The sequence below is a fragment of the Sceloporus occidentalis genome, unplaced genomic scaffold (assembly GCF_023333645.1).
Source record: "Sceloporus occidentalis isolate IW3139 unplaced genomic scaffold, rSceOcc1.0.p SCAF_1, whole genome shotgun sequence".
Taxonomy (NCBI): domain Eukaryota; kingdom Metazoa; phylum Chordata; class Lepidosauria; order Squamata; family Phrynosomatidae; genus Sceloporus; species Sceloporus occidentalis.
In genome coordinates, this window is record NW_028316981.1 from 319647455 (window position 1) to 320212336 (window position 564882).

Below are 564882 nucleotides of genomic sequence, written 5' to 3' on the forward strand. Positions count from 1 at the left end.
TTCCACATGTAAAGTCTTCTGGAATCTCTTCACATTGGCCATGTCCTTTGTTGAGAAGCAATTTCTTTTTGTGCCATGGAAAGGGCACTATAGCCACTGGCACTGTGGCTTTTTGGAGCTCCTTTGGAACAGCGCGTGTACACATTGCACCAAGGGAGCCCAGTGACACCTCCCGTCATGCGGTGGGGTGCACAGCATCACACCAGCATGGAGGCAGAGTGGCATGTGGCATGCAGTTGCCATGCCCCAACTCTGCACCGATGCTAGTGTTTATTGCCGGTCTGTTCAGGGCATTAGTTACATCTCTGACACAATATATGCAACCAAGCTAATGAATTCTGATGGTGATGCACATCAGGCGCATTGCCCAGTGTTCTGTTTCACACAAAGGGCTCCCACTGTACATAATAGCAGTGTGCAAGAGATCCCATCAAGCTACGGGAGCTGCCTTTGCTCAACAGAATCCATAGCACAATGGAGCCATTGCAGAAAGACCACTGTACCAGATCCACTTGCTCAGTGGTCCCAATGGCCTAGTTAAGAGCTAGTCTACGATCATTAAAAAATCTTCAATCACCCCAATTTGGTAACGATCTGAACAATGACGTTCAGAGCAATTTGTGACATGTGCAAAGTATTTAGATGCTGGAGGGTGGAGGGAAGAATCACAGTTCCATAGTATCATGTTCCAGGAATTCAGTTATGCATACATTGTCCAAGAGGAGGACATCCTCTGTCCTTTATACACAACAGGATTATAGTGTCCAAATCAAAATAAAGTTACAGTATCAGTCTATCCTGCTTTCTTCATACCTCCCATGCAGTAGCTAGATCCAGTTTTGTACAACGCAGTTCAAGAAAGCCATTAACAATCTGGGATGTGCCCAGAGGAGAGTGTCCAAGATAATGAAAGATCTGGAAACCAGCAAGCCCTACAAGGAGTGGCTTAGGAAGCAGGGGATGTTTGGCTTGGAAAAGAGAAGACAGAGAGGTGATATGACAGCCATCTTGAAATGCCTGAAGGGATGTCATGTGGAGGATGGAGCCAGCTTGTCTTCTGCTGCTCCAGAGAGTAAAACATCAACCAGTGGACTCAAATTATAAGAAAAATAGTTCTACCTAAATAGAAGGAAGCATTTCTTTACTAATAAAGCTCTTCAAAAGTGGAATAGACTGCCTTGGAGGGTGGTGGACCCTCGTTCTTTGGTGACCTTTAAAAGAGGTTGAATGGGCATTTCTTGGGAGTGTTTTAGTTGTGTAGTCCTGCATGGTAGAGAGTTGGTCTAGGTGGCCCTTGTGGCCCCTTCCAGCTCAACGTTTCCATTTTGTGTTATTTGCTTCCAGATGTGGAACTGCAGCTAGAAACTTCCCCTACCCTGCCTAATTTCTATGGAAGTATTCTCTAACATGGAAAAAAAGATTGTACTGGAAGAGAAGGGGGAGGGAGAGCAGTCCACTGGTGAAGCTTTACATTCTGCCATGCTGCACATGTGTCACCTTGATTCAGTTGCACAACATTGCCATTCAGCGCATGAGTTGCATAGCATAATGCATGCATGACTCCAGATGTAGAAGCTTATGCTATGGAATCTTTATGTAGTATAGCAGCTAATAAATAATTAGCAGAAAGGGTAAGTAACTTTATCCCTGCTGATCATCACTTGACATTGCAGTTAGCAATTGAAGTGTCTCCAGAGTCCATCAGGAGAGGGCTCAGTACAAGTGAACAAACCAAAATGGAACTCCTCTTCCAAAAATTTGGCTCTTCACTTAGATCCAGCAAATCCAAATCCAGGTGTCATTCCAATTCATTCCACTTCCACTGTCACTCTGCTAGCTTCTCCTGCTTTGCTGGGCCAGTCACAGACAAGGAGTGTAACTTTTGCCACTTCTGTGCTCATCTACCTTTCTGCCGAATTCTTTCCCATCTGCGTCATCCTTGTCCTAAATCACAGCCCAACAGCCACGATGCTCGTTAGCTGCTGTTTAATTAAGCAATATGGATCCTGCCTTGATATTTACAATTCCACTCGCTCTGATTGATTGGGGAAAATGTCTCATTTTTAAATACGGCAGCCATAAAGTTTAATACTGCTTGACTTACTGCGAGTTTCATTTACCGCACTCCCAGATGGCGACCCATCCCAAGCCAAAGCGGAGTGCCACTGGCCTATTAAATCAAGGCTAACTGTGCGTGTAGAAAGAGATGATGGGCTCCATTACAATCGGTTTGTTGGGTCATTATTGCAATCTAGATTTGCACAACCATGCAAATCCGACATTTCTCCTCCTGGATGTCATATGGAAGAAGGAGCAAGCTTGTTTTCTTCTGCTCCAGGGACTAGGACACAAAGCAGTGGAATCAAACTACAAGAAAAGAGATTCCACCTAGATGTTAGGAATAACTTTCTGTTGGTAAGAGCTGTTCAACAATGAAAGATGCTGCTGCCTCAGAGGGTTGTGGAGTCTACTTGTTTGGAGGTTTTTAAATAGAGGCAGGATGGCCACCTGTCACATTGAGTGTTTTGATTGTGTATTCCTGCATGGCAGGGGGTTGGACTGGATGGCCCTTGAGGATCCCTTCTCAACCTATGATTCTATGATTATGCCCCTTCATGCAGGCAATGGCAAAGTTCACAGGTTCCACTGAGGACATGGCTGGTCAAATACAGTACTCAGGTTTCCTACTAGGCATGACAAGGAACCTGGTCGTCTGTATAAGCTTTCCACCTTTTCTAATATTCCACCTTTTTCTTTGTACAGTATCCAAGGTGGCCTACAAACATATCAAGAAGAGGCTACAGTTTTAAAAAATGTAGCAAGCTTAAAAACAATTAAAAACACAATGTTAAAACAATATAAAACAGAATTAAAAGTATATATGTGTATTAATTCAAGAGGGATATTGACAAGATGGAGCATGTCCAGAGGAAGGTAACCAAAATGGTGAAAGGTTTGGAAACCACCATGCCTACTGAGGAGTGACTTAGAGAACTGGGTATATTCAGCCTGGAGAAGAGAAGGTTAAGAGGTGATATGATGGTGCTATTTAAATACAGTGGGCCCTCGGTATCCACGGGGGATACCCCCCATACACAGAGATTAAAAAAATCGTGGATATTCAAGTCACATAGTTCTCGGCCGTAGCACCAAACAGCCATAACACCATTAAGGCCAATGGCACTTTGCCCCCCCGCCACCCCCAATGCCAGCCTCGCTGCTCTGATCGCTGCTCTGATCAAGGTGGATGGCAGGGGGGTACCTGCCCAGCCTCCTCTTTCTCTCCTCTTCTCCCTCTCCACCATCGCTGCTGCCATGGCTCTTTCTCCTCCTCCTCCTTCTCTTTCCTGCCTCCTTCTCCTTCCTCCACCTTCCTCCTTGTCCTCTTCTTCCCTCTTCCACCTACTTTTCCTTCCTCCTTCTTCTCTTCCCAGCCTCCTCCATCTTTCTCCTCTTCCTCTTACCCCTTCTAGCACCCTACTGCTGCTTGTTTTCTTTTTCCTTCCCCCTCTTCCTCCTCCTCCTCCTCCTCCTCCTCCTCCTCTGCCTCTGCTTTCCCCTGGGCTCAACTCCATGGATGGCAAGTCACAGATACAGAGAGTGGACTGTAGCTGAAGAAATGCTGCGCTGAGGATGAAGCCAGCTTGTTTTCTGCTGCTCCAGAAAATAGAATATGGAGTGATGTATTCAAGCTAAAGGAAAAGAGATTCCACCTAACAGTAGGAGGAATGTCCTGACAGTAAGAGCTATTTGACAGTGGAAGACACTGCTGTCTCACATTGAGGTGCTGTCTCCTTCTTTGGAGGCTGTTTTAAACCAAGGCTGGAGGTCATCTGTTGAAGGTGCTTTGATGGTGTCTTCCTGCATGGCAGAAGGGGGTTGAACTGGATGGGGTCTCTTCTAACTCTATGATTCCATTATTCTTTGATTCTAAAACACAACCCCCTTTCTGGCACATAATTTATAAGCCAAAGGCTTAGCCAAATAAGAAGGCCTGCCTGCTGGTGAAAAGAAAGGAGAAAGAGGGCCAACCAAACCTCCCATGGGATGGAAATCAACCTGAGAACAGCCACCGTGAAGGCCCTCTCCGATGTCCCCACCAAATCTTCCTGAGGTTGTGGTGGGACCAAGAGAAAGTCCTCTCCTGAGGATCTTAAAACATGGTACAGGAAGATACAGTCTTTCAAACAGGGTGGAACAAGCTTGTTTTCTGCTGTTCCAGAGGATAGGACCTGAAAAAATGGGTTCCAAATATGAAAAAGGAGATTCTACCAAAACATCAGGGAAGAACATTTTCACTGTAAGCAGTGTTCAACAGAAAAATGGATTGCCTCGGAAGTCTTTATATGTGGATTCTTGCATGGCAAGGGGTTGGACTACATGGCGCTTAAGGTCGCTGCCAGCTATGATTTTATAATCTAAGATGTTGATTCCTAGTCTCCTAAAGAGCTCCAGCACCTTGAACAATTCCTTTAAAATTAAATATAAAATTAAATATTAACTCACACCAAATTCATGGGGGCCATCAGACACCATTGAAGATGTGGGGCTTTCCATACACCACCACCTACAGCTGTAAACACTGCTGAGTTTTTCTAAAGATTCAAAGGAGGGGTCTGAAATCTGAACATTTCTAATGTATAGATCCCTCATCAGAACTATCAGATATAGTGGCACTTGCATTTCTTTCAGAGTATTCCATAGCTTTTCATGATGTATGCAGTCAAAAGCCTTGCTATAGTCTATAGGTGATTCTCTCCTGGAATTCTTTGGCTCACTCCATGATCCATTGTACGATTGCAGTGTGGTCTTCAGTGCCTCTTCCTTTCCTGAACTGTGCTTGGACATCTGGCAATTCTCTCTACATATATGACTGGAGTCTAGGCTGCAGTATTTTGAGCATAATTTTGTTTGCATGGGAAATTAATGCTTTGTTGTTGTTGTTAACTACCCTTGAGTCTATCTCGACTCATGGTGACTCTTTGGATGAGATATCTCCAAGACCCCCTATCCTCACTATGCTTCCCAGTTTCTGCAGATTCATACCCGTGACCTCCTTAATTGAGTCCATCCATCTAACATGTGCCCTTCCTAATTCCTACCACTTTTCCAAACATTATTGTCTTTTCTAATGAGTTGTGTCTTCTCATTATGTGACCAAAGTACAGCTGCCTCAGTTTAGCCATCTTTGCCTCCAGGGAAATTTTAGGCTTGATCTGCTCTAGGACCTATGCATTTATTCTTTTTGCTGTCCATGGTATCATCAACTCCACATCTCAAATGAATTTGTTTTCTATAAAGTTGCTGCAGTCTTTTGTGTCTCCTTTTTTGTGGTTAAAAGTTTTTAAAAACCTGCCTGTAACTATTTACCCCATTAGCAGCATTTTTTATCAGGCAAGGATGGATGCCAGAAAACAGGGGATTTCCCTGGTTAAAAAGTCAGGCCAATCCAAGTGTATACAACTGAAGTTGCTGGGAGTGAAAAGGCCTCCAGGTTTTAGGCAGATTTAAAGGACACTTTGGATTAAGGCAAGACGGTATAAGTGGACATCTCTATTACAGAGCAAAGACATTTGCAACCATCACATAAAAGGCTTTGTATTATGAACACTGCCATTAATCCGCTGCTTAATAAAATAAGTCGATCCATAATACATTAACTACTTTTTCCCCCCTCAATCCTTCTGGTCTAATTAAATCGAGCTGCCACGCCAGGAGATGAACTCAATTACTGTCCAGAGGTATGTAAGCTTCAGAGAGTTATTTTTCAAACTCTCAGATGATTGTGTAATTTGTTAAAGAGAAAATAAGGCGTCAGGATCAAAAAAACTGCTCTGTGAGAACACTGCCCTCTCCCTGCACCCCCCAAAAAGGAAGACGAAAGGACCGCTGGGAGTGTAATTAATATGGTTTGCAAGGCAACTGCTCCAATAATGTTCTATTCTTCTGCCCCTCATCTCTGCTGGCAATGCTTGTCTTGCTGCAATGGCTGTGGAAGGTGCTTGACAAATAATAAGAGGACAAGTCTCTGTCCTGAGAGTCTGGCATTCTTTAAAACATGAATTTATTGCCCCACGGTCATGGAAGACATCAACCTACACCAGTGGTGGAGAACCTATGGCATGCGTGCCATCTCTGGCACATGGAGCTTTCTCCTTGCTGGCTCCTCTTCTTCCTCTGCCCTTCTGTCTTTGGGGAGGCATTTAAAGGAATGGGAGGATGGGGGGAGAAGAAGATCCGGCATGCACCTGTTCCTCCCCCCCCCCCCCCCTTTCCCATGCCTTCTTAGGCTGCTGCCACACTGGAGAATTAATGCAGTTTGACGTCGCTTTAACTGTCATGGCTTCATTCTATGGAATCCTGGGATTTGCAGTTTGCAGTGGCACCAGAGCTCTCTAACAGAGAAGTCTAAATATCTCACAAAATACAAATTCCAGAGCTCCATAGCATTGAGCCATGGCAGTTAAAGCAGTGTCAAACTGCATTAATTCTACAGTGTAAATGCAACCTTAGCTCCATGTTAGGGACACCAATGAACAGTGTAACAAGTTACAGATAAACAAGTGAATGGTCACATAACATCTAGGATTGAAGTTAATTTGTCAGTGGAAACAGTAATGTTTTCTTATTGCTTTTTCAAGTTCCCTTTAAAAGGCATTTAAGAGATGTTCTGATCAGAATTTGATACATTTCATGCCAACTTTGTTCATGCTGAGGATTTTTTAAAAAAAGAAAACACAGTGACATGCAACGCTCATTAACTTTTATGTCACAATGAGTAAGGACAACAAATTATCTTTTTTGAAGAACACTAAAACAAATCATTGCTCGAAATTGCTTTTCAGAAGTAACTTTCCAAAGAAGCCAGCTTTCCAGTTGCCTGCCTCATTGCAAGGAGAGCTGGCAGAGCAAATCAGGAGGACTGAGCAAACAAACAAAAGGACACAGCTGGTGGACCGGGCCTCCTTTCATCCAAACAGCACATCTGCCAGGGAAAAGGAGATGGCGGCACACAATGGGGAGAAGGCCCCAGCCTCAGTGCCAACTGGCTGTGTTTGTTTCCTTTCCTCCAGGGATGGGACTCATGCAGAGAACAGCAGGAGGCGTGCCTGGGCTTCTGAACAGGCCATTTCCTAAACCTCTCTGGATCTGTGAGTTTCTTGTTCTGCACAAATGCCACCAAACGTAGGAACTGGAGCAAAAAGCGACCCTCACAACATGGGCACAGTGAGACAATTTTTGGTGGCGGGCAGAGACAAACATTGGGAGAAGTGTTTCTACAGTAAAGGTTTTTGGGAAAACACAAAGGTACATAAAAGTTTTTAAAGGACATCTTGTTATTGTGTGCCTTCAAGTCATTTCTGACCTATGGCAACTCTAAGGCATGGAGAATTCTTGGCAAGATTTCTTTAGAGGAGATTTGCCACGACCTTCCTCTGAGGCTGAGAGCATGTGACTTGGCCAAGGTCACCCAGTGGGTTGTTGGGAGTATTAGCATCAAGGCTTGTTTTGTAGGTCTCTGTTTTCTTTCCTTGAGAAGGGAGGTGTCTTCTAGCAGGAACACTGATTTATCCCTCGATGGCCATTTGGTCAGTGTGGCTTGTGAAGCGGTCCCTTCCCAGAGCCCTCCCTTTTCTAGGGGTCAATAAAGTCTCCGTCCTCTTCCTCTCCCTGCTCTCACCAAGAATGGAAGCAGAAACCAGGTTAGGCTCCTAAAGATGGCTTTTCTTCTGACTTACACACAGGAGAACCAGCTCTAGGGACTCTTCAACGAAGGATAGTTTTTCTCTACAGATTAGTTGTTTTTGTAGAACCTAGATGAAGCAATAAAGTAAGTTTCTTTTTTTACCTGCCAATGTATCATGTTTGTTTGCCAGAAGTGCAGATCCAGTAGATTTTTACCAAATACCTGTGGAATACATGCTTGTTGCTGTTGCTGTTAAACTTTCTTAACCACAAATAACCAATGCGTAACCATAATTCTAACATGGGTTTCACAGCCAAACTGGGAATCGAACCCTGGTCTCCAGAGTCGCAGTCCAACACTCAAACCACTACACCATAAGTAAGGACAAAAATAAACCCCAGCTTTTGCACTGAGCTAGAAACTACAGTCAGCCCTCAGTATCCATAAACCCATTCAACCCATGGCTTGAAAATATTATATATATATATATATATATATATATATATATATATATATACCAAAAGCAAATCTTGTTTTTTCCTGTTTTATATAAATGACACCGTTTCATTATGCTACTATATTTAATGGGACTCAAGCATTCATGGATTTTGATATCTCCAGCAGGTCCTGGAACCAAACCCCAGTGGATACCAAGGGCCTGCTATATTAGGAAGAGGAGTGCGGACAAGTGTAGCTATCTGTGGCTGAGATCCTACATTGCACGTCATAGTATAAGAGTTCTGAAAGCAATATTCCACAATGGTTCCTCCCTCATCACCCCCATGACCCACAATGTTGCTGCAACAGGGCCCCTGGAGAAACATCCTGTGAATAGTCAAGAGTCCAGGAGATCAGAAAACATCTAGCCATGCCCCATGGCTAGAAGCAGACCGATACCATCTTCTGTTGGGTGTGGTAGGGTCCTTCAGAGGTGCACAATGCCATCATTCTGTGCCTGTCTAGCAGGACATAACCAGGCACCTCTCTGGTCCCCTTCACTCCCTATCTATCATGTGATGGGCATTCAGAAGGAGTTGTTGCAGCAAAGCAGAAAAGACATATACATGTTTAAGATCGACTTACATTTGTGTGTGTTACAAACAGGATGCCAGCCATTATATGCATTAAATGTCTGGCTAGGAGAACATAGCTAGGTGCCTTTCCGCCTCCCACATATTCTACACCAGTCATGGGATGGCCACTCAGGGGCTTATCTCAGCAAAACCATGGGTCCTGGTGTGGGATTTGGTCAGAGTGGAGCAGGAAAGAGAATACCAACCTCTACAATTTGCAAAAAAGACATGCACAGGCAGAATATGGGCGTACACGTGTCACTGAGAGGATGCCAGCCAGGGTATGTTACCTGTAATAATGAACCAGATCCCATTTAATCTTGGAAGTTAAGCAGGGCCAGCTCTGGTTTGCATTTGGATGTAAGACTGCCAAGGAATCCCAGGTGCTGTAGTCTATATTTCAGAGGAAGAAACTGGCAAACTCACTTCCTTTGATGCCCAAGATACCCAAGAAGACAAGAAAGGGTTCCAGACTTTTCATTTTATGAGCTCCAGTGCAGATGATCAGCTAACAGTCCAAGTGGCTTCCATCTTCGTTGCATCAGGACCCTAAAGTTCAGTCTAGAACTTGGAAAAGTTACTTTGAGGGATGATGACCATGCTGGCTGAGGGTTGTGGGAGTTGTTAAAAATAGCTTTTCCAAGATCTGAGCAATGGTGCAGTTTCTCAGCAGGTCAATGAACAGATTAGATATATCCTAGTAGAATACCTAGTATGTATATAAGGCTGTGTTGGAGTGAGGAGAACTCAAGCTTTTAAATTAAATAATCAATTCATTTTTTAAATGGTGTCCTGCCCTCCTTGGAAGCAGCCACAAAACAGATTGTAAAAAGCAATAAACATCAAATAAAACTATTTTCATTCATTCATTCATTTAAAATCCAAATCCAATCCAGGAGTATCATATAGACCATAAAACATGACAGAGTCCTCCAGGGCCTTTAAAAACAAAGCTACCGTTAATTAAAGAATGCCTGGCGGAACAAAGTGATTTCAAATTCCCTTTCCAAGGCTGACAATAAGTGCTTGAATTGCAGAGCTTCCTTTCAAAGTCACAACAGAATAGGTTTGTAAGCTTTTCCCAGCTTGGAAAAGTTACTTTTTTCCCAACTGCAGCTTGTAGAATAGCCATGCTGCCTTAGGAAGGCAGGTTCTGCAAATTAGAATCTTTAAAAGTGCCCCCTAATTTGCCCTAAGTGTGTTACCCCAAAATCCATCCCCCTTTCTGGTGTTAATATGAAAAGGGATGTTTGGGGCACATCACTGCAAATGTGCCCCCAATGCAAGGAAACAGCAATCCCATATAAGGAGATCCAGGACCATATTTGGGGATCTGGAAGGCTCAGCATAGAAAGGCGCAAGATCATGTAGCCAAGAAAAGACCGATCAAGATCAGAATCTGTATAAACCCTTCAGCGATGTGTGCATTGTGGGTGATAACCCTTGTGTTTACAAGTGAAATCTAAGAATAGCAAACCCTGGGAGCAATATTCCTTCACCCAGAGACATTTGCATTTATTATCCAACCATTACCAGCTTTTCCTCCCATTCTTACCTCCTAGTAAATCCACTCTAATCCCAAATTATGCCCAGGGTTGGTTTTACCATATTAATATGCCTGCTTGGGTACTACCAATTTGGTCTTGCTTGAGATCAGAGAAAACCTTTTTGTCTACAGCTTGCTTGACTACTCAGTTTAGCTGGCCATGCCATGATCTCCAGATAGTTCACTTCATGATGTCCCCCACATTGGAGTTCTGCTTCTGGAATTGGTACGGTATCTCCCTCTGCAACCCCTTAATTCATAATCTGCTATTGACTTCTATGTGGTTTGTTTTTGGATGTATGCATGAGAGAATGTCTCTATGTAGATGCTGACTTCCTTCCAATTAATAAATAAAACTAAGTTGGTCCTTATGTTCTGGAGTGCACAATGAAACCACATGAACAATGCACAGCAGCACCTTGCCTGCAACACCACTCCTGTAACCTTGAACTGAATATGGGAATTCTGCATCAGACAAAAACATTCAACCATTACCATAAGGGGATCTATGGATAAGACATGCAGGGGATTCTGGCCCATGTGTTCAGTGCCACCTTCTGCACCTTTTCATGAAGTCTTTCCCAATCTTGCACCCTGAAAATGGGTTGGACTACAACTGCCAGCATCCCCAAGGCCAGGGATGTAGAAGTTGTAGTCCAACCCATCTGCAGAGCACAAAGTGGGGGAAGATTGGGTCTGGTTAGCCTTGGAGAGTGTTGTTAGAATAATGGTCTTGGTTATAGAACCAGAATTCAAAGAAGAAGAGGAATAATTCGGCAAAGAAGAAAAGGATAGAATATTAGAGTGAGGATTGAGAGGTAGAGAATGGAACTAAGTGAAGGATTTGGATGGAGATTTCTATGGTTGGGAAGGGAAAGGTGGGATAGGGAAGAAATGAGACTAGAAGAATAAAAGAAGGAAATTGCATCACAGATAACTAATCCCACTTTACTGTTATATCAAAGAGATTCCTCTGTACTCTAGAAAAAAGTATGTCGTGTTGTATTGTAAGTCTGAGGGCAGGGAACCGTCCAATTAAAAAGATTGTATGTACAGCGCTGTGTAAATTTACAGCGCTTTATAAATAAAGGTTAATAATAATAATAATAATAATAAAGTATGTTATGTTGTATGTTATGTCGTTATTATGTAATATGATTTGCTTTACAACAGCGGTTCCCAACCTTTGTTGGGCCGCAACCCCCATTGTGGATGAAAGTCCCGCCCGCGGCCTCCCTGATTGATTGGGAGGCCAGGAAGGGGCGGGACTTTTGGCCGCCTACAAGCCCAGCGGCATTGGTGGCTGGAAGTCCCTCCCCTTCCCACCTTCCAATCAATTAGGGAGGCAGCCGGGGGGGGGGGGGGGAGAAGGGCCAGGACTTCTGGCTGCAAAGGCTGCTGGGGCTTGCAGTCCCGTCCCCATCCCCTTCTCCCTGCGGGTGCCTGGCATCCTCAGGAAGAAGAGGAGGAGGGAACCCCATCCCCGTCACATTCTCCCTGCGGGGGCCTGGCAGCCACGGGAAAAAGGGGAGGAGGAGGGAGCGCCGTTCCCCTCCCCTTCTCCCCGCGGGTTCCTGCACCAGTGCCGGCACCCGCGGGGAGGAGGGGAGGAGGGGGAGACAGGGGATTCCCAACCTGGCGACCCCCAAGAAAGGGGTGAGCGACCCCCAAAGGGGTCATGACTCACAGGTTGGGAAACCCTGCTTTTCAAAGTCTATTTACAAAACAATGGAATGGAATGTTTGTAACATTTTAAATTTTAACCAACAAAATTTTTATATTAAAAAAAAGAGAACAAAGAATAATGCTCTTGGTTATTTGTGGTTAAGAAAGTTTAGCAGCAGCAGCAACTCAGAAACAAGCATGTAATCCACAGGTATTTGGTAGAAACAACTAGATCTGAGCCTCTGGCAAATAAACAGGATGCACTGGTAGGTAAAAAATAAACTTACTTTATTGCTACATCTAGGTTCTACAAAACAACTACTCAGTAGAGAAAACTATAGAAGCGTTTCTAGAGGTGACTCTCACATGTGTAAGAAGAAAAACTTATTTAGTAGCACAAGCTGGTTTCTGCTTCCATGTTTGGTGAGAGCAGAGAGAGCAGAGAACAAAGGGCAATAAACTTTACTGACCCCCAGAAAAGGGAAGGGTTTGGGAAGTGACCTCTTCACAAGGACACTGACCAAATGACCACAGCAATATACATCAGTGTTCCTGCATAGAAGACACCCCTCTTCTCAAGGAAAGAAACATAGATCTACAAAACAAGCGTTGATGCCTATACTCCAACAGGTGTGTGTGTGTGTGTGTGTGTGTGTGTGTGTGTGTGTGTGTGTGTGTAAAAAACATGTAAATAACACGACACCAAACAACACCTCCAAATGTTATGGATATCTGTCTCAACATAAAAACAAGTGAGTTTTTTGTAATAATCTTTATTAATAGAAGAACAAACAAAACAAAGCAAACACACAATACAAATACAGTTACAATACCATCTGAAGTTACTCAACCTTTTCCCCTACTTAAAAACCATACAAGAATGGATTTCCCACTTACCCTAAATCAAAGACAAGATATTAAAAGTAAAAGAAACTTTTCTATACAACAGACCATACTTAGGCCTTTTGACTTACAATCTTGAAGAAAAGGGGGAAGAAAACTGCATTAATTTTGCAGTGTGGCAGCAGCCTAGGTCTTTTATTTGCCTTAAAAGGCAACCGCCTTTCCTAGTAAAAGTCTGGAAATAATGTTCCATCCAACCGCCCCTGTACTAGCCGGATTGGGGCCACAGCAGCCGCACACAGCGGCACCAAGCTGCTCCCTGCAGGGAGCCAAAAAAAGCTGCTCCAAGCAGCTTCCTGGAAGGGGCGTCATAAGTGCCATGGTGCAGCATCATGGCACTGTTTGGGCACTGGCCCCAAGGTGCATCATCATGGTGTGCATTGTGTAGACAGGTGCATGCCATAATGAAAACCAGGCAGTGCTTCAAGCATGCGGACGCTCAGCCCTCACTGCGCATACAGGCTGGCACAAAGTGCCAGTCTGTACAACCCCAATATTACTGAGGTTAGAACCTCATTTGTGATTTACACTGGTTTAAATACTATTATGCAAGTGGTTGCACTTTGTGGGAGCGGCAAAAAGGTAGTATCCTAATCTGCATTTTCACTAATAATGTTACACCAGTGTAACCACTGCACAAGCAATTTTATTTTTTGAGGTTATGTAAGAGTGCTAAGCTGGGTTTGCACAAGTGGTATCACACCAGCACAACCATTGCATCACCAGTTGTACTTTCTAGCAAAAGGATGCTTTCCTAATCTGGCTTTCACAATTACTGGTTAAATATTTGCATAAGCAGTTACACTTTCAAGAGTTTGCCTTGTTCTTCTATTTAATTTGGGATGATGAATAAATATATAATTGCACAAAAGGTAGGCACACTGCATTGCCATTGTGAAACTGAAACCAAGATACAAGTCCAGTGTAGCTACACAACCTCTGAACAGGATCTTTGCCTCAGCACTTGCATTCTGTTCACATCATTTCTTCCCCTTTCTCTTCCCTTAACTTTCAAAGTGTTGCAGGGTTTCTCCAGAGTAACAAAGGAGGCAGGCGGACACAATCCATAGACAATATTATTGCACAGAGGTCACTGAAATGACCAGAGCTGATCTTATTGCACAAATGCATGGTTGTTGTGTGTCTTCATTTTTTATTTATGACAGCCCTATCATAATAGGATAGGGCCTCGCTGGACCTTTGGCTCTCCTTCTAGACATCTCCCATCTTGCTGATCTCCTTCTTAACACTCCTCCAAGGTCAAACAAGAAATGAATGGCTGAGCTGAGGCCAATAGCCAACTCCATCCCTCCCTCCCTATTCACACCCCTTTGGTGTTTCAAGCCACAAAATGCCTTCCTTCACCCTGAGGGTGTTTTTACACTAGGCATCTGTTTCCGCTCGAAAGCGGTCGTTTGGTGGCAGGAGCAGAATCTCAATTCCTCCCAGCAGTGTAAAGATTAATTACAAATGGGCCTTTAAAAATAAATTTGACAATTTAGATGCAGGGGAGCAGGAGGGAGAGAGAAATAAAGCTGCGAGTCCCATTAGGAGCAAGATGACTTCTAAATACACTGTGTTAACATGGCATGCCGAGTGGCAGCGCCAGGCCAGATGCTGCAGGCACCTCAGCCGAGGAGGCTGGGAGGATGCCATCGGGGCTGCGCTGGGGTCAGGCGACGGCAGGAATTAATTAGGCACAATGGCTTTTTCTCAGGCACCTGGAATGAAAAAGATTTCTAGTAGTCTTTAGCAAGCCATTTTATCTTCCTCCATTCCCAGGCCCAGATTCTTCTGCATACCCTCCAAATGCCCCAATTTGGCAGAGACTATCCCAATTAATCCTCTGCTGTACCACTTTTTAAAGTGGTTTTAAAATGTCCCATTTTCTTCCTCCTCCTCTTATTTTTTCCCTTGTTTTCGGCCCACTGTGATTGCTGCAAAATGTGTGCAAGGGGCAAAAGTAGTTTGCACTCTCTTAACTCAACTGAGGGGAAAGGAGAATCATAGAATTATAGAGTTGGAAGAGACCCCCAAGGGCCATCAGTCCAACCCCATTCTGCCATGCAGGAACACACCATCAGAGCACCCCTGACAAATAGCCATCCAGACTCTGTTTAAAAACCTGTCAAAGACAGAGACTCCACCATCCTCTTCCACTGCTTTCCAGTGTCTCTTACTGTCACGAAGGTCTCCCTAATGTTGAGCTGGAATCTCTTTTCCTGTAGTTGGAATCCATTGCTCTGTGTCCCAATGGCATCACTGAGGGATACAGGGGGTGCAGACAGCACCAGGTGACACCCTAAATCAGAGTGGGTGACACCACTGCTCCTTAAAGACCTGCCTTTGGGCAGAAATGGGCTCTGGCATTCACTTGCTACTCTTTAAAATGCTTTAAGAGATGGTGGGACTAAGGTGAAACTCAATCGGTGGAGAAAAGAGAGGCGCAAAAAATTTGAAAATTAAAATTTCAAAATTCAAATTTTAATTTTTTATTGAAGAAATGCTACAAACTGTTAAAAAATAAAGTTACATTTTCTGATTTCAAATCAAAAAGCAAAGAACCAAATGGAACCAAACTCTGGCATATAACAAGGTCTCACTGTATAATTTGAATTTTGCTAGTTGTTTATGTCACAACTATAAGCATTACATTCAGTGACATATGGGAGTAACAATTTACGAGTAACCTTAGTGATAAAAGTATTACTAAGGATTCTGTATGGAGAAATGGGAGGAGGTTAATGGGGGGGGGGGTGACACCATGAGTTACCACACCTGGTGACACCAAGCCTAGTGATTCCATTGCTGTGTCCTAGTCTCTGGAGCAGCAGGAAAAAAGCATGCTTCACTGTCCATATGACACCCCCTCAAATATTTAAACAGGGCTATCATGTCACCTCTGAACCATCTCTTTTCCAGGCTAAACATACACAGCTCCCTAAGTCTCTGCTCATGAGGCATGGTTTCCAGACCTTTCACCATTCTGGTCATCTTCCTCTGGTCATGTTCCAGTTTGTCAACATCTTTCTTAAATCGCGCATGCAAGTCTCAATCCATCATAATGTCAGCCCCAGTAGGGATGCAATGGGCCTCCAGAGATTGTCGTTTGACTCCAGTTTCAATCCTGGCAGGGCAGAAATGATGGAGGTTGGAGTCAAACAATATTTGGAGGGCAATATGTTCCTCATTGCTGCCCGAAAGAAAGGTGTGAAGTAAAGAGAAAATTGCTTTTCTTTTCATTTTACAGAAAAAAGAGAGAAAGTGATGCCCAAAAGGCCTAAAAGTCCATGTTCTTCCCCCAGGTGTTTACCATGTCTTTCCATAGAGTAGGTGAAGGAGATCTCGAGGAGATTGTCGTATTTGGTGAGAAACCTCTTCATAATGGAAGCCAGGCCTGCAAGAGAAGAAGCCCAAAAAACGTTATCCCTCTTGTGTGGACAAGTTGGAGATTTTATACTTAAAACGAGTGGGAAATGGAGTTTGGATTATTTTAAGAATGACAAATAACATATTTAAGACAAGATGTTCATCTAGTCAGTTCTACAATATTGTTTCTAAAAACTCTATATAGCATAAAGACTTCTATTTAAGGCAACATACATAGTAGTGGATATTTGCAGCTCCTTGTCTGAAACTTCTTTTCTAAGTTCATTTTACAGGAATGAATACTCCTAATAAAATGGCAAAAACCCAAGAGGTGCCTTAGAGGTTCAGGACATTCTACTTCCATTTGTTATTAAAACAGAAAAAACCAAATCAAATGAAGGGAATAGAGTTTTTTCCCAAAAAGAAGTTTTTCCCCCCATGACTTCAAAATGTCCAAATATCTTACATCTCTAAACTTGGACACAGGACCCCAAACAAGGCCTGACTAACACAGAACCTTACACAAAACCTTAAGCCACCATAGGCTGTGTCCCACTCTGTTTCATCTCAATACACGCATATACACTATTCTACTGAGCAATGGTGCTTCTTCTTTCCTCATAAGCCAAGTCCAGTGAAAGGGGAACTTGAGCCCTCTCCACCCCATCCAGCTTGGCTTCCTCCTGCCTCACACTCCCTGGTTCAGGAGCACACTCTGCCACCAGCTGCCCATCTTCCCCTGCAGCCCCAAAGGGGCAGAATTTGGACACTTGCTTTCTCCTTTGCTCTCTTGAAGGTCCTGGGGTTGGTAAACATGTCTCCAAGGAAGCAGATCTAGGGAGAAAGAACTCTTGATGGGCTGAGCACGTGGCTTGTCCACCCCAAAACTTCTGCCTGCTCATATCTATCCACAGCAAACTGACTTGGAAACAAGACTGATACACAGCTACTTGTGGGCTTACATTGCCACTATGTGGCTGTTCTATTAGTGGCAAGTGAAAAGAGGAAATTCCCTATCTTCCGCCAGGATGTCCTTGATTTACAATGGAATCCTAACTCTAAAGACAACAGGCATAAAGAATAAGAATCAACCCTTCTCTTTCCTGAGGATATGTCCTTATACTACCTGACCTGAGGGATCAGCCTGTAGAGAGATCTGCTCGCTGAGACTCTTTAGCTGGCAGAAGCTCTTTTCTGCTGGCAGAAAAATAAAAAGGGAGCTGATAAGGAGCCATTGTGAGGGAGTGAAGAGCTGACCTATGCCAGACCCAAACCTCCTCCAGCCCAAGGCCACAGCCCTAAGGCCAGTGCAAAGTCAGGCTGAGAGAGGATTCAGGAATTTCCAACATCCCTAAGTAAGAAGGAATTTGGATTCAGCACAGCTTCAGCTTGGCCAACTGAGGCTAAACTGTCAAGTCTTAGTAGTACTTAGCAGGACAGTCACTTTGTCCAATTGAATAAAGAGGTCTGTTTCTGATATCAAGGATTTAGCCAGCTAGTCAGAAACGTGAGAACGCTCCTGCTTGCATTTCAGTTGGAGACCTAGGAGACTGCAGATGCAGGTAGAGACTCTCTTACGGAGATTCCAACGCAGACTCTGTCCTAAACTGGGCAATGGGTAAGAGCTCCAGTTTAGATGTGTATTCAGTTGGGCTTCTGCCTCTAGGTTGATGGACTTTGGAGTCCTTCTTGGTATAATGACCAAGCATAACAACTGTCTGGGGTAGTGAAAGTCTCCATTTGTTTTTGTGACCTTGTTTGATACTTTTTGCATTAGCCTGTCAGTTTGAGGCTGGGAAAGGATATGAACTCTGGGAATGGACTGGGAGAGTGGATTTTCCTGTGTTACTAACCTGATTATATAGTTCTCATAGCTTTGAGAGAGGAAGGAGCTTGCCCCTTAGATCTTATGTGCTGGCTTCTGCCAAGTAGTAATTTGGAGGCCAAATTTACCATTGGTTGTGCAGGGATGCTAGACCTCACCAGTGAAAGGAATGATACTTCTCTGCTAAGGACTACCTCATGCACCTATTGACCATCAATAAAGCTTATGCTATAAGCAGTAACCTGGGTCAGTCTTTGGCATCAAAAGACCTCCTGGAGAGGCCTGGAACTATACTCAGCTCCTGCACAGAAGGACTTGTCAAGCCAGGGCACTCTGATGCTGGAGTCTTGAAGAGAGCCTCCTTACCTGGCAGATGGGGTAAGGGTTGGAATCATAGAATCATAGAGTGGGAAGAGACCAAAAGAGCCATACAGTCCAACCCCCTGCCATGCAGGAGATCACAATCAAAGCATCACTGAAAGCTGGGCATCCAGCCCCTATTTAAAGACCTCCAAAGAAGGAGATCCCACCATCCTCTGAGGGAGTGTTCCACTGTCAAAAAGCTCTGTCAGGAAGTTCCTCCTAATGTTAAGGTGGAATCTGTTTTCCTGTAGCTTGCATCCATTGTTCTGTGTCCTAGTCTCTGGAACAGCAGAAAACAAGCTTCCTCCATCATCAGTGTGACATCCTTTCACATTTAAACAGGGCTATCATATCACCCCTTAACCATCTCTTCTCCAAGCTAAACCTCCCCAGCTTCCTAATTCTTTCCTCATAGTGTATGGATTCAAGAACCTTCACCATTTAGCTACTCTTCCTCTGGACACACTCCAGTTTGTCAACATCCTTTTTGAATTATGCTGTCCAGAATTAGACACAGTATTCCAGGTGGGGCCTGACCAAGGGAGAATACAGTGGCACTATTAATTGCCTTGATCTAGACAGGGTAGCCTAAAATACTGATGTAGCCTAAAATAGCATTGGCCTTTTTAGCTATTGACTCATGTTCAGCTTGTGGTCTACTTGGACTCCTAGATCCCTTTCACACGTTGTCTCCTTAAGCCAGGTATCCCCAATCCTATATCTGTGCATTTTATTTTTCCGCCCTAAGTGCAGTATCTTACATTTTTCCGTGTTGAATTTCATTTTGTTAGCTTTGGCCCAGCTTTCTAGTCTATTCAGGTCATTTTGAATTTTGATCCTGTCCTCTGGAGTATTAGCTACTCTTCCTAATTTGGTGTCATCTGCAAATTTGATAAGCATTCCCCCAATTTTGTCCTCCAAGTCACTGATAAAGATGTTGAATAGTCCTAGCCCCAGGAGAGAGTCCCACTGGACACCCTACTGGTCACTTCTCTCCAGGATGAAAAGGAGCCATTGTTGAGCACCCTTTGGGTTCGGCCGGTCAACCAATTACAGATCGATTTAACAGTTCCTTTGTCTAGCCCACATTTTACAAGCTTGTTTGCAAGTATGTCATGGGAAACCTTGTCAAAGGCCTTACTGAAATCAAGATATACTATATCCACAGCATTCCCTTCATCTACCAAGCTGGTCATTTTATCAAAGAAAGAGATTAGATTTGTCTGGCATGACTTCTTTCTCTGAAACCCATGTTGACTCTTTGTGATTATGGCATTGCCTTCTAGATGTTCACAGACTCTCTGTTTAATGATCTGCTCCAGAATCTTTCCTGGGATTGATGTCAGACTAACTGGACGATAATTGTTGGGATCCTCTTTCTTCCCCTTTTTGAAGAAGGGGACAACGTTTGCCCTTCGCCAGTCTGCTGGGATCTCTCCTGTTCTCCAGGACTTCTCAAAGATTATTGCCAATGGCTCTGATATTACTTTTGCCAGTTCTTTTAATACCCTTGGATGGAGTTCATCTGGTCCTGGAGACTTATATTCGTTCAAATTAACAAGGTATTCCTCTACTATCTCTTTACTTATTCTGTGCTGAAATTCCCCTATTCTGTCCTCTGCTCCATTATCCTCAGGTTGAGCCCCTTTTCCTTTTCTGAGAAGACTGAGGCAAAGAAGGTCTTGAGTAATCTGCCTTTTCTCTATCTCCTGTTAGCATTTTGCCATCTTCTCCACGCAGTGACCCTACCGTTTCCTTCTTCTTCCTTTTGCTGCAGACATATCCAAAAAAGCCCTTTTTATTGTTCTTAACCTCTCTAGCAAGCCTGAGTTCATTCTGTGCTTTAGCTTTTCTGACTTTACCCTACAAATGCCTGCTATTTCTTTGAATTCCTTTTTTGTGATTTCCCCCTTTTTCCATTTCTTATACCTCTTCCGTTTCAAACTCATCTCGGTTGGAAGTTCCTTAGTCATCCATCCTGGTTTCTTGAGACACCTCCCGTTTTTCTTTCTCACTGGAACTGTTTGAAATTGTGCCTTCAGTATCTCCCTTTTGAGAAAGTCCCATCCGTCCTGAACTCCTTTATCTTTTAGTATTTCTGACCATGGAATCGCCCTCAATACTTCTCTAAGTTTACTGAAATCCGCTCTCCTAAAGTCTAGGATGCGTGTCTGACTCTGCCTGGCTTCTCCTTTCCACTGTATTACAAACTCCAGGAGAACATGGTCACTTCCACCTAAGGATCCCACCACTTGCACCCCATTCACCAAGTCATCCTTGTTGGTTAGGATCAGATCTAAAATAGCTGACCCCCTTGTTGCCTCTTCCACCTTTTGGACCATGAAATAGTCTTCCAGGGAAGTGAGGAATTTGCTAGGCCTTGAGGATTTTGCTCAGTTTGACTTCCAGCAAATATCACGATAGTTGAAGTCACCCATCACTACTACATCTCTCTTTTTTGACTGTGTGGTCATCTGTTCTAGAAAGGTATCATCCAATTCCTCAGTCTGACTTGGGGGTCTGTAGTAGACTCCCACCATAACATCAATAAGAACAACACAGGCATTGTACACACATTATCTATGTATACACACACACATATTATATATACATATATACACACACACATACATTATATACACACACATACCCATATTATATACATACACACTCTTTATACACACACACACACATATACATACATACATACATACATATAAAACACATCAAGAGAAGTAATAGTGCCACTGTATTCTGCTTTGGTCAGGCCCCTCCTGGAATATTGTGTCCAGTTCTGGGCACCACAATTCAAAAAGGACATTGAGAAACTGGAGCCATGTGTCCAAAGGAGGATGACTAAAATGGTGAAGGGTCTGGAAACCATGAAGCCCTATGAGGAATGACTGAGGGAGCTGGGGATATTTAGCCTGGAGAAGAGAAGGTTAAGAGGTGATATGATAGCCCTGTTTAAATATTTGAAAGGATGTCATGTTGAGGAGGGAGCAAGCTTGTTTTCTGCTGCTCCAGAGAACAGGACCCGGAACAATGGATGTAAGCTACAGGAAAAGAGATTCCACCTGAACATTACGAGGAACTTCCTGACAGTAAGGGCTGTTCGACAGTGGAATGCACTTCCTCGGAGGGTGATAGAGTCTCTTTCCTTGGAGGTCTTTAAACAGAGGCTGGATGGCCATCTGTCAGGGATGCTTTGATTGTGATTTCCTGCATGGCAGAATGGGGTTGGACTGGATGGCCCTAGTGGTCTCTTCCAATTCTATGATTCTACCCCTCAGAGAGAAGGATAAAATGTGTGACTTGTCCTGGGAAAAGGAGGATGTGGGTATTACTATTTCACTTTCCCTCTCCTCCTGGCTCTTTCCTGTGGGCCGCCAGGAACCGGGGGGGGGGGGGGGGGCTAAGACTCTTGGTGACCCCTGTGATAGGGTCATTAGACCCCCAAAGGGGTCCCGACCCACAGGTTGGGAACTGGGGCTGCCTTGGTCCCTTCTCTGGCCAACATTGAGTCATCAATGGGGCTGAAGAGTGTGTGTCCCCCCTCCTCCTTCCCTGCCTTGGTCCAAGATGGACCCCGCAAGGCCCTCCTCCAGCTCCCTCTGAAGATGTTGGCCTTGCCCTTCTTGGGGGTCAGCTATAGGGAGGGCCCCACAGCCACAATATACGCTTTCCTCTACGGATGACTTACTTTACTTGACCCTATAGGAATGCTCTGTATCAATAAAGTCTCAGTTTCACCTTATCAATGTATTCTCTTCATTTACCAGAAGATCACACATACACATACACATACACATACACATACACATACACTATTGTATCACAGGCTCCTGCTGTGCTTAATCTATAAATCCCAAATTTCACTGGGGACCATTTTCTAGCACTTTGCACCTGACTGACCAGAAATGGGCCGAAGGGGGCTGAAGGGTCAGCAGGGGGGAGCTTCACTTTGGCCGGAGACCCCCCCAGACATACACCCCCAGAGGGCCTGGGAGGAGGATTACCCAGGTCTTTGGGCTGGCCTTCCCTGGGGGGTCTTTTCCCAGTCCTCCCCAGATTGCCCTTTCTGTTTTTCTTCCACAAACCAGATTTGGGGAAAGGTAGATTATACTGAGGGGGGGCCCAAGGTGCTTCGCAGAGGGTGTGGGCCTGGACCCCTTTCCTTCCATTCCTTTGTCCCCCATGTCTTTCAGGGTACCCATCCTGCCCCCAACCCCATGTAGGATCCTCTGGGGAGCAAGCAGGGCTCTGGCTGAGGTGGTGGCAAGGTGAACCCCCAGTCTAGCCCCCTCCCTACTTCTCCATTGGGAGGCTATGGCTATATCCTCCTGTCTGGCAGAATGGGGTTGGAGGAAGGTCCTATGAAGAGACCCTCATCAGCATTAGGAAGGAACCCCCTACCCCTTAGGAGACCTGTTCCAGGGAAGGGTGACTTGGAGGGTGGGTGCTCTTCTTTGCTGGCAGTCTTTAAGCCTTGGGGCTGGTGGGCATCGCTTGGGGTCACTGCCCTTGGATATTGTAAGGAAAGCAGTTCTCATAAGCATAACATTCCCACGCTGTGATCTCTTAGTCCAACCTTCTTCCCACAAGTTGCCATGCAACATAGGAACCAATCATAGTACAAACAGAGAAACATATGTCAAGTCGAAGGCTTTCATGGCTGGCATCCATGGTTTTTTGTGGGTTTTTCAGGCTGTGTGGCCATGTTCCAGAAAGGTTTCTTCCTGACGTTTCGCCAGCAGCATCTGTGGAATCGGGCATCTTCAGAGAATGCTTTGCCTGGAAAAATTGGGTGTATATATACTGTGTGAGCCTGGGAATGCAGGAGGGATTGGCATGTGGATTGTTCTGTGCTGATGGCTGGCACATCCTTTGCACTTTGTGAAATGCAGTGTCAATGTCCTTCTTAAGTGGCTTTTCACTTTCAGAAATGTTGATGCAGCTCTGATTATCTTGCATCAGAATGGATGCTTTGGGTTCTGTGATTCCCAAAGTCCATGAGTAAGTTATGCAGCCATTTGAACTCGTCACATGCCGCTTTCAATGAAATGCACTCAGCTCCAGCAGAAGAATCTGTAACTGTAGATTGCTTCTTATGTGTCCGACTTACAGCTCCTCCACCATAAAAGATCGGGTTTCCAGTGGTTGACTTTTTGTCTGCTAGATTTGCATCCCAATCTGTATCCGCATAAGCGATCAGAAGTGGATGGTGACAGGCTGGCAGATTCAGTTAGTGATCTGCTGTTTGTTTTACATATCTGGCAACTCTCTTTATAATGCAGTAAAATCTCTTTTTTTTTTTTTTTTTTTTTTTTTTTTTTTTACATTTTTATTTAGAAATATACACACATTTAGGACAAAAAACAAACAAACAAACAAACAAAAAAAAACACCATCCTCTAACATCTCACAAATATCACAATTACAAATTAACAAATAAACAAATATATATACATAAGATAATAGATATCGGTATCCTTCTAGTTCTACTTCCTTAACAATCCGACATTCCCACAATTTGTAGTTTAGTTGTTTACTCCTAATACCCAGTATATATCATTTGTGATTCCATGGTATTATTTCTTATTAAAAAGCAATTCTAATATCTATAACATATTTTAAACAAGTGTGATAGCAAGTATCTATAATATAGTTTTAACAATAATTTAAGTTGGAGTTCAGATTTTTCCAAGACAACTCCATTCTGCTTCTAAATTTTCCTTTGATTTCCCTCTCAAGGATGCAGATAATATATCCATATTTCTGGCTTCATATAATTTAATCAGCCAGTCTTCAATAGAGGGGATGATCGTAGTTCTCCAAGTTTGGGCAAGTAAGATTCTTGCACATGTGACCATATACAAAGCAATTCTCCTGTACTTTGATATTTTTATACTATGGGTCATGTTTAATAAAAACAGTTTTGGGTTGAGGGAGGTATCTATATCAAAATTGTTTTGCATAATTCCATGAATTTTTTGCCAATATTCTTTAACTTTCGCACATGTCCACCACATGTGAAAAAAGTTTCCCTCGGGCTTTCCACACTTCCAGCATTTGATGTTACCTGTTTTATATATATAGTGAATTTTTGGGGGGGTTAAGTACCACCTGTGGAACATCTTGATATAATTTTCTTTATAATTTTGACATAAAGTAAATTTATTTGTTTCCTTCCATGACTTTTCCCATTCTTCTATTGATATACTTTGGTTTAGGTCTTGTGCCCATCTTACCATGCTATGTGTCACAACTTCATTTTCTAGATCCCTTTCTTTAAGTAGTTTATAATATTTAGATATATGTTTGCCTTTCTTATCCACCAGAATTTTATCTATTTCGTTGTTATCTATTGTCAGCCCTGGGCTCTTGTTATCTACCTTAAAGCGGCTTTTTAGTTGATTATATAAAAACCAATCCATCCCCTTTCCTTTTAATTCTTCCATTGTTTTCAAAGTATATTTTCCTTCTGAATCTTTATTTATTAATTCTCCGTATTTTAACCAATGTGTATTTTTATTTCTAGTTCTATTATAATACGCTTCTTGCACTGAAACCCATGGAGGAATGTTCTTATAAAATTGATGTTTCACCTTATACCACACTTTAAGTAGAGATCTTCTTATTACATGATGGTTAAAGATATTATTATTTTTTGGTTTTATGTACCACATATAAGCATGTATACCATAACTTAAATTTGAGTTTTCTATATTCAAAACGCTTAAATTTTCTAAACTAAACCATTCTTCTAACCATTTAAGACATGCGGCATAATAATATAATTTAAAATTCGGCAAGTTACATCCTCCCTTTGATTTTTCCTCAGTCAAAAGTTTCCATTTTGTCCTTGGTTTTTTACCCTCCCATAGAAATCTTATCAGGTCCCTTTGCCATATTGCAAAATATTTATCATTGGAGATGACTGGAATATTGGCAAATAGGTAATTCATTCTGGGTAGGATATTCATTTTTATTATTGCTATCCTTCCTAAAAAGGATAGTTTACATTTAGTCCATTTTTCTAAATCTTTCTTGATTTCTGTCCATGTTTTAACATAATTATTTTGAAATAGTTCAGTATTTCTTTTAGTAAAGTAAATACCCAGATATTTCACTTTATTTTCAATGCAAAATCCGGATGTTTCTTTCAGTTCCCTTTCCTCATTTTGGGGAAGGTTTTTAGTAAGGATCATTGTTTTTTCTGCATTGATTCTAAATCCTGCTAGAAAACCAAATTCATTAATTGTTTGAATCAATTTTTTAATGCTTTTACATGGATCATCTAAGAAAATAACTATATCGTCTGCGAAGATTTTAAGTTTATATTCAAATTCTTTAACTCTCACCCCTCTAATTTCTTCTTCGTTTCTTATCTTGTTGATTAAAACTTCCAAAACAAAAATAAATAATAATGGAGACAAGGGACAGCCTTGTCTTGTGCCTCTTCTGACCCTAATTTCTTTTGATTTTTCATTGTTAATCAGAAGGTATGCTTTTTGTTCATTGTATATCTTTTTTATCCAACATGTGAAGTTTTCTCCCATATCAGCTCTGTTAATTGTTTCAAACATAAATTTCCAGTCTACCTGGTCAAAGGCCTTTTCCGCATCTAATAATATACAGGCTAGTTTTCTTTCATTATGCTGTTCATAATGTTCCAGTATATTTATAAAGGTTCTAATATTATTTTGGCCGTATCTTCCAGGTAAAAACCCATTTTGGTCTTTGTGTATATATTCAGCTAAGATTTTTTTTAGTCTTTCGGCTAGTATTGATGAAAAAATTTTGTAGTCCACGTTTGTGAGAGAAATAGGCCTATAGTTTTTTATTTCAGATTGGTCTTTTTCACCTTTAGGTATAACTGTTATCAGCGCTTCCTTCCATGTTTCAGGGATACCATGCATATATATTTCGTTAATTGTTTGTTTTAATGGTTTAATCAGTTCTTCCTTTAACTTTTTATAGTAAATGGCTGATAGTCCATCCGGACCCGAGGCCTTCCCCACTTTTTGTCTCTGTATTGCTTCCAAAATTTCTTTATCAGTAATTTCTTTATTAAGTATTTGTTTCTGTGTTTCTTCTAGCTGTTTGATATTCTGTTGTTCCAAATATTGTTTAATTTTCATGTTCTTATTTTCTATTTTTGTATTGTCATCATATAATTCTTCATAGTATTTTACAAATTTTTCTATAATCTCATCTTGAGTGTTATATTGTTTTCCTTTATATTTTATTAGGTTGATTAACTTTTTTTCTTTAATTTTTTTGATTTTTTGTGCTAGAAGTTTTCCCGCTTTATTTCCATATTCAAAGTTTTTTTGTTTAATCATTTTCAATTTAGTAGCAATTTCTTTAATAGCCAATGTTTTAAGTTTTTCTTGTAAAATTTCAACTTCTATTTTTAGTTTTTTATCTCCCTTTTCTCTCCATTCTTTTTCTTTTTGTTTCATCTCATTCTGTAAGTTTATTTCTTCAAGTTTTGTCTTCTTTCTTAGTTCAATATTTAATTTGATAAGTATCCCCCTTGCTACTGCCTTGCTTGCGTCCCATATCGTTTTCATAGGTAGGTCATCTGTCATATTTTCCTTAAAGTACCATTTCATTTCTTTTTTCATCCGCATTACTATTTTTTCATCCCCTAGTAGATCATCATTTAATCTCCAAGAGTGTCCTATTTTCTTTTCTTGCAAATTCATCACAATTGGATTATGATCTGATAGTGGTTTCCCCAATATCTCAGAAGATTGTACATAGGGGAGCAAAGCCTTAGATGCTAAAAATAAGTCTATTCTAGAGAAAGAATTATATACCTCTGAAAAAAATGTGAATTCTCTTGTCTCTCCATACTTAAATCTCCAAACATCGAAGAGTTTTAGGTCATCCATCATATGAAAAAAAGTTCTAGGCAGTTTACCTTGGTGTTTCTTGATATTTCTTCCTGTTATAGATTTCCTATCTATACTTGGGTTTATTACAGCATTAAAATCGCCTAGAAGTAAAACATTATCATAAGATAACTTTTGAATTTTTTTATGTAAATTGGAGAAAAAGATTTCTTTGTTTTCATGAGGTGCATATATACCTATAGCCAAAACTACAAGATTCCTTAGCTTGATTTCAACTGCTATAATAGATCCATTATCATCACAAAATATTTCTTTAGAGTTAAATTTTTTACTAACATATAATGCTATTCCTTTTTTCTTTTTATTTGTAGCTGAAAAATAACATTCCCCCAATTTGGGGTTCCTTAGAAATCTTATTTCTTCAGTTTTAATTTTAGTTTCCTGGATACAAATAATGTCTCCTTTTTGTTTTTCCAATTGGTGAAAGATTATGCTTCTTTTATGCTTGGAATTTATCCCTTTCACATTCCATGATATTATCTTAGTTGTCATTATGGTTGTTGTGGTTGTTGTTGTTATTGTTCCACCCCTTCCACCCCTTTCTTTATTTATTTATTTTGTTGGGTATACAATAAAAACACAAAGAATGAGCAACGATAGTAATCTTGGTATTTGGGAATCAAGCCAAAAGATCTATTTCCGTTCTTTCTAACGGTTTAAATCTTTCCAGTTCTTTTTCTTCTTCCGGTCTTTTCCCTGTTTCTTTATCCTTTTCGTTATTTTTACTCTGTTTCCATTCTCTCATTGGGTGATTCCTTTCTAATCTCTTTCCTCCATTTTCTTTATCATCTCGTCTTAGTTTCATTTCCATTTCATTAGCTTTTTCTAAAGTATCTATTTTATATCTCTTTTGCTTGTAAGAAAAAGATAGTCCTTCAATCCGTTCCCATCTAAATTCTACATTCATATTCTTCAGGAGTTGCGTTAGTGGTTTATATTTTTGTCTATTTAACATTATTTGTGGAGGAATGTCTTTAAATATTTTAATCTCTGTATCGTCAATCCATAATTTTGATTCATAGCTTCTCTGGATGAATTTATCTCTAATTTTGGTTCTCGTAAAGCAAACTGCTATATCTCTTGGAGTATTTCTATCTTTATTTTGAAGGGATGAATTTATTCTGAAAGTTTTATCAATTTCTAGTTCCAGTTCTTCTGCTGTTGTTTCAATATACATGGCTAAAGCAGGAATCAGTCTTTCATATAGATCTTCTTTATTTTTCTCCATTAATCCTCTTAATTTAATGCATTTTTCCCTGTACCGTAGTTCATTATTCCATTCCATGCGTCGGTACTCCTCTTGTTGTTGATTGATGTCTTTAGAAGATTTTTCCAACAAATTAGTCCTTTCTTTTATTTGTTCAACTTCTTTCTGAGTTTTATTTAAGTCTGTTGTTAATTTATCTATTTTTTTCCCAAAGAATTCCAATTCCTTTTTGACGTCTTTCCTTATTTCTGATCTTGTATCTTTTATTTCCTCTCTTAATTCTGCGCATGCAACTCTAATATCTTCCTTAGTTTCTAGTCTTGGGTCCTTAATTTCCTGTTGTAGTTTTCTTATTTCATCCAAAATCCGAATATTTGGATCAATTATTTTAATTGAATCTTCCATAGAACCTCTTCTTTGTGTTGTTAATAGAAGCTGAGATTGGGTTGATCCTTTGTTTGTTTTTGCCATGGTTTCTTTTTTTTGTTGCTGTTCTTCCTAATTTACAATTTATGAGTTAAGGTTAATAGTAAGATTAAGAGAGTAAGATCTATAACTAATAACCAATAACAATTAGCTCTATACCCAAACAATCAATATAGTGATATCTCTCAAAAATCTCAATCAACTCAATCTCTTATTTTATCATACCACATTCAGAATATTACACTTCCATTTCGTTTCCCCTTATTTCTTCTCCTAATTTAAACACTTATCTTCCTATTTTAAACCCAAAATTTATCAAATTTATAATCTTAGTAAACATTTATGCAGTAAAATCTCTTTCTGTAGGAGAGTTGACCATTCTGCATAGGATGCCAACAGCATTTAATATGCCAGGCCTGGTTAAGTTGGCTACATAAAGGAGTTTTCCAAATGCAGTCCCATACTTGTCTCCATTTTGCATATATACTGTACACACACACACACACTGTGAAGACACACCCAGCTCAAGGTGGTGGCAGGTTTGGGTGTGCAATGCTGGGACCCTGGTGAGATCACGCTCTTCTACCCAAAAAGGCTCTGATGCTGAGTGTAAAGTCCAAAAAGGGGGAAGTTTAATTTAAGGAACAAAAGTAAAGCGTTTTCTCCTCCCCTGCTCTAAAGAAAAGATACTTTACAATTTGACTTTCGGCAATCTTCAGGATGTCATCTCTCTGGGTCTGATCTTGGTTTGCTCTCCTCTCTCAATGGAGCTGCTGCAGGGTCTTTCAGCTCCTGAATTCTTTGACTTGATGCAGATAAATAATTTCGCTGACTTGTTCTTGGTAACTAAAATGGCTAACTAATTCCTGGGAACTGATTTGGCTAACTGGTGTAAGAAATGCCCTTTCCGGCAGACTGGGCCCGTTTGCCACCAAAGACAGCTCTCTGCCAGCTCACAGCAAAGCCTGCTCCAAACTAAAAGCCTCTAGCTAAAGCAGAGCATGCTGGGAAAGGGCAAAGCAAACCTGGAAAAATGCCGGGGATCCTACAGCTCCTCCCAAAACTAATACAATGAACATTTCCTACACTAAAACATACCATGGCCTGAACCAACACAAAAGGAAATGCAGGGGGAGAGTCAAATAGTCCTGGCTGGACATCACACACACACACACACACACACACGTCATGTTACTTTTACATGCATATTTCCATATAAATTTTTCCCATATAACTCTATATTTTACAGGTAAATATTCTCCAAATGGATCTTATTTAACATAATTTTTCTACAAATCATCAACTAATTTTTTTTGTTAAAGAATCCATTCTTTAGTTTTTATACTTATTCATTTCTTTATACACTCTTTCTTTTCTTACAATCTTCTTACAAACAAAACTTCCCAACAACCATAATTTTAAGTTGATTTTTGTCTTGGTGATTGTAACGTCTTGCTTATCTTTCTCTAATGATAAAAACAGCATTTGTCAGGGACGATTTTGGGAAGAGGGGGTCCAGACTAAGTGCCACCATTTTGAGAGGCTAAGAGCCCCCCTCCAGACACAGAAAGAGGGTCGAGCATTTACCTGAGGAAAGGGAAAGAGGAGGGAAAGGGGCTGCTCCATTTCAGCCCCATTGCCAAGGGCCCCTCAGGTTCCTTCGAGGGAAAGGAGAGGCAGGAGAGCTGTCTTTTACAGGGAAGGCAAATAAAGCAAGCGGCGCTGCAGGGAAGTCTTTGAGTCAGTGGAGGAATTTGCCCTTGGAGTGAAGGGAAGGGGAGGACAAGAGAAGAGAGGCCTTCCTCCCTGGCTTCCTCCTCTCAGGGCTCCTGCTGCCCTCACTCCTTCTCCAATCTGGCTGAGTGTCTTTTCGGGGAAGGGACATAAAGGAAGCCAGGGCTGCAGGGAAGTCTTTGAGTCAGTGGAGGAGTTTGCCCTTGGAGTGAAGGGAAGGAGGAAGAGAGAAGAGAGGCCTTCCTCCCTGGCTTCCTCCTCTCAGGGCTCCTGCTGCCCTCACTCCTTCCCCAATCTGGCTGAGTGTCTTTTCGGGGAAGGGACATAAAGGAAGCCAGGGCTGCAGGGAAGTCTTTGAGTCAGTGGAGGAATTTGCCCTTGGAGTGAAGGGAAGGGGAGGACAAGAGAAGAGAGGCCTTCCTCCCTGGCTTCCTCCTCTCAGGGCTCCTGCTGCCCTCACTCCTTCTCCAATCTGGCTGAGTGTCTTTTCGGGGAAGGGACATAAAGGAAGCCAGGGCTGCAGGGAAGTCTTTGAGTCAGTGGAGGAGTTTGCCCTTGGAGTGAAGGGAAGGGGAGGACAAGAGAAGAGAGGCCTTCCTCCCTGGCTTCCTTCTCTCAGGGCTCCTGCTGCCCTCACTCCTTCCCCAATCTGGCTGAGTGTCTTTTGGGGGAAGGGACATAAAGGAAGCCAGGGCTGCAGGGAAGTCTTTGAGTCAGTGGAGGAGTTTGCCCTTGGAGCGAAGGGAAGGAGGAAGAGAGAAGAGAGGCCTTCCTCCCTGGCTTCCTCCTCTCAGGGCTCCTGCTGCCCTCACTCCTTCCCCAATCTGGCTGAGTGTCTTTTGGGGGAAGGGACATAAAGGAAGCCAGGGCTGCAGGGAAGTCTTTGAGTCAGTGGAGGAGTTTGCCCTTGGAGTGAAGGGAAGGAGGAAGAGAGAAGAGAGGCCTTCCTCCCTGGCTTCCTCCTCTCAGGGCTCCTGCTGCCCTCACTCCTTCCCCAATCTGGCTGAGTGTCTTTTCGGGGAAGGGACATAAAGGAAGCCAGGGCTGCAGGGAAGTCTTTGAGTCAGTGGAGGAATTTGCCCTTGGAGTGAAGGGAAGGGGAGGACAAGAGAAGAGAGGCCTTCCTCCCTGGCTTCCTCCTCTCAGGGCTCCTGCTGCCCTCACTCCTTCTCCAATCTGGCTGAGTGTCTTTTCGGGGAAGGGACATAAAGGAAGCCAGGGCTGCAGGGAAGTCTTTGAGTCAGTGGAGGAATTTGCCCTTGGAGTGAAGGGAAGGGGAGGACAAGAGAAGAGAGGCCTTCCTCCCTGGCTTCCTTCTCTCAGGGCTCCTGCTGCCCTCACTCCTTCCCCAATCTGGCTGAGTGTCTTTTGGGGGAAGGGACATAAAGGAAGCCAGGGCTGCAGGGAAGTCTTTGAGTCAGTGGAGGAGTTTGCCCTTGGAGCGAAGGGAAGGAGGAAGAGAGAAGAGAGGCCTTCCTCCCTGGCTTCCTCCTCTCAGGGCTCCTGCTGCCCTCACTCCTTCCCCAATCTGGCTGAGTGTCTTTTGGGGGAAGGGACATAAAGGAAGCCAGGGCTGCAGGGAAGTCTTTGAGTCAGTGGAGGAGTTTGCCCTTGGAGCGAAGGGAAGGAGGAAGAGAGAAGAGAGGCCTTCCTCCCTGGCTTCCTCCTCTCAGGGCTCCTGCTGCCCTCACTCCTTCCCCAATCTGGCTGAGTGTCTTTTCGGGGAAGGGACATAAAGGAAGCCAGGGCTGCAGGGAAGTCTTTGAGTCAGTGGAGGAGTTTGCCCTTGGAGTGAAGGGAAGGGGAGGACAAGAGAAGAGAGGGCTTGCTCCCTGGCTTCCTCTCAGGGCTCCTGCTGCCCTCACTCCTTCTCCAATCTGGCTGAGTGTCTTTTCGGGGAAGGGACATAAAGGAAGCCAGGGCTGAAGGGAAGTCTTTGAGTCAGTGGAGGAGTTTGCCCTTGGAGTGAAGGGAAGGGGAGGACAAGAGAAGAGAGGGCTTGCTCCCTGGCTTCCTCCTCTCAGGGGCTCCTGCTGCCCTCACTCCTTCCCCAATCTGGCTGAGTGTCTTTTCGGGGAAGGGACATAAAGGAAGCCAGGGCTGCAGGGAAGTCTTTGAGTCAGTGGAGGAGTTTGCCCTTGGAGTGAAGGGAAGGGGAGGACGAGAGAAGAGAGGCCTTCCTCCCTGGCTTCCTCCTCTCAGGGCTCCTGCTGCCCTCACTCCTTCCCCAATCTGGCTGAGTGTCTTTTCGGGGAAGGGACATAAAGGAAGCCAGGGCTGCAGGGAAGTCTTTGAGTCAGTGGAGGAGTTTGCCCTTGGAGTGAAGGGAAGGGGAGGACAAGAGAAGAGAGGCCTTCCTCCCTGGCTTCCTTCTCTCAGGGCTCCTGCTGCCCTCACTCCTTCCCCAATCTGGCTGAGTGTCTTTTGGGGGAAGGGACATAAAGGAAGCCAGGGCTGCAGGGAAGTCTTTGAGTCAGTGGAGGAGTTTGCCCTTGGAGTGAAGGGAAGGGGAGGACAAGAGAAGAGAGGCCTTCCTCCCTGGCTTCCTTCTCTCAGGGCTCCTGCTGCCCTCACTCCTTCCCCAATCTGGCTGAGTGTCTTTTGGGGGAAGGGACATAAAGGAAGCCAGGGCTGCAGGGAAGTCTTTGAGTCAGTGGAGGAGTTTGCCCTTGGAGTGAAGGGAAGGGGAGGACAAGAGAAGAGAGGCCTTCCTCCCTGGCTTCCTCTCAGGGGCTCCTGCTGCCCTCACTCCTTCTCCAATCTGGCTGAGTGTTGCCAACAAGCCTCCAAGACATTCCCCAGAATGTACATACAGGCAGGTTAAAACTTGGTCAATATTAACAGAATATTCTTATCAGTTAGGCCTAAAACTTGACAAAATAATAACAATATAAAGGCACATAACATGATAAATTGAAAGCAATATGAAAAATTATTTACAGATTAGTCATATTTACAAGGAAGAGACCTAAAACCAGGGTATCTTTACAAGCTTGCCTCAGTGCCTCAATGGTTTGTTGTGGCTTATATTGATTTGAAGTGTATAAGTCTAAACATAACAAGATAAAAAGTCTTAGGGCTTGCAAAATAACAGCAAGTCATATGCTCTCAGCCTCAGAGGATGGCAATGGCAAAACCCCATTTGTTTTACAAAAATGACTCTGTCATTACATGGCAGCTTCAGGCTAGATTAGATGACCTTTGAGGGTACCTTCCAGCTCTAAATGAATGGAGGCAGATTAGACTTAACTTCCTCTGCAGCCATGGAGTCCCTTGGGCAAGAAGTCACACTCTCTGTGCCTCAGGAGGCAGTGGCAAACCTCCCTCTGAAGAAATCTTGCCAAGAAAACCCCATGATTAAAGACTTTCAGGGCTGATTTCTAGGGCTCCGAGGATCGAAAATGGCTTCTCCCCTGTGTGAGTCCTTTGATGTGTGCTTAGATTTCCACTCTGACGGAAGCTCTTTCCACATTCCATGCATTTATAGGGCTTCTCTCCAGTATGTGTCTTTTGATGTCTCTTTAGATTTTGACTCATACTGAAGCTCTTTCCACATTCCATGCATTTATAGGGCTTCTCTCCAGTATGTGTCTTTTGATGTCTCTTTAGATTTTGACTCATACTGAAGCTCTTTCCACATTCCATGCATTTATAGGGCTTCTCCCTCGTGTGGGTCCTGTGATGTTTGTTTAGACTTCCGCTTTCACTGAAGGTCTTTCCACATTCTATGCATTTATAGGGCTTCTCCCCCGTGTGGGTCCTTTGATGTTTGTTTAGACTTCCACCCTGAATAAAGGTCATTCCACATTCCACGCATTTATAGGGCTTCTCCCCCGTGTGGGTCCTTTGATGTGTGTTTAGATTTCCACTACGACTGAAGCTCTTTCCACATTCCATGCATTTATAGGGCTTCTCCCCTGTATGGGTCCTATGATGCAAGTTTAGACTAATACCGTCACTGAAGCTCTTTCCACATTCCATGCATTTATATGGCTTCTCTCCAGTATGTGTCTTTTGATGTCTGTTTAGATGTCCACTCCAACTGAAGCTCTTTCCACATTCCATGCATTTATAGGGCTTCTCCCCTGTATGGGTCCTATGATGCAAGTTTAGACTAATACCGTCACTGAAGCTCTTTCCACATTCCATGCATTTATATGGCTTCTCTCCAGTATGTGTCTTTTGATGTCTGTTTAGATTTTGACTCACATTGAAGCTCTTTCCACATTCCATGCATTTATAGGGCTTCTCCCCTGTATGGGTCCTATGATGCAAGTTTAGACTAATACTGTCACTGAAGCTCTTTCCATATTCCATGCATTTATAGCGTTTTCGCCCGGTGTGAGTCCTTTTATGTGACTTTAGATTTCCTCTCTGGGTGAAGCTCTTTCCACATTCCATGCACTGATATGGCTTCTCCCCTGTGTGGGTCCTTTCATGTCTGTTTAGAAGTCCACTCCGACTGAAGCTCTTTCCACATTCCATGCATTTATATGGCTTCTCTCCAGTATGTGTCTTTTGATGTGTGTTTAGATGTCCACTCCAACTGAAGCTCTTTCCACATTCCATGCATTTATAGGGCTTCTCCCCCGTGTGGGTCCTTTGATGTGAGTTTAGATGTCCACTCCAACTGAAGCTCTTTCCACATTCCATGCATTTATAGGGCTTCTCACCCGTGTGGGTCCTTTGATGTGAGTTTAGATGTCCACTCCAACTGAAGCTCTTTCCACATTCCATGCATTTATAGGGCTTCTCACCCGTGTGGGTCCTTTGATGTGAGTTTAGATGTCCACTCCAACTGAAGCTCTTTCCACATTCCATGCATTTATAGGGTTTCTCCCCCGTGTGGGTCCTTTGATGTGAGTTTAGATGTCCACTCCAACTGAAGCTCTTTCCACATTCCATGCATTTATAGGGCTTCTCACCCGTGTGGGTCCTATGATGCAAGCTTAAACTAATACCATCACTGAAGCTCTTTCCACATTCCATGCATTTATATGGCTTCTCACCCGTGTGGGTCCTTTGATGTGAATTTAGATTTCCTCGCTGGGTGAAGTTCTTTCCACATTTCATGCATTGATATGGCTTCTCCCTTGTGTGGGTCCTTTGATGTGAGATTAGATTTCCACTCTGACTGAAGCTCTTTCCACATTCCATGCATTGATATGGCTTCTCCCCTGTGTGGGTCCTTTGATGTGAGATTAGATTTCCACTCTGACTGAAGCTCTTTCCACATTCCATGCATTTATATAGCTTCTCCCCTGTGTGGGTCCTTTGAGGGGAAGGCTGATGTCCAATATGTGAGTTCTGCAATAGGGGATGGGGGGGGGAGTGGGAGATCAATAAATATAATAATGATGATGCAATCCATTCTGAGAGACATTGTTGCTAAAGAGCGTGGTAGACATACTTTAAATAAACAAATTGTGATGATGCAGTATTAATTTTAAAAATGTTATCTTGGCCTCCTTGCAGGGAAGCATGATCCAAATGTTGGTGACCACTGACCCTTCTCTGACTCTGCCATTTTCATTTTGTGTGCTTATACTCTTCATGGTTCGAATTACAATGAAGGCAATGAGAAAACAGCCACCTTATCCTGAGTCCCAGGGCAGCTAGCCTCTGTTCTTACTACAGCAATATGCACAGTACCAGCCTTGCTGTCTGGGGTTGGAATTGCTTTTCTTTTTGAAAGTTTTTTTAAAATTATTACAGTGCGCCTGCATCATGCGCAGTGGCACACTGGTGGCGCAGTGGTTAAATGCCTGTACTGCAGCCACTCTCTCAAAACCACAAGGTTGTGAGATCAAGACCAGCAAAAGGTCTTGAGCTCAACTCAGGCTTGAAGTTGCTAAAATGAGGTTGTTAAAATGAGTACCCAAGATTGCTGGGGGCAAATTAGCTTACAGTTGTAAACCGCTTAGACACTGCTTAGGAGGTATGAAGCGGTATATAAATGAAGGTTGTTTTTTGTTTTGTTTTAAACAGAACGTGTATAAGAAATGAAAAAATGGAGAAATCACAAAAAAGGAATTCAAAGAAATAGCAGGCATTTGTAGGGTAAAGTCAGAAAAGCTAAAGCACAGAATGAACTCAGGCTTGCTAGAGAGGTTAAGAACAACAAAAAGGGCTTATTTGGATATGTCCGCAGCAAAAGGAAGAAGAAGGAAACAGTAGGGAGAAGATGGCAAAATGCTAACAGAAGACAGAGAAAAGGTAGAATTACTCAACACTTTCTTTGCCTCAGTCTTCTCAGAAAAGGAAAAGGGGCTCAACCTGAGGATGATGGAGCAGAGGACAGAATAGGGGAATCTCAGCACAGAATAAGTAAAGAGATAGTAGAGGAATACCTTGTTAATCGGAACAAATTTAAGTCTCCAGGACCAGATGAACTTCATCCAAGAGTATAATAATAAAATAAAAATGTTATTTATATACCGCTATTCCATAGATCATAGGTAAAAACAGTTAAAAACAACAGCAACCCCAACATCCCCAACAGCAGTTACAAACAAAACAAGATAAATACATAACAACAGCACTCATACAAAGGCTGAAAAGGTGGAATACATCACATTTCAGGGGGAGAAGAATAACAACAACAAGGTTCATGGGGGGAAGGCCTGGCGGAATAGATAGGTGTTCAGGTTTTTCTTAAACACATCAAGGGAACTAGACATACGGAGCTCATTGGGAAGAGAGTTCCAGAGTTGTGGGGCTGAAACAGAATAAGCCCTCCGAGAAACAGCATGACGAACAACTGGAACAGTTAGAAGATGTTTCTCTCCCGACCTAAGAGTGTGGGGCAGATTATATGGGGAGAGGCGGTCCTCCAAGTACCCTGGGCCCAAGCCATTTAGGGCTTTATAGGTAATAACCAACACCTTGTATTCGGCCCGGAAACAAATAGGCAGCCAATGGAGATCTTTTAGGACTGGTGTTATATGGCTGGCCCTGGAACATCCAATAACCAGCCTTGCAGCCATATTCTGCACTAATTGAAGCTTCCGGGTTTGGTACAAGGGTTGCCCCATGTAGAGCGCATTACAGAAGCCTAATCGAGAGGTTACCAGAGCATGTACAACGGTTTCAAGGTCCCCCGGGCCAGGAAGGGTCGCAGTTGGCGAATCAGCCGAAGCTGATAACAGGTGCTGCTAACCGTCGCATCCACCTGAGATGTAAGGTGAAGCGACGAGTCAAGGAGCACCCCCAAACTGCGAACTGCGTCCTTCACAGGAAGCGTGACCCCATTCAGGACAGGTGGAAAAATTTCCTTACCCGGATCAGGATAGCCTATCAGCAGTACTTCCGTTTTCTCTGGAGTCAGGCTGAGTCTGTTTTCCCTCATCCAGCCCATTACCGACTCCAAGCAAGCGTTAAGAGGAGAGATGCCATCCCTAGTTACTGCATCAGTCGGAGACATAGAGAAGGCTATTTGGGTGTCATCAGCGTACTGATAACACCGCGCCTGTCATGGCCAGCCAAGATCAGCTCTCGGAGGAGGAGGAGGAGGATGAGTCTCCTCCCAAGAAAGGGCTGATTGAGGCAACGCCAGGTGCTGTTCCTGCCCTGCCAGGTCCCAGCTGTGAGCCTCCAGCTCCAGAGGAGGAGGTTCAACCAGGTCCTAGTGCCGAAGAGAGGCTTCCTATGGTACCACAGCCTAGTGGGGACTCTGGGGACGAAGCTTGCATGCAGGTACCTTCTTTCAAAGAGAGAAGAGCCGAGAGTGCTTGCAGGCGCAGATCACAGAGAATTGCCAAGAGGCAATTAGCCAACCAGCTTCAGGTGGCACGAGGGAGAGTTTCCCTTACTTAAGTGGGAGAGAGACTAATGCTGGTTGTTAGAGTTTATTGCATGATCTCTTGGCGTGATTGCTGCTAGCACTAGCTCCTAGTATCTGGATTCTTTGTTACCTTGACCTCGGACCGGACTTCGTTATCTCTTGGCTGTTTTGACCTTGGACTGTTTGACCAACATTGTTTCTCAGTATCCTGACTTCGGCTTGACTCTCGGAACGTTTGGACTTCTGGAATTCTGAACTCGGCTTGTTTTCTCGGACTGCTCTCAGACTGATTCGTTGCAAGGTCTGCTTTACTTTCACTTCCACCGTGCTAAGGCTCTGTTATCGGCTACTGTCAAGTGTCTGCTGGCAGCATTCCCGGACAGCACCCCATGTCTCCGGATGATCTCTCCCAGCGGCTTCATGTAAATTTGAAACAGCATGGGGGACAAGATCGCTCCCTGAGGGACCCCAGATGTAAGGGCCCTCCTATCGGAATGACAGTCCCCCAGCTCCACCATCTGGAATCTGCCCGAGAGGTAGAGACGGAACCGCTGCAAAGCAGAGCCCCCGATACCCAACTCCCTCAGGCGATCCAGAAGGATACCATAGTCGATGGTATCGAAGGCCGCTGAGATGTCCAAGAGCTCTAACAGGGACACGCCACCGCTGTCCATGCTCAGACGGAGATCATCAACTAAGGCGACCATGGCAGTCTCAACTCTGTAGCCAGACCGGAAGCCGGTTTGAAATGGGTCCAGATAATCCGTTTCATCCAAGATCCCCTGAAGCTGAAAGGCAACTGCCCTCTCGATCACCTTCCCTAAAAATGGCAGCAGCGAGACAGGCCGATAATTGTTCCGAATTAGGGGGTCAAGGGAGGGCTTTTTCAATAAAGGTTTTACTATGGCCGTCTTCAATGTAGATGGAAACTGCCCATCCCTGAAGGATGTATTAATAATACGGTGCAACATACTAGTTACAACCATTCCCCCTTGAGCTGTCAGCCATGAAGGACAGGGATCGAGAGAGCAAGTCGTCTTCCTAACACTTTGCAGACTCTTGTCCACATCCTCAGTACAGACAGACTCAAAGTGATCCAGTTTAACCAAGTTCGCGGAAGCTCTGGATACCTCTACTCTAGATTCTGAACTAACACTGGCATCAAGATAAGCCCTTATCTGATAGATTTTATCCACAAAGAAGTTGTTAAATTCGTCACAGCAGGCTTTAGATGGTTCCAAAATAGGGTTCGGAGGGGGCAATTGAGTGAGATCCCTCACCACCCTGAACAGCTCTGCTGGACGGGACTCTGCAGACGCAATACGTGCAGAGAAGAAAGAATGCTTCGCTGCACTTATTGCCACTCCGTAGGCCTTCAACTGAGACTCTAGGAGTGTCTTGTCGGATAAGCGCTGGTGTTTCCACCAGTCGCGCTCTAGTCGTTGCAAGAGCCCGCTTCCACAACCTGAGATCTTCCGTGTACCAAGGTTGTTTTTTGGAAGCAGGCCTGAAAGGACGCTTGGGAGCTAGGCTGTGTATAGCCCTGGAGAGATCAGTATCCCAGGTGTTAGTCAGGGCATCAACAGCGTCACCGTCAGTTCCAATCATAAACCCCTCTAGGGCTTCTTGGAACCTTTTGGGTTCCATCAGCCTGCGAGGGTGGACCATCCGAATAGGTCTGCCACCCCCGGGAGGGATCAGGGTAGAAGCCTTGATATTAGCCTCGACCAGGAGATGATCCGTCCATGAGAAGGGAGAGATTTTAATAACCTCCGCCCATGGAATCTCCAGATCCGTACAGAAGAGAAGATCGAGTGTATTACCAGCCGAATGTGTAGACCCTGAGACTAATTGGGACAGGCCCATGGCTGTCATGGTAGTCATGAACTCCCGAGCTGCACCAGTTAGACCACAACTAGACTCGAAAGGGATGTTGAGGTCCCCCAGGACAAGAAGCCTTGGGGACTCCAACACCAGCTCCGAGACCAGCTGTGTCAGCTCAACCAGGAAGTCTGCTAGCGCACGGGGTGGCCGGTAGACTAACAGAATCCCCAAACTGTCCTTGTCCTTCAGAGTCAGGTAAATACACTCGATATAATCTGTCTGACGTAAATGGTTCCTGGTCAGGGGGATGGTATTCTTATGGATCAAGGCCACACACACCCCCGCCCACCCAACCTGCACTGGTCCTTTACTGAGTACCCAGCTGGGAGGGCCTGAGCCCACACCGCTTCACTTTCAGGCCCAAGCCAGGTCTCAGTGATGCATGCCAGGTCACAACACCTCTCCTCCAACAGGTCGTATATAATGTGGGTCTTATTCTTTATGGACCTGGCATTGCATAGGAGCAGAGACAGGGTTTGTGGTACAGTTGGACTGACCCACAGATCTCTTTGGCTAGGAGAGTGGATGGAAGGAGAGATAGATATTACGCATCGATCCCGCCTTCCCTTCCGATGTACTTCCACTCTCCTACCGCTATATCTCCCCCACCCCACACTACACTAATAGGAGCTCCATATGAAGCGGAACAGTCCACAATCTCCTCGCCAAGCTGTGCGCCCCCCATGATCCAAGAAATCCCCCCCAACAATGTGACAAGGCTGCAGCAGAGGAAGACAACCCTATAAATCATTCCCCTGCTGCGCATACAGCCACAAAGGACCTGCCCCTGCCCTGCAACCATGCGCAATAGCGCAGGTGCAGCGGTGCCGCGAGAGTCTGTTGAGCGGCGAGTCCTGGGTGGATGCACAGCTGTGCAGATGTAGCTTCACCCAGGGAGCCGCTCCGGCGATGGCAGCAACACACAGTCCCTCGGGGCCTTGGGGGGCAGGACGAGGAGTTCCCCCAGCAGCTGGGCTTAATGGCGTGCCCCTGCCACGGACACGCCTCTCCCCAACCTTCCCAGGTGTTACCGGCTCCCTCGGTCCTGGTTCTGCTGCGAGAGTCCGTTGAGTGGCGAGTCCTGGGTGGATGCGCAGCTGTGCAGATGTAGCTTCACCCAGGGAGCCGCTCCGGCGACGGCAGCAACACACAGTCCCTCGGGGCCTTGGGGGGCAGGACGAGGAGTTCCCCTAGCAGCTGGCCTTTATGGCGTGCCCCTGCCACGGACACGCCTCTCCCCGATCTTCCCAGGTGTATTAAAAGAACTGGCAAATGTAATATCAGAGCCATTGGCAATAATAGTCTTTGAGGACTCCTGGAGAACAGGAGAAATCCCAGCAAACTGGAGGAGGGCAAACGTTGTCCCCATCTTCAAAAAGGGGGAAAAGGGGATCCCAACAATTATGATCCAGTTAGTCTGACCTCAATCCCAGGAAAGATTCTGGAGCAGATCATTAAACAGAGAGTCAGTGAACATCTAGAAGGCAATGACATTATCACAAAAAGTCAACATGGGTTTCAGAGAAACATGTCTAGGCAAAGTAACTGTTACATGGATTTGTAATTGGTTGACCAGCCGAACCCAAAGGGTGCTCAACAATGGCTCCTTTTCATCCTGGAGAGAAGGATGTCCTGGGCCCAGTGCTATTCAACATCTTTATCAATGACCTGGATGACAGAATTGGGAGCATACTTATCAAATTTGCAGATGACACCAAATTATGAGGAATAGCTAATACTCCAGAGGACAGGATCAAGATTCAAAATGACCTGAATAGACTAGAAAGCTGGGCCAAAGCTAACAAAATGAAATTCAACACAGAGAAATGTAAGGTACTGCACTTAGGGCAGAAAAATAAAATGCAGAGATATAGGATTATGGGGGAAATATGGCTGAATGAAAGTACATGTGAAAGGGATCTAGGAGTCCAAGTAGACCATAAGTTGAACATGAGTCAACAGTGCGATGCGGCAGCTAAAAAGGCCAATTTTAGGCTGCATCAATAAAAGTATAGTGTCTAGATCAGGGGTCGGCAACCTACGGCCTGCGGGCAGGACCGGCCCCTGGCCGACCCTGCCGCCGATTACCGCCGCCGGAGCGCTCCGTTTCCCCGCGCCTCTGGCCTCCCAGGGGGCGGGGGCAAGCGCTGGGGCCGCCGGAGCGCTCTGTTTCCCCGCGCCTCTGGCCTCCCAGGGGGCGGGGGCAAGCGCTGGGGCCGCCAGAGCACTCCGTTTCCCCACCCCTGGGATGGCCTCTGGCCTCCCAGGGGGCGGAGTCAAGCGCTGGGGCCGCTGGAGCGCTCCATTTCCCCGCGCCTCTGGCCTCCCAGGGGGCGGGGGCAAGCGCTGGGGCTGCCGGAGTGCTCCGTTTCCCCACCCCCTGGGATGGCCTCTGGCCTCCCAGGCGGCGGGGGCAAGCGCTGGGGAAGAAGGAGGAATGGAGGAGGAGGGAGGGAGGGAGGGAGGGAGGGAAGAGGAAGGATGAAGAAGAGGAGGAAGAAGGAGGAAGGAAGTTGCAGGAGGGAGGGAGGGAGGAGGAAGAATGAAGAAGAAGAGGAAGAAGGAGGAAGGAAGAAAGGAGCAGGAGGAGGAGGGAGGGAGGGAGGAGGAAGAAGAGGAGGAAGAAGGAGGAAGGAAGGAGCAAGAGGAGGAGGGAGGGAGGGAGGATGAAGAAGAGGAGGAAGAAGGAGGAAGGAAGGAAGGAGCAGGAGGAGGAGGGAGGGAGGGAGGAGGAAGAAGAGGAGGAAGAAGGAAGAAGGAAGAAGCAAGAGGAGGAGGGAGGGAGGGAGGGAGGAGGAAGAAGAGGAGGAAGAAGGAGGAAGGAAGGAGCAAGAGGAGGAGGGAGGGAGGGAGGAGGAAGAAGAGGAGGAAGAAGGAGGAAGGAAGGAAGGAGCAATAGGAGGAGGGAGGGAGGGAGGGAGGATGAAGAAGAGGAGGAAGAAGGAGGAAGGAAGGAAGGAGCAAGAGGAGGAGGGAGGATGAAGAAGAGGAGGAAGAAGGAAGGAAGGAGCAGGAGGAGGAGGGAGGGAGGGAGGGAGGGAGGAAGGAGCAGGAGGAGGACGATGAAGACATGCAGTCTTTCTGAAGGTGAGACAGTGTGACTTTCCAAAGTGCATTTCTGTGTATTTTCAGTGCTTTCAACGCTAAAAGGTCTGCTTTAACAGTGAGAGTGGTTTCGACCTTCCCCTTCGGCCGAAAGGGCCCCTTGGAGCCCTTTCGGCCGAAGGAAGGGGCCAAGGAGGAGAGGGCAGGCACACACCACCTCCTCCCTGCGGGGCTTTGGCAGCCCTGAGGTGTCTTTCGGAGGACACCTCAGGCCTGGCAAAGCCCCGAGGACAGGAGCTGGGGCCGCGCGCCTGTTGCTCCTGCCCCTCACGGGCCCTTACTGCTTCTCTGAGAGGCAGCTGGGGGCCACGGAAGGGCAGGAGGAGCAGGCGCGCGCCTGTCACCCCCTCTCCCAATCCCCCCCTTCTAGCTGTCTCTCAGACAGCTGGAGGTTGGGAAAGGGAGCAGAGAAAGCCCCGCCCCCAGAGGGTGGAAGCTTTGCCCCCGGCATGTGGCCCCGCCCCCGGAGGGTGGAAGCTCCCCCCCCTTTCGGCCCCCCAGTTGTCTCAGGGACAGCAACCCGGCCCCCGGCTCAAAAAGGTTGCCTATCCCTGGTCTAGATCAAGAGAAGTAATAGTGCCACTGTATTCTGCTCTAGTCATGCCCCACCTGGAATATTGTGTCCAGTTCTGGGCACCACAATTCAAAAAGGACATTGAGAAACTGGAGCATGTCCAAAGGAGGGCAACTAAAATGGTGAAGGGTCTGGAAACCATGTCCTATGAGGAACGACTTAGGGAGCTGGGGATGTTTCGCCTGGAGAAGAGAAGGTTAAGAGGTGATATGATAGCCCTGTTTAAATATTTGAAAGGATGTCATATTGAGGAGGGAGCAAGCTTGTTTTCTGCTGCTCCAGAGAACAGGACCCAATGGAACAATGGATGCAAGCTCCAGGAAAAGAGATTCCACCTCACCATTAGGAGGAACTTCCTGAGAGTAAGGGCTGTTCGACCGTGGAACACACTCCTTCCTCGGAGTGTAGTGGAGTCTCCTTCCTTGGAGGTCTTTAAGAAGAGGGTAGATGGCCATTGTTGGGGATGCTTTGATTTGGATTTCCTGCATGGCAGAAGAAGGGGGTTGGACTGGATGACCCTTGTGGTCTCTTCCAACTCTATGATTCTAAATCATGCCAGACAAATCTAATCTCTTTCTCTGATAAAATGACCAGCTTGGTAGATGAAGGGAATGCTGTGGATATAGTATATCTTGATTTCAGTAAGGCCTTTGACAAGGTTCCTGTCGGAAATCCCCTTCATTCATTTATTTATTCAGGGGTTCTGTCATGAGGGTTATAAGTTTAGGGTTTTGTTAGTATATTGTTGGATGAAGTTAGTAGTTGGTTATGTATTAGATTGTATAATGGGTGAATGGAAAGTACTAGAAAGAGATAGACTGGCTGTTAAAATGTGTGCTTGGCTCATTCGTGGTTAGGAATGTTTAGGGAGCTGCCTTGCCAGCAGAGGCCTGGATCTCTAAGACAGAGATTGGTGTCTATGTTGGGAAGGGAAGCATAGAGAGTGCCTATAGAGGTTATGATATTGTTTATGCAATGTTATGATGTTATGTTTGTTATATTTTAATATGCCGTTATGTTGGGTTGGGGGATGATGGGGTTTTTAGTTGTGCGTAAATGTATATGCTGTTAAGGTTTGGTATTAATTGGACCTGTTGTGGCTAAGGGTTTATCACTCAAGGCCACAAGTGCAGTGAGGAGATAATGCTGTGTGAGAGTTTTGCCAAGAGCCGGACTGGAGGATATTACATCCCCAGAGAGGAGATTCATCCCTGCGCGGGAAAGAGTTATCCTGTTAGTTTGCTTTATTGGGGTGGGATTGCTTGATGGGGTTATATAAACTATATGTTAATAGAAACTTTCATTCCTGACAAAAGAAGTCACTTCTTTTTTCCCTTTCCAAAGGAATTTACTTATATCTTTATTCCAAGATGTAAATACAGATTTATTTTCAATTATTGGAAGGGTCTGGAATAGGAATAGCATTCTAGGAAGAATGAACATTTGTATTGTTGCTATTCTGCCAAGAAGCGACAAGTGCTTATTATTCCAGTTATTTAAATCATTCTTGATCTTATCCCATACAATCTCATAGGCCTGTTACAGACTGCCAAAATAAAGGTGCTTTGGGTCTCTTTGGAGGTATGCTATTTAAATGATGCATGTGTCCTAAGAGTCTGGAGGTCACACCAAAGCCACACTCCATTCCTAAGCACCGGAGTGCAGCTTTGATGCAGCTTCCAGATTCTTAGGATGCATGCATCATTTAAACAGCATACCTCCAAAGAGACTCGAAGCAGCTTTATTTTGGCCGTCTGTAACAGGTCATAGTTATTTTTGCATAAGTCTTTATTTTGATTGGTAATTGTAATTCCGAGGTACTTAATCTTATCTACAGTTTGAATTTTGGTACTTTGTTTTAATCTTACAATTTCCTTAGATGTTAAATTCTTTGTTATAATTCTACATTTGTCTTTGTTTAGTTTAATTCCAGTTATTTCACCGAATTCATCGATTACTGCTTCCAATTTTTTTAAACTAGTTAATGGATCTTCTATAAAGATAACTACGTCATCTTCATAAACCCGCAGGAAGTATTGGTCATCATTAATTTTTGGAACTTTGATCTCTTTTTCCTTTTTTAAATCAGTGTTTCCATGACCGTAATGAAAAGTAACGGGGAAAGGGGACAACCATGCCGCGTACCTTTGGAAATTAAACATGTACTAGTTCTTTGTCCGTTCACTATTATCTGAGTTTCTCGAGGTTTGCATATACATTGTATTCCCTTTAGGAATCTCCCTTTAATTCCACATCCCTCTAACAAAGTCAAGAGTGTGTCCCAGTTTACGCTATCAAAAGCTTTCTGTAGGTCTAAAAATATAGCTCCTAATTTGTTATTTTTATGCCAATCATAATGTTCTATAATGTTTAATAGGGTCCTGATGTTATTTTTTTATGTACCTTCCCGGGAGAAACCCCGCTTGTTCCTCCGAAATCCAGTTACCTAGAAATTTCTTAAACCTCTCCGCCAAGATAGATGCGTATATTTTATAATCGAAGTTCAGTAAGGTGATAGGACAGTAGTTGGTTTTTCCCTTCTTTCGGGATAAGAACTGTTAAGGATTGGTTCCAGGTATCAGGAAAGCTTCCATTATCAATTTCTTTAATTGTTCAATGGAGCCAAGGAGAGATTTCATTTTTAAATACGTTATAATATTTTGCCGTGAGGCCATCTGGACCTAGGGCTTTGTGATCCTTTAATTTGGAGATGGCTAGATCTACTTCTGCTAAAGTTATAGGTTGGTTAAGCTTGTCTAATTGAAATTTGGATATGTTTTTAAAGCTACAGCTCCTTATATAATCAATCTTTTTAGCTAATTCTACTTTTGTTTGGATGTTTTCTGTAAATAGATTTTTATAAAATGTTTCTGTTATCCGAATTAAATCTTTCTGTTGCGTATACGCTTCTTTATTTTCTATATGTTTCAGAATTGTTTTGTCTCCTTCCTCAATTTATTAGCAAGCCATTTTCCTACTTTGTTAGCATTTTCGAAATGGAGGTGTTTACAGTCTTGATTTCTTTGCATAATTTCTTTAGATATCTCTTGCTCTAGATGGCTTTTAATTAATTGAATTTGGTCAAATAGTGTTTTGTTTTGCGGGTTCACGATATATTCCTGCTCTTTCATCTTCAATTTGTTCAACAAATCTTTTCCTTTTCCTTTCCTTTTCCTTGTGTATCTTATTTCCTGTTGGATTAGGTGTCTCCTTATCACTGCTTTTGATGCATCCCAGATTATCTTCATGGGCATCTCCTTTTGGCAATTTTGTTGGAAGTAACTACTTAATTCTTGTCTTATTTGATTAATTATATTTTCATCACAAAGTAAATAGCCTTGGAGTCTCCAGGAGAATTCTTTTTTCCCCTCGGAGTTGATTAACCTTGCAATTGGGCTTTAGTCGGATATTAGTCTCGGCATTATTTCTGTTTTGGTTACTTTTTACATAAAATTTTAGATATGAACATAATGTCAATTCTAAACCACGAATTAAATCGCCCGGATTAAAAAGAAAAATCTTTAGTCTCTTTGTGATGTAATCTCCATATATCTACCATGTCATTTTCCTGTACTAGTTTTAGAGCCGCTTTCCCTTGGTGATTATATTTATTTGATCCAGGTAATCTGTCAACTGCGGGGTTGATAACCCCATTCCAGTCACCAGTTATAATTAACTTATCATATTTATGGTTTTGTAATTTTTGTTTTAATTCATTAAAAAACTTAGCTCTTTTGACTAGCGGGGCATATATATTAATTATAAGTATTTTTCCTATTTGCATTTCTATTTCTGATGCCACATACAAACCGTTATTGTCTTTAAACACTTCTTTTGATTTAATGTTGTTTTTGATATATGTTGCGACCCCTTTTCTTTTAATGATCGCATGACGTTATATATAGAGATCCCAAATGGCTGTTTTTAGTATATTACTCTCTTTATTTTTTACGTGTGTTTCTTGTAAACAAATTATACTTGCATTTTCTTTGTTTAGAAAATGAAATACTTTGTTTCCATTCCATGTCAGGACCTTAATTGACATTGTAATTATTAATTATATAAGTTCCCCGAAGTCTTTTCCCTCCCCCTTTTCGCCACTCTTAATTTTCTTCTTTTTACCGCTTTTTAGTTTTCTTCCCTTTCTTTCAAGGTACTCCAAGACAAAAAGGAAAAAGGCGGAATGGGGCTTCCCAACCTGGAGTTATATTACAAAGCGTGTACACAATTGTGGGCAAGAGATTGGATGGTTCTAGAAAACCCGAAACTGTTGGAAGTGGAAGGAGCAGATCGAAAGGCAGGATGGCATATGGACCTACGACAGGATCAGACAGACAAAACCTTTAAAGCACATAGTATACGAAAAGTCATGATTAAAACATGGAACTCTTACAAGAAGTTTCTGTACTCAAAAATCCCCAGCTGGAAGCATTTCGCAAAAATGAAGACTATGGAGGTTACAGTTGGTTAAAATATAATGATTATCTGACAACAGTCAATGGGAAAATAGAAATGAAGACCCAAACTCAATTAGATCAGCAAGGAATAAAAATGAATTGGCTTCGATATATCCAATTAAGGAATGACTTTAATAAAGATGTTAATAAGGATGGAATAGAACCAGAATGGACAGAATTTGATAAAATTGTCTTAGGAGGAGAAAAAGGATTTGTTAAAAAGACATATAGAGTATTATTGGACATTGAAATGGAAGAAGAATTTATTAAGGAAACCATGATAAAATGGATGCAGAATTTAGGAAAGGCAATTCCCATAACAATGTGGGAAAAGTCTTGGATGAATACTCAAAAATTTACAAGGTGTAACACTCTTAAAGAACATTTCCTTAAAATATTTTACGGATGGTAGTGAACCCCTTCTCGCTTAGCAAAAATGAATCCAAACTGTGGTCCACTATGTTGGAAGTGTAAAGGGAAAATTGGAAGAATGGTGGAAATGTGGGGAAGTACAGAAATATTGGGAAATAATCCATAAAGGATTCCAAGAAGTGATAGAGATCCATATCCCCCTTTCCCCTGAACTGTTCTTATTAAACATCACCGACATCATCCATTGTAATCTGAATAATGACCTCACTAGCATAATTTTATATTTCATTACAGCAGCCCATATGGAGCTCGCAAGATACTGGAAAGCAAGTATCATACTGGATTTACTAGACTGGAAGCGTAAAGTGCAGGAATTAACTATGAAGGACCAGCTTATGATGCTCATAGCGGGAAATTCAAATCAAGCGTATGAAAAAAATGGGGGGAAATCAGGGAAAGGTGGTCCTTTTAAAAGGGGGTAATGTACCATAAAAGGGAAATCTTACACTCTCAGGGACCGAGTGGTAAAAGAAATCTACTTTGATGCTGTACTTAGAAGAGCATTCCTATGTGTTTTGACAGTGACTTAACTATAATTGTGTTTTACATGCGTACGGTAAACTTTAATGTGGAATATTTTGTATATTGTGGAAAATAAAAAAAATAAAAATATATATTAAAAAAGTCACTTCTATTGTATGTATCTCCTTCTTCAATAAAGCTGTCCCTTTTCCCAAAGTACAGCCTCTTGTTGAAAGAGGAAGAATGCAATTGGAAGCCTGGCAGTTCCCCATGACATTCTTGCAAACAAGCTTGTGAAATGTGGGCTAGACAAGGGAACTGTTACATGGATTTGGAATTGGTTGACCGGCCGAAGCCAAAGGATGCTCAGCAATGGCTCATCTTCTTCATCCTGGAGAGAAGTGGCTGGTGGGGTCCCTCAGGGCTCTGTCCTGGGCCCAGTTTGCTATTCAACATCTTTATCAACGACTTGGATGGCAGAATTGGGGGCATAGTTATCAAATTTGCAGATGACACCAAATTAGGGGGAGTAGCTAATTCTCCAGAGGACAGGATCAAGATTCAAAATGACCTGAATAGACTAGAAAGCTGGGCCAAAGCTAACAAAATGAAATTCAACACGGAGAAATGTAAGGTACTGCACTTAGGGTGGGAAAATGAAATACACAGATATAGGATTATGGGGGACACCTGGCTGAACAAGAGACTTACACATGTGAAAGGGATCTAGGAGTCCAAGTAGACCACAAGTTGAACATGAGTCAACAATGCAATGCTGCAGCTAACAAGGCCAATGCGATTTTAGGTTGCATCAATAAAAGTATAGTGTTTAGATCAAGGGAAGTAATAGTGCCACTCTATTCTGCTTTGGTGAGGCTTCATCTGGAATACTGTGTCCAGTTCTGGTCACCACAATTCAAAAAGGACGTTGGGAAACTGGAGCCATGTGTCCAAAGGAGGATGAATAAAATGGTGAAGAATCTGGAAACCATGAAGCCCTATGAGAAACAACTTAAGGAGCTGGGGATGTTTAGCTTGGAGAAGAGAAGGTTACGAGACGATATGATGATAGCCCTCTTTAAATATTTGAAGGGATGTCATATTGAGGAGGGAGCAAGCTTGTTTTCTGCTGCTCCAGAGAACAGGACACCTGGCTCAAGGAGAGACTTATCTGTGTGAAAGGGATCTGGGAGTCCAAGTAGACCATAAGTTGAACATGAGTCAACAGTGCGATGCAGCAGCTAAAAAGGCCAATTTTAGGCTGCATCAATAGAAGTCTAGTGTCCAGATCAAGGAAAGTAATAGTCCTACTCTATTCTGCTTTGGTCAGGCCCCACTTGGAATAATATTGTGTCCAGATCTGGGCCCCACAATTCAAAAAGGACATTGAGAAACTGGAGCGTGTCCAAAGGAGGTAGACCAAAATGCCGAAGGGTCTGGAAACCATGTCCTATGAGGAATGACTCAGGGAGCTGGGGATGTTTAGCCTGGAGAAAAGAAGGTTAAGAGGTGATATGATAGCCCTGTTTAAATATTTGAAAGGATGTCATATTGAGGAGGGAGCAAGCTTGTTTTCTGCTGCTCCAGAGAACAGGACCCAATGGAACAATGGATGCAAGCTCCAGGAAAAGGGATTCCAGCTCAACATTAGGAGGAACTTCCTGAGAGTAACTCCTTCCTCGGAGTGTAGTGGAGTCTCCCTCCTTGGAGGTCTTCAAACGGAGGCTGGATGGCCATCTGTCAATGGGGATGCTTTGATTTGGATCTCCTGCAGGGCAGAAGAAGGGGGTTGGCCTGGATCAGGGCCCTTCTTGGGGTCTCTTCCAACTCTATGATTCTATGATTCTAAGTACACACTTCTGAGAAGTATAGTTGGTGCAAGAAACCTGAAACGGCAAATCCACTTTTTGTTTAACCACCTTGACATGTTCGATATGCACAGCCATGTGAACCCATGTTCAGTGTGAAACCCATGGGGTTTGGTTATGGAATAAGCCTCTGAAACATGCAAGAGATTGCCATGTCCAATAAAGCCATGTTCAATGCCCAAATGTGCTGTTTGGAATGGGGGGGGGGGTGAGGGGGGTTGGCCAGAAAGGGAAGTACATTTCTGTACTTTATGTCCTCCATTTTGAGCATGCCTAAGAAACATGCATTTACATTAACATTTTTTTAAAAAGTCGTCCAATTTTTTCACGTCCTCCATTGAAAATGTTGTCCTACATTTGTCCGGGTTTGGAGGTCCTGACATAGGGCAACCCTAATTCCATATATATATATATATACACATACAAAGACACAGACAGAGAGAGTATAGAGCTATAGAATCCTCTCTATTTCCAATGCAGAGCCTTCCCCGCCTCCCTTTCCTTCCTCAGTCCAGCTCCTCACCTTCGGCTCCATTGCAGCCTCCTCCAAGTCTCCTCAAAGGAAGGAAGGAAGGAAGGAAGGAGAGGAGTCCCAGTGCCTTGCAGCCCCAGCAAAGTCCTTCCCTTCTTCTTCTCTCCTCAGGGATCCCCTCAAAGGCCAAACAGCACAGGAAGAAGAATGAGAAGATGGAGGATAGGCTTTGGGAGCACTACGCATGCTCAATCTCAGCCCCTGAAGCCGCTGCTGCCCTCACTGCCTGCCAGGAAGGAAGATGTCCGATTGTGAGCATGCTCAATCTCAGCCCCTGAAGCCGCTGCTGCCCTCACTGCCTGCCAGGAAGGAAGATGTCTGCCATTGAGCATGCGCAGGAGAGTTGGAGGGGATGTGGGCTGGCTTACTTTCAGCCGCTGCTGCCCTCACAGTTTGCCAGGGAGGGAGGGGGGGGATGTGCCCGTGAGCATGCGCACTGCCTCCCAGCGGTCCCCTCAGGAGGATCAACAGGAGGAAGAGGAGGCTGTTTCCCAAGGAGGGCCAAGGGCTTTATCCCGAGGCAGAAGAGGGGCAGCAGAGGACAGAGACCCAAAGGACTCATTGGGGAGGGCGGGTTGGAAGTGACCAGGACCCCCCCCCCCTTTGGCCTTAAGGGAAGGGGGTGCCCTCCATCTCTGTTTCCCCTGGGGTCCTGGGAAGAGGAAGAGGGGAGCCTCCAAAGCCCCTTCTGGGCAGAGAGAGACCCCCTGACAAACTTCAAGGCTGAGAGGCCCACAGGATCCTGCCCCCCTCCACAGACACACACACCTTTCCCTTCACAACAGCCCTGCAGAGGAGGCCCAGCAGAGAGGGTCAACGTTCTGGGAAGATGCAGAAAGAAAGGGCAAAGGGGGCACATTTGGATCCGTCCCCTCAAAAGAAAACACAGACACACACACAAGATGGGGGTCCTCCAGCCAGAGAAACACCCACAGAGCCCAGTCTCTGCCTGGGAGCCCCTTGAAGGGATGGAGGTTAAAGGAGGAGAAGGAAGGAAGGAGGGAAAGCGCCAAGCGAAGAGAAGGCATAAGGCCAGGATGGAGAGGAAGGCCCCACTTGTGGGGAAACTGCCCTTTTCACATCAACGTCCCCAAAGCACCTCCTGAGACAGATGTCCATCTGCCATGCAGGAACTCTCTGTCAAAGCACCTCCTGAGAGAGACGGTTGTCCATCTGCCATGCAGGAACTCTCCATCTAAGCACCTCCTGAGAGAGACGGTTGTCCATCTGCCATGCAGGAACTCTCCATCAAAGCACCTCCTGAGAGAGACGGTTGTCCATCTGCCATGCAGGAACTCTCCATCAAAGCACCTCCTGAGACAGACGGATGCCCCTCTGCCATGCAGGAACTCTCCATCAAAGCACCTCCTGAGACAGAAAGATGCCCATCTGCCATGCAGGAACTCTCCGTCAAAGCACCTCCTGAGAGAGACGGTTGTCCATCTGCCATGCAGGAACTCTCCATCTAAGCACCTCCTGAGAGAGACGGTTGTCCATCTGCCATGCAGGAACTCTCCATCAAAGCACCTCCTGAGAGAGACGGTTGTCCATCTGCCATGCAGGAACTCTCCATCAAAGCACCTCCTGAGACAGACGGATGCCCCTCTGCCATGCAGGAACTCTCCATCAAAGCACCTCCTGAGACAGAAAGATGCCCATCTGCCATGCAGGAACTCTCCATCAAAGCACCTCCTGAGACAGACAGATTCCCATCTGCCATGCAGGAACTCTCCATCAAAGCACCGCCTGAGACAGATGTCCATCTGCCATGCAGGAACTCTCCATCAAAGCACCTCCTGAGACAGACAGATGTCCATCTGCCATGCAGGAACTCTCCATCAAAGCACCTCCTGAGACAGACAGATGTCCATCTGCCATGCAGGAACTCTCCATCAAAGCACCTCCTGAGACAGACAGATGTCCATCTGCCATGCAGGAACTCTCCATCAAAGCACCTCCTGAGACAGACAGATGTCCATCTGCCATGCAGGAACTCTCCATCAAAGCACCGCCTGAGACAGATGTCCATCTGCTATGCAGGAACTCTCCATCAAAGCACCTCCTGAGACAGACAGATGCCCATCTGCCATGCAGGAACTCTCCATCAAAGCACCTCCTGAGACAGACAGATGCCCATCTGCCATGCAGGAACTCTCCATCAAAGCACCGCCTGAGACAGACAGATGCCCATCTGCCATGCAGGAACTCTCCATCAAAGCACCGCCTGAGACAGACAGATGCCCATCTGCCATGCAGGAACTCTCCATCTAAGCACCTCCTGAGACAGATGGATGTCCATCTGTCATGCAGGAACTCTCCGTCAAAGCACCTCCTGAGACAGGAGGATGTCCATCTGCCATGCAGGAACTCTCCATCAAAGCACCTCCTGAGACAGACAGATGCCCGTCTGCCATGCAGGAACTCTCCGTCAAAGCACCTCCTGAGACAGACAGATGCCCGTCTGCCATGCAGGAACTCTCCGTCAAAGCACCGCCTGAGACAAACGGATGCCCGTCTGCCATGCAGGAACTCTCCGTCAAAGCACCTCCTGAGACAGACGGATGCCCGTCTGCCATGCAGGAACTCTCCGTCAAAGCACCGCCTGAGACAGACGGATGCCCATCTGCCATGCAGGAACTCTCCGTCAAAGCACCTCCTGAGACAGACGGATGCCCGTCTGCCATGCAGGAACTCTCCGGCAAAGCACCGCCTGAGACAGACGGATGCCCGTCTGCCATGCAGGAACTCTCCGGCAAAGCACCTCCTGGGACAGACGGATGCCCGTCTGCCATGCAGGAACTCTCCGGCAAAGCACCGCCTGAGACAGACGGATGCCCGTCTGCCATGCAGGAACTCTCCGGCAAAGCACCTCCTGGGACAGACGGATGCCCGTCTGCCATGCAGGAACTCTCCGTCAAAGCACCTCCTGAGACAGACGGATGCCCGTCTGCCATGCAGGAACTCTCCGTCAAAGCACCTCCTGAGACAGACGGATGCCCGTCTGCCATGCAGGAACTCTCCGGCAAAGCACCTCCTGGGACAGACGGATGCCCGTCTGCCATGCAGGAACTCTCCGTCAAAGCACCTCCTGGGACAGACGGATGCCCGTCTGCCATGCAGGAACTCTCCGTCAAAGCACCTCCTGGGACAGACGGATGTCCGTCTGCCATGCAGGAACTCTCCTTCAAAGGACCCCCTGAAACAGATGGCCACCCAACCTCTGCTTAAAGACCTCCAAGGAAGAAGACTCCATTGCTCTCCATTAAAGGAGTGTGTTCCACTGTCTAGCAGCCCTTACTCTCAGGAAGGGCATAGACTAATCATAGAGTTGGTGTTGGAATAGTAACAAGCTCTACGCTTGAGCCATTACAGGGTTAATGGAGAGCTACTGAGAACACAGAGGACCTCCAGATGTATACCAGCTTTAGAGCCTTAATAAGGCTGGCCTGGTAGTGAGCCTAAAGGTGATCAGAGCTATGCATATACAGCTGGAGGTCATCTTTGTTCTCTCAGTAGCTCTCCATTCACCTTGTAATGGTCATTAACCCTATAATGGCTCAAGTACAGAGCTTGTTGCTATTCCAACAGTTGGAAGAGAGCCCAAGAAGGGCCATACAGTCCCAGCCCACCCTGCCATGCAGGAACTCTCAATCCAAGCATCCCCATTGACAGATGGATATCCAACCTCTGTTTAAAGACCTCCAAAGAAGGAGACTCGACTGCTCTCCGCTGAAGTAGTGTGTTCCACTGTCGAACAGCCCTTACTGTCAAGAGGTTCATACGACCATAGAGTTGGAAGAGACCACAAAGGCCATTCAGTCCAACCCCTTCTGCCATGCAGGAACTCTCAGTCAAAGCATAGCTGACAGATGGCTATCCAGCCTCCAAAGAAGGGGACCACCACTCTCTAAGTAAAAAGACATTCTAGCTTAACATTAGGAGGAACTTCCTTGCAGTAAGGGCTATTCAACAGTGGAATATGATGCTTTGGAGTCTCCTTCTTTGAAGGTCTTTTAACAGAGGCTGGATGACCATCTGTCCCAGGTGATGCTTTGATGGAGAGTTCCTGCATGGCAGAAGGGCGGGTTGGACTGGATGTCCTTTGTGGTCTCTTCCAACTCTAGGATTCTCCAACAAAATGAGTGGTTGAAGACATTTTGTTTGGTGCCTGTGAGAGAAAGCGCTACAAATCCCGACTCCTTTGGTTGAGTTATGATATATGATAGGAACATATCCCTATAACGTGACATAATGGTTTGAGTGCTGGACTATGACTCCAAGGACTAGGGTTTGATTCGCAGCTCAGCCATTCTATGATTCTAGTTTTCTTCCTCCATTGAATTGTTTGTGGCACTGGCCTTAAATAAACTCCCATGCGCGATGAACTCCCTCCCCTGTATTTCCTTTGCTGTGAGTAAACAGAGGCTGGATGACCATCTGTCCCAGGTGATGCTTTGATGGAGAGTTCCTGCATGGCAGAAGGGGGGTTGGACTGGATGTCCTTTGTGGTCTAGGATTCTCCAACAAAATGAGTGGTTGAAGGCATTTTGTTTGGTGTCTGTGAAAGAAAGTGCTATAAATCCCAGGGCTCCATTGGTTGATTTATGACAGTGATGGCGAACCTTTTGTAGTTTGCGTGACAGGGGCGGGGCTTCTACCCCCAGGGGGCGGAGCTTCTGTCCCCCTTTTCCCTCCCCCCCTCGCATTTGCCGGCCTCTAAGGGTCCCTTTGGGACTCTCGGAGACCAGCAAATTGGCCTTCAGGTGGAGGGTCCATTGGTGAGAAAAACAGTCCAGTGAGGCAGGAAGGGACTGACCTCCCCTGGGTTTCCCTTCTTCCCACTTTGGGGGCCAGGAGGGTCTTTTGTTCTTCATAGTCCCTGCCTCTGGGAGCAAGATGGGAGGATCAACCCAATCTAAGGAGGATCTCTCCCTCTCCGTTGGGAAACAGAGCTAAACAAGGACATCTTTCTGCTACTCTGCTGATTTAACCTTAGATTTTAAGAAGCTTAGCTTTCATATTTTTGATATTTAAATATTTCTGTTTTCTTAACAAAGGCTGAAGTCTTATGAAACTTTAATTGCCCTGCAGTCACTCTATTAAAAGCATACTTATATATATTCTGTAATATATATGTAATTACATGATAGCCTTGGCTGAAGAGCGGGGAATAAATAATAATAATAATAATAATAATAAATGTATTTCTATACCGCTTTTCCACATTGATCAAAGCGGTGTACAAAACAGAAGAATACAACAATACAGAATACAAAACAAAATGTGTGAATGTATGCGTGTGTGTTTGTGTGTGTATATATCTATGTCTTTTACCTTTTTGAGTTCCTGCATGCAGGAGGTTGGACTGGATGACCGCTGTGGTCCCTTCCAACTCTATGATTCTATGATCTCTCTCACAGAGACCGAGATAAAGAAGAAAAGGCCAGGAAAGGGGAACAACACCAGAGAGTAGATACAGGGGTCTGTGAATATGTGTGTGTATATACACATATATATATACACACACACATCCATACACAGGTGCACACACACAGAAACATACTGTATACACACACAAACACATCTATACATATATACACACTCACACATACATAGAGACAAACATATATGCATGCATGCATGCATGCACACACACAGTAACAGCAGCTTCATACTGAACTAAGCAGTCTCACTAATTGTCCCCAACAACCTGGGTCCTTAATTTTGTTGCCTGCTTGGAAGGATGTAACCCTGAGTCAGGCTTGAACCCTGGCTGGTATTGAATGTGCAACCTTATGGTTTGGGAGTGAGTGGCTGCAGTACAGGCATTTTAACCACTATGCCACCAGGACTCCTACACACACACACACCTGAGAAGCTTTCTGCCAGGGAAAGCAGACCCTTCCTTCCCTCCTCCACACCTTTGACTCCATTCCTGCCGAGTCTCCTCATAGGAAGGAAGGAAGGAAGGAGAGGTTTTGACAAGGAGAGGGAGGAGGGGACCATTTAACCCCCTGCGCTGCCCTTCCCTCCTGAGGGCTCCCCTCAAAGCCATAACAAAAACTGCCCTAGAAGTTCTGGCACCATTAAGACCTCCTTCAAGAAAGCTTGTTTTCTGCTGCTCCAGAGAACAGGACCCACAACAATGGATGCAAGCTCAAGGAAAAAGGATTCCAGCTCAACATTAGAAGGAACCTCCTGACAGTAAGGGCTGTTTGACAGTGGAACAAACTCCCTTGGAGATTTTGGTGGAGTCTCCTTCTTTGGAGGTCTTTAAATAGAGGTTGGATGGCCATCTCTCGGGGGGTGCTTTGAGAGTTCCTGCATGGCACAATGGGTTGGACTGGATGGCCCTTCGGGTCTCTTCCAACTCTATGATTCTTTGATTTTATGTACTCGCTTAGTCACATGGTGCCAACCAAAACCCTGGCTGCATACAAAGCTCCATATGGAACAATCATGCATTGTTTGGAAAGCCATAATGCGCGTTACATCAAAGGTTGAGGACAGCTTGTACAACTTATTACTCCCATGAATATGAATCCCGACAATCTTATCTGCAGGGGAAGGCTCAAGCTCATATGCCTCATCAGTTATTTGGTACCTTTAATGTTTTATTAAGTCCAGTGGTGTCAGGAATAAATCTGTGGGGCTTTTCCCTGTCTTGTTTTTGGCATGTTTTGTGGTTCTCAAATGTTGGGTTATGTTTAGACTTGAATGTATAGATGGACACCGCAGACAAAGGCTGAGTTGCGGATTTAAGGTGAATGCTGGATATGTTTGGCCTTAAAACAACATCTCTGGACTTCTGCCCGGCTAACGAACGCGCAAGGAGGGTTTTGGCAGGGCTCCGCCAAGAACTCCCATTTTGGGGCTTTTTTTCTGGACCTGGCAGTTTTCCATCACCGCAACTTGTCCAGCAAACCCCCTCTCCACAGGGGTTCAAGAGGACCCTGACAGAGCTACCCTGTTTCCGAAGATCCCCCTTTTTGGCAGTGAACTGGAGGGCGACCTGCGCAAAGGGGAGAAGCGGAGTGTGATGTAAGGTACCTTTAAGACACAGCCCTTAGTGATATCAGCTGTAGTGTATATATACTATTAAGAGGGTTGGAGAGGGATTGATTGCTCTCTCTTCCTCATCTCACTCTCCTGCGACTGGCTGTGCTCAGTAGCCTAAGGATGAATAAACTTACTGCTCCTACATGAAGATTGGGCTCTGTGTGGATTCTTATAAGATTGGATTCCAACAGCAGACATCACATGGTGTCAGAAGTAAAACCTTCCTGTACTGCAACTTGGACTTTGTATATTTCACAGGAAGAGTGCATTAAGATATGGATTCACTTCAGCCTCCCCCTCCTCTAAATATGGAAGGTAACATGGCTCAGAATTGGAGAAAATGGGAACAGGCTTTTCAGTTATATATTACTGCTGCAGGACTTGACAATGTAGCAAAGAAGCGGCAGATAGCTATCCTGCTGCATTGTGTGGGAGAAGAAGGAATTTCTGTGTATAACACCTTTGTTTTTGCTGATGAGAATCCAAAAGACATGTCAGAGGTTCTAGAACAGTTTAGAACCTACTTCTTGCAGAGAAAGAATGTTGTTTTTGAAAGATTTTGTTTCTGGAACCATATACAGAATCCAGGAGTGAGAAATGAACAATTTATTGCTGAGCTTAAATTGAAAGCAGCCAGTTGTGAATTTGGAACTGCAATTAATGACATGATAAGAGATAAAGTTGTTTTTAGCATAAAGGAAGAAAGACTGAAAGAAAAGCTTTTGAAAGAAACAGACCTTACACTTGAGAAGGCTGTGGAAATATGCCGTGTTGATGAGATAACGAGAGCACAACTGACAACTATGACAACAACTTTTGAAGGAGTGTGTGAATTACAGGAGGCTCATGGAGATATCAGAGGGACTGCAAACGGAGATAATGAAGAAATTGCAACTCAAGCTTTGAGAGTAAAAGACTTAAGAACTAGAGATAAATGGAAAAGTCAGAACAGGTGTGGCTGTTGTGGCACAATTCATGAACCTCAGAGATGCTTAGCATTTGGAAAAACTTGTAATAAGTGTGGCAAGAAAAACCATTATGCCAAGTTATGCAGGACAAAAATGGCTAATCCTGAAAACAGACAAAACAGACAACATATTCATGAGTTGTGTGTAAGTAACCTATTGATAGCAGAATTAGACAAAGAACTGAACAATACAGGGTGGTTTGCTGATGTTTCTATAAGAGACTATATAGTTAATTTTAAGTTAGACACTGGGGCTGAAGCAAATGTGTTACCATTCAAAATATTTTCTAGGATACCTGGTACAAAGCCACTGATTAAGAGCAATGCAGTTCTTGTAGCATATGGTGGGACAAAAATACAACCAATGGGAATGGCTGAGTTTGAATGCAGTACAGCAAAAGGGGTGCATAAATTATTGTTTTATGTAACAGATTGCTCTGCAATTCCATTACTAGGTAGACCAGCTTGTGAGAAATTAGAGTTAGTTCGTCGGATAGATCTCATACACACAGCTGGGTCGTTAACACAAGAAAAATTAGTCAGCTTATATCCTGAGATTTTTCAAGGTTTGGGTGAGTTTCAAGGATGTCATCACATATACATTGATCCGACAGTTGCTCCTGTTGTCCAAGGATGTAGGGGAGTGCCTTTTGCAATATATGATAAATTAAAGGATACACTCAGTCAGATGGAAAATACAGGAGTTATAACAAAAGTGATAGGACCTACAGATTGGGTGAGCAGCCTTGTTATCACAGAAAAAAAGAATGGCACTCTGCGTATATGTCTTGACCCACGAGATTTAAACAAGGCAATTAGAAGGCAACATTATACCATCCCAACAGTTGAAGAAATCCTGAGTCAGTTAGCTGGAAAAAAATTGTTTACAATCATAGATGAAAAAGATGGTTATTGGCAGGTAAAACTGGATAAAGCATCATCCAGATTATGTACATTTAATACGCCATGGGGAAGGTATTGTTTTAATCGCTTACCATTCGGGCTTAAATCTGCAAGTGAGGTTTTTCAACAAAAGAACCAAGAAACATTTGGACATATAAGAGGTGTACATATGATAGCAAATGATATGATTATAGCAGCAGAAACAGTGGAACAGCATGATGAAATTTTACACCAGGTTATGAAAACAGCACGTGCCAACAACATTAAATTTAATAAAGAAAAGATCCAGTTTAAGGTAAACTCTGTAAAATACATGGGTCACATAGTGACTGCTGAAGGAGTCAGACCAGATTCTGAGAAAGTTAAGGCTGTCCAAGAAATGAAACCGCCCGAGGATAGACAGGGGTTCCTGAGATTTTTAGGGTCAGTACAATATTTGGCAAAGTATATTCCACAAGAGGCAGAGCTGACGGCCCCATTGAGAAACCTATTAAAAAAGAATGTAGTTTTTCAGTGGATGCCAGAACATCAAAAAGCCTTTGATGCTATCAAACAAAAGTTGTGTAGCACACCTGTGCTTCAATATTTTGATGTGACAAAGCCAGTTGTAATTCAGGCAGATGCATCAAAAGATGGCTTAGGAGCATGTCTGCTTCAGGACAACAAGCCGGTGTCCTATGCCTCTAGGTCACTTAACTCAGCAGAAAAAAATTATGCACAAATAGAAAAAGAATTGCTTGCGGTTGTATATGCGGTACGAAAGTTTCATCAGTATGTGTTTGGTAAAACTGTGTTAGTTCAATCTGATCACAAGCCTTTAGAGTCAATCTGTAAAAAACCAATAGGCAGTGCCCCTGCTCGATTGCAACGAATGCTTTTGCAGCTTCAAAGGTATCAACTTAACATTGTATATACCCCTGGTAAACTTATGTATCTGGCTGATACCTTGTCAAGAGCCACTGTAGATCCTCCTTTTAGTGAAGAGCATTCCATGGGAGATGAGAAAGTAATACATGAGGTGAATGCTTTAGCAATGCATCCTGACAAAGTGTGTATAATACAAGAGGCAACAAAATGTGATCCCCAGCTTAAGATGGTTCAAACATACCTAGATCAAGGATGGCCACAATATATGAGAGATGTAAGTCCAATAGCAAAATCTTTCTGGCCAGTTAAAGATCATGTGTGGTGCCAGGATGGAGTTCTTTTTATGGGAGAAAGAATGATTATTCCAACAAGTCAAAGACAAAATGTACTTACACAACTTCATGAGTCCCATCAAGGGATTCAAAGGACCACAGAAAGAGCAAGGAAATTAATGTATTGGCCTGGTATGTCAAGAGATATTGAGCTGGCTGTAGGGAGCTGTAGTGTTTGTGCATGTTTTGCTCCAAACAACCAAAAGGAACCACTCAAACCACATGATATCCCTGAAGTACCATGGGAAAAGGTGGGGATAGATATTTTTGAACAGGATAGTTGTCCATTTCTGTTGATAGTTGATTACTTTTCAAAATATCCAGAAATAATAAGTCTACCTGATAAAACTGCCAAAACTGTAATTTGTAGGCTCAAGTCTGTGTTTGCTCGCCATGGGATACCAAGAATAGTGGTGAGTGATAACATGCCATTTGCTAGTCAAGAATTTAAAACATTTGCTAAAGAATGGGGGTTTGAACAATGCTTTAGTAGTCCAGGATATGCACAATCTAATGGTATGGCAGAACAAGCAATTCAGTCTATCAAACAGCTTATGAACAAAGTAAAGAAGGCTGGTGGGGATTTACATCTTGCGTTGTTGGAATATCGCAATACACCAGTCACAGGGTTGTCATATTCGCCTGCACAAATGTTGATGGGCAGGATGTTGAGAAGTAAACTTCCCATAACAACTGGTTTATTATGCCCTAAGATTCCTATTAATGTGTATCAGGATCTACAAAGAGTTCAGCAAAGACAAAAACATTTTTGTGATCGAACAGCTAAATCACTTCAACCATTACAAGAGGGAGATGCAGTTTGGATGCAATCTAATGACCACAAGGAAAGATGGCTTCCTGCCACAGTGATAGAAAAATGTAAACAACCACGGTCATACCAAATAAAGACTCTTAATGGTAGGATATATCGGCGTAATAGACGCCAATTAAGAAAACGGATGCCAGAAATTATTAGAGACAGAAGTGTAAGACCAGATGCATTAACCAATGGATATGGTGGGGCTCCTGAGAATAATGATGAGGTGCAAACATCAACAACAGATAGGCAACCGACATATATAACATCATATGGTAGACCAGTGTTTAGGCCAGAGAGATATACTCCTTGAAAATGCACCTTGGCCCTAAGGTGGCTTTTTATGATTTGTGTAAGTTAGGTCAATGAGAAATATTGTATTCTTTGTATTTATGTTTTCTACTTATGTTTTTAAAATTCTGTATACAATGTATTATTTTCTAAAGTGTATAATTGTTTTTATATTTCCATGAAAGGGAGATGTGATGTAAGGTACCTTTAAGACACAGCCCTTAGTGATATCAGCTGTAGTATACAGTGGTACCCCGGGATACGAATGCGCCGCCTTACGAAATTTCCGGGTTATGAAAGAAATTCACTTAATTAATTGTTTCCGGGTTACGAAGGTTATTCCGGGTTGCGAAAGAAATTTTGGTGCTTTTCGGCGCGATTTCACACGGAATCGCGGCTTTCGCTATTAAAGCCTATGGGCTTTTTCGGCTAGCGAAAGTTTCCGGGTTACGAAAGCGGCGGCGGAACGAATTACTTTCGTAACCCGGGGTACCACTGTATATATACTATTAAGAGGGTTGGAGAGGGATTGATTGCTCTCTCTTCCTCATCTCACTCTCCTGCGACTGGCTGTGCTCAGTAGCCTAAGGATGAATAAACTTACTGCTCCTACATGAAGATTGGGCTCTGTGTGGATTCTTATAAGATTGGATTCCAACAGCAGACATCACACGGAGGAGCCAAGTCGCGAACGGAGCCTTTGGCTACAAGTGCCTTTGCCGGGGGTTTTTAGCAGCAACATACAGGCAAGCGACTAAGAAATTAAAAGCGAAGCTATCAAGCTCTCCCTATCTAAAATTATCTGTCAGAAATTACCTTTATATCAAATAAGAGAAGCATGTAGCCTTATATAAGTTTGGTAGAAGCAGAAACCGCATCTCCCGCTGCAGCTGTGTTGGAGCTGGTTGTAGGAGTGAGAAGCAGCCAGCTGTGACTGGATAGAGAACGGAGAGTGGAATGGAACTTCTTTTTCTTGTTACACTGTACTACTTCAGATTATTGGAAGATTAATACAAGTGATGGACTTTTAAAAGGAATTATGTTAGAATCATAGAGATTGGAAGTATATTTAAGAGCGCTGAAAGAAGAAACTGGAGTGTGAGTACAGACGGAAGGAGATCTGAAGGAGGGGAGAGAGGAGAGAGGGCCAGAGTAAGCTGAACAAAAGAACACAGAGGAGCAAAAGTAAAAGAGTAACGGAACCAAGCTTGAAGGAAAAGAGGAGAAAGAGGAGACTGCATATCCAGGAATTGAAGGTTGAAGGTTTTAGAAGATAACCAAAGAATAGAGTACTCTTTGTCCAAGAACTCTGAGCATTGACCCTTCTCATATGACACTTTCCAAATATTAAGAAATATTTAGAAGATAACAAACAGCTTCAATATAAAAGATTATAAAGTTTAGAAGGACTCTTAAGAGCAAAGACTTAAAAGTAATGACCAGCTACCTAAGATTTTGGGAAGAGGAATTCTAAAGTGGAATTAGAAGATACAGAGACAAGACGAAAAGGAAGATTGGAAAGAAATACCTAGCAGTAGAGAATAGAGGATGAGGAAAGGATTGAAGAAATAAAACTACACTCAATTAAGAATAATTGCTGGTTCCCTGGTTCCCTGAACTAACTTTAATCTGTACAGTTCATTGACTATAGAGTCATAAAGAACATTAAATTTAGAAGCTAAAGGTGAATAGAGGGAAAATACGAGACCTGAAATAAAGAAGGGATCCAAGTGGAAATTCATGAATGTAAGGGAATAAAGAGAGACCTTAACACCAATAACAAAATAAAGCAGTTTGGCGGTAAGGTGGACGGGAACAAGAGTTGCAACGATATTCAGTAGCGAGACCTGGATAACAACTTTCATTTGATTATAATTATTTGATTATCTGGAATTTGAACCCTGAGTGGTGTATTGAAGTGGACTGTTATGAATACAAGAATGATGGCAGCAAAGGCCGCCACTCAACAGAATAGAAGAAACTCATTGGATCAGCCCTCTATTATGGAGGAGATTAGAAGGCTTTCAGCTCAGATGGAGAAAAATGGGAAGGACATAGAAAGGAATCTTAAACAAGAGATTAAAGACCTAAAGAAAGATTTGAAACAGGATATAAAATCGGAACTGAAGGCGGAGCTAAAGGGAATCAAAAACTCTCTGGAGGAGGTGGGAAAGAAATAAACCAAGTGATAGCAAGAATTGACAATTTGCAAGAAAAATCACAAAAACTTGATGAGAAAACAATCCTAATTAGTCAACAACAAGAGATGCAACTGGACCTGAAAGCTCTAGAAGAATTAAAGCAAAGGGAAAACTCACTGAAGATTAGAGGGCTGAAAGAAGAGAAGTTTGAACATTTATATGAACATTTAACCCCGATATTAGCTGACTATATGGAAATTCCTCATCAGGAATTTAACAAGGAAATTAATAAAACATTTAGGATCAACTCTCAAGTCGCAAAAAGTAAAGATCTACCAAGAGACATTGTGATATCATTTGTTAGGAAAAAAATAAGAGACAAATTACTGTTCCTAAGTTATGAGAAACCTTTAATAGTAGAATGTGAAGAACTGAAACTCTTTAAAGATATTCCAAAAAGGATTCTCCAAAAACAAGGGAACTTTAAATTTATTACCACCAGCCTTAACAGAAATAACAGCCTCAATAGATGGGAAAAACTGGAAGGGATTTCAGTGAAATGGAAACAAAAATGGTACAAATTAAATTCAGTCCAGAAAGCTAAAGAATTTTGGTCCAAATACGGGAAAAAGATTGAGTCTATGGATACAGACAAAGATCTTGAGGAGGAAAAGAATGGAAAAACCCCACAGGAAGAGGAACCGTCGGACGATGTAATCTCAAGTAACAGCGAGGGAGAGGATGAACAAGAGAATAAATCGGATAAAGAGGAGGAGAATATAGAACAAGTAAGTACTGATACCATAGATAAACAAGAGCTTAAGCAAAATGGAAAAAAGGTAAATTCAAAGTCTTGGTGGGGAAAGAAAATAGAAAATAATATAAAGATAAATAAAAGAAAAAGAAAAGGAAGAAAGAAAGAAAAAAAGTATAAATCCAGATGGAGATTTTATCCTGGAATATAAATGGCTTAAATTCACAACAATAAGGGGGGAAATTCCATTATTTAGGGAAACAAAAAAGGATGTTATCTGTCTACAAGAAACCCATATAAGACGGAGGGATATTAAATTGTTGAAAAATAAAAAGCTAGGCAATTAATTCATTTCATCCTCAACCAAAAAGAAAAAGGGATTAGTAATGTATATAAACCAATCTTTTCAGGCTAGAGAGGTGCAAAATGACATGAATGGACATCATATAGGAGTGGAAATTGATATGCAAGGGAAGAAAGTACTTTTAGTGGGTATTTATGGTACTCAAGAGAACAAGGATAAATGTTATCAGCAGGTGTATAAGGCTGTTACACAGCTGGATTATACAGACATCTTAATGATGGGGGACTGGAATGCTGTTATAAACCCAGGTTTAGATAGGTCCGTACTAACAGGAAGAAAAGAAACCAAGGCAAATTGCCTTCCTCTTTCTTTAAACTAGTGGATAACCTCAAAGTGACAGATATATGGAGACATCTTTATGGGGATGCCAGAGATTATGCTTTCTTTTCTAACAGGCATAGATCTTTTTCTAGATTTGATTTTTTTAGGATCTAAATCAATATGTCTCTAAACTAAGAAAATGGACATTTTATCTAAATCTCTATCGGATCATAATCCCATAACCATGAAACTTAAAAGGAATAAAACCGCTTTTAATTGGTCTCTGAATGAGAAATTATTACAGAATTTGAAAATAATAGAAAGAGCAAAGCAAGAATTGAAATGGTACTTCCAAGAAAATGTGAAGGAAGGAATAGATCAAATAACCATTTGGGAGGCATCTAAGGCAGTAATGAGGGGCTTTTTTATGAAACAAAACTTTGAATATAAGAAGAATAGGGAAAAACAAATGCAGACAATCACGGAAGATTTAAGGAAAAACGAAAAAGAGCAACAGGAAAATCCAAAGAATGCGACAATCCGAAAGGAAATTATGCTGTTACAAAAGCAACTGTCTATGTCATGCATCGGCAACCTACGGCCCGCGGGCCGGATCCGGCCCGGGGAGGAGCCAGATCCAGCCCCCGCCCGGTCCTGCTGCAGGCGCCGCCGCCGCCAAGGCCTTTGGGCCAGTCGGCAGCCTCCTCCGCCTCCTCCTCCTCTTCCTGCGCCTCTGTGCTCTCCTTCTCCGGGCGGAGGCACCTCTTGCAAGCCCTTGTTTGCGCTTGCTTGCTTACGGGGCTTGCAAAGAGCAGCTCCTTCTCTTGAGGGAGCCTGGCAGGGGCCGGCCAATAGCAAAATGGCGGGGGGGGGGCTGTTTCTAGCCCCACTCTGCCATTGGCCAGCCTCAATGAGGAAGAGAAACTTGGGAAGAGCAGGAGGAGGAGGAGGAGGACCTCTGGCCCAGAGGGAAGGGAAAGAAAGGGCCGTTGTTTCCTAAACCCCTTTGGCTCCAAAAATGAGCAACAAGAGGAGGAGGAGGAGGAGGAGGAAGGTACCATTTCCAATATGCATTTCCCCCTGGATTTAATAATATTCCCCTGTCTCTTTCCCCCTGGATTTAATAATATTCCCATGTCTATTTCCCCCTGGATTTAATAATATTCCCATGTCTATTTCCCCCTGGATTTAATAATATTCCCATGTCTATTTCCCCCTGGATTTAATAATATTCCCATGTCTATTTCCCCCTGGATTTAATAATATTCCCATGTCTATTTCCCCTTGGATTTAATAATATTCCCATGTCTATTTCCCCTTGGATTTAATAATATTCCCATGTCTATTTCCCCTTGGATTTAATAATATTCCCATGTCTATTTCCCCTTGGATTTAATAATATTCCCATGTCTATTTCCCCTTGGATTTAATAATATTCCCATGTCTATTTCCCCCTGGATTTAATAATATTCCCATGTCTATTTCCCCCTGGATTTAATAATATTCCCATGTCTATTTCCCCCTGGATTTAATAATATTCCCATGTCTATTTCCCCTTGGATTTAATAATATTCCCATGTCTATTTCCCCCTGGATTTAATAATATTCCCATGTCTATTTCCCCCTGGATTTAATAATATTCCCATGTCTATTTCCCCTTGGATTTAATAATATTCCCATGTCTATTTCCCCCTGGATTTAATAATATTCCCATGTCTATTTCCCCCTGGATTTAATAATATTCCCATGTCTATTTCCCCTTGGATTTAATAATATTCCCATGTCTATTTCCCCCTGGATTTAATAATATTCCCATGTCTATTTCCCCCTGGATTTAATAATATTCCCATGTCTATTTCCCCTTGGATTTAATAATATTCCCATGTCTATTTCCCCCTGGATTTAATTATATTCCCATGTCTATTTCCCCCTGGATTTAATTATAGTCCCATGTACATTTCCCCCTGGATTTAATAATATTCCCATGTCTATTTCCCCTTGGATTTAATAATATTCCCATGTCTATTTCCCCCTGGATTTAATTATATTCCCATGTCTATTTCCCCCTGGATTTAATTATAGTCCCATGTACATTTCCCCCTGGATTTAATTATATTCCCATGTACATTTTACCCTTATTTATATATTTCCCCCTTATTTATTGATATCAGTCAGCTTTTGAGATATGGGCCCACTCTTTCTGAAGCTGAGAGTGTGTGACTTTCCAAATTGTCTTTCTGTGCGTTTTTTGTCCTTATAATGCTGCCTTGTTGTGACAATGATGGTGGTGGTGATGATGGTGATATTGATATCAGCCAGCTTCTGAGGCATGGCCAATGCAAGTTGCTCTGATTTTTACAAACTCATGCGCAGTGAAGAAAAACCAAAGTCCCTTGACCAAGTACACACTTCTGAGTAGTATAGTTGGTGCAAGACACATGAAACCTAGGGCAAATCACTTCTTGCTAAACCAGCTTTACATGTCAAATATGCATAGCCATGTGAACTCATGTTCAGTGTGAAACCCAAAGAGTTTGGTTATGCAGTAAGCCTCTGAAATATGCAAGAGGCCATGTTAAGTAAAGCCATGTTCAATGCCCAAATGTGCTGTTTGGAATGGGGGAGGGGGGTTGACCAAAAGGAAAGTACATTTCTGTCATCTGTCTAGGAATAATGCCCAAATGTCCTCTATTTTGTTCATGGCTAAGAAACATGCATTTATATTAACATTTTTTAAAAAGCATCAATTTTTTTGCATGTCCTCCATTTAAAAAATGTGTCCTACATTTGAAAATGTTGTCCTATATTATTTATTTATTTAATTATTTATTTTTTGGCTTCGGCCCCCCAGTTGTCTGAGGAACAGCAAGCCGGCCCCCGGGTCAAAAAGGTTGCCTATCCCTGGTCTATGTCTTTGACGGAGGAAACAGAAAGGAAATTAGAATTTCTCAGATTAAAACATTTCCAATATGCTAACAAACCTGGGAGATGGCTGGCATACAATCTAAGAGAAAAGAAGGAAAGAAAGATGATAACTAAGATACAAGATGGGAAATTCATTACAACAAGACAAGATAAAATAAAAAAGATTGTTCAAGTCTTCTACGAAAAATTATATAATCAGGACAGAGAAAATTTAAAAAAGCTAACAGAGTATGTCAAAAACTCAAAACTATGTAAAATAACAGAAGAACAGAGACTTATTTTAAACCAAGCAATATCACTTATAGAAGTAATGAACGCCATAAAAACAGTAAAGTGGGTAGTGCTCCTGGTCCGGATGGTTTTCCATCTTTATATTACAAGACATTTCAATCAGGACTAATGAAACCACTGCAGGACTTAATGAACAAGTTGCATGAAAACCATTTTCCTCCGACATGGAAGGAAGCAACAATCTCGCTGATCCCCAAAGAAGATAAAGACACCACGCAAGTTAAATTTTTTAGACCCATCTCGTTATTAAATAACGATTATAAGATCTTTACAAGCATACTAGCTGAGAGACTAAAAAATAATAACAACACTGATACATGGAGATCAGAGGGGCTTTATCCCCAAGAGATATATTAAGGATAACATCAGACACTACCTAGACCTGGTTGAATACCACGAGGTCCATATGAATAAGAAAATGGCAGCTTTTTTTGGCTATTGAGAAGGCGTTCGATAACGTATCCTGGAATCAGTCTGCCCTGGAGGGAGGCAGGGAGGGAGGCAGGGAGGAGGTCTGCTGGGGCAGCCAGCTAAGGGAAACAGAAGCAGCAGCAGCAGCAGCAGCAGCAGCAGCAGCAGCAGCAGCAGCATCCCTGGCGATCACTGAGCACATCTGGGGAAGGAGAGAGAAAGGGGAGCTCAGAAGATGCCTTGGGGGGGGAGCTCCTTCTGGAGGTCTTGATTCAAGCTGCATAGGAAGGAAAGAAGGAAGACACTATGCCCCCATTAATGGCTGCAAAGCTCCCCCCCATCAGACTCAGTATGGGGAGGGTCCTTGGGGAGGAAGGGAGGAAGGAAGTGTAAAGGGGGAGCACTGAGTGGGGGAAGAGAGACCTCAAAGGATGCTCTTTTGGGGGGGTTGGTTCAGGCCATGGGGAGGAATGACATCTGCCCCAAGTAATCAAGTATCAAGTTCTGGGCACCACAGTTTAAAAAGGATGTGGAGAAACTGGAGTGTGTCCAAAGGAGGGCAAGCAAAATGGTGAAGGGTCTGGAAACCATGAATCCCTATGAGGAACGACTCAGGGAGCTGGGGATGTTCAGCCTGGAGAAGAGAAGGTTAAGAGGTGATATGAGAGCCCTGTTCAAATATTTAAAGGGATGTCATATTGAGGAGGGAACAAGCTTGTTTTCTGCTGCTCCAGAGACTAGGACCCGGAGCAATAGATGCAAACTGCAGGAAAAGAGATTCCACCTCAACATTAGGAGGAACTTCCTGAGAGTAAGGGCTGTTCGACAGTGGAACACACTCCTCGGAGTGTAGTGGGATCTTCCTCCTTAGTCTTTAAACAGAGGCTGGATGGCCATCTGTCAATGATGCTTTGATTGAGAGTTCCTGCATGGCAGAATGGGGTTGGACTGGATGGCCCTTGCAGTCTCTTCCAACTCTATGATTCTATTATTTTAATGGCTGCAAAGGCAAGCAGAGGAAGGGGGCTGGTCTCACTGTGACAGACCCAACAGGGTTGTTGTGAGGAGAAAGGAAGGAGGCAGAAGAGGGAAGAATGGGCTCCCCATAAGAAGAGAGGGATGGAGCTGGAAAAGGGGTGCAAGGAGGAAAGGATGGTAGGTGAGAGAGAGAGAGAGATGAGCTTCCCCCCCTTCAAGTGTTAAAATAACAGTACAGTATGGCAAAGCAAGAAGGGAAAGAGGGAAGGGATGAGAAAGAGGATGAACAAGAGAAGGGGGGGAGACAGACACCCCAAAGGGAGTGGAAAGGCTTTGGGGCTTTTGCATTGGCCCAAAAAGAGTATCACTGTTTTGTGAGTTTGGGATTTTGTTGTTTTGCTCCATGGTCAACAGTGCTTTTCATGAACGGTGTTGAATCTATTTTTGTCCTTGTATTTTTAAACTGCTTCTAGCAATGTGTTTTAAACAGAATTGACACTGAATTGTCTTTAGTTTTGCACTGTCCAGTTTCAAAACCATTTTGTAGAAGGAATGCCGCATGACTCTGCCACTGCTTTAAATGAGAAATGCACACACACACACGCACACCAGTGTGTGTGTGTGTGTGTGTGTATTCAACATTTTGAAAAGTAGCATAAATTCCAGCTAGCAACTCTTGGCTTTACCCTTTTGTAAAACAAGGGATGCTATTTGGCTCTGCCATTGTTTTAAATGACACACACACACACACACACACACACACACGTGTGTGTATATATATTCAACATACTGAAATATAGCATATATTCCATTGTTTAACGACCCTTCTCCCCCTCTCCTCCTCAGTCCTCCATTCCTGCTTATAAGGAGACAAGAGGCAAACACAGAGACATTATATATATGTGTGTGTGTCTGTGTGTATATATGTATGGAGTATATATAGTGTAGACAGACACACAGAGTCATCTCTATTTCCAAAGCAGCGCCTTCTCTGCCTCCCTGTCCTTCCTGAGTCTTCTCTTCCATTCCCATACAAACACAGAAACACACACACAGACTGCCTCTGAGCATGCACACTCCTGTCTTTGGAGGAGAAGGAGGAAGAGGCCAAGAGGCAAAAGTGCCCTTCTCATCCCCCCCCCCAAAATACCCATTCCAGAGCCCCCTCCCTCCCTCCTTCCCTCCCACAAAGCAGGGCAGAGGAGGGAGGCCCAAAGGCCTCATTTTGGGGGGATTGGGACTGAGCAAGGCCCCCTTTGGCCTTAAGGGGGGGGGGCTGGGGTTAGGGGAGGAGGATGAGTCTGTTTCCTTTGGGGTCCTGGGAAGCCAAGAAGAGGAAGAGAAGGGACCCCCACAGTCCCTGAGACCCCACAATGGCAACCTGAGAACTAGGCCGAGAGGCCCATAGGATTCCCCCCCCCAGAGACAGAGAGAGAGAGAGAGAGAGACCTTTTGCGCAGCAGAGAGGGTTCTGGTTCTGGGAACATGCAGAAAGGGCAAGGGAAGGACACTTGGTTCTCCCCTCCCCCCAAAAAAACACACAGACACACAAAATGGCGGTCCTCCCCACAAAAACACACACAGCCCAGTCTCTGGATTTGGGATTTCACTCTGTTTTGCTCTTCTGTGGCCAACACTGCTTCTCCTGAATGGCGTTGAATCTATTCTTCTTGTATTTTTAAAACTGCTATTAGCTGTGGGTTTTAAACAGAATTGACACTGAATTGCCTTTACCTTTGCGCTACCCCTCTTAAAACCAAACTGCTATTTTGGATTTTGAAAGCCACCTTTGGCCCCCTGGCACTGAGGAGGCATCAGCCGTCTGTGTACAAACACAATACATGCATGGCCCCATTGCCAGAAAGAAGATCGACTTTCTTGCTCTCCCCAGGAAAGGAGGCCCCTCCTTGCAAAGTAATGGCTGGAGACCCCCCTCCTCCTCTCTGTTGCCTCCTCCTCTTCTCTTTTCAGGATGGAGGGGGTACAGAGGAAGGGAGGCAGTGGGGCTCAGTGGGGAGAGCAGAGAAGAGGCCCATTGGCCCTAGTTACCTTTATAAGGAAGAGCTGGTGCTTAAGTTGGCCAGACTTCACTAAATCTGAATGCTAGTAGCCAAGGATGGAGGAAAGGAATAGATAGATAGATAGATAGATAGATAGATAGATAGATAGATAGATAAAGAAAAGCTGCCCTGCCTTTAGTTGGCCTTTTGCGGGGGGAGGGGGGAGAAAGAAAGGGATTATACCACCGTTTGAGTATTCCTAGTAGCAGCATGCAAAGAGAGAAGCCACAAGTTGTGAATGAAAAATGTTTCCTTGTGTGAAAGCATTTCGCACAATCACTTTTGCGCATGCTTTCTGGACAGATAAGCATGATTTTATATGAAAGTTCTTCCCGTGGTCGCGCAAGAAGCATGGGACAGGGATGGGAGCATGACGTCCCGTCCCTCGTGTGATAATAATGTCTCTAGCCAGGAACCAGCCTTTGGGCTGAAATCCTTGGCATGCTTTCCTGGAAGTAAGTCCCCCAAAACCCATCCAGGACAGATCCTTGGCAAACCAGAAAGGAGTCAGGTTGAAGGAGGGCCATCTTGGCACTCAACCTCCCTGCCGTTCCCTGGACCAGGATGGACAGGAAGGCCCCACAAGTGTGTGTGTGTGGTGGGGGATGCTTCATCATCTTCCTGTTGTTTAATTCATTTTTACAAGGCTGCAGCCCTCTGCCCAGGTTCCAGGGTGTAAATCTGATGAAATCAGCCATCGGTCAGAGATACTTTGATTGTGAGTTCCTGCATGTCAGGGAGTTGGACTGGATGGCCCTTGGGGTCTCTTCCAACTCTATGATTCTAAGAAATTTGTTTCTCACTATCATTGTCTCTTTTATTCTGGCTTTTTCTGAGACCTTCAGGACCGACTTGATTTTACCCAGACCTGCTAATGTCTGTAATGCTATTAAAATCCTAGTTTAAGCTCTCCTCACTGACAGGACTGCCTTGTTTTAATTTCATAGAATCATAGAATCATAGAATCATAGAGTTGGAAGAGACCGCAAGGGCCATCCAGTCCAACCCCATTCTGCCATGCAGGAAATCCAAATCAAAGCATCCTTGACAGATGGCCATCTAGCCTCTGTTTAAAGACCTCCAAGGAAGGAGACTCCACTACACTCCGAGGAAGAAGTGTGTTGCACTGTCGAACAGCCCTTACTGTCAGGAAGTTCCTCCTAATGTTGTGGTGGGATTTCTTTTGCTGAAGCTTGCATCCATTGTTCCGGGTCCTGTTCTCTGGAGCAGCAGAAAACAAGCTTGCTCCCTCCTCAATGTGACATCCTTTCAAATATTTAAATAGCGCTATCATATCACCTCTTAACCTTCTTTTCTCAAGGCTAAACATCTCCAGCTCCCTAAGTCGTTCCTCATAGGGCATGGTTTCCAGACCCTTCACCATTTTTGTCGCCCTCCTTTGGACACATGGCTCCAGTTTCTCAATGTCCTTTCTGAATTGTGGGCCCAGAACTGGACACAGTATTCCAGGTGGGGCCTGACCAGAGCAGAATACAGTGACACTATTACTTCTCTTGATCTAGACACTATACTTTTATTGATGCAGCCTAGAATTGCATTGGCCTTTTTAGCTGCCGCATCACACTGTTGACTCATGTTCAGAGTCAATTTAATAATAATAGTAATAATAATAATATTTATTTATATCCCGCCCCCTGAGAACAAGCCTCTCTGTGATGTCACGGCATAATTAGAGTCTGGAACCCTAAGTAATTGCTTCCCAGCCAATGAGTGTGTGGGGCGGATTATATGGAGAGGCGGTCCTCTAAGTACCCTGGACCCAAGCCATTTAGAGCTTTATAGGTAATAACCAACACCTTGTATTGCGCTCGGAAGCGAACAGGCAGCCAATGTAGATCTTTCAGCACCGGTGTTATATGACTGGCCCTGGAAGTACCAGTGACCAGTCTTGCCACCATATTCTGAACCAGCTGTAGCTTCCGAGTATGGTACAAGGGTTGCCCCATGTAGAGCGCATTACAGAAATCCAACCGAGAGGTTACCAGAGCATGTACCACTGTTTCAAGGTCTCCTCGGCCCAGGAAGGGTCACAGCTGGTGTATCAGCCGAAGCTGATAACAGACGCTTCTGACTGTCGCATCCACCTGAGATGTAAGGTGGAGTGACGAGTCCAAGAGCACCCCCAAGCTGCGAACTGTATCCTTTAGGGGGAGCGTGACCCCGTTCAGGATAGGTGGACAAACCTCCAATCCCGGGCCATGGAAACCTATCACGAGTACTTCCATTTTATCTGGATTCACACTGAGTCTGTTTTCCCTCATCCAGTCCATTACCGAGCTCAGACAGGCATCAAGAGGAGAGATGCCATCCCTGGTCACTGAATCAGTCGGAGGCACAGAGAAGACTATTTGGGTGTCATCAGCGTACTGATAACACCGCGCCCCGTGTCTCCGGATGATCTCTCCCAGCGTTTTCATGTAAATGTTAAATAGCATAGGGGACAGAATGGCTCCTTGAGGGACACCGGATTTAAGGGCCCTCCTATTAGAGCACACGTCCCCCAGCTGCACCATCTGGAATCTGCCCAAGAGGTAGGAGTGGAACCACTGGAGCGCAGTGCCCCCAATTCCCAACTCTCTCAGGCGTTCCAGAAGGATACCATGGTCTATGGTATCGAAAGCCGCTAAGATGTCTTAAGAGCACCAACAGGGACATGCTACCCCTGTCCATGCCCAGAAGGAGATCATCGACCAGGGCGACCATGGCAGTCTCAACTCCATAGCCTGCCCGAAACCCAGTTTGAAATGGATCTAGATAATCAGTATCATCCAAGATCGATTGAAGCTGGATTGCAACTGCTCTCTCGATCACCTTCCCCAAAAAAGGCAGTAGCGAAACAGGCCGATAATTACTATGCATCAGGGGGTCTAGGGAGGGCTTTTTTAACAGCGGTCTAACTACGACCAATTTTAAGCTTGTTGGAAATTGCCCTTCCCTAAGCGATGTGTTAATTATGCGGTGCAACAACGTAGTTACTACCGCACCCCCCTGAGCCGCTAGCCGTGAGGGGCAGGGATCGAGAGAGCAAGTTGTCTTCCTAACACTTCTAAGGATCTTGTCCACATCCTCGGTATTTACATACTCAAAGTGATCCAGAATAACCAAGTCCACGGAAGCTCTGGATGCCTCTACTCTGCGTTCTGCGTCAATACTAGCATCGAGACCTTCCCTTATCCGAGAGGTTTTACCCGCGAAGAAGTTGTTAAATTAGTGACAGCAGGCCTTAGATGGTACAAGAATAGGGTTTGGAGCAGGAGGGAGCTGAGTTAGCTCTCTCACCATCCTGAACAGCTCTGCTGGACGCGACTCTACGGACGCGATACACGCACCATAGAACGAGTTCTTTGCTGCACCTATCGCCTCTCCATAGTCCTTCAAAAGACGGTCTAGGAGAGCCTTGTCGGCTAAGAGCTGGTGTCTCCGCCAGTCACGCTCTAGCCCTCGCAGCACCCGCTTCCTTGCCTGGAGATCTTCCGTGTACCAGGGCTGCTTTTTGGAAGCAGGCCTGAGAGGGCACTTGGGAGCGATACTGTGTATAGCCCTGAAGAGATCAGTGTCCCAGATGGAAGTCAGGGCATCAACAGAATCGTCGTCAGAACCAACCATATACCCCTCTAGGGCGTCTTGGAACCTTTTGGTCCGCCACCCCCGGGGGGGATCTGGGTAGCTGCTTTAATACTAACCTCCACCAGGAAATGATCCGTCCATGACAGGGCGGAGATATTGGTTACTTCCGCCCACGGATTTTCCAACTCTGTACAAAAGACCATATCGAGCGTATTACCTGCAATATGTGTAGGCCCTGTAACCAGTTGTGACAGGCCCATGGCAGTCATGGTATCCATGAACTCCCGAGCCGCACCAGATGGATTATGACTGGCCACGAAGGGGATGTTGAGGTCCCCCAGGACAAGGAGCCTGGGGGACTCTAACAGCAGCTCCGAGACCAGTTGTGTCAGCTTGGTCAGGGAGTCTGTTAGCACACGGGGTGGCCGATAGACCAACAGAATCCCCAAACTGTCTCTGGCTTTTAGGGCCAAGTAAATACACTCAATATAGGAGGTTTGATGGAGATGGTTCCTGGATAGAGATAAGGTGTTCTTATAAATCAAGGCAACTCCCCCCCCCCCCCCCCCCGCCCACCTAACCTGGTCTGGTCCTTAACTGAGTACCCGGCTGGTAGGGCCTGAGCCCACACTGCTTCTCCTTCAGGCCCAAGCCAGGTCTCAGTAATGCAAGCCAGGTCGCAGTTCTTATCTTCAAGTAGGTCGTATACGATGTGGGTCTTACTTTTCACCGACCTGGCATTGCACAGGAGCAGAGACAGGGTTTGTGGTACGACTGGTCTGACCCTCAGGCCTCTTTGGTTAGGAAAGTGGGTGGAAGGTGAGATAGATATTATGCATCGATCTCTTCTTCCCCTGTAACGCATTCCCACTTTCCTACCGCCATACCTCCCCTTGCCCCACACTACTTCAATGGGAGCTCCGCTCATGCCTAAGGTAACATCCTCATCCTCCCCAGCCAACCCATCCCTTGTTTCCATAACCTTCCTCCTCCCACACCGTTTGATAGCAGCAAAAGAATGACACGAATAGTCATTCCTGCTGCCAACATGCTAGCGGGGGCACGGCTCAGCGTATGCCCTCCCCACCAGGACATGCAACCACAAAGATGCGCAATTGCGCAAGTGCGGCGTTACGGCAGATGGTAAGTCCGATAGCAGGCCTCCCAGGGACGATGCGCAGCTGCGCAGGTGTTCTGTCGCACCCGGGGGGGGTCACCCGGCAGCAGTAGCAGCAACACAGCAGTGGCAAAAGCTCAGTCCTTTGGGGGCAGACACGGAGGCGGGCAAAAAGACTTTCAAAACAAAAAGCAAAAAGACTTTCAAAACAACTGAAGCCTTGGGCAAGTTACACTCTTTCCGCATCAGAGGATGGCCGTGGGAAAGCCCCTTTGAAGAAACCTGCCAAGAAAACCCCATGAGAGACTACCCCCCAACACTCCTCTATCCACAATGCTGCCACTTTACCTCCTTTACCTGCCGCCTCCTCCTCTTCCAGACTCAGTGAAGGGGGGGATATTTCTAATGGGGGCTCCAGGAATCAGGACCAGTCCTTTTCAGCCATGACACCAACTGGAGGGCTCTTCCCCCCATGCTACCACATGTGGCTTCTCACTTCCTCCCCCATCATCTCTCCAAATGTTGTGACGTCTCACCTCTTTGCCCCCTTTGCTTCCTATAGCAAAAGTGTGCAGGGAGGGGGTCTCCTCCCTCATTAACATCCCTGCCTCTCTAGGAAGATGGCCACCGGCCTCTTTCACCCTGCGAGGTCTAATACTATCCTCAACCTCTGTCTTGCCTGCAAAGCATTAATCTGTCCCCTTTTGCACCTGAAAGTGGATCCCATGAAAAGACTTTGGGACGGCAGTGATGGGACGTTTGGAAACCATCCCTTTATCTCCACATCATCCCCTCCTGCTTTGCCTGACATGCAGCCTAATGGGCAATTTTGTTTGTTTTTACTTTATTTACATTTATATATACACAAAAAACCATACACACAACATACAACAAAGATTGTTCACATACTGAAGTCACAAGAGACATACATAAGAACAAATACAAAATACATTGATTTTGTGTCATTATTGTACTTCAAAATATAATATTCTAATACTTCCTTATCTTCAATGCTTATCTTTATCAATGTAAGTTCCAGTGCATACATATAATATTCGAGGTTAGGCTTTTTGTAATAAATTGTAGATTTTCCATTTCTTATTATATTAGTTAAATTTAATTTAATTTGGGTTTAATTTAATTTAGATGCCATTCTTTTTTCTTTCCATACTCTTTTAAGCAGCTCCATTCAATCTCAATCTCAATCTCTTCCTTAGGTCTATTTCTAATTTGGGCAGTGAAGGTATCTATGTCCCTAGCCTCTCTTATTTTCATTAACCATTCCTCTTCAACTGGGGTTTGCAAAGTTTCCCAATATTTAGCATACAATAATCTCGCTGATGTAGCAATGTACAATATGACTTTGGCATATTTTGTGATAATAATGTTTAGATTGTCTAGCATGTTAAGTAAAAATATTTGTGGTATTAATGGTACATCTCAGGATGGCTCTCACCATTGTAAACATTCTCCTTGTTCCCAACAGATATTTAAAAAGGTTTACGTTTGTTCAGTAAGGAGAAGAGATGATCAACAGACCTTCAGAGCTGACATCTAGGTCCCTGCCAGCTGTAAATGACTTTTCTCCTGTGTGGGACCTTTGAATGAAGCTCTTTCCACATTCCATGCATTTATATCCCCAGTGTGGGTCCTTTGATGTGAGTTTCGACTTCCACTCTCACTGAAGCTCTTTCCACATTCCATACATTTATAGGGTTTCTCCCCAGTGTGAGTCCTTTGATGTGAGTTTAGATGTCCACTCTGCCTGAAGCTCTTTCCACATTCCATGCACTGATATGGCTTCTCCCCAGTGTGGGTCCTTTGATGGGAGTTTAGACTTCCACTCTCACTGAAACTCTTTCCACATTCCATGCATTTATAGGGCTTTTCCCCAGTGTGGGTCCTTCCATGTTTCTTTAGATTTCTTCTACCACTGAAGCTCTTTCCACATTCTGTGCACTGATAAGGCTTCTCTCCTGTGTGGGTCATTTGATGTTTGTTTAGACTTCCACCCTGAATAAAGGTAATTCCACATTCCATGCATTTATATGGCTTCTCCCCCATGTGGGTCTTTTGATGCGAGTTTAGACTTCTACAGTCACTGAAGCTCTTTCCACATTCCATGCATTGATATGGCTTCTCCCCTGTGTGGGTCCTTTGATGTGAATTTAGATGTCCACTCTCACTGAAGCACTTTCCACATTCCATGCATTTATAGGGCTTCTCCCCTGTGTGGATCCTATGATGTCTGTTTAGACCTTCACTCTGACTGAAGCTCTTTCCACATTCCATGCATTTGTATGGCTTCTCCCCAGTGTGGGTCCTTTGATGTGATTTTAGACTTCCACTCTGACTGAAGCTCTTTCCACATTCCATGCATTTATATGGCTTCTCCCCTGTGTGGGCCCTTTGATGATTGTTTAGATGTGTACTCCGAGTGAAGTTCTTTCCACACTCCATGCATTTATGTGGCCTTTCCCCCGTGTGGGTCCTTTGATGTAAATTTAGACTTCCACTCTGAATGAAGCGCCTTCCACATTCAATGCATTTATAGGGCTTCTCTCCTGTGTGGATCCTTTGATGTCTGTTTAGCGTTCCACTCTCACTGAAGCTCTTTCCACATTCCATGCATTTATAGGGCTTCTCCCCCGTGTGGGTCCTTTGATGTGAATTTAGATGTCCACTCTGTCTATAGTTCTTTCCACATTCCATGCATTTATAGGGCTTCTCCCCCGTGTGGGTCCTTTGGTGTGAGCTTAGTGCTCCCCTCCTACTGAAGCTCTTTCCACATGCCATACATTTACATGGCTTCTCCCCTGTGTGGGTCCTTTGATGTCTGTTTAGATGTCCACTCCTACTGAAGTTCTTTTCACATTCCATGCATTTATAGGGCTTCTTCCCTGTGTGGGTCCTTTGATGTGAGTTTAGATCTCCACTTTGACTGAAACTCTTTCCACATTCCATGCACTGATATGGCTTCTCTCCCGTGTGGGTCCTTTGATGGGAATGCAGATGTCCATTATGTGAGTTCTGCAATATTTGGGGGGGGGGGGGGGAGAGCAGGAGATAAATAGAATAATGATGATGTAAGCCACTCTGAGAGCCTTTATGGCTAAAGAGCAGGGTAGAAATATTTTAGATAAATTCATAAATAAATAAATAAATAAATGATGAAGAAAATAAAAATAAAAAATCTAACTCAGACTCCTTCCACCTTGAACCTGATATTACAACCTACTGAGGCCTGATGTGACACCATCCATGATTACTTTGCAGATAGACTCTCTTGAATAAGGGCCGACTTCGATGCCAGCTTTAATACAGAAACAACAGGAGAGGTGTCCAGCAACTCTGTTAATGAGGTTAATTTGGATCAATTTCAGTTTCTGAGTACTGATGACTAAGACAAGCTGATTGGAAAGGTTAAAAAGACCACTTGCCCTCTCGACCCCTGCCCTTCATGGCTGGCCATCCAGGGAAAGGCGGCAACTATGAGTTTACTAAGATCAATAATTAATGCCTCCCTCAGGGAAGGCTGCTTTCCAGCCAGTTTAAAACTGGCTGTGGTCAAACCCATTTTTAAAAAGCCTTCCCTTGATCCCCTGGAGATATCGAACTACCAGCCAGTCTCTCTTCTATCATTTTTGGGCACGGTGATTGAGAGGACAATTGCTAACCAACCCCAAGCAATCTTGGATGACACCGATTATCTTGATCCATTTCAAACTGGCTTCAGGTCAGGATATGGAGTTGAGACGGCCACGGTTGCCTTGGTCGATGATCTCTGTCTGGGCATCAACAAGGGAAGTGTGGCCCTGTTGGTGCTCTTGGACCTCTCAGCAGCCTTCGATACCATAGACCATGGCATCCTTCTGGAACGCCTGAGAGGGTTAGGAATTGGGGACACTGCTCTGCAGTGGTTCCGGTCCTATCTCTCAAGCAGGTTCCAGATGGTGTCCCTTAGCAACAGTCCGGCCAAGAAAGAGCTTAAATCGGGTGTCCCTCAAGGAGCAATACTGTCGCCAATGCTATTCAACATTTACATGAAGCCGCTGGGTGAGATCATCTGGAGACATGGAGCGGGGTGTTATCAGTACGCTGATGACACCAATTTGTTTCTCCATGTCTCGGATTTCACTAAGGCCTTTGACAAGGTTTCCCATGACATACTTGCAAACAAGCTTGTAAAATGTGGGCTAGACAAAGGAACTGTTACATGGATCTGTAATTGGTTGACCGGCCGAACCCAAAGGGTGCTCAACAATGGCTCCTTTTCATCCTGGAGAGAAGTGACCAGTGGGGTCCCACAGGGCTCTGTCCTGGGCCCAGTGCTATTCAACATCTTTATCAATGACCTGGATGACAGAATTGGGAGCATACTTATCAAATTTGCAGATGACACCAAATTAGGAGGAACAGCTAATACTCCAGAGGACAGGATCAAGATTCAAAATGACCTGAATAGACTAGAAAGCTGGGCCACAGCTAACAAAATGAAATTCAACACAGAGAAATGTAAGGTATTGCACTTAGGGCGGAAAAATAAAATGCACAGATATAGGATGGGTGACACCTGGCTGAATGAAACTACGTGTGAAAGGGATCTAGGAGTCCAAGTAGACCACAAGTTGAACATGAGTGAACAGTGTGATGCGGCAGCTAAAAAGGCCAATGCTATTTTAGGTTGCATCAATAGAAGTATAGTGTCTAGATCAAGAGAAGTAATAGTGCCACTGTATTCTGCTCTGGTCAGGCCCCACCTGGAATATTGTGTCCAGTTCTGGGCGCCACAATTCAGAAAGGACATTGAGAAACTGGAGCCATGTGTCCAAAGGAGGGCGACAAAAATGGTGAAGGGTCTGGAAACCATGCCCTATGAGGAACGACTTAGGGAGCTGGGGATGTTTAGCCTGGAGAAAAGAAGGTTAAGAGGTGATATGATGATAGCCCTGTTTAAGTATTTGAAAGGATGTCATGCTGAAGAGGGAGCAAGCTTGTTTTCTGCTGCTCCAGAAAACAAGACCCGGAACAATGGATGCAAGCTCCAGGAAAAGAGATTCCACCTCAACATTAGGAGGAACTTCCTGAGAGTAAGGGCTGTTCGGCAGTGGAATGCACTCCTTCCTCGGAAGGTGATAGAGTCTCCTTCCTTGGAGGTCTTTAAACAGAGGCTGGATGGCCATCTGTCAGGGATGCTTTGATTTGGATTTCCTGCATGGCAGGGGGTTGGACTGGATGGCCCTGGTGGTCTCTTCCAACTCTACGATTCTATGATTCTATGATTCAGTAACCAAGGAAGGCATCTCCTGTCTGAATGACTGCCTGAAGTCAGCAATGGATTGGATGAGGGAAAATAGACTTGAATCCAAATAAAACGGAGGTACTCGCTATAGGCAATCCCAATCCAGGTATGGTGATAAGCTTTCCAGTTCTGGACGGGGTCACGCTTCCCCTAAAGGACTATGTCCGTAGCTTGGGGTACTCCTGGATTCGTCGCTCCAGCTGTCATCCCAGGTGGAGGCAACAGCCAGGAGCACCCATTATCAGCTTCGCCTGATTCACCAGCTGTGATCCTTCCTGGAACAGGAAAACCTAGAAACGGTTGTACATTCACTGGTAACCTCTCGTCTCGATTTCTGCAATGTGCTATACATGGGGCAACCCTCATGCCACATTCGGAAGCTGCAACTGGTCCAAAATATGGCAGCCAGATTGGTGACAGGGAGTTCCAAATTTGATTCTATTACACCTATCTTAAAATCTCTACACTGGCTGCCCATTAGCTTCCGGGCACCGTATAAGGTGTTGGTTATTACCTATACAGCCCTACATGGCTTGGGCCCAGCTTACCTGAGGGAACGCTTCCTCCCATACAATCCTTCCCACACTTTCAGGTCCTCTGGGAAGAACCTACCGCAGTTAGAGAGAACTAGACTGAAGACAACTTTCCAGAGGACGTTCTCTGTTGCCGCTCCAAAAATCTGGAATGACTTGCCGGATGAGATCTGCCATATAACATCTCTGGAGGCCTTTAAGAAGGCAATAAAAACGGGTCTCTTCCGGCAGGCCTTCCCAAACTGATCTCAGAATTTTCACTCTTTATTTGTTTAGCTGTACCCACCGGACTTTGATCTCGATTTATTTTATTAACCATTTTATTGGGAATTGTTTTTAATGGTATTTTAAAGTGGGAGGGAAATTGGGGAACTAGGATCTAATATGTCCTGTTATGCTTTTATCTACTGATTGTCATGTTTGATTTTATTGTTTTTGTTTGTTGTTACCTGCCTCAATCCAATACAGGGAGAGTCAGGGTACTAATAATAATAATAATAATAATAATAATAATAATCTTGGCCAGCTTGCAGGGAAGCCTGATCCAAATGTTGCCCAGGTGACCACCATCCCTTTCTGACTCTGGCATGTGAATTATTTGTTCTTCATGGTTCAAATTACAATTAAGGAAATTAGAAACCAGTCCCAGGCCAGGTGGGCCTGTTTTTACCACAGCAACACATAACCTACCTGCCTTGCTCTGCTGATGGCCTAGGGATGGAATTTGTAACTCTTGGAAGATTTTAGGATGCCCCCTTCCCCTCCTCAGATACATAGGGCTTTCTTGCAAGTAAGCTCTATTCTCTCCCCCCCTTATTCAAACATCACCATTTGCTCCTACTGAATCATAGGGCAATAACAACATATTGGGAAACTAACCAAGTGATTCAGGTCACTCCCTCTTTTGGGAAGCTCTCTCACTTAAAAGATTTTTCTCTTGCCCTGTTCGGTCCTCCATCTTCCTCCTCTCTCAACTTAATGGGAAGATGGTGAGATAAAGATTTCTTCTTTACCTGAACTATTCCTTAGAGACATTAGGATATAGCCACTATGTATATGTAGATTAAAGCCATTCGTAAACTTTTGTTTAAAACACAAGCTACTTCTGTTGTTTCTGAATCAGTCTCAGTTTGCAGAGAAGCACAGTGAGGTAAGGACACTTTTTCTGCTATTCTTTTGATTCAAAGTTAGATCTTAACAGGCTTAGCTTTTATATTTTTGATCTTTAAATACTTTTGTTTCCTTAACAAGGGCTGAAGCCTTAGGAAACTTCAGTTGCCTTACAGTAACACTGATGAATTCATACTTCTAACAATTATACTGTAATATATGTGTAATTACAAAGCCTTCAAATAATTGCAGTACCTACTATTAGATGTTAAAGAGCATACACACTTTTTTGAGACCCTGAATGTATGTCATACTGAAGATGGAGCAAGCTTGTTTTCTGTTGTTCCAGAGAATAGGACCTGGAAGAATGGAAGCAAGCTCCAGGAAAAGAGGTTCCACCTCAACATTAGGAAGAACTTCCTGAGAGTAAGGGCTGTTCGGCAGTGGAACACACTCCTTCCTCAGAGTGTACTGGAGTCTCCCTCCTTGGAGGTCTTTAAGCAGAGGCTGGATGGCCATCTGTCAATGGGGATGCTTTGATTGTGATTTCCTGCATGGCAGAAGAAGGGGGTTGGACTGGATGGCCCGTGCTGTCTCTTCCAACTCTAGGATTTCATATGTATGTGTATATATGTGTGTGTGTGTTTACATATGAGTGTGTGTATATTACTATAACTTTTATCTCTCTCACAGTGACCCAGATGCAGAAGAAAAGGCTAGGAAAGGGAAAAGCCACCAGGGAGTAGATACAGGTGTCTGTAAGTGCGCGTGTGTATATGTATCTATAGACAGATAGATAGAAACACATATGCACACAATCCTATACACACACCCATACATACGCCATTAGAAACCAGTCACATGGACACACCTATACATACCCATTAAGAGCCTTGATGGTGCACTGATTAAATGCCTGCACTGCAGCCACTCACTCATAAACCATAAAGTTGTAAGTTAAATCTCAGCCTGGGGCTCAGGCTCAAATCAGGCTTGCATTCTTCTGAAGTCGCTAAAATTAGTACCCATCTTGTTGGGGGCAATTAGCTTACACATTGTAAACCGCTTATGGAGTGCTTAAGTGCACTGATAAGTGGTATAGAAATGTACTTACTGCTACTACTACTACTACACACAGAGACATACACACACACACACATAGGCACATTCCCATGCATTCAAACTCCAGGAAATGAGAGTATACCTCAACATTAGGAGTAACTTCCTGACACTAAGAGCTGTTCTACACAGGAATATGATGCAGCCTTGGAGAGTAGTGGAGTCTCCTTTGAAGGTTTTTAAACAAAGGCTGGATGGCCATCTGTCAGGAAGGGCTGTTGGTTGTGAGTTCCTGCATGGCAGGAATTGGACTAGATGGCCCTTGAGGTCTCCTCCAACTCTTCAGTCTACGATACTATGATATACACAGACAATCACACACACACACATAGTATATATATATATATATATATACACACAGAGAGAGACCAACATTCATGCATGCACATATATACAGACTTATACACACACACATATGCACAGACACTTATGCATGCACAGACAGACAGACACACACACACATAAACATACACAGAAACTTATGCATGCATATACATAACAGACAGAAACACACACACACACACGTTTATGGGAGAAGCTTTCTGCCAGGGAAAGCAAACCCTTCCTTTCCCTTCCCTCCCTATTCTTTCCTCCTCCACACCTTGGACCCCATTCCCCCTGAGTCTCCTCAAAGGACGGAAGGAGAGGTTGTGACAAGCAGAGGGAGGAGGAGGCCATTTAACCCCCAGTGCCGCTCTTCCCTCTGAGGGCTCCCCTCAAAGCTATATCAAAAGCTGCCCAAGGATGGAGCAAGCTTCTTTTCTGCTGCTCCAGAGAATAGGCCCTGGAACAATGGATGCAAGCGACAGGTAAAGAGATTCCATCCCAACATAAGGAGGAACATTCTGACAGTAAGAGTTGTTTGACAGTGGAAAATGCTGCTACATCAATGGAGGGTGGTGGAGTCTCCTTTAGAATAATTAACTTATTAACATTTCATTTAAACAAAATTTAATTAACTTCTTTAAGAGTCTTTAGATCCTGATAGGATATAAATATAATAATATATTATAATTTAGCTAAGGAATAGTTCAAATAAAGAAGAAGCATTTATCTCACCATTTTTCCAAAGACAGCTGACCCAGAATAATGGATGCAAGCTACAGGAAAAGAGAGCCCACCTAAACATTAGTAGGAACCTCCTGACAGTAAGAGCTGTTCAATGGTGGAAGGTGCTTCTTTGGAGATTTTGATGGAGTCTCCTTCTTTGGAGGCCTTTAAACAGAGGCTGGATGGCCTTCAGGGGATGCTTCATTGAGAGTTCCTGCATGGCAGAATGGGGTTGGACTGGAAGGTCCTTGGGGTCTCTTCCAACTCTATAATTCTATGAACTAGCTGAGTCACCTTGGCTGCATGCAGTACTGTATATGGAACTAACTATCATCCGCTGGTTGGAAAGGCAGTGGAGACGGAACCCATCAGAGGAGTTACATCAAAAGTTGAGGACAGTTTGTGCAACCAATTACTCCCATGAAGATGAATCTCGACAATCTTATCTATAGAAAATTCAAGCTCAAGCTCAAATGCCTCATCAGTTATTTGGTACCTTTAATGTTTTATTGAGTCCAGTGGTGTCAGGAATAAAGCTGTGGGTTTTTTTCCTGTCTTATTTTTGGCGTGTTTTGCGGTTTCCAAATGCTGGGTTATGTTTAGATTTGTTATTATTATTAATCTTTATTTATAAAGCGCTGTAAATTTACACAGCGCTGTACATATAATCTTTTTAATTAAACGGTTCCCTGCCCTCAGGCTTACAATCTAAAAAGACACAACACAAAAGGAGAAGGGAGAGGTGGTGGGGAAGGGGATGAGGGCAAGCAGTTCCTCTCTACCTCTGAGGCCTGGATCAGGGGAGATGGACTGGAGGGAGGACTTGGCTTCTTAATGTTGGAGCTAGCCAGCCTCTCTAGTAGGATAATACATATAAAGTACATAGCAATACAGGAAATGATTCAATAAAGCAGGCAACAAAAGAACATCAAGTAGTAAGCGACAATTATGCAATGCCTGGGAAGGCTTCTCTGAACAGGATGGTCTTCAGCTCCGTTTTGAAGCTGGTTAAAGAAGTGATGGCTCTTCCTTGCGGGGGAAGAAGGTTCCAGGAGTGAGGGGCAGCAAGTGAAAAGGGGCGAATCCAGGATGGGGCAGAGGAAATCCTGGGCTGAGACAGGAACCCTTGACTACCAGAACGGAGGGCCCAAGTGGGAAGGTGAGGAGAAAGAAGGTCTGATAAGTCAGGAGGGGCCAGTCCATGGAGGGCTTTGAACGTCGACAGCAGGAGCTTATACTGAATGCGGAAAGGGAGAGGGAGCCAGTGAAGGGATGCCAAGACAGGAGAGATGTGGTCAGAGCGGTGGGTGGAAGTGATAATGCGTGCAGCTGAATGCTGGACGGAGATTAAGGGATGGAGGTGAGAAAGAGGAAGCCCAGCCAGGAGGACGTTACAGGAATCCAGTTGTGAGATCACTAGGGCATGGACCAGGATCTTGGCAGTAGAGGTGGAGAGATAAGGTCGGATTTTGGCAATCTACAAGCCTTGGCTGTGGTCTGGATCTGAGGGATCCACGACAGAGAAGAGTCAAAGATAAAGCCAAGACTGTGGGCTTGCTGGACTGGTTGAATAGAAATGTTGTCCACAGAGACAGAAAAGGAGTGTTGAAGGGTGGGCTTAGGAGGAAAGACAAGAAGCTCCGTCTTGGACATGTTGAGCTTCAAACGCCGATGGCGCATCCACTGAGAGACAGCTGTGAGACAAGACGAAACTTGCTGTTCAAGCCTTGGAGAAAGGTCAGGGGTGGAAAGATACAACTGGGTGTCATCGGCATAGAGATGGTAGGCAAAGCCAAAAGAGCTGATGAGTTTTCCTAAGGACAGTGTGTAGAGAGAAAACAGAAGGGGGCCCTTACATTGTGAATGTATAGATGGATACCATAGCTAAAGGCTGAGTTGCAGATTGAAGGTGAATGCTGGATATGTTTGGCCTTAGAACAAACAAAGAAACAAGCTTCATTTATATACTGCTTCATACTGCCTAAGCAGTGTCTAAGCGGTTTACAAAGTGTAAGCTAATTTGCCCCCACCAATCTGGGTACTCATTTTAGCCACTGATGGAGGAAGGAGGCAAGCCTGAGTTGAGGCTGAGTCCTTTTTGTTGGTCTTGAACTCGCAACCTTCTGGTTTTGAGTGAGTGAGTGGCTGCAGTACAGGCCTTGAACCGCTGCTCTAACTGACCTGATCAGGGCTCTTTGGGGCCAAACCATGAGAGCGAAGTATGACAAGAATTACTGGTGAAGGTTTAGATAAGAGTGTTCTAATAAAGCTGTGAGATGAAATGTTATGGACAGTGAGCTCCCCAGGAAGGAAGGTCTGTTGGGCTGCTGCCTCTGAGCATGCGCAGTCTTCCCTCCCTCCCTCCCCTGAGGATTGGAAGCACAGGAGGAGGAGGAGGAGGAGGAGGGAGAGCCCTTGCTGGGAGCCCAGCTGCAGGGTCTTCTGGGGGACGCCCCTCTCCTCCCTCCCCTCCTCCTCCTTGGGGTCCCTGGGGCCCAGGCTCTTGGGCCCAAAGGGGAAAGGGACCCCATCCTGCCCTCCCTGCCATTCCCCCCCATAAGAACAACAGAGGCAGTGTATACTGTATGGACACATCTCTCTCTGTCTCCCACCCGAGGCACAGATGCAGAAAGCCAGCCTTGCCCGCCTCCCTTTCCCTGCTGCTGAGTCCTGCTCCTGACCTGGGCCTCCATTGCGGCGGCGGCCTCCTCCAAGGCTCCTCAGGCCAAGGAGGGAGAGGAGCCCCAGCAGCAAAGGCCTGCCTTTCCTCTCTCCTCCTGCGGGGGAAGAAGAACAGGCCTGGCTGGCGCTAGTCACTGCGCATGCTCAGTCTCAGCCGCTGGAGCCGCCGCTGCTCTCACTCATTCGGCCAGCCAGGAGTCTGAGCATGCGCACTCCCTCCCTCTCTCTCTGCTCCTCCTCCTCCTCCTCCTCCTCCTCAGGGCTGTCCCTTGGAGGGGAGGGGAAGGGAGAGGAGGGGTCCTGCCTTCCCTCCCTCCCTCCCTCCCTCCCTCATGGGAAGAGGGGCAGAGGAGAGACCCATAGGCCTCATGTAGGGGGAGATTGGGGCTGGCCAGGCCCCCCCCCCCTTTGGCCTTAAAGGAGGGAGGGAAGGGGTGCCCTTTTCATCTCTTTTGAGGGGGCTGGGTTCAGAGGAGGAGGAGGGTTCCCAGAAAGAGCCTCCAAGGCCAAAGCCAAGAGGAGGAGGAGGAGGAGAGACTCCAAAGACCCTTCTGGAGGAAGACAGACACAGAGAGACAAAGAGAGAGAGAACTTGGGAATACAAGCAGGGAGACCCACAGCATCCCTACACACACAAGCACACACACAAGCACACCTTTTCCTCTACAGCAACCCTGCAGAGGAGGCCCAGCAGAGAGAGCAACAGTCCTGGTTCTGGGAACATGCAGAAAGGGCAAAGAAGGCGCACTTGGTTGTCCTCCAAACCATACATACAAACACAAAAACATATGCCAGTCTCTGCCTGGGAGCCCCTCGAAGGGATGCAAGTTAAAGGAAGAGAAGTGGGAATGAGGAAGGAAGAAATGAAAGTGTGCCAGCCAAGGGAAGAGAAGGCCAAAGGAGACTGATGAAGGACGGGGGTCCATCTTGGGGCTGAACCTCCCTCCGCTCCCTGGACCTCAATGGAGAGGAAGGCCTCTGGTATGGGGAAACAGCCCTATTCACATCATTCATCTTTAGCAATGACTTGGATGAAAGAACTGGGGGCATCCTTATCAAATTTGCAGATGACACCAAATTAGGAGGAATAGCTAATACACCAGAGGACAGGATCAAGATCCAAAATGACCTGAATAGACTTGAAAGCTGGGCCAGAGCTAAGAAAATGAAATTCAACACAGAGAAATGTAAGGTATTGCACTTAGGGCGGAAAAATAAAATGCACAGATATAGGATTATGGGGGACACCTGGCTGAATGAGAGACTTTTCCATGTGAAAGGGATCTGGGAGTCCAAGTAGACCACAAGTTGAACATGAGTCTAGGCTGCATCAATAGAAGTATAGTGTCTGGATCAAGAGAAGTCATAGTGCCACTCTATTCTATAAAACTTTATTTATATACCGCTTTTCCAATGATCAAAGAATATAGGTACATACAGGTTAAAAATATAAAGTCCACAAATCTCAATATACATAAAAACACACAGCCAAAATTTTTCAGTCAATGATGTGCAAGTCTATCAAGAATAGTGACTACAGAGAGTCAGACGGATCTGCCAGTCGGAATAAATGTGTCTTCAGAGCCTTTTTAAAGGCTTCCAAAGTGGAGCAAGCTCGGATTTCATCAGGAAGATTATTCCAGAGAGTAGGTGCTGTCGATGTGAATGACTTCTTGTGAGTTGTTGACAACCTCACTCTCGGACACTCTAATAAGAGTTTCCCTGATGTTCTGAGAGTAAGGGGCGGATTGTGTGGGAGGAGGCACTCCTTCAAGTAACTCAGGCCCAAGCCATGTAGGGCTTTATAGGTAATAACCAACACTTTGTATTGGGCCCGGAAGAGATTTTAGTACCAGGGTTATATGGTCTGCCCTGGATGTTCCAGCGACCAGCCTGGCTGCTGCATTTTGCACTAACTGAAGCTTCCGGACCTGGTACAAAGGAAGCCCCATGTAGAGCGCATTACAGAAATCTAAGCGAGAGGTTACCAGCGCATGTACTACCGTTTCAAGAGTTTGGATTTTGTTAGAGAACAGAAAGTTGATAGAATTGGAAGGCTCCAAAATGAAACAAGGGTGACACGCATATTTATGTTATAAATTTCCTTACTCAGACAAAGTATTATTAGAAAAGCCTTGTTTAGAGTTTGGAAACAGTATAAAAATTTATTTTATTCCAAAATCCCCCAATGGGCTCCTTCTCCACAAGAAGCTTTCCATAAAAATGAATATTTGGGTAACACAATATGGATTAAGTATGTAGACCTACTGATATTTACAAAAATAGACCTTCAAATCAAATCTAGGGAGCAATTGTTACAAAAAGGGAGACCCATAGATTGGTTTCATTACCAGCAACTAAAAGAAGAATTTAATAAAGACAGGAAAATGGTTGGAATAGAAACTGAGTGGAAGGTATTTGATAAAATCCTATTGCGAGGAGAAAAGGGTTTTATAAAAAACATACAAACATCTCCTAGATATCGAACTAAAGGAAGAGTCTATTAAAGAAAGTATGAGAAAGTGGATGAGGAACACAGGAAGACTAATGCCACTAGAAATGTGGGAACACTCTTGGAAAAGTAATCAGAAATTTACAAAATGCAACACTCTAAAAGAAAACTATCTAAACATATTTTATAGATGGCATTTAACTCCATCTAGGCCAGTGATGGTGAACCTTTTAGAGACCCAGTGCCCAAACTGCAACCCAAGTGCCATGTCCCTCTGGCTTTCTAGTAACAAACCCTGGCAAACTCTGTGCTAGGGCGACAGCATGTGTGCCCACAGAGAGGGCTCTAAGTGCCACCTCTGGCACGCGTGCCATAGCTTCGCCATCACTGATCTAGGCTATCTAAAATAAATATACATTACAATAAAAAGTGTTGGAAATGTAAAGACAGAATTGGAACCCTTTACCTCATACGGTGGCAGTGTAATAAGATGAAGAAATATTGGCTAAACATACAAAAGGAGATGCAAGATGTTTTAAAAATAAAAATTCCTCTCCTTCCTGAACTGTTTTTATTAAACATAGTAGACCTGATTCAAGTTAAACTGACCCCAAATATAATTAGTGTAATCCTTTGTATGATATCAGCCACACGTACGGCACTAGCTCAATGCTGGAGATCCAGGGTAAGCCTGGAAAATAAGAGTACATGGCTTTTCCATTATGGATAGTCTGACTATGAACTCAGCATGGAAAACTACTCAAGAATTTGAAAACAAATGGAAAAATGTTCAAAGATTATGACACCAGATTTGACATAGAAGTTGCAGGGATAGATTAGACTAAAGATGAAACAAGGAAGAATATAACCAGTGATGGTTCTTTGGAATACATGATGATAAATATAGACATATAACATACTAAAATATATGTGTATACATATAATTTTCTTTATTTTGGGTTACGAATACTTACGTTATAGATTATAAGTATATATTAATCTACAATCTTTTTTCTTTCTGTATGGAGTTGTTTTCTCTTTTCTGCACTAATACAATTCAATAATTTTTTTGTAAAAAGAACAAAATTGGGAAAGAGGTGCAAGTTTTGCCTTGGGCAAGTCACACTCTCTCAGCCTCAGAGGAGGGCAGTGACTGGAATTGCTCAGGAATGGGTGCCCCAGTATTACTTTCCACAGCAGTCATGGAGCACCTGACACTGGAAAGGTCGACAGTGCTGCCGGCCGCAGCCTTCTTGGCCGAGGCAAAGGTTAGGCAGAGCCTCAAGCCCATGGCAGCTCCCCTGATCCCAGCCATTAAGCCCCGAAGCTGATTGAGAGTTCCTGCATGGCAGGGATTGGACTGGATGGCCTTTGTGGTCTCTTCGAACTCTATGATTCTATTATTCTTTCCTGGAGAAGTCACACTCTCTCAGCCTCAGATGATGACCATGGCAAACCTACTCTGAACAAATCTCGCAAAGGTCTGGCTTAGGGTTGCCATAAGGGTGAACATAAGTAAAAAATGACCTGAAGGCACACTGCAACAACAGAATGCTAATTCCTGCATGGCAGAAGGTGGCTGGACTGGATGGCCCTTGGGAGACCCTTCTTATTCTAGGATCCTGTGTATTCTATATCTGCCGGCCTGAGAGGGAGTTCACCAGGCAGGCCCAGCTACATCAGGGCCAGCCTGAGAGGAAGGAGACTCCGCCCTCCATAACTGCCACCCGCCGGCCTGAGAGGGAGTTCACCAGGCAGGTCCAGCTCCATCAGGGCCAGCCTGAGAGGAAGGAGACTCCGCCCTCCACAACTGCCACCCGCCGGCCTGAGAGGGAGTTCACCAGGCAGGTCCAGCTCCATCAGGACTAGCCTGAAGGAAGGAGACTCCGCCCTCCACAACTGCCATCTGCCGGCCTGAGGGAGTTCACCAGGCAGGTCCAGCTCCATCAGGACTAGCCTGGAAGAAGGATGAGCCCTCCCTCCAATCCATCTGCCTTGGTCCAGGCGTCAGAGGAGGAGAAGAACCACTGGACCTCATCCCCTTTCCCTCCACCATTCCCTTCTCCTTTTGTTTCATGTCTTTTAGATTGTAAGCCTGAGGGCAGGAAACTGTTGGATTAAAAATAATAATTGTAAGCCGCCCTGAGAGCCATTAGGGCTGAAGAGCGGGGTATAAATACCTAAATAAATACATAAATAAATTCCTGCATGGCAGAAGGGGGCTGGACTGGATGGCCCTTGGGGCTCCCTTCCTACGCTAGGATCCTCTGTATTCCTGCATGGCAGAAGAAGGGGGCTGGACTGGATGGCCCTTGGGGGTCCCTTCCTACGCTAGGATCCTGTGTAATCCTGCATGGCAGAAGAAGGGGGCTGGACTGCATGGCCCTTGGGGGTCCCTTCCTACGCTAGGATCCTGTGTATTCCTGCATGGCAGAAGAAGGGGGCTGGACTGGATGGCCCTTGGGGGTCCCTTCCTACGCTAGGATCCTGTGTATTCCTGCATGGCAGAAGAAGGGGGCTGGACTGGATGGCCCTTGGGGCTCCCTTCCTACGCTAGGATCCTCTGTATTCCTGCATGGCAGAAGAAGGGGGCTGGACTGGATGGCCCTTGGGGGTCCCTTCCTACGCTAGGATCCTGTGTATTCCTGCATGGCAGAAGAAGGGGGCTGGACTGGATGGCCCTTGGGGGTCCCTTCCTACGCTAGGATCCTGTGTATTCCTGCATGGCAGAAGAAGGGGGCTGGACTGGATGGCCCTTGGGGGTCCCTTCCTACGCTAGGATCCTCTGTATTCCTGCATGGCAGAAGAAGGGGGCTGGACTGGATGGCCCTTGGGGGTCCCTTCCTACGCTAGGATCCTGTGTAATCCTGCATGGCAGAAGAAGGGGGCTGGACTGGATGGCCCTTGGGGGTCCCTTCCTACGCTAGGATTCTGTGTAATCCTGCATGGCAGAAGAAGGGGGCTGGGCTGGATGGCCCTTGGGGGTCCCTTCCTACGCTAGGATCCTGTGTATTCCTGAATGGCAGAAGAAGGGGGCTGGACTGGATGGCCCTTGGGGGTCCCTTCCTACGCTAGGATCCTCTGTATTCCTGCATGGCAGAAGAAGGGGGCTGGACTGGATGGCCCTTGGGGGTCCCTTCCTACGCTAGGATCCTGTGTATTCCTGCATGGCAGAAGAAGGGGGCTGGACTGGATGGCCCTTGGGGGTCCCTTCCTACGCTAGGATCCTGTGTATTCCTGCATGGCAGAAGAAGGGGGCTGGACTGGATGGCCCTTGGGGGTCCCTTCCTACGCTAGGATCCTGTGTAATCCTGCATGGCAGAAGAAGGGGGCTGGACTGCATGGCCCTTGGGGGTCCCTTCCTACGCTAGGATCCTCTGTATTCCTGCATGGCAGAAGAAGGGGGCTGGACTGCATGGCCCTTGGGGGTCCCTTCCTACTCTAGGATCCTGTGTAATCCTGCATGGCAGAAGAAGGGGGCTGGACTGGATGGCCCTTGGGGCTCCCTTCCTACTCTAGGATCCTGTGTATTCCTGCATGGCAGAAGAAGGGGGCTGGACTGGATGGCCCTTGGGGGTCCCTTCCTACGCTAGGATCCTGTGTATTCCTGCATGGCAGAAGAAGGGGGCTGGACTGGATGGCCCTTGGGGGTCCCTTCCTACGCTAGGATCCTCTGTATTCCTGCATGGCAGAAGAAGGGGGCTGGGCTGGATGGCCCTTGGGGCTCCCTTCCTACTCTAGGATCCTCTGTATTCCTGCATGGCAGAAGAAGGGGGCTGGGCTGGATGGCCCTTGGGGCTCCCTTCCTACTCTAGGATCCTTTGTAATCCTGCATGGCAGAAGAAGGGGGCTGGACTGCATGGCCCTTGGGGGTCCCTTCCTACGCTAGGATCCTGTGTAATCCTGCATGGCAGAAGAAGGGGGCTGGACTGGATGGCCCTTGGGGGTCCCTTCCTACGCTAGGATCCTGTGTAATCCTGCATGGCAGAAGAAGGGGGCTGGACTGGATGGCCCTTGGGGGTCCCTTCCTACGCTAGGATCCTGTGTAATCCTGCATGGCAGAAGAAGGGGGCTGGACTGGATGGCCCTTGGGGGTCCCTTCCTACGCTAGGATCCTGTGTAATCCTGCATGGCAGAAGAAGGGGGCTGGACTGCATGGCCCTTGGGGGTCCCTTCCTACGCTAGGATCCTGTGTATTCCTGCATGGCAGAAGAAGGGGGCTGGACTGGATGGCCCTTGGGGGTCCCTTCCTACGCTAGGATCCTGTGTATTCCTGCATGGCAGAAGAAGGGGGCTGGACTGGATGGCCCTTGGGGGTCCCTTCCTACGCTAGGATCCTGTGTAATCCTGCATGGCAGAAGAAGGGGGCTGGACTGGATGGCCCTTGGGGGTCCCTTCCTACGCTAGGATCCTGTGTAATCCTGCATGGCAGAAGAAGGGGGCTGGACTGCATGGCCCTTGGGGGTCCCTTCCTACGCTAGGATCCTGTGTATTCCTGCATGGCAGAAGAAGGGGGCTGGACTGGATGGCCCTTGGGGGTCCCTTCCTACGCTAGGATCCTGTGTATTCCTGCATGGCAGAAGAAGGGGGCTGGACTGGATGGCCCTTGGGGGTCCCTTCCTACGCTAGGATCCTGTGTAATCCTGCATGGCAGAAGAAGGGGGCTGGACTGGATGGCCCTTGGGGGTCCCTTCCTACGCTAGGATCCTGTGTATTCCTGCATGGCAGAAGAAGGGGGCTGGACTGGATGGCCCTTGGGGGTCCCTTCCTACGCTAGGATCCTGTGTATTCCTGCATGGCAGAAGAAGGGGGCTGGACTGGATGGCCCTTGGGGGTCCCTTCCTACGCTAGGATCCTGTGTATTCCTGCATGGCAGAAGAAGGGGGCTGGACTGCATGGCCCTTGGGGGTCCCTTCCTACGCTAGGATCCTCTGTATTCCTGCATGGCAGAAGAAGGGGGCTGGACTGGATGGCCCTTGGGGGTCCCTTCCTACGCTAGGATCCTCTGTATTCCTGCATGGCAGAAGAAGGGGGCTGGACTGGATGGCCCTTGGGGGTCCCTTCCTACTCTAGGATCCTGTGTATTCCTGCATGGCAGAAGAAGGGGGCTGGACTGGATGGCCCTTGGGGCTCCCTTCCTACGGTAGGATCCTGTGTAATCCTGCATGGCAGAAGAAGGGGGTCGGGCTGGCTGGCCCTTGGGGCTCCCTTCCTACTCTAGGATCCTGTGTATTCCTGCATGGCAGAAGAAGGGGGCCGGGCTGGATGGCCCTTGGGGCTCCCTTCCTACGCTAGGATCCTGTGTAATCCTGCATGGCAGAAGAAGGGGGCCGGACTGGATGGCCCTTGGGGCTCCCTTCCTACTCTAGGATCCTGTGTATTCCTGCATGGCAGAAGAAGGGGGCTGGGCTGGATGGCCCTTGGGGGTCCCTTCCTACACTAGGATCCTGTGTATTCCTGCATGGCAGAAGAAGGGGGCTGGGCTGGATGGCCCTTTGGGGTCCTTTCCTACTCTAGGATCCTGTGTAATCCTGCATGGCAGAAGAAGGGGGCTGGACTGGATGGCCCTTTCGGGTCCTTTCCTACTCTAGGATCCTGTGTAATCCTGCATGGCAGAAGAAGGGGGCTGGACTGGATGGCCCTTTGGGGTCCCTTCCTACTCTAGGATCCTGTGTAATCCTGCATGGCAGAAGAAGGGGGCTGGACTGGATGGCCCTTGGAGGCACCTTTCCAACTCCAGGCTCTGGGATTCGCTTTTCTCCCAAGTTAATGGAGGTCAAATGATTTTTGCACTTCAAACTCAATTGGCACCAATTAAAGAAGTGTGTCCTAGCCCCATTTGGGGACTTTTGCCCTCGTCTTCCTCACTTCCGCCTTTCTTGACCAAAAAGAATTCTGCATAACTTAAAAGACTCCATCTTATTTGGGCTCAGAACAGGTTAATATGGGAAGTTCTTTGTGGTCCAGGCCTGTAACCAATCTGTTTGGGGTCCCTTCTGACTTTGGGGCCCTTTCATCCTCCATTATGGGTTCCCTGAAGGCCTGAAACTGCCAAGTGCTGAGGCAGAGGCGACCATTTTGTGCTGCTTGTAACTGTGGGGAATACTGTTCCGGAACCTTCTGTGAGGCTTCAGTTGAACTGACCATTGGCTTCTCTTTCTCTCCTTCAGTTTTCAGAGCAAGAAGGAAGCCAGGCTCCTTGGGCCAAAAGGAAGTCAGTGTGTTTCTTTATCTGTCTTTTGTGCCTCTTTTCTGGGAGGGTTTTCTTACGCAGCTCTGCTCCTTCTGGGGAACATGGGTTTTAAAAGGGATCAGAAATGAGGAAGATAGTTTTAACAGAAGCCTTATTGTTCTTCACAAACATCAGGCTTTGGCTTCTAAGAGGAGGCTTGCTCCCCAAACTAGGCAAAAACTAGCTCCTTTGGGAGGTTTTAAAAGCCTCCTCAGTTTGCAGGCAAGAAGGAAGTTGACCAACCAGACCATCTCACATGGCCAAGAATGAAACAAACAAACATACAAACAAACAACAAGAATTAGAATAAGCATTTGACAGAAAAACAAACTGCTTATATTTACAACCGACTCAGCCTGTGTCTGCACTGCAGAAATAATCCCGTTCGAAACCGCTTCAAGTCTCCTGGCTCCATCCTATGGACTCCTGTCCTGGGATTTGTAGTTTGTTGTGGCATGAGAGCCCTGCAAAGGTAAATGGTACAAACGAAAGGTATAGTGTCTAGATCAAGGGAAGAAATAGTCCCACTCCATTCTTCTCTGGTCAGGCCCCACCGGGAATATTATTGTGTCCAGTTCTGGGCCCCACATTGAGAAACTGGAGCCATGTGTCCAAAGGAGGGCAACTAAAATGGTGAAGGGTCTGGAAACCATGAAGCCCGGCTCTGAGGAACGCCTTTGTAGTCAGGGAGGGCAGGAGGAAGGGAAGGTTGGCTGGTCAGAGGCAAAACAGGAGAGAGGCAGGACCAGGGGAAGCCCAAAGGGGCTTGGCAGGGTCCTTGGGCAGAGGAATAAGAGAAGAGGGACAGGTGAATTGCCAGGGGAAGGCCTGGAAGAACGGGCGCGGAGAGGCGGTCAGAGAAGGGATAGGAAAGGTAACCTGGAGGCCAGGACGCGAAGGCCAGCCAGTAACCCTACAAGGAAAACACGGGCTGATGAGGGTCGGACTCGGGCCCCACTCCGAGGAGAAGCTCCGTGACGCTAATCATTTTGGATTAAATGTTCTTTACAGCAATCTTTGTTGTACTTCTCTCCTGTGATTCTATGTTCTCCTTCTACCAACTTCATCCAAAAACATTTTAAGCTCTTGTTGTCATTTGTTCTCTATCCTGTACTTTTTCCTTTATTTCCCTCCGCTTTCTCTATGCCGCTACTTCTGCTTATTTATGTACCTATATTGTTTTCTGATCTCTAAGATCCCTTTCGTTGTCGTTGTTGTTGTTAATATTTATGGCCATTTTTCTTTACGATAACTCACTAGTGGTTCCCAAATGTCCTCCTTCTCACTAGTTGACTTATCCTTTAGATATATAGTTAATCTGTCCATTTCCATCATGTCCAGTGTTCTTAATAATCAGTCATCTTCATTTGGTCTCCCTGGAGTTTTCCAATTTAAATATCTCTTGAATTGTTTTATGTATGTCTTTTCAGTATTTTCTTTGTTTTTCTGCATGCCCACCAGATATGATAGAAAGAACCGCCTTTTTCTCCACATTTCCAACATTTATCTTCTCCATTTTTGTATATTTTGCCTAATTTTGATGGTGTTTTGTGCCATCTATACAGCATTTTGGAAAATGTTTCTTTTATGTCCATACAGACTGTAAAATTCAAAACTCAGCCCCATGCTTTTCCCCATTTTTCCAACTGTATGTTGTGACCTATATTTTTGGATCACTTTATCACTGATGATTTGATAGTTTCTTGCTCTAATTCTAATTTCAAACAAAATTTATATAATTTTGATATTGTTCCCTTTTTATTTGTCATCAGTATTTCATCTTTGTTTTGTAATTCCGGTTTCTTTAATGTCTTTCTTCACTCTGTCTTTTAGTTGCAGATATGGGTATTAATGGCAAGTCCTCTCCTCACTCAATTCTTTTCTTTCCTTTATTTTAGGATTCTGTCCGTTCCACTTCAACATTTCTTTTTATGGTTTGTTTTTTTGGAAGATGGTCAACTGTATATTCAGTGTTCATTCAGTGAATGCGTTTCGGCTACAATAGGCCTTCTTCTTCATGTGGGACAGTTTTTGCAGAGCTGTGGCATAGTTTTTTTGCAAAGCGAACCAGGTTAGGATCTTTGTGCAACTCCTGGAAAACTTTCTTAAGGTACAGAATGTCCTCCTGCTCCAGGTTTTAGAGAGTTCTGAACAGCAAGACGCCAATGTGTATCCTATGAACTCTGCTGTGGCCCATCTTATTTTGGCTTGTGGGTGCTGGAGGTATTCCAAGGCCTGGGAGATAGACATGGATGCTCTGATAGTGGTTCTTTATCAGATACATCCAGGTGTCCAAGACGCAGCTCTGGAGGTCTTCCCAGGCCAGGCTGTGGAGGAGGTCTGCCCATCCAAGGAAGAGGCCACAGTGCATCAGGGACAGTTTGGAGGTCATGGTAAAGGTGAAGTCCTGGTCCATCAGATGGAGGAGCAGTGGGAGGACGCTGAAGATCACCTCCTTCTGCAAGAAGGCCTTGTCAGCTCCCCAAACTCCCATCACCAGCTGTCAAAACAAGGAGAAGGCATGGATGCTGGCCCTTTCATCTTCCAAGAAGATGCGGACATTCATTGAAAACTCCAAGGTGAGGTCCTCAGTCCCCTGGGCATCCAAATCACGGAGAGTGGTCATGATGTCCTTCAGGCCCTTCACAACGTCTTGCTCTTGTCCATTGAAGACTGACTCCATAAGCATCAGAAGCTGGTCCTGCAAACACTTAAGCTCGCCTGGCTCGAAAATGAAGCTTTTGAGGGCCTTGAAACATAGGTCTTTGATTGTCAATTTGGAAGAGGCAATCCCTTCTCCCAGATGCTGTCTGATGGTAGAACAGTCCATGCTCTGAATGGCAGGTGGGCTCTTCAAAAACTTGACCATGAGGGACATGGCTGCTCTCTTCTTCATATCATCCTTCTTGCTGTTGAGGATACATGGCTAAAAAAAAATCAATATATATATATATATCAAACGAGGAGTAATTGAAATGAAAATTCTGATTCCTTTTTCTTCCTGTGTTAGAGTGATAAAATATCTTCTCTTCCTGAAGCCTCAATCCTTTGAGGATGCCTTGTTTTGTTGGGCCACAAAATGCTTTGGATGGAGGGAGCAGTGCATGTCACAAAACACCTAAAGGAGCAGAGAAAAAATATTTAATGCTCTTTAATGAACACTCTTAGTTAAGGGGCCTGAGAGGAAGAGGAGGCGGAGGAAGGTCTGTATGCCTTCACCCCCCCCCCCCCAGGAGCCCAGTTCTCCACTCCGTCCTCCAAAGGGCAAGAGGACACAGCTTACAGAGGGGGGCAGGGAAAATCTTTGACCTGGAGTTTGGGGGGAGAGAAGAACAGCCCCCATTTCCCATTGCCAGGACAGGAAAGGCAACTGTGGGGGGCAAAACTAGAAGGTGGAGGGGAAGGGGGCAGTGGGGGAAGGAGGAAAGGCCTCAAAGAATGCTCTCTTTTGGGGGAGGTCTTGGTCCATGCCATGAAGGCACTTGCCCCCCCCCCCAAAGCAATGGCTGCCAAGGCCTTCCCTCCATCCCCCTCCTCTGATCAAGAAAGAGATCATGGAGGGGCTGGCCTCTGTTGCCTAGCAGAACAACCTCACACAGGGTGGCTGTTGTGGTTGTGGTTGTGAGGAGAAGAGAGAGAGTCATTGGGGAATGGAAAGAAGGGGCTCCCTGGGAAAAAGTGATATCAGAAATAGAAAATGTTATGAATACAAAAATATAAAAATAGATAGAAGAGCAACTATGGGGGCTGTTCTTCTATTATACAACTCAGAGAAATGGAAAAAAGACGAAAAAGATTTGGTAACAAGTTTGCTTACAGCAGCGAGATTAATAAGAGCAAGATGTTGGAAAACGAAAATAAAGATGCATGGAAATTAGCAATTAATGACAAACTGACATCATGTGCATCATGGAAAGTAAAAAAGGACTATGGAAAAGAAATGATTTTGAGGGGAACGAATTTACTGAAAAAGCATTGAGAAAAGATGGAAGATTACCTCCACAAGTTGAACTGAAATTTTGGGGGGAATATAAGGATGGAAATGGCTCTGGGGAAGGGGGCACTGAGGGGAAATAGAAAATAACTTGTTAAAATGTAATAGAATGTAATAAAATGAATGAATATATTCATATATAGAAACATGATATGTATTGTATGTATTAAGAATATTAATTCATAAAATGAGTAAATTAAAAAAAGAAGAAGTGGCTCCCCACAAAAAGAAGAAGAGAGCAGGCTGGGCTCCTTTCAGGGGTGCATTAGGTTTGGGGGGGCAAGAGGGCTGTAAACTTGTTAAGCCAGGGGTCCCCCATCTTATATCTTGCATTTTATTTCTTTCTTTCTTTTGCTGAAGTGGAGTATTTCACATTTCTCTGTCACAATTCATTTTGTTAGTTTTGGCCCAACTTTCTAATCTACTAAAATAATTTTAAATGTGGATCTTCTTCTCTGGGGTCTTAGGTACTCCTCCTTTGATAAGTAGGCCCTGCATTCTTTCATGCTGGGGATGCTGCTGCTGCTGCTGCTGATGATGATGATGATGATGATGATGGCCCCCTATCTAGGGCCTGACACAGACAGGCCAAAATAAAGCTGCTTCAGGTCACTAAGGTATGGTCTTTCAATGATGCATGAGTCCTAAGAGTCCAGAAACTGCACCAAAGCCATGCTCCAGTCCTAAGGACAGGAGTGCAGCTTTGGTGCAGCTCCCAGACTCTTAGCACACATGCATCACTGAAACACCATACTTCCAAAGTGACCCAAAGCAGCTTTATTTTGGCCTGTCTGTATCAAGCCTAGATTTCTTGACCAATGGATTTAACTATCCATGGCTTGAAAATATACAAAAATAATATAAATTCCAAAAGCAACCCTTTTTTGGCCATTTTATATGATAGACATTTTTTGTTGTTGTTGTGGGTCTCCAAGTTGTTTCACTAGTTTCTAAATAGGTGGGTGGGGGTTTCCCATTGCTTTACCAGAGGCTGAGAGAGTGTGACTTGCTCAAGGTCACCCAATAAGTTTCCATGACGGAAATGGGATTCAAACCCTGATCTCCAGAGTCATAGTTCCACTATGCTCCAACCACTATGCCACACAGGCTCCTACATCATGGACATCATTTTGCTGGGTTGTTGCATTTCATGGACTTGGCCCAGCTTTCTCATCCATGGTGGTCATTCTGTAAGCCCCCTTGTCCTCCTCCTCCTCCACTTCCAGGCCCAGCTCCTTCTGGATGCCCTCCACCTCTCCCAGTTTGGCAGGGACCCTCCTCCCGATTCATCCTCTGCCCTCCCACCTTTTCAGCTGCTGTCCAACTGTCCTACTCTTCATCTAAATCAGGGGTAGGCAACCCTTTTGAGCCGGGGGCCGGGTTGCTGTCCCTCAGACAACTGGGCGGCCGAAGACAAATAATTAATTTTTTTTAATTAATTAAATAAATAAACCGGGACAAACATAGGACAAAATTTTCAAATGGAGGGCACTTTTTAAATAAAAAATGGAGGTCATGCAAAAAAATTTGCTGATTTTTTAAAAAATGTTAAGATAAATGCATGTTTCTGAGGCTTCTATAGACAATTGCCCCACCATGCCCCTCGCGCGAGACGCCAAAGGCCCCGGCGGCAATCGGCGGCAGGACCGGGCTGGGGCCGGTCCTAAGGCCTTGCCGGGCCGCAGGTTGCCTACCCCTGATCTAAATGTATACTTACTGAGCAGCTTTTTTCCTCATAAAAATAAGCATTTCTGCCATGAAGGAGCATGTTTAACGAAGATGGCTGCCCTGGCTCCCACTGGCTCAGTCCCTCCGGAAGAATCATAGAGTTGGAAGGGACCTCAAGGGCCCTCCAGTCCAACCCCCTTCCATGCAGGAAATCTCAATCAAAGCATCCCCATTGACAGATGGCCATCCAGCCTCTGCTTAAAGACCTCTAAGGAAGGAGACTCCACCACTCTTCACCACACTGAAGGTGTAATGCTGCATGTATATGCTTGCACACACATCTTTGTGTGTGTGTGTGTGTGTGTGTGTGTGTGTGTGTATATATATACACATACATATACATATACACACACGCATATATATATATATATACACACACACACAAAGATGTGTGTGCAAGCATATACATGCAATATTACACTTTCAGCTGCTCCACAGTTTGTGTGTGTGTGTGTGTGTGTGTGTGTGTATATATATATATGCGTGTGTGTATATGTATATGTATGTGTATATATATATATACACACACACACACAAAGATGTGTGTGCAAGCATATACATGCAGCATTACACTTTCAGCTGCTCCAAAGTTTGTGTGTGTATATGTGTGTATATGTGTGTGTATATGTATATGTGTGTGTGTGTATACACACACACACACACACACACAAAGATGTGTGTGCAAGCATATACATGCAGCATTACACTTTCGGCTGCTCCACAGTTTGTGTCTGTGTGTATATGCGTGAGTGTGTATATGTATATGTATGTGTATATATATATATATATACACACACACACACACACACACACACACACACAGATAGCTGTGTATGTACACATATAAATATGGCTTCACACTTTTGGCAGTAACACTATAAGTGTGTGTGTGTGTACATACACACACACACACACACATATATATAAACACTCAAGCAGACAGATGTGTGTGTACACATATAAATAAGGCATCACACTTTTGGCTGTGGCACAGTGTGTTTTTGTATATATATATGTGTGTGTGTGTGTGTATATTAACCTTTATTTATAAAGCGCTGTAAATTTACACAGCGCTGTACATACAATATTTTTAATTGGATGGTTCCCTGCCCTCAGGCTTACAATCTAAAAAGACACACACACACACACACACACACACACACACACACACACACACACACATAAACTCTCATACAGACAAGTGTGTGTACACATACAAAAGGCATCACACTTTTGGCTGTACCACTATGTGTATATATATATATAAGTATGTATGTATGTATTTATGTGGGTGCATATATATATATATATATATATACACACACACACACACACACACACACACAGACATATACAGATGGTGCGTACCCCTTTCGTAAGTGGCTAAAGGCAGCAAATCTCGCGATATACCGCGCTAAACAGTGACTTTATTCTTCACCCCTGGAAGTTAAAAATGTTGCGCCCCGTTCAGAGCCCCATAGAGCATGCGCAAAGCTGCCGATGCACATCGGCGAACACACATTGTATTGGGCTGGTGTGGTGATCCAATCTGCACTGGCCTCGCTTTGTGTGAATACGCATTGGCCGATGCGCAAGACCTCAATTCGGAAGGCTGCCCAGGTGTGGATGAACGATGCAATATGACGCGAATATGAATCGGCAAAGCGTATTCAGAGAGCGCGAGTGTGGATGAACCATGCGATATGACGCGAATACGAATCGGCCAATGCGAACTGACGCTCAAAAAGCCCCCGTGTGGTAAGGTCCCAGGCCTGATGGGAGAGGCAACTGCTGCAAAGGCAAGCAGAGGAAGGGGGCTGGTCTCAGTCTGACAGACCCAGCAAGGTTGTTGTGAGGAAAAAGGATGGGGGCAGGAGGGGGAAGAAAGGGCTCCCTATAAGAAGAGAGGGATGGAGCTGGAAAAGGGGTCCAAGGAGGGAAGGATAGCAGTGGGATAAACAAGGAGTAAGATTGGGGTAAAGCAAGAAGGGAAGGAGGGGAGGAAGGGATGAGAAGGAGAGGTGAGAGACAGACACCCCAAACAGATGGGAAATGCGTGTTGGGCTTTTGAATTGGCCCAAGAAGTGTATCACTGTTTTGCAGGTTTGGGATTTCATTCTGTTTTGCTCCGTGGTCCACAATTCCTCTTCTAAATGTGTTTAATCCAGTTTTATCTGTATTCTTAAACTGCTTTTAGCTATGTGTTTTAAACAGAATCGACACTTTTAAGCCTGGATTGCTATTTTGAATTTTGTAAGCCACCTTGGGTCCCCCTGGCAGGAAAAAGGTGGGACATACACTGAATGGATGAATGAATGAATGCCATCTGGCACTCATCATCATGTGCAACTTTGGGGTTCACTAAAGTCCTATAGTTGGAAAAGACTCCAAGGCCCATGCAGGCCAATACATTTCTGCCATGCAGGAAGACAGAATCAAAGCCCTCCCTGGGAAAGATGGCTGTGCAGCCTCTTCTTAAAGACAGCCTCCAAAGGAGCCTCCACTGCCCTCCATGGAAGAAGAAGCATCTTCATAGAATCCTAGAGTTGGAATATGGAGCTTCAACATAGAAAAATGTAAGGTACTGGCACTAACGGTGGAAAAATGAAATGCACAAATATAAGATAGAATTATAGAATCATAGGGTTGGAAGAGACCCCAAGGGCCATCCAGTCCAACCCCATTCTGCCATGCAGGAACTCACAATCAAAGCCCTCACTGGGACAGATGGCCATCCAACTTCTGCTCAAAGACCTCCAAAGAAGGAGACTCCACTTGGCTGAACAAAACTATGTGTGAAAGGGATCTAGGAGTCCAAGTAGACCACAAGTTGAACATGAGTCAACCTGCTGCAGCTAAAAAGGCCAATGTGATTCTAGGCTGCATCAATAGAAGTATAGTATCTAGATCAAGGGAAGTAATAGTGCCACTCTATTCTGCTTTGGTCAGGCCCCACCTGGAATATTGTGTCCAGTTATAGGCACCAAAATTGAAAAAGGATATTTGTAAATTGGTGCATGTCCAAAGGAGGGCCACCAAAATGGTGAAGAGTTTGGAAACCACGAAGCTCTATGAGGAAAGATTTAGGGAGCTGGAGGTGTTTATCCTGGAGAGGAAACAGTTAATAATAATAATAATGATGATTTATTTCTAGCCTCCCAATCACGAAGAATCCAGGCGGGTTACAACAGTAAAATACATCAAGTTACAATAAGAGTTAAAAAATCAAACCCTAGACCTACCCCCTCCCCATTCCCAGTACTAAAACAGAATTAAACAGTAATAGTATAAAAACATTAAAAACATTAAGGACATTAAACAAAAAAAAAAATAGGCAGAAACATAGGCAGAGAAGAATAGACAGATGAGGGGACAATATCTCTATATCTGGGGAGGGAACTAAGTTGGAAAGGCTGCCGGAAGAGATCTGTCTTGAGTGCTTTCTAAAAGCTGTCAGAGTGGGAATGTGACGGATCTCCTTCCGCAGGTCATTCCATAGTTTTGGAGCAGTAATAGAAAAGGCCCTCCAGGAACCTGATGTTAGCCTAGATTTCATTGGCTGTAGTAGATTTCTTCCAGAGGACCTTAGTGCGCGGGACAATGGACGATAGGGAAGAAGGCGTTCCCTCAAGTACTCTGGGCCCAAGCCATGGAGGGCTTTAAAGGTAATCACCAACACCTTGTACTTTGCCCGGAAACTAATAGGCAGCCAGTGCAGGGACTTCAAGACCGGTGTTATATGGTCATTCCTAGAAGTTCCCATGATCAATCTGGCTGCCATATTTTGTACCAACTGAAGTTTCCGAACTTGGCACAAGGGTAGCCCCAAGTAGAGCGCATTACAGAAGTCCAATTGAGAGGTTACCAGTTCATATACTACTGTTTCCAGGTCCCTTGGCTCCAGGAAGGGGCGCAGTTGGCGTATCAGACGAAGCTGATAGCAGGCGCTCTTGACTGTCGCATCCACCTGAGCTGTCAGTTGGAGCAATGAGTCAAGGAGCACCCTCAAACTGCGGACAGAATCCTTCAGGGGAAGTGTGACCCCATCCAGAGCTGGCTAACACAACTCCATTCCTGAATTCGGGGTTCCTATAGCAAGTACCTCCGTCTTACCTGGATTCAGCTTAATAATAATAATAATAATAAAATTTTTATTTATATCCCGCCCTTCTAGAAATCAGGGCGGCTTACAACATGAATTAAAATACAATCAATATACACATCAAAAGTTAAAATACAATACAATAATTATATAGAAAAATAACCAACAAAAGCCCCATAGCCCAACCTCTTGGCCACGGAAGAGGAGGGAGGCCCACAGGATTTTATTCGGGGAATGCCTGTTGGAACAGGAAGGTCTTTAAATCCTTCCTGAATTGGGCCAGGGTGGTAGACGAGCGGAGCTCGGTGGGCAGCGTATTCCAAAGGGCTGGGGCAGCTGTGGAGAATGACCTCCGTGTAGTGGAGGCCAACCTAGCCCCAGGCACCTTCAGTAATTGCTGCCCAGACGTTCTGAGGGTGCGAGGCGGAATGTATGGGGAGAGGCGGTCCTTCAGGTATCCCGGGCCCAAGCCATTTAGGGCTTTATAGGTGATTACCAACGCCTTATATTGGGCTCGGAAGCGAATGGGCAGCCAATGGAGGTCTTTCAGAACCAGTGTTATATGGCTGGTCCTGGGAGCACCAGTGACCAGCCGGGCTGCCATGTTCTGCACCATTTGCAGCTTCCGAGTTTGGTATAAGGGTTGCCCCATGTAGAGTACATTGCAGAAATCCAGTCTCGAAGTTACCAGAGCATGTACAACAGTTTCTAGGTCCCTCTGGGCCAGGTATGGGCGCAGCTGGCGAATCAGCCGAAGCTGATAACAGGTGCTCTTGACCGTCGCATTCACCTGAGCAGTCAGGTGAAGCGACGAGTCAAGAAGCACCCCCAGACTGCGCACGGAGTCCTTCACAGGGAGCGTGACCCCGTTCAGGACAGGTGGAACCACCGCCATTCCTGGGCCAGGGGAACCTATCACTAGTACCTCCGTTTTCTCTGGATTCAATTTGAGTCGGTTTTCCCTCATCCAGCCCATTACTGACTCTAGACAGGCCACGAGAGGAGAGACGCCATCCCCGGTTACTGCATCAGTCGGAGACATAGAGAAAATAATTTGGGTGTCATCAGCGTACTGATAACCCCACGCCCCATGTCTCCGGATGATCTCTCCCAGCGGTTTCATGTAAATGTTGAATAGCATGGGAGACAGAATGGCTCCTTGAGGGACCCCAGTTTTAAGGGGCCTCTCATCAGAGCACACGTCTCCCAGCTGCACCATCTGGGACCTCCCGGAGAGGTAGGAACGGAACCACTGGAGCGCAGTGCCCCCGATCCCCACCTCTGCCAGGCGTCCCAGAAGGATACCATGGTCTATGGTATCGAAAGCCGCTGAGATGTCCAAGAGCACCAACAGGGACACGCTTCCCCCATCGATGCTCAGACGGAGATCATCGACCAGGGCGACCATGGCAGTCTCAACCCCGTAGCCCGCCCGGAAGCCAGTTTGAAATGGGTCCAGATAATCCGTTTCATCCAAAACCGCCTGAAGCTGGATCGCAACCGCCCTCTCGATCACCTTTCCCAAAAACGGTAGCAGCGAAACAGGCCGATAATTATTATGAACCAGGGGGTCAAGGGAGGGCTTTTTTAGGATCGGTTTTGCAATGGCCAATTTAAGATCCGATGGAAATAGCCCATCCCTCAGAGATGTATTAATTATCCGGCGTAACAGCAGTGTTACCGCCGGTCCCCCCTGGGCTGCTAACCACGAGGGGCAGGGATCAAGAGAGCAGGTTGTTTTCCGAACACTTCCGAGGATCTTGTCCACATCCTCGGTACTCACCAACTCAAACTGATCCAGTTTAACATAGTCCACAGAGGCTCTGGACACTTCTACTCTAGGTTCTGCTATAATGTCGGCGTTCAGACCTTCGCTTATACGAGAAGTTTTATCCGCAAAAAAGTCGTTAAACATGTCACAGCAGGCCTTAGAAGGTTCAAGGATCTGGTTCAGGGTGGGAGGGAGCTGAGTTAGCTCCCTAATCACCCTGAACAACTCTGCCGGACGCGACTCAGCGGACGCAATACGAGCACCATAGAACGAATTCTTTGTTGCTCGTATTGCCTCTCCATAGTCCTTTAACAGTTGGTCTAGGAGAGTCTTGTCGTTTAAGCGAAGGTGTTTCCGCCAACGGTACTCTAGCCGTCGCAGGACCCGCTTCCTCGCCCGGAGATCTTCCGTATACCAGGGCTTACGTTTGGAAGCGGGCCTGAGAGGGCGCTTGGGAGCGATCCTGTGTATAGCCCTAGAAAGTCCGGTATTCCAGATACCGGTAAGGGCATCAACAGAGTCGCCGTCATTTCCAACCGTGAGCCCCTCTAAGGCTTCTTGGAACCTCTCAGGTTCCATCAGCCTTCGAGGGTGGACCATCCTAACAGGTCCACCACCCCCGGGGGGGATCTGGGTAGAAGCCTTGATTTTCACCTCTACCAGGAAGTGATCCGTCCATGACAGGGGGGAAACATTAGTTATTTCCACCCACGGATTTTCCGCATCCGAACAGAAGACCAAATCGAGAGTATTACCCGCACAATGCGTAGGACCCTGTATCAGCTGGGACAGGCCCATGGCCGCCATGGTCTCCATGAATTCCCGAGCCGCACCGGGTGGAACATGGCTGGCCGTGAGGGAGATGTTGAAGTCACCCAGGACAAGAAGCCTGGTCGTCTCCAGCATCAGCTCAGCGACCAGCTGTGTCAGCTCGTTAAGGGAGTCCGCTAATGCACGGGGTGGCCGATACACCAACAGAATCCCTAGACTGTCCTTAGCCTTTAGGGTCAGGTAAATGCACTCGATATAGGAGGTCTGTCGGATGTGGTTCCTGGTGAGGGACACGGTGTTCCTATGTATCAAGGCCACACACACACCCCGCCCACCTAACCTGCGCTGATCCTTCACCGAGAACCCAGCGGGCAGGGCCTGAGCCCACACCGCATCCCCTTCAGGCCCCAGCCAGGTCTCGGTAATGCAAGCCAGGTCACACTTAGAGTCCTCCAGCAGATCCTGGAGGATGTGGGTCTTGTTGTTGACAGACCTGGCATTGCACAGGAGCAGCGACAGGGTTTGTGGCACGGTTGGAGTGACCCTCAGGTCCTTCTGGTTGGGAGGGGGACAGGAAGGCGGGATAGATATGATGCATCTAACACGCCTTCCCCTGGAACGCCAGTCCCTTCTCCCACCACCATACCTCCCCCTGCCCCACACAACCTCAATTGGAGCCCCGCTCGCAAAGATGTTATCCCCGGCCCAGGCATCCCCCGCTTCCCTATCCTCCCCCCACCCTCCTATGGCTATTAAAGGAGCAGGGGTTAGCCACCACAGGCATCCCCTGCTCCCAGGCTAATCCAAAGCCTCTTCGCCCAATAAAAGCTGCGCAATTGCGCAGCTCCGCAGGAACGGAGCTCCCCAGTCCGTGGGCGGCACTCCCGGGGCGGTGCGCAGATGCGCACCTCCGACACCCCGGGAGGAGGCCGCCCGGCCGAAGGCGCAGCTCTGGTGGCGTCGGTGGTCCGGCGAGAGGCAGAAGGGGGCGTGTCAAGGAGGGACCGGTTGCCCGGCTTTTGTACCCGCCGCTCTCACCTGGCGGGCTCCTCCCTGCTTCCCCCCAGGTGTTCCTTAAAGGCCCACTCGCTTCCTGGCCGCCAAACGCCAAAGCCAGAAGCCAAGCCCAGAGTCTTAAGGGGGTCCCGCCGCGGAGCTCCCCAGTCCGTGGGCGGCACTCCCGGGGCGATGCGCAGGTGCGCACCTCCGACACCCCAGGAGGAGGCCGCCCGGCCGAAGGCGCAGCTCTGGTGGCGTCGGTGGTCCGGCGAGAGGCAGAAGGGGGCGTGTCAAGGAGGGACCGGTTGCCCGGCTTTTGTACCCGCCGCTCTCACCTGGCGGGCTCCTCCCTGCTTCCCCCCAGGTGTTCCTTAAAGGCCCACTCGCTTCCTGGCCGCCAAACGCCAAAGCCAGAAGCCAAGCCCAGAGTCTTAAGGGGGTCCCGCCGCGGAGCTCCCCAGTCCGTGGGCGGCACTCCCGGGGCGGTGCGCAGATGCGCACCTCCGACACCCCGGGAGGAGGCCGCCCGGCCAAAGGCACAGCTCTGGTGGCGTCGGTGGTCCGGCAAGAGGCAGAAGGGGGCTTGAGTCGGTTTTCCCTCATCCAGTCCATTACCGCCCCAAGACAGGCATTCAGAGGAGAGATGCCATCCTTAGTCACTGCTTCAGTCTGAGACATAAAGAAGTATATTTGGGTGTCATCAGCGTACTGATAACACCCCGCCCCATTTCTCCAGATGATCTCTCCCAGCGGCTTCATGTAAATGTTAAACAGCATTGGGGACAGAATCGCGCCCTGAGGGACACCCGATTTGAGCTCCCTCTTGGCCGAACAACTGTCCCCAAGCGACACCATTTGGAACCTCCCCAAGAGGTAGGACCGGAACCACTGCAATGCAGTGCCTCCAATACCCAACTCCCTCAGGCTTTCCAGAAGGATACCATGGTCGATGGTATCGAAGGCTGCTGAGAGGTCCAAGAGCACCAGCAGGGTCACACTTCCCCTGTCGATGGCCAGACGGAGATCATCGAATAAGGCGACCATGGCAGTCTCCACTCCATATCCCGTCCTGAATCCGGTTTCAACTGGATCCAGAAAATCTGTTTCCTCCAAGACTGCTTGTAGTTGATTGGCGACTGCTCTCTCAATTAAGGGGTTATATAATAGCTCTGTTTAAGTATTTCAAGGGGTGTCACATTGACAATGGAGGAAGCTTTTACCCCCCTGATGCTCCAGAGACTAGAACACAGAACAATGGAGATTCTACCTTAACATTAAGAGCAATGTTTTGGCAGTGAAAGCTGTTTGACAGTGGAAGACATCCCCTTAATGGAGAGCAGAGGAGTCTCCTTCCTTGGAGGTTTTTAAACAGAGGCTGGATGGCCATCTCTTGGGAATGCTTTGATTGTGAGTTCCTGCATGGCAGGAGTTTGGACTTGATGGCCCTTATGGTCTCTTTCAGCTCTATGATTCTTTGAAATAGATACTGTTATATTTATTTAGTATGCCTGCTAAGAGAAGCAGCAGCAGCAGCAGCAGCAGCCCTGGTGATCGATCCTGAGCATCTTTGGGGAAGGAGGAGAGAGAAAAAGGACCTCAGAAGATGCCTTTGGACAAAAAGAGCTCCTTCTGGGGGTCTTCGTTCAGCCATGCAAGAAGGAAAGAAGGAAGATTCCCTCCCCCATTAATGGCTGCAAAGCCCCCTGACCCTCATCAGACCCAGTGTGCAGGGTCTTCAAAGTTTAAAGGAAAAGAGGGGAAAGGAGGGTCCTTGGGAGGAAGGAAGGTGGTGTAGAGGGGGAGGAAAGAGAAGAGGGACCTCAAAGGATGCTCTTTTGGGGGTCTTGGTTCAGGCCATAGGGAGGAAGGTCACCATCCCCTCAAAGTAATGACTGCAAAGGCAGGCAGAGAGAGGGGGTGGTCTCAGTCTGACATCCCCTGCAGGGTTGTTGTGAGGAGAAAGGAGGGAGCAGGAGGGAGCAAAGGGGCTCCCCATAAGGAGAGAGGGATAGAACTAGAAAAAGGGTGCAAGGAGGGAAAGATGGTGGGTGGGAGAGAGATGGGCTTCCCCCACTTCAAGGGTTAAAGTAATAGTGGGGCAAAGGAAGAAGGGAAAGAGGGAAGAGATGAGGAGGGATGAAGGAGAGAAAGAGGGAGTGAGAAACAGACACGCCAAAGGGATGGGAAAGGCTTTGGGGCTTTCGAGTTGGCACAAAAAGCGTATCACTGTTTCGTAGGTATGGGATTTCGTTCTGTTTTGCTCCGTGGCCAACACTGCTTCTCCTGAATGGTGTTGAATCTATTCTTGTCCTTGTATTTTCAAACTACTTCTATGTGTTTTAAGCAGAATTGACATTGAATTGTCTTGCACTTGTCTTGCACTTAGGACAGAAAAATAAAATGCATAGATTATGGGGGACACCTGGCTGACTGAAACTACATGGGAAAGGGATCTAGGAGTCCAAGTAGACCACAAGATGAACATGAGTCAACAGTGCGATGCGGCAGCTAACAAGGCCAATGTGATTTTAGGCTGCATCAATAAAAGTATAGTGTCTAGATCAAGGGAAGTCATAGTGCCATTGTATTCTGTTCTGGTCAGGCCCCACCTGGAAGACTGTGTCCAGTTCTGGGCGCCACAATTCAAAAAGGACATTGAGAAACTGGAGCTACAGGAAAAGAGATTCCACCTCAACATTAGGAAGAACTTCCTGACAGTAAGAGATATTCAACAGTGGAATGCACTCCTTCCTGGGAGTGTAGTGGAGTCTCCTTCCTTGGAGGTCTTTAATGAGGCCTTTGGGTCTCTCCTCTGCCCCTCTTCCCATGAGGGAGGGAGGGAGGGAAGGCAGGACCCCTCCTCTCCCTTCCCCTCCCCTCCAAGGGACAGCCCTGAGGAGGAGGAGGAGCAGAGAGAGAGGGAGGGAGTGCGCATGCTCAGACTCCTGGCTGGCCGAATGAGTGAGAGCAGCGGCGGCTCCAGCGGCTGAGACTGAGCATGCGCAGTGACTAGCGCCAGCCAGGCCTGGTCTTCTTCCCCCGCAGGAGGAGAGAGGAAAGGCAGGCCTTTGCTGCTGGGGCTCCTCTCCCTCCTTGGCCTGAGGAGCCTTGGAGGAGGCCGCCGCCGCAATGGAGGCCCAGGTCAGGAGCAGGACTCAGCAGCAGGGAAAGGGAGGCGGGCAAGGCTGGCTTTCTGCATCTGTGCCTCGGGTGGGAGACAGAGAGAGATGTGTCCATACAGTATACACTGCCTCTGTTGTTCTTATGGGGGGGAATGGCAGGGAGGGCAGGATGGGGTCCCTTTCCCCTTTGGGCCCAAGAGCCTGGGCCCCAGGGACCCCAAGGAGGAGGAGGGGAGGGAGGAGAGGGGCGTCCCCCAGAAGACCCTGCAGCTGGGCTCCCAGCAAGGGCTCTCCTTCCTCCTCCTCCTCCTCCTCCTGTGCTTCCAATCCTCAGGGGAGGGAGGGAGGGAAGACTGCGCATGCTCAGAGGCAGCAGCCCAACAGACCTCCACCTCCTTCCCTTCCTGGCAGAATGTGAGGGCAGCCCTCGCTTCAGGGGCTGAGACTGAGCATGCGCAGAAGCAGACCTTCTCCTCCTCCTCCTCGCCCTCTTCCAGGGGAGCCTTCAGGAGAGGGAGAGAATGGAAGGGAAGGCAGGGCTCCTCTGCCTCCTTCCTTCCTTCCTTCCGGCGGGGAGGGGGGAGAAGGGAGAGAAGGCTCTGCTTTGAAATGTCTCTGTCTCTGTCTCTATGTATAGTATTTGTATTATTTATTATTCACCTTGATTTATGAAGCGCTGTAAATTTACACAGCGCTGTAGATGCCATCTTTTTAGTTCGAGGGTTCCCTGCCCTCAGGCTTCCAATCTAAAAAGACATGAGACAGAAGGAGAAGAAGGGAGTGGTGGAGGGAAAGGGTCAGAGGTCCAGCAGTTCCTCTCTGCCTCCGAGGCCTGGACCAAGGCAGAGGGACTGGAGGGATAGGGCTTGGCTTCATCATGGATGGTTAATCTTCTTCCAGGGAAAATACTTACTCTCAAGTAGGATAATACATATACAATACATAGCAATACAGGACATGATTCAATAAACAGGCACCAAAAGAACATCAGATAGCAAGTGAGAATTACGCAATGCCTGGGAAGGCTTCTCGGAAGAGGATGGTCTTCAGCTGCGTTTTGAAGCTGAGGTAGTGCTTCTGGCTGAGTCCAGGGGCCCCAGGGAGGCTCACAAAATGCAAAATAGCCCTTCGGTTTTAAAAGTGGCCAGTGGAAAGGTAAAGGGAATTCAGTGTCAATTCTGTTTAAAACTCACAGCTAATAGCAGTCTTAAAAGGAGAAGGAGAAGGATAGATTCCACGCCATTCAGGAGAAGAAAGTGTTGGCCACAAAAGAGAGCGAAATCCCAACCCAGATCTCAACTATGGAGCCCAAGGTCAGGAGCTGGACTCAGGAGGGAAAAGAAGGGAGGAAGGCTCTGCTTTGGAAAGACAGAGGAGGCTGTGAGTGTGTCTTATGGTCAGAACAGGAATCGAACAAGGATCCCAACAACTACGCCTTTAATGTTCTTATGGCTGAGAATGGAGGGGAGTCTGTGCAGATAGGCTGCTTTCCAAGATTTTGAATCTGTGTCTGTGTCATTTAAAACAATGGCAGAGTCAGAGGGTGTCCCTTATTTTGTTTAACAAGGGAAGCTCCCTGACTGCCCTTGTTTTAGGGCAAATTCAAGGTCTACTCCCTGGGATTTCTGCTACTTTGGAATCTTTTGCAGGGGAAGTACTAAAACAAATATAGGAAATCCTTGGGGAATACTGGCCCATAGCAAAACAATTAGGCAAGTCTTCCCTAATCACAGTTCCCTATGAGCAAGTGTTCCCCTATGATTTTCTATGGGCAAACATTCCCTTATGATTCTCTATGGGACTACCATTTTGTGTATCTGTTTGTGTGTGTGTGTTTTTTTTGGGGGGGGGGGATGTGGACCTCTCTGCTTAGTTCCTAGGTTGCTATTGGGGGGGGGGGGGATCTCTCTCTCTCTCTTCCTTGCTTCCTTCTCCTCCTTTAATCTCCATCCCTTCAAGGGGCTCTCAGGCAGAGGCTGTGCTCTCTATGGGGAGGACCACCATTTTGTGTGTGTGTTTTGGGGGGGGGGAGTACAGAACCAAGTGTAACTCCTCCCTTGCTCTTTCTGCATGTCCCCAAAACCAGGACCCTCTCTACTGGTCCTCCCTTGCAGGGTTATTGTGAAGGAAAAGGTCTCTCTGTGTCTGTGGGAGGGTTCCTGTGGATCTTTCAGCCTTGAAAGTTGTTGGGGGGGGGTCTCTCTCTCCCCAGAAGGAGCTTTGTTGTCCCTCCTCCTCCTCTTGACCCAGCCCCCCCTAAAGATGGCTTTGACCCCTCCCAAATGTGTGTGTGCATATATATATATATATATATATATATAGTGTGTGTGTGTGTGTGTGTGTGTGTATATGTATATAATGTTTGTGTGTGTATATTTTTCCAGGCCAGAGAAGATGCCTGGAAACCAATTCTTCAAGGGAGGGGCTAGCCATAAAAGTTACATGATGACTTTTCTTGCCTCCTCATGGGCCTCCATCACTGTCTCCATTAGGTCCAGAGCCTTTTTGCCTTAGGTAGAATAGCCAAAGACATAGGATGAGCACATGGTTCTACCTCCTTTGTGCAAACTGTTATCCATAGTAAGGAGGGTTTAGCTCCTCCTATTTGCTCCTGTAGGCAGGGACTATAAACAAAAGACCGGCCCCTATATAGGGAGGAGCTAGCCCCCCTGAGCCTCAGTCAATAACAAGCCAAGTGAGTAGCAAGGTAAATCAAGGAACTGAACTTTAGTAACATCAGCTAAGGGTTAACTAGAACACCTTAGAAAAAACTAGTCCAAGAACAAACAAGAACTCAGAAAACCAATCCAGCAACAAGAAGAAGAACAAGGCAGGTCCACCAACAGGCAGGCAGGGTCGGAGGCCGCAGGCAGCACCCGGATGGGCAGGATGCCAGGACCCTTCTCTGCAGGAAATGAACGTGTCACGGTAAGTACCCAACGTTCCTATTCCTTTGCATACTGTTGGGCATGCTTTGATTGTGATTTCCTGCATGGCAGGGGGTTGGACTTGATGGCCCTTGTGGTCTCATCCAACTCCATGATTCTATGATTTTATTGTTATAAGGTTAGCTGCTGTGGGTGAGTGTCTTATCCCTGACTGGGTTTCATGCCAAGGTCTGGCCCAAACAACACCATTGTCCACTGCCTTCTGAGGCTGGGAAAATGGACTTCCTAGTGTCTATGCCTTGTTTTTCTGCTAGCACATGTGCTCAGATTTAATATACTATACAGCTCCATATAGACTTACACCAGCCACCTATATGCCCACAGCTTGTTTTATATATATATATATATATATATGTATGTATGTATGTATGTATAAAAACATAACCAAACTGTGATTTTACTATTTTATACAGGAGACTCCATTTTACTATGCCATTATATTTTATGTGACTTGAGCTTCCATGGATTTGGTATCCATGCAAAGTCCTGAATCCAACTCCAGTACATATCGAGGGCCCACTATACTATTTAAAATTTAGGTTTGTGTTCCTTTGACAGATCCTTTTTGTAGAGAAAATTCTCCTCGAAATTCGATACCAGAGGCCTATCCTTGCCAAGCCCTCTGTTCCCATTTCATGACTCCTTAATCAGCAATTCATTCACCTGGGAGACCCCTCAGCCTTCATACAGGTTGATGATAGTCTGCTATATGGAGCTGGGGTGATTTTTGAAGCCTCTAGAAATCAGACTTAATTCTGACCACATGCCCTGTTAACAGAGAGTGCATCCACGCTTCTGCATAGACTCACCAATGTCTGCAAATTAAAGGTTAATCCAGTGTCTCCCTTGCCTAACCATGAAAGTAGTCTTATTTTACATAGGTTCACAGATGTTCCAGTAAAGAACTGCACATTGTTTTGAACATTTCAAACCGGCTTTAGGACAGGCTTTGGGGTTGAGACTGCCATGGTTGCCTTGACCGATGATCTGCGTCTGAGCATTGACAGGGGGGTGTGACCCTGTTGGTGCTCTTAGACCTCTCAGCGGCTTTCGATACTATAGATCACGGCATCCTCTTAGACCGCCCGAGGGCACTGCTTTGCAGTGGTTCCGGTCCTTACTCTCGGGCAGGTCTCAGAGGGTGCTACTCGGGGACTGTAGCTCCAGTAAGAGGTACCTCACTTGTGGGGTTCCTCAGGGGGCTATTTTGTCCCCGATGTTATTTAACATCTATATGAAGCCGCTGGGTGAGATAATACGGAGTCATGATGCTGGGTGTTATCAGTACGCTGATGACACCCAAATCTATTTCTCCGTGTCTCGTTCGTCAGCCTCGAATTCTGATGGCATCTCTTCTCTCAATGAATGTCTTCAGGCAGTAATGGGCTGGATGAGGAAAAACAGATTGAAACTGAATCCAGACAAGACGGAGGTGCTCATGGTAGCGGCCCCGAAACCAAGAATTGGGTTGCAACCTCCAGCCCTGGATGGGGTCACACTCTCCTCCAGTGACTGTGTTCACAGTCTGGGGGTGCTCCTTGACTCGTCGTTCCTGATGACAAATCAGGTAAATGCGACGGTCAGGAGTGCCTGTTATCAGCTTCGGCTGATACGCCAGCTGCGCCCTTTTCTGGAAGTAAGGGATCTCGAGACGGTTGTGCACGCGCTGGTAACCTCACACCTTGACTTCTGTAATGTGCTCTACATGGGGCTACCCCTGTGCTTGACTCGGAAATTACAGCTGGTTCAAAACATGGCAGCCAGGCTTGTCTCAGGAACATCTAGGAGGGACCACATTACTCCGGTTTTGAGGTCCCTCCACTGGCTGCCTATCAGCTTCCGGGCCCAGTACAAGGTGTTGGTTATCACCTTTAAAGCCCTAACTGGCTTGGGTCCAAGCTATCTCAGGGACCGCCTCCTCCTGTATAATCCTCCCCACGCTCTCCGGTCCTCTGGGAAGAACTTACTGCAGCCTCTAAAATCTAGGCTTGCAGCGACCTCCCAGAGGGCATTCTCTTCTGTCGCCCCCAAACTCTGGAACGACTTGCCGGATGAGATCCGTCAGATAACATCATTAGACAGCTTTAAAAAAGCTGTCAAGACGGATCTCTTCCGGCAGGCCTTTCCAGATTAACCATCCCGGCCCAGGTTCCCTGATTCCCTCATTCCTCCCGTGGCCCCATCTTAGTGATGGTTGAGGATCAACAGAGGGATATCAGGGTTTTTAGTTATTAATTGTTGTTTTTATGCTTTGATATTGTGTTTTTCATATGTTATACTGTTTAATACTGTCTTAAGGGGGGGGGGAGGGATAAAGTGTTCTTAATTGTTGTATTTTATATTTTACTGTTGTCAACCGCCCGGATTGGTTTCCCATAGGGCGGTATACAAATAAATATTATTATTATTATTATTATTATTATTATTATTATATTAGTTGGAGGTCAGACATTAACATTCCTCTTTCAGAGCGGTAAGTCTTAATTGCTACACGTGAAATCACCTTCATTGCTATAACCAGTTGACAAGGTGATCAGTGATAGGCTGGAAGCTGCCATAGGTCCAGATTAGATCAGGTTCTATTCTGATTGATCACATCATCCACCATAATCCACCTTTTAGACATGTTCTCATCAACTGCTTCAGGTTTTCAGTGGCTGACCTGCTATAGTCCATCCAAGATGGCATTAAAAAAGAGACTAAGACCCAACATGGTTATAAGGCATATACCTCTGCAGCCATGGTCACTAATGCCTCCCAGTCATACATTTGCAGGGCGGCCACATGGAAGTCGCCTTTGACCTTCATAAGGCATTACAAACTGGACGTGTCTCAGTCCGCTGAGGCGTCATTTGGAAGGAGGGTCCTCCAACAGATTGTCTCGGGGGCCACTGTCTCCTAGCAGCACTTCCCTCCCAGTTCGAGAGGGCTTTTGTAAATCCCAGAATACAGGAGGTTAGGACCCTGTCTGCTGGGAAAACGAACGTTGGTACTTACCCGTGATACGATCATTTCCAGCAGACGAGGGTCCTAGCATCCTGCCCACCCGGGTGCTGCCTGATGCCTCCGACTCTGTCTGTTGGTGGACCTGCCTTGTTCTTCTTGTTGCTGGATTGGTTTTTCTGAGTTCTTGTTTGTTCTTGGACTAGTTTTTTCTAAGGTGTTCTAGTTAACCCTTAGCTGATGTTACTAAAGTTCAGTTCCTTGATTTACTTTACTAGTCGCTTGGCTTGTTATTGACTGAGGCTCAGAGGGGCTAGCTCCTCCCTATATAGGGGCCGGTCTTTTCTTTATTGTCCCTGCCTACAGGAGCGAATAGGAGGAGCTAAACCCAGAATACAGGATGCTAGGACCCTCGTCTGCTGGAAATGAACGTATCACGGGTAAGTACCAACGTTCGTTTCTTCACAGTGAGCTCTTGAGTGGTCTTTGTTTCATTCTTGGGGGCCAGAATATAAGAGGCCACTGACCACTTAGTAATTTCTTTGCTGCCTCCATTGCCTTGCCATATAGGCCTTAGCCTATTTCTGGTCGGATTCACTCTGAGTCTTCTGCCATTATCTCTCTAGTCTCCATCCCATTTGTTTTGTCACTGCCAGCTCCCTGGTGAGCCAGGGGGCATGTTTGGCTCCACTTCATGGGAGGGTATGCTTAGGAGCAATCGTGTCCACTGCCCTGGCCATTTGCCTATTCCAGAGATCTTCCAGGGCTTTGCCAAGATCACCTGCCAAGGCAACAGGAAACTCCCGAAGAGCCATCAGGAATCTGTCTGGATCCATAAGCCTCCTTGGGCGGACCATCTCAATCAGCCACCCAGCCTTACAGAGTCTAAACCTTACCAGGTAGTGACCAGTGAGTTCCAGTGAGTCTAAACCATACCAGGTAGTGACCAGCCCATGACAATGGAACTACAGAAGGTCCCTCCACTCCCAGACCACTATCTTCTTGCCCAGGTTCAGAGTGTGTCCAGCAGCATGGGTGGCCTCCGATAATAGTTAGGACAGCCCCCAAGGTTGTCATGACAGACATGAAGGCCAATTCAATTTTAGTCTGCATCAAGAGAAGTATCGTGTCTAGATTAAGGGAAACGGAGGCCAAGGCGGGACTCCATTGCCGCCTTCTTCACCATCGGCTCTCCAGCAACAGTGGTGGCGCAGAAGCAGTCAGGCCTGGGCGAGGCTCTCTTCCGCCCCTCCTTCCACCTGCCTGGTTGCCAGAGCGACGCAACTGAAGCGGAGGCCGAGGCGGGACTCCATTGCCGCCTTCTTCACCATCGGCTCTCCATCAACAGTGGTGGCGCAGAAGCAGTCAGGCCTGGGCGAGGCTCTTTTCTGCTCTTCCTTCCACTTGCCTAGTCTCAAGACCATTGAACTCTGTCCCCAGTTTTTGTCATTACTTAAAAAGTCACAATAGATCGATTGCAGACTATTTAGGGGACTACGAGACACTGGTTAGATGGAGGGTCTTGAGGTCAATCAAGATATATATCCATCATTGTATGTTTCAGGGGAGGGATTAGATGTCTTCAACAGAGCAGCAATTCAAGTTGTGCAGGGCAATGGAAGATATGGCATTAGCAGGGCAAAAGGTCATTACAGAAGAAGACGTGATAGATGTCTGATATCTATTCCGCCTTCCATTCGCCCTGCTACCCCAAAAGATCTGGAAAGCATGCCTAACCATTCGCCAAACCTTTCCCTGCTCTTATGTAATGCCAGGTCAGTGAAGAATAAGTCCCGTATCATCTATGACTTACTGATAGATCACAATGCTGACCTGGCATGTATCACAGAGACCTGGCTAGGAGCAGATGGCTCTGTAACCTGGGCTCAGGCCCTTCCGGCCGGGTACTCTGTCAATGAGCAGATAAGGGGAAGCGGGAAGGGGGGAGGCATAGCCATAATCCATAAAAACAATCTCACTTTAACCAGGATACCTATCCGTGCATTAAACCACATTGAATGCATTTACCTTCGCTTGAAGACCAGGGAGAGTTTGGGGATTCTGTTGGTCTATCGCCCACCCCGTAACGTAACAGACTCCCTAACTGAGCTGACACAACTAGTCTCAGAGCTGATGTTGGAATCGCCTAGGCTGTTAGTCCTGGGCGACCTCAACATCCCTCTCAAGGGTGATTTGACTAATCTTACTGGTGCGGCTCGGGAATTCATGGGTTTAATGACAAACATGGGCCTCTCCCAGATAGTCTCTGAGCCCACGCATTCTGCAGGTCATACTCTTGATGTGGTCTTCTGTACCGAACAGGCATATCCATGGGCAAAAACAACTAGTATCTCCGCATTATCATGGACGGATCATTTCCTGGTTAAGGTTGGTCTGGAGACTACTATTCCTCCCTCTAGGGGTGGAGGACCAATTAGAATGGTCCGCCCTCGAAGGCTGATGGAACCCATTAGGTTCCAAGAAGCCCTAAGGGGTTCTATGGTTGGCAGTGCCAGTGACTCTGTTGAAGTTCTGGTTAATTTATGGAATAACAACATCACCAGAGCTATAGACATGATCGCTCCCAAGCGTCCTTTCCAACCCAGTAAAAACCGTAACCCTTGGTACACTGAAGAGCTTAAACAAATGAAGCGGGTTGGACAACGACTAGAGAAGCGTTGGCTGAAATCTCAACTCATATCTGATAAGATACTTCATAGGACTTTTCTTAGGTCCTATCAAATGGCGATAGATGCAGCCAAAAAATCTTTCTACTCTGCATCTATCGCATCTGTGAAATCTCGTCCAGCTGAGCTGTTCAGGGTGGTAAGGAGTTTAACACAACTGCCTCCCACCCAGAACCCTCTATTAGAGTCAACCATAGCTTACTGTAATGCTTTTAATGATTATTTCACAGATAAAATCTCTTGGATAAGAGCTGATTTAGATGCCAACTTTAAGTCAGAAGTAATGAGAGAGGCATCCAACGCCTCCGCCATTACAGTTAGACTGGATCAATTTGAGTTGGTAAGTACTGAGGACGTGGACAAGCTCCTTAGTAGTCTGAAAAAAACGACTTGCCCTCTTGACCCTTGCCCATCCTGGCTGGCTGTCCAGGGGGGTGATATAGTCAAGCTGATGCTGAAAAATATAATCAATGCATCCTTCAGGGAGGGTACCCTGCCTTCTTGTCTTAAGGAGGCAGTGGTCAGACCACTCTTAAAAAAGCCCTCCCTGGACCCTCTGGATAGAAATAACTATAGGCCAGTCTCGTTGTTGCCATTCTTGAGCAAGGTGATTGAGAGGGCGGTCGCCAATCAACTACAGGCAGTCTTGGATGAAGCTGATTATCTGGACCCATTTCAAACCGGATTCAGGGCAGGATACGGAGTTGAGACGGCCTTGGTCGCCTTAGTCGATGATCTCCGTCTAGGCATCGACAGGGGAAGTGTGACCCTGCTGGTGCTCTTAGACCTCTCAGCGGCCTTCGATACCATCAACCATGGTATCCTTCTAGAACGCCTGAGAGAGTTAGGTATCGGAGGCACTGTTCTACAGTGGTTCCGGTCCTACCTCTCAGGCAGATTCCAGATGGTGGCGCTAGGAGACAGTTGCTCTTCTAAAAGAGAGATAAAATTTGGTGTACCCCAGGGCGCAATATTGTCTCCTATGCTGTTTAACATTTACATGAAGCCGCTGGGAAAAATCATCCGGAGACATGGAGCAGGATGTTATCAGTACGCTGATGACACCCAAATATATTTCTCTATGTCTCAAACTGATGCAGTGTCTATGGATGGCATCTCTCCTCTGAATGCCTGTCTTGGGGCGGTAATGGACTGGATGAGGGAAAACCGACTCAAGCTGAATCCAGGTAAGACGGAGGTACTTGCTATAGGAAACCCAAGCCCAGGTATGGAATTATGTCAGCCAGTTCTGGATGGGGTCACACTTCCCCTGAAAGACTCTGTCCGCAGCTTAGGGGTGCTCCTTGACTCGTCGCTTCAGCTGACAGCTCAGGTAGATGCGACAGTCAGGAGCACTTGTTATCAGCTTCGGCTGATACGCCAGCTGCGCCCCTTCCTGGAGCAGGGAGACCTTGAAACAGTTGTACATGCGCTGGTCACCTCTCGATTGGACTTCTGTAATGCGCTCTACATGGGGCTACCCTCGTGCCAAGTTCAGAAACTTCAACTTGTACAAAATATGGCAGCCAGGTTAATTAGAGATTCTCGTCGTACCGATCACATAACACCGGTTTTGAAATCCCTTCACTGGCTGCCAATTAGTTTCCGGCCAAGGTACAAGGTGTTGGTGATTACCTTCAAAGCCCTACATGGCTTGGGTCCAGAATACTTAAGGGATCGCCTCCTTCCATACTGTCCGTCCCGCACTCTAAGGTCCTCGAAGGGGAAGAATCTACTTCAGCCAATAAAATCTAGGCTAACTTCAGTCACCCAGAGGGCCTTTTCCATCGCAGCTCCGAAGCTATGGAATGACCTGCCGAAGGAGATCCGTGACATTTCTACTCTTACAGCCTTTTATTATTATTATTATTATTCTATGAAATCCTGAGCTGTTCCTGATAGAACAGCCTCTGCATGGATGGTAGAGTTCCCCAATACAGCAAGCCAAGTCGACTCCATCACCACCTCAGACACTAACTTAGCCAGCTCAGGCACAGCGTGGTGAGCGATATACCAACAGAACCCCTATTCTGTCCCAGCCAGCCATCTTTAGGTAAACACACTCATACCCAGTAGATCGTGGGGCAGGGCACCTGGTAAGAGAGATGACGTCACAAAAGACCACTGCCACTCCGCCTTCCCGCTCTTGTACAGAAGACCCAGGACCCAGATTAGCCCTTCCAGCTTCATCCAGCCAGGTCTCTGCCATACATGCCAGGTTGGTTGTGTTCTCATCCCGGATCAAAGACATTTTTCCGTTCACCGACCTGGCATTAAGCAGCAGAAGCAGCATTTTCAGCCCAGGGCAGGGGGCCTGTTGCCAAGGCTAATACCCTATGGCTCTCCCTTTTTCTATTGTAGTGGTTCCCAACCTATCTAATGCTGTAACCTCCTTGTGGCCAGAAGCCCTGTCCCTTCTTCTGGCCGGCAGCCTCCCTGATTGGTTGGGAAGTCGGGAAGGGGAGAAACTTCCAAGTGCCTACAAGCCTCAGTATCCTTTGCAGCCAGAGTCCATGTCCTTTCTTCCGACTGGCAGCCTCCCCAATTGGTTGGCCACCCTGGGGGAGGAGGAGGAGGTGGCGGCGGGGGGAAGAGCATGAACCATGTGATCCTTGGGAAAGGGTCATTCGACCCCCAAAGGGGTTGCGACCCACAGGTTGGGAACTGCTGTTCTAGGGTAATATGGCTGACTCCCCAGACTGTATCTCCCTCTCCCCATTATTGTAGTGATGGGTGTTCCCTGGGCTGCTTCCCCTCCTTGCAGCAGATATGGCTATTACCATCTGGCCTATTGTTTAGAGAACACAAACTAACCAATATACCTTGCACAGTGCGGCTCTCAAAAAGGGGTGACCCCCTTTGGTATCATCCCCTTTGGTGGCAACCCTAAAGCAGCAAGCACCCAGCCTTCATCCTCTTCCCAAGAGGAACAAGTTTCTGGCTGGGCACCTGGGGCCTGGTCCTGGCAGGAAGCAATCTCTGGGGCCAGCAGTCCTCCAGGTGAGATGGAGCATGCAGGTAGCAAGCAGAAAGTCTGCGCAGCAGGTCCACATTGTTGTGACATGTTTTGTACATAGTTCTTTACTTATAATAGTAAAGAAGAAAAGAAATTCCAACTCCAGCACAGCAAGGCTGGTATGGTGTGTGTAGCTGTGGTAAGAACAGAGGCTACCTGGTCTGGGTCTCAGGATAAAGTGGCTATTTTCTAATTGCCTTCATTGTAATTTGAACCATGAAGACTATAAGCACGAGAAATGAAAATGGCAGTCAGGGAAGGGACAGTGGTCACAAACATTTGGATCAGGCTTCCTTGCAAGGTGGCAAAGATAGCACTTTTTCATTTTTTTTCTGCATCATCATAAATTATTTATTTAAAGTATGTCTACCCTGCTCTTTAGAGACAATGGCTGTCTCTGGTAAAAATTGGGGGGGGGGGGGGCAGAAACAGGACAACCCTGAGGAGGAAGAAATATTGTGCAGACTCCAAACTCATGGACTAACAGTAATAAATTGAACACCAGAAAAGTTAACCGCTATCTCTTGTAAACCTGAGCCCTCAGCCCTGTTGCTGTGGGGGCTCTCCCCTCCTTTATTTGCCCCATCAAGGGAGGCTGCCTGGGCAGTAGCTTCTTCCAGGCACTGAGGAAACTGCTCTTTAGTTAGCAGTGACTGAAGACCATTTGTAACCATGGATAGATAGCTACATATGGCCTGTAGTGTAGCACCGATAATCACGGCATTTTGTTTTATTTATGTTTGAGACAGCCCCAACTTCAAGCTGGGGTTTACAAGCTTAGCCCTTTAAATCTCAGACAGGCTTTATAGTAACCTGGCTGCATGATAGAAGCTGGCTTGCTCCTCAACTCCCTTCCCACTTGCATAGGCAGCTGGGAAGGGCAGAGGGGCTGCTGTGGGACATGGCTCCCCATTTACCTGAGATATGTCTGGATCCTGAGAAAGGATCAACTCTGTTGGAAAGGAGAGGCCAAGGGCTGTCCTCAAGAGCTACATAGTTTGGAGCAGCCTAACACAATTGGGGGTGTAGGGAACTCTCTCCCCATCCTTCCCACAAGTGTATGGGAACCTGCAAGCTATCTACAAAAATTAACATTTCCCAGATTGAGAACTGCTTTTTTCAAAGCCAGATTTAACATCCTCCCATCTACACTACTGCAAGGCTGATTTAATAATATTCCCATAACTGAGCGCACTTGCCCTTGCGGTGAATCTCACATGTTCTACTACGCTGTAAATTCTATGAGGATATCAGGTCAATATATATTACACCTTTAAAAGAAAAATGGTTGGGGTATTCAGATAACCGTTATGTGGAATACCTACTTGAGGACTCAAACCCTCATATTACGTATCGAGTGGCTAAATTTTGTGTTGCTGCAATGAAAATAAGACAAATCCAGATAAATAATACCTCTCTATCTTAAATGCATTTGTATTTTATTTTAATATTATTACTTTAAAGTTTTAAAGAATAATTGTTAGGGGAAATACAAACTTTTTACCTAGTCTAATTTATTTTAATTTTATAGTACTCTATTGTACTGAATCATTTCGAAATCCATTGTCATACGTTCGTACTGGGCTTTGAAACCTTTTAAATTTTTGTATAAATAATGTAATTATGAAATCCATAAAGTCACTCCATTTTATTTTATTTTATTTTGTTGTGTATCACTTTGTATTATGTTTTATATATATATTTTTAATTTTGCTGGTCATTGACCGAATAAACATATTCATTCATTCCCACAAGTGTCCACCCCCCTTTTTTTTTTGAGGAGGGAATGCAGGAGGATTCGTATCCATGTGCTCTCTCAGAAAATCACAGTTAGAAGAGATCCCCAAAAGGGCCATCCAGTCCAACCCCATTCTGCCATGCAAGAACTCTCAATCAAAGCGTATCTAACAGATGGCCCTGCAGCCTCTATTTAAAAGTGGGTGGCAGAGGCCATGCTCTCTCTGGTGAAGACATGAAGCCATTTTTGCTTTTTGTGGGATGCTCTGTGGCAGCCAAAAAGACTATTTTAGAGTTGGAAGCTTCAGCCCCTGCTGGGCCCTGTCTAGCTTCTTTTAAAGCCATGCAGCCAAGATATCCACTGTGCATGCCAGAGGAGGAGTCATTTTCCTCCTTTCACACTCCTTATAAGAATCAAAAGGGAATGCGCAGGAGCCCTGGCTACACTAACATGTGTTTCTCAGGCTGCAATAGGATCTTACCTTGTCTAGATAGTTACTTTTTAAATAAGAATGCCTGCTGATGGGCTTGCCATTCAACTGGTCCCTGGCTTGGTAGACCTATTGTGACAAGGTCTGTCAGGCATAGGATGAATTGGGGACGCTCCTAGCAGGACGTGTCTCTTCGAGCCAGTGAAGTTTTTCCTTTTGCCGAAAGCGGTTTAAGAGTTTTCTTGGCCTCCTCTCTCCTGCCTTTCCCCCCTTCCTTGGTGGTGGCTGTGGCAGAGGACCCCAAGAGCATGGTAAAGGATCATCCTTAGCTCAGGCTTCCTTTGCTCAGGGTCTGCCAGCTCAACAGAGGGAGACCCAGTAGGAGGTGTTTGCTGTTGCTCTGCAACTTCTTCACTACAGCCACTCCAGTCCCTTAGCTGATGTTAATAAAGTTCAATTCCTTGATTTTACTTTACTACTCACTTGGCTTGTTATTGGCTGAGGCCCAGGGGGGCTAGCTCCTCCCTATATGTGGGCCAGTCTTTGTTTTATTGTCCCTGCCTACAGGAGCAAATTGGGAGGAGGTAGACCAGAATACAGGATGTTAGGACCCTCATCTGCTGGAAATGAACGTATCACAGGTAAGTACCAATGTTCGTAATACATCAAAAAAATTATATTTATTTGTCTCCCACTCCCCCCCCCCCCCCCCGGTTCCCAATTGCAGAACTCACATATTGGACATCAGCCTTCCCATCAAAGGACCCACACAGGGGAGAAGCTATATAAATGCATGGAATGTGGAAAGAGCTTCAGTCAGAATGGAGATTTAAACTCACATCAAAGGACCCACACTGGGGAGAAGCCATATAAATGCATGGAATGCGGAAAGAGCTTCAGTCAGAGTGGAAATCTAAACTCACATCTAAGGACCCACACAGGGGAGAAGCCCTATCAATGCATGGAATGTGGACAGAGCTTCAGTCAGAATGGAGATCTAAATTCACATCAAAGGACCCACACTGGGGAGAAGCCATATAAATGCATGGAATGCGGAAAGAGCTTCAATCAGAGTGGAAGTCTAAACTCCCATCAAAGAACCCACACAGGAGAGAAGCCATATAAATGCATGGAATGTGGACAGAGCTTCAGTAGGAGTGATAGCCTAAACTCACATGAAAGGACCCACACGGCGGAGAAGCCATACAAATGCATGGAATGTGGAAAGAGCTTCAGTGAGAGCAGAAGTCTAAACAGACATGAAAGGACCCATACGGGGGAGAAGCCATATAAATGCATGGAATGTGGAAAGAGCTTCAGTCAGAGTGCACATCTCAATTCACATCAAAGGACCCACACGGGGGAGAAGCCCTATAAATGCATGGAATGTGGAAAGAGCTTCAGTGAGAGTGGACCTCTAAACAGACATCAAAAGACCCACACAGGGGAGAAGCCATATCAATGCATGGAATGTGGAAAAAGCTTCAGTCACAGTGGAAGGCTTAACGCACATCATAGGACCCACACAGGGGAGAAGCCATATAAATTCATGGAATGTGGAAAGAGCTTCAATGAGAGTGGAAGTCGAAACTCACATTAAGGGACCCACACAGAGGAAAAGCCCTTTAAATGCATAGAATGTGGAAAGAACCTTAGTCATAGTGGAAATCTATTTCTCTTGCCTATAAAATAAGTCATATTTTCTTCTTGGCTTTACTTCGCAAACGAAGATTCAGGAAGGATTCATCCATGCTTTCTACAAGCGCATTGATGATGTTGGATGTATCCTTTGAGCCTGTGCATTGGATTTTTTCTGGTGGAGCACAGTGTGCACAAAACTGGCCTCACCCTTTAAACCAGAGGTTCATCTGCTGAGGCCTTGACAAGCATGGATGTTGGCAGCGAGGTCCTCGGGTCGTAGGTTTGATTAGAGTTTCCTTCTCTTAGATGGTTGACCTTACAGGGTTAGATGAGCACAATTTGCCCTGGTTTGGGATTAGAGTTTTCCTTCTCCTAGGATGGTTGCCATAATGCTAGAGAGCCCATCCTGCCCTTTGGCACTCTTGGTCAGACCCTTTGGTTGTGACTTGTCTGGCATGGGAGGCCCTGCCAGTGGCTATTATACCACCGCCAGCATAACTCACAACTTCATTAGGGTACACAAGCCTCTCCCCCACACAGTCAGAGCATAGCTGGAGGGGAATAGGAGGCCAGAGGATGAGAGTTAAGGAGGGAGGAGACTCTTTCTTCAGGCTATCCCTGATGGAGCTGGGCATGCCTGATCACTCCCTTTCAGGCCAGAAGATGACAGTTAAGGCGGGAGGAGCCACTTCCTTCAAGCTAGCCCTGATGGAGCTGGGCCTGCCTGGTCAACTCCCTCAGGCCAGAAAATGAGTTATGGAGGGAGGAGTCTCTTCCTTCAGGCTAGCCCTGATGGTGCTGGGCCTGCCTGGTCAACTTCCTCGCAGGCCAGAAAATGACAGTTAAGGAGGAAGGAGCCTCTTTCTTCAGACTATCCCTGATGGAGCTGGGTCTGCTTGGTCACTCCCTCTCAGGCTGGAATATGACAGTTAAGGAGGGAGGAGCCTCTTCCTTCAGGCTATCCCTGGTGGAGCTGGGTCTGCCTGATCCTCTCAGGCCAGAAGATGACAGTTAAGGGGGGAGGAGTCTCTTCCTTCAGGCTATCCTTGATGGAGCTGGGCCTGCCTGGTTAACTCCCCCTCAGGCTGGAAGATGACAGATAAGGAGGGAGGAGTCTCTTCCTTCAGGCTATCCCTGGTGGGGTTGGGTCTGCCTGATCACTCCCTCTCAGGTCGGAAGATGACAGTTAAGGAGGGAGGAGCCTCTTTCTTCAGGCTAGCCCTGATGGAGCTGGGTCTGCCTGATCACTCCCTCTCAGGCCGGAAGTCATATTTATGGGATTAACAAATTAAGATAGAAGCTATAATGTTATGTAAAGTAGGTTTTTGGGATAAAACATTAACTAGAATGTAGATACTTTTCTAAAATAAAACAAACAAGCTTCATTTATATACCGCTTCATACTGCCTAAGCAGTGTCTAAGTGGTTTACAACTGTAAGCTAATTAACAGCTAATAAAGAGACTAACAGAGAGGTACAGAAATGAATAAAAAAGGGTAAGCAACATTTTATCTTCATTTTTGTTAATTTTTCTTACCTCTTGTTAAAACAATGATATATGTGGGAAATAGGTACAAGAATCATAGAATCATAGAATCATAGAGTTGGAAGAGACCACTAGGGCCATCCAGTCCAACCCCCTGCCATGCAGGAAATCCAATTCAAAGCATCCCCGACAGATGGCCATCCAGCCTCTGTTTAAAGACCTCCAAGGAAGGAGACTCTATCACCTTCCGAGGAAGTGCATTCCACTGCCGAACAGCCCTTACTGTCAGGAAGTTCCTCCTAATGTTCAGGTGGAATCTCTTTTCCTGTAGCTTGCATCCATTGTTCCGGGTCCTGTTCTCTGGAGCAGCAGAGAACAAGCTTGCTCCCTCTTCAATATGACATCCTTTCAAATATTTAAACAGGGCTATCATATCACCTCTTAACCTTCTTTTCTCCAGGCTAAACATCCCCAGCTCCCTGAGTCGTTCCTCATAGGGCATGGTTTCCAGACCCTTCACCATTTTTGTCGCCCTCCTTTGGACACGCTCCAGTTTCTCAATGTCTTTTCTGAATTGTGGCGCCCAGAACTGGACACAATATTCTAGGTGGGGCCTGACCAGAGCAGAATACAGTGGCACTATTACTTCTCTTGATCTAGACACTATACTTCTATTGATGCAGCCTAAAATAGCATTGGCCTTTTTAGCTGCCGCATCACACTGTTCACTCATGTTCAACTTGTGGTCTACTTGGACTCCTAGATCCCTTTCACACGTAGTTTCATTCAGCCAGGTGTCACCCATCCTATATCTGTGCATTTTATTTTTCCGCCCTAAGTGCAATACCTTACATTTCTCTGTGTTGAATTTCATTTTGTTAGCTTTGGCCCAGCTTTCTAGTCTATTCAGGTCATTTTGAATCTTGATCCTGTCCTCTGGGGTATTAGCTATTCCTCCTAATTTGGTGTCATCTGCAAATTTGATAAGTATGCTCCCAATTCTGTCATCCAGGTCATTGATAAAGATGTTGAATAGCCCTGGGCCCAGGACAGAGCCCTGTGGGACCCCACTGGTCACTTCTCTCCAGGATGAAAAGGAGCCATTGTTGAGCACCCTTTGGGTTCGGCCGGTCAACCAATTACAGATCCATTTAACAGTTCCTTTGTCTAGCCCACATTTTACAAGCTTGTTTGCAAGAATGTCATGGGAAACCTTGTCAAAGGCCTTACTGAAATCAAGATATACTATATCCACAGCATTCCCTTCATCTACCAAGCTGGTAATTTTATCAAAGAAATAGATTAGGTTTGTCTGGCATGACTTGTTTCTCTGAAACCCATGTTGACTTTTTGTGATTATGGCATTGCCTTCTAGATGTTCACAGACTCTCTGTTTAATGATCTGCTCCAGAATCTTTCCTGGTATTGATGTCAGACTAACTGGACGATAATTGTTGGGATCCTCTTTCTTCCCCTTTTTGAAGATGGGGACAACGTTTGCCCTCCTCCAGTCAGCTGGGATCTCTCCTGTTCTCCAGGAGTTTTCAAAGATTATTGCCAATGGCTCCGATATTACATTTGCCAGTTCTTTTAATACCCTTGGATGGAGTTCATCTGGTCCCGGAGACTTAAATTCATTTAGATTAATAAGGTGTTCCTCTACTATCTCTTTACTTATTCTGTGCTGAAATTCCCCTATTCTGTCCTCTGCTCCATTATCCTCAGGTTGAGCCCCTTTTCCTTTTCTGAGAAGACTGAGGCAAAGAAGGTGTTGAGTAATTCTGCCATTTCTCTATCTCCTGTTAGCATTTTGCAATCTTCTCCACGCAGTGGCCCTACTTTTCCTTCTTCTTCCTCTTGCTGCGGACATATCAAAAAAAGCCCTTTTTATTGTTCTTAACCTCTCTAGCAAGCCTGAGTTCATTCTGCGCTTTAGCTTTTCTGACTTTACCCTACAAATGCCTGCTATTTCTTTGAATTCCTTTTTCGTGATTTCCCCCTTTTTCCATTTCTTATACATCTTCCGCTTCAAACTCATCTCCGTTGAAAGTTCCTTAGTCATCCATCCTGGTTTCTTGAGACACCTCCCATTTTTCTTTCTCTCTGGAACTGTTTGAAATTGTGCCTTCAGTATCTCCCTTTTGAGAAAGTCCCATCCGTCCTGAACTCCTTTATCTTTTAGTATTTCTGACCATGGAATCGCCCTCAATACTTCTCTAAGTTTACTGAAATTCGCTCTCCTAAAGTCTAGGATGCGTGTCTGACTCTGCCTGGCTTCTCCTTTCCACTGTATTACAAACTCCAGGAGAACATGGTCACTTCCACCTAAGGATCCCACCACTTGCACCCCATTAACCAAGTCATCCTTGTTGGTTAGGATCAGATCTAAAATAGCTGACCCCCTTGTTGCCTCTTCCACCTTTTGGACCATGAAATTGTCTTCCAGGCAAGTGAGGAATTTGCTAGACCTTGAGGATTTTGCTGAGTTTGACTTACAGCAAATATCAGGGTAGTTGAAGTCGCCCATCACTACTACATCTCTCCTTTCTGAGTGTGTGGTCATCTGTTCTAGAAAGGCATCATCCAATTCCTCAGTCTGACTTGGGGGTCTGTAGTAGACTCCCACCGTAACATCCTTGTTGTTTCCCTCCCCTTTGATTCTTATCCAGATGCTCTCCACCTGGCTTCCATGATTGATGTCCTGGATCTCTTCACAGGTGTAAATATCTCAGACATATAGTGCTATTCCTCCTCCTTTCCTGTTCGGCCTATTTCTCTTAAAGAGGTTATACCCCTCTATTTCCACATTCCAATCATGAGACTCATCCCACCAGGTTTCAGTGATGCCTATTATATCATATTTGCTTTGTTGTACTAGGAGTTCGAGTTCATCCTGCTTATTTCCCATGCTCTGTGCATTAGTGTAGAGACATCGCAGACCATGGTTCCCTTTTACTTGCTGCCTGTGCAAGTTTTTTTGCCTCCCACTGCTGGGTCCTTGCACTGTTTGCCTTGTTTCCTCTGTGTCAGTTTGACTATTTTCGCCATCCCTTTCGCCTTCCTTAATATTGTCTCCCTTCCCCTCAGAACTCAGTTTAAAGCTCTCCTGATCAAGTTCTTGAGACTGTTGGCAAAAACATTTCTTCCAACTGGCGTGAGATGCAACCCGTCCGTTGCAAGAAGTCCCTCCTCATGGAACCGCAGCCCATGATCGAAGAATCCAAATCCTTCTCGGCGGCACCATCTGCGAAGCCAGTTGTTCACATCTGCTATTTTCCTCTCCCTTCCTGGACCATGCCTTTCAACTGGCAGAAGAGACGAGATGACAACCTGTACATCCATTCCTTTCAGCTTCCTACCAAGCGCCTCGTAATCCCTTTTGATGTTCTGAATGCTGTGTCTTGCAGTATCATTAGTTCCCACGTGGACCAAAAGGAAGGGGTATTGGTCAGTAGGCTTGACCAGTCTTGTCAGCCTCTCTGTCACGTCACGGGTCTTTGCACCTGGAAGACAACACACCTCTCGAGACATCTTGTCAGGCCTACAAATCACTGCTTCTGTACCCCTCAGCAAGGAGTCCCCCACTACGACCACACGCCTCCTCCGAGGCTTAGCAGCGACTGTTCCCTCGGGTGGGACTCTCAGGCTCCCCTGCTCCGTCCCTGAAGTCTGTCCATGCTGCTCTTCTTCATCCTCCTTGATAAGGGAAAGAGCTTGGAATCGATTCTCTAGCTGCAAGCTCCCCGAACAATTCCTTCTTGGTTTACTTCTCTTTGTGACATTCCTCCAGCTGTCTGCCTCCTCTGTTTGGCAAGTGACCTCTTCCACCCTAGCATTTTCCTCTGCGTGGTACTCATCCAAGATGGTTAGTTCTATTGTGTCCAGGAAATCCTCTTGTTCCCTAATCTGCTGAAGTGTAGCTACTCTGGACTCCAGCTGCTGCACTTTCTCCTCCAAGAGTGCTACCAACTTGCACTTGGTGCATGTGAAGTTCTCCACTTCTGTAGGCAAGAAGAGAAACATCCCACAAGAGTTGCATGTGACTGCAGCAGATCCCTCGTTGTCCATACTGCAAAGTCTTTAGTAATGAGTATAACAGTCAATCTACTGGGAATACTTCTTTAAAGGAATGTACTGGCTGCTATCTTACACTTAAAGGGAAGGTTCTGTTTCAATATCCGATTCTAACCTGGTGCCACTTGAGCAGAGTTGTTCAGTTAAAGAAAACTAAAATTCTAACGGCGCGCGGCTCTGGAAGTTGGTATATAAAGCTAGTCTGCTAGCTCCGCCCCCTTGTGACTCACAGATGTGACTCACAGAAGTTCCTCCCCTTCAGCAACGAGCACACGGTCTCAAGCACACGGTCTCAAAATGGCTGCCAAGCAGCTCCTCTCCCTCTCCTCTCTCCGGCCGGACTGCTCTGGAAGGCTCTGGAAGTTGGCATATAAAGCTAGTCTGCTAGCTCCGCCCCCTTGTGACTCACAGATGTGACTCACAGAAGCTCCTCCCCTTCAGCAACGAGCACACGGTCTCAAGCACACGGTCTCAAAATGGCTGCCAAGCAGCTCCTCTCCTTCTCCTCTCTCTGGCCGGACTGTTCTGGAAGGCTCTGGAAGTTGGTATATAAAGCTAGTCTGCTAGCTCCGCCCCCTTGTGACTCACAGATGTGACTCACAGAAGCTCCTCCCCTTCAGCAATGAGCACACGGTCTCAAGCACACGGTCTCAAAATGGCTGCCATGCAGCTCCTCTCCCTCTCCTCTCTCCGGCCGGACTGCTCTGGAAGGCTCTGGAAGTTGGCATATAAAGCTAGTCTGCTAGCTCCGCCCCCTTGTGACTCACAGATGTGACTCACAGAAGCTCCTCCCCTTCAGCAACGAGCACACGGTCTCAAGCACACGGTCTCAAAATGGCTGCCAAACAGCTCCTCTCCCTCTCCTCTCTCCGGCCGGACTGCTCTGGAAGGCTCTGGAAGTTGGCATATAAAGCTAGTCTGCTAGCTCCGCCCCCTTGTGACTCACAGATGTGACTCACAGAAGCTCCTCCCCTTCAGCAACGAGCACACAGTCTCAAGCACACGGTCTCAAAATGGCTGCCAAGCAGCTCCTCTCCTTCTCCTCTTTCTGGCCGGACTGTTCTGGAAGGCTCTGGAAGTTGGTATATAAAGCTAGTCTGCTAGCTCCGCCCCCTTGTGACTCACAGATGTGACTCACAGAAGCTCCTCCCCTTCAGCAACGAGCACACGGTCTCAAGCACACGGTCTCAAAATGGCTGCCAAGCAGCTCCTCTCCCTCTCCTCTCCCCGGCCGGACTGCTCTGGAAGGCCCTGGAAGTTGGCATATAAAGCCAATCTGCTAGCTCCGCCCCCTTGTGACTCACAGATGTGTCTCACAGAAGCTCCTCCCCTTCAGCAACGAGCACACGGTCTCAAGCACACGGTCTCAAAATGGCTGCCAAGCAGCTCCTCTCCCTCTCCTCTCCCCGGCCGGACTGCTCTGGAAGGCCCTGGAAGTTGGCATACAAAGCTAGTCTGCTAGCTCCGCCCCCTTGTGACTCACAGATGTGACTCACAGAAGCTCCTCCCCTTCAGCAACGAGCACACGGTCTCGAGCACACGGTCTCAAAATGGCTGCCAAGCAGCTCCTCTCCTTCTCCTCTCTCTGGCCGGACTGTTCTGGAAGGCTCTGGAAGGTGGTATATAAAGTTAGTCTGCTAGCTCCGCCCCCTTGTGACTCACAGATGTGACTCACAGAAGCTCCTCCCCTTCAGCAACGAGCACACGGTCTCAAGAAGGTCAAGAGTATTTAAAATAGAATCCAGAGAAGGCAGGAGAGAAGTCAAGGATGTATGGTATGAATGAAGATAAAAGTGAAAGGAAGGAAACATATTTAGTTGTTATGGAGGGATAAGTAAGTAGAGGAGTGTATGAAAATATTGTATAGGTAACAAAGACTTAAAGGAGAAGGATGATAAGAGATGGGAAAGAAAGGAAATGAAATGAGAGAAGGGAAGAAGAGAGATGGATGAAGAGAGATGGGTTGAGTAGGTGAGTTTAGAAAGAATTTGAAAAGGGAAAAATAAAGAAAAGGGGAATGAGAAGATGGAGGTTGGGGAAAAAATTAGAAGGTTGTATTAATGTACTAATGTAATGTTTAAACTTAAGGACATCAACGAATATATAATACGTATACCATTCATCTGAAATGGATTCTACCTCTTTGTTATACTTACCTGATCTCAGCTATATTGATATGGAATATATAGATAAGTACATATGGAATGGATATTTATATAGATGTATATATATTTATTTTTTATCTTCAAGATATCTGGAAGTCCTATATTTGTATTTAAGGTAGAAATGATGTTAATGTGATGTTTTGAATGTTTTTCTATTTTATATTGAGAGTGTTTTTTTTTTCTTTTAACATTTAATAAACTTTAACTAAAAAAGAAGAAGTCATAGTGGAAATCTAAACAAATATCAAAGGACCCACACTGGGGAGAAGCCACATAAATGCATGGAATGTGGAAAGAACTTCAGTCAGAGTGGAAATCTTATCTCACATCAAAGGACCCACACGGGATGAAAAGCCATATAAATGCATGGAATGTGGAAAGAGGTTCAGTGAGAGAGAAAGTCTAAATCCGTGATAGGGAACCTATGGCACACATGCCACGGGTGGCACGTGACGCCATTTCGCCAGGCACGGGGCGAGGGAGAAGGCAGAACGGGCACACACATGCCTGTTCCGCCTCCTCCCTGCCATTTTTGGGCCTCCAACTGTCTCTGAGACAGCGGGAAGCCAGAAAATGGCACCTGGGTGAAAGTGACAGCGCGCGTGTGTCTGGCTCCTCCCAGCCCTGTTCCCTTCCCTCCATACGAAAGGGCTCCATGGACGCTTGCCCAGCCTCCTCGGCTTCCTTTCGTGTGGACCAAAGGGCCAAAGAGAAGGGGGCTGGGATGCGTGCCTAGCCTCCTCCTCCTCATCTTCCCTTCGCTCCATGTGAAAGGGCTCCATGGAGGGCCGAAGAGAAGGGGGCTGGGACACATGCCCAGCCTCTTTCTTCTCATTTTCTTTCGCGCGATGCGAAGGGAAGGGCCGAAGACGAGGGGGCTGGGACGCAAGCCCAGCCTCTTTCTCCTTGGCTTCCCTTCCCGGCTCCATGGAGCCCTTCCACGCGGAGGATAGGGCCGAGGAAGAAAGGGCGTCGGCCTCCTGCTGCTCCTCCTGCCCTCAGTGCTTCACTCGACCTGAGGTGTCCTCCTTCGGAGGACACCTCAGCCCTGGTGAAGCCCTGAGGAAAGGAGCAGGGGCCGCTGGCCTTTTCCTCCTGCTCCTCCCCGCAGGGCTTCGGCAAACCTGAGGTGTACTTCGGAGGACACCTCAGGTCTGGCGAAGCCCCGAGGAATGGAGCAGGGGCCGCGCGCCTCTTGCTCCTGCCCCTCATGGGCCCTTACTGGTCCCCAGGTGTCTCTGAGAGATAGCTGGAGGCCAAGGAAGGGCAAGGAGGAGCAGATGCGCCTGTCACCCCCTCCCTCAATCCCCCCGACCTCTAGTGTCTCTCAGAGACAGCTGGAGGTTCGGAAAGAGCACAGGGAAAGCCCCGCCCCTGGAGGGTGGAAGCTCCACCCCCAGCATGCGGCTCTGCCCCTGGAGAGTGGAAGCTCCACCCCTGGAGGTAGAAGCTCCGCCCCCAGCATGCAGCACTGCCCCTGGAGGGTGGAAGCTCCGCCCCCAGCATGTAGCACTGCCCCTGGAGGGTGGAACCTCTGCCCCCAGCATGCAGCTCTGCCCCTGAAGAGTGGAAGCTCCGCCCCTGGAGGTAGAAGGTCCGCCCCCAGCATGCAGCACTGCCCCTGGAGGGTGGAAGCTCCGCCCCCAGCATGTAGCACTGCCCCTGGAGGGTGGAAGCTCCGCCCCCAGCATGTAGCACTGCCCCTGGAGGGTGGAAGCTCTGCCCCCAGCATGCGGCTCTGCCCCTGGAGAGTGGAAGCTCTGCCCCCAGCATGCGGCTCTGCCCCTGGAGAGTGGAAGCTCCACCCCTGGAGGTAGAAGGTCCGCCCCCAGCATGCAGCACTGCCCCTGGAGGGTGGAAGCTCCGCCCCCAGCATGCGGCTCTGCCCCTGGAGAGTGGAAGCTCAGCCCCTGGAGGGTAGAAGGTCCACCCCTGGCATGCAGCGCTGCCCCTGAAGGGTGGAAGCTCTGCCCCCAGCATGGCGAACCATCACTGGTCTAAATGCACATATAAGGACCCACACAGGAGAGAAGTCACATAAATGCATGGAATGTGGACAGAGCTTCAACCATAGTGGAAATCTATACAGACAACAAAGGACTCACACAGAGAAGAAATCATTTAAAGCTACCAGGGCCCTAGATGTCAGCTCTGAAACTCTGGTGAACATTTCTTCTCCTTACTCAACAAACTTAGAATCATAGAGTTCGAAGAAGGGCCATCCAGTCTAACCCCATTCTGCCATGCAGGAACTCTCAGTCAAAGCATCCCCAACAGATGGCCTAGGACTTCCTAGGAAGGAGATTCCACTACATTCTGAGGGAGAAGTGTGATGCGGCAGCTAACAAGGCCAATGCAATGGTAGGCTGCATCAATAGAAGTATATTGTCTAGCTCAAAGGAAGTAATAGTGCCATTCTATTCTGTTCTGGTCAGGCCCCACTTGGAATATTGTGTCCAGTTCTGGGTACCACAATTTAAAAAGGATGTGGAGAAACTGGAGCCATGTGTCCAAAGGAGGGCAACTAAAATGGTGAAGGGTCTGGAAACCATAAAGCCCTATGAGGAACGACTCAGGGAGCTGGGGATGTTTAGCCTGGAGAAGAGAAGGTTAAGAGGTGATATGATAGCCCTGTTTAAATATTTGAAGGGTGTCATATTGAGGAGGGAGCAAGCTTGTTTTCTGCTGATCCAGAGAACAGGACCCAGAACAATGCAAGCTACAGGAAAAGAGATTCCAGCTCAACATCGGGAGGAACATCCTGAGAGAAAGGGCTGTTCGACCGTGGAACACACTCCTTCCTCGGATATTCTACCAAGCCTTGAGAGTTCAAGTTTATCCCATCTTTGTAAATCCTTTTAAATTTCCATCCAAGCTTTTTCAAAATTATTTTTAAATAAATGTGTATTTTCTTGTTGTTAACCATATTCCTAAGTATTTAACTTTCTTTGTAATTTGGAAACCGGACTTATTTTCTATCTGTTTTTCATCTTCCGATTTATGCGTCGCCAACATCTTGGTCTTTATATACTTGAAAACTAGAATTTTGCCATATTCTTTTAATTTTTTCCATTGAGGAGCTAAGCTTTCTGTTGGATTGCTTAGAGATATCAATAGATCATCTGCAAAGGCCTTTGTTTTATACTCCCAACCTTTTATCTTCACACCTTCAATTGGTTTTTCTTCTCTTAATTGGGTAAGAAGGACTTCTATTACCACCAAAAATAATAGAGTGGAAAGCTGTCATCCTTGTTTTACCCCTTTTTGAATAAAAAAGGCTATGTTTTTTCTCCTTTAATCATTAATTTTGCCTCTTGCTCAGCGTATATTTTTTCCATCCAAGTTAGAAAATTTTCTCCTATATCTATTTCTCTCAAAACCTTTAACATGAAAAACCAATTCACCTTTTTCAGCATCCAAGAAAATGAGTAAAAGTTTTTTGTCAAAATTGTTCTCACGATATTCTATCAAGTTTAATACGTTTCTGGTATTGTCTTTCATTAATTGTTTTGATCTTTGTGGGTCCAATCTCTTAAAATATGTTTTATTCTTTCAGCCAAAATTGAAGTATCATAGAATCATAGAATCATAGAATCATAGAGTTGGAAGAGACCACTAGGGCCATCCAGTCCAACCCCCTGCCATGCAGGAAATCCAATTCAAAGCATCCCTGACAGATGGCCATCCAGCCTCTGTTTAAAGACCTCCAAGGAAGGAGACTCTATCACCTTCCGAGGAAGTGCATTCCACTGTCGAACAGCCCTTACTCTCAGGAAGTTCCTCCTAATGTTCAGGTGGAATCTCTTTTCCTGTAGCTTGCATCCATTGTTCCGGGTCCTAGTCTCTGGAGCAGCAGAAAACAAGCTTGCTCCCTCTTCAACATGACATCCTTTCAAATATTTAAACAGGGCTATCATATCACCTCTTAACCTTCTTTTCTCCAGGCTAAACATCCCCAGCTCCCTGAGTCGTTCCTCATAGGGCATGGTTTCCAGACCCTTCACCATTTTTGTCGCCCTCCTTTGGACACGCTCCAGTTTCTCAATGTCTTTTCTGAATTGTGGTGCCCAGAACTGGACACAATATTCTAGGTGGGGCCTGACCAGAGCAGAATACAGTGGCACTATTACTTCTCTTGATCTAGACACTATACTTCTATTGATGCAGCCTAAAATAGCATTGGCCTTTTTAGCTGCCGCATCACACTGTTCACTCATGTTCAACTTGTGGTCTACTTGGACTCCTAGATCCCTTTCACACGTAGTTTCATTCAGCCAGGTGTCACCCATCCTATATCTGTGCATTTTATTTTTCCGCCCTAAGTGCAATACCTTACATTTCTCTGTGTTGAATTTCATTTTGTTAGCTTTGGCCCAGCTTTCTAGTCTATTCAGGTCATTTTGAATCTTGATCCTGTCCTCTGGGGTATTAGCTATTCCTCCTAATTTGGTGTCATCTGCAAATTTGATAAGTATGCTCCCAATTCTGTCATCCAGGTCATTGATAAAGATGTTGAATAGCCCTGGGCCCAGGACAGAGCCCTGTGGGACCCCACTGGTCACTTCTCTCCAGGATGAAAAGGAGCCATTGTTGAGCACCCTTTGGGTTCGGCCGGTCAACCAATTACAGATCCATTTAACAGTTCCTTTGTCTAGCCCACATTTTACAAGCTTGTTTGCAAGAATGTCATGGGAAACCTTGTCAAAGGCCTTACTGAAATCAAGATATACTATATCCACAGCATTCCCTTCATCTACCAAGCTGGTAATTTTATCAAAGAAATAGATTAGGTTTGTCTGGCATGACTTGTTTCTCTGAAACCCATGTTGACTTTTTGTGATTATGGCATTGCCTTCTAGATGTTCACAGACTCTCTGTTTAATGATCTGCTCCAGAATCTTTCCTGGTATTGATGTCAGACTAACTGGACGATAATTGTTGGGATCCTCTTTCTTCCCCTTTTTGAAGATGGGGACAACGTTTGCCCTCCTCCAGTCGGCTGGGATCTCTCCTTTTCTCCAGGAGTTTTCAAAGATTATTGCCAATGGCTCCGATATTACATTTGCCAGTTCTTTTAATACCCTTGGATGGAGTTCATCTGGTCCCGGAGACTTAAATTCATTTAGATTAACAAGGTGTTCCTCTACTATCTCTTTACTTATTCTGTGCTGAAATTCCCCTATTCTGTCCTCTGCTCCATTATCCTCAGGTTGAGCCCCTTTTCCTTTTCTGAGAAGACTGAGGCAAAGAAGGTGTTGAGTAACTCTGCCTTTTCTCTATCTCCTGTTAGCATTTTGCCATCTTCTCCATTCAGTGGCCCTACCGTTTCCTTCTTCTTCCTTTTGCTGCGGACATATCCAAAAAAGCCCTTTTTATTGTTCTTAACCTCTCTAGCAAGCCTGAGTTCATTCTGTGCTTTAGCTTTTCTGACTTTACCCTACAAATGCCTGCTATTTCTTTGAATTCCTTTTTTGTGATTTCCCCCTTTTTCCATTTCTTATACATCTTCCGTTTCAAACTCATCTCCGTTGAAAGTTCCTTAGTCATCCATCCTGGTTTCTTGAGACACCTCCCGTTTTTCTTTCTCTCTGGAACTGTTTGAAATTGTGCCTTCAGTATCTCTCTTTTGAGAAACTCCCATCCATCCTGAACTCCTTTATCTTTTAGTATTTCTGACCATGGAATCGCCCTCAATACTTCTCTAAGTTTACTGAAATCCGCTCTCCTAAAGTCTAGGATGCGTGTCTGACTATGCCTGGCTTCTCCTTTCCACTGTATTACAAACTCCAGGAGAACATGGTCACTTCCACCTAATGATCCCACCACTTGCACCCCATTAACCAAGTCATCCTTGTTGGTTAGGATCAGATCTAAAATAGCTGACCCCCTTGTTGCCTCTTCCACCTTTTGGACCATGAAATTGTCTTCCAGGCAAGTGAGGAATTTGCTAGGCCTTGAGGATCTGGCTGAGTTTGACTTCCAGCAAATATCAGGGTAGTTGAAGTCACCCATCACTACTACATCTCTGTTTTCTGACTGTGTGGACATCTGTTCTAGAAAGATATCATCCAATTCCTCAGTCTGACTTGGGGGTCTGTAGTAGACTCCCACCGTAACACCCTTGTTGTTTCCCTCCCCTTTGATTCTTATCCAGATGCTCTCCACCTGGCTTCCAGGATTGATGTTCAGGATCTCCTCACTGGTGTAAATATCTCTGACATAAAGTGATATTCCTCCTCCTTTCTTGTTTGGCCTATTTCTCTTAAAAAGGTTATACCCCTCTATTTCCACATTCCAATCATGAGACTCATCCCACCAGGTTTCAGTGATGCCTATTATATCATATTTGCTTTGTTGTACTAGGAGTTCGAGTTCATCCTGCTTATTTCCCATGCTCTGTGCCTTAGTGTAGAGACATCGCAGACCATGGTTCCCTTTTACTTGCTGCCTGTGCAAGTTTTTTTGCCTCCCACTGTTGGGTCCTTGCACTGTTTGCCTTGTTTCCTCTGTGTCAGTTTGACTATTTTCGCCATCCCTTTCTCCTTCCTTAATATTGTCTCCCTTCCCCTCGGAACTCAGTTTAAAGCTCTCCTGATCAAGTTCTTGAGACTGTTGGCAAAAACATTTCTTCCAACTGGCGTGAGATGCAACCCGTCCGTTGCAAGAAGTCCCTCCTCATGGAACCGCAGCCCATGATCGAAGAATCCAAATCCTTCTCGGCGGCACCATCTGCGAAGCCAGTTGTTCACATCTGCTATTTTCCTCTCCCTTCCTGGACCATGCCCTTCAACTGGCAGAAGAGACGAGATGACAACCTGTACATCCATTCCTTTCAGCTTCCTACCAAGCGCCTCGTAATCCCTTTTGATGTTCTGAATGCTGTGTCTTGCAGTATCATTAGTTCCCACGTGGACCAAAAGGAAGGGGTATTGGTCAGTAGGCTTGACCAGTCTTGTCAGCCTCTCTGTCACATCACGGATCTTTGCACCTGGAAGACAACACACCTCTCGAGACATCTTGTCAGGCCTACAAATCACTGCTTCTGTACCCCTCAGCAAGGAGTCCCCCACTACGACCACACGCCTCCTCCGAGGCTTAGCAGCGACTGTTCCCTCGGGTGGGACTCTCAGGCTCCCCTGCTCTGTCCCTGAAGTTTGCCCATGCTGCTCTTCTTCATCCTCCTTGATAAGGGAAAGAGCTTGGAATCGATTCTCTAGCTGCAAGCTCCCCGAACAATTCCTTCTTGGCTTACTTCTCTTTGTGACATTCCTCCAGCTGTCTGCCTCCTCTGTTTGGCAAGTGACCTCTTCCACCCGAGCATCTTCCTCTGCGTGGTACTCATCCAAGATGGTTAGTTCTATTGTGTCCAGGAAATCCTCTTGGTCCCTAATCTGCTGAAGTGTAGCTACTCTGGACTCCAGCTGCTGCACTTTCTCCTCCAAGAGTGCTACCAACTTGCACTTGGTGCATGTGAAGTTCTCCACTTCTGTAGGCAAGAAGAGAAACATCCCACAAGAGTTGCATGTGACTGCAGCAGATCCCTCGTTGTCCATACTGCAAAGTCTTTAGTAATGAGTATAACAGTCAATCTACTGGGAATACTTCTTTAAAGGAATGTACTTAAACTTAAAGGGAAGGTTCTGTTTCAATATCCGATTCTAACCTGATGCCACTTGAGCAGAGTTGTTCAGTTAAAGAAAACTAAAATTGGAAGTTGGTATATAAGCTAGTCTGCTAGCTCCGCCCCCTTGTGACTCACAGATGTGACTCACAGAAGCTCCTCCCCTTCAGCAACGAGCACACGGTCTCAAGCACACGGTCTCAAAATGGCTGCCAAGCAGCTCCTCTCCTTCTCCTCTCTCTGGCCGGACTGTTCTGGAAGGCTCTGGAAGTTGGTATATAAGCTAGTCTGCTAGCTCCGCCCCCTTGTGACTCACAGATGTGACTCACAGAAGCTCCTCCCCTTCAGCAACGAGCACACGGTCTCAAGCACACGGTCTCAAAATGGCTGCCAAGCAGCTCCTCTCCTTCTCCTCTCTCTGGCCGGACTGTTCTGGAAGGCTCTGGAAGTTGGTATATAAGCTAGTCTGCTAGCTCCGCCCCCTTGTGACTCACAGATGTGACTCACAGAAGCTCCTCCCCTTCAGCAACGAGCACACGGTCTCAAGCACACGGTCTCAAAATGGCTGCCAAGCAGCTCCTCTCCTTCTCCTCTCTCTGGCCGGACTGTTCTGGAAGGCTCTGGAAGTTGGTATATAAGCTAGTCTGCTAGCTCCGCCCCCTTGTGACTCACAGATGTGACTCACAGAAGCTCCTGTGAGTAAATAATTTTTCGTCCGAATTGAACAAAGATATTGGTCTATAATTAGCTGGATTTGGGGCATCTTTATCTTCTTTGGGAATCAAAGTGATATTAGTTTGTCTCCAAGACTTTAGTAGATTTTTATTCAACATTTCATTCATTGTCATACATAATGGTTGTAATAGTTGTTTTGAAAAAAACTTTATAATAATAATAATATTTATATCCCGCCTCTCCCTATATTGGATCGAGGCGGGTAACAAGATATCAAATCAAGTAAAACAAAACAAAACAAACACGGAAACAATAGTTAAAAGACATATTACATTTCAAGTTCCCAAACTCCCTCCCACCCTATAAAACAATAAAACAATTCCCAACCGACGGCCAACAAGATGAAGCAAGATCATTCGATCCAATGGGAACAATTAGGTAAGTGGAAAAATTGGAAGTCAATTTGGGAAGGCTTGCCGGAAAAGATCCATTTTTATTGCCTTCTTGAAGGCACCTAAAGATGTTATTTGGCGGATCTTGTCCGGTAAATCGTTCCAGAGTTTTGGAGCGGCAACGGAAAATGTCCTCTGGGAAGAGGTTACTAGTCTAGCTCTCTCTGACCGTAACAGATTCATCCCAGAGGACCTGAGAGTGTGGGAAGGATTATATGGGAGGAGGCCTTCCCTCAGGTATGGTGGACCCAAGCCATGTAGGGCTGTATAGGTAATAACCAACACCTTATACGGTGCCCGGAAGCTAATGGGCAGCCAGTGTAGAGATTTTAAGATAGGTGTAATAGAATCAAATTTGGAACTCCCTGTCACCAATCTGGCTGCCATATTTTGGACCAGTTGCAGCTTCCGAATGTGGCATGAGGGTTGCCCCATGTATAGCACATTGCAGAAATCGAGACGAGAGGTTACCAGTGAATGTACAACCGTTTCTAGGTTTTCCTGTTCCAGGAAGGATCACAGCTGGTGAATCAGGCGAAGCTGATAATGGGTGCTCCTGGCTGTTGCCTCCACCTGGGATGACAGCTGGAGCGACGAATCCAGGAGTACCCCAAGCTACGGACATAGTCCTTTAGGGGAAGCGTGACCCCGTCCAGAACTGGAAAGCTTATCACCATACCTGGATTGGGATTGCCTATAGCGAGTACCTCCGTTTTATTTGGATTCAAGTCTATTTTCCCTCATCCAATCCATTGCTGAGTTCAGGCAGTCATTCAGAGGAGAGATGCCATATAGTATTCATTTATAAATCTGTCTGGTCCTGGGGCTTTACCAGATTTACTTCTCTTAATTGCCTTAATTATTTCCTCCTTAGAAATGTATTTAATTCTTTTTGTTGTTTTTCTTCTATTTTAGGAATATTTACCTTTTTGATATATTTATCCATATTGTTTTTCTGTGTCTTTGTTTCGGCATGTAAATTTGAATAAAAATCTTGAATTATCTTTTTGATCTTCCTTGAGTCTTTTATTATCTTTTCATCAATTTTTAGTTGTCCAATTTGCCTTTTTGTTCTTTCTTTCCTCAAATCTTCCAGGTTTATTTGCTGATTCAAAATGTTTTTGTTTTACAAATTTAATTTTCTTCTGTATTTCCTCTTGAGTAATCTGAGATACTAGTTTTTGTAGTATTGTTATCTCTTGTTTTATTTTGTTGCTATTAGGATTTGTTTTTAACTGACTCTCCCCTTTCTTTATTTCTTCCATTAATTATCCATATGCGCTCTTTTCTTCTTCTTCAACTCAGCACTTTTTTAATAAATCGTCCTCTTATGAGAGTTTTGGAAGCATCCCATAATACTACTGGAATAGCAGCTTCTTTGTTTAAGTTCTCTTGGAAGTACAGGTTTATATTATCTCTGACTTCTTTGATTGTTTCTTCATTATTCAGTAAGGGTTCCTTTAGTCTCCAAGAAAATTCCCTTTTAGAGATATTTAAACTCAGAATTACTGGACTGTGATCAGACCAGATTTTAGGAAGAATTTCCATCTTATCGATTTTTACACATAAATGCAACGAAATAAAGAACGTGTCGAAACGAGACCAAGACTTGTGTCTATTTGAGAAAAATGCGTAATCTCAGGCTTTTCCATACAGTGGAGCCTCGGGTTACGAAAATAATTCGTTCCGCGGCCGCTTTCGTAACCCGAACGGCTTTCGCAAGCCGAATCCCCATAGCCGCTAATGGGGAAAAGCCGCGATTTGGTGTAAAATCGCGGCAAAAAGCACCAAAAGTTTTTTCGGGACCCGAAAAAACGTTCGTAACCCGGAACAATTATTTCCAATTGGATTTTTTCGGGTCCCGAAAAATTCGTAACCCGGGTATTTCGTATCCCGAGGTTCCACTGTACTTGAATCTCCAAACATCTTGGATTTTCTTAATGTCAGTTCACTCAAAGAATTCTCTTGCTACTTTTCCTTGAGATTTCTTTACTTTCCTTCCCGATTTTCTATCTAGACCTGGGTTGATTACTCCATTTAAATCTCCCATCAAAATCAAATGAATCCCCTTTTAGATAGGAAAACAAAAAGTAAATCGAGACTTAAACACAGGAAACTTCAGGAATCGTTTTTTAGTTTGTTAGATGTATTGTCATTAGAAGATGGATGGAGATACAAATGTGAGCAAGAGGAGGACTATACTTTTTATTCATACACGCATGAACACAATAGACATGGTTTTCATTTCAGACCAGAATTGAGGAAAGAGAGTTTTCCTACAGTGATCCCTGACCATTGCCCTCTAAAAGTGATTTTGAAGGAAAGGAAGAAAGGTTTATGTTGGAGATTAGATGAAACTCTTTTGAGAGATGAAAAAATATTGCTAAAAGCAAAAGAGAATCTTAACTTTTTCTTCAAGGAAAATATGACAGAAAATGCAGATATTAATATAATTTGGGGAAAAGTAAGGCCTCTATGAGAGGTTTTTTCTTACTAAGCAGGGTTTCGTATCTTTAATCTCCTCTATTATTTCCATTACTGTTATTTCCTAATCAAGATTTGTTTTGATCCACTGTAAATTCAGGAATGGTTAATTTGTTTAGAAATTCAAAATCTTCTCATTCTTTTTAGTGAAAAAAATCTTGGAAAAAAATCTTTTTAATTCCATTCTGATTGGTATAGATCTTATCTTTAGCCTTTATTTTTGCAATCACTCTTTTCTTTCTTTCTTTCTTTCTTTCTTTCTTTCTTTCTTTCTTTTTCTTCTTTTAGTTTTGAAGCCAACCATCTTCCTGGCTTATTAGAAAACTCAAATTGCTTTTGCCTTAGAAATTTTCACTTTTTCTCTAGTTCTTCTGTTAAACGGAGGGAAATTTGTTTTTGTCATATTTTTAGATGTGTAACTAATTTCTTATTTCCTGGATTGCACTTTAATTGCGTTTCTACTTGTTTTAACGCTATTTGCAACTTTGCTGATATTCCTTCTCTTTTTCCTTTCTCTCGCTACTCTGCTTAATAAAAAAACCTCTCATATATGCCTTGCTTTCCCCCAAATTATATTAATATCCATATTTTCTTTGTTCAGGGGACACTGAAAGGATCTGGTCAATATTTGGAAGCATTCACACTAAATCAAGAAATAAACTGCCATGCGCAACCATGCAGGGCTAGCTGTGTTGGCCATTTAGCAAATTCAAACAAAGCCCCATCAAACAGTGATACCTTTATTGGCCAACCGAAATGCACAATATACTTGCTGCAATCCCTTGAAGCTCCAGAGGCAAGATGTATCGCTTGGCCAATAAAGGCATCACTGTTTGGTGGGTTTTTGTTTGACGCGTGAAAGGCAGAGAAGCATCTTTTAATCTGGGTACACCTTTGGTTTTTAGAAGTACATGATAACTGTGATGACGACAGACGTGACAAAGCAGAAGCAGAGACTGAAACCGATAGGACTGCATCCGCACTGCAGAAGCCATGCAGTGTGACACCGTGGCCCAGTGCTATGGAACTCTGGGAGTTTTATGAAGCATTTAGCCTTCTCTGTCAGAGAGTTATGGTGCCACAACAAACTACAATTCCCAGAATTCCCTAGCATTGAGCCATGGCAGTTAAAGTGGTGTCAAGCAGGGATATTTCTGCTGTGCGGATGCAGCCCAAAGCTCGGAAAACGAACCTGATAAAATTTCATGCCTGTTAATTAAATCTTAGTCCTTTCTCCTTTCCCCCCCAATTCTTTTTAGGGTAATGGAAGTTTTATGCCTATTTGTTACTGTGGAAAGGAAATAGAAATAGTTTTCTTTGTTTTTAATGTTCCTGAAGGAACAGAGTGACTTTCAGTCTGTAAAAAGTGTTGCATTTTTTTCCATTTTTCCAAAAATTTCCATTTCTTAAAAAAAAAACCTGGATGACGTTTCCTCCATTTCCCCCCCTTTTCCCCCCGTTTTCCCCCGTGATTCAGAAATTTCTGGAAATTTTACATCTCTAGTCAGGACTGAATAGAGAGAAATAGAAGGGTTTCCCACAGAGAAAGGGATCAGGCAAGGCCCCTTTTATCACCAGATCCGTTTACCTTGCATGCTGAAGATAACATTCATAAAGCTGGATCACACTCAGAGAGAGCAGCATGGAAACCGGAAGAAGGAATGTCAACAAGATCTGCAGATGACACCGCACTACTAGCAGAAGGCGTCGCAGGCATGGAACCAGTGGTGTCCCTATGGTTGGTAGCACCTGGTATGAATGATGCCCAGAAAGGGCTGCCGAGGGGGTACATTATGTAGATATGCTAAGATATGCAGATGACACCTGTGACTGAGCCAATGGGCGGACTTGGTTTCTTAGCAGCCAGTCAGGGTTCGGGCAGAATGAGAGGGAGAGTTTGCAGGGGAAGGACAGCATATATAAAGAGGAGTCTTTGATTTTAAGCTCAGAGGAGGTCCCTGGGGGCAGGAAAGGGGCAAGAAGGGCACTCAGTGGGATGGGGAGGGGGGCTGGCCAATCCTTAAGGCCTCACCTGTGGGGCTGCCACCTGAATGGATGAGGTCCAGTGGAGAAAGAGAGAGAGATCAGGGGCCCTGAAGTGGGGAGGAGGTGGGACATTACCTGCGTAGCTCCAGTGATGGGGGTCTCTGTGGTGGAGGGAAGCTGACAAAAGAAAGAGGCCATGAGTAGGACACCTGCATGTGTGTGTGTATGGGGGGGACACAAGGCCATCCCAGTGAACCCCTCTACACTCCCAGCCAGGTAACCCCAATCCCACATGATACCTGAGAGCCTCTGGGGCGAGTTGGGGGGAGGACCTGGTCACTAGGAGGGGAGGGCAGGGGCAGAAGCGAAGTGTGGCAGGAGCCCACCCCATTCCCTGGAGCATCAGCCTGCCCGCCCCCCAACTCTGTACTTTGTGACTAATGGAGTTGCCTCCCAGATTCAGTCCTAGAGGCAATGCCTGACGTAGTCAGTGAACCTGGTGCACGTGCAAAGTGCTTCTGCCTTCCCCCCAAAAGGAGGGAGCCCCCCCAATTTCTTGGCATTCCTCCTCACAGCCCCTTTCCCGCCCTCTGCTCCCTGGCACTCCTGCCCCTTTCACCTGCCAAGGTGAGACAAAGGTCCCTCCTGGCAAAGGCTCAGTTGCCCCCCCCCATACCTGGCCAGGCCCACCAGCTGCCATGCAGATGGAGGGGGACAGAAGGGGCATTCCCAGGGCCAGGAGGGCAGGCAGGGCAGCAGCATCAGATGAGAGAGGAAGAGGGCCAGCCCTGCTCCTGAGAGGATGAGGGGGAGGCAGCTGCAGAAGGGGCCTAGCAAAGCTCCCCAAGACCCCTGCAGGGTGTGGGGGCACCCTAATCGTTACAGTTCTGATCCCCAGACTTCGAGGGAGGTCAGAAGGGACCCAGCCAAAAAATACAGAAGGTCAGAGGGACCTTCAACCCTCTCCCCCCCCAGCATCCCATCCCTGTTTTTCCCCCATCATGATGGAGCCATACCTTATTGCAAAGGAAGGATCTTTTGGTGTTGCAAATGGGTGCTAAATTTCCTGGACTTTGAGATTCTCCCAGTTGCAAGAGACACCCCTCCATATTGTCCAAACTAAGAACTAAGAAGAGCCAAATGCCGGTCTAAGGCCAACATGTTCATTTCCCGCCCTCCTATAGTTTTTAACACTTTTCTTGAGGAAAAGGCCAGTGGAGCTATCAAAGCTTGCAATGTGCGTACCCTGACCCTAAGCAAAACAAATACGACACAAAATTCAGAGGGACTATTGCAAGTTCTAATAGAAGATAAAATAGAATATATTGAAGGGTCTGGAAACCATGAAGCCCTATGAGGAACAACTTAGGGTGCTGGGGATGTTTTGCCTGGAGAAGAGAAGGTGATATGATAGCCCTGTTTAAATACTGGAAGAGATGTCACATTGAGGAGGGAGCAAGCTTGTTTTCTGCTGCTCCAGAGAACAGGACCTGGAACAATGGATGCAAGTTGCAGGAAAAAGAGATTCCAGCTCAACATTAGGAGGAACTTCCTGAGAGTCAGGGCTATTCGACAGGGGAACAAACTCCTTCCTCAGAATGCAGTGGGGTCTCCTTCCTTGGAGGTCTTTAAGCAGAGGCTGGATGGCCATCTGTCAATGGGGATGCTTCGATGGAGAGTTCCTGCATGGCGGGCGGGGGGAGGTTGGACTGGATGGCCCTTGCGGTCTCTTCCAACTCTAAAATTCTATGATTTATAATAATTAATAATGACAGTTAAATGTACCTTAATAGTCTATTGTTTATATAAACAATGGGGAAATAAAATAAAATATCCTTTCAGAATCCAGCATAGCAAGACAAGGTTAGTAATAGTCTACTGCAGCGGCCATTGCCTGACAGATTTTAATAGCAGCTGGACAGAGTCTGGCAACATTAGACGTTATATCAGAGTTCATGTTCAAAATCAATAGAGAAGCGTAAAATTGACTGGTGTGTCCTTCATATTTATGCAGTAGAGGAGAGATAAGGCTGAGGCAGATGTTCCTGAAGTATGAGCATTGGAGTAGTACATGTTCTGCCGTCTCTATTTGGCCAGAATCACAGGGGCACTGTCTGAGAAGGGGATCTTCTCATATCGGCCTTCAAGGACAGCTGAGGGAGGAGCGTGACATTTTGCCAAAGTAAAGGCTCTCCGGAGTTTAGGTACTTGGAGTTTTGCTAAGTATGCCATAGGTGATGCCAAATATCTATTTTAGTCACTAGCAATAAAATTTGGGACTCTAGCTAGGTCTTGCTGTCACTCTGTATCTACTGTCTCTTGTTTGATAGTTGCTTTAGCCTTATTGAGAGGACCACACCCTAAAAATGGCGCTGGCTCTGGTTTAGTTTGGGTGAATAGGTGCAGTCAAGATGCTAGCAGAATCAGATGAGTTGGTATTTAGGAAGATGTTACCATATAAGGTAATAAGGTTCTTTGGCTTCTGCAATTGGCTTGCATTACATGGGGTGATGTAGGGAGAAGGTATAAAAGATAGATAAGCCCGATAGGGGGCGCTGCAGTCTTGGTAACACTCTCTGAGTGTGCTGCAGCCCTGCGCAGTAATAAATGGTGTTTTGTTTCTCTTGACTTTCGGTTTCCTGACTCCTTCTTCCAGCGGCGGGCCACCAACCTTAGGGCTTGTGGGTTTCGGCGACCCCTCAGTTTGCTACATTATCATATCTGATGCTGAGCAAAAGATATGGAGAGACGCCCAGGGAAGAAATGTGAGTCTTCATTGTTTGTTTCCATGTGGATTGGAATCCCTCAATCAGGGTTAGTGGAGCCAGGCCTGAGGGAAAGCAGATGTCAATTCGTAGGGAAGCTCCTTCCACATAATAATAATAATAATAATAATAATAATATTAAGATTTATTTATATTCCGCTTTTCTCCATGGAATCAAAGCGGATTACAACAAAAACATTAGATACAAAAAATAATCATACAGTAAATATAAACCAGGATACAAAACATAAACCTAATGTCTAAAGCAAGGAAAATATATAAGAAAATATACAAAGAACAAAATCCACAGTATCAACATAATAAATTAAAATATACCCTAACATAGTTAATCTAACTAACAAATATCAACTTTCCCCTAGCAGCAAAAAATACAGTTCAATACAGATACTAAGACAATAATAATATAATAGCAGCAGGAAACCATAATCCCATATACTCCCAAAACATTACATAATAATAACTCTTTTCCCTAGCAGAAAAAATACTGTTGAATACAAATATTAGGACAGTAATACTACAATAATGGAAGGAGACCACCAAAAACATGGCAAGATAATAGCAAATTCCTTGACTTAGATTAAATTAAACATTTAAAATAATACAAAACCAGTAAAATGCCACATTTTGCTTAAGCTGGCCCTAGTTGGTACTGGGCAGGAGGCGATCTCAGGGTCCATCTTCCTTCTTAGGCTGGTGGCTGGATGGTCCAAGGGAAAGCCATGAGGACTCCCTCAATGCTGCTTACAGCTGGCCATAGTTGGTATCAGGCACATGCCATACATTGATATGGCTCCTCCCCTGTGTGGGTTCTTTGATGTGGATGTAGATTTCTGTCTACCGCAACAGATCCCTCTGTGTGGTTTCTCCCTTGTATGAGTTCAAAGGTCATGAAATATCATGAAAACTATGCTTGAGTTGGTTTCCCTATTGGACTGTGGCCTCCAAACTCCTCTTTTTCCACGACTGGCTTGCATGTAACCCTGGATGCCTCAGGTGGCTCCTGAAATATCTCTTTCTCCTTATTGTCTGCGCATGAAAAAGAAGAAGAAGAAGATCTCATTAGGAGGTAAGCAAAAATAAAAATAAATACACTGTATAATAATTCACAATAATTTATAATTCACAGTTCACTCAAGGGCTAGACTGTCCTCCAGCACAGATGAAGCTTTTACAGCAGAAGCCCTGCATCTTGGCCGTCATTCCCCAGACAAGAAACATACTGCTATGCATCTATAAATAATAAAAGATAATAATATGCGGATGTATGTCTGAAAGTCAGATGTCATAGGCTAAAACATCTTACTAAGGCCATTCCATCATCCATGGGGATCAGACAGGGTTTGTTTAACATCTATTTTAATTCTCTGGTTGAAAGTTTATCTGGCCTAAATTTCCATCCGCCCAATTTAGCAGGCAGACCCCTGTCCCCTCTCCTTTACGCAGATGACATAGTACTTCTCTCCCTAACTCTTATTAGTATGCAACGATTACTGTCGGCCCTTCTTATACACAGATTTTTTATACACAGATTCAAGCATACACGGTTTGAAAATGTTCCAAAGAAGTATAAACTTCAAATATCTAACCTTGAATTTCCATTTTTTATAAAGGACACCATTTTGCTCTGTCATTATATTTAATGGGACTTGAGCATACACAGATTTTGTGATCCACGGGGATCTTGGAACCAAACTTCAGCGTATAACAAGGGTCCACTGTACTAAAAGCTCTGGGTAATTATGGACAAGCTGAAGAGCTAGTAATCAGCTATAACAAATCTAAAATCTTAGTGTTTACTAAGAAACGGAGCATGCACAATTGGCAAATAAATGATCAACCAATAGAACAAGTAAGATCCTATAAGTACCTAGGAGTGCTTCTTCAGTCCTCGGGTTCTTGGAAAGCTCACCCTATAAAGGCCATAGCAAATGCGCAAAGAAGTCTCAAATCGCTTGCATCCCTTTTTTTTTCACTAATGGAGGCCAGGACATCCCTTCAGCTATACAGGTTTTTAATATGAAGGCCCTGGCACAGATGTTACATGGGGCACAGTGGTGTGCTTATACTAATGTTGACTCAATGGAAACTATGCAGACAACATTTTTGAGATCCATTCTTGTACTTCCAAGGTGTGTGCCTCATGCAATCATATATTTGGAGACAGATCAAATGACAGCTGAATCACAGGCATGGGTACTTAAGTTTAACCTTTGGCTCAGAATGTTGTTCACCCCAGTAGGATTAGCCCCTTTGATATTGTCTGATGGATGTCTCTCCTGATGGAATAAGACTGAATAAGAAACTAGTTAAGTTGGGTTTTTCACACACCAACATTTTGGCAATGGGTTTTGAGAAAGCAAAACAGGAAATACACCAACGAATTATAGATAATGAGTTGCAACACCATGTAAAAGCAGCCACTGTATGCCCTGATTTCAGAGACAATGGCAATGCTTTTTTGTTAGCTAACCATTTGAGTCATCTAACCCTTCCAAAACATAGGATAGCATTCACTTTAGCAAAATTTAATGTTCTACCTTCAGCCTTATTGGAAGGGAGATACAATAATATTCCCTATGATCTACGCATATGCCTCTGTGGAACTGGTACAGTGGAGACTGTAGGTCATGTATTGTTGTATTGTCCTTTTTATTATGGCTATCGCCATATTTTTATTCATCCAATTCTTAGTCGTTTTCCTGGAAGAACTAATGAATGTTATGTGTCTTATTTGCTGGCAGACCAGGGCCTAGTAAGAACAACAAGGGTGGCCAGTTTTGCGCAGTGGCAATGGTCTGTCGGCTACAATGGTTTCTTAAAAGTTCATAATATTTTTAGTCTGTTAAAATTTTATAATGATTTCATACATTTATAATGATTTTACATGTTTATATTTTATTTTTATTTTTAATATAATTTTATAAGTGAAATTTTAACTATTATTTACTTTTAAAATTTGATGGTAAATTGTGATGTTTGTTGTTGATGTTTGATCAGTTGATTGTAATAAATCTATCTATATATAAGATAATAATAAGAGAAGGCCGGTCCCACTGGGAAAAGCTCCTTTGCGCTTTCAAATTCTGTGTCATCTGTTCTCAGCCTGTCTCTTCTGCACTACACTGCAGTTAAACTCACACTCAAATGGATCTCATTGAGGTATATTCCCAAGGGAGAAACTATAAGAATGCATGGAACCTGGAGTGAATTGGATGAGTATGGACATCTTTGTTCACATCCATGAAGCCATCAGGTATATCTGGTCCACCACAATAATTCATCTCTGACTTGCGGGTCACTGTCCTCCAGCAAAGCTGGAACCTTCATGAGGGACAACCCCCCCCCCCCCCCGCCCCCAGCAAATCCTTACTTCCAGGACCAGAGACCTTGCACACATCTAGGCAGGTACCTGCAGGTCTCTCCTCTTTCAGAGAGCTCTGGTCGAAGGGATCTTCTCCTTTTTCCAGATGGGAGATCTGGTTTGGGACATTCTTGCAAGGAAACAGAGAAAGGGTGGTCAGTGCTCTGTAAGAAATACTCAGGCATTCCACATCTTTCAATCTCTTTCAGTCACCTAAGACTGAATTTCGACAATGTGATAAAAATTCACAACAAAATCTAGGGAAGTATATTCATTCATCTTTCCTGGGAAATCAGTGGTTTGCACGGGAGGAAGAGATCTAAATGCAAATTCTGAGAGAGGGAAAGGCTCAAATTCTGACACAGGTGAAGCCTTTCTCATCCAACTGCAAAGGCACAGGTGAGGTAAACGCACCTTGGCTGAGGACTTTTGCTACAGCTGGATTCCTGAAAGGTCTTGCCCTCACTGACCCATGATCACCTTCACTGACTCTCACTCTGGGCCAAAGCTAACAAAATGAAAATCAACACAGAGAAATGTAAGGTAATGCACTTAGGGCAGAAAAATGAAATGCACAGATATAGGATAATGGGGGACACCTGGCTGAACAAGAGACTTATTTGTGTGAAAGGGATCTGGGAGTCCATAGTAGATCACAAGTTGAACATGAGTCAACAGTGCGATGAGGCAGCTAACAAGGCCAATGCGATTTTAGGCTGCATCAATAAAAGTATAGTGTCTAGATCAAGAGACGTAATAGTGCCACTGTATTCTGCTCTGGTCAGGCCCCACCTGGAATATTGTGTCCAGTTCTGGGCCCACAATTCAAAAAGGACATTGAGAAACTGGAGCCATGTGTCCAAAGGAGGGAGACCAAAATGCTGAAGGGTCTGGAAACCATGTCCTATGAGGAACGACTTAGGGAGCTGGGGATGTTTAGCCTGGAGAAGAGAAGATTAAGAGGTGATATGATAGCCCTGTTTCAATATTTGAAGGGATGTCATATTGAGGAGAGAGCAAGCTTGTTTTCTGCTGCTCCAGAGACTAGGACCCAGAGCAATGGATGCAAGCTCCAGGAAAAGAGATTCCACCTCACCATTAGGAGGAACTTCCTGAGAGTAAGGGCTGTTCGACCGTGGAACACACTCCTTCCTCGGAGTGTAGTGGAGTCTCCTTCCTTGGAGGTCTTTAAGAAGAGGGTAGATGGCCATCTGTTGGGGATGCTTTGATTTGGATTTCCTGCATGGCAGAATGGGGTTGGACTGGGTGGCTCTTGCGGTCTCTTCCAACTCTATGATTCTATGATTCTCCAAACTATTTTTATTTCATAAGGAAAGAAACAGGTGAGCTTTTATATTTGGTTCCCTTACATTCTTCCTGCAAAACCCAAACAAAGGGCAACGGGAGGCTCCACAGTAGTTCCATCTCCTCCATCTTGAATACAAGAGGATCTGGATTGGGCCTCTGGCACTGCCATTGCGCTGCCTGTGTGTGGGAGAAAGAAAGGAGGAGAGCAAATGAGGTTGGCTCTGAATCCTCTGACTGCCTGGACAAGAGAGGAAAGAGAGCCTGGTCTGGGGGATGACATCCTGGCAGTCTTAGGAGAAGGACAGGAACCCCATAGCCCTTTCTATTTGCCTGGGTTTCTGGTTTTCAATCACTTTCAAAACTCTTTATTTTCCAGAGTGCACTGCATTGAATTTGTAAACTACCTTGGATCCCAGTTTGGGAAAAACAGGTATGATATAAATAATAATGAGATGACCATTCAAAGACATACCCGTGTTACTCTGGAAAATCAATGTGCAATGAGATCTTGCAGCATCTTTGAGACTAACTCAGGCGGGTTACAGACCGCTGAAAAGCAGTGGTCTGCTGCCGCCGCCGGTTACAACATCCGGGAACCGCAGCAGCCAAGCGGCGTGGTTCCCAGACGCTGCAAAGAAGGAGCGTGAAAATCGTGCTCCTTCCTGCGCCCCGGAAGAGACACCGCAAGCGCTGAAGCGCGCTCTCACAGCATCACTTCCGGGGTGCGACGTGCGGATGCAGTGCATCCGCTACGTCAAAATGGCAGCAGCCGTGTGGAATGGCTGCCGCCATTTCGTACGGACTCAGTCCATACTAGGGTTAGAGACATCTGGAAGAGACGCCCCTTTCTAACCCTAGTATGTGCTGAGCAAGTACTTTCCTGCCTGTTTGTAATGGGCCTGAAAGACAGAAGTTGGTAGCATGAGCCTCAGTAGACTTGAGATTTTTTCCTAAGATGAACTGAGATTCTGCAGGTGCTATGATTAAGAGTTCCTGCATGGCAGGGGATTGGGCTGGATGGCCCTTGTGGTCTCTTCCAACTTTAGGATTCTATGATCTATGATTTTATGATCTCATATGATCTGACGAAGTAGTCTGAAGTAGTCTACTCCAATTTCTGTCTTTCAGTTAGTCTCAAAGGTGCTACAAGATCCCATTGCATAATGCGATGACAAGTGAGTGTTAGAGCAGGGCTTGAACCATGACCACTCAACTAGGCTAACCCACTGGGTGACCTTGGCTAAGTGCCACTCTCTCAGCTTTAGAGGAAACCCATGGAAATTCCTTCAGAAGAAGTCTTGCCAAGAAAACCTAGCATAGGGTTACCTCACATCAGAGACCCAAAACAGATGGAGGTAAAAAGCTGGCTTCTGCATGGTTTGGAGGCATGGCATTTAGATGACACACGTCCTCAATCTCTTTGGAGGCTGTGTCGCGGTTGCTCACAGGCTGCCTAAGGTGGCGCAAACCCGGCCCCAAAAGGAGCAGCTCTTTGGTGCAGTCCATTTGGGAACGCGGCAGGGGCCAGCCTCAGGACCACGGAGTATGGTCACCATGTTCCTGTAGTGCTCCAGGCAGAAGTGTTCTTTAGCCACTTTTTCCTAGTCCTGTGTACCACTTGACTTGAAGATATCTATTCTATGGTATGAAAAAGATTATGAAAAATATTAACATCAGTTGCTCAGGTTTATATCTGAGAATGAGGATCTATAGAACTGACAACTAAAGGATGGATCTAAGCTAATTCATATCTGTTTAATCATATATTGATATATTGAGATATAAATAATACACACACACACACACACACCAACCTGTGTTATGGGGTATCAGGGGGACAGACAACACAATCAGTTAAATAACCAAAACTATATAAATTTGACAAAACAAGAGAGTCAACTCCAGTAAAGGCAATTTAAAACCATAATCTGTGTGACGATTTCATAGCAGCTCCAGAAGCTTAAGAGAAAACCATATTTCACTTTGATGTGAGAATGAGATGTGGAACTTGAGTTTGTTGTTGTGTTTTTTAGTCAGTCCTGATTTATGGCAATTCTAAGGCTATCATGGGATTTTCTTGGCAGGATTTCAGAGGAGGTTTGCCACTGCCTTTCCCTGAGGCTGAGAGCATGTGACTTGCGCAAGGTCATCCAGTGGGTGTCATGGTTGGGCTGGGACTCCAACCCTGGTCTCCAAAGTAGTAGTTCAACACTCAAACCAATGTGTCATGATGCTGGCTCGCAAATTGGATTAAAGGGAAATATTGATTTCAGTTTACTTTAGACTTGCTTATTATTTATTTATGGTATTTATAACCCACTCTTCAGCCCTAAAGGCTCAAAGGAATCCCTAGCATCTCAAAAGTGATACCCTTTTATGAGCTCTCTGGGACGAAAAAGAAAACTCAGGCAACTCAAGAAAAACTGAGTTCCTTTCCTTTAGAACTACTGAGAGATGTGAAAACACACTTCACTTTTTCTATCCTCTCTAGGAAAAATGGAGAGAGGGAAGGTCTTTTCTGTGGGAGCAAGATACAAGAAATTAAGCATGACTGCAGTCAATGAGATTTACTGAAGTCACCCAACCATTCAGCCACTGATTTAGTAGGACCATTCTGGTTGAGGATGACTAATCTCCCGGATCCTTCCCTGCCTGTCCCTTTTAGCTCATATCAGACAAGACCCCAGCTGGCTTCCCCACAAACCCCTTCGGGTTTGCATGTACCAGCACAAAAAACCCCATCTACTAATCCCCCACTAACACTCCCCTATCCACGCTTCTGCTGCTTTACCTTCTTCACCTGCCACTCAGTGAAGGGAGGTATTTTTAATGGGGGCTGCATGAATCAGGACCAGTCCTTTTCAGCCATTATAACTACTGGAGGGATCTTCCCCAAAGGCTATCCCATGTGGTATATCACTCCTTCCCACACCATATCCCCAGATGTTGCACCCTCTCACCTCTCTGCCCCTCTTGCTTCCTACAGAAGTGTGAAGCGAGAAGGTCTCCTCCCTCATTAAATGTCTTCTCCCCTGTGTGTCTCTTTTGATGTGAGTTCAGACTTTTACTGTGACTGAAGCTCTTTCCACATTCCATGCATTTGTATGGCTTCTCCCCCGTATGGGTCCTTTGATGTGCATTTCGACTTGCCCTATGACTGAAGCTCTTTCCACATTCCATGCATTTATATGGCTTCTCCCCCGTATGGGTCCTTTGATGCGAGTTTAGACTTCTTCTCTCACTGAAGCTCTTTCCACATTCCAGGCATTTATAGGGCTTCTCTCCGGTATGAGTTCTTTTATGTACAATGCAATCTTTTCTATCTTTGAAGCTCTTTCCACATTCCATGCATTTATATGGCTTCTCCCCCGTGTGGGTCCTTACATGTGTGTTTAGACTTCCTTTATGACTAAAGCTCTGCCCACATTCTATGCATTTATAGGGTTTCTCCCCCGTGTGGGTCCTTAGATGCATGTTTAGAACTCCACTCCGACTGAAGCTCTTTCCACACTCCATGCATTTATATGGCTTCTCCCCCGTGTGGGTCCTTTGATGTGACTTTAGATGTTCACTCTGACTGAAACTCTTTCCACACTCCATGCATTTGTATGGCTTTTCTCCTGTGTGGGTCATTTGATGTGAGATTAGACTTCCACTGCAACTGAAGCTCTTTCCACACTCCATGCATTTATATGGCTTCTCCCCCGTGTGGGTCCTTTGATGTGACTTTAGATGTTCACTCTGACTGAAACTCTTTCCACATTCCATGCATTGGTATGGCTTCTCTCCTGTGTGGGTCCTTTGATGTGTGTTTAGACTTCCACTGTGACTGAAGCTCTTTCCACATTCCATGCATTGATATGGCTTCTCCTGTGTGGGGGTCTTTGGCTTCTCCTCTGTGTGGGTCCTTTGATGTGCATTTCGATTTGTACTATGACTGAAGCTTTTTCCACATTCCATGCATTTATAGGGCTTCTCCCCTGTGTGAGTTCTTTTGTGTACAGTGCAATATTTTCTAGCATCGAAGCCCCTTCCACATTCCATTGACTTATATGGCTTCTCCCCCCTGTGAGTCCTTTAATGTGAGTTTAGATGTCCACTCTCACTGAATCTCACTGAAGCTCTTTCCACATTCCATGCAGTTTGGCTTCTCCCCTGTGTGCATCATTTGATGGAAATGTAGATGTCCACTTTGTGAGGTCTGTAATGGGGGGAGAGGGAACGGGAGAGAAATAAAGAGAATAACTATGATGTAAGCCACTCTCAGAACCTTTGTGGCTAAAGAGCAGGGTAGAAATACTTTAAATAAATTAATACATGTCGATGCAGAATAAATTAAAAAATGCAATCTTGGCCAGCTTTCAGGAAAGCCTGATCCAATGTTGCCCAACTGACCACTGTCCCTCTCTGACTCTGCCATATATTATTCATACTTATGGTCTTCATGGTTGAATTTACATTAAAGCAATTAGAAACAGACATGCTATCCCAAGTCCCAGGCCAGGTGGCCTCTGTTCTTACCCACAGCAACACACACCAAACCTGCCTTGCTGTCCTTCTGGCTTAGGACTGGAATCTGTAACTCTTGGGAGATTTTAGCATTCTCTCTTCCTCTCCAAAGATAGATAGGACTTTTCTGCATAGGATGGAGGACACCTGGCTCAAGGACACTACAGTGGACCCTTGTTATACGCTGGGGTTTGGTTCCAAGATCCCCCGTGAATAACAAAATCCGTGTATGCTCAAGTCCCATTAAATATAATGACAGAGCAAAATTGTGTCCCTTATAAAAAATGGAAAATCAAGGTAAATTTATACTTTTTGGAACATTTTCAATCCGTGTATGCTTAAATCCGTGTATAAAAAAATCAGTGTATAAGAAGGGCTGACTGTATGTGTGAAAGGGATCTAGGAGCCCTAGAAGACCAGAAGTTGAACATGGGTCAACAGTGCGATGCGGCAGCTAAAAAGGCCAATGTGATTCTAAGCTGCATCAATAGAAGTATAGTGTCTAGGGATGTAATGGTGCCTGTTTCTTCTGCCTTGGTTAGGCCTCACCTAGAATACTGTGTCCAGCTCTGGACACCACAATTAAAAAAGGATGTTGACAAATTGGAGGGTGCCCAAAGGAGAGTGACTAAAATGGTGAAGGATCTGGAAACCATGACTTAGGGAGCTGGGGATGTTTATGCTGGAGAAGAGAAGATTAAGAGGTGATATGATAGCCCTGTTTAAATATTTGAAAGGATGTCATATTGAGGAGGGAGCAAGCTTCTTTTCTGCTGCTCCAGAGAACAGGACCCGGAACAATGGATGCAAGCTCCAGGAAAAGAGATCCCACCTCACCATTAGGAGGATCTTCCTGAGAGTAAGGGCTGTTTGACAGTGGAACACACTCCTTCCTCGGAGTGTAGTGGAGTCTCCCTCCTTGGAGGTCTTCAAGCAGAGGCTGGATGGCCATCTGTCGGGGATGCTTTGATTGAGATATCCTGCATGGCAGAATTGGGTTGGACTGGATGGCCCTTACGGTCTCTTCCAACCCTATTAATCTATGAGCGCAAGCTCATATGCCTCATCAGTTATTTGATGCCTTTAATAGTTTATTGAGTCCAATAGTGTCAAGAATAAATCTGTGACTTTTTTCCTGTCATGCTTTTGCCTTTTTTGGGGTTTCCCAAATCCTGGGTTATGTTTAGATTTATTTGGTTAAAGTTATGTTACACTGTGAATGTACTGATGGTTCTTTGATGGATATTTGTATGACTAATATGGAATATGCTGACATTATGTATTGTTTATGATGAGTTTATTTGAGGTTAAGTATTACAGAAATGTTATAAGAATGTTATTTGTTTTGCTTGGTTTCCATAAAGCCAATGATTATCATGTATGAAAATAAACCTGTATTATGAGAATAACAAATTTTAATAAATGGATACAATGTAAATGATGCGAAGTCTTTTACTCTTCGTACTTTTGTGCCTTTTGTTTTAAACATTTTGTGTAAGATCTTCTGTCATGGCCTTTAGCCAGCACAATAAACGATTTGAATTGAAAAATCAACTGGACAGAATGTATAATGAAACGTATTAAGAGAAGCCAATTATGCCAATAGTGATGTATAGTAATCCCTCCATATTTGCATGGATTAGGGGCACAGGACCCAGTGAATATGGAAAATCACGAATAACCCCTCTCACCATGGCAGTGGTGGGAAAAGACCCCCTCGGCTCCCCTCTGGACCCTGCCATGCTTGGATCAGTCCATGTTTGGATCAATCAGGCGAGCCAGGCATGGCAGAGGTCCAGAGAGGGCTCAGAGGGGTCCTTTCCCACCCCTGCCATGACTGTATCACCTAATCCAGGCATGGCAGAGGTCCAGAGAGGGCTCAGAGGGGTCCTTTCCCACCCCTGCCATGACTGTATCACCTAATCCAGGCATGGCAGAGGTCCAGAGAGGGCTCAGAGGGGTCCTTTCCCACCCCTGCCATGACTGTATCACCTAATCCAGGCATGGCAGAGGTCCAGAGAGGGCTCAGAGGGGTCCTTTCCCACCCCTGCCATGACTATATCACCCGATCAGGCATGGGAGAGGTCAGAAGAGACCTTGCAAGTAATCAATTTGTGAATTCCAAGTTCATGAATTAGGAGGGATGACTGTATATGCAACCACATGATTGGAGGATGGTTTAATGAAGGTTATTAATTGTTTGATGAAGTTTGATAGAGAATAAATGCTAGACTGTTATGTTATATAGATAAATATATAGGTTTAATTGATTTAGTGAATTTAGATTTTTAAATTTAAACTTTAGGATAAAAGTGTGAATTAGGGGCTGTACAGACCACACCAGAAGGGTCACTTGAAGCAGTCACTGCAAAGGCTGGGTTGGGGCTGCGGCAACCACATGCCATGGCCTCAATCTGGATTTTTGCCGGACCAAAAACAAGTGGCATATTGTGATGGCAAACCTTTTAAGGACTAAGAGCCCAAACTGAAAGGCATCCCTGCACCATGTATCACCTGGTCACAGGGAGGGGGCAGGACTTCCCCAGAGACAGTCAAAGGCAAAAGGTAAGATGGCCACTGAGGAGGATTTTGTGGTTTTATTTTTCAATTTTATTAAAAATATTCTTTTTTGCCCGCCTGGCAAAGCCCCAAGGCCACTCAAAAGCGAGCGACTCGCAGGAGCACTGCCGATACCACTTAATTTGTAATCTGCTTACAAGCGTTAGCTATGTAAAGCGAGCCTACCAATTAAAATACTTCCTTCACAAGAGGATCCATCTGGATGATTGTGTGGATGATATTGGAGCAACGGGATGGGTGAGGAGAGAGAGAGAGATGAAGCAGGCTGGGAAACGTGAAACGAGAAGACAATGATTGAGGCGAAGGGAGACCGTGTTGGGGATCTGCGGAGACACAAAAGAGTAAAGGAAAAGGAAAGAAAGAAAGGAAAGGAAAACTGCATCAGATTGATTGGTGGGGATAAGAGCGCAACTGAGGTGAGAGAACGCCAGCGAGAATTTTGGGGGATTGGACTTGCAGACTCAGTTGGTCCAACTAACAAAGTCCTTGAGGTTCATGAGCTGACCGAGGTGTAGCTTGCTGGAGGTGTATGGAATGGAGAGTGTTGAAACCTGAACTTGATCTGTGCTTTAATCGAATTGAATTGAACTGAATTGAACTGAACTAATTGTTTGCTGGGACAAAATTCTTATGAGACAAAATGGAGGGTGACGATTGTGGAGAGCTCTGAGGGTAAAAATTGAATGTGGGTTTGGAGAAGTGCGTTTGGAGTTCAGAGAAAAGAGATGGGAAAACGTGGAGGACTTTAGACCGGCTGCCGAGAGATTCTGCTACAATCAAGGTCTAACACAGGTGGACTTAAGTGAGAAGTGAAACGCAGGTGGATTCAATCAATTTGGCGCTTTGGAGTGAAGGAGAGTATGAGGAAAGGGAGGGGGTAAAACAAGGAGAGGGCTTCACTGAATTTATGCTAAACAGGTATTAAAAACTGTTATAGAAATAGCTATTGGCAAGAGTTGCTACACTGTTGCTTTGCTAATTGTATTTCACTTAAAGTATCACTTTGAAGCTACATTTTAAATATTACTTTGAAGCTTTCAAGGTATCACTGGAAGCTTTGAAACTCTGAAGCTGGTAAGTGGCTAAAAACAGTTTGTTTAATTTACTAATTATTGAATACTGAGTTAGATATTTAATCATTGCTACAGACAATTGTTTGAATTAACACAACTTTTTGACTGAGTATTGATAAGATTTAGATTTAAGTTTGATAACCTTCTTTCTCCTTAGGAATACTGGATTTAAAGGATAATTAGGCCACACTATTTGTGAAGGTTCTTTACGTAAGTGACTTATTTAGCTATTTTCTATGTGAGTAAAGGGGGGGACTGTGTAATAGGAACGTATATAAGAACGTATATTGTCTGTGGGCAAAAAGGGGATTTAGATAATCAAATTACACTGGGAAAGGGTTGACTGGTATAATAAATTAGCTTTAATTAGAATAAAAGGGATTATATTAAAATTTGGAATTAAGAATAATTTATAAATTTAAAATTGAAATTGAAATCTAAACTTTATACCTTGTAAGTTGATATTTTGAATTTGAAATTAGAAATTTAGAATCTAGAACTAATAAAGTATAATTTGAGCCTACCTATCTAAATCAGGAAGAAAATTTAAAGGCTTATTGGTTCCCCGAGATAAAAGTAAAGGAATTGAAATTTGAAAGTTGAGAGATTGAAAATTCAAACTAAAAGACTAATCTGGAACTGGTCTGCTAAACTAACCAAATAGGTGTAATTGTGAGAGAGATAGTAAATTTATCTAACCTCAAATTATTATAATTTGGAAATTTAAAATTTAGAAATTTCAATTTGAATTGCAAAAGTTAGAATCAAGCAACAAGATTTGAATTCTGAAATACTTTTCTAGGCCTCTTTATTGTTCCTTTTATTAAATATAATTTAACATCTGTCTAATTTGAAATTCTAGTAGTTTTACTCCTTTTCTCTCCCCCCCCATCCTTGTTATCTTATCCCTCTATTTCCTTTTTACTAATTATTAAATATGGCAGAAGGAATGAGGAAAGCTATGGCGCAAGCAGCAGCCGCAATAACAAGAAGGACCTCAACTGATATACCAACAAAAATGAACGATCTGAATGAAACAATGATGGAAGAAACAAGAAGAATGCTCCAGGGAAGCAACGAGATACAAAAGTCTAGAGAAGAACTGAAAAGAGAATTTAAGACTGAACTAGGAGAAGTAACAACTGGATTGGATAAAATTGACGATGACTGAAATGCCATAAGTGGAAAAGTAGAAAAACTGGAGAAGGATGGGATGCGCTGCCCCTTCTGCCCCGCGCATGCGCCGCGGCTTGAGCGCGTATGCTCAAGGCCGCGTATGGCACGCCCGCCTATGGCGAGGTTCCACTGTACTTTTATTGATGCAGCCTAAAATTGCATTGGCCTTGTTAGCTGCCGCATCACACTGTTGACTCATGTTCAACTTGGGGTCTACTTGGACTCCCAGATCCTTTTCACGTGTACTTTCATTCAGCAATCTGTCCCCCATCCTATATCTGTGCTTTTCATTTTTCCACCCTAAGTGCAGTACCTTACATTTCTCTGTGTTGAATTTCATTTTGTTAGCTTTGGCCCAGCTTTCTAGTCTATTCAGGTCATTTTGAATCTTGATCCTGTCCTCTGGGGTATTAGCTATTCCCCCTAATTTGGTGTCATCTGCAAATTTGATAAGTATGCTCCCAATTCTGTCATCCAGGTCATTGATAAAGATGTTGAATAGCACTGGGCCCAGGACAGAGCCCTGTGGGACCCCACTGGTCACTTCCCTCCAGGATGAAAAGGGGCCATTTTTGAGCACCCTTTGGGTTTGGTCAGTCAACCGATTACAAATCCATGTAACAGTTGCCTTGTCTAGCCCACATTTTACAAGCTTGTTTGCAAGAATGTCATGGGAAACCTTGTCAAAGGCCTTACTGAAATCAAGATATACTATATCCACAGCATTCCCTTCATCTACCAAACTGGTAATTTTATCAAAGAAAGAGATTAGATTTGTCTGGCATGACTTCTTTCTCTGAAACCCATGTTGACTTTTTGTGATTATGGCATTGCCTTCTAGATGTTCACAGACTCTCTCTTTAATGATCTGCTCCAGAATCTTTCCTGGGATTGATGTCAGACTAACTGGACGATAATTGTTGGGATCCTCTTTCTTCCCCTTTTTGAAGAGGGGGACAACGTTTGCCCTCCTCCAGTCGGCTGGGACTTCTCCTCTTGTCCAGGAGTCCTCAAAGACTATTATTGCCAATGGCTCTGATATTACATTTGCCAGCTCTTTTAATACCCTTGGATGGAGTTCATCTGGTCCTGGAGACTTATATTCGTTTAGGTTAAACAGGTATTCCTCTACTATCTCTTTCCTTAATCTGTGCTGAAATTCCCCTATTCTGTCCTCTGCTCCATTATCCTCAGGTTGAGCTCCCTTTTCCTTTTCTGAGAAGACGGAGGCAAAGAAGGTCTTGAGTAACTCTGCCTTTTCTCTGTCCCCTGTTAACATTTTGCCATCTTCTCCACGCAGTGGCCCTACCGTTTCCTTCTTCTTCCTCTTGCTGCGGACATATCAAAAAAAGCCCTTTTTGTTGTTCTTAACCTCTCTAGCAAGACTGAGTTCATTCTGTGTTTAGCTTTTCTGACTTTACCCCTACACATATTGTCTCCCTTCGCCACGGAACTCAGTTTAAAGCCCTCCTGATCAAGTTCTTGAGACTGTTGGCAAAAACATTTCTTCCAACTGGCGTGAGATGCAACCCGTCTGCTGCAAGAAGTCCCTCCTCATGGAACCGCAGCCCATGATCGAAGAATCCAAATCCTTCTCGGCGGCACCATCTGTGAAGCCAGTTGTTCACATCTGCTATTTTCCTCTCCCTTCCTGGACCATGCCCTTCAACTGGCAGAAGAGACGAGATGACAACCTGTACATCCATTCCTTTCAGCTTCCTACCAAGCGCCTCGTAATCCCTTTTGATGTTCTGAAGGCTGTGTCTTGCAGTATCATTAGTTCCCACGTGGACCAAAAGGAAGGGCTATTTGTCAGTAGGCTTGACCAGTCTTGTCAGTCTCTCTGTCACATCATGGATCTTTGCACCTGGAAGACAACACACCTCTCGAGACATCTTGTCAGGCCTACAAATCACTGCTTCTGTACCCCTCAGCAAGGAGTCCCCCACTACGACCACACGCCTCCTCCGAGGCTTAGCAGCGACTGTTCCCTCGGGTGGGACTCTCAGGCTCCCCTGCTCCGTCCCTGAAGTCTGTCCATGCTGCTCTTCTTCATCCTCCTTGATAAGGGAAAGAGCTTCGAATCGATTCTCTAGCTGCAAGTTCCCCGAACAATCCCTTCTTGGCTTACTTCTCTTTGTGACATTCCTCCAGCTGTCTGCCTCCTGTGTATGGCAAGTGACCTCCTCGGCTCCAGCATCTTCCTCTGCGTGGTATTCGTCCAGGATTGTTAGTTCTGTTGTGTCCAGGAAATCCTCCTGCTCCCTAATATGCTGAAGTGTAGCTACTCTGGATTCCAACTGCTGCACTTTCTCCTCCAAGAGGGCTACCAACTTGCACTTGGGGCATGTGAAGTTCTCCACTTCTGTAGGCAAGAAGACAAACATCCCACAAGTGTTGCAGGTGACTGCCGTGGTTCCGTCAGTCTCCATACTGAAAAGTCTTAGGAAATTACTGGAACAGGACTGTGGGCTTCCTCCTGAAAAAAAGAATCCTCCAGAAAACACCAGCGTTAAGCCCCTGAAGTTTCAACGATTTGTGGCAGTGAGCTCTAATCAGCTCTGCCTCTGCTGTAGATTTCCTTGGATGAAAATAAATGAAATAAAAATAGAATTCAAATTTCTGGGAGGAGTAATATAGAGCTAGTCTGCTAGCTCCATCCCCTAATGACTCACAGGTGTGACTCACTGAAGATGTGACTACAAACACACTCTTCCTAGAGTTTAAAACACAATTAAACAGTCACCACTTACAATGGCTGCCCAGCTACCTCTCTCCTCCTCCTCTCTGTAGCAGGAACTGCTCTGCAGAGGCTCTGGGAGGAGTAATAAAGAGCTAGTCTGCTAGCTCCGCCCCTAGTGACTCACAGGTGTGACTCACTGAAGATGTGACTACAAGCACACTCTTCCTAGAGTTTAAAACACAATTAAACAGTCACCACTTACAATGGCTGCCCAGCTACCTCTCTCCTCCTCCTCTCTGTAGCAGGAACTGCTCTGCAGAGGCTCTGGGAGGAGTAATAAAGAGCTAGTCTGCTAGCTCCGCCCCTAGTGACTCACAGGTGTGACTCACTGAAGATGTGACTACAAGCACACTCTTCCTAGAGTTTTAAAAAAAGTTAAACAGTCACCACTTACAATGGCTGCCCAGGTACCTCTCTCCTCCTCCTACTCTCTGTAGCAGGATCTTCTTCTGATCCTGTCCTCTGGGCTATGAGCTGCTCCCCTTAATTTGGTGTGATCTGCAAATTTCTATCATTTCTGTCCTTGCAAATCACCCCTAGATTCAAACTCACAATCTGTGAATGAGAATATCATCTTTGGGATGGGGCTTAACTACATGATTTGTTGTTGTGTTCCTTCAAGTCATTTCCAATTTATGAGGACTTTAATGTGAACCTATCACAACATTTTCTTGGCAAGATTTGTTCAGAAAGGGGTTGTCTTTGCCTTCTTCTGAGGCTGAGAGAGTGTGAATTGGCCAAGCTCACCCAATGGGTTTCGAACCCTGGCCTTAGTCCAATTTCAAACCACTACAACCACATTGGCTCTCTTAACCGCAATGACAGAACTGCCTCCATTTCTAATAATTTCTAACTAATTTCTGGAGTGTTCCTTCCGTCTGGGAAATGGCAACGGCACGACAAATGGATAGTAGTGAGAAAAGGGCTTTCTTGTTACTACAGATTTGTCGTGCCCTTTTTTCTATTTGTGTATTTTATATGTATTATCCTATTATTTCTTAGACGGTATGCCATAGGCAGGTTTACTCTTATATATTTATTGTTTTATGTACAGTGCTGTGCAAATCTACAGCGCCATATAAATAAATAAATAAATAAATAAATAATAATAAATAACAAGATGAAATTCCTGAGAACAGAGACCAGGGTTAGGCTTGGCTTGGCAAAAAACCCTGCAGCACTTAAAGACACAGAAAAAAGCATCCTGCAGTTGATATACACAGGTGACATTTACCTCCTTCGGGCTGATGCAGAGATGGATATCCCTTTCCTTCTGCACCAACCAAAGCATAGCATGGACACACTACAGCTCTCTTACACAATGGCTATTCCATGCCTTGTGAGAGTGGTGGGGGATGAGGGGATGGGGAATTGGAGAGGACTGTGGCTATGTCCCCGTAGCTAAATGTGAAATGATTGATCTCCCCAGTGGCCCTCAGAGGAAGGTGTCTTCATTTTGCTTCTGGCTGCAGAAACACAGCTGGATGCGTCTCCAATACCTCTCATCCAGCACTCTCATCAGGCATGGAATGGCCATGCAGGAAGACTTCCACTACTCTATGGAGGACCTACGTCAGTGAATGGCCAGTTGTGGCTGGAGTGACACTGGAACATAGAGAGTTCTGCTGGGTCAGGCTGTCTGGCCTGGTGGCCCCGCATTCTCCCAGTGGCCAAACCAGTTCCCTCCATCCCCCAGGGAGGCCCCTGATCAGGCAGGGCAGGAAAGGAGCTCTCTCTTCTCAGGTTGCTCCCCTTCCATGGGATCCAGCCCTCCTCCCAGGATCGGGGGGAATCAGAGGATTGATCTGATGGGAAGGGAGCACCCAATTCCCATGGCAGCCTTCTTAGGGTTAACCAACAGGATTCAAGCCCCTTCAGATTTTAAGTGCAGGAATACTAATTTTTCATGCTGTGTCATTATCACTGATGAGAATTTGACTTCTCTTTCATGCAGAGGAGGAGGAGGACCTGCTTTATGTCAGAGGTGGAGAAGCTCTAGCTCCTGGTCTTGATAAGACCTGCATTACTCCCCTCATCATGATTCCCTTCCCATTTAGACACGGGTGAAAATAATTATTTCATTTTTACAAATGAGACTAATCTCTAAGATTAACTGCTGTGTTTATGTGTCAGTCATAGCTGAAACATGAGTTGTGCACCATGAACTTGCTGTGCTCATTTGGTGAAGTGGTATGTGCCTCACCTCTCGCCAAAGACCACGCTGCCTATAATGTCGGATTGGATTGCTGTTCTTTCTGGAACTGCCCCTTCGTGATTGGGACTAGCTGATCCTTCACAGAGGGCAGTTGGAGATTCATCAGGTGGAGATGGAGTGTGATCACTGGTTAGGTCTGGAGTTGACACCACAGTGCCCGCTGTTGGCGGCATTTCCCGTTGTAGTTCAGAGTCCTCGTGTGGCCATGGATGCTGTGCACTGGCCACAACTGCCTGTTCCATGTCCAGCTCCCCTCCCTCAGATGGTGGATGGTGAACCGTCGTGTCCACACCGCGTTCGCCCTCAGAATCTGTGCCTGCCACAGGAACCCCCACGATGGATGCCTCTGCATCCATGTTCTCCTTCGTGGTCTGCAACACGGAGATCGTGGGATCCACTCTATCCCGCTGAACCTCCTGCTGAACACTGGCATGACTGGGCAAAAGGGTGCACTCTGGTTTCGCCTAGGTCTGGGACGACGAGAGGGGCGCCACTGTGCCCGTTTGACATGGCGGTACAAGTCCTTCCTCACAAATGCAAGGCATTCATAGTCACTGTATACTGCAAAAGTCCAGTGTCCCTTACATCCTTTGTATTGGACAGGGACACGTGCTGTGGGAACCAGACCCGGTGGGGCCCTGAAACCTTTCACCAGAACCTTGGTATCGTTGTCAATGAGGTCAGGGTCAACAAAGGATCGATGCAGGGCTGAGATCTGTGTGCCTGAATCCCTGTATGCTATGACTTCCTTGTCACCCACCCACAGGGTGTGTCTCAGGTGTACAGGAATCATGGAGGGATCAGGATCCACTGCTGCACCAACTTCAGCCACGGGACCTGGGCGTGAGTCATAGCATGTATCGTGCTAGGCTTTTGTGGGCACTGAGCCCTAATGTGTCCTAATTGTCCACAGGAAAAACATTTTGGGGCATCTTTATCCTTGGGCTTTCCTTGTGAGGGCGAAGAGGGTTGCCGTTGTCCCTGACTGTGATGAGGTTGAGATTGTCGAGGTGGCTGAGGCGGGGTAGGCGTAGTGGCCTTGGGAAGTTGCGATTGAGAACTGTCCTTGTAAGGGAAGTGAGGTCCAGGCTGTGATCTCTTAATATAGCCTGCATTGGGCAGTCCAGGCTGGTCCCTTCTTAACTCCGAGTATCTGTCTGCTGCTATCGCAGCCTCTTGCAGGTTCTTGGGATCCTTGTCCAGCACATAGTGGACTACCTCCGACGGATAGTGAGCCAAGAACTGCTCCAGATCAATGCGAAAACAGATCTCCTCTATGGAAGTTGCTTTAGTCGCATGAAACCAAAGTTCCCTCCTGCGTTGGACTGAGTAAGCCAGGTCTAGGCCGGATGAGTTTGGTTTCCTGGTTATCTCTCTGAAGCGCCTCCTAGCTGCTTCAGGGGTGATGCCAAGGCGTTCTCTCGCTCTCGCTAGAAAGAGTTGAAAGTCCTGCATCTTCTCCAGTGTCATTTTGGTTTCAACATCCCAGAGGACACCAGTGAGTTGCAGGCGAAGTTCATGCATGTACTGGTCTTCAGAGACCCCATAGTGTACACAAGCTCGCCGAAAACTTTCAAGGAAGCTTTCAAAATCTTCGCCCTCCTTGTAAACGGGGTAGTGTCACCCTTCATCTCGCACCGGCAGCAGCGGCGACTGTGGCTGGCTCTGGCGGCGGTCAGCCAGCAATTCGATCACCTGGTGTTGTAGTTCATCGTTCCGTGCCGTCAACTGGCTCTGTATTTCTTCATTTTGTTCAGTCTCCTTGCGTTGTCGTTCAACCATGTGGGGTTGCAGTTCCTCATTCCGTTCACTCGCCTTGCGGTCCTGTTCAGCCATCTGGCGATGCAGTTCATCATTCAGCCATTGCATATCTGTGAACATGGTCAGCATCTGGGACCACATATCCATGCTGAGTGGGGATGCTGGGCCAGGCAATGGAAATGCTGCATCATCTACCGCCTGTGAGGTTGGTTGGATGGTGTCCTTTTCCATGGCCGTGACTTTGCCACAACGCAGAAGCATATACTAACTGCTAACTATAGTGTAACACGCGAAAGAACTAATAAAAAAACCCACAATAGCTTGCATGAAATGAATGTGTGTGCAGAACAAGCTGCAATAAATGTGAGCCAGAGATGAGAGGGAAAGAGCAGAAGAACTAACTTCCCTCCCTGTAGCTCTCCAACTTCACCACTAGGTGCTGGTCCTTAGCCTCAGTGGCCAAAGGAGTGGGGGGGGGGGAACTGGTCACTTTTAAAACCCACTGACCCCCCCCCCTTAACTTCTGGCTAGGGAAAAAAACCAGCCCCTCCCGGTGAGGGCTAAAAATCCCCCCTCCCTTTTCTAGTCAGAGAAAGACACAGCTACAGGAAATGCACCTTTTGCTCCTGAGATGAGGCCAAGCAATAAATGCCACCTTTGATGTCCCTTTGCCAGCCAAGCAGAAGATCAAAGGCACCTATGTGTTGCCCTAGCACCCCTCCCTTGGCTCCCTCCTCCCAGCCATTTGGAGAGAGAGAAAAGAGAGAAGAAAGAGAAAAGAAAAGAAAAACTTCACCAGCGACTTCCCAATTTCAAAAATGTTCAGAGCACAGCTTTCCAGCCCCTAGCTCTGGCAAAGCCTGACCCACACACTTTTTGTAGGCTCTCAGCCCCAAGAAAATCCTCCTGCAATGCAGCCTCCCAGCTGTTAGGTTTAAAGGGCTCAGTGGGCAAAAGCCACCCCTCCCTTCTTCTCCTAACAGCAGACAGCTCAAACACACACACAGAGCAAATGGTTCCAAGCCTTGCAAACTACAAGAGTCAAAGACCTTTCCTTCCTCTCCTCCCACCACGGAGATAGGACAAATAAATAAATAATTCCAAGCCTGCTATCTGTTCTTTGAAAGGAGTTCAACCCCCCCCCCTTTCTTCACACAATAGCAGACCCACACAGGGAAAGAAGAAAATCCGCCCCCCAGGCAGATAAAAGAGAGAGAGTGAGAGAAACAGACAGAATCCAAGAATCCAACAATTTCTTCAAGGTACCTAGCTGAAACTATAGCTCCCACATCGGAAAACACTCCTACCCACCAGGCAGTGCTACCAGAAGTTCAAATCAACCACCGTTGCCAACCATGTTATGGTCCCTGGGTCTCAGCAGCCACACAGCCACTCTGTCATGGCTCTTAACTCCAGGGGGACCCTTTGTTTTTCCCTTCTAGAGTCTCCTAGGTCTCCATTCCTGCTCCCTGCTGAGCTGAATGAGACCCCATGAGATTCTCTATTCTCGCTGCCACCACCCAGTGAATTCCAATGATTTCCCTTTGCACACACTTGGACTTGCTAGGGATGCTTAGTTTCCTCTCCTTGCTAACTTAAGCAATCAGTAACTGAGCTAAAGGCGCATGTCTAGGAGCAGCGACAGCAGGTACTTTTAAAGAAAAAGGATTTTATTTTAAAGAGATAGAATAGAGTAGGAAAATATCCTTCATGCAAAGCCTCCTTGCTTTGCAGGTACAGAATGCATAGTTACAAGATGTTCATGTCAAGCAAGCTATTAAATAAACATAATAAAATCTAAACGCACTAGCTAACATATTTCCTAGCTACTCACACAGTGATGGGATTTGCAGTTCGTGTTGAGTTTCTGGATGCAGGGAGCTGCCCTCCTTTGGCCAAGCTCCACCTGCATTCCTGAGCCTGCTCCTCACAGACTCACAGCTGGCTCCCAGGACAAACACAAAGATGGAGAACAAAGAAAGCATGGATCCTGCAGGGTATTTAAAGGTATCTCATGGAACTTTCTTGAAAAGGCCGCTCAGGCGCTGCTGATTGGCCAGTCGAGCTTTACGTCAGCTATGATGTAACTGCTCATTAGCATGTGATGTAAGTACTTCATTAGCATGTACCTCCCCCCAGATTAACCCTTTGTTGTATGAGAGGAATTCCCCCCAAATGACTGGGGTCCAGTCATTACAGCACCTCTTCTCTCTGCTTGCTGAAGCCACACAGAAATCCATAGATGTACTTTTGTGTGCATTGTCCCTAAAGGCATCTATTGTCAAAATCACATTCTCCTTCACTTCTCCTTGCGTATTTTTAAAAAGTATGTACACCGCTGAATGGGTTGCACTTGATACAACAAAAGTCTATCAATGTATAGGTTTATGACTGATAATTGCACCCAGGATTATTCTCATTTTGGGGAAGTGAAAATGTATGTAAATTCATTTTATAAACCCAATGAAACAAATATCTTAGAATGCTCTAGTAAACAACACATGTGCACACACAGCCCCCACACAAAGGACTCACTGGCGCACTGTGTGTCTGGGTCTGGAAATCTAACCTCCACCTTCTGGTAAGACAATGCTGCCAGAGACTGAACTTGGGACTTTATGCCTGCAAAGCATGGCTCCCTCTCTCAGCTGCAACCCTTCCACACAATCCTGGACTGAGACATTTAAACAAAGGTCCTCTTTCAGCTCCAGGAATAAATACCTACCTTCAATGCAAAGACCCTGATTCCTGCAGCCCCAGAAAGGCTCTTTCTTCAGTCTTTTATGGCCGGAGCTTCCAGGATCAGAGGCCATCTCCTCAGCCGTAGAGAAGGGTTGCTATGAGTGCGAAGGAGGAGGAGGTCCAAGGGCTGAAGGAGGGAAGGCATTAGGCAATGGAAAGAAGGTCAGTGCCGATGGCAATGGAGGGCACTAATGCCTAGGAAACTCATCCTCTGAGCCCCAGCCCTTCTAGGAATGAGTGGCAGGAGTCAGTCCAGGGGGCTGAGGGGTCTCCTTTCCCAAAGGGGGAGTCAAGGACCAGTGGCCCCCTCCCCAGCTAGGGCCCAAAGGGAGGGTCTCTTTCCCACCTCTCTCTCTCAGCCCCCAAAGCCCAGCCTCCCACTGGCCTCCCCTTCCTCAGATCCCCACAGGCCCCTTCCTTCCTTCCTTCCTTCCTTCCTTCCTTCCTTTGCCCCAAAATGGAGGACCAGAGGCACAAAGGGACACACTGCCCTCCTTGTGGCCCAAGGAGCGTGGCCTCCTTCTCGCTCTGGAGCCTCAGGGAGAGAAAAAGGAGCTCTCGTTTCAACTGAGGAGGCCTCAGAGACAGTTATGGAACATTATTGCCTACAGTCACAAGCAGCACAAAATGGCTGCCTGAACACAAAATGGACACTAAGACACAAAATGGCTGCCAGAAAAAAATGGCCACCTCTTCCTCAGCGCTTGGCAGTTGGCAGTTTGAAGTCTTCAGTGAAGCCATAATGGAGGATGAAAGGGCCCCAAAGTCAGAAGGGACCCCAAACAGGATTTCCGAATCTCAACAACCCCTAAAAGTTTTCCTGGTGCTTCTATTGAAAGTAGACCCCTGATCCTCCTTGGTAATTACTATCAATAGTGAAAGATATTAATATTTTCTCCCCATCAAACCACTGCCTTCAACACCTAGGAGCACAGAATCAAAATAAAATGAATAGATCAATATCTATGGGACTGAGAGGAGTAGACTGGGTCCCCTACAATAGCCTTACTACAGAGTCCTGACCGTTGAGAAACAACTTTGAGCAACTGGGGAACTGAGGGAGATATGATTGGAGGCTGCAGTTCCCAGAATGAGATGCATCCCTTTTGGTACATGTTATGCACAGGGGCTGACTAAAGAGAAATAAATTAAAGGCTCTGTTGTTGACTGTTAAATATATGTATACTAAATGAATTCATGGGAATCTTAATAATGTACACACAAATTTCTAGTCATCTACAATGTCCCCTTGCAGTCTTATAGATGTGAAGTTGAAGGCTTTCATGGCTGGCATCCATAGTTTTTTGTGGGTTTTTCGGGATATGTGGCCATGTTAGAACATAGCCACATAGCCCGAAAAACCTACAAAAACCTAATCTTATAGATGTTGGGATCCTATGGGTAAAGTTGCTACTCCTGCAATCTGAAGACGCTGAGCTCCCCTTCCCCAATTCCACCAGGCTAACGAGGGTGGCCTTGGCAGCAGTGCAAGGGAAGGACGCTTTACAAGGCAGCCTTTCCTTCAGGACCATCATCCTGCTACTCCTGCAGTCTGAAGACTCTGAGCCTCAATGACACTATTTTCTACCTCATGGTGACCCATGGAGGGAGGCAGAGAACGGGGGAATACTGTTGGGTTCAGTGATAATATCTGTGAAACACCTATCAGAGTTGTACAGGGAAACGGGAGGTATGGCGTTAACAGGGTGAGATACTGTCATAGAGGAAGGCGTGCTCAATGCTTAATACCTATCCCATCTTCCTTTCACCCTGTTAACCCATGAGAGCTGGGGAATGTGCCTATCCATCCACTGAACCTATCCTTGCTCTTACGTAATGCCAGGTCAGTGAAGAATAAAACTCATATAATATACAATCTTCTGTCAGATAAGGGAGCCGACCTGACCTGTTTTACGGAAACCTGGCTGGGGGATGACAGTAATGTCACTTGGGCACAAGCCCTCCCAGCCGGGTATATCATTAATGAGCAGGTAAGGGAAAGTGGGCGAGGCAGGAGAGTTGCTGTTTTCACAAAAACAACTTCACCTTGACCAGGATACCTATCTGTAGAACTGACCACATTGAGTGTATTTACTTTCGCCTGAAGGCCAGGGATAGCCTGGGGATTCTGTTGGTTTATTGACCACCCCGTAACTTAACAGACTCCCTAGCTGAGCTGACACTACATTCAGTATAAGCTCCTGCTGTCGACATTTAAAGCCCTCCATGGACTGGCCCCTCCTGACTTATCAGACCTTCTTTCTCCTCTCCTTCCCACTCTGTTGTTCCCTCTGTTCTGGTAGTCAAGGTCTGCTGTCCCAGCCCAGGATTTCCTCTGCCCCATCTCGGATTCGCCCCTTTTCACTCGCTGCCCCTCACTCCTGGAACCTTCTTCCCCCGCGAACAAGAGCCATCATTTCTTTAACCAGCTTCAAAACGGAGTTGAAGACCATCCTGTTCAGGGAAGCGTTCCCAGGCATTGCATAATTGTCACTTGCTATTTGATGCTCTTTTGTTGCCTGTTTTATTGAATCATTTCCTATATTGCTATGTATTTTATATGTATTATCCTACTAGAGAGGCCCCTTCCCCACCACCACTCCCTTTGTGTCGTGTCTTTTTAGATTGTAAGCCTGAGGGCAGGGAACCGTCCAATTGAAAAGATTGTCTGTACAGCGCTGTGTAAATTTACAGTGCTTTATAAATAAAGGTTTATAATAATAATGGTGTTGGAAACCCCCAGACTTCCTTTCCTGGGGGACTTCAACATCCCCCTAGAGACCAGCTCTTCAGATCTCGCTGGTGCAGCTTGGGAGTTGATGTTTGCCATGACTAACATGGGCCTATCCCAGATAGTCTCTGGGCCGACACACTGTGCAGGTCACACCCTCGATGCCATCTTTTGCATGGATCAGGAATATCCATGGGTGGAAATGCTTTCCACCTCTGCTCTGTCATGGATGGATCATTTCCTGGTCAAGGTTGGACTGAAGGCAACCATCCCCAATCTCCTCATGGGTAGTGGACCTATTAGAACGGTCTGCCCTCGAAGGCTGATGGAACCCAAAAGGTTCCAAGAAGCCCTAGAGGATTTAATGGAAGGCAACATCGACGACTCTGTCGAAACCTTGGTGACCACCTGGGATAAAGATCTTTCCAAGGCTATGGAATCGCTCCCAAGCGCCCTTTCCAGCCTGCTCCGAATCGCAATCCTTGGTATACTGAAGATCTCAGAAGGATGAAGCGGGCTGGACAACAACTAGACCGTCGCTGGCGGAAGACTCGACATTTATCTGACAAGACACGTCACAGGAGTTTTCTTAAAGCCTATCGAGTGGCAGTAGCTGCAGCGAAGAAGTCTTTCTATTCTGCATCTATTGCATATGCAAAGTCTCGTCCAGCAGAGCTTTTCAAGGTGGTTAAGCAGTTGACTCAAACTCCTTCCACCTTGAATCCTCTTTTTCAAACCACGAGAGCCTGCTGTGACACTTTTAATGACCACTTTGCAGATAAAATCTCTCAGATAAGGGCCGACTTAGATGCCAGCATTAGCACAGAGTCAACGAGAGAGGCATCTAGTGACTCCATTAATGAGGTTATCTTGGATCAATTTCAGTCTGTGAGTACTGATGACAATGTAGACAAGCTGCTTGGTAAGGTCAAAAAGACCACCTGCCCTCTCGATCCCCGTCCATCTTGGCTGGCCATCCAGGGAGGTGAGGCAACTTTGAAGTTGCTACAATCCATAATCAATGCTTCCCTCAGGGAAGGTTGTTTTCCATCGAGCCTGAAATTGGCAGTGGTGAAACCCATTCTAAAGAAACCTTCCCTTGATCCCCTGTACAAAAACAATTACTGGCCAGTATCTCTTCTTCCCTTTTTGGGTAAGGTGATCGAGAGGGCGGTTGCAAACCAGCTCCAAGCAGTCTTGGATGACACTGATTATCTGGACCCATTTCAAACTGGCTTCAGGTCGGGAAACGGAGTGGAGACTGCCTTGGTCACCTTGGTCGATGATCTCCATCTGTGCATCGACAAGGTAAGTGTGGCCCAGTTGGTGCTCTTGGACCTCTGAGCGGCCTTTGATACCACAGACCATGGTATCCTTCTGAAGTGCTTGAGGGAACTAGGAATTGGAGGCACTGCTTTGCAGTGGTTCCGGTCCTATCTCTCGGGTAGGTTCCAGATGGTGTCGCTTGGGGACAGTTGTTCAGCCAAGAGGGAGCTCAGTTCAGGTGTCCCTCAAGGTGCGATTCTGTCCCCAATGCTATTCAACATTTACATGAAGCCGCTGGGTGAGATCATCCGGAGACATGGGGCGGGGTGTTATCAGTACGCTGATGACACCCAAATATATTTCTCTATGTCTCGGGCTGTTTCAGTGACCAAGGAGGGCATCTCCCCCCTGAATGACTGCCTGAAGTTGATAATGGATTGGATGAGGGAAAATAGACTTAAGCTGAATCCAAATAAAACGGAGGTACTCGTGATAGGTAACCCCAATCCGGGTATGGAGGTAAGTTCGCCAGTTCTAGATGGGGTTACACTTCCCCTGAAAGACTGCGTCCGCAGCTTGAAGGTGCTCCTGAATTTGTCGCTTCAGCTGTCTTCTCAGATTGATGCGACAGCCAGGAGTGCCTGTTATCAGCTTTGGCTGATATGCCAGTTGCGCCCCTACCTGGAGCAGCGGGACCTAAAAACAGTTGTACATGCTCTAGTAACCGCTCACCTTGATTTCTGCAGTGCGCTCTACATGGGGCAACCTTTGTGCCACGTTCGGAAGCTTCAATTGATACAAAGCATGACAGCCAGACTGGTTGCTGGAAAATCCAAGTTTATATTCTTGGCTCTATCTCTCCTCATTGTGAAATTTTTGTTGAAGATATCTTCCTCCTTTCTGGCTCAAAGTAGTTTTGCCACTGAAATCTTCTAAATCTCTCACTTCTTCTGTTAAAATTGAGGGCAGCTCCAATGCCTTGGCTTCCCACCAGAGTGGTGAATGCTCTTTGCCCCCTTGTCTCACTCGGCCCCCTCCTCGTTAATTCCACAGGGGGAGGGGGGGAGATGCCAAGAAGAACAGCTTCTTTACTCAGCCAGTGCCATGCCTGAGGTTTTTCCCATCCGTGTTGGAATATTACGGAGGTGAAAACGCTCTGTGGAGGACCGCTTTCGAGACGACTGAAAACGTGTCCTTCGGGCTGCCGTTCCCAACCGGAAGTCCTATAACACCTATTTTAAAATCACTACATTGGCTGCCTATCAGCCTCTGGGCTCAGTACAAAGTGTTGGTTATCACCTATAAAGCCCTACATGGCCTGGGTCCAGTCTACTTGAAGGAACGCCTCCTGCCATAAAATCCTTCCCACACAGTCCAATCCTCCAGGAAAAACCTCTTACAATCTAGAAAGACCGGACTGGCGGTGATCTCCCGGAGGTCCTTCTCTGTCACTGCTCCAAAAACTTGGAATGACCTCTGGAAGAGATTTGCCAATTGCCCTCACTCGAGGCTTTTTAAAAGGCGACAAAAACCTTTGTCTTCCAGCAGGCCTTCCCCGATTGATAATGTCCAGGACCAATTGAATCCCCCTTTTATTATTTTTATTATTTGTGATTTGTTTTTAACTTTGATGTATTGTTATGTACTTTTAAAACATTTTTTTTTACTGTTTAATTTTATAGTTGGGAGGGAGGGTTGGGTCGGGGTTTTGTGGGCTTGTTGTTTTTATTGTTGTATATTGTATTTGCTTTGTTGTTACCTGCCTCGATCCTCAATCAGAAGAGGCGGGATATAAATAAATATTTATTATTTATTATATTATTAAAGTTGCTCTTTCTTTGCTCCCACAAGGACTGCCTTGTCCTGAGTCCTGGAGGGATGTCAAGCAGGAGAGTGGGGCTCCATAGGCGTCTGAGAGGTAGTTTTGGGGGGATGCTGGGAACTGCAGTCCAACAGTATCTGCTGGGCCTTGCTTTGCCTTCTCCTCCTCAGCCGAACCGAAAGAGGAGGTGTTGCTGGAGGACTTTGTGGAGCAGGAGTTTTCAGGGGGAAGCAGAGAAGGCTGCTTATATGCAGGCAGGTCCTTGAGGGCAGGCTGAGCAGGTGTCCTCCTTTCCCAGGACATGTCCTACATTTCAGCCTTCTGTCCAGGAGGAGTTCCAAAAGGTCCTCCATTTTCAAGAAGCATGAATTTATAGTTCTTTCTGTGTTTTTAGCTTTTATTTGGTCATGCCATCCATTTTCCTTGAATGTCTTCCACTTTGCAGTGCCTTGTTCTCCTTTCTGGTGAGGACATCTGGTCTCCCTGCTTGAATGTTTCTCCCCCGATTGATCCATGGGGACGGTCAGCCGTGGCTCTCCAGGGCTAGTGTTAAGGTCAGGACAAGGGAGGGAGAGGCTGGGAAGCCAAAATCTCAGAGTTTCTCTATGCAAAGCAGCTGCTCCAACCACTGGGCTATATTCCCTTCCCAATGGGTCAGGGGTACAAAGCAGCTGCTGGCATTTTGTCTTCTGAATCCCCCCCTTTCATTAGTCTCCTCTCCTGTAGCACAGCCCCACTCTTGCCCCACCGCAGTCTTACGGACTGGGCCAAGTTTATGGGGAATCTGAGAATTTCTGTTCATATATTTTGTGAGAGTTAATGTTTTTAAATAAAGCATTTCCAGTGCTTTGGTTTTTTGGAAAAAAAATACCTACGGTAAAGCCTTTGCCACCTTGGCAAGGGATGGGGCCAGGTCAGTGGGGTCCCTAGGGTTGGTGTCACCCGGTGCGGTCACTCTTGGTGTCACCCCCATCGACCGCCTCCTCCTCCCATTTCACACCATACAGAATCCTTAATAATGCCTTTTCCAATCTAATGTTACTTGCAAATCATCATTCCCATGTTCCACTGAATGTAATGCTAATAGCTGTGACATAAACAACTTGGAAAATTAAAATTATACTTTCAAATTACAATATCCTATGCACAACCTAAATGTATTTACATATACATAGTGAAGATTTGGTGAACATGTGATATTTTTTAAAAAAATAGAAAAGGATAATTTTTAAAAATTCAGTTAAAAATTAAAATTTTGAAATTTGAAATCTTAATTTCAAAAACTGTGGGGCCTCTCCTTTCTCTTCCCACTCGGCTTCACCCCACTCCCACCATCTCTTAAACCATTTTAAAGGGAAGCAGGTGGATGCCGCAGCCCCTTTCTGCCAAAAGGTAGGTTTTGGAGGGGCATTGGGGTCAGCCCCCTTTTAGGGTCTCACCTGGTGCAATCTGCACCCTCCGCACCCCACAATATCTGTATTCAAGACACATTTTTAAAGCAACCTTTAAAACCTACATTCACTAAGAATGTCCATTAAAGAGCATTAAAGGTTTTCTCTCTGCCTCCAAAGCATTTTGTGACCCAACGAAAGATGTCCTCAAAGGTTTCGGGATTCAGGAAGGGAAGGTATTTCCTTACTCTAAGAGAGGAGGAAAAAGAAATCAGCACTTTCGTTTCCCTTGCTCCTGCTTTGATATATTTTTTATTTTTTATCCATACTTTAAATAGACTCATTCAGAGTTTTTCTGTAATATGTGAACCTCCCAGTTTCTCTATAGGGAAGATATTATATATTGTACTATTTCTAGAGGAGATGAGGTTCAACTATTAGAGATGGAACTGACTGGATAGAAATCAAATGTTTATAATGGAGTCACAAAAATGTAATAATAACAGTTTATTAAGCTTCCAAAAGATAAATACAAACCAAGGGGAAATCTAAGAATGTAAATCTATAGACATTTCAATATTGCATTTACTATTTTTCTTGTTATTGGGTTTATTGCTGTTATTGTTATTGCTCTGTGATTGTCTGTACAATATGACTTTAGATTCCTAGAACAAAAAAAGAAAGAAAAAGACCAATTGAAATGAATGAGAGCTGTGAGCCTAGCTCTCCTCCCATTGACTTCTTTGGCAGTTGGCTTGGATTTTGAATAGGGTTCTAGAAGGCTGGCTGGTTTGACCGTTGGCTGCTTCTGAAAGGGAAGGTGTGTGCTTCAAGGTGGCGATGGGCGATCCCCAAATTTGATTCCTATGTGAGAATGATGGCTGAGGGGGAAGAGCCCTCATTTTGGGGTCAATGATGGGGGGCTGGAGGGTCTTCTGTAGGGAGGCAGCTTTGGGGGCTGGAAGCAAAGAAGGCCCTTTCTTCTCCCTCTGAAAAAGGCATACAGGTTCCTCTGGCTGCCAGGCCTCCTCTTGGGAATCTCTGTGGGGCCATGATAATTCGGAAGGGACACTGAGAGAATCAAAGGGTGTGTGTGTGTGTGTGTGTGTGTGTGTGTTTGTGTGTGTGTGTGTTTGTGTGAAGACACATTTGCTTCTTTCCATGTAAAAGAGGACCATCTCTGGTGTTGAATCTCTTTCCACTCTCTTCTCTTCTCCAAAGGCTGAAACCTGGAGGGAGGGGGCTCTGGCTCTGTTTCCTTCATTGCATACAGTTGGTTTCCTTTCAACTGAGGGGGCATCCTATAGCCCACCAGATGTTGACAGACTACAGCTTTCATCAGCCCCTTGGACAGCATATGTGTGATGGGGGTGTATGTTGTGTGTGTGTGTGTGTGTGCCTTCAAGTTGCCTGTTGATCTAAGGCAGCTCCATGAATTTCATAGGGTTTTCTTAGGCAAGGAATATTCAGAGGTGCTTTTCCAGCTCCTTCCTCTGAAATATAGCCTGCAGCACCTGGCAGTCTCCCATCTGAGCACTAAACTCTGAAATACAGTTGGCCTTCTATATCCATGGATTCTTTATCCATGGATTCAACCATCCACAGTTTGAAAATACACACACACACACACACATATATATATAACAATAAATGTTCCAAAAAGCAAACCTTGATTTTACCATTTTATATAAGGGACTCCATTTTACTATGCCATTGTAGATAATGGGACTTGAGTATCCACGGATTTTGGTATCCCCAGTGGGTCATGGAACAAACCCCAGCGGATACCAAGGGCCCACTGTAATAGCCTTGGTTTGTTGTTGTCGACTGCCCTGCAGCTGACTCCAATTCATGGTGACCCTGGGGATGAAGTACCTCCAACGGCACTTGTTCCAGGGTGACCAGATGTCCTAACTGTAAAGGAGGACAAGGCACCACACATTACAAAATAAAAAGGACAGAACTAAATAAAAGCTAAAAACACTAATATAGATGTAATTTCGTGCTTCTCAGTCAGGCTCAAAATGGAAGACAATTTGGAATTCCTCCTGGACAGAAGGTTGAAATGTAGGCTATGCCCTGGGAAAGGAGGGCATCTGGTTACCCTGCCCCTATTCTTCACTGCTCTGCATAGGTCTTGTAGACTCAGGTCCATGGCCTCCCTGATGGAGTCCACCCATTTGGCATATGGTCTTCCTCTGTTTCTGCTTCCCTCTACTTTAAATAGCGTTATTGTCTTATCCAGTTATTCATACCTTCTCATGATGTGGCCAAAGTATGACAGCCTCAATTTAATCATCATGGCATCCAGGGAGATTTCAAGCTTGATCCGTTCCGGGACCCATTTGCTTATCTTTTTGGCTGTCCATGGGATCCTCAGCACTCTTCTCCAGCACTACATCTTGAATGAATTGATTTTCTTCTTATCCACTTTCTAGCATACATGCTAATAGAGAAGTATACAATGGCTTGTACTATTCTAACTTTCACGCTCAGTTTTATATCTTTGCTCTTTAGGATCTTTTCTAGTTATTTCATAGCTGTCCTTCCCATTCCTAGTTTTCTTCTTATTTCCTGAAGCTTAGTGTCTTTTTAAAAGAAATTCCCCCACTACGATTTACCCTTTTGTGTACCTTGTGGCTTCAAGTCACCTCTCAGCTCATGGCGACCTTGTGAGTTTCTTAGGGTTTCTTAGGCAAGGAATGCTCAGAGGTGGTTTGCTAATTCCTTGCTCTGAAACAGAGCCTTTCTTTGTTGTTGTTAACTGCCCTTGAGTTAACCAGGACTCATGGCAACCCTGTGGAGGAGGCTTCTCCAAGATCCTGTTTTCCAGCGATGGAGTGGAGACCTCCTTAATGCTGGGTTTGACTTCCATGATTCGCTCCGAGGCAGGAAACAGAGACTCTTTTGCTGAGCTGCCACCAGGGAGAGCAAGCCCCAGAGCAACTCCAGTCTAGTTCCTGCCTCACTCCAACTAGACCTCCTTTTCCTCGCTCTCCTCTTGAGCCTCTCGCTTCTACGTTTCTTGCCCCTTTCTCCTCATTTTTTCCTTACTCCCCCGTCCTTCTGACCCCCCCTCATTCCCCCTCCCAAAAAAACCCTTCCTTCCTTAGTTGTGGGCGAACTGGGGCTTGTCTCCTGACCTCCTCCCCGGACTCCAACAGCCCAGGGATGTTGGGCAAGTCTCGCAGGACGGCCCCCGCGCCGCCCCAGGCTTCTGCTCTGCAGGCCCTGGGCAAGCAGCGCTTACCTTCTGATGCCATGTGTTTGGAGGAGGGAGATCCCTTATCTCCAAACTTAAAGGCGCACTGCCACATCCAATGCTCCACAAGCCTGGAGCTGGCGGCAGAGGACAACTCGGTTGCAGCAGGGTTGAGGGATTGGCTGTTGAGGATCAACAGGGATATCAGGGTTTTTAGTTTTAATTGCTGTTTTTATCCTTGATATTGTATTTTTAATATGTTATATTATTTAATACTGTCTTAAGGGGGGGAGGGATAAAGTGTTTTTAATTGTGATATTTTATATTTTACTGTTGTTAACCGCCCGGATTGGTTTGCCAGAGGGCGGTATACAAATAAATATTATTATTATTATTATTATTCCCTCCAACAACTCTTTAATCTGGAGATGGCAAGCCTTTTGCCTTCCCTCCTTTCCCTCCAACAGTCTCCTCTGGCTTCTGGTCAAACTGAGGCTCCCTCTGGGGGCCCCTTGTTATGCCTCCCATCCCAGCGAACAGCCCTCCAAACAACCCAGGCCACCCAAGGTCCCGCGACTGGGAGTTCCTCATCCAACTTGCCCTCGCTGTCTCCCCATGCCAGCTCAACGATTCCCGCCTCTGAGAGAGGAAGGTTTAAGCCAAGGGCCCCCTCTATTACAAAAGCCTCTAAAAAGCCAGCAGTCATTTTGTCCAAGGCTAAGCTCCCGCTCAAAAGGAAGGCGCCATCTGCTGGCCATGACCATAAAACAACAATCCTAGAGCCATTTTTCCTCCCACTCCTCTGAGGATGAAGAGTCTTTCCCCACTCAGACCATTTTAGACACCGATAATGAAGAAGGTGCACTTTCCCTTGAGGAAGACGGCCTTCCACAGTCTACTCCTAATTCTGCTAGACTTTTTCAGTCAGAGGATTTTCCAGTGCTTTTGAAAAAAGCCATCAGAGCCTTAGATCTCTCGATTCCCTCTGAAATTCCCAAACCCTCTGATCCATCCCTCCCCCAGGGAAAGGAAGAACGTTTTCCAAAACCAAATTCTACCAACATGTTCCCTTTCCAGCTGGTTTCATGAGAGTTGTGACTGATGAATGGGCCAAGCCTGCGTCCGCCAGGCCCTCTCCATTGCCAGCCAAAAAGTTTTACAACCCCCCCCCCCCCGCAACCTGTCCTCCAAAAACTACAAGTTCCTCTTGTTGATGCCCTGGTTTCTGCCTTATTATCTTCTGCTATCTACGCCAAAGATGGAGAAGACTCTGTTAGAAACCCTGAAGATAAACATGCTGATTCGGCCCTGAGAAAGTCTTTTGAGGCCTCCTCCATGTCTATCAAGGCTGCCTCCACCATCTCAGTTTTTTCTAGAGCAGCCTGTATATGGGCCAAAGAAATTCTTCAACAGCTCCCCAAATCTGATGTGAAGTTAAGACAGGGCATCAATAAGCTCCTAAAGGTCATGTCCCTTGCCTCAGATGCCAGTCTTGACATCATCCAATTGAGTGCTAGAGCTCAAGCAGCCTCTATTCCTGTTAGGAGACAAATATGGCTAAAATCTTGGCAGGTTGATCCTCGGTCTAAACAAAACCTGGCCATGGCTCCCTTCTAAGGGACCAAGCTGTTCGGGGAAGTTTTAGACCCTATTCTGGTTGAGACTAAAGACAAGAAAAAGGCTCTGCCCTCCACCCAGCAGCGAGAGGACAAGCGTTCCTTTCACCAGGCTCAGTCCAGTTTTCATTCCTCCAAATCCTCCTTTCCCTCCTCCAAAGCTAGAGAGGGCAGATATGGTAGACAACAGTGGTCAGAGTGAAAATATCAGCCTCGCCAACAACAGTCCAGAGGATTTGGAAGATCAAACAACAACTACCAAGATTCCACAACTAATACAAACAACAACAAACAACCAAAAAATGGACCCAAGTTCTGACTCCCGGCTTCCCGAGGTGTGCTGTTGCCTCTAGCTTTATGCCCACATCTGGGAGACCACCACTTCGGACAAGTGGGTCGTCTCTATCCTCTCCGAGGGCTACTGGATCAACTTTCACTGAATTCCACATGACTTCTTCATCTCTTCTCCCAGATCCCTCAATCCTCACAAACATTCCCTGGTTCTTCAAGCCATCAATCACCTCTCCCAAATCCGAGCGATCGAGATGGTTCCATCTTCAAAATGCTTTTCTGGGTGTTATTCCATCTTCTTCATTGTTCCAAAGCGCAACAAATCCTGGAGAGCCATTTTAGACCTCAAACAGGTCAGCAGATCCATCAGAAGATGCCGCTTCTGAATGGACCCTCAAGTCCATCCTGGAGGCCCTATCTCCCTCAGACTTTCTCGCATCTCTCAATTTGACGAAGCCTTATCTTCGCGTTCCAGTTCATCCAGAACATCGGAGATTTCTACGCTTCGCATATCAAGATTGACACTTCAAATATCGGGCCCTGCTCTTCTGCCTTTCATCAGCCCCCAGGGTCTTCACCAAAATCATGGTGGCCCTGGTGGCTCACTGGAGACTACAACGGATCCACACCCATCCTTATCTGGATGATCTCCTCATCAGGACGGGATCTCGAACTCAGTGCTCCCACAACGTAGGCTTCATCCTCTCCTCCCTTAAAGCCCATGGTTTTCTGGTCAATCATGGCAAGAACCACCTGGTTCCCTCTCAACGGATCCAACATCTGAGAGCAAGACCTTTCTACCCAAAGACCGGATCTACACCATTCAACAACTCATTTTCCGACTTCGGCGCGCCCACTCAGCAGATCTTCTGTTGCTTGCCAGACTCCAGGGCCTAATGATTGCGTCCATGACCTGTGTTCCCTGGGCCCAGTTTCATTTGAGACAACTTCAGTGACTTCTCCTACCATACCAAAAACAGATAGCTCTTTCTCAACATCTCAATATCCCAATTCCACCAAGCCATAAAAAAGTCTTGGAAGTGGTGGACATCACAGGCTCTTTACCAAGGCTGACTCATTTGGACTCTTCCTCAAATCCAATTGATGCCTGAGAGGGTGGGGAGCCACCCTGGGTCACCTCTACGCTCAAGGAAAATGGAGTCCCCAAGAGTCTACACCCTCAGGCCTTCCAAATCATTATAACAAGGTTTGGCCTTCCCCAGGTGGATCTGTTTGCCTCTCCCACAAACCATCAAGTTCTCAGGTTCTTCTCACGGTTCCTGTCCCGGGGGCAGAACAGATTGATACCCTCCAGTCTCCCTGGCCCAGAGGTCTCCTATATGCCTTTCCTCCCACGCCCATGATATCTCAGTGCCTAAAAAAGCAAAAAAGAGGAAAATCCCATCTGATTCTGGTAGCGCCTTACTGGCCAAGAAGGTCATGGTTCTCCGATCTCCTGACATCATCTCACGACCACTTCAAACTTCCGACATGGCCACTCCTGCTAATCCAGGGTCAGTTCCACCACCCAGACCCCCACTGGCTAAACCTCCACGCCTGGAAGCTGAACGCGCCTTCCTATTGAAAGATGGCATTCATCCCAAGATCATAGACACCTTTCTCAGGTCTAGACGTCAGTCTACTACGAGAATTTATAAATCTACCTATTGTGCTTTTCTCAGGTAGTCTAACCTAAAAAAGATCAATCATTGGTCCATCACTGTCTCCACTCTTCTCCTCTTCCTTCAAGATGGATTAGACAAAGGACTCCGACCAAACACTCTCAAAAGGCAGGTCTCTGCCATAGTTTCAGCTCTTCCTCCCAAAAAGGCAGCCGGTATATCTTCTCAACCCTACATCAGGTGTTTTTTGAGAGCGGCTTATCTGATTAAACCTCATACGGTTCACAGATTTCCCAACTGGGATCTTCACAAGGTTCTTTCTGCCCTCAGTAGAGCCCCCTTTGAACCTCTTACAAAGACAGATCTTAAGTTCCTAACCTTAAAAACCTTGTTCTTGACAGCCATCACCTCAGCCAAAAGAATTTCAGAATTGGGAGCCCTCTCGGTGTGAGATGAACTATGTATTTTCAGGCAAGATTCTGTCATCCTTCGACTAGATCCATCGTTCATTCCAAAAGCCAATTCGGCCTTCCACAAGGCCCAAGAAATTATCCTTCCCTTTTTTGCCCTAATCCCAAAAAAGACCTTGAAAGGCTCTGGCATGCTTTAGATGTTAAAAGGGCCCTGTGAATCTATATAGATCGCACCAGTCAATTCCGGTTCAGCGACAGTCTCTTTGTGTCCTTTCATGAAAGATGCAAGGGAAAAAAGGTCTCCTCCACGACTCTGTTGAGACAGATTAGGACCTGTATCTCCTCCACCTGCCATGAGTGCTCCGGTGATCCTCTTCCAGGCACTATTTTCGCTCACTCCACTCACAGTGCTTCTGCCTCTGCTGCCTTCTCTACCAATGCTCCTCTTGCCGATATTTGTAGGGCAGCTACATGATCTTCCCCTTCTACCTTTGTGCGCCACTATCGCTTGGATGCCTTTCAGTCTTCTGAAGCTTCCTTCGGTAGACATGTGCTTCAATCTATCCACAAAAATCAAAATTAATTTCCTCAGTTCGCCCTCCCTACTCCATAAGCTTTGGTTTGTCCCAGCATTAAGGATGTCTCCGCTCTGTCGCTGGAAAAATAAACATTGACCTACCTTCGTGATATGTTTGTTTTCAGCAATGGAGACAGAGGCATCCTTCCCACCCTGAACTGAGTGTTCCACTTCTCATGGCTGTTTATTCTGTTTCTTCTTCTACATGTTATAGCTGTTTACTGTTCTAAATTTAGCAAGTTACTACTATTCTTAGCTAGCTGTAACAATGACTGGAGTTGCTTGGGGCTGTGCTCCTCCTGGAGGTAGCTCAGCAAAAGAGTTTCTGTTTCCTGCCTCGGAGCGAATCATGGAAGCCAAACCCAGCATCAGGGATGTCTCCATCTCCATCGCTGAAAACAAACATATCACGAAGGTGGGTCAATGTTTATTTCTCCCCTACTCTGCTCATTGTTGTTGTTGTGTGCCTTCAAGACCCTAAGGCCATATCATGGGGTTTCCTTGGCAGGTTTCTTCAGAGGCGGTTTGCCATTGCCATCCATGCTATCCCTCAGCACTCTTCTCCAACACTACATCTCAAATGAATTGATTTTGTTCTTAGCCACTTTTTTCACTGTCCAGCTCTCACATAAATACATGGTGATGGGGAACACAATATAAGCTACAGCATCTATTATTCATTAGCTGCCTGCCATCCAAATACTAACCACAGCTGACCCTGCTTAGCTTCCAAGATCAGACTGGGTCTGGTGCCTTTAGATACACCCCTATGAGCTGCTTTCCCATGTTGAAAAACAGAAGTATTGCCATATTCTCTGTTTTGATAGTATGAGTGTATTCCCAGATTACACTTGAAAGGTAGTACAGTACAGTATATTTTAACCTCGTGTCTGGTTTTTGTTTGAGAGTCAGGCTTTGACTAAAAAATTCGAGTGCCAAATTGTCATTGAATGAATGCATTGGCGATTGAACGCAAAAAGCCAGAGTAATCCCTGCATATTGGCCACATTGCCTATTCTGACGGTGAGTTCTGCTTGGTAGTACAGCTCAGTTGTGTAAGCTCTTGGGGTTCCTTGCCTGATTTCTGCCTTTGGGGATTATTCTAGGAATTGTAGTTATTTGGGAGTATAGTTCATTGGGGAGTTCACCTTTGATGGACTGTGTCCCTTAATAAGGGCTCTGTTTCATTAGTGTTAGTGAACAGAATTCATTCTGAAATTGATTTTCTCAAGTATCTAAGGATTTGCACTGCGAGGAAAATGGCTAAAGATATAAAACACTGAAATGGTCAGAAAACACATGTGCAAAGTCTTCTTCTTGTGAATGACACAGTGCCTGCCCATTCAGAAGTTACTTTGGACTAAGTTTGCTCTACCCCTGGGAAATATGTTTCTTGGCTTGCTGGGCATAGAGATAAGGATTGTGACAGTTTAAATGAAGTTCAGATTTTAACGCAGTATTGATTTGCTCATTCTTCTTTTGCAAATCCCATCTATTTTTAAGAGATTAGTTATTAGGATTGCAAGCAGACGCCATAATATCGTGAACATACTAAGGTATGGCTGTGGAGCCTTCACTCCTCCAATTATCTGAGATTTTAGCTTCACTGACTCAAAAGTTTCAAACCGAGAAACATCTGAATCTATACAGCCAGCTAAACGTTCTGTTACACTCATGGCTGTCTCTGAGTCTGTGCATACAGCAACATCACATTTTGTCCTGACCACTTGTACCTGTGACTGATTGAGAAGCAATAGATTTTGTGACCTAGAAAGAAGCTTAGCAACATATTCATTTGTTAGTTATTCTGCTGAGCATTATCAGTGCTTGTCTTCTTATACAAATGACTAGAAGCAACTATAGATATATGTAGTAAGCAAAATATAGCACTTTGGAAATTTACCTATCTTTTTCCCTGGAAGATTTTCTACCCCATATCTGAATGTCATAGGGCCCATACAGACAGGCCAAAATAAAGCTGCTTCGGGTCACTTTGGAGGTATCCTGTTTAAATGACACATGCATCTTAAGAGGCCAGAAGCTACACCAAAACTGTGCTCCAGACCTTGGGGCTAGAGCGTGACGTTGGCGCGGCTTCTGACCTCTTGGGATGCATGTATCATTTAAACAGCATACCTACAAAGTGAACCAAAGCAGCTGTATTTTGGCCTGTCTGTACGGGTTCATAAGTGGCTTAGACAAGCAACTATATGTTAGCCTTAGTTTCCCATTTGTAGTTTGGACGATGATACCGATTTGCATTACAAGGATGTTGTCATGATTAAGATCACATGCATGAAACATTTTAAGTGGTTTGAAGGAGGAACAGGTGCCCTCCAGGTATTTTGGACTATGATTCTCCCAGTTCTTGGTAATATTAGCTGGGGATGATGGGTGTTGGAATCCAAAACATCTGAACTTTAATCCACTTGTTCATTCTAACTAAAATAAACAAATTGAATCCACAAAACATATACAAGTTCTCATTGATGCCGTTGGATTTAGGCTCTTGACCAGTAGCAGGTTTCCTACTGCTGCTTTAAAACACTAACAGAATGTTAGATGGTATTTATAGAATCATAGAGTCAGAAAAGACTGCAAGGGCCATCCAGTCCAACCCCATTCTGCCATGCAGGAACTCAAAATCAAAGCACCCCGACAGATGGCCTTCCAGCCTCTGCTTAAAGGCCTCCAAAGAAGCAGACTCCACCAAACTCTGAGGGAGTATATTCCACTGTCAGAGAGCTCTCACTGTCAGGAAGGTTCTCCTAATGTTGAGGTACAATCTCTTTTCCTGCAGTTTGCATCCATTGCTCTGTGTCCTATTCTCTGCAGCAGCAGAAAACAAGCTTACTCCATCCTCAATGTGACACTCCTTCAAATGCCTAAATAGGGCTATCATACCACCTCTTAACCATTACTTTATAGTAACGTTGGTCTGAGTTTTCTGCTGTGAGATCTAAACATACCTTAATAGCTCTTACCTACCATTTTTACCACTTTGGCAAATACAGAAATTCTTCCAGTATATTTTGGAAGAGCTTGTATGTCTTTTAGTACCTTTGTAACATCTATATTAAAGTGAAATATTTGTAATAAGAGAGACACTCCGAGTATAAAGGTTCATCACTATGTTCCTCTGGACAGTCATTGGTCAACCTCTGCCATACCTTCTCCTTGCACCTAATGTTTGTATTGTCTTAGTCTGCAGCTTTATATTATGTTGGTGTCACCCAGCACTCATTTGATGGAGCCCTGGTGGCGCAGTGGTTCAATGCCTGTCCTGCAGCCATTCACTCGAAACCACAAGGTTGCGAGTTCAAGACCAGCAAAAGGGCCCAAGCTGGACTCAGGCTTGCATCCTTCCGAGGAGGGAGCTAAAATGAGAACCCAGACTGTTGGGGGCAAATTAGCTTACTTGCTAATTAGCTTACTTGCTGTTCACTGCTATGATCTTTGGAATAGCGGTATATAAACAAAACAAATTATTATTATTATTATTATGATTATATTAAATAGATATGCAATAGCTGAGCCGTTTTTTTCTTTAAAAATGTGTCCAAATAGGCAGAAGTGGTTATTGAAATGTAACTGAGGGGAAGAGTTAGAGACAGAAAAAAGAAGGATGCTCTACAAGCCACTTTGTAGATAAGCAGAAGTGTTCCTCCTTCTTCACCGTTAGACTTTGTTACGTTTGGCCTTATATTATTATTATTAACCTTTATTTATAAAGCGTATATTCATCCGATAGCATCAGTGAAGCAGCTTCTTTTCTTCACAGGTTACTCATACTTTGAACCTGCCTTCTCAGCTCTCTTGTTGACTGGAGTAACTCACTATGGCTCCTAAAAATATAATGACCAATTCTCATCCCAACTCCATTCTCCATGCAATGAACTCTCTGCGAAAAAAGAACACATTGTGTGATGTGGCCCTGCGTGTGGAGCAAAAAGACTTTCCAACCCACCGTATTGTGTTAGCTGCTTGCAGTGACTACTTCTGTGCTATGTTCACCAGCGAGGTATGGAAGGTATACGAGAGACACATTCATTCCTGCAAATAGGAAAAATGCTTGCGATATAGATTTAACAGTGCAGAAATAACATTAATGCTGCAATCTTGCTTGCACATTTCCGAAAGTGCATTGATGTTTGTTCTGAGTGAAGGTGTATAAGATTGTGTAGGTTGTTGCACTTCTGTACCTCCTCAGATGTAAAGTAATGGGACTTGCTTCTAAGTAAATATGGATATGACTTGACTGCAAAAGTATTTATATACAAGAAATTATGTATCCTATAATGAATGAACTGTCATCAGAAACATAATTAAATTATTGAAGAAAAATAGCATTATACAGTTACTAGATGTGTTTAGAAAGCAACAAGATATTAGGTAATGCTAACTTTCCTTTGCAGTTCACATGTTCTTCTGCAAATTCCAACTTTTTGAGTTAAGTCTATTAAGAAAATACGATATTATACGTAAATGTAACTTTATCCATAAAGTTATAGGTATAATTTTAAGTATAGACAGTTTTAACTTTAATGTTTTATTTGTTTGTTTCTGGTAATGACGAAATGAACAATTTGGCACATTTCATTTTGCATGTGTATATTATTATTATTATTATTATTATTAAATTCTAAAATTGTTTGAAAACGTTTTCTAGTAGGGATCATATCCTAGAAAATAAAATTGTTTTTCTGATTTTCAATTTCCAGCTTTCAGAGAAGGAAAAACCCTATGTAAATATCCAAGGGCTAACAGCCTCAACTATGGAAATATTGCTGGACTTTGTGTACACAGAAACTGTTCATGTGACAGTGGAGAATGTGCAAGAGTTGCTCCCAGCAGCCTGTCTGCTTCAACTAAAAGGTAACGGCAAAAACAATGTACATTTGGTTTGGTGTCATGGAACCTTCTTCCCACTTGTCACAGTAAGCAAGTCATAGACCTAAGAACTCTGCTTGCTTAGCCTGTTCCACTGCAAACAGAACATGCAACAATACATGGGCTCATATTGAATAAGATGGAATTCTCTTGAATCCTGGCTTGTTGTTTGAATGTGATTGATATAAAGTCATTTTTAGTTTTTTGTGGGGGCTCTGTGGCCATGTTCTAGCAGAGTTTCTTTCTGACGTTTCGCCAGCATCTGTGGCTGGCATCTTCAGAGAATTCAGAGATATAAAGCAATTTCTTAAGAAGATAATGTGCTTTATTAAGTTGCTACTGACTCTGTAACAAACAAAAGACAATTAGGACCCTAGCAAAGAAATGGAAGACTAAAGAAACAATAAAGATAGCTTTCTATCCACCAAGCTGACCTGTACAAGAGATGCCAGTAGTATCTGATATAATCTTCTCACTGTGAAAAAGAATCTGGTTCTCTGAAATGCTGGGCATATTGATGACAAACTATTATTTTCTTCACAGGAGTAAAGCAGGCTTGCTGTGAGTTCCTAGAAAGCCAGTTGGATCCCTCCAACTGTTTGGGCATCCGAGACTTTGCTGAAAGACACCATTGTGTTGACTTAATGCAGGCAGCTGAAGCCTTTAGCCAGAAGCACTTCCCGGATGTAGTTCAACATGAAGAGTTTATACGCCTAAATCAAGAAGAAGTGGGAAAGCTCATCAAATGTGATGAAATACAGGTAAAAGTTGGTTTGTCACTGAAGGAAGCAGTAGCAGAGATGCCACACAGTTCTGGCATGTAACAAATCAGAACTATCTACAAGGTAGGAATTAATGAATGAAGTATGTATTAGAATTTGGATAATTACAGATTTCATTGCAAAATGAAGGTACATTTCTAGCCTTTGTGGTTCTCTAGCTTCATTCATGCGTGCAGTCTCTAAAGCTTCTGACGTATTCCAGGGCTCTGCATACACCTGACGGTCCTGGCATAGATCCCAACCATATAAACCCATGTTAATCCCCATCCCACCCTTTACCATCAAGTTCAAAAGCGAGTAGGCAATGGGGGGTTTTCTCTGAGAACCAATGGTCTTGGAGAATAAATTCTGTTTTTTCCTGCTAGACGTCGTAATAAACCTTAGTGCATATAAAAAGAAGTATAATGATTCCTATGAAGTAGAAAAGAATCCACGTCTGGAAATGAGAGTTTGAGATGCAGTCGCTTAATATAAATCAAGGGGAAAGTTTTGTTTCTCACATTCAATAGGACTGCAGAAGGAAATTAAATATCAGCTATCAGCTTATTGATTGATTTTATGGGAATTTAAAAGGGCTGAAACACCTTTGAGAAATAGATTTTACAGGACAAATTGATTAAACTGCTTGAAAAGCTATTTGCAAACATGCTTTAGGTATAGTACACACTGGCTTAATCTAAGGAACCCTTAAAAATTCTGAATAGAGGTATTAACTTCCTGTAAGGCTGCTCTACATAAACTTAGTGGCCTCTGTCCCTTATGATGCCTCAAAAAAGGCGCTGCCTAGATTAGCTCCTTTTGGAGATTGCATCTGTGCTGCAGCATGCGCATGCGCATGCGGATGCTGCAGCACAGATGCGGAGCTTATAGGGGCGGCTTCTAGCCCCCCGTTTGTACTGCCCCAAAGTCAGCAAGTTTGTGAGGGAAAATATTGTCAGAAGCTGCCAAAATTATTAAACAGAACCCCAGTTTGGTCTGTCCCTGGCTATACAACTATTAGCAGCCTTTAAAGGAAATAGGTTGTTACTTCATAAGGATATGCTCACTTTATTTTATTTTATTTTATTTTATTTTATTTTATTTTATTTTATTTTTTTAGAATATGAATTGGAAATTGCAGCTAATGGGGAAAAGATCACTAGATCTGCCCTCTGACAAAGGAGAAAATTGTGTGTGGATTAATGTTAGTAGGGAGAAACTTAGGCCCATTCCGCACGGGTGTAAAGTACGTCCTGGGGACGTACTAGGGCTAGGGAATAATAATAATAATAATAATAATAATAATAATAATAATTTGTTTTATTTATATACCGCTATTCCAAAGATCATAGCGGTGAACAGCAAGTAAGCTAATTAGCAAGTAAGCTAATTAGCCCCCAACAGTCTGGGTACTCATTTTAGCAACCTTGGAAGGATGCAAGCCTGAGTCGAGCTTGGGCCCTTTTGCTGCTCTTGAACTCACAACCTTGTGGTTTTGAGTGAATGGCTGCAGTACAGGCATTTTAACCACTGCACCACCAGGGCTCCTAAAAAGCGTGCTTTATGCACGTGCCTAACCCTAGTACGTCCACAGGACGTACAAAATGGCAGCACCCTACACACATAGGCACCGCCATTACGACGTCACGAATGCACCGCCTCCAAACGGGGCGGCGTGTACATGACGTCCTCGCGCTTTGCTAGGGCGCATAGAGTGCCCTTTCCGCGGCGCCAGAAGGAGCTCCGAAATGGAGCTCCTTCCAGGATTTGCGTTGCTGCCGCAGCCTTTACACAGCTGCGCCAGCAACGCAAGGGAGAAAGGGGCCAAGCAGCCCCTTTCTCCTCCTCCTCCCCGCTGCCGCCAGGTGTCCTTGGGGCTTGAAGCCCCAAGGACACCCCTTTCCAGGCCTTTTGCCGCTTCCCTGCAGCCTGGAAAGCGGCGGATTGGGGCCTCAGAGGCTGCCGTTGTGGCAGCTGAGGCCCTGATCTGGCGGGGAAAGGGCCGGTTACAGGCCGCCCCAAACGGGTGGTCTGTAACGCGCCTTACTTAGCAAATAGAAGTGATGCAGCATTCTGTATTGTACATTAGTGGTAGTTACTTACAGAACACCTTTTTGTGCAGCCTGTGGCCAGTGGAAACAGCATCAATGTGGTGTTGGGAGGATAGGATTGTGCTACATTTTAAAAAAGATTCTGATTTTATTAGTCAGCAAGGAAACTAGGTATTCTATCATCCTTGTAGGTAGGCTAAGAGCATGTAAAAACTGGATTTTTAAAAACCTGCCCAGTATGCTATCTAATTCAAAATGCTCTGTGAAATGCAGCAATGTTCATGGATAAACTTTACTGAAATTTCCAGGTATAGTGTGATGCCTAAAAACAAGTGTCTGGAAATGCATTGAGCAAGAATGAGCCATAACTGTAAGGGTAGGCTTGTTGTTTTAATAGAAGAGAGATGTGGGATGGTTTAACAAGGGAAGTCTAGAACATTAGGAAGTGTTTCTGAGCCTTCCTGGTTATTCGTAGAAAAAGCTGATTGATTAAAGGTTATTTTTATTATATTTTATTATTTAAAGTATTTTATCTCTTCCCAGCCCCTAAGGGCTCTTGAGGCAATGAACCTTGGGATTAAAATTCAAACAAATTAAAACAGTACAAAGGGAAAATCATTTAAAAACACATTAAAGTACTCTTTAAAACTCTAAAAGTAGTCTAAAAACAATCCTAGAATCCAGTTTTGAAACAGTTAAAACAGGAGTTTCAACAGAACAGCACTGTTTTGGCTGCCTGCCTGAAGCTTGGGTAAAGTCCACAGTCAAGGTACTGCTACAGAGAAAGCCCTGCTCCTTGTACCCACCAGCTTGACTTCAGGAGGAGGTGGGGCATGCAATAGGGCCTCCTCTGAGGAGCTCAGACTCATATGGGAGGAAGTGGTCTTTCAGATATCTCAGTCCGTAGTCATTTAGGGCTTTGTAGTACCTTGAATTGAGCTTAGAAGCAAATTGGAAGCCAGTGCTGTTCTTTCAAGACCGGTGTTATATGGCCTCTAAAATGCACCCCTGACACAGGTCTGGCTGCTGCATTTTGCACTAGTGCAGCTTCCAAACACTTTGCAAGGGCAGCCCCATGTAGAACACATTACAGTAGTCTAATCAAGAGGAAAACTAAGGCATGAACCACTGTGGCCAGACCTGTCTTTCCCAGGAAAGGGTACAGCTGGCGCATGAGCCAAAACTAGCAGAGGTGCTCCTGGATATTTCAGCCACCTGGCTTTCCAGGAGCAACGCTGAGTCCGTGAGCACTTCCAAGCTACATATTTGAGCAACCTCATCCAGAAGAGGCTGTGATTCCAGTCCCAGGTTGGTTTTCCTACTGACCAGCAGCACTTCTGCCTTGTCTGAATTAAGCCTCAGGCTGTTCACCTGCATCCAGTTTTTATTACATCCAGATAGTGATTCAGTGCTAATTATTATTATTATTATTATTATTATTATTATTATTATTATTATTATTATTTGTATCCCGCCTCTCCCTGTATTGGATTAAGGTGAGTAACAACAAACAAAAACAATACAATCAAACATGACTCTCAATAGATAAAAGCATAACAGGACATATTAGATCCTCTGGTACCACAGAGTCTTTGGCATGACAGCTGGGTATTATCAGCATCCTGATGAGACCTAGCCCCAAAGCTCTGGATGACCTCTCCTAGCAGCTTCATGTAGGTGTTGAAAAGCATAGGGAACAATATTGACCCCTGTGGAGCCACAGAGTAATGGCCAAAATGTTAAACAGCTGTTTCCCAGCACCACCTTCTGGCGATGCTCAGCCAAGAAAGACCAGAACCACTGCAAAGCAATACCGCCAAGTTCCATATCAGCCAAACAACCCATGGTCACTGGACCAACAGGAAGACACTCACCCTGTGCCAGTGTAGATGATCCACCAAGGCATTCAAGGCTGTTTCTTGGCCATAACCAGGCCTGACCCCAGATTGGATGGGGCCCAGGTAATCCGTTTCATCCAGAATGCTTGGGGTTGTGTTATAGAATCATAGAATCATAGAGTTGGAAGAGACCACAAGGGCCATCCAGTCCAACCCCATTTTGCCATGCAGGAACTCCCAATCAAAGCATCCAAGACAGATGGCCATCCAGCCTCTGTTTAAAGACCTCCAAGGAAGGTCTTTACCACTCACTCTAGGACCTTACTCAGAAAGAAGTTAGAGACTCGCCAATAGTTACTGAGGGAGAAGGGGTACAGTGAAGTTTGGTTTTTTCTCAACAGAAGTCTTATTATTTCTTCTTTTGTAGAGGTTGGAACATAGCCCTCTTTCAGGAAGGCATTTTCAACCTCCATTACGCAGTTGGCCAGTCCTCCTCTGGCAGCTTTCATTAGCCAGGCTGTGGTTGGCCTCCCCTCTCCAAGCAAGATGTCCCTATCATCATGATGAAGGAACTGAAACTCATCCACCAAAGCTAGACACTGTATGTGCCTCAGTTACCTCTGCAGACACTGCCTTCCATGTAGAGTCCCAAGACAGAACAAATCCAAGCCATTTCCCCCACAAAGTATTTAGTAAAGTCATCATAGTCCTTTTCTGAGGGTTCAGTTTGAGGTCTAGGATGTAATAGCCCTGGTGAATATAGTTCATCAGCCTGGATGAAACAGTGACACAAGAGTGAAGGCTTTCATGGCCAGCATCCATAGTTGTTGTGTTTTTTTTTTTGGGGGGGGGGGGGTTGGACTATGTGGCCATGTTCTAGAAGAGTTTCTTCCTGACGTTTTGCCAGCATCTTGAGAGATGCCAGCCACAGATGCTGGCGCAACGTCAGGAAGACACTCTTATGGAACATGGCCACATAGCTCAAAAACCCCACAAAAAACTAAGGACACAAGAGTTTCTTTCTTCTTGAATACAATGAGCCATTGCTTGTGAGAGCTATAAGCTGATACTTCTTTCCAAGAAAATATTTTAAGGGGGGAAACAAGTGGTTTTAAAATTGTGTAAGTTGTGGAAAATTGTTCAAGCAATCATTTGCAGCTAAGAAACTGTTATGTTTACTTTCAGAACTTAGCATTTTATATACACTGAAGCAGAATAGAAATTGTCCTTGCTAAAGCCTCAGACATAAACCTGTTTATGGTTTGTACCCATGATTTTTCTTTTCAAGCAAAACAAGAGAGGTGTTTTCATATTACTGGCATGCTATTCCATATCTTGAAAATGTATTGTGGCTTGGATTAACACTGTAGGAGTTGCTTTTTGCTTTCATGAGCAAATCCCCATTTGTCTCTCTGTTGGGGGGGGGGGGGGGATGGTATGAACTGTAGTCTTCATGCATATCACATCTTGGGCAGTTATGCAATGAAGTTACACTCTGCTTATATCATAATAAATATAATAATAATAATAATAATAATAATAAATTTATATTGCGCCTTTTCTCAAAGGAATCAAGGTGGATTACAAAACAGAAAATGACAATAAAATGCAAATTACAATAAAATCACATTTCAAAGCCAATCCCTTACCCCCACCTCCTCCCAATCATAACCCTCAGCATTACAGAAGAATGAAGCACATAACAGTTTCAGTAACTATACACATTTTTTTACAAATACATAACATAGCAGGATAGTCAAAGCATAACATAACAATCAATAAAACCATCACCAGCTCTCCAATGGCAGCAAAAATAACAACCAATTACAAATAGCATACTAGGACTAGAACAGGCCACTCTCCCTCTGAGTCTCCCTAATCCTGATGTTACTGAGGAGGAGGGAGGCAAATCCAGTCTATAGCCCTCCAGAAAAATGCTGCCCAAATGTCCGACGGCGTCTCCTCTCCAGTGGGGGGTATTTGGCAAGGAGGGAAGGCAAACTGGGAAAACACAATGGTGTTCGGATGGATACAAGCAGGTCTTTATAAGCGTTGGCCGTGGAGGACTCTGGGGCTTTGAGTCCTCCACGGCCAACGCTTATAAAGACCTGCTTGTATCCATCCGAACACCATTGTGTTTTCCCAGTTTTCCTGCACCAGAAGCACAATCTTTGCTTGGCTTCTGAAATAGTCTTTCCTTGTCATCCAGAGTCTTCTGCAAAAGACTGATTAGTGCCATGTCTTTTCTTACAGGTTGATTCTGAAGAACCTGTCTTTGAGGCAGTTATTAACTGGGTGAAGCACTCAAAGAAAGAACGGGAAGCATCCCTGCCAGAGCTGCTACAATATGTGCGCCTGCCACTTCTCAGCCCACGCTACATCACTGAGGTCGTAGATGCTGAGGTAGGGTCCGTCTGGTACAGAGGTAGGCAATGTAGTTTGCTCCAGAGGCTTTAACTGCCTTAATCCCGGACCATTTGCCATGCTGGCTGGGACAGATGAGCACTGTACTCGTGTTTCTCTGAAGGTATCTACAGTGAATATAGATTGATGTGTGTACAAGCATCTGTTCTGAATAATCATAACCTTATCTAATTCACCATATAAGATTTTAAAAAACAAAGTCTAAAGCCAGTCAACTGAACTCTGTCTCAGCACTTAAGTGAATTCCCTTATAGTTTAGCCTTTATTTACTGGGTCGCAGTCAAAGAAGTCAGAGAGAAGTGGCAGTTTAGCAGTTTGGTAGCTGCTAAGAGCAGACTTAACTCTTATGCAGTAAGTCAGAGAAGACTTCAGAACGTACCAAATGCTCTGCATTTTGTGTCTTCCTTCCCATACCCTTATGAATATACTTTTCATTGTTGATTAGTTCTGATTTGTTGTGCCAATAGTTCCCAGGCTGTGGACCTCTCTCCTATAGGATGCTATGGCTCAAGACAGATGGGCCATTTGTAGCGTGGCGGCAGTGTTGCTAGGTTTAGGGATCATGTGGCAACCGCGCAGTCCCTAACCCTAGCTTGGCATGGCGCCATTGCAATGTAAGTGCTGCGCGGTGTCTCCACGGTGCTGCGCGTTGCTTACTTTGCGAGTGCCCTTTTTCCTGAGGCAGGAAAACAACCTGGTTTTCCTGGGTCCTTTTTCCTCCGGAGGGAAGCCGGAGGTTTGGCGGCTGCGGCTTCCATCTGGAGGAAATTAGGCCGCTGGCAGGCTGCCCTTTTCGGGCTGAGTCCCCTCTTTGCTCTCCTTCCACCTCCGGGCAAAACATTTTTATTCAGATCATCTTCAGGTGGTTAATTGGTTATTGTGCCTGGGTCTTTTAATGGGATGGGTGCGCTTTATTCTCATTGTTACATTTTAATTATTTTAAGCTGTTTAAATAGAGAACATATTTTAAAACTTTTTAAATAACCTTGTTATTATAAACATTGTTTCTTAGGTATACTTCTATTTGATCTATGAGCTGCCTTTGATCCCATGTCGGCAGAAAGGCAGGAGATATATTTTAAAAATGAAATAAATAAAATATAAAGTTTATATTGAACTTAGAATGGAATGTAACAAAATGACACAGGTACTAATGTAAGAAATGTAAAATGTTACACATCCATTTTTGAGTTTACTACCCAAATGTCAAAATACTTGGTAGCTATCAGAGCAGTAAGGCTTCTTTCAGAAAATCTCTTTCTCATTCAGTAAGAAGGCCATATTTCTATCTGAGTCCTTCAAGGATAAGATAAGAAAAAACATAGATTTGGATTCTGTGAGGTGTGAGCAAAAGGAAACTCAGAGAAAGGGACTTTGTCGTCCTTTTCTTCTCCCTTTCCTTAAGGTGTTTGTGGGTTCTCCTACACTTCTGGGTTCCTTTTGCACTAAATAGCATTATGCTTCCACTTTAACTCCTGTGGCTCCTTCCTATGGAATTCTTCGTTTTGCAAATTGGTGAGGGACATTTACAATTCTCAGCCACAGAGCTTTAGGGCCTCAAAAAACTACAAAATCCAGAACACAGACATAGCAGCTAAAGTGGGATCATAGTGATATAACTGTGTAGTGTAAAAGGGCCCAGAAGTGTTGAGGAATCCAATAGCTGAGCTAGATTCCCTGTACTTTCTTCCCTGCCATAACCAACATGGAACACCATATTTCGTGTATGCCACTCTCCCTCTTAACAGTAGACAAAAGGCAATAGTACTACTAGTAACAGCATCATTTCTGCATTCAGAATAATTAAAAATCATATGATAGGGTTTTTATAAGCTGGACTCAGCTTGAAAGCACATAACAGCAACAATGGAAACAAAGGTACAATACAAATGGACGGGAAGCGGTGTGGCGGTGCCAATTGTAGGGTTCGGGAGCACACACCAACAGCAGTCTCCGGAACCCTAGTCCATGATGACGCAAGCATGACACACCATCTGGACATCTCTGGCAGGAAGTGGCGTCATGGCAGTGCCCCTTCCTGTTTGCGATGCCACAAAAAAGAAGCTGCTCCAGGCAGCTTCTTTTGGGTGGTGTGTCAGTGCTGCAGCATGTGGATGCTGCAGCGCAGACGTGGGGATTACAGGGGTGGCTTCTAGCCTGTACTAGTCTGTACTGCCCAAAGTTACTTTTTAAATCATGAGAAATGTATTTGAATCAAGCTTTATGCTGCATGTCCTACCAGCATAAAGCTTTTCTTCTGTATGATATATAGCGTGTTGGGCAAAGTAAGGCTGTTTTTGTGGTCCTCAGGGACCCAGGGTGTGGGGAGCATTTTTACCATTTTATTGGGGGAAAGGCTGGGCCATTTTAAGCCCAGGAAAGGCCTTTTCAAAAACTGGAAGTAAACTGGAAGTGGCTGTCACTTCCTGCTTTGGAAAAGGCTTTTCTTGGGTCTAAAATGGCCTTGTGGGGACTAAAATATGGCAAAATGACCCTCCCAGTCTCTAGTTTGGATTGGGAGACAGCAGGGGTCTTAAAATTGGTGTGTGTGTGTGTGTGCAGCACACCTAAGGTTTCCCAGGGATTAATGCAATCCCATAGTCTTCCACAACTTCCTGCCCCAATCTACATACACAGCACAGGACAATGTAAATCTTTAATCTTGTTGATCAGTTAAATCCAATGCATTTTTCGTATTATGTAATTAAATTGTCTTATAATTTGTGTTTGAAATTCTATGTAAAAATCTGTAATGGTATCTTTTAAAACTTGATGGTAGCCTGACTGTTGAGCTAGATTTAGGCCCAGTAGAAACAGGTGCTTTGTGGTGCCCTCGGGGCTAAACTAGGGTTTGGGAGTGCGTAGCATCCACATGCTCCCGACTCATAGCACATAAAGGTCAGCAGTAATTTGACAACCTCTCACCCACACGGGGGCTGCCATGATGCTGCTGCCGCTGCGCAGCATGCAAATGTTGGACGCAGGAAGTGGAGTCATGACGGCACCCTTTCCTGTTTGCAGTACCGCAAAAAAGAAGCCACTCTAGGTGGCTTCTTTTTGGCAGCGCATCGTTGCTGCACCATTTGGTGGCTTCGGCAATGATGGGGGGTAAAGACAGGCGGCATGGAGCCATCTGTCTGTCGAGCCCCTTACTCTCTAACCAGTATAGAACACCATATTTTGCATATATCAGTCTCTCTCTTAACTGTATCCCCTAAGAGACTGTTTGGTTAATGAAGAAAACTTATTTGTATAACTCTTTGCATCATATCATTATACTAAGCCCTTTTTTTCAGATAGATGCCTCAATTGTATGCTAAAACATCTGCAGCATCAAACATTCCTTAAGCCTATATTATATATATTATATCATTATTCTGTAGAAATGCAAAATTTGTGTAAGGTGTAAAAATTGAATAATCACCCTATATGCCTTCCTCAGCCTTCTGTTCGATGTAGTTTGCAGTGCAGAGACCTTGTAGATGAAGCTAAGAACTTTCATTTAAGGCCTGAGCGTCGAAGCCAAATGCAGGGACCTAGAACCAGAGCACGTTTAGGTAAGCATATTAACCATGCTGTTCCAAATACATTTTGGTATCAAATGATAGCCCTTCATGACCCCAGACTGACCTGCCAGACTAGCAGCCATAATCCTGAAAGCGGTGGGTCAGGTAGGCAGATAAGTCACACTCACAAGACCCCTGGAAAAACAACATTTTGGAAATTCCCCACAGGAAGATTTGGGAGTTGCAAAAGGGAAAACCATCACCTCCAAGAGTAAAATCTTTGTCTTAGGTCTCACACTTGATGAGCCAGTGATTAACTTAACTCATCTACCATCTCCCTCCGGATTGTTGTCAGACCACTTTGCCTCAACAAGACAATGCAAAGCCTTTGTTTACAATGGCCAAGCAACCAAAGACCTTTTGTTCTCACCATCAGGCACCTTTGACAGAAGCAAGATTCTGCCTATAAGCATCATCAGATTTGCCTGTTCATGGGGCCAGTCTGGATTTCAGGGGGAAGCTCTGTCCCTTTGAACCCTGACCTGGCTCCTGACTCTTAGTTCCTGCCCAGTCATTCCATGGCTGAGTCTCATGCCATCCCCATCAGATTCCATTTGGATTCTTGGAGGGATTCTACGTTTTGGTAAGTATCACCATTAGACAAAGCCTGAAATCCTGTTCCATGCTAACCCCTGATTGTCCTGAGTCTTGTGTGATTGTGAGTGTGCGAGTGCATTGAATGTGTTTCTCCCTATTTCAATAAATTGAATATATCGTTATTATATCCATCTCAGCTCCATTTATTGGAATTCCCTGGTCTTCTCCGTATACACAATTCTGCAGGGTTGTCATAGCTGGCCCCCTCTTGCAATATTTGGATTAATAATAACAATAATAAAATTCCCCTAATCGGACCCTTGGCTACAAGCATACTTTAAGGAATGCATTTAAAATGTTTGAGAAATTGTGTTAAATTTGTGATTTTCCATTCTATTTCTTATCTTCTGTTATCTGGAATAATTTGTTTTTGTCCTTGTTTCAGTATTGCAACACATTTTGGGCCTTGTTGGATTAAAGGATAAGTGTTTTTCTGTAGGACATGGTTTTACTGGGTACACATTCTAGGATTTCCAATCTGGCAGAAAAAGTAGGAACTGCTAGCATGATGTCAGGCTCCAATAGTCTGAGTAATATGCCTTTAAGGACATGATAATGAGCTGCCCATTCTTAGGGGAGTATGGAGCAAAGAGAGAGAGATACTATACATTATAGGGACTCCTTAGTGGTACAGTAAACCTTTCAGGCATCTGCCATCTCTCTGGGTGTGTAAGATTAGATGTGGATGTTTTAACTGCCTTTCAAACAGGTGTATAAAAAAATCTATCTTGCAAATATTTTTGCTAGTGTTGTATCCATATATGCCAATATAGAAAATGTGACCTAGAAGAGAATGAGCTTATATTTCTCTGCCTGCTTGCCTAGAAGCTATTCTTAATCCCAAAAGGCAGTCAGGTAAATTACTGCTGACAAGCCTGTTTGGATGATAAATATCATTTTTAGCATGTGCTCCCAGGCAAAAGTAAATCTGAACATGTCAGAAATGAGCTTGTGAGAAGACACTGGCTTGCTGTTTTAGTACGAAATTTCTCAACTGAAGCATTGGGCAAAGGAGAAATCCTGGAGGAAGATGGAAAAGTTGTGAAAGGATATCAAAATTTGGGATTGATTTCAGGAGCTGAACCCTTTGCCTGATTAGCATTCATTTGTCTGTTCTTTAGATGTTGCAATTCTGCCACTTCTTAATAAATATTAAATGTGTTGATAGTCTCAGGATGTTCTGGGCGTAAGTGAAATGGCTGGCCATGGTGTATGTCAAAGGTTGCCATTACTTCCTGAGCCATTCTATGTAGCTTGGAAACTGGCTTTCTGTTTGAAATAATTAACTGGAAACAATAGAATTAATTCATCAAAGACAAGAGTAAAATAAGACAGGAAAGAAAGAAAGCCCAAGTGTACAGCTGCAACATAGACACCGGAGTTGTTGAAAGAGGTACAAAGATTATGTAGCTCAAAATAACCATAAGTCATCATAATGATGCTGCTGAAAAGAAAACGGCAAGGATATTTGGCTTAAGGTAACCGATGTGGCTTTCATTTTGGCATTAAAATACAACCAGATTACCATACAGATTTTTCTTGAATAAGTTGGGTAGAAGTAGAGCTGGGAGTGCACTTTCAAAAAAAGTTTAAAAGGCTGTTAATATAGGCTTCATCGTTTCTGCAGCCATGGAAGAAAAGAACAAAAATGCAGAGGCACGCTCCCTCGGTGGATTGTGTTTGCTTATGTTGGGGATGGAGAATTGGATTCCACTTCCCACCAGCCCTAGATAACATAGGCGGTGGTCAGATGACAAGAACGAGGGTATAAGAACCACAGCCAAGATCCCACCGATTGGAAATAAATGAGTCTATCGAGCGTAAACTTAATATTTGCTGAAATGTGCCTCAAATAGAAACAAGACAGACTTAAGCAGCTTTTGGGGGGATGGGGCAAGAACAATTAAATATATTGTTTGGTGGGACTTGATTCTGTCTTGCTGGGGTTTTTTTAAGGTTGGACAGTGTTGTCATCATTGCTTTAAGGCTAGAATATCATTTAATGCTACCCTTGTAAATCAGCTGGTTATGGTTAAGGAAAGTAAGTAAATTCAAGTAAAATGAAAAGTGTGGTCTGAGATTGTTTATATGCTCAGGAGTCTTTCTCAAGACAGTGGATAGATACACAAACAACAAGGGTTTCTTCTTGGTGACCTACTGGAGTATTAACCTTCCAGTGATCTATTTTCATTCAGGTGCCAATGAGGTGCTCTTTGTAATTGGAGGTTTTGACAGCCAGCGGTCACCTGATGATGTGGTGCAGAAATACGACCCAAAGACACAAGAGTGGAGTTTCTTACCAGTATGTAATTGTTTGCTTTGTCACAAACTTTATAATAATAATATGTCATTCACATGCATTGTTAAAGTACATTTTGCCAGTCTGGTGAGGGTTAGAAAGGGGCTAACTGCATTGCTCCCTCTCGCATGTAACAATGCAACTTTGAGGGGGGGCAAGGCCAGGGTGCTTGACTCTTGGCCTTTACCCACTGTTTCTCTTCTCAGATTGCTGTGACTGTTTTCTCTGGCAATAGGAAGCCTGTCTTGAGCCCTGTAGGTGAAAGCTCTGCCAGACAAGTGCTGCACAAAATGTTTTCTCTCACTAGAAAAAGAAGAACAAGGATAGTTTTTTGTGGGGTTTTTGGGCTATGTGGCCATATTCTAGAAGAGTCTCTTCTAGAACATGGTCACATAGCCCCAAAACCCCATAAAAAACTATGGATGCTGGCCATGAAAACCTTTGACTCCACATTAAAAACAAGGATGTTTGCCTTTATAGCCCCTCTACACAGGAAAAAGTGTACCATCTATGCAGAGTGGCCCTCAGGGCCCCATTCTGTCCCCCATGCTGTTTAACATTTACATGAAGCCGCTGGGAGAGATCATCCGGAGGCATGGGGTATTATCAGTACGCTGATGATACCCAAATATGTTTCTCTATGCTTCCAACTCTTGCAGTGACCAAAGTTGGCATTTCTCCTCTGAATGCCTGCCTTGAGTCGATAATGGGCTGGATGACGAAAAACAAACTCAGACTGAATCCAGAGAAAACGGAGGTACTAGCTATAGGATCCCTAGGCCCAGGCAGGGAAGTTTGCCAACCTGTCCTGGACAAGGTCACACTTCCCCAAAGGACGGAGTTTGCAGTTAGGGAGTACTCCTAGATCCGTCTCTGCAGTTGTCATCTCAAGTTCATGCGACGGCTAGGAGTGCTTGGTACCAGCTTCGGCTGATACGCCAACTGCGTCCCTACCTGGACCAAAAGCACCTTGAAGCAGTGGTACTTGCACTGGTAATCTCTCGTTTAGATTTCTGTAATGCGCTCTACTTGGGGCTACCTTTGTACCAAGTTTGGAAGCTTCAATTGGTCCAAAATGTGGCAGCCAGATTGGTCACCAGCACATCTAGGTTTGACCACATAACTCCAATATTAAAATCTCTTCACTGGCTGCCAATCAGCTTCCGGGCGCAGTACAAAGTGCTGGTTATTAAACTTTGAAGCCCTATATGGCTTGGGCCCAAGTTACTTGAGGGAACGCCTCTCCCTACACAATCTGCCCCACACTCTCAGGACATCTGGGAAGAAATTATTAGAGTGTGCAAAAACTAGGTTAACAATAACTTCTCTCAGAGCATTTTCCGCCATAGCCCCCAAGTTATGGAACGACTTGCTGGAAGAGATCTGCCTTGTTACCATCTTAGATGCCTTCAAGAAGGCACTCAAGACGGATCTCTTCCTGTCCACCAAATTTGCTGTAAAATATCCCATCTCCATTAGTACTGTATGTTTTATGGAAGTTAATTGTATTTTATTAACCTTATTGTATTGATAATATGCTATTGTTTTTATTGAATGTATTTGATATGTTTTTATTGCTAGAATAATTGGTTTATTGTAATCCTGCCTTGAACTGCAGGGAGAGGTGGAAAATGGAAATAAAATTTATTATTATTATTATCATCATCATCATCATCATCATCATCATTGGAACATGTCTCTCTCTAATCACCAGAGGGAGCGGGATGGTAACTGTCAGGATATCTGCTCAAACTTGGGGAATATTAATTAGCTCAACACACCAATATTGGTCTCCCTACAAGTACCCTTTTTGACCAGACCCCAGCAGTGTCTACCAACAGACCAGAGCTTCAGGAACTGATGCAAAGGCAAAGTCTCTGAATTTTAAGCTGGTTTATTGGTGCACAGGGGGACACACTCTCACACACATACAGTCACTCACACAATCACTCAAGGCTAACAGAAGAAAGGGAGGAAACGTGGACAGAGAACACTAGGCCTTCTAATGGTAGATACTCGCCTGAGATGGTTTCTTTGGAATCAAGGTAGATGCAGCAACACAGTGAAGGAGAAGTAGGAAAAAGGGATGTGTGGGACCATGCCAGGAGAAGCAGACTGACAGAGCGCCTGCCTGCCGCCAGCATGGAGCCCAGAACAAAGGGGAAACTGAACCTTAAATAGGTTTCTGGTCACTTACTCAGCTGAGGCTGTTGTCCTACATTAAAGCAAAACCAAATTTACACATCACTTGATCTATAGGCATCCTCTGCCATGGGAAAACTATTGATATCAGAATGGCTTGTATCTGTGAAGCATCTCCTAGTCATAAATCTGTCTCACAGGTGTGAAGGAATCTTTCTGTTTGCAACTCCTAACTAAGGCTTGCTGCCTACATGGTCTCTCCGCTTTCAGGTCATGGTGGCTGAGGGGCATCTCCCACAATGCCTTTCCATTAGGGTCATAAGGAGACATAACTTCACACTATAGATGCAGGACTTGCTTAGAGGCCTCTATGATCAAGTGATGCCAGGGAAGAAGGGGCACCTGATTTCCTCCGCAGATGCATTTTGGGATAGGGATTTGTGGGGGTATTTTTATAAAATTCCAGACTCCATAACATGACCTTTCTTGTGTATGGGTAGCAGCATTAGATGTGTGTATAGTTTAGGGCAAGGGTCTATGGGCCAGGTCTATGGGCCATACCCCCCACACACACACACACACAACCTGGGAGGCCACAAATATGCTTACACCCTCCATTCTGAAAATGCTGCCTCTGGATTTGTTGGGAAATTTTTGCCAGCTTTTCAGGGGCTCTTTATATGATTTAAGATGCAAAGAACCCCCCCCCCAAAAGGAGAAGTAACCAGAAATCATTTCTGTTTTTAAGGTTCTCCCTAAAATAGCTTGGGGTGGGATGGGGGCTGGCAGAATTGCCTCCATGATCCCTAGAGAGTGTGAGGGACTATTTTCAGAGTTCCTGGGAGGGTATCATGTAAGCCAGGGGTAGGCAACCTTTTTGAGCCGAGGGCCGGGTTGCTGTCCCTCAGACAACTGGGGGGGGGGAGGGGGGGCGAAGCCAAAAAATAAATAATTTAAAAATTATTGCCTACCCATGATGTAAGCCTTGCACCACACTTTGCCACCCCTGCTTTAGAGGGAATTACCCAGTTCAGATTTCATCTAACACATTAGTTCAATTTAATCTTGCCTTACAAGGTGAGTAAAATATTGAGAGAGTGCATGGTGAAAAACCTTGAAAGCATTCTGTCTGTATAAATATGTTGTTGGGCTGCAACTCCCAGCATCCCTTACCATGGGCTGTGCTGCCTAGGGTTGCTATGACTTGCAGTCCCACATCTGGAGGGCCACACTTTGCCTATGTTAGTATAAATAAATAGCTGTAGGACAGACATATATAGAAGCTCAGATGAAAAATTAAGGATGTTCCAGGTGAAATGTCAACCTGTTTATACTCCCAAAGGAGTCCCAATGTTTCCTATCAGAAGCCTTTGCTATTCACTGCACTCTGTTTAGAACATTCTTAATTGTATGTGAAATGATGATAAGCAAATATATGGAAAGGATATATATTCTATCAGATTAGTCCATTATGATGAGCAATAGTTTCTGTATATAGCCTCTCTTTATGACAGCACTTGGAAGTGCAAGTACCAACACTGCTTAAAGATACCAACGCTCATTGGTTTCATTGTTTTTCTTTTAATAAACATAGAGCATCAGATACAAAAGAGGATCAGCTGCCACAGTTTCATTGCATGATCGGATCTATGTAATTGGTGGTTGTGATGGCCATTCCTATCTTAGCTCTGTAGAATGCTTGGATTATACATCTGATAAAGACAGTTTCTGGTACTGGCTGGCTCCTATGAATGTTCAAAGGAGTCAAGCAGGAGCCACTACTTTGGGAGGTATGTATTGGTTGACAGATTGTCACCATCCCATTATTGATCATCATTGTTTTAAACAACCTTGTAAATGTTGAGAGAATTTATTTCTTTTACTTGGCCAAGAAAAGGAATTTACATTTTTTAATACTTTGATTTGTTCCAGATGGTAAATACACCATAGAAAGCTCAATCTGTTGAGTGGTCTATGTTTGGACTCATAGAATCATAGAGTTGGAAGAGACCACAAGGGCCATCCAGTCCAACCCCTTTCTGCCATGCAGGAACTCTCAATCAAAGCATCCCAATTAACAATGCCCATCCAGCCTCTGTTTAAAGACCTCTAAGGGAGGAGACTCCACCAGCCTCTGAGGAAGGAGTTTGTTCCACTGTCGAACAGCCCTTACTCTCAGGAAGTTCCTCCTAATGTTGAGCTGGAATCTCTTTTCCTGGAGCTTGCATCCATTGCTCTGGGTCCTAGTCTCTGGAGCAGCAGAAAACAAGCTTGCTTCCTCCTCAATATGGCATCCCTTCAAATATTTTATTATATCCCCTCTTAACCTTCTTTTCTCCAGGCTAAACATCCCCAGCTCCCTGAGTCGTTCCTCAAAGGGCTTCATGGTTTCCAGGCCCTTCACCATTTTTGTCGCCCTCCTTTGGACACATGGCTCCAGTTTCTCAATGTCCTTTTGAATTGTGGTGCCCAGAACTGGACACAATATTCCAGGTGGAGCCTGACCAGAGCAGAATAGAGTGGCACTATTACTTCCCTTGATCTAGACACTATACCTCTATTGATACAGCCTAAAATCGCATTGGCCTTGTTAGCTGCCGCATCGCACTGTTGACTCATGTTCAGCTTGTGGTCTACTTGGACTCCCTGATCCCTTTCACATGTGGGCTGCTCCTCTTCTTTTCCACCTGCGATGTTTTGCATGCCAGACAGGGGCGAGACCTTGATGGGCTTCTTGGTCGAAACCTTGGTCAGGTATTTGCCATGGAATAAGCCATTGGCGTCCGGCGGGTCCAAGACCATCTCTGAGCCCAAGTCGTTGTGCCACTTTCCAGCCAGAGAGCCCTGGACAAGGCAAGAAGAAGGGTCAGTGGGGAAGGGGTAGGTCGAGCCCCCAGGGTGCTTGCCAAAGCCCCACAGATGAAGAAAGACAGAAGGATGACAGGAAGGAATGAATGGATGGAAGGAGGGAGGGAGGGAGGGAAGTGAAAAAGGAAGGAAGGAAGAAAGGAAGGAAGGAAGGAAGGAAGGAAGGAAGGAAGGAAGGAAGGAAGGGTGGGTGGATGGATAAAGGAAGGAAGGATGGATGGAAGGAAAGAAGGAGGGAAAGATGGAAGGAGGGATGGATGGATGAATGGGATGAAGAAAGGCAACAAAAAAGAAGGAAGGAAGGAAGGAAGGAAGGAAGGAAGGAAGGAAGGAAGGATCCTGTTCTCTGCAGCAGCAGAAAACAAGTCAGCTCTCTCCTCAATATGACATATGAGGGCTATCATACTGCTCTTAACCTTCTCTTCTCCAGGCTAAACATCCCCAGCTCCCTAAGTGTCTCCTCATAGGACTTAATGGTTTCCAGGCCCTTCACCATTTTGGTCTCCCCCTCCTGGACACATGGCTCCAGTTTCTCAATGTCTTTTCTGAATTGTGGCGCCCAGAACTGGACACAATATTCCAGGTGGAGCCTGACCAAAGCAGAATAGAGTGGCACTATAACTTCCCTTGATCTAGACACTATACCTCTATTGATACAGCCTAAAATCGCATTGGCCTTGTTAGCTGCCGCATCGCACTGTTGACTCATGTTCAGCTTGTGGTCTACTTGGACTCCCTGATCCCTTTCACATGTAGTCTGCCGTTCAGCCAGGTGTCACCCAGCTTATATTTGTTCATTTCATTTTTCCGTGCAGTACCTTACATTTTTCCGTGTTGAAATCCATTTTGTTTTTCTGAAGATTTGGAAGAGCAAGGGACATGGAGCATGCCTGTAAAAAATAGCTCAGATTCCCATACATTTCAGATTACATTTGTTCACTTTTTTTCTTGCACATCATGGGTTGTGTGGTTTGTCATTTGGTTCCATCTATAATAAGCATTTGTAATAGATTTGATTTAGAGCAATTGTATAAGGGACTGAGGTGAAAGAAATGCTTTACTTCAAAATAATGTCATATTTGTTCTTTCTTCCTTCTCATGCGCCCTCTCTATGGCAAAACAAACTTATTACAAATCATTGATCTCTGCCAATGAGAGGCGCCCGCAGCGTTTGTTCTCCACCTTCAACTCTTTGCATAAACCTCCCTCTCCTCCTGTCTCTTCATCATTCTCTCCTAATGACTTTGCTAATTATTTCGTCTCTAAGATTACCACCATTCGCTCTGAGATAGTCCCTCCTGATTCCTCTTCTGCTCTTAATCTTCTATCGCCTTCGCCTAACAAATTTTCTGTCTTTCCTCCTGCCTCTTTGGATGAACTCTCTACACTTCTGAACTCTTCCAAACCTGCTACCTGTCCTCTTGATCCAATTCCTACTCGTCTTCTAATCTCTATAGCTCCCTCCTTCCTGCCCTCGCTTCTCCATATCTTCAATCTCTCTCTCTCTCTACAGGCTCCTTCCCTTCGGACTTCAAACATGCTCTCATTTCCCCAATTCTGAAAAAACCTTCTCTTGACCCCTCCTCTTTGTCTAGCTATCGTCCGATTTCTCTTCTTCCCTTTCTTTCAAAGGTTTTGGAACCGGTTGTTTATTCTCGCTGTCTTGAGTTTCTTGAAGCCAACTCCATCCTCGATCCCTTTCAGTCTGGTTTCCGCCCAAGGCATTCCACAGAGACAGCTCTCACTAAGATCTCCAATGACCTTTTACAGGCCAAGGCTAATGGCCTTTACTCTGTTCTCATCCTTCTTGATTTGTCTGCAGCCTTCGACACTGTTGATCACTTTCTCCTAATTGACATACTCTCTGACCTTGGGTTCTCAGACTCTGTTCTCGACTGGTTTAGATCTTACTTGTCTGGCCAATCTTTTGCAGTAGTTGCAGGCGGTCAGACTTCTTCTCCTGTTCCCTTCTCTGTTGGAGTTCCCCAGGGCTCTGTTCTGGGTCCCCTTCTGTTTTGTCTCTACACACTGTCCTTAGGAAAACTCATCAGCTCTTTTGGCTTTTCCTACCATCTGTATGCCGATGACACCCAGCTGTATCTTTCCACCCCTGACCCTTCTCCAAGGCTTGAACAGCAAGTTTCGTCTTGTCTCACAGCTGTCTCTCAGTGGATGCGCCATCGGCGTTTGAAGCTCAACATGTCCAAGACGGAGCTTCTTGTCTTTCCTCCTAAGCCCACCCTTCAACTCTCCTTTTCTGTCTCTGTGGACAACATTTCTATTCAACCAGTCCAGCAAGCCCTTAGTCTTGGCTTTATCTTTGACTCTTCTCTGTCGTGTATCCCTCAGATCCAGACCACAGCCAAGGCTTGTAGATTGCCAAAATCCGACCTTATCTCTCCGCCTCTTCTGCCAAGATCCTGGTCCATGCCCTAGTGATCTCACGACTGGATTCCTGTAACGTCCTCCTGGCTGGGCTTCCTCTTTCTCACCTCCATCCTTTAATCTCCGTCCAGCATTCAGCTGCACGCATTATCACTTCCACCCACCGCTCTGACCACATCTCTCCTGTCTTGGCATCCCTTCACTGGCTCCCTCTCCCTTTCCGCATTCAGTATAAGCTCCTGCCGTTGACGTTTAAAGCCCTCCATGGACTGGCCCCTCCTGACTTATCAGACCTTCTTTCTCCTCATCTTCCCACTCCGTTGTTCCCTCCGTTCTGGTAGTCAAGGTCTGCTGTCCCAGCCCAGGATTTCCTCTGCCCCATCTCGGATTCGCCCCTTTTCACTCGCTGCCGCTCACTCCTGGAACCTTCTTCCCCCACGAGACACAAGGGCCCTGATCACTTCTTTAACCAGCTTCAAAATGGAGTTGAAGACCATCCTGTTCAGAGAAGCCTTCCCAGGCATTGCATAATTGTCGCTTGCTATCTGATGTTCTTTTGTTGCCTGTTTTATTGAACCATTTCCTGTATTGCTATGTACTTGTATGTATTATCCTACTAGAGAGGCAGGCTAATAATAATAATAATAATAATAATAATAATAATTTTTATTTATAGACCGCTATTCCACAATGATCATAGCGGTGTACAGTAAAATTGCAATACAATACAAAAAAATTGCAAGGCCCCTCTCCCCCTCAAGATGGTGGTTGGAGGAGGGCTCTTTGTCTTACAGGCCAGGCCTCTCTCCCCCTCAAGATGGTGGTTGGAGAGGGCTCTTTGTCTTCCAGGCCAGGCCTCTCTCCCCCTCAAGATGGTGGTTGGAGGAGGGCTCTTTGTCTTACAGGCCAGGCCTCTCTCCCCCTCAAGATGGTGGTTGGAGAGGGCTCTTTGTCTTCCAGGCCAGGCCTCTCTCCCCCTCAAGATGGTGGTTGGAGAGGGCTCTTTGTCTTCCAGGCCTGGCCTCTCTCCCCCTCAAGATGGTGGTTGGAGGAGGGCTCTTTGTCTTACAGGCCAGGCCTCTCTCCCCCTCAAGATGGTGGTTGGAGAGGGCTCTTTGTCTTCCAGGCCAGGCCTCTCTCCCCCTCAAGATGGTGGTTGGAGAGGGCTCTTTGTCTTCCAGGCCTGGCCTCTCTCCCCCTCAAGATGGTGGTTGGAGGAGGGCTCTTTGTCTTCCAGGCCAGGCCTCTCTCCCCCTCAAGATGGTGGTTGGAGGAGGGCTCTTTGTCTTCCAGGCCAGGCCTCTCTCCCCCTCAAGATGGTGGTTGGAGAGGGCTCTTTGTCTTCCAGGCCAGGCCTCTCTCCCCCTCAAGATGGTGGTTGGAGAGGGCTCTTTGTCTTCCAGGCCTGGCCTCTCTCCCCCTCAAGATGGTGGTTGGAGGAGGGCTCTTTGTCTTACAGGCCAGGCCTCTCTCCCCCTCAAGATGGTGGTTGGAGAGGGCTCTTTGTCTTACAGGCCAGGCCTCTCTCCCCCTCAAGATGGTGGTTGGAGAGGGCTCTTTGTCTTCCAGGCCTGGCCTCTCTCCCCCTCAAGATGGTGGTTGGAGGAGGGCTCTTTGTCTTCCAACAGACCTCCCTGGAAGAAGATTAACCATCCATTAAGAAGCCAAGCCCTCCCTCCAGTCCATCTCCCGTGATTAGGGCTGCCATAATTGTCCACTTTTACCAGGGACAAAATGTAGGACAAATTCAAGACCAAACTGTAGGGCAACTGCAGGACAAAACTCAGCTCAAAATGTAGGACATTTAAGGTCCACCATTTTTCTTCAATGTCCTACATTTTGGGCTGAGTTTTGTCCTGCAGTTGCCCTACAGTTTGGTCTTGAATTTGTTCCACTTTTTGTCCCTGGTAAAAGTGGACAATTATGGCAACCCTACCCGTGATCCAGGCCTTGGAGGTAGAGAAGAACTGCTGGCCCTCATCCCCTTCCCCTTCTCCTTTTGTCTCATGTCTTTTTAGATTGTAAGCCTGAGGGCAGGGAACTGTCCAATTAAAAAGATTGTATGTACAGCGCTGTGTAAATTTACAGCGCTTTATATATAAAGGTTAATAATAATAATAATAATAATAATAATAATAATTCATTGGTGTGAACCTCTCTTCTTTTATGGGCTTCTCAGAATAGTCCCAGCTTCAGTTTATTCTTTTAAAAAAGTATACAGGTGTCATAAGATGTCATAGATATATAATATATATATAATATATAATAGCTTAGATTTTGCCTTGTATCATCATAAGAAGGTGGCAAAGGAATGGCTTGTTACTGAAATCTGTGACTCATTTATAATCTGATACTATGTTACAGACATTATCTATGTTTCTGGAGGTCATGATTTAGACAAGACCCACAGCACTATGGAAAGATATGATCCCAACATTGATCAGTGGATTGTGTTGGAAAACATGCCGACAGCTCGAAATGGAGCAGGACTGGTGGCTGCTAATAATGTTATTTACTGTCTTGGTAAGTAACCTTAGAGCAGGGGTAGGCAACCTTTTTGAGCAGGGGGCCGGGTTGGTGTCCCCCAGACAACCGGGGAGGGGGGGGGATAAATAATTAAATAATATAGGACAACATTTTAAAATGTAGGACACATTTTTAAAAAATGGAGGACATGAGAAAAAAATTGATTATTTTTTAAAAATGTTAATATAAATGCATGTTTCTTAGGCATGATCAAAATGGAGGACATTTGGCCATTATTCCTAGACAGATGGCAGAAATGTACTTCCCTTTCTGGCCATCCCCCCCTCCCCCCATTCCAAACAGCACATTGGGGCATTGAACATGGCTTTACTGAAGATGGCCTCTTGCATATTTCAGAGGCTTATTGCATAATCAAACTCTTTGGGTTTCACACTGAACATGGGTTCACATGGCTATGCATATTAAACATGTCAAGGTGGTTTCACAGTTTTTGCACCAAGTGTACATCTCAGAAGTGTGTACTTGGTCAAGGGACTGTGGTTTTTCTTCACTGCGCATGAGTTTGTAAAAAGCACAGCAATTTACATTGGCTGTGCCTCTGAAGCTGGCTCATATCAATATCACCATCACCATCACCATCATCATCATCATCATCGTTAAAACAAAGCAGACCTGTAAAAATGGAATGGAAATCCTACTCCTCCTGCTGCTCCTCTTCTTCTTCTTCCTCCTCCTCCTGCTCCTTCCTTCCTCCCTCCCTCCTCCTTCCTCCTCCTCTTCCTCCTTCCTCCTCCTTCCTTCCTTCCTCCCTCCTCCTCCTGCTCCTTCCTCCCTCCTCCTCCTCCCCGCGCACCTGCGCTGGAGGCCAATGGCCCCGTGCACTTGAGCTGGAGGCCCCGCGGGGCCTTTGGCGGCGGCAATCGGCAGCAGGACCGAGCTGGGGCCGGTCCCAATGGCTCAGCGGGCTGCATGTGGCTCGCAGGCCGTAGGTTGCCAACCCCTGCGTTAGAGCAAGGATGAGAACTACTTTCTGCCCAAGTGTTTAAGGACTGCAGTCTGGTTGTGTGGGAAGGCCAAAATATCAGCCTATTTTAAAGGTCTTGCTATTAGCAACAAAGCCTTAGGTGTTTATCACACTGAGGCTTTTGCAGCTCAGATCTGGGGTGACTGTGGGTCCAACGATGCAAATTCACATTATAACGTGAGTGTTTTATCAGACCTGGGTGACCTTCCGAATCGAGGGGGAATCGAATCCAAGGCAGGTCATGTGATGTGGATTCACACAAAGCGGAGTGAGTGCAAATTGTATTACCACACTGGTGCATACCATGTAGATTCAACAATTCGAATTGGCACCTTGCGCATGCTCAGTGGGGGTCTGAATGCATCATGACCTTGTACGTTTCCAGGGTGAAAAGAGGCGCAAGTTCTTGTTCCCTGTTTCATGTAATTGCATGATTGCGTGAATATTTACCTCGTGAATATTTCTGTGTGTTCTTCATACCCCTTTTTTATTTTCCCTTCCATTTCAGTAATTTTAGCACACACATAGATAGATAGATGATAGATAGATAGATAGATAGATAGATAGATAGATAGATAGATAGATAGACATATCTGTATATTCACACTCATGCACATACACACATGTATATATTTTAAAAAATGAGTTGTCCTGAAATTGCTCTGAAAATGAAAGAACCACCAAAAGGAAATGGGGGGAAATTGCAATGCTGCATCATGGGAAGTTTGCAACCCGGGGGGTTTGTGGTGGTGTACAAGACCAGAAGCAAAGTTACATTCCACACCAGACCAATTCGGAGTAAAATCAAAGTGAGCTTGAAAGCGAATTCTGTGAATTCACTTTTTCCCGATTTCACCAAAATGAGGAGTCACTTTGGAATCACTGAGGAAGTGCCATGGAAGGGGCCCCCATAGAAAGGAATCACATGTGATAACACATCATGTTACCGCGTGAATTTGCATCGTTGGACCCGCAGTCACATTGGAACTGAGCTGCAAAGAGCTGCAAAAACCTCTGTGTGATAAACCTCTTAGAATCCATTAGAATGTAGGAAGGAATGTACAGACTCAGGTATACAGCCAAGTCACCATTTAAGGGACCCGGAGTTCTGAATTTGGCAGCAGGATCTGAGGTTCCCTATCTCTGCCTAAAATCTCTTCTGCTTTGTATGAATGTCTCACTAGATTACCTCCCTACACTCTTATAGCTCTGCTATTCCACTTTAACTGCTTTAGCTGCCTCCTGTTGCATTCTGGGATTTGCAGTTTAAGGAAGGGCATTTAGCATTCTCAGCCAGAGAGCTCTTCAGCCTCACTGGAGTACAAAGCCCAGAATGCAGCAGGAGGCAGCCAAAGCAATTAAAATGGAATAGGAGCACTATAAGAGTATAGTACAGTAATGTGGTCAGTCATGTTCTGCTGAGGAATTCTCCTCTATCCTACAATGTCCATCAACTTTACAAATGTTCTTTCCTGAAATGCCTCTAGGTTCAGAATTCTAGAGAATGGTACCTGGAACTGAATCCAGGATCTTCCTTCCATGAATTAAAGGGCTCTGATCACTGCAGGTGCCTCAGTTGTTTTTAAGGATCTCTCCATGCTGCACCACAACTCATCCCATTTCGTAGGGCCTCCAAACCTTCGGTTTAGCACTTTGGGGGGTGAAGGGGCAAGGAAGCTCACCCCCAGCAGCCCAGGTGCATATGCCCCAGTCTGGATAAATGTAGAGAGAAATAAAAGGATGGGATGTTTTGCAGGATGGAATTGAGAAATGATTAGACTACATTTAGTCTTCCTTAATTTAAGAGGTACCTTGGTCACAAATGGAATACTGCTGTCCTAAACCAATCCTTTTTGGATGCTTAAAAGAGTATCAGCACAGAGGCACAGAAAACATTGAAGCTGAAAATAGAAATGAGATTGTTTCACGAGTATCTAGCTGAACTATCTTTTGCGAAGTTGAATTGATGTTTCTTGACATTTTGACAGTACTGTATCTTGAATAATAACACAAAAAGAGAAAAACGCTGAAGTGTGTGCTGCCTGCTAAGGTAATTTTGCTCACTGTTGTGATAAGAACCTGAAAGTTTTACTTAGGCTCGGAACAGATGGGCCGGAAGCAGTGTGCTGGCACTGATTCTATGGTTCCAGAGCACGCAGCACTCACATGCTCCGGTACCCTAGTCTTACGGATGCCGGCATCATTGCGGCCTGCTGTCTACACGGGGGCTGCCATGATGACCGCGTTGCCATACAGTGACCAGACGTCGCTGGCAGGAAATGGCATCATGGCGGCATCTCTTCCTGCTTGCGATGTCGCAAAAAAGAAGCCGCTCAAGGCCCCGCAGTTTGGTTGCTGCAGCAATGATGCATAGCAAAGAGGGGCGGCATACCGGGCCTTAGTAAAGAATAAAAAGAAAGCTCACACCTAATACGTTCTTCCTAAGTCTGGAGGCCCCATTTCCTATTTCTTTTAAAGTTACTTGTCAGTCAGATGGTAAAAGTCTGCCTCTGTCTTCATCCTATCTCATATGTGACTCTTTTCTTTCTGCCATGTGCATATTCTGAGATGTTTAGAGTCAGAGATCCTTCTTTCTGTTTCTTATGGGTATTGACAATCCTTTGGTCTGTAAATGAAATCAATAAACAAGTTTGTTTGTGTCCTCTATGTGTTTTTAGGCGGCTTGAATGATCTGGACTTCTTCAATTCTATGGAACGATATGATCCTCGCACAGGACATTGGACAGATGTCACTCCAATGGCCAGCCAACGTTCAAGTGAGATATCTGATGCAGCACAGAGCTATGACAGAGATGTTTATCACACTGAGGGTTTTGCAGCTCAGTTCCGATTTGAGTGTGGGTCCAATGATGCGAATGCACATGATAACATGATGTGTTATCATGAGATAGATGAATTTTTGATATTAAAATTCCTACAATAGATTTATAGAAAGATGGAGTCATTTTGGTCAATAGAATGATGTATTTTGAATTGAGGCCTGGGAAATGTAAACAGGAAAGTAGAGTAAAAGCAGTAAAAGGCACAGACTGACCTAAGTGAAGGGCCTGGAATTCTTTGGTGCCAGGAACTAGCTGAGAGACATAACTCACGATAGGGAGGCATCTCTGTTGAAGGTTAAGGGGGGCTGAAAGCAAGGAGGGTATGGAAGGTGCTTAAATGGTATTTTAATGCATGCATGTATCTTTGCCCTGATTGAATGAAAGTTTTTGTGCGTTTGCACTTTGAACCAGCCAGTAGAATACACTGTTAGAGACCTCATTGTTGGAATTACCTATATGAACAACCATTTTCTATGACTCTGGGCCTCAGTTTTTTTGGAACTTTGAATTCCACTGAGGACATTTTTCCTTTGCCGGCAAATTGGAATAAACTTTGAATTCTCAGCACATTTTCTGGGTCCTCTGTCATCCTGCTTCGTCAGACCTGTGGCTTAGTGAGAGAAAGTCTTGGTTCCTGAGATTTCCATAACAATCACATGTGATTCCTTTCTATGGGGGCTCCTTCCGTGGCGCTTCCGCAGTGATTCCAAAGTGACTCCTCATTTTGGTGAAATCGGAAAAAAGCGAATTCACACAATTTGCTTTCAAGCTCCCTTTGATTTCACTCCGAATTGGTCTGGAATGCAACTTTGCTTCTGGTCTTGTACATCACCACAAACCCCCCGGGTTGCAAATTTCCCATGATGCAGCACTTCAATGTCCCCCATTCCCTTTTGGTGGTCCTTTCACTTTCAGAGCAACTTTCAGGGCAAATCATTTTTTGGAATATATACATGTGTGTATGTGCGTGAGTGCGAATATACAGATATGTATCTCTCTCTAGCTATCTATGTGTGTGTGTTGAAATTACTGAAATGGAAGGGAAAATTAAAAAGGGGGATAAAGAACACACAGAAATATTCATGAGATAAATATTCACGCAATTACGCAAAACAGGGAACAAGAACTTGCGCCCCTTTTCACCCCGGAAACGTACAAGGTCACGATGCATTCAGACCCCCATTGAGCATGCGCAAGGTGCCGATTCGAATCGTTGAATCTGCATGGTATGCACCGGTGTGGTAATACAATTTGCACTCACTCTGCTTTGTGTGAATCCACATCACGTGACTTGCCTTGGTTTCGATTCCCCCTCGATTTGGAAGGGCAACGGAAGGGCAACCAGGTGTGATGAAACATTCACATTATAACATGAATTTGCATTGCTGAACCAGGAGTCACCCCGGATCTGAGCTGCAAAAACCTCCGTGTGATAAACATCATAAAGTGTATAAATCCTATTGCTGGAAACTCTTCTTTCAGGAAAATTGTTATGCTGTTGCAGTTACTCTGTTAACCATTTTCAAGTAACATGAATGGTGGTTTAATAGAAATCACCTGTGTATTGATTTTTTTTCTTGTTTCTGCATGAATCCTTACTCCTAAAAAGCAGTGATTTTTTTCAGATAATAGATTCCAAATTTGCCATTCCTCCCAGTGACCAGCTTTCTGTTTCTGACATCTCTTCTGCTTCCATCATGTCTGATTAATGTTACTAATGAGCCACCTACTCTCTCCCATTCCCTCTCTCTTATGCCCTAATGGGGCATTTTAAAAGTATAATCTCCTTGAACCCAGCTAAGAGATATTAGATCCTGAATGCTTTCAGCTTAACATAATACAAGTCACTGTAATTTGTGCTGGTTCCCACAATTGTACAGCTGGTTACACAACAAGCGCCGATGACTTGAGTCCATCCGTTATGCAATGGTTGGTTAGCTCCCTGTCAATCAGGTCAAATGGAGAAAGAGGACTGTTTGTGTGCTTATGAAATTACTGGATGCATTAGGGGTTGTATTCACATAACCTCTAACAAGTGCAGCCAGTTGTACAATGATTTTTACACTAACATAATGCCCCAATGGGATTCTAACAGTCCAGGGAATAATTTGGGTTATCTTTCCTCTGTCCCTTTAGCAGTGATAACCTGTGAATATTAAAGAGGGTGTGGTATTATGAGAGATGCACATAGCTTACTATGTGCTTACAGAAAGACTCTCAGTTGTTTTCAGATGTGCTTAATGATAAAAATCTCATTTACTCTTCATGGTTTCTGTTTGTAGGAGCTGGAGTAGCCTTTCTGAATGATCATATTTATGCAGTCGGAGGGTATGATGGAACAGAATGTCTGTCCTCTGTAGAAGCATATAACATTCGCACAGACTCCTGGACAACAGTGACCAGCATGACAACTCCCCGCTGTCATGTGGGTGTAACAGTGCTCAAGGGAAGGCTTTATGCCATTGCAGGGTAAGCAGGCCAGGCTTCCTCAGCTGGAAGCTTCTCCATTTTATGGACTATACCAGCATGTTTGTTCTCTTAACACTTTGTTAGCTCCCTCCCAAGGTCCCTCTGTACTGCAGCCATTCACTCGAAACCACAAGGTTGCGAGTTCAAGACCAGCAAAAGGGCCCAAGCTGGACTCAGGCTTGCATCCTTCCGAGGAGGGAGCTAAAATGAGAACCCAGACTGTTGGGGGCAAATTAGCTTACTTGCTAATTAGCTTACTTGCTGTTCACCGCTATGATCTTTGGAATAGCGGTATATAAATAAAACAAATTATTATTATTATTATTATTATTATTATTATTTGTTGTTTGTGCTCAGGAATATGTCAGAAGAGTGTTGCATGCCTGGTCATAGAATCATAGAATCGTAGAGTTGGAAGAAATCACAAGGACCATCCAGTCCAACCCCATTCTGCCATGCAGGAACTCCCAATCAAAGCATCCCCAACAGATGGCCATCAAGTCTCTGTTTAAAGACTTCGAAGGAGGGAGACTCAACCGCACTCCAAGGAAGGAGCATGTTCCACTGTCAAACAGCCCTTACTGTCAGGATGTTCCTCCTAATGTCAGTTGTCATCCTGTCCATCTGTCATCACATCTCTGTTCTGATATTGCTTAAACTTTATGTTGTTGGCCTGTGCACCAGGGAATGATTGACTGGCTCCTGCCACACACTCCATGTACATCAGTATTATTGCAGTCAGACTGCTTGCATGTATTTCCACTCCTACTTCTTCAGATCATGGGGCATTAGCTTTCCTTCTCCATGGGGGGAACCCTTTCAGTTGCATGGCTTTATTAGTCCCTGTCCAATACATCCAGCTCTTCTCTCAGGGAGTGATTTCTTGGTTTTGTTCATTTGCTTGCATTTTTGTATTCTGAGGTGCACAGTGCAAGTCAGAAATACATATTTAAATGGATGGATGGCTACCTCATTGTCTTTACACATATGCCATACCAAATCTGTTTTGAAATGCATAATAGGATGAAACTGTACCATGATGTAACTATTCCTATATTACAAAGCACAAAGAAATGTGGACCATTTGCAGAAATATAATGTAAACATTCATCATATTAGAAGAAGCAAAAATGGTCATAGCAAATTTTTCCTTGTAGTGAATTCCTAAAAATGCAGGCAATGTACACCCATGTTGTGCAGTGGTTTGAAAGTTGGACTACGGCTCTGGACTAAAACGTTGAAGTCCCTGCTTGGGCATGGAAACCCACTGGGTGATCCTGGGCAAGGCACACTCTTCTAAGGCTGAGAGCGTATGGACAACCCCCCCTGAACAAATCTTGCTTTAAAACCCCATGATCAGTTCACATTACGAATGCCAGAAGTTGGAAACAACTTGATGGCATGCAGCAACAACAGTCTTCATCTGATTTAAACAGGTGGTTTTCCTACCCATCTGAAAGTATTTACATGTCTTCAGTGATAAAAATTCATACCTCCAAGAATTCATTATGTTTTCATTTCTAACCCTCTATTGCATATAGGTATGGTGGGGAGTCACATCTGAGAAGTATTGAGTGTTATGATCCTATCATTGACAGCTGGGAAGTGGTAACATCACTGGAGACCCAACGTCGTGAGCCTGGTGTGTGTGTGTTGCGAGAGAATTGACTCTCGTGAAAGCCTTGCAAGAGTATTTCCATGGGATAGAGAAGCTGTGACAGAAAGCACCGGATGACTTGGAGTTATTGATCTGTGGATGCCATGACTATTTCATTTGACTGCGCTGTATGCCCTGCTGCACATGTTCAAAGCTACTGATACCAGTTCAGAAACAGAGAAAGAAAATAAACTCCATATGTCACTTTGAGCTGAAACTTGAGAAATTGCATCTTCCTGTATGCTGCCCCTGTGAGCATGAGATTGCAGAGCAAACTGAACACTATGCCTTTTGACTTGTTGAATGCCTAAAATTAAGCAAGTCATCTTGGTTGTTCCCAAAGCATCAGCTCATAAAAGGAGATGTGCAGTTCCAAGATAGTGCCTGCATTTTTTGATATATAAAATGTGCTGCAGTGCGGTCATACTGATAGTGAACATTGGCCCCATTCTCACTAGCCCATTTGCTCTGGATAGAACTGGGCAGATCCGGTTGCCCCCATACCGAATCTGCCCAGGTAGAAGTTCACACTACCCTTTACCTTGATCAATGCAATTTGCCCCTCTGAAGTTCACATTTGCAATACCCTTTAAAATGGAGCCTCCTTTGTTGTCAGTTAAATTCACTTCCACTTTTGTCAAAGGTGACGCATCCTACAACCGTTGTGCAACGGAATTGGTGCTTTCCTCCCTCCTTTAAAAAAAAACTGGCGACAGTGTTTGCATATTCTGTCAACTTGTCAAATTAAAACACCTCCAGGTGTGTGTGTGTGTGTGGTGTGTGTGTGTGGTGTGTGTGTGTGTGTGTGTGTGTGTGTAGTGTGTATTTGGGTCATTACAGATTATGGCAACCCTAAAACGACCCCATCCTGGGGTTCTCTTGGCAAGAATGGTTCCGAGGAGATTTGCCATTGCCTTTCCCCTGAGGCTGAGAGAGTGTGACTCCCCCAAAGTCATGGGTTTCCACAGCCTTCCCTCTGAATGCCAGGCTCTAGCTTCCCCTTCGCTTCCAGCCCAGCATTTGCTCCTCTTTGGAACCTCTTCCCTCCCCTTCCCTTCAAGTCCAATGCCACCTCCAAAGCCCTTGCCTCCCCCCATGCCAGCCTCTTCCCTTCCCTTACAGTTCAAAGCATGCGCATAATCTGGCACAACAATAACAACAACAACAACAACACCTTACCCCAGAATGCCATCCCTGCATCCTCTTTCTTTGCTTTCCCTCTGATTGCCACCCCAAAATGCCCTACATACACATACACATATCTAGCAAAAGCATTCACACATTGTATCAATTTGCCAAAAAGGAAACCCAAGCATTTGCATATTCTGTCTCACACACACACACAAAATAATTTCTAAACAACGCCCCTTGCAAAGTGCCTGCCGTGCCGGAAGCAAGCAAACGAAAGGGAAATGTAGCACAAGCAGACGCAGTCTATCAATGTGTATCAACCTGTAGAACGAGCATTCGCATAATCTGTCAAAAATAAAATTACAAGAGAGAGAGAGAGAGAGAGAGAGAGAAAGAAAGCTGCCTGCGAGAGAGAGGCATGTTCTGCCCTCCCTCTGCCCTAAATCCCTCCCCTGAACTTGATCCGATCATGTCTGGGGCCGAGTTCACATTTGCCGGCAGCTGGGAAGAAACGGGTTTTTCCTAAAAGACACGGGAAATAATCCACTTTCGGAACAACCGCTCTAAGGGGGATTTGACCTGGATCGGGTGTGAAAGACCCTAATTCTGATGTGTTTAACCTGTAACAGTGAACAGTGATCAAATTATCAATGGGGAATTTAATTAGCTCAAGGTCACAAGAGGAGGCCTGTTACTACACCTCAGGGATCGGCCATTCGGTTTGTATACCAGGAACTAGAAATCCAGAAATGAGGCAGAGGCTCTAAGTACAATCAATGTCTCTTTTATTGGAAACGGGTTCAAACACACACAGGCACATACACACATGCATTCATACAAGACTCAGGAAATAACGTGTTAGATGTGGGATAGATAATAGAATCATAGAATCGTAGAGTTGGAAGAGACCGCAAGGGCCATCCAGTCCAACCCCCTGCCATGCAGGAAATCCAAATCAAAGCATCCCTGACAGATGGCCATCCAGCCTCTGTTTAAAGACCTCCAAGGAAGGAGACTCTATCACCTTCCGAGGAAGTGCATTCCACTGCCGAACAGCCCTTACTGTCAGGAAGTTCCTCCTAATGTTCAGGTGGAATCTCTTTTCCTGTAGTTTGCATCCATTGTTCCGGGTCCTGTTCTCTGGAGCAGCAGAGAACAAGCTTGCTCCCTCTTCAATATGACATCCTTTCAAATATTTAAACAGGGCTATCATATCACCTCTTAACCTTCTTTTCTCCAGGCTAAACATCCCCAGCTCCCTAAGTCGTTCCTCATAGGGCAAGGTTTCCAGACCTTTCACCATTTTAGTCTCTCTCCTTTGGACACATGGCTCCGGTTTCTCAATGTCCTTTTTGAATTGTGGGGCCCAGAACTGGACACAATATTCCAGGTGGGGCCTGACCAAAGCAGAATACAGTGGCACTATTACTTCTCTTGATCTAGACACTATACTTCTATTGATGCAGCCTAAAATAGCATTGGCCTTTTTAGCTGCCGCATCACACTGTTCACTCATGTTCAACTTGTGGTCTACTTGGACTCCTAGATCCCTTTCACACGTAGTTTCATTCAGCCGGGTGTCACCCATCCTATATCTGTGCATTTTATTTTTCTGCCCTAAGTGCAATACCTTACATTTCTCTGTGTTGAATTTCATTTTGTTAGCTTTGGCCCAGCTTTCTAGTCTATTCAGGTCAATTTGAATCTTGATCCTGTCCTCTGGGGTATTAGCTATTCCCCCTAATTTGGTGTCATCTGCAAATTTGATAAGTATGCTTGATAAGTATGCTTGATAAATAGGCTTCACTTAAGGTAATACTCACCTGATGTAGAGGTTCTATCTTGGGAAGTCCAATTTGTGTGAGGGTTTGTAAGGCTGCTAAATATTTAAGGCTTGGCAGACCAGGTCAGAGCGACTCTGACTTCAAGCGATAGAATCACAAACTGACATAGATTTTGGCTGCAAATGACCTGAGAGCAGCCGGTGACTAACCTGGGAGAGGCAGGCAGCACACTCCTAAATTTAGGAGATCTTTTAAAGGTTGAACAGGGTCTCTAGACAAAGGGCAATCAGTCTTCTAAGGAAACTGTTTGAAGTGTATTTCACATCTTAGGTCCATGTTTTGATCTCACCAAATGCCTCTGCTAGAGTAGGGACCCAAATGGCTATCCAAATGCCATTCCTTTGATTCAGATGGCTCCCTCTCAACCACATAGAGAGACACTTCCTTAAGGCATCTACCTGATAGCAGCTTAAGGCAGCTCCTCGCATGATCTCATCCATTTCCAGTTTGTTTCCAGGCACAGTTCAAGGCCCTGGTTATTACCTACAAAGCCCTACATGGCTCAGGTCCACACTATTTGGCAGACCATTTCTCCTGGTATGAACCAGCCCGGACTCTAAGATCCTCTGGGGAAGCCCTTCTCTCTGTCCCAACATCATCACAAATACGGTTAGTGGGGACACGAGAGAGGGCCTTCTCAGTGGCTGCCCTTCATGGACTCTGGAACTCCCTGATCTTCCAGGGAGATCAGAACGGCTCCCTCCTTGATGGCCTTCCACCGACAGGTGAAGCCCTACCTGTTTACACAGGCATTTAGGGATTTACTATAAGGACAGGCTGGGATGTTCAATGTTGGACCAGTTTAAAATTTCTTTTCAATGTACTTTTTATTTTATTGTACTAATTTTATTTATTTATTTATTTATTTATTTATTATTTTAAAATACTGTGAAGCCGCTCTGAGTCCCAATCCTGGGAAAAGAGTGGGAGACAAATAAATAAATAAATAAATAAATAAATAAATAAATAAATAAATAAATTTCCAGAGCTGGGAAAGGAAATTCGTTTACATATCAAAACCCAGGGCTTCCCCTTGTTTCAGTGGGAACCTGTTATTTAGATCCGAATCTAGGGCCATACAGCTACTCAGGTCACAATGATTTTGATATCAAAGTGCAGGTCAGGGCCTATCATTTAGTTATATTAAAAGGTGCAGATCAATGCCTAGCTTATCAACCATGCCACAGAACCTTACCTTGCTCCTTTGTAATGCCAGGTCGGTAAAGAATAAGACCCACATCATCCACGACCTCCTTGTGGATGAGGAAGCCAACCTGGCCTGTTTCACAGAGACCTGGCTGGGGGATGATAGTGCCATCACTTGGAATCAAACCCTCCCAGCCGGGTACTCTGTCAGTGAGCAGGTAAGGGAAAGTGGGCGAGGGGGCGGAGTGGCTCTGGTCCACAGAGATAATCTCACCTTGACCAGGATACCTATCCGGAAAACTGACCACTTCGAGTGTATGTACCTCAGCCTGAAAATCAAGGATAGTATAGGGATTCTGTTAGTATACCGTCCACCCCGTTGTCTAACAGACTCCCTATCTGAGCTGACACAGCTGGTCTCGGAGTTGTTGTTGTTGGAGTAGCCCTTATAATTCTGGGCGACTTCAACATCCCACTCGAGACCAGTTTAACAGGTGCGGCTCAGGAGTTCATGGATTCCATGACAGTCATGGGCCTATCCCAATTGGTTTCTGGGCCAACACATTGCGCAGGTCATACCCTTGATGCGGTCTTCAGTACGGAGCAAGAATATCCATGGGCGGAGGTAACTAGTACCACAGCACTAAGAGCCACCATCTGCCCCATCGGGGGTGGAGGGCCCATTAGAATGGTCCTCCCTCGAAGGTGAAAGGAACCAATTGGTTTCCAGAAAGCCTTAGAGGGTTCCTTGGTTGCTAATGCCGGTGATTCTGTCGAAGCTTTGGTTAATACCTAGAACACCGATATCGCCAAGGCCATTGACACAGTTGCTCCTAAGTGTCCTTTCCAACCAGCTCCTAATCATAAATCATGGTATACTGAAGATCTGAGGGAAATGAAGCGGGTTGGACAACGACTAGAGCGCGACTGGCGTGACACTCGACTCCTATCTGACAGAACTTGTCATAGGAAATTCCTTCGTTCCTATAGAGAGGCGATATATAGGCAGCGCAGAGATCTTTCTCCTCTGCACATATCACACCTGCGGAGTCCCATCCAGCAGAGCTGTTTAGGGTGGTAAGGGAATTGACACAGGTTCCACCTGTGCTGAACCCTTTGCTTAACCCGACAACGGCCTGCTGTGGTGTTTTTAACAACTACTTCGCAGATAAAATCTCTCAGATAAGAGCCGACCTGGATGCCGGGATTGTAGCAGAACTGACTGATGAGATGTCCAGTGAACCCGTTGTTGAGGTTAAACTGGATCGGATTGAGTTCGTGAGTACCGATGACATGGACAAGATCCTTGGAAATGAGAAGAAGACGACATGTCCCCTCGATCCCTGCCCATCATGGCTGGCCGTCCAGGGGGTGATGCCTTGAGGGCATTTCTTAGAGATGTCATCAATGCATCCCTTGGGAAGGTTGTGTTCCAACTTGCCTAAAGGAGGCGGTTGTTAGACCGCTCCTGAAAAACCCTTCCCTGGACCCCCTGGATATGAATAACTAAAGGCCTGTATCCCATCTGCCATTTTTGAGCAAGGTGATCGAGAGGGCTGTCGCCTTTCAGCTCCAAGCCATCTTGGATGAAACTGATTATCTAGACCCATTTCAAACCGGCTTCAGGACAGGATTTGGGGTGGAGACTGCCATGGTTGCTCTGGCTGACGATCTGCGTCTAGGCATTGACAGAGGAAGCGTGACCCTGTTGGTGCTTCTAGACCTCTCAGCAGCCTTTGACACAATAGATCACGACATCCTCTTGGAACGCCTGGGAGAGTTAGGCATCGGTGGCACTGCACTCCAGTGGTTCCGGTCCTTCCTCTCGGGTAGATTCCGGAGGGTGATGCTCAGGGACAGTCGCTGCTCGAAAATGGAGCTCAAATGTGGCATTCCTCAAGGCGCCATACTGTCCCTGATGCTATTCAACATTTATATGAAGCCGCTGGGGGAAATCATTTGCAGACATGGGGCAGGTGTTATCAGTATGCTGATGACACCCAAATATATTTCTCCATGTCCCAATCAGCAGCTATGAAAACAGATGGCATTTCTCCCCTCAATCAGCGTCTTGAGGCGGTAATGGGCTGGATGAGGAAAAACAGACTCAGGCTGAATCCAGACAAAACGGAGGTACTTACAGTAGGGGCCCCCAAACCAGGTATAGGGTTGCAACCTCCAGTCCTAGATGGGGTCTCCACAAAGGACTGTGTTCGCAGTCTGGGGGTGCTCCTAGATCCATCGCTTCACATGACGAACCAAGTGAATGCGACAATCAGGAGCGCCTGCTATCAGCTCCGGCTGATACGCCAGCTGCACCCTTTCCTGGAAGTAAAGGACCTAGAAACTGTTGTACATTCGCTGGTAACAGGGACGTAGCCAAGGAGGGGGGTTCTTGGGGTCTGGACCCCCCTCTTCCATTAGAAAAATGAATGGTGTGTGCTGCTGCGCCGCCGCACTCAAGCCCCATTATAATGGTGGCACTTAGTCTGGACCCCCCCCTTCCCAAAATCCTAGCTACGTCCCTGCTGGTAACTTCACAACTTGATTTCTGTAATGCGCTCTACATGGGGCTACCCTTGTGCCTAGTCTGGAAACTTCAACTAGTGCAAAATATGGCAGCCAGGCTGGTCGCCGGAAAAACTAGGAGTGACCGAATTACACCCATCTTAAAATCTCTTCACTGACTGCCTATTAGTTTCTGGGCACAGAACAAGGTGTTGGTTATAACCTTTAAAGCCCTACATGGCTTGGGTCCAACCTATTTGAGGGATCGCCTGCTCCCATATAATCCGCCCCGCTGCACCCTCAGGTCCTCTGGGAGGAATCTACTGCAGCCTTTAAAGACCAGACTAACTGCTCCCTCCCAGAGGGCCTTCTCTGCAATGGCTCCCAAACTATCGGACGGACGGACGGACGGACGGACGGACGGACGAATTGCCAGCTTAGACAGCTTTAGACGCTGTCAAGACGGATCTCTTCCGGCAGGCCTTTCCTGAATAAAGTGCCCAGCCACAGAATAACTGCCCCCCGCATCATGGATCAGTCCTCGCTGTATTTTATTGTGTTTTTAATAGATGTTTTAATTGTAATGTGTTTAATCCTGTTTTAAGGAGGGGAATTTGGGACATAATTTTGTAAATGTGGATTTTAATATGTTGTGAGCCGCTTTGATTGTAACAGAAAAGTGGGATATAAATAAAAGTGTTTTTTTAATAATTGTTTATTAAACATACAAAAACATCCATGTACAAATAACAACATATAGACATACAAACATATAAACATACAACGCTACCATGTCTTAGTAGCAATAACATACAATGCTTGTTATATTAAATTAACTGGAATATTTTCTTTACTTGCGAGATTAAATCTCTAACCTTACGTTGTAAATATAAATCATTTCCCATATAATATGTTGAGTTTTTTATACAAATATACTTCCTATTGGCCTAAGACTATTATGTTACTTTATACACATTTTGTTAAGAGTTTGTACAGAGACTATGTAAACATTGTCACATAATAATTGTAAGCAGTAAGACAATAAGCATAGTCTGTTGATATTAAGATTCAGATTTCAATTTGATTCTTTACACTGCTATGTTATTATATTTTGTTTTCTTATTTTCTCTATACTTTATAACACATAACCAATCCTCTTCGATTTCTTCTTTTGTTTTCCGTTTCATCAGAGCTGTCAATATGTCCATCTCCATTGCACCATAAAGGTTTGAAAGCCGGTCTTCTAAATCGGGTGTTGCTGGGTTCTTCCATGTCTTAGCAAAAATAACTCTTGCCGTCGTGACCGTGTATAAAATAAGACCTTTGGATTTTCTCTCTGTTTCTGTTTTCAGCTCAGAGGTCATCTTCAGCAAAAGCAAGAGTGGGTCAAAGGGGGTACTTTGATCCAAACCTGACACTTTGCTAGGTGCATTCATTTCCAATGCCTTCCTCTTTCCCCTCATGTCCACCACGGATGAAAGAAATGTGCATCTATTTTATTACATTTCCAACGTGCCGCATCGTGTTTTTTATAGACCAGATTCATTTTGTGAGGAGATCTGTGCCAACGATGTAGCATTTTTAAGGAGTTTTCTTTGTAGTTTTGGCAAAGTGTGAAGCTGTTAGAATTTCTCCAGTGCTATGGCCATTCCGACATCCTGTGACCATTTTATCATAGTATGTTTGATCGTTCCATTTTCAAGATCTCTCCTTTGTAATATCCTATAATATTTGGATATATATTTCGGTTTTTTGTCAAATATAATTTCATCTATTTCATTGTTTTTCACACTTATTCCGATGTTCCTGATGTCCATTTTGAACCGTTCTGTTAGTTGTCTATATACAAACCAATCATTAACAATATTTTCTGATTTGATTTGTTCGAATGATTTTAACTTGATATCTTCTCCCCGTTCTAATAAAGATTTATATGTTATATAGAATCATAGAATCATAGAATCGTAGAGTTGGAAGAGACCACCAGGGCCATCCAGTCCAACCCCCTGCCATGCAGGAAATCCAAATCAAAGCATCCCTGACAGATGGCCATCCAGCCTCTGTTTAAAGACCTCCAAGGAAGGAGGCTCTATCACCCTCCGAGGGAGTGCATTCCACTGTCGAACAGCCCTTACTGTCAGGAAGTTCCTCCTAATGTTGAGGTGGAATCTCTTTTCCTGTAGCTTGCATCCATTGTTCTGGGTCCTGTTCTCTGGAGCAGCAGAAAACAAGCTTGCTCCCTCCTCAATATGACATCCTTTCAAATATTTAAACAGGGCTATCATATCACCTCTTAACCTTCTTTCTCCAGGCTAAACATCCCCAGCTCCCTAAGTCGTTCCTCATAGGGCATGGTTTCCAGACCCTTCACCATTTTGGTCGCCCTCCTTTGGACACATGGCTCCAGTTTCTCAATGTCCTTTCTGAATTGTGGCGCCCAGAACTGGACACAATATTCCAGGTGGGGCCTGACCAGAGCAGAATACAGTGGCACTATTACTTCTCTTGATCTAGACACTATACTTCTATTGATGCAGCCTAAAATAGCATTGGCCTTTTCAGCTGCCGCATCACACTGTTCACTCATGTTCAACTTGTGGTCTACTTGGACTCCTAGATCCCTTTCACACGTAGTTTCATTCAGCCAGGTGTCCCCCATAATCCTATATCTGTGCATTTTATTTTTCCGCCCTAAGTGCAATACCTTACAATTCTCCGTGTTGAATTTCATTTTGTTAGCTTTGGCCCAGCTTTCTAGTCTATTCAGGTCATTTTGAATCTTGATCCTGTCCTCTGGAGTATTAGCTATTCCCCCTAATTTGGTGTCATCTGCAAATTTGATAAGTATGCTCCCAATTCTGTCATCCAGGTCATTGATAAAGATGTTGAATAGCCCTGGGCCCAGGACAGAGCCCTGTGGGACCCCACTGGTCACTTCTCTCCAGGATGAAAAGGAGCCATTGTTGAGCACCCTTTGGGTTCGGCCGGTCAACCAATTACAGATCCATTTAACAGTTCCTTTGTCTAGCCCACATTTTACAAGCTTGTTTGCAAGAATGTCATGGGAAACCTTGTCAAAGGCCTTACTGAAATCAAAATATACTATATCCACAGCATTCCCTTCATCTACCAAAATGGTCATTTTATCAAAGGAAGAGATAAGGTTTGTCTGGCATGACTTGTTTCTCTGAAACCCATGTTGACTTTTTGTGATTATGACATTGCCTTCTAGATGTTCACAGACTCTCTGTTTAATTATCTGCTCCAGAATCTTTCCTAGAACTGATGTCAGACTAACTGGTGTTCCTCTACTATCTCTTTACTTATTCTGTGCTGAAATTCCCCTATTCTGTCCTCTGCTCCATTATCCTCAGGTTGAGCCCCTTTTCCTTTTCTGAGAAGACTGAGGCAAAGAAGGTCTTGAGTAATCTGCCTTTTCTCTGTCTTCTGTTAGCATTTTGCCATCTTCTCCACGCAGTGAACCTACCGTTTCCTTCTTCTTCCTCTTGCTGCGGACATATCCAAAAAAGCCCTTTTTATTGTTCTTAACCTCTCTAGCAAGCCTGAGTTCATTCTGCGCTTTAGCTTTTCTGACTTTACCCCACAAATGCCTGCCATTTCTTTGAATTCCTTTTTCGTGATTTCCCCCTTTTTCCATTTCTTATACATCTTCCGTTTCAAACTCATCTCAGTTGGAAGTTCCTTAGTCATCCATCCTGGTTTCTTGAGACACCTCCCGTTTTTCTTTCTCTCTGGAACTGTTTGAAATTGTGCCTTCAGTATCTCCCTTTTGAGAAAGTCCCATCCGTCCTGAACTCCTTTATCTTTTAGTATTTCTGACCATGGAATCGCCCTCAATACTTCTCTAAGTTTACTGAAATCCGCTCTCCTAAAGTCTAGGATGCGTGTCTGACTCTGCCTGGCTTCTCCTTTCCACTGTATTACAAACTCCAGGAGAACATGGTCACTTCCACCTAAGGATCCCACCACTTGCACCCCATTAACCAAGTCATCCTTGTTGGTTAGGATCAGATCTAAAATAGCTGACCCCCTTGTTGCCTCTTCCACCTTTTGGACCATGAAATTGTCTTCCAGGCAAGTGAGGAATTTGCTAGACCTTGAGGATTTGGCTGAGTTTGACTTCCAGCAAATATCAGGATAGTTGAAGTCGCCCATCACTACTACATCTCTCTTTTCTGACTGTGTGGTCATCTGTTCTAGAAAGATATCATCCAATTCCTCAGTCTGATTTGGGGGTCTGTAGTAGACTCCCACCGTAACACCCTTGTTGTTTCCCTCCCCTTTGATTCTTATCCAGATGCTCTCCACCTGGCTTCCATGATTGATGTCCAGGATCTCTTCACTGGTGTAAATATCTCTGACATATAGTGCTATTCCTCCTCCTTTCCTGTTTGGCCTATTTCTCTTAATAAGGTTATACCCCTCTATTTCCACATTCCAATCATGAGACTCATCCCACCAGGTTTCAGTGATGCCTATTATATCATATTTGCTTTGTTGTACTAGGAGTTCGAGTTCATCTTGCTTATTTCCCATGCTCTGTGCATTAGTGTAGAGACATCGCAGACCATGGTTTCCTTTTACTTGCTGCCTGTGCAAGTTTTTTTGCCTCCCACTGCTGGGTCCTTGCACTGTTTGCCTTGTTTCTCTATGTCAGTTTGACTATCTTCTCCAGCCCTTTCGCCTTCCTTAATATTGTCTCCCTTCCCCTCGGAATTCAGTTTAAAGCCCTCCTGATCAAGTTCTTGAGACTGTTGGCAAAAACATTTCTTCCAACTGGCGTGAGATGCAACCCGTCTGCTGCAAGAAGTCCCTCCTCATGGAACCGCAGCCCATGATCGAAGAATCCAAATCCTTCTCGGCGGCACCATCTGTGAAGCCAGTTGTTCACATCTGCTATTTTCCTCTCCCTTCCTGGACCATGCCCTTCAACTGGCAGAAGAGACGAGATGACAACCTGTACATCCATTCCTTTCAGCTTCCTACCAAGCGCCTCGTAATCCCTTTTGATGTTCTGAATGCTGTGTCTTGCAGTATCATTAGTTCCCACGTGGACCAAAAGGAAGGGGTATTGGTCAGTAGGCTTGACCAGTCTTGTCAGCCTCTCTGTCACGTCACGGGTCTTTGCACCTGGAAGACAACACACCTCTCGAGACATCTTGTCAGGCCTACAAATCACTGCTTCTGTACCCCTCAGCAAGGAGTCCCCCACTACGACCACACGCCTCCTCCGAGGCTTAGCAGCGACTGTTCCCTCGGGTGGGACTCTCAGGCTCCCCTGCTCCGTCCCTGAAGTCTGTCCATGCTGCTCTTCTTCATCCTCCTTGATAAGGGAAAGAGCTTCGAATCGATTCTCTAGCTGCAAGCTCCCCGAACAATTCCTTCTTGGCTTACTTCTCTTTGTGACATTCCTCCAGCTGTCTGCCTCCTCTCTTTGGCAAGTGACCTCTTCCACCCGAGCATCTTCCTCTGCGTGGTACTCATCCAAGATGGTTAGTTCTATTGTGTCCAGGAAATCCTCTTGTTCCCTAATATGCTGAAGTGTAGCTACTCTGGACTCCAGCTGCTGCACTTTCTCCTCCAAGAGTGCTACCAACTTGCACTTGGTGCAGGTGAAGTTCTCCACTTCTGTAGGCAAGAAGAGAAACATGCCACAAGAGTTGCAGGTGACTGCGGCAGATCCCTCGTTGTCCATACTGCAAAGTCTTTAGTAGTAAATATAACAGTCAATCTACTGGGAATACTTCTTTAAAGGTAAGTACTGGCTGCTATCTTACACTTAAAGGGAAGGTTCTGTTTCAATATCTGATTCTAACCTGATGCCACTTGAACAGAGTTGTTGAGTTAAAGAAAACTAAAATTCGCGCGCCGTTAGGCACGCGACTCTGGAAGGTGGTATATAAAGCTGGTCTGATAGCTCCGCCCCCTTGTGACTCACAGATGTGACTCACAGAAGCTCCTCCCCTTCAGCAACGAGCACACGGTCTCGAGCACACGGTCTCAAAATGGCTGCCAAGCAGCTCCTCTCCTTCTCCTCTCTCTGGCCGGACTGTTCTGGAAGGCTCTGAAAGTTGGTATATAAAGCTAGTCTGCTAGCTCCGCCCACTTGTGTCTCACAGATGTGACTCACAGAAGCTCCTCCCCTTCAGCAACGAGCACACGGTCTCAAGCACACGGTCTCAAAATGGCTGCCAAGCAGCTCCTCTCCTTCTCCTCTCTCTGGCCGGACTGTTCTGGAAGGCTCTGGAAGTTGGTATATAAAGCTAGTCTGCTAGCTCCGCCCCCTTGTGACTCACAGATGTGACTCACAGAAGCTCCTCCCCTTCAGCAACGAGCACACGGTCTCAAGCACACGGTCTCAAAATGGCTGCCAAGCAGCTCCTCTCCTTCTCCTCTCTCTGGCCGGACTGTTCTGGAAGGCTCTGGAAGTTGGTATATAAAGCTAGTCTGCTAGCTCCGCCCCCTTGTGACTCACAGATGTGACTCACAGAAGCTCCTCCCCTTCAGCAACGAGCACACGGTCTCAAGCACACGGTCTCAAAATGGCTGCCAAGCAGCTCCTCTCCTTCTCCTCTCTCTGGCCGGACTGTTCTGGAAGGCTCTGGAAGTTGGTATATAAAGCTAGTCTGCTAGCTCCGCCCCCTTGTGACTCACAGATGTGACTCACAGAAGCTCCTCCCCTTCAGCAACGAGCACACGGTCTCAAGCACACGGTCTCAAAATGGCTGCCAAGCAGCTCCTCTCCTTCTCCTCTCTCTCTGGCCGGACTGTTCTGGAAGGCTCTGGAAGTTGGTATATAAAGCTAGTCTGCTAGCTCCGCCCCCTTGTGACTCACAGATGTGACTCACAGAAGCTCCTCCCCTTCAGCAACGAGCACACGGTCTCAAGCACACGGTCTCAAAATGGCTGCCAAGCAGCTCCTCTCCTTCTCCTCTCTCTGGCCGGACTGTTCTGGAAGGCTCTGGAAGTTGGTATATAAAGCTAGTCTGCTAGCTCCGCCCCCTTGTGACTCACAGATGTGACTCACAGAAGCTCCTCCCCTTCAGCAACGAGCACACGGTCTCAAGCACACGGTCTCAAAATGGCTGCCAAGCAGCTCCTCTCCTTCTCCTCTCTCTCTGGCCGGACTGTTCTGGAAGGCTCTGGAAGTTGGTATATAAAGCTAGTCTGCTAGCTCCGCCCCCTTGTGACTCACAGATGTGACTCACAGAAGCTCCTCCCCTTCAGCAACGAGCACACGGTCTCAAAATGGCTGCCAAGCAGCTCCTCTCCTTCTCCTCTCTCTCTGGCCGGACTGTTCTGGAAGGCTCTGGAAGTTGGTATATAAAGCTAGTCTGCTAGCTCCGCCCCCTTGTGACTCACAGATGTGACTCACAGAAGCTCCTCCCCTTCAGCAACGAGCACACGGTCTCAAGCACACGGTCTCAAAATGGCTGCCAAGCAGCTCCTCTCCTTCTCCTCTCTCTCTGGCCGGACTGTTCTGGAAGGCTCTGGAAGTTGGTATATAAAGCTAGTCTGCTAGCTCCGCCCCCTTGTGACTCACAGATGTGACTCACAGAAGCTCCTCCCCTTCAGCAACGAGCACACGGTCTCAAAATGGCTGCCAAGCAGCTCCTCTCCTTCTCCTCTCTCTCTGGCCGGACTGTTCTGGAAGGCTCTGGAAGTTGGTATATAAAGCTAGTGTGCTAGCTCCGCCCCCTTGTGACTCACAGATGTGACTCACAGAAGCTCCTCCCCTTCAGCAACGAGCACACGGTCTCAAGCACACGGTCTCAAATATAATTGCTTTCCTGGTTTATTTTTGTCCTTTGCAAAAAAGTTTCGTGAAAAGAGACCCGTGATGGTAACTCGGTATAGAAAAGATTTTTAATTTTCAGCCATTAATTTAATAATGAGTTCCTCACAAAACAATGAGAAAAATCTGTGTTCTCTTTATGTTTTCCATACCAAAGAAAAGCATGGAATCCGAATCTTAGTTTGACACTTTCCAAACATCATGTTCTTCTATTCTCTAATTTAATCCAATCCTCTAACCAGAGTAAACAAGCTGCAAAGAAATATAATCTGAGATTGCTTAAGGCACAACCTTCCCTCTTCAGTTAAGATTTCCCTACTAATTCTTGCCTTTTTACCAGACCACAAGAATTTGGGGAGTTCTCTTTGCCATCCTTCAAAGTAACGCATGTGTGAGACAATCAGTAAGTTTTGGAAGAGGAATATAAATCTAGGCAGGACGTTCATTTTTATAACGGCCACTTTGCCAAGGAAAGAAAGATGTAATTTAGCCCATTTCCCCAAATCACTTTGTACTTTTTTCCAAGTTCTCAGATAATTGTTGTGAAAAAGATCTATATTTCTCTTTGTTAAGTACAGGCCCAGAGACCTTTCTTCTTTTTCCGCTTTGTAGCCTGATAATTTTGTCAGTTCTTCATCTTCTTTCTGTGATAAATTCTTAGTCAACATTGACGTCTTTTCTTGATTTACTTTGAAACCTGAAACTCTTCCGTACTCAAACAAAGTCTCTTCTATGCGTTTTATCGATGTCTTTGGATCTTCTAGATAGAGTATGATATCGTCCGCGAAGGCTCTTAACTTGAAACAGCAGTCTTTAATTTGGACTCCCTTTATTGTTTGATCGTTTCTTATTTTAATATTTAGAATTTCTAATACAATGATGAATAGTAAGGGTGAAAGAGGACACCCTTGTCTTGTTCCTCTTTCGATGTTAATATTAGGAGTTCTCTCTTCGTTGATGATTATCTGGGCTTTTTGGTCATTATAAATGTCCTTAATCCAATTTAAGAAATTTTCTCCCATATTCATTCTTCTGGTGGTTTCCAACAAAAAATACCAGTTTACCCGTTCAAACGCCTTCTCCACATCCAATAGGACCATGGCCATTTTCTTCTCATTGATATCAATTGTAGTTCTAATATTGTCCTTCAAAAGTCTTCTAGGCAAAAAGCCGCTTTGATCTTTGTGTATTATTCCACACAGTATTCCTTTTATTCTCTCTGCTATGATGGACGAGAAGATCTTGTGGTCAATATTGAGCAGGGAGATCGGCCTATAATTTTTGACATCTTTTTTATCTCCGTTTATTTTTGGTATCAGGGAGATATAGGCGGATTTCCATGATTCAGGAATCCCATGGACTTGAATCTGATTTAGAGTCTCTGTCAGGGGTTCTACGAGAACCTCTTCCAGTTGTTTGTAATAGACAGAGGGAAAGCCTTCTGGTCCAGGTGTTTTGTTGGGCTTCAGTCTTTGCATGGCTGCTGAGATCTCTCTGTTACTCAATGGCTGGCTCAACTTCATCTTTTCTTCATCATTTAATTTTGGAATTCTTTGTTTATCCAAGTAACTACATATTTCTTTCTTGTCTAGTTCGCTATTTAGGTTTTCTCTATATAGATCTCCGAAAAATTCTCTAAATACATGTAGGATCTTGGTCTGTTATTCTTTCCCTTTTATACACTAGTTCTGTAGTAATCTTCTTTCCATGTTTTCCTTTAATTTGTTTGCCAGCAGTTTACTGGTTTTGTTGCCTAATTCAAAATGTTTTTGTCTGGCTTTCTTTAGGTTTTTTCCTATTTCTTTCAGTGCAATTGCCTTTAATTGAAGTTGCAACTTTTCCATTTGGTGTTTGAGTGTTACATCCCTTGTCTTTTTCCATTCTCCTTCTTTGACTTTTAATTCATCCATTAATAGTTTTTCTTCTCGTTTCTCTTTCCTTTTTGAGTTCTGTTTGAATTTTTATAAATACTCCTCTTGTTACAGATTTTCCTGCATCCCAGATGGTTTTACTCGCCATTCCTTCCGTTTTATTTTCCTTAAAATATAATTTTAAGGCTTCTTTGATTTTATTTTTGATGTTTTCATTTTTTAACAAATTATTTTGTAATCTCCAGTCATACTCCATTTTTTCTCTTTTAATTCCAAAATTATAGGGTTATGATCCGATATTCTTTTTGGAAGGATGTCCATATTTTGAATCTGAGGGATTAAGTTTTTCGATACAAAGAACAGATCTATACGTGAGAAAGAGTTGCGACTTTCTGAGAAGAAAGTAAAGCCGTTTTCTTCTTTATTTTTAAATCTCCAAACATCTTCTAGATCCTCCTCCTCCTCCTCCTCCCTTCAGGGAAGGCTGCAAGGGCAGCAAGGGCTTCAGGGGCTGACGGAGCATGTGCAGGTCCCTAGAAACCTCCCTCCGATCATGCACAGGTCTCCCAAGGCCTCTTTCTCCTTCCTCCTCCACTGACCTTTGAGGGGAGCCTTCAGGAGAGAAAGGAAGGTGGCACTGGGCCTCCAAGGCAGGCCTCCTCTTCCTCCTCCCTCCCTGCCTCTGAGGAGACTTTGAGGAGTCCAGAATGGAGCCCATGAGAAGGAGCTGGACTCACGAAGGAAAAGGAGGCAGGGAAGGCTCTGCATTGGAAATCATAGAACCCTAGAGCTGGAAGAGACCCCAAAAAGGACCATCTAGTCCAACCTCCTTCTTCTGCCATGCAGGAACGCATAATCAAAGCATCCCCATTGACAGATGGCCATCCAGCCTCTGCTTAAAGACCTCCAAGGAGGGAGACTCCATTACACTCCGAGGAAGGAGTTACTCTCAGGAAGCTCCTCCTAATGTTCAGCTGGAATCTCTTTTCCTGGAGCTTGCATCCATTGCTCTGGGTCCTAGTCTCTGGAGCAGCAGAAAAGAAGCTTGCTCCCTCCTCAATATGGCATCCCTTCAAGTATTTAAACAGGGCTATCATATCATCTCTTAACCTTCTCTTCTCCAGGCTAAACATCCCCAGCATCTCCCTAAGATGTCTTTCTTTCTCTCTTTCCGTGTGTGTGTGTGTGTGTGTCTGTGTGTGTGCCTCTGTTGTTCTTATGGGTGGAAATGAAGCTGAGGACTGAGCAGGGAAGGAAGGAAGGAAGGAAGGAAGGAAGGAAGGAAGGAAGGGGGGAAGGAGAGAGAAGTGTGTACTACTTTTGAAGATAGATAGATAGATAGATAGATAGATAGATAGATAGATAATGTTTATGTCATAGTCAGATGGTGCTCCTTATTAAACAAGAGGACAAAGCTCTCAAGGGCTACTATCTGGAATTTATGCTACTTTTCAATCTTTTGAATATACGTGTCTCATTTAAAACATGAATACATAGTTTTTTTGTGGGTTTTTGGGCTAAGTGGCCATGTTCTGGCACAGTGTCTTCCTGAGGTTTCGCCAGCATCTGTGAAACGTCAGGAAGAAACTCTTCTAGAACATGGCCACTTAGCCCAAAAACCCCACAAAAAACTATGGATTCTGGCCATGAAAGCCCTTGACTTCACATTTAAACATGTTTGTGTGCATTTCTGTCTCATTGAAAGCAATGGCACAGGCAGATGGTGTCCCTAGTTATACAAAAGGGCAAAGCCCTCAAGGTTTCCCAACTGGGATTTGTACTCCTTTTGAATATTTTGAATATATCTCTGTCTCATTGAAAACAGGTGGCATCTCTTATTATACACAAGGGCAAAATTTGTACTACTTTTGAATATTTTGTATATGTGTGTGTGTGTGTGTGTGTGGTATATATATGTATATGTATGTGTGTGCGTCTATCTATCTATCTATCTATCTATCTATCTATCTGCTGCCGCCTCATTGCCAGGGCACCAAAGGCGGCTTTCAAAAGTCAAAATAGCAATTTGGTTTTCAAAGTAGAAAATGCAAAGGTGAAAACAATTCAGTGTTGATTCTGTTTGAAACCCACAGCTAATAGCATTTTAAAAAACTACAAGGACAAGCACAGACCCTCTCTCTCTCTCTCTCTCTCTCTCTCTCTGAGGGGAGGAGGTCCACTAGTTCGTGTGTTTTCTTCTGGGGAAGGGGAGAACCGAGGGTGCCTCCCTTGCCCTTTCTTTCTGTATGTTCCCAGAACAGGACTCTCTGCTGGCCCCCTCTGCAGGGTTGTTGTTGGGAGGGAAAAGGTCTTTCTCTCTCTGCGTGTGGATCCTATGGACCTCTCAGCCTAGTTCCCAGACTGCCATTGGGGGGCTCTCTCTCTCTCTCTTACTCCCCCCAGAAGGGGCTGTGGGGTCCCTCTTCCTCCTCCCCCCCAGAGATGAATTGGGTTTGCCCCTCCCTCCCTTAAGGCCAAAGAGGGGGTCCTGGTCAGTCCCAATTCCCCCCCCCCAAAAAAAAATAAGGCCTTTGGGTCTCCCTCCTCTTCTGCTCCTCTTTCCAGGAAGGAGGGGGCTCTTCAAGGGGAATTTTGGGGAGAAGAGAGGGGCACTTCTGCCACTGGATGAAAACTTTGGCCTCCACCTCCTCCTCTTCCAAAGACAGCCTTCTTCAGCGGCTGAGACTGAGCATGCCCTTCTTCCTTCCTGGCAGGCAGTGAGGGCAGCCATGACTTCAGGGGCTGAGACTGAGCATGCTCAGAGGAAGACATCTTCCTTCCTGACAGGCAGTGAGGGCAGCCGTGACTTCAGGGGCTGAGACTGAGCATGCTCAGAGGAAGACATCTTCCTTCCTGGCAGGCAGTGAGGGCAGCCGTGACTTCAGGGGCTGAGACTGAGCATGCTCAGAGAAAGACATCTTCCTTCCTGGCAGGCAGTGAGGGCAGCCGTGACTTCAGGGGCTGAGACTGAGCATGCTCAGAGGAAGACATCTTCCTTCCTGGCAGGCAGTGAGGGCAGCCGTGACTTCAGCAGCTTAGACTGAGCATGCGCAGTGCTCCCGAGGGCTGTCCTCCATCTTCTTCTTGTGTTTGGCCATTGAGGGGATCCCTGAGGAGAGAAGGAGGGACGGACTTTGCTGCTGGGGCTCCAAGGCACTGGGACCCCTCTCCTTCTTTCCTTCCTTGCTCTGAGGAGACTTTGAAAAGGAGGACAAAAAGGAGCCCAAGGTAAGGAGCTGGACTCAGGAGGGAAAAGGAGAAGAAGGAGGAAGGCTCTGCTTTAGAAAGAGAGGACTCTGTCTGTTTCTGTTTCTCTCTCTCTCTCTCTCTCTCTATATATATATATATATACTATATATCGCAGCCGTCTGTGCGTCTCTCATTTAAAGCAATGGAATGTATGCTACCTTTCCATATTCTGAGTACATATATCTATATATCTATATATAGTCTCTCTCTCATATCTAAAACAATGACAGAGTCAGATGCCATCCCTTATTACACAAAAGAGCAAAGCCAAGGGCTGCAATCTGGAATTTATGCTACTTGTGAATACTTTAACTCTCTCTCTCTCTAGATGGATGGTGTGTCTGTGTCTTTCTCATTGAAAACAATGGCAGAGGAGTCTTATGGCGCTCCTTCTACAAAACGGTTTTAAAAGCATACATTGCAAAGGTAAAGACAATTCGGTGTCAATTCTGTTTAAAACATGTAGCTAGAAGCAGTTTAAAAATACAAGGACAAAAGTAGATTCAAAGCCATTCAGGAGAAGAAAGTGTTGGCCACAAAAGAGCAAAACAGAACTAGATCCCAAACCCACAAAACAGCCCTATGCTTTTTGGTCCAACTCCAAAGCCCCAAATGTCTTTCCCATCCCTTTGGGGTGTCTGTCTCCCATTCCCTCTTCCTTTTCTCTCCTTTATCCCTCCTTCTCATCCCTTCCTTCTTTCCCTTCTTCCTTTGCCTCACTCTTCCCTCTCCCACCCACTATCCTTCCCTCCTTGGACCCCTTTTCCAGCTCCATCTCTCTTCGTATGCAGAGCCCCTTCTTCCCCTCATGTCCCCTTCCTTTCGCCTAACAACAACCCTGCAGGGTCTGTCAGACTGAGACTAGCCCCTTCCTCCACCTGCCTTTGCAGCCATTACTTTGAGGGGGGTTGGCTGGCCTTCCTTTCCATGTCCTGAACCAAGACCCCCAGAGGAGCATCCTTTAAGGTCCCGCTTCTCTCTTCTTCCCCTAGCAGGCATAACAATAATAATAATAATAATAATAATAAAGATATAAATAAAACAAAGTTTATGGCCAAGAATCATAGAGTTGGAAGAGACCCCAGGGGCCCTGATCCAGCCCAACCCCATTTTTATGCCAGGCAGGAACTCTCAGTCAAAGCATCATCATCATCATCATCATCGTTATTATTATTATTAACCTTTATTTATAAAGCGCTGTAAATTTACACAGCGCTGTACATACAATCTTTTTAATTGGACGGTTCCCTGCCCTCAGGCTTACAATCTAGAAAGACACGACACAAAGGGAGTGGTGGTGGGGAAGGGGCCTCTCTAGTAGGATAATACATATAAAATACAGAGCAATATAGGAAATGATTCAATAAAACAGGCAACAAAAGAACATCAAATAGCAAGTGACAATTATGCAATGCCTGGGAACGCTGCCCTGAACAGGATGGTCTTCAACTCCGTTTTGAAGCTGGTTAAAGAAGTGATGGCTATTGTTCGCGGGGTTAAAAGGTTCCAGGAGTGAGGGGCAGTGAGTGAAAAGGGGCGAATCCAAGATGGGGCAGAGGAAATCCTGGGCTGGGACAGGAACCCTTGACTACCAAAACGAACAACGGAGTGGGAAGGTGAGGAGAAAGAAGGTCTGATAAGTAAGGAGGGCCAGTCCATGGAGGGCTTTAAACGTCAACGGCAGGAGCTTATACTGAATGCGGAAAGGGAGAGGGAGCCAGTGAAGGGATGCCAAGACAGGAGAGATGTGGTCAGAGTGGTGGGTGGAAGTGATAATGCGTGCAGCTGAATGCTGGACAGAGATTAAAGGACGGAGGTGAGAAAGAGGAGGTCATCCAGTCTCTGTTTAAAGACCTCCAAAGGAGACTCCACCAAAATCTCCATTGAGGGAGTATGTTCCTTTGTCAAACAGCCCTTACTCTCAGGACAGGCTGTTTATCCTCCTAATGTTGAGGTGGAATCTCTTTTCCTGTAGTTTGCATCCATTGCTCCATTGGGTCCTTTTCTCTGGAGCAGCAGAAAACAAACTTGCTCCCTCCTCCTCAATATCTGACATCCATTCAGATATTTAAACAGGGCTGTCACACCACCTCTTAACTGTCTCTTTTCCAGGCCAAACATGCCCAGCTCCCTAAGTCTTTCCTCATAGGGCTTCATGGTTTCCAGGCCCTTCACCATTTTGTTGGCCCTCCTTTGGCCAGGCCCTCCCTGTCCAGTTTCTCAACATCCTTTTTTATTGTGTTGCCCAGAACTGGATACAGTATTCCAGGTGAGGTCTGACCAAAGCAAGGCAGAGTAGCACTATTACACCCCTTGATCTATTATGAGCATCATGATCATCATCTTATATCCCACATTTCTCCCAATATAGGGACTCAACACAGCAATATATTCAGTGTTGGCCAAATCCCAAACCCACAAAACAGCAATATGCTTTTAGGTCAACTCAAAAGCCCAAAATTCATTTCCGATCCCTTTGGGGTATCTGTCTCTCTGTCAGAAATCCCCTTCATTCATTTATTTATTCAGGGGTTGTGTCATGAGGGTTATAAGTTTAGGGTTTTGTTAGTATATTGTTGGATGAAGTTAGTAGTTGGTTATGTATTAGATTGTATAATGGGTGAATGGAAAGTACTAGAAAGAGATAGACTGGCTGTTAAAATGTGTGCTTGGCTCATTCGTGGTTAGGAATGTTTAGGGAGCTGCCTTGCCAGCAGAGGCCTGGATCTCTAAGACAGAGATTGGTGTCTATGTTGGGAAGGGAAGCATAGAGAGTGCCTATAGAGGTTATGATATTGTTTATGCAATGTTATGATGTTATGTTTGTTATATTTTAATATGCCGTTATGTTGGGTTGGGGGATGACGGGGTTTTTAGTTGTGCGTAAATGTATATGCTGTTAAGGTTTGGTATTAATTGGACCTGTTGTGGCTAAGGGTTTATCACTCAAGGCCACAAGTGCAGTGAGGAGATAATGCTGTGTGAGAGTTTTGCCAAGAGCCGGACTGGAGGATATTACATCCCCAGAGAGGAGATTCATCCCTGCGCGGGAAAGAGTTATCCTGTTAGTTTGCTTTATTGGGGTGGGATTGCTTGATGGGGTTATATAAACTATATGTTAATAGAAACTTTCATTCCTGACAAAAGAAGTCACTTCTATTGTATGTATCTCCTTCTTCAATAAAGCTGTCCCTTCCCCAAAGTACAGCCTCTTGTTGAAAGAGGGGGAATGCAATTGGAAGCCTGGCTGTCTTTCAGGAATCTGCCTTTCTAGGAGGCTGGTTGGGGCGTACTGATTTATCTGATGCCCAGAAGACCAGGGACCTACACCCATTCCCTTTCCCCTTAATTTTTCCTTTTGGAACCTGCCTGATGGAGGAGCGTCTGGAGGAGGGCTGCGTGGCCCTTGCCTTGAGATTGGAACATATCGCAAGGACTGTAGAACCCCTGTCCGTGGGCCTGGCGCAGGCGAAGTCAAGGCAGGCAGGCAAGAACGGGAGAGCTCCTTGGAGGATCTAAGCCCAAGAAGGGAGGCTGAAGCGCCCAGTGGCGGCTATCATGACTCCAAGGCGGAACCAGCTCGCGTTTCCTTAATATTTGCGAGGGCAAATCTTTAAATATTTGTAATTCTTGTTCCTATTCTTCCATATAGATTTTATTATTATTATTATTATTTCTTCCCATTCTTTAATTTCTTGCCGTCTTTCAGCATGGATCTTGGCTCTTATATCAGTTCTCAATTTCCAGTTTCATCCAGGATAAAATTATTTTGAACATACCGTGCAGTTTTTCTTTTTCTTTTTCTTCACTATTGTTCCCTTCTTAAGTATCTTGGATTTCTGCTTCAGACATCATATTGAAAGGTTATGTTTGAGATCTAGTAATATAATTCAAAGTCCAAATACATTTCAAAACTACTTATTATCTATTACATCCAGAAGGAGAAAAGAATTTACTAAAGCTTAAGATTCAGAAGTATGATCTGTTTAAGGTAACAAAAAAAAAATCTATGCTCCTCCTATTAATATTATACACTTAGTTGTTGTGTAAAGACCATCGGGAGGGTTAAATATTGATCTACTTTAGATTACTCTAACTTTAACCGTGCCTAAAATTTATAACTGCTTATATTTATTGTGGATTATAGTCAACAGTGTTAAGGACAATTATAGAATAAACAAACAAATTAAAAAGTGGTGGGCATTACTTTTGCCCAAAAGCTTTAATAAGATAAGGTTCATAGAATCATAGAATGATAGAGTTGGAAGAGACCCCAAGAAGGGCCATCCAGTCCAACCCCATTCTGCCATGCAGGAAATCCAAATCAAAGCATCCAGCCTCTGCTTAAAGACCTCCAAGGAAGGAGACTCCACTACACTCCGAGGAAGGAGTTTGTTCCACTGTCGAATAGCCCTTACTGTCAGGAAGTTCCTCCTAATATTGAGCTGGAATCTCTTTTCCTGCAGTTTGCATCCATTGCTCTGTTGTGTCCTAGTCTCTGGAGCAGCAGAAAACAAGCTTGCTCCCTCCTGAATATGACATCCCTTCAAATATTTAAACAGGTTGGGAGCCTCCTTATTTTCTTTTCCCCAAAAAACCCCCAACTGTATACAAAAATCACACTACTGATCTGGTTCGAGAAAAATAGGGTTTCTTTGAATCTCCTTTTCTAGGAAATATCTAGTTGGCTTTTGTTAGGTTTAACAGTTACAGTTAGTAGCCAACATATAACCTACTTCTATGCTGAAGTTAGAGGCAGCAGCGATGCAGCAACCAGCGGACCGAGGACGAGGCTTCCTTTTGCCCCATCTCCATCTTCTCTGTAGTGTGGTGGCGCGGCAGCATTCCCGGGCTGGGTGAGGTGACAATGGCCACCCCACTCACCATCTCCCCAACAGAGGCAGTGACGAAATGGCAACCAGTGGGCTGAGGGCGAGGCTTCCTTCCTCCCCTTCCCCATTTCCCCTATAGCGCAACAGCACTTGCGGGCTGGGCGAGGCTACAAAGGGCGCCCCACTCACCATCTCCCGAGCAGAGGCAGTAGCAACATGGCAACCGGTGGGCCGAGGGCGAGTCTTCCTTCTGCCCCTTCTCCCTCTTCCCTATAGCATGGCAGCACTCACGGGGCCGGGCAAAGCTACAAAGGCCACCCCACTCACCATCTCCCCAGCAGAGGCAGCGGTGGCGTGGCAATCAGCACGCCGAGGATGAGGCTTCCTTCCGCCCCTTCTCCATCATCCCTTTAGTGTGGCGGCACCCTTCCCCCTCTCCCCTATAGTGCGGTGGCGCGGCAGCACTCTCTGGGCCACGCAAGGCTACAAAGCAGCAACCAGCTTCCCGTCTTCCATCTCACGAGTCCGGGCAAGACCATCAAGACCGCTCTACCCCTTTTTTTCCTGGTCCAAACAGCCTAACGATAAGTGAACACAAACACCTACCTGCTGCTAGTGGTGAATGACAGAATGCCTCGCTGAATTTGGGGGCATCTGTGGTTTTGGCATCTTCAGAGAATGCTTGCCTGGAATAGAGTTGTGTCTGTATATATATGTGTGTGTGTGTGTGTGTGTGTGACCCTGTTTGGGGAGGAGTGATTTCCATGTTAATCTGTGTATTGTTCTGTTGTTGATGGAAAGGCCTCAAGGTGGGAGAATATGCAAAGAGGATTAGTGTCTGTTTAATTAGTGATCATGGTCTGCTGGGAAAATCCCTGACTCTGGGTGGTTTGTCATTTACATTTGCTGAGTCCTGATTTTACTGTTTTTTAGGACTAGTAGCCAAACTTTGTTCACGTTAAGGGTTTCTTCTTTCCTGTTGAAGTTGTCCAGGTGTTTGTATTCATTATGTCAGCATATTCCATATCAGTCATAGCAATACCCAACAAACAAGCATAACAATTTATCTCACAGCTATATTAGAACACTCTTGTCTGTAAATCTTAACCAGTAACTAATTCTTTTCATACCCATCTCTCATGGTTTGGCCCAAAACAGTCCTGTCCCACAGCTGCTCTAAGGCCAAATGTATCCAGTATTCATCTTCAATCCGCAACTCAGCCTTTGGCTGCAGTGTCCATCAATACAATCACAATATAATATAACTAAATAAATCCAAACTAAACCCAGAATTTGGGAAACCCAAAACATGGCAAAAACATGACAGGAAAATAGTCACAGATTTATTCCTGCATAAATGTGGAATACTGTGTCCAGTTCTGGGCCTAGGGTTGCCATAAGCCGGCTGGGGGCGGGACAATCCCGGGTTTTGACCACTAGGGGGCGTCCCTGCACGGTTTCCTCCTTGTCCCGGGTGGATGAGGTTGCCTTTGCTGGCCCTTGCAGAGCTGCGCGCAGGGCTAATGAGGAGGACTTCCTCCTCCTCAGGCTGGGTCCTCCAGGCCTGAGCCTGTGAGGGCTGGCAGGGGGCGGGGCTGTTCCAGCCCCAGTCTGCCCCCATTGGCCAGCCAGACTCAGGAGGAGGAGTTCCTCCTCTCTTGGGCTGGGCTGCAGCCAGAGGGGAAAGGAAAGGGCCATTTCCTTTGCCCTTTTTTGGTGCCAGGGAGGAGGAGGAGGAGGAGGATGAAGAGGAAGAGAAGGAGAAGGAGAAGGAGCAAGTACTGTATGTGTTTTTTAAACTGTATTTTTAAAGTGCATTTTAAGCTGTATTTTTAAACTGTATTTTTAAAGTGCATTTTAAGCTGTATTTTTAAACTGTATTTTTAAAGTGCATTTTAAGCTGTATTTTTTAAACTGTATTTTAAAGTGCATTTTAAACTGTATTTTTAAACTGTATTTTTAAAGTGCATTTTAAGCTGTATTTTTAAAGTGCATTTTAAGCTGTATTTTTAAGCTGTATTTTTAAAGTGCATTTTAAGCTGTATTTTTTAAACTGTATTTTTAAAGTGCATTTTAAGCTGTATTTTTTAAACTGTATTTTTAAAGTGCATTTTAAGCTGTATTTTTAAAGTGCATTTTAAGCTGTATTTTTAAACTGTATTTTTAAAGTGCATTTTAAGCTGTATTTTTTAAACTGTATTTTAAAGTGCATTTTAAACTGTATTTTTAAACTGTATTTTTAAAGTGCATTTTAAGCTGTATTTTTAAAGTGCATTTTAAGCTGTATTTTTAAGCTGTATTTTTAAAGTACATTTTAAGCTGTATTTTTAAACTATATTTTTAAAGTGCATTTTTAAGCTGTATTTTTAAACTGTATTTTTAAAGTGCATTTTAAGCTGTATTTTTAAACTGTATTTTAAAGTGCATTTTAAAGCTGTATTTTTAAAGTGCATTTTTAAGGTGTATTTTTTAAACTGTATTTTAAAGTGCATTTTAAAGCTGTATTTTTAAAGTGCATTTTAAGCTGTATTTTTTAAACTGTATTTTTAAAGTGCATTTTTAAGCTGTATTTTTTAAACTGTATTTTTAAAGTGCATTTTAAGCTGTATTTTTAAGCTGTATTTTTAAAGTACATTTTAAGCTGTATTTTTAAACTATATTTTTAAAGTGCATTTTTAAGCTGTATTTTTAAACTGTATTTTTAAAGTGCATTTTAAGCTGTATTTTTAAGCTGTATTTTTAAAGTACATTTTAAGCTGTATTTTTAAACTATATTTTTAAAGTGCATTTTTAAGCTGTATTTTTAAACTGTATTTTTAAAGTGCATTTTAAGCTGTATTTTTAAACTGTATTTTAAAGTGCATTTTAAAGCTGTATTTTTAAAGTGCATTTTTAAGGTGTATTTTTTAAACTGTATTTTAAAGTGCATTTTAAAGCTGTATTTTTAAAGTGCATTTTAAGCTGTATTTTTTAAACTGTATTTTTAAAGTGCATTTTTAAGCTGTATTTTTTAAACTGTATTTTTAAAGTGCATTTTAAAGTGCCTTTTCTGTGTATTTTTGATGCTTTTAATGCTAACAATTGTCCCTTGCTTCAACAAGGATAGTGTGGTGATGATGTGATTTGAGTCAGCTTCTGAAGTTGAGAGAGTGTCACCTTCCAAAGTGTGGTTTTGGTGTATTTTTTGTGCTTTTAATGCTAACAAGTCTCCCTTGTTGTGACAATGATGGTGATGATGGTGATGGTGATATTGATATCAGCAAGCCTCTCAGGCATGGCCAATGTTAGCTGCTCTGATTTTTACAAACTCATGTGCAGTGAAAAAAAATCAAAGTCCCTTGACTAAGTACACACTTCTGAGAAGTAGAGTTGGTGCAAGAAACCTGAAACGGCAAATCCACTTCTTGTGAAACCACCTTGACATGTTCAATATGCATAGCCATGTTAAACCATGCTAAGTGTTAAACTCAAGGGGTTTGATTATGGAATAAGCCTCTGAACTATGCAAGAGGCCATGTTAAGTAAAGCCACGGGAAGTGCCCAAATGTGCTGTTGTGTGTGTTTTGGAATGGAGGGGGGTGGTTTGGGCAGAAAAGGAAGTCCATTTCTGCCATCTGACTAGGAATAATGCCCAAATGTCCTCCATTTTGATCATGCCTAAGAAACATGCATTTATATTAACATTTTTAAAAAGCATCAATTTTTTCCGCATGTCCTCCATTTTTATAAAATGTGCCCTACATTTGAAAAGGTTGTCCTACATTTGCCCTACATTTGTCCCGGTTTGGAGGTCCTGACTTATGGCAACCCTATCTGGGCCCCACTATTCAAAAAGGATGTTAACCAATTGGAGCGTGTGCAGAGAACAGCAACTAAAATGGTGGAGGATCTGGAAACCATGCTTTATGAGGAGAGACTTAGGGAGCTGGGGATGTTTAGCCTGTTAAAGAGATGGTTAAGGCTTGATATGATAGTTCTTAAGTATTTGAGGGGGTGTCACAATGAGGATGGAGCAAGCTTGTTTTCTGCTGCTCCAGAAACTAGAACACGGAGCAATGGCTGCAAGGGACATGAACAGAGATTTCGCCTCAACATTAGGAACAAATTCCTGAGAGTAAGAGCTCTTGGTCAGTGAAAGATGCTCCTTTGGATTTTGGTGGAACCTCCTTCCTTGGAAGTGTTTAAGCAGAGGCTGGATGACTTTAACTAAGTTGCAATGCTGGAAAATATAGTCCAAGATCAGGCATTGCTACCTCTCTCTAACCCTTTTTTGGAAGAGAGGTGTCCTGTGGGCTTCCTGGATCTGGGTTAAATGCCAATGTACTGATGAGATTTCGGCAAAGTTTGAGTCTCGCAGTGGTTGAAATGGGATGGTTTGAAATAGGGAGGACAGGTGAGGGACAATCAACATTGTAATGAAGGCTATTCTGCCTAGAAGAGAGAGTTTCAATCTCTTCTATTCTAGTCCTTTAGAGGTTAACCGTTTAGACATTTTGTTGTAGCTTCTGGGGATTATCTGACTGAAATCTTCATAGTATTGATTTCTAGGTAAGTAAATCCTGAGGGTTTTAACCGGAGATTGGTAGATTTTTGAACATCTAGTTGGTTTTCATATGCAATGTTGACACAGAAATTTAATTTTTGAGTAGTTCAGAAACCTGTAAGACTATCAAAGGTTGTGTTAGGAAGATGGTCGTATCATCTGCAAAGAGATTTAGCTTGTTAATTGTTCCTCCTATTTTGGGTCCCTTTATGTTTGCATTTCCTCTGGTGGAGGTGGCTAAGGGCTCTATTGCAATAGCAAATAACAGCAGGGATAAATCTACAGTGCTATATAAATAATAATAATAATAATAATAATAATAATAATAATAATAATAATAATAATAATAATAAAGGACATCCTTGTTTAGTTCCCCTTTGGAGCCTAAAGATAGAAGAGTTTGTTCTGTTCACTGTTACTAAGGCATCTGAGGATCTTGTGTATAGGTTTTCCAGCAAACTAATTAATTTAATTTCCAAATTTTCTCCAATCAAGTATTGTCAGTTCACTCTGTCAAAAGCTTTCAGGGCATCTAGGGACATAAAGGCAAGTGGGGTTTTAGGTTTTGAGGCATGACAGATGACGTTTAGGACTCGTCTAATGGCGTCAGATAGTTTTCTATTTGCCACAAAGCCAGTTTGGTCAATAGAGATATACTCAGTGATGAAGCTATTAATCCTATTTTCTAGAATTAAATATCCTGGTTTATTAATGCTATTGATGGAAATGCTGAGGTGGGAGGTTGACAGTTGCTTGTTTTGGGAATGGGGCCAATTCTGGAAATGCGTCAAGGTTGGGGACATAGACCTTGCAACTTAGAGTCATAGAAATGGAAGAGACCACAAATGCCATCCAGTCCAACCCATTCTGCCATGCAGGAAATCTCATTCAATAGTTGTTCTAGGTGTGGGGCAGTTTTATTATAATGTAACTTGTAAAACTCTCCCGTAAATCCATCGGATCAATGAGTTTTCCTTGGTTGAGGTTTTGGGTTGCCTGTTTGATTTCTCCTAACAAGATGGGCTCCTTGAGTGTTTTTGAAATTTTGAGAGATTTCAGGGATGAACTGTCGACTTTCGGGGTTTTGATATTGCCATTTGGGGAGCTGATACCTGCAACAATTCTTCTTTCTGCTTCTGTTTTGCTAAACTAGCTAGCAATTTCGGGTTCCTATTATTGTTTGCATAGAAGCAGGCTTTTGTGTATTGCAATTTATTTTGAACTAAGTGTAGGTCTAATTAGTTTTTAATGTCTGATTTTCCGTCTTCTTGTGGGAGTTTGACAAGACTCCAATTTCTTTAATCAATTCCTGGCATTTTGTTTCCGTACTTTTCTATTGTTTAGATCCCTCCTGTATAAACAGACCTCTAAGCACCGCTTTCCGTGTGTCCCATAGTAGCACTAAAGAGGTAGTTTCAGATCTGTTTTCTAGGTAAAGAATTTCTATTGCTTTTTCTATGTACTTTTTAAAAAGGTCATGCATTGGGAGTGTGGACCTAAACCGCCAGGACTTTTAAGGTCTGGGAAAGTCCTTCCGGCACCCAGTCTATTATTGGTGAATGCTCTGGATGTAAGTTGGATTAATTGTGGAAAATAAGAATTTAGAGCTGAGAAAAATGATAAATTCTGGAATACGTCTTATGGACTGCTGACTAGAAGATGACATCTTTCTCTATGGGATGTGGAGATCTCCAAGGGTCAAGTAATCCTGCATCTTTAATTGTCTACATCAGTGGGGTTGGATCTATATAGAACCATAGAGTTGGAAGAGACTACAAGGGCCATCCAACCCCCTTCTGCTATGCAGGAACTCACAATTTATTTATTATTATTTATTTATGGTATTTATACCCTGCCCTTCAGCCCTAAAGTCTCTCAGAGCTGCTTACAGTTATTAGTATTTCTGATAGACCATTCCCTGCCCTCAGGCTTACAATCTAAAAAGACACCAAACAAGAGTAGAAGAAGGGGATGGCGGTGGGGAAGAAGGGGATCAGGTCCATCGGTTCTTCTCTCCCTCTGAGGCTTGGACTAAGGCAGATGGAAGGAGGGAGGGCTTTCCTTCTTAATTGAGTCCAGTCAAAGCATCCTCATTTTGACAGATGGACAACCGGCCTCTGTTTAAAGACCTCCAAAGTTGGAAACTGCTCCAAAACCTGAGAGGAAGGACTGTGTTCCACTGTTGAACAGCCCTGATTCTCATAAAGTTCCCCCTAATATTGAGGTGGAATCTCTTTTCCTGCAGCTTCCATCCATTGCTCCATTGTCTCCTATTCTCTGGAGCAGCAGAAAACAACCTTGCTCCCTCCTCACTGTAACCTCCCTTCAAATATTTAAACAGGGCTATCATATCACCCCTTAATCATGTCTTCCCCAGGTAAAATCTCCCCAGCATCATAGGTCTTTCCTCATAAGGCATGGTTTCGAGACCCTTCACCATTCTAGTTTCCCTTCTCTAGATACGCTCCAATTTGTCAACACCTTTTTAATTGTGGTGCCCAGAACAATGTGATCACCAATATTTGGATCAAACTTCATTACAAGGTGGTCAATGTTGCATTTTTTAAAAAAAAATCTGCATTAGGACAATTTTATTTATTTTAAGTAGTCTACCCCACTCTTTAGCAACAATGACTCTCAGAACAGATTGCATCATCATTATTATATTTATTTATCTCCCACCCTTGCCCCCAGTATCAGGACTGACACAGGGAAGAAGCCACACAAACACATGGAACCTGAAAAGAGCTTCAGAGATAGAAATGCCTGCACTGTACACCAAAGAACTCACAGAGGGAAGAAGCCATACAAATGCATGCAATGTGGAAGGAGCTTCAGTCGGAGTGAACATCTAAACACACATCAAAAGACCCACACTGGGGAGAAGCCTTATAAATGCATGGAATGTGGAAAGAGCTTCAGTCAGAGTGGACATCTAAATTTACATCAAAAGACTCATACGGGGGAGAAGCCCTATAAATGCATGGAATGTGGCAAGACCTTCATTCAGAGTGGAAATCTAAGCGTACATCTAATGACGCACACAGGGGAGAAGCCATATAAATGCATGGAATGTGGAAGGAGTTTCAGTCAGAGTGGAGATCTAAATTCACATCATAGGACACACACAGGGGAGAAGCCATACAAATGTATGGAATGTGAAAAGAGCTTCAGTCGGAGTGGACATCTAAACAGACATCAAAAGACACATACTGGAGAGAAGCCATATAAATGCATGGAATGTGGAAAGAGCTTCAGTCAGAGTGGAGATCTAAATTCACATCAAAAGACTCACACACGGGAGAAGCCATACAAATGCATGGAATGTGGAAAGAGCTTCAATTGGAGTGGACATCTAAACAGACATCAAAGGACCCACACAGGGGAGAAGCCCTTTAAATGCATGGAATGTGGAAAGAGCTTCAGTCAGAGTGGACATCTAAACCGTCATCACAGGACCCACACATGGGAGAAGCTATTTCCAGCCAGCAGCAGGGCACTAGATGTCAGCTCTGAAGGTCTGTTGACCATCTCTTCTATTTGCTGAACAAACTTTTAGAAATTATCTATTGGGACCAAGGGGAATGTTTACAATGGTGGGAGCAATCCTTTCTCATCTGGCTGCATTTCAGGCAAAGCTGGTGGGACTGGAGAGAGGAAGTGCTAGTTTTATTATTATTAAATTGAATCCCCTTCCTCTTATTATTTTTCTCATTTGTGGATTGTTTATTAATTTCGATGTATTGTTATGTATATTTTAACCATGTTTTATTGTTTAATTTTATACTTGGGAGGGAGAGTGGGGCCAGGGTCTTGTGGGGCTTGTTGTTTTTATTGTTGTGTATTGTACAAATTTTGTTGTTACCTGCCTCAATCCCCAAAACGGAAGAGGCAAGATATAAATATATTATTATTATTATTATTATTATTATTATTATTATTATTATTATTCAAGCATCCCCTCATTGTTGTTCCAAGGTCTTTTCATGGGATCCTGTAAGATCCAAAGGGGCACAGCTTAAAGCTTTGCAGGTAGGACAGAAATGTGTTTTGAGAGAGACAGAGATGTGTCCCTCCTCTTGGTCCTTGAAGGGTGAAAGTGGTCAGTGGGAAACCAGATAGTCTGATCCACGTTTTCATTGCTCTGCTGATGAAAGTTAAACTCCCAACAAGTTTTACTCTCATGCCAGCGTATTTTAGTTTACCTTTAAAACGGTTAACACCCTGGCAAACTAAAATTGCACCCTATGTTTTTATTGGGTTATGGGCCCAGAAGAGGTCCCAGTCTAGTTCCCAGAAGGTGTCCCAGTTTAGACTCAGTGAGATCTCAGAAGAGGTCCCAGATTAGTTTAAACTGCTTATCCTGAAGATACTTACTTCAAGAAAGATGGTTTTTCCTCACTCAAACAATACAGAATGGCTTCAACTATAACATGCTGTTTCTATTTATTAAAGGCTACAGCCTGAATCTAATCCAAACCAAGATGTCTATGAGATTTATTTGCAAAAGAAAAAGAAGACTCCCACCAGCAACCAAAGCAAGTGGAGTTCTTCCATCCTCCAAGACTCTTGCATCCAGAAGGAACTTCACCTGCAATGGAGCAGCCTAACAATGAGGAACCAGATGGTAAGCAAGAAGCGGAGCCAGGTATCCAAATCCAGGTAAGAAGAACGCTCCTATAAAGATATGCCACCTGACAGATTCTCTTATCAAGCCACAGAGGACTTAATTCCAAAACCTTCTGATTGGAAAAAGATAAAGAGAATGACAAAGACAGATCCTGAGAAGTGGGTGCAAGCTGTTAGTGAGGAAATTCAATCCTTTATATAAAAACAAGACATGGACTTTGTCCGAATTGCCAGAAAGAAAAAGAGCAATTAGCTGTAGATGGGTCTTTACCACAAAGCTAGAAGCATAAGGGAAGATTCAGAGGTACAAAGCAAGACTTGTTGCTAAAGGCAATACTCAAAAGTATGGTGAGGACTACAACGAAACTTTTGCTGGCATAGTTACTCAAGCAACCATCAGGACTCTCCTAGCTGTTGCAGCTTACAAGAAAATGACTGTTCAACATCTGGATGTTTGCACAGCTTTTCTATATGGAGATCTCACTGAAGAACTTTATATGGAGCAACCTCCAGGATTGGAAATCTCTTGGAAATGCAGATTACAAAAGAGCATTTATGGTTTAAAGCAAGCTGCCAGAAACTGGACCAGCCTCTTGTCAAGGAGCGATTCACTCCAGTTACTGTTGACAGATATGTATACAAGCGATTCAGAAACAATAAATGGACTTACATCAAAGTTATGTGTATGATCTGATTCTGTGCACTGAAAACAAAGCAGATAGTGAACGGAGGGGATGCACATGCGCTGGGAAAGAGGATAGTGTTGGGGTGTGTATTGAGGCAAAAAGATAGCAGAGTTTTGGAGACGTTTTCACAAAAATTGCTTTACTCAAGAGAAGTCATGAAACAGAAGTAAAAAACAAAACAGTACAAATGGCACAGTACATAACAGCAAAAATTGAAGCACAGTAAAAAACTCCTAGTTCAGCAGTGTATCATTATAACATTACCATTGCAGCAGCATGGAGAGCAGTATTATCAGCAAGGTCGCAACCAGCATAGAGAACACATTCAGAGTGCTACCAAACTGTATGGAGAGCATGTACAGAAAGCTCCCAACAGCATGGAGAGCATGTACAGAGAATGCTCTCAACAGTCCAGCAGACATTGCAATGCAGTTATACTTTGCTAATTGGCTAACACAACAACCTGGCCTAATTAGCTAATTACATGACTGATTGCTAGTGCATCATGGACTACACCTGCCAGTTTACTAGACTCTCATCCAGTCACAACTTAGTCACAACTAGCATACCTTGACAGATAGATGCCTTCAAGTCTTCTCCCTTCTAAGAGATAGAAAATAGATTTATTATTGCACATAAAGTTGACAAAAGGTGCAGGGCACTTAATTTGGACATTAGAATTAAGATCCTGAACAAGCAAGATCTCTTTGAATAAGAAGAAAAGCAAGTGGGAGAGAAAAGCCAGCTGCAGCATGATTTATGAACAACATTGAGACAGCAATGGTGATTCCTCCCACAAAAATCTTGCTAGAAGTCCTGGATCGTAAATTAGACAAGCTGTTTGATGCCTTCCAAAGCATTCAGAGTACAATTAAAGTTCTCACTGAACAGACGAGTGAAATAAAAAAGACAACTGAGGAAGCAAAGCAAAAAGCTGAAAACGATGAACAACAGATAGAGACGCTGAGAAATGAAGTCGTAAAGCTTTGAGACAGATTCATAGAGGCTGAGAAGAGACAAAGAAGGAGAAATGTAAGAATAAGGAACTTTCCAGAACAAGCTAAATCTAGTGATTTAATCACTACATTAACAACATGGTGGAAAAGCTATGATTTAAAAGTTTCCCCGGATGATCTAGAGAGAGCCCACTGGCGTTTGGGGGCACAAGGCAGCAGGAGAAGAAAAGAAAAACATGAAGGACATGGTCTTTAAAAAACTGAGATCAATACAAAATCTGGAATATAATGGACATAAAATAAAGATTTACCAAGATTTGGCTTCTATGGGCCCATCCAGACTACCTTTTACCCCGGATCAGAAATCGATCCTTGCACGTGAAGTTCATATTGGCCCCGAATCCCCCACAAGCCAATCAGAGGCTTGCATACCCCGTTCCGTGGCAAATGCCGCTTAGCGTGAGCCATTCATAATTGGGGCAAATACCCTTTCTTCTGAAAAAACCCGGGTTCTGAGAAATATGAACTTGCCCCCAATCATGATCGGGTCAAGTTCAGGGAGGGATTAAGGTCAGAGGGCAGGCAGCGGGAGGATCATGCTCCCCTCTCCTGCTGGCTTATTGCAAGCGACTTTTCCCTCTTCCTCAATTGGAAGAGGCGGGATATATTATTATTATTATTATTATTATTATTATTATTATTATTATTTTGGTTGTAGTTGTAATGACAGATTATGCGCACCCTGCGGCTTTTCCTTTTTCTCTTCCCTTGCCTTCCCTGCCTTCCTCCCCCTCCTCTTATTCCTCCTCTCCCCCTCCTGTCACTGCTTGCGCTCCTTTTTTCCTCCTCTTCCTCGTCTCTGCTCTTCCTCATTCTCCTTCTCCCCCCCCTCCTCCTCCTTCTCTGCCAACGCCACCCCTCACGGGCTCTTTCTCCTCCTCCTCATCTTCCTGACCTCCTTTTCTTCCTTCTCTTCTTCCATCTTTTCTCTTTCCTTTCCTGTTCCTCTTCTTCCTCCTCTCCCCTCTTTCTCCAAACTTGCAGCCGAGGAAGAGGAAGAGCAGAGTAGAAGAGGAGGAGGAGGAGGAGGAGGAATGTACAGGAGGCGGGGTGGCCTGGGAGTGACCCTCGGGCGCAGGCATGCATCGGTAGTGAGGGAAGGAGTGTGTGTGTGTGTGTGTGTGTGTGTGTGTGTGAGGGGGAAAAGAAGGAGGGAGGGAAGGAAGGAAAAAGGGAGGGAAAGTGGGACAGGGGAGAGAAGAGGGAAGGAGAACACGGAAGGAGGGAGAGAGAAGGAAGGAGGGATAAGCAGTGAGAAGGAGTGAAGAAGGAGGGCAAAACAGAGAGAAAAGAGAGAAGGAAGGGAAGGAGGGGACCAGGGCAGAGAGCGAGAAGGAGAGGAGGCTCGTGGCCCAGCAGTGCGGGTCTGGCTTCTTCTGCCGGGGCCTCTGGTGTCACGTCCAGTGGGGGTCCTGTGCCATCAACACGCAGGAGGCAGGGATGGCAGGAATGCCCAGGACCCTCTCCTCCTTCTCTCCAAGAGGGAACCCACAAAAGCAAGCAAACAACTCTCATCTGACAGGAGGCAAAAAGGGGAAATTGGGGTCACTGACAGGGGTTGCAAAGAGCTGTCAGAGGGAGGGCGGGGGGACAAAAATGTGCATGGTTTTTGCTTCAGGTAGATATATAGATGGATAGAACGTGGCTGGCTGCTTGTCCACTTTCCCTTTCATTTCCTCGCTTCCATTTGATTTAAATGATGGGGAAACATTTCAAAACAAATACTATGGGATGCGCTTAAAACAATGGTAAGGAGGAAATGCCTAAGCATGGAAATAGGAATTAAAAAAAGAAAATTTTATATAGAAAGAAATTGATAGAAGAAGTGGAAATGTTACAAAAAGAATATAACTATAAAAGAACAGTGGGATAAAAAGAAGAAGAAATTAACAAACTGGACCAAACCAAATGTATACTAGGAATGAATTTAAGTCATGGGATACTAGAAGTATGAAGAGTTGGGCCAACTTCCTTAAAAGAAAAAGAGGGGAAAAGAGGATTAGTAAAATAACAGGGGACAAAAGTGAAATAATAACTGATGATGAGAGAATAAGAGAAGTTTTAGTTAAAGTTTATGAAAGATTGTACGAAGAGAAGAAAGTGGAGGATCGAAAAACAAATATAAAAATGAAATACAGAGAAATTATATAAATTCCCCAATAACTAAACAAGAGGTAGAAAGAGTAATACAAGATTCAAAAGGAATTAAATCTCCTGGCCCAGATGGATTCACACCTATATTTGATAAAACTTTTTAAAATGAATTGAGTGAGCATTTGACTAAAATTTACAATGAAATTTTGGATAATAAAATAATCCCAGAAACATGGAAACTATCTGAAATTATATTAATACTTAAACCCAATAAAGATCCAGCCAACCCTAATCTTATCATCCTATCATATGAAGCAATCCACATTATAAATTTTTAATGAAAATTTTAGCTAATAGATTAGAAGAATATTTACCTACTTTAATTAAAGAACAACAATATGGATTTGTGAGAGGGAAATATATTCAGGAACCAATAAGGAATATATTTAATATATTATATCATGCTAAACAACACAAAAATTAATTAGCTTTGATAAAATTAGATCTTTACAAAGCATTTGATTCAATAAATCATGAATATCTCTATAAATTTTTTAGGGATTTTGGATTAGGGGAAAGGTTTAGTGAAACCATCATGGAAATATATAATGATACAGAAGCACAAATCATGATAAATGGAGAGAAATCAAGAAAATCTAAAATGAAAAGTGGAGTAAGGCAAAGTTTCCCACTTTCCCCTTTATTATTTATATTAGCAATGGAACCGTTTGCAAATATGATTCGGGATCAGAAGAGAGAAAGGGAGATGAAATAAGTAAAGAAGAGATAGAGTTGAATTTATTTGCAGATGATGCTCTGATAGTGACACAGAAACCGAATCAAGCAAGTTATTGGAAATATTTCAGAAATTTAAAAACATTTCTGGGCTTAAATTTAATATGGATAAATCATAGATAATGTTTATGAACACAAATTGGTGGGAACAAAAAGAAATTCAAACTGCATCGGGATTAAAATTGGGGATAAAAACATGAGATATTTAGGTGTAAATTTATCAATTAAGTTAAATAATATTGTACAGGGTAATGATAATCAATTATGGAAAAAATTAATAGCCAAATCTCCAAATGGGCAAGTAAAAATTGGAAATTGCTAACAAAAATTAGGATGTTTAAAATTATGGTATGACCAAAGTTTTTATATTTATTTCAAACTATCCTAGAAACAATTCCTTGTAAAGTTTTGAAGAAATGGGATAGGTCAATATTAAAATGGATATCAAGCAATAAAAAAGCCAGATTATCTAAGGCATTCTTATATGAGCATCAAAGTAATGGAGGATGGGGAGCTCCATCACTCGAATTATATTTTGAGGTGGTTCAATTGATTAGAATGATAGAGGTAGAATATAACCAAAATACAAAGTGGGTTAAATTAGAAAGACAGAGCAATCAAATGGAGTTTGTCTCTATCTTTCAGGGGAAAATATGGGGGGGGGGGGGGGGAGAAAATAATTGGTCCAATGATGGTGAATTATAAAATATGGGAGAAGTGGAGTAAAAAAACTGGGTATAAAAAACAGGAAATGGTTACCAATTGAATATTTAAATAAAAGTAATAATGAAGGCTTTGGAAAGATATTAAAAAAATTAAAGATCAAGGTATTTAAAATAACTGGAAATTAATATGAATCAACAGGGGCATGAATACAGGAAGAAAAATTCACTATTTTAATTGGAAATCAATACTGGATTCAAATAAAAGGGATAATAAAATTACTAGATGAAATACCATTAAATATTGTAGATTAAAATGAATTGTTAGAAGAAATAATTGAAAAAAATTAGAAGGTGGAAAAGACTAATAGGGAAAATTTATAAGATTATGTTAACAACCCAATTTAGAACGACAGAAGGACTGACAATGAACTGGGGAAAAGATTTATTGATTGATACAGACAAAATTAAAATTTGGCTAGAACAAATTGTTAATATTAAAAATACAAATGTAAAAGAACAACAAACGAAAATGATTAGAAAATGGCACAGGATGCCACATCAATTAGCATTTACAAATGACAAATTTCAATCCAAATGTTGGCATGGATGTGGAGTTAAAGGAATTTACATACAAATGTAGTGAGAATGCCCATTTGTTCAAGAATTTTGGACAGAGCTTAAGAATCCTGTGGGGAATATTGTCATATAGGGAAACATTGGGGAATACTTGGCCATAGGCAACCATTGGGGAATATTGGCCCTTAGGGGAATCATTGGGGAACATTGTCCCTTAGGGAATCATTCTGGAATACTGGCCCATAGGGAATCATTGGGGAATATTGGCCCATAAGGAATCATTGGGGAATACTGGCCCATAGGGAATCATTGGGGAATCCTGGCCCATAGGGAATCATTGGGGAATCCTGGCCCATAGGGAATCATTGGGGAATCCTGGTCCATAGGGAATCATTGGGGAATCCTGGCCCATAGGGAATCATTGGGGAATATTGGCCCATAGGGAATCATTGGAGAATCCTGGCCCATAGGGAATCATTGGGGAACACTGGCCCATAGGGAATCATTGGGGACTGGATGGCCCTGGTGGTCTCTTCCAACTATATGATTCTATGATTCTCTTTCCCTTAAGGGAAACCATACTTGCCCATAGAGAAATACTGGGGAAGACTTGTCCATAGGAAAAGTGTACTTGCCAATCATAGAATCATAGCATCATATAGTTGGAAGAGACCGCAAGGGCCATCCAGTCCAACCCCTGCCATGCAGGAAATCTAAATCAAATCATTCCCGACACAATGGGGCAACATTGTGGAATATACTAGGCTTTTACCTTACGAGGGGCAAAAAGCATGTATGCTTGAAACCCATTGAGTATTAAGGGGGTCAGGCATGGCGATGTGGCTGTGTGCATGCACCAAAGGCAGGCCCACTATTCATTCTTTTACCACACTGCTTCATCGTAAGCTGAAAGCTGCGTACAGTGTGTTCACGTAGGGCCTTGCCTTGGCTCCGTCCGTTTCCCAGTTTCAGTGGCCATACGCCCTCCTTCCTCCTCGCATCCCCAAACAGAGTGTCCAGATGCCCTGACCACAAAGGAGGACAAGGCACCACAGAATGTAGGACATGTGGACGATTCAAGTCGCCTAAGACTTTTGTTAAGGAAAGAATAAAACCTTTAAACGGTCAAAAGTGTCACAGCTAAGCGTGGAATTCAAAGCTATAGCCGTGTTCATCTTCTGACTGAATGCATCTGAAGAAGTGGACTGGGGTCTAGGAAAGCTCATGCTGCCAAGTTCTTTCTTTCGGTTACTCAAAAGAGCCGCAAGATCTCTACATTTTATTAGTATTAGTATTGCATCTAAATGCATCTGAAGAAGTAGACTGCTCATGCTGCCAACTTTCTTTCATTGAGTCTCAAAGGTGCTGCAAGATCTCTACATATTATTATTATTATTATTGCATCTAAATGCATCTGAGGAAGTAGAGTTAAGTCTAGAATTTCTCATAGTGCCAAATTCTTTCAGTGAGTCTCAAAGGTGTCCAAAGATGTCTCTACATATTATTATTAGTATTAGTGTTGCATCTAAATGCATCTGAGGAAGTAGACTGCTCATGCTGCCAACTTCTTTCTTTCAGTGAGTCTTAAAGGTGCCACAAGGGCTATCTACATATTATTATTATTATTATTATTATTATTATTATTATTGCATGTAAATGCATCTGAGCAAAAATGGACTGAAGAGTTTTGCAGATCTAGGTTTTCTTTCCTTGAGAAGGGTGTGTGTGTGTGTGTGTGTGTGTGTGTGTGTGTGTTCTAGCAGGAACACTGATGGTCATTTGGTCAGTGTGGCTTGCAAAAAGGTCACTTCCCATGCTAGGGGTCAATAAAAGGTACTGCCCTTTGTTCTCTGTCCTTTTCCTGGAAGCAGAAACCAGGTCATGCTCCTAAAGAGGGTTTCTTCCTCTGACTTACGCGCAGCAGAGTCAGCTCTACTAGGGATGCTTCTACCAAGGGTAGTTATTCTCTACAATCCTGAGTAAGGCCCGGTACAGACTGCCCAAAAAGGGCGGTCTGCCAGCGCCCTGGTTTGCTCCACGAGGAGGATGCAGCGGACAAACCGTGTGGCTTCCTGGAGCAAAGAGAACCTTCATAAAGCATGTTCTTTTTGCGGCGCCATAATGATGTTGCAGTGCACTGCCATTTTGTTGTATGGAAGACGTGCTAGGGTTGCGAGGCGTTTCTACCAGGCCTAAGTTGTTTTTGCTGAACCTAAATGGAGCAATAAAGTCAAGCTCTTTTTTGCCTACCAGTGCATCCTGTTTATTTATCCACATCATGAAATCATAGAATTGGAAGAGACTACTAAGGGCCATATAGTCCATTCTCCATCTGCCATGCAGGAATACATAGGATCCTACAGTTGGAAGGGACTGCTAAGGGCCATATAGTCCAAACCCCTTCTGCCATGCAGGAATACATAGGATACTAGAGTTGGAAGAGACCCCTAAAAGGGCCCTGATCCAGTTCAACCCCATTCTTCCATGCAGGAAATCTCAATCAAAATATCCTCATTGACAGATGGACATCCAGATCTCTGGAGAATAGACCCCACCCTTGGAGGCAGCCTTCCCTGGAACAATTCCTATAAGTGGAGTCGGTTTCCTTCTTAATGCTGAGGTGGGGTCTCTTTTCATAGGACCTTAGAGCTAAGGGTCATCTGGTGAGACCCCATTCAGCCAGACAGGAGAATACTGAGGTAGAAGAGTTTTAAAAGTTTAATATTTAGCATACATATATAAATGTAGTGTAATAGAAATAAGGGTACATATGTATAAGCATTTGGAAGGCCCCAAGAATGCAGGCAAAGGTTAGAGCTGAGGCATAAGAGCTCAAGATGACCCAGGGGTTGACCTCGAAGGTCTGGAGTTTGTTTAGTGAGGAGACATAAATCCTGGAAGGGAGATATCTCCGCAAGGCCTGTAAAGGGGAGTGAAGCAGATAGGGTAAATGGCTAAAGTGTACCTTTAATGTATTCATAATTCTGTACCCTGATTGTATGGAAATCCTATATGTTTAACTTTTGCTATGGCCAATGAAATATGCTAGATGGGGTTCTTTGTCTAAACTCCTATAAAAAGTGGCCATTTTCTTTATTCGGGGCTCTGGGGTTCATTTTGGAATGTGAATTCCTCCTGGAGTGACAGCTGTCTAAATAAACAAATCTGTGTTTCTAAATTCATCTTGGTCCCCTCCTTACTGACTCTGTCAGACCAAAGTCTGCTGTGAGTTTAGTGAGAGAACTTGCAGTATTTTAAGTCACCGTAGCAGTTTTCTACAACAATACAATCATAGTCCCCCACGATGGAGGAGTGGGGAGGGGGCTAGCCCCGATGGTCACCTCCCCCCCCACATCCAGGGCCACAGGGAGCCCCCCAAGAGACGCTCTTGCCCCTCCAATGCTCCAGAGGATCCTATTGCAGGGCTGCATGGTTATCCTAAAATACATGGGGGTAAAGGAGTGGGAGGAAACTGGAGGAGGAGAAGCTCTTCCTGGATAAATCTGGGGAAGGGTCTTCTTCTTCGGGGGGTCTAAAGTTGGCAGAGCAACCCTCTTCCCGGGGTTTCTGGGCTTTGTGGGAAGGGTCTCCGGACAAGGTTAAGCCCCCCTGCCCCCTGCTGACCCTTTGGCCCCCTTAAGACCAGCTCCAGTCACTAGGCACAAAGTGCTGGAAAACGGTAGTGGTCAAATTTGGGATTTATAGATTAATTGCAACAGCAACAGCATCCTGGGGTCCAACAGTATGTTGGACAGTATGAGCAGAGTGACCAGATGCCTTGACCACAAAGGAGGACAGAATGTAGGACGTGTGGGATGTGTTGTTATCCACCATGGGGTCAATCTTGACCCATGGCGACCCTATAAATGAGACATCTCCAAGATCTTCTGTCCTCCATTGCTCTGCTCAGTTTCTACAAATCCATTTCCATGTCCTCCTTAATAGTCCTTCTGGCATGCAGCCTTCTTCTCTTTCTGCTTATATCCACCTTTCCCAGCATTATTGCTTTTTCCCATTGAGTCCATCCATCCATGTACGCGCGTGCGTATCTCTGGCTTTGCTTCGCGAACGAAGATTCACGAAGCAAAGCCAGACACACACACACACACACACATATGAACCTTTGCATTTATGGTAAATGAGCAAGGCACATTAGTAATTAAAAATAAGGCCTACATTATTGGTTTAGAGGATTCATATAGGATCAAAGAAAGTAAGTAAGTAAGTAGAATAAGCCACACTCATCCCTCCATATTTGCGGCTTTTGATATTTGCAGATTTGATTAATATGTTCCTTTTCAGGAATATCTAGGTCCTCCAGTGCAACTCTATGGTCAACTGGAACTAAAAGTTGCACTGTAGGACCTAGAGATTCCTAGAGAGGACATTCTACTAGGCCTTTGTAGCTCCTCCAGCGCAGTTCTATGGTCAGTGTCTGTCGGACTTTGACCACAGAATTACCCTGGAGGACCTACAGATTATTCCTAGAGAGGTATCCTCTCAGGTAAAAACTTGGTGGTTTTGTTATATGCGGTGCTTCCCATATCCACTGGGGTCTTGAGCCCCCAAACCTAGCATTTATGGAGGAAAGAGTGTATATTAGCGAACCTTTACATTCTGGTAAATGAACAAGACACATTAGCAAGGTAAGAATAAGAACTACTTTATTGGTACAAAGGGTCCATATAGGATCAAAGAAAGTAAGCAATCAGTAGAGGAAGCTATACTGTGGGTCCAGAGGGGGCTGTGGGTTGGTGTCTTCCCTCTCTGCAATGGATAGGATCCGCAGAGTAGGATCCACCTGACTCACCCCACTGGATTCTGCTTGCCACCCCCCCCCAAATTCAGAGGGTCACTCATGTCCACTTTGTGTGTGGGGGGGGCTGTTCCACCTGCCCTGCCCAGGATGACCTCTTCCCCCTCTGGGCCACCTTTTTCTGGACATAAAAGTTTTCTGGCTGGGGGGAAGGGGTCAGGGAAGCTGAAGGGGGTGGGGGGGCTTTGTGGGTTTATGCAAGGGGGTCTTGAGTGGGGGTCCTCCCCTCACCATAGAGCCTGCATTCATGGGTTACATTGTCCATACCCCCCTTCAATGAGGGGTATAGTTTATTCTACCCCTTCCCATCCTCTTCTGACAACAACCCTGCGAGGAAGGCTGAGCTGAATCTAGCAGTGGGGTTGGCAAACAGCAGAGGGATAGCAGGGCTAATGGAGTGGTTCTTGTTGTGGGGTTGGATGGGGTACTGCAATCCGTCTGGCAATGTACAACCCCCTCAAAAAAAACCACCACGCACCATAGGGGGGAAATCATAGAATCATTGAGTTGAAAGAGACCCCAAGAAGAGCCCTGATCCAGTCCAACCCCATTCTGCCATGCAGGAACTCTCAGTCAAAACATAATAGACAGATGGCCATCCAGCCTCTGTTTAGAGGGAGGCTGAGGGTCGGTGGGGGGGGGGGTCTTTGCTGGTGTGGGAGGGGGAGTCAGGTGCCTTTGTGCCCCCCAAGGTGGTTAGCCCCTCTCTGGAGCTTCGGAAGGGGAGGGATGGGAGCGAAACTGCGCAGTTTCTCATGCGCGACCAATGCGCTTGAAGACATTCTGGCCGACTCTGAAAGAGAACCACGAAAGGGGAGTCAGGCCTGCTTCTCCCAAAGAAGACAACAAACATTAACAAAATGGCAAAACAGTACTAGAAGAGAAAAATAGATCAGGATGAGTTAGGGAAATGTCTACAATTCAGGCCTGCACAACGTATGGCCCAGGGGCCACATGCGGCCCGCCAAAGGATTTTGGGCAGATAGATAACAAATGGGTCAGAGAGGCCGCCTTCTGGTATTCAGGGCCTTTTTATGACTCTTAAATGATACCTTAGTCTCAATCTCCCCAAGATAAGGAACACCAGACTGGGAGTATGTGGGCCATGGACTGAAAAAAGTCCTGGGAAGAGATGTCCATCATGAAGCCCATGAGGGTCCAGAAATACATATACACACATCCCTCCATAGTTGTTTTGATATTTTCAGATTTGATTATTCGTGGATTTGATTAATATGTTCGCTCTAGGAATATCTAGGCCCTCCAGTGGAACTCTATGGTCAACCTTAACTAATAGATGCAATGAATAACCAAGAGATTACTAGAGAGAATACTCTACTAGGCCTTTGTAGCTCCTCCGGCGCAGTTCTATGGTCAGTGTCTGTCAGACATTGACCACAGAGTTGCCCTGAAGGACCTAGAGATTCCTAGAGAGAATACTCTACTAGGCCTTTGTAGCTCCTCCGGCGCAGTTCTATGGTCAGTGTCTGTCAGATGTTGACCACAGAGTTGCACTGGAGGACCTAGAGATTCCTAGAGAGGTATCCTCTCAGGTAAAAACATGGGTGTTTTTGTTATTTGCGGTTTTTCTACTTTCATGGGGGTCTTGTGCCCCTAACCCTTGCAAATATGGAAGGACAAATATATATGTTTCATATTCAATGACTGACAAGGGGTGTTAGGTGTTTGTATCCTATGTATGCAACCAATGTATGGCTGGCAGGCCCTTTTGTCTGGATTCCTATAAAAAAAAGATGTTGTCGCCAATTGCGCAGGGTCTTCGGACCTTTGTGAAAAAATCCTCTCAAGCCAAAATCAAGCTTTTAAATAAAAATAATAATTTGCTGAACTTTCATTCTCTTATTGGGTGTTCCTGAAATATTTGCAATATCCCTCTCCCCGAAAAGGCGCCCCATCCCTCTGCCAGAAAGTCCGGCAAGAACTGACCACACCCTCCAGGACATGGAGGAACATATCCCGGGGGTCCTCCCTTGCTGACCCCTCCTCACCGAGTGGCGCTCCAGTCATCCTTTGGGTCCTCCGCTTTTTCCTGGAGGAGCCAGAACGTCTTCAGCGCCTCCTCTCCATCCACGTCCACAAAGCGCTGACCCACGAAGACCGCTGTCAAATCTGTGCAGGGGCAGAAAAGAAGGGGGCAGGCAATGGGATACGGAGAAAGTCTGGCAAAGGGGTCCGGGCCCCGTGGTCCGATAATGACTATCTGAGTCTTTCCCGGGGGGGGGGGGGGGGTCCGGCAGCATGACACTCTCTGGCCCAATTCCTGGGTCACGGGACCCACTTTCCTTTCTGACCCTCTGGACCAGATGAACTCTTGGGCGCAGGACGCTCTCTGGCCCAATTCCCACGCTATTTTGAATCGATTCCTTTGTCGATGTGAACGATAAGCGGGATATTTTATTTTATTTTGCAGCAAGAAAACGCAACTGGGTCAAACGTAGCGTGAACCACGCTCCACTGCTGAACCGATCCGTCAGTTTGGATTGTGAAACACTTTATTTGTAAGTGGGAATGGGGCCTATTATAGTTTCTATAATGATTCTACCTGAAAAGGTCCAGCCGACGGTGAAGCCAAAGGTGGACTGCTCCTCTTCTTTTCCACCTGCGATGTTTTGCATGCCAGACGGGCGAGACCTTGATGGACTTCTTGGTCGAAACCTTGGTCAGGTATTTGCCATGGAATAAGCCATTGGCGTCCAGCGGGTCCAAGACCATCTCTGAGCCCAAGTCGTTGCGCCACTTTCCAGCCAGAGAGCCCTGGACAAGGCAAGAAGAAGGGTCAGTGGGGAAGGGGTAGGTCGAGCCCCCAGGGCGCTTGCCAAAGCCCCACAGATGAAGAAAGACAGAAGGATGACAGGAAGGAAGGAATGGATGGAAGGAGGGAGGGAGGGAGGGAAGTGAAAAAGGAAGGAAGGAAGGAAGGAAGGAAGGAAGGAAGGGTGGGTGGATGGATGGATGGATAAAGGAAGGAAGGAAGGAAGGATGGATGGAAGGAAAGAAGGAGGGAAAGATGGAAGGAGGGATGGATGGATGAATGGGATGAAGAAAGGCAACAAAAAAGAAGGAAGGAAGGAAGGATCCTGTTCTCTGCAGCAGCAGAAAACAAGTCAGCTCTCTCCTCAATATGACATATGAGGGCTATCATACTGCTCTTAACCTTCTCTTCTCCAGGCTAAACATCCCCAGCTCCCTAAGTGTCTCCTCATAGGACTTAATGGTTTCCAGGCCCTTCACCATTTTGGTCTCCCCCTCCTGGACACATGGCTCCAGTTTCTCAATGTCCTTTCTGAATTGTGGTGCCCAGAACTGGACACAATATTCCAGGTGGAGCCTGACCAAAGCAGAATAGAGTGGCACTATTACTTCCCTTGATCTAGACACTATACCTCTATTGATACAGCCTAAAATCGCATTGGCCTTGTTAGCTGCCGCATCGCACTGTTGACTCATGTTCAGCTTGTGGTCTACTTGGACTCCCTGATCCCTTTCACATGTAGTCTGCCGTTCAGCCAGGTGTCACCCAGCTTATATTTGTTCATTTCATTTTTCCGTGCAGTACCTTACATTTTTCCGTGTTGAAATCCATTTTGTTTTTCTGAAGATTTGGAAGAGCAAGGGACATGGAGCATGCCTGTAAAAAATAGCTCAGATTCCCATACATTTCAGATTACATTTGTTCACTTTTTTTCTTGCACATCATGGGTTGTGTGGTTTGTCATTTGGTTCCATCTATAATAAGCATTTGTAATAGATTTGATTTAGAGCAATTGTATAAGGGACTGAGGTGAAAGAAATGCTTTACTTCAAAATAATGTCATATTTGTTCTTTCTTCCTTCTCATGCGCCCTCTCTATGGCAAAACAAACTTATTACAAATCATTGATCTCTGCCAATGAGAGGCGCCCGCAGCGTTTGTTCTCCACCTTCAACTCTTTGCATAAACCTCCCTCTCCTCCTGTCTCTTCATCATTCTCTCCTAATGACTTTGCTAATTATTTCGTCTCTAAGATTACCACCATTCGCTCTGAGATAGTCCCTCCTGATTCCTCTTCTGCTCTTAATCTTCTATCGCCTTCGCCTAACAAATTTTCTGTCTTTCCTCCTGCCTCTTTGGATGAACTCTCTACACTTCTGAACTCTTCCAAACCTGCTACCTGTCCTCTTGATCCAATTCCTACTCGTCTTCTAATCTCTATAGCTCCCTCCTTCCTGCCCTCGCTTCTCCATATCTTCAATCTCTCTCTCTCTCTACAGGCTCCTTCCCTTCGGACTTCAAACATGCTCTCATTTCCCCAATTCTGAAAAAACCTTCTCTTGACCCCTCCTCTTTGTCTAGCTATCGTCCGATTTCTCTTCTTCCCTTTCTTTCAAAGGTTTTGGAACGGGTTGTTTATTCTCGCTGTCTTGAGTTTCTTGAAGCCAACTCCATCCTCGATCCCTTTCAGTCTGGTTTCCGCCCAAGGCATTCCACAGAGACAGCTCTCACTAAGATCTCCAATGACCTTTTACAGGCCAAGGCTAATGGCCTTTACTCTGTTCTCATCCTTCTCGATTTGTCTGCAGCCTTTGACACTGTTGATCAGTGTCTCCTAATTGACATACTTTCTGACCTTGGGTTCTCAGACTCTGTTCTCGACTGGTTTAGATCTTACTTGTCTGGCCAATCTTTTGCAGTAGTTGCAGGGGGTCAGACTTCATCTCCTGTTCCCTTCTCTGTTGGAGTTCCCCAGGGCTCTGTTCTGGGTCCCCTTCTGTTTTGTCTCTACACACTGTCCTTAGGAAAACTCATCAGCTCTTTTGGCTTTTCCTACCATCTGTATGCCGATGACACCCAGCTGTATCTTTCCACCCCTGACCTTTCTCCAAGGCTTGAACAGCAAGTTTCGTCTTGTCTCACAGCTGTCTCTCAGTGGATGCGCCATCGGCGTTTGAAGCTCAACATGTCCAAGACGGAGCTTCTTGTCTTTCCTCCTAAGCCCACCCTTCAACACTCCTTTTCTGTCTCTGTGGACAACATTTCTATTCAACCAGTCCAGCAAGCCCACAGTCTTGGCTTTATCTTTGACTCTTCTCTGTCGTGGATCCCTCAGATCCAGACCACAGCCAAGGCTTGTAGATTGCCAAAATCCAACCTTATCTCTCCGCCTCTTCTGCCAAGATCCTGGTCCATGCCCTAGTGATCTCACGACTGGATTCCTGTAACGTCCTCCTGGCTGGGCTTCCTCTTTCTCACCTCCATCCCTTAATCTCCGTCCAGCATTCAGCTGCACGCATTATCACTTCCACCCACCGCTCTGACCATCTCTCTCCTGTGTTGGCATCCCTTCACTGGCTCCCTCTCCCTTTCCGCATTCAGTATAAGCTCCTGCCGTTGACGTTTAAAGCCCTCCATGGACTGGCCCCTCCTTACTTATCAGACCTTCTTTCTCCTCTCCTTCCCACTCCGTTGTTCCCTCCGTTCTGGTAGTCAAGGCCTGCTGTCTCAGCCCAGGATTTCCTCTGCCCCATCCCAGATTTGCCCCTTTTCACTTGCTGCCCCTCACTCCTGGAACCTTCTTCCCCCACAAGGAAGAGCCATCACTTCTTTAACCAGCTTCAAAACGGAGCTGAAGACCATCCTGTTCAGAGAAGCCTTCCCAGGCATTGCATAATTGTCGCTTACTACTTGATGTTCTTTTGGTGCCTGTTTATCGAACCATTTCCTGTATTGCTATGTATTGTATATGTATTATCCTACTTGAGAGTATGTATTTTCCCTGGAAGAAGATTAACCATCCATGATGAAGCCAAGCCCTCCCTCCAGTCCATCTGCCTTGGTCCAGGCCTCGGAGGTAGAGAGGAACTGCTGGACCTCTGACCCTTCCCCTGCACCTTTCCCTTCTTCTCCTTCTGTCTCATGTCTTTTTAGATTAGAAGCCCGAGGGCAGGGAACCCTCTAACTAAAAAGATGGCATCTACAGCGCTGTGTAAATTTACAGCACTTCATAAATAAAGGTTAATAATAATAATAATAAGGGACATTATTCCCCAATGATTCCCTATGGGCCAGTGTTCCCCAATGATTCCCTAAGGGACATTATTCCCCAATGATTCCCTATGGGCCAGTATTTCCCAATGATTCTCTATGGGGCCAGTCTTCCCCAAGGATTCCCTAAGGGACATTATTCCCCAATGATTCCTCATGGGCCAGTTTTCCCCAGTTATTTCCTATGGGCTAGTATTCCCCAATGATTCACTATGAGACCTTATTCCCTAATGATCCCCTATGGGCCAGTATTTCCCAATGATTCCCTATGGGCTCGTCTCCAACAATCAGTATAGAAATATAATTGCCTACGTTTTTCTGCAGTTTGTCTTGGTTAGTGGCGTCATAGTCAATGTCCGGCTGCCTGGCGTTTTTGGTCTGGCTCTTGGGGACCTACTTCTTACCAGCGCACATAGTCTAAACAACTCCAAAAACCCTGCACCTGCAACCTTGTGGAATGACCCAATAACACATCTTATACCATCTATCTCTCTATATCAGGGGTCGGCAACCTACGGCCCATGGGCCGGATCCGGCCCGCCGAGGCCTTCCCGCCGGCCCCTGCGCAGTCCTGCCACCGATTGCCCCCGTTTTTCTGCCGCTCCGGGCGCCATTTTGTTTTTCAAAATGGCGGGCGAAGTCTCGCGTGACCTTGGGATGGCAAAGGTCACGCGAGACTTCACCGCCATTTTTAAAAACAAAATGGCGGTGGCCATCTAGGAGGCCCGGTGCAACCCCTGGAGCACTCCAACAGGGCTCCAGGGGCTGCAGCGGGCCTGCAGCGGGCTCGACCTCACCCTCCACCCTCCTCCTCCTCCTCCCTAAGAGCAGGGAAAGGAGGAGGAGGAGGCAGAAGGAGTACAGAGCGAGGGAGAAAGGGAGCCAGGGAGCCAGGGCCGCAGCCGCAGCCACAGCAAGGCGAGAGGTTGGTTCATTGGAGGAGGGGGTTAGCTGAAGCTACACCAACTACTTGTGGCTTTCTGCCCTTTATTTTGAATTGCATTTTGGTAATTTCCATGCTTGTAACTTTATTATTATTATTATTATTATTATTACTTGCCTTGGGTGTTCACTGTGCAAAATCCCCTCTCAGCACCTTGTGGCTTTCTGGGTTGAAACAGTGCATGCTTTCTGCCATTTATTTTGAATTGCATTTTAGTAATTTCTATGCTTGTAACTTTATTATTATTATTTTATTTGTGCAAAATCCCCTCTCAATGAGAAAGAGGAGGAGGAAGAGGAGGAGAAAGAGGAGGAGGAGGAGGAGGAGGTGGAAAGATTAATCATTTCAGATCTGCCTTGGTTTTTTTTTCCCATTAATTTTTAAAAATATATAATACTTATTTTTGTTTTTTTATTTCATTATTTTCATTATTGCTTTTTATTGTATTTCATTATTTTTATTATTGCTTTTTATTTTATTTCATTATTTTTATTATTTATGAAGGTGAGACAGTGTGACTTTCCAAAGTGCTGTAACAAAGGTCTGCTGTAACAATGATAGTGGTGATGATGATGATGATGATGATGATATCAATCAGTTTCTGAGACATGCACTCACTCTTTCTGAAGGTGAGACAGTGTGACTTTCCAAAGTGCATTTCTGTGTATTTTTGGTGCATTTATTGCTGAAAGGTCTGCTGTAACACTGATAGTAGTGATGATGATGATGATGATGATGATGATGATGATGATGCTTCGGTGGAAGCTCCTCCCTGGTGTGTGGCTCCGCCCCTGGAGGGTGGAAGCTCCACCCCCAGCATGTGGCTCTGCTCCCGGAGGGTGGAAGCTCCACCCCCCGGCTTCGGCCGCCCCAGTTGTCTGAGGGACAGCAACCTGGCCCCCGGCTCAAAAAGGTTGCCTACCCCTGATCTATATAATCTATCTATCTATCATCTTATCACAGATCTATTAACCTAGCTATAATATTATAAACATACCTGCTATATAAAATAAGAATATAAACAACATGGCCTAACACACATTAACCCTCACAACTGCATTACTCAGCCAGCACCTTCTCCAGCATTCCAGAATATTCTGTTTAAGCCAACAATGAATCCCATCCTCCTTGCTCTAAACCCTAAATTTATTAAACCCTTATACCAGGAATTGATTCTTGACAGGTAATGTGGCTGACTCCCTTGCTGTGTATCTCGTTCTTGCAAAGAAGCTTGTAAAAGGCAACTGTTACATGGATTTGTAATTGGCTGACTGGCTGAACCCAAAGGATGCTCAACAATGTCTCCTTTTCATCCTGGAGAGAAGTGACCAGTGGGCTGTCCATTTAGGGTTTTGTCCTGGCTATTCAACATCTTTATTAATGACTTGGATGGCAGAATTGGGGATATACTGATCAAATTTGCAAATTAGGAGGAATAGATAATATTCCAGAGGATCTGATCAAAATTCAGAATGACCTGAATAGAAAGCTGGGCCAAAGCTAACAAATGAAATTCCACACAGAGAACAGTAAGGTACTGCATTTAGAGAAGGGTGGGCCAATGCCACCAGGCCTCCCTTAAAGGAACTGCGCCCTCCCTGAAGGCCTCCAACTCTATCCTGGCCTCTGAGGGGGAGAGAAGGGTGGGCCAATGCCACCAGGCCTCCCTTAAAGGAACTGCGCCCTCCCCGAAGGCCTCCAACTCCATCCTGGCCTCTGAGGGGGAGAGACGGGTGGGCCACCGCCATCAGGCCTCCCTTAAAGGAACTGCGCCCTCCCTGAAGGCCTCCAACTCTATCCTGGCCTCTGAGGGGGAGAGAAGGGTGGGCCAATGCCACAAGGCCTCCCTTAAAGGAACTGCGCCCTCCCCGAAGGCCTCCAACTCCATCCTGGCCTCTGAGGGGGAGAGAAGGGTGGGCCACCGCCACCAGGCCTCCCTTAAAGGAACTGCGCCCTCCCTGAAGGCCTCCAACTCTATCCTGGCCTCTGAGGGGGAGAGAAGGGTGGGCTAATGCCACCAGGCCTCCCTTAAAGGAACTGCGCCCTCCCCGAAGGTCTCCAACTCCATCCTGGCCTCTGAGGGGGAGAGACGGGTGGGCCACCGCCATCAGGCCTCCCTTAAAGGAACTGCGCCCTCCCCGAAGGCCTCCAACTCTATCCTGGCCTCTGAGGGGGAGAGACGGGTGGGCCACTGCCATCAGGCCTCCCTTAAAGGAACTGCGCCCTCCCCGAAGGCCTCCAACTCTATCCTGGCCTCTGAGGGGGAGAGAAGGGTGGGCCACGGCCATCAGGACTCCCTTAAAGGAACTGCGCCCTCCCCGAACGCATCCAGCTCCATCCTGGCCTCTGAGGGGGAGAGACGGGTGGGCCACTGCCATCAGGCCTCCCTTAAAGGAACTGCGCCCTCCCCGAAGGCATCCAACTCTATCCTGGCCTCTGAGGGGGAGAGAAGGGTGGGCCACTGCCATCAAGCCTCCCTTAAAGGAACTGCGCCCTCCCCGAAGGCATCCAACTCTATCCTGGCCTCTGAGGGGGAGAGAAGGGTGGGCCACTGCCATCAGGACTCCCTTAAAGGAACTGCGCCCTCCCCGAAGGCCTCCAACTCTATCCTGGCCTCTGAGGGGGAGAGACGGGTGGGCCACCGCCATCAGGCCTCCCTTAAAGGAACTGCGCCCTCCCCGAAGGCCTCCAACTCTATCCTGGCCTCTGAGGGGGAGAGACGGGTGGGCCACCGCCATCAGGCCTCCCTTAAAGGAACTGCGCCCTCCCCGAAGGCCTCCAACTCTATCCTGGCCTCTGAGGGGGAGAGAAGGGTGGGCCACTGCCATCAGGACTCCCTTAAAGGAACTGCGCCCTCCCCGAAGGCATCCAGCTCCATCCTGGCCTCTGAGGGGGAGAGACGGGTGGGCCACTGCCATCAGGCCTCCCTTAAAGGAACTGCGCCCTCCCCGAAGGCATCCAGCCCCATCCTGGCCTCTGAGGGGGAGAGAAGGGTGGGCCACGGCCACCAGGCCTCCCTTAAAGGAACTGCGCCCTCCCCGAAGGCATCCAGCCCCATCCTGGCCTCTGAGGGGGAGAGAAGGGTGGGCCACGGCCACCAGGCCTCCCTTAAAGGAACTGCGCCCTCCCCGAAGGCCTCCAACTCTATCCTGGCCTCGGAGGGGGAGAGAAGGGTGGGCCACTGCCATCAGGCCTCCCTTAAAGGAACTGCGCCCTCCCCGAAGGCCTCCAACTCCATCCTGGCCTCTGAGGGGGAGAGAAGGGTGGGCCACTTCCATCAGGCCTCCCTTAAAGGAACTGCGCCCTCCCCGAAGGCCTCCAACTCTATCCTGGCCTCTGAGGGGGAGAGAAGGGTGGGCCACTGCCATCAGGCCTCCCTTAAAGGAACTGCGCCCTCCCCGAAGGCCTCCAACTCTATCCTGGCCTCTGAGGGGGAGAGACGGGTGGGCCACTGCCATCAGGCCTCCCTTAAAGGAACTGCGCCCTCCCCGAAGGCCTCCAACTCTATCCTGGCCTCTGAGGGGGAGAGAACGGTGGGCCACTGCCATCAGGCCTCCCTTAAAGGAACTGCGGCCTCCCCGAAGGCCTCCAACTCTATCCTGGCCTCTGAGGGGGAGAGAACGGTGGGCCACTGCCATCAAGCCTCCCTTAAAGGAACTGCGCCCTCCCCGAAGGCCTCCAACTCTATCCTGGCCTCTGAGGGGGAGAGACGGGTGGGCCACTGCCATCAGGCCTCCCTTAAAGGAACTGCGCCCTCCCCGAAGGCATCCAGCCCCATCCTGGCCTCTGAGGGGGAGAGAAGGGTGGGCCACGGCCACCAGGCCTCCCTTAAAGGAACTGCGCCCTCCCCGAAGGCCTCCAACTCTATCCTGGCCTCTGAGGGGGAGAGAAGGGTGGGCCACTGCCATCAGGCCTCCCTTAAAGGAACTGCGCCCTCCCCGAAGGCCTCCAACTCCATCCTGGCCTCTGAGGGGGAGAGAAGGGTGGGCCACTTCCATCAGGCCTCCCTTAAAGGAACTGCGCCCTCCCCGAAGGCCTCCAACTCTATCCTGGCCTCTGAGGGGGAGAGAAGGGTGGGCCACTGCCATCAGGCCTCCCTTAAAGGAACTGCGCCCTCCCCGAAGGCCTCCAACTCTATCCTGGCCTCTGAGGGGGAGAGACGGGTGGGCCACTGCCATCAGGCCTCCCTTAAAGGAACTGCGCCCTCCCCGAAGGCCTCCAACTCTATCCTGGCCTCTGAGGGGGAGAGAACGGTGGGCCACTGCCATCAGGCCTCCCTTAAAGGAACTGCGGCCTCCCCGAAGGCCTCCAACTCTATCCTGGCCTCTGAGGGGGAGAGAAGGGTGGGCCACTGCCATCAGGACTCCCTTAAAGGAACTGCGCCCTCCCCGAAGGCCTCCAACTCTATCCTGGCCTCTGAGGGGGAGAGAAGGGTGGGCCACGGCCACCAGGCCTCCCTTAAAGGAACTGCGCCCTCCCCGAAGGCCTCCAACTCTATCCTGGCCTCTGAGGGGGAGAGACGGGTGGGCCACTGCCATCAGGCCTCCCTTAAAGGAACTGCGCCCTCCCCGAAGGCCTCCAACTCTATCCTGGCCTCTGAGGGGGAGAGAAGGGTGGGCCACTGCCATCAGGCCTCCCTTAAAGGAACTGCGCCCTCCCCGAAGGCCTCCAACTCCATCCTGGCCTCTGAGGGGGAGAGAAGGGTGGGCCACTGCCATCAGGACTCCCTTAAAGGAACTGCGCCCTCCCCGAAGGCCTCCAACTCTATCCTGGCCTCTGAGGGGGAGAGAAGGGTGGGCCACTGCCATCAGGCCTCCCTTAAAGGAACTGCGCCCTCCCCGAAGGCATCCAGCTCCATCCTGGCCTCTGAGGGGGAGAGACGGGTGGGCCACCGCCATCAGGCCTCCCTTAAAGGAACTGCGCCCTCCCTGAAGGCCTCCAACTCTATCCTGGCCTCTGAGGGGGAGAGAAGGGTGGGCCACCGCCATCAGGCCTCCCTTAAAGGAACTGCGCCCTCCCCGAAGGCCTCCAACTCTATCCTGGCCTCTGAGGGGGAGAGAAGGGTGGGCCACCGCCATCAGGCCTCCCTTAAAGGAACTGCGCCCTCCCCGAAGGCCTCCAACTCTATCCTGGCCTCTGAGGGGGAGAGAAGGGTGGGCCACCGCCATCAGGCCTCCCTTAAAGGAACTGCGCCCTCCCCGAAGGCCTCCAACTCTATCCTGGCCTCTGAGGGGGAGAGAAGGGTGGGCCACTGCCATCAGGACTCCCTTAAAGGAACTGCGGCCTCCCCGAAGGCCTCCAACTCTATCCTGGCCTCTGAGGGGGAGAGACGGGTGGGCCACTGCCATCAGGACTCCCTTAAAGGAACTGCGCCCTCCCCGAAGGCCTCCAACTCTATCCTGGCCTCTGAGGGGGAGAGAAGGGTGGGCCACTGCCATCAGGCCTCCCTTAAAGGAACTGCGCCCTCCCCGAAGGCATCCAGCTCCATCCTGGCCTCTGAGGGGGAGAGAAGGGTGGGCCACGGCCACCAGGCCTCCCTTAAAGGAACTGCGCCCTCCCCGAAGGCCTCCAACTCCATCCTGGCCTCTGAGGGGGAGAGAAGGGTGGGCCACTGCCATCAGGCCTCCCTTAAAGGAACTGCGCCCTCCCCGAAGGCCTCCAACTCTATCCTGGCCTCTGAGGGGGAGAGACGGGTGGGCCACCGCCATCAGGCCTCCCTTAAAGGAACTGCGCCCTCCCCGAAGGCATCCAGCTCCATCCTGGCCTCTGAGGGGGAGAGAAGGGTGGGCCACGGCCACCAGGCCTCCCTTAAAGGAACTGCGCCCTCCCCGAAGGCCTCCAACTCTATCCTGGCCTCTGAGGGGGAGAGAAGGGTGGGCCACTGCCATCAGGCCTCCCTTAAAGGAACTGCGCCCTCCCCGAAGGCATCCAGCTCCATCCTGGCCTCTGAGGGGGAGAGAAGGGTGGGCCACGGCCACCAGGCCTCCCTTAAAGGAACTGCGCCCTCCCCGAAGGCCTCCAACTCCATCCTGGCCTCTGAGGGGGAGAGAAGGGTGGGCCACTGCCATCAGGCCTCCCTTAAAGGAACTGCGCCCTCCCCGAAGGCCTCCAACTCTATCCTGGCCTCTGAGGGGGAGAGACGGGTGGGCCACCGCCATCAGGCCTCCCTTAAAGGAACTGCGCCCTCCCCGAAGGCCTCCAACTCTATCCTGGCCTCTGAGGGGGAGAGACGGGTGGGCCACTGCCATCAGGCCTCCCTTAAAGGAACTGCGCCCTCCCCGAAGGCCTCCAACTCTATCCTGGCCTCTGAGGGGGAGAGAAGGGTGGGCCACTGCCATCAGGCCTCCCTTAAAGGAACTGCGCCCTCCCCGAAGGCCTCCAACTCCATCCTGGCCTCTGAGGGGGAGAGAAGGGTGGGCCACTGCCATCAGGACTCCCTTAAAGGAACTGCGCCCTCCCCGAAGGCCTCCAACTCTATCCTGGCCTCTGAGGGGGAGAGAAGGGTGGGCCACTGCCATCAGGCCTCCCTTAAAGGAACTGCGCCCTCCCCGAAGGCCTCCAACTCTATCCTGGCCTCTGAGGGGGAGAGAAGGGTGGGCCACTGCCATCAGGCCTCCCTTAAAGGAACTGCGCCCTCCCCGAAGGCATCCAGCTCCATCCTGGCCTCTGAGGGGGAGAGAAGGGTGGGCCACTGCCATCAGGCCTCCCTTAAAGGAACTGCGCCCTCCCCGAAGGCATCCAGCTCCATCCTGGCCTCTGAGGGGGAGAGACGGGTGGGCCACCGCCATCAGGCCTCCCTTAAAGGAACTGCGCCCTCCCTGAAGGCCTCCAACTCTATCCTGGCCTCTGAGGGGGAGAGAAGGGTGGGCCACCGCCATCAGGCCTCCCTTAAAGGAACTGCGCCCTCCCCGAAGGCCTCCAACTCTATCCTGGCCTCTGAGGGGGAGAGAAGGGTGGGCCACTGCCATCAGGACTCCCTTAAAGGAACTGCGGCCTCCCCGAAGGCCTCCAACTCTATCCTGGCCTCTGAGGGGGAGAGACGGGTGGGCCACTGCCATCAGGACTCCCTTAAAGGAACTGCGCCCTCCCCGAAGGCCTCCAACTCTATCCTGGCCTCTGAGGGGGAGAGAAGGGTGGGCCACTGCCATCAGGCCTCCCTTAAAGGAACTGCGCCCTCCCCGAAGGCATCCAGCTCCATCCTGGCCTCTGAGGGGGAGAGAAGGGTGGGCCACGGCCACCAGGCCTCCCTTAAAGGAACTGCGCCCTCCCCGAAGGCCTCCAACTCCATCCTGGCCTCTGAGGGGGAGAGAAGGGTGGGCCACTGCCATCAGGCCTCCCTTAAAGGAACTGCGCCCTCCCCGAAGGCCTCCAACTCTATCCTGGCCTCTGAGGGGGGAGAGACGGGTGGGCCACCGCCATCAGGCCTCCCTTAAAGGAACTGCGCCCTCCCCGAAGGCATCCAGCTCCATCCTGGCCTCTGAGGGGGAGAGAAGGGTGGGCCACGGCCACCAGGCCTCCCTTAAAGGAACTGCGCCCTCCCCGAAGGCCTCCAACTCTATCCTGGCCTCTGCGGGGGAGAGAAGGGTGGGCCACTGCCATCAGGCCTCCCTTAAAGGAACTGCGCCCTCCCCGAAGGCATCCAGCTCCATCCTGGCCTCTGAGGGGGAGAGAAGGGTGGGCCACGGCCACCAGGCCTCCCTTAAAGGAACTGCGCCCTCCCCGAAGGCCTCCAACTCCATCCTGGCCTCTGAGGGGGAGAGAAGGGTGGGCCACTGCCATCAGGCCTCCCTTAAAGGAACTGCGCCCTCCCCGAAGGCCTCCAACTCTATCCTGGCCTCTGAGGGGGAGAGACGGGTGGGCCACCGCCATCAGGCCTCCCTTAAAGGAACTGCGCCCTCCCCGAAGGCCTCCAACTCTATCCTGGCCTCTGAGGGGGAGAGAAGTGTGGGCCACTGCCATCAGGCCTCCCTTAAAGGAACTGCGCCCTCCCCGAAGGCCTCCAACTCTATCCTGGCCTCTGAGGGGGAGAGACAGGTGGGCCACCGCCATCAGGCCTCCCTTAAAGGAACTGCGCCCTCCCCGAAGGCATCCAGCTCCATCCTGGCCTCTGAGGGGGAGAGAAGGATGGGCCACGGCTACCAGGCCTCCCTTAAAGGAACTGCGCCCTCCCCGAAGGCCTCCAACTCTATCCTGGCCTCTGAGGGGGAGAGAAGGGTGGGCCACTGCCATCAAGCCTCCCTTAAAGGAACTGCGCCCTCCCCGAAGGCCTCCAACTCTATCCTGGCCTCTGAGGGGGAGAGAAGGGTGGGCCACTGCCATCAGGCCTCCCTTAAAGGAACTGCGCCCTCCCCGAAGGCATCCAGCTCCATCCTGGCCTCTGAGGGGGAGAGACGGGTGGGCCACCGCCATCAGGCCTCCCTTAAAGGAACTGCGCCCTCCCTGAAGGCCTCCAACTCTATCCTGGCCTCTGAGGGGGAGAGAAGGGTGGGCCACCGCCATCAGGCCTCCCTTAAAGGAACTGCGCCCTCCCCGAAGGCCTCCAACTCTATCCTGGCCTCTGAGGGGGAGAGAAGGGTGGGCCACCGCCATCAGGCCTCCCTTAAAGGAACTGCGCCCTCCCCGAAGGCCTCCAACTCTATCCTGGCCTCTGAGGGGGAGAGAAGGGTGGGCCACCGCCATCAGGCCTCCCTTAAAGGAACTGCGCCCTCCCCGAAGGCCTCCAACTCTATCCTGGCCTCTGAGGGGGAGAGAAGGGTGGGCCACTGCCATCAGGACTCCCTTAAAGGAACTGCGGCCTCCCCGAAGGCCTCCAACTCTATCCTGGCCTCTGAGGGGGAGAGACGGGTGGGCCACTGCCACCAGGACTCCCTTAAAGGAACTGCGCACTCCCCGAAGGCCTCCAACTCTATCCTGGCCTCTGAGGGGGAGAGAAGGGTGGGCCACTGCCATCAGGCCTCCCTTAAAGGAACTGCGCCCTCCCCGAAGGCATCCAGCTCCATCCTGGCCTCTGAGGGGGAGAGAAGGGTGGGCCACGGCCACCAGGCCTCCCTTAAAGGAACTGCGCCCTCCCCGAAGGCCTCCAACTCCATCCTGGCCTCTGAGGGGGAGAGAAGGGTGGGCCACTGCCATCAGGCCTCCCTTAAAGGAACTGCGCCCTCCCCGAAGGCCTCCAACTCTATCCTGGCCTCTGACGGGGAGAGACGGGTGGGCCACCGCCATCAGGCCTCCCTTAAAGGAACTGCGCCCTCCCCGAAGGCATCCAGCTCCATCCTGGCCTCTGAGGGGGAGAGAAGGGTGGGCCACGGCCACCAGGCCTCCCTTAAAGGAACTGCGCCCTCCCCGAAGGCCTCCAACTCTATCCTGGCCTCTGAGGGGGAGAGAAGGGTGGGCCACTGCCATCAGGCCTCCCTTAAAGGAACTGCGCCCTCCCCGAAGGCATCCAGCTCCATCCTGGCCTCTGAGGGGGAGAGAAGGGTGGGCCACGGCCACCAGGCCTCCCTTAAAGGAACTGCGCCCTCCCCGAAGGCCTCCAACTCCATCCTGGCCTCTGAGGGGGAGAGAAGGGTGGGCCACTGCCATCAGGCCTCCCTTAAAGGAACTGCGCCCTCCCCGAAGGCCTCCAACTCTATCCTGGCCTCTGAGGGGGAGAGACGGGTGGGCCACCGCCATCAGGCCTCCCTTAAAGGAACTGCGCCCTCCCCGAAGGCCTCCAACTCTATCCTGGCCTCTGAGGGGGAGAGAAGTGTGGGCCACTGCCATCAGGCCTCCCTTAAAGGAACTGCGCCCTCCCCGAAGGCCTCCAACTCTATCCTGGCCTCTGAGGGGGAGAGACAGGTGGGCCACCGCCATCAGGCCTCCCTTAAAGGAACTGCGCCCTCCCCGAAGGCATCCAGCTCCATCCTGGCCTCTGAGGGGGAGAGAAGGATGGGCCACGGCCACCAGGCCTCCCTTAAAGGAACTGCGCCCTCCCCGAAGGCCTCCAACTCTATCCTGGCCTCTGAGGGGGAGAGAAGGGTGGGCCACTGCCATCAGGCCTCCCTTAAAGGAACTGCGCCCTCCCCGAAGGCCTCCAACTCTATCCTGGCCTCTGAGGGGGAGAGAAGGGTGGGCCACTGCCATCAGGCCTCCCTTAAAGGAACTGCGCCCTCCCCGAAGGCCTCCAACTCTATCCTGGCCTCTGAGGGGGAGAGAAGGGTGGGCCACTGCCATCAGGCCTCCCTTAAAGGAACTGCGCCCTCCCCGAAGGCATCCAGCTCCATCCTGGCCTCTGAGGGGGAGAGACGGGTGGGCCACCGCCATCAGGCCTCCCTTAAAGGAACTGCGCCCTCCCTGAAGGCCTCCAACTCTATCCTGGCCTCTGAGGGGGAGAGAAGGGTGGGCCACTGCCATCAGGCCTCCCTTAAAGGAACTGCGCCCTCCCCGAAGGCATCCAGCTCCATCCTGGCCTCTGAGGGGGAGAGAAGGGTGGGCCACCGCCATCAGGCCTCCCTTAAAGGAACTGCGCCCTCCCCGAAGGCATCCAACTCTATCCTGGCCTCTGAGGGGGAGAGAAGGGTGGGCCACTGCCATCAGGCCTCCCTTAAAGGAACTGCGCCCTCCCCGAAGGCCTCCAACTCTATCCTGGCCTCTGAGGGGGAGAGACGGGTGGGCCACCGCCATCAGGCCTCCCTTAAAGGAACTGCGCCCTCCCCGAAGGCATCCAGCTCCATCCTGGCCTCTGAGGGGGAGAGAAGGGTGGGCCACGGCCACCAGGCCTCCCTTAAAGGAACTGCGCCCTCCCCGAAGGCCTCCAACTCTATCCTGGCCTCTGAGGGGGAGAGAAGGGTGGGCCACTGCCATCAGGCCTCCCTTAAAGGAACTGCGCCCTCCCCGAAGGCCTCCAACTCTATCCTGGCCTCTGAGGGGGAGAGAAGGGTGGGCCACTGCCATCAGGCCGCCCTTAAAGGAACTGCGCCCTCCCCGAAGGCCTCCAACTCTATCCTGGCCTCTGAGGGGGAGAGAAGGGTGGGCCACTGCCATCAGGCCTCCCTTAAAGGAACTGCGCCCTCCCCGAAGGCCTCCAACTCTATCCTGGCCTCTGAGGGGGAGAGAAGGGTGGGCCACTGCCATCAGGACTCCCTTAAAGGAACTGCGCCCTCCCCGAAGGCCTCCAACTCTATCCTGGCCTCTGAGGGGGAGAGAAGGGTGGGCCACTGCCATCAGGACTCCCTTAAAGGAACTGCGCCCTCCCCGAAGGCCTCCAACTCTATCCTGGCCTCTGAGGGGGAGAGACGGGTGGGCCACTGCCATCAGGCCTCCCTTAAAGGAACTGCGCCCTCCCCGAAGGCCTCCAACTCTATCCTGGCCTCTGAGGGGGAGAGACGGGTGGGCCACCGCCATCAGGCCTCCCTTAAAGGAACTGCGCCCTCCCCGAAGGCCTCCAACTCCATCCTGGCCTCTGAGGGGGAGAGACGGGTGGGCCACCGCCATCAGGCCTCCCTTAAAGGAACTGCGCCCTCCCCGAAGGCCTCCAACTCCATCCTGGCCTCTGAGGGGGAGAGAAGGGTGGGCCACTTCCATCAGGCCTCCCTTAAAGGAACTGCGCCCTCCCCGAAGGCCTCCAACTCTATCCTGGCCTCTGAGGGAGAGAGAAGGGTGGGCCACTGCCATCAGGCCTCCCTTAAAGGAACTGCGCCCTCCCCGAAGGCCTCCAACTCTATCCTGGCCTCTGAGGGGGAGAGACGGGTGGGCCACTGCCATCAGGCCTCCCTTAAAGGAACTGCGCCCTCCCCGAAGGCCTCCAACTCTATCCTGGCCTCTGAGGGGGAGAGAACGGTGGGCCACTGCCATCAGGCCTCCCTTAAAGGAACTGCGGCCTCCCCGAAGGCCTCCAACTCTATCCTGGCCTCTGAGGGGGAGAGAAGGGTGGGCCACTGCCATCAGGACTCCCTTAAAGGAACTGCGCCCTCCCCGAAGGCCTCCAACTCTATCCTGGCCTCTGAGGGGGAGAGAAGGGTGGGCCACTGCCATCAGGACTCCCTTAAAGGAACTGCGGCCTCCCCGAAGGCCTCCAACTCTATCCTGGCCTCTGAGGGGGAGAGACGGGTGGGCCACTGCCATCAGGACTCCCTTAAAGGAACTGCGCCCTCCCCGAAGGCCTCCAACTCTATCCTGGCCTCTGAGGGGGAGAGACGGGTGGGCCACCGCCATCAGGCCTCCCTTAAAGGAACTGCGCCCTCCCCGAAGGCCTCCAACTCTATCCTGGCCTCTGAGGGGGAGAGAAGGGTGGGCCACTGCCATCAGGCCTCCCTTAAAGGAACTGCGCCCTCCCCGAAGGCATCCAGCTCCATCCTGGCCTCTGAGGGGGAGAGAAGGGTGGGCCACGGCCACCAGGCCTCCCTTAAAGGAACTGCGCCCTCCCCGAAGGCCTCCAACTCTATCCTGGCCTCTGAGGGGGAGAGAAGGGTGGGCCACTGCCATCAGGCCTCCCTTAAAGGAACTGCGCCCTCCCCGAAGGCCTCCAACTCTATCCTGGCCTCTGAGGGGGAGAGAAGGGTGGGCCACTGCCATCAGGCCTCCCTTAAAGGAACTGCGCCCTCCCCGAAGGCCTCCAACTCTATCCTGGCCTCTGAGGGGGAGAGAAGGGTGGGCCACTGCCATCAGGCCTCCCTTAAAGGAACTGCGCCCTCCCCGAAGGCATCCAGCTCCATCCTGGCCTCTGAGGGGGAGAGACGGGTGGGCCACCGCCATCAGGCCTCCCTTAAAGGAACTGCGCCCTCCCTGAAGGCCTCCAACTCTATCCTGGCCTCTGAGGGGGAGAGAAGGGTGGGCCACTGCCATCAGGCCTCCCTTAAAGGAACTGCGCCCTCCCCGAAGGCATCCAGCTCCATCCTGGCCTCTGAGGGGGAGAGAAGGGTGGGCCACCGCCATCAGGCCTCCCTTAAAGGAACTGCGCCCTCCCCGAAGGCATCCAACTCTATCCTGGCCTCTGAGGGGGAGAGAAGGGTGGGCCACTGCCATCAGGCCTCCCTTAAAGGAACTGCGCCCTCCCCGAAGGCCTCCAACTCTATCCTGGCCTCTGAGGGGGAGAGAAGGGTGGGCCACCGCCATCAGGCCTCCCTTAAAGGAACTGCGCCCTCCCCGAAGGCATCCAGCTCCATCCTGGCCTCTGAGGGGGAGAGAAGGGTGGGCCACTGCCATCAGGCCTCCCTTAAAGGAACTGCGCCCTCCCCGAAGGCCTCCAACTCTATCCTGGCCTCTGAGGGGGAGAGAAGGGTGGGCCACTGCCATCAGGCCGCCCTTAAAGGAACTGCGCCCTCCCCGAAGGCCTCCAACTCTATCCTGGCCTCTGAGGGGGAGAGAAGGGTGGGCCACTGCCATCAGGCCTCCCTTAAAGGAACTGCGCCCTCCCCGAAGGCCTCCAACTCTATCCTGGCCTCTGAGGGGGAGAGAAGGGTGGGCCACTGCCATCAGGACTCCCTTAAAGGAACTGCGCCCTCCCCGAAGGCCTCCAACTCTATCCTGGCCTCTGAGGGGGAGAGAAGGGTGGGCCACTGCCATCAGGCCTCCCTTAAAGGAACTGCGCCCTCCCCGAAGGCCTCCAACTCTATCCTGGCCTCTGAGGGGGAGAGACGGGTGGGCCACTGCCATCAGGCCTCCCTTAAAGGAACTGCGCCCTCCCCGAAGGCCTCCAACTCTATCCTGGCCTCTGAGGGGGAGAGACGGGTGGGCCACCGCCATCAGGCCTCCCTTAAAGGAACTGCGCCCTCCCCGAAGGCCTCCAACTCTATCCTGGCCTCTGAGGGGGAGAGAAGGGTGGGCCACTGCCATCAGGACTCCCTTAAAGGAACTGCGCCCTCCCCGAAGGCATCCAGCTCCATCCTGGCCTCTGAGGGGGAGAGAAGGGTGGGCCACGGCCACCAGGCCTCCCTTAAAGGAACTGCTCCCTCCCCGAAGGCCTCCAACTCTATCCTGGCCTCTGAGGGGGAGAGACGGGTGGGCCACTGCCATCAGGCCTCCCTTAAAGGAACTGCGCCCTCCCCGAAGGCCTCCAACTCTATCCTGGCCTCTGAGGGGGAGAGAAGGGTGGGCCACTGCCATCAGGACTCCCTTAAAGGAACTGCGCCCTCCCCGAAGGCATCCAGCTCCATCCTGGCCTCTGAGGGGGAGAGACGGGTGGGCCACCGCCATCAGGCCTCCCTTAAAGGAACTGCGCCCTCCCCGAAGGCATCCAGCTCCATCCTGGCCTCTGAGGGGGAGAGAAGGGTGGGCCACGGCCACCAGGCCTCCCTTAAAGGAACTGCGCCCTCCCCGAAGGCCTCCAACTCTATCCTGGCCTCTGAGGGGGAGAGAAGGGTGGGCCACTGCCATCAGGCCTCCCTTAAAGGAACTGCGCCCTCCCCGAAGGCATCCAGCTCCATCCTGGCCTCTGAGGGGGAGAGAAGGGTGGGCCACGGCCACCAGGCCTCCCTTAAAGGAACTGCGCCCTCCCCGAAGGCCTCCAACTCCATCCTGGCCTCTGAGGGGGAGAGAAGGGTGGGCCACTGCCATCAGGCCTCCCTTAAAGGAACTGCGCCCTCCCCGAAGGCCTCCAACTCCATCCTGGCCTCTGAGGGGGAGAGACGGGTGGGCCACCGCCATCAGGCCTCCCTTAAAGGAACTGCGCCCTCCCCGAAGGCCTCCAACTCTATCCTGGCCTCTGAGGGGGAGAGAAGTGTGGGCCACTGCCATCAGGCCTCCCTTAAAGGAACTGCGCCCTCCCCGAAGGCCTCCAACTCTATCCTGGCCTCTGAGGGGGAGAGACGGGTGGGCCACCGCCATCAGGCCTCCCTTAAAGGAACTGCGCCCTCCCCGAAGGCCTCCAGCTCTATCCTGGCCTCTGAGGGGGAGAGACGGGTGGGCCACGGCCACCAGGCCTCCCTTAAAGGAACTGCGCCCTCCCCGAAGGCATCCAGCTCCATCCTGGCCTCTGAGGGGGAGAGAAGGGTGGGCCACGGCCACCAGGCCTCCCTTAAAGGAACTGCGCCCTCCCCGAAGGCCTCCAACTCTATCCTGGCCTCTGAGGGGGAGAGAAGGGTGGGCCACTGCCATCAGGCCTCCCTTAAAGGAACTGCGCCCTCCCCGAAGGCCTCCAACTCTATCCTGGCCTCTGAGGGGGAGAGAAGGGTGGGCCACTGCCATCAGGCCTCCCTTAAAGGAACTGCGCCCTCCCCGAAGGCCTCCAACTCTATCCTGGCCTCTGAGGGGGAGAGAAGGGTGGGCCACTGCCATCAGGCTTCCCTTAAAGGAACTGCGCCCTCCCCGAAGGCATCCAGCTCCATCCTGGCCTCTGAGGGGGAGAGACGGGTGGGCCACCGCCATCAGGCCTCCCTTAAAGGAACTGCGCCCTCCCTGAAGGCCTCCAACTCTATCCTGGCCTCTGAGGGGGAGAGAAGGGTGGGCCACTGCCATCAGGCCTCCCTTAAAGGAACTGCGCCCTCCCCGAAGGCATCCAGCTCCATCCTGGCCTCTGAGGGGGAGAGAAGGGTGGGCCACCGCCATCAGGCCTCCCTTAAAGGAACTGCGCCCTCCCCGAAGGCATCCAACTCTATCCTGGCCTCTGAGGGGGAGAGAAGGGTGGGCCACTGCCATCAGGACTCCCTTAAAGGAACTGCGCCCTCCCCGAAGGCCTCCAACTCTATCCTGGCCTCTGAGGGGGAGAGACGGGTGGGCCACCGCCATCAGGCCTCCCTTAAAGGAACTGCGCCCTCCCCGAAGGCCTCCAACTCTATCCTGGCCTCTGAGGGGGAGAGAAGGGTGGGCCACTGCCATCAGGCCTCCCTTAAAGGAACTGCGCCCTCCCCGAAGGCCTCCAACTCTATCCTGGCCTCTGAGGGGGAGAGACGGGTGGGCCACCGCCATCAGGCCTCCCTTAAAGGAACTGCGCCCTCCCCGAAGGCATCCAGCTCCATCCTGGCCTCTGAGGGGGAGAGAAGGGTGGGCCACGGCCACCAGGCCTCCCTTAAAGGAACTGCGCCCTCCCCGAAGGCCTCCAACTCTATCCTGGCCTCTGAGGGGGAGAGAAGGGTGGGCCACTGCCATCAGGCCTCCCTTAAAGGAACTGCGCCCTCCCCGAAGGCCTCCAACTCTATCCTGGCCTCTGAGGGGGAGAGAAGGGTGGGCCACTGCCATCAGGCCGCCCTTAAAGGAACTGCGCCCTCCCCGAAGGCCTCCAACTCTATCCTGGCCTCTGAGGGGGAGAGAAGGGTGGGCCACTGCCATCAGGCCTCCCTTAAAGGAACTGCGCCCTCCCCGAAGGCCTCCAACTCTATCCTGGCCTCTGAGGGGGAGAGAAGGGTGGGCCACTGCCATCAGGACTCCCTTAAAGGAACTGCGCCCTCCCCGAAGGCCTCCAACTCTATCCTGGCCTCTGAGGGGGAGAGAAGGGTGGGCCACTGCCATCAGGCCTCCCTTAAAGGAACTGCGCCCTCCCCGAAGGCCTCCAACTCTATCCTGGCCTCTGAGGGGGAGAGACGGGTGGGCCACTGCCATCAGGCCTCCCTTAAAGGAACTGCGCCCTCCCCGAAGGCCTCCAACTCTATCCTGGCCTCTGAGGGGGAGAGACGGGTGGGCCACCGCCATCAGGCCTCCCTTAAAGGAACTGCGCCCTCCCCGAAGGCCTCCAACTCTATCCTGGCCTCTGAGGGGGAGAGAAGGGTGGGCCACTGCCATCAGGACTCCCTTAAAGGAACTGCGCCCTCCCCGAAGGCATCCAGCTCCATCCTGGCCTCTGAGGGGGAGAGAAGGGTGGGCCACTGCCATCAGGACTCCCTTAAAGGAACTGCTCCCTCCCCGAAGGCCTCCAACTCTATCCTGGCCTCTGAGGGGGAGAGACGGGTGGGCCACTGCCATCAGGCCTCCCTTAAAGGAACTGCGCCCTCCCCGAAGGCCTCCAACTCTATCCTGGCCTCTGAGGGGGAGAGAAGGGTGGGCCACTGCCATCAGGACTCCCTTAAAGGAACTGCTCCCTCCCCGAAGGCCTCCAACTCTATCCTGGCCTCTGAGGGGGAGAGACGGGTGGGCCACTGCCATCAGGCCTCCCTTAAAGGAACTGCGCCCTCCCCGAACGCATCCAGCTCCATCCTGGCCTCTGAGGGGGAGAGAAGGGTGGGCCACGGCCACCAGGCCTCCCTTAAAGGAACTGCGCCCTCCCCGAAGGCCTCCAACTCTATCCTGGCCTCTGAGGGGGAGAGAAGGGTGGGCCACTGCCATCAGGCCTCCCTTAAAGGAACTGCGCCCTCCCCGAAGGCCTCCAACTCTATCCTGGCCTCTGAGGGGGAGAGACGGGTGGGCCACTGCCATCAGGCCTCCCTTAAAGGAACTGCGCCCTCCCCGAAGGCCTCCAACTCTATCCTGGCCTCTGAGGGGGAGAGAAGGGTGGGCCACTGCCATCAGGCCTCCCTTAAAGGAACTGCGCCCTCCCCGAAGGCCTCCAACTCCATCCTGGCCTCTGAGGGGGAGAGAAGGGTGGGCCACGGCCACCAGGCCTCCCTTAAAGGAACTGCGCCCTCCCCGAAGGCCTCCAGCTCCATCCTGGCCTCTGAGGGGGAGAGAAGGGTGGGCCACCGCCATCAGGACTCCCTTAAAGGAACTGCGCCCTCCCCGAAGGCCTCCAACTCTATCCTGGCCTCTGAGGGGGAGAGAAGGGTGGGCCACTGCCATCAGGACTCCCTTAAAGGAACTGCGCCCTCCCCGAAGGCCTCCAACTCTATCCTGGCCTCTGAGGGGGAGAGAAGGGTGGGCCACTGCCATCAGGACTCCCTTAAAGGAACTGCGCCCTCCCCGAAGGCCTCCAACTCTATCCTGGCCTCTGAGGGGGAGAGAAGGGTGGGCCACTGCCATCAGGACTCCCTTAAAGGAACTGCGCTCTCCCCGAAGGCCTCCAACTCTATCCTGGCCTCTGAGGGGGAGAGAGAGTTGGCCAATGCCATCAGGCCTATCCTTAAGATACAGATCCCTCCATCTGTCCATCTGCCATGGTCCAGGACTCAGAGGGAGAGAAGACTGCTGGACCTGATCCCCTTACCCTCAACCATTCAGTTCTCCTTCTGTGTCGTGTCTTCTTACATTGGAAGCATGAAGGCAGGGAACCGTCTAATTAAATGATTTTATGTACAGTGCTGTGTAAATTTACAGCGCTATATAAATAAAGCTTAATAATAATAATAATAATAATAATAATAATAATAATAATAATTAGGGCAGAAAAATGAAATGCACAGATATAGGATGGGAGAGACTTGGCTTAAGGAGACTTATCCATGTGAAAGGGATCTAGGAGTCAAAGTAGACCACAAGTTGAACATCAGTCAACATGTGGCAGCTAAAAATTAGGCTGCATCAATAGAAGTATAGTGTTTAAATAAGGGAAGTAATAGTGCCACTCTATTCTGCTTTGGTCAGCCCCCACCTGGAATAATGCAATGTCTCGTTCAGTGTCCCATAATTCAAAAAGGATGTTCAGAAACTGGAGTGTGTCCAAAGGAGGGTGACTAAAATGGTGAAGGGTCTGGAAACCATGAAGCCCTATGAGGAGAGAGTAAGGGTGCTGGGGATGTTTAGCCTGGAAAAGAGAAGGTTAAGAGGCGATATGATGATATCCCTGTTTAAATATTTGAAGGAATGCCATATTGAAGATGGAGCAAGCTTGTTTTTTGCTGCTCCAGAGAATAGGACACAATGGAGCAATGGATGCAAGCTCCAGGAAAAGAGATTCCACTTCAACATTAGGAGGAACTTCCTGACAGTAAGGGCTGTTCAACAGTACAACACACTCCTTTCTCAGAGTGTACTGAAGTCTCCCTTTTTGGAGGTTTTTAAACAGAGGCTGGAAGGCCATTTGTCAAAATGGGGATGCTTTGATTCGGAGTTCCTGCATGGAGTTGCAAGGAGTTGGACTGGATGGGGACAAATCGTATTTGAGCATTCGCCGATTTTGGTATACATGGGGGGTCCGGAATGGATCCCCGCGTATACCAAGGTACCACTGTACTTCTATTGTTGCAGCCTAAAATTGCATTGACCTTGTTATCTGCCGCGCCACACTGTTGACTCATGTTCAGTTTGTGGTCTACTTGGACTCCAAGATCCCTTTCACACGTAGTTTCATTCAGCCAGGTGTCCCCCATAATCCTATATCTGTGCATTTCATTTTTCATTCCTAAGTGCAATACCTTACATTTCTCTGTGTTGAATTTCATTTTGTTAGCTTTGGCCCAGCTTTCTAGTCTATTCAGGTCATTTTGAATCTTGATCCTGTCCTCTGGGGTATTAGCTATTCCTCCTAATTTGGTGTCATCTGCAAATTTGATAAGTATGCTCCCAATTCCTTCATCCAGGTCGTTGATACAGATGTTGAATAGCACTGGGCCCAGGACAGAGCCCTGTGGGACCCCACTGGTCACTTCTCTCCAGGATGAAAAGGAGCCATTGTTGAGCACCCTTTGGCTTCGGCCGGTCAACCAATTACAGATCCATTTAACAGTTCCTTTGTCTAGCCCACATTTTACAAGCTTGTTTGCAAGAATGTCATGGGAAACCTTGTCAAAGGCCTTACTGAAATCAAGATATACTATATCCACAGCATTCCCTTCATCTACCAAAATGGTAATTTGTCAGAACCAGTTGTTTGGGTTCAGTTATATTCATGTTATTACTGATGTGTATTCAACCAATACAACTGTTCTGCCTAAAGGTGTTATAAGTGGGAGAGGATTGGGTAGAGAGTAGAAAATTTTAGTAGCTTGTAGCTTTGCTTAGATGAGGCGTAGCCAGGCAGATTGGGCTGTTAGTGATAAGGCTGGCAGTCAAGGTTGCTGGGCTTGAGAAAGTTCTTGGTTGCCATGGCAAGGTGTGTGTGTGTGTGTGTGTGTGTGTGTGTGTGTGTGTGTGGTAAGGGGATGGAACTGGGCTGGGAAAGGGAGGGGTGAGGGGTTTAAAGTGTAACTTTTTTCCTGTGGGCTTTACATTCTGGAAAAACATGTCATTGGATTGCTTCTGTTATCTTCTTCAATAAACTTCTTTCTTTTGAAATGAGTTTTCTTTGTGGAACATTGGTCTGAGGAATCCCAGATCTCACATAATTTTATCAAACAGATTAGGTTTGTCTGGCATGACTTCTTTCTCTGAAACCCGTGTTGACTTTTTGTGATGATGGCATTGCCTTCTAGATGTTCACAGACTCTCTGTTTAAGGATCTGCTCCAGAATCTTTCCTGGTATTGATGTCAGACTAACTGGACGATAATTGTTGGGATCCTCTTTTTTCCCCTTTTTGAAGATGGGGACAACGTTTGCCCTCCTCCAGTCTGCTGGGATCTCTCCTGTTCTCCAGGAGTTTTCAAATATGATTGCCAATGGCTCCGATATTACATTTGCCAGTTCTTTTAATACCCTTGGATGGAGTTCATCTGGTCCCGGAGACTTAAATTCATTTAGATTAATAAGGTGTTCCTCTACTATCTCTTTACTTATTCTGTGCTGAAATTCCCCTATTCTGTCCTCTGCTCCATTATCCTCAGGTTGAGCACCCTTTGCCTTTTCTGAGAAGACTGAGGCAAAGAAGGTGTTGAGTAATTCTGCCATTTCTCTGTCTTCTGTTAGCATTTTGCCATCTTCTCCACGCAGTGAACCTACCGTTTCCTTCTTCTTCCTTTTGCTGCGGACATATCCAAAAAAGCCCTTTTTATTGTTCTTAACCTCTCTAGCAAGCCTGAGTTCATTCTGCGCTTTAGCTTTTCTGACTTTACCCCACAAATGCCTGCCATTTCTTTGAATTCCTTTTTCGTGATTTCCCCCTTTTTCCATTTCTTATACATCTTCCGTTTCAAACTCATCTCAGTTGGAAGTTCCTTAGTCATCCATCCTGGTTTCTTGAGACACCTCCCGTTTTTCTTTCTCACTGGAACTGTTTGAAATTGTGCCTTCAGTATCTCCCTTTTGAGAAAGTCCCATCCATCCTGAACTCCTTTATCTTTTAGTATTTCTGACCATGGAATCGCCCTCAATACTTCTCTAAGTTTACTGAAATCCGCTCTCCTAAAGTCTAGGATGCGTGTCTGACTATGCCTGGCTTCTCCTTTCCACTGTATTACAAACTCCAGGAGAACATGGTCGCTTCCACCTAAGGATCCCACCACTTGCACCCCATTAACCAAGTCATCCTTGTTGGTTAGGATCAGATCTAAAATAGCTGACCCCCTTGTTGCCTCTTCCACCTTTTGGACCATGAAATTGTCTTCCAGGCAAGTGAGGAATTTGCTAGGCCTTGAGGATTTGGCTGTGTTTGCCTTCCAGCAAATATCAGGATAGTTGAAGTCACCCATCACTACTACATCTCTCCTTTCTGACTGTGTGGTCATCTGTTCTAGAAAGATATCATCCAATTCCTCCGTCTGACTTGGGGGTCTGTAGTAGACTCCCACCATAACATCCTTGTTGTTTCCCTCCCCTTTGATTCTTATCCAGATGCTCTCCACCTGGCTTCCATGATTGATGTCCAGGATCTCTTCACTGGTGTAAATATCTCTGACATATAGTGCTATTCCTCCTCCTTTCTTGTTTGGCCTATTTCTCTTAAAAAGGTTATACCCCTCTATTTCCACATTCCAATCATGAGACTCATCCCACCAGGTTTCAGTGATGCCTATTATATCATATTTGCTTTGTTGTACTAGGAGTTCGAGTTCATCTTGCTTATTTCCCATGCTCTGTGCATTAGTGTAGAGGCATCTAAGACCATGTGTTCCCTTTACTTGCTGCCTGTGCAAGTTCTTTTTCCTCCCACTGTTGGGTCCTTGCACTGTTTGCCTTGTTTCCTCTGTGTCAGTTTGACTATTTTCGCCATCCCTTTCGCCTTCCTTAATATTGTCTCCCTTCCCCTCAGAACTCAGTTTAAAGCTCTCCTGATCAAGTTCTTGAGACTGTTGGCAAAAACATTTCTTCCAACTGGTGTGAGATGCAACCCGTCTGCTGCAAGAAGTCCCTCCTCATGGAACCGCAGCCCATGATCGAAGAATCCAAATCCTTCTCGGCGGCACCATCTGCGGAGCCAGTTGTTTACATCCACTATTTTCCTCTCCCTTCCTGGACCATGCCCTTCAACTGGCAGAAGAGACGAGATGACAACCTGTACATCCATTCCTTTCAGCTTCATACCCAGAGCCTCATAATTAGGGATGTAAAGAATATTCTCCAGAATTCGAAAATTAGGAGAAATATGCCTAATTCGACAATTTCAATAACATTTTAGAGAGAAGAAATTCTGAGCACTTCTCGATCATAAGTAAGAATTTTGATTTTTAATCTTTTCGAAATGAAGGGAAGAGACCGAAACTTTCAGCTGACCATCGGATGGCCAGGATTTGCATATTTTGCGTAAGAAAAGCTACCATTCATCCTGGAGGCTATTTCCTTTGTTAGGGTGATTTGCTCCAACTTTGCTTAATCACAGCTTTGCTTTGAAAAACAAAAGAGAACAAAAGGGGAGGCCTTCTGCCCTTTATGCCCTGCTCTGAGCCTCTGCCATTGAAATTCTGACAGGAGAGAAGAAGGGTGAAATTTTAGCATTGGATCAAAGATGTGTGTGTAAGCATATACATGCAGCATTACACTTTCAGCTGCTCCACAGTTTGTGTGTGTGTGTGTGTGTGTGTGTGTGTATATATATATATGCGTGTGTGTATATGTATGTGTATGTGTGTATATATATATATATATATATATATATACACACACACACACACAAAGATGTGTGTTTAAGCATATACATGCAGCATTACCCCAGTCCTGGACGGGGTCACACTCTCCCCCAGTGGCTGTGTTCGCAGTCTGGGGGTGCTCCTTGACTCGTCGCTCCTGATGACAAATCAAGTAGATGCGACGGTCAGGAGCGCCTGTTATCAGCTTTGGCTGATACGCCAGCTGCGCCCTTTTCTGGAAGTAAGGGACCTTGAGACTGTTGTGCACGCCCTGGTAACCTCACGCCTCGACTTCTGTAATGCGCTCTACATGGGGCTACCTTTGTCCTTGACCCGGAAACTTCAGCTGGTCCAAAACATGGCAGCCAGGCTTGTTTCAGGAACATCTAGGAGGGACCACATCACTCCTGTGTTGAGGTCCCTCCACTGGCTGCCTATCAGCTTCCGGGCCAAGTACAAGGTGTTGGTTATCACCTTTAAAGCCCTAAATGGCTTGGGTCCAAGCTATCTCAGGGACCGCCTCCTCCCGTATAATCCTCCCCACGCTCTCCGGTCCTCTGGGAAGAACTTACTGCAGCCTCTAAAATCTAGGCTTGCGGCGACCTCCCAGAAGGCGTTCTCTGCTGTCGCCCCCAAACTCTGGAACGACCTGCCAGATGAGATCCGTCAGTTGACATCTTTAGACAGCTTTTAAAAAGCTGTGAAGACGGATCTCTTCCGGCAGGCCTTTCCAGATTAAATTTTTTTCCCGGCCCAGGCTCCCTGGCTCCCCGATTTCCCTTATTCCTCTCGTAGAAATATTTATGTATATTTTATTCTGTAAATTTTTATGTTGTTCACCGCCCAGATTGGCTTTGCCACCGGGCGGTATAGAAATAATAATAATAATTATTCTTATTATTCTTATTATTACACTTCAGCTGCTCCACAGTTTGTGTGTGTATATATATATATATATGTGTGTGTGTGTGTGTGTGTATATGTATATGTATGTGTATATACACACACACACACACACACACACACACACAAAGATGTGTGTGTAAGCATATACATGCAGCATTACACTTTCAGCTGCTCCACAGTTTGTGTGTGTGTGTGTGTGTATACACACACACACATACACACACAGCTGTGTATGTACACATATAAATACGGCTTCACACTTTTGGCAGTAACACTATAAGTGTGTGTGTGTGTGTGTGTGGATATTCTGCACTCTCCTTGCCTATTATTATTATTATTATTATTATTATTATTATTAGACCTTGGCATGAACCTGGGAGAGGTGCAGAGTTGGATCCCATGTATTCCTTCATAGCAGAAGGGGGTTGGACTGGATGGTCCTTGAGGGTCCCCTCTAGCATTTCTTGTTGAGGCTGGGCTTTTTTTCGCTTTTGTGCCTTGTGTGCCTTCAGCTTTTTTAAAGCATAGGAATGTTCTTTAAACCTCTGCCAAACTTCCTTTTGAGATGGCAATTGAGTTTGAAATGCAAAGTAATTAGCGTAATTATTCGAATTGTCTTTTATTGTCATTCGGGAAATCTGTGAAAAGTATTTCGCTAGTTGCTGAAAGAGAAAGAAGAAATCTCCTTTTGGAAGGGGACTTTGGAAACAAAATTCTCATCAAGTTCTCAATGAATGAGAAGAAAAACATGGGTTTCTCCAACCACTACTCATAATCCCTTATGATATTCTGAAGGCTGTGCCTTGCAGTATCATTGGTTCCCACATGAACCAAAAGAAAGGGGTATTGGTCAGTAGGCTTGACCAGTCTTGTCACGGATCTTTGCCCCAGGGAGACAGCACACCTCCTGAGACTCTTGTCAGACCCACAAACCACTGCTTCAGTGCCTCTCAGCAAAGAGTCCCCCCCGACCACCACTCGCCTCCTCCGAGGCTTAGCAGCGGCCGTTCCCTTTGAGGGATCTCTCTGGGTCCCCTGCTCTGTCCCTGAGGTCTGTCCCTGCTGCTCTTCCTCATCATCCTTGATAGCAGAGACAGATTGAAATCAATTCTGTAGCTGTAAGCTTACAGACTGTTCCCTGGTTTCCCTACTTCTGTGTGTGACCTTCTTCCAACCATCTCCTTCTGTTGTGTGTGAAGTGACCTCCTCTTTCCCAGCAACTTCCTCTGTGTGTTTCCCATCCAGGACCGTCTGGTCTCTTCTGGTCAGGAAAACCTCTTGCTTCCTAATATATTTTTTGTTTGTTGCTAAAGATTATGCATTACTACCCATTCTTTCCTTAATCACTACAAAAAAACCTTCTCCATGTGATTTTACCTTACAAAGGCAACAGCAGTAACTTAAAGATCTTTCTTTTCATTACTTAACTTGCCCATTTATCTCTGCAATAATTCAATAGTGGATCCCAAATTTGATTTTCTTCAGCAGTTTTGTCTCTTAGTGTCCTTTTAATCTTATCCATCTCTACTATAGCCAACGTTTTATATAGCCATGTATCCACTGTAGGCATTTGTGTATTTCTCCAATAATAAGCAAGTGACATCCTTGCCGTTGTTTTTAAATACAGTATCGGTTGGAGTCTCTCTCTTACATTTTTTGTTTTCCAGCATATTTAAAAGGAACATTTCTGGGTCTAAACTGAATTTAATTTGGAGTATCTTTTGTATCTCCACATGAACCTCTTTCCATCTTTCTTAACTTTGGGACATGTCCACCACGTTTGGAAAAAGGTTGCAGCCCTTCCGTTACATTTCTAGCATGGTCCCTTATTGTTTTTACAGATTTTGCTTAGTCTGGATGCTGCTAAATACATCTAGGAATCATCTTTATCAAGTTTTCTTTTTCATTATTATTTTTATTATAAAAGATATAACATAAAAAAGCTTATAGCAGTGTCCCTCACACATTTGAAAAGGTTTGACCCCTTTCCTAGTGTCAGAAGATACATGGAACCTGAATCCAAAACTCCCAAGTTACTTTAAAGCCAAATCTCAGCCCTGTACATTGAATTCTCTAGCTACTCGTTTTTCTTACTTATTCTAATTATTTTCTTGTATCCTCAAAGTGTATTTACAACAATAAGTTATATAAATTCTGTTATACAGTAATTATACATTAGTTGCACATGCCCCATCGTACTCTGCAGCCTTTATTGTCTATTCCTGCAATATCTCACCATCGGGTCCCATTCTTCCTCTATTTCTGTAATGTCTTTATTAGATAAACGACTTGTCAGAATCAGGCAATGGATGCCGGCCATGAAAGCCTTCAACTCCATGAAAGCTCCATCAGGACTAGCCTGAAGGAAGGAGACTCCGCCCTCCACAACTGCCACCTGCCGGCCTGAGAGGGAGTTCACCAGGCAGGTCCAGCTCCATCAGGACTAGCCTGAAGGAAGGAGACTCCGCCCTCCACAACTGCCACCTGCCGGCCTGAGAGGGAGTTCACCAGGCAGGTCCAGCTCCATCAGGACTAGCCTGAAGGAAGGAGACTCCGCCCTCCACAACTGCCACCTGCCGGCCTGAGAGGGAGTTCACCAGGCAAGTCCAGCTCCATCAGGACTAGCCTGAAGGAAGGAGACTCCGCCCTCCACAACTGCCACCTGCCGGCCTGAGAGGGAGTTCACCAGGCAGGTCCAGCTCCATCAGGACTAGCCTGAAGGAAGGAGACTCCGCCCTCCACAACTGCCACCTGCTGGCCTGAGAGGGAGTTCACCAGGCAGGTCCAGCTCCATCAGGACTAGCCTGAAGGAAGGAGACTCCGCCCTCCACAACTGCCACCTGCCGGCCTGAGAGGGAGTTCACCAGGCAAGTCCAGCTCCATCAGGACTAGCCTGAAGGAAGGAGACTCCGCCCTCCACAACTGCCACCTGCCGGCCTGAGAGGGAGTTCACCAGGCAGGTCCAGCTCCATCAGGACTAGCCTGAAGGAAGGAGACTCCGCCCTCCACAACTGCCACCTGCCGGCCTGAGAGGAAGTTCACCAGGCAGGTCCAGCTCCATCAGGACTAGCCTGAAGGAAGGAGACTCCGCCCTCCACAACTGCCACCTGCCGGCCTGAGAGGGAGTTCACCAGGCAGGTCCAGCTCCATCAGGACTAGCCTGAAGGAAGGAGACTCCGCCCTCCACAACTGCCACCTGCCGGCCTGAGAGGGAGTTCACCAGGCAAGTCCAGCTCCATCAGGACTAGCCTGAAGGAAGGAGACTCCGCCCTCCACAACTGCCACCTGCCGGCCTGAGAGGGAGTTCACCAGGCAGGTCCAGCTCCATCAGGACTAGCCTGAAGGAAGGAGACTCCGCCCTCCACAACTGCCACCTGCCGGCCTGAGAGGGAGTTCACCAGGCAGGTCCAGCTCCATCAGGACTAGCCTGAAGGAAGGAGACTCCGCCCTCCACAACTGCCACCTGCCGGCCTGAGAGGGAGTTCACCAGGCAAGTCCAGCTCCATCAGGACTAGCCTGAAGGAAGGAGACTCCGCCCTCCACAACTGCCATCTGCCGGCCTGAGAGGGAGTTCACCAGGCAGGTCCAGCTCCATCAGGACTAGCCTGGAAGAAGGAAGAGCCCTCCCTCCAATCCATCTGCCTTGGTCCAGGCCTCAGAGGAGGAGGAGAACCACTGGACCTCATCCCCTTTCCCTCCACCATTCCCTTCTCCTTTTGTTTCATGTCTTTTAGATTGTAAGCCTGAGGGCAGGGAACTGTCTCATTAAAAACAATAATTGTAAGCTGCCCTGAGAGCCATTAGGGCTGAAGAGCGGGGTATAAATACCTAAATGAATGAATAAATAAATAAACATTGTCAGAAAGTCCCTCTCCCGCGCTTCATACCCTTTTTCCCAAATTAGGTGTCTCCCGGTTTTTCCAAAATTGTGCAATTCTGGCGGCGGTTATTAAGTACAACATAATTCTTCCCTATTTTTTCCTGATCTGTTGGGATCTTTTCTAACATGATTAACAAATATATTTCTGGTCTCATTTCAGAATTTACCCTTAACATATGCGCAATTTCTCTATGTATGTTTTTCCAGCCGTAAAGTTTTAGCTTTGGGCATTTCCACCAAATGTACGCCCAAGTTTCTGGTGGATTCCTCCATTCCCAACATCTTCCTGGCCCTGTTTTATATGTTTTGGCTCTTTTGTTGGGGGTTAAATGCAATCTATGTTCCATTTCCCAAAAATGTTCCCAAAGGTTTTGAGACTTTGTAATTTTGTTTTTTCTCTTGCTAATATCCAACTGTCTATGTCTATTCTATGGCCAAAATGTGATGCCCGTTTTATCATTGTATCGGTAACAGGTTCTTTCTCTTGTTCCAGGTACTGAGAAATGTGTGTCATTTTGTGTTTTTTGTTACCTGTGTCCAATAAAATTTTTGAAAGTTCAGATGTCTCTTCTTCCAAACCTTGAATTTTTTGATCCATTTTGAATCTCATGTAAAACAATGTCAGACTCAGATGCAATTCCTCGTTATACAAAAGGGCAAAGCCAAGGGCGTTTGACAGTTTTAAATATATATGTGTCTGTGTCTCATTTAAAACAATGGCATCTATACCACTTTTCAGTGTTTGAGTGTGTGTGTGTGTCATTTAAAACAATGCCAGAGCCAGATGGCAGCCATTATTATTATAACACAAAAGGGCAAAGCCAAGGGTTGCTAGATAGAATTTATGCTGCTTTTATTTTGAATATATATGTGTCTCATTTAAAACAATGGCAGAGTCAGAGAGATCCCCTTATTACACAAAAGGACAAAGCCTAGAGTTGCTGGGTGGAATCTGTACTACTTTTGGATATATCTGTATTATATATATGTGTGTGTGTCTATATATACATATAGTATTTGTACACACACACTGCTTCTGCCCCATTGCCAGGGACCGAGGGTAGCTTACAAAATTCAAAATGGCAATCTAGTTTTAAAAGTGGACAGTCTAAAGGTAAAGGCACGTGTTGATCAATTTTTATTGGTTTTTGTGAGGTTGTATTTATGATGTGTAAGTTTTAAATGATTCAAGCATATTATTATTATTATTATTATTATTATTATTATTATTAAGACAACTCAGTGTCAATTCTGTTTAAAGCACACAGCTAATAGCAGTTTTAAAAATACAAGGACAAGGATAGATTCAACGCCATTCAGGAGAAGGAGTGTTGGCCACAGGCTGTGTGTCTGTTTCTGTGTGTGGAGAACTACAATTGTGTGTGTCTGTGTGTTGTTGTTTTTTTGGGAGGGGGATGCTGTGGGCCTCTGTGCCTAGTCCCCAGGTGGCCATTGGGGTGTATGTGTCTTTCTCTCTTCCTTCCTTCCTTCCTTCCTTCCTTCCTTCCTTCCTTCCCTCCTTTAACCTGCATCCCTTCAAGGGGCTCCCAGGCAGAGGCTGGGCTGTTTGTCTACGGCCACCATTTTGTGTGTCTGTGCGTTTTCTTCTTGTGTGTGTGTGTGTGTGTGTGACCAAGTGTGCCTTCCTTGCCCTTTCTGTATGTTCCCATAACTAGGACTTGCTCTGCTGGGTCTCCTCTGCAGGGCTGTTGTGTGGGGAAAGGTCTCTCTCTCTCTCTCTCTCTATATATATATATATATATGTATGTGTGTGTGTGTGTGTGTGTGTGTGTGTGTGTATGTGTGTGTGTGAGATGTGGGCCTCTCTGCCTAGTTCCCAGGTTACCATGGGGGGGGGTCTCTCTCTCTCTCCTCAGAAGGGGCTTTGTGGTCCCTCCTCCTCTTGGAACCAGGACCATTGCTGTGTCTGATGGGCCTCCTCTGCAGGGTTGCTGTGAAGGAAAAGGTTTGTGTGTGAATCCTGTGGGCCTCTCAGCCTTGAAGGTTGTTGGGGGGTCTCTCTCTCTGTCCCCCAGAAGGGGCTTTGTTCCTCCTCCTCTCAACCCAGCCCCCCAAAGATGGTGCCCCCTCCCTCCCTGAAGGCCAAAGGGGGCCCTGGTCAGTCCCAGTCCCCCCCAACATGAGGCCTTTGGGTCTCCCTCCTCTGCCCCTCCTCTTTCCAGGAGATAAAGAGGGGGCTCAGCAAGGGGAATTTGGGGGGGGGGAAGGGGCACCTCTGCCTCTGGATAAAGCCCTTGGCCGCCTCCGCCTGAGAGAGGATCAGTGGGAGGGAGTGCGCATGCTCAGAGACAGGCAAGGCAGCCCTCCTCCTTCCTGGCAGGCAGTCAGGGCAGCAGCGCCTTCAGGGGCTGAAGCTGAGCATGCGCAATGCAGATAAAGGCACATAGTGCATTCGGAAGGCTTCACAAAAGAGTCTGGAGTAACAAACACTTGAGGCGAAGCACAAAAATCAGTGTGTATAGAGCCATTGTACTGTCTATTCTCCTCTATGGGTCTGAAACATGGGTCACCTATTGCCAACACTTATGACTCCTTGAACGCTTTCACCAGCGCTGTTTACACACAATTCTAAACACACACTGGACCGACTATGTGACAAATGTTGCTGTCCTTGAAAAGCAGGGATCGCCAGCATTGAGGCCATGCTATTGAGGACGCAGCTGCGCTGGGCAGGACACCTTTCTAGGATGGAGGACCATTGCCTCCCCAAAATAGTATTCTACGGTGAACTCGCCACGGGTCAAGAGCGTAAGAGGGGCGCCCCAAAGAAGAGATACAAGGCCTCCCTGAAACAACATCTCAGGCTTGGCCAGATAGATCCCCAACAATGGTCCTCCCTGGCCTCGCATCGGGAGGCATGGAGACGCACTATCCATGATGCTGCAGCCTCCTTCGAAAGCTCACAGCGAACGAGCCTCAAAGAGGGACGACAACGCAGAAAGAACCGCAACCGGAAACCTCACCCAAGGAGACTTTCGGCTGTGCTTTCTGCAACCGGACCTGTTTGTCCCAAATTGGCCTTTTCAGTCACCAAGGCGCTGCTTGTAGAAAGCGAGGGATCAGGAGTCCTTCCTGAATCTTCGTTTGCGAAGCAAAAGACAGTATATATAATATAGTATTATATATATATATATATATATATATATATAAACCTTTATTTATGAAGCGCTGTAAATTTACACAGCGCTGTAGATGCCATCTTTTTAGTTCGAGGGTTCCCTGCCCTCGGGCTTCCAATCTAAAAAGACACGACACAAAAGGAGAGGAAGGGAGGGGTGGAGGGAGAGGGTCAGAGGTCCAGCAGTTCCTCTCTGCCTCCGAGGCCTGGACCAAGGCAGAGGGACTGGAGGGATAGGGCTTGGCTTCATCATGGATGGTTTATCTTCCAGGGAAAATACATACTCATATATAGTGTATGTGTGTGTGTGTGTATAATGTGTGTATTGTGTGTGTGTGTATAATGCCTCTGATGTTCTTACTGGCAGGAATGGAGGGAAGGACTGAGGAGGAAAAAGGAGGAGGGCAGGTTGGGCCCCCTTTTCCCCTTTGGACCCTTCTCCTCCTCTTGCCCCCAAGTGCCTGGGCCCCAGGGTCAGGGAGGGAGGGATAGGAGGCCCCTGTTCTGCTTGGGGGAGGAGAGGGGCACTTCTGCCTCCAGTCTGGAAGGATAAAGCCCTTGCCCTCCTCCTCCAAAAACAGCCCTCCTTCCGTGGAAACAGCCTCCTCCTCCTCCTCCTCCTTTTTCTGCTGATCTTGAGGGGAGGGAGGGGGGGAGGGAGCGAATGCGCATGCTCAGAAGCAGACAGGGCAGCCCTCCTCCTTCCTGGCAGGCAGTCAGGGCAGCTGGGCTTCAGGGGCCGAGACTGAGCATGCGCACATTTCCCCAACTCTCCTGCGCATGCTCGGAAAGGCGGACATTGTCCTTGCAGGCAGTGAGGGCAACATGGCTGAGACTGAGCATGCGCAGATCCCTCAGCCCCCCCCCCTCTGAACATGCGCAGAGCTCCGCAGGACCCTTCCTCCTCCTGAAGGCCTTTGAGGGGAAGGAGTCTTCGGAAGGGGCTCCCAGGCAAGACTCCTCTCCCTCCTTCCTTTGAGGAGACCGGAATGGAGCCCGAGGTAAGGAGGGAAGAGAAGGGAGGAAGGCAGGCAGGCAGGCAGGCAGGCTCTGTGTCTTTGCCTCTGGTTCCTTCTGGGCAAGAATGGAGGGGTGAGGAGGGGAGGGGGGGTCTCTGCGCCTCTGACTTGAAAGAATGGGATGACTTCTGCTAAGGCTCCATCTTTTGGATATGGATCTAGTGTGTGTGTGTCTCATTTGGAACAATGGCAGAGTCAGAAGGCATCCCTTCATTATACAAAAGGGCAAAGCCAAGGAGGGTTCCAGCTGGAATTTATACACCTTGAAATCTTGTGTGTCTCTCTCTCTCTCTCTCTCTGTGTATCTAGATAGATAGATAGATAGATAGATAGATAGTGTGTGTCTCATTTGAAAGACTGGCAAAGCCAAGGGTCGCCACCTGGAATTTATACTACTCTTGAATGTTTTGAAGAGAGATGGATAGATTGTGTGTGTTTCCTATTTGAAACAAGGACAGATTCATAGGGCGCTCCTTCTGCAAAATGGCTTTGAAAGTGAGCAGTGCAAAGGTAAGGACAATTCAGAGTCAATTCTGTTTAAAACACACAGCTCAAAGCAGTTTAACAAACACAAGGACAAGAAGAGATTCAACATGCTGCCATCGGAGCAAAACAGGACAGAATCCCAAACCCACAAAACAGCCCTATGCTTTTGGGGCCAACTCCAAAGCCCCCAATGCCTTCCCCGTGCCTTTGGGGAGTCTGTCTCTCACTCCCCCTTTCTTTCCCTTCTCGCTTTGCCCCACTGTTCCTTTAACCCTTGAAGTGGGGAAAGCTCATCTCTCTCTCAACCCCATCCTTCCCTTTTTGCACCCCTTTTCCAGCTCCATCCCTCTCTTCTTATGGGGACCCCTCCTGCCCCTCCTTTCTCCTCCCAACAGCCCTGCAGGGTCTGTCAGACTGAGACCAGCCCCTTCCTCCAGCTGCCTTTGCAGCCATTACTCATTTGTTGCCTGAACCAAGACCCCCAGAGGAGCATCCTTTGAGGTCCCCCTTCTCTCTCTTCCCTCCTCAATGCTCCCTATCTCTATCTATCTATCTATCTATCTATCTATCTATCTATCTATCTATCTATCATCTATCTATCTATCTCCATCCATCCATCTATCCATCCTCCCCCCCTCCCCCCCCTTTAAGCCTTGAAGTCTCTCCACACTAGCTTTTTTGTGGGGTTTTCGGTCTCTGTGGCCATGTTCTGGTAGAGTTTCTTTCTGACGTTTTGCCAGCATCCGTGGCTGGTATCTTCAGACCTCCACACTAGGTCTAATGGGGGAGGGAGTCTTCTTTTTTTCCTTCCCCCATGAATTGAATCAAGACCCCCAGAAGCAGCTCTTTCCCCCAAAGGCATCTCCTGAGGTTTCTTCCCCCCCTGCCATTACTCCTCCTTCCCCAAATATACTCAGTGATTGCCAGGGCTGCTGCTGTTGCTTCCCCTGGCAGGCGGCATGACAACGACAACATTTATTTGAAAGAATCATATAGTTGGAAGAGACCCCAAGAGCCAACCTGTCCAAGCCCATTTTGCCATGCAGGAACTCTCAATCAAAGCAACCTCCACAGATGGCCATCCAGCCTTTGTTTAAAAACGTCCAAGGAAGGCGACTCCACTTCTCCCCATTAATATGGCATCTTCCACTGTTGAATAGCTCTCATTGTCAAAACATTCCTCCTAATGTTGAGGTGGAATCTCTTTCCCTATAGCTTGCATCCATTGCTCCATTGGGTCCTAGTCTCTGGAGCAGCAGAAAACAAGTCAGCTCCCTCCTCAATATGACACCCCTTCAAATACTTAAACAGGACTATCCTATCACCGCTTAACCGCATCTTTGCCAGGCTAAACATACCCAGCTCCCTAAGTCTTTCTTCATAGGGCTTCATGGTTTCCAAACCCTTCACCATTTTGGTCACTCTCCTCTGGACATGCTCCAGCTTGTCCACATCCTTTTTAAATTGTGGTGCCCAGAACTGGACACAGTATTCCAGGTGAGGCCTGACCAAAGCAGAATAGAGTAGCAGTATTACGCTTCTTGATCTATTATTATTATTATCATCTTATATCCCACATTTCTCACAAGATAGCAACTCAAAGCAGCTACTCTACTTCAATTGATGCAGCCTAAAATCACATTGGCCTTCTTAGCTGCTGCATTGCACTGTTGACACATGTACAACTTGTAGTCTACTTGGCCTCCTAGATCCCTTTCATACTTATAAGTCTCCTTAAGCCAGATGGAGTCTTCTTTGGAGTTCCATAAGCAGAGGCTGGATGGTCATCTGTTGGGGATGCTTTGATTGTGAGTTCCTGCATGGCAGGAGGTTAGACTGGATGGCCCTTGGGGGATTCTGTCCTACATCTCTGCTTTTTGTTTTTTCACCCTCAGTGCAGTACCATACATTTTTCCGTGATGAATCTCCGTTTTCCAACTCTAGGATTCTATGAAGATGCTGCTGGTTCAGTGGAGGGCAGTGGAGTCTCCTTTTTTGGAGGCTGTCTTTAAGCAGAGGCTGGACAACCATCTTTCCCAGGGAGGGCTTTGGTTCTGTCTTCCTGCATGGCAGAAATGAATTGGACTGGATAGCCCTCGGAGTCTCTTCCAACCATAGGACTCTAGTGAACGCCAAGGTTGCACAAGATGGAGAGTGCCAGATGGCACTTATTCATTCATTCATTCATTTGGTGTATGTCCCACCTTCCTCCTGCCAGGGGGACCCAAGGTGGCTTACAAAATTCAAAATAGTAATCCAGTTTTAAAAGTGTACAGTGCAAAGGTTAAGACAATTCAGTGTCAATTCTGTTTAAAACACATAGCTAGAAGTAGTTTAAAAATACAAGGACAAAAATAGATTCAATGCCATTCAGGAAAAGCAGTGTTGGCCACAGAGCAAAACGGAACAAATTCCAAACTCACGAAACAGCAATATGCTTTTTGGGCCAACTCAAAAGCCCAAAATGCTTTCCCCATCCCTTTAGAGTGTCTGTCTCTCATGTATATTATATTGTCAGGAATCGTCTTCATGGGAATAATAGGTTGCGCAAGTGGTCCTCAAACTTTGGCGTAACTCGTCTGATGGGTTCCCTCTCCACTGCCTTTTCAACCAACAGATGATAGTTTGTTCCATATGGAGCTCTGCATGCAGCCAAGGTCTTGGTTGGTGCCGTGTTTTGAGTCTCATAACTGGAATGTAGTAATAGAGGTGTATAACCTTTTTAAGAGAAATAGGCCAAACAGGGGCCCTTTCCCCCTTTGGATCCTCCTTCTCCTCCCCCCCCCCCAGGGGCAGGGAGAGAGAGGAGGCCCCTGCCTTTATTTCTTCTGTACTTCTATTGATGCAGCCTAAAATAGCATTGGCCTTTTTAGCTGCCGCATCACACTGTTCACTCATGTTCAACTTGTGGTCTACTTGGACTCCTAGATCCCTTTCACACGTAGTTTCATTCAGCCAGGTGTCACCCATCCTATATCTGTGCATTTTATTTTTCCGCCCTAAGTGCAATACCTTACATTTCTCCGTGTTGAATTTCATTTTGTTAGCTTTGGCCCAGCTTTCTAGTCTATTCAGGTCATTTTGAATCTTGATCCTGTCCTCTGGGGTATTAGCTATTCCCCCTAATTTGGTGTCATCTGCAAATTTGATAAGTATGCTCCCAATTCTGTCATCCAGGTCATTGATAAAGATGTTGAATAGCACTGGGCCCAGGACAGAGCCCTGTGGGACCCCACTGGTCACTTCTCTCCAGGATGAAAAGGAGCCATTGTTGAGCACCCTTTGGGTTCGGCCGGTCAACCAATTACAGATCCATGTAACAGTTCCTTTGTCTAGCCCACATTTTACAAGCTTGTTTGCAAGTATGTCATGGGAAACCTTGTCAAAGGCCTTACTGAAATCAAGATATACTATATCCACAGCATTCCCTTCATCTACCAAGCTGGTAATTTTATCAAAGAAAGAGATTAGGTTTGTCTGGCATGACTTGTTTCTCTGAAACCCATGTTGACTTTTGGTGATGATGGCATTGCCTTCTAGATGTTCACAGACTCTCTGTTTAAGGATCTGCTCCAGAATCTTTCCTGGTATTGATGTCAGACTAACTGGACGATAATTGTTGGGATCCTCTTTTTTCCCCTTTTTGAAGATGGGGACAACGTTTGCCCTCCTCCAGTCTGCTGGGATCTCTCCTGTTCTCCAGGAGTTTTCAAATATGTTTGCCAATGGCTCCGATATTAGTTGGGTTTAACATGAAGGTGCCTGGTTGTCAATCAAATTTAGTTCCCCAGTCGTCATAGGTGATGCTTGCAGCACTCATTGGGGCATCGGAAGTGTGCTTCCCCCCCTCCTTTTTTTTAAAGAGCCAGGTGCCAGAATGCGCAGATTCTGTCAAATTAAAAACCTCCTGTGTGTGTGTGTGTGTGTGTGTTGTGGGGATCTGGGTCAGTGCAGCTTATGATCTGCCCTTGGCCCCATTTTCAACCCTAAAATGCAAGCTAATGCCATCTCTGCATCCTGTATCCCCAGCTCCTTGCCCCCCCCCAGAATGCCTCATACACATGTAATAATAATAATAATAATAATAATGATATTCCTCACCTTGGAATGCCAGAAAAGGATACGATGCCATGCCTTTTTTGCTTTCCCTAGGCTACCCCTGAATTCCTTAGAGACAGTAGCAAAAGCATGTATCAATTTGCCAAATTGGATAGAAAAACATTGTAACATTCAAAATTGTAGCATTCATTCATAAAGGAAAAAAAGTTTTTTGCCAAGTGCTCTTTGCAACATTTCCCCTTTGCTGGAAGCGAGGAAATTAAAGGGAAAATGAACAAGTAGCTAGCCACGTTCTCCCTATCTATTTATCTACCTGAAGCAAAAAACATGCTCATTTTTTGCCAAAAATGATTTTAAAGGGGGGGGGGGGTGCCTGGTGCAAGCTCCGTTTGTGCCCTGTCTCTGACCTGACCTGACCTGACCCTTTTCCTCCTGCTTTCGTTCTCTTCAGAGGAGGTTTGCCATTGCCTTCCACTGAGGCTGAGAGACAGTGACCTGTCAGTTCCAACTAAAGTAGACCCATCGAATCAATTGGAAATGAAAGGGAAATGTAGCACAGGCATTCTGACTGTAGCATCCACATATAACACTAATAATAATAATAATAATAATAATAATGGCTTTTAAGTTCCAGGAGCAAGAGGAAATGAAAGCAGCACAAGAACACACACATTCTGTCACACAAAAAATCATGCACATAGATTGTGAAAAATAAAAATAAAAAGAGAGAGTGCTCCTTCCGCAGCCTGATTTCCCTACATCCCTCCTCCAGCTTGGCCCTGGAGCCCAATTTCCCTTGGCAATCCTCCTCCTCCTCCTCCTCCTTCCTTCCGACCCTCCCCTCCTTCTGACCTGCCCTGAATTAACCCTTCCCCCCGGCTCCTTCGTCCTCCTCCTCCTGCTCCATTATAGAATGCCCTCCATGGCCCCCTTCTTCCCCCCGGCTCCTTCGTCCTCCTCCTCCTGCTCCGTTATAGAATGCCCTCCATGGCCCCCTTCTTCCCCCCGGCTCCTACGTCCTCCTCCTCCTGCTCCGTTATAGAATGCCCTCCATGGCCCCCTTCTTCCCCCCGGCTCTTTCGTCCTCCTCCTCCTGCTCCGTTATAGAATGCCCTCCATGGCCCCCTTCTTCCCCCCGGCTCCTTCGTCCTCCTCCTCCTGCTCCATTATAGAATGCCCTCCATGGCCCCCTTCTTCCCCCCGGCTCCTTCGTCCTCCTCCTCCTGCTCCGTTATAGAATGCCCTCCATGGCCCCCTTCTTCCCCCCGGCTCCTACGTCCTCCTCCTCCTGCTCCGTTATAGAATGCCCTCCATGGCCCCCTTCTTCCCCCCGGCTCCTTCGTCCTCCTCCTCCTGCTCCGTTATAGAATGCCCTCCATGGCCCCCTTCTTCCCCCCGGATCCTTCGTCCTCCTCCTCCTGCTCCGTTATAGAATGCCCTCCATGGCCCCCTTCTTCCCCCCGGATCCTTCGTCCTCCTCCTCCTGCTCCGTTATAGAATGCCCTCCATGGCCCCCTTCTTCCCCCCGGATCCTTCGTCCTCCTCCTCCTGCTCCGTTATAGAATGCCCTCCATGGCCCCCTTCTTCCCCCCGGATCCTTCGTCCTCCTCCTCCTGCTCCGTTATAGAATGCCCTCCATGGCCCCCTTCTTCCCCCCGGCTCCTTCGTCCTCCTCCTCCTGCTCCGTTATAGAATGCCCTCCATGGCCCCCTTCTTCCCCCCGGCTCCTTCGTCCTCCTCCTCCTGCTCCGTTATAGAATGCCCTCCATGGCCCCCTTCTGCCCCCCGGATCCTTCGTCCTCCTCCTCCTGCTCCGTTATAGAATGCCCTCCATGGCCCCCTTCTTCCCCCCGGCTCCTTCGTCCTCCTCCTCCTGCTCCGTTATAGAATGCCCTCCATGGCCCCCTTCTTCCCCCCCGATCCTTCGTCCTCCTCCTCCTGCTCCGTTATAGAATGCCCTCCATGGCCCCCTTCTTCCCCCCGGCTCCTTCGTCCTCCTCCTCCTGCTCCGTTATAGAATGCCCTCCATGGCCCCCTTCTTCCCCCCGGCTCCTTCGTCCTCCTCCTCCTGCTCCGTTATAGAATGCCCTCCATGGCCCCCTTCTTCCCCCCGGCTCCTTCGTCCTCCTCCTCCTGCTCCGTTATAGAATGCCCTCCATGGCCCCCTTCTTCCCCCCGGCTCCTTCGTCCTCCTCCTCCTGCTCCGTTATAGAATGCCCTCCATGGCCCCCTTCTTCCCCCCGGCTCCTTCGTCCTCCTCCTCCTGCTCCGTTATAGAATGCCCTCCATGGCCCCCTTCTTCCCCCCCGGATCCTTCGTCCTCCTCCTCCTGCTCCGTTATAGAATGCCCTCCATGGCCCCCTTCTTCCCCCCGGCTCCTTCGTCCTCCTCCTCCTCCTCCTGCTCCGTTATAGAATGCCCTCCATGGCCCCCTTCTTCCCCCCGGCTCCTTCGTCCTCCTCCTCCTGCTCCGTTATAGAATGCCCTCCATGGCCCCCTTCTTCCCCCCGGATCCTTCGTCCTCCTCCTCCTGCTCCGTTATAGAATGCCCTCCATGGCCCCCTTCTTCCCCCCGGATCCTTCGTCCTCCTCCTCCTGCTCCGTTATAGAATGCCCTCCATGGCCCCCTTCTTCCCCCCGGCTCCTTCGTCCTCCTCCTCCTGCTCCGTTGTAGAATGCCCTCCATGGCCCCCTTCTTCCCCCCGGCTCCTTCGTCCTCCTCCTCCTGCTCCGTTATAGAATGCCCTCCATGGCCCCCTTCTTCCCCCCCGATCCTTCGTCCTCCTCCTCCTGCTCCGTTATAGAATGCCCTCCATGGCCCCCTTCTTCCCCCCGGCTCCTACGTCCTCCTCCTCCTGCTCCGTTATAGAATGCCCTCCATGGCCCCCTTCTTCCCCCCGGCTCCTACGTCCTCCTCCTCCTGCTCCGTTATAGAATGCCCTCCATGGCCCCCTTCTTCCCCCCGGCTCCTACGTCCTCCTCCTCCTGCTCCGTTATAGAATGCCCTCCATGGCCCCCTTCTTCCCCCCGGCTCCTTCGTCCTCCTGCTCCATTATAGAATGTCCTCCATGGCCCCCTTCCCCCCGGATCCTTCGTCCTCCTCCTCCTGCTCCGTTATAGAATGCCCTCCATGGCCCCCTTCTTCCCCCCGGATCCTTCGTCCTCCTCCTCCTGCTCCGTTATAGAATGCCCTCCATGGCCCCCTTCTTCCCCCCGGATCCTTCGTCCTCCTCCTCCTGCTCCGTTATAGAATGCCCTCCATGGCCCCCTTCTTCCCCCCGGATCCTTCGTCCTCCTCCTCCTGCTCCGTTATAGAATGCCCTCCATGGCCCCCTTCTTCCCCCCGGCTCCTTCGTCCTCCTGCTCCGTTATAGAATGCCCTCCATGGCCCCCTTCTTCCCCCCGGCTCCTTCGTCTTCCTCCTCCTGCTCCGTTATAGAATGCCCTCCATGGCCCCCTTCTTCCCCCCGGCTCCTTCGTCCTCCTCCTCCTGCTCCGTTATAGAATGCCCTCCATGGCCCCCTTCTTCCCCCCGGCTTCTTCGTCCTCCTCCTCCTGCTCCGTTATAGAATGCCCTCCATGGCCCCCTTCTTCCCCCCGGCTCCTTCGTCATCCTCCTCCTGCTCCGTTATAGAATGCCCTCCATGGCCCCCTTCTTCCCCCCGGATCCTTCGTCCTCCTCCTCCTGCTCCATTATAGAATGCCCTCCATGGCCTCCTTCTTCCCCCCGGATCCTTCGTCCTCCTCCTCCTGCTCCGTTATAGAATGCCCTCCATGGCCTCCTTCTTCCCCCCATCTCCCTCCTCCTCCTCCACTTTCTCCAGTGCCCCCGCCCTCCTTCTGACTGCCCTTTGCAGCCCTCGTCAGTCACCCAAATTTCCCCTTTTAGCCTCCTGTCACCCTGCCTCCTGTCAGATCCCCCCTTTTTCCTTCTCCTCCTTCTCTGATGAAGGGGAGGGAATGCTCTGCCCTCCCTCTGCCCTAAATCCCTCCCTGCTCTCCTAAAGCATAAAATATGTGTCTGGCCATGCCTGGCTTTTCCTTTCTATTATATAACAAACTCCAGGAGAACATGATCACTTCCACCTAAGGATCCCATCAGCATCATGGAATCCTAGAGTTGGAAGAGAACCCAAGGGCCATCCAGTCCAACCTCTTGTCATGCAGGAACTCTCAATCAAAACATCCCCAAGAGATGGCCATCCAACTCTGTTTAAAGATCTCCAAAGAAGGAGACTCCACCACACTCTAAAGAAGTGTATTCCACTGTTGAGCAGCTCTTATTGTCAGAAGGTTCCTCCTAATGTTGAGATGGAATCTCTTTCCCAGCAGAGAAGTGCCTGAACATCCTAAACAGCGGGTAGCTCTGCCCACTCAGCTCCTGACAGGCAGGGAGAAACAGAAGCAGGTTATACCTCTCTATTACTACATTCCAATAATGAGACTCATTCCACTAGGTTTCAGTGATGCCATTAGGGCTGAAGGGCAGGGTATAAATACCATAAATCAAATAAATAATAAAATTTATTTATATCCCGCTGCTGTACAAGATGCAATTGGGGCGGCTTAGAAAGATTTAAAAAAGCATGTATTCCAAAACCCTCAATCCCCCCTCTTAAAATACAATCTTAAAATACGATATAAGATTTTTAAAAAGCATACATAAAAATAAAACATATACACACACACACAGCAAACTATAGACCGTGACTAAAGTGCAGTCAGAGATCTTAGAGTTCCTCTGATGCCCAGAGAAACTAATTTGGGAAAGGCCTGTCGGAAGAGATCCATCTTTATAGCTTTTTAAAAGCTGTTTAGGGTGGTAATTTGACGGATCTCATCCGGCAGGCCATTCCACAATCTGGGCACAACAGCTGAGACAGTCCTTTGGGAGGTCATGGAGAGCCTTGTTCTTGTGGTGCCTGTTTATTAAACCCTTTCCTGTATTGCTATATACTGTATATGTATTATCCTACTTGTGAGTATGTATTTTCCCTGGAAAATGATTAACCATCCATTATGAAGCCTCCCCCTCCCTCCAGTCCATCTGCCTTGGTCCAGGCCTCGGAGGTAGAGAGGAACTGCTAGACCTCTTACCCTTTCCCTCCACCACTCCCTCCTCCTTCTGTATCATGTCTTTTTAGATTGTAAGCCCGAGGGCAGGGAATCGTCTAACTAAAAGATTGTATGTACAGCGCTGTGTAAATTTACAGCGCTTCATAAATAAAGGTTAATAATAATAATAATAAATTCCTCCCTGAGGATCTAAGTGTGTGCGGAGGATTATATTATATTATATCGTATTTGCTTTGTTGTGCTGGGAGTTCAAGTCATCGTGCTTATTTCCTATGCTCTGTACATTAGTGTAGAGACATTGAAGCCCATGGGTCCTCTCCACTTGCTGCTTGTGTAAAGTTTTTTCCTTCCCACTGTTGGGTCCCTGAACTATTTGCCTTGATCCCTCCATGGCAGTTTGACTATTATCTCCAGCCCTTGATGAACCCCTGCCTTCCAAAGTATTGCCCTATTATTCAGCAGGAGCAAATGGGATGTTTGAGGTGGAGAGAGCAGAGTTTGCATGCAGGAAATCCATATCTATCTGAGGAGGGGAAGAGAGAATGCTAAAATCATGCAAGAGATACAAATTCCAGTCCTAGGCCAGGACAACAAGGCTGGTATGGTGTGCATTGCTCTGGTAAGAACAGAGGTCACCTGGCCTAGGATACAGTGACTAGTTTCCAATTGCCTTAATTGTAATTTGAATCATGAAGAACATACGCAGGAATAATTGATATGGCACAGTTAGAGAGGGACAGTGGTCGCCTGGGCAACATTTGGATCAGGCTTCCCTTCAAGGCAATCAGGATTACATTTTTTATTTTTTCTAAATCATCATTTATTAATTTATTTTAAATATTTCTACCCTGCTCTTTGGCCATAAAGGCTATCAAAGTAGTTTGCATTAAAATTATTCAATTTGTTTATCTCCCAATCACCCTTCGCCCCAAATTGCAGAATGCACATATTGAACATCAGCCTTCCCATCAAAGGACCCACATGGAGGAGAAGCCCTATAAATGCATGGAATGTGGAAAGAGCTTCAATCAAAGTGGAAGTCTAAACTCACATCAAAGGACTCACACGGGGGAGAAGCCATATAAATGCATGGAATGTGGAAAGAGCTTCAGTCGCAATGGAAGTCTAAACTCACATCAAAGGACTCACACGGGGGAGAAGCCATATAAATGCATGGAATGCGGAAAGAGCTTCAGCCACAGTGTAAATCTAAACTCACATCAAAGGACTCACACGGGGGAGAGGCCATATAAATGCATGGAATGTGGAAAGAGCTTTAGTCGGAATAATAGCCTAAACTCACATCAAAGGACCCACACGGGGGAGAAGCCATATAAATGCATGGAATGTGGAAAGAGCTTCAGTGAGAGTGGAAGTCTAAACTCACATCAAAGGGCCCACACAGGAGAGAAGCCCTATAAATGCATGGAATGTGGAAAGAGCTTCAGTTGGAGTGGAAGTCTAAACTCACATCAAAAGATGCACACAGGGGAGAAGCCATACAAATGCATGGAGTGTGGAAAGAGCTTCAGTCGGAGTGGAAGTCTAAACTCACATCAAAAGATGCACACAGGGGAGAAGCCATACAAATGCATGGAATGTGGAAAGAGCTTCAGTGAGAGTGGAACTTTAAACACACATCAAAAGACGCACACAGGGGAGAAGCCCTATAAATGCATGGAGTGTGGAAAGAGCTTCAGTGAGAGAAGAATTCTAAATTCACATCATAGGAGCCACATGGGAGAGAAGCCCTATAAATGCATGGAATGTGGAAAGAGCTTCAGTCAGAGTGGACATCTAAACTCACATCAAAGGACCCACTCGGAGGAGACGTCATACAAATGCCTGGAATGTGGAAAGAGCTTCAGTCAGAGTGGAAACCTAAACAAACATCAAAGGACCCACACAGGGGAGAAGCCATATAAATGCATGGAATGTGGAAAGAGCTTTTGGGACAGTGGAAGTCTAAACTCACATCATAGGACCCACACGGGGGAGAAGCCCTATCAATGCATGGAATGTGGAAAGTGCTTCAGTGAGAGTGGAAAGCTAAACAGACATCAAAGGACCCATACAGGAGAGAAGCCTTATCAGTGCATGGAGTGTGAAAAGAGCTTCAGGGACAGTGGAAGTCTAAACTCACATCAAAGGACCCACACTGGAGAGAAGCCATATAAATGCATGGAATGTGGACAGAGCTTCAGTCGCAGTGGAAGTCTAAATTCACATCAAAGGACCCACACTGGGGAGAAGCCATATAAATGCATGAAATGTGGAAAGAGCTTCAGTCGCAATGGAAGTCTAAACTCACATCAAAGGACCCACACAGGGGAGAAGCCATATAAATGCATGGAATGTGGAAAGAGCTTCAGTTGCAGTGGAAATCTAAACTCACATCAAAGGACCCACACAGGGGAGAAGCCATATAAATGCATGGAATGTGGAAAGAGCTTCAGTCATAGTGGAAGTCTAAACTCACATCAAAGGACCCACACAGGGGAGAAGCCTTATAAATGCATGGAATGTGGAAAGAGCTTCAGTGAGAGTGGAACGCTAAACAGACATCAAAGGACCCACACAGAGGAGAAGCCATTTTCAGCTAGTAGGGCCCTAGATGTCAGCTCTGAAGGTCTGTCAAGCATCTCTTCTCCTTGCTAAACAAACTTAACATGTTTTAAAATCTCTGTTTGGCCCAAGGGGGATGTTTACGATGGTGGGAGCAATCGTGAGAGTTTCATAAAATTGCTAATCAGGCTGCATATCAAGCAAAGCAGGAGGTAATGATGGGGAGAGAAAGTGAAGGTTTCCAAACATCGCTTCACTGGCGTCCGAAGGTCTTTTCATGGGATCCTCTAAGGTCCAAAGGGGGACAGCTTAAAGTTTTGCAGGCAAGAGAGAGGTGGGGTTGGGGAGAGACAGAGATGCATCCCTCCTCTCAGTCCTCTAAGGGTGAAAGAGGCCAGTGGTCAGTTTCCTAAAGAGGCAGGGATTTTAATGAGGGAGGACACCCCTTCCCTTCATATTTCTGCTGTAGGGAGCAAAGAGGGCAAAGAGGGGAAAGGGTGCAACGTTTGGAGAGATGATGGGGGAGGGAGGGAGGGAGACACCCCAGGTGATAGTAAAAGCAGAAACCTGATCCCCCTCCCTAATTATAATCAATAGTGAAAGATATTAATATTATCTCCCAATCAAACCATGAGACAGATAGAAGTAGATTGGGTCCCCTAGTACAGCCATCCTTTTACAGTGTGCAAACTACAACATCAAGAGGCAACCGAATAGTGGTTTTCATGATAAAAATGATTTTTGGAACAGATTTAGGATCTCATGGATATTATCAGATGCAGATTTTACATTCATCTGTGAACAGTGTGAGCAGATGTAATCACAGAGACTGTTCAACTTTACGGCGTTGAAGATTTTCTCATTGAAGTGCTGAAAATATTAAGAGTCTGACAAATCAAGGGCTTGGAAGAGATTTTAAATTTAAAGCATGCTCAAACATTGAAATAATGCTTGAAAGCAAAGGCCAACATCCTCCATTTACTGAGAGACAATCCAAGAAGGCATTGGATCTTCTCTATGCTGATCTTTATGGTCTGATGAATGAAAAGTCAGCAGGTGGTAACTCTTACTTTATGACTATTATTGATGATTTCAGCAGATACACATACACTTATCTTCTCAGTGACAAGAGTCAAGTGTTGCAGAAATTCAGAGTACTAGTCTCTAACACATTTGGCTACAAAGTGAAGAGCCTGCGCACAGAAAACAGTGCTGGATATGATGAATTTTTGAAAGATCATGGAATTTAGCATCAGACTACAAAGGCTTATTCTCCGGAACAAAAAGACGTGGCAGAGAGAATGAACAAAGGGGATGGCAGTCACCATGTTTTGGAAGCTAATATGCCTAAACCTGTTGGTCTGAAGCCATCATGACTGCAACATACCTGCGTAACCGATTGCCAACAAAATCCAAGGATGTAACTGTCAGGATGGATTGCATCCAGAGTGAAAATGTCCTAGATGCAGCAATATGGAACAAAGATTAGAGGTAACCAGAGTTGTTCTACTGAAGCTGAATGCATTTCAGCAAAAGTGGCATGTGACGAGTTCAAATAGCTATATAACCTTCTCATGGACTTTGGGAATCACAGAACCCAATACAACTATTCTGATGCAAAATAATCAGAGCTGCATCACGATTTCTGAAAGTGAAAAGCCACTTAAGAAGAACGTTGACATTGCATTTCACAAAGTGCAAGAGATGTGTAAAACTGGAATTGTCCTAGAATACTGCAACATTGAAGGGATGATTGCAGACATCCTCACTAAACCACTATGTGAAGGACTAAAGATCTTCAACGTCAGTCCAGGAGAATGAGAAGGGGATTGTGGGAATATATTTGCATAGACTTCTCCCTGCTCTCATTCTAACTCTCTCTTGGCCTCATTTTTAACTGACCCTCCAAACATTGGAAAAGGCCGAAGAGGCGGCCAGTAAGCTGTATGTCTGTAACGTTCCTCTCTGAATGAGCTTCACAGTCCCTTGTCTCTCCCTGCTTTATTAATTCTAGTGAGATTAGGTTTTAGTTTAATGTGTAAATATTTACTAAAGTCATTACTGTTTGTTTTTTTAAACTACAAACGGTGGATTTGTCATTTTTGAGTTAGTCTTTATTCTTTGGGAAAGTGGATTAAAATATAGTCTGACTCACAGTTTATTATTTTGTTTTGTTTTTGTTGCTCTGCTGATGAAAGTTGAACTCTTAACAAGTTAACTTTTGTACCTGCATATTTTAGTTTACCTTTAAAAGGGTTCAGAACCTGGGAAACTAAAATAGCACCTCACAGAATCATTGGGGAATACTTGCCCATAGGGAATCATTGCAGAATATTTGCCCATAGGGAATCATTGGAGATTACCTGCCCATAGAGCAACATTGGAGAATACTTGCCCATAGGGATACCATACTTGCCCATAGAAAAACATTGGGGAATACTTCCCCATAGGGATGCACTAGGGAAAGCTGCCCATAGAGACACACTGGGGAATATTTACCTATAGGGAAATATAGGGGAACACTTGTCCATAGTGAAACATAGAATACTTGCTGTATGTTTTGCTATGGGCAAGTATGGTTTCATTTTGGGCAAATGCACGACTTGGGTCCAGATGATTTGAGGGACCGTGTCTCCCCATAGGAGCCTGCTGTGAGATCTGCAGGAGAAAGCTTAGTTCGTTTTAACTGTATGTATTTTATGTGATTTTATATGTGATTTATACTTTTAATTATTTTGAATTTTATTGTAATTTTAAAGGTTTTACCTGTGAGCCTCCCTGGGTCCCTACTTGGAGGAAGGTGGGATAGAAATGAAATAAACAAAAATAGTAAATAAATAAATTTGTTGTAGTACTTCCTGCTGCCAACTTCTTCCAGTCAGTGCCAAAGATGCCCCAAGACCTCTCTCTCTCCATTCTGATCCCAGAGGCTAACAGCGCTCTATCTCTCAATTCCTGCATTCCCAGGGAAAGACTGTGATCCAGGCAGAGATGGGGGTTAGGGGCCATCCCAGAGCCCTAGAGTTGGGTGCAGCCCAGAGGCCATCCAGCCTGACCCCCTTTGGCTAAGGACAGTGCTCCCAAGCGATGCCCACCAGCCCCAAGGCTTAAAGACTCGCCGAAGGAGAGCCCCTTCCCCACATAGAATCATAGAGTTGGAAGAGACAGCAAGGGCCATCCAGTCCAACCCCCTGCCATGCAGGAAATCACAATCAAAGCATCCCTGACAGATGGCCATCCAGCCTCTGCTTGAAGACCTCCAAGGAAGGAGACTCCACCACATTCCGGGAGAGTTTGTTCCACTGTCAAACAGCCCTTACTCTCAGGAAGATCCTCCTAATGGTGAGGTGGAATCTGTTTTCCTGGAGCTTGCATCCATTGCTCCGGGTCCTAGTCCCTGGAGCAGCAGAAAACGAGGTTGCTCCCTCCTCAATATGGCCTCCCTTCAAGTATTTAAACAGGGCTATCATATCACCTCTTAACCTTCTCTTCTGCAGGCTAAACATCCCCAGCTCCCTCAGCCGTTCCTCGTAGGACATGGTTTCCAGAACTTTCACCATTTTAGTTGCCCTCCTCTGGACACATGGCTCCAGTTTCTCAATGTCCTTTTTGAATTGTGGCGCCCAGAACTGAATAAAATATTCCAGGTGGGGCCTGACCAGAGCAGAATATAGTGGCACTATTACTTCCCTTGATCTAGACATTATACTTTTATTGATGCAGCCTAGACTGTTGACTCATGTTCCATTTGTGGTCTACTTGGACTCCCAGACCCCTTTCACACGTTGAAGTCTCTGGTTCAGCCAGGTGTCCCCCATAATCCTATATCTATACATTTCATTTTTCCGCCTGAAGTGCAGTGTCTTACATTTCTCCATATTGAATTTCATTTTGTTAGCTGTGGCCCAACTTTCTAGTCTATTCAGGTCATTTTGAATTTTGATCCTGTCCTCGGGTTTTAGCTATTCCTCCTAATTTGGTGTCATCTGCTAATTTGATAAGTATGCCCCCAATTTTGTCCTCCAAGTCACTGATAAAGATGTTGAATAGCATATTGGGCCCAGGACAGAGCCCCACTGGACACCCCACTGGTCACTTCTCTCCAGGATGAAAAGGGACCATTTTTGAGCACCCTTTGGGTTCGGCCAGTCAACCAATTAGAAATCCATGTAACAGTTGCCTTGTCTAGTCCACATTTTACAAGCTTGTTTGCAAGAATGTCATGGGAAACCTTGTCAAAGGCCTTACTGAAATCAAGATATACTATATCCACAGCATTCCCTTCATCTACCAAAATGGTCATTTTATCAAAGAAAGAGATTAGATTTCTCTGGCATGACTTGTTTCTCTGAAACCCATGTTGACTTTTTGTGATGATGGCATTGCCTTCTAGATGTTCAGAGACTCTTTGTTTAATTATCTGCTCTAGAATCTTTCCTGGTATCGATGTCAGACTGACTGGAGGATAATTGTTGGGATCCTTCCCCTTTTTGAAGATGGGGACAACGTTTGCCCTCCTCCGTTCTACTGGGACTTCTCCTGTTCTCCAGGAGTTCTCAAAGATCATTGCCAATGGCTCCGATATTACATTTGCCAGTTCTTTTAATACCCTTGGATGTAGTTCATATGCTCCTGGAGACTTTGGCGGGTTACAAACCCCTGGGTTGCGGCACTCTCCTGCGGCCGCCGCTTGCAGCATCCGGGAGCCGCAGCTGCCACACTGCGGGGCTCCCAGATGCTCTGAAGAAGGAGCACAGAAATCGTACTCCTTCCTGGGCCGCGGAAGTGGCACCGCAAAGCGCAAGACGCGCTTTCGCGGCGTCACTTCCGCCACGACACGTCTGGACGCTATGCGTCCAAGACGTCAAAATGGCGGCTGCCATGTGGAACGGCTGCTGCTATTTTGTGCACGCGGAGCGCATACTAGGGTTGGGGGGTGCTTCCGCACCGCCCCTTCCTAACCCTAGTAGGCGCTCCGTGCGTACTTTCTGGCAGTTTGTAACCCGCCTTAACTTCATTTATATTAACAAGGCATTCCTCTACTATCTCTTTACTTATTCTGTGCTGAAATTCCCCTATTCTGTCCTCTGCTCCATCATCCTCAGGTTGAGTCCCTTTTCCTTTTCTGAGAAGACTGAGGCAAAGAAGGTCTTGAGTAATTCTGCCTTTTCTCTGTCTTCTCTTAGCATTTTGCCATCTTCTCCACGCAGTGGCCCTACCGTTTCCTTCTTCTTACTTTTGCTGCGGACATATCCAAAAAAGCCCTTTTTGTTGTTCTTAACCTCTCTAGCAAGCCTGAGTTCATTCTGCGCTTTAGCTTTTCTGACTTTACCCTACAAATGCCTGCCATTTCTTTGAATTCCTTTTTTGTGATTTCCCCTTTTTTCCATTTCTTATACATCTTCCGTTTCAAACTTCGCTCGGTTGGAAGTTCCTTAGTCATCCATCCTGGTTTCTTGAGACACCTCCCGTTTTTCTTTCTCTCTGGAACTGTTTGAAATTGTGCCTTCAGTATCTCTCTTTTGAGAAACTCCCATCCGTCCTGAACTCCCTTCCCTTTTAGTATTTCTGACCAGGGATCACCCTCAATACTTCTCTAAGTTTACTGAAATCAGCTCTCCTAAAGTCTAGGATGCGTGTCTGACTCTGCCTGGCTTCTCCTCTCCATTGTATAACAAACTCCAGGAGAACATGGTCAATGTAAAGTCGAAGGCTTTCATGGCCGGCATCCATAGTTTTTAGTGGGTTTTTCGGGCTATGTGGCCATGTTCTTGTAGAGTTTCTTTCTGACATTTCCCCAGCATCTGTGGCTGGCATCTTCAGAGAGATCACTCTCTGGAGATCACAGCCACAGATGCTGGAGAAACGTCAGAAAGAAACTCTACTAGACCATGGCCACATAGCCCAAAAACCCCACAAAAAAACTATAGAACATGATCACTTTCACCTAAGGATCCCACCATTTGCCCCCCATTTAACCAGGTCATCCCTGTTGGTTAGGATCAGATCTAAAATAGCTGACCCCCTTTTGCTTCTTCCACCTTTTGGACAATGAAATTGTCTTTGAGGCAAGTGAGGAATTTGCTAGACCTTGAGGATTTGGCTGTGTTTGCCTTCCAGCAAATATCAGGATAGTTGAAGTCACCCATCACTACTGCATCTCTCTTTTCTGAATGTGTGGTCATCCTCTGAGGCAGCCTTCCCTGGAACAGGCTTTCTGGGGGAGTCTCTGGCCAAGTGAAATTCCCCCCACTGACCCTTTGGCCCAGCTCTGGTCAGTCGAGTGCAAAGTGCTGGAAAATGGTCCTAGTGAAATTTGAGATTTATAGATTAAGCCCAGCGGCAGCAGCCTGTGATCCACCAGTATATATATATATATATATATATATGTGTGTGTGTGTGTGTGTGTTTATATATGTGTATATATGAGATTCTGATAAATGAAGAGAATACATTGGTGAAGTAAAAATGAGACTTTGTTGGTGGAGAGCATTCCTGTAGGGTCCAAGAAAGTAAGAACGTAAGCCTAACCTTTATAACTCTTGCCAGAGGCTTCCAGGCTCAGTCTTTGCCAATGGGAAGAGCGAGAGACCTTTGTCAGCAGCCATTTTGACTGGGTGAGTTTTTTCCTGCCAAAGAAAGTAAGTCTTCCATAGTGGAAACCATATGCTGCGGCAGTGAAGCCCTCCCTATAGCTGACCCCTAGGAAGTGCAAGGCCAGCATCCTCAGGGGGAGATGGGGGAGGAGGGCCTTGTGGTGTCCATCTTGGACCAAGGCAGGTAAGGAGAAGGAGACCCCACTTTCAGCCCCACTGATGACTCAGTGGCCAGAGAGGAAACCAAGGCAGCCCCAGGCCCCTTCCTCTGGGCTCTCTAGGGCCAAGCCTTGAGGTGGAGGGAGGCTGGAGACTCCTTTCTCTGGCCTCATATAAGTGGGGGGTAGATGGGGTCCCTTGGGGAAGGAAGGTGGCTCTTTGCTGCCTGAGTCCCAGAAGAGGGAATAGGGCAGTGAGGGTCCCTCTGGTCCAGTCCATTGGGTGAAGAGGGAGGTTCCTTAGGGAGAGACCCCCTTCTCCCTCCTCTCTGTTGATCCCCAGGAAAGAAGGAAGGGGTCCTGGCTGACTCAGGGAGGGGGCGGGGGTCAGGGGGGACATTGGTGCTTCACAGCCATTTGGCCCAGCCCTCCTCCTCTTCCTCCTCAGAGAGAAGGCTGATGGGAATTTTTCTTTCTTGAGATTCCTTAGGAAACTAAGGAAATAGGAGAGATACCTTAATCTTAGCAGCAAAACAAATACAGCAGAATAGTAATAATAATAATGATAGGATTTATTTATATGCTGCCCAATCACTGGGAATCCGGGCGGTTTACAACAGAGGGGATAATAGACGGTTCTCTGCCCTCAGGCTTACAATCTAAAAGACATGAGATAAAAGGAGAAGGGAATGGTGAGGTGGGGAGAGGATCAGGTCCAGCATTCTTCTCTTCCTCTGAGGCCTGGACCAAGGCAGATGGACTGAGAGAGGGCTCTGCTTCGTCAGACTAGCCCTGTTGGAGCTGGGCCAGCCTATTCTCTCCCTCACAGGCCGAAGGGTGACAGTTATGGAAGGAGGGCGCTCTATCTTCAGGCTAGCCCTGGTGGAGCTGGGCCAGCCTATTCTCTCCCTCACAGGCCGAAAGGTGACAGTTATGGAGGGAGGGCGCTCTATCTTCAGGCGAGCCCTGGTGGAGCTGGGCCAGCCTATTCGCTCCCTCACAGGCCGAAAGGTGACAGTTATGGAGGGAGGGCGCTCCATCTTCAGGCTAGCCCTGGTGGAGCTGGGCCAGCCTATTCTCTCCCTCACAGGCCAAAGGGTGACAATTATGGAGGGAGGGCGCTCTATCTTCAGGCTAACCCTGGTGGAGCTGGGCCAGCCTATTCTCTCCCTCACAGGCCGAAGGGTGACAGTTATGGAGGGAGGGCGCTCTATCTTCAGGCTAGCCCTGGTGGAGCTGGGCCAGCCCATTCACTCCTTCACAGACTGAAGGGTGACGGTTATGGAGGGAGGGCACTCTATCTTCAAGCTAGCCCTGGTAGAGCTAGGCCAGCCTATTCTCTCCCTCACAGACTGAAGGGTGATGGTTATGGAGGGAGTGCGCTCTATCTCCAGGCTAGCCCTGGTGGAGCTGGGCCAGCCTATTCACTCCTTCACAGCCTGAAGGGTGACAGTTATAGAGGGAGGGTGCTCTATCTTCAGGCTAGCCCTGATGGAGCTGGGCCAGCCTATTCTCTCCCTCACAGGCCGAAGGGTGACAGTTATGGAGGGAGGGTGCTCTCTCTTCAGGCTAGCCCTGGTGGAGCTGGGCCAGCCTATTTTCTCCCTCACAGCCCAAAGGGTGACAGTTATGGAAGGAGGGCGCTCTATCTTCAGGCTAGCCCTGGTGGAGCTGGGCCAGCCTATTCTCTCCCTCACAGGCCAAAGGATGACAGTTATGGAGGGAGGGCGTTCTATCTTCAGGTTAGCCCTGGTGGAGCTGGGCCAGCCTATTCACTCCTTCACAGACTGAAGGGTGATGGTTATTGAGGGAGGGCGCTCTATCTTCAGGCTAGCCCTGGTGGAGCTGGGCCAGCCTATTTTCTCCCTCACAGGCCAAAGGGTGACAGTTATGGAAGGAGGGTGCTCTATCTTCAGGCTAGCCCTGGTGGAGCAGGGCCAGCCTATTCTCTCCCTCACAGGCCGAAGGGTGACAGTTATGGAGGGAGGGTGCTCTATCTTCAGGCTAGCCCTGATGGAGCTGGGCCAGCCTATTCTCTCCCTCACAGGCCGAAGGGTGACAGTTATGGAAGGAGGGCGCTCTATCTTCAGGCTAGCCCTGGTGGAGCTGGGCCAGCCTATTCTCTCCCTCACAGGCCAAAGGATGACAGTTATGGAGGGAGGGCGTTCTATCTTCAGGCTAGCCCTGGTGGAGCTGGGCCAGCCTATTCACTCCTTCACAGACTGAAGGGTGATGGTTATGGAGGGAGGGCGCTCTATCTTCAGGCTAGCCCTGGTGGAGCTGGGCCAGCCTATTCTCTCCCTCACAGGCCGAAGGGTGACAGTTATGGAGGGAGGGCGCTCCATCTTCAGGCTAACCCTGGTGGAGCTGGGCCAGCCTATTCTCTCCCTCACAGGCCGAAGGGTGACAGTTATGGAGGGAGGGCGTTCTATCTTCAGGCTAGCCCTGGTGGAGCTGGGCCAGCCTATTCTCTCCCTCACAGGCCGAAGGGTGACAGTTATGGAGGGAGGGCGCTCCATCTTCAGGCTAACCCTGGTGGAGCTGGGCCAGCCTATTCTCTCACTCACAGGAAGGGTGACAGTTATGGAGGGAGGGTGCTCTCTCTTCAGGCTAGCCCTGGTTTAGCTGGGCCAGCCTATTTTCTCCCTCACAGGCCAAAGGGTGACAGTTATGGAAGGAGGGTGCTCTATCTTCAGGCTAGCCCTGGTGGAGCAGGGCCAGCCTATTCTCTCCCTCACAGGCCGAAGGGTGACAGTTATGGAGGGAGGGTGCTCTATCTTCAGGCTAGCCCTGATGGAGCTGGGCCAGCCTATTCTCTCCCTCACAGGCCGAAGGGTGACAGTTATGGAAGGAGGGCGCTCTATCTTCAGGCTAGCCCTGGTGGAGGTGGGCCAGCCTATTCTCTCCCTCACAGGCCAAAGGATGACAGTTATAGAGGGAGGGCGTTCTATCTTCAGGCTAGCCCTGGTGGAGCTGGACCAGCCTATTCACTCCTTCACAGACTGAAGTGTGATGGTTATGGAGGGAGGGCGCTCTATCTTCAGGCTAGCCCTGGTGGAGCTGGGCCAGCCTATTCTCTCCCTCACAGGCCGAAGGGTGACAGTTATGGAGGGAGGGCACTCCATCTTCAGGCTAGCCCTGGTGGAGCTGGGCCAGCCTATTCTCTCCCTCACAGGCCGAAAGGTGACGGTTATGGAGGGAGGGCGCTCCATCTTCAGGCTAGCCCTGGTGGAGCTGGGCCAGCCTATTCTCTCCCTCACAGGCCGAAGGGTGACAATTATGGAGGGAGGGCGCTCTATCTTCAGGCTAACCCTGGTGGAGCTGGGCCAGCCTATTCTCTCCCTCACAGGCCGAAGGGTGACAGTTATGGAGGGAGGGCGCTCTATCTTCAGGCTAGCCCTGGTGGAGCTGGGCCAGCCCATTCACTCCTTCACAGACTGAAGGGTGACGGTTATGGAGGGAGGGCACTCTATCTTCAAGCTAGCCCTGGTAGAGCTAGGCCAGCCTATTCTCTCCCTCACAGACTGAAGGGTGATGGTTATGGAGGGAGTGCGCTCTATCTCCAGGCTAGCCCTGGTGGAGCTGGGCCAGCCTGTTCACTCCTTCACAGCCTGAAGGGTGACAGTTATGGAGGGAGGGTGCTCTATCTTCAGGCTAGCCCTGGTGGAGCTGGGCCAGCCTATTCTCTCCCTCACAGGCCGAAGGGTGACAGTTATGGAGGGAGGGCACTCTATCTTCAGGCTAGCCCTGGTGGAGCTGGGCTAGCCTATTCTCTCCCTCACAGGCCGAAGGGTGACAGTTATGGAGGGAGGGCGCTCTATCTTCAGGCTAGCCCTGGAGGAGCTGGGCCAGCCTATTCTCTCCCTCACAGGCCTAAAGGTGACAGTTATGGAGGGAGGGCGCTCTATCTTCAGGCTAGCCCTGGTGGAGCTGGGCCAGCCTATTCTCTCCCTCACAGGCCGAAAGGTGACAGTTATGGAGGGAGGGCGCTCTATCTTCAGGCTAGCCCTGGTGGAGCTGGGCCAGCCTATTCTCTCCCTCACAGGCCTAAAGGTGACAGTTATGGAGGGAGGGCGCTCTATCTTCAGGCTAGCCCTGGTGGAGCTGGGCCAGCCTATTCTCTCCCTCACAGGCCGAAGGGTGACAGTTATGGAGGGAGGGCACTCTATCTTCAGGCTAGCCCTGATGGAGCTGGGCCAGCCTATTCTCTCCCTCACAGGCCTAAAGGTGACAGTTATGGAGGGAGGGCGCTCTATCTTCAGGCTAGCCCTGGTGGAGCTGGGCCAGCCTATTCTCTCCCTCACAGGCCGAAAGGTGACAGTTATGGAGGGAGGGCACTCTATCTTCAGGTGTAAGACCCAGCAACCTCCACCAGAAATCCACAACAGCAACTTGCTTCAAAGCAGTGAAGTTTTATTGGAAATACAGGTAGATGTGACTAGACAAACTTTTCAGCAGAATCTGGCAAGCCAAGCCTCAAGCACTAAGTTAAAACAGCTACTCCTCCCCACCTTTTCCCCCCCTGTGAACCCTTTCCCCCCTCCTTCCAGGACTGAGAAGCCTGAGAAGCAAACACTGTGGCCTTGAAGACGCTTACAGATGTCTCGGCCTTATCACATTCCATTCCATAGCAGCAATCATTCCCAAGCACCAGCCAGCACTACAACTCCCCATCCCCCCCACTACAAGCAGGCAGAACTACAATTCTAAAGCAATTGCTAAGCAAGATGATCAATGACTATAGGAACTATAGGAACTGTAAATCTTGATTTGTAATTAGCTTTGGAGTTCTGACATCAGGCTAGCCCTGGTGGAGCTGGGCCAGCCTATTCTCTCCCTCACAGGCCGAAGGGTGACAGTTATGGAGGGAGGGCGTTCTATCTTCAGGCTAGCCCTGGTGGAGCTCGGCCAGCCTATTCACTCCTTCACAGCCTGAAGGGTGACAGTTATGGAGGGAGGGCGCTCTATCTTCAGGCTAGCCCTGGTGGAGCTCGGCCAGCCTATTCTCTCCCTCACAGGCCAAAGGGTGACAGTTATGGAGGGAGGGCGCTCCATCTTCAGGCTAGCCCTGGTGGAGCTCGGCCAGCCTATTCTCTCCCTCACAGGCCGAAGGATGACAGTTATGGAGGAAGGAGCCTCTATCTTCAGGCTAGCGTTGATGGAGCTGGGCCAGCCTATTCTCTCCCTCACAGGGTGACAGTTATGGAGGGAGGGTGCTCTATCTTCAGGCTAGCCCTGGTGGAGCTGGGCCAGCCTATTCACTCCTTCACAGACTGAAGGGTGATGGTTATGGAGGGAGGGCGCTCTATCTTCCAGGTTCCCCTGGCATTTGATTCCTCCTCCTCTTCCCCAAAGACAGCCCCCTCCTCCTTTTCCTGCTACTGACCCTGAAGGGAATCACTGGGAGGAAGGGAATCTTAGCATCATAGAGTTGGAAGAGACCCAAGAAGGGCCCTGATTCAGCTCAACCCCATTTTTCTGCCATGCAGGAACTCTCAATCAAAGCACCCCCAATGACAGGTGGCCATCCAGCCTCTGCTTAAAGACCTCCAAAGAAGGAGACTCCAAAGCAGCATATTCCACTATCAAACAGCCCTTACTCTCAGGCGGTTCCTCCTAATATTGGGGTGGAATCTCTTTTCTTGTGGCTTGCATCCATTGCTCCATTGGGTCCTGTTCTCTGGAGCAGCAGCAAACAAGCTTGCTCCATCTTAAATATGACATCCAAATATTTAAACAGGGCTATGATATTCCAGCTTAACTGTTTCTTTCCCAGGCTAAACATACCCAGCTTCCCAAGTCCCCCTCTCTCTCTTATTCTGTCTCTCTCTCTCTCTCTCTCTCTGTGTATATATATAATGTATACAATGTGTGTGTCTGCTTCTCTTGTTTTTATGAGCAATAATGAAGAGCAGGATTGAGGAAGGAAGAGAGGAAGAGAGGGAGGGGGAGAGAAGTGTGTGTATATAGATTACTTTTGAATATATGTGTCTGTGTCTCATTTAAATCAATGGCAGAGCCAGATGGCAGCCATCATTTCACAAAAGGGCAAAGCCAAGGGTTGCTAGATGGAATTAGTACTACTTTTGGCTATTTTGAATATATGTCTCTCTGTGTGTGTTTGTATTATGTATACATATCTATAGTATTTGGTACGCACACACAGCTGCTTGTGTCCCAATGCCAGGGGACCCAGGGAGGCTTACACAATCCAAAATAGCAATTTGATTGTAAAAGTGAAGAGTGCAAATGTAAAGGGATTATTGGTTATTTTAAAACCAGAATTTGAACCCGAAATCAGCAGGAAGACCAGGAGCTCGGCTGGAAAGGAAACATCTTGCCCCAGAAGGAAATACATCTAGATTTCTGGGGCCACGATTCTAAAATGAACCAGGTTTTTAATAGTATTTTGAACAAAGGAAACTACAAATTCCCATTTTCATCGGTTACATCGAATTAAACATTTACACCGTTACATTCCTTGGATGTCCTAACATACGTCTCTGTCCCAGATGGGTTAACCATCCATCCATCTTTTATCTAGATAGGTTTTGTTTCACTGCCCTCAAACGGTTTACGTGGTGCTTCCTTTTATTTGGGTTAAAACCTTAAGTTAGGAGCCATTTCCAAATTGTTTTCCATTCCAAAAGAGAAACCTTTGACATGACCTGGAATAACAACAACCCTTTGCTCTCACTATTTCAGCGCTATATATTTGTTTTACTTCTGAGCATAGTATAATTCTGAATTGTGACCATTCTGCCCCATTTATGTGTGTGGACCCTATGGGCCTCTCAGCCTAGCTATTATAATGATAATAACAATAGTTCCCAGGTTGACATTGGAGGGGGGTCTCTCTCTCTTTCCCCCAAAAGGGGCTTTGGGGGTCCCTCCTTTTCCTCCTCTTGGCTTCCCAGGACCCTAGCCCCCTCCTCCTCCCCTAAACCCAGATCCCCAAAGAGGGTCCCCATATTCCTTAAGGCCAAAGAGGGGGGTCCTAGTCAGTCCCAATATCCCCCCCCCCCAAACTGAGGCCTTTGGATCTCCCTCTTCTGCCCCTCCTCTTTCCAGGAGAGAAAGAGGGGGCTCTGGAAGATGAATTTGGGGAGGAGGAGAGGGGCTGTTCTGCTGCCTCTGGATTAAAGCCCTTGGTTGGAACTATTTGGGAAGAAGGCTCCAACTTTCCTGGGGAACACTGAGGGAATGCGCATGCTCAGAGAGGCAAACATCCTCCTTCCTGGCAGACTGAGGGCGGCAGCGGCTTCAGTGACTGAAGCTGAGCATGCGCAAAGGCGGACATCTTTCTTTCTGGCAGGCAGTGAGGGCAGCAGCGGCTTCAGTGACTGAGACTGAGCATGCGCAGTGTTCCCGAGGGCTATCCTCCATCTTTTTCTCTGGTGTTTGGCCTTTGAGGGGATCCCTGAGGAGAGGAGGAGAAGGGAAGGACTTTGCTGGGGCTCCCAGGCCCTGGGCCTCCTCTCCTCTGCTCGCCTTCCTTCCTTCCTTCCTTCCTTCCTTCCCCTGAAGAGACTCTGAGGCTGAAATGATGGAGGGCAAGGTAAGGAGCTGGACTAAGGAGGGAAAGGGAGGGAAGGCTCTGCTCCGCTTTGGGAATAGAGAGGAGTGTGTGGATCTCTATAGGAGGCAAAGGAGGGAAGGGTGCCCTGTGTCCAGTATAGCCCCATCTCTCTCTCTCTCTCTCTCTCTCTATATATATATATATATGCCTTTGTGTCTCTATGGGGTAAATAAATATAATAATAACAATAGTAGTAGTAGTAGTAGTAATGGAGGGGAGGACTGAGGAGAGACGAAGAGAGGGAGGGGTGTGTTTCTCCTTGAAAACAATGGCAGTCAGTCATTTTAATATCAATTTAATATAATAAGCTTATTTTTATATTATTTTCATTTTCATTTTATTATTTTTGTAATGTATTATTATTTTATTTTATTATTTTAATTAAATTATTAATTGTATGATATGATATGATGATGAAATATAATAATATAATATAATAAACTAGATGGGACTTGTACTACTTTTGAATATTGTGGTTATATATGAGTTTATGTGTCTCTCATTTAAAACAATGGCAGAGTTGTTAATTTTATTTGTTATATTATCTTTAATTTTATTGTTTTTGTAATTTATTTATTAAATGTTTCTGTCTCACATTACATTAATCTAATAATAACGATAATAATAATAATAATAATAATAATAATAATAATAATAATAATAATAATAATAATATATCCATACAACCTAATAAGGCTACGGAGGAGGCTCAGCGCCACTTCTTGGCCCAGATTGCCTCCGGAGCGAGGGAGGCGCCATTGAAGAGCCGGGGGCTGGGAGTATGGAGGGCCTTCTCGCCCACCGCTGCCAGCCCTACTGCCAGAGTGGGCTGCAGCCTTCCTGGCCCAGGAGCTCCCTCCCGCACCTGCTCCGCACCCACCATCCTGGGGTAGGGGAGCCAAAGAGGCTGCTTGGAGCCCCATCTCCTGGGCCTGGGACGTCAGCACCCCATCTTCCGACCTTCTCTCTTGCTCTGTGACCACAAGACCCTCAGGGGCACTGGGCTCCTTTGCTGGCGCCCCCAGATCCCTCTTCATCAAGCACCGCTCCGACTATGGCACCGGTGATCTCTCTCTGCCCATCCTGGCCGGTGGGGGCCACCATCTTGGCCACGTGGATGGTGGCTGCCATCTTGAGTGTGGCACTGGTGGCTGCCATCTTGGGTGTCCTCATTTTACCGGAGCCCTTATCTTCAGCAACATAAATAGGAGGGGGATGCCACCATTGCCCCCCAGAGAAGGCCTGGGGCTGGGGCTGCCCCGAGGGAGCCCAACTTCCAGTGCCCACAATCACAGGTGGCACCCATGCAGCTCATGGAAACCCCACCACAGCGGGACAAGCCCAAAAGGAGCTCAGGCCACCGCCAACGCCTCCAGCTCCAACCCAGGTCAGGCAAAGGGGGCTCCGATGGGGGAGGAGGCAAGAAGTACACAGCCCACAAGAGACAAAGGCAGGGGGAGGCAACCTTTTTGAGCCGGGGCCGGGTTGCTGTCCCTCAGACAACTGGGGGGCCGAAGCCGGGGGTGGAGCTTCCACCCTCCGAGGGCGGAGCTGTACACGGGGGTGGAGCTTCCACCCTCTGGGGCGGAGCTGCATGCCAGGGCGGAGCTTCCACTATCTGGAGGCAGGGCCACATGTCAGGGGTGGAGTTTCCACCCTCCGGGGGCGGAGCCGCATAATAATAACAATATTTGCAAGAAGCGACTAGGCAAGGCCACAAAACAGCAAAAAATGCATGCCACTGTCTGAACCCAGAAATGTGCAAGCAAGTCCATGTGGGGGGATCTTGCAAAGACAATACCAAGGGATAACAACAATAATAATAGCAGTATTTGCAAGGATGGAAGCTACTAGGCAAGGCCACAAAACAGCAAAAAATGCATGCCACTGTCTCAAAACACAAAGGCACAGGTAGTATAACCCCCCTCCCCCAATGAACAAACCTCTCACCTGGCTCAGTGGCTGTGGATCTCTCTCTCTCTTCCCTCTCTTTCTCTCCCTTCCTCCCTCCCTCTCACTCCCACCCTCCCACCCTTTCTCTCTCTCCCTCTCTCCTCATAGAGTTGGAAGAGACCACTAGGGCCATCCAGTCCAACCCCCTGCCATGCAGGAAATCAGAATCAAAGCATCCCCAAAGGAGCATTGGGGGGGGGGGTTGCAAAGATAGTAAGGGAGTCACAAAGCATAGGAGAAACATAGAATCATAGAGTTGGAAGAGACCCCAAGGGCCATCCAGTCCAACCCCCTGCCATGCAGGAAATCAGAATCAAAGCATGCCCAAAGGAGCATTGGGGGGGGGGTTGCAAAGATAGTAAGGGAGTCACAAAGCATAGGAGAAACATAGAATCATAGAGTTGGAAGAGACCCCAAGGGCCATCCAGTCCAACCCCCTGCCATGCAGGAAATCAGAATCAAAGCATGCCCAAAGGAGCATTTGGGGGGGGGGGGTTGCAAAGATAGTAAGGGAGTCACAAAGCATAGGAGAAACATAGAATCATAGAGTTGGAAGAGACCCCAAGGGCCATCCAGTCCAACCCCCTGCCATGCAGGAAATCAGAATCAAAGCATGCCCAAAGGAGCATTGGGGGGGGGGTTGCAAAGATAGTAAGGGAGTCACAAAGCATAGGAGAAACATAGAATCATAGAGTTGGAAGAGACCCCAAGGGCCATCCAGTCCAACCCCCTGCCATGCAGGAAATCAGAATCAAAGCATGCCCAAAGGAGCATTGGGGGGGGGGGTTGCAAAGATAGTAAGGGAGTCACAAAGCATAGGAGAAACATAGAATCATAGAGTTGGAAGAGACCCCAAGGGCCATCCAGTCCAACCCCCTGCCATGCAGGAAATCAGAATCAAAGCATGCCCAAAGGAGCATTGGGGGGGGGGTTGCAAAGATAGTAAGGGAGTCACAAAGCATAGGAGAAACATAGAATCATAGAGTTGGAAGAGACCCCAAGGGCCATCCAGTCCAACCCCCTGCCATGCAGGAAATCAGAATCAAAGCATGCCCAAAGGAGCATGGGGGGGGGGGTTTGCAAACATAGAAAGGGAGTCACAAAGCATAGGAGAAACATAGAATCATAGAGTTGGAAGACCCCAAGGGCCATCCAGTCCAACCCCCTGCCATGCAGGAAATCAGAATCAAAGCATGCCCAAAGGAGCATTGGGGGGGGGGGGTTGCAAAGATAGTAAGGGAGTCACAAAGCATAGGAGAAACATAGAATCATAGAGTTGGAAGAGACCCCAAGGGCCATCCAGTCCAACCCCCTGCCATGCAGGAAATCAGAATCAAAGCATGCCCAAAGGAGCATTGGGGGGGGGGGGGTTGCAAAGATAGTAAGGGAGTCACAAAGCATAGGAGAAACATAGAATCATAGAGTTGGAAGAGACCCCAAGGGCCATCCAGTCCAACCCCCTGCCATGCAGGAAATCAGAATCAAAGCATGCCCAAAGGAGCATTTGGGGGGGGGGGTTGCAAAGATAGTAAGGGAGTCACAAAGCATAGGAGAAACATAGAATCATAGAGTTGGAAGAGACCCCAAGGGCCATCCAGTCCAACCCCCTGCCATGCAGGAAATCAGAATCAAAGCATGCCCAAAGGAGCATTGGGGGGGGGGGGTTGCAAAGATAGTAAGGGAGTCACAAAGCATAGGAGAAACATAGAATCATAGAGTTGGAAGAGACCCCAAGGGCCATCCAGTCCAACCCCCTGCCATGCAGGAAATCAGAATCAAAGCATGCCCAAAGGAGCATTGGGGGGGGGGGTTGCAAAGATAGTAAGGGAGTCACAAAGCATAGGAGAAACATAGAATCATAGAGTTGGAAGAGACCCCAAGGGCCATCCAGTCCAACCCCCTGCCATGCAGGAAATCAGAATCAAAGCATGCCCAAAGGAGCATTGGGGGGGGGGGGTTGCAAAGATAGTAAGGGAGTCACAAAGCATAGGAGAAACATAGAATCATAGAGTTGGAAGAGACCCCAAGGGCCATCCAGTCCAACCCCCTGCCATGCAGGAAATCAGAATCAAAGCATGCCCAAAGGAGCATTGGGGGGGGGGGGTTGCAAAGATAGTAAGGGAGTCACAAAGCATAGGAGAAACATAGAATCATAGAGTTGGAAGAGACCCCAAGGGCCATCCAGTCCAACCCCCTGCCATGCAGGAAATCAGAATCAAAGCATGCCCAAAGGAGCATTGGGGGTGGGGTTGCAAAGATAGTAAGGGAGTCACAAAGCATAGGAGAAACATAGAATCATAGAGTTGGAAGAGACCCCAAGGGCCATCCAGTCCAACCCCCTGCCATGCAGGAAATCAGAATCAAAGCATGCCCAAAGGAGCATTGGGGGGTGGGGTTGCAAAGATAGTAAGGGAGTCACAAAGCATAGGAGAAACATAGAATCATAGAGTTGGAAGAGACCCCAAGGGCCATCCAGTCCAACCCCCTGCCATGCAGGAAATCAGAATCAAAGCATCCCCAAAGCAGCATGGGGGGGGTTTGCAAAGATACCAAGGGAGAGTAAATCACAGTCACCAAGCAGAGGAAAATACATGCACCAACCAACCTCTTCAGTGGCTCGCTCCGGCTGGCTGGCTCTCTTACTTTCACTTTCCTTTTCTCTGCCGCCTCCTCCTTTCCCTCCCCTCCACACTCTTTTATTCATAGAGGGAGGCGGAGAGAGGAGGGCAGAGCTAGGAAAACGGAGCCAGGAGGGCGAAGGGCAGAGAGAGAAGGGAGGAGGGCGGAGCCCATTCGGAGGGCTGGCGCGGCCCTGCAGCCCTGGAACAGGGCTGCAGCAAGCGCCCCGGGCCTCCTAGAGGGGCACCGCCATTTTAAAAAACAAAATGGCGGCCGGAGTGGCGCCAATCGGCGGCGCAATCGACGGCAGGGGCGAGCGCGGGCCAGTCCTAGAGGCTTCACGGGCCGGATGCGGCCCGCGGGCCGCACGTTGCCGATGCCTGGACAAAGGCATTCCTCTACCCACTCCTCTGACCAAGAGGATGGGGAGATGGACTGTCCAGATGATGCCGGCTCAAACTCAGATGAGGGGAAGGTATTGGAGGATTACAGGACAAGAGCAGACTGCGATGGCTCTCAGTCCTTCGTGTGCCTCTTCAAGATGGAGGACTTCTCAATGTTTCTAAGGAAGAGCACTGGGGATGGAGCTGACCACAAACAAAGCCCCCCCCCAGGATTCAGACCTTCCTCAACTGGGAGAGGACCTGAACCTAACACCCCCACCATTTACCCGGGAGAGCCCCTGCCCAGTTAAACTTATGCAGGTTATCATTAAGGAGTGGAGCAAGCAGGCCATGCCACGGTGTGGTCAAGAAACTGTACAACTTTCCTCTCCCGGTCATGGACAAATTTCAGGCCCACTTGGTGGATGCTCCAATATCTGCCCAGGTCTCTTCGGTGGTTTTTGCAAGGAGGGTGCATATTCCCTCAAGATTGTACAGGATGGAGAAGCTGAGCAAACAACGCCATTTCTGTAGCCCTTCTATGGGCAAGAGACCTTCTGGAGGAGCATCCAACTTTCCAGACTAGATTCTGCCAGTCTCTGAACAAATTGAGCAAGGCTGTCGCTTATGTTGCGTATGGGAACTTAGACATGGTTCAACAGTGTGCCAGGGATTAGGCTGCGACCGTAGCTGTCCGCTGCCAGCTGTGGCAAAAAAATGGGAATGTGGATATGAAGTCAAAGCAAAACCTGGCCTCCACCCCATATTTGGGCTCCAAATTGTTTGGGGAGTCTCTCAACCCTATTTTGGTAGAGGACAAGGACAAGAAGAAAGCCCTGCCTACCACCAAGAAAGGGGATGACTGGAAACACTCCAAACCAAGACGTCACTCCTTTCGATTGACCAAGCATTCCTCTTCTTCAGGTTCTCCCTCCTTCCAATTGAAGGACGCTAGGTCATCCAAACAACATTGGGAGGACTTCAAGGCTCACCCAAAGCAGAGACAAGGATTCCTGTCCAAAATCTCCTTGACAGCATCCTCTGGAAGGGGCCAGTGAAAGAAAGACCCAGGCCTGATGGGGCAGCCCCAGTAGGAGGCAAGCTTCAGAGATTTGTCCATGTATGGGAGAATTCAACCTCAGACTAATGCGCGCTACAAACCCTTCGCCAGATTTTTTTTGTAGGCCTCGCGGCAAATTCTTCCCCTCTCCCAGATCAAAGGAACCTGAGAAACGCCTCCTTCTGGAAGCCATAGACCAACTTTTTAAAATGGATGCAATAGAACTGGTGCCCACATCCCAGAGACGAGGGGATGCTAATCCCCAAGAAGAACAGATTGTGTAGGGCAATTCTCGACCTCAGGGGAGTCAACAAGTCTGTAAAAAACAAGGAATTCCACATGGAAGCTTTGCAGTCCATCCTAATGGCCATTCAGCCCAGGGACTTCTTGGCATCTCGACCTGCAAAATGCTTATTTGCATGTTCCCATTCACAGAGACTACCACAGATTTCTGAGATTTGCTTATTGTGGCCAGCATTTTCAGTACAAAGCCCTTCCATTTGGTCTTTCTTCGTCACCCAGAGTAATAATAATAATAATAATAATAAAGTTTTTATTTATATCCTGCACCTTCCTTCGATCAGGGCGGCTTACAGTATAAAATTTCAAACAACAATACATACAATAAAATCCAAAATACATCACATATAAACAATAATAAAAAATACAGGCAAAAAAGCCCCAAAGCCCTTCCTCTTGGCCACGAAAGAGGAGGGAGGCCCACAGGATTTTTAATCGGGGAATGCCTGTTGGAACAGGAAGGTCTTCAAATCCTTCCTGAATTGGGCCAGGGTGGTAGTCGAGCGGAGCTCAGTGGGCAGCGTATTCCAAAGGGCTGGGGCAGCAGTGGAAAATGTCCTCCTTGTGGTGGAGGACAATCTAGCCCCAGGCACCTTCAGTAGCTGCTGCCCAGATGTCCTGAGGGTGCGAGGTGGAATGTACGGGGAGAGGCGGTCCTTTAGGTAACCTGGACCCAAGCCATTTAGGGCTTTATAGGTAATAACCAACGCCTTATATTGGGCCCGGAAGCGGATAGGCAACCAATGGAGATCTTTCAATACCGGTGTTATATGGCTGGTCCTGGGAGCACCAGTGACCAGCCGGGCTGCCATGTTCTGAACCATTTGCAGCTTCCGAGTTTGATATAAGGGTTGCCCCATGTAGAGTACATTGCAGAAATCCAATCTCGAGGTTACCAGAGCATGTACAACAGTTTCTAGGTCCCTCTGGGCCAGGTATGGGCGCAGCTGGCGAATCAGCCGAAGCTGATAACAGGTGCTCTTGACCGTCGCATTCACCTGAGCAGTCAGGTGAAGCGACGAGTCAAGAAGCACCCCCAGACTGCGCACGGAGTCCTTCACAGGGAGCGTGACCCCGTTCAGGACAGGTGGAACCACCGCCATTCCTGGACCAGGGGAACCTATAACTAGTACCTCCGTTTTCTCTGGATTCAATTTGAGTCGGTTTTCCCTCATCCAGCCCATTACTGACTCCAGGCACGCCACGAGAGGAGAGACCTCATCCCCAGTCACTGCATCAGTCGGAGACATAGAGAAAATGATTTGGGTGTCATCAGCGTACTGATAACCCCGCGCCCCATGTCTCCGGATGATCTCTCCCAGCGGTTTCATGTAAATGTTAAATAGCATGGGAGACAGAATGGCCCCTTGAGGGACCCCGGTTTTAAGGGGCCTCTCGTCGGAGCACACGTCTCCCAGCTGCACCATCTGGGACCTCCCAGAGAGGTAGGACCGGAACCACTGCAGCGCAGTGCCCCCGATTCCCACCTCTGCCAGGCGTCCCAGAAGGATACCATGGTCTATGGTATCGAAAGCCGCTGAGATGTCCAAGAGCACCAACAGGGACACGCTTCCCCTGTCAGTGCCCAGACGGAGATCATCGACCAAGGCGACCATGGCTGTCTCAACCCCGTAGCCCGCCCGGAAGCCAGTTTGAAATGGGTCTAGATAATCCGTTTCATCCAAGACCGCCTGAAGCTGGATTGCAACCGCTCTCTCGATCACCTTTCCCAAAAATGGTAGCAGCGAAACAGGCCGATAATTATTATGAACCAGGGGGTCGAGGGAGGGCTTTTTTAGAATAGGTTTTACTATGGCCAATTTCAGTTGTGATGGAAATTGCCCATCCCTCAAAGATGTATTAACTATCTGGCGTAACAAAGTTGTTACCGCCGATCCCCCCTGGGCCGCTAACCACGAGGGACAGGGATCGAGAGAGCAGGTTGTCTTCCGAACACTTCCGAGGATCTTGTCCACATCCTCGGTACTTACCGACTCAAACCGATCTAGTTTAATAAAGTCCACAGAGGCTCCGGACACCTCTACCTTAGGTTCTGCTAAAATGTCGGCGTTCAGACCTTCGCTTATCCGAGAGGTTTTATCCGCAAAAAAGTCGTTAAATAAGTCACAGCAGGCCTTAGTAGGTTCAAGGATCTGGTTCTGAGCGGGAGGGAGCTGAGTTAGCTCCCTGACCACCCTGAACAACTCTGCCGGACGCGACTCTGAGGACGCAATACGAGCACCATAGAACAAATTCTTTGCTGCTCGTATTGCCTCTCCGTAGTCCTCTAACAGTTGGTCTAGGAGAGCCTTGTCGTCTAAGCAAAGGTGTTTCCGCCAACGGTACTCTAGCCGTCGCAGTGACCGCTTCCTTGCCCGGAGATCTTCTGTATACCAGGGCTTGCATTTGGAAGCGGGCCTGAGAGGGCGCTTAGGAGCGATACTGTATATAGCCCTTGAAAGACCGGTATTCCAGATAGTATTCGCTAAGATCTTGGTGGCTGTAGTAGTGCACTGCAGAGTGTCTCATCTACATATCTTCTGGGCACAGTATAAGGTGTTGTTTATTACCTATAAAGCCCTACATGGTTTGGGCCCAGCTTACCTGATGGAACGCCTCCTCCATACAATCCTTCCCACACTTTCAGGTCCTCTGGGAAGAACCTACTGCAGTTAGTGAGAACTAGACTGAAGACAACTTCCCAGAGGATGTTCTCTGTGCCACTCCAAAAATCTGGATTGATCTGCTGGATGAGATCCACCATATAACATCTCTGGAGCATTCCTTCCCAAACCCATCTCCTCAGAATTTTCACTGTCCATTTGTTCAGCTGTACCCACCAGACTTTGATCTCGATCTATTTTATTAACAATTCCATTGGGAATTGCTATTTAATGGTATTTTAGGGTGGGAGGGAGATCTAATATGTCCTGTTATGCTTTTATCTAGTGATTCATGTTTGATTTCTTTTGTTCTTGTTTGCTGTTACCCACCTCAATCCAATACAGGTAGAGGCAGGATACAAATACATTTTATTATTATTATTATTATTATTATTATTATCTAACCTTATCTGGACGATCTTCTGATTCGTGCCCCATCAAGACAAAGGGGTCATGAGGATGTATCCAGGATCCTCCAGTCCTTGCAGGCTCATGGCTTCCTGATAAACCTAAAAAGAGCTCCACCGTGCCTTCACAGAGGATCCAACATATGGGAGCGATCATCAACAAATCACAAAGTACTCTGTCTACCCCGTCATAATAGAGGCCATCTCTTGGGCGACACAATGGGTAAAATACCATTCCAAGTTCTTGTTCCTGGCACACCTCTAGGGCCCAGTGATCTCAGCAATGGGCACGCTTCCTCTCCAGACTACTGCAGTGGCTCTTTCTTCCCCATCAGGAGGTCATTGCCCAGAAGACCAAGTCATCCATCCTAGTCCCATCCACAGTCTGGAACTCTCTCGGAGGGTGGACCTCGCCTGTGGTCCACAGAAGCAGACCCATATGGATCCCCGGCAGGGTCCAGATAACCACCGATGCCAGCCTGAGAGATTGGGGAGCCTACTGCGGACCTCACCTAGTGCAGGACAGGTGGAGTCCAGAGGAACAGCAACACAGCATCAACTGGTTAGAGCTCAAGGCAGTGAGGTTGGCCCTTCTGGAGTTTGCAGACCACATACAGGGGATGGCAGTCCTAATCAGAACAGACAACCTCACGGCGAAGGCCCACATCAACCAGAAGGGAGGCACCAAGTTCTTTTCTCTCTGGAGACAGAGCACCTACATGGAGCCCTCGCAGCAGATTACTGAATAGGACAGATATTGTCCAAGGAGAGTGGAGCCCCCACCCGGAAACCTTCCAGATGATCACAGAGACCTTCGAGACATCTCTCCTAGACTGCAAACACAAAAATGCCCTAGTTCATCTCAAGATACCAGACACAGGGAGCAGAGAATCATAGAATCATAGAATCGTAGAATCGTAGAGTTGGAAGAGACCACTAGGGCCATCCAGTCCAACCCCCTGCCATGCAGGAAATCCAAATCAAAGCATCCCTGACAGATGGCCATCCAGCCTCTGTTTAAAGACCTCCAAGGAAGGAGACTCTATCACCTTCCGAGGAAGTGCATTCCACTGCCGAACAGCCCTTACTGTCAGGAAGTTCCTCCTAATGTTCAGGTGGAATCTCTTTTCCTGTAGCTTGCATCCATTGTTCCGGGTCCTGTTCTCTGGAGCAGCAGAAAACAAGCTTGCTCCCTCCTCAATATGACATCCTTTCAAATATTTAAACAGGGCTATCATATCACCTCTTAACCTTCTTTTCTCCAGGCTAAACATCCCCAGCTCCCTAAGTCGTTCCTCATAGGGCATGGTCTCCAGACCCTTCACCATTTTTGTCGCCCTCCTTTGGACACGCTCCAGTTTCTCAATGTCCTTTTTGAATTGTGGCGCCCAGAACTGGACACAATATTCTAGGTGGGGCCTGACCAAAGCAGAATACAGTGGCACTATTACTTCTCTTGATCTAGACACTATACTTCTATTGATGCAGCCTAAAATAGCATTGGCCTTTTTAGCTGCCGCATCACACTGTTCACTCATGTTCAACTTGTGGTCTACTTGGACTCCTAGATCCCTTTCACACGTAGTTTCATTCAGCCAGGTGTCATCCATCCTATATCTGTGCATTTTATTTTTCCGCCCTAAGTGCAATACCTTACATTTCTCTGTGTTGAATTTCATTTTGTTAGCTTTGGCCCAGCTTTCTAGTCTATTCAGGTCATTTTGAATCTTGATCCTGTCCTCTGGGGTATTAGCTATTCCCCCTAATTTGGTGTCATCTGCAAATTTGATAAGTATGCTCCCAATTCTGTCATCCAGGTCATTGATAAAGATGTTGAATAGCACTGGGCCCAGGACAGAGCCCTGTGGGACCCCACTGGTCACTTCTCTCCAGGATGAAAAGGAGCCATTGTTGAGCACCCTTTGGGTTCGGCCGGTCAACCAATTACAGATCCATTTAACAGTTCCTTTGTCTAGCCCACATTTTACAAGCTCGTTTGCAAGAATGTCATGGGAAACCTTGTCAAAGGCCTTACTGAAATCAAGATATACTATATCCATAGCATTCCCTTCATCTACCAAGCTGGTAATTTTGTCAAAGAAAGAGATTAGATTTGTCTGGCATGACTTGTTTCTCTGAAACCCATGTTGACTTTTTGTGATTATGGCATTGCCTTCTAGATGTTCACAGACTCTCTCTTTAATGATCTGCTCCAGAATCTTTCCTGGTATTGATGTCAGACTAACTGGACGATAATTGTTGGGATCCTCTTTTTTCCCCTTTTTGAAGATGGGGACAACGTTTGCCCTCCTCCAGTCTGCTGGAGGAGGACATGGACGCCCTCAATCTAACTTGGCTAAGGGCTCTTCTGTACACCTTTCCACCAATATCAATTCTGGCCAGAGTCGTGAGCAAGATCTGAAGAGACAATGCGGAAGTCATCCTTATGACACCGACCTGGCCCAAGAGGCTGTGGTTCTCCGAGACCAGCAACACGGCATTCCCCTCCAGGTCCTTCAAATCTTCTATGCCAGGGGCAGGTGTTCCACCCAGACTAGGCCTGTCTTCACCTTCATGCCTGGAGGTTGAGCGGCATATGCTCGAACACTATGGTTACTCACCTGAGGTGACCCGTTCCATCCTAGCCTCCAGACACCCCTCCTCTTGGGGCGTAGAAAGACGCGATGTGTCTACCACGACCACCTGCAGAGTTGAGCCACGTCGACAGTACGCCAGGGAGAAGGAATCTGAAGAATCTTAGTTGCGTAGGCAGATTTCCTCTTACATAGGAATGAATCTCTGGACAACGAGGTTTCTCTCAAGAAGAGGGTTCTTTAATCTTTGTTGCATAACTATTTACAAAAATTACATTGATTATCAGATATCTGTCTTGGATACTCATCAAGTTACTTCACCAACCAACCAACTATAAACACATCCTCTGAAGCAGCCACAGTAACACCAACCATCTCTCTGTCTCTCAGTGACAATTCAGAATGACAGTTGACAGTTGCATCAACATTCCAATGATGCACTGTTTGAATGCTGACATATTTAACTGCCACTAGAGCTGTAAGTAACTTGCACAACAGCGCCACCTAGTGGCAACATCATTGTCATTTTATCAGACCTGTTTCAACATGGTCCTGACAATCCCCTCCAAAATGACATGTGATGTGTCATATGTGTCCTTGCATTTGTCCCATGTATGTCCTTATTGTGTTTACTTTCCCTGGTAGTCACCCACATGTGACGTCCCACAGGTGTCTGCTATGTAGACTTTTCCGCAGCTGCATGGTATGCTGTAAACTCCTGCGGCTGTGAGAGGGTCTCTCTGATCCTTGGCTGAGCGAAGCATTTGTTGGATTTTCTTGGTTGGTTTGTAAACCATTTGCAGGTTGTGCTTCCTCACCACTTTGCCTGTTCTGTCTGTGACTCCTTTGATGTAAGGTAAAAATACCTTCCCTTTGGGTGGCAGTAGCAGAACATGCCACAAACCATCCTGGGCATAAAATACTGTTTGAAAACACTGAAGTTCTGGACCATGCCAACCACTTCCATGTCAGGATGCACAGGGAAGCCATTGAGATCCACAAGCATCTGGATAATTTCAACTGGAAAGAAGAAGCCCTTAAAGCTAACAAAATTTGGCTACAGGTCCTGATGAATAGCAAAATGAGAGCAAATGCAAATGGGAAACCATTCAGAGTCAGGGGCTTTCCCAGAAGATAATTGATCACCAATTAGCAGACGTTAATCCTCTTTTACATTAGCCTCCCAGCCTGAGGCCATCCATCAACACAGAACAAGACACATGCAAATCACTGCTGCATTCCCAGGCTCACACAGGATATATATACCCAACTTTTCCAGGCAAGCATTCTCTGAAGATGCCAGCCACAGATGCTGGCGAAACGTCAGGAAGAAACTTCACATTCTTTCCCCTTCTTTTGTGGTGGAAATTTCTTGTTATAAGAAAAAAACTATAGAAAAGATGGAGTCGCTTTGGTTAAAGAAAAATAAGTTTTTAAAATGAGGTTTGAAACCTAGAAGACTAGAGCAAAGGAATAATGAGGGCATGTTGACTTGGCACCAGTAAAAAGACATAACATAAACAACTTAGATAAGGAGATGCAACTGTGAAGGTTAAAAAGTTAGAAGGAAAGCTACTAAGTTCCTGAAGGAGGGGTGAGAGTGATGATGCAGTTTTAATGTATGCATGTATCTCTGTCCTGGTTGTAAGAATTCTTGTAATTGTAATTAGCTAATGAAAAGTGATGAAAACCTTTGTGTAACTGACTATAAGATTAGGCCATCTTGTCTTGTTCGGGGCCTCAGATTTTGGAACTTTGAATTCCACTGAGTTCAATGTTTTCCTTTGTCGACAACTGGAAATAAACTTATGGGTTTTCAATTTACTAGATCCTCTTGTCCATCTTTTGCTCTGCCAGGCCTAGAACTTTAAGTTTCCTGAAATTTCTGTTACACTTTGATATGTGTAATTGTTCTTTTTCCCCTTTTCCTTCTTAATCTCCACATCAGCCATTTGCTTGGTTTATTGGCATGTTCAAAATATTTTTGTCTAATGTATCTCAATTTATGTTCTTGCTCTTCTACTAATACAAGTGAGATCTCTTTTTGTATTTTTTTGATCTGTTGCTGTAACATTTTGTTGCTAGGCCTTTCTTTTAACAATTGTTCTTTATGTTTAAGATCTAATTGTAAATCATTCCAATTTTTTTCTTTCTTTTTCCTTTTTTCTGAAGCCTGTTTTATAAAAAAAGCCTCTGAGCACAACTTTACTTGTATCCCACACTACTTTAGAGTTAATTTCTTCACTTTTGTTTTCCTGAAAGAAGAGTTTAAGTGTTTCTTTTGCTTTGTTCACAGTCATGTCATCTTTTACTAAATTATTGTCAAGCTTCCACATTCTTTCCCCTTTCTCCCTATCCCTAACATCATGAGGATAAGGTTATGACCTGACAGGACTCTGGGTTTGATATCAACGGAACATACTTCTGAGCTGATGTGAGATGACGTTAAAAACATATCCATTCTTGACCAAGAATTGTGTGGATGGGGAAAGAAAGTGTACTCTTTCACTTGGTCATATTGAATTCTCCATATGTCTAGTGCTAAATTGTCCTTAAGTTCAAAGAAGGTTCAGGGCGATTTCTCTTGCTTTATAAAGGTTTTGTTTTCTGCTGTCTTGTCTAACCGTGGGTCAGTCACCCCATTCCAGTCACCCATAATGATAATTTTGTCAAAATCATAATTCAAGATATGAGATTTTAGTTTCTCAAAGAATAATCTTCTTCTTAGTCTAGTTTCTTTTCTGAGGCTTCTCTATGGTAATCTTCATTTTGATCTGTTGGGTTCCTCAGACTTCTCTCTATTCAGAACTTCTTTGTATTTTTGTAAAAAAACCTTTGGCTTTTTGGATTGTGTTAATTATGTTTTCCCAGCAGAGAAGGAGCCGAGCCTCCTTGATGGTGGGGTAACTCCGCCTCATGGCACCTAGTAGGCAGGGAGACAAAAAGAAGACAAAGGCCAGGGGCCGGGCCCCGCCTTCTTGGGCAGAGTGACCCCTCGAGACCCCAGTCTTCTTCCTGCCTTGCTCCTGCTAGGACGCAGCTTCTCATCTCTCGAGGTTTTTTTTCTTCCTGGGATCTTCCCTTTGGCTCGCCTGGCTCCCTCCTCCTTCTATCCCTCTCCTCTCCTTAAAAAAAAGATAAAGAGACCCTTCCATTTCTCTCTCCCTCCCTTCCCTATTCCACCCCTTGGGGAAGCCATGGATAGCGACAGTGAGGCCAGCCTTCAGGGTGAGCCTGCTTTGCCGGCTGTGCGCCCGGGGTCATCATCGGCTGAGCGCCCGATGGAAGCACGGCAGCAACCGACAGAGGGGACCCCCCTCCCTTTCGCTGCTGAGGCCACGGCCTCCCAAACGACCCGGCCAGGGTCAGTTCAGGGAGTGCCCTTCCTGGAAACCTCTCACGACACCGGGGACGATGTAAGTAATCCCCCTTCCAGGAATGGTGAGGTGGCTCCGTTCCTTCCTGGTGCAGGAGGCCCTGACCATCTTCAGGGCGGCCCAGGCGGAGGGCGATCCCACAGGAATGGTTCCTTCCCATGTTCCTTCCCCCCTCAAGGGCCCCCCTTGGCCAGTGGCTGCTTCCCAACCACTCCCAGCGATTGCGACGGGCGACTGGGGGCCACTTGGTCTGCAGGATCACTCCACGGCCTGCCGGACGCTACAGCAGGAACCATGCTGGCGCCTGCTGGGGGCAACCATGCTGACCGCATGGTCCAGCATGGGGGCTGCCATCTTGGGGCGGAACTGGAAGCCCACCATCTGGGAACGGAACCGGAAGTCCGCCATCTTCTGGACTCTGATGGCGGCCACCATTGGGAGGATAGGGCCGTTGATCCCCCTCCTTCTAGGTATCGCAGCATCTCCCAGTCCTCCACCAACGCCCCTTCCAAGGTCAGACAGACCTCCGCTAAGGTTCCAAAGGGGGGCTCCCACAAGTCCAACAACCAGGCCTCCCCCCCAGGGACAGGCCATCTAGCGGGGGGTCTGGGAATCATTCTGATCTTCCAGATCTGCAGCCCAGGCAGTCATCTTCCTCCTTCAGAGCGGGGGAGGGCGGCGAATCCCATTCAGGGTCTGATTCTGAGCCTGCTTCTGCTTCTGCTTCTGAGCACTCTTATCGCCCTCCAACCAAGAGGGCCAGATATGCCAGGAGTGCCCTTAAGCGCAAGCGCTCCTGCTCCACTCATTCCTCCAATGAAGGGAGCTCTGACACTGCTTTTGACAGATCAGGCTCCGAGCCCAAGGAGGGTGAGTTGTCTCTTGACGAGGGAGATAAGGCTAAGGATGCACCCATGTCCTCTCGATTATTCAGGTCTGAGGACTATGGCCCACTTATCAAAAAGACCACCAAAACATTAGGCATCAGCCTCTCCTCTTGTCAGACACCATCCCTTGAGTCCGACCTCCCCAAGGTCAGCGAGGACCTTTTCCCTGTCACAGCTCCCTCTCTCCAGGAGATTCCATGCCCCTCTAACATCATGCAAATTATCAGGGACGAGTGGACTAGGCCTGCGGCTGGTAGACCCAACCACAGTGTTACTCGAAAGCACTATATCCTTCAACCAACCGTCATGGATAGACTATAAAGATTCCCGTGGCTGATGCTCCTGTGTCCGCTCTTGTCTCATCCGCTGTGTTCAGCAGAGACGGAGAGGATGCCCTCCGCAACCCGGAGGATAGAAGGTCTGAGGGGGCTCTCAAGAAAGCCCACGAGGTGATGTCTATAGCCATCAGGGTGGATACCACCATCTCCATGGTCATGCGCACCAACCTTCAATGGTTGCGAGAGCTTCTCGACCTACTTCCAAATGCAGACACCAAGGTCAGGCAAACTATCAACAAGATTATCAAGGCTTCGGCCTTTGCAGCAGATGGCACCCTCGATGCCATTCAGCAGACCGCTAGGGCTCAGGCGGCGACCGTTGTGGTCAGGTGCCAGCTCTGGCTAAAAAATTGGAATGTCGATACTAAATCTAAACAGAACCTAGCCTTTATTCCCTTCCTAGGCTCTAAGCTATTTGGGGAATCCTTGGAACCGGTGCTAGTCGAGGGTAAGGATAAGAAGAAGGCCCTTCCCTCTGCTAAGAAAAAAGATGATAGGAGACAATTTAAAAGCCGTCCTTCTTTTCGCTCCTCTCTGTCCTTCTTTCCTTCCAACTCCAACCCTAACTCCTTTCAAGCCAGGGAGTCCAGACCAAACAGGTCACGCTGTGGAGACTCCAACTTCTCCAAGCACAACCAATCCTCCTTCTCTTCCAAGGATGGAGGAGGCCCAAAGCCTTCCCGAAAAACCAACAACAATGATGGGGCCCTCCAGTAGGAGGCAGAATTCAGGCATTCAGCCACATTTGGGAGACGTCCACCTCCGACAGGTGGATCCTCGACATGGTGCGACAAGGCTACTAGATAGAATTCCACCATCTGCTGCACGACAGGTTCACTCTGACTCCCAAATTGAACGATCCCGAAAAACATCGCCTCCTACTGGAAGAAATCAACCGACTGCTAGCTATTCGCACCATAGAACCCGTCCCAAGAGATCAAAGAGGACCCTTTTCCTAGTCCCCAAGAGGAACGGTTCATGGAGGGCCATATTAAGCCTAAGGAGGTTAAACAACTACGTCCACAAGAGGAAGTTCAGAATGGAAACACTCAGGACCATCCTAGACAGTCTCCAACCCAGGGACTTTCTGTCATCGCTGGACCTCCAGGATGCTTATTTGCATATCCTTATTCACCCATCATCTCGTCGCTTCCTGCGCTTCAAATATGACCGACACCACTTCAGGGCGTTGCCTTTTGGTCTCTCTTCAGCTCCCACGGTTTTCACCAAGGTAATGGTGGCCCTGGTGGCTCATTGGAGATCACAGCGCATTCACATCCACCCTTATCTGGACGACCTTCTGATCAGGGCCCCCTCCAAACGACAAGCAAATCGCGACACCAGCAGAGTGCTCAGATCACTTCAACACCACGGTTTCTTGATCAACCTGGAGAAGAGCTCCCACTATCCCAGCCAGCAGATTCTCCACCTCAGGGCCATGATAAACACCCTAATGGGGTCAGTCTGCCTCCCACCAGACCGAATCACTCCCATTCGATCATCGGTGCAGAAGATCCTTCGCTCCCCACGGACCAGCCTCCTACAGCTTGCCCGCTTTCAGGGCTGATGATCGCCACCATCGAGTGCCTACCCTGGGCGAGGTTCCACGCCAGACCTCTTCAATGGCTGCTCCTTCCACATCAATGAGCCAGCGCCCTCAGGAGGACCAAGTCAGTTCTGGTCCCAGACAACGTACGTTGCTCCCTCCAATGGTGGACCTCACCATCGATCCTGAAGGGTCGTCCCATCTGGGAGACGGACAAGATTCAGATCACCACGGACGCCAGCCTCTGGGTCTGGGGGGCCTTCTGCGGACCCCTCCTAGCCCAGGGTCGGTGGAGCCCCCAGGAGCTAGGCCACAGCAGCAACTGGCTGGAGCTCCGAGTGATCAAGCTGGCCCTCCTGTCTTTCAAACAACAGATCCATCTCAAGTCAGTGTTGATCAGGACGGACGACATCACGGCCAAAGCCCATATCAACCGCCGGGGGGGGGACGAGATCTCGATCCCTAATGAACGAGGCCCAGGATCTTCTGTCCTGGGCAGAAGACAACTTGCTATCCCTAGAGGCCGAACACCTACAGGGCCAACTAAACGCAAAAGCAGACTGGCTACGTCGCACCGACATAGACCAGGGAGAGTGGAGCTTTCACCCAGAACTATTTCAGTTAATTGCACAAAAGTTCGGTCAGCCGATCGTAGATCTATTCACCTCTCCAGCAAATGCCAAGGCCCCCCAGGTTCTTCTCCAGATTCCAGACACAGGGGTCGGAGGATTTCGACGCTCTAAAGTGCCGCTGGCCAGCAGGCCTCGTCTACGCCTTCCCACTCACTTCTCTCCTGACGAGATTCCTGTCCAGGGTTCGGAGACCCAGGGCGAAGGCCCCAGCATGGCCCCGCCGCTCTTGGTTTTCGGAGATCCTCAGCTTAGCCACCAATAGTCTTCCGCTTCCAATCAGACTAGCTCTGTTGGCACAGGGTCAAGTTCACCATCCAGACCTAGCCTGGCTTGAACTTCACGCCTGGAAATTGAGCGTCTCATGTTAGCACGCTACCATTACTCTCCCGAGGTGATTGAATCCATCCTGGCGTCTAGGCGCCCATCAACCATCGAGATCTATGAGTACACCTTCAAGGCTTTCAAGCGATGGTGCATGCGGAAAAAAAGGGACTTCATTTGGATCACGGATCCTACGCCGCTTCAGTTCCTCCAAGACAGTGTCGACCAAGGACTCCGTCCGAACACAGCAAAAAGACAGGTCGTGGCTGTCACATCTATCCTTCCTCACGAGGAGGCGGCCCGGATTTCTCAACATCCGCATATTTGGAGATTGCTCAAGGGGGCATCCAACAGATCCCCCCCGACCAAACATAGTTTTCCCTCTTAGGACCTTCATAAGGTTCTAAAGGCCTTGACGATAGGTCCCTTCGAGCCACTGAGAGAGGCTTCCCCCAAGTTCCTCATTTTCAAGACGTTGATCCTTACAGCCATAACGTCGGCTCGCCGTGTCTCCGAATTGGGGGCACTGTCCATTAGAAAAGAATTGTGCATTTTCAGACCAGACTCTGTTATTCTTCGGCCAGACCTGACTTTCATTCCCAAGGTCAACTTGGACTTCCACTCCTCTCAGGACATCATTCTCCCTTCCTTTTGCCCTTGGCCTTCCAGGGACCTTAAAAAGATCTGGCGCACGCTGGATATGCGTAGAGCCATCAGGATTTACCTTAAAAGAACTGCTAGCCTCAGAAGATCGGAGTCCCTCTTCGTAGCCTTCCATCCTAAGAACCAGGGCAAGAAGGTTTCTCTCTCTACACTCTCAAGGTGGATTAGAGAGTGCATCTGTGCCTGCTACACAGCCCTCGGCCTAGTGCCGCCCAAGGGCATTACCGCCCATTCCACTAGAAGCGCGGCCACCTCGGCAGCCTTGTCAACCAATGCCCCCTTGGCTGAGTTCTGCAGAGCAGCCACATGGAAATCCCCATCCACATTCATAAGACATTACAAGCTTGACATCTTTCAGTCTGCTGAAGCAGCTTTTAGCCGTAGAGTTCTTCAACAGGTGGTCCCCGATTTGTCCGCGGGGTCAGCAGGCCCGCCCTAAATTTGGGGTTAGGCTTTTGTAAAACCCACTGTCAAGGAGGCTGGGCTCCTCCTCTGCTGGGAAATGGAACGTGCGTTCTTACCTGATGACATCCTTTTCTAGCAGAGAAGGGCCGAGCATCCTTCCCCACCCATCTTTTTCTGCTGTACCCCATGGACAAAATCGGTCGGATTGGTTGGTCCTGTCCTTTCCCCTTAAGGATTTCAAAAAAATAAATATTAAAATATAAATTAGGGATATATTCATATATACTTACACATCAAGGCCAACTTACGGCTCCTCAGCTAAGTCATTGACTGGGATCTCGAGGGGTCACTCTGCCCAAGGAGGCGGGGCCCGGCCCCTGGCCTTTGTCTTCTTTTTGTCTCCCTGCCTACCAGGTGCCATGAGGCGGAGTTACCCCACTATCAAGGATGCTCGGCCCTTCTTTGCTGGAAAAGGACGTCATCAGGTAAGAACCCACGTTCCCATCTCCTTTATTTAAATTTAAATGATAAACCTTCAGGTACCTCCCATTTGTAAAAGATGCTGTTGTTCCTTAGTACTCTTGTCAAAAAGAGATAGTCCCTCCTTTTTCTCAGAACTTTCCCTAAAATATCCTTAAAGATTTCAACCTCTACCTTGTCAATTTTTAACCTTGGATAAGATGGCTTCTTTCATTTGTGATCTTACGAAGTAAACTATAATATGCCTGGGACGACCCTTATTTTTAGCGGCTCACAAGGAGAAAAATTATTTAAATGAGAGAGCTTCCAGAAGGGGAAGTGACCTGAATCACTCGGTTAGTTTACCAGTTTGTAAAGTAATTGTCCTGTCGTTTAGTAGGAGAAAATGGGAAATTTGAATGAGAGAGAGAGAGAGCAGCATTGGCATACAGGAAAACCCTATCTATGTGCAGAGGAAAAGAGAGAATGCTAAAATCTTCCAAGAGTTACAAATTCCAATCCTAGGCCAGCAAGACAGCAAGGCTGGTACTGTGTGCATTTCTTTGGTAACAAGAGAAGCCACCTGGTTGGGTACTTAGGACAACGTGACTGTTTTCTAATTAATATAATTGTAATTTGAATAATGAAGAGCATAAGCATGAATAATTAATATGGCAGAGTCCAAGCGGGACAGTGGTCATTTGGATCAGGCTTCCCAGCAAGCTGGCCAAGATAGCATTTTTAATTTATTCCATGTCATCATTTTTTTATTTAAAGTATTTCTACCCTGCTCTTCATCCAAAAATGCTCTCAGAGTGGCTTACATCATAATTATTGTATTTATTTATCTCCTGCTCCCTCCCTCCCCCCCCCGCCCCAATTACAGCACTCACATATTGGACATCAGCCTTCCCATCAAAGGACCCACACAGGTGAGACACCACATGTGAAAAGAGTATGTGGAAAGAGCTTCGGAGATAATAATTCCTGCACTGTATACCAAATGACTAACACAGGAGAGAAGCCATATAAATGCATGGAATGTGGAAAGAGCTTCAGTTGGAGTGGACATCTAAACTCACATCAAAGGACCCACACGGGGGAGAAGCCACACAAATGTATGGAATGTGGAAAGAGCTTCAGCCAGAGAGAAACTCTAAGCTTACATCAAAGGACCCACACGGGGGAGAAGCCCCATAAATGCATGGAATGTGGGAAAAGCTTCAGCCAGAGTGGAAATCTAAGTTCACATCAAAGGACCCACATGGGGGAGAAGCCCTATAAATGCATAGAATGTGGGAAAAGCTTCAGCCAGAGTGGAAATCTAAGAAAACATCAAAGGACCCACACGGGGGAGAAGCCCTATAAATGCAAGGAATGTGGGAAAAGCTTCAGTCACAGTGAAAGTCTAAAATCACATCAAAGGACCCACACAGGGGAGAAGCCCTATAAATGCATGGAATGTGGAAAGAGTTTCAGTCAAAGTGGAGAGCTAAACTCACATCAAAGGACCCACACAGGGGAGAAGCCCTATAAATGTATGGAATGTGGAAAGAGCTTCAGTAGGAATGATAGCTTAAACACACATCAAAGGACCCACACAGGGGAGAAGCCATATAAATGCACGGAATGTGGGAAAAGCTTCAGCCAGAATGGAAATCTAAGTTCACATCAAAGGACCCACACAAGGGAGAAGCCCTTTAAATGCATAGAATGTGGAAAAAGCTTCAGTCACAGTGAAAGTCTAAAATCACATCAAAGGACCCACACAGGGGAGAAGCCCTGTAAATGCATGGAATGTGGGAAAAGCTTCAGTCACAGTGAAAGTCTAAAATTACATCAAAGGACCCACACAGGGGAGAAGCCATATAAATGCACGGAATGTGGGAAAAGTTTCAGCCAGAGTGGAAATCTAAGTTCACATCAAAGGACCCATACAGGGGAGAAGCCCTTTAAATGCCCGGAATGTGGAAAGAATTGCAGTCACAGTGGAAGTCTAAACTTACATATAAAGACCCACACAGGGGAGAAGCCCTATAAATGCATGGAATGTGGGAAGAGATTCAGTCAGAATGGAAATCTAAACTTACATCAAAGGACCCACACGGGGGAGAAACCCTATAAATGCATGAAATGTGGAAAATGTTTCACTGATTGTGGAAATCTAAACTCGCATCAAAGGACCCACACGGGGGAGAAGCCATATAAATGTATGGAATGTGGAAAGAGCTTCAGTAGGAATGATAGCTTAAACACACATCAAAGGACCCACACGGGGGAGAAGCCATATAAATGCAAGGAATGTGGAAAGAGCTTCAGTAGGAATGATAGCTTAAACACACATCAAAGGACCCACACAGGGGAGAAGCCATATATATGCATGGAATGTGGAAAGTGCTTCAGTCAGATTGCGCATCTTAGCATACATCAAAGGACCCACACGGGGGAGAAGCCATATAAATGCATGGAATGTGGAAAGAGCTTCAGTGACAGTGGATGTCTAAACTCACATCACAGGACCCACACAGGGGAGAAGCCCTATAAATGCATGGAATGTGGGCAGTGCTTCAGTGACAGTGGTAATCTAAACAGACATCTAAGGACCCACACAGAGGAGAAGACATGTAATAAGGAACGGCAGCCCCTTCCTTTACACTTTAGGGAGCAAAAGGGGCAAAGAGGTGAGAGGATACAACATTTGGGGAGATGATGGGGGAGTGAGTGGGACACCAGATGTGATAGCATTTGGGGAAGAGTCCTCCAGTAGTTATGGATGAAAAGGATTGATCTTGATTCATGCAACCCCCATTAGAAATGTCCTCCCCTTCACTTACTCTGGAAGGAGACGAGGTGGCAGGATAAGGAGGTAAAGTGACAGCATTGTGGATAGCGGAGTGTTGGTGGAGGGCAGTAGATGGTGCCTTGATTCTGATGCAGTGCTGGTGCATGCAACCGTCCCCCCCCCCCCCCCCGGTCGGGGAAACTGGGGTCGTGCCTGATATGAGTTGAAACGGATAGGAAGGAGAGGATTGCTTAGAGCCAAGTTTAAAGTAAACTGAAATCAATATTTCTCTTTAAGTCGCATGTCAGCATGGCACATTGGTTTGATTGTTGAACTACAACTTTTGGCAAGTCTTAGGCTCTCAGCCTCAGGGAAAGGCAATGGCAAACCTCCTCTGAAACCCTACCAAGAAAACTCCCTTATAGGATCACCTTAGAGTTGCCATGAGTCAGAAATGACTTAAAAAAACACAGCAACAAACTCAAGTCCCACGTTTCATTCTCACATCAAGGAGAAATATGTTTTTCCTTTAAGTTTCTGGAACTGCTATGAAATCACACAGATTATAGTTTTAAATTGTCTTTATTGGAGTTGACTCTTTTGTTTTATCTGGTCAAATTTATATAGTTTAGATTGTTTAACTGATTGATTGTGTTGTATGCCCCCTGATATCCCATAACACAGAGCTGAGATATTAATTTATCAATATAGGAATAAACAGATATGAATTAGTTTAGATCCATCCTTTAGTTGTCAGTCCTATAGATCCACATATAAACCTGATCAACAGTTGATATAAACCTGATCAACTGATGTTAATATTTTTCTTAATCTTTTTCATACAATATAATACGTATCTTCAAGTCAAGTGGAACAGATGGGCAAGAAGAAGCAGCTGAAGAAACTCCTGCCTGGAGCGCTACAGGACTGTGGCCGCCGCACACTGCGGTCCTGATGCTGGCCCCTGCTGCAGTCCAAAATGGACTGTAGCCAAGAGCTGCTCCTTTTGGGGCTGGGTTTGGGCCCCCTTAGGCCGCCCAGGAGCAACCCCAACACAGCCTCCGAAGGGGTTGGGGACAAATTTTAGGATGGTCAAGAAAAATGGAGGACACAACCAACTAAAAGCCAAAATCATTAATAAAAAACAATACAAATTCATGTTTCTTGGTCATGCTCAAAATGTAGGACATTTTGACATGCCTATCAGCACAACTCCAAGACCCAAATTCATAACTACTAATACATTGGGGACAGAAAAAGAGAGAGAAAAACAACAGCACACGCAAGGAAGCCTTGGAGCATTCTGCGCATTGGAGCATACTCTGAGACCAGGGTTCGAATCCTGGCTGAGCCATGCCAACCCACTGGGTGACCTTGGTGAAGTCACACTCTCTCAGCCTCAGAGGATAGCAAGGGCAAACCCCCTCTGAAGAAATCTTGCCAAGAAAACCCCAGGATGAGGTCGCCATAAGTTGGAAATGACTTGGAGGCACACAAGAGCAACAAGCACAACGTGAGAAAGCAGCCAAGGTCCAAAGTGCACAGCAGAAAGTATCCCATTTGAGACTACTTTAACTGCCCTGGCTCATTGCTGGGGAATTCTGGGAACTGTAGTTCTGTGAGACATTGAGCCTTCTCTGTCAGAGACTTCTGGTGCCTCAATAAACTACAAATCCCAGAACTCCCTAGCACTGAGGACAGTTAAAGCAGTCTCAAACTGGACTGTTTCTGCAGTGTGTTTTGAACCTTGGCTTTAATAATAATATAATAATAATGATTTATTTATAGCCCGCCCAATCACAAGGAATCCAGGCGGGTTACAACAGTAAAAATAAAGATAATAAAATAAAATACAATAAATAAATAAAATACAATAAAATTAAAGAGAGCGAAGTGAGTACATTCCCAGTTAGGCCTGATGGAAGTTGGGCCTCTCTTTTTCACTCCCTCCCAGGTCTGATGGTGATGTCATGGAGGGAGGGCTCTTCTTCTTGAGGCAAGGATTTTATTTTAATTAATTTTAATTTAATTCTTCTCATTAAATTTAAGAGAAGAATTGGTGGACAGAGTGACATAAGTCACAGTAAATGGTGAGTAGAACTAGGTAGGGAAGGCCTGCCGGAAGAGATCCGTTTTAAGAGCCTTCTTAAAGGCTGTAAGAGTAGAAATGTCACGGATCTCCTTTGGCAGGTCATTCCATGTCTTTGGGGCTGCGATGGAAAAGGCCCTCTGGGTGACTGAAGTTAGCCTAGATTTTATTGGCTGAAGTAGATTCTTCCCCTTCGAGGACCTTAGAGTGCGGGATGGACAGTATGGAAGGAGGCGATCCCTTAAGTATTCTGGACCCAAGCCATGTAGGGCTTTAAAGGTAATCACCAACACCTTGTACCTTGGCCGGAAACTAATTGGCAGCCAGTGAAGGGATTTCAAAACCGGTGTTATGTGATCGGTACGACGAGTACCAGTAATTAACCTGGCTGCCATATTTTGTACAAGTTGAAGTTTCTGAACTTGGCACGAGGGTAGCCCCATGTAGAGCGCATTACAGAAGTCCAATCGAGAGGTGACCAGCGCATGCACTACTGTTTCAAGGCCTCCCTGCTCGAGGAAGGGGCGCAGCTGGCGTATCAGCCAAAGCTGATAACAAGTGCTCCTGACTGTTGCCTCCACCTGAGCTGTCAGGTGAAGCGACGAGTCAAGGAGCACCCCTAAGCTGCGGACAGAGTCTTTCAGGGGAAGTGTGACCCCATCCAGAACTGGCTGACACAACTCCATTCCTGGATTCGGGGTTCCTATATCAAGTACCTCTGTCTTACCTGGATTCAGCTTGAGTCGGTTTTCCCTCATCCAGTCCATTACCGCCCCAAGACAGGCATTCAGAGGAGAGATGCCATCCATAGACACTGCATCAGTTTGAGACATAGAGAAATATATTTGGGTGTCATCAGCGTACTGATAACATCCTGCTCCATGTCTCCGGATGATTTTTCCCAGCGGCTTCATGTAAATGTTAAACAGCATAGGAGACAATATTGCGCCCTGGGGTACACCAAATTTTATCTCTCTTTTAGAAGAGCGCCACCATCTGGAATCTGCCTGAGAGGTAGGACCGGAACCACTGTAGAACAGTGCCTCCGATACCTAACTCTCTCAGGCGTTCTAGAAGGATACCATGGTCGATGGTATCGAAGGCCGCTGAGAGGTCTAAGAGCACCAGCAGGGTCACACTTCCCCTGTCAATGCCTAGACGGAGATCATCAACTAAGGCGACCAAGGCCGTCTCAACTCCGTATCCTGCCCTGAATCCGGTTTGAAATGGGTCCAGATAATCAGCTTCATCCAAGACTGCCTGTAGTTGATTGGCGACCGCCCTCTCGATCACCTTGCTCAAGAATGGCAACAACGAGACTGGCCTATAGTTATTTCTATCCAGAGGGTCCAGGGAGGGCTTTTTTAAGAGTGGTCTGACCACTGCCTCCTTAAGACAAGAAGGCAGGGTACCCTCCCTGAAGGATGCATTGATTATATTTTTCAGCATCAGCTTGACTATATCACCCCCCTGGACAGCCAGCCAGGATGGGCAAGGGTCAAGAGGGCAAGTCGTTTTTTTTCAGACTACTAAGGAGCTTGTCCACGTCCTCAGTACTTACCGACTCAAATTGATCCAGTCTAACTGTAATAGCGGAGGCGTTGGATGCCTCTCTCATTGCTTCTGACTTAAAGTTGGCATCTAAATCAGCTCTTATCCGAGAGATTTTATCTGTGAAATAATCATTAAAAGCATTACAGTAAGCTATGGTTGACTCTAATAGAGGGTTCTGGGTGGGAGGCAGTTGTGTTAAACTCCTTACCACCCTGAACAGCTCAGCTGGACGAGATTTCACAGATGTGATAGATGCAGAGTAGAAAGATTTTTTGGCTGCATCTATCGCCATTTGATAGGACCTAAGAAAAGTCCTATGAAGTATCTTATCAGATATGAGTTGAGATTTCAGCCAACGCTTCTCTAGTCGTTGTCCAACCCGCTTCATTTGTTTAAGCTCTTCAGTGTACCAAGGGTTACGGTTTTTACTGGGTTGGAAAGGACGCTTGGGAGCGATCATATCTATAGCTCTGGTGATGTTGTTATTCCATAAATTAACCAGAACTTCAACAGAGTCACTGGCACTGCCAACCATAGAACCCCCTAGGGCTTCTTGGAACCTAATGGGTTCCATCAGCCTTCGAGGGCGGACCATTTTAATTGGTCCTCCACCCCTAGAGGGAGGAATAGTAGTCTCCAGACCAACCTTAACCAGGAAATGATCCGTCCATGATAATGCGGAGATACTAGTTGTTTTTGCCCATGGATATGCCTGTTCGGTACAGAAGACCACATCAAGAGTATGACCTGCAGAATGCGTGGGCTCAGAGACTATCTGGGAGAGGCCCATGTTTGTCATGAAACCCATGAATTCCCGAGCCGCACCAGTAAGATTAGTCAAATCACCCTTGAGAGGGATGTTGAGGTCGCCCAGGACTAACAGCCTAGGCGATTCCAACATCAGCTCTGAGACTAGTTGTGTCAGCTCAGTTAGGGAGTCTGTTACGTTACGGGGTGGGCGATAGACCAACAGAATCCCCAAACTCTCCCTGGTCTTCAAGCGAAGGTAAATGCATTCAATGTGGTTTAATGCACGGATAGGTATCCTGGTTAAAGTGAGATTGTTTTTATGGATTATGGCTACGCCTCCCCCCTTCCCGCTTCCCCTTATCTGCTCATTGACAGAGTACCCAGCCGGAAGGGCCTGAGCCCAGGTTACAGAGCTATCTGCTCCTAGCCAGGTCTCTGTGATGCATGCCAGGTCAGCATTGTGATCTATCAGTAAGTCATAGATGATACGGGACTTATTCTTCACTGACCTGGCATTACATAAGAGCAGGGAAAGGTTTGGCAAATGGTTAGGCATGCTTTCCAGATCTTTTGGGGTAGCAGGGCGAATGGAAGGCGGAATAGATATCAGACATCTATCACGTCTTCTTCTGTAATGACCTTTTGCCCTGCTAATGCCATATCTTCCATTGCCCTGCACAACTTGAATTGCTGCTCCGCTGAAGACATCTAATCCCTCCCCTGAAACATACAATGATGGATATATATCTTGATTGACCTCAAGACCCTCCATCTAACCAGTGTCTCGTAGTCCCCTAAATAGTCTGCAATCGATCTATTGTGACTTTTTAAGTAATGACAAAAACTGGGGACAGAGTTCAATGGTCTTGAGACTAGGCAAGTGGAAGGAAGAGCAGAAAAGAGCCTCGCCCAGGCCTGACTGCTTCTGCGCCACCACTGTTGCTGGAGAGCCGATGGTGAAGAAGGCGGCAATGGAGTCCCGCCTTGGCCTCCGCTTCAGTTGCGTCGCTCTGGCAACCAGGCAGGTGGAAGGAGGGATGGAAGAGAGCCTCGCCCAGGCCTGACTGCTTCTGCGCCACCACTGTTGCTGGAGAGCCGATGGTGAAGAAGGCGGCAATGGAGTCCTTTATGTGCTATAGGAGTCTGAAATCCTTGCTGATAGGACTCAGTGTATGTGTGTGTGTGTACGTGTGTACGTGTGTGTGTCTGTGTGTGTACACACACATACACTTCTTAGGCTTCTTAGGTCCAAAACACACTGCAGAAATAATCCAGTTCGAGATCACTTTAACTGCCCTGGTTCATATAAAGAAATGAACAACAACAATAATAACAACAGCAAATATAATGCTGAGAACAACAAACTATCATCCCCAGAACTGTACTTCCTGGGAACTGTGGTTTCTTGTAGCCCCAGAGGTACCTCTGACAGAAGGCTCAACGTCTCCCAAAACTACAGTTCCCAGGATTCCCCAGCATTGAGCCAGGGCAGTTTAAGGGAGTCTCAAGGTGGATTTATTTCTGCATTTTGGGAATTGCTCCTGGAAGGAAGGGTGGGATGGAGGAGGAGGAGGAGGTGCCTTGGGAAAGGAGGACCCACCTGGCCTGCCAGCAGCCCCCACTGCCTGCCCTTCTCGGCTGGGCTCTTCAGCTGGGCTCTTAAGGCTCCCTAGACTGCATGGAAGTAGGCAGATGCCATTTTGCCCAGGCTCCCCTCTTCCCTGTGCCTCCCTGCCTTCCATGGCCAAAAGCAGGAGAAGGAGGCTCTTTCTTCTTGTTGTTGTTTTTGGGTGTCTCCGAGTCCTTTCCCAGTCTCCCTCCTCCTCCTCCTCCTCCATCCTGAAAAAATTAAATCCTGCGCATATTGGGGGAAGGGGGCGGGACTTCTGGGACTTATCTCTGGTTCCCTTGCCATGCTGCCCCCCTAAATTTTGGTGCCCTAGGCCACTGCCTAGGTCGCCTATATACACGAGCCTGCCCTCCCAGGATGCCATCACCCAGACTCAGGCTCTCTTTCCTCTATTGTCCATGCAGTCAGAGGGTTCAGAGGTGGTCTCATTTCCTTCCCTCCTTTCTCTTTCTCACACAGGCAGTGCAGTGGCAGTGCCAGAGGCCCAATCCAGATCCTCTCGTATTAAAGATGGAGGGGAAAGAGTTGCTGTGGAGCCTCCTGTTGCCCTTGATTTGAGTTTTGGAGCAAGATCACAAGGGAACGAAGTAAGAAAGTTCAACATCCTTTTTGAATTGTGATGCCCAGAGCTGGACACAATATTCCAGGTGGGGCCTGACCAAAGCAGAATAGAGTGGCTCTATTACTTCCTTTGATCTAGACACTATACTACTATTGATGCAGCCTAAAATCACATTGTCCTTTTTAGCTGCCGCATCACACTGTTGACTTATGTTCAGCTTCTGGTCTACTTGGATTCCTAGATCCCTTTCACATGTTGTCTCGTTCAGCCAGGTGTATTATTTATTTATTTATTTATTTACAGTATTTATACCCCTCCATTCAGCCCTAAAGGCTCTCATAGTGGCTTACAATTATTATTATTATTTTTAATAAGATGGTTCTCTGCCCTCAAGCTTACAATCTAAAAAGACACGACACAAAAGGAGAAGGGAATGTGGTGGGGAAGGGGTCAGGTCCAGCAGTTCTTCTCTCCCTCTGAGGTCTGGACCAAGGCAGATGGACTGGAGGGAGGGCTCAGCTTCTTAATCTAGGCCAGGCCTGATGGAGCTGGGCTTACGTCTCTCCCTCCATGGCCAGATGGCACCAGATGGACTGGAGGGAGTGCTCTTCTTCTTAGAAGGTACTTGGAAGTAGATGTCCAAGCAGCAGTAGAACCAGCAGCTTCGTCCTCCCTCTGCCCCAGATAGTCACTGTGGTCCTCTCATATTCTCTGCTGGGCTGTTTTGCAGCAGAGCCCTCTCAGGTCCTGGTTTTATAGCTCTAACAGGCAAAGCAGCTCTGACTGATGGCAAACACAGTGCCTACTGAGTCAGAGTCTCAGTCTTGAAGAGAGGAATCCATTTGGAAGGCAGAGGTCCAAATACCAGTAGAACCAGCAGCTTCTTCCTCCCCCTGGCCCCTACTACTCTCTCTGCTGGGGTGTTTTATACTTTTCTCTCAGAGTCCACAGCAGTGGCAGTTGGAATGGAGGGAGGGTGCCTCACCAGCTGCTGGGACCGGCAACGATGTCTCTTCTCTTCCTCAGAGTCCATAGCAGTGGCAATTGGAATAGAGGGAGGGTGCCTCACCAGCAATCTGACTCCCCTCCAAAAACTTAAATTATCACCTCTTAACTGTCTCTTTTCCAGATTAAACATACCCAGCTCCTTCTTTCCTCATAAGGCATGGTTCCCAGGCCCTTCACCATTTTGGTGGCCCTCCTTTGGAAATGCTCACCAGTTTTCTGCTGCTCCAGAGACTTGGACCCGGAGCAATAGATGCAAACTGCAGGAAAAGAAATTCCACCTCAACATTAGGAAGAACTTCCTGACAGTAAGGGCTGTTCGACAGTGGAACTCACTCCCTCGGAGTGTAGTGGAGTCTCCTTCATAGAATCATAGAATCATAGAATCGTAGAGTTGGAAGAGACCACTAGGGCCATCCAGTCCACCCCCATTCTGCCATGCAGGAAATCCAAATCAAAGCATCCCTGACAGATGGCCATCCAGCCTCTGTTTAAAGACCTCCAAGGAAGGAGACTATATCACCTTCCGAGGGAGTGCATTCCACTGTCGAACAGCCCTTACTGTCAGGAAGTTCCTCCTAATGTTCAGGTGGAATCTCTTTTCCTGGAGCTTGCATCCATTGTTCCGGGTCCTGTTCTCTGGAGCAGCAGAAAACAAGCTTGCTCCCTCCTCAATATGACATCCTTTCAAATATTTATACAGGGCTATCATATCACCTCTTAACCTTCTTTTCTCCAGGCTAAACATCCCCAGCTCCCTAAGTCGTTCAGCATAGGGCATGGTTTCCAGACCCTTCACCATTTTTGTCGCCCTCCTTTGGACACGCTCCAGTTTCTCAATGTCCTTTCTGAATTGTGGCGCCCAGAACTGGACACAATGTTCTAGGTGGGGCCTGACCAAAGCAGAATACAATGGCACTATTACTTCTCTTGATCTAGACCAGGGGTAGGCAACCTGTGGCCCGCGGGCCGGATGCGGCCCGGCGAGGCCTTGGGACCGGCCCCAGCCCAGTCCTGCCACCGATTGCCACCGGGGCCTTTGGGGGGCAATTGTCTATAGAAGCCTCAAAAACATGCATTTATATTAACATCTTCTTAAAAATCAGCAAATTTTTTCACGTATCCTCCATTTTTTTAAAAAAGTGTCTTCCATTTGAAAATTTTGTCCTACATTTGTCCTGTTTATTTATATATTTAATTTTTTTTAAAAAAAAATTATTTAATTATTTATTTTTTGGCTTCGGCCCCCCAGTTGTCTGAGGGACAGCAACCCGGCCCCCGGCTCAAAAAGATTGCCTACCCCTGATCTAGACACTATACTTTTATTGATGCAGCCTAAAATTGCATTGGCCTTTTTAGCTGCCGCATCACACTGTTCACTCATGTTCAACTTGTGGTCTACTTGGACTCCTAGATCCCTTTCAGACGTAGTTTCATTCAGCCAGGTGTCACCCATCCTATATCTGTGCATTTTATTTTTCCGCCCTAAGTGCAATACCTTACATTTCTCTGTGTTGAATTTCATTTTGTTAGCTTTGGCCCAGCTTTCTAGTCTATTCAGGTCATTTTGGATCTTGATCCTGTCCTCTGGGGTATTAGCTATTCCTCCTAATTTGGTGTCATCTGCAAATTTGATAAGTATGCTCCCAATTCCTTCATCCAGGTCATTGATAAAGATGTTGAATAGCCCTGGGCCCAGGACAGAGCCCTGTGGGACCCCACTGGTCACTTCTCTCCAGGATGAAAAGGAGCCATTGTTGAGCACCCTTTGGGTTCGGCCGGTCAACCAATTACAGATCCATTTAACAGTTCCTTTGTCTATCCCACATTTTACAAGCTTGTTTGCAAGAATGTCATGGGAAACCTTGTCAAAGGCCTTAGTGAAATCAAGATACACTACATCCACAGCATTCCCTTCATCTACCAAAATGGTCATTTTGTCAAAGAAAGAGATTAGATTTGTCTGGCATGACTTGTTTCTCTGAAACCCATGTTGACTTTTTGTGATTATGGCATTGCCTTCTAGATGTTCACAGACTCTCTGTTTAATGATCTGCTCCAGAATCTTTCCTAGAACTGATGTCAGACTAACTGGACGATAATTGTTGGGATCCTCTTTCTTCCCCTTTTTGAAGATGGGGACAACGTTTGCCCTCCTCCAGTCGGCTGGGATCTCTCCTGTTCTCCAGGAGTTTTCAAATATGATTGCCAATGGCTCTGATATTACTTTTGCCAGTTCTTTTAATACCCTTGGATGGAGTTCATCTGGTCCCGGAGACTTAAATTCATTTAGATTAACAAGGTGTTCCTCTACTATCTCTTTACTTATTCTGTGCTGAAATTCCCCTATTCTGTCCTCTGCTCCATTATCCTCAGGTTGAGCCCCTTTGCCTTTTCTGAGAAGACTGAGGCAAAGAAGGTGTTGAGTAATTCTGCCTTTTCTCTGTCTCCTGTTAGCATTTTGCCATCTTCTCCATGCAGTGGCCCTACCGTTTCCTTCTTCTTCCTTTTGCTGTGGTCATATCCAAAAAAGCTCTTTTTGTTGTTCTTAACCTCTCTAGCAAGCCTGAGTTCATTCTGTGCTTTAGCTTTCCTGACTTTACCCTACAAATGCCTGCTATTTCTTTGAATTCCTTTTTCGTGATTTCCCCCTTTTTCCATTTCTTATACATCTTCCGTTTCAAACTTCGCTCAGTTGAAAGTTCCTTAGTCATCCATCCTGGTTTCTTGAGACACCTCCCATTTTTCTTTCTCTCTGGAACTGTTTGAAATTGTGCCTTCAGTATCTCCCTTTTGAGAAAGTCCCATCCGTCCTGAACTCCTTTATCTTTTAGTATTTCTGACCATGGAATCGCCCTCAATACTTCTCTAAGTTTACTGAAATCCGCTCTCCTAAAGTCCAGGATGCGTGTCTGACTCTGCCTGGCTTCTCCTTTCCATTGTATAACAAACTCCAGAAGAACATGGTCACTTCCACCTAATGATCCCACCACTTGCACCCCATTAACCAAGTCATCCTTTTTGGTTAGGATCAGATCTAAAATAGCTGACCCCCTTGTTGCCTCTTCCACCTTTTGGACCATGAAATTGTCTTCCAGGCAAGTGAGGAATTTGCTAGGCCTTGAGGATTTTGCTGACTTTGACATCCAGCAAATATCAGGGTAGTTGAAGTCGCCCATCACTACTATATCTCTCCTTTCTGACTGTGTGGTCATCTGTTCTAGAAAGGCATCATCCAATTCCTCAGTCTGACTTGGGGGTCTGTAGTAGACTCCCACCGTAAGACCCTTGTTGTTTCCCTCCCCTTTGATTCTTATCCAGATGCTCTCCACCTGGCTTCCAGGATTGATGTCCAGGATCTCTTCACTGGTGTAAATATCTCTGACATATAGTGCTATTCCTCCTCCTTTCCTGTTTGGCCTATTTCTCTTAAAGAGGTTATACCCCTCTATTTCCACATTCCAATCATGAGACTCATCCCACCAGGTTTCAGTGAGGCCTATTATATCATATTTGCTTTGTTGTACTAGGAGTTCGAGTTCATCTTGCTTATTTCCCATGCTCTGTGCATTAGTATAGACGCATCGCAGACCACAGGTCCCATTTACTTTTTGCTTGTGCAAGTTTTTTTGCCTCCCACTGTTGGATCCTTGCACTGTTTGCCTTGTTTCCTCTATGTCAGTTTGACTATTTTCGCCATCCCTTTCGCCTTCCTTAATATTGTCTCCCTTCCCCTCGGAATTCAGTTTAAAGCCCTCCTGATCAAGTTCTTGAGACTGTTGGCAAAAACATTTCTTCCAACTGGCGTGAGATGCAACCCGTCTGTTGCAAGAAGTCCCTCCTCATGGAACCGCAGCCCATGATCGAAGAATCCAAATCCTTCTCGGCGGCACCATCTGCGAAGCCAGTTGTTCACATCTGCTATTTTCCTCTCCCTTCCTGGACCATGCCCTTCAACTGGCAGAAGAGACGAGATGACAACCTGTACATCCATTCCTTTCAGCTTCCTACCAAGCGCCTCGTAATCCCTTTTGATGTCCTGAAGGCTGTGTCTTGCAGTATCATTAGTTCCCACGTGGACCAAAAGGAAGGGGTATTGGTCAGTAGGCTTGACCAGTCTTGTCAGCCTCTCTGTCACATCACGGATCTTTGCACCTGGAAGACAACACACCTCTCGAGACATCTTGTCAGGCCTACAAATCACTGCTTCTGTACCCCTGAGCATGGAGTCCCCCACTACGACCACACGCCTCCTCCAAGGCTTAGCAGCGACTGTTCCCTCGGGTGGGACTCTCAGGCTCCCCTGCTCTGTCCCTGAAGTCTGTCCATGCTGCTCTTCTTCATCCTCCTTGATAAGGGAAAGAGCTTCGAATCGATTCTCTAGCTGCAAGCTCCCCGAACAATCCCTTCTTGGCTTACTTCTCTTTGTGACATTCCTCCAGCTGTCTGCCTCCTCTGTTTGGCAAGTGACCTCTTCCACCCGAGCATCTTCCTCTGCGTGGTACTCATCCAAGATGGTTAGTTCTATTGTGTCCAGGAAATCCTCTTGTTCCCTAATCTGCTGAAGTGTAGCTACTCTGGACTCCAGCTGCTGCACTTTCTCCTCCAAGAGTGCTACCAACTTGCACTTGGTGCATGTGAAGTTCTCCACTTCTGTAGGCAAGAAGAGAAACATCCCACAAGAGTTGCAGGTGACTGCAGCAGATCCCTCGTTGTCCATACTGCAAAGTCTTTAGTAATGACAATAACAGTCAATCTACTGGGAATGCTACTTTAAAGGAATGTCCTGGCTGCTACCTTACACTTAAAGGGAAGGGTCTGTTTCAATATCTGATTCTAACCCGATGCCACTTCAGTAGAGTTGTTGAGTTAAAGAAAATTAAAATTCGGCACGCGGCTCTAGAAGGTGTTATATAAAGCTAGTCTGCTAGCTCCACCCCCTTGTGACTCACAAATGTGACTCACAGAAGCTCTGCCCCTTCAGCAACAAGCACACGGTCTCAAAATGGCTGCCCAGCTGCTCCTCTCCTTCTCCTCTCTCTGGCCGGACTGATGCTTTGATTGGGATTTCCTGCATGGCAGAATGGGGTTGGACTGGATCAGGGCCTGTGCAGTCTCTTCCAACTCTACGATTCTATGATTCTACCTGGGCTTTTGAAAGCTGAATGAGAAAGGCTTCATCTGTGTCAGGATTTGAGTCTCTCCCTCCCTCAGACCCCCCCCCCCCACAAGTCACTGGTTTTCCAGGAAATATGACTGAATACTCTTCCCTATATTTTGTTGGGAATTTTCATCTGATTGTCCAAATTTGGTCTTAGGTGACTGAATGAGAATGAAAGTTCCTGCATGGCAGGAGGTTGGACTGGATGCCCCTTGCGGTGTCTTCCAACTCTATGATTCTATGGATACTTCTGACAGCACTGACCAGCATTTCTCTATTTCCTTGGAAGTATATCCCAAACCAGATCCCATCTCCCATCCAGAAAAAGGAAAAGATCCCATCCACCGGTTCTCTGGTCCTGGGAGTAAGGGTTTTCTTCATTAAAGTTCCAGATTAGTTGGAGGACAGTCTGATCCATAAATCAGAGGTGAATTATTTGGGTGGCTTCTGGCCCAAGGTAAATTCATGGGTATGAACAGAGAAATTCACTCCAGGTTCCATGTATGCATATAGTTCCTCCTTTGCAAATATACCTCAGTGTCTGAAGACATTCTGAAGACTTCACCAGAGACAGAATACTGTCCCTGTCCCTGATTTGAGTATGGGTTTAAATACACTGCAGTGTAGGGAAGCGATGAAAAACAATCTGACAGAGCAATGAGCTTTTCCCAGGGGGACCAGTCTTCTCTTCTGTGGCAGGATGTTTCTTGCTTGTGGGGTGAAAGGTAGGGTGCAGGGGGCTTCTCTTGTGAAAGTTTCACCTGTGTTTGAGGACAGTCTGGTCCATATGTGAATTGTAAATTATTGTGAATTATTACCCAGTGGATTTTTTTGCTTAGCTTCTAGTGGGATTTGTTTTTTTCATCAGCAGGCAATATTTCTCCTTTTCAAGGAGGAAGAGATGTTTCAGGAACCACCTGAAGCCTCCATGAATACCGAACTGAACTGACATCTGTGTTCACATCAAAGGACTAACACAGGGGAGAAATCGTATAAATGCAAGGAACATGGCAAAAATTTCCCTCGGAGTGATGTTCTTGCTTTACATGTAAGAGTCTATACAGGAGAGAAGTGTGTTGTATGTTGAAAGAGCTTCAGCCAAAGTGGACATCTGCATACACACCAAAGATATGTAGAGAAACCTTCAGTAGGAGTAATGCTCTTCCTTTCATGAAAGTTGCCAAAGGAGAAAAGCTATATAAATGCATGGAACTGGGAAACCCTTTCCATTTTGGTGTCAATTGGACTGAAGAGAAACCTTTTGTGTATATTTCAGCTGTGAAAAGTACAGTACGCCCACATCATACACTGAAAGCCCCATGCTGCTTTCTGAATGGCGCGTGCACCTGCGGCACCCATGCCATGGCACACCACGAGCACGAGCCCCATTATTCTCAGTGGGGCTCAAGCATAGGTAGAATTTGCCTTACATGGGGGTTGGGGCGGGTTGGAATGGATCCCTCACATAAGGCAAGGGACCGCTGTACTTCAGTGATGGTAAAATACTGACTAAATCAGAAGCCTGGCTGGGCAGTTGCACGACTGATTCCTCGGAAGCAAATGAATAGATAGGTTTGAAACTTGTTTATGATGGAGCTCTCAGCTTATTTGATACTGAATTTGAGGTTTTAAAATGGTTTGTGCATGGGAAGGTAACATTTGAGATTTGACATCCATCAGTTTGGCATATATTATTTGTTCTTTGCGTCTTGTGTGTGTTTTTGGGACTAAAGTTTCTCTGTTTGCAGTGGGTTTCTGTTTTGTTAAGGCAAACATGCAGCATGTGATTTGTCCTCATGGTTAAGGTCATCTTGAACCCTGGATCTGTTTTCTGAGGTTTGGTGTGACTAGAAATTCATTTTGCAACCTCTTTGTTCTTTCCTCTAAATCTTTTATGAAGATGTTGAATAGCACTGGGCCCAGGAAAGACTCCTACCTACTTCATGGTGAGGAACCATTGGGGATCACTGACTGCCTTCAATCCATCTGGCCAGTTAGATCAGGCCTGCATCATTTGGAAGTAGGCAGGGGCCAAAATTAAAATCGCCAAAGTTCTTCAGGCTGCAGATGGGTTTGAATCATTATGAATTCCTAATGATATGAGATAAAGACATGGGAAAACCTTACTGAAGAAGGGTATCAAATATCGTGGTTCTTTTACAGACAACTAAGGGAACAATTTCTTATGGACAAAAACAGTATGCGATTGGTAAAGTAGATTCTGAGTTAGAGCGGGAGTTAATGTTAAATAAAGATGCCTTATTGTCAAGACTGTATAAGTGTATTCTTAAAATGTATATGGAAGAAGAAGTTGTCAAAGACAATATGATTAAGTAGTTCCAAAATGTTGGTTTTTCTATTGATTTGGACCAATGGGAATATACGTGAATAAAGCGACTGAAATATACCTGTAGCCAGAACCTTAGAGAAAACTATTATAAAGTCTACTTCCGATGGTACCAAACTCCCCTTAAGATCAGCAAAATGTATAATAAATATACCAACCTGTGTTGGAAATGTGGGAAAGAGCAAAGTTCAATCCCTCACATGCGGGAAGCATGTAAATCTTGGAAATTAATCTTCTTTGAAGTCAAGAAAATAACTGCCATAACTCTGAAATTCTCACCTGAAGTCTTTTTGTTAAATATAACTGATCTTGATTTCGAGAGTAAATATGGTAAAATATTATTTTATATGTTATCAGCGGCAAGAATAGTCTGCGCCCAGAAATGGAAGCTGAAAGAAATCCCTACTAAAGAGGACTGGATGCTCAAGTGATTAGACACGATGGAGATGGACAAGCTCTCGAGAGCAATCAGGAATGGATCCAAGAATGTATTGAAAGAAGATTGGGATGACATTATTCTCTTTCTCCAAAAAGAGGGGGGGGGGAGAGAATGCTGTTCTGGGTATAGATTAAGCTGAAATGGAAGTATAATAGGTTTTGTTTCTCAGGGTGATAACAGCTGACAGAATGTATATGTGTATATTGGTTAACTCTAATGATACGTAATTTAGAGAGGACTTGTTATGATAATTGTACGTATGAAATGAAGATGATGGGGGAAATGTAATTGTAGGAACAAGCATAATTAGAACGTTAATTATTGTTGTTTAATAGATGATTTAAACTAGAAAACGACGGGATAAAGAGAGAGTCTGAAGTAAGGAAGTAATGCTTGAGAACATAAACATGACAGATAGTAGTTTTGTGTTATGATATAGTATGGATGATCGTCAAATGCTGTTTTTTGTTTTTATATGTTTTTAAAATTTAATAAACATTATTAAAAATTAATTAGTAATTAGTAATAATTAATATTATTCCATCCAGCATCACCATCCTGCTCTTTCTTGGAAGAAGGCCAAGCAGTGGAGGAGCCTTGAGCGAAGTGACCAGATGTGATCATGAGAATGGAGGAAAAGAATCCACAAAATATAGAACATTCCAGAAAAATATAGGCAAGATTACAAAATAACAGCTAAAAACAATAATATAAATGCACAAAGAACCCCTCCTGATGTTCCCATGGCATTGCGCTCCCACCCTCAGCCCCCTGGCAGCCAGTGTGTTTTGGACCTGACATTTAAAAAAATAGCCCAGATGTAAATGCTGCTTTAAAAATGGTTTCCGTCTCCCAGCTATGAGATGGTGGTGGTGGGGGGGGGGGGGAATGAGAAAGTGTTTGGGGGTGGGGGAAGGACTGCCAATATGGTGAAGCATTCTGGGCTATGTACTATTTGTGGCCAAGTAAGTGACCCTGGGCACATCACACACTCTCAGCCTCAGAGAATGGTCATGGCAACCCCTCCCCTTTTGAGGAAACTTGCCAAGAAGACCCCATAAGGTTGCGTTAGGGTCACCTTAAGTTAGAAAGGACCTGAAGACACACAAGACCATCAAGAAAAGTCTGCAATCTGTCATGGCTTTTGATTGATTTCCTTACCCATGTTCTGGATTCATGAGAATTCAGAATTTGTGTGAGAAAGTGACATAGATCCACTATAAGCCAGAAAGGCACAAAACCACAATAACCCCCTTAACCCTAGGGCTGGGACGCTTTGCCCGGCCCCTTTGGCACCCAACCTTGAAGTATGTGGAGAGCTGTGGCGTGAAATGGAGGGTCCAGAGGTTGCGGGCCAGAGCGGCCATGTGCTGGGTGACCTTTCTCAGCTGCCACTGCTGCTGCTGAGGCAGCTCCTTTTCCTCCCTCTTCTTCTGTTTCTCAGAGCCTAGATCCTTGCTGACCAAGGAGGAGTCTCCCCACCACTGGGTCCTCGCTTCTCCTCCACCTGGAGCTCACCCATTGGGGCCAAGCTCCATCGTGCCGCCTCTTTCTCCTTGGCAGCTACCTTTTAATTACCAGGGTTCGAATCCTGGCTCGGCCATTTAAACTTACTGGGTGACCTTGGGCAAGTCACACTCTCTCAGCCTCAGAGGACGGTTATGGCAAACTCCCTATGAGGAAACCTTTCCAAGACAACCCCAGGAGAAAATGGCTAGAAGTCAGAAACAACTTGAAGGCACACAACACTCACTCTCCCATTCCCACTCCATTTGGGTAGCACTGATGTGCCTAAAGTGGGCAGTGCCTGACTTTGGAGTGTTCAGCCATGCTGGTATTATAGAAGCAGCGCTGGAAAAGGGCCTCGTTGTTGTTGGCATCCTCCTCTATCCCCCATGATCCTTACTGCAGAGCGCCATCAGTGACATTTTTGTCTGCTGGCAATGGCATGTGTGGCGCATGCCCTCAGAAATGCTTTGTCCAACAGGTCCCTATATTTGTCACAGGCTTCCAAAACAAAAGTCTAACATAACAGTTAAAATCAATAGAAGATTTGTAAGAAATTTATAGCAGGGTCCAGATATGATGGAAAAAGGGATGGAGAAAAGAGGAGAAAAGCGAGGAGGGGGGGAGGCAGGTAAATAGAGGTGGACCTAGTCTGGAAAGGCCTGCCGAAATAGATCAGTCCTAATAGCCTTCTTAAAGGATTCCAGGGTGGTAATCATAGAATCATAGAATTGTAGGAAGAGACCACAAGGGCCCTGATCCAGTCCAACCCTATTCTTCTGCCATGAAAGAAATCTCAATCAAAGCATCCTTGACAGATGGCCATCCAGCCTCTGTTTAAAGACCTCTAAGGAGGGAGATTCCATTATACTCCGAGGAAGGAGTGTGTTGCTCTCCTTTGGACACATGGCTCCAGTTTCTCAATGTCTTTTTTGAATTGTGGTGCCCAAAACTGGACACAATATTCCAGGTGGGGCCTGACCAGAGCAGACTATACTGGCACTATGACTTCTCTTGATCTAGACCTGTGGTAGGCAACCTTTTTGAGCCGGGGGCCAGGTTGCTGTCCCTCAGACAACTGGGGGGGCTGAAGCCAAAAAATAATAAATTAAATTTTTTTTAAATAAATAAATAAATAAGCCAGGACAAATGTAGGACAAAAATTTCAAATGGAGGACACTTTTATAAAAACGGAGGACACGCTAAAAATTTGCTGATTTTATAAAAAATGTTAATGCATGTTTCAGAGGCTTCTATAGAGAACTGCCACCTTGCCTGCCGCTTGCCCCCCCCTTGCCCACCTCCTCCTGATCGGCCAAAGGCCCCACGCCCTCACGCGAGAGGTCAAAGGCTCCGGTGGCAATCGGCGGCAGGACCGGGCTGGGGCTGGTCCCAAGGCCTTGCCGGGCCGCATCCGGCCCGCGGGCCGCAGGTTGCCTACCCCTGATCTAGACACTGTGCTTCTATTGATGCAGCCCAAAATCACACTGGCCCTTTTAGCTGCTTCACTCATGTTCAACTTATGGTCTACTTGGACTCCTAGATCCCTTTCAAAGAAAAATCATTTTAGGGACGATAATCATCTTTATCGTTGCAATTCTACCCATCCAAGATAATTTCAATTATTTCAATTTCAACATTTCTGGAGATTTACAATTAAATATAAAGAAGTTGGGGCAGTATTGGAACTGTGTTATTTTCCATGGATTCCATTGGATTGGATTAAGATCTGAGCAGAGACAGAGGGGAGAGAGGGCTTTGTAAAGGACTGAGACTGCATTTTTGAAATACAGTGGGGATAGACTAAAGGGTTAAAACAAATCAAGAGATGAAGGAGAAAACAGGGTTCCAAATAAAAAAAAATGGTAAAGTATCTGGGTATCATAATAACAGTTAATAATAAAGAATTATTTCAAAACAATTATGAAAAAATTTGGAAAGAGATTAAAGATGATATGAAAAAGTGGGATACATTGAAATTATCTTGGATGGGTAGAATTGCGACGATAAAGATGATTATCGTCCCTAAAATGATTTTTCTTTTTCAAAATCTCCCAGTAATTTTGAATAATGCACCATTCAAAAGGTGGAAGAAGGATATGAGGGGATTTGTGTGGCAAAAGAAAAAAGCAGGAATACAAAGTAAAATCATAGAGGATAAAATTGAAAAAGGAGGGATGGCATTTCCAAATTTGAAATGGTATTTTGAAGCATGCGTTTTTGATTGGCTAACTGATTGGTTTAAATTAGAAGATAAAAGGTTATTAGTATTGGAAAGTTATGAGCTAAGATATGGGATACATGCATACCTCTTCTATGGAAAAGTAAAAAGGGATAGAAATTTCAACAATAACACAATACGCAAATCATTACTTTTAATGTGGAATAAAAATAAATGGAAATGGTGCAGTAAAATAGCACTGTGGGTTTCCCCAGCAGAAGCTTTGATTAGAAGAGAAGAATACAGGAGTAATAACTGGATTAGATACTCAGATATTTTAAAGAAAACACAAAACAAATACACAACGATGACACAAGAAGAATTAAGAGGAAAAGGAATAAATTGTAATTGGTTTTCACATAGACAATTGGTAGAAAGATTTAAAATGGACAATAGTACATTCGGAATAGGGCCTGGAAACCAGGAGTTTGAAAATGTAATCATAAAGGGAGACGATAAAAGAATTTCGAAATTTTATAATTTCATTCGTAATTGGGAAATGGAAGAAGAAACAGTAAAAGATTATATGATTAAGTGGGCGAAAGATTTGAACCAAACAATTGAAATGAGACAATGGGGAAAAACCTGGAAAATTAGAATTAAATACACAAGTAGTATAGAAATGAGAGAGAACTTATATAAATCTATATATAGGTGGTACCTTACACCATATAGAATCTCTAAAATGTGTAAAAATGTGAATGGAAGTGTGGGGAGAAATTGGGAACATATTTGCATGTTTGGTGGAATTGTGAGGTGGCAAACAAACTCTGGAAATGAAAAAGATGTTTAACATAAAAGAGTGTGTGAGCCCTAAAATGTATTTATTAAATATTGTTGAAGATGAGGATTCAGAGAAAAAAGGAGGTAAAGTGATATTCTTTGCAATAATAGCCGCCAGAATGGTCTATGCGAAAAACTGGAAAAAGAAAGAGGCCCCACGAATAGAAGATTGGAAACTTAAATTGTACGATATATTTGTTATGGATTATGAAAAATCAATCTTTACAAAGGTTTTATAAAGAATGGGATCCATGGCTTGAATATGTAAAATCAGAAGGAATTAAGAGTCGCTGGATAGCTTTAACAAATTAGATAACTGAGAGGATAATAGAAAATAAGAAGATAAGATAAGAAAGAATAGGTGAAATATTAAGATAGTAACTCTGCTGGAGGAGTCAAGGTTTATACTGAAGTAATTTTTGGTGAATAAGATATATGATGTTCTTCAGGTTATTTGATTTCTTTTAGGAAGAATTATAGATCATATAAGAAAGAAATTATTGGATGAGACACAGACATAATGATGTAAACTTGACACATGAAGGGAAGGGTAAAAGATGACACTCTAGATAATAGTGAAAGATACTTAAAAGAGATAGTAATTAAGGTAAAATGCATGAACGCGTTCATAGCCACAGCTAGGAAGTAAGCTTTGTTTTTGTTTGTTTGTTTGTTTGGTTTTATTTTGTTTTGGCTTTTTTTGGTTTGTTATATGTTTGTATATGTCAACTGTAAATGTCTTTTGGTTTATTTATGTTTTTAATTTTGAATTTTATACAATAAACTTTAATTAAAAAGGAAAAAAAAGAAGGAGACTCCAAAGCATCATATTCCACTGTTGAATAGCCCTTACTGCAAGGAAGTTCCTCCTAATGTTAAGCTAGAATGTCTTTTTACTTAGAGAGTGGTGGTCCCCTTCTTTGGAGGCTGGATAGCCATCTGTCAGCTATGCTTTGACTGAGAGTTCCTGCATGGCAGAAGGGGTTGGACTGAATGGCCTTTGTGGTCTCTTCCAACTCTATGGTCGTATGAACCTCTTGACAGTAAGGGCTGTTCGACAGTGGAATACACTACTTCAGCGGAGAGCAGTCGAGTCTCCTTCTTTGGAGGTCTTTAAACAGAGGTTGGATATCCATCTGTCAATGGGGATGCTTTGATTGAGAGTTCCTGCATGGCAGGGTGGGCTGGGACTGGATGGCCCTTCTTGGGCTCTCTTCCAACTGTTGGAATAGCAACAAGCTCTGTACTTGAGCCATTATAGGGTTAATGACCGTTACAAGGTGAATGGAGAGCTACTGAGAGAACAAAGATGACCTCCAGCTGTATATGCATAGCTCTGATCACCTTTAGGCTCACTACCAGGCCAGCCTTATTAAGGCTCTAAAGCTGGTATACATCTGGAGGTCCTCTGTGTTCTCAGTAGCTCTCCATTAACCCTGTAATGGCTCAAGCGTAGAGCTTGTTACTATTCCAACACCAACTCTATGATTAGTCTATGCCCTTCCTGAGAGTAAGGGCTGCTAGACAGTGGAACACACTCCTTTAATGGAGAGCAATGGAGTCTTCTTCCTTGGAGGTCTTTAAGCAGAGGTTGGGTGGCCATCTGTTTCAGGGGGTCCTTTGAAGGAGAGTTCCTGCATGGCAGGCGGACATCCGTCTGTCCCAGGAGGTGCTTTGACGGAGAGTTCCTGCACGGCAGACGGGCACCCGCCTGTCCCAGGAGGTGCTTTGGCGGAGAGTTCCTGCACGGCAGAGGGGCACCCGCCTGTCCCAGGAGGTGCTTTGGCGGAGAGTTCCTGCACGGCAGAGGGGCACCCGCCTGTCCCAGGAGGTGCTTTGGCGGAGAGTTCCTGCACGGCAGAGGGGCACCCGCCTGTCCCAGGAGGTGCTTTGGCGGAGAGTTCCTGCACGGCAGAGGGGCACCCGCCTGTCCCAGGAGGTGCTTTGGCGGAGAGTTCCTGCACGGCAGAGGGGCACCCGCCTGTCCCAGGAGGTGCTTTGGCGGAGAGTTCCTGCACGGCAGAGGGGCACCCGCCTGTCCCAGGAGGTGCTTTGGCGGAGAGTTCCTGCACGGCAGACGGGCACCCGCCTGTCCCAGGAGGTGCTTTGGCGGAGAGTTCCTGCACGGCAGACGGACACCCGCCTGTCCCAGGAGGTGCTTTGGCGGAGAGTTCCTGCACGGCAGACGGACACCCGCCTGTCCCAGGAGGTGCTTTGGCGGAGAGTTCCTGCACGGCAGACGGACACCCGCCTGTCCCAGGAGGTGCTTTGGCGGAGAGTTCCTGCACGGCAGACGGACACCCGCCTGTCCCAGGAGGTGCTTTGGCGGAGAGTTCCTGCACGGCAGACGGACACCCGCCTGTCCCAGGAGGTGCTTTGGCGGAGAGTTCCTGCACGGCAGACGGACACCCGCCTGTCCCAGGAGGTGCTTTGGCGGAGAGTTCCTGCACGGCAGACGGACACCCGTCTGTCCCAGGATGTGCTTTGACGGAGAGTTCCTGCATGGCAGATGGACATCTATCTGTCTCAGGAGGTGCTTTGGGGACGTTGATGTGAAAAGGGCAGTTTCCCCACAAGTGGGGCCTTCCTCTCCATCCTGGCCTTATGCCTTCTCTTCCCTTGGCGGTTTCCCTCCTTCCTTCCTTCCTTCTCCTCCTTTAACCTCCATCCCTTCAAGGGGCTCCCAGGCAGAGACTGGGCTCTGTGGGTGTTTCTCTGTCTGGAGGACCCCCATCTTGTGTGTGTGTCTGTGTTTTCTTTTGAGGGGACGGATGCAAATGTGCCCCCTTTGCCCTTTCTTTCTGCATGTTCCCAGAACGTTGACCCTCTCTGCTGGGCCTCCTCTGCAGGGCTGTTGTGAAGGGAAAGGTGTGTGTGTCTGTGGAGGGGGGCAGGATCCTGTGGGCCTCTCAGCCTTGAAGTTTGTCAGGGGGTCTCTCTCTGCCCAGAAGGGGCTTTGGAGGCTCCCCTCTTCCTCTTCCCAGGACCCCAGGGGAAACAGAGATGGAAGGCACCCCCTTCCCTTAAGGCCAAAGGGGGGGGGGGTCCTGGTCAGTTCCAAGCCCCCCCCCCCCCCATGAGGCCTTTGGGTCCCCCTCCTCTGCTGCCCCTCTTTCCAGGAGGGAGGAAGGAGAGGAGCACTTCTGCCTCGGGATAAAGCCCTTGGCCCTGCTTGGGAAACAGCCTCCTGTTGATCCTCCTGAGGGGACCACTGAGAGGCAGTGCGCATGCTCCGGAGCACATCCCCACCCAGCCTCCCTCCCTGGGAGATTGTGAGGGCAGCAGCGGCTTCAGAGGGTGAGACTGAGCATGCTCAGAGGCAGACATCTTCCTTCCTGGCAGGCAGTGAGGGCAGCAGCGGCTTCAGAGGCTGAGACTGAGCATGCGTAGTGCTCCCAAAGCCTATCCTCCATCTTCTCATTCTTCTTCCTGTGCTGTTTGGCCTTTGAGGGGATCCCTGAGGAGAGAAGAAGAAGGGAAGGACTTTGCTGGGGCTGCAAAGCACTGGGACTCCTCTCCTTCCTTCCTTCCTTCCTTTGAGGAGACTTGGAGGAGGCTGCAATGGAGCCGAAGGTGAGGAGCTGGACTGAGGAAGGAAAGGGAGGCAGGGAAGGCTCTGCATTGGAAATAGAGAGGATTCTATAGCTCTATACTCTCTCTGTGTGTGTCTTTGTATGTGTATATATATGGAATTAGGGTTGCCCTATGTCAGGACCTCCAAACCCGGACAAATGTAGGACAACATTTTCAAATGTAGCGCACATTTTTAAAAACAATGGAGGACCTGAAAAAATGTTAATATAAATGCATGTTTCTTAGGCATGCTCAAAATGGAGGACATAAAGTACAGAAATGTACTTCCCTTTCTGGCCAACCACCCTCACCCCCCCATTCCAAACAGAACATTTGGGCATTGAACATTGAACATGGCTTTATTGGACATGGCAATCTCTTGCATATGTCAGAGGCTTATTCCATAACCAAACCCCATGGGTTTCACACTGAACATGGGTTCACATGGCTGTGCATATCGAACATGTCAAGGTGGTTAAACAAAAAGTGGATTTGCCGTTTCAGGTTTCTTGCACCAACTATACTTCTCAGAAGTGTGTACTTAGAATCATAGAATCATAGAGTTGGAAGAGACCCCAAGAAGGGCCCTGATCCAGGCCAACCCCCTTCTTCTGCCCTGCAGGAGATCCAAATCAAAGCATCCCCATTGACAGATGGCCATCCAGCCTCCGTTTGAAGACCTCCAAGGAGGGAGACTCCACTACACTCCGAGGAAGGAGTGTGTTCCCCGGTCGAAGAGCCCTTACTCTCACGAAGGTCCTCCTGATGGTGAGGTGGAATCTCTTTTCCTGGAGCTTGCATCCATTGTTCTGGGTCCTGTTCTCTGGAGCAGCAGAAAACAAGCTTGCTCCCTCCTCAATATGGCATCCCTTCAAGTATTTAAACAGGGCTATCATATCACCTCTTAACCTTCTCTTCTCCAGGCGAAACATCCCCAGCTCCCTGAGTCGTTCCTCATAGGGCTTCATGGTTTCCAGACCCTTCAGCATTTTGGTCTCCCTCCTTTGGACACATGGCTCCAGTTTCTCAATGTCCTTTTTGAATTGGGCCCAGATCTGGACACAATATTATTCCAGGTGGGGCCTGACCAGAGCAGAATAGAGTAGGACTATGACTTCCCTTGATCTGGACACTAGACTTCTATTGATGCAGCCTAAAATTGGCCTTTTTAGCTGCTGCATCGCACTGTTGACTCATGTTCAACTTATGGTCTACTTGGACTCCCAGATCCCTTTCACACAGATAAGTCTCTCCTTGAGCCAGGTGTCCCCCATAATCCTATATCTTTACATTTCATGTTTCTGCCCTAAGTGCAGTACCTTACATTTCTCTGTGTTGAATTTCATTTTGTTAGCTTTGGCCCAGCTTTCTAGTCTGTTCAGGCCATTTTGAATCTTGATCCTGTCCTCTGGAGCATTAGCTATCCCTCCTAATTTGCTGTTAGGAGGCCCTTGTGGTCTCTTCCAACTCTAAGAGTCTATGATTCTAAGCCGAAACCGGGGAGAGATGGGGGAATGAATACCAGTGAGAAAGAGGAGGGGATGTTCTTATGCGCGCTTTCGGCTATGGATGGAGTAGCCCTTCAACCACCATCTTGAGGGGGAGAGAGGCCTGTTATGTTTTATTTTGACTTTGTATATTGTATTGTACTTCCTGTTGTACACCGCTTTGATCTAATTTGGAAAAGTGGTATATAAATAAACATTATTATTATTATCATTATTATTATTATTATTAGACAGGCTTGGGGGTTTTAGCTATTGCTTCCGCTGGGAGGGGTCAGTCTCAGCTAAGACGCTGAATGATGTGGAATTGCTGATTCTGGAGCTATCAATCAAGTTCTGTTTATTCTACATGAAGCTGACTGGTTGATTGTCTGGGATTCTGGTCCCTCATTCTGAGACTGTGTTCTTATTGAAGGGAATAGAGGAAAGGACTGAGGAGAGAAGGGAGGGAAGGGAATGTGTGTGGAGCCTTTGCAGGCGGAGCTACCCAACATCAGGATGCTCGGCCCCCTTCTCTGCTGGGAAAGGAAGTACTTACCCAAAGGGAATCATTGGAGAATACGGGCCCGTAGGAAAACACTAGACAGGTCTTCCCGAATCATAATTCCCTATGAGCAAGGATTCCCCTATGATTCTTTAGGGGCAAGGATTCCCTTACTGTTCTTTAATGGCAAGTATTCTCCGGTGATTCTTTATGAGCAAGTATTCCCCTATCATTCTTTAGGGGCAAGTATTTCCTTAGGCTCCTTTATGGGCAAATATTCCCCCGTCATAGGCATGACACAGACAGGCCAAAATAAAGCTGCTTCGAGTCACTTTGGAGGTATGGTGCCTTCCAAAGTGATGCATGCGTCCTAAGAGTCCAGAAACTGCACCAAAGCCATGCTCCAGTTCTAAGGACAGGAGTGCAGCTTTGGTGCAGCTTCCAGACTCTTAGCACACATGCATCACTGAAACACCATACTGTACTTCCAAAGTGACCCAAAGCAGCTTTATTTTGGCCTGTCTGTATAGGGCCATAGACTCATAGAATCATTGAGTTGAAAGAGACCGTAAGGGCAATCCTGTCCAACCCCATTCTGCCGTGCAGGAACTCTCAATCAAAGCGTCCCTATTGACAGATGTCCATCCAGCCTCTGTTTAAAGACCTCCAAAGAAGGAGACTCCTTCCACTGTTGAACAACCCTGACTGTCAGAAAGTTCCTCCTAATGTTGAGTTGGAATGTCTTTTCCTGGAGCTTGTATCCGTTGCTCCATTGTCTCCTATTCTCTGGAGCAGCAGAAAACAAGCTTGCTCCCTCCTCAATATGACATCCCTTCAAATATTTAAAGAGGGCTATCATCATATCGTCTCGTAACCTTCTCTTCTCCAAGCTAAACATCCCCAGCTCCTTAAGTTGTTTCTCATAGGGCAGGGGTAGGCAACCTTTTTGAGCCGGGGGCCGGGTTGCTGTCCCTCAGACAACTGGGGGGCCGAAGCCAAAAAATAAATAATTAAATAATTTTTTTAAATAAATAAATAACCCGGGACAAATGTAGGACAACATTTTCAAATGGTGGACACTTTTTTTAAAAAAGTGGAGGACACGCAAAAAAAATTGCTGATTTTTAAAAAAATGTTAATATAAATGCATGTTTCTGAGGCGTCTATAGACAAATAATAATAATAATAATAATAATAATAATGTTTATTTCTAGCCCGCTTTTCCAGAGATCAAAGCGGGCCCCGGCGGCAATCGACGGCAGGACCAGGCTGGGGCCGGTCCCAAGGCCTTGCCGGGCCGCATCCGGCCCGCGGGCCGCAGGTTGCCTACCCCTGTCATAGGGCTTCATGGTTTCCAGATTCTTCACCATTTTATTCATCCTCCTTTGGACACATGGCTCCAGTTTCCCAACGTCCTTTTTGAATTGTGGTGACCAGAACTGGACACAGTATTCCAGATGAAGCCTCACCAAAGCAGAATAGAGTGGCACTATTACTTCCCTTGATCTAAACACTATACTTTTATTGATGCAACCTAAAATCGCATTGGCCTTGTTAGCTGCAGCATTGCATTGTTGACTCATGTTCAACTTGTGGTCTACTTGGACTCCTAGATCCCTTTCACATGTGTAAGTCTCTTGTTCAGCCAGGTGTCCCCCATAATCCTATATCTGTGTATTTCATTTTCCCACCCTAAGTGCAGTACCTTACATTTCTCCGTGTTGAATTTCATTTTGTTAGCTTTGGCCCAGCTTTCTAGTCTATTCAGGTCATTTTGAATCTTGATCCTGTCCTCTGGAGAATTAGCTACTCCCCCTAATTTGGTGTCATCTGCAAATTTGATAACTATGCCCCCAATTCTGCCATCCAAGTCGTTGATAAAGATGTTGAATAGCAAACTGGGCCCAGGACAGAGCCCTGAGGGACCCCACCAGCCACTTCTCTCCAGGATGAAGAAGATGAGCCATTGCTGAGCATCCTTTGGCTTCGGCCGGTCAACCAATTCCAAATCCATGTAACAGTTCCCTTGTCTAGCCCACATTTCACAAGCTTGTTTGCAAGAATGTCATGGGGAACTGCCAGGCTTCCAATTGCATTCTTCCTCTTTCAACAAGAGGCTGTACTTTGGGAAAAGGGACAGCTTTATTGAAGAAGGAGATACATACAATAGAAGTGACTTTTTTAATATATATTTTTATTTTTTTTATTTTCCACAATATACAAAATATTCCACATTAAAGTTTACCGTACGCATGTAAAACACAATTATAGTTAAGTCACTGTCAAAACACATAGGAATGCTCTTCTAAGTACAGCATCAAAGTAGATTTCTTTTACCACTCGGTCCCTGAGAGTGTAAGATTTCCCTTTTATGGTACATTACCCCCTTTTAAAAGGACCACCTTTCCCTGATTTCCCCCCATTTTTTTCATACGCTTGATTTGAATTTCCCGCTATGAGCATCATAAGCTGGTCCTTCATAGTTAATTCCTGCACTTTACGCTTCCAGTCTAGTAAATCCAGTATGATACTTGCTTTCCAGTATCTTGCGAGCTCCATATGGGCTGCTGTAATGAAATATAAAATTATGCTAGTGAGGTCATTATTCAGATTACAATGGATGATGTCGGTGATGTTTAATAAGAACAGTTCAGGGGAAAGGGGGATATGGATCTCTATCACTTCTTGGAATCCTTTATGGATTATTTCCCAATATTTCTGTACTTCCCCACATTTCCACCATTCTTCCAATTTTCCCTTTACACTTCCAACATAGTGGACCACAGTTTGGATTCATTTTTGCTAAGCGAGAAGGGGTTCACTACCATCCGTAAAATATTTTAAGGAAATGTTCTTTAAGAGTGTTACACCTTGTAAATTTTTGAGTATTCATCCAAGACTTTTCCCACATTGTTATGGGAATTGCCTTTCCTAAATTCTGCATCCATTTTATCATGGTTTCCTTAATAAATTCTTCTTCCATTTCAATGTCCAATAATACTCTATATGTCTTTTTAACAAATCCTTTTTCTCCTCCTAAGACAATTTTATCAAATTCTGTCCATTCTGGTTCTATTCCATCCTTATTAACATCTTTATTAAAGTCATTCCTTAATTGGATATATCGAAGCCAATTCATTTTTATTCCTTGCTGATCTAATTGAGTTTGGGTCTTCATTTCTATTTTCCCATTGACTGTTGTCAGATAATCATTATATTTTAACCAACTGTAACCTCCATAGTCTTCATTTTTGCGAAATGCTTCCAGCTGGGGATTTTTGAGTACAGAAACTTCTTGTAAGAGTTCCATGTTTTAATCATGACTTTTCGTATACTATGTGCTTTAAAGGTTTTGTCTGTCTGATCCTGTCGTAGGTCCATATGCCATCCTGCCTTTCGATCTGCTCCTTCCACTTCCAACAGTTTCGGGTTTTCTAGAACCATCCAATCTCTTGCCCACAATTGTGTACACGCTTTGTAATATAACTCCAGGTTGGGAAGCCCCATTCCGCCTTTTTCCTTTTTGTCTTGGAGTACCTTGAAAGAAAGGGAAGAAAACTAAAAAGCGGTAAAAAGAAGAAAATTAAGAGTGGCGAAAAGGGGGAGGGAAAAGACTTCGGGGAACTTATATAATTAATAATTACAATGTCAATTAAGGTCCTGACATGGAATGGAAACAAAGTATTTCATTTTCTAAACAAAGAAAATGCAAGTATAATTTGTTTACAAGAAACACACGTAAAAAATAAAGAGAGTAATATACTAAAAACAGCCATTTGGGATCTCTATATATAACGTCATGCGATCATTAAAAGAAAAGGGGTCGCAACATATATCAAAAACAACATTAAATCAAAAGAAGTGTTTAAAGACAATAACGGTTTGTATGTGGCATCAGAAATAGAAATGCAAATAGGAAAAATACTTATAATTAATATATATGCCCCGCTAGTCAAAAGAGCTAAGTTTTTTAATGAATTAAAACAAAAATTACAAAACCATAAATATGATAAGTTAATTATAACTGGTGACTGGAATGGGGTTATCAACCCCGCAGTTGACAGATTACCTGGATCAAATAAATATAATCACCAAGGGAAAGCGGCTCTAAAACTAGTACAGGAAAATGACATGGTAGATATATGGAGATTACATCACAAAGAGACTAAAGATTTTTCTTTTTAATCCGGGCGATTTAATTCGTGGTTTAGAATTGACATTATGTTCATATCTAAAATTTTATGTAAAAAGTAACCAAAACAGAAATAATGCCGAGACTAATATCCGACTAAAGCCCAATTGCAAGGTTAATCAACTCCGAGGGGAAAAAAGAATTCTCCTGGAGACTCCAAGGCTATTTACTTTGTGATGAAAATATAATTAATCAAATAAGACAAGAATTAAGTAGTTACTTCCAACAAAATTGCCAAAAGGAGATGCCCATGAAGATAATCTGGGATGCATCAAAAGCAGTGATAAGGAGACACCTAATCCAACAGGAAATAAGATACACAAGGAAAAGGAAAGGAAAAGGAAAAGATTTGTTGAACAAATTGAAGATGAAAGAGCAGGAATATATCGTGAACCCGCAAAACAAAACACTATTTGACCAAATTCAATTAATTAAAAGCCATCTAGAGCAAGAGATATCTAAAGAAATTATGCAAAGAAATCAAGACTGTAAACACCTCCATTTCGAAAATGCTAACAAAGTAGGAAAATGGCTTGCTAATAAATTGAGGAAGGAGACAAAACAATTCTGAAACATATAGAAAATAAAGAAGCGTATACGCAACAGAAAGATTTAATTCGGATAACAGAAACATTTTATAAAAATCTATTTACAGAAAACATCCAAACAAAAGTAGAATTAGCTAAAAAGATTGATTATATAAGGAGCTGTAGCTTTAAAAACATATCCAAATTTCAATTAGACAAGCTTAACCAACCTATAACTTTAGCAGAAGTAGATCTAGCCATCTCCAAATTAAAGGATCACAAAGCCCTAGGTCCAGATGGCCTCACGGCAAAATATTATAACGTATTTAAAAATGAAATCTCTCCTTGGCTCCATTGAACAATTAAAGAAATTGATAATGGAAGCTTTCCTGATACCTGGAACCAATCCTTAACAGTTCTTATCCCGAAAGAAGGGAAAAACCAACTACTGTCCTATCACCTTACTGAACTTCGATTATAAAATATACGCATCTATCTTGGCGGAGAGGTTTAAGAAATTTCTAGGTAACTGGATTTCGGAGGAACAAGCGGGGTTTCTCCCGGGAAGGTACATAAAAAAATAACATCAGGACCCTATTAAACATTATAGAACATTATGATTGGCATAAAAATAACAAATTAGGAGCTATATTTTTAGACCTACAGAAAGCTTTTGATAGCGTAAACTGGGACACACTCTTGACTTTGTTAGAGGGATGTGGAATTAAAGGGAGATTCCTAAAGGGAATACAATGTATATGCAAACCTCGAGAAACTCAGATAATAGTGAACGGACAAAGAACTAGTACATGTTTAATTTCCAAAGGTACGCGGCATGGTTGTCCCCTTTCCCTGTTACTTTTCATTACGGTCATGGAAACACTGATTTAAAAAAGGAAAAAGAGATCAAAGTTCCAAAAATTAATGATGACCAATACTTCCTGCGGGTTTATGAAGATGACGTAGTTATCTTTATAGAAGATCCATTAACTAGTTTAAAAAAATTGGAAGCAGTAATCGATGAATTCGGTGAAATAACTGGAATTAAACTAAACAAAGACAAATGTAGAATTATAACAAAGAATTTAACATCTAAGGAAATTGTAAGATTAAAACAAAGTACCAAAATTCAAACTGTAGATAAGATTAAGTACCTCGGAATTACAATTACCAATCAAAATAAAGACTTATGCAAAAATAACTATGAGATTGTATGGGATAAGATCAAGAATGATTTAAATAACTGGAATAATAAGCACTTGTCGCTTCTTGGCAGAATAGCAACAATACAAATGTTCATTCTTCCTAGAATGCTATTCCTATTCCAGACCCTTCCAATAATTGAAAATAAATCTGTATTTACATCTTGGAATAAAGATATAAGTAAATTCCTTTGGAAAGGGAAAAAAGAAGTGACTTCTTTTGTCAGGAATGAAAGTTTCTATTAACATATAGTTTATATAACCCCATCAAGCAATCCCACCCCAATAAAGCAAACTAACAGGATAACTCTTTCCCGCGCAGGGATGAATCTCCTCTCTGGGGATGTAATATCCTCCAGTCCGGCTCTTGGCAAAACTCTCACACAGCATTATCTCCTCACTGCACTTGTGGCCTTGAGTGATAAACCCTTAGCCACAACAGGTCCAATTAATACCAAACCTTAACAGCATATACATTTACGCACAACTAAAAACCCCATCATCCCCCAACCCAACATAACGGCATATTAAAATATAACAAACATAACATCATAACATTGCATAAACAATATCATAACCTCTATAGGCACTCTCTATGCTTCCCTTCCCAACATAGACACCAATCTCTGTCTTAGAGATCCAGGCCTCTGCTGGCAAGGCAGCTCCCTAAACATTCCTAACCACGAATGAGCCAAGCACACATTTTAACAGCCAGTCTATCTCTTTCTAGTACTTTCCATTCACCCATTATACAATCTAATACATAACCAACTACTAACTTCATCCAACAATATACTAACAAAACCCTAAACTTATAACCCTCATGACAGAACCCCTGAATAAATAAATGAATGAAGGGGATTTCCGACAGGAACCTTGTCAAAGGCCTTACTGAAATCAAGATATACTATATCCACAGCATTCCCTTCATCTACCAAGCTGGTCATTTTATCAGAGAAAGAGATTAGATTTGTCTGGCATGATTTAGAATCATAGTTGGAAGAGACCACAAGGGTCATCCAGTCCAACCCCCTTCTTCTGCCATGCAGGAAATCCAAATCAAAGCATCCCCAACAATGGCCATCTACCCTCTTCTTAAAGACCTCCAAGGAAGGAGACTCCACTACACTCCGAGGAAGGAGTGTGTTCCACGGTCGAACAGCCCTTACTCTCAGGAAGTTCCTCCTAATGGTGAGGTGGAATCTCTTTTCCTGGAGCTTGCATCCATTGTTCCATTGGGTCCTGTTCTCTGGAGCAGCAGAAAACAAGCTTGCTCCCTCCTCAATATGACATCCTTTCAAATATTTAAACAGGGCTATCATATCACCTCTTAACCTTCTCTTCTCCAGGCGAAACATCCCCAGCTCCCTAAGTCGTTCCTCATAGGACATGGTTTCCAGACCCTTCACCATTTTAGTTGCCCTCCTTTGGACATGCTCCAGTTTCTCAATGTCCTTTTTGAATTGTGGTGCCCAGAACTGGACACAATATTCCAGGTGGGGCATGACTAGAGCAGAATACAGTGGCACTATTACTTCTCTTGATCTAGACCAGGGATAGGCAACCTTTTTGAGCCGGGGGCCGGGTTGCTGTCCCTGAGACAACTGGGGGGCCGAAAGGGGGGGGAGCTTCCACCCTCTGGGGGCGGGGCTTTCTCTGCTCCCTTTCCCAACCTCCAGCTGTCTGAGAGACAGCTAGAAGGGGGGGATTGGGAGAGGGGGTGACAGGCTTCTCAGAGAAGCAGTAAGGGCCCGTGAGGGGCAGGAGCAACAGGCGCGCGGCCCCAGCTCCTGTCCTCAGGGCTTTGCCAGGCCTGAGGTGTCCTCCGAAAGACACCTCAGGGCTGCCAAAGCCCCGCAGGGAGGAGGTGGTGTGTGCCTGCCCTCTCCTCCTTGGCCCCTTCCTTCGGCCGAAAGGGCTCCAAGGGGCCCTTTCGGCCGAAGGGGAAGGTCGAAACCACTCTCACTGTTAAAGCAGACCTTTTAGCGTTGAAAGCACTGAAAATACACAGAAATGCACTTTGGAAAGTCACACTGTCTCACCTTCAGAAAGAGTGCATGTCCCACAAACTGACATATCACCATCACTACCACTCTCATTGTAAAAGCAGACCTTTTAGCATTGAAAGCACTGAAAATACACAGAAATGCACTTTGGAAAGTCACACTGTCTCACCTTCAGAAAGACTGCATGTCTTCATCTTCCTCCTCCTGCTCCTTCCTCCCTCCCTCCCTCCCTCCTCCTCCTGCTCCTTCCTTCCTTCTTCCTCCTCTTCTTCATCCTCCCTCCTCCTCTTGCTCCTTCCTTCCTTCCTCCTTCTTCCTCCTCTTTTCATCCTCCCTCCCTCCCTCCCTCCTCCTCTTGCTCCTTCCTTCCTTCCTCCTTCTTCCTCCTCTTCTTCATCCTCCCTCCCTCCCTCCCTCCCTCCTCCTCTTGCTCCTTCCTTCCTTCCTCCTTCTTCCTCCTCTTCTTCATCCTCCCTCCCTCCCTCCCTCCTCCTCTTGCTCCTTCCTTCCTTCCTCCTTCTTCCTCCTCTTCTTCCTCCTCCCTCCCTCCCTCCTCCTCTTGCTCCTTCCTTCCTCCTTCTTCCTCCTCCCTCCCTCCTCCTCTTGCTTCTTCCTTCTTCCTTCTTCCTCCTCTTCTTCCTCCTCCCTCCCTCCCTCCTCCTCCTGCTCCTTCCTTCCTTCCTCCTTCTTCCTCCTCTTCTTCATCCTCCCTCCCTCCCTCCTTCTCTTGCTCCTTCCTTCCTCCTTCCTCCTCCTCTTCTTCCTCCTCCCTCCCTCCCTCCTCCTCCTGCTCCTTCCTTCCTTCCTCCTTCTTCCTCCTCTTCTTCATTCTTCCTCCTCCCTCCCTCCCTCCTGCAACTTCCTTCCTCCTTCTTCCTCCTCTTCTTCATCCTTCCTCTTCCCTCCCTCCCTCCCTCCTCCTCCATTCCTCCTTCTTCCCCAGCGCTTGCCCCCGCCACGTGCAAGGAATGTGGAAAGAGTTTCAGTCAAAGTGGAGATCTAAACTCACATCAAAGGACCCACACGGGGGAGAAGCCCTATAAATGCATGGAATGTGGAAAGAGCTTCAGTTGGAGTGGACATCTAAACTCACATCAAAGGACCCACACGGGGGAGAAGCCCTATAAATGCATGGAATGTGGAAAGAGCTTCAGTCGGAGTGGACATCTAAACAGACATGAAAGGACCCACATGGGGGAGAAGCCATATCAGTGCATGGAATGTGGAAAGAGTTTCAGTCATGGAGATCTAAACTCACATCAAAGGACCCACACAGGGAAGAAGCCCTATAAATGCATGGAATGTGGAAAGAGCTTCAGTATGAGTCAAAATCTAAAGAGACATCAAAAGACACATACTGGAGAGAAGCCCTATAAATGCATGGAATGTGGAAAGAGCTTCCGTCAGAGTGGAAATCTAAGCACACATCAAAGGACTCACACAGGGGAGAAGCCATTTTCGATCCTCGGAGCCCTAGAAATCAGCCCTGAAAGTCTTTAATCATGGGGTTTTCTTGGCAAGATTTCTTCAGAGGGAGGTTTGCCACTGCCTCCTGAGGCACAGAGAGTGTGACTTCTTGCCCAAGGGACTCCATGGCTGCAGAGGAAGTTAAGTCTAATCTGCCTCCATTCATTTAGAGCTGGAAGGTACCCTCAAAGGTCATCTAATCCAGCCTGAAGCTGCCATGTAATGACAGAGTCATTTTTGTAAAGCAAATGGGGTTTTGCCATTGCCATCCTCTGAGGCTGAGAGCATATGACTTGCTGTTATTTTGCAAGCCCTAAGACTTTTTATCTTGTTATGTGTGTGTGTGTTTAGACTTATACACTTCAAATCAATATAAGCCACAACAAACCATTGAGGCACTGAGGCAAGCTTGTAAAGATACCCTGGTTTTAGGTCTCTTCCTTGTAAATATGACTAATCTGTAAATAATTTTTCATATTGCTTTCAATTTATCATGTTATGTGCCTTTATATTGTTATTATTTTGTCAAGTTTTAGGCCTAACTGATAAGAATATGCTGTTAATATTGGCCAAGTTTTAACCTGCCTGTATGTACATTCTGGGGAATGTCTTGGAGGCTTGTTGGCAACACTCAGCCAGATTGGAGAAGGAGTGAGGGCAGCAGGAGCCCTGAGAGGAGGAAGCCAGGGAGGAAGGCCTCTCTTCTCTTGTCCTCCCCTTCCCTTCACTCCAAGGGCAAACTCCTCCACTGACTCAAAGACTTCCCTGCAGCCCTGGCTTCCTTTATGTCCCTTCCCCGAAAAGACACTCAGCCAGATTGGGGAAGGAGTGAGGGCAGCAGGAGCCCTGAGAGGAGGAAGCCAGGGAGGAAGGCCTCTCTTCTCTCTTCCTCCTTCCCTTCGCTCCAAGGGCAAACTCCTCCACTGACTCAAAGACTTCCCTGCAGCCCTGGCTTCCTTTATGTCCCTTCCCCGAAAAGACACTCAGCCAGATTGGAGAAGGAGTGAGGGCAGCAGGAGCCCCTGAGAGGAAGCCAGGGAGCAAGCCCTCTCTTCTCTCTTCCTCCTTCCCTTCGCTCCAAGGGCAAACTCCTCCACTGACTCAAAGACTTCCCTGCAGCCCTGGCTTCCTTTATGTCCCTTCCCCCAAAAGACACTCAGCCAGATTGGGGAAGGAGTGAGGGCAGCAGGAGCCCTGAGAGGAGGAAGCCAGGGAGGAAGGCCTCTCTTCTCTCGTCCTCCCCTTCCCTTCACTCCAAGGGCAAACTCCTCCACTGACTCAAAGACTTCCCTGCAGCCCTGGCTTCCTTTATGTCCCTTCCCCGAAAAGACACTCAGCCAGATTGGGGAAGGAGTGAGGGCAGCAGGAGCCCCTGAGAGGAAGCCAGGGAGCAAGCCCTCTCTTCTCTTGTCCTCCCCTTCCCTTCACTCCAAGGGCAAACTCCTCCACTGACTCAAAGACTTCCCTGCAGCCCTGGCTTCCTTTATGTCCCTTCCCCGAAAAGACACTCAGCCAGATTGGAGAAGGAGTGAGGGCAGCAGGAGCCCTGAGAGGAAGCCAGGGAGCAAGCCCTCTCTTCTCTTGTCCTCCCCTTCCCTTCACTCCAAGGGCAAATTCCTCCACTGACTCAAAGACTTCCCTGCAGCGCCGCTTGCTTTATTTGCCTTCCCTGTAAAAGACAGCTCTCCTGCCTCTCCTTTCCCTCGAAGGAACCTGAGGGGCCCTTGGCAATGGGGCTGAAATGGAGCAGCCCCTTTCCCTCCTCTTTCCCTTTCCTCAGGTAAATGCTCGACCCTCTTTCTGTGTCTGGAGGGGGGCTCTTAGCCTCTCAAAATGGTGGCACTTAGTCTGGACCCCCTCTTCCCAAAATCGTCCCTGACAAATGCTGTTTTTATCATTAGAGAAAGATAAGCAAGACGTTACAATCACCAAGACAAAAATCAACTTAAAATTATGGTTGTTGGGAAGTTTTGTTTGTAAGAAGATTGTAAGAAAAGAAAGAGTGTATAAAGAAATGAATAAGTATAAAAACTAAAGAATGGATTCTTTAACAAAAAAAATTAGTTGATGATTTGTAGAAAAATTATGTTAAATAAGATCCATTTGGAGAATATTTACCTGTAAAATATAGAGTTATATGGGAAAAATTTATATGGAAATATGCATGTAAAAGTAACATGACGTGTGTGTGTGTGTGTGTGTGTGTGATGTCCAGCCAGGACTATTTGACTCTCCCCCTGCATTTCCTTTTGTGTTGGTTCAGGCCATGGTATGTTTTAGTGTAGGAAATGTTCATTGTATTAGTTTTGGGAGGAGCTGTAGGATCCCCGGCATTTTTCCAGGTTTGCTTTGCCCTTTCCCAGCATGCTCTGCTTTAGCTAGAGGCTTTTAGTTTGGAGCAGGCTTTGCTGTGAGCTGGCAGAGAGCTGTCTTTGGTGGCAAACGGGCCCAGTCTGCCGGAAAGGGCATTTCTTACACCAGTTAGCCAAATCAGTTCCCAGGAATTAGTTAGCCATTTTAGTTACCAAGAACAAGTCAGCGAAATTATTTATCTGCATCAAGTCAAAGAATTCAGGAGCTGAAAGACCCTGCAGCAGCTCCATTGAGAGAGGAGAGCAAACCAAGATCAGACCCAGAGAGATGACATCCTGAAGATTGCCGAAAGTCAAATTGTAAAGTATCTTTTCTTTAGAGCAGGGGAGGAGAAAACGCTTTACTTTTGTTCCTTAAATTAAACTTCCCCCTTTTTGGACTTTACACTCAGCATCAGAGCCTTTTTGGGTAGAAGAGTGTGATCTGACCAGGGTCCCAGCGTTGCACACCCAAACCTGCCACCATCTTTAGTTGGGTGTGTCTTCACAGTGTGTGTGTGTGTGTGTGTGTGTACAGTATATATGCAAAATGGAGACAAGTATGGGACTGCAATTGGAAAACTCCTTTACAAAGCCAACTTAATCAGGCCTGGCATAGCAAATGCTGTTGGCATCCTATGCAGAATGGTCAACTCTCCTACAGAAAGAGATTTTACTGCATTAAAGAGACTTGCCAGATATGTAAAACAAACAGCAGATCACTAACTGAATCTGCCAGCCTGTCACCATCCACTTCTGATCGCTTATGCGGATACAGACTGGGCTACAGATCTAGCAGACAAAAAGTCAACCACTGGAAACCCGATCTTTTATGGTGGAGGAGCTGTAAGTCGGACACATAAGAAGCAATCTACAGTTACAGATTCTTCTGCTGGAGCTGAGTGCATTTCATTGAAAGCGGCATGTGACGAGTTCAAATGGCTGCATAACTTACTCATGGACTTTGGGAATCACAGAACCCAAAGCATCCATTCTGATGCAAGATAATCAGAGCTGCATCAACATTTCTGAAAGTGAAAAGCCACTTAAGAAGGACATTGACACTGCATTTCACAAAGTGCAAAGGATGTGCCAGCCATCAGCACAGAACAATCCACATGCCAATCCCTCCTGCATTCCCAGGCTCACACAGTATATATACACCCAATTTTTCCAGGCAAAGCATTCCCTGAAGATGCCCGATTCCACAGATGCTGCTGGCGAAACGTCAGGAAGAAACCTTTCTGGAACATGGCCACACAGCCTGAAAAACCCACAAAAAACCATGGACGCCAGCCATGAAAGCCTTTTCTGTTTGTGCTATGATTGGTTCCTATATTGCATGGCAACTTGTGGGAAGGAGGTTGGACTAAGAGATCACAGCGTGGGAATGTTATGCTTATGAGAACAAAGACTGTTCTAGTGCATTCTGGGAGAATGGAGACTGAGAGAGTAAGACGTGTTGTACAGTTGTAGCTATTAGCTTGTGTATATAGCAACAAGACAATAAATGCTCTCTTTATGAGTGAACCTGCTTGAGTGTGTTTCTTTAATTAAGCAGCTGTGTCACTAGGCATTGTCCCAGAAAGCTGAAAAGCCTGTTTTGGAGTATGCTTTGATCCTGAGTTCCAGAGGAGCCGGCATCTGCATCCAGTTGGCACCAGATCGGGGACCACGGGCAAGAGACATCGCCCAAAACAATTTTCAACAGGGGGTCAGGGATCAGGCACCCTCCCAAGAGCCCTAGATTTGGGAGGGGGCCCAGAGGTCATCCAGGCCCCCCTTTATCCAAGGGCAGTGACCCCAAGCAATGCCCACCAGCCCCAAGGCTTAAAGACTGCCAGCAAAGAAGAGCACCCACCCTCCAAGTCACCCTTCCCTGGAACAGGTCTCCTAAGGGGTAGGGGGTTCCTTCCTAATGCTGATGAGGGTCTCTTTTCATAGGACCTTCCTCCAACCCCATTCTGCCAGACAGGAGGATACAGCCATAGCCTCCCAATGGAGAAGTAGGGAGGGGGCTAGACTGGGGGTTCACCTTGCCACCTCCTCAGCCAGAGCCCTGCTTGCTCCCCAGAGGATCCTACGTGGGGTTGGGGGCAGGATGGGTACCCTGAAAGACATGGGGGACAAAGGAAAGGGGTCCGGGCCCACATCCTCTGAGAAGCACCTTGGGCCCCCCCTCAGTATAATCTACCTTTCCCCAAATCTGGTTTGTGGAAGAAAAACAGAAAGGGCAATCTGGGGAGGACTGGGAAAAGACCTCCAAGGGAAGGCCAGCCCAAAGACCTGGGTAATCCTCCTCCCAGGCCCTCTGGGGGTGTATGTCTGGGGGGTCTCCGGCCAAAGTGAAGCTCCCCCCTGCTGACCCTTCAGCCCCCTTCGGCCCATTTCTGGTCAGTCAGGTGCAAAGTGCTAGAAAATGGTCCCCAGTGAAATTTGGGATTTATAGATTAAGCACAGCAGGAGCCTGTGATACAATAGTATATGTGTATGTGTGATCTTCTGGTAAATGAAGGGAATACATTGATAAGGTGAAACTGAGACTTTATTGATACAGAGCATTCCTATAGGGTCAAGTAAAGTAAGTCATCCGTAGAGGAAAGCGTATATTGTGGCAGTGGGGCCCTCCCTATAGCTGACCCCCAAGAAGGGCAAGGCCAACATCCTCAGAGGGAGCTGGAGGAGGGCCTTGCGGGGTCCATCTTGGACCAAGGCAGGGAAGGAGAAGGGGGGACACACACTCTTCAGCCCCACTGATGACCCAATGAGGGTCAGAGAAGGGACCAAGGCAGCCCCAGTTCCCAACCTGTGGGTCGGGACCCCTTTGGGGGTCTAATGACCCTATCACAGGGGTCACCAAGAGTCTTAGCCCCCCCCCCCCCCGGTTCCTGGCGGCCCACAGGAAAGAGCCAGGAGGAGAGGGAAAGTGAAATAGTAATACCCACATCCTCCTTTTTCCCAGGACAAGGCATACATTTTATCCTTCTCTCTGAGGGGTATGGGAAGAATTGCAATACATCCTGCATTTGGGGTTGCTCAACTTCCAAAATGAGACCCTTCCTCTGTCTGCATCTTCACCCAAAAATGAAGCAAAGGGAGAGAAGGTGGAGTCTGGCTGGGAGCCAGGGGCCAGGAGGAGCTGCAAGGACGTAGCCGAGGGGGGGGGGTTGGGGGGTCGGGACCACCCTATCAGGCCCTGGGGGCGTTCAAGCTCCTTCCTCCCCCCTCCCCTCCATTAAAACCATGGCAGGGACGTAGTTAAGGGGGAGGTTTCAGGGGTCCGGACCCCCCCCCTTCCAGGAGAGAAAAGGGCCCTTGTTGGAGCAGGGCCGGGAGGAGAGGAAAGGGTGCTTGTTGGAGCGCGCGTGTGCACGCGCACAGCCCCAAAGAAACGCTGGGGACGGAGAGCGCCAGTCTTGCTCTCCTCTAGGCTTCAGGAGGAGCAGAAGTGGCACTCTCCCTGGCGTTTTGGGGGGGCTGTGCGCGTGCACATGCGTGCTCCAACAAGCCCCCTTTCCTCTTCTCCCGGCCCTGGCAAAGCCAGGAGGAACGCAAGTGCCGCCCCTAAACTTTTTGCGGGGCCTGAGGGGGAGGAGCCAAAAGGCCCTGGAGGAGAGGGAGGGAGGGAGGGACAAGAGGCTGCATCAAGCTGCATCCACATTCAAGCAATAACCAGGTTTGGCAGCGACTTAACTCTTTTGTGGCTCATGGCTATGGAATTCTGGGAGTATGTTCTGTGGTCCAAATATTGAGGCTTGGCTCTATTCTGGCTCATTGCTATGGAATTCTGGGATTTAGAGTATGTTCTGGGGTCCAGATATCAAGGCTTGGCTCCTTTCTGGCTCATTGCTATGGAATTCTGGGAGTTGGAGTGTGTTCTGGGGTCCAGATATCAAGGCTTGGCTCCTTTCTGGCTCATTGCTATGGAATTCTGGGAGTTAGAGTATATTCTGGGGTCCAGATATCAAGGCTTGGCTCCTTTCTGGCTCATTGCTATGGAATTCTGGGAGTTGGAGTGTGTTCTGGGGTCCAGATATCAAGGCTTGGCTCTTTTCTTGCTCATGGCTATAGGACACATTTCAGACTTCTGCCTAGAAGGAATTTCAAAAGTCCTCATTTTTTGTAAGATGAGCAGATGTCCTCCTTTTATAGGATGTGTCCTATGTTTCAACCTTCTGGCCTGGATGAATGTAGAAATGTCTTCCATGTTTGGTAGGATAACACACGTCCTCCTTTATCCAGGATACGGCACACATTTCAGCCCAGGAGCAATGTCAAAACATCCTCCATTTTATCAGGGTGACCAGACATCATCCTTTATCCAGGACACGTCCTACATTTCTGCCCAGGAGGAATTTCAAAACATCCTGCTTTGCCAGCCTTTCCTTGAGGCTGAGAGTGTGTGACTTCCTTGCCTAGTGGGTTTTCTTGGTTTGTTCAGAGAGTCTGCTTCTGGTGACTTGGGTGTGTGCGAGTGTGTGCCTTCAAGAGGTTTTCTTGGGAGGTTTGTTCATAGAGGGTTTGACTTTGCCATCCTCTGAGGCTGAGAGAATGTGACTTGCCCAATGGTTTTTGGGGATTTGCCTTCACCTTCCCTTAAGGCTGAGAGAGTGTGACAAGCGCTGTGATGTCCCTTATGCGCCGCACAATTTGGACATGATGCATAAGCCATGTCATCGACACGTACGCCATGTAAGATATTTAGCCTTCTCTGTTGGAGAGAATCAGATTTTCATTGAATCCTGGTCTCCAGAGTCATAGAATCCTAGAGTTGGAAGAGACTGCAAGGGCCACCCAGTCCAACCCCTTTATTCTGCCATGCAGGAACTCTCAATTAAAACATCCCCATTGACAGATGGCCATCCAGCCTCTGCTTAAAGACCTCCAAAGAAGGAGACTCTGCTGCACTCCGAGGAAGGAGTGTGTTCCACTGTTGAACAGCCCTTACTCTCAGGAAGTTCCTCCTAGTCTAACACACAAAGCTATATCCCAACCTCCTATCCAGGAAGAATGTCAAAATGTTCTCCATTTTGAGCATGACTGAGAAACATGAATTTATATTGTTTTTTATTAATGTTTTTGGCTTTTAGTTGGCGTGTTCTCCATTTTTGAACATCCTACAATTTGTCCTACATTTTGTCGTGCATCATGTCCTACATTTTTCCTACATTTTGTGTCTGGGGGGGCTCTTAGCATCTCAGAATGGTGGCACTTAGTCTGGACCCCCCTTCCCAAAATCCTGGCTACGTCCCTGGGAGCTGGTGAGACCTGCAAGCAGAGGAAGCGGCCCGGGTTTAGTGGGCAGTTATGCCAAGCCTAGGCAGGGCAGAAAGAAGGGCGCTGGGCTAGTTGCTGGGACTCATTGAGGAGACAAAGGACAGCCTGTCTGTGCCTTGCCTGGGCTTGGAGGAAGGGGGCCCAGGGAAAGAGAAGGGAAGGACGGAGCATCGCCAGTGCTTGGGACCCCCTCCACTGTTGTCTCCATCTCAGAGAAGTGGGCCAGGCAGCCCGGTTGGGGCACCACCGTCTGAGGGAGGGCTTGGCCTTGGCCCTTTCCTCCTTGTCCTGCTCTGGAGCTGGTGACAGTGTCCTCAGGGAGGTCTGGTGCTGCTGCTGCAGCTGCCTCATGTGTGGCTTGAGGCATGCAGTGGGAGCCAGCGTTTAACACACACAGACACACATCCCCATGTTTTTTGTTGTTGCATGCCTTTAAGTTCTTCTGGATTTATGGCAACCCTAAGGTGACCCTATCCATGGGGGTTTTCTTGCAAAGATTTCTTTGGAAGACGTTTGCCGTTGCCTTCCCATCAGGCTGAGAGAGTGTGACTTGCCCAAGGTCACCCAGTGGGTTTCATAGCAGAGTGGGAGATCAAACCTAGGTCTCCAAAGTAATAGTCCAACACTCAAACCACTACAGCACACTGGCTCCTATTCCTATCTACTAACTATGAAATTATTTGCAGGCTTTTGTTGTTGTGAAGTCTTGAGATTTAGAGAAATTAAACATAAGAGTGATACTTCAAATCTCAAACCTGTTGAAATTCAAGGATAGACTTGAAGCATATAGAATATGTCTTTGTCTAAAGTGCAGAGACAGATGGTGAACTGACCTCTCTTCCATTAAAGGACAACTATATTCTATGGTATACTCAGTTTAAAGGGGACAGATGGAGTCGTATGATCTAACTATACTTTCTTTTTGAGTTAATTATATTTAAAGACACCTGAGAAGTACGTGTCCCTTTCTTTATCATGTTTAAGAATAACTGGAAAGCTAGGGTTTTTAAGGTAATGTCATCTGCTCTGAGTGCTCCGTTGTATTTGGAACATATACATGTAATCAATATGTATTAAGAGTGTTCATCTGTCATTAGTAACCATGTCGGTTAATGGATAGAATTAGCTTTTAAAATGGCAGATGTTGGTAGTGTCATGATATAATGGGGGTTTGCCAAAATATAAAACTGGCCAGAACTCTTTGTTCTGGACCCAAACAAGATTTGAGCTTTGCCTCTTCTCTTGGTCAAACTTGCTTGATTGTTGCAAAAAGGCAAATAAAGTTTTGTTCCTGTGAAAATTCTCTGTTCTTGTCCGGTCTTTTCGGCTGACATACTGGGCAGAGAAGGATCTGCATTTAGCACTTAGAATCATAGAATCATAGAATCATAGAGTTGGAAGAGACCACTAGGGCCATCCAGTCCAACCCCCTGCCATGCAGGAAATCCAAATCAAAGCATCCCTGACAGATGGCCATCCAGCCTCTGTTTAAAGACCTCCAAGGAAGGAGACTCTATCACCCTCCGAGGAAGGAGTGCATTCCACTGTCGAACAGCCCTTACTGTCAGGAAGTTCCTCCTAATGTTCAGGTGGAATCTCTTTTCCTGTAGCTTGCATCCATTGTTCCGGGTCCTGTTCTCTGGAGCAGCAGAGAACAAGCTTGCTCCCTCTTCAATATGACATCCTTTCAAATATTTAAACAGGGCTATCATATCACCTCTTAACCTTCTTTTCTCCAGGCTAAACATCCCCAGTTCCCTAAGTCGTTCCTCATAGGGCATGGTTTCCAGACCCTTCACCATTTTTGTCGCCCTCCTTTGGACACGCTCCAGTTTCTCAATGTCCTTTTTGAATTGTGGCACCCAGAACTGGACACAATATTCTAGGTGGGGCCTGACCAAAGCAGAATAGAGTGGCACTATTACTTCTCTTGATCTAGACACTATATCTTTATTGATGCAGCCTAAAATTACATTGGCCTTTTTAGCTGCCGTATCATGCTGTTGACTTATGTTCAACTTGTGGTCTACTTGGACTCCTAGATCCCTTTCACACGTAGTTTCATTCAGCCAGGTGTCACCCATCCTATATCTGTGCATTTTATTTTTCCGCCCTAAGTGCAATACCTTACATTTCTCTGTGTTGAATTTCATTTTGTTAGCTTTGGCCCAGCTTTCTAGTCTATTCAGGTCATTTTTAATCTTGATCCTGTCCTCTGGGGTATTAGCTATTCCCCCTAATTTGGTGTCATCTGCAAATTTGATAAGTATGCTCCCAATTCTGTCATCCAGGTCATTGATAAAGATGTTGAATAGCACTGGGCCCAGGACAGAGCCCTGTGGGACCCCACTGGTCACTTCTCTCCAGGATGAAAAGGAGCCATTGTTGAGCACCCTTTGGGTTCGGCCGGTCAACCAATTACAGATCCATTTAACAGTTCCTTTGTCTAGCCCACATTTTACAAGCTTGTTTGCAAGAATGTCATGGGAAACCTTGTCAAAGGCCTTACTGAAATCAAGATATACTATATCCACAGCATTCCCTTCATCTACCAAGCTGGTAATTTTATCAAAGAAAGAGATTAGATTTGTCTGGCATGACTTGTTTCTCTGAAACCCATGTTGACTTTTTGTGATTATGGCATTGCCTTCTAGATGTTCACAGACTCTCTGTTTAATGATCTGCTCCAGAATCTTTCCTAGAACTGATGTCAGACTAACTGGACGATAATTGTTGGGATCCTCTTTTTTCCCCTTTTTGAAGAAGGGGACAACGTTTGCCCTCCTCCATCTGCTGGGATCTCTCCTGTTCTCCAGGAGTTTTCAAATATGATTGCCAATGGCTCTGATATTACTTTTGCCAGTTGTTTCAATACCCTTGGATGGAGTTCATCTGGTCCTGGAGACGTATATTCGTTCAGATTAACAAGGTGTTCCTCTACTATCTCTTTACTTATTCTGTGCTGAAATTCCCCTATTCTGTCCTCTGCTCCATTATCCTCAGGTTGAGCCCCCTTTGCCTTTTCTGAGAAGACTGAGGCAAAGAAGGTGTTGAGTAACTCTGCCTTTTCTCTATCTCCTGTTAGCATTTTGCCATCTTTTCCGCGCAGTGAACCTACCGTTTCCTTCTTCTTCCTTTTGCTGCGGACATATCCAAAAAAGCCCTTTTTATTGTTCTTAACCTCTCTAGCAAGCCTGAGTTCATTCTGTGCTTTAGCTTTTCTGACTTTACCCCACAAATGCCTGCTATTTCTTTGAATTCCTTTTTTGTGATTTCCCCCTTTTTCCATTTCTTATACATGTTCCGTTTCAAACTCATCTCGGTTGAAAGTTCCTTAGTCATCCATCCTGGTTTCTTGAGACACCTCCCGTTTTTCTTTCTCTCTGGAACTGTTTGAAATTGTGCCTTCAGTATCTCCCTTTTGAGAAAGTCCCATCCGTCCTGAACTCCTTTATCTTTTAGTATTTCTGACCATGGAATCGCCCTCAATACTTCTCTAAGTTTACTGAAATCCGCTCTCCTAAAGTCTAGGATGCGTGTCTGACTCTGCCTGGCTTCTCCTTTCCACTGTATTACAAACTCCAGGAGAACATGGTCACTTCCACCTAAGGATCCCACCACTTGCACCCCATTAACCAAGTCATCCTTGTTGGTTAGGATCAGATCTAAAATAGCTGACCCCCTTGTTGCCTCTTCCACCTTTTGGACCATGAAATTGTCTTCCAGGCAAGTGAGGAATTTGCTAGGCCTTGAGGATTTTGCTGAGTTTGCCTTCCAGCAAATATCAGGATAGTTGAAGTCGCCCATCACTACTACATCTCTCCTTTCTGACTGTGTGGTCATCTGTTCTAGAAAGGCATCATCCAATTCCTCAGTCTGACTTGGGGGTCTGTAGTAGACTCCCACCATAACATCCTTGTTGTTTCCCTCCCCTTTGATTCTTATCCAGATGCTCTCCACCTGGCTTCCATGATTGATGTTCAGGATCTCTTCACTGGTGTAAATATCTCTGACATATAGTGCTATTCCTCCTCCTTTCCTGTTTGGCCTATTTCTCTTAATAAGGTTATACCCCTCTATTTCCACATTCCAATCATGAGGCTCATCCCACCAGGTTTCAGTGATGCCTATTATATCATATTTGCTTTGTTGTACTAGGAGTTCGAGTTCATCCTGCTTATTTCCCATGCTCTTGCGGTTACAGTTGTTCTTATGTCTTCATGTCCTTTCTGAGTTATGGCAAACCTAAGGCAACCCTTCCAACTTAGTTCCCCTCCTCAGAAATAGAGATATTTCTCTCGTCATCTGTCGATTCTTCCCGCCTATGTTTCTGCCTATTTTTTGTTTGTTTGTTTAATGTCTTTAATGTTTTTTATGTTTTTATACTATTACTATTTAATTCTGTTTTAGTATTGGGAATGGGGAGGGGGTAGGTCCAGGGTTTGATTCTTTTTAACGATTGTAATTTGATGTATCTTACTATTGTAACCTGCCTGGATTCTTCGCGATTGGTCGGGCTAGAAATAAATCTTATGGCGTCTTCTTGGCAAGTTTCTTCAAAAGGGGGGTTGTCATTACCATCCTCTGGAGCTGAGAGAGTGTCACCTGCCCAGGGCCACTTACTTGGCCACAAATTGTACATACCCCAGAATGCATCACCCAGTCCTTCCCTCCCAACACTTTCTCATTTCTCTCAATCCATCTCATTGCTCAGAGATGGGAATAATTTTAAAGCAACATTTAAATCTGGACTATTTTTTTAAAAACTAAGGTCCAAAACACACTGCAGAAATAATCCATTTTGAGACTGCTTTACCTGCCCTGGCTCAGTGCTAGGGAACATGGGAGCTGTAGTTTCTTGTGGCCCCAGAACTCTTTGACAGGGAAGGCTGAATGTCTCACAAATTACACTTCCCAGGACTTTTTAGCATTGAACCAGGGCAGTTAAAGTGGCCTCAAACTGGATTATTTCTGCAGTGTGTTTTGGACCTAAGTGGCCCATATGCTGCTATTATTATTATTATTATTATTATTATTATTATTATTAACCTTTATTTATAAAGTGCTGTAAATTTACACAGCGCTGTACATACAATCTTTTTAATTGGACGGTTCCCTGCCCTCAGGCTTACAATCTAAAAAGACACGACACAAAAGGAGAAGGGAGTGGTGCTGGGGAAGGGGATTCTCTAGTATAATACATATAAAATACATCTCTGGCTTTGCTTCGCGAATGAAGATTCAGGAAGGACTCCTGATCCCTCGCTTTCTACAAGCAGCGCCTTGGTGACTGAAAAGGCCAATTTGGGACAAACAGGTCCGGTTGCAGAAAGCACAGCCGAAAGTCTCCTTGGGTGATGTTTCCGGTTGCGGTTCTTTCTGCGTTGTCGTCTCTCTTTGAGGCTCGTTCGCTGTGAGCTTTCGAAGGAGGCTGCAGCATCTTGGATAGTGCGCCTCCATGCCTCCTGATGCGAGGCCAGGGAGGACCATTGTTGGTGATCTATCTGGCCAAGCCTGAGATGTTGTTTCAGGGAGGCCTTGTATCTCTTCTTTGGGGCGCCCCTCTTACGCTCTTGACCCGTGGCGAGTTCACCGTAGAATACTATTTTGGGGAGGCAATGGTCCTCCATCCTAGAAAGGTGTCCTGCCCAGCGCAGCTGCGTCCTCAATAGCATGGCCTCAATGCTGGCGATCCCTGCTTTTCAAGGACAGCAACATTTGTCACATAGTCGGTCCAGTGTGTGTTTAGAATTGTGTGTAAACAGCGCTGGTGAAAGCGTTCAAGGAGCCGTAAGTGTTGGCAATAGGTGACCCATGTTTCAGACCCATAGAGGAGAATAGACAGTACAATGGCTCTATACACACTGATTTTTGTGCTTTGCCTCAAGTGTTTGTTACTCCAGACTCTTTTGTGAAGCCCTTTCTAATTACTAATGGTGTAAAACAAGGTTGTGTTCTTGCTCCGACTTTATTCACAATCTTCTTCAGCATGATGCTCCAAAGGGCTACGGCAGATCTCAAAGAAGAAGACGGCATTTATATACACTACCGTACTGATGGTAGCCTGTTTAACTTAAGCCGCCTGAGGGCCTGCACTAAGACTCTAAACCAGGGGTAGGCAACCTGCGGCCCGCGGGCCGGATGCGGCCCGGCGAGGCCTTGGGACCGGCCCCAGCCCAGTCCTGCCACCGATTGCCACCGGGGCCTTTGGGGGGCAATTGTCTATAGAAGCCTCAAAAACATGCATTTATATTAACATTTTTTAAAAAATCAGCAAATTTTTTCGCGTGTCCTCCATTTTTTTAAAAAAGTGTCTTCCATTTGAAAATTTTGTCCTACATTTGTCCTGGTTTATTTATATATTTAATTTTTTAAAAAAATTATTTAATTATTTATTTTTTGGCTTCGGCCCCCCAGTTGTCTGAGGGACAGCAACCCGGCCCCCGGCTCAAAAAGGTGGCCTACCCCTGCTCTAAACTATCTAGTCCGTGAGCTGCTTTTTGCTGACGATGCTGCCCTCGTTGCCCATACGGAAGCAGCTCTGCAGCACCTCACATCTTGTTTTGCAACAGCTGCAGAACTCTTTGGACTGAAAGTCAGTCTGAAGAAAACGCAAGTTCTCTACCAGCCTCACCTCAGGAAGAACACTACCATCTCCACATCACCGTAGGCACATCTGTGCTTAAGTCTGTCCAGCAGTTCACCTACCTGGGAAACATCATCTCCTCAGATGCCAAGATTGATAAAGAGATCGATCACAGACTGGCAAAGACATATAGCGCATTCGGATATAAAATACATAGCAATATAGGAAATGATTGAATAAAACAGGCAAGAAAAGAACATCAAATAGCAAGTGACAGTTATGCAATGCCTGGGAAGGCTTCTCTGAACAGGATGGTCTTCAGCTCCGTTTTGAAGCTGGTTAAAGAAGTGATCAGGGCCCTTGTGTCTCGCGGGGGAAGAAGGTTCCAGGAGTGAGGGGCAGCGAGTGAAAAGGGGCGAATCCGGGATGGGGCAGAGGAAATCCTGGGCTGAGACAGCAGGCCTTGACTACCAGAACAGAGGGAACAACGGAGTGGGAAGGTGAGGAGAAATAAGGTCTGATAAGTAAGGAGGGCCAGTCCATGGAGGGCTTTAAACGTCAACGGCAGGAGCTTATACTGAATGCGGAAAGGGAGAGGGAGCCAGTGAAGGGATGCCAAGACAGGAGAGATGTGGTCAGAGCGGTGGGTGGAAGTGATAATGCGTGCAGCTGAATGCTGGACGGAGATTAAAGGACGGAGGTGAGAAAGAGGAAGCCCAGCCAGGAGGACGTTACAGGAATCAAGTCGGCAGAAGAGGCGGAGAGATAAGGTCGGATTTTGGCAATCTACAAGCCTTGGCTGTGGTCTGGATCTGAGGGATACACAACAGAGAAGAGTCAAAGATAAAGCCAAGACTGCGGGCTTGCTGGACTGGTTGAATAGAAATGTTGTCCACAGAGACAGAAAAGGAGTGTTGAAGGGTGGGCTTAGGAGGAAAGACAAGAAGCTCCGTCTTGGACATGTTGAGCTTCAAACGCCGATGGCGCATCCACTGAGAGACAGCTGTGAGACAAGACGAAACTTGCTGTTCAAGCCTTGGAGAAAGGTCAGGGGTGGAAAGATACAGCTGGGTGTCATCGGCATACAGATGGTAGGAAAAGCCAAAAGAGCTAATGAGTTTTCCTAAGGACAGTGTGTAGAGAGAAAACAGAAGGGGACCCAGAACAGAGCCCTGGGGAACTCCAACAGAGAAGGGAACAGGAGATGAAGTCTGACCCCCTGCAAGTACTGCAAAAGATCGGCCAGACAAGTAAGATCTAAACCAGTCGAGAACAGAGTCTGAGAACCCAAGGTCAGAAAGTATGTCAATTAGGAGACAGTGATCAACGGTGTCAAAGGCAGCAGACAAATCCAGAAGGATGAGAACAGAGTAAAGGCCATTAGCCTTGGCCTGTAAAAGGTCATTCGAGATCTTAGTGAGAGCTGTCTCTGTGGAATGCCTTGGGCGGAAACCAGACGGAAAGGGATCGAGGATGGAGTTGGCTTCAAGAAACTCAAGACAGCGAGAATAAACAACCGGTTCCAAAACCTTTGAAAGAAAGGGAAGAAGAGAAATCGGACGATAGCTAGACAAAGAGGAGGGGTCAAGAGAAGGTTTTTTCAGAATTGGGGAAATGAGAGCATGTTTGAAGTCCGAAGGGAAGGAGCCTGTAGAGAGAGAGAGATTGAAGATATGGAGAAGCGAGGGCAGGAAGGAGGGAGCTATAGAGATTAGAAGACGAGTAGGAATTGGATCAAGAGGACAGGTAGCAGGTTTGGAAGAGTTCAGAAGTGTAGAGAGTTCATCCAAAGAGGCAGGAGGAAAGACAGAAAATTTGTTAGGCGAAGGCGATAGAAGATTAAGAGCAGAAGAGGAATCAGGAGGGAATAATGCTATTAACCGTTATTCAGTTTTGTAGCTATTGTTATAAACTGGAAAGACATAGAGTGCAAACTGCTCAAGTAAACGTCTCTTCTGGAGTGGGATGCGCTTTTCCAGCTGACTCTCAGCTCTAAGGAGGGGGCTGCCAGGAGGATGGGGGGGGGGAGTTCAGTGGCAAAGTGGGGGGGGGGGCACCAGGAGGTTTCTTGTGCATTTATATTTATATATTTTATGGATTTATAGTAAGGTTTTTAGCTTTTATTTTGTAATGTCACCTACATTTTTCTTGACTGCCCTCCATTTGTTGGTTTCTTTCCCTCCATTCTGCTGATGACATCTGGTCTCTCTGCTCAAGGCTCCTCCATGGCTTGGCCCTCTCCCAGGAAAGAGCAGGCTGGCAGCAGCGGAGGATGGAATTAACAGTATTAACACAGAGTATTAATAATTATTAATAATTAGTCATTAGTAATAATAAATTAGTAATTATTAATAATTAGTGATTGATAATAATTAAGTATTAATTAATTAATCAGATGAAGGCTGTTGGGATTTTTCTTTTTTGAGATTTTTTGAAAACTCAGGAAACAGGAGACATCGCTTAATCTCAGCAGCAAAGCAAACTCAGCAGAATATATTCCCTTGCCCCCCCAAAGAACCCCCTCCTCCTTTGCCTCCTGCTGCTGCTGCAGCTGACCCTGAAGGGAATTACTGGGAGGGAAGGTGGGAGTGCGCATGCTCAGGGGGAGACACAGGGGACCCCCCCTCCTCCCTTCCCTCAAGGCAGGCAGTGAGGGCAGCAATGGCTTCAGGGGATGAGACTGAGCATGCGCAGATACGCTCCCCTCCTCTGAACATGTGCAGGGCTCCCCTTCCTCCTCCTCCTTTGAATGCCTTTGAGGGGAGCCTTCAGAAGAGAAGGGGCTCCAAGGTAGGACTCCTTTCCTTCCTCCTTCCTTTGAAGAGAAGAAGCCAGAATGGAGCTCAAGGTAGGGAGATTTACTCAGGAGGAAAGGGGTGGCAAGGAAGGCTCTGCTTAGGAAATCATAGAATCCTAGAGTTGGAAGTGACCACAAGGGCCCTGATCCAGTCCAACCCCATTCTGCCATGCAGGAACTCGCAATCGAAGCATCTCAGACAGTTGGCCATCCAGCCTCCAAGGAAGGAGATTCCACCCCACTCCGAGGGAGTTTATTCCACTGTCGAAGAGCCCTTACTCTCAGGAGGTTCCTCCTAATGTTTCAGTGGAATCTCTTCCTGGAGCTTCCATCCATTACTCCATTGGGTCCTGTTCTCTGGAGCAGCAGAAAACAAGCTTGCTCCCTCCTCAAAATGACATCCCTTCAAATATTTAAACAGGGCTCTCATATCACCTCTTAACCATTTTGTCTCCAGGCTAAACATTTCCAGCTCCCTAAGTCTTTCCTCCCTAAGTCTCTTTCTCTCTCTTTCCCTTTGTTGATAATGAAGCAGAGGACTGAGGACAGAAGGAAGAAGGAAGGAAGGGAGGGCGACTAAAATGGTGAAAGGTCTGGAAACCATGAAACCCTACGAGGAACGACTCAGGGAACTGCTGGGGATGTTTAGCCTGGAGAAGAGAAGGTTAAGAGGTGATATGAGAGCCCTGTTTAAATCCTTGAAGGGATGTCATATTGAGGAGGGAGCAAGCTTGTTTTCTGCTGCCCCAGAGACTAGGACCTGGAGCAATGGATGCAAGCTGCAGGAAAAGAGATTCCAGCTCAACATTAGGAAGAACTTCCTGAGAGTAAGGGCTCTTTGACAGGGGAACAAACTCCTTCCTCGGAGTGTAGTGGAGTCTCCTTCCTTGGAGGTCTTTAAGCAGAGGCTGGATGGCCATCTGTCAATGGGGATGCTTTGATTGGGATTTCCTGCATGGCAGAAGAAGGGGGTTGGACTGGATCAGGGCCCTTGCGGTCTCTTCCAACTCTACAATTTTATGATTCTATGATTCTAGGGGGAGGGAAGTATGTGTATATAGACTACTTTTGAATATCCCTCATTAAAAACAATGGCAGAGTGAAAAGGCACCCCTTATTATATGGCAAAGCCAAGGGTTGCCAGATGAAATGTATACTGCTTTTAAATATTTAGGGTGTGTGTGTGTGTGTGTAGTGTGTATATACACTGCTGCTGCTGCTGCTGCTGACTGAGTGCCAGGGGAAGGAAGGTGGCTTTCAAAATCCAAAATAACAATTCGGTTTTAAAAGTGGAGAGTGCAAAGGTAGAGACAATTCAGTGTCAATTCTGTTTAAAACACACAGCTAACAGCAGTTTTAAAATACAAAGACAAGGATAGAGTTAGCGCCATTCAGGAGAAGAAGTGTTGGCCACAGAAGGGCAAAAGAGAAGGAAACCCCAGACCCAGAGACTGGGCTGTGTGCGTCTCTCTGGGGGGAGGACCACCATCCGTTATTCCGTCAAGCTTTCTCCCACATGTCCTGACTGTTCCCCCTATGTCTACTGTTGTGTAGTATTGCTGTTTTGTATTGTTTGGATTTTTAACTCTTTAGTAATTTTGATTGATTCTATGTGGATTTTAATAGTTATGCTGGTTTTAATCGGGGTGTTTTATTGGGATGATTGTTTTTTTTAATCTGTATTATATTATATTTGCACTGTCTGTAAACCGCCGTGATCGCAGGAACGGTGGTATAGAAATAAATTTTCAATCAATCAATCAATCAATCATTTCCTGTGTTTGTGTGTTTTCTTTTGGGGGGGACCAAGGACCTTACCACACGGGGGCTTTTTGAGCGTCAGTTCGCATTGGTCAATTCGTATTCGCGTCATATCGCATGGTTCATCTACACTCGCGCTCTCTGAATACACTTTGCCGATTCGTATTTGCGTCATATCGCATCATTCATCCACACCTGGGCGGCCTTCCGGATCAAGGTCTTGCGCATTGGCCAATGCGTATTCACGCAAAGCGAGGCCAGTGCAGATTGGATCACCACACCAGCCCAATACAATGTGTGTTCGCCGATGCGCATCGGCAGCTTTGCGCATGCTCTATGGGGCTCTGAACGGGGCGCAACATTTTTAACTTCCGGGGGTGAAGAATAAGGTCACTGTTTAGCGTGGTATATCGCGAGATTTGCTGCCTTTAGCCACTTACGAAAGGGGTATGCACCGTCTGTATATATGTGTGTGTGTGTATGTATATATATATATATATATGCACACACATAAATACATACATACATACTTATATATATACACATAGTGGTACGGCCAAAAGTGTGATGCCTTTTCTACATGTACACACACATTTGTCTGTATGAGAGTTTATATATATATATTATTAACCTTTATTTATAAAGCACTGTAAATTTACACAGCGCTGTACATACAATCTTTTTAATTGGACGGTTCCCTGCCCTCAGGTCTCGGAGGTAGAGAAGAACTGTTGGCCCTCATCCCCTTCCCCTTCTCCTTTTGTGTCATGTCTTTTTTAGATTGTAAGCCTTTATAGGTTAACAGGAGCCCTGGTGGCGCAGTGGTTCAATGCCTGTCCTGCAGCCATTCACTCAAAACCACAAGGTTGCGAGTTCAAGACCAGCAAAAGGGCCCAAGCTGGACTCAGGCTTGCATCCTTCCGAGGAGGGAGCTAAAATGAGAACCCAGACTGTTGGGGGCAAATTAGCTTACTTGCTAATTAGCTTACTTGCTGTTCACCGCTATGATCTTTGGAATAGCGGTATATAAATAAAACAAATTATTAATTATTATATATATACACACACACACACATATATACAAAAACACACTGTGCCACAGCCAAAAGTGTGATGCCTTATTTATATGTGTACACACACATCTGTCTGCTTGAGTGTTTATATATATATATGTGTGTGTGTGTGTGTGTGTGTGTGTGTATATATAGATATATGTATACACACACACACACTTAGTGTTACTGCCAAAAGTGTGAAGCCGTATTTATATGTGTACATACACAGCTGTCTGTGTGTGTGTGTGTATACACATACATATACATATGCACACTCACGCATATACACACACACACACACACAAACTGTGGAGCAGCCGAAAGTGTAATGCTGCATGTATATGCTTGCACACACATCTTTGTGTGTGTGTGTATATATATATATATACACATACATATACATATACACACACGCATATATACACACACACACACACACACACACGCAAACTGTGGAGAAGCTGAAAGTGTAATGCTGCATGTATATGCTTGCACACACATCTTTGTGTGTGTGTGTGTGTGTGTGTGTATGTGTGTATACACACACACACACACATACACATATACATTCCCCCCTCCCCGGACACAAAAGGTTTCTGCTTTATCTCGTTCAGTGGAAATAACGCTCCCAGCCCCAGCGGTTGTGCTCAAAGGGGAAAGGGCCACCGGAAGGAGAAGGGGGAAATTCCAGCGCAGCATCATGGGAGATTTGTAACCGGTGGTCTTCAAGAGAACCAGCGGCTTGGATGTACACACAGCCAAAGCAGCAGAGGTTCCGCACTGGCCATCAATGCGGATCCAGCCGATCCACTAATTTTGCGGACTCGGAAAACGGAGGAGCCGGCTGCCTTCAGTTTGGAACCCAGCTGTGAATACGCATTGGCCAAAGCGTATTCACGTTATATCGCATTGGTCAATGCGTATTCAGAGCTCACAGGTGTGGAACTCCAATGCTATATAACGCGAATACGCATTGGCCAATGCGAACTGACGCTCAAAAAGCCCCCGTGTGGTAAGGTCCCAAGTGTGCCGCCTTTGCCCTTTCTGCCTGTTCCCAGAGCCAGGACTCTCTCGGCTGGGGCCCCTCCGCAGGGCTGTTGTTGTGAGGGAAAAGGTCTGTGTGTGGAGGGGGCTCCAATGGGCCTCTCAGCCTATTCCCAGGGTGCCATGGGGGGGGTCTCTCTTTCTCCACTCAGGGGCCGTTCAGACTACCCTTGACCCCGACTCCCAAACTGAATTAAAAGTGGGATGTCCCCACTAGCGCTGGTTTATTCTTTTTGTAAATTCTGGTGCAAGGACCAAAAGCCGGTGAAAGGGGATGCCCCTCCCTCTCTCTCCCTCCCTCTCTCTCTCCCTCCCTCTCCCCCTCCCTTTCCCTCTCTCTCTCCCTCTCTCTCCCTCCCTCCCTCTCCCCCTCTCCCTTCCTCTCTCTCTCTCCCCCCTCTCTCTGCCCCTCCCTCTCTCTCCCTCTCCCCCTCCCTTTCCCTCTCTCCCTCCCTCCCTCTCCCCCTCTCCCTTCCTCTCTCTCTCCCCCCTCTCTCTCCCTCTCCCTCTCCCCCTCCCTTTCCCTCTCTCCCTCCCTCCCTCTCCCTCTCTCCCTCCCTCCCTGCCTCCCCCTCTCTCTCCCCCTCTCCCTCCCTCTCTCTCTTCCCACTCTCTCCCTCCATCTCTCTCTCTCTCTCCCTCCCTCTCTCTCTCTCCCTCTGCCCCTCTCTCCTTCTCTCCCTCCCTCCCTCCCTCTCTCTCTCCCCCTCCCTCCCTCCCTCCCTCTCTCCCTCTCTCTCTACCTCTGCCTCTCTCTCTCCCCCTCTCCTTCCCTCCCTCCCTCCCTCCCTCCCTCCCTCCCTCTCTCTCTCTCTCTCTCTCTCTCTCTCGGCTGCCCATGGAGAGCGTGGGGATGGGGGAAACTCGGAGGGTGTGGGTGTGTGTGCCCTTGCCCAGGGAGGAGGGGGCTCTTCTCCGCAGAGGAGCCTGGCATCCTTGCCTCCTCTGTCCTGTTGTGGAGGAGAGGAAGGGGCTGAGCTCCTTGGAGGACCAGGGCAGGGTTCACTTCCAGCCTGGATCTCCTGGCTGCTCATTCTTGGCATTGCGCAACTTCTGGGGAAAGGAAGAGGCGTTGCCAAGGGCAACAAAGGAATCTCAAGCCTTCCTAGCAGCAGACAATTCGTTGCCAGGCAACTGATTTCCTGTAGCTTTGGTCTGGACTCCCAACTGGCCAGAGCCTCCTTCTCTTGACCGGGAAAGAAGTGTCCCTTCCCTTTCACATCCACTGTGGGCTACTAGGGTTGGCCAGAGGTGCTGCCGGCCGGTTTATATATCTATATCTATATATCTATCTCTATATGACAAATTGGTAGAATATGTGAACACTGCCAGTAGATTTTGTTTTTAAAGGAGGGGGAAAGCATGGCTGCAGCAGATACACAACATCTCAGCATTGACAACATTGGAAGTGATTATGCAAATCCTTTGATTGATGATTCACAACAACAACAACAACAACACTTGAAGTGTGAACATTAGGGTTGCCATAAGTGAGGACCTCCAAACCGGGACAAATGTAGGACAAATGCATTTTCAAATGTAGGACACATTTTTTAAAAATGGAGGACACGCAAAAAAATTGAGGCTTTTTTAGAAATGTTAATATAAATCCATGTTTCTTAGGCATGATCAAAATGGAGGACATTTGGCCATTATTCGTAGACAGATCACGGAAATGTACTTCCCTTTCTGGCCACCCCCCTCTCCCCATTCCAAACAGCACATTTGAGCATTGAACATGGCTTTATTTTAACATTGCCTCTTGCATATTTCAGGGGCTTATTCCACAACCAAACCCTTTGGTCAAGGGACTTTGGTTTTTCTTCATTTTGACTTGTTTTGTCTGTATTCCTCCCCACTAAATAAAGGAGACATGAAATGGAGTTAATGGGTACAAGTTGTTAAACAAAAAAGTCTTGTGAGACTCTGTAGGCAAGAGGTGCACCATCTTAAGAACTGCATTAAGCACACTTAGGCTGCTGCCACACTGCTTTCACACTCATCACTCCATCCTATGGAATCCTGGGATTTGTAGTTTGTTGTGGTGCCAGGGCTGGGCTTTGAAATCTCAGGCATAAGAGAGGCAAAAGGCTTGGGCTGCATCTACACTGGAGAAATAATCTGGTTTGAGACCACTTTAACTGTCTTGCCTGAATGCTATGGAATTCTGGGAATGGTGGTTTGTTCCAGCACCACAGCAGAATGGCAGTTAACCCCTGGAAAGCTCTCTGACCAAGGTGACCAATGCCCTCACCCCAAAATGTAGGGCACCCAAGCAAAAAAATGTAAATAAAAGCTAAAAAACACCCATGTACTTATAAATCCATGCTTCTTAGCCATGATCCAAATGGAGGACATTTTGAAACTTGGCAGAAGAGGACATGTCCTGGAAAAGAAGGAGGACGCCTGGTCACCTTGTCTCTGGTCCAAAATACACTGCAGAAATAAAACAATGCTGGACTGAAATGCCCAGAGTTCCTCACCAAAGCTGCATCCACACTGAGGAAATAATCCAGTTTGAGAGTGACTTAACTGTCCTGGGTTAGTGCTGGGGAATGCTGGGAATTGTGGTACATTGTGGCCCCAGAGCTATCTCTGACAGGGAGTCCCATAACCCTCCAAACCTAGTTGAACTGCAGTGCCCAGAATTCCTCCCCAGGTGCATCCACACTGAGGAAATGGTCCAGTTTGAGACTGCTCAGTGCTGGGGAATCCTGGGAATTGTAGTCTATTGTGGCCTCAGAGCCATCTCTGACAGAGAAGTCTCAATGTCTCCCAAACACTAGCATTCCCAGGATTATTATTCCTGCAGTGTGTGAGAGAGATATAAAAGCTAGGGACTGGATTCATTTGGAGGATCTCTGTGTCCAAAACACACTGCTTGGACTGCCAGGGCTCAGTGCTATGGAATCCTGGGAATGGTAGTTTATTGTGGCACCAGAGCTCTCTGACAGAGAAGGCCAAATGCCTCACAGACCCCAGAATTCCAGAGCATTGAGCTTTGGCAGTTAAAGGGGTCTCAAAGTGCAGAGGGGGGGGGGGAGAGAAAAGCCAGGGAGTGTGAATGAGCTCTGAGAGGAGGAGGAGGAGGAGGAGGAGGAGGAGGAGGAGGAGGGAGGGAGGCAAGGGAAGTGGCCAGGACCACCAGAGGAGCCCCTGCTTTTCCTCATCATCGCAGCCTTCTCACTGCTGGCAAGAGGCTCTGCCCCCAGCCAGGCAACGCCTCCATTCAGTCTCCTTTTGTCAAAAGAGCTCTGGTGCCACAAGAAACTACAATTCCCAGAATCCCATGGCACTGAGCCATGGATGTTTAAGGGGGGGGGTCAAACTACTTCTGCAGCCTTTTGCTACCCCAAAGCCCTTCCTATTTACAAGGCAAAATCTCTTCCTTCCAAGCCCTTGAAAACCAACCCAAGGGGAGGGGGGCTGATTGCTTCTTTCCCATTGGTCAGCTTCGGGAGAAATTTGCATATTACAAGGAAAGGTGTTCAGGGCCTCAAAAACGACCCTGTGATAAAGAATTACAAGAATACTGAGTGGTAGACATTTAAAAGATGAGGAGGCATTTAGACTCCCAGGGAAACAGGAACGATTGGTGGCCTTTTTTCCTTTGCTCACTGTAACCTGAAAGTAATGCCTCTTGCAGGGTATATATACCAAGTGGGCTGGCAATCGCTCTGAGTGGCAGATGTCTTGAAGACCTGCTCTCTAGGCTTAAGTCAGGCAGGGAGGATGGGGAGGGAGGGCTGGAGCTGCCTCCAGGGCCTTGCTGGGGGGGGGAGGTCCTGGGGGAGGGGCCAAACCAGGGTGGGACTGTGTGGCCCCGCCCCAAACTGGGAAAGTCCTGCCCCCAGGCGGGATATGGCAAGCCTAGTGAACATCAACGGGGTCAATTTCACCAGGGACAGTTTGGATGGGGGGAAGGTAGTGGGAACATCATTCCAGGCAGATTTGGTGTGGAGATTACTGGATCTGCCCAGAGCTGCCCAGGGCCAAAGGCTAGGGTGAAAGGGGCCCAGAAGGGGCTTTGAGGTGCCCCCTCCTCCTCTGAGCCCAGGCTGCCACCCTCCAGAGAGGAAGAGGGGGCAAAGTCCTATCCTGCACTGAGGTAGCAAAACGATGTACGATGGGGGACCCCTGGCTTAAGGAGACTAGATAGGAGAGGGATCTAGGAGCCCCAGGAGAGTAGTGAGATGGAGAGATTTCAGTCATCAAGGAGTAGCTTAGAGATCCTCCTATAGTGAAATGCAGAATGTGAAAAGCCATGTTAGAAGTGATTAACAAAAGCTTCCCCCATAGACCTCAGTCTATAAAGGGTTTTATTTAGCTGGTCCTTTGGTTGTGGATCCTTGTTTGTGCCGCGTAGGAGTTTGGGGAGATGTGTGTGACTGAAAGGCATGGACCCAAAGGCAGAGTTGTGGAGTTTCTAGTCTTTCTCCTTTGACACAAATCTGGGACTAATTTGCTGTTGTTTTGAGGTGATCAAATATGGTTTGGTTTCTTGAGGGTGCACAAATCCTATAGACAAAGAAACCTTAGCATTTCCTTTGAGTTAAAACCTTGTACTTGGTGGTACTTAGAAAAACCTACGTCTTCTTTCTTCTCCATGGGCTGGTCATCCAAAATGTTTGGTTTCCTCTCTCTCTCTCTCTCTCCCTAAGGAGCGCGATTTACAAAACACAGCAAGCTGTGAGGGAGACTAGAAACCAGGCCAGGCACAGTAAAAGGGTTGCCTCTTCCATCATCCCCTGGGTGATAAGTTGCTTGTTTCACCTGCATTCTCCAGAGATTGAGCGGCGCTGTTTTAGGGGGATGCTCACATTTTTGTTGGATGTTTGGTTTTTCTTGCACTGCCGAAGCAGTCATTCTGAAAACGGCAGCATGACCATGCTTCTCTTTTGATTTCTTTGCTCTGTTTAAAAGAAGGGTAAGCAGATTCATGTCCCTCTCTTTCTGTGCTCTCTTTCACACGAAGGTCGTAGTTCTTTGGTTTTGCGTGGTTGTGACTATGTGACCCAGCTACCCTTTCTGGCTTCTTGAATTGTTTTGTCTCTTGCTTCCCAGAGATTGTAACCGGTCACTCTTTCTGGCCTCTAAAATTGCCACTTCTGAAGGACTGTGCTTTAGCCCTTCCTTCTGAAAAGCTAATTGCCCCTTTAAGTCAATGGCAAAAGGCGCTCTCTCTCTCGCAAGCTTTTCCTAGATCAGTTGCTGGGGAGAAAACAAGAATAAGAGTAAGAATAATAAGGCTTCTCTTGCTCTAACTCCTGTTTCTTGCACCCCAAACATCATGTCCAGGGCTCTTCTTTCTTTTCCCCTCCTAGAAGTGGGATTTGAGTAAGATGGCTTTTCCATCGTTCCTTTGTTCTTGGGTTTTTCTTTGGGCTGTGAATAGGTGACTGAGTCACACCTTCTGGCTCAAATATCTCTGGCCGTCTCACAAAGACAAAGGGCTCTCTTCTTGACATGCTCATCAGATCTCTTTCAGCCACTCAGAAGGTCTTGCAGGACTTGCTCAGTTTAGGACCTGTACTTAGTGGTACTTAGAGGCACTCTGCTTTTCCCCTTCTCCTCTGGATGGTCAACCCCCGGGATCTCTCTTGTTGTCCGTTTCCCCTAAGAAGCCAGATGTGTGTCCCACAGCAACCTGTGAGGGAGATGGGCTCAGGATAGTTGGTTTTTCTTGTACTCCGTAGCCCATCATCCTAAAGAGCGCAGAATGAGACTGTCCCCTTTCCTTGCCTTTTGAGATCCCATTGTTCTGTTTGAAAAGAGAGCGTCCTCCCCATCCCTCTTTCTGTCCTCTACTGTGCTGTCATCCACCCAAAGAAAGTTTTGTCTTCATATCCCGTACTTTTTGCTGTGAGCGGTCGTGAGTCTGTGACTCTGCTACTCTCTCTCTGGCCTCTTGGCTTTGTTTTCCTTCTTGCCTCCCAAGGGCCAGGGGGGGGGGGTGAGTTGCTATAATTTGGGCTTTTGCCATTCTTTCTAAATGGCTTTAAGGAATGCCCCCTTTCAAATACCAATTCAAAGGGTTTTCTCTCACAGTCTCTTCAGAGTTCAGGTTGCTGACCATTAATAAGTTTCCCGCTTGCTATGCTTTCCTGCATCCTTCACATGCTCAGGAGTTCTCTTCATCCTCAGCCTAAAGGTGGACCTGGAAGAAATGTATAGTGCTCTTTGGGTCCTTTGCTGGGCTGAGAGTTAGTGACCTGAACACTCTCTGGCCTCAAGGACAAAGGCGGTCCTCTTCAAATGCCCAGTAGATCTAAGAAGGTCCATCAGAGCTGCTACAAGCCCTGGTCAGATCCAACAACAATAATACGTTTTCCTTTCTATCCTCCCTTTTTCTTGTTCCAAGTGATTTTATTGTTAGCGGGAGGAGAAGGTTTAGAAGACTTCCTTTTTCAAAAGGGCTTTTTTCTTACCTATTTGCTTTATTTTGGCTGTTGGACTGTTTTCATTCAACCTGGATTTTGGTTTTATTTTGCCTGTTATGTTGGTTTGTTTTAATACAATGTGGAAAAGACTTTCCCAAATTCTATTTGTACTTAATTTGTGCCTAAAAGGGGTTGTTACTGTTTCTGTTTTGGCAATTAATTTCAGTGCTCCAGCCTGTTTTTTATTTTGTTTTATACCATCAGTTATCAAGTTTTGTTTGGGGCCATCTTAATGTTTTGCTTCCTGCATCCATGTCTCAGAAAGGATGCAGTGTTGCTGTAAAGTCTTGCTGTTTCATCAGCATGCCTAGTGGGTACTACAAATCACCTCTGGTAGCCACAATTTTAAAATGAGGTTTTGTTTTAAAGACAATTTTGGGGGTGTTCCTGTTAGGAAATGACATTTGTGTGACCACAAGATAGAGCTGTAAGCTAAGTATTGTAAACAGTCAAGTTCCAGTGGCAGTTAACAGTTGACACTTGCATTACGGAATGTTGATGCAGTCAGTCCTTCTGAGAGAGAGTGTCAGTTATGACAGTTGGTGTAAGAGTAACTGCCTCTCTGGTTTTTGTTGTTATGGTTGTTTGGTTGACAAAGTTACTTATTTATTCAAGCCCTCGTGTAAAGTGTGAAGTGCTCTTGTCCTTATTCCTTCAGCCGGGAGCTCAAGGCCGTTTGCAGTGGTCAAGGAATATTTTCCTTCTTGGCCTGAATACCTTTGCAGACATCTCTTCAGATCCCTTCTCCCTGGTGTCCTGTCGACGTGGTTCAACTCTGCAGGTGGTTGTGGTGGGCACAGCGCGTCTTTCCAGGCCAAAACAGTTCCTTGAGACTACTCCAGTTTATTTTAGCCTTTTATTTTTCATTTTAAGTAATGAATAGCTGGAGAAAACTCCCACTCATTCCATTGGAGGCCAGATCTCCAAATAGAACTGTCTCAGAGGTTGCAAGGGCAGGAGGGGGGGGATTTTCGAAGGGACACCCCTGATTTCATCCAGTCATGCCTCTGCACCCCACAGACATTTCTTAACCCCGCAAAACCACAGGGAGCCCTTGTGAGAGTTGCTCCCCATGGTCCCAACTAACCTTAGTCTCAGTGTGCCACTATCTCAGCCTTAAGATAACATGACTGGCACACTCTCTCAGCCTCAGAAGGCTCTCCTTTATTGTGATTTCTCTTTGCATGAGCGTTGGCTCTCTGTATCACTCTGTGTCTTTGCAACCTGCCACAACAAAACCGCCTGGTCTCTGCCAGAGGCGAGGGGGGGGACGACAGGAAAAGGGGACTGTCCTCTTTTCCAGAGCCTAATGCATGTATCTCTTCACTCTGCGCTATCACTACCCTCCTTTCAATTCTCTTGGGAAGGTAAGCCCAGTTTATTCTAACCCGTGCTCCATCGATGTGGAGATGTGCAGCTGTGCCCAACGGTCCTATAGGATAGATGTCCTCAGATTCGCACTCGCACCATTGTGGTTGTCCAGACTGGCGCCAAAGCAACCTGTGGATCCTGGAGCATTGTTTCTCTTCCTCCTATAGGGAAACCACAAATAGATGCCCGCATTTGAGACCCTGCTTCCCTGGCAACACACTTTGTGCCCATTTAGGGATGGCTTAGGAAGACAGTGGGTATCAAAGGCTATATAGACTTTGGATATCATCCTGCCTGTAGTCACAGAGATAAGCAAACTTTGCCACAATACACAATGCTACTGCCTCATAGACACTGTTCATGCGACTAGGAAAAGCATGAGCAGAGCTCAGATTCCAGGTTTGAGCAGCCATTTCTTTGCTCCAGCCTCAGAGACATTGGTCATGTGTTTGGAGAGTATGTTCTTTGTCTCCCAAATGGACTCAGCTAACTGATATCATGCTCCAGAAGTTTTTCCTGCAGTCTGCCAGTGGCACACCAAGGTGCTATTCTACAATTTTCTGCCTGTCCGTTACTGCTTAGAGTCCAAACTTTGCATGAAACGTTCTTCAATCTGGTCCAAATTTGATAGATATGTTAATATACACATTCTACACTACTACATAACCTGCAAAAAGATTCCTGGACATTGGTTCCAAGTTGTGGCTATTGAGACCAAATTTGGTTCTAACTCACTTTTTTTGAACATTGGTTCCTTTGTGTTGGCTTTGGAGCCAAGATGACCATAGATTCTGTTACAAGCTACCTTAACCTTTTGGACATTTGTCCAAGGGCTCATAAATCGTGGTGATGTACTCTTTTCAGTACAATGCTCATGCATGCTTATGCTTTCTATGTTTGTTTTCTGATCGTCTTGTACTATATGCTCATGCAAAGTCAATGCTTTAATGCTGATTTAGTTTAGCCATAATTGACTGCCTCAATTATTTTGTGATCGACACGCTTATGGGGTTTGATTTGGTTTACTGTACATTCTCAGCATAGCCTGTTGTCATTGCCTTAGAGTTTCTTTGATCTAACTGATACTGCCTATCCCAGTTTAGACACAGTTCCTGGAATTTGTATCAGTGTTATGAGAATTGTCTGTGTTGTGTGCCTTGCAAGCAAGAGCCATCGCCTCTTTAACCAGCTTCAAAACGGAGCTGAAGACCATCCTGTTCCGAGAAGCCTTCCCAGGCATTGCATAATTCTCACTTGCTATCTGATGTCCTTTTGGTGCCTGTTTATCGAACCATTTCCTGTATTGCTATGTATTGTATATGTATTATCCTACTTGAGAGTATGTATTTTCCCTGGAGGAAGATTAACCATCCATGATGAAGCCAAGCCCTCCCTCCAGTCCATCTGCCTTGGTCCAGGCCTCGGAGGCAGAGAGGAACTGCTGGACCTCTGACCCTTCCCCTGCACCTTTCCCTTCTTCTCCTTCTGTGTCATGTCTTTTTAGATTGGAAGCCTGAGGGCAGGGAACCCTCTAACTAAAAAGGTGGCATCTACAGCGCTGTGTAAATTTACAGCACTTCATAAATAAAGGTGAATAATAATAATAATAATAATAATGAGTTCCAGATGGCTAGTCATACAACTTCCTGAAGTAACACTAGCAGTGATACCTAGTCCATAATGGTGCCCAGTTATTTACTCTGGATTAATTTGGAAACCTTTCATCCTCATACAGTCATGAATCTAGGAAAAATCTTAGTTAGCGAGGTGGGAATTTTATGAGAACACCCCCTAAATACTAAAGAACATCTGGCAGCAATGAGATTTAACCAGGGCCCAGGAGAAAGGAAAGATAACAGAGGAAACTGAGTCAAAGGAGAGAAAAAGCCTTGTTGTTATAATGGTTTAAAAACAAGAAGGAAAAGTTACAATTTACTAGAGCTTTGTAGTTGTGGATTAATCCATGAATCATAGAATCATAGACTCATAGAGTTGGAAGAGACCGCAAGGGCCATCCAGTCCAACCTTATTCTGCCATGCAGGAAATCCAAATCGAAGTGAGATCCTGAAGCTGTAGAGCTCGCCATCAGAGCAAAAACATACAAAATAATAATAAGGAAAACAGGGAGATTGCCAACAGCTTTTGAGGAAAAAATGTTTTTGCAAGGGAAGGAAAAGGCGATGTTAATGACTGAAGCTGCAGTTGAAATCCTGGTTCCGGCAAATGCCCAAAGCAGAAAAGGAACTGAAAAGAAGAAGGCTTCTTCACTGCCAACAAAGCAAACAAAGGGAGATAAGTCGACTGATCTTTAGTCCTCGGAGGGCCAGGAACTGAGGAAAGAACTGAATAACATCTCTTAGAATTGCAAAGGGAAAGGTTTTATTTTCAAGAGAGCTGAGAGGTTGAGCGTTTTCCTGCACTACTTAAAAGTGATCACTAGAGGGCTAGATTGCCGAAGCATGGCTAAAGCTTTTGTCCTGTCCGTCCCAAGAAGAAAACAAAAGTCCGAACTTTGTTTAAAGTTTTTTCCAATTTGGCTGAGATTTTGTGGACTGTGGAAGAGGGCTAAAGTTGAGCATTTCCCTAAGCTGACAACCAGAAATACATATCTTTGATAGAAACTGGACCCAAATAGAGAAATGTCATCCTGGTGAAGAGGAATACAAAATGCAAAGTTACAAGGGATGTCTACCCAGATGTACATTTCCCAAGACTGATTGGAGATCGATCTCATCTGTAAACCCAAGACAGAGAGAGAAGTCTAGAGAGGGATCACAGCAACAGATCTGGATGGGAAAATGGAAAACTAAGGCTAAGTACCAACAAGAATGCATAGATGGGAAGACATTGTCCCAGTTTCATCTTTTTTAGAGCTACCCGCCATTAGATGTGATTTGGAGTTGGTGTTGCTAGCTAAAACATGGCTTTGGGCTTCAAGACGGACTTAGCTGTGCTTTCATGGTTCCTGTTATAGTTTTATTCCTGGATACTGTTAGTCACCAAAGTCTGTTATAAAGAACTTCTGTTTTCATGGCACCTCTAGTAAATCAAAAGCATAAAAGGGCTAAGCAAAATTTTGGAACTATCTGATTTCATTTAAAATATAAAAGCCTTTCCATTGTGGCAATGTGCCTGAAGTTTTGAGATGATGGACTTGTTTTCAGCTGTTCTACTAGAGAAAAGGCAAAGGGTGCTCAACCTGAAGATAATGGAGCAGAGGACAGAATAGGGGAATTTCAGCACAGAATAAGCAAAGAGATAGTAGAGGAACACCTTGTTAATCTAAATGAATTTAAGTCTCCGGGACCAGATGAACTCCATCCAAGGGCATTAAAAGAACTGGCAAATGTAATATCAGAGCCATTGGCAATCATATTTGAAAACTCCTGGAGAACAGGAGAGATCCCAGCCGACTGGAGGAGGGCAAACGTTGTCCCCATCTTCAAAAAGGGGAAGAAAGAGGATCCCAACAATTATCGTCCAGTTAGTCTGACATCAGTTCTAGGAAAGATTCTGGAGCAAATCATTAAAGAGAGAGTCTGTGAACATCTAGAAGGCAATGCCATAATCACAAAAAGTCAACATGGGTTTCAGAGAAAGAAGTCATGCCAGACAAATCTAATCTCTTTCTTTGATAAAATTACCAGCTTGGTAGATGAAGGGAATGCTGTGGATATAGTATATCTTGATTTCAGTAAGGCCTTTGACAAGGTTTCCCATGACATTCTTGCAAACAAGCTTGTAAAATGTGGGCTAGACAAAGGAACTGTTACATGGATCTGTAATTGGTTGACCGGCCGAACCCAAAGGGTGCTCAACAATGGCTCCTTTTCATCCTGGAGAGAAGTGACCAGTGGGGTGTCCAGTGGGGCTCTGTCCTGGGCCCAGTGCTATTCAACATCTTTATCAATGACCTGGATGAAGGAATTGGGAGCACACTTATCAAATTTGCAGATGACACCAAATTAGGAGGAATAGTTAATACTCCAGAGGACAGGATCTGCCGGGTACTCAGTGAAGGACCAGACCAGGTGAGGTGGGCGGGGGGGGGGTGTCGCCTTGGTGTACAAGAACACTTTGTCTCTAACCAGGAACCATGTTCATCAAACTTCCTACATCGAGTGTATTTACTTGACCCTGAAGGCCAGAGACAGTCTAGGGATCTTGTTGGTGTATCGGCCACCCCGTGCGCTAACAGACTCCCTTAACGAGCTGACACAGTTGGTCTCGGAGCTGATGCTGGAGTCCCCCAGGCTTCTGGTCCTGGGAGACTTCAACATCCCCTTCGCGGCCAACTATGTTCCATCCGGTGCGGCTCGGGAATTCATGGATACCATGACATCCATGGGCCTGTCACAGCTGGTCACAGGTCCGACGCATTTTGCAGGTAATACACTTGATATGGTCTTTTGTACGGACATGGAAATTCCATGGGTGGAAATAACTAATATTTCCGCCCTGTCATGGACGGATCATTTCCTGGTGGAGGCAAAAATCAAGGCTTGTACCCAGATCCCTCCCGGGGGTGGCGGACCTATTAGGATGGTCCACCCTCGAAGGCTGATGGAACCCAAAAGGTTCCAAGAAGCCCTAGAGGGGTACACGGTTGGAACCGACGGCGATTCTGTTGATGCCCTGGTTAACATCTGGGATACTAATCTCTCTAGGGCTATACACAGTATCGCTCCCAAGCGCCCTCTCAGACCTGCCTCCAAAAGGAAGCCCTGGTATACGGAAGATCTCCGGGCAAGGAAGCGGGTTCTGCGACAGCTAGAGCACCGCTGGCGGAAACACCAGCGCTTATCCGACCAGACTCTCCTAGACCATCTTTTGGAGGACTACGGAGAGGCGATACGTGCAGCTAAGAACTTGTTCTATGGTGCACGTGTCACGTCCGCGGAGTCGCGTCCAGCAGAGCTGTTCAGGGTAGTGAGGGAGCTAACTCAGCTCCCTCCTGCTCTGAACCCTATTCTTGAACCATCAAAAGCTTGCTGTGACCAATTTAACAACTTCTTCACGGATAAAATCTCTCGGATAAGCAAAGGTCTAGATGCCAGTTTTAGAGTAGAAACCAGAGTAGAGGTGTCCAGAGCTTCCGTGGATTCGGTTATACTGGATCACTTTGAGTCTGTGAGTACCCAGGATGTGGACAAGATCCTTAGGAGTGTTAGGAAGACGACCTGCTCCCTCGATCCCTGTCCCTCATGGCTAGTGGCTCAGGGGGGACCGGTAGTAACATCAATGTTACACCGGATCATTAATACATCTCTGAGGGATGGGCAATTTCCATCTAATTTAAAATTGGCCACTGTAAGACCTTTGTTGAAAAAGCCCTCCCTCGACCCCCTGATGCACAACAATTACCGGCCTGTTTCGCTATTGCCATTTCTGGGGAAGGTGATCGAGAGGGCGGTTGCGATCCAGCTCCAATCAATCTTGGATGAAACGGATTATCTAGACCCATTTCAAACCGGCTTTCGGGCGGGCTATGGGGTTGGTCAATGATCTCTGTCTGGGCATGGACAGGGGTAGCGTGCCCCTGTTAGTGCTCTTAGACATCTCAGCGGCTTTCGATACCATAGACCATGGTATCCTTCTGGAGCGCCTGGCAGAGGTGGGAATCGGGGGCACTGCACTCCAGTGGTTCCGATCCTACCTCTCCGGGAGGTCCCAGATGGTGCAGCTGGGAGACGTGTGTTCCGACGAGAGGCCCCTTAAAACGGGGGTCCCTCAAGGAGCCATTCTGTCTCCCATGCTATTTAACATTTACATGAAACCGCTGGGAGAGATCATCCGGAGACATGGGGCGCGGGGTTATCAGTACGCTGATGACATCCAAATAGTCTTCTCTATGTCTCCGACTGATGCAGTGACCGGGGATGGCATCTCTCCTCTCGTGGCCTGTCTGGAGTCGGTAATGGGCTGGATGAGGGAAAACAGACTCAGCTTGAATCCAGAGAAAACGGAAGTGCTCGTGATAGGTTCCCCCGGCCCGGAATGGTGGTGGTTCCACCTGTCCTGAACAGGGTCACGCTTCCCGTGACTCAGTACGCAGTCTGGGGGTGCTCCTTGACTCGTCGCTCCACCTTACATCCCAGGTGGATGCGACGGTCAGGAGCACCTGTTATCAGCTTCGGCTGATACGCCAGCTGCGTCCCTACCTGAGCCGGGGGGACCTTGAAACGGTAGTACATGCTCTGGTAACCTCTCAACTGGATTTCTGCAATGCGCTCTACATGGGGCAACCCTTGTACCATACCCGGAAGCTGCAATTGGTGCAGAATATGGTGGCGAGGCTGGTCACTAATACATCTAGGGCCAGCCATATAACACCGGTCTTAAAAGACCTTAACTGGCTGCCTATCCGCTTCCGGGCGCAATACAAAGTGTTGGTTATAACCTATAAAGCCCTAAATGGCTTGGGCCCAGGGTACTTAGAGGACCGCCTGTCTCTGTACAATCCGTCCCGCACACTCAGATCAACAGGGCAGCATCTATTAGTAGTTCCAGAGGTCAGATTAGTTAACACCTCTAGAAGGGCCTTTTCCACCTCGGCCCCCACCCTCTGGAACTCGCTGCCTGCTGAGCTCCGCTCGGCCACCTCCTTGGCCCATTTTAAGAAGGGGTTAAAAACATTCCTCTTCAGGCAGGCATACCCCTGATTCCTCCCTTTTGAATGCGTTTCTCCCCCCCCCCCCCCCTTGTCCTTCTACCAGCAGCACTGAAGACTTGGCAGGAGTTTTATTTTAATTGCACTGTTGTTTGTGGTTTTTTGCTTTGTTATTTTATGTAATTGTATTTTGCACTGTTGTAAACCGCCCTGATGTTTCGAAGGGCGGTATATAAATAAAGCTTTTATTATTATTATTATTTATTATCAACATTCAAAATGATCTGAATAGACTCGAAAGGTGGGCCAAAGCTAACAAAATGAAATTCAACACAGAGAAATGTAAGGTACTGCACTTAGGGCAGAAAAATGAAATGCAGAGATATAGGATGGGAGACACATTGCTGAATGAAAGTACATGTGAAAGACATCTAGGAGTCCAAGTAGACCATAAGTTGAACATGAGTCAACAGTGTGATGCGGCAGCTAAAAAGGCCAATGCAATTCTAGGCTGCATCAATAAAAGTATAGTGTCTAGATCAAGAGAAGTAATAGTGCCACTGTATTCTGCTCTGGTCAGGCCTCACCTGGAATAATATTATGTCCAGTTCTGGGCCCACAATTCAAAAAGGACATTGAGAAACTGGAGCCATGTGTCCAAAGGAGGGCGACTAAAATGGTGAAAGGTCTGGAAACCATGCCCTATGAGGAATGACTTAGGGAGCTGGGGATGTTTAGCCTGGAGAAGAGAAGGTTAAGAGGTGATATGATAGCCCTGTTTAAATATTTGAAAGGATGTCATATTGAGGAGGGAGCAAGCTTGTTTTCTGCTGCTCCAGAGACTAGGACCCGGAGCAACGGATGCAAACTACAGGAAAAGAGATTCCACCTCAACATTAGGTGGAACTTCCTGAGAGTAAGGGCTGTTCAACAGTGGAACACACTCCCTTGGAGTTTGTGGTGTAGTCTCCTTCCTTGGAGGTCTTTAAGCAGAGGCTGGATGGCCATCTGTTGGGGATGCTTTGATTGTGATTTCCTGCATGGCAGAATGGGGTTGGACTGGATGGCCATTGGGGTCTCTTCCAACTCTATGATTCTATGCTTCTATGATACCACCAGATCTGAGAAGTGTTTTCAGACCTGAGATGATAAAGTGCTTTGAGATCTAAGATGTGTTTGGGTTTTGTGTGTTGTTTCAGACTTTGGGACAGAATGTCCTCCGTGTGCTGGCATTTTTCCTTCTGACCCTAACAGATGGCATGATGGGATATGTCCATAGGCTTCCATAGGCTTCAGGTGAGGACACTACGTACACAGGGAAGCCTACTTAGGAGTTGCAAACAGGAAAGATGCTTCAACACCTTTGGGACAGATTTGTAACTTTTGAGATGTTTAGCAGACACAAGCTATTCCGAAATCATAGCCGTCTGATCGAAGAGGCAGACTATAAATCAAGCAATGCCGCTTCCCAAGAGTGTGCTGTGTCCAACTTACAGACACCGGAAATGATGCTAGAATCACAATACTTTGTACAGGCACGATAAATGATGGTATTATGCAATATAAAAATGGATAAACCATCAAAGGGGGGAATGAGATGGAGATATTTCAGTAATCAATGAGTAGCTTAGAACTCTATAAAGAATGTGAAAAGCCATTTTAGAAGCTATTAACAAAAGCGTTTGCTCTGACTGTATACAGGAAAAGGAATTTAAATTAGGGCCCCAGCAAGGATGCAGGGATGTTTACAGAACGGAATGACCCCTTGTTCTTCAAGGCTTCATTTGGCTCCTGGTATTCTTCTAAAGAGCCATAATATGTTAAAGAGATAAGAGAGCAGCATCCCTGGCAGGGGAAGGGGGGCAAAGTAACACATAGGTGCCAAGAGGAAGGAATGCAACCAAATGTGCCTTAAGTATATTTTAATGTATTCATATATCTTTGATATGATTGTAAGAAAGTTCAGTATGGTTACATTTCCTGTGACCAATGAGATGTATTAGACTAGAGTCTCTTTGAACCCCTATGAAGGTAACCATTGCCTTTTGTTTTGGGCCCCAGTTTGACTTTTGGAATAGGAATTCCACTGGGGACGGCCGGCTTAAAGAAACACTGAATTCTCAGCGTTATCTTGGGTCCTCTTGCCTACGTCACTCTATCTTGCTGAACCCATCATCCACAACTGTTGAACATGGGTCAGTAATGTGATGCAGCAGCTAAAAAGGCCAATGCAATTCTAGCCTGCATCAACAGAAGTTTAGTGTCAGATCAAAAGAAATAATAGTGCCGCTTTATTCTGCATTGGTTTGTCCTCACTTGGAATAACCCTGTGTCTGGGCATCACAATTCAGAAAGGACATTGAGAAACTGGAACGTGTCCAAAGGAGGGTGACTAAAATGGTGAAGGGTCTCGAAACCATGAAGCCCTATGAGGAGAGACTTAGGGAGCTGGGGATGTTTTGCCTGGAGAAGAAAAGGTTAAGAGGTGATATGATGATAGCCCTGTTTAAATACTTGAAGGGATGTCATATTGAGGAAGGATCAAGCTTGTTTTCTGCTGCTCCAGAGAATAGGAGACAATGGAGCAAGAAGGGAAGGACTTTGCTGCTTGGGCTCCAAGGCACTGGGACTCCCTCCCTCCCTCCCTTGGTCTGAGGAGACTTGGAGGAGGCCAGAATGGAGCCCAAGGTAAGGAGTTGGACTCCGGAGGGAAAGGGAGAAGAAGGGAGGGAAGGCTATATGCCTGTGTGTATACATCATGTGTTTGCCCTCCAGTCCATCTGCATTGGTCCAGGCCTTGGAGGGAGAGAGGAACTGCTGGACCTCATCCCCTTCTCCACCACCTTTCCCTTCTCCTTTTGTGTCGTGTCTTTAGATTGTAAGCCTGAGGGCAGGGAACCATCCAATTAAAAAGATTGTATGTACAGCGCTGTGTAAATGTACAGCGCTTTATAAATAACGGTTAATAATAATAATAATAATAATTTGAATATATATATATATATATATATAGAGAGAGAGAGAGAGAGAGAGAGAGTATTTCTCATTTAAAACAATCGTAGAGTCAGATGGTGCTACTTCTACAAAATGGTTTTAAGAGCGTACCTTACGAAGGTAAAGATGATTACTGTCAATTCTGCTTAAAATACATAGTTTAAAAATAGGGGAAAAAATTAAGCACATTCAGGGAGAGGAGTAAAACAGACCAAAATCCCAAACCCACAAAACAACAACACACTTTTTGGGCCAACTCAAAAGCCCCAAATGCTTTTCACCTCCCTTTAGGGTGTCTGTCTCTCATTCCCCCTTTCTCTCCTTCATCTCTCCTTCTCATCCCTTCCCTCTTTCCCATCTTCCTTTGCTCCACTGTTCCTTTAACCCTAGAAGTGGGAAAGCCCCTCTCTCTCCCACCCACCATCCTTCCCTCCTTGCACCCCTTTTCCAGCTTCATCCCTCTCTTCTTATGAGAAGCCCCTCCTGCCACCTCCTTTCTCTTCACAAAAACCCTTCAGGGTCTGTCAGACCTAGACGAGCCCCCGTCCTCCGCCTAGAATCATAGAATCATAGATTTGGAAGAGAGCTGGGAGAAGAGAAGGTTAAGAGGTAATATGATAGCCCTGTTTAAATATTTGAAGGGATGTCATATTGAGGAGGGAGCAAGATTGTTTTCTGCTGCTCCAGAGAATAGGACCCGGAGCAAGGGATGCAAGCTCCAGGAAAAGAGATTCCACCTGAACATTAGGAGGAACTTCCTGACAGTAAGGGCTGTTCGACAGTGGAATGCACTCCTTCCTCGGAGGGTGATGGAGTCTCCTTCCTTGGAGGTCTTTAAACAGAGGCTGGATGGCCATCTGTCAAGGATGCTTTGATTTGGATTTCCTGCATGGCAGAAGGGGGTTGTACTGGGTGGCCCTTGCGGTCTCTTCCAACTCTATGATTCTATGATTCTATTTAAACAGGGCTCTCATATCACCTCTTAACCTTCTCTTCTCCAGGCTAAACATCTCCAGCTCCCTCAGTCGTTCCTCATAAGGCATGGTTTCCAGACTCTTCACCTTTTTAGTTGCCCTCCCTTGGAAACATGGCTCCAGTTTCTCCACATCCTTTTTAAATTGTGCTGCCCAGAACTGGACACAATATTCCAGGTGGGGCCTGATCAGAGCAGAATAGAGTGGAACTATGACTTCTCTTGATCTAGACACTATACTTTTATTGATGCAGCCTAAAATCACATTGGCCTTTTTAGCTGCTTCATCAAACTGTTCACTCATGTTCAACCTGTGGTCTACTTGGACTCCTAGATCACTTTCACATGTACTTTCATTCAGCCATGTGTCCCCCATGATCCTATATCTGTGCATTTCATTTTTCTGCCCTAAGTGCAGTACCTTCCACTTCTCCCAGTTGAATTTCATTTTGTTTGCTTTGGTCCAGCTTTCAAGTCTATTCAGATCATTTTGAATCTTGATCCTGTCCTCTGGAGTATTAGCTATTCCTCCTAATTTGGTGTCATCTGCAAATTTGATAAGTATGCTCTTAATGCTGTCATCCAAGTCATTGATAAAGATATTGAATAGCACTGGGCCCAGGACAGAGCCCCACTGGACACCCCACTGGTCACTTTTCTCCAGGATGAAAAAGAGCCATTGTTGAGCACCCTTTGGCTTCGGCCGGTCAACCAATTACAAATCCACGTATCAGTTACTTTGTCTAATAATAATAATAGGATTTATTTATATACCACCCAATCAATGGGAATCCGGGCAGTTTACAACAGAGGGGATAATAGACGGTTCCCTGCCCTCAGCCTTACAATCTAAAAAGACACGACACAAAAGGAGAAGGGAATGGTGGTGGGGAGGGGATCAGGTCCAGCATTCTTCTCTCCCTCTGAGGCCTGGACCAAGGCAGATGGACCAGAGGGAGGGCTCTTCTTCTTCAGGCTCCCTCGCAGGCCAGAAGATGACAGTTATGGAGGGAAGAGTCTCTTCTTCCAGGCTAGTCCTGATGGAGCTGGGCCTGCCTGGTCAACTCCCTCGCAGGACGGAAGATGACAGTTATGGAGGGAAGAGTCTCTTCTTCCAGGCTAGTCCTGATGGAGCTGGGCCTGTCTGGTCAACTCCCTGATAGGCCAGAAGATGACAGTTATGAAGGGAGGAGTCTCTTCTTCCAGGCTAGCCCTGATGGAGCTGGGCCTGCCTGGTCAACTCCCTCGCAGGACGGAAGATGACAGTTATGGAGGGAAGAGTCTCTTCTTCCAGGCTAGCCCTGATGGAGCTGGGCCTGCCTGGTGAACTCCCTCATAGTCCAGAAGATGACAGTTATGAAGGGAGGTGTCTATTCTTCCAGATGAGCCCTGATGGAGTTCCTGGTCTGACTCCAAGACATCATCAGCAACAACAACTTGAGAAGTTAAGGATAGAGTCATCAACTTGGGAAGAAGCCAACATTATACTGATACCGAACTACAGACAGATATCCTTGCTCAATACAGACTACAAACTGTTTGCAGATATCATGGCTAATAGATTGAAAAAAGGTTTTACAACTAATAATCCAGAGAGATCAGTGCGCTTCCTTCCTAATATGTAGACATCTAAAAGAAACCTACGATATAGATTAAATATTATTGAACATTTTGATCTACACAGTGAGAGAAAGATCGCACTGATCTTTCTGGATCTTGAAAAGGCATTTGACAGCCTTGACTGGTACATTATAATAAGAACATTGACTTGTATGAAAGCAGGCAAAAGATTTATAGATTGGGAAAAATCCATCTATTCTATACTACACAATCAGCAAGAGTTGTGGTTAATGAACAAATAACAGAATCTATTTCTTTATATACAGGTACCAGACAGAGCTGTCCACTATTGCCTCTTTTGTTTATATTGGTCTTAGAGGTTCTTTCAATTAGCTTAAGCAATGAAAACAACATAATAATATATAATAATATTTATTTACTTAGACCCTGCTCTTCAGCCAAAAGGCTGTCAGAGTGGCTTGCAAATTGTTAATTGGCTTACAGTCTAAAGAGACAAGACACAAAAGGAGAAGGGAATGGCAGTGGGGAAGGAAGGGGGAAAGTCTGCAGAGCTTCTCTCCCTGGGAGGCCTGGACCAGGGCAGAGGGGCTGGAGGGAGGGAGGGAGGGAGGAGGAACCTCCTTCTTGCCGGGTGTTAAATTTAAGGGAGAATGTCTGGAAGTTAGAGCATATGCGGATGACATTGTGATTACATTGGAAGACCTACCGATAAGTATTGAAAGCTTAATAACACACTTAAAAGATTTTGAACAAAGCTCAGGACTAAAAATAAACGTATATAAATCAGCAGCCATCAGAAAAAATATGAACCGCATGGAGCAAAATAGTTTGATAAACAGTACAAGTATCAGTATGAGCAACAAAGTAAAATATATAGGGATTATCTTGACAAATAAAAATTCAAATTTGTTTAAAAATAATTATCAAAAGAAATGGTTAGAAATTAAAAATGAAATAAAATAATTGGCAAGATCTTAAACTCTCACTATTGGGGAGAATAGCAGCCGTGAAGATAATGGTCACACCAAAGTTGTTGTTATTATTATTATTGTTAGTGCTGTTATGTGTTTAAAAGATTGGATAGCCTTACAGGATAAAAAAACTATTAAACCTGGACAGTACGGACATCAGGTTTGGATGGCGTTGTATTTTACGATAAATTGAAAGCAAACCGAAAGGTCAATAAGCACTACATCCGAGCCTGGATTTTCCATCTATGGAATGAATATTTAAAAAGGATATCACCCCACGAGGCCCTATATAGTGTGGATCCCAAAAGAGGAGCAACTTGGATAAGATATAAAGATCTAATAGATAAAGAAAACAGAATAAAGACATACGAAATTTTAAAAGAGGAAAATTGGAACATAAATTGGTTCCTCTACAGACAGTGATATGAGGTATCATCTAGATAAGAAACAAATAGGTTTTTCCAACTCTAATACTGATGTTGAAGATCTCATATGGCATTCGGAGCAGAAGACACTATCTAAACTCCATAAAAAGCTTCTAGAATGATATACTGAGGATGAATTAATAAAGGAGGCCATTATTAAATGGGCACAAAACTGGGAGGGTGATAGAATTGGAACAATGGGAGAAAACTTGGAATAAAAGACTGAAATACTCTGTCCAAAAATGTTAAAGAGAATTATTATAAAATACTGTACAGATGACATCTCTTGCCAGATAAAATAGCCAGAACTTGTTGGAAATGCCAAAAGGAAATAGGAACTTACTATAATCTATGGTGGTCCTGTGATAGGGCTAAATCATTTTGGAAACAAATACAAAGGGAAATCCAAAATATTTTGGGAATCAAGATAAAGCCCAAAGCTGAAATGAGGTTATTAAATATGTTGGGGAATGAAGAAGAATCAAGTCACAGTAAAACCATCTTTTACATGTTAACAGCTGCTAGGCTGGTGTTTGCTAGTTATTGGAAGGTTGATAAAATAACAGAACTGGACAAATGGCTAGTCAGATTGTATGAAATGATGGAATTAGATTGATTATCATCTAAACTGAAAAATGAAAATAAGCCTAAATGGAGGAAAAGTTGGGAAAAGGTATCGATAAACAAGGAAAGGAAATGGGGGAAAGTGGCTACTAGGAGTCCAACCCTGGATCCACTTTTTCCCTTCGCTGGCTCTCCTTTGCTTTACCCGAGTGCTGCCCTAAGTGACCTTGAAGGTACACAACACACACAACAGTCACAGAGACACTCCTTCTGCAGAAGAGGAGTGCAAGAGGAGGGCTGCTCTCCCGCTGTCTCCAGGGAGGAAGGCACAAAGGCTGGGCTTTTCCCTGGGGCCTCTTTTGCTGCTCTTGCAGGAGCCCTGTGCTGGGGAATCCCATCATCCCCAGCTGGGAAAAGCCACAGGTCCAGTTGGAGGGGAGAACATGGGCCTTCTTGGTGGCTGCTCCCAGGTTTTGGAAGCCCCTTCCTCCTCCTCCTCCTCAAGGAGGCTATCCTGGCTCCCCACTTGCTGCCCTTGTTCTGCTTGCAAGGAGAAATCCCTCCTCGGTTCCCACAGGTGGAATTGGGGAATGGATTCCAATGGCAATGAACCATTTACTCTTTTAATGGCATACAGTTTTGCTGTTTTTTGTCTTTGGTGTTTAACACAGATCCATTAAATCTGTGGTTCCCAACCTTTGTTGGGCCGCGACCCCCCCCCCCCATTGGGGACGAAAGTCCTGCCCGCGGCCTCCCTGATCAGTTGGGAGGCGGGGAAGGGGCGGGAATTTTGGCCGCCTACAAGCCCCAGCGGGCTTTTCAGTCGGAAGTCCCGCCCCTTCCCGGCCTCCCAGCCAATTAGGGAGGCCGCTGAGGGAAAAGGGGCGGGACTTCCAGCCGCAAAGCCCGCTGGGGTTTGTAGTCCCATCCCCTTCTCCCCGCGATTGCCTGGCAGCCCCGGGGAGATGAGGAGGAAAGGCCCCCCGTCCCTTCCTCCCCGCGGTGGCTGCACCCGCGAGAAGGAAGGGAGAAGGAGGAGGCGTCCGCAGAGACAGAAAAGGAGTGTTGAAGGGTGGGCTTAGGAGGGAAGACAAGTAGCTCCGTCTTGGATAGATCTACATCTATTCTCCTGTCATTCTCCTCATCTATTCCATCTACATCTCTCCTTCCCTTTATAGCTGTTGCCTTCTCTTAGGTTGCATCCACACTGGGGAGATAATCCAGTTTAACTGTCCTCCCCAGGAAACCCCTCGGGCAACTCACACTCTCTCAGCCTCAGAGGATGGCAAAATCAAACCCTCTCTGACTAGGGTTGCCATAAATCCGGAAATGACTTGAGCGCAGACTAGAGATGTGAAGGCCCACGAAAAGAAATAGCATAAAGACCATTTTGGGCTCTGGTTTTCCTGAATCACGATAAAGTACAATATTCCATCATTGATTTTCCACCTTTTTCAAACCCCCTCCCCCCATTTTTACAATTTCCCCCGATTTTTGCACTATAGATGACACACACACATACACACATCACTACCACCACCAAAAAAGAAGCTGTGTGTGTGTTTGTGTGTGTGTGTGTGTGTATACATATGTGTGTATGTATATATGTGAGTGTGTGTCTGTATGTATGTCAGTGTGTCTGTGTTTATGTGTGTATATATATGTGTATATATGTGTGTGTGTATGTACTGTACATATGTGAGTGTGTGTATGTGTGTGTATATATGTGTGTGTGTGTCTGTGTGTGCGTATGTGTATATGTGTGTGTGTGAGAGAGAGAGAGAGAGAGAGAGGGAGGGAGGGAGGGAGGGAGAGAGCGCTCGCTGGCCAGGCTCCTCTGCAGAAGGTGCAGCGGGGAAGGAGACGGAAGGAGAGAGAGAGCTCCAATGGAGCCCAGTTGCCCTGAAAGCCGAAAGGGCCACTGGAAGGAAAAGGGGCAAAATTCCAGCAGGGCATCATGGGAGATTTGCAACCTGGAAGTCTTGCGATGGTGTTCCAGAGCACCAGCAGATTGGAATTCCACACCAGACCAATCCACAGTGAGTTCGAACCCACCCTCAAGGCGAATCCCGTCAATCCACTTATTTAGTGAACTCGCCAAAATGAGGAGCCATGAAAGATTCAGTTTGGAAGCCCCACAGAAGCACCGCAGAAGGGGCTCCCATTGAAAGCAACCAGGTGTGAAAATACATGAACGTTATGACGTGAATCTGCATCGCTCAATTCACACTCACCCTGGTTCTGAGCTAGAAAAACCCCGTTTGATAAACCTCTCTGTCCCTCCATCGGTATGGCTGGGCTTGAGGAGGACAAGGGAGGCAGGGCCTTCTAGGTGGCTGCTCCTGGACCAGGGAACTCCCTGCCACAGGCCCTGCTTTCTTTCTGACATCCAGCTAAGGCCTTTTGACTTACACAGGCCTTGGACTCATTGGCCAGCATTTGAGCTGCCTTGAAAATAGGGTGCCTTTTTCTTCCCTGCATGTTTTCCATTACAGTCAGCTGTCCACATTTGCAGCTTAGACGTTTGCAAATTGGATGATTTGCAGATTTGAGTAATATGTTCTCTCTAGGAACCTCCAGGTAAGTGATTCTCAATTTTCCTAATGCTGCGACCATTTAATACAGTTCCTCATGTTATGGTGACCCCCAACCATAAAATTATTTTCGTTGGCACTTCATAACTGTAATTTTGCTACTGTTATGTTTTCTGATGGTATTAGGTGACCCCTGTGAAAGGGTCGTTTGACCCCCCAAGAGGCTGTGACCCACAGATTGAGAACTGCTGTTCTAGAGCAATCAAGTGTTGAAGTCTGCTGAAAGTGCTAAAGTGGTTGTTCTTTGCTTTGAGAGGGAACCTGAACGTTCTGGAGCGGCAGTTCCTTGGTTTGTGAAGGAAGCTGGAAGTCCTAGAGTGGTCAAGCATTGAGGAACGCTGAAAGCCATTGCCTTCCCCTGAATCTGAGAGAGTATGACTTGCCCAAAGTCACCCATTGGGTTTCATGGCCAAACTGGGGATCGAACCCTGCTCTTCAGAGTCGTAGTCCAACACTCAAACCTCTATGCCACTTTTCTCTAGGAATCTCTAGGTTCTCCAGCGTGATTTTGTGGTCATCTTCTAGCAGAGCTGCACTGGAGGACCTAGAGATTCCTAAAGAGAACAAATTAACCTAATCTGCAAATAATCAAATCTGCAAAAGTCAAACTGGCAAATATGGAGGGTCAGTTGTAAACAGAGAGATGCCAGTCCTGTTCCAAGTATTAGGAAAGGCTAACCAGAGTAAGCCAGTCCTCCCAACCTTCTAGAACCTCGGAACCTTGTGACTTCATTGGGGCAGCATCCTGCATTCTCTCTGAGTTGGTGGCTCTCTTTCACCGCCTCACGAAGCATCTGCCTCATGCTCCCAGATCTTCTCCAGCCAAGAAGCTGACAGAGGATGAGATGGAAGGATCCCTTCATAACGGTCACCTTTCCAAACAAAGTCATCCTGACCATCGGCTCGCTGGTCCTCTTCCTCATCCACACGGGCGTCATCATCGGCGACATGTATCACTTCCTCATCTCCCAAAGGGGAGACCTCATGAGCTTCCATTATACGCTAGTGCTGTTGGTAAATTCATATATTTAATTTATATCCTGCCAGGAAAGGAATTTGCCATGATAGGTCAGGGACTGTGTCCGCTACACCATCCTTCTCCCTGTATGGGATTCAGTGTGGTAAAGGGCTTGGAGAGGTTGCCATTTTGCTTTTTGAAAGCAACTTTCAGGGCTCTGGAAAGTCCTTTCCAATACCATTGCTTTGCCTCTGAGAAACCAATTTCTGTTCCTCTTCTGTTGGGTCTCTGCAGTTCTCCCATGTGACCAGCTTTTACTTGGCCCTTCTGGCAACCATCTACACCTTACAAGCTGAAGACAACGTCCTGATGTGCTTCGCTTTGACATCTTTTAGTAAGTTCCCACAGGCTGCTGGAGAAAGGAAGCCTAGCTAACTAGGAAAGATGCCCTCTTTGCCGGGTTCTGGCCTTTATCCCAGAGATGGAGAAATGGTGGGCCTCCAAATATTGGGTCATGCCTGCCTGCTAGGAATAAAGGGGAAGTGCTTCCAGTTTGCTGAATTAGCCTGGAGTGGTGATGATGATCATTGTGGGATTTATAAATAAATAAATAAATAAATAAATAAATAAATAAATAAATATTCATACCTCACCTTTCCCCCTGTTTGGGACTCAAGGTAGCTTGGGATCGTAGAATCTTAGAAGCTGTAAGACCCACAAGGGTCATCTAGGCCATAGCTAAAGCCCTCCTGACTTTGCTGCTCCCAAGCAGAGATTCCCATCAGCCCTGTGACCACTAGTCATCCTGGTTGGAAGTCATTGGAAATTGTCTCGTCACTGGAATAGTCCTTCCCTCTCCTTGGGGAACTTGGGCAACTCCCATTGAGGGGGTTCTCATTGAACTACAATGCCTTGGTTTAAGCTAGCATTGGCTGTTGTTAAGGGCCTTCACATCAGCTCTGGTTTATGCTAATCCTGTCATAGGTTTTTTGGCCAGACTTCTAAAGGAGGTTTGCCATCAGAGGAAGATATGAACAGGTCACTTTTACGCCTGAAAGAGGCCAGCTAACAAGCGAACATGGACAAGCTCAACCTGCATGGTCAACCTGGAAGATTTTAGAATTTAAGAAGGAACCCCTTCTTCTGTTTGCGCTAAAATTAACTGTCTTCCTCCTTCTTTCCATCCAGCCTTGAACTTTGGCCTGTTCCTTGCCCGCTTCTGCATGGACTACTTAACCATTGAGTACAGAGAGGAGCAATACTGAATCACAGCCCCAGAGGAGGAGGAGGAGGAAGAAGGGGAGAGAAGGAACGCTGCTGCCCTCCCGACCAGGCCTGGAGGGGTCTTTGTCCAGCCTGTCTCTGCGGGTGAAAGCAAGGCCCAAAGGCCAAGCAAGATTAGCCAAGAGAGTTTAATAGAACATTAACAAACAAGGCTATTGCTTCAGTGTGTTAATGGTTTTGCCTCTCTGCCCAGCCCCTCTGCACCGAAAGAAAATGGAGGAGGGAAAAGGGGCCGCTGCACTTTGCTCTCTTCTGGGGCCGTAGGTTTCTCTGCTGGTTCTCCTGCCCAGAGGAGAGACCCTCCCTCTGATGCCTCTTTTGGAGGCAGATTGGGGCTGGCCAGGCCCCCCTTTGGCCTTCCAGGAGGGGGGCACCCTCTTCATCTCTGGGGAGCCCCCCAGTCAAAAGATTTTTGTGTCAAAAAGTACCACACAGTATAAGCTTCAATTGCACTGGAATAGACCCCCCTTCCATTTCTGGGAACACGCTGAAAGGGCCTTGGACCCCCTGGAAGGGACATAGGTTAAAAGAGGAGAAGGATGGAAGGAAGGAAGGAAGGAAGGAAGGAAGGAAGGAAGGAAGGAAGGAAGGAAGTGAAAGTACCAAGGGAAGAAAAGGCATAAAGGGACTGCTGAAGGGGGGGGATGGATAGGGATAGGGATCCCTCAGCAGCCATTTTGGGAAAGAGGGCTCTGCTTCTGGACAGAGAGATGGAGAATCTGCTCATTTGGGGAAAGGTCAGGGTCCCTCTCTTGGCCCACAGGAACCTCTGCCTTGACCCCTTCTTTTGAAAGCCCCATAGCTGGAGAGAAGATCTAGTTCTTGCCCTCCCCCAGGATAGGAAGCCCCCTCCCTTCACAGGCTCCATAGATGGAAGGAAGGTCTAGTTCTTGCCCTTTCCAGGAAAAGAGGCCCCCTCCCTGCAAGGTCGAGGCTGGAGACCCCCCTCCCCTCCTCTTTCCTTCCCTCCTTCTCTCCCCCTTTTCAAGATGGAGGGGCTGCAGAGGGGAGACCTTTGCTGAGGAGGGGAAGCAGTGGGGCTCAATGGGACCAAGGTCCCCTTTTAAATTGTTTCATATTTTGGATTTATATGCTGTTTAATTTGGAGCACAGTGGAGAGGATGGCCCCAAGTGCGGGGAGACTGCCCTTTATACATCATCATCACCATCATCATCAGGATTATGGAGAAGACACAGTTAAGAGGTGATAGGATAGCCCTGTTTAAGTGTTTGAAGCGGTGTCACTTTGAGGATGGAGCAAACTTATTTTCTGCTGCTCCAGAAACTAGAACACGGAGCAACGGATGCAAGCGACAGGAAAAGAGATTCCAGCTCAACATTAGGAGGAACTTCTTGACATCTCCACCTCCGAGACTCTGGTGGAGGCTCCTTCTTTTGTGGCTGTTTTTGAGCAGAGGCTGGATGGCCATCTTTTCAGAGGGAGGACTTGGAAGGTGCTTTCCTGCATGGCAGAAGAACAGGCTTGGACTGGATGGCCCCTTGGGGGTCTCTTCCAGTGCTATCATTTGGCTGTTATTCTGTTCTTCCCCAAGATTCCTTAGTGGAAATGTGATGAAATCAGTTTCTCATGGTTGTCTCTTTCATTCTGGCTTTTCCCAAGACCTTTGGGACCTACATGATTTTAGCCCAACCTGCAAAAGTCTGTACTGTAATGCTATTCAATTCCTAGTATAAGCTCTCCTCGCTGAGTTGAAGTTCCTTGTTTTAATTTCCCCAATTGTTTCATGATTTTGTTTTATATTCTGGTTAACAGATATTAAGGTATAGTTATGAGATGCTATGAAATGGGGTGCACTACAAATATTTTAATAAATCAATGAACAAGTCTTGCAGTCCTATATATACATATTATCAGAGATAACTCCAGAGAATGATGTTAGCCTTTCAGATGCCACAAGATTCCTCTCATTCTTTAGTGCAAGAGACAAAACTCGGCTGCCTTCTAGAAGATAAAGGAAAAAGACTTCCAAAACAACAAATGCCTTGGGCATTAAAACCAATGCAAACCTTTAAAACAGATGAAAATGAATCGTCTCTCCTTGGATTGCTTCTCTTCCAAGTGGAACAAGGCTTCCCTGTAAACCCCTTTCTCCATTTGTTTTGCGGTTTAGATTCTAAGCTTGTGGGTAGAGACTATCTTCTTTTTATTGATCTTAGAAAAGTTCTCCTGGGAACCTTTCCCAATGTGGACTTCCAGCCTATTGGCTCCTGAGGAGGCAGCAGGAACAAAGAGCTTGTGACTTTCACCTGCGCAATGATGGTTCTTGGAGGGACGGGGACAAGTCAAACCCCTCCATAGCCCCTCCGATAAAAGGACTACCTCAACCAGCTTGTCTCCAGCACATCTAGACCTGCTGTTATGTGCCTTCATGTATTTTCCAAGCCTGGGGGTTTCTTGGCAGGTTTCCTCTTCAGAGGGGGTCTTCCATGGCCTCCTTCTTCCCCTGAGGCTGAAGTATGTGACTTGCCCAAGGTCACCCAGTGGCTTTCATGGCCAGTCAGGAGCCCCATCTTGCCTTGAGACTTGGTTCCTGGGATGGAGCCCTGGAAAGAGAGGAAGGTCTCCCTGGGCAAATGGAGTCCTGCTCAGCCCCAGAGAAAGGCTCCCTTCCCTTTGGACTCTCAGGCACCAGTCCTCCATTGTTTCTCTGAAATGATGAGCTCAGGACATCCATGGGTTGCTTTCCTTCTCGACTCTGGGATGGATGCTTTCCTTGGGTCAAACAAGACACATATTATACAAATTGCAAGCCTTCCAAGCTCCACTGGCTTCTTTGTCTTCAGGTGAAGGAGTTAAAAATGGTGCAGGAGAAAGAGAGAGAGAAAGAAAGAGAGAGAGAGAGAGAAAGGGAGAAAGAGAAAGATATTGCTGAAGAGTCAAGAAGACGTGGAGTTGTAGTCCTCAGTTCAGATGGCTTAGAGGTGCCTTGCTGAAGGACAGGGCCCCCTCCTCTTTCTGGCCATGTGGATGATGGGAGTTTCATTCCAGGAAATAAACATTAAATCCCATTTGCAAGATAAAAGGCTACTACTGGCTTTTGGATCCAGTTTCACTAAGGACACAAACCACTTTGTTAGAAAGCGAACAGCAAATATCTCAGGAAGACTCTATATCTCCCAAGGACCCCTTCTTTGCGGGCAAACACTGACTATATCAGGGACTATCTATTATAGCATCAGAAAGAACTATAGGTGTTGTTAAGGTTCGGAAATCCTGTTTGGGTCTCTTCCCACTTTGGGGATCTTTCATCCTCCATTAGGGATTCCCTGAAGTCCTCAAACTGCCAACTACCAAGCGCTGGATGGCCCTTGGGATCCCTTCCAACGCTAGGATTCTGTGTATTCCTGCATGGCAGAAGAAGGGGGCTGGCCTGGATGACCCTTGGGGTCCCTTCCTACTCTAGGATTCTCTCTATCTCTGCATGGCAGAAGGGGTCTGGACTGGATGGCCCTTGGGGGTCCCTTCCTACTCTAGGATTCTGTGTATTCCTGCATGGCAGAAGAAGGGGGCTGGACTGGATTCTGTGTGTGATATATGTCGTATGTTTCTTTAATCATAGAATCATAGAATCGTAGAGCTGGAAGAGACCACTAGGGCCATCCAGTCCAACCCCCTGCCATGCAGGAAATCCAATTCAAAGCATCCCTGACAGATGGCCATCCAGCCTCTGTTTAAAGACCTCCAAGGAAGGAGACTCTATCACCCTCCGAGGAAGTGCATTCCACTGTCGAACAGCCCTTACTCTCAGGAAGTTCCTCCTAATGTTCAGGTGGAATCTCTTTTCCTGGAGCTTGCATCCATTGTTCCGGGTCCTGTTCTCTGGAGCAGCAGAAAACAAGCTTGCTCCCTCTTCAACATGACATCCTTTCAAATATTTAAACAGGGCCATCATATCACCTCTTAACCTTCTTATCTCCAGGCTAAACATCCCCAGCTCCCTAAGTCGTTCCTCATAGGGCATGGTTTCCAGACCCTTCACCATTTTTGTCGCCCTCCTTTGGACACGCTCCAGTTTCTCAGTGTCCTTTCTGAATTGTGGCGCCCAGAACTGGACACAGTATTCCAGGTGGGGCCTGACCAAAGCAGAATACAGTGGCACTATTACTTCTCTTGATCTAGACACTATACTTCTATTGATGCAGCCTAAAATCGCATTGGCCTTTTTAGCTGCCGCATCACACTGTTCACTCATGTTCAACTTGTGGTCTACTTGGACTCCTAGATCCCTTTCACACGTAGTTTCATTCAGCCAGGTGTCACCCATCCTATATCTGTGCATTTTATTTTTCCGCCCTAAGTGCAATACCTTACATTTCTCTGTGTTGAATTTCATTTTGTTAGCTTTGGCCCAGCTTTCTAGTCTATTCAGGACATTTTGAATCTTGATCCTGTCCTCTGGAGTATTAGCTGTTCCTCCTAATTTGGTGTCATCTGCAAATTTGATAAGTATGCTCCCAATTCTGTCATCCAGGTCATTGATAAAGATGTTGAATAGCCCTGGGCCCAGGACAGAGCCCCACTGGACACCCCACTGGTCACTTCTCTCCAGGATGAAAAGGAGCCATGGCTGACCATCCTTTGGGTTCGGCCGGTCAACCAATTACAGATCCATGTAACAGTTACCTTGTCTAGCCCACATTTTACAAGCTTGTTTGCAAGTATGTCATGGGAAACCTTGTCAAAGGCCTTACTGAAATCAAGATCTACTATATCCACAGCATTCCCTTCATCTACCAAGATGGTCATTTTGTCAAAGAAAGAGATTAGATTTGTCTGGCATGACTTGTTTCTCTGAAACCCATGTTGACTTTTTGTGATTATGGCATTGCCTTCTAGATGTTCACAGACTCTCTGTTTAATGATCTGCTCCAGAATCTTTCCTGGGATTGATCTCAGACTAACTGGATCATAATTGTTGGGATCCTCCTTCTTCCCCTTTTTGAAGATGGGGACAACGTTTGCCCTCCTCCAGTCTGCTGGGATCTCTCCTGTTCTCCAGGAGTTTTCAAATATGATTGCCAATGGCTCCGATATTACTTTTGCCAGTTCTTTTAATACCCTTGGATGGAGTTCATCTGGTCCTGGAGACGTATATTCGTTCAGATTAACAAGGTGTTCCTCTACTATCTCTTTACTTATTCTGTGCTGAAATTCCCCTATTCTGTCCTCTGCTCCATTATCCTCAGGTTGAGCACCCTTTGCCTTTTCTGAGAAGACTGAGGCAAAGAAGGTGTTGAGTAATTCTGCCTTTTCTCTATCTCCTGTTAGCATTTTGCCATCTTCTCCACGCAGTGACCCTACCGTTTCCTTCTTCTTCCTCTTGCTGCGGACATATCCAAAAAAGCCCTTTTTGTTGTTCTTAACCTCTCTAGCAAGCCTGAGTTCATTCTGCGCTTTAGCTTTTCTGACTTTACCCTACAAATGCCTGCTATTTCTTTGAATTCCTTTTTCGTGATTTCCCCCTTTTTCCATTTCTTATACATGTTCCGTTTCAAACTTTGCTCGGTTGAAAGTTCCTTAGTCATCCATCCTGGTTTCTTGAGACACCTCCCGTTTTTCTTTCTCACTGGAACTGTTTGAAATTGTGCCTTCAGTATCTCTCTTTTGAGAAACTCCCATCCATCCTGAACTCTTTTATCTTTTAGTATTTCTGACCATGGAATCGCCCTCAATACTTCTCTAAGTTTACTGAAATCCGCTCTCCTAAAGTCTAGGATGCGTGTCTGACTCTGCCTGGCTTCTCCTTTCCACTGTATTACAAACTCCAGGAGAACATGGTCGCTTCCACCTAAGGATCCCACCACTTGCACCCCATTAACCAAGTCATCCTTGTTGGTTAGGATCAGATCTAAAATAGCTGACCCCCTTGTTGCCTCTTCCACCTTTTGGACCATGAAATTGTCTTCCAGGCAAGTGAGGAATTTGCTAGACCTTGAGGATTTTGCTGAGTTTGACTTCCAGCAAATATCAGGGTAGTTGAAGTCGCCCATCACTACTACATCTCTCCTTTCTGACTGTGTGGTCATCTGTTCTAGAAAGGCATCATCCAATTCCTCCGTCTGACTTGGGGGTCTGTAGTAGACTCCCACCATAACACCCTTGTTGTTTCCCTCCCCTTTGATTCTTATCCAGATGCTCTCCACCTGGCTTCCATGATTGATGTCCAGGATCTCTTCACTGGTGTAAATATCTCTGACATATAGTGCTATTCCTCCTCCTTTCCTGTTTGGCCTATTTCTCTTAATAAGGTTATACCCCTCTATTTCCACATTCCAATCATGAGACTCATCCCACCAGGTTTCAGTGATGCCTATTATATCATATTTGCTTTGTTGTACTAGGAGTTCGAGTTCATCTTGCTTATTTCCCATGCTCTGTGCATTAGTGTAGATACATCGCAGACCATGGTTCCCTTTTACTTGCTGCCTGTGCAAGTTTTTTTGCCTCCCACTGCTGGGTCCTTGCACTGTTTGCCTTGTTTCCTCTATGTCAGTTTGACTATTTTCGCCATCCCTTTCGCCTTCCTTATTATTGTCTCCCTTCCCCTCGGAATTCAGTTTAAAGCTCTCCTGATCAAGTTCTTGAGACTGTTGGCAAAGACATTTCTTCCAACTGGCGTGAGATGCAACCCGTCTGTTGCAAGAAGTCCCTCCTCATGGAACCGCAGCCCATGATCCAAGAATCCAAACCGTTCTTGGCGGCACCATCTGCGGAGCCAGTTGTTTACATCCGCTATTTTCTTCTCCCTTCCTGGACCATGCCCTTCGACTGGCAGAAGAGACGAGATGACAACCTGGGCATCCACCTCTTTCAACTTCCTACCCAAAGCCTCATAATCCCTTATGATATTCTGAAGGCTATGCCTTGCAGTATCATTGGTTCCCTATCATTGGTGATAGGCCGTGCTAAGCGCTAACTGAACCCCCAATTTCTTCTGTAACACCCTCCAAAACTTAGAGGTGAAGGTACTGCCTCTATCTGAGATTATTCTATCCGGCAAACCGTGATATTTGTATATATGGGAAATAAACAGGTCAGCCAGTTTAGAAGCCGAGGGCATCCCTTTACAAGCCACATAATGCGTCTGTTTAGAAAATAAGTCCACCACCACCCAAATGGTGTCTCTGCCTTTACTTGGTGGCAAATCAGTTATAAAGTCCATAGCAATGTGTTTCCATGGTGTATCAGGCGTGGGCAAAGGGTGAAGTAAACCCCTAGGCTTGCCCACCACAGGCTTGGCCCTGGCACAAACAGGGCAACTCTTTACATAGGCATCAACATCAGCACGCACACCCTCCCACCAATAGGTGTTGTGCAGCTTGTGCCAAGTTTTTAGATAACCCCAATGTCCAGCAGCTTTAGAATTATGGCACAGCATCAAAATGTCCTCTCTCATGGAAGCTGGAACATAGACCTTAGAACCTTTTACCCACAGGCCCTGAGCATTACGAGACAACAAGTCCTTGTGGTGCAGGAGCCAGTCATCGGCATCTGCCACCTGCTGGATTCGTAGCAGCATGTCATCCAACTGAACTTCAGACTTAGTCTGTGTAGGAGGAGAAGTCGAAGCTTTGGCTTTGCTGCGAGTAATCACAGCCAAGCCCAACTGTTCAGGGGAAAAGATAGTTTCCAGCGGGATTGCATCCTTCCCCTCATGTTGTGGCAATCTAGACAGTGCATCAGCCGAAATGTTTTGGCGCCCAGGGAAGAATTTCAGCTTGAACTTGTATTTATAAAAGTCCTTGGCCCACCTCCTCTGTTTGGGGGTCAGCTTTCGAGGAGTTTGCAATGCCTCCAGGTTCCTGTGGTCAGTCCACACTTCGAAAGGTTGTGGCGCCCCCTCTAAGAATTGTCGCCAACTTTCTAAGGCGTGTTTAATGGCATAGGCCTCCTTCTCCCAACAAGGCCAAGTTATTTCAGCCTTCTGGAACCTCCTAGACAGGTAAGCACATGGCCTAAGTTTGTCCTCATTGTCCCTTTGCAACAATACAGCGCCCATAGCAAAGTCACTGGCATCTACTTGTACAACAAAAGGTTTATCTGGGTCTGGGTGAAGCAAAATGGGTTCAGTACTGAACAACAGCTTTAACTGGTCAAAGGCCCACTGGCACTCCTCTGACCACAGAATTGGAGCAGAAGGTTTGGGCACTTTGCCTCCTTTTGGCGCCACCTCCCCCCCTTTCTTCTCCAAAGACTTAGTTTTAAGCAGGTCAGTTATGGGCAAGGCAGTTTTGGCAAAATCAGGAATGAATTGTCTGTAAAAGTTGGCAAAGCCCAATAACTTTTGAACATCTTTGCGGTTCCTTGGTGGCGCCCAATCTAATACAGTTTGCACTTTAGCATGCAAAGACCCCACTGGCACCTGGGCAGTGGTTTGGCCTGCCAGTGGCGCCACCCCGAACGAAGGAGCGAAGACGTGCTACACGCTGGTCGGACTGGAACACAGGCTTCACGCAGCCGCTGCAACTGCCTCCTGGGGAAGAAGCCGACTTGGAAACGCAGGTACAACAGCTGACGGTGGACATGGAGGGGGTCCAGGGCACCCTGGCCACGATCCTAGAGGTCCTCCAACGGCTCACGGGTGAAGGAGGAGGGGGAGCAGGAGCAGGTGCAGGACCGGCCCCTGCCGCAGCAGTGCTGCCCCCAGGGGCTGGAGCTGGCGCGGGAGCTGGGGAGGAAGAGTCCCCCACCGGCGGCACCCCCCAAAGACAGAGCGCAGGAGGCCCAAGCCAGGAGGCTGGGAGTCAAGTTTGATGGGGATCCCCAAACACTGCCTTACTTCCTATCGCAAGTGGCAGACCACATGGATGAGTGGGGACCCACCTTCCCCAACAAAACAGCCAAAGTAAAGTGTGTGGCTAGACACCTCAAGGGGGAGGCTGCGAACTGGCTGGTGCAGCTATACGACTGCCAGGCCGCTGAGCTGAGAAGCCTAGCAGAGTTTATGAGAGCTCTAAGGGCCAGATTTGAAGATCCCTTTCGGGCTAGCATTGCCCTGGCTGAACTTAAGGCTTTGGATCAGGGATCCAGGTCGGTGTCTGAATATGCAATGGAGTTCAGGAGCTTAGTAGCCCAAGTGCCTGACTGCACAGAGGGCATGAAGATTCAGTATTTTAAAGAGGGACTGCGTCCGGAGATTGTGAGATGGGCTCTCACCAGAGGCAACCCCCCACCGCGATGGAGTGGATCAGATTGGCTGGAGAGGCGGAGGCCATTCAGCAGGAGGTCAAGATGCTGTCTCAGAGGAGAGTAAAAGATTCCAAAGGGAAGGGAAACAGGGCCCCAGCACCGAAAGCTAAAGGGCAAGGAAGCTCTGCGGAGAGCGAGTGAGAGAGAAACAAAACAAAACAGAAGGGATGTTAAATAAAACCATTTAGGATGCCAGTAAAGCATTTAGGATGCCAGTAAAGCAGTATTTAGAGGGTTATTCATTAAGATACAGTCTGAGTTAAAGAGGAAGGAACTAGAAAGGGAAAAAATATAATAGAAAAATTGAAATACAAAGGAAGAGAATGGAAAAGAACAGGTGATAAGAAATGAAAACACGAAGTGGAAGATTTACAACACCAACTGAGAATAATAGCTTTACGGGAAATAGAAAAGACATTTAAAAAGGTCAAACGGGTCCACTTTGAATCTGGAAACAAATCTGGGAAATTATTAGTAAGCAAGCTGAGAAAACATGAAGATAGGAAAATAATTACAGAATTGAAATATAAGGATGAAAGAACAACTGAAAGTAACAGAATTAAGGAGATCTTTAGAGAATTCTTTCAAGAATTATACAAAGGAACAAAGGGAAAAGAAGATGATAGAGAAAGGATACTGAAATATTGGGAAAAACAAGATTTAATTAAGCTGAATGATACAGAAAAAAATAACTTAAACAAAAATGTCACTATTCCCAAAATATCAGAAGCTATAAAAAGTCTGCGATCCAACAAAAACCTCGGCCCAGATGGCTACCGGCAGCTTATTATAAGCAACTGGAAGAAGCTCTGATCCATCCCTCGAAAGACACACTGGATGGGAAGCCATCTACCATTGTTTTAAATGAGACACATGTTTGTTTTATTTTTATCCCGCCTTTTTCCCAAAGTGGGACCCGAGGAGGCTAACACAACAATTAAAACTGTACAATTAAAATCATAAAAATATAAAAGTTGCAAATATAAAATTTAAAATATACAAAGTTAAAATTATTAATCTAAGACTAACCCTCTCAGCCCCCAACAAAACCAACCCTGCCAGACCTAAAAAGGCCTGTTTGAACAAAAATGTCTTTGCCTGCCTGCGAAAGACCAGCAGTGAGGGGGCCAGCCCTGTTTCCCATGGAAGGAAGGAAGGAAGGAAGGAAGGAAGGAAGGAAGGAAGGAAGGGGGTCCCGGAGGGTGGGAGCAGCCACTGAGAAGGCTCTCTCTTGGGTCCTCACCAGGTGAGCCTGGGATGGTGGTGGCACCAAAAGAAAGCCTTCTCCTGAGGATCTTAAGGCTCTGGGTGGTTCGTAAGGGGAGATTATGTTCAAAATATTCAAAAGTACTACAACTTCCAGCTGGGAATCCTTGGCTTTGCCCTTTTGTATAATAAGGGATGCCATCTGACTCTGCCATTGTCTTAAATGAGACAGACACAGAGAGATATGTTCAAAATATTCCCAAGTGGCATAAATTCCATCGTTTTAAATGAGAGACGCTCTCTCTATACATATACTATACATACTCATCTATATTAACTTCCCTCCCTTTCCCTCCTGAGTCCAGCTCTTTACCTTGGGCTCCATTCCAGCCTCTTCCAAGTCTCCTCAAAAAAAGGAAGGAAGGAAGGAAGGAAGGAAAGTGGAAGAGGAGGCCTTTGAAGCCCCAGCCGCCTTCCCTTCCCTTCCCTTCCCTTCCTGTCCCTCTTCAGGGATCCCCTCAAAGGCCTTCAGCCAAAGAAAAGGAAGGAGGAGGAGGAGGAGATGGAGGCGCCCTGGGAATACTGCGCAGGCTCAGAGGGGGGTTGAAGGGTCCTGCGCATGCTCAGTCTTAGCCCCTGTGACACTGTCCACAAATGCAACAATTCTGGATAAACATTCACCAAAATACATATAACATCTGGAAAATAAAGTCTAGGATGATCCCAGAAATTTATTTGCTAAACGCAACAGATAAAATAACAAATCATCAAGCAAAAAGAAAACGGAGACAAATCTTACATATAACAGCAATAGCTAGAATCAACTTAGCAAAAAAGTGGAAAAGTAAACACACTAAAGATTGAGGAATGGTTGTTAGACCTACTGGATGGGATCAAAATGGATCAATTAATGCTATCGCTAGATGGAAAAACGACAGAGGAAGTGGAGAAAGAGTGGAAACTATTAACAGAATACTACAAAACCAGATGAAAAGGATATAAATCAGGAAATAGTCAAAACATTATCAGTTACAGAATAACAAACAGAAAATCTCAACTGAAAAGCATAAGATACTGAAGCAATGTGGCAATGGCTTTCAAACGCAAGGTAGCAGCTAAGCAAAACAAATACAACAAACAATTCAGAGGGACTACTGGAAGTTCTAATGGAAGATAAAATAGAATATATTTATAATAGTTAATAATGAGGGTTAATGTACCTTAATTGTCTACTGCTTATGTATATAAAGTGGAAATAAAATATCCTTTCAGATTCCAGCATAGCAAGACAAGATTGGTACTAGTCTATTGCAGAGGTCAGTGCCTGACAAATTTGAACCGCAGCTGCACAAAGTCTGGCAACGTTATCTCTTGTATCAGGGTTGATGTCCGAAAGCAGCAGAGAAGCATAAAACTGACTGGTGTGTCCTTCATGTTTAGAGGAGAAATAAGGCTGAGGCGGATGTTCCTGAAGTGTGAACGCTGGAGTAGTACATGCTCTGTCGTCTCTATTTGGCCAGAATCACAGGGGCATAGTCTATCTCAGAAAGGGATCTTCTCATATCGGCCTTCAAGGACAGCTGGGAGAAGGGCATGACATTGTGCCAAAGTAAAGGCTCTCTGGGGTTTAGGTACTTTTGAGTTTTGCTAAGTATGCCATAGCTGATGCCAAATATCTCTCGGAGTCACTAGCAATAAAATTTGGGGTGCTAGCTAGGTCTAACTCTTGCTCTGTATCTACCATCTGTTGCTTGATGGTTGCTTTAGCCTTATTACAGTGTATCACATGCTGAGCAGGAGATACAGAGAGAAGCCCAGTAAAGACATTTTAGTCATCACTGTTTGTTTCAATATAGACTGGAATCCATCAAACAGGGTTAGTGAAGCAACGCCTGAAGGAAAGCAGGTATGAATTCTTACATTCTATACACTGATATGGCTTCTCTCCTGTGTGGGTTCTTTGATGGGAATGTAGACGTCTGTCTACTGCAACAGATCCATCTGTATGGTTTCTCCCTTGTAAGAGTTCAAAGGTTTAAAAAAACATGGAATTATTCAGTTGGTTTTCCTTTTGGACTGTGGTATTGTTTGATTTCCAAACTCCTCTTTTTCACAACGGTGTATTCCCGGATGCCTTAGGTGGCTTCTGGAATATCTCTTTCTTCTTGAGAAGGAGAAACATTATCTGTTGATGAAAAAAGAAGATCCCATTAAGAGGTAAGCAATATATATATATATATATATATAGAGAGAGAGAGAGAGAGGATAATAATTCACAATTCACAGTTCTCTCATGGTCCAGACGGTCCTCCAACAACAGGTAAAGCCTTCACAAGAGTAGCTCCCTGCACCCTTTCTGCCAGGACCTGAGCAAGAAACACCCCGGCATACATCTGTGGTGAGGTCTCTGTTAAAAAAGCCATCCTTGGATCACACAATAATGAAAAGCTATCAGCCAGTGTCTAACCTACCATTTCTGGGCAAGGTTTTGGAACGTGTGGTGGCTTCCCAACTCCAGGGATTCAGGATGAAACAGATTATCTAGATCCATTTAAATCTGGTTTCAGGCCTGGCTATGGGACAGAGCCAGCCTTGACCGCCTTGGTGGATGACCTACGCAGGGAACTGGACAAGGGGAGTGTGTCCCTGTTGGTTCTCCTGGACCTCTCAGCAGCTTTTGATACCATCTGTTTGAAGACCTCTAAGGAAAGAGACTCCACCACACTCCGATGTCTAACACACTCCGTAGATATTGTATTGTATGGAAAAGATTATGAAAAATGGTTAGGTTTTGTCTCTTGTACTAAAAAGTGTGAAGACTGTTGGGGCATCTTCAAACATTAACATCAGTTGCTCGGGTTTATATCTAAGAATGTGGATCTATAGGACTGACAACTAAGGGATGGATCTAGGCCAGTTCAATCTCTATTTATTCATATACCGATATATTTATATCCTAACCTGTGTTAGAGGATATTGGTGGTGGTGGGGGGGGGGGGGGAATAACACAATCAGTTAAACAGTTTAACCTTTATAAAGTTGACCAGTTAAAACAAGAGGGTTTACTCCAGAAAAAACAATTTAAAACCATAATCTGTGTGGAGATTTCACAGTGACCCCAGAAGCTCAAGGTTGCTTCTCCGATTTCACCTTGATCTGAGAATGAAAAATAGAGCTTGAGCCTGTTGTGTGCTTTTAAGCCATTTCTGACTTATGGCAACTCCAAGGTGAAAATGGTGGGATTTTCTTGGCAAGATTTCCGAGGAGGTTTGCCATTCCCTTTCCCTGAGGCTGAGAGCATGTGACTTGCCCAAGGTCACTAAGTGCGCTTCATGGTTTATCTGGGAATCAAACCTGGTTTCCAGAGTTGCAGTTCAACACTCAAACCAGCGTCCCATGCTGGCCCAGTACTTGGATTAAAGGAAAATATTGATTTTACTTTACTTGAAACTTGGATCTAAGTAATCCTTTGCATCTCAAAAGTGACACTCTTTTATGAGGCCCCTTTTGCAAGAGATCTCTGGGACAAAAGGAAAGAACCCAGGCAATTCTAGAATTTTTGCAAAGAGTTGGTTAGTAATATTTACCCTAAAGAAAAACTGAGCTCCTTTCCGCCAAAGGTATCAAGAGATGGCAAAAAGAGCCTGGAATTTTTGCAGCCTCTCCAAGAAAAAGGGAAGGAGGGAAGGTCTCTCTTGTGGGAGCAGAACACAGAACTTAAGTGTGACTGGAGTCAATAGGATTTACCCAAGCCACCCAACCATTCCGCTTCTGGTTTAGTGGGTCTACTCTGGTTGAGGCTGACTAGCCTCCTGGATCCTCCCTGATCTGTCCCCTTTTAGCTCATATCAGGCAAGACCCCAGTTGGTTTCCCACAAAGCTTTTCCGATAGGGAGGGGGGTGCATGCACCAGCCCGGCACCAGCACCAAGCCCCCGATCTTCCAGCTTTACAGGCATGACACAGCCACCCCACAAAACTTCGCTATCCACAATCTTGCAGCTTTACCTCCTTTACCTGCCGCCTCTTCCCCTTCCAGTCTCAGTGAAGCAGAGGGGTATTTCTAATGGGGGCTGCAGGAATCAGGACCAGTCCTTGCCAGTCATGACACCAACTGGAAGGCTCTTTCCCCACCATGATATCACATGTGGTGTCTCACTCCCGACCCCATTATCTTCCCAAATGTTGCACCCTCTCGCCTCTTTCCCCCTTTTGCTCCATACAGCAGAAGTGTGAAGGGAGGAGTCTCCTCCCTCATTAACATCCCTGCCTCTCTAGGAAGATGACCACTGGCATCTTTCACCCTTCGAGGGCTAAGAGGAGGAGGGCATCTTTGTCTCACCCCAACCCCTAACCCTTTGCACCTTAAAGAGAATCCCAGGAAAAGACCTTGGGATGGAAATGAAGGGATGCATGGGCCCCGTACAGACAGGCCAAAATAAAGCTGCTTCGGGCCACTTTGGAGGTATGCTGTTTAAATGATACATACATCTAAAGAGGCCAGAAGCTTCACCAAACCTGCGCTCCAGTCCTTAGGACTGGAGCATAGGTTTGGCAAGACTTCTGGACTCTTAGGATGCATGCATCATTTAAACAGCATACCTCCAAAGTGACCTGAGCAGCTTTATTTTGGCCTGTCTGTACAGGCCCTTGGAAACTAACACTTTCTCTCCCAATTCCTGCCTGCTTTGTCTGATATGCAGCCTGATGAGCAATTTTGTGAAACTCTCAGGATTCTTCCCACAACAAAACATTCTTCTTTGTCCCAATAGTGACTTTTAAAAAAACTTTATGTTTAGCAACAAGAGATGATAGACAGACCTTCAGAGCTGACACCTAGATCCCTGCTGGCTGGAAATGGCTTCTCTCCCATGTGGGTCCTTTGATGTGAGTTTAGATATTCACTCTGACTGAAGCTCTGTCCACATTCCATGCATTGATATGGCTTCTCCCCTGTGTGGGTCCTTTGATGTTTGTTTAGGTTTCCACTCTGACTGAAGCTCTGTCCACATTCCATGCATTGATATGGCTTCTCTCCAGTGTGGGTCCTTTGATGTGAGTTTAGATCTCCATTCTGACTGAAGCTCTTTCCGCATTCCATGCATTTATATGGCTTCTCCCCCGTATGGGTCCTTTCATGTGAGTTTAGGCTATCACTCCTACTGAAGCTCTGTCCACATTCCATGCATTTATATGGCTTCTCTCCTGTGTGGGTTCTTTGATGGGAGTTTAGACTTCCACTCTGATTGAAGCTCTTTCCGCATTCCATGCATTTATATGGCTTCTCCCCAGTGTGGGTCCTTTGATGTGAATTTAGATCTCCATTCTGACTGAAGCTCTGTCCACATTCCATGCATTTATATGGCTTCTCCCCCGTATGGGTCCTTTGATGTGAATTGAGATGTGCACTCTGACTGAAGCTCTTTCCACATTCCATGCATTGATATGGCTTCTCTCCTGTGTGGATCCTTTGATGTAAGTTTAGACTTCCACTCTCACTGAAGCTCTTTCCACATTCCATGCATTTATAGGGCTTCTCCCCCGTATGGGTCCTTTCATGTCTGTTTAGACTTCTGCTCTCACTGAAGCTCTTTCCACATTCCATGCATTTGTATGGCTTCTCCGCCGTGTGGGTCCTTTCATGTGAGTTTAGGCTATCACTCCTACTGAAGCTCTTTCCACATTCCATGCATTTATATGGCTTCTCCCCTGTGTGGGTCCTTTGATGTGAGTTTAGATTTCTACTCTCACTGAAGCTCTTTCCACACTCCATGCATTTATAGGGCTTCTCCCCTGTGTGGGTCCTTTGATGTGAGTTTAGATTTCTACTCTCACTGAAGCTCTTTCCACACTCCATGCATTTATAGGGCTTCTCCCCTGTGTGGGTCCTTTGATGTGAGTTTAGATTTCTACTCTCACTGAAGCTCTTTCCACACTCCATGCATTTATAGGGCTTCTCCCCTGTGTGAGTCCTTTGATGGGAAGTTGAGTCCTATAATTTGGAGGGGAGGTAAATAAATAGACTAATTGTGATGTAAGCCATTCTGAGAGTCTTTGCAGTTAAAAAACAGGGTAGAAATATTTTGAATAAATAAATAAATAATGATGCAGAATAAATTAAAAATGCAATCTTGGCCAGCTTGCAGGGAAGCCTGATCCAAATGTTGCCTAAGTGACCGCTGTCCCTCTCTGACTCTGCCATCTTAATTATTCATGCTTATGCACTTCATGGTTCAAATTACAATTAAAGCAATTAGAAACCAGTCACGTTATCCTGAATCCCAGGCCAGGTGGAGACTGCCATGGTCGCCTTAACTGATGGCCTTCATCTAGGCATCGACAGAGGGAGCGTGACCCTATTGGTGCTCCTAGACCTCTCAGCGGCATTCGACACAATAGATCACGACATCCTCTTGGAGCGCCTGAAAGAGCTAGCAATTGGAGGCACTGCACTGCAGAGGTTCCATTCCTTCCTCTCGGGCAGGTTCCAGAGGATGATCCTCGGGGACAGTTGCTCCTTGAAAATGGAGCTTAATTGCGGCATCCCTCAGGGTGCCATCCTGTCCCCGAGACTATTTAACATTCATATGAAGCCGCTGGGAGAAATCATCCGTAGACATGGGGCGGGGTGTTATCAGTATGCTGATGACACCCAAATATATTTCTCCATGTCTAGGACATCAGCGACGATGACAGATGGCATTTCTCCCCTCAGTCAGTGTCTTGAGGCAGTAATGGACTGGATGAGGGAAAACAAACTCAAGCTGAATCCATAGAATCGTAAAGTTGGAAGAGAGCAGAAGGGCCATCCAGGTTGCAGCCTATAAAAACCAGCCTGACTGCAACTTCCCAGAGGGCCTTTTCTGCAACCCCTCCCAGCCTGCCAGACGAGATCCATCAAATCACCAACTTAGACAGCTTCAAGAAAGCTATTAAGACAGATCTCTTCCGGCAGGCCTTTCCAGAATAAACTACTGGGCCATGTGGTGATTGTCCCCCCCCCCCCCCCCATATATATTATGACTCTGCCACCTTTATCGGTTTTAATTGTTATTTAATTTTAAATTCTATGTTGTTTAATTGTCTTTTAAGGGGGGTTATTTTGTATATATGGGTGTATTTTAACTTTTGTAAGCCACTTTGATTGTTTTTAACAAAAAGCGGGATATAAATAAACGTTGTATTGATTTACTTTTATTAGGTGGCCTCTCTTCTTACCACAGCAATGTACGCTATACCAGCCTTGCTGTCCTAGGGCTGGGACTTATAACTCTTGGAAGCTTTTAGTATGCTGCATGCAAACTCTGCTCTCTCTCCCCTGTTTTCAACATCTCAATTGTTTCTACTGAACCAGAGGGCAATAACTTTGCAAAGTGGTAAACTAACCAAGTGATTCACATCACTCCCACTTTTGGGAAGCTCTCTCATGGAAAATATGTTTCTTGTCTCTGCTGGGTCCTTCATCTTCCTCCTCTCTCAGCTTTCTTTGGAAAGATGGTGAGACAAAGATCTATTCTTTACCTAAACTATTCCTTAGATAGATTGATATAAAAGATAAAGGAAAAGCTAGTGCCGTTAGAAGAGTGTCTAATCGTAACTGACTCTGCTCATCTCCGTTTCTAAGCCGAAGAGCCAGTGTTGTCTGAGGACTGCTCCGGTGGTTATTTGGCCAGCATGACTCCAACAAACCCCATTAACAACCTACTGAGAAGTAGCACCTATCTATCTGCTTGTATTTGCATGCTTTCAAACTGCTAGGTTGGCAGAAGCTGGGACCAGTGACAGGAGCTCACCCATTCATATAGCACCAGGGCCTCAAACATCCAATCATCAGAACTGGCATCTTAACCACTAGGCCACCACATCTGCTGATATGTAGCCTATATAGGATATAGCCTCTATGTAGATTAAAGCCATTAGTAAACTTTGTTAAAATGCAATCTACTTGTGTTCTTTCTGAGTTGGTCTCAGTTCTTAGAGAGGTATAGTTAGAATCATAGAATTGTAGACTTGGAAGAGATCCCAAGGGCCATCCAGTCCAAACCCATTCTGCCATGCAGGAACTCTCAGTCAAAACCAGGTGGAGAGCATCTGGATAAGAATCAAAGGGCAGGGAAACAACAAGGATGTTACGGTGGGAGTCTACTACAGACCCCCAAGTCAGACTGAGGAATTGGATGATGCCTTTCTAGAACAGATGACCACACAGTCAGAAAGGAGAGATATAGTAGTGATGGGCGACTTCAACTACCCTGATATTTGCTGGATGTCAAAGTCAGCAAAATCCTCAAGGCCTAGCAAATTCCTCACTTGCCTGGAAGACAATTTCATGGTCCAAAAGGTGGAAGAGGCAACAAGGGGGACAGCTATTTTAGATCTGATCCTAACCAACAAGGATGACTTGGTTAATGGGGTGCAAGTGGTGGGATCCTTAGGTGGAAGCGACCATGTTCTCCTGGAGTTTGTAATACAGTGGAAAGGAGAAGCCAGGCAGAGTCAGACACGCATCCTAGACTTTAGGAGAGCGGATTTCAGTAAACTTAGAGAAGTATCTTCTCCTGGGAGAAGACAAGCCCTCTCTTCATCCACCATCTTGAGGGAGAGAGAGGCAAGCCAGCTCCAACAGGCTGGGAAGAAAAAGAGCCCTCCCCCCCTGTCCACCTGCCTTGGTCCAGGCCTCAGAGGGAGAGAAGAATGCTGGACCTGATCCCCTCCCCCTCACCATTCCCTTCTCCTTTTGTGTCTTGTCTTTTAGATTGTAAGCCAGAGGATTCCCAGTGATTGGGCGGTATATAAATAAATCCTATTATTATTATTATTATTATTATTATTATTATTTATATTTCCCTGCCTCTCCCAATGGATCGAAGCGGGGTTACTTGAAATTGTACAAAACATACAATTCATACACATGTAAACCACTAAGGATGACCCTCAGCCAGTGCTCCTGGGGTCCTCTGCCATAGCCACCACCAAAGAAGGGGGGAAAGGCAGGAGAGAGGAGAAGCGAAGGCCAAGAAAACTCACAAACCGCTTTCGGAAAAGGAAAAACCTTGGTGGCTCGAAGAGACACATCCTGCTAGGAGCATAGGCAGGAACAAGACTGGGGCTCAGGGGGGCTAGCTCCTCCCTATATAGGGGCCGGTCTTTTGTTTATTGTCCCTGCCTACAGGAGTGAATAGGAGGAGCTAAACCCAGAATACAGGAGGTTAGGACCCTGTCTGCTGGGAAATGTACAAAACATACAATACAATTCATACACATGTAAACCATTAAAACCATTAATTCCTTAAAAACATCACCAATTAACAATTAATAAATTCAACAGACATAAGGCGGCAGAAAACTCTTGGTCATGTCATATCGGGGGGGGGGGGGGTTTGCTCGACAGAAAAGTTCCATTTTAACTGCCTTTCTGAATGACTCCAGGGAGGTTATCAAGCGAATCTCCTCTGGGAGGCTATTCCACAATCTCAGAGCCGCTGTAGTAAAGGCCCTTTGCAAGGTTGACACATATTTAGTAGACACTGTTCCCATTAAGTTCTTCCCCGATGATCCGAGGGTGCAGGGCAGATTATATAGGGAGATGCAGTCCCGCAAGTAACCTGGGCCCAAGGCATATAGGGCTTTAAAGGTAATAACCAACGCCTTGTACTGTGCCCAGAAGCGAATGGGAATATCTTGACTTCAGTAAGGACTTTGACAAGGTTTCCTATAACATTCTTGCAAACAAACTTTTAAAATGTGGGCTAGACAAGGCAACTGTTACATGGATTTGTAATTGGTTGACTGACCGAAGCCAAAGCGTGCTCAACAATGGCTCCTTTTCATCCTGGAGAGAAGTGACCAGTGGGGTCCCACAGGGCTCTGTCCTGAGCCCAGGGCTATTCAACATCTTTATCAATGACCTGGATGACAGAATTGGGAGCATACTTATCAAATTTGCAGATGACACCGAATTAGGGGGAATAGCTAATACTCCAGAGGACAGGATCAAGATTCAAAATGACCTGAATAGACTAGAAAGCTGGGCCAAAGCTAACAAAATGAAATTCAACACGGAGAAATGTAAGGTATTGCACTTAGCAAGAAAGAAAGAATGAAATGCACAGATATAGGATTATGGGGGAGACCTGGCTTAAGGAAACTACATATGAAAGGGATCAGGGAGTCCAAGTAGACCAGAAATTGAACATGAGTCAACAGTGCAATGCGGAAACTAACAAGGCCAATGCGATTTTAGGCTGCATCAATAAAAGTATAGCGTCTAGATCAGGGGTAGGCAACCTTTTTGAGCCGGGGGCTGGGTTGCTGTCCCTCAGACAACTGGGGGCCGAAGCCAGGGGGGTGGAGCTTCCATCCCCCAGGGCCAGGCCAACTCCTCTTTGCCGGCCCCTGACGGGGCCCCAGGCCCTGTCAGAGGCCAGGAAAGAGCCGGCGGGGACCACCAGCACTGGAGGCCTCCCCGTCTTTGCTGGCCCGTGATGCCAGAGGCCCGCTGCCACCGCCGGAGCCCTCCTGGAGGACCCCAGCAAAGGCAACTGGCCTCCCAGGGGCCCGCTGCCGCCATCGGAGCCCTCCTGGAGGGCCCCAGCAAAGGCAACGGGCCTCCCAGTCCTCTCTATTTCCAAAGCAGTGCCTTCCCTGCCTCCCTTTCCCTCCTGAGTCTTCCCCTCCATTCCCATTCAGACAAAGAGGCAAACACACAGGGCCGGCTCTAGGTATTTGGCCACCTAGGCAAGAAATATTTTGGCACCCTTCCATTGCCCCTCAAAGTATAGGGAAAATGTAGGACACGTAGGACGAACGGTAGGATGTTCAAGAAAAATGGAGGACACGACCTTCTAAAAGCCAAAGACATTAATAAAAAAACAATCTACATTCATGTTTCTCAGACATGGAGGACATTTTGACATGCCTATCAGCACAGATAAAGAAATCTCAGAAGCAATAAAGAAATTGAAACTTGGGAAAAGACCAGGACCGGACGGTCTATCAGCCGCCTATTATAAAAAAACAGAAGAGATTCTAATGAGTCCATTAAAAGAGACTTTAAATGATATACAAAAAGAAGGGATTCCAGATTCTTGGAAGCATGCGTTTATCACACTGATCCATAAAGAAGGAAGAGATAGTTGGGAAGCCAAAAATTACAGACCTATTTCTTTGATAAACATGGATTATAAGATATTCGCAACAATTATGGCTGAACGACTAAAAAAGATTCTAGTACACATTATCCATGAAGACCAGAATGGCTTTCTGCCGAACCGCCAAATAAAGAGCAATATTAGAACAGCGATTAATATAACAGAATATTATGGACATCATATCGGGGGGAAATTGGCAATAGTCATGGTGGAGGCAGAGAAGGCATTCGACAGTTTTGAAAACTATAGAAAAGATGAACATGGGAGAGATTTCTATCTTGGATAAAGGCTATCTATAGAGAACAAAAGGCACAACTTATAATGAACCAAGAAAGATCGGGATCGATATGTATAGAGAAAGGCACCAGACCCATTATCACCGCTCCTATTTCTATTAATCTTAGAAATCCTGAATAACAGGATAAGACTAAATCCAAATATGAAAGGTGTCAAAATAAAAGATCATCAGTGGAAATTAAACAATGATTTAATCTGTTATGTAGAAGATCCACAAAGAAGCCTGGATCATTTAATCTCTGGGATAACAGATTTTGGTAAACATTCAGGTTTTATGATAAATCAAGAAAAAACATCGGTCATTTTGAAGAATATGAATGCATCAGAAGAAAGAGAAATACAATTGAAAACAGGGTTCAAAATAGAAAGTAAAGCAAAATATTTAGGAGTAATAATAACCAAAAGGAATATTGACTTATCTACAAATAATTATGAAAAGCTATGGAAAGAAGTTAAACATGATTTAGAGAGATGGTCTAGCTTATGGTTATCATTAATGGGAAGAGCCTCTGTCATCAAGATGAATATTTTGCCTAGAAGCTTGTTTCTATTCCAGAATCTACCTATAATTTCCAGAGAAAAATACTTAGAAAAATGCAATTTATATGGCAAAAGGGCTGGGATCAAACGGAAGATACTCACAGACGAGAAAAGAAGCGGGGATGGACCCGGCCAAACCTTACACTCTATTTTCAGGCATCTTGTCTGTTAGGGACAGACGAATGGGTAAAACTAGACAATGATCGTTTACTCTGTTTGGAAGGTGATCATATGCGATATGGATACCACAGCTATATGTAGTATGGAAAAGCTAAAGATCACTTTATAAGACGCTCCCTATTTAACGGATGGACAAAAATGAAAAAGCAATTTTATAAAGAAATCCCTGGCTGGGCATCAGCACAAGAAGCATTTCTATACAGAACTAGAAAAGAGAAAGAGCCCTGGTTGAAATAGAAAGATTTACTAATGATGGAGGATAAGAAAGAATATAGCATGAAATCTATGGAACAACTACAAAAAGAAAAGGTAAATATAAACTGGTTTGTATATAACCAGCTTTATGTACGATTTAAACAAGGCAGGAAGGAACAAGGAATAACTCAAAGATCTAATGAGCTGGATGAAATTTTCTTTGACAAGAAGGGACATCATTTAGCAAAATTTGATAAAACACTTAAAGAAAGGGATTTAGAATCAGAGACGACAAAACACACAACGATATTATGGGCTAGAGATATAGGAAGAACGATAGACCTCGAGTCCTGGGAAAAATCTTGGACTATTATTACATTCATATATTCATTTGGGGTTTCTGTCAGAGGGATTATAAGTTTAGGGTTTTGTTTAGATATTATTAGAATAATGGGTTTGATATATATATTAGAATGTACTAGAAGGAGATAGATTGATGGTTAGCTTCTGTGCTTGCTTATTAGGATTGGCATGCTGCAATGTTAGGGAGTTACTTATCCAGGCAGAGACTGCTGCTGTGTTGGGAGGGCAGTTAAACCTTAAGAGTTAATGCTATTGCTTATATGATCTTATGGTAATATGTTCATGATGTTTATATAGGTTGCTGTTAAGTTTTAAATGCTGCCATATATGTTGTGGGATGATGGGATATATAACCATGCTTGATTATACTTATAGGCTGTTAAGGTTCATTATTACTTAGTCTAGTGGTGAAGGATGTTTGTGCTTCAAGGCCACAGGTGCAAGGAAGAGATAACGCCTTGTGAGAACTTAACTGTTTTGAGAGTCTGCCTGAGATCCCGGACTGGAGGACATTCCATCGTTGGGGAGGAGACTCCTCACTGATCCAATTAATTTCCTTTATTGCTTTATGGGGGTGGGTATGCTGGTGGGACTATATAACCCATCTGTAACTATGCATCTTCATTCCTGACAAAGAAGTCACTTCTCTTGCATGTGCACTAATTTCAATAAAGTTGGTACTTTCACAGTCCAGCCTCTTCTTGGAAAGGAGACTGCAAGCGGGAGCCTGACGATTACAAATAAACTCTCATTATGTCAAAATCTAAAAGAAAATTATTCAAAGATGTTCTATCGGTGGTATATGACACCGAGCAAAATAAACAAATTATACAACACAGGAACAAAAAAGTGCTGGAAATGTGACACTCAGGAAGGGGACTTTTACCATTGTTGGTGGGAATGTAATAAAGCAAAGGAATATTGGAAATCAATACAAGAAACAATGAGTGATATATTACAGATAATCATTCCCTTAAACCCTGAATTGTTTCTTCTTAATATGATAGATATAAAACCTAAGAAAAATACCCATAATAAAAAATAGGATAAAATCCTAATGTACTTGGTCACCTCCGCAAGAATCTTATATGCCAAATAGTGGAAAAAAGCACAAACACCTTCTATAGAGGAATGGCTATTGAAAGCGAGAGAGAAGATGGACATGGATATACTTACGTCATTGATGAACAATGGATCCTCAAAAGACACAATAAGGGATTGGGATTGTGTAAAGGAATTCTATAAGAAGCAAGGATGGACCTTTGATGTAATGTAATTTGCTAAGTGGTTAAAAACATGACTGTCTTAGAAAAGATGATAGTAATCGTAAAAGTCACGCTTTCATTTTTCATTCTTTCCCTTTGTAGTAATAATGTATTTAAAGCAAACAGAATATCTGGCAGGAAACATGTTTATAATTAGCACCGTAAATTCAAGACAAATATACAGAAGCTTTAATTACTGGTAAATGATGTAGCCGGGGACTAGAGTCATCAATGACTATGACAAGGATGAAAGAACGAAAACTGGAAGAAGACGAATAGAGAGTGTTCGATATCTCAAAGAACCTCATTATTGGTTTTATGTTAGATGTGGTTAGTGATTAGGATTTATTTGTAGTAGGATGTGATGGTGGATGTTGTATTTGTTGTGTTATGTTATTATGACTATGTATGTTTGTCTTTCATCAATTAAAAAAACCAAAGACATTAATAAAAAACAATAGAAGTTCATATTTCTCAGTCATTCTCAAAATGGAGGACATTTTGACATGCCTATCAGCACAACTCCAAGACCCAAACTCACAACTACTCATTCATTGGGAATAGAAAATGGGAGAGAAAAACAACCGTGGCGCATTCTGAGCATCTCTGAGACCAGGGTTCGAATCCTGGCTGAGCCATGCCAACCCACTGGGTGACCTTGGTGAAGTCACACTCTCTCAGCCTCAGAGGATAGCAAGGGCAAACCCCCTCTGAAGAAATCTTGCCAAGAAAACCCCAGGATGAGGTCGCCATAAGTTGGAAATGACTTGGAGGCACACAAGAGCAACAAGCACAACGTGAGAAAGCAGCCAAGGTCCAAAGTGCACAGCAGAAAGTATCCCATTTGAGACTACTTTAACTGCCCTGGCTCATTGCTGGGGAATTCTGGGAACTGTAGTTCTGTGAGACATTGAGCCTTCTCTGTCAGAGACTTCTGGTGCCTCAATAAACTACAAATCCCAGAACTCCCTAGCACTGAGGACAGTTAAAGCAGTCTCAAACTGGACTGTTTCTGCAGTGTGTTTTGAACCTTGGCTTTATGTGCTATAGGAGTCTGAAATCCTTGCTGATAGGACTCTGTGTATATGTGTGTGTGTGTGTGTGTGTGTGTATATATATATATATATACACACAGTATATTGTGCGTGTGTGTGTGTATATGTGTGTGTGTGTATATATATATATATATATATATATATATTACACACAGACAGACACAGTCGACCCTTCTTATTAATGGATTTTTATCCACGGAGTCTGAAAACGTTCCATGAAAGTATCCATTTCAACGATCAAACCTTGATTTTCCCTTCTTTATCAGGGGCCCCTTTTGCTGCCCTTCTCTTGAATTCTCCCGGATCGGCGCTGCGTCGGGAGTCCTTCCCGGATCTCCGTTGGCGGAGCAAAGCCAGAGAGAGAGAGAGAGAGAGAGATCCCATGGGATTCTGTGATCCACAGGGATCTTGGCAGCGACCTCCGCGTAGAACAAGGGCCCAGTCTGTGTCTGTGTCTGTGATGTCTATCACACTAGACTCTTATAGTGCTACTATTCCACTTTGACTGCTCTAGCTGCCTCCTGTTGCATTCTGGGATTGGCAGTTTTAAGGAGGAGTATTTAGAATTCTCAGGCAGAGAAGTTCAGCTCCTTAAAACTGCCAATCCCAGAATGCAACAGGAGGCAGCTAGAGCAGTCAAAGTGGAATAGTAGCACTATCAGAGTCTAGTGTGATAGACATCTCTGTGTCTATAGACACAGACACAGTTCTGAGGCTCCTTGGGCCCAAAAGACCCTGCAGAAATCATCCCGTTGGAGAGGCTTTAACTGCCCTGGTTCCTATCAAGAGACCAACAAGAAGAAGAAGAAGGAGGAGGAGGAGGAGAGCAGCAGCAGCAGCCAAAGTAAGCAAGGGCCGGCCCAGCATTGTAGCCCCAGGGCTGCCCCCTTGCGCCTCCTCCTCCTCCTCCTCCTCCATTTGGGACCTGCTCCTGGAGGGAAGGCTGCGATGGAGGAGGCGGAGGAGGAGTCTTGGGGAGGAAAGGAGGGCCCTGGCCTCTCAAGGGAAGCTCCCTCGGCTGCATTCTGCCTGGGCTCCTCCGTCCCTCCCCTGCCTGCCTGCCTTCCAGGGCCAAAGCCGGAGCAAGAGAAGAGAAGAGGCTCTTTCTTCCCGTTGCTCTCCTCGGGGGCCTCCCAGCCCCAGCCCCAGCCTCCTCTGCGCCTGCGCAGCCCTTCTCTCTCTCTCTGGCCTCGAAGGCTCGCCTAGAGGGACACACACCCATTAGAGATAGAGATATAGATACACACAGACACACACATCTCTATCTCTATCCAAAAGTAGTAGTAGAAACGCCAGCCATTGTTTGAAATGAGACACACTCCCTTCCCTTAGAATCATAGAATCCTAGAGTTGGAAGAGACCCCAAGAAGGGCCCTGATCCAGTCCAAGCCCCTTCTTCTGCCATGCAGGAACTCCCAGCCAAAGCATCCCCATGGACACAGGGCCACCCAGCCTCTGCTTGAAGACCTCTAAGGAAGGAGACCCTGCCCTTCCCCTCCCTCCCTCCCTCCAGTCCTCCCCCATTCCCTTCCCTAAATGCACACATAGAGGCAAGCACAGCATCTATCTACACATCTCTCTCGATATACAGACACACAGCTGTGCCTTCCCTGCCTCCTTTCCCTCCTCCTCAGGCTCAGCCCAGCTCCTTACTTTGGGCTCCATGGCAGCTTCCTCCAAGGAAGGAAGGAAGGAGGGAGAGGAGGCCGAGGGCCTGGGAGCCCCAGCAGCCAAGTCCTTCCCTTCTCCCCCGAGGGGTCCCTTCCTTCAAAGGCCTCCTCCAGCAGCCTCTGCGCATGCGCACTCCTTCCTTCTCAGGGGTCGCCGCAGCAGCAGCAGCAGGAAAAGCAGGAGGGGCTATTTGGGGGGGGAGGAGGGGGGGCTTTCTCTTGAGGCGGAAGCGCCCCTCTCATCTTCCAGAGCCCCCTCCTTCTCTCCTGGAAAGAGAGGCAGAGGAGGGAGATCCAAAGCCCTCAGTTTGGGGGGGCGATCTTGGGACTGACCAGGACCCCCCCCCCTTGGCCTTAAAGAGGGGGAAGGAAGGAAGGAAGGAAAGTAAGCGCCAAGGGAAGAGGAGGAGGCTGAGGAAGGAGGGGCTCCATCTTGGGGCTGAGCCTCCCTCCGCTCCCTGGACCTCAATGGAGAGTCTGGGGAAAGTGCCCTTTTCATCCCATCCTCCTCCTCCTCAAAGCCCCCTGAGAGAGATGCAGCTTCCATCCATTGCTCCCTTGACTCCTATTCTCTGCAGCAGCAGAAAACAAGCTTGCTCCCTCCTCACTGAAACCTCCCTTCAAGTCTTTAAACAGGGCTCTCCTATCACCTCTTTACCTCTCTTCTTGTCACAGAACAGCAGGATAAAAATAAAAGTGTTATTTACTATTGGTCTATTCTCTTCTCCAAGCTAAACATCCCCAGCAATTCCCTAAGTCTTTCCTCATAGCCGGGCTTCATGGTTTCCAGACCCTTCACCATTTTAGTCACTCACTCGCCTTTGGACACATGGCTCCAGTTTCCCCACATCCCTTTTGAATTGTGGGCCCAGAACTGGAGACAGGATTATTCCAGGTGGGGCCTGGCCAAAGCAGAACAAGGTGGACCCATGGCTTCTTCCCTTGATCTAGATCAGGCGCGCAGGGGCCCCATGCGGCCCTCCAAAGGCCTTTGAGCAGCCCATGAGGATGTGGGATGTCAAGGCTCCTCCTGATAAGAGAGGAAGGCTCCTCTGCTGCTCAGCCTCCTCCTGAGGAGATGGCCCTGCAAAGGAGGAGGACATCAGGCAAACCCTCACCCTGCAAGGCTGCTCCAAGGAGGAGGAAGAGGAGCCAAAGCTTACTCCTCCAGGCTCCTCCATCATGCGGCCTTCTACCAAGGAGGAGAAGGATAGGAAAGGCTCCTCCGCCTCTCTGCTTTCTCCAGCCAGAGGAAGAGCAGGATTGAATTAATATTCATTAATCTAATTAACATTAATTAATAATATTCATAAACAAATATTTAATTAAAACCTAGTTGCAGCCCTTAGAAGTTTGCCCTATTTTAATTTTGGCCCCTACCTACTGCCAAGTTGTGCAGGTCTGATCTAGACACTATACTTCAATGGATGCAAAGGGCCTTTTCCATCTCGGCCCCACAAATGCGGAACACTCTTCCCAATGAGCTCCGCTCCATCGCCTCCCTGGATCTCTTTGAAAAGAGACTCAAGCTTTCCTCCATGTGCCTTGATAGGTGTGTGGTTCCCCCCCACCCCCCCAATATGTCTCTTGTACCATTGATTATCAACTCAGCTGGCTTTGATATGGATTTTATGGTTTTAAATTGTGATTGAATTTTTATTGTCAAGTTTTAATGTTATGTATTGTTGTTATTTTTGATTATTGCATTTTGTATTCTTTGTTGTGCACCGCTTTGATCAGTTTTGGAAAAGCGGTATATAAATAAATGTTATTGTTATTGTTATTATTATGCAGCCTAGAATTGCATTGGCCTTTTTAGCTGCTGTGTCACACTATTGGCTCCTGTTAAACTAATGGTCAACTTGGACTCCTAGATCCCTTTCACACCTATAAGTCCCCTTAAGCCAGGTGTCCCCCATAATCCTATACCTGTATCTGTGCATTTCATTTTTTCTACCTATTTTTTCTACCATTCTTTATCTCTGGGGGGAGAAATAGAATATATTTCCCCTCCCCCTCCCCATGGCAACCTGGAAACTAGGCTAAGAGGCCCAAAGGATGCCTCCCCACACACACACACACAGACCTTTGCCATCACAACAACCCTGCAGAGGAGGCCAGTAGAGAGGGTCCTGGTTCTGGAAACAAGCAGAAAGGACAAGGAAAGCACACTAAATTCCCCCCCCCCCTCAAAAGAAAAAAGAAAACAGACACACAAAATTGTGGTCCTCCCCACAGAAACACACACAGAGTCCAGTCTCTGGGTTTGGGATTTTGTTCTGTGGCTAACACTTTCTTCTCCTGAATGTGTTGAATCTATTCTTCTCCTTGTATTTTTAAGGCTGCTGTTAGCTGTGTGTTTTAAACAGATTGATACTGAATTCCCTTTACCTTTGCATTCTCCACTTTTAAAACAGAATTGCTATTTTGGATTTTGAAAGCCACCTTCAGTCCTCTGCGCTGAGGAAGCAGCAGCAGCAGTCTGTGTCTGTGTCTGTGTCTCTGTGTGTACAAATACTATACATACACATATATTCAAGTTATCCAAAAGTAGTATAAATTTCAGCTGGCAACCCTTGGCTTTGCACTTTTGTATAATAAGGGGGGGGGGGCATCTGGCTCTGCCATTATTTTCAATGAGACACATATATATATTCAGAATATTGAAAAGTGGTATAAATTCCAGATAGCAGCTCTTGGCTTTCTCCTTCTATGTAATAAAGAGTGCCATCTGACTGTCATTGTTTTAAATAAGAGACATACACATAATGTGTGTGTGTGTATATATAATTGCTCAAAGTTACAGGTTGGACATTGTGGACATTGCTGACCAATGCGCAAGCTCTCTGGACATTTGGATATTGTTTGTTACCTCACCTTGGACTTACAAACTTGGTTTATCAAAGTCCACACTGGTCTATTGAGGCCAGCCACAATTGAACTCTATTGGCATTTAAAATGCTCATTTTTGACTACTTCACAATTGCTTGATAGTTGATGTATACATTCACATGTGCTCATTGGTGTGTTCACAATGTTACTGTTGTATCATTGTGAATGTGTGTATCATAGCCCCATGATAGGGTTTTCCCTCGTGTTTGATGATGCCACAAATGGGTTTCACTCATGAGATAGTTCTCAAAGCCCAGATTATATGCTCTAAAGTCACACCCCAAATTTGTTTTCTTGGTGAAGGTCACTTGCAAATCCATCTCTGTAACATGATTACTTTTGTCATAGATAGGAGGGGAAATGTTATGCGAAACGTCCATGATTTGGGGTGTGCATGTTTCTCTTTTATGGCCCTATGCGGAGCTGTAGGTGAGAGCCTCCATGGCAGCCATAGAGCAAGGCAGAGAGACCAGTAAAAGGAAGATCAAAGCAGAGAGATACCAGTCGCAACCAGGAAACATCCACAGCTTCCCCAGGAGATTTATGGCCCCAGATGTTTCCTGGCAGGGCTCAAAGCCACAATTATCAACCCTAAATCTATATCAAAGAGATCGTTAACCTTCTGAAATATAGCAACAGCTTTCGCTTTTCAGAGCTCCATTTAAGGAACTAAAATCCTTTGTTCTCTGAATTAGTTTGGAGTATAGAGAGAGACTTTAGGTCTCTCTGAACCTTCTACTAGTCTCTCCCATGCGCTGCTACTCTGAGCAGCTGAGTATACATCTGCATCATGGAAGGAGCACCATGCGATGGTAACTATATAGGAAGCCTTCCTTAGAAAATCCCTAGCCCTTGTGAGTATGAATTGTGTGTTTGCATAGTGGATTGATTTTGCCCCAAATAGCCTGGTCTGTGCCTTTGCGTGACTGGTTTCCCCTAAATAAAAGTACAATTCATTGGAAGAATTTTGTCTCTGCTGCTTCTCTATTCCATCAACCTTCGTAGAAACAGAGATGATATTCTGGAGCTAGATGGACAGGAGTGTTATTATATCTTCCCGTCAAATAGGCAGAAGGCATACATTGGTCTCTTAGAGCAGTAAATGCTTTCCTAGCAGGGGCCAGAGTAAGGCTAATAAAGGAATGCTCTAACCCAAAGGATGTCTTGTACAATGGGGGCCAAAAAGAACAGAAGAGTTCAAGAGAGAAAGGAGATCGGCCCATTTGGAAACAAGATGAATTTTCTCTTTCACCAGTTGCTTGACTCTCCGGGTGAAATCATTTGGAAGTGAGTCCACTTTAAACTCATAGCTCTAAGATTATGTTTCTGCAAAACCAGGGAAGTGGAGAATGCCAAACATTACCTTTTACATGTTGGGGGGGGGGGGGGGGTGGTAGGTCTAGGGTTTGGTTTTTTAACTCTATTGTAATTTGTTGTATTTTATTGTTGTAACCCCCCCCCCCCCCCCGGATTCTTCGTGATTGGGCGGGCTAGAAATAAATTTATTATTATTATTATACATTGTCCTCTGTATTTATCTCCTAAACAAAGGTTTCTTGAATGTATTTTACATTCCTTTTCCAACAGATCTTGCTTTCAGCAGATTTGTGTTCTTCTGGCCGGCAACAATTTATTTGTTACTTCTATGGGAGCAAAATTTGGCTTCTCTGCTGGCAAGATCAGAATCAGTCAGTTTTCTCAATCGGAATGACGGCTTGAACCATTCTAGTTTTATGTTTCTACTATTTTATCATTAATGGTGTACAGTGCAACCTTGGCTTATGCAGAGGATCCCTTCCAGAACCCCCCACAAAAGCCAAATTCCACCTATGCTTGAGCCCCATTCAAGTGAATGAGGCTCGTGCATGCGGCAGTGAGGCGCCACACGACATCCCCTTGAGCCCCACGCATTCCCACACAGCTTTGCACATAAGCTCAAAGCCGCGTATAACACAGGCGCACTGTATTATTGTTTTTCATTGATGGGCCTCTCTTATTAATTTTACAATGTTGTTCTATTTATGGTTTTTGTGCCTTGATCTTTTAATACTGTTTTTGTATTTACTGATTGGATCTATTTTATACTGTGACAGCTTTTAGCTTTTGACAATAAACTTCTGGATGAAAAGGAGCCATTGTTGAGCACCCCTTGGGTTCGGCCTTTGAGGGAGTGAATAGGCTGGCCCAGCTCCACCAGGGCTAGCCTGAAGAAAGAGGCTCCTCCCTCCATAACTGTCATCCCTCAGCCTTTGAGGGAGTGAATAGGCTGGCTCAGCTCCACCAGGGCTAGCCTGAAGAAAGAGGCTCCTCCCTCCATAACTGTCATCCTTTGGCCTTTGAGGGAGTGAATAGGCTGGCCCAGCTCCACCAGGGCTAGCCTGAAGAAAGAGGCTCCTCCCTCCATAACTGTCATCCCTCGGCCTTTGAGGGAGTGAATAGGCTGGCCCAGCTACACCAGGGCTAGCCTGAAGAAAGAGGCTCCTCCCTCCATAACTGTCATCCCTCGGCCTTTGAGGGAGTGAATAGGCTGGCTCAGCTCCACCAGGGCTAGCCTGAAGAAAGAGGCTCCTCCCTCCATAACTGTCATCCCTCGGCCTTTGAGGGAGTGAATAGGCTGGCTCAGCTCCACCAGGGCTAGCCTGAAGAAAGAGGCTCCTCCCTCCATAACTGTCATCCTTCAGCCTTTGAGGGAGTGAATAGGCTGGCCCAGCTACACCAGGGCTAGCCTGAAGAAAGAGGCTCCTCCCTCCATAACTGTCATCCTTCGGCCTGGGAGGGAGTGAATAGGCTGGCTCAGCTCCACTAGGGCTAGCCTGAATAAGAAGAGCCCTCCCTCTAGTCCATCTGCTTTGGTCCAGGCCTCAGAGGGAGAGAACCACTGGACTTCATCACCTTCCACACCACCATTCACTTCTCCTTTTGTGTCGTGTCTTTTAGATTGTAAGCCTGAGGACAGGGAACCTTCTTATTAAAAATAATAATTGTAAACCACTCTGAGAGCCATTAGGGATGAAGAGCGGGGTATAAATAACGTAAATAAATAATAATAAATATCAAACCTTGATTTCCCATTTTTTATAAGGGACACCATTTTGCTATGTCATTATATTTAATGGGACTTGAGCATCCACGGATTTTGTTTTCCATGGGGGATTTTGAAACCAAACCCCAGCGTATAACAAGGGTCACTGTATACACACACACACACACAAACACACGCATAGTATATACACACAGAGTCCTCTCTATTTCCAATGCAGAGGCTTCCCTCCTGAGTCCAGCTCCTTACCTTGGCCTCCTTTTCAAAGTCTCCTCAAACCAAGGAAGGAAGGAAGGAAAGAGAGGAGTCCCAGTGCCTTGGTGCCCCAGCAAGTCTTTTCCTTCTTCTTCTTCTCTCCTCAGGGATCCCCTCAAAGGCCAAACACCAGAAGAAAAAGGAGAAGATAGAGGATAGGCTTTGGGAACACTGTGCATGCTCAGTCTCAGCCCCTGAAGCCACTGCTGCCATCAGTTCCTGCCAGGAAGGAAGATTTCTGCCTCTCAGAGCATGCACACTCCTTCCCAAATAGGGCCAAGGGCTTTAATCCAGAGACAGCAGAAATGCCCCTCTCCTCCTCTCCAAATTCCTCTTCCAGAGCCCCCTCTTTCTCTCCTGGAAAAAGAGGGGCAGAGGAAGGAGACCCCAAAGGCCCCCCTCTCTTTGGCTTTAAGGAATCCTCTTTGGAGGGCTGGGTTTAGGGGAGGGGGGCTGGAGTCCTGGGAAGTCAAGAGGAGGAAAAGGGGGGACCCCCAAGGCACCTTCTGGTGGAAAGAGAGAGAGAGAGAGCGCCCAATGGCAACCTTCAAGGCTGAGAGGCCCATAGGATCCATACATACACAGAGAGAGACCTTTTCCCTCACAACAACCCTGAAGAGGAGGCCCAACAGAGAGGGTCCTGGTTCTGGGAACAAACAGAAAGGGCAAGGATTAAGGCACACCTGGTCCTCCCCTTTCCCAAAAAAAACCACACAGACACACAAAATGGTGGTTCTCCCCACAGAGAAACACACACAGAGCCCCCAGTCTCTGCCTGGGAGCCCCTTGAAGGGATGGAGGGAGCTTAAAGGAGGAGAAGGCAATAAGGAAGTGTGGTGCATAGAACTCCCGGCTGACCAAGCAGAAGGCAGCTAAAGTCCATCCGGCAGCATGTGAGCGGGGAGCTTTGAAATTCCCAACTGACAGTTGGAACGAAGAGTTAGCTGGTTGGGAGGCTGACAGTTGGAGGGTTGCAGGAAACCTTAAGAGAGAAGGTTTTATTAAGTCCAGAGAGATCCACAATCTTTGGGGAGAGTCTGGAATCAAGAGACTCGGAGGTAACCCAACTCCAGGAAGGGAGTTTGGGGGTTATTAGGATCCTGAGGGATTTCATAGCCTGAGTGGCTGACTTTGGTTTACTACTGAGAGAGAGAGAGTAGGGAGATACCTGTAACTAAATTGCCAAGTAAAGATACAATAACAACTGTACATCAAAGATACTTAATATACTTCTGTTATTCAAATAAACTTTTACTCTGGTTTGGGCTTTGTGGAAATCCACTTGTCGTGAGAATAAAACACGCTACTTATCTTCAAAACCTTAGCGTGTGGGACATCATACTAAAGAACAGTGTGGCTCCTTCACACAAATACATTGGTGGCAGTTAGTGTGTGCGTCACGTAAATTGGTGGCAAGGGTAGAGATAAAATCCCAAGAGTTGCCACAATATTAAGGAGTGACTGGGGGCCACTGTGACTTGCCACAGGAAGGAAGGAAGGAAAGTGCTAAGGGAAGAGAAGGCATAAGACCACAATGGAGAGGAAGGCCCCAAGTGTGGGGAAAATGCCCTTTTCACATCAGCATCAGCATAATCCTCAAAGCACCCCCTGAGAGAGATGGCCATTTGCCATGCAGGAACTCAGTCAAAGCATCCCCAAGGACAGATGGCCATCCAGCCTCTGTTTAAAGACGGACTCCAAGGATAGAGTTGCCATATCCCTCCGGGGGGTGGGACTTTCGCGGGCTTGGACCGGTCTGCATGGTCCCACCCTGGTTGGGCCTTTGTCCTGGGTTTGTCCCCACCCCTGGGCTTTGTTAGGGCGCTGCTCCAGTGGTGCCTTTGACTGTTGTTGCGGCCGCTCTTGCAGCGGCCACCGCCACCAATGCAGCTGCTCCTCTGGCCTCAGCGAGGCCTGGGAGGGCTCTCCATGGTCAGGGCTCCGGCCGTGGGCTCCTCCGGCCTTGGCGAGGCCAGCGCCAAGGAGGCCAGCGCCAGGGAGGCCTCCACCAGCACTGGGGGGCCTTGGCGGTGGTGCTGCGCTCAGCACCTCCGCCGAAGCCTCAACCAGCGGGGAGGCATTGGCAGAAGCCCCAGAAGATAAGGTAAAGGGGCTTGGGTATGGAGTGGGTGCTATGGAATAAGCCTCTGAAATATGCAAGAGGCCATGTTAAGTAAAGCCGTGTTCAATGCCAAAATGTGCTGTTGTGTATGTTTTGGAATTTGTGTGTGTGGGGGGGTGGTTTGGCCAGAAAGGGAAGAACATTTCTGCCATCTGTCCATTTTGATCATACGTAAGAAACGTGTTTATATTAACATTTTTTTAAAAAATCATCATTTTTTTGTGTGTGTCCTCCATAAAAAAACATGTCCTACATTTGTCCCGGTTTGGAGGTCCTGCCTTATGGCAACCCTATAAAGGAGGGAAAATCCACCAAAATCCCAGCCAAAGGAGTGTGGTACACTGTCGAACAACCCTTACTCTCTTGAAGTTTATAGAACCATAGAGTTGGAAAAGACCCCAAGAAGGGCCCTGATCCAGTCCAACCCCAACTTGCCCTGCAGGAACTCACAACCAAAGCAGAGAAGGATCTCCAGCCTCTGCTTAAAGACCTCCAAAGAAGGAGACTGCATTACATTCCACTGAGAGAGCTCTTGCTGTCAAGAAGTTCCTCCTAATGTTCATTCAGAGAGTGGCGGAGTCTCCTTCTTTGGAGGTCTTTAAGCAGAGGCTGGATGGCCACCTGTCAATGGGGATGCTACGACTGAGAGTTCCTGCTTGGCACAAGAAGAGGGTTGGACTGGATCAGGGCCCACTTCCAACTCTATGGTTCTATGATTCTTGCCCATAAAGCAGAAAACAAACTTGCCCCATCCAGGAATAATCCTGTGTTCAGTTTTGGGCCCCACTATTCAAGAAGAATGTTGAAAAACTGGAGCCATGTGGCCAAAGGAGAGCCACCAAAATGGTGAAGGGTCTGGAAACTATCAAGCCACATGAGGAGAGACTCAGGGAGCTGGGTATGTTTAGCCTGGAGCAGAGAAGGACAAGATGGGATAGGATAGACATTTATAAGTATTTGAAGGGATGTCAGATATTGAGGATGGAGCAAGGTTGTTTTCTGCTGCTCCAGAGAACAGGACACAATGGAGCAATGGGTGGAAGCTGCAGGATAAGAGATTCCAGCCAACATTAGGAGGAACTTCCTGACAGTAAGAGCTGTTTGACAATGGAACACACGCCTTCCTCTGAGGTTTTGTGGAGTCTCCTTCTTTGGAGAGACTTGTCAATGGGGATGCTTTGATTGAGAGTTCCTGCATGGCAGAGTGGATCCCTTGGGGCCTCTTTCAGCTCTCTGCTTCTGTGACTTCTGACCATGGGATCTCACCAGATTGCCTTCAGCTTGCCAAAACCAGCTTTTTCGTAGCTCAGGGTGCCTGCCGTGACTATGCTTGGCTCCTTCTGCTCAGGATATTCCCCATCAGACAAAATGTCCTTCTGGAGTGGATGAAGGTCAGGTGGGCCTTGCACCTGGTCCTTGACCTCAAGCGGCCAGAAGGGATGCCTTGCAGGAAGGGCTGCAGTCGGGGGGGGGGGGCAGCAGGAGAAATGCCAAGGGACCAGTTCTCTGTCATTTTCATTTCATTCATTCATTCCATTTATTATGGCAAATAGCCAGCGTTGTTATTTTCAACTGACAATAACTAGGCCCTCTCTTATTCATGACCATAAGAGCCCTTTTCTCTCCACAAGCAGACGTCCTCCTTTTCCAGGACATGTCCTCATTTCCATAGAATTGTAGACTCCAACCAAGGGCCCTGATCCAGTCCAACCCCATTCTGCCATGCGGGAACTCTCAATCAAAGTGTACCCATTGACAGATGGCTATCCAGCCTTCTGTCTAGGAGGGATTCCAAAATGTCGGAAGACGTGGATAAGAAGCATGGGTTTAGATCAACAGGAGAAAAAATTTCCTGTGACGAGTTCTGTCAGATAAGAGTCGAATGTCATGCCAGTCACGCTCTAGTCATTGTTCAACCCGCTTCATTTTCCTCAGATGATAAGCGATTAGGAGCGGGTTGGAAAGGACGCATGGGAGCAGTAAACTAAAATATGCAGGTATGAAAGTTAACTTGTTAGAGTTCAACTTTCATTAGCAGAGCACCAAAAACGTGAGTCTATGGGCAAATATAGTCTATTTTAATCTGCTTTCCCAAAGAATAAAGATTAACCCCAAAATGACAGACTTACAGTTTGTAGTTTGAAAAACAAACAAGAATGACCTTAGTAAATATTTACACAATAAACTAAAGACTCATCTAACTGGCATTAATAAAGCAAGAGAGAAGGGACTCTGAAGCTCACTCAGAGGTGAATATTACATTTGTTGCTTCAACTTTAAAAGTTAAATTTGTTGCTTTAACTTTTAGATTGTACGCCATAGGCAGGCTTTTACAGTATATTCTTGATTTTACCTGGTTTTGTACAGCGCCGTGTAGATTTACAGCTTACTCACCACCTCTTTGGCCCTTTCCAATGTTTGGAGGGTCAGTTAAAATTGAGTCCAAGAGAGAGAGAACGAGAGTGAGGAGGGGTCTCTGCCTAACTAGAGAGAGACAGGAGAAGGCAAATATACCCCAAAAATCCCCTTGTCATTCTATGGGACCGATTTTGAAGATCTCCAGTCCTTCACGCAGCCTCTGGAAACCATCTTTTGGTAGAGGTTTAGTGAGGATGTCCGTAATCATCACTTCGGTGTTGCAGGATTCTAGTTGGACACGTCCACTTTTGCACATCCCTTGCACTTTGTGAAATGCAGTGTCAATGTCCTTCTTAAGTGGCTTTTCACTTTCAGAAATCTTGATGCAGCTCTGATTATCTTGCATCAGAACGGATGCTTTGGGTTCTGTGATTCCCAAAGTCCATGAGTAAGTTATGCAGCCATTTGATCTCGTCACATGCTGCTTTCAATGAAATGCACTCAGCTCCAGCAGAAGAATCCGTAATTGTAGATTGCTTCTTATTTGTCCAACTTACAGCTCCTCCACCATAAAAGATCGGGTTTCCGGTGGTAGACTTTCTTTCTGCCAGATCTGCATCCCAGTCTGCATCCACATAAGCGGTCAGAAATGGATGGTGACAGGCTGGCAGCATCCGTTTGTATCTGATGTTCCTTTTAAGTATTTGGCAAGTCTCTTTAATGCAGTAAAATCTCTTTCTGTAAGAGAGTTGACCGGTCTGCATAGGATGCCAACATCATTTGCTATGCCAGACCTGGGAGTTTTCCAACTGCAGTCCTATACTTGTCTCCATTTGTCAAAGGTTCGGACTTCTTAATGTCCCTTAAGAATCCTACTTCCATTGGAGTTGGCATAACATTTGCATCTTTCAGGCCAAGACAGTCCAGAAGATCCAGTATCTTCTGTTTTTCATTCAGGAAGAAACTTCCATCCCTGCCTCTTTCTATTTAGTGTGAGATGTCTCCTAAATTCTTGACATCAATCTCTTTCTTGAGATTTTGGATTATCTGTTCACTATCTGCTTTGTCCTCACTGCACAGGATCAGATCATCCACATAACTTTTGATGTAAGTCCATTTATTGTTTCTGAATCGTGTGTATACACATCTGTCAACAGTGACTGGAGTGAATCCCTCTTTGACAAGAAGCTGATTCACTTTCTGGTGGCTTGCTTTAAACCATAAATGCTCTTTTGTAATTAGCATTACCAAGATGTTTGCAATCCTGGGGGTCGCTCCATATAAAGTTGTTCAGTGAGATCTCCATATACAGAAGCTGTGCAAACATCCAGGTGTTGAATATTCATTTTCTTGTGAGCTACAACAGCTAGGAGAGTTCTGATGGTTGCATGAGTAACTACTCCACCAAAACTTGTTTTCAGTATTGGCTTTAGCAACAAGTCTTGCTTTGTACCTCTGAATCCAACCTTTTGCATCTAGCTTTGTGGTAAAGACCCATCTACAGCCAATTCCTCTTTTTCCTTCTGGCAATTCGGACAAAGTCCCTGTCTTGTTTTTATAAAGGATTGTATTTCCACACTAACAGCTTGCACCCACTTCTCAGGATCTGTCTTTGTCATTCTCTTTATCTTTTTCCAATCAGAAGGTTTTGGAATTAAGTCCTCTGTGGCTTGATAAGAGAATCTGTCAGGTGGCATACCTTTATTGGAGCGGTCTTCTCACCTGGATTTGGATACCTGGCTCCGTTTCTTGCTCATCATCCAGTTCCTCATTGTTAGGCTGCTCCATTGCAGGCGAAGCTCTTTCTGGATGCAAGAGTCTTGGAGGACGGAAGAACTCCACTTGCTTTGGTTGCTGGTGGGAGTCTTCCTCTTCTTCTACAAATAAATCTGCATAGACATCTTGGTTTGGATTAGATTCAGGCTGTGGCCTTTAATAAACAGAAACAGCACTTTATAGTTGAAGCCATTCTGTATTCTTTGGGGGGGGGGGGTTCTTTCTTGAAGTAAGTATCTTCAGGAGAAGCAGTTTAAACTAGTCTGGGATCTCTTCTGAGACCTCACTGAGTCTAAACTGGGACCCCTTCTAAGAATTAGACTGGAACCTCTTCTGGGCCCATAACCCAAAAAGTGGGGTGCAGTTTTAGTTGGTCAAGCTGTTAGCCATTTTAAAGGTAAACTAAAATATGCAGGCATGAGAGTAAAACTTGTTGGAGTTTAACTTCCATCAGCAGAGCCGCAAAAATGTAGGTCAGACTAACTAAAGAGAAACAGGACGATGCAAAGACTAATTCCCCCCCCCCAAAAGGTTGACATGAGCTAAAAAGAGAGGATCCAGGAGGTTAGTCAATCTTTTGGAAAATCAAAGAAGGCCCCCCACCATCACCAAGACCTCCATCTACTAGCTTTGCAGGCAAGGCAGAGCTGCCCCACCAAAACTCCCCTATCCACAATGCTATAGCTTTACTTCTTCACCTGGTACCTGATCCCCTTCCAGAGTCAATGAAGGGGAATGGAGGAAATCAAGAAATCATGAGTCAAGACCAGTTCTTCCCTGCCATGACACCAACCAGAGGGTTCTTCGCAAATGCTATCACACCTGATTTCTCACTCCCTTCCACACCTTCTCTGCAAATATTGCGCTCTCTCACCTCTTTGCCCCCTTTTCTCCATACAGCAGAAGTGTGAAGGGAAGGGGGTCATCACTCATTAACATCCCTGCCTTTAGGATGTTGACTACTGACCACTTTCACTCTTCGAGGACCGAGAGGATTGATGCATCTCTCTCCCCCCAACCCCACCTCTGACTTACCTGCAAAGTTTAAGCTGTCCCCCTTCGGACCTCACAGGATCCCATGAAAAGACCTTGGGACATCAATGAAGGGATGCTTTGAGACTAGCGATTTCTCTCCCCAATACTGCCTACTTTGCCTGATATGCAACCTGATGAGCAATTTTGTGAAACTCTCAGGATTGCTCCCATCATTGTAAACATTTGCCTTGGTCCCAATAGATAATCTTTGAAAGTTTTAGGTTTCTTTAGCAAATAGATTAGCAAAACAGAAGCATAAAAAAGAGGATCCCAACAATTATCGGCCAGTTAGTCTGAGATCAATCCCAGGAAAGATTCTGGAGCAGATCATTAAACAAAGAGTCTGTAAACATCTAGAAAGCAATGCCATAATCACAGAGTCAACATGGGTTTCAGAGAAACAAGTCATGCCAGAAAAACCTTATCTCTTCTTTTGATAAAATGACCAGCTTGTTAGATGAAGGGAATGCTGTGGATACAGTATATCTTGATTTCAGTAAGGCATTTGACAAGGTTTCCCATGACATTCTTGCAAACAAGCTTGTAAAATGTGGGCTAGACAAGGTAACTGTTAAATGGATCTGTAATTGGCTGACCGGCCGAACCCAAAGGATGGTCAGCCATGGCTCCTTTTCATCCTGGAGGGAAGTGACCAGTGGGGTCCCACAGGGCTCTGACCTGGGCCCAGTTTGCTATTCAACATCTTTATCAATGACCTGGATGACAGAATTGGGAGCATACTTATCAAATTTGCAGATGACACCAAATTAGGGGGAATAGCTAATACCCCAGAGGACAGGATCAAGATTCAAAATGACCTGAATAGACTAGAAAGCTGGGCCAAAGCTAACAAAATGAAATTCAACACAGAGAAATGTAAGGTATTGCACTTAGGGCGGAAAAATAAAGTGCACAGATATAGGATTATGGGGGACACCTGGTTGAATGAAACTACGTGTGAAAGGGATCTAGGAGTCCAAGTAGACCACAAGTTGAACATGAGTGAACAGTGTGATGCGGCAGCTAAAAAGGCCAATGCTATTTTAGGCTGCATCAATAGAAGTATAGTGTCTAGATCAAGAGAAGTAATAGTGCCACTGTATTCTGCTTTTGTCAGGCCCCACCTGGAATACTGTGTCCAGTTCTGGGTGCCACAATTCAAAAAGGACATTGAGAAACTGGAGCGTGTCCAAAGGAGGGCGACAAAAATGGTGAAGGGTATGGAAACCATAAAGCCCTATGAGGAACGACTGAGGGAGCTGGGGATGTTTAGCCTGGAGAAAAGAAGGTTAAGAGGGGATATGATAGCCCTGTTTAAATATTTGAAAGGATGTCATATTGAGGAGGGAGCAAGCTTGTTTTCTGCTGCTCCAGAGAACAGGACCCAGAACAATGGATGCAAGCTACAGGAAAAGAGATTCCACCTGAACATTAGGAGGAACTTCCTGACAGTAAGGGCTGTTCGACAGTGGAATGCACTCCTTCCTCGGAGGGTGATAGAGTCTCCTTCCTTGGAGGTCTTTAAACAGAGGCTGGATGGCCATCTGTCGGGGATGCTTTGATTTGGATTTCCTGCATGGCAGAATGGGGGTGGACTGGATGGCCCTAGTGGTCTCTTCCAACTCTACGATTCTATGATTCTATGAAATAAAAGAGATGGTCGACAGACTTTCAGAGCTGACATCTAGTGCCCTGCTGGTTGAAAATGGCTTCTCTCCTGTGTGGGTCTTGTGATGTATGTTTAGACTTGTATTTTCACTGAAGCTCTTTCCACATTCCATGCATTTGTATGGCTTCTCCCCTGTGTGGGTCATTTAGAGTTCCACTCATACTGAAGCTCTTTCCACATTCCATGCATTGATATGGCTTCTCCCCAGTGTGGGTCCTTTGATGTGAATTTAAATGTCCACTCCAACTGAAGCTCTTTCCACATTCAATGCATTTATAGGGCTTCTCTCCTGTGTGGGTCTTTTGTTGTCTGTTTAGACTTGTACTGCCTCTGAAGTTCTTTTCAGGTTCCATGCATCCGTGTGGCTTCTTTCCTGTGTGGATCCTTTGATGGGAAGGCTGATGTCCAATATGGGAGTCCTGTTATTGGGGGCAAGGGTGGGTGGGTGGGAGATAAATAAATATAATGATGATGTAATCCATTCTGAGAGTCATAGTCACTAAAGAGCGGGGTAGACATACTTAAAATACATAAAATTGTCCTAATGCAACCTTGGCCACCTTGCAAGGAAGCCTGATCCAAATGCTGGTGATCACATTGTTCTGGGCACCACAATTCAAAAAGGTGTTGACAAATTGGAGGATGTCTAGAAAAGGGTGACTAAAATGGCGAAGAGTCTTGAAACTATGCATTACGAGGAAAGACCTAGGTAGCTGGGGATGTTTAGCCTGGAGAAGAGATGGTTATGGGGTGATATGTTAGCCCTGTTTAAGTATTTGAAGGGATGTCACATTGAGGAGGGAGCATGCTTATTTTCTGTTGCTCCAGAGAATAGGACCCAGAACAATGGTTGCAAGCTGCAGGAATAGAGATCCCACCTCAATATTAGGAGGAACTTTATGAGAGTCAGGGCTGTTCAACAGTGGAACACTCTCATTCTTCAGCGGTTTGGGGGGAGTTTCCATGTTTGGAGGTCTTTAAACACAGGCTGGGTGTCCATCTGTCAAAATGGGGATGCTTTGACTGGCCTTGATTAAGAAGAGGAGCTCTCCCTCCCTCCATCTGCCTTAGTCCAAGCCTCAGAGGGAGAGAATAACTGCTGGACTTGATCCCCTTCTTCCCAACCATCATCCCTTTCTTCTCCTCTTGTTTCACGTCTTTTTAAATTGTAAGCCTGAGGGCAGGGAACTGTCTATTAGAAATAATAACTGTAAGACGCTCCCACAAGAAGACCCAAAACTCAGACAGATTAAAAACTAATGAGACCTACACTCAGTTCAAACTAATTGCAATAAACAAAAGCCTGGGTCTATGCAAGCATTAATAGGAACTCTAAATTGCTACCTAGATTAGCAAAACAGAAGCATAAAAAAGAATGGTTGCAGCTATCAACTCTGCAAACAGAACAAATCCCAGATATAGATATGTGGATATTAAAAATGTATGATTGTATGGAAATAGACTTGCTATATAAATAAGAGATTGATAAAAAAATTTGAACAAGAATGGAAACCATGGATAAATGATCTGAATGAAGAAAAAGGAACGTATACTAATATTATTTTCAGTTAATTTCTGAGTTAAAGAAATCAATTCACTTGATAAAACCTCATCAGTACATTTGCTTTTAACCATCTGAGGCCCAGATCCAGGAAACCCATAGGACACCTCTCTTCCCAAAAAGGGGGATAGCAATGCCTGATCTTGGACTACATTTTCCAGCATTGCAATTTAATTAAGAAAGATCAGAGCATACACTGGTTAACATGGAAATGAATGGCCCACCATCCATCCATCTTGCTTTGTCCTTTAACAAACTCACTCCGCAAGTCATTAAAAACATTGAAAACTCTTGGCTGTAAACATCAGCAAAAATATCGTCAAGATGGAGGCAAGTTCTAGCACCAGATCCCTCTCCGATTTGCCCCTTTGTGGTCCACAGATCTGTCTATTCCCCTGATAAATTCAATCCAGTCCAAGGTGTATATTCAGCCTCTGCTTAGGGGCCATTCAGACTACCTTTTACCCCGGATCAGGAACTGAATTATGCATGTGAAGTTCATATTTGCCCCGAATCTCCCACAAGCGAATCAGAGGCTTGCACAACCATTTTGGGGCAAATGCCACTTAGCACAGGACATTTGGAATCGGGAGTAAAAGCTGTATCTTTGGGGGAAAAACAGGTTCTACAAATATGAACTTGCCCCCAATGATGATTGGGGCAAGTTCAGGGGAGGGATTTAGGTCAGAGGGAGGGCAGTGGGCAGAGCGTTCCCTCCCCTTCATTGGGGTGAAGGAGGAGGAGGAGGGATGCAGAAAAGGGCAATTGGGGTGACAGGATGCAAAGGGCAATTGGGGTGACTGACGGGGGATGCAAAGGGCAGTCAGAGGGAGGGCAGGGGGGAAACTGGAGAAAGGGTGCCAAGAGGAGGAGAAAGAGGATGAAGGAGCCGGGGGGAAGAAGGGGGCCATGGAGCAGGAGGAGGAGAAGGAAGGAGCAGGATGAAGGGTCAATTCAAGGCAGGGCAGAGGGAGGGCAGGGAACGGAACAAGCCTCCCTCTCACACCAGGCAGCTTCCTCTCTCTGGCTTATTTCTTAAAAGGTATTTTTGGCAGACTATGCGCAAAGAGTGGGCACTTGCTGTGGTGCTCGGAATCTTGAGTCAGCCAATCAGGAGCCAGAGACTCTGAACCAATCAGAGGCCGGCTGGGGCTATAAAGATTCGGAGGCAGTTGAGAAGTCGAAGGGGTTGGTTGAGTGAGGCTGGGAGAAGACTGGCCCCGGGGAGGGCTAGTCTTGAAGTCCCTGAGGGCAGGGTGCTAAAATGAGTGAATTTGATCTTTTAGACCAAAGGAAGGCCTAAAGGTTAGGAAAAGGGTCACATCTGATGTAAGAGTTTCTATAAACCTCTGCAATTGATTGATTAAGAGACAAGTTTACAACAGTTTATTATTGACAATCTGTTATTCTGTTTTGTTTATAAAATAAACTTATTTTATTGATTTATAATCAGTCTGTTTGGCCTAAGTGATGAGTTTTTGCACACGCTCCCAGATATATATTTGAGGCTAGAGATTTGTAATTTCGTTACCTCATCATAGAGAAGAAAGGTTGTTACACTTGCTTCCAGAGAGATTCGGGGGGAGGGCATCCGGATCTATCTGGCTCCATCCGGCACAAATAGCTCAGTATGAATGGGGCGTTAAAGTCCTCCACCAAAATCCAAGGGAGCCTCTTTTGCTGGCCAAGAGCCCTTACTCTCAGGAGGTTCCTCCTAATGTTGAGGCGAAATCTCTGTTCATGTCCCTTGCAGCCACTGTTCCATGTTCTAGTAGTCTCTGGAGGAGCACAAAACAAGCTTGCTCCATCCTCAGTGTGACATCCCTTCAAATACTGAGAGGACTATCATATCACAGAAACTGGAGCCATGTGTCCAAAGGAGGGCCACCAAAATGGTGGCAGGGTCTGCAAACAATGAAGCCCTATGAGGAAAAGCTTAGGGAGATGCTGGGGATGTTTGTCCTGGAGAAGAGAAGGTTAAGAGGGGAGGTCTTTGAAGGGTTTCATATTGAGGATGGAGCTAGCTTGTTTTCTTCTGCTCCAGAGAATAAGGGACAATGGAGCAATGGATGGAAGCTCCAGGAAAAGAGATTCCATGATTAGGAGGAACCTCCTGATGATATGAACCTGGAGAAAAGGAAGTTAAGGGTGTGGGAATAGCAACAAGCTCTACACTTGAGCCATTAGAGGGTTAATGCAGAGCGACTGGGAGAAGACAACTGTTGAGCCTTACTAAGGCTAGCTTTGTAGTCAGCCCTCTCTCTCCCTCTTTGGCTCACTCTGTTCTCAGCCTTCTTGTCTGTTGCGTTATTCCTCTGCTATTTGATTGTATTATATAGTTTGTATTATTATTTGCTGTTTGTTATTATTATGTGTGCCATTACTATTATGCTTTGTATGTATGGGTTTTGTATGATTCTGTTATATATATATATACATTGTTTCGTTTGTTGCCCTTTTTAGCATTTATAGATAAAGCCTTCTATAGCACCTTCTCTCAATTAGTCTCTTTTCAAATCCATTGTTTCAACAATAGGGAATCATTAGGGAATATTTGCTCATAGGGAATCATTGGGGAAGAATATCTCTACACAGAGAATGGTAAACACTGTGAAACTAAATAGGGTGAAAATGTGTTCTTTCTCTTTTCTTTCTTTTCCATTTAATAATACTATAATAATAATGAAAGGCAGGATACAAACCGCTGCTTTGCGGCGCTTCCCCGCCGCCACCGTTTGCTCCGCGCGGGAGCTGCAGCAGTCAAACCGCGCGGCTCCCGCGCGGAGCAAAAAAGAAGCTCCATTTCGGAGCTTCTTCTTGCGGCGCCTCTATGACGTCGCGAGGCGCCTGGCACGGACTCGCAACGTCATAGGCGCCGCGACACATCTGGACGCTATGCGTCCAGTACGTAAAGATGGCGGCGCCCATGTGGAAGGGGCGCCGCCATCTTGTATGTATTGTATAAGTACTAGGGTTAGGGGGGTGCGGAAGCACCGCCCCTTCCTAACCCTAGTACATATACAATACGTACTAGATGGCGGTATGTATCCCGCCAAAGATTTATTTATGTCCCGCCTCTCTCTTCCTTTTGGGGGATCGAGGCGGGTGACAAGAGAGTTTAACATACAAGTCAAGGTCAACAAGGCCCCCCTCCCTCCCTCCCTCCCTCCCACCCCCCTTAAAAGATGATCAGTTTGTAGAATGAGATCAAGGAAGACAACATCATAAGACATCATTCCTGGGTGACACCAAGACCTAGCAGCAGTCCTCCGTGGCCCAGTCACTCTGGATCGGAGCCCGAAGAGAGGCCTTTAAGGAGGCTCTTGGGCGGATTTCTCCGGGGAGCTTTCCCGGTCTCTGGAGCGGCAGCAGAGAGGGGTCTCTGCTCCGCTGAAAGAGGTTCTTCCCCGAAGAGCAGAGAGTGAGGGAAGGAGGCCTCCCTCGAGTAAGACACAGCAAGGCAGGGCTCGCGTGCGTGTGTGTGTGTGTGTGTGTGTGTGTGTGTGTGTCCGCCTCTGAGCATGCTCAGTCTCAGCCCCTGAAGCCGCTGCTGCCCTCACTGCCTACCAGGAAGGAAGATGTCCGCCTCTGCGCATGCGCACTCACTCTCAGTGTTGCCCTTTTTCAACAGGAAAAGGAGGGGGAGGAGGAGGCTGTTTCCCAAGGAGGGCCAAAGGGGGCTTTATCCTGAGGCAGAAGTGCCCCTCTCCTCCCCCCAACTCCCCTTGCAGAGCCCCCTCTTCTCCCCTGGAAAGAGGGGCAGAGGAGGGAGACCCAAAGGCATTTTGGGGAGACATTGGGACTGACCAGGAACTCCCCTTTGGCCTTAAGGGTCCTGGGAAGAAGAGGGAGAGGGACCCTATAAGCGCCTTCTGAGGGGAGAGAGAAAGCGAGACCCTCCAATGGCAACCTTCAAGGCTGAGAGGCCCATAGGATCTCCTTCCTTAGAGGTCTTTAAACAGAGGCTGGATGGCCATCTTGTCAGGAAGCTTTGATTGAGAGTTCCTGCATGGCAGAATGGGGTTGGACTGGATCAGGACCCCTGGGGTCTCTTCCGACTTTACGATTCTGTGATTCTATACACAGAGAGAGTTTTGGTTCTGGAAACATGCAAGAAGAGCAAGGATTAAGGCAAACTTGCCCCCCCCCCAGAAAAAATACACACACACACACACAAAATGGCGGCTCCTCAAAGGGCTTCATGGTTTCCAGGCCCTTCACCATTTTACTCGCCCTCCTTTGGACACATGGCTCCAGTTTGTCAACATCCTTTTGAATTGTGGTGTCCAGAACTGGACACAGGATTTTTTCCAAGTGAGGCCTGACCAAAGCAGAATACAGTAGCACTTTTGCTTCCCTTGATCTAGACACTATACTTCTATTGATGCAGCCAAGAATTGCATTGGCCTTTTTAGTTGCTGCATCACACTGTTGACTCATGTTCAATTTGTGGTCTATTAGGACTCGTAGATCTCTTTCACACGTAGAAGTCTCCTTAAGACAGGTGTCCCCCATAATCCTATATCTGTGCATTTTGCTTTTTCTACCCAAGTGTAGTGCCTTACATTTCTCTGTGTTGAATATCATTTTGTTAGCTTTGGCCCAGATTTCTAGTCTATTCAGGTCTCGACCCTGTCCTACTCCTCCTAGTTTGGTGTCATATGCAAATTTGATAAGAATATCCCCAATTCTGTCATCGGAGTCATTGATAAAGATGTTGAATAGCAAACTGGGCCCAGGACAGAACCCCACTGGACACTCCACTGGTCACTCCTCTCCAGGACATAGACGAAGAGGAGTCATTGAGCACCCTTTGGGTTCGGGTGGTCAACCAATTCCCAATCCATCAGTGACTGAGCCACAAGCACTGTCTTGCTTTTTGCTTTGTTTTTAATGATGCCGAGTTAACAAAGTCAAGCTTCCTAAAATATTAAAGGCACACATCCATCAGGTTTCCTGAAGCAGCTCTGGCTCTTTTGCAGAGAGGCATGCTCCTCTTCTCCAGGATCAGCTGCCATCTGGAAGGCCTTCTGCGGCCATTGCCAGCCCTCCTGGACCGGTCAGTCTGTCGTTCTTCAAGGCCTTCTGGTCACATCCAATTCTGTGCCTCCATCGCTTTATTTTCCCTGGACACCTCCCAGCTTAGTAATGTCCTTCTCCAAGTGTCGTGTCCAGAACTGGACGAAGGATTCCAGTTGACCACTGACCAATGCAGAACAGAGTGGTGCTATTCTTTCCCCCGATCTGGACACAATAGTCATAGAAATGCACTGAGTGACCCAGCATGGCACAGTGGTTCGAGTGTTAAGACTACGACTCTGGAGACCAGGGATCAATTCCTCGCTTGGCCATGAAACCCGCTGGACGACACTCTCTGAGCCTCTGGGGAAGGCAATGGCAAAACCTCCTCCAGACAAACCTTGCCAAGAAAACCCCATGACAGGGCCAGCGAAAGGCAGAAGCAACACAAAAGCACAAAGCAACCAGCAACAAAAGGAAAGTATAGGCTTTTTTGCTGCCCCGTCACAAGGTTGGCTCATGTCCAGCTCCTAAGGCCCTTGGATCCTTTTCACGCAGCCAGGTGTTGTATGTTTGTGCATTTGTGCTGCCTAGGTGTGGTACCTTACCTTTTATCCCTGTTGGGTTTATTCTGTTTGCTAGAGAAGGGCAACCTCCCTCCAAACAAAGGGTCCCTTAGGGGGGGATCTAAAATTTGAGTCTAGCAGCCACCAGTCAGTCCTTTCTGGGTCGGTGGATGGGATAAACATCTTTGAAATCTGCAGAAAGTCCTTGTGACCCAGAGGACACAACGGCAAACTCTGCCACAAGGCCTGTTCCTGTAGGATCCCTATTGAAAGGTGCAAGTCCCATCTAGAACAGAGCGGTTGAATGAAAGGTGGAGCGGTGACTCAGCCGGTGGATAAACCCCATTGATTGAATGGGTCTGTTTAGGTTGGGGCTCCGTGCCAGCGGAGTTCAATAGGACCCTTTGTGTTCGAATCACAAACAGAAGCATATATGCGTATGTGCAGAAGGCATTCCAGTTTGTGCATGAGAAGCCAGTCAGGTTTAGACAAGAGTCATGGAGCAGATCCATGGGAAAAACCCCAATTTCTGGACCTGACCAAGCCTGGGGGGGAGGTGTTCCCACCTGTTGCTACCCAAAAGACCCAGCCGTACATCTCACCTTTAGCCCTGCACTCTTGCCCCCCAGGACCCACCACCATTAACCGGGGGGCAGCCCAGGAGGCAGGGCAAGGGGGGTGTCTCTGGCTGGACATGGCTCCTCGAAAAGAGTTCGTGGCACTGGCCTTGAGTATCAATAAACTCCCATGCACCACGAACTCCTTTCTCTGTGAGTATTTCCTTCCCTGCTAGAGGCTGGATGGTCATCTGTCAAAATGGGGATGCTTTGGTTGAGAGTTCTTGCATGGCAGAATGCATGGCCCTTGGGGGTCTCTTCCAACTCTATGGTTCTATGATTGCAGGGTTGTTGGTGAGCCCCCCTGTGGGACTGGCATCCCTTGAACCCCTTATTGTAGTGAATTGGTAGCAGCTCCCTTTCCCATTCAGAGCCAGCCAGACTGATCCAGAACCAGGAATCATAGGATCATAGAATTGGCAAAGACCACAAGAAAAGCCATCCAGTCCAACCCCCTTCTGCCATGCAGGAACTCATAGAGAATGATGAGGTTGGAAGAGATCCTAAGGGACATCCACTCCAACCCCCCTTTCTGCCATGCAGGAATTTTCCATCAAAATATCCCTGGCCAGGAGACCAGTGAGGAGGGGGGCTTTGGAGTCAGTTTGCCAACAGAGCAGTCAGGCACTGCTTTTGGCCCCAAGGGAGCCAGATGGTTTTCTGGAATCTCCACCCCTCACGTCTCGGCACACAAGGCTGACCCTCAAGTGGGAAGGGAAGGAGGGTTCCCAATGAGAAAGCGCCTGCCTGGGGGTGGGGTGGGAGGCTACCTCCGAAGCCATCTCACGGTCACCATTCCCACCCCCAATCCCAACAGTGATGTCAAAGAGAGGGTCTCCGCCTTTGGCCCCTGCTGACCACTGGCATTCTGCTCGTTGGGGGGAAGAGTTGGGGGGGGGGGTCCTGAAGGCCATGCCAGCTCCTCAAGGCCTGTGTGGGAACAGCTGGGCCCTGGCCATGCCACTCTTGTCTTGAGGGGGGGTCTTGGGGGAAGAAGGACGGGACACGGCAGGATGCCACCAGTGTCAGGCGTCACTCCCCGCGGCCTAAACGGCATTCTCCTCTGTGGAGGCGGCTGGAGTGTAAATGGCTCTGGACTTCCCAGGTGGAGTGGCCAGCCTGCAGGGAAAAAGGGTGGGTGGGTTAGAAGGCAGGGGGACCCTCAGTTCTGTTACGCATGGTGAGCGATGCTAAAATGTGGGGAGCCCAACCTGGCCTCCAAGGTGAGACTTCTCACAGCTCTGGAGACGCAGGGACCACTGTCTGGACCACTGCCAGCACTCCCTCCCAAGCAAAGCAATAGGAGAGGTGTGTTGGGGGAGGTCACCTGCGTGCCCCTACCTTTGCTTCTCCTGGTTCTTGGGGTGCTTGCGGATGTAGCAGAGGAAGGCCAGCGCCGTGAGGCCAAAGAGGCATCCGAAGAGGATGGCCAGGATGTCTCCTTGGGAGAAAGCCACACAATGGGAAAAAGAGGCACATTGGGATGGCATGGGATGGGGGGCAACTGGGACCCTCAGGCCTTTCCTCCTCCTTGCCCAAATGCTGGGGAATGCAGATGGGGGTCTCCAGCCAGCCCCTTGGCATTGGTCACTGGCCAGGGGGCTGGAGGAGGAGGAGGAGTGGCCTGGCTGACCAGTGGTAAGAGGGGCACCTGGTCCAGCCACCCCATGCTCCCATCTGGGCATGTACCAACCAGGCACTGGGCCAAAGGATTTGAGGCTGGGGGGAGGCCACTTACCTCTTTGAAGTGAGGACCCCGTCATCTGCTCAGCAGCCCCTGGAAGTGAAGCAGAGTGGGAATGGGGCAAGCGAGGGTCAATGGCCGGTATTGGCACAGACGAGCTACCCGTTGACCCCCTCCACCAAGCCCTGCCTTTTGCCAGGCTCAGGAGCCAACCATGGGGCAGGGAGAAGGTCCTGGTATGTTAAGTGGGAGAAGAGAGACACAAATTCATCTCTTACCTGAACCCAAGGAGTGGTTCGCACCTGAAATGTACAGATGGCACTCAGGACCCAATATTGTGGGGAGTGGGGCAGCTATGGGGTTGTGCAGACCAAGCAAGCAGTGGGATGCACCTCTTCTGCCATGTTGAGGTCTCTGGCAAAGCATGCCCCCCCACCTTCAAGGGGCTCAAAGAGGTTAAATGGTTTTGACCTGTGTTGTCCTCCAAGGGTACCGCCAGCGAATAAATGGCGCCAAAGGGCCCCAGGATTCACTCTGAGGGTTTCTCCAGAGACAGCTGACCCCACTATCCCCCCCTTGCCCCCCAAGAAAACATAGGTGCTAATAGAGGTACTAAGGGACCCCGAATGCCTTGCAGTCTCCCAAGGGACCCCCAGACCCAAGCAGCAACACTCTCCTGCACTTGCCATAGGAGGAGAGGGTGGGGGTGAAGGTAACAGAAAAACGGGTGGGGATCTCCCATCCCAAACATGTGCAGCAGCTAAGCAGATACTCCCACAGCACTGTGTGTGATTTAGCTCTGCACAATACAGCCCTCGACTCAAGCAGATGGATGGAAAGCCCAAAGTGGATGGAGGCCGGAGGGGGGGGATGGAGACAAGGCGAACCCCTGTTGGGGTCAGCTGAGACCCCCCTCAGTCTCAATGGCCAGATATGGCCACCTCCCATGAATAAAAGAGAAGAAGAAGAGAACAGCCCGTCTGCCAGGGTCATACCTTCCTCCGATGCAGGACCGGGGTCTCCCCCTGTTGCCTCTTCTGGGGGGCTGGGGGGCTGTTCTTCACCTGCAACAAGAATGGGACCCTCATTATAAACAGCCTCCCTAAAAGTGAGAAACCCCACAGTGGCCCAAGAGGTGCGAGAGGGCCCCAGGGACCTCTCACTAGTCCTCCCATCCTCCACAAGACATCCGGCAGGGAAGCCCCATTGGCTTGGCCAGACTCAGTGGCCCGACCAGCCTGGATGATTCCCCAAGAGAACCCAGCCCCGTTCCCACCGAGAAAGGACAACCCTGCAGAGGAGACCCAGGTGGGCCTTACCTTCTCCAGGGGGTGGTCCTCTGTCTCCCTCCTCCGGGGGTCCATGGGGAATTGGGGTGCTGGGGGGAGCCCCCTGACCTGCAGAGATGATGGTCACAGGGACCCCAATGACTCCTTGGCTGATGCTCAAGAGGCAGCATAGGGAGGTGGCAAAGAGGGCAGAGACCTATACCATGGCAAGGACCACCTCTGCCATAGAATCATAGAATCATAGAGTTGGAAGAGACCACCAGGGCCATCCAGTCCAACCCCCTCCATGCAGGAAATCCAAATCAAAGCATCCCCGACAGATGGCCATCCAGCCTCTGTTTAAAGACCTCCAAGGAAGGAGACTCTATCACCTTCCCAGGAAGTGCATTCCACTGTCAAACAGCCCTTACTGTCAAGAAGTTCCTCCTAATGTTCAGGTGGAATCTCTTTTCCTGTAGCTTGCATCCAATGTTCTGGGTCCTGTTCTCTGGAGCAGCAGAAAACAAGCTTGCTCCCTCTTCAACATGACATCTTTTCAAATATTTAAACAGGGCTATCATATCACCTCTTAACCTTCTTTTCTCCAGGCTAAGCATCCCCAGCTCCCTCAGTCGTTCCTCATAGGGCATGGTCTCCAGACCCTTCACCATTTTAGTTGCCCTCCTTTGGACACATGGCTCCAGTTTCTCAATGTCCTTTTTGAATTGTGGCACCCAGAACTGGACACAATATTCTAGGTGGGGCCTGACTGAAGCAGAATACAGTGGCACTATTACTTCTCTTGATCTAGACACTATACTTTTATTGATGCAGCCTAAAATTGCATTGGCCTTTTTAGCCGCTGCATCACACTGTTGACTCATGTTCAACTTGTGGTCTACTTGGACTCCTAGATCCCTTTCACACGTAGTTTCATTCAGCCAGGTGTCATCCATCCTATATCTGTGCATTTTATTTTTCCGCCCTAAGTGCAATACCTTACATTTCTCCGTGTTGAATTTCATTTTGTTAGCTTTGGCCCAGCTTTCTAGTCTATTCAGGTCATTTTGAATCTTGATCCTGTCCTCTGGAGTATTAGCTATTCCCCCTAATTTGGTGTCATCTGCAAATTTGATAAGTATGCTCCCAATTCTGTCATCCAGGTCATTGATAAAGATGTTGAATAGCCCTGGGCCCAGGACAGAGCCCTGTGGGACCCCACTGGTCACTTCTCTCCAGGATGAAAAGGAGCCATTGTTGAGCACCCTTTGGGTTCGGCCGGTCAACCAATTACAGATCCATTTAACAGTTCCTTTGTCTAGCCCACATTTTACAAGCTTGTTTGCAAGAATGTCATGGGAAACCTTGTCAAAGGCCTTACTGAAATCAAGATCTACTATATCCACAGCATTCCCTTCATCTACCAAGCTGGTGATTTTATCAAAGAAAGAGATTAGGTTTGTCTGGCATGACTTGTTTCTCTGAAACCCATGTTGACTTTTTGTGATTATGGCATTGCCTTCTAGATGTTCACAGACTCTCTGTTTAATGATCTGCTCCAGAATCTTTCCTAGAACTGATGTCAGACTAACTGGACGATAATTGTTGGGATCCTCTTTCTTCCCCTTTTTGAAGAAGGGGACAACGTTTGCCCTCCTCCAGTCGGCTGGGATCTCTCCTGTTCTCCAGGAGTTTTCAAATATGATTGCCAATGGCTCCGATATTACTTTTGCCAGTTCTTTTAATACCCTTGGATGGAGTTCATCTGGTCCTGGAGACTTAAATTCATTTAGATTAATAAGGTGTTCCTCTACTATCTCTTTACTTATTCTGTACTGAAATTCCCCTATTCTGTCCTCTGCTCCATTATCCTCAGGTTGAGCCCCTTTGCCTTTTCTGAGAAGACTGAGGCAAAGAAGGTGTTGAGTAATTCTGCCTTTTCTCTGTCTCCTGTTAGCATTTTGCCATCTTCTCCACGCAGTGACCCTACCGTTTCCTTCTTCTTCCTCTTGCTGCGGACATATCCAAAAAAGCCCTTTTTGTTGTCTTTAACCTCTCTAGCAAGACTGAGTTCATTCTGTGCTTTAGCTTTCCTGACTTTACCCTACAAATGCCTGCTATTTCTTTGAATTCCTTTTTCGTGATTTCCCCCTTTTTCCATTTCTTATACATCTTCCGTTTCAAACTCATCTCGGTTGAAAGTTCCTTAGTCATCCATCCTGGTTTCTTGAGACACCTCCCGTTTTTCTTTCTCACTGGAACTGTTTGAAATTGTGCCTTCAGTATCTCCCTTTTGAGAAATTCCCATCCATCCTGAACGCCTTTATCCTTTAGTACCTCTGACCATGGAATCGCCCTCAATACTTCTCTAAGTTTACTGAAATCATAGACCCCTAAACTTGGGAGAGACCCCCAAAAGGACCCTGATCCAGTCCAACTCCCTTCTGCCACGCAGGAACTCTCAATCAAAGCATCTCCATTGGCAGATGGCCATCCAGCCTCTGTCCCCTTTCCAAGAGGGCACTGCCAACATCACAGAGTCCTGGCTGCTGCTCCAGCCAAGGGAATAACCACTGGGTTGCCTCATGGGTGACCTCACAGAAGGTGAGACAAGTGGGATGATGCCCCAGCTGCCCTACTTGAGAAGAAAGACACACACACATATGCTATGGTCAGTGCCACCACCACATGGCCCCCGAGCATCACTGTAAGGTCAGAAGCCCACCAGCAAAGTGACCAGTGACTGCTACAACACAGGAATCCTGTGTCCAGTTTTGGGCACCACAATTCAAAAAAGGATGATGAGAAATGTTGATGCGTGTCCAAAGGAGGGCCACCAAAATGGTGAAGGGTCTGTAAACCATGAAACTTTACGAGGAATGACTTTGGGAGCTGGGGATGTTTAGCCTGGAGAAGAAGCAGTTAAGAGGTGATCTAATAGCCCTGTTTAAATATTTGAAGGGATGTCATATTGAGGAGGGAGCAAGCTTGTTTTCTGCTGCTCCAGAGAATAGGACAGAAAGCAGTGGATGCAAGCTCCAGGAAAAGAGATTGCAGATTCTTCATTCTTCCCAGATGAAGAAGAAAAGGTTAAGAGGTGATATGACGACAGCCCTGTTTAAAGATTTGGAGGGATGTCATATTGAAGATGGAGCATAGTGAGGATGGAGCAAGCTTGTTTTCTGCTGCTCCAGAGAATAAAACATGGAGCAATGGATGCAAGCTACAGGAAAAGAATTCTATCTAAAATCAGGAGGAACTTCCTGATGGTCAGAGCTATTGGGCTGTGGAAGATAATGCCTTAAAGTGTTGTGGAGTCTCCTTCTTTTGAGGTCTTTAAGCAGAGGCTGAATGGCCATCTGTCAATGGGGATGCTTTGGTTGAGAGTTCCTAAATGGCATAATGGGGTTGGACTGGGTGGTCCTTCTTGGGGTCTCTTCCAACTCTATGATTCTAAGGAGCCAACATTCCCAGTGGCTGGGCCAAGGCACTGTGACCGCCCTGGGCAAACAACCCTAGTATCGCTGTGTTGTCGCACCCCAGCCATGCCTGGCACAGCCCTGCCTTCTTCTTTGTGTGAGGCAAACTTTGCCCAGGGCGGCGTGGCCTTTTCCCGTGCCAAAAGTCCTACTCCCAGTGGGGCAGGGAGGGAAGAAGAATAGGAAGCAAAGGGAGACAAAGGAAAGAAAACTAGATAGGAAAGCAAAAATAATAGGAAAGAGAGAACGAACGAATGAATGAATGACAGGAAGGGAGGAAACTAGAAGGAGAAATAGAGAGAAAGGAAAAGAAGAAGAAAGAAAGGAAAGGAGTGAAGGAGGGACTGAGAAATAGTCCTTATGTTTAGCCTGGAGAAGAAACGGTTAAAAGGTGACATGATAGCCCTATTTAAGAAGGCTATTAGGCCTTTCCAGACTAGGTCCACCTCTATTTACCTGCCTCCCCCCTCCCTTTTCCCCCCTCTTCCATCCCCTTTTCCATCCCATCTAGACCTTGCTTCTTTCTCCTCACCTTCCCACTTTCTCCCTCCAGTCCCTCTGCCTTGGTCCAGGCCTTGGAGGCAGAGAGGAACTGCTGGACCTCTGACCCTTTCCCTCCACCCCTCCCTTCTTCTCCTTTTGTGTCGTGTCTTTTTAGATTGGAAGCCCGAGGGCAGGGAACCCTCGAACTAAAAAGATGGCATCTACAGCGCTGTGTAAATTTACAGCGCTTCATAAATCAAGGTGAATAATAATAATAATAATAAATTTCTTACAAATCTATTGATTTTAATTGTTATTTTATACTATTGTTTTCATGTCTTTCTGGTTTAATCTATTTTTAGTATTACTATGTTTTTATACTGGGGGAGGGGGGAGGGATAGGGGTTATTAGAATTTTTAACCGTATCTTGTTTTATTGTAATCCGCTTAGATTCCAAGTGATTAAGTGGAATATAAATAAATTATTATTATTATTATTATTATTATTATTATTTGAAGGGATGTCATATTGAGGATGGAGCCAGCTTTTTTCTGCTGCTCCAGAGAATAGGACACAATGGAGAATGGATGAAAGCTCCAGGAAAAGAGATTCCAGCTCAACATTAGGAGGAACTTCCTGAGAGTAAGGGCTGTTCGACAGAGGAACACACTCCTTCCTCAGAGATTTTGGAGGCATCTCCTTTGGAAGTATTTAAGAGGAGGCTGGATGGCCATCTGTCAATGGGGATGCTTTGACTGACAGTTCCTGTATGACAGAATGGGGCTGGACTGGATGGCCCTTGAGGTCTCTTCCAACTCACTGTGGAGCCAGTTTTCACCCTCTTGCCCTAGGAGGGTTGCCAGCCAGCCGTGGTCCCAGCTCCGCCATGGACATCACATTCTCCTATTACTGGACTCCCAGAGCAGAAGGGAGGCACTGACCACTGACCGCTCCCTCTGCTACTGCTGCTCATCCTTCCGTTCTCTTTGGAAGCAAGAGGCCCTTTGGTCTCTCTGGGCTGAGTTTGGATCTGACCAACTTCCTCCTCCTCCCCAGCATTGTGGGGTTCACCTTCACCCCCCCCAAAAAAAACATCTCTTCACCCTCAAGGAAGGTGGGGTGGCTCAAATGGAGAGGGGATTCATCTCCTCCTGCTCCGTGTGGGTTCTCTCACAGACCCACACGCAGACATGCTTTCTCCCAGTTCCAGGCATAGAGGTGGGAAGCCTGTGGCCCCCCACCAGCCCTCCTGGTCAGCAGCCGGGGGCCCTTTCTGTCCTTCTCCCTTTCCTGGGTGCTTTTTTGGGGCAAGAGGGCAGATTCTTTACCCCACAGCACGGCCGTTGGCTGTGGCCAATCCAAGTAGCCACAACCTTGTTTAGCGATAATGCATCTCTCTAAAATTTTGGTATGTATGATATTCCACATGGCCCCAGATGGACTGTCCGCCATTATCCCAGAACAAGGGGACATGTACACATTGCACCCAGGTGAGGTCAGCCTCACAAAACAATACCTTTCAGGTAGGGCCCATACAGACAGGCCAAAATAAAGCTGCTTCGGGTCACTTTGGAGGAATGCTATTTAAATACTGTATACGTCCTAAGAGGCTGGAAGCTATGCCAAAGCCACACTCCAGTCCAGGGGTAGGCAACCCTTTTGAGCCGGGGGCCGGGTTGCTGTCCCTCAGACAACTGGGGGGCCAAAGCCAAAAAATAAATAATTAAATAATTTTTTAAAAAAAAATTAAATAAATAAATAAACCGGGACAAATGTAGGACAAAATTTTCAAATGGAGGGCACTTTTTAATAAAAAATAGAGGACATGCGAAAAAATTTGCTGATTTTTTAAAAAATGTTAAGATAAATGCATGTTTCTGAGGCTTCTATAGACAATTGCCCCACCATGCCCCTCATGTGAGACACCAAAGGCCCCGGTGGCAATCGGCAGCAGGAGCGGGCTGGGGCCGGTCCCAAGGCCTTGCCGGGCCACATTCGGCCCGCGGGCCACAGGTTGCCTACCCCTGCTCCAGTCCTAAGGACTGCAGCATAGCTTTGGCGCAGCTTCTGGCCTCTTAGGATGCATGCATCATTTAAACAGTATACCTCCAAAGTGACCCGAGGCAGCTTTATATTATTATTATTATTATTATTATTATTATTATTAAGCTTTATTTATACAGGGCTGTAAATTTATACAGCACTTTATTTTGGCCTAATGAGACTATCATCCTATCCAAATAATCAGGAGGATGTGTGACATTTGTCCAAGTTGATCAACTCAGCTCCTTCGCTTGACTGTTGTCAGACCAGATTGTCATAGAATCATAGAGTTGGAAGAGACCACAAGGGCCATCCAGTCCAACCCCATTCTGCCATGCAGGAACACTCAATCAAAGCATCCCTGACAGATGGCCATCCAGCCACTGTTTAAAGACCTCCAGGGAAGGAGTCAAACACCTCTGTCCAGGGGTCGCCCAAGCAATTTCACACCTATTGCCAGAGGCTAGTTTTTGCCCTTCAAAAACCCTTAAATTAATAATCTTTTATTTATTTCTTCCTTCAGTGTGCTAGTCTAGATGCAAGGGGACTTTATGTCACTCTGATCTCTGGTCTAGCTCTGAGCCAGTCATTCACTCCACGACTGAGTCTCATGCCAACCCCATCATACGCCAATTCTTTTAATAAAAATAAGGCTCATTTCTTAGAATTTCCCCAGTCTGTTGGTATAAGATATCGGGAAGAAATCTCACTGGGTCTTTGTAGATAACTGATCTAATTAGCTTTTGAGCTAATTAGAAATTGCCCTACATAGAGTTTTGGCTACAAACTCTACCAAGATTAAAGGGGCCCATTGGCCTCTGTAGGACCCTTCCCCAGCCTTGGCCAGGCTCAACAATAACAGAGGAAAGGGACAAGAAAAGCCAGGGGCAGGGAAGATGGGGGGCTTTCTGGGAGAAGGAGGAGGAGGAGGTGGTCTCAGAGCCAAGGAGGCCGAGGGTTTTGCAGAGGTGGGGGTCTCAGAGGGGAAGAAGCAAGATCAAAGCATCCCTTCTGCCGTGGATGGGATGCTGCCAATGCCCAGGGACACCAGGAAGAGGAATGGGGCTTACCAGGCAGCGGGGCCCTTCTGGCCGTCGGGGCCAAAGGGAAGCTGGCCAGGACAGTCCGGCCGTGGAGACTTTGTGGGAGGCGGAAGTTGCTCTGGAGGGGCTGGTCCTCATCTCCTCGGATGGTGTCCTCCAGGACCGAGATCTGAGGAGGCAGAAGGGGCAGGAGAGGTCATCTGGACAGACCTTTCCAGAAGAAGGAAATTGCCAAATAGAACAAATACAAAATCCCTGGTATGGGAAAAGCCTCCCCAGTGGGCAGAGAGCCCCCTTCCTTCCAGAGACCCCCTCAAGTAAGCCCATTCCCACCAAGAGACCTGCTCCAGGGAGAGTCGGAGAGTCTGGTTGAAGATAGTCCAGTTGACGGTCTGGAAGCAAGGCGGAGTGGTCAGGGAGCCGTTGTAGCGGAAGAAGCGCCCGAGGTCCTGGGGGAGCAGCTGGGCGATGTCAAAGCCATTGATGAACGTTTCCTCCCCTAGGAAGAGATGGGTCAGAGGAGGACGCCCCACACAGAAGGTGCAAGTAGCCCTACTTCCACCAGAGAAGGAAAGGGATGGATGCTGGACAAAGGCAAGGCACAGCGGTGAGCCTCCAATGTCTCAGTTCCCCCAAAGACCCAGAAGGAAAGCTTCAACAAAAGTCTCCCCGAGAGTCAGAACGTAAAGCAACAGCCTGGATATGGGCTGGGCAACAAGTCCCATCAACCCCGGCCAGTGTAACCAGTGGTCAAGGACAGTGGGAACTGCAGTCCAAGGCCACCCAGAGGGCTACTCGTAGTTCACTCCACTTTGCCAAATGACCAAGAAGCACTTCTGGATCCCATGGCAGGGATATGGCAGAAGCTGTGGCCTCCGCTGTGCGCATGGAGGCTGATCCAGAGGAAAGACATCTGTGGCTTGCAGGGTGCCATCCATGTGCACCTCATTGCTCTCATTACCTTCCTCACGGATGTCCTCTAAGTGCTCCAGGATGTGCTGGTAGGGCTCGTTCTCCTCCGACCCAACCTGGAACCGTGGGAGGAAGAGCCCGTGAGCCCAAGGGGAGCCACGTGCACACCACGCACGTACCAGTGGTCCTTCACGCTGCCCCATCTGGGCCCAGCCTGCCCCAGTTGCCCTTGGTGCCAATCCCTACAACCTCTCACCTGAAGAAATGCAGCTAGCACTGCCAAACCTCCGGGCTCCCGGGCGGCTTCCTTGATGGTGCCAAAGTGGGTGTTGTAGTGGACCACATGGAGCTGAAATCAGAGATGGAGTGAGAAGAATCATAAAATTATAGAGTTGGAAGAGACCTCAAGGGCCCTGGTCCAGTCCAAGCCCCTTCTGCCATGCAGGAACTCTCGATGATAGAACCATAGAGTTGGAAGAGACCCCAAGATCCAGTCAACCCCATTCTGCCATGCAGGAACTCTCAATCAAAGCATCCCCATTAACAGATGGCTATTCAGCAGAGCATGAGCATGTCTTCCTTCCTCCCCCCTCCCCCCCGGCAACAACCTCGGCATGGTGGGATTCCTGCCCAACCCCCGTGATCCTTGGTCACTTCTCCAAGGAAGCCAAGAACACAGACAATGACCAATGGGCAAAAGGACCAGGTGCCCCCTCTGACCAGGGACCAGAGGGGGATGCTGGATTCTGGGCAAGGGACACAGACGGCCATTCTGAAGCACAGTCCCACCAGACCATGTGTGTTTCGTGGGCAAGGGAAAGGTTGCTTAAACTCTCCAGAGCACTCAACTGTTTGCCTGCCTGACCACACATCTTACCCTCCTGTCCAGTGGCCATGACCTTTTTGTCCTGCATCCACAAAAAACTACCAAAGAACCTCAGAATGATCTGTTGGGCGCTGGACTGGATGCCCTCTCTATGGGCATGCATGTGGATCTGCATATGCGTCTGCAGAGAGTGGCACCCTGGGCTCCCAGAGTCAGATCATCATCATCATCATCATCATCATTTATTTATTTATATCCCACCTCTCCCTACGGCATCCATTAATGGTATGTGCTGCAACCAGGTAAGGGGTGATGGTTACTACTGGATTCAATCTCATTTACTAATGTGTTTGTTACTAAAAGGATTTCCTCTATCACCTTTCTATCCAAGAAGCATACAAGAAGTAAGGATAGAAACTTTTTCTTTGAAAAGGATTTGCAAAAAAACCACTTATCACAATCTAGCCAACATAGCTTTAAGGAGGGATGAGAGGAGCAGAGGAATCATAGAATTGAAAGAGACCCCAAGGGCCATCCAGTCCGACCCCATTCTGCCATGCAGGAACTCTCAGTCAAAGAAGGTCTTTTGTTCTGTGCCTCATGGGCCACCTTTCCTGTTCTCTATTAGGCCTTGAGACTGTGGGGCTGAGGACCCCCTGAGACCCCTGGATCTCAACCCCACAGCTGCTGGGAGGATGCCATTCAGAATAAAAATGCCAAGCCCAACAAATGAGAAAAACACCCCCATATCCACACCCTGCTTTCAAGGCAGCCCCCTCGCCCTGAGATTCTCCTCTTCACCCTAAGGATAGGTGATGAGGGTCAATGCCTTAAGATCTGGCCCCAACCATAGAATCATAGAATGATAGAGTTGGAAGAGTCCCCAGGGGCCATCCAGTCGGACCCACTGCCATGCAGGAAATCTCAATCAAACCCCCCTGCCCTCTCTTTGAAGCCCTTTGCCAGTCCAGACATAGAAGAAAGGAAGGTCCTGGAGGCATTGCTTTGCCCCCAAAGGAGGCTCTAGACTGCAAAGGAGGAGAATGTTCAAGAAAAATGGAGGACACGAAGACATACAAGCTAAAAATACTCATATACACTTTTCCCTCCATATTTGCTAGGGTTAGGCACACAAGAACCCCGCGAATATGGAAAAAACGCAAATAACAAAAACACCATGTTTTAACATGAGAGGATACCTCTCTAGGAATATCTAGGTCCTCCGGCGCAACTCTGTGGTCAACGTCCGACAGACACTGACCATAGAACTGCACTGGAGGAGCTACAAAGGGCCAGTAGAGTATTCTCTCTAGGAATAATCTCTAGGTCTTTGCGTGCCACTTTTAGTTAAAGTTGACCATAGAGTTGCACTGGAGGACCTAGAGATTCCTAGAGGACATGTTAATCAAATCTGTGAACAATCAAATCCACAAATATCAAAGTTGCAAATATGAAGGGATGAGTGTAAATGTGGGGTGGAGAATAGAGAGAGCAAGAGAGGGACTGACCTCCCCGGCAAAGCGATGGCCGTCCACCGTGTGCTCAGAGCCCTCCAGGGCATGCTGGGACCCCCAGTGCAGATGCAGCTGGGCCGCCTGGTACGGAAACGGGAAGCCTCCGCCGGACACCGACATGTTCCCAGGAAGGTCTAGGACGACTGGGGAGGGAGTAGAGAGAGACACAGAGAGAGAGAGATGGGTGGGTGGGGGTCACACTTGAGCTTCTTCTCAGGATCCATGGGCATGGTTCTGCCACGATTGACACGGTTTACTGGGAAGGATGTATACTTCGAACATTGAAGGGTAGAAGCATAGAGTTGGAAGAGACTGCAGTAGCCATCCAGTCCAACCCCCTTCTGCCATGCAGGAACTCTCAATCAAATATAGAATACAATCAGGTGTTGAATACTGAAATTTGCGCATCATGGTTGGGCTCTGCATATGGGAAATAGAAGCAGTGGGCAAATGGCAGGAGGGCAAAGGGCGACAGGGTTATGGTTTTATGACTCTGTCATTAGAATAATAGAATCACAGTTGGAAGGGGCATCCAAGGGCCATCCAGTCTAACCCCATTCTGCCATGCAAAGCATCCTCAATGACAGATGGCCATCCAGCCTGTGTTTAAAGACCTCTAAGGAAGGAGACTCCACTGCATTCTGAGGAAATATGTTCTTCTGTCGCACAGCCCTGACTGTCAGGAAATTCTTCCTAATGTTTAGGTGGAATCTCTTTTCCTGGAGCTTGCATCCATTGCTCCGGACCCTTGCTCCCTCCTCAATGTGACATCCCTTCAAGTACAGTGCGCCCGCTCCATATGCAGGTGCACCATATGCAGCTTCCTGTGTATGCAGAGGCTGCATCACCATTAAATGAATGGCGTGTGCAGCTGCTGCATCACCGCAAGCACAAGCCCCATTCTATTGAATGAGGCTTGAGCTTATGTGGGATTTGCCTTACGCGGGGGGGGGGGGGAACAGATCTCCCGCGTAAGGCAAGGCTCCACTGTATTCAAACAGGGCTATCATATCACCTCTTAACCTTTTCTTATCCAGACTAAACACCCCCAGCTCCCTAAATCATTCCTCATAGGGCTTGATGGTTTCCAGACCCTTCACCATTTTTGGTTGCTCTCCTTTGGACATGCTCCAGTTTCTCAAGATCATTTTTAAATTTTGGTGCCCAGAACTGGACACAATATTCCAGGTGAGGCCTGACCAAAGCAAAATAGAGTGGCACTATTAGTTCCCTCAATCTGGACACTATATTTTTATTGATGCAGCCTAAAATTGCATTGGCCTTGTTAGCTGCCACATCACACTCTTGACTCATGTTCAACTTGTGGTCTCCTTGGACTGCTAGATGTCTTTCACTCGTATAAGTCTCTTGTTCAGCCAGGTGTCCCCAGTCCTATATCTGTGCATTTCATTTTTCCGCCCTAAGTGCATTACCTTACATTTCTCCGTGTTGAAGTTCATTCTGTTAGCTGTGACCCAACTTTCTAGTCTGTTCAGATCATTTTGAATGTTGATCCTGTCCTCTGTGGAGTATTAGCTATTCCTCCTAATTTGGTGTCATCTGCAAATTTGATAACTATGCCCCCAATTCTGCCATGCAAGTCGTTGATAAAGATGTTGAATAGCAAACTGGGCCCAGGACAGAACCCCACTGGACACCCCACCAGTCACTTCTCTCCAGGATGAAGAAGATGAGCCATTGCTGAGCAGTGTTTGCATTCAGCCAGTCAACCAATTAGTTATGTATGCTTTGTTTTAAGAACAGTTGCTCCCCAGAAGTGGTTCTTCCTGCCTCCCTCACCCTCTTAATTGCTGGAAACCAGGGCCAACAGACAGAAATCACTTCCAAAAACCAAACACATGCGGCATGAAATAGGTCTCCCTGTTTAAAGACAGAAGGAGGTTGAGGTGACAGAACTCTGGCCACTCCTCACCAACATGTCCAGTTCTGAAAGTGGTCAGCGAGTGGCCTGGGCCTCTCCTTCCAGACCAATCCTCTCAGGGGATATTCCCAGTCAGCCAGAGGGCACCAGACTGCACTGGCAAAGTCCCTGCAGGCGCACAAGAGCATTCCTGCATGGCCACACATGTGCATGCATGTGCGCGTGGGCTGTGGCCAATTTTTGGTCCAGGCAGGATCTGTTTGGAGAAGGGAGGCCTGGTGCAGAGCCCCAGGGTCATGGAAAGGATAACCAGCAACTGGAAGAGCCTATTGTGTGTATGTGTATATATATGTGTGTGTGTTTGCAGAATGGGCGCAGGTAACATCTTTGATACCAATGAAAAGGAAGACGTTGGTAGCGCACCCTTTCATAATTTGAACCTTTCCTCAGATGCGTTTGTACATGTGAGAGAAAAGAGAGCCTATACTTTTTGTTTGTGGGTTTTTCAGGCTATGTGGCCAGGAAATTCACAGAGAAATGTAAGGTACTGCACTTAGGGCGGAAAAACGAAAAGCACAGATATAGGGTGGGGGACACCTGGCTGAATGAAACTACATGTGAAAGGGATCTGGGAGTCCAAGCAGACCACAAGTTGAACATGAGTCAACAGTGCAATGCGGCAGCTAAAAAGGCCAATGCAATTCAAGGCTGCATCAATAGAAGTATAGTGTCTAGATCAAGGGAAGTAGTAGTGCCACTCTACAAGGCAGCTATTCTCTGGGGGGGAGGGGTGTTCAAAACCATGGAACTATCCCCCCCCCCACATCCACAATGACATTGGGGTGTGTGTGATGATTTCTTTTTTGCATTGGGGTGAAGCAGCATGTAGGGCTACTGCATTCCCACTGCAGCCCCTTGAGCACTTGGGGGACCATTCTCTCCCCCCCTCCAAGTCATTGATCAAGGGGGCACTCCTTCTGTCCAGCACAGCAATTCTCAACCTGTGGGTCGCGACCCCTTTGGGGGTCGAACAACCCTTTCACAGTGGTCACCTAAGACCATCAGAAAACACGTATCTCCTGGCAGGGCCAGCCACATTTTGTGGTTGAGAATCACCACAACATGAGGAACTGTATTAAAAGGTCGTGGCATAAAGAAGGTCGAGAACCAGTGGTCTAGCCCATCATCCCCTCCCGCCCAATGGCAAATTTCATGGCATGTGACTCACTTGTGTGGCCGTTGTTCTTCAGGCGCAACCTTTCTCCATGGGGCAAGTCGTAGCCGGACAGCTGGACAGGGGTCAGGTGGGGGCTGTAGAGGGTGGCCCCCGTCTCAATGTCAATGGGGGACTGCATGTGCCCCCCGCAAAGGGGGAACCCGGAGCTCCACTCGGCTTTGTCTGGAAGCAGAAAGGGTAATGGGAGAGCACCTGCTGAAGGACGGGGGTCCATTGGACACAGGTGGGGGGCAGGAGGGAAAAGACCCCCAAGGAGGGGTCCACACACACTTTCCCACCTGTCCAACAGTGTGGCCCAGGTCTTGACCATCACCTTCTGCCCCCCTGGATCCCCCCCCTCCAAGGTGACTGTCTGGCTCTTGTAGAAAGTTCCCAGCAGGGCAGAAGGCCACCTGGCCTCCCTGAGTAGTATCAAGGGCATACTTCTCATCAAAATCAAAAGTGACAGGTGGGGGCCGACCACTAGGAACAGGTCCCATTTCTTTTGTGCAAATAAAATGGCTGCCACTTGTCACCTACAAACCCATGTCGAAGCTACGGCATTGATCTGACAAGAACGGGTCCTGAGTCGAGTTCAGAGAGGGGTCATACATACCCTGAAATCTTTCTTTTGCACAATCAAAATGGCCACCGGTTGACCTTCAAACATGCACTGATGCTACACTGTTGATCTGACAGGGATGGAACTTGTTCCTAGTGGTCGGCCGTTTTGAGACAAGTTCGGAGAGGAGTCACAAGCACCCCCAAAAGACACAAACCAAAATGACCAACCTCTTGGGGTTCAGAGGAGATTCCTATGGAACCCAAAAGTTAGCACCCCCAAATCTAGAAACTCTCAAAGTCAGCACTCCCTAAAAACCTAGAACCCCCCAAAGTTAGCACCCTAAAAATGTTGACACCCCCCCAAACCTAGAACCCACACATCAAGGAAGTGGGACTAACACCCAAAGGGAGGCGGGGCACCTGTCGCTTTTGAGTTTGATGAGAAGTATGCCCTTTATACTACTTCCATGGCTGGTGCTGTGCCAGAGAGCAATAACCCTGCAGGGGTGACCCAGAGAGGGGCAGTGGCCAGGAAGTGTCCCCCCCCCCCCGCCATTGCCATGCCTGCAGGAGGGCCCCAGGGCAAGGATAGCCCCCCTTGTGTATCTGCCCGAGGAGACAGAGTTGAGGGGGGGGGGTTGGGTGTCCCTGGGGGCAAGAAAGGGGCAAGGAGGGGACTCATGGCCCTGTAGTTTCTCAGGCGGGGGACCCAGGGATGTCCCTGGAGAATAGAGGCCTGTGGGGTGGGAAGGTCAAACCTTAAGGCCTCACCTGTGGTGCTGCAACCTACCTGGATGAGGTCCAAAGCATAGAGAGAGAGTGAGAGAAAGAAGAGGGTGCCCTGAAGTGGGACCTTACCTGTGTAGCTCCAGTGGTGGGGGTCTCCATGGCGGAGGGAGCCTGGGAAAAGAAAGAATCATAGAATCCTAGAGTTGGAAGGGACCCCAAGAAGGGCCCTGATCCAGTCCAACCCCCCTTCTGCCATGCAGGAACTCTCAATCAAATGTGAGTAGGATACCTGCTGTGAGTAGGATACCTGCATGTTTGTGCATTTGGGGGGGACACATAAGGCCATCCAAGTGACCCCCTCCCCACCCCAGCTGAGTCACCCCAACCCCACATGATCCCTGGGAGCCTTTGAGGTGCGGTGGGGGGAGTGCCAGGGTCCCTAGAAGGGGAGGGGGCAAAGTGAAGCAGAGACCCCCCCCCAATTACCTGGAGCATCAGCCTGCCTGCCCCGCAACTCTGTGCTTTGTGAACAATGGAGTCCCCCCAGCTTCACCCTAGACCCCCAAGCAATGCCTGACATAGAGCCATAGAACCCTAGAGTTGGAAGAGACCCCCAAAAAGGCCCTGATCCAGTCCAACCCCCATCTTCTGCCATGCAGGAACTGTCAATCAAAGCAACTCCATTTTGACAGGTGGCCATCCAGTCTCTGCTTAAAGACTTCCATAGAATCATTCCATAATGTCGGAGTTGGCCCAGTGGACCTGGGGCATGTGCAAAGTGGTTTTTTCTTCCCCTAGGAAGGAGGGAGCCCCCCTCCCCAGAACTGAGTCCTCCCAGCCTCCTTTCCCTCCCTCTGCCCCTTGGCACATGGGCCTGCCTCACCTGCCAAGGTGAGACAAAGGTCCTTGCTGGCAAAGGGGGTGGGGCTGCCCCTCCCTTCCCTCCAGGTGCCTTCCCTCCCACACCTGGCCTTGCCCACAGGTTGCCATGGGGATGGAGGGGGGCATTGCCAGGGCCAGCAGGGCAGGGAGCGCATCAGGTGAGGGAGGAGGCTGCAGAAGAGTCCCAGCAAAGCTTCCCAAGAGCCCTGCAAGGGGGGGTCATTGCATTGCATTGCCAGAGTCCTGAGCCCCAGACTTGGAGGGAGAGCAGGGGGGACCCAGCCAACAAACACAAGAGGTCAGAGGGACCTTCAACACCCCCCATCCCTGTCTTTCCCCCATCATGATGGAGATTGCAAAGAAAGGACCTTTGGGTCTTGCAAATGGGTGCTAAATTCCCTGGACTTTGAGGGTCCCCCAGTTGCAAGAGACACCCCTCCATATCACCTGAACTAAGAACTAGAGCAGCCAAATGCAGGCCTGGGACTAATTATTTTATTTTCTAACATCTTCATTTTTCCTCTCCTCTATGGCTTTTAAACCTTTCCTGATGAAGAATACAGTGATGTTTCGAAAGTTTGCAGCGTGTGTATAGTGCATTTTGGGGGAAGGTATCCCTGTTTGGTGGGTTTTGGGGTCTTGTTGGATTCTCCCCCATCAGACTTTCATGCGCACATCTTCATCCCTCCCCAGAAGTAACTGCAGGCCCAAAGGCCCAGGTTTGGAGGGTCAGGGGTGTGTATTTTATGGGGGTTTGCCCCCTGGGACCCCCCCCCCCGAGGCTCCAGCTGAGTCAAGGTTTTTAATTTGGTTGGGGGTCTCCTGCCCAGGCCCCTGCCCCACATTGCACTGGCCCTCAGGTCTCAATGGACACACATATCCCAGACAAATGGACCACTTCCAGGGAGAAGGGGCCCTTCTGGGCAGAGAGAGCTGTTCCCCTGCAGGGATGGGTTAACCATTAAGCAAAATAAACCCATTAAGGGATTTTCCATATCCAGATTTCCCATGGACCAGGGCAAATGGTGCCGCTGGACCAGGTCCCACAGAAAAAGAAAGACTCCCACAACAAGTCAAAATATGAGATACGGACACAACAAGCCCTCCAGAGCCATATAGGTTTAAAGCAAACCTGGACCCCATCTTACTCTGCCATTGTATTTGATGGGACCGGAGCATCCACAGATTTGGACCAAATCCCTTTGGGCACCAATGGCTCCCACTTTGGTAGGTTTTGGTTCATTTTGATTTTATTGTTTTATTTGTTTGGAATTAGATCTATACAAAATCTCTTCAGTGCTCAGGGCCTCTAAAGGTCTCAGCCCAGCCCTGGTTGCCTGAAAAGAAGGTTGGATAACCCTTACTCCCTGAAAGAAGATGCCAAGCCCCTACCCCAGATCCTGGCCTAACCCCACTACTAACATCCCTTCTTTCTCTGGGAGGCTTTTCCATCCAAGGGCTGCCGATGGAAAGACAAACACCTGGCCTCTCCCTCCCAGACAATGGCCAGCTTGACCAGTCAGCCCTGGGACCCACATGGCCCTCCCTTCCCCCAACCAACCAACCAACCAACCAACCGAGAAGGGGGTCCTATTTCCCCCCTTCATTGTCCCTCTTTCTCTGGCCTCAGCAAACCCCCCCCCCATGTCCTTTGGGGCTGGAGGGGAGGGGGATCCTCCTGACTCTTCCATGGGGAGAGACAGAGACAAAGACAGAGAGAGAGAGAGAGAGAGAGAGAGAAAGAAAGAAAGAGAGGGCAGAGGAGCAAGAAAGCCAAAGCCAGGGGTTGGCTGGAGTGGGGCGACCCCCTTTCAGAGGGGCACAAAAGCAGGCCCCAGATCCATGCCCCCCATCCCTGCTCTTTTCCCACAATCCCTTCCCTGGAGAGCGGGAAGATGCCTAAAATGGTGGAGGGTCTGGAAACCATGAAGCCCTATGAGGAGAGACTCAGCCAGCTGGGGATGTTTGGCCTGGAGAAGAGAAGGTTAAGAGGTGATATGAGAGCCCTGTTTAAATACTTGATGCGATTGAGGATGGAGCAAGCTTGTTTTCTGCTGCTCCAGAGAATAGCACAAAATGGAACACTGGATTCAAGCTCCAAGAAAAGAGATTCCACCTAAACAGTAGGAAGGATTTTCATAGAATCATAGAGTTGGAAGAGGCCGCAAGGGCCCTTCTGCCATGCAGGAACTCCCAGTCAAAGCATCCCCATTGACAGATGGCCATCCAGCCTCTGTTTAAAGACCTCCAAGGAGGGAGATTCCACTACACTCCGAGGAAGGAGTGTGTTCCACTGTGGAGCTGGGTACATTTATCCTGGAGACGAGACAATTAAGAGGTGATATGAGAGCCCTGTTTAAACATTTGAAGGCATGTCATATTGAGGAGGGAGCAAGCTTTTTTCCTGCTGCTCCAGAGAATAGGACTCAGAACAATGGATGCAAACTCCAGCGAGAGACTCCAGCTCAACATTAGGAGGAACTTCCTGAGAGTCAGGGCTGTTCGACAGTGGAACCCACTCCTTCCTCGGAGTGCAGTGGAGTCTCCTTCTTTGGAGGTCTTTAAGCAGAGGCTGGATGGCCATCTGTCAGTGGGGATGCTTCGATGGAGAGTTCCTGCAGGGCAGAAGAATGGGGTTGGTCTGGATCAGGGCCCTTCTTGGGGTCTCTTCCAACTCTGGGACTCTGTGAGGGTGGTCCTTGCTGCTGCTGCTCCTGCAGCTCAAAGTCAAACTCAGACATTCCCAAAACTGCCCCAGAGCCCCAGCTTCTGGCAAGAAATGCCCGGATGAGGCAAGACCCTGCAAGGAGTGGGGCAGAGAGAGGCTGCCCCTCTCCTCCTCCCTCTCCCTCCTGACAGAAGGAATGGGGCAAGACCCCTCTCAGGGAATAATAATAATAATAATAATAATAAACTTTTATTGATATCCATGACAATCGAGGGAGCTTACCAGTTAAAAACTCCATACAGAACCCTATGTCCCAACATCCCCTAAAAACATAAACTGTTAACAATTTAAAAGCATACATTCCCGAAAGCAGGGAAGGGAGAGGTGGGGGGCCTTCTTCGGTGGGGCTCCGAGGAGAGGTTTCTGGGCCCCTTTCGTCCCTAGACCCCCCCCCCGGCTCCTTTTTCTGGGGCGCCCACCTGCAAAGGTCCCAGCCCGAGCCCCTTCCTTGCCTCTGGGGGTTCTCTCTCCCTCGCTGCCCTCCAAACCCTCCAAGGCCCAGCGGAGGGGCAAGGCCTGGGGCTGCCCCCAGAGGACCCCCCTGCCTGCCTGCCTGCCTCCCTGCAACCCACCTTGGCTGCTCCTCTCCATCACTGCAGTCGTTTGCGAAGCCTCCCCTCCGAGGAAGAGGAGGAGGAAGAAAGTGGGGGTCTGGGGCCGGAGGCACCCCCAAAGGCGGCCCCCCAGGAACAGGGGCATCATCTCCCTCGGCCTTTCTATGCTCCAGAGGAAAGAAAGGAAGGGGCCCCGAAACAGCCGTCGAGGAAGGAGAGAAGGAAGGAAAGGAGGGAAGGTGTGAGCAAAAGAGGAGGAGGAGGAGAACAAGTGGGAGGGAGGGAGGCCCCTGGAGGGAATTCCCGCCCCACTTCCTTGGGGCGGGCGGGGTTGCCTCCCCAACCCTAACCCACACAAAGACCCCCTCCTCAAGTCCCCCGGAGCCTCTCCTCTTCCTCCTGGAAGACCATCAGGGGTCGCTCCCTGGCCAAGACTCCCCTGGCTGCCCCAAGGAAGGTTTGCTTCCCTCCTTTTATAAGGTGGGTGGGGGGCACCAGCCTCTAGGAGTCCGTGTAGACCTCCACGTTGAACATGTGCCAACAGTGCGATGCTGCTTCTAAAAAGGCCAAGGCGATTCTAGGCTGCATCAATAGAAGTATAGTGTCTAGATCAAGGGAAGGAACAGGGCCACTCTCTTCTGCTTTGGTCAGGCCTCACTTGGAATAACCCTGTGTCTGGTAAGGGGGGGTCTTTGGGGGTCCGTCCCTCCGTCTGGGGAGCATCCTGGGGGGGGGGCTTTGGGGGAGGAGATCTTGGAGGGAGGGGACCCAGGGCCTGGGAGGGGGCTGTGTGTCTATGGGGGATTAGGATCCCCATCTCTTGGGGGGGGGAGACTGGCCTCCTTGGAGGGGCTCCCCCCCTTGGACCTTGCAGGCTTCACTTTTGGGGTCTGACTGGACTCCTGGCTGGAAAGAGCTGGAGCAGGACCAAGGTTTGGGGAACACTGCCTAGGACACCAAGCCCCCCCCAGAGTCCCCCAAGAAGAAAACTAGGGAGACCTCTATTGCCCCCCCCAGCCCTCTTCCTTTGGCCGAAGGGGGCTCCAGGAGAATGGGGAGCATCATTGGCAGCCAAGAGCCCCCTGCCCCTTTCTTCTTTGCCACCCCCAGGAGAAACCCCCGACCTTCCTGGTCTCAAAGGGTCTCCCCCAAGGAAGCCCCCATCTCTTGGAGTTCCTCCCGGGAGGAAAATGGGGGGGTCCTCCCTCAGAGATCCCACCCGTAGCCAAAAGGACCCCCAAACCACAGACACCCGCCAACACAGAGACATCCATAGGCTGGGGGGCTTTAATCCAATTTGACCTCCCTGAAAGCCTTCCTTGCCTTTGGAGGACTGGATCACCTCAATGGGGCAGGGGAGCCCCAAAGGGCATCCGGACCCTCCTCCATCCTTCAGGGAAGAAGACTCTTTTGGACAAGATCCCATAAACAGCCCCCATAAACTGTAGGGAGGGGTGTAATCCAGAAGAATAGCCCAGTCACATACACTGGTGGCAGTTCCGGAATCCAAAAAATCTGGTGGCTGGAAGTGTGCTTGACATTTGGGTGTCATAGAGTTCTGAGTGCGAGTCACTAGAAACCTGAGATTTGGTCTGACCCTAAAAGGAAAGAGTCCAGTGACGTAAACGCCAGCTTGTCCCACCTGCCTCTCTGGGGTCACTCTCTGGGGCTGTTTGCTGGGCCCTTGGCTGCCCCCCACTAGTCTGTTCAGTGCCCATAGCCACCCCTCTTGTACCTGCAGAGACAGGTGAGGAAGAATGGCCTTCATCCATTTCAAGAAACTCCAGGAGTTGGCCAGAGTTTTGGGGCCTCTGCCTGGAAGAGCTGCTCCTGCCGCTGCTGCTGCAGAGACTCCGCCAGTAAGAGCCCACCTGGACCAGCAAGTGCCCACTTGGACTAGTGCTGGACCCCTGCCCTGCCATCTTTGAGCCTGGCATTGGAGGATCAGGCGGTGCCCCTCTTGTCCAGGTCCATTGTCCAGCAGGATCCGTGGGCAGGAGTGGGCAAGTGGCCTCCTGCAGTTGGCACAAGGGGGTGGGAGGCAAGCTGGTTGTCTGGTGTGTGACATGCACCCCCTTCTCTGCTGCTGGGCAGGTACACATGATTCTGACAAGATTTGGTAGAGGACACCCATCCGGAGAGCTCAGCGACTGGACCCATTGGGAATGCCCTGCAACATGAGCCATGGGTCTCTGGGCCACTCCATCCCCCAAGGCCCACAGCATTTGCCCCCGATACACACCTGTAGGCCCCACCTGAGCCGTCCTTGCTCCCAGCACCTATCCTGAGGTGCCCCCATGGCTTCTGCAGGGGCAAAGGTCAGTCAAGGAGGCCTTTCAACAAGTCCAGGAGACCATTCACTTTCATAACATGGGACACCCGAGTTGGATCTAGAAGCTGCTGCTCAAAGGAAGGAAGTCTCAGGTGATGCCACCAGGTAGAATGCCACTTGAAGTCTCAGGTCTTGCTACTAAGTAAGATACCACCTGAAGTCTCAAGTGCTGCTGCCAGGTAGGATGCCAACTGAGGTCTCGGTGATACTGCCAGGTAGGATGCCACCTGAAGTTTCGGTGATGCCGCCAGGTAGGATGCTACCTGAAGTCTTGGTGATGCCGCCAGGTAGAATGCCACTTGAAGTCTCAGCTGATGCTGCCAGGTAGGATGCCACCTGACGTCTCAGGTGATGCTGCAGGTAGGATGCCACCTGAAGTCTTGGTGATGTTGCCAGGTAGGATGCCATCTGACGTCTCAGGTGATGCTGCCAGGTAGGATGGCACCTGAAGTCTCAGGTCTTGCTATCAGTTAGAATGCCACCTGCAGTCTCGGGTGTTGCTGTCAGGTAGGATGCCATTCGGCTGCATTGGCCTAAGACGGGATGAGCAACCACTCCCCAAATGCTGCCCTCCTTAGAGATGGGGTGGCCACCCCCACCCCCACAAGCATGGCATCCCTCTGCCAGTCCCCATATAGGACTTGCTTGGCACACAACCAGCCCGAGGTCAGGGTCTGACCATGGGTATGACCATGGGACTGCTCCATGCTTGCAGAGTAGGGCTGTGGTACCTCCAGGGGGAAGGTCAGTCTGTCTGAGGGCGGTGTCCATTGCTTCCCAACAACAACACATTCCTGGGGTTGCCACTGGGCACCAGTGCCACCTTCTGTGCTACTGCAAGCAATGCCATGGCCATGGCCACCACAGTCACACACACTGAACATGGCAAGGTCCTCCAACTGGGGCTGAAGTACCAATCCCAGCACTGTCTGGCAGGGCACGGGGCACTTGATATAGCCCCAAAGCCATAAGCGCCTACCCGTTCCCCATCTTCCTGGGGACCATGCACACAGGCCAGGTGCCACCTTGTCCATCATCATTCTTTATTGGTACAAATGCATATTGCGGGGTCTCTGCCCACCCCAGGAAGGAAACACACCCTCAGGGCTCCTTGGCTAATCCACCCCTGCAAACATATCTTTGTCATTGGGGCTTCCCCTTTTTCTTGTATGGTGGGTGGGTGAGTGAGAAGAACCATTCTACCACAAGAGTTCCTGGTGTGATCCTCACCCGCTGCATTGCTCCAGATGCAGAAAAGCCACAGAGTCTTCTCTGGTTCGGAAATGCACAGCCAGGAGTTGCCAGCACCGTGTATTGTCCCTCCCTCCCATTTTAGTTCAGAGGAGGGGGTGCAAGTCCTTCTTCCCCCCCCCCAAAAAAAATGTCCCACAGCAATGCTCCTGAAGACACAGTGGCTGCATCACAAAACCATCCGGGACCAGAGCAGGCTGCAGGGTGGGCGGGCTCAGGATCCCGGCTGGGGGGTCGTCCCACTCCGCAGGCCTGTGGAAATGGAAGAGTGGAGCGGTCAAGGAGCCGGGAGCTTGAGTGTGGGGAGAAACTGCGACCTCTCAGGGCTTTTCTGAATCAAGTGCCAGGAAAGCAACGGGGAGTTTTTGGTGGGGAAGGGAAGAGGGACACTAGCTATCGATACTCACACAGAAGGAAGTGGCGCAGGTTCTGCTTGGAGCCCCCCGAGACGATGTAGGCCCAGACGGCCATGGCTGCCATCAGCATGTAAGCAGGGAGGAGGCTAGCCACATACAGCGGATTCCAGAAGGTCTGTGGGAGTGAAGGGGCACAGGTGGCAGTAGGATTTCAGTAAGGCCTTTGACAAGGCTCCCCATGACATTCTTGCAAACAAGCTTGTAAAATGCGGACTAGACAAGGTAACTGTTACATGGATTTGTAATTGGTTGACCGGCCATCAACAATGGCTCCTCTTCTTCATCCTGGAGGGAAGTGACCAATGGGGTGTCCAGTGGGGCTCTGTCCTGGGCCCAGTACTATTCAACATCTTTATCAATGACTTGGATGAAGAAATTGGGGGCATACCTATCAAATTTGCAGATGACACCAAAATAGGAGGAATAGCTAATACTCCAGAGGACAGGATCCAAATTCAAAATGACCTGAATAAATTAGAAAGCTGGGCCAAAGCTAATAAAATAAAATTCAATATGGAGAAATGTAAGATACTGCACTTAGAACGGAAAAATGAAATGCACAGATATAGGATGGGGGACACCTGACTTAAGGAGATTTATACATGTGAAAGAGATCTAGGAGTCCAGGTAGACCACAAGTTGAACATGAGTCAACAGTGTGATGTGGCAGCTAAAAAGGCCAATGCAATTTTAGGCTGCATCAATAGAAGTATAGTGTCTAGATCAAGGGAAGTAATAGCGGCACTCTATACTGCATTAGTCAGGCCCCACCTGGAATACTGTGTTCAGGTCTGGGTAGAAAATTTCAAAAGGTGTGGTGAGAAACTGGAGCATGTCCAAAGGAGGGCAACTAAAATGGTGAAGGGTCTGAAAACCATGAATCTCTATGAGGAAAGGCTTAGGGAGCTGGGTATTTTTAGCCTGGAGAAGAGACGTTTAAGAGGTGATATGATAGCCCTGTTTAAACATTTGAAGGGGTGTCATATTGAGGAGGAAGCAAGCTTGTTTTCTGCTGCTCCAGAAAATAGGACACAATGGAGCAATGGAAGCATGCTCCAGGAAATGAGACTCCACCTCAACATTAGGAAGAACTTCCTGACAGTAAGAGCTGTTTGAAAGTGGAAGATGCTGCTTTAGAGTCTCCTTCTTTGGAGTTCTTTAAACAGAGGCTGGATGGCCACCTGTCAATGAGGATGCTGTGATTGAGAGTTCCTGCATGACAGAGAGGGGTTGGATTGGGTCAGGGCCCTTGGGGCCTCTTCCAATTCTAAGATTCTATGACCCTGTACAACAGGCCAAAATAAAACTGCTCCGGGTCACTTTGGAGGTATGCTGTTTAAATGATACATACATCCTAAGATTCTGGAAGCCACGCGAAAGCCACACCCCAGTCCTTTGGCGCGGCTTCCGGCCTCTTAGGACGCATGCATAATTTAAACAGCATACCTCCAAAGTGAGCCAAAGCAGCTTTATTTTGGCCTGTCCGTACAGGCCCTATGATTCTAAGGCACAGCATCCCACCAGCCTCACCCCGGTTCTTTCAAGGGTCCGTGGGCTCTCTCTCCTCCGCGTGGGTTCCTTCCCAGGTCCACCCTCAAGCCACCAGAAGGGAAGGGGAGGTTGGTGGGCCATGACTCTCGTGGTCTTCTTTGGAAGATGGCCTTCCTCTTGGGTTGCCCCCTTTTCAGCCAGAGAAATGCCATCTCACCCCAGGGCTGTCCTTGGGGGTCTTTCAAAGAGCTTCCCACCCCAGTCTGCCTATGCGAAGGGGGTCAAAGTAGTCGCTTGTGTCTTTGGGTGGTCATCAATCTTCCTCTGTGGCCAGAAATGACAGGCCAATGGCCCACAGCTGCAAGGACGGAAGAGAATGAGGTTGGACTGGATGGCCCTTGTGGTCTCTTCCAACTCTATGATTCTATGATTTTGAGTTCCTGCATGGTAGAATGGGGTTGGACTGGATGGCCCATGTGGGCTATTCCAGCTCTATGAGTCTATTGGGGGGGACAACCCCCAGAGCATTGCTAACAGAATGACTTCCCCATGGCCACTCATTGTCCTGTCCTGAGGCCCTGACCAGTGGGGTGGGTGGGTTTCCTGTCCGTGGGAGGACTTTCACTGACTCACCTCTTGGGTGAAGGCAGGAGGGGTGGGAGGCTCTCTGCCATCCGGCCCCTCCCCATGGCACAACACCTGCAGCTACTCACCAGTCCAGAAACGATGAGGTGGCTCAGCACAACCACTGCCACCTCCCACCAGCGCTGGGTCTCACAGCCGTGGAAGAAGACGACTCCCCAGAAGGTGTGCAGCAGGATCAGGACCAGGGTCATGAAGGCTGTGGGCAGACACACTGCTGTCAGGGGAGGAAATTGGACAGGGGGAGGCAGGCAAAGGGGCAGAAGGAGGGGGCAGCCTCACCTGAAGTCAGAAAGTAGAGCTGTGAGTCCCCATGGATGCCCACTGTGCCAGGGCCCAAGGAATCCGACAGCAGGTTGACCATGGAGAAGGCACCGCTCATGAGCCCAAAGCCCAGTCCGGCCACTGTGGGGAGAGAAAGCATACCTCTGAGTGCCCCCCTTCCAGCATTGCCAAATGCTCACCATTCTCTGGGACCCCCACCCCAAAACATCCCCCTGGCAAGTGAGTTAGGTATTTCTAGCGTGCAAAGCACCCCTTTCCTAGAGAGCCAGGGCCCTTCCCGAGTGTTGCTTTAAGACCCCAAATAAGGAATCAGTTTAGGAAAATGCAGCAAGTTGCCTTCTGCTGTCAGACTGGGAAGGGGGGGTCCATCTGGCTGGCCCCAGACCAGGTAGAAGGTCATGGCTCTCCAGGAATTCACCTGGGGAAGGCATTCCCACTCCTACTCTGCAGTTTCCATAACTTGAACCTGGGTCCAGCTGGAGCCAAAGCCAGGAGCTCTGCCACCCATCTTGGGTCCCTCCTTTCATCACCACCTTCAGCAGCTGGCAAGCAAGGGCAGGAGGGGGGTACTGGCCAGAGGGTCAGCTGGCTAGCTGGCCCCACAGGGGTACCTGCTTGGCCACTTCAGGCAAGCAGGGTCAGCAGCAGCAGCAGATGGAAACCTTCATTCTAGACAATGTGTGGGCAACTATAGGAGGCAAAGGGGGCACACTAACCCCCCCTGGAGATCCTATAGAGCCATGCCTCCCTCACTGCATGCATGTCACATCCTGGCTTTTTAAAAAATGTCTTCTCTAAAGCCTAAAAAAGGAATGCAGAAAAGGGGGAAACTGGCCCCTCTAGAGGCATTTCAATACGAAGAAATGTAAGGTATTGAGTTTAGGGCAGAAAAATGAAATGCACAGATATAGGATTATGGGGGACACCTGGCTTAAGGAGACTTCTATGTGTGAAAGGGATTTGGGAGTCCTAGTAGACCACAAGTTGAACATGTGTCAACAGTGCGATGCAGCAGCTAAAAAGGCCAATGCGATTTTAGGCTGCATCAATAAAAGCATAGTGTCTAGATTAAGGGAAGTAATAGTACCACTCTATTCTGCTCTGGTCAGGCCCCATCTGGAATATTGTGTCCAGTTCTGGGCACCACAATTCAAAAAGAACATTGAGAAACTGGATCCATGTATCCAAAGGAGGGCCAACAAAATGGTGAAGAGTCTGGAAACCATGAATCCCTATGAGGAAGGACTGAGGGAACTGGGGATGTTTTGCCTGGAGAAGTGAAGGTTAAGAGGTGATATGATGATAGCCCTGTTTAAATATTTGAAGTTATGTCATATTGAGGAGGGAGCAAGCTTGTTTTCTGCTGCTCCAGAGACTAGGATCCAGAGCAATGAGTTCAAACTATAGGAAAAGAGTTTCCAGCTAAACAATAGGAGGAACTCCTGACAGTAAGAGCTGTTCGACAGTGGAAGATGCTCCCTCAGAGTTTGGTAGAGTCTCCTTCTGAGGTCTTTAAACAGAGGCTGAATGGCCATCTGTCACTGGGGATGCTCTGACTCAGAGTTCCTGCATGGCAGAATGGGGTTGGACTGGATCTGGGTCCTTCTTGGGATCTCTTCCAACCCTAAGATGTCTCGCCTCAATCACGTCTATTTCAATTAATTTTAATTTGCATTTTACAGTGTTGTTATTTTAGTTTAGAGTAGGGGGATGTGGGGGTTATGTAATTTTTTAATTTGTTATGTATTATGTATTTTAATTATGCATTCTTATTGTAACCCACCTAGATCCTTCCAGAGAGGCGGGATGTAAATAACACATTATTACTATTACTATTACTATTATTATTACTATTATTATTAGGATTCTATGATTTTGAGGGGGCACAACAGTTCTGGGGATGCCGGCTACACAGAAAAGGAGTAACCGTTTAATAACGGAAGATATGAGTATGTAGGATTAAGGTATGAGCAGGTAGGTAGGTAGATAAGTTAAGGAGAAGGTGGGAAAGGGAAAAGGGTAAGAAGAAGGAGGAGAGAATGAGAGAGTGATAGAATTAAGAAGAAGGGAAGGAATGAAGATGGAAGAAGAATGTGAGGAGAAGATTAGAGAAGGAGAAAAAGCGCCTAAAGAAGACTATAAAGCAAAGAAGAGAATGTTAATGTATGAAAGTGTATGTTATGAAAGCATTTGAAGAAACATGGTAAAGTCTTATTCTATATGTTAGTGGCAGCCAGAATAGTCTATGCAAGGCAATGGAAAGGGCAAGATATCCTGTCCACTCTTCATTGGATGTGGAAACGTTATGATCTGATTGCAAATGATAAATTGACGCATTTGATTAAATGTAATTCATTACAGAAATTCTCTGAAGACTGGATCCTGGTTTTAGAAGCTATAGAAAAAGTCCTGGACTTGAAACTCAAAGCAGGTTGACCCCTATGCTGATCTTCAATGAAGTGATTGATTTAAATCGAAGAAAATACGTCATTCACTTTGTAAACATGCTTAGACCGAGTCATGTGCTAGAACTTGGTTTGTATATCTTTGTTTGAAAATAAGCCATTGCTTAATGTATGTTTTTATTCTTTAGTTAACCAGAAATTTTAAAAAATAAAAGGAAAAAAGAGAAGGGTTTAGGGATGTGTAGAGATGAATTTCAGAATTTATTGATCCTATATGAAGAACTTTCCTTTCTACTTTTAAGAAAAAGATTAATGGGACATAATTACAGAAAAAGTAATATACATTATTGGCTATGCGGAATATAAGATATAGCAAATCTAGCCAGTATTTATGATTTTTGGAAGTCGTAACTTTTAGATTTTATTGTTAGTCTTATGTGGAATGTATGTAAAGGTCCTTTGTCTAATGTATATGTTTTTGTCTTATTGTTATTATTATTATTAACCTTTATTTATGAAGCGCTGTAAATTTACACAGCGCTGTAGATGCCATCTTTTTAGTTCGAGGGTTCCCTGCCCTCGGGCTTCCAATCTAAAAAGACACGACACAAAAGGAGAAGAAGGGAAAGATGCAGGGGAAGGGTCAGAGGTCCAGCAGTTCCTCTCTACCTCCGAGGCCTGGACCAAGGCAGAGGGACTGGAGGGAGGGCTTGGCTTCATCATGGATGGTTAATCTTCTTCCAGGGAAAATACATACTCTCAAGTAGGATAATACATTTACAGTACATAGCAATACAGGACATGATTCAATAAAACAGGCAACAAAGGAACATCAAATAGTAAGCGACAATTATGCAATGCCTGGGAAGGCTTCTCTGAACAGGATGGTCTTCAGCTCCGTTTTGAAGCTGGTTAAAGAAGTGATCAGGGCCCTTGTGTCTCGCGGGGGAAGAAGGTTCCAGGAGTGAGCGGCAGCGAGTGAAAAGGGGCGAATCCGGGATGGGGCAGAGGAAATCCTGGGCTGAGACAGCAGGCCTTGACTACCAGAATGGAGGGAACAACGGAGTGGGAAGGTGAGGAGAAAGAAGGTCTGATAAGTAAGGAGGGGCCAGTCCATGGAGGGCTTTAAACGTCAACAGCAGGAGCTTATACTGAATGCGGAAAGGGAGAGGGAGCCAGTGAAGGGATGCCAAGACAGGAGAGATGTGGTCACAGCGGTGGGTGGAAGTGATAATGCGTGCAGCTGAATGCTGGACAGAGGTTAAAGGACGGAGGTGAGAAAGAGGAAGCCCAGCCAGGAGGACGTTACAGGAATCCAGTCGTGAGATCACTAGGGCATGGACCAGGATCTTGGCAGAAGAGGCGGAGAGATAAGGTCAGATTTTGGCAATCTACAAGCCTTGGCTGTGGTCTGGATCTGAGGGATCCACGACAGAGAAGAGTCAAAGATAAAACCAAGACTGTGGGCTTGCTGGACTGGTTGAATAGAAATGTTGTCCACAGAGAGAGAAAAGGAGTGTTGAAGGGTGGGCTTAGGAGGAAAGACAAGAAGCTGTTAGTTTCACTGTTAGTTTGATTTTTCTGTCTTTTTTATATGAATTTTCAATAAACTTTAAAAAAGAAAGAAAGTGTTTGCATATTTTATGTCTGTATGTTAAATGATTAATAATAATAGTAATAATTTTAATAAATAAATAAATAAGCTTCTCCACTGGAGATCCCTGGCAGCAAGGAGGCAGGTGGCTTGACAGTTAGCCATTCAGACCCTCTCTTCCAGCTATTGGCCTGTACTGTGGGACTAAGAAGACCAGAAAGAGAGTCCCTCCCCACTCTTCACACCTCCCTTTGAGAGGGGCACCCACCACCCATGCCCACCCAGTGCTGCCACAGTCACCCCCCACAAGCCCAGAGGATCTTAATTAATCTCGGAAGAGGTGGGGCAAGGGCCTGGCCCTGCAAGAGACCCCTACCCACCCACCCAAAAAATAAGCCCCCCTCTAGAAACTCACCATAGGCCATTTGCTGGATGGAGATTGGGGAGCAACCATCATCGCTCAGGGCCAGGAGTCCTTCAATCGCCTTCCTGGGCAGAGGGAAGAGGCAAAACAGAGCTTGGCACCTGGAGTCATCCAAACCCACAGGTAACAGACCCACACCAACCTCCCCTGGTCAAGGATGAAAGGCTGAACCCCCCTCTAAGCCCCTTCCCCTAAAGGCCTTGGCATCTGAGCAAACCCCCCACCCCACCACTGGCAGCACATGCCAAGGTCTGCCTGCAAGGTTGTTCTTTGAGCTCTGGCCCTGGGTGCGAGTGGCGCTGGCAGGGAGACAGAGACAGAAAGGGGCTCAACAGAGCGGGGGGGGGGGGAAGAGTTCACTGGGCAGAAGAGCCCCCATTCCATGGAGGGAAAGTAAAAACCTAGTCCTAGAATCATAAATCATTGAGTCTGAAGAGACCACAAGGGCCCCCATCCTGCCATGCAGGAACACTCAATCAAAGCATCCCCACTGACAGATGGCCATCCAGCCTCTGTTTAAAGACCCGAGAAGAAGGAGACTCTACCACTCTCCATTGAGGGATTGTGTTCCACTATCAAATATATCTTACTCTCAGGAAGAAGCTTGTTTTCTGCAGCTCCAGAGACTAGGATGCGGAACATTGGATGCAAGCTACAGGAAAAAAACATTCCACCTTAATATGAGGAAAACCGTAACAACAGTAAGAGCTGCTCAATAGCGGAAGACACCCCTTTGGAGTGCAATGGAATTTAAACAGAGGCTGGATGGTCATCTGTCCCAGGAAGATTGCATTCTGTCTTCCTCCATGGCAGAAGGGGGCTGGAATAGATGAGCCCTTGGAGTCTCTTCCAACTGTAAGATTCCGTGAATCAATGGATTCACATTGGAAGAAAAGAGATTCCACCTCAGCATTAGGAGGACATAATCCCTCAATTGAGATTTTGGTGGAGTCTCCTTCTTTGGAGGTTTTTAAGCAGAGACTGGATGGCCACCTGTCAATGGAGATGCTTTGGCTGAGAGTTCCTGCTTGGCACAAGAAGGGGGTTGGACTGGATCAGGACCCTTCTTGGGGTCTCTTCCAACTCTAGGATTCTATTATTCTAATCAAAAATGTGCACATGACACCTTAGTCCTAGCAGAAAACCTGGCCAGGAAGACCAAGGAAGGAAGTGCAAAAGCAGGGCTTCTGTGGAACATAAAGGAAACAAAAAGAATGACCCCGAGAACCTACCCAAATTCGGGTTGGACTAGATGGCCCTCGAGGGTCTCTTCCAAATCTGTGATGCTACGATTCTCTCTTTGTCCAGACATTTCCCTGATGATTAACAGCCACTCCGGCCAGTTTAATGGAGTCTTTTATCATTTCTGGTACTAGGGTTTATTCTGTTTTGGATGTAATACAGCACCGGTCTCAGGGATGCTTTGCTTGAGAGACTGGATGGTCCTTGGGGTCTCTTCCAACTCTATGGTTCTATGAACTATAAGCCCCCCTTATTCCCTCCAAGGCCTTATTCCCTCCAAGGCCTTATTCCCTCCAAGGGCAGGGGTGGTGGTCTTGCCCTTTCAGGACAAGGCAATGGCAAAGCCCCTCTGAAGAAGCTTCGCCATGACTAACATTGACCTTCGGGTTGCCATAACTTGGAAACAAAGGCTCACAGCACCCTCCAAGTCACACTCTCTCAGCCTCAGGGGAGGAGCATGGCAAAGACCCCTCTGAAGAAACCTTGCCAAGCAACCCTCATCACAGGCCATAAGTCAGAAGCGACAACAATAACAGCGGTCTTGGACTCTTCTAAATCTGTGACTCTATGAATTCTATCTGAAGGGCGAGGAGCCCCTGAACCCAATTTGAAAAGAGGCCGATTGCTGTGGAGGCCTCCAGTTCAGCCCCTCTTTTGGGGGCAGATGGCAGTGTCTGGGGCCCCCAGAGGTGCCCTCTTCCTGCACCAAGGGAGAGGCTCGCTCTCAGGCTCCTCGCAGATTGGGCCCTCTGAGGGGGGGAGAGGGGTGGAAATCATCCCCCCGACGGGGATGCCAGGGACTGGGATTGGACTGGTGTCCATCAGCCACCATCTTTTGTCTCCTAGAATCATAGAGTTGGAAGAGACCTCAAAGGCCACCCAATCCAACCCCCTTCGGCCACGCAGGAACACTCCATCAAAGCACCCCATGGGCAGATGGCCACCCAGCCTCTGCTTAAAGACAGCCTCCAAAGTAGGAGACTCCTGTTTGTGCCAGGGCCTGGCTTGTCTCCCTCCTATGCTTCTAGGGATGCAGCCTGGGATCGCCTTGGCCCTTTCAGCTGCTGCGTCACACTCTTGGCTCCTGTTTGTGCCAGGGCCTGGCTTGCCTCCCTCCTATGCTTCTAGGGATGCAGCCTGGGATCGCCTTGGCCCTTTCAGCTGCTGCGTCACACTCTTGGCTCCTGTTTGTGCCAGGGCTTGGGTTGCCTCCCTCCTATGCTTCTAGGGATGCAGCCTGGGATCGCCTTGGCCCTTTCAGCTGCTGCGTCACACTCTTGGCTCCTGTTTGTGCCAGGGCCTGGCTTGCCTCCCTCCTATGCTTCTAGGGATGCAGCCTGGGATCGCCTTGGCCCTTTCAGCTGCTGCGTCACACTCTTGGCTCATGTTTGTGCCAGGGCCTGGCTTGCCTCCCTCCTATGCTTCTAGGGATGCAGCCTGGGATCGCCTTGGCCCTTTCAGCTGCTGCGTCACACTCTTGGCTCCTGTTTGTGCCAGGGCTTGGGTTGCCTCCCTCCTATGCTTCTAGGGATGCAGCCTGGGATCGCCTTGGCCCTTTCAGCTGCTGCGTCACACTCTTGGCTCCTGTTTGTGCCAGGGCCTGGCTTGCCTCCCTCCTATGCTTCTAGGGATGCAGCCTGGGATCGCCTTGGCCCTTTCAGCTGCTGCGTCACACTCTTGGCTCCTGTTTGTGCCAGGGCTTGGCTTGCCTCCCTCCTATGCTTCCAGGGATGCAGCCTGGGATCGCCTTGGCCCTTTCAGCTGCTGCGTCACACTCTTGGCTCATGTTTGTGCCAGGGCCTGGCTTGCCTCCCTCCTATGCTTCTAGGGATGCAGCCTGGGATCGCCTTGGCCCTTTCAGCTGCTGCGTCACACTCTTGGCTCCTGTTTGTGCCAGGGCTTGGGTTGCCTCCCTCCTATGCTTCTAGGGATGCAGCCTGGGATCGCCTTGGCCCTTTCAGCTGCTGCGTCACACTCTTGGCTCCTGTTTGTGCCAGGGCCTGGCTTGCCTCCCTCCTATGCTTCTAGGGATGCAGCCTGGGATCGCCTTGGCCCTTTCAGCTGCTGCGTCACACTCTTGGCTCCTGTTTGTGCCAGGGCTTGGCTTGCCTCCCTCCTATGCTTCCAGGGATGCAGCCTGGGATCGCCTTGGCCCTTTCAGCTGCTGCGTCACACTCTTGGCTCATGTTTGTGCCAGGGCCTGGCTTGCCTCCCTCCTATGCTTCTAGGGATGCAGCCTGGGATTGCCTTGGCCCTTTCAGCTGCTGCGTCACACTCTTGGCTCCTGTTTGTGCCAGGGCCTGGCTTGCCTCCCTCCTATGCTTCTAGGGATGCAGCCTGGGATCGCCTTGGCCCTTTCAGCTGCTGCGTCACACTCTTGGCTCATGTTTGTGCCAGGGCTTGGGTTGCCTCCCTCCTATGCTTCTAGGGATGCAGCCTGGGATCGCCTTGGCCCTTTCAGCTGCTGCGTCACACTCTTGGCTCCTGTTTGTGCCAGGGCTTGGCTTGCCTCCCTCCTATGCTTCCAGGGATGCAGCCTGGGATCGCCTTGGCCCTTTCAGCTGCTGCGTCACACTCTTGGCTCATGTTTGTGCCAGGGCCTGGCTTGCCTCCCTCCTATGCTTCTAGGGATGCAGCCTGGGATTGCCTTGGCCCTTTCAGCTGCTGCGTCACACTCTTGGCTCCTGTTTGTGCCAGGGCCTGGCTTGCCTCCCTCCTATGCTTCTAGGGATGCAGCCTGGGATCGCCTTGGCCCTTTCAGCTGCTGCGTCACACTCTTGGCTCATGTTTGTGCCAGGGCTTGGGTTGCCTCCCTCCTATGCTTCTAGGGATGCAGCCTGGGATCGCCTTGGCCCTTTCAGCTGCTGCGTCACACTCTTGGCTCCTGTTTGTGCCAGGGCTTGGCTTGCCTCCCTCCTATGCTTCCAGGGATGCAGCCTGGGATCGCCTTGGCCCTTTCAGCTGCTGCGTCACACTCTTGGCTCATGTTTGTGCCAGGGCCTGGCTTGCCTCCCTCCTATGCTTCTAGGGATGCAGCCTGGGATTGCCTTGGCCCTTTCAGCTGCTGCGTCACACTCTTGGCTCCTGTTTGTGCCAGGGCCTGGCTTGCCTCCCTCCTATGCTTCTAGGGATGCAGCCTGGGATCGCCTTGGCCCTTTCAGCTGCTGCGTCACACTCTTGGCTCATGTTTGTGCCAGGGCTTGGCTTGCCTCCCTCCTATGCTTCCAGGGATGCAGCCTGGGATCGCCTTGGCCCTTTCAGCTGCTGCGTCACACTCTTGGCTCATGTTTGTGCCAGGGCTTGGCTTGCCTCCCTCCTATGCTTCTAAGGATGCAGCCTGGGATCGCCTTGGCCCTTTCAGCTGCTGCGTCACACTCTTGGCTCATGTTTGTGCCAGGGCCTGGCTTGCCTCCCTCCTATGCTTCTAAGGATGCAGCCTGGGATCGCCTTGGCTCCCGTCCTGCTCCCTCCCGTCCTGACCTGAGGAGCTTGTAGTAGAGGAAGCGGAAGGCCTCCTGGAGGAGGACGGAGAGGGCGACGCCGGCGGCCAAGAGCCCCGCCTGGAGGGCCTGCTCCGCCTGGGGGCCTCCGCTCGCCTTGGACGCCACGAACCAGGTCAGCGAGGAGAGAAGGAGCGACGCCAGCCAGAAGAAGGCCCTGCAATGGAGAGCAATGCCAAGACGGGGGTCAGTCCCTTGGGCTGCCGCCCTTGCCCACCTTCCTCCCCGGACGCGGGGCCTTAGCCACTCACCCTGCCACCAGGATGATGACCCGGAGCGGGTCGGAAACCACCGTCAGCAGGAAGAGGGCCAGCGCCGGGCCGAAGGCCACCAAGGCGCACCCGAAGAACACCGCCAGCGTCATGGCCGCCCGAAGAAACCCCCTCGGAAGCCGACAACACACCCACTTCCGGCGTGCTGCACTGACGTCACAGCTCGAGCCTCTCCTAGGAGACCCTCCGAGGCCCTGAACGCCCCACTTCCGGGGCACTGCACTGACGTCATGGCCTGGAGCGACGCGGCTGTCATTTTCTACTCCTCCTACTCGAGGCTCCGCCCACTTTCGGGAGGAGAAGGAGCGCTCTGCAGGCGCCCCGGGGGGCGGGGTCCAGAGCAGACACGCCCCTTCACCAGAAGCTCCTCCTCTTCTGCCTTTGTCAATGCAGACTGTTCAGTGCATGCCCCCCAAAACCCATGGGTCCCCAAATTAAATACTTTCCAATGCACCCCCCAAAATCCATAGGTCCCAAAATTAAATATTATTGTTTATTTCATTATTTATAATAATTATTAAATATTTATTTATTATTAAATCATTATTTATTTAATCCATGTGTCCTCAAATTAAATACAGTTCAGTGCACCCAAAATCCATGGGTCTTCGTCTCACTGAATACAGTTTAATGCAGCTCCAAAATCCCTGGGTCCTCCCTCCAGAGAGCCCTCCCTGCCTTCTGGACTCAGAACACACACAGCAAAATCCAGCCTAGGACTCCCACCTCCAGTGTTTTTCCCTCCTCTTTCCCTGAGGAAGAAGAAGCCAGTATGACTACGAAAGCTTGCAACATGGAATTGTGCATTTTGATTGGTCTCATAAAGGTATCATTGCTTGGATGCGATTGGATTTGCTGAAATGGTGTCCCTGATGTGAAAAAAGGGGGGCAATCACGAAAAAGGAATTCAAAGAAAGAGCATACTTGCCTATAGAGAAACATGGGGGAATACATACCCATAGGGAAATCATATTTGCTCATAGAGAAATATTGGGAGCTATTTCCCCTTAGAGCAGTGGTCACGACAACCTTTTTACAGGGGTCACCTAAGACCATGAGAAAACACATATTTCCGATGGTCTTAGGAACCGAGACAAAAATAATTTGATGGTTGGGGAATACCTGCCCATGGGGAAATATTGGGGGATAATTAGAATCATAGAGTTGGAAGGTACCCCAAGAGCCCTGGTCCAGTCCAACCATCTTCTGCCATGCAGGAACTCTCAATCAAAGCATCCCCATTGACAGATGGCCACATCCAGCCTCTGCTTAAAGACCTCCAAAGAAGGAGACCCCACCACTCTCCGAGGGAAGCTCTGTTGCAATATAGGGCTTTCTGGAGGGGCCCTTGCCTGATGAGGTGTGTGTGATTTTGTGGGGTGAGGGCAGTGAAAGGGCTCTCCTCGGTGACACCCCCCCCCAACAGGGTTTGCACAGGAGCCAAGTTGTGGGGTTGCAGCACCTGTGACCACTGGGGTGTAAGTAAACTATAGGGTTTCTTGCAGTCTTCTCCAGACCCTGCCAAAGAGTGGGGCAGCCTGGGTGGGGCTGTGGGGAGGGGCAAAGGAGACTGGAGCTGATCTGGGGGCAGCTGCCTTTGGGAGTGGGGGGTGGAGTGGTCACCAGGCTAGAGATCAGGTGTTACTAACCCCCAAGGAAGGGGATTTCTGGGCCTAAAGCCCCTCTTTCACAGTCTCAAGAAGAGGCCTCCCCACTTGTTCCTGAGTCCTTGACCCCCTCCAACCCCTGCGTGAACACTGCACCCCAAACCCATGGGGCACCACATCTGCCCTCCAAAGAAACCCACCTACCCAGGGAACCCCCTGAAACCATAGAATCATAGAGTTGGAAGAGACCCCAAGGGCCATCCAGTCCAACCCCATTCTGCCATGCAGGAAATCACAATCAAAGCATCCTGACAGATGGCTGTCCAGCCTCTGTTTAAAGACTTCCAAGGAAGGAGACTCCACTACACTCCGAGGAGTTTGTTCCACTGTCGAACAGCCCTTTCTGTCAGGAAGTTCCTCCTAATGTTGAGGTGGAATCTCTTTTCCTGCAGTTTGCATCCATTGCTCTGGGTCTTAGTCTCTGGGGCAGCAGAAAACAAACTTGTTCCCTCCTCAATATGACATCCCTTTAAATATTTGAACAGGGCTATCATATCACCTCTTGATCTTCTCTTCTCCAGGCTAAACATCCCCAGCTCCCTGAGTCGTTCCTCGTAGGGCATGGTTTCCAGACCTTTCACCATTTTAGTCGCCCTCCTTTGGACACGCTCCAGTTTCTCAATGTCCTTTTTGAATTGTGGCGCCCAGAACTGGACACAGTCTTCCAGGTGGGGCCTGACCAGAGCAGAATACAATGGCACTATGACTTCCCTTGATCTAGACACTATGCTTCTATTAATGCAGCCTAAAATCGCATTGGCCTTTTTAGCTGCCGCATCGCACTGTTGACTCATGTTCAACTTGTGGTCTACTTGGACTCCTAGATCCCTTTCACACGTAGTTTCATTCAACCAGGAGCTAAGCAAGAAGTCAGTCCCCCACCACAGGTGTCCCAAGGAGAGGAAGGGTCTTTTGGGGGTCCCCCCCACCAGACCAAACCAAAGGTACACACACACAAAGAGAGAGAGCTCTGTTCAGCTTGCTTTTAATGTCTAGGCTGGAGGGCAGTGCGGACGAGTGGGTGGGCAGGCGAGAGGGGCTCCCTCCTCCCGGAGGCGCTGGCCGGGCAATGGTGTGGGTCAGTGGGCAAGGGGATGGCGGAGGCCACGGCGGGCCCCCCGAGCCCCTCAGAGGTTGTTGAGCTCCAGCAGCGTCTGGTCCAGGACTTGGTGGATGTTGACATTCTCCTCTTTGGCGCTGGCCAGGTTCTCTGCAGGACACAAAGGCAGGCACACAGGCACAACACCCACAGCCAGAAAGTGGGGGGCAAGGTGCACCCCAAGAAGTTGAAGAAGAGGAGGAAAAGACACAGGCACGCACGCACGCACACACACCGAGGGGGAGCTCAGTCCAGATGCAGCGCTTCCCAACCTATGGGTTGCGACCCCTTTGGGGGTCAAATGACCCTTTTACGGGGGTCACCAAAGACCATTGGAAAACACGTATTTCCAATGATCTTAGGGACTGAGACATCACTTTTTTATGGTTGAGGGAGCTCAGTCCAGATGCAACGGTTCTCAACCTATGGATCACAACCCATTTGGGGGTCAGGAATTGCCTAAGACCATCGGAAAACACATGTTTCTGATCATTTTAGAGACCATCGGTTGGGGGTCACCACAACATGAGGAGCTATATTAAGGGGTCCTGGCATTAGGACGGTTGAGAACAACTGGTCCAGAGGAATCAGGTGCCCCCCATTTCCCTGCTGGTTGGGGAATGGAAGCAGGGTGTCCTCCCCCCAACATGTCCCCTTTGGGGGGTGGTCAGGCCCCAATTCAGAAGCCGCCTGGCACTGACCGACTGCAATGGGACCAAGTCACCGAAGAGGAGCAAAAAGGGCAGCAGGAACAGCAGCAGTGCAGAATAGCAGAGAAGAGGAAGAGGGGAGGATGGTGACCCCTGCCATTGATGTCAGTGAGGCCACCATGCAAAGGCTCCACTGGCAGACTGGTCTGTGGTTGTGGGGAGAAGGGGTCCTTTCCCAGCAAGCTTTACTCTTTCCATGGGGCCAGGCGGGGAATGGACATGCCTCTCCAACAAGTAGTCCCCCATGTTACTACCTCTGCCCCCCAGCTGGGAGGACAAAGGAGTGAGGAAACATGGGTCACAGGAAAGGGGGAAGACCTCCTTGGAAGCCCCCCCCCCCACATGGCGGGACAAAGGGGGCTCAGGCAGGTCTTTCCTGCTTAGCTGTGGAGGCCATTGAGGACGAGGCGCAACTCGTTTGTGAGGAGACGGTTTTTCTCGGCCTCCTGCTGGGACCGCTCTGAAGGGGTGGCGTTGGGGGGGAACAGAGAAAGATAGGCATCCGCGGCAGCAGGAGGAAAAAAGAGAAGGAGGAAGAGACATCAGTGGAGAGGAAAAAAGACACACCCCCCCGAGACCCCAGCTTGCCAGGCATTTCCAGTTGCAGTCCCCTTGGGAGACAAAGTCCCCTCTCCCCTGCCCCATAGCCAGCCTTCAGGCAACCCCAATAAGAGCATCCCCCCACTCCATTTTTCTCCTCCTTGTACCTGCTCCCCTTCCCTCCCTTGAGCAAAGGAGACCCCAAAGTTGACCACAGGCCACATGCGCCCACCCACCCAGATCTGGCCCCAGCAGGCTAGTCAGCAAATGGGGGTTTGCTGCACCCCCACTGCCCCATGAATCTCACTGAATGACCTTCCATGTTGATCTAGGACAGAGCCAAGTGGTCAGTTGCAGGAGGGGGCCACAAGCTACACGCATCCCTCCCCAAATCTGCCTCCAGCGGGCTGGTCAGCAAATGGGGGTTCGCTGCACCCTCACTGCCCCAAGAATCCTATGGCCTTCCATGCTGATCTCAGACCGAGGCAAGTGGCCAGTTGCAGGAGGGGCCACAGGTCACACACCCCTCCAAATCTGGCCTCAACAGACTGGTCAGGAAATGGTGGTTCGCTGCAGAACCTCCCCCCCCAAGAAACGACCCATCTCAAATCTGCCTGAAATTGGGGGGGACTTGTGGTGTGGAAGGGGTACAGATGCCCCCAGAAGGGGGGCAGCCCCAGCCCTAGGGAAAGGGCCCTAGGACTGCTGTCAAGGTGACCGCAGCGACTGACCGGACACCACTTGGCAGAGGCGATGAAGGAGGAGAAGAGAAAGAAATGGAGGCGAGAGAACAAGGCGGAGACAGAAAGAGAAGAGAGAGAGAGACGCTGTTTGCAAAGACCGTTTATTGAACCAGAGTCTGAAGAGACAAGAACAGAATCATGAAATGCACAGCGGAAGGACAGACAGATGGACAGACAGACGGATGGACGGGCGGTGGGGCACAGCAGGGGCCGGAGTCTAAGCTGGGCTGTCCCTGGACCCCCAACCCTCCAAGCCCACCCCCCAAGGGCAAATGCTGGCAGCCCCCCAGTTCAGCTGTCCACCGACAAAGGCACCTGCGGCATGGAAAACACCCCCTCCCCAAATTGGGGGAACAGGAAACTTCCAGGGGCCCCCAGGCTGGATAAGACTAGGCCCCCACAGCTCCAGAACGAAGCACTTGGGGGTCTTATGGCCAAAGGAAGGGGGACAAGGAGAGGAAGGGGGATTGGTGCAAGAAGGACAGCAGCCATGGGGGGCAGTGGGGCAGGACAGCAAGACAGACAGACAGACAGAGAGGAGGATAAAGTGGGGAGGGGGTGCTGCAGCCGTGGGGTGGGGGGGTCTCAGAGGGAGGTGATGTCGTTCAAGGCATTGTCCAGCTCCTCACTGATGGCTTTGTACTTCATCTTCTGAGCATAGACCTCGTCTGTGGGGTGGGGGGGGGGGCGAAGGTGCGCCAGAGCAGAGTGGGGCAAGGTGTGTGGAGGGGATGAGATGAGAAAAGAGCGAATGTGAAGGGAGTGAAAGAGGAAGGAAGGAGGAAGGGGTTGAGGAGGAAGAGAGGGGCTTTCTCATGGTAGGGGGCATTCCTCCCCTCTCCCCCCATGGACCCCCCCTGCCCCCGAGGCAGCAATGCCCCCAGCCCTTACAAGGGCAGAGGGACCCTCTTACCTTCCAGGTCATCAATGGTTTTCTCCAATTTCGCCACAGACCTCTCGGCAAACTCCGCTCTGGTCTCAGCCTGGCAGGGGGAGAAAAGAGACAGCAACACTTTGGGGTAGGGATTTGTTGCAAATGTCAGGGATCCCCCAAGCCAGCCCCCTCCCCATATTCCCTGTCAGCCGCAGAGCAAGGGGGCTGGGACCTGGACTCCAATTCTGGTGAGGGTCAACAAGCGCCAGATTCTGTTGGTCTACTGTCCCCGTTGCCTAACAGATTCCCTGGCCCGGCTGATCTGACACAACTGGTCTTGGAGCTGGTGCTGGAGTCCCCCAGGCTTCTTGTCCTGGAGGACCTCAACATCCCCTTTGAGGCCGGCTCATTAGATCTATAAGGTGCAGCTCGGTTGTTCATGGAGTCCATGACAGCCATGAGCCTGTCCCAATTGGTCTCGGGTACAACACATTGTGCAGGTAATACACTCGATGTGGTTTTTAGTACAGACCAGGAACAGCCGTGGGTAGAGGTAATTCATACCTCTGCTCTGTCATGGACGGACCATTTTCTAGTCAAAGTGAAACTGAAGGCAACTACCCATACTCCCCTCAGGGGTGGAGGACCTATTAAAATGGTCCGCCCTCAAAAGCTGATGAAACCCAAAAGGTTCCAAGAAGCTCTAGAGGATCTTATGGTTGGGACTGACGGCAATCCTGTTGATGGCCTGGTCGATACCTGGAACAGCGACCTTACCAGGGCTATAGACAGTATCGTTCCTGAGTGTCCTTTCCGGCCGCTTCAAATAAAAAACCTTGGTATGCGGAATATCTTTGACAGATGAAGCGGGCTGCGCAACGACTAGAGCGCCGCTAGCAGAAACATCAGCGCTTATCTGACAAGACACTCCATGAGAACCTATTGAATTCTTATGGAGTGGCAATAGGTGCTGCAAAGAACTCTTTCTATGCAGCACATATTGCGTCTGCAGAGTCTCGTCCAGCAGAGCTGTTCAGGGTGGTTAAAGAGCTAACCCAACTGTCTCCCACACTGAACCCTTTATTGCAACTAACTAAGGCCTGCTGTGACACTTTTAACAACTTCTTTGCAGACAAAATCTCTCGGATAAGGGCTGATCTTGATGCCAGCATTATAACAGAAACAATAAGAGAGGTGTCCAGAGACTCCATGGACCCCATTAAACTGGATCATTTTGAGTTTGTAAATACTGATGAAGTGGACAAGCTCCTTGGAAGCGTAAGGAAGACGATGTGCCCCCTCGATCCTTGCCCATCTTGGCTGACCGCTCAGGGTGGAGACGCTACGATTGCATTATTGCAATCCATAATTAATGCATCCTTCAGGGAGGGCAAATTTCCATCAAAATTAAAATCAGCGGGGGTTAAACCACTCTTTAAAAAACCCTCCCTTGACCCCCTGGTAAGAAACAACTACAGATCGGTCTCCTTATTACCATTCCTGGGCAAAGTGATCGAGAGGGCGGTGGCCTTCCAACTCCAAGCTGTCTTGGATGAAACCGATTATCTGGACCCATTTCAAACTGGCTTCAGGGTGGGATATGAAGTTGAGACGGCCATGGTCGCCTTAGTCAATGATCTCCATCTGGGCATCGACAGGGGAAGTGTGACCTTGTTGGTGCTCCTGGACATCTCAGCAGCCTTCGAAACCATCGATCATGATATCCTTCTGGAACGCCTGAGGGAGCTAGGAATTGGGGGCACTACGCTCCAGTGGCTCCGGTCCTACCTCTCAGGAATGTTCCAGATGTTGAGGCTGGAGGAGAGTTGCTCTCGTAAAATAGAGCTGACATCTGGCGTCTCTCAGGGCACCATTCTGTCCCCCATGCTGTTTAACATTTACATGAAACCACTGGGAGAGATAATCCAGAGACATGGGGCACGGTGTTATCAGTACGCTGATGACACTCAAATACAGTGGTACCCCGGGATACGAATGCGCCGCCTTACGAAATTTCCGGGTTACGAAAAAAATCCTTTAAATTAATTGTTTCCGGGTTACGAAGGTTATTCCGGGTTACGAAACAAATTTTGGTGCTTTTCGGCGCGATTTCACACGAAATCGCGGCTTTCGCTATTAAAGCCTATGGGCTTTTCGGCTAGCGAAAGTTTTCCGGGTTACGAAAGCGGCGGCGGAACGAATTAATTTCGTAACCCGGGGTACCACTGTATGTTTCTCTATGTCTCCGACTGCTACAGTGATTAAGGATGGCAGCTCTCCTCTGAACCCCTGCCTTGAGTCAGTAATGGGCTGGATGAGGGGAAACAAACTCAGGATGAATCCAGAGAAAAACAGAGGTCCTTGCAATAGGCACCTCAGGTCTGGAGAAGGAAATTTGCCAACCTGTCCTGGACGGGGTCACACTTCCCCTGAAGGATGAAGTGCACAGTCTGGGAGTACTTCTGGATCTGTCTCTACAGTTGTCATCTCAAGTGAATGCGACGGCCAGAAGTGCTTGGTACCAACTTCGGTTGATACGCCAACTGCGTCCCTACCTAGACCGAAAGGACCTAGAGGTGGTGGTACATGTTCTGGTAACGTCTCGATTTCTGTAATGCACTCTACATTGGGCTACCCTTGTATCAAGTTCGGAAGCTTCAACTAGTGCAAAACATGGCAGCCAGACTGGTCACCGGATCTTCGAGGTTTACCATATAACACCAATTTTGAAAGATCTTCACTGGCTTCCTAGTTGCTTCCAGGCACAATACAAGCTGTTGGTTATTACCTTTAAAGCCCTGTATGGCTTGGGCCTGAGTTACTTAGGGGAATGCATCTCCCTATACAATCCACCCCACACCCTTAGAACAATAGGGATGAATTTGCTAGAGTAATCAACAACTAAATACATCTCAACTTCCCAAAGAGCGTTTAGTATAGTTGCCCCAAGACTGTGGAATAGTCTCTCGGAAGAGATCTATCTTACCAGCTCCCTGGAAACCTTCAGGAGGGTAGTTAAGATGGAGCTCTTCCGGCGAGCATATCCACCTGACTTTATGTGAAATATAGATCTGTTCCCTGTACAAGATGAGAGCACCCTGCCCTACCATCGCTTCCGGCGAGCATATCCACCTGATCTTATGTGAACCATAGATCTGCTCCTTGTACAGGATGTGTGCACTCTGCCCCATTGTCGCTTGTGAAATTTGGTTTTAATTGCTTATTTTGGATTTTATGAATTGTTTGTGTGATTTGTAATTATTCTGTCATATTTTATATTATGTTGTAATCCCGCCTCGATCCACCTGGGAGAGGTGGGAAAATACAAATAATAATAATAATAATAATAATAATAATTATTATTATTATTATTATTAAAACAGCCTTAAGACTTCTCTGAGACATGGATGGACTACTGTTGAGGATTTGGGGGTCATATTAGCCCCCCCCGGGGGGGATCTCAGAGGTGCGACCACATTGCATCAATAAAAGTATAGTGTCTAGACTAGAACAAGGGAAGTAATGGTGCCACTATATTCTGCTCTGGTCAGGTCCCAACTGGAATATTGTGTCCAGTCCTGGGCACCACAATTTAAAAAGGATGTGGAGAAACTGGAGCCATGTGTCCAAAGGAGGGTGACTAAAATGGTGAAGGGTCTGGAAACCATAAAGCCCTATGAGGAACAACTTAGGGAGGTGGGGATGTTCAGTCTTGAGAAGGGGGGCTGGAGATGTTTAGCCTGGAGAAGAGAAGGTTAAGAGGTGACATGAGAGCCCTGTTTAAATATTTGAAGGGAAGTCATATTGAGGAGGGAGCAAGCTTGTTTTCTGCTGCTCCAGAGAACAGGACCTGGAACAATGGATGCAAGCTACAGGAAAAGAGATTCCACTTCAACATTAGGAGGGACTTCCTGACAGTAAGGGCTGGTCGACAGTGGAACGCACTCCCTTGGAGTGTAGTGGAGTCTCCTTCCCTGGAGATCTTTAAATAGAGGCTGGACGGCCATCTCTCAGGGATGCTTTGATTGAGATTTCCTGCATGGCAGAATGGGGTTGGACTGGATGACTTGCGGTCTCTTCCAACTCTATTATTCTATGATTCTATGAATCACTTAAAAATATGGGAAAATGTTTTGAGTTCACCCCTTCCTGCATTAATAATAATAATAATAATAATAATAATAATATAGTTTATTTGTATCCTGCTTTTCCAAAACCTGATCAAAGCGGCGAACAACAGCATATAAAAACATTCCAATAAAATCAGTTAAAAACAGTATTAAAAACAATACAACAACACTAACAGCAAAGGGCCCTGAACTGGCTCTGCTTTGTCCACCTTTATCTGGTGGAGAGGCCCAGACCCATAACTGGCACCGGGGACCAATCGTTATTTCAGGAGAAGTGGGGCTAAAGCCCATGGATGAGGTGTGATGGCCCTAAATGCAGTACCTTACATGTCTCCCAGCTTTCTAGTCTGTTCAGGTCATTTTGAATTTTGATCCTGTTCTCCAAGGTATTAGCTACTCCTCCTAATTTGGTGTCATCCACAAATTTGATAAGTATTCCTTCCATTCCTTCACCCAAGTCATTGATAAAGGTGTTGAATAGCAAACTGGGCCTAGGACAGGACCCCACTGGACACCCCACTGGTCACTTCTCTCCAGGATGATGAAGAAAAGGAGCCACTGCTTTGGGTTTAGCCGGTCAACCAACTGCAAATCCAGTCATTCAGCCAGGTGTCCCCCATGATCCTATATCTATGCATTTCATTTTTCCGCCCTAAGTGCAGTACCTTACATTTTTCTCTGTTCTCTCCTCCATGTGGCCCCTTCTCCCACTGCCCACCCTCCAGCAAAGGGGGGAGCATCCAAAGGGCCGCTAGTCTCCGACTTACCTCCTTGAGCTTGTCTGTCAGCAGCCTGATCTCTTCCTCGTACTTATCTTCCTTGGTGGAGTACTGGGGGGAAAGAAAGGACAACAGTCAGCCCCCCATAATGTGACTCCTCCAGGGTCAGGACCCCTGCCGGAGCAGACCCAGCCTTCATCCCCTTTCTACATACAGAAGGGGAATCCCTCAATCCCTCCCCAAGCCCACTGGTCACCTGCGCTGCCCCCCAAGGGTCCTGGTCCCCTACCTTGTCGGCCTGGGCCTCCAGGGACTTGAGGTTGTTGGTGACAATTTTCAGCTCTTCCTCAAGGTCCCCGCATTTGCTGCATCCCAGCCAGAGAATAAGCGAGAAGAAGGAAGGAAGGAAGGAAGGAAGGAAGGAAGGAAGGAAGGAAGGAGAAGGGAAGGAGGAAAGAGAGGGGAAGAACCAGTTGAGAGAACAGAGCAACAGCCCCCAAAGAAGGAAAGTGCTCCCAATCCTGAGGCTCCTTCGGAGGAAAAGCAGGGCTGCCCGGCACTTGGAGCATGGCACCTGTCCTAGGCTTCCATAGGCTCTTAGGGCTGGTTTTCTGGGGGGCTTGAGCCCCACATTTCATGCCCTAGGGGGCATGGTTTGCTGGGGGGCTTCCTTGCAGAGGCTAGTGCTCCTCATGTTGGGTAGTGGGGAGGAAGATGCAGCCCTTTGCAAACTGTCGGAGGGACCCATGGATTTTGGGGGAGCGTTTCTGTATTCAGTGGGACTGGAGGACCCATGGATTTTGGAGGTGCATTTCACTGTATTCAGTGGCATTTGAGGACTCATGGATTTTGGGGGTGCATTGAACTGTATTCAATGGGATTTGAGGACCCATGGATTTTGGGGGTGCACTGAACTATTCAATGGGATTTGAGGACCCATGGATATTGGGGGTGCACTGAACTGTATTCAATGGGATTGGAGGATCCATGAATTTTGGGGGGCATTGAACTCTATTTAATTTGAGGACCCATGAACTTTGGGGGCGCATTGAACTGTATTTAATTTGGGGACGCATGGATTTTAAGGGTGCATTGAATTGTATTTAATTTGAGGACCCATGGATTTTGGGGGTGCATTGAACTGTATTTAATTTGGGGACCCATAGATTTTAGGGGTGCACTGAACTGTATTTAATTGGAGGACCCATGGATTTTGGGGATGTACTGAACTGTATTTAATTTGGGGACCCATGGATTTGGGAGGTGCATTGACTGACAGACCCCTTCACCTCTTTCTTTGCAACCTGCAAAGGAAGGGTCAGCCACAAGGGAGATACCTACTCGCCCTCCCACTCCTCAGTGGCCTCTCTTCGTACACTTGGCACCTCTTGGGTGGCATCGCATGGGGTGGCCTTCAGGAGCCCATTGAGCATAGAAAGGGGGTTTCATAGGGGGAAAGAACCAAGTCCCCCCATCTTTCCACACAGCTCCCCCTAGCTCTTCCCTGCCTCCCCCCATATCTGGGGGGGGCAGAGCCCCCCCTTTGCCCAGGGACCGCCTTGGTTCCCTCTCATCAACCCACTCACCCCACACACATATGGCAGGGCCATCCATGGCCTAAGGGGTCAAGGTGTGTTGGATGCGTGTGTGCGTGCATGCATGCACATGGCCTCTGAGCTAGGGACAGGAACGAGGAACTGCCAAAAACAGAGTTGGGGGGAAACCACAGATGGACGATGCGGGCCAGAGGCAGTGCAGCAGCTCAGGTGGAGTAAGAAGGAAAGAAGGAGAGAGAGAGAGAGAGAGAGACAGAGGCAGTTTGGGAGGGGCTCCATGCCCCCCCCAAGTGGTACCTCTTCCTCTGCCGCCATCAGGGATTTGAGGGCCTGATCCATAGTGCGGAGTTCCTCTTCAAGCTGCCTGACGCGGCTGGGGAGGCAAGTGGGGGGCAGGCAACATTCAGAGGGTCAGCAAGAGCTGTGGGCCCCAGGCCTGGCCAGTATCACCCCCCACCACCACCACCAAAAAAGTGTAGGGCTAAGCTCCAGAGAGCTGAATTAAAAAGAATGGGGAGATATTGGGGAGGAAAGCAATCTAGGGGACCCTCTGGATCCTCCTGGGCTCCATCCAATCCAGTTTAGGGGGAGGCTGTCCTTCAAAGTGGGGCCAGAAATGGGCTGAAGAAGCAGGCCAGATATTCCAGTCCAGTGGCAAAGCCATCTCCAAGGGTCAGGTGGACCCCAAAATGCAAATGGGGCAGCACCCCAATTATTCCATTTATTTACCCCTACTCTCCATCACCCAAAGTGCCCAACCATCTGCATGTCCTCTGGACAGAGGAAGCAGTCAGCCAGCCACCTCTCTTTTTCAGCCACAGAAGCTGACATAGTCAGGATGCTGAGTGAGCAAGTGGGATGCCTATAATCTCTTTCCTTAAAACATGGAGGGGAGAGGGGCTTCCTGAAACTGTTGAGACTCCCAACCAGAGGAACCCTAGGGACCTCAGGCCAGGGACAATGGGCCCTGGCCCACTTCCTTCATTGCTGGGTCAGGGGGAGTTGCTAGGGAGATCCCAGTAGCACTACGGGGTCAAAGGCTGTGACCCCACTGAGAGGGAAGGCAGATGTAGGGTGCCCTTCAGGGTGGGGGTCAGGGGTCACTCACCTCTCGGCGACCTCTGCCCTCTCCTCTGAGCGCTCCAGATCTCCCTCCAGGATCACCAGTTTTCGGGCGACCTGCCAAGGCAAGCAGAGACCCCAGTCAGCCAAGAGCCCCACAGATGGCCATGGCAGCAACGTTCCCCTCTGGATGGGGGTCTCCTGCCTTCCCTTGCCCCCCGACTCACCTCCTCGTACTTGCGGTCGGCCTCCTCTGCAATGTGTTTGGCCTCCTTCAGCTGCATCTCCTGGAGCTCCATCTTCTCTTCGTCCTTCATGGCACGGTTCTCAATCACCTTCATGCCTCTATTGGGGGGGAGGAAGGGGAGACGCCATGTCCAGCAGGGGCCTTTGGCTGGCAGAGCCATGCTGACAGGTCCAGAGGCAGGGCAAGGCCAGGGGGCAGGGAGCCCAGTGGTGCTCTGAGTGTGGGGAATGGGCCGAGGGGGTTCTCCCACAAAAACCCCTCCCAGGAGACCCTCACCCACACACAAAGTGTCTCAAGAGAGGGACCCGGTGGCGTTGAAGGCGAAACGTGCTGCGTTTCCCAAAAAGTATTTACGTTGTGTCCCAGCTAGTAACACTGTTGTGACTTGTTATCAGCAAACAACCAAGTAATGGAACAATGTTTCCTTCTCCTGATAAGATTTCAGGAGTTCCTGGTTGTTAACCCCGTCACACCTGTGCCCCCTCTTTTTGTCCCCCAAAAAGCATGGGGTGGGGTCTGCAAAAAGCTGCAGTCCCCCATTTGCCCAGTTGCCGTAAACGTGTCTCAAAAGCCGATAAATCGGGGGGACCCCGAAAATGCTCCAGTGGTCTTCCCTCCACTTGAGGTTCCTCATCTAGAAGATGGGGTGCCCCATGCAAGGCTAGATCTCTCTCAATGGCCACTCCTCCTTCCTGAACCCCCAGGAGAGAGGATGGGGCTTCTGTGGCACAGAAATCGATCCCCAGGGTGATTGGCGCAGGACAAGTAGCCTAGCCCCAAACACCCCCAATGGGTCAGCGTTGGCGTAAGGGTACTCTAGCACCACCACCCAATTGACCGCTGGGGGGGGGGCAGGTCCAGCAAGACCAGCTGAGGTCTGATCCAGCACCAAGGTCTCCTTATGTCCTTTTCTCTGCCTCCCAAACCGCTCTGGCTATTCAGCGCTCTTGGGCCAGACCCCAGCCATGGGAGACTCCAAGCAAATGGGGGGCAGGTACCACATTATTGGGGAGGGGCCACTTCCACACATGTGCCTTTTTCTAACCAGAGCCCCCTCTCCCCCCGTGTTTTTCCCAATCCGAAAATGGTCTGCTCACAGCCTGCCGCCTGGGAACCTCCACCCCCGTTCTCTACCAAGTCTGTCCCACTCTTCTAACTAAAGAGGTGGGGACCAGTGGGGGTCCCTCAGAAAAGGCCTAAAGCCCTCAGGCCCTGGGTTGTAGGGCAGCCCCAGACCTCTCTGCCCCCAATTCAGCTTGATTTGTCAAACAGCTGAGAATCATAGAATCATAGAGTTGGAAGGGACCGAAGGGCCATCCAGTCCAACCCCCTTCTGCCATGCAGGAACTCTCAATCAAAGCATCCCCAGCTGAGGGCCATCTAGCCGCTGTGTAAAGACCTCCAAAGAAGGAGACTCCACCAGACTCCATTGAGGGAGTGTGTTCCACTATCACAACAACTCTGACCATTAGGAAGTTCCTCCTAAGCTTTAAGTGGAATCTCTTTTCCTTTAGCTTGCATCCACTGTTCTGTGTCCTATTCTCTGGAGCAGCAGCAATCAAGCTTGCTCCATCCTCAGTGTGACACCCCTTCAAATACTTAAACAGGGCTATCATATCACCTCTTAACCTTCTCTTTTCCAGGCTAAACATACCCAGCTTCCTTAGTCTTTCCCTCTACTCTCCTTTAAACTGATTCTGGGGATACAACTGGGGGGATGATGGGGCAGAGAGTCCCCCATGCCCTCTACAAGTGAGGGGAACCCACTGGGAATGGGGTGCTCCATAGCAAAATGTTTTCCTTTCATAACATGACACGCGACCCCAAATTAGGAGACAACAACGCTTCCCCAGCCCAGGACATGTTGGACCATAGCTCCCATGATCCCTTGTCAAAATTCTCAGCGCTGCACTGGCTGGGAATGACCACCTTGGGACTACAAGGATGCCCACACTGACATGGCACCTGCTTAAAGGCAAACTGGTGGGAGGGGTGAATTTCTAGTGAAACATCACAAAAGTGTGGCACAGCTCTGGAAACAGGTGGCAAGGAGGAGGGCAGCAGGGACGTAGCCAAGGGGGGGGGGGGTTGGGGTCCGGACCCCCCCTTCCATTAGAAAAATGAATGGTGTGTGCTGCTGCGCTGCTGCACCCAAGCCTCATTATAATGGTGGCACTTAGTCTGGACCCCCCCTTCCTAAAATCCTAGCTACGTTGTTGAGGGCAGCCGCCTCAGGCCATGCCCACAAAGGACTTGCCAGCAGCCCCCTCCCCGACACACTACCTCTCGCTCTCGTCTGCCATCTTCTCCGTCTCTTCCAGCTTCTGCAGAGCGGTGGCCAGGCGCTCCTGGGCCCGGTCCAACTCCTCTTCCACCAGTTGGATGCGCCGGTTCAAGGAGGCCACATCAGACTCAGCCTGCGAAGAGGGAGGGGGGAAGAGCGTACGCAGTCAGTCAGAAGACGAGAGAGACACCATCCCCCTCCCCATCACTACCACCAAACCAAGACCACTCACCATTCTGTCCAGCTAAGATGTCCGGCTGGCTGATATGGCATTGCGGCCCTCCCAGTGCACAACCACCCATCAGGGTCAGACCACAAACCACCAACACCCCACAGACAACAGAGAAGTGATCCTTGGGATCCTTGCAGTTTTGATTATTCACAAAAGTATTAATATGTTCTCTCTAGGAATACCTCCAGCGCAACTGTATGGTCAATTTTAACTAAAGGTTGCACTGAAGGACCCAGAGATTCCTAGAGAGAAGACTCTACTTGGCCTTTGTAGCTCCTCCAGCGCAGTACTATGGTTAGTGTCTGTCGGGCGTTGGCCACACAGTTGCCCTGGAGGACCTAGAGATTCCTAGAGAGAATACTCTACTAGGCATTTGTAGCTCCTTCAGTGCAATTCTATGGTCAGTGTCTGTTGGACGTCGACCTCAGGGTTGCCCTGAGAAGACCTAGCTATTCCTAGAGTGTTTTTGTCATTTACGGTTCTCCCACATTTATGGGGGTCCCGTGCCCTTAACCCCAGTGAATGTGGAGGGACGAGTGTAACTTCCCAGTTCATAGGATGGGCATGGGGGGGGGTCCCTCAAAAGTCCCTCTGCCTTTGAGCAGTCTTTGCCATGTCCTCTCTGTGTGTGAACATTTCATGGTCTCCCTTCAAGCCCCATTCCAGGCTCTTGGAAAGAAATCCATGGGGAGAGAAGGAGAACACATTGTCCCATTGAGGTTGGAGCAAGCTTGTTTTCTGCTGCCCCAGAGAATAGGATACAATGGAGCAATGGATGCAAGCTGCAGGAAAACAGATTGTATTTGAAATTTCCTAAGAGCTTTTTGACAGTGGAGGACATTCCGTTGGAGGTTTTGGTGGAGTCTCCTTCTTTGGTTGTCTTTAAACAGAGGCTGGATGGCCATCTGTCAGTGGGGATGCTTTGACTGAGAGTTCCTGCATGGCAGGTTGGACTGGATGGCCCTTGGGGTCTCTTTCAATTCTCTGATTCTACACTGCTACAGAGGGCATGGATTTGGAGTGTGAAGCCCGGTCACATCTCTTCCATTACAGAAGTGGGGTGACTATAGTGGCCCCCTCCCGTTCCTGGCCTACATCCGGTTAAAGCCTGGGCAATGGAAAGAGCCACCCCACCATGGCTGTGTCCCCCTGAGTGGGGGCCTCCCTTGTCGGGCAGAGGGGAAAATCAGTGGGTCAGCTGGCCCAGGAAGAGAAGCGGCAGCCCCCCCCCCCCCAGTATGGACCCAAACCCCCAAGGGAGTAGGAATCGCCCTCCTCCGCCTCCTCTGCCTGCCATGACTAAAGCAGCAGGAATGCCTCCAAGCCCAGCAGATTCGCTCCCAAAAAGGAGACACTGCTGCTGTTGCGGATGGGACTGTTCTGGGGGGGGGGGGGGGGGAGAGGTGAATTTCCTGTTTATTGCAGAGCCAGAGTATGAGGGAGTGGGATCCCCCCCATAAAGGAGGAGCCATGGGAGCCCTTCACACACCACACACACACTTGCACACTCTTGCACACATACAGCAGGCCCCACTGCATTCCAGGCCTGGGAGGGCCAGCCCAAGGCCTCCTCCCCACAGCCATGGGGTGGAGCGCCTTCTGCCTGCTTGCCTCCCTTCCTGCCTCCTTGCCTTCCTTCCTTGCCCCCCTAAAATGCCCAAAGGTCAGGGCTGGCCCTCCTCTTCCCAGGCTCTCGTCGCAGGGAAGGCAAGGAGGCCCCAAATGATGGCCCTAGGAGGAAGGGATGGGGGAGACCTAAGGCTAGCTCTTGGGGGTCAGCCAAGCCCTCTGCAGAAGGGCTTGGGATCTGCCCCCCTCTCCAAATACAGCCCCATCTAAAGCAAAGGGGGGCCAGGCCTCTGGGAGGGTGGGGTGGGGTGCTTCTGAGCTCTTAACAGCTGGCAATGGGGCTTCCCCACCCCACTTGCCCTCTCCAGCAGCAAGGGCAACTGACCTCTGCCCCCCACCAGCCCCAGATAAAAAGTCCCCCCAGATGTCCAGAGAGTCTCTCAAGGGGCCTGCCAATGCCCCTCTCCTTGTGGGCCACTTACCAGAGGGCAAGACCCTCACGTTCCTGCCCGCCATTGGCACCATACTCTGGATCCCAATGGCCACATCTCCTACTGAAGGGGGGCGGGGGCTGAGAGCCACCAGAGGATCCACTTTGGAGCCCCAGACGGAGACCAGGTGCCCTCTTTGGCCTGGTTCCTCTGGGTCCTGGAAAGGCCTCTGCCAGGAAAGTGGCCCCTACACAGCCCCCTCCTCTTGGATCCTTGGAGGGGGAGCTGGGGGGCCCAGGATGCTTTTTGGACCCCAGGGCCCTGACCTGCCTCCATCCAACCACACCTAGGCCTCCCTCCTGGAGGTGAAGGGCCATTGGGCCAGATGTGGCCCTCCAGATGTTGGGGGCTTTCAGCCAGCACAGCCAGAGGGAGAGGGAGGCTGGGGGTTAGAGTCCAGGGGCCCCCCAAAGGCCCTCTTCCCCACCAAAAAGGCACCCCTTCAAAGGGGGAGAGAGACCCTCCCTCATTTCCTGGGGGGTGGCTTCCCAGCCTCCTGGCAAAGAGAGCCTTGCATGAAGCACATGCCACCCACCCACCCCCCACATCCTGCCCTTTATTTCCTCAGCCCCCCCCCCCATTTATCTGCTCAAGGGCTTGGAGGCGGGGGATGCAGTCAGGCCTGGCAGGACCCCCCCCCCCCACACACACACACCTCTTTCTTTCCTTTTGCAGGAAACCTACCCACCAGGAAGACCCCCTCTGTCTGGACAACCCCCCCCATATGAAAAGCAGGGGGGCTCAAGGGGACTGGCATCTCCCCCACCCCACCCACCCCCTAAGGGCCATGAGCCCCAAGCCCCCCATCTGTACAGGAAGGCCAAAAAACCCCCACATGGCCAGGAAGCCCCCCCCCCTCTGTTTAAGCAACCAACCCCCCAGGCTCCTGTGCCCCCTATAAAATGCAGGCATCCCCTTGAACCCACCCCAAGTCCCCCAACTGACCCGCAGCCCCCTCCCCTTGGCCGGGGGGGAGGGATGAGGCCTGGGGGGTCCAGCCAGGTCCCTGGCAAAGATCGGGGGCAGCCCCCCGCCCGGCCCCCCGGGGACCCCCCCCCCGAGAGAGAGTCCCGGTGGCCAAGGGGGCCAAGGGGGCCAAGGGGGCAGTCTGCATGGCAGCCCCGGGGGCCCTTCTCCTCCTCCTACCCGCTCCCGGGCCTGTCTCTCGGCGTCGGCCTCCCGCTGCAGGAGCTCGGCCCTCTCTTCGGCCTCGTCGGCCACTTGCTGCAGGGTCTGGATCTTCTTCTTCACCGCCTCGATGGAGCTGCTCCCGGCCATCTTCCCTCCCGGCTGGACTCAGGAAGGGGCTCTTCCCCTCCCTCCCTCCCTTCCTCCCTTCCTCCCTTCCTTGGTCTGGAGGAAAGGCTCGCTCAGGAAAGAAGGGGAGAAAGGCAGCGGAGCCCTCTTCCTTCCTTCCTTCCTTCCTTCCTTCCTTCCTTCCTTTCTTTCGCTGGCTTCCTTCCTCCCGCCCTCCGTCCCTGCTGCTGGGTCCCTGCCCATCGCGCCTTGCCTCCTCCTCCTCCTCCTCCTCCTCCTCTTCCTCTGGGGCCGGACCGGCCTTAAAGAGACCGAGTCTGGGACCCCCAGTGGCCCCCAAAGGGCCCTGGTCCACGCCAACCCTCTCCTGCCGGCCGTGCAGGAACTCTCCAGCAAAGCATCCCTGACAGATGGCCATCCAGCCTAGAACCATAGAAGGATGCAATCCTAGACTTGGAAGAGACCCCCAAAGGTCATCTAGTCCAACCCCCTTCTTCTGCCATGCAGGAACTCTCCATCAAAACATCCTCATTTGGACAGATGGCCCTCCAACCTCTGCTTAAAGACCTCCAAAGAAGGAAGCTCAAAGGCATCATCTTCCACTGTCAAAGAGCCCTTGCTCTCAGGAGGTTCCTCCTAATGTTGAGCTGGAATCTCTTTGCCTGGAGCTTGCATCCATTGCTCCATTGTCTCCTATTCTCTGGAGCAGCAGAAAACAAGCTTGCTCCCTCCTCAATATGACATCCTTTCAAATATTTAAACAGGGCTCCCATATCACCTCTTAACCTTCTCTTCTCTATAGGCAAGGCATCCTCTGGGGCTGGGGGAGTTGCCACCCTCCAAAACAGCGCCTCCAGCACATGGGGTACCTTAGGGGTCTCCCACCCCACGACTAGCCAGGGCTGATCCTGCTTCGCTTCCTTGGGACTCCTTCATCAGCACAAGCAATGGGGCAGGGAAGGGCTTCAAAGAATCCTAGAGCTGGAAGAGACCCAAGGGCCATCCAGTCTAACCCCATTCTGCCATGCAGGAACTCCCAATCAAAGCATCCCTGACAGTCACAGGGAAGCTCTCCACTGCTTCCCTTTGACAAAATGGCGATGGCCCTAAACCCCTTCACCAGTCCTGGCTGGAGTAGAGCCACTGCGTCGGTGGTGTTTGCCATGGCGCAACTGACCAAGTGGCTTTGGGCCTACACTTCTGCCAAAGCCTTTCCTCTGCGCTTCCCTCTGGCGCAGCCCTAGGAACGCCTCTGAGCTGCTGGGTCTGAAGCAGCGACCGCAGTGACCGTCTCCCCCAGGCCAGGCCTCTCTGGCCTCGGACTCTGCCCCAGAAGCCGACCCTGCTGCCAGCAGGGCTGGTGGTGGTCAGGTCATGCGCGGGGAGCCTGAGAGCAAGAAGGTGCTCAGGATGGTCTCTGGCGGTTTGCGCTCAGCATGGCCAGCAGGGCCTGATGGCCACAGGGCCTGGAGCGGCTGGGACCTGGCTGCTCTCCATGGGGCTGGCTTGCCAGACGCAGTTTCCTCTGGATCACCAAACCAGATGAGAGGGCCTTCTTCTGGGGCACCACAAACCTGCAGCCAGCTCTCCAAGGAGGACCAAGCCATGCTGACCCACAGCTCAGCTCTGAGGGCTTTCATGCTGAAGGCAGATGGAGGGATGAAGGGTGGTTCACTCCCGCTGGGTCCAGCCATGTCCTCTGCCCAGGGCCATAAGCCACAAGGTCCACTTCTTCACTGCCAGCCCTTGATGTCCATAAGGTTCTGAGATTTATCTCCAGAAGAAACAGTGGCACAATGGGAGGATTCATCTCTGAACTGCAGCCCTCCTAAACCTCAGACGCAGGTCAGAGTGAATCATAGAATCATAGAGTTGGAAGAGACCCCGAGGGCCATCCATTCTGCCATGCAGGAACTCTCAATCAAAGCTCCCAAGGCCTTTCTCAAGATCCCTCGGCATACTGGAACTCCAGGAAAGCATGGCCATGGCTCTAAATTCCCAAACGTGGCAAGGTTAGGACCTCCACCCCGAACAAAGCCAACTTTCAGGGTTTTCTTGACGGAGTAGCATGCGCCCGGCTGAACAACAACCTCTGGATGTTCTCCAAAGGGAGCCCCTGTCTTCTGTCCACCAGCAGCAATGACCTTTCTGTCCCAGTGGGTTTTTCATAGAATCCCAGCTTTGGAAGAGTCCAGAAGAGCCAGCCCTTTAGCCATGCAGGAATACACCATCCAACAAATGGCCATCCAGCCTCTGTTTAAAGACCTCCAAAGAAGGAGAGTCCATGTGTCCTCCGCCGTGCGTGCGGCAGCCCTGACCCTCAGGAGGTTCCTCCTAATGTTGAGCTGGGATCTCTCTTCCTGCCGCTTGCCTCCATGGCTCCATTGGGCCCCGTTCTCTGGCGCAGAGAAAGCCAGCTTGCTCCAGGCTCAAGATGAGGCCCCTTCAAATATTTATACATGGCTCTCAGGTTGCCTCCAGCTCCGTAAGCAGCTCCTGGGTGGTTTCCAGACCTTTGCCGGCTTACTCAGACTTTTGATGGGAGCCTGGACTCTCTTGTTCTTCTGCTTGTCATTCAGAGGCGTGTGATTTCAGATCCATTGCAAGGGCAGCTGGGGTCTCTGATGCCCTCTGAGCTGCCTTGAAGCTCACAAAGGGGCCCAGGCTGGCCTCCTAAGCTGGCTTTGAAGCCAAAAGATCAAGGGCAGCCTCTCTGCTGCTCTTGGGCCAAAGCCTTTTCCAAATGAGGCACAGGGCTCTCATAGAAATCATATGGAAGAGACCCCCAAGAGTCGTCCAGTCCAAACCCCTGCCATGCAGGAACTCCCCGTCATAGAATCATGGAGCTGGAAGAGACCCCAAGGACCATCCAGTCCAACTCCCGCCATGCAGAAACTCTCCTTCAAAGCATCCCCATTTTGACAGATGGCTGCCCAGCCTCTGTTTAAAGACCTCCGGAGAAGGAGACTCCTCAAAACCTCCATTGAGGGAGTGTGTTCCACTGTCCTTTGGCCATCACTTTCCCCCCTTAGCGGGGCTAACAGGCCATCTGCCCGCTGCCTGCCCCACTGTCCTGGATGCTGTAGGGCTTTTCCACCCCATGGAGAGGCAGCCTGAAGAGAGGGGCTGGGGAGGAAAGTGAGACAGGAGAGGGGGAGGGGGAGGGGGAGGGGGGCTTGCCTTGCCAGGCTCCTTCTCCCCCCTTCCCCCCCCTCTGCTCCAGCCCCACCTTCCCAGTCTCCTCCTCCTCCTCCGCAGCCTCCAAGAGTCACCAAATAAGAGCAAAAGCGGCCGCCAGGGAAGGAGGGAGGCAGGGGCCAGGCTCCCAGGGGGCAAGGCTCTCCCCAGCCCACCCTCCGGCCCCACAGCCATCCATGGAGCCGGCACCCTGGGACCCCCATTCTCCGGTGGTCTGGGGAGTCTAGGAGCCTGGGGTCTCTGGGTCGGGGGGGAGTCTGGGGCTCTCTGGGGTCTGTAGCTGCCCCTGCTCCGGCTCTGCCAGGTGGGCATACGGAGGCTCCTGGGGGCGTCGGGTTTCAGGGCTGGCGAGCGGAGGGTATTTATAGGGTGCCAAGTGCCCTCGGCGCGTGGCTGGCATCCCTCCCTGGATGCTGCTGCTGTGGCCCTAAGAGCCCTCCCTCTAAGGCGTCTGAAGGGGAGGAGGCTGCCCCGGCAGGGCTACTCACGTCGGCGGCCTTCTTCTCGGCCAGCTCCAGCTTCTCCTGGGCCTCCTTGACGGCCTCCGAGTACTTCTCCACCTCGTCCTCGGTGCCCTTCAGCTTCTTCTGCAGACCCTGCTGCTCCTCTTCCAGCTGCAAGGAAGGAAGGAAAGAAGGGCCAGCGGGGCTTAGTGGGGCTCAAGGGCTGCTCTGCCAGGGGGGCGCTGGGAGTCTCCGGGGGCTCCGGGGGGCTGTGCCTGGGGCGGAGGGGGGTCCTACCTGCTTGCAGCGGTCCTCGGCCTGCTTCTTGTCGCCCTCGGCCTGTTCGGCGCGGTCGATGGCGTTCTCCTTGTCCAGCTTCAGCATCTGCATCTTCTTCTTGATGGCTTCCATGGCGGCGGCGGCGGAGGGAGAGCCGACGGGGCGGACGAGAAGAGAAGGAGAAGGCGAAGGCGAAGGCGAAGGAGGAGAGGAGCGGAGAAGGAGGAGGCTCGCTCTGGCGGGGCCTCGGGGACGGAGCCCGGCCTAAAAGCCGGGGAGGGGCCCCAGGGACCTCCCCCCGAAGCCACCCGAGCAGCGCCTTTTAGGGATGAAGCGACAGAAGAGGCACCCGAGGAGGAGGAGGAGGAGGAGGAGGAGGCCCCCCCGAAAGGCTCCAGCCCAAGTCCCTTCTTCTGCCCTGCAGGAACTCTCCGTCAAAGCAGCCCCACTTGGACCCAGGGCCCTCCCGCCCCTCTTTCCTCCTTCTTCTTCTCTGGAGCAGCAGAAGACAAGCTCGCGCCAAACAGGGCTCTCCTCCTATCTCCTCTTCCCCAAACTCAAGGCCCCCAGCAGTTCCCTGGGGCTCTCCCTCCTCAGAGGCCTTCCTGCTTTCCAGGCCATCAGCATTTGGGCCCCTTCCTCTGGCCATGCTCCATCTTGTAACTGAATTGTGCTGCCCAGAACTGGAGAGGGGATTACTCCAGGTGAGGCCTGAGCAAAGCAGAAGAGAGTGGCACTAGGACTGTACTTATATTGATGCAGCCTAGCATCGCATTGGCCTTTTTCGCTGCAGCATCTCACTGTTAGAATCATAGAATCATAGAGTTGGAAGAGACCGCAGGGGCCCTGATCCAGTCCAAGCCCATTCTGCCATGCAGGAAATCCAGTCAAAGCACAAGTTGAACATGTTGGCTCATGTTCAACTTGTGGTCTGGAGCCAGGGGGAGGGGGGCAGTCTTGGAGGCCCCCATCCAGGAGTGTCTCCTTCCTCCACCCTTTTGGGTCCTGTGGGGGGAGAGGGGCTTTGGTGGGGGCCCTTGGAGGGTTCACCCCAAGGATGATCAGAGCGGGAAGAGGGGTCGGTTGCCCTACAGAGGCAGGATGGGGCGGGAGTCCGACGGGGGGCTCTCTGCCACCCACAGCCCCTGTCCCTGGGGCAGGAGGGCAAAGGAGGGAGGAGTTTGGGGCACCCCTTCTTTGGAGGACTTGGGATGGAGGGGCACCTTTCGGGAACACTGGAGCCGGGTATTCCTGCATGGCAGGATGGGGTTGGAGGACTACAGGGCCCTTTGCATCGCTGCCTTGGAGTCCCTGGAATTCAACCTGGACAAAGGAGAAAGAGAAACAGGGAAAGATCTCTCGACTTATTATTATTGCATCTAAATGCATCTGAGGAAGTAGACTTTAGTCTAGGAAAGCTCATGCTGCCAACTTCTTTCTTCCAGTGATTCTCAAAGGTGCCGCAAGATCTCTCTACATACCGATTCTACAGACATAACAGGACTATATCTTTGAACTGACCAGAACAGGGACTGTGTTGGACAAATCAGAAAGACTTAAGAAGAGCAGCTATGAAAGAAACAGAAAAATGTAAAGATGTATACAAGTGAGCATGAAAGTGAGATTAGTGCAACCCACTGCATTCCCTGTGACCATGTATGGAGGCAAGGCCTGGACTGCAAAGAAAAACAAGGCGCTGGAGATGTGACTGCCGAGGCCAAGAAGAAAAAGAAATGGGTCCAGGAACAGATCGAGCCAGAAGTCCCCCTAGAATCACAGAATCATAAAGTCATGGAGTTGGAAGACCATTCTGCCATGCAGGAACTCTCAATCAAAGCATCCTCATTGACAGATGGCCACCCAGCCTCTGCTTAACGACCTCCAAAGAAAGAGACTCCATTACACTCCATTGAAGGAGTGTGTTCCTCTGTCGAACAGCCCTTTCTCTCAGGAAGTTCCTCCTGATGTTGAGGTGGAATCTCTTTTCCTGCAGCTTGCATCCATTGTTCCGGGTTCTGTTCTCTGGAGCAGCAGAAAACAAGCTTGCTCCCTCTTCAACATGACATCTTTTCAAATATTTAAACAGGGCTATCATCATATCACCTCTTAAACTTCTCTTCTCCAGGAAAAACATCCCCAGCTCCCTCAGTGCTTCCTCATAGGGATTCATGGTTTCCAGACCCTTCACCATTTTAGTTGCCCTCCTTTGGACACAAGGCTCCAGTTTCTCAATGTTCTTTTTGAATTGTGGTGCCCAGAACTGGACACAGTATTCCAGGTGGGGCCTGACCAGAGCAGAATAGAGTGGCACTATTACTTCCCTTGACCTAGACGTTATACTTCTATTGATGCACCCTAATATTGCATTGGCCTTGTTAGCTGCCACATCACACTGTTGCCTCATGTTCAACTTGTGCTATACTCCTAGATCCCTTTCACACATACAAGTCTCCTTAAGCGACAGTGGAACAAACGTCCTTGGATTGTAATGGATTCTCCTTCTTTGGAGGTCTTTAAGCAGAGGCTGGATTTTCATCTGTCAATGAGAATGCTTTGATTGTGAGTTGCTGCATGGCAGAATGGGGTTGGACTGGATGGCCCTTGGGGTCCCTTCCAATGCTATGATTCTATGATTCTAAGTGTCCTCCATCCTATATCTATGCATTTCATTTTTCTGCTGTAAGTTCAGTAGCTTACATTTCTCCATACTGAATTTCAGCTGGAGCTGCCTTTCTGAGGAGGGGGCTGGCCAAGGGCCCTCAAAGGCCTGGAGCACTTTCTTGCCATTGACTCAGGTTGCGTTGGAGCCCTCAATACTTCTGGACCTTCAAGGGGATGGCTAGTCAGCTGGACTTATGACCCCCCCATGCATTTCTGGGGTGGCCTCTTGCAGTGAAGGCCATGTGGTGGGGTTGCAAGTGAGCCCTGGGCCACAAGTCTGAGCTCCTCCATGGCTCTGTGTGCATGCATGCACACCATACATTTGCCGATGACACAAGTGTGTGTGTGTGTGTGTGGTCTATTGCTCAGAGGCTGGGGCTGGGACCCCCATCCCTCTCTTGACCCACTGCCCGGCTCCCCTGGTCTCCTGGGTGCCGTGAAGGGCATCCTTGGTTTCCCCAGGAGGGAAAAGCTCCATTGGCATCTGCCTCCAAGATTCACCTGCTCCTGGGCCTCAATTTAAGCAGCAGCAAATCCTCCGGGTGATTATCCCCATCTGGATCAGAACCCAGAACTCGGATCAGAAGAGGGCAGCTGGAGCTGGGGCTGCGGGTGCGAGGGATTCTGGCCCTCTTCCAGGCCAGTTAAGGTTCGGCAAAGGAGAGGAGACTGCGGCCAAGAGGCCTTGCAGCCCAGATCAAAGCCCCCTTTTTGATCAAATCACCTGCTTGGTAGATGAAGGGAATGCTGCTCTTGAGTTAGTCTTTACAGAAACATAGCTAGATAAGGAGATGTTTCTGCTCTTCTGCTGATTTAAAGTTAGATCTTATGAGGCTAGCTTTGATATTTTTGATATTTAAATATTTCTCTTTCCTTCGCAAAGGCTGATATCTTACAAAACTTTAATTGCCCTACAGTCACTCTATTACAACCATTCTTATAACAATTATTCTGTAATATATGTGTCATTACATAGCCTCCAAGTCATTAGCATACCCACTATAAGCTGTTAAAGGGTGTAAGCACTTTTTGGGGGAGACTCTGAATATATGTTTATGAGTATATGTATATGTGTGTGTGTATGCTTGGTGTGTATATGTCTATGTCTTTTATGTCTGTGAGTTCCTGCATGGCACAGGGTTGGGCTGGATGGCCGCTGGGGTCTCTTCCAACTCTATGACTCTACGATCTCTCTCACAGAGACTGAGATGCAGAAGAAAAAGACAGGAAAGCGGGAAGACTCCAGTGGTTAGAGACAGGTAGAGGGGTGTGTGTGTGTGTGTGTGTATGTGTATATGTGTGTGTGTGTGTGTGTGTATACACACACACACACACACACACACCAGGAAAGATTCTGGGGCAGATCATTAAACAGAGTCTCTGAACATCTAGAAGGCAATGCCATAATCACAGAGTCAACACGGGTTCCAGAGAAAGAAGTCATGCCAGACAAATCTGATCTCTTTCTTTGATAAAATGACCATCTTGGTAGATGAAGGGAATGCTGTGGATATAGTATATCTTGATTTCAGGAAGGCCTTTGACAAGGTTCCCCATGGCATTCTTCCAAACAAGCTTGTAAAATGTGGGCTAGACAAGGTAACTGTTACATGGATCTGTAAATGGTTGACCGGCTGAAGCCAAAGGATGGTCAGCCATGGCTTTTTTCAGCCTGGAGAGAAGTGACCACTGGGGTGTCCAGTGGGGCTCTGTCCTGGGCCCAGTGCTATTCAACATCTTTATCAATGACCTGGATGACAGAATTGGGAGCATACTTATCAAATTTGCAGATGACACCAAATTAGGGGGAATAGCTAATACTCCAGAGGACAGGATCAAGATTCAAAATGACCTGAATAGACTAGAAAGCTGGGCCAAAGCTAACAAAATGAAATTCAACACAGAGAAATGTAAGGTATTGCACTTAGGGCGGAAAAATAAAATGCACAGATATAGGATGGATGACACCTGGCTGAATGAAACTACGTGTGAAAGGGATCTAGGAGTCCAAGTAGACCACAAGTTGAACATGAGTGAACAGTGTGATGCGGCAGCTAAAAAGGCCAATGCTATTTTAGGCTGCATCAATAGAAGTATAGTGTCTAGATCAAGAGAAGTAATAGTGCCACTGTACTCTGCTTTGGTCAGGCCCCACCTGGAATATTGTGTCCAGTTCTGGGCCCCACAATTCAAAAAGGACATTGAGAAACCGGAGCCATGTGTCCAAAGGAGGGTAACTGAAATGGCGAAGGGTCTGGAAACCATGAAGCCCTATGAGGAAGGACTCAGGGAGCTGGGGATGTTTAGCCTGGAAAATAGAAGGCTAAGGGTGGATATGATATCCATGTTTAAATATTTGAAAGGGTGTCACATTGAGAGGATGGAACAAGCTTGCTTTCTGATGCTCCAGAAACTAGGACTCCAGAGCAGTGGGTTTAAATTATAGGGGAGATTCCACCTCAACATGAGGAGGAACTTCCTGAGAGTAAGGGCTGTTCGACAGTGGAACAGAATCCCTCAGAGTGTAGTGGAGTCTCCTTCCTTAGAGGTCTTTAAACAGAGGCTAGATGGCCATCTGTCTCAGGGGATGCTTTGATGGAGAGTTCCTGCATGGCAGAAGAATGGGATTGGACTGGATCAGGGCCTTTCTTGGGGTCTCTTCCAACTCTAGGATTCTATGGATTTCATGCCAAAGGCAGTGTGGTGCGGCTTCCTTGCGCATGTGGCCACTGGCCTTGTTCCTTGGCTGCCCCTTCACTGGGCTGTTGACCTTGGCCAAGGACCCCCTCCCTGTCCCTCCTTCTTTGCCCAGTGGGATCAGCAGCAACCAGGCATCCTTTTAGAAACCGAGTCATGACCAAGGAAGCCCACCAATTCTCCCCTCTTAAGCTGGGCTTAGCTGGAGGCTGACAACCTGCCTTCTCCAGGAGGATCCTGGGGGAAACCTGACCGCCCTCCCACCTCCTCATGCCCCACTTCCAGCAAAGGCCTCCTCCTCCAACCCTTCTGCCTTGAGAAGGCTACCAGAAGCTCAGGCCACACTTACTGGTCAGTGAGGGACACAGGGGTCACTCAGGGCTCTGCCCTGGGCCCAGTTTGCTATCCAAATTTGCAGATGACGCCAAATGAGGAGGAATAGCTAATACTCCAGAGGACAGGATCAAAATTCAAAATGACCTCAATAGACTAGAAAGCTGGGCCAAAGCTAATAAAATGAACTTCAACACGGAGAAATGTAAGGTACTGCACTGAAGGCAGGAAAATGAAATGCACAAATATAGGATTATGGGGGGGCACCTGGATTAAGGATACTTAGACGTGTAAAAGGGGTCTAGGAGTCCAAGGAGACCACAAGTTGAACATGAGTCAACAGTGTGATGCAGCAGCTAAAAAGACCAATGCGATTCTAGGCTGCATTAATAGAAGTATAGTGTCTAGATCAAGAGAATAGTTCCATTCTATTCTGCTTTGGTCAGGCCTCACCTGGAATATTGTGTCCAGTTCTGGGCACCACAATTTAAAAAGGATGTAGAGTAACTGGAGCCATGTGTCCAAAGGAGGGCGACCAAAATGGTGAAGGGTCTGGAAACTATGAAGCCCTATGAGGAAAGATTTAGGGAACTGGGTATGTTTAGCCTGGAGAAGAGAAGGTTAAGAGGTGATATGTTAGTGCTGTTTAAGCATTTGAAGGGGTGTCCTATCGAGGAGGTAGCCAGTTTGTTTCCTGCTGCTCCAGAGACTAGGACCCGGAGCAATGGATGCAAGCTGCAGGAAAAGAGATTCCAGCTGAACATTAGGAGGAACCTTCTGACAGTAAAGGCTGTTTGATGGTGGAAGACAGTCCCTCAGAGATTTTGGTGGGGTCTCCTTCCTTGGGGGTCTTTAAGCAGAGGCTGAAGGACCATCTGTCAAAACGGGGATGCTTTGATTGAGAGTTCCTGCATGGCAGAAGCAGGTCGGAATGGATGGCCCTTGGGGTCTTTGCCAACTCTAGGATTCTAGGATTCTTTCTCTTTTTTTTAATAGAATTACAGAATCATAGAATCCTAGAGTTGGGAGAGACCCTAAGAAGGGCCCTGATCCAGTCCAACCCCATTCTGCCATGCAGAAACTCTCAATCAAAGCACCCCCATTGACAGATGGCCATGTCCATTACATGGAAAGGAACTGTCAGCTTGCTAACTGCACCAGCAAGCTGGCCACTGGCCAAGTGCTGTGGGGCCTGAGGCCAAGAGGGGCCTGCTAGCCATCCAAGTTACCCCCCACCACCACCATGGCTTCCTTCTCCATCATTGCCTGTCAGTAGCCTGAATTTGCCCACATGCACACATGCAGGCATACACGCGCACACCCTGGCAACACCTTCCTAGCCAGGAGCAGCAGAGCAGCAACTTCGGGGGGGGGGGATGCTGACCCATGGCAGGTGCTTGGGGGGAGTGGGAGGGTGCGCATGGCCTGCCTGCTGAGTGGGCCCTGAGTGGCACACTGGCCGGTGGCCTCCTGCCGCCCCACTAATTCCCCTTGAGTGATGGGTCAGGAACAGGTGTGGAAAGGGGAAGGGGTGCTTTTGCCTGGCAGCCTCTCAGAAACGGCCCCCGGGGGCTATTTCTGGCCCTGGGCTCAGCGCAGGCATCTGGGGATTAGGGGCTCCAGCTCTGTAGGCCAAGGACCAGGAATGTGGCCTCCCATATGGCCCTCCAGGAACTGCTACCCTGAAAGCAGGAGCAAGGCAGAGACACCCCGCTGGGCCAGGGGTCTTGCTTGGCTGGCAGAGCATTTGAAAGCCATGCTGCCCCTTCCATAGCCTTGATGTTGCTGCCCCAGCACATCCCTTGTGGGCACCAGGGACCCACTGGGCTGCCATGCTGGTAGCTGCTGGTCTGGCTCACAAGGACAGGGGTCCAGCCTCTGGCTCCCTGCTTGCCTCGCGGACCAGTAAGCGTGGCCTGGGCTTCTTCTGGTAGCCCTCTTGTTGAAGCCCACAGGCCAGGCCACAACAGACCAGGTGATGGGGTCAAGCATGTGGGGCAGACTTGGGTATGGCCGGCCTCTCCAAAGGGCCAGGGCTGACCCCCATCTCTTGTGACCTCAGGACGGCGGCCTCTGCAACCGTGTGCCCACCCAAGTAGCCACCTCCGTTTGGCTCTACAGGTGAGATGGGGGCCACCTCTCCAAAAGGGTCCAACCCTGTGGATGGAGACATCAGTGAGCCACATCAGCCCCCGAACAATGGGCAGAAGGCCCAAACATTAAAGGAGCCACCCAGTATATGCCAACCCTATCCTCAAAGTAGGCCCAGCCTCATGGGCACCTCCTTCGAAGTTCCAAGTAAAGCCCTAAGTCAGCATTTCCCAACCTGTGGATTGCAACCTTTTTGGGGTTTGAACGACCCTTTTACAAGGGTCGCCTAAGACCATCAGAAAACACATATTTGCGATGGTCTTAAGAACTGGGACCGTCGGCTTGGGGGTTACCACAACGTGAGGAACTGTATTAAAGGGTTGTGGCATTAGGAAGGTTGAGAACCACTGCCCTAAGTGGACCAGCACTCCCACTGATCGGGCCGGTGCTGCTCCCCTTGGACATGCGCCAGGCTCCAAAGGTAGGAAAAGCAGATAGATACGGGGCTGCCCGGCTGATTGGTAGCGGCTGTGGAGCTGGGGATCACGTCAGAGTCCATCTTGTGTGGCCCTGGCGTAGAGGGGCAGACAGAGATGAGAGTTGGCTGTGGAGCAGAGGACCACTCAGCCCCCTTCCTTCCAATCCCACAGGCCCAGTCAAGGGTCAAGTGGTCCCAAGTGGGCTCTGGCTAGAGATGGCTCAGGCAGTTTCAAGAAGAAACGAGTCCACCATATGGAGGGGGGGGGCAGGGGTCCCCACAAACCCCAAAGCCCCCCAAAGCCAGGTCCCATCTCTTCTTCCCTCTCAGTGTCCAGACTTGGTGGCAGCTGCTCCTCTGCCCACCACATTTGCAGCTCCCCGCCGTGCCTGGCATTCTTTCCATGCGCAATAAGCATGCCTGCTGCCAAGGAGAGTCTCCCATAAGAGTTATAAATGAACCTCCAGAGTACGGTGTGGGGCGGTGTCCGTGGGAGCAGACAGGAGCCCTTGTGTCTCCTATGGGGGGCGGGCAGAGGGAGAGACATTGGAAGGCCCCAGGAAGGTTTGGAGCACCCAAGAACCCAGTTGCACACCAGACCAGGGCCAGAGGGGTTGATGCTCAAGTGTTCCCAGGAACAGAAGGTCAGGACCCCACATGGCTAAAGTGCAACTGTTATAGTCCCATTTGCAGGGCTTGGCTATGGGCCCCCCACCGCCACCCCCAGGACTGTGCCACTGGGATAGTTGCCACCCACACCAGTCTTTCCATTGCAGTACTACCATGTGCAACTGAAGGACACTTCAGTGGACGAGGCCATCCTCGGTCTATCTCTGGCTATTAGAGCATGGCTGGACACTCCTCTGGTCCCCTCGGCCCTCTGCCAGCAACAGAAGGGCTTTGAGGGGGGCTTTAAAGGTCAATGCCAAGGGAAGGGCATCAAGCAGACTGAGTCCTGCCTCTGCCACTCAGAAGATGCCAGCGAGGGTGAGCCCAGCCACCTGTCAGGATCTTAGGTCTGGCCATGTTTGCGAGCCATCTATCTCAGAATCAGTCAGTCCAACCCCATTCTGCCATGCAGGAACTCTCAATCAAAGTATCCCCATTTTGACAGATGGCCGTCCAATCTATGCTTAAAGGCCTCCAAGGAAGGTAAAAGTAAATATTCTTTCTGGTCAATCCAGTCATTTTGGTGCAATGTCAGTTCCTGTGTAACCACCTCAAATGGTCACTGCCCACCTCGACCCCCAAATCAGCGGGGGGGGGGGGAGTCCATCATCCAAACCATATAACCTTGCAGCTGGGTCAATGAAATCCTTTAAGAAACCCCAAGCAAGACCCAAAGCCTTTTGCAAGAGAGAGGGATTTGGTCACGGCATGCCACCAAGCCGTGGCGACTATTATAAAAATAGGTGCAGAAGAACAAGGGCCTGAGGCATTGCTCCCCAAAATAAGCCCTAGGCCACTTGAGAGTTGTTTTTCAATCTCGAAGAGGAGAGTTATCCTGGCATTCAGGCATGGAGTAGCTAAGAGCTTAATTTGGTATCCAGGGACATATAAACCTCCACTCTTGGGTTAGCTGGTGGATAGAGCTCTTCTCAGGGTTTCATCCAAACGAGGGACAGAGAATGAGGAATTGCCATCTCTCTCTCTCTCTCCAGTTTCT

At 47.0% G+C, this 564882-nt stretch overlaps 9 protein-coding genes and 3 pseudogenes across 25 annotated transcripts; 6 read left to right on the plus strand and 6 right to left on the minus strand.

Annotated features, from left to right (window-relative positions):
- Positions 1–33592: 33592 nt before the first annotated feature.
- On the minus strand, positions 33593–51968 carry LOC149324289 (uncharacterized). Of its 2 annotated transcripts, none has more exons than XM_089498530.1 (2): positions 51811–51968; positions 33593–36029 (listed from the first exon to the last, which is right to left on the minus strand). In XM_089498530.1, exons 1-2 carry the CDS (start codon positions 51820–51822, stop codon positions 34080–34082), a joined length of 1962 nt encoding a protein of 653 aa, XP_089354656.1. In that variant the 5' UTR covers positions 51823–51968; the 3' UTR covers positions 33593–34079. The 2 variants fall into 2 exon arrangements, with proteins under 2 accessions (XP_089354656.1, XP_089354650.1); XM_089498524.1 differs by lacking the exon at positions 51811–51968 and adding an exon at positions 37073–38439.
- Positions 51969–79653: 27685 nt separating this feature from the next.
- Positions 79654–460510, minus strand: LOC149324290 (uncharacterized; annotated as a pseudogene).
- On the plus strand, positions 126413–131153 carry LOC149324291 (uncharacterized; annotated as a pseudogene). The gene is made up of 2 exons (XR_016277994.1): positions 126413–126490; positions 129402–131153. The product of XR_016277994.1 is annotated as an uncharacterized LOC149324291 (transcript).
- LOC149324292 (kelch-like protein 12) lies at positions 185535–229089 on the plus strand. The gene is made up of 12 exons (XM_089498717.1): positions 185535–185590; positions 196225–196464; positions 197165–197318; positions 197877–198094; positions 204237–204386; positions 207850–207964; positions 210766–210872; positions 214606–214801; positions 220629–220787; positions 224454–224552; positions 226901–227087; positions 228629–229089. The coding sequence occupies exons 2-12, from the start codon at positions 196282–196284 to the stop codon at positions 228753–228755; spliced, it is 1695 nt and encodes a 564-aa protein (XP_089354843.1). The 5' UTR covers positions 185535–185590; positions 196225–196281; the 3' UTR covers positions 228756–229089.
- On the plus strand, positions 248213–262970 carry LOC149324293 (uncharacterized). Its single transcript, XM_089498586.1, has 3 exons — positions 248213–248288; positions 260379–261202; positions 262140–262970. The coding sequence occupies exons 2-3, from the start codon at positions 260416–260418 to the stop codon at positions 262292–262294; spliced, it is 942 nt and encodes a 313-aa protein (XP_089354712.1). The 5' UTR covers positions 248213–248288; positions 260379–260415; the 3' UTR covers positions 262295–262970.
- Positions 273629–275853, minus strand: LOC149324294 (avidin pseudogene; annotated as a pseudogene). Its single transcript, XR_016278044.1, has 3 exons — positions 275525–275853; positions 274971–275091; positions 273629–273754 (listed from the first exon to the last, which is right to left on the minus strand). The product of XR_016278044.1 is annotated as an avidin pseudogene (transcript).
- Positions 311518–325868, plus strand: LOC149324295 (uncharacterized). The gene is made up of 2 exons (XM_089498543.1): positions 311518–311587; positions 322166–325868. The coding sequence occupies exons 1-2, from the start codon at positions 311576–311578 to the stop codon at positions 323882–323884; spliced, it is 1731 nt and encodes a 576-aa protein (XP_089354669.1). The 5' UTR covers positions 311518–311575; the 3' UTR covers positions 323885–325868.
- Positions 359622–361305, plus strand: LOC149324296 (uncharacterized). Its single transcript, XM_089498575.1, is given in 2 exon segments — positions 359622–361256; positions 361259–361305. Coding segments are annotated over 2 exon segments (1569 nt in total). The 5' UTR covers positions 359622–359734.
- On the plus strand, positions 413491–445940 carry CATSPERH (catsper channel auxiliary subunit eta). 2 transcript variants are annotated; one of them, XM_089498703.1, is made up of 3 exons: positions 442752–442925; positions 443164–443263; positions 444058–445940. In XM_089498703.1, exons 1-3 carry the CDS (start codon positions 442752–442754, stop codon positions 444132–444134), a joined length of 351 nt encoding a protein of 116 aa, XP_089354829.1. In that variant the 3' UTR covers positions 444135–445940. The 2 variants fall into 2 exon arrangements, 1 of the variants encoding a protein (XP_089354829.1); XR_016277995.1 differs by lacking the exons at positions 442752–442925; positions 443164–443263 and adding an exon at positions 413491–413578 and having other exon boundaries at positions 444058–444125.
- Positions 460511–492881: 32371 nt separating the features above from the next.
- On the minus strand, positions 492882–510725 carry LOC149324298 (carbonic anhydrase 14-like). Its single transcript, XM_089498571.1, has 12 exons — positions 510558–510725; positions 507442–507590; positions 505364–505456; positions 505157–505223; positions 504537–504694; positions 504223–504364; positions 497198–497275; positions 496874–496942; positions 496157–496180; positions 495933–495971; positions 495536–495635; positions 492882–495313 (listed from the first exon to the last, which is right to left on the minus strand). The coding sequence occupies exons 1-12, from the start codon at positions 510682–510684 to the stop codon at positions 495241–495243; spliced, it is 1119 nt and encodes a 372-aa protein (XP_089354697.1). The 5' UTR covers positions 510685–510725; the 3' UTR covers positions 492882–495240.
- An 8635-nt stretch (positions 510726–519360) lies between these two features.
- Positions 519361–532124, minus strand: LOC149324299 (gamma-secretase subunit Aph-1b-like). Of its 2 annotated transcripts, XM_089498683.1 has the most exons (7): positions 531836–532124; positions 531565–531741; positions 526834–526907; positions 522417–522539; positions 522206–522333; positions 519993–520116; positions 519361–519837 (listed from the first exon to the last, which is right to left on the minus strand). In XM_089498683.1, the coding sequence occupies exons 1-7, from the start codon at positions 531946–531948 to the stop codon at positions 519800–519802; spliced, it is 777 nt and encodes a 258-aa protein (XP_089354809.1). In that variant the 5' UTR covers positions 531949–532124; the 3' UTR covers positions 519361–519799. The 2 variants fall into 2 exon arrangements, with proteins under 2 accessions (XP_089354809.1, XP_089354805.1); XM_089498679.1 differs by lacking the exons at positions 519361–519837; positions 519993–520116 and adding an exon at positions 521395–521850 and having other exon boundaries at positions 531836–532123.
- Positions 532125–534492: 2368 nt separating this feature from the next.
- On the minus strand, positions 534493–555227 carry TPM2 (tropomyosin 2). 12 transcript variants are annotated; one of them, XM_089498618.1, is made up of 9 exons: positions 554975–555224; positions 554723–554848; positions 547487–547620; positions 545184–545301; positions 545003–545073; positions 544192–544267; positions 542387–542449; positions 537529–537598; positions 534493–534733 (listed from the first exon to the last, which is right to left on the minus strand). In XM_089498618.1, the coding sequence occupies exons 1-9, from the start codon at positions 555086–555088 to the stop codon at positions 534651–534653; spliced, it is 855 nt and encodes a 284-aa protein (XP_089354744.1). In that variant the 5' UTR covers positions 555089–555224; the 3' UTR covers positions 534493–534650. The 12 variants fall into 12 exon arrangements, with proteins under 12 accessions (XP_089354744.1, XP_089354729.1, XP_089354776.1 ...); XM_089498603.1 differs by lacking the exon at positions 544192–544267 and adding an exon at positions 542628–542703 and having other exon boundaries at positions 554975–555222; XM_089498629.1 differs by lacking the exon at positions 534493–534733 and adding an exon at positions 534751–535792 and having other exon boundaries at positions 554975–555227.
- Between the last annotated feature and the right edge of the window lie 9655 nt (positions 555228–564882).

Excerpts from the sequence above, each read along its gene's own strand:
- LOC149324289 (XM_089498524.1), bottom strand. The coding sequence starts at position 37,120 with ATGAAGTTCATCTGGTCCTGGAGACTTAAATTTGTTCCGATTAACAAG. Across the intron at positions 36,030-37,072 it reads AATTTGTTCCGATTAACAAG|AACTCACATATTGGACATCA; the intron begins GTATTCCTCTAC and ends CCCCTATTGCAG.
- LOC149324292 (XM_089498717.1), top strand. The coding sequence starts at position 196,282 with ATGGCTCCTAAAAATATAATGACCAATTCTCATCCCAACTCCATTCTC. Across the intron at positions 196,465-197,164 it reads GTGCTATGTTCACCAGCGAG|CTTTCAGAGAAGGAAAAACC; the intron begins GTATGGAAGGTA and ends TTCAATTTCCAG. Across the intron at positions 210,873-214,605 it reads AAGAGTGGAGTTTCTTACCA|AGCATCAGATACAAAAGAGG; the intron begins GTATGTAATTGT and ends TAATAAACATAG.
- LOC149324293 (XM_089498586.1), top strand. The coding sequence starts at position 260,416 with ATGGAACCTGAAAAGAGCTTCAGAGATAGAAATGCCTGCACTGTACAC. Across the intron at positions 261,203-262,139 it reads ACTAGATGTCAGCTCTGAAG|GCTACAGCCTGAATCTAATC; the intron begins GTCTGTTGACCA and ends TATTTATTAAAG.
- CATSPERH (XM_089498703.1), top strand. The coding sequence starts at position 442,752 with ATGAGATGGAAGGATCCCTTCATAACGGTCACCTTTCCAAACAAAGTC. Across the intron at positions 442,926-443,163 it reads ATTATACGCTAGTGCTGTTG|TTCTCCCATGTGACCAGCTT; the intron begins GTAAATTCATAT and ends GGGTCTCTGCAG. Across the intron at positions 443,264-444,057 it reads CTTCGCTTTGACATCTTTTA|CCTTGAACTTTGGCCTGTTC; the intron begins GTAAGTTCCCAC and ends CTTTCCATCCAG.
- LOC149324298 (XM_089498571.1), bottom strand. The coding sequence starts at position 510,684 with ATGCAGTCCCCCATTGACATTGAGACGGGGGCCACCCTCTACAGCCCC. Across the intron at positions 505,457-507,441 it reads GCCATCGCTTTGCCGGGGAG|CTCCATGTGGTCCACTACAA; the intron begins GTCAGTCCCTCT and ends CTCTGATTTCAG. Across the intron at positions 495,636-495,932 it reads GGGGTCCTCACTTCAAAGAG|GAGACATCCTGGCCATCCTC; the intron begins GTAAGTGGCCTC and ends CTTTCTCCCAAG.
- LOC149324299 (XM_089498683.1), bottom strand. The coding sequence starts at position 531,948 with ATGACGCTGGCGGTGTTCTTCGGGTGCGCCTTGGTGGCCTTCGGCCCG. Across the intron at positions 522,540-526,833 it reads CATCCAGCAAATGGCCTATG|TGGCCGGACTGGGCTTTGGG; the intron begins GTGAGTTTCTAG and ends CTCTCCCCACAG. Across the intron at positions 519,838-519,992 it reads CCTGCGCCACTTCCTTCTGT|GCCTGCGGAGTGGGACGACC; the intron begins GTGAGTATCGAT and ends CCATTTCCACAG.
- TPM2 (XM_089498618.1), bottom strand. The coding sequence starts at position 555,088 with ATGGAAGCCATCAAGAAGAAGATGCAGATGCTGAAGCTGGACAAGGAG. Across the intron at positions 545,074-545,183 it reads CCGACCGCAAGTACGAGGAG|GTCGCCCGAAAACTGGTGAT; the intron begins GTGAGTCGGGGG and ends TTGCCTTGGCAG. Across the intron at positions 537,599-542,386 it reads TGACAGACAAGCTCAAGGAG|GCTGAGACCAGAGCGGAGTT; the intron begins GTAAGTCGGAGA and ends TCCCCCTGCCAG.